The following is a 576,716-nucleotide window of genomic DNA, read 5'->3' on the forward strand; positions in this document are numbered from 1 at the left end:
AGAAATATTTCCTCAATAAAAATTATGCCTTCTGTGGACAAATAGTACAAATATTTCCTGATGTGTCTAGGGTAACCCAACACAAAAGGAAACAATTTTTGCTAATGAAACAGAGGGTTTTGGCCCTAGGGGCTACCTTTTATTTAAAATATCCATGTAAATGCATGATCTCCTATCAGAGGAATAAGTTTACTTTCGTTGACCCAGGGCACTTAGAAACTTTTCTTCAAGATAAAAGTGGCTGAATGGTATACAGCCCTTATATAGGAGTTAAAAGTTTGGGAAAATGGAATAATTTCTCTCAATTTTATGTTCTGTTTTCATAATTTCCTTTAAATATTATTTTAGTAGAAAGGCTCCCCCAAAGATTATGGGGTCTGTATTGTGTTAGTTACATACTTTTTTTTCCTTTATGATTGAAGTGTATTGAAATGCTAATTATGTTCTAACGCACAATTTTCCTTTTCTTATTACATGTAAATGTTTTTTGAGAAAATCAATAAAGTATAAATAAAAAAAAAACCAAAAAACAAAATAGAGACTCTTATATTTAAAATATTGCTTAAAAAATAGTTCTCTATCAGTGGTCAATGCAAAAGAAACAACAAAAGTAGCTCTAGTGAGGACACTATCGTCAGAGGCCTGCAAAAAAGTAGAAAGATTCGGGCTGGGTAGAGGGAGCAGAACATCTACTTCCTGTCCCACTGCCCGAAGCCCTCTTTCTTTCAGGGATATAACAGGAATTGTTAATCAAGAATTTCTTCTCAGGGAGGAATTGTAATACTTCAACCCCACATATATTTCTTGAAGTATTCCTCACCTGGAATCAGGCGGTAAATAGGAAAAAATTAATAATCGAAGGGTTATTAGACCTAAGTTTCTTTTCTAATAATTCACAATTAGAATAAAAAATAATTCTATCTTTAATTCCTACCGTGGTCACTAACTGCAATTTAGAGATAGAAGAAACTTGGACAAACATTGCTAATGTTTAATTTACTTCCTTTAATTTACTAACTGTATCTTTAGAAAACTGTCACAACTGAGTGACAGTATTTGAAAGTTTAGAGTCTATTCCCACAACCACCTTCCAGATATCTTTAAGAGATATTTCCCTTGGCAATGGCAGGGAAACTGATTTCGCCTGTTACGCCTGTCGGTCGCAGACGGCTGCGACCTCTCATGCTCATCTCTTTTCTCCCTGCACTGTCAAATCTGGGAAGAATGGCGGTCTCTGCTAATCTCTGCCGACCTCTCCAGCGTTCCCAGGACAGCATGGGCGCTGCTGACCGCCATCTTGGATCTGGAATTACTTAGGTGCTCGTGCAAGGGCCTCCTTTGTACACGTCATGGTGGGAACCTCAGGGGCGACCCCTCCCGATGACGTCAATCCACTATTGTAATTAACCTGACCTGCCCTTACCTTCCTTGAGTTAGCAAGGAGTTCTGTCTTGCTGAATCCATCTTATTCTAGGACTTCCTGTTCCTGACTGGTCTTGGCATCCAACGCTCCGAGTACCCGCTCCTCAGGGGCTCCCCTGCGTTCCTGGCTATTCGCTCCTTGGAGGGCTTACCTGCCTGACTGCTACCAGACCTGCTTCTCAGGTCTCTCTCTCTCCTGGAACCATCTCTAGTGATTACCTCTACTGGCTACTACTATACGAACACGAACTGTATTGAGGATTTCCCACGGTGTACCTGGTGCCTTGAGCCACTGCCGCCTTTCCTTCAGTAAAAGCTATTCAGCATTTCTTGCGCTGCAGAGTATTGACACACCAGTTACGGGAGCCACTTCCGGGTTCCAGCATCTCTACCAGTTCTTCAACATCTACTGTTCAGACATCCTCGGCATACCCCGTTCTGCGGGCCACTACCAGATCTGTATTCCTGGGGTGCCTACACTCGTCAGAAGGGATCCCCGGCGTATCCCACTTCACGGGTCACTACTGGATCTTCTCATCTGTGGCTTTGCTCTGGGTATTTCCCATTGCTCAGCACTGTACTATTACATTACTTTTCCTTCCTTAATAATAAAGTCTCTACTTCTAGCTGTGTCCCATGCCACTGAGACTACACCTGCTGTCAGTGAAGCTCACAGGGCTCCTCCCTGTGGGTGGAGACACTGCCCATCTGAGCCCAGGGTTCACATTCTTACAAAAACATAACACCGCCATTCCAATTCCAGATGAAAGTTGGACAGGAGTCGGAATTAGAACAATTGGCTTCCTCGTATCTGTCTGACCCAAATGTAAGCTTAAAGCACATCAGTGTCCAATAACTGAGAAACAAGACCACAAGATTGTTCTGTAATAATCTCTTCTTGAAAGGTTGATCCTGATGGAATTGGAAGCTGAGCTCTTTCATCAGGACTTAAGGAGACTCTTTCCAGTTCTTTACTCACATTGCTGTGCAGTGTTGAGCTGGAAACCATGTGACGAACCATGGGGGCCACTTACAGGAGTCGAGCTAGAGGCTTGATGAAGATAGGGAGACTTCCCCTTTCTTTTTCTCCCCATCTCAAAAAAGATCTTGAAAAAGAATATCTTCCTAAGGGGCGTGCCTCTTTGGCACGTGGCATTGGCATGCTGGCGGCACCGTGCCACAGGGTGCTTCTTGTTAAGGCCCCTGATGCTCCGGTGATGTCAGCATCAGATGGCCTCGATGCTCCGGCGCTCCTCCTCGGATCCGGGTCCTGGCAGGGAACAGGCAGCTCTAAAATGCATTAACTTTTAATTAAATTAGGTGTGCAGCGAGTATCATTTCCAAGAGTAAAACTGATTTACCCAGAAAAAACAGACTTTTAAAAAATTGCTCACCTTATATGTGCATAAAAGTATGCGCATAAGTAGGTACTCTATGCAAGTTCTTTTAACCATAGAGTCAAGTGGCATTTTCATGAGTAGGGTTGGGGCTGGGTTTGCACTTATGTGCATCTGTTTGAATTTTCAAAAGTATGCATGTACTTTTTTCCAGAAAAACAGCCTACATAAATGAGCAGATGTAAATATGTGCCTGTAGTTAAGACCCACCCATGGACTTCAAACCAACCCAGGTAGATACAAAATTATCCCCTGACTGGCAAGTGGATTGTTTCATGTTTGTTATCTTATACACAATTCAGTAAATGCTATTTCTGTGTAAATTGTTTTTATTAAATTGGTTGTAAGATGCTATGAGTACTTTTTCTAAGCTAAAAAGGTGGGGTATAAGTATAAAGATAGACAGATATTTTCCTCCGGTTGGTGGGGATCACTAGTTCTAATTTCTCCTACCACTTACCCCTAAAGTCAGGATGTCTATGAATTGAATTAACAACCATAAAAAATACTGAATATTCATGATAACCTACATTATTTATTTATACAAAACTTCTTATATTCTGAAAAATCAACATAGTTCAGTGCAGATAACAATGTAAACATTCATAATACATAAACATATAACACAAACAGCAAGTAAAACAATTAGCAAAAAAACAAAACTAAACTAAAACCCAAAGAAAATTGTGGCTTAAAAACATGTACTTTAAATTCCCTCAAAAGCTTGTTAAAATATTTAAAGTTTCACTGCTTGTGAAACTTTAAATAATCATCTGATATGGAAGACAAAGCCATGAAAAGGATTACATTTTCAGATAAAAGACAGGAGGGGGGGACGGGGACTGGAGTTGGCGTGTATATTGGTGTTGTTTGCAGGGCTGGTGCAAACATATTTGAGCACCCTAGGTGAATCTTTGGTCATTCACTCCCCTACGCCAACTTAACTACCAGCGATAATGGCTCCAGTACATCAGCCCCTTTTTTGATAGTGTTGACTATAGCATAGCACACTATAGACCAGCGATTCTCAACCGGTGTGTTGCCAAACTCCGGCAGCTGTGTCGCATGCTACTGGTCTCCCGCTGCTCTTCCCTCCTCCTTCTTCACCGAGAGACAGATGATCTTCGACTGCTGCCATTGATGCCCGGATGGGAATGGCAGCAGTATTAGTGGAGGATGGCAACTGCGACTGGCCTTTTCTTCTTCCCACACCTGCCCCCATGGCCTGGAACAGGAAGTGATATGCAGTGGGGTGGGTGGAAAGAAAAAAGAGCCATGCTGTACGGAAAAGTAGCGATGGCATCACCGGCCTCGAGCAGTAGTGTGGGCCCAGAGCAAAATCCGAATCAGCCGGCATCGGCAAAGGAGACAGCAGTATTAGTCTTCTGTGGCCGATAGTATTCGTCTTTCTTGGCCTGCGGGGGCTGGAGGAGGAGGCTGCTGCAGCTACCATTTGTGCTCGGGGGGGGGGGGCAGGACGTGAGAGATAGAGACAGACAGCCAACCTGTGTGGTTGCCGCATCTCAAAAAAGATATAATTGCGATGGAGAAGGTACAGAGAAGGGCTACCAAAATGATAAGGGGAATGGAACAGCTCCCCTATGAGGAAAGACTAAAGAGGTTAGGACTTTTCAGCTTGGAGAAGAGACGACTGAGGGGGGAATATGATAGAGGTGTTTAAAATCATGAGAGGTCTAGAACGGGTAGATGTGAATCAGTTATTTACTCTTTCGGATAGTAGAAAGACCAGGGGGCACTCCATGAAGTTAGCATGGGGCACATTTAAAACTAATCGGAGAAAGTTCTTTTTTACTCAACGCACAATTAAACTCTGGAATTTGTTGCCAGAGAATGCGGTTAGTGCAGTTAGTATAGCGGTGTTTAAAAAAGGATTGGATAAGTTCTTGGAGGAGAAGTTCATTACCTGGTATTAAGTTCACTTAGAGAATAGCCACTGCCATTAGCAATGGTAACATGGAATAGACTTAGTTTTTGGGTAATTGCCAGGTTCTTATGGCCTGGATTGCCACTGTTGGAAACAGGATGCTGGGCTTGATGGACTCTTGGTCTGACCCACTCAGGGAGATGACTGGAGTGTGTATGTGAGAGAGGAGAGACTGGTTAGGGATATGACTGGTATATGGTCTGTGTGAGAGAGAGAGAGAAAGCATGGAAGTGAGAAACCTGTGTATGTGAGATAGCATGGAAGTAAGAAGCCTGGTATATGTGGGGTTGTGTGAAAGAGAGCATGGGAGTGAGAAGCCTGTACATGTAAGATAGAACATGGGAGTGGGAAGCCTGTGTGTGTGTGCATGAGAAAGACTATTCGGGAAGGTGACTGGTGTGTGCGTAAGAGAAAGACTGGTCGGGAGATGATTGGTGTGTGAGACAGAAATTGGTCATAGGGCTGTGACTGGTATGTGTGTGTATGAGAGACAGAGAGACCGGTCGTGGGCCCTAGGGAAGAGCACCATGAGTACAGAGCTACAGCCATTACTGCTCCTTCTGGTTTGTGCTACTCACTGCATGGAAGAGGAGTAGGAGAGCTGCTGGATGGGGTAAGTAAAGGTGACTTTTTAAGTTTATTTTTCTTGATTGACTGCCATTTTAATTATTGAATATTATGTGATGTCTGCTGTTTTGAAATATTTTATTGGTGTTTGGAGAATTTTTAATCATTTTTATGAGTTTTTAATTGTTGGATGTTATTCTCTTCATAGCTGTTTTGAAACATTTATTCTGCTTATTAGTATAGTTTTACAATTATTTATGTGTGGGAATCTATAGCTGCTTGGCTTGTTCTGTTTTCCTAATAGGAGGTGTATTGGGGTTTAGGGCCTGATTTAATATTTGTAGTGTTGCCTTTTTATAGGTAAGATTGAGTGTATTCCATAATACAGGTATAACTGTGTGCAGATTAGTTTATGTGCATTACTGCAGATTCTGGGAGTATGTTAGGTCAGTTCTGTGTGTGTGACCGACATGAGGTATTTTACTAGCATGTAAGCGTTTGTATCAGTCTTATTTGTTGTGTCTTTGAATCAGTAGGGCTATTGAGCCTGGTAGTAGAAGGCGTTTGTGTTGATGTTACTGAAATGTCACCAGAACCAAAATATCTTTTTTGTAGGGTGAGTTGTATGGAGAATGTCGTAATTCTGATTTACATCCATTATTGGGGGTCGGGGGGGGGGGGTTCCTGTGGATGCAAACTGTACTTTTACATTTAGCCCCATGACAGTCATGTGTTCAGCATGTCAAGCATGTGAGAACCATCTGTCAGGTGTGTCCCAACAGAAAAAAAGTTGAGAACATTGTTCTAGACATCACACTGGCAAGACTTTGCTGCCCCAAAAAATGCTGGTGCTCTAGGTGACCATCTAATGGAAGCACTGGCCCTGGTCCTCTCTTGAGGATCTTAAAGTATATGTTGGACTGTATATCTGGAGCATATAGTTCATCCATGGTAATAACTCTGGACCAAGCATTTTATGAATTAACAGGGCTGTTTTGTATTGAATTCGCCAAGCCACAGGTAACCCATGAGCCCTCCTATTTTGACCTGTGATGAAGTGAACCGCAGAGTTCTGCAAGAAGTGAAGGACTGGATGGACCATTTGGTCCTTTTCTGCAGTCATGACTATGCTACTATGAAGAGCACATAGGACATATCCTGGATGACCAATCAAAAGGGAATATAATAGTCAATATCAGGAACTACTTACTGAAACTCGAGATGGCCTGATAATGATTTTAACGGATGCAAAAGGTGTAATTTATAGTATCTTTTCCTTTTCACCTCAGTTTTACAATCCCACCTCTGTTCTTCCTCCTTTCAATAAAAAAATAAAAAATACAATATCTGGATACATTGTCTCATTTTACTGCATTAACTATTTGTTCTTTAATTTGAGAGCAAGGAAATGGTGTTTCACTCCAGGGAACCCGCGTGAGGGAGCGGGAGAGCAAGGAAATAAATGAAGAAAAGAAGCAAGACTACAAATACCACAATGCACTGGAAAGTTAAGTTCATAAACAAGGACTAGCTAAAAGTCTTCCTCCAGTCAGAAACTAGATCACTTGGTATCTCTGCTTCTAGAAGATTTGGAAAATGAGTTTTCATGGAAGTGAAAAGCGATTTTCCTTTTCCAAAAGCAGAAAAACACAACTTGTGAAATCAATCCTACTTCCAACCTGTGCAAGCTGCAATACTACCTCCCCTCCCCCTTTCAACTTACTTTAGCATCGCCAGAGGGCAAACCAGCTGTGCACCATTTAACCTCTGCCATTCCGATTACTGTATCAGGTAGAGCAGCCGTACACCATCAGATTTTTTTTTTTTGTTTAATTCTAAAAAGTGAACTTTTAGCCTCTGCAGTCTTGAAAGAGGGGGGACAAAAAAAAACAAACTATAGTTCTTCTGTAGTTTTCCCTAACCTATTTTTGCATCTGTTTTCCCCATATACATTCGATGAACATTTTACCTGCAGTTCTTTTCTTTCCGGCCTACTAATTGTGTAACTCGAGAGTATTCAAATGTAGAGCAGAGGGTGGGTAGCAGGGAGCAGGCGATGAGGGCAGACAATGCGGAGGGAGATGGGGAGGGGAAGCCTCTGCCGGGGTGGCCCTGCCGCCCCCCCCCTCCCCGCCTTCACCTGGGGGGGGGGGGTCACGTGCGTGAGCGCGCCCTTGAAGAGCAACAGCCAGCGCCAGGGAGCTAAAGTTGATCAACTTGTTTGTCAAGTGTGCCCCACGTACGCAACACACCCAGAGCCAGCGTCTCGCTCTCGTGTAAAAGTTAAAAAAGGAGCAGGAAAGGGAGACTCGGGAGCGGGGCTGTGTGGCTTCTGCAGAAGGGCGCGGACGAAGTCGGGGTTGCCCCTGGGAGGTAAGAGGTGCGCGCGCGCGCCCGCCCGCAGAGCTCGGTGGCCGGCGCTGGGATGCGGCGCTTCGTTGTCTTTTTCCCGAGTTTTCCGTTGCTCCCAAAAGCTCACAACTCTTCCGTTTCTCCACTCCTCTTGTATTCATTTCATTATAGGCAAGTGCCACTCTGGACAGCTTGGGGGGGGGGTGGGGGAAGTACTTTTCTCTTCGCTGACAGCAAAGCTTGTGAGAGTGTCTCGTTTAGTGCCGAGTCCAGTTGGTCTTCCCGAAACTCGTTGCGGGGGTCTGGGACCTCTTCTCGGGCCGAACTAACGAACCAGCCCGCATGCAGATGTAAAAATCGCGAGGGCTTGGCCCATTGTATCGGCTTAAAACTAAATTGGCCCGATTTAAGAACTGGCGAAAGTTGATGATCTCGAGTCTCTTCCTCACGTTAAGACTTCATTCATGCATAATAAGAACTAACAGGGCTACTTTTTTATTTTTTTTAGTGCTTTTAAGCAGGTATTTTAAGTGTGACCATCCCTTGCATGTTATATTTGTTCACCTGTGGTGGTTTTTTTTTTTCTTTTGGGTTGGGCGGAGGGATTAATCGGCAGAGAGTAATCCTTGCAGGAGCCTTGAGTAGAATATGCTAAGCAGACACAAATTGTGGTCATGTACTATGTCTGCGGTTCATCGTATGCTTTTGTCAAGTAGATCCTGCTAAAGCTGTTGTAACTGACTCCATGGGTGTTTAAATTGAGAGCCATAAAGCTACTGACAGGTGGTTGTGGCCCAGTTCCCGGACAGATCCTGAAACTTTTACAGCCTTCCATTGTACCTAGGGTAGGCTTGTAAAACAGGGCTTCTTGCAAGGGGAAATAGCTCTCCACTAGTATGTGAAAAGGATGGGGAGCGGGTTGGCTTTGTTAACATAATGTGCTCTCAGAATCCCAGAGATTTATTGGATTTCGCAGTATTTAATTTAAAAGCAGTTTAATCGCCCACAGTGAGAAGGGATAGGTTGGCGAAAAGACATATCATTTGTCTGAAAAGCAGACCTGAAGTCAGCATAAGAGTTCAGGGTTGTGTATACATGTATGAAGGACGTAGGTGTTCTGTATTATGTGGAACTGTTTCTGCTTGGACTCCAGCGCAGATATAGTGCAAGACTGGTGTCTTGGACAACTGATAATGGTTGAAGTTTTGTTTTTTTAAGGTTTTTCCCTTTTGAAAGTCAAGCTTAAACAGGTATGCCTTCATGAGCATCTCCTGCCTGCTCTCCCTTGGGTCTTTCGCTCCTGTGTACCAGTGCGATTACTACCTTACGAGGATCTTTCCGAAATCATGCAGTAAAATCTGTGAACCTGGCAAATGAGCTTGCTTCACGTCCGCTGAGGTCCTTTTAGACTTTACTGGAGGCTTACAAAAGGGCCCCAACCTACTGGTTTTTCCTGGTACCACCTAAGTTACTATCAAGGGGTCTCATTTTAAATTTTCTGAATGCCTTTGTTCCTAATGGTGAGTTGCTGCCATAGCCTGGCACAGATTTGATTTAAAAGAAGTCACCTGCTTACTTAAAGGCATTCGTTTCTGGATGTGCTGTAGTCTGACACACCTGCAGTGGTAGTGGCGCTGCTACTATTTATCATTTTAAAGTGCTACTAGATGTACATAGTGCTGTACAGATACACATGAGAGACCGCCCCTGCTTCATAGAGATTAGTGTATTTATTTATTTATTTATTTAGCATTTTTCTATACCGACTTTCCAATAACAGAATTATTGATCAATTCGGTTTACATTCTCAACAATAACAATGACAAGTAAATGTCTTACAATGAACAGGTCGATCAACAATAACAATGACAAGTAAATGTAGTCAAGAAAAAAAAAGTATTCATGATAAACAAGAATCTATGGAAAGGGTATTTATTGTAGAGAAGTGGTTAGAATTTAACAGCCTCAAAAAGGCTTTGATCATGCCCAGAGCATGCTAGTATAAAATGGGCAGCTGACCACTTTGTGTGTGTGTGTGTAACTCTTTATTGATTTTTGAAGCCTCTTAAGTTTCCTCCCTTGGTATCATTGGAATCTTCACATTATCACTTCACAATCCAGTTTCAAGATGTTTATAAATATTGGTATTTAAATATACCTTTAGTGTGTGTGTTTTCTGGAGGCTACTGTGGAACATTTAGGGTGTTGAACTTATTCCTTGCTTTTAGTACACAGTACCTTTTGATTATCTGACACACACACAGAAATTGTAGAAGCCATAATGTAAAAATGTTCATTTTGAAAAAGATTTTCACTGATTTAAAGCCTAATATTGTGCTCATTAAAAGTAACTCTTCATAGAAAAATAGAATCTCTGGAGAATTGTTGCCGTGTAAATTTACACTCTCAAGCAGGGGTTCTTGTTAAAGATTTGCATAACCACTGTTTTTGTAGAAGTAGTATTAACTTCTAATGAAGTTTATCCTGCAATTTAGTAAAATCTCTTGCCTAATGGGAGTAAAGTAAGTTTCTTCTTCTGGGATATCTGAGTCTCTAGGACTGAACATTACATCTGAGCTGGCTATGCAAGATATTCCTCAGAGAGCCAGCCTTTTAGTTTCTTTTGAAGTGGCACAAGATGTTAAAAATGTGTTACAGTCATATTTCCTCAAAGCTAAAGAGCTGGTTATGGGACAAAGTCAGTCTGGATTTTTCCAGATTTTTCTAGGTCTGCTCAAGAACAGCAGAAACGTTTTAGCTATACGACTAGCTATAGATGCAAGTTTTTCGTTTAGGAATTGCATGTGTCTTGCTAAGTTTTGGAAATCTGGAATATATATTTTTTAAAACCAGAGCATTCAAAATTATTTTTTTGAATGGGGAAACAAGATTGCCTAATGTAACTTAATGAATTTGACTTATGCAGTTTGGCTGATTGGACGATCTTTTTGGAATGGGCTCTTCTCATGTCATCTTCTCTTGATGGTTTTTTGTTTTATTTTTCTTCCCTTTTTCTATGGATTTTTCTCTCCCTTTTTTTTTATGGGCTGCTTGTGTAATACTATTATGATTATCATTTTTCTTCAGTTTGCATTCTAGTTTGTTTTTTTCCCCTTGTTACAAATATTGTCTTGTAGTAATGTTATAACACAAATGTTTAAAAAAAAAATGATAGTTTTGCTTTCCTAATATGTATCATATGCTCAGCCATCTCCATTTTGTTTACTATTTATGACACAGGTATATCAAACTTTCAAAGTGTTAAAAATATAAAACAACCTTAACTCCACCCAGTCAATGAAAATGGATTATTCTACTGTACCAGGCACCAACTTTATGTACTTCATTAGTGATCAAACTCAAAATCAGCCTTCAGCTCACAAATTCCAGGACATCTGTTCTCCTAATGACTGAGAATCTGGCAAATATTATTTGATCAATGCATGTTCTGCTTATTCCTAGTGAACAATCCAATTTTTATTAAATTACATTATATACAATCTTGTAAACTAGTTGCATTGCAGAAATTCTTCAGCTGTCTTAAAGGAGAGATGGGGATTTCAGTAAAGGGCTTGGCTTGATTGAAAGTCCCAGTAAGTCTTATAAACCAGTCTCTAAAGTAAAAGGTCAGGTTTTTTTAATAACCATGATTGTTCCAGTATGAACAGGCTACTTCCCAAGTCTGTGAGTGGACAGAATACTGTGGAGCGGTTTATTCGGGGGTGGCTTCAGCTAATGAGCATCTGCTTCCCTGCCAGGCGTGAACAGGTCTTTTTCTCGGGAAGGCTGGAGAGAGGCATGAGGAAGGCCATTTATGAATTGTAGGGGCTTGAATAAGGCTGAATATTTCCAAGGAGTGGGTGCAGAATTCTTATCACTAAACACTGTTCAAACTAGCCATGTAGGGGATGTAGCCTTCATGTGGTTACTATACCCAACAATCTGCTCCCTCGACCTTTACCCATCCAAGTTAGTGAAGCTAGTGAGCAGAGGCCTCATAACCTGGGCATCCAAAATTGAGGATTGCTTCCTACGGATCTGAAAAAATCAGATTCGGCCATTACCTAGAAAGGCCACCTTTGGACCCAGACAAACCTAAAAAAAACTTCCCAGTGTCTAATAACCTATTTCTCAGGGAACTAGTAGAACAGACAGTATGAACTCAACTAAATGACTGGCTGGCAGAGAAAAATATTGGTTGGACAGTTTTACCATTTACGGAATAGAGATGGTCCTTGTTGCCCTAATGTACCAAGACATAAGTCAGGCAGTGATTCTAGTGCACTTGGATTTCACATCCCAGATGTGGCTACATGGATGCTGAACTGATAGTTATCAGAGTCTTGTGTGCTTTGTCTATATATGCATTCAGAGGGTGGTGGTCAATGGTGTCCACACTGGAGAAGGTAACATGATCAGTGGGGTACTGTAGGTTTTGGTGCTAGGACAGATTCTTTTCAATACCTTGGTTAGGTCTGTCGGTTGCAGCAGGCTGCCGCAATCGGCTACATTTACCCCAACATAGTCACAGGTCCAGGAATGTTACCAAGATCTCTGCTCCCCTGGCATGCAGCTTGGTGCCTTATGTAGTCCCCGAGGCGGGTAGCTGGGCTGCACGTGCACTGATGACATCACGCAATTGGGTATAAAAGCCCAGCAACGCCTTGCTCCTTTGCGTCTGCAATGGGTTTCCTGCCTTTCAGTACATGTTGCCTGCCTCATTCAACCTGTTCAGCCTCACCTCACCTCGTCTAAGCCTTGCACTTTCCTGCCCTTGCTCGACTTCTGTTTCATCCTGTCTTGTTCCTTTCTCTTCTGTCTTGGCCCGATTCTCCAGTTCTGATCTCAGCTATGGACTTAGACTACTCCCTTTGCTTGCTGCCTGAACTTGAACATGCTTTGCTGCTTGCCCAGATTCTTTTGACCATACTCTTAGACCCACCTAAGTCCTGCTGACCCCTGGACCCCAAGGGCTTAATCTGCGGGAAACAGGACTGGTTTAAACGAAGCTTCAGCCTTTGCTATGCTAGTGTGTTTACCAGCTGGTGGCATGGGCCTAGTGGCTTGCCCACTAGGCAGTGCCAACCGCGCCACAACACAAGGGCTCACAATCCTTTCACTTTTTAGTGACTTTGTAAAGTGACTTGCAAATTTATGCTTGTCTGCAGATGTTGGGGTGAAAAAAATGAAAAGGGACTCAAGAAAAATTGCAAGACAAGTGAAGAGTTTGGAAGATGATTTTCAATGCTAACAAGTGTAAAATTGTACCATTTTAGGGCACAACAATGCACACGCCTCACATTTAGGACAAGAACTGGAAACTTAGAGAGTTTAAGAAGTAATCATTTTAGGTGACCTGCTAACAGGGAAAGTTAGCAGTATACTTTGTTTCATAATTAGAAATGTAGTCAGCAAGAAAAAGGCCGTAATATATCCCTTGTATAGGGCACCAGTGAGACCTCACTTTGAGTACTATGACCAGTTCTGGAGGCTCTGTTTTTGTGAGGACATCAAAGAATGAAAGTTCAGAGAAGAGCTACAACAAAAACTACAAGACTAGAGTCAATATCTACTCACTCCCCGGAGGAAAGAATGGAAAAGCAGAGTATGATAGAAAATTAAAATATGATAGGCCTACATTTATAGCTAAGGGGACATTTTCCATGAAGAGAGGATTCCAGGGACAAGGGATTATGAAGCTGAAGAAACCTTCAGTGGAAATGAGAAAATAGTCCATGGAGTAGCCAATACGTGGAGTTAGTAGAAACCAGTACCAGCAGAATTAGAGCACGCCTGGGACAGTTAGAGGACAGTAGTAGAAACCAGATTGGGAGGTTTCATGATTACAAACAGCCCACTTTTCACTACCTCAAAAGCAGAGGGAAAGGTGGTGTGGATAAAGGAAGCATGACCTGGCAGTGCTTTGCTCAAGTCACAGGATAACCAGGTTCATACTGGGGGAGCTACAGTTCCCGAGAAATCAACCCGTTTGGTTTTCAGGATATTCCTAATATTCTTTAGAGGTTTTCATATGTTGGAGGCAGTGCATACAAATATTTGCCATATGTATTCATTAGGGAGATGTAATAAACCTGATTGGCTTGGGGTAATGGGTGTGAGCTTGAGGGACTGGTTTGAGCACTTCTGTTTTTAGATGTTCCTTTAGTATTGCAAAGAAATTTGAGGTGTTTTGCAAGTGAGCTTGTAACAACACTTGCAGTAACTATCACAATGTAAATATTGATCATTTTTTTTGGCACTGATAGAATTAATGCAATCTAACAGTCAATAAATGCAACAGATTGCAGGTAAGGCACCAGTTTTAAATTTTGATGTTTGGCTGCAATTTCCACATACTTTATCAAACATATCTTGCTAGTTTCCAAAAAGCTTGGTCATAGTGTGTCTTGTGTATGTATATGTATGTATGTGTGTGTGTGTATATATATATATATATATATATCAGCCAATAGTGATTATACTTAGCTTGAGTGAATAAAAATGTTTCTATAGAATTGAGCAGAGAGCTCTGCTTAATGTTTTGATAACAGCTGTGCTCTACTGATACTGTTTGAAGTGCATTGCGCATAAGAAACAGTGGATTACGCTGATACCTGCTCTCGATGTTTTTTGTCTGACATTTTCCGTACACCTCATATTTTTGTGTTTAGCATTTTAAAATTGCTACAATAGTATTTAGATTTACAGGTGTAAATTATTTTGAAAATTACCCCTTGTGTGTAGCTCACTATGTCCAAAAGATTTTCCCATATTAATGAGCTGCTGCAATGTAAAATCACGCAGAGCAGTTCATTAATGCATGAATTTGAAAACATGCACACGAAAAAAGCTTGCAGGCCTGTTTTGCCAAAAAAGACAACTACACCTTAAAGGTGTAGTTATCATTGCAACTGGCCCAGGGAAGTGGTATTAAATGGGCTGCACGCAGTGACTGATTTAGGTTTTTACCATCACTAGACATTGTGGTACCCTCCCCCCCTCCCCCACCACCTTCTTGCACATGACAGGAGATAAGGGGCTGGATTAGGGAGCACAGAAGCCTTTCTTTGCTCCACTCTTTCCTCTGTTCGCCCCCTCCTTCCTGTTTCCTGCAAGCCCTTTGGGAGGGGCTGAGCAGAAAAAAAAGGACTTGAGTGAAATTCAGAGCAGTTGGGCAGTAGTAAATCTTGATCCAGCCTACTGCTCCCAGATTTCTGCTGCCTAATGTGCCTTTTCCTGGCATGTACAAAGATGGACTCGACTATTGGTGTATGCTCTCCTGCCAGCAGATGGAGACAGAGCAAGCTGTTGTCACAGTATATATAACTCTGCAGTGATCTTAGCCTGCCAGTATTCTCAGTTTCCAGCAGATGGTGGATGTGCATTTCCCTTTGGGGATTGCTTTGAGCCTTTTGAAAGGAGAAATTTGAAATTCTAAATTCAGGAAAAGAGAGCTCTGCTCTCCTATGGTGAATACCTAAAGGTCCCTCCACCAGTTGAGAATTCCTGAGGCAATTTCTGTGGTCCATCAGAGGTGTACCTTGGTCTGGTAGCATGGACTTAGCTACTAGTTTAGCTGAAAGGCAGAGGGTGCAGGATGCCCAGCACAACAGTGATGGCAGATGCACCCCCCCCCCCCCCTGCAGTAAGCGCTGAGCTCAGGTGAGGTTTAAAAAAAAAAGTCTTACCCTGAATCAGAGACAGAGGGGTTTTAGGACTTTCTTTGGTTTCCGTTCTCGGTGCACTGTACCAAGGTTCGTTCCTGTTTCCGTTGGGGAACTGGGCAGCCTGGCGGGTTGAGCAGCCCTCGTTGGGCTAGGCACCGCACTTAGTATTTTGTTTTTTACACGCCACATTGTAGGCTGCAGCGGCTGTTATCACGCGCTCTTGTGTGTGTTCTGTTGCTTTCTGTAGGCCATCGGTGTGCACAGTGTGTTGGCTCTGCACACACATTGTGCGCTTGATTTTTGGGCGCGCTTTTTACACGCACAAATGTTTTTACATGCTTAACTTGGCACACAGGTTGTGCATGCAGCTTGCTGCAATTTTTTAGGCGCTTATGTTTTTGGGCGCATTTCATCTTTTAGCATGAGCCATTCTGACTCACGTTTACTGCAGCAATAGTGCCAATTAGCAAGAAGCCTAAGCGTCATCCTATTTGTGTTGCTTTCTCAGCCTGACTTGGCCTTTACGGGATCGGCGGTGAACTGGGCCTGCGCAGCCGGCGCTGAAAGCCCGTCGGGGTAAGGCCTCTTTTGTTCCGTCTTCCCCAATCGGGCTCCCACGCCGGCCACCAGCTTTCTCCGACCCCGGCCTGACTTACCTCGAGACCGTAAACGCACGCCATGATCCGGCCTGCCAACTCCTCGATCCGGCCTGCTGCGTCGATCCTCGATCCTGCCTCCTCCGCCTGCCGGGCCGCGAGCCCCCACCCCCACCAGACCCGCCGCACCGAGGACCGCCCCGCCGGGCGCAGGGGTGACGTCATCGAGCTGGGACCTGCAGGAGTTAAAAGGCCCTGCACTCCCCGGCGTTTTCCTCTTCTTCACGGGATCGGCGGTGAACTGGGCCTGCGCAGCCGGCGCTGAAAGCCCGTCGGGGTAAGGCCTCTTTTGTTCCGCCTTCCCCAATCGGGCTCCCACGCCAGCCACCAGCTTTCTCCGACCCCGGCCTGACTTACCTCGAGACCGTAAACGCACGCCACGATCCGGCCTGCCGACTCCTCGATCCGGCCTGCTGCGTCTATCCTCGATCCTGCCTCCTCCGCCTGCCGGGCCGCGAGCCCCCACCCCCACCAGACCCGCCGCACCGAGGACCGCCCCGCCGGGCGCAGGGGTGACGTCATCGAGCCGGGACCTGCAGGAGTTAAAAGGCCCTGCACTACCCGGCGTCGCGCGCCAAGCGTTGCGCGCCGAAGGAGCGCAACAAAGGGGCCCGCCCCTTTGTGCGCCCCTTAGTGTCGCACCTTAGTGCCGCGCCTAAACCCTACCCCTCAACCACCGGCATCCCCCACATATCATTGTCCCGAAGCAGCCCTGCCCTTTTCTGCTACACGGCTGCGGCCTCTTTCTCCTCCTTCCACCTCGCTGCTCACAGTCTCGTACAGCCTGGGGTGAACGAGACAGGGCGAGAGGGAGTCACGCAGCCGGTAAGAGAATTGAAGAGGGAGATCGGGAGAAACCAAGAAACACGCTCCTGCAAGCCTATGTTCCTCTCAGCAATAAACTGATCTACTTGCAACAGGACACTGACACTCGCCACTCGTGCGAACCTTCGCCCTCCAAGACAGAGTAAGAAAAACGTCCACCGGACTGGTCCAACACAGCTGTCTGAGACTCTACAAACCTACATACTCAACTCCGAAGCATAGGGTGAGTTGTTCTACACCCACCCTCCTCACATCACCTCTAGCACACAACCTAATATCTGGTCCACGCATCCAGAATGCAGCCAGAACGAACCTGGAACTCATAACTCGTGCTCCATAGCCTCCAACGCCTACCATCCTGGACAATAATACTCTGTGAAACATAACCTTGACTACATTCCCTCTCCCCTCCTACCATGCAGTGATACACTGCGACTACCTTCTTTCACAAACCCCCTTATACCTCTCCGCACCCCCACCCTGCAGCAATCTTCTGCAACTATACAGAATCTACACAGAATCCCTTTGCTACTATACAGAAACCCTCAATTCTCGGCAAAATGTGTCCACACCTCATTCCCACCATTAAACATTTCTACGCCCCCTACAAATCGATCAAAGATACATTCACAACTCAACAACACCGTTCACTCATACCCATTATGGCCTCCCCCCTCACCCAACTCCTGGGTATGTTGTCCTTCTCCATTCTACTACTTAATGCACAATCAATTCTAAAAAAAACCACAATACTACACGACATCCTCACCGACGAATCCCCTGACATATGTGCTATCACGGAATCCTGGCTAAAGGAAACTGACGCCGCCTTAGTTAACCAACTCCCTACAGATATATATAGTGTATTCACCATCCCTCGACTCAAAAAGAAAGGAGGTGGACTACTCCTGGCTGCCAAAAAGAAATTCAACCTCACGATCCAAGCTATACCACCCCCTCCCAAACTGGAGATCAGCATTTTTAAATCCAAGTCCCTCCAACTCTGCCTAATATATGCCCCACCTGGCCTTCTGGAAAAAAATCCCTCCACTCTCATAGAACATATTTCTAAACACATCAACAATACCGAGCCTGCTATCATTCTAGGAGACCTGAATCTCCATGTAGATAGCGACCCCCTTTCCCCTTCCTGTGAATCTATCCTAACAGCTATGAACGCGCTTGGTTTCAAGCAAATCGTATCCGACCCTACACACAAGGCTGGGCACACACTCGACCTTATCTTTACCAACACCTTAATCCAAGCTGACCATCCCAGTTGCACACCTATCCCCTGGTCAGACCATTTCCGTATCGATACCCGATGCACAATCATAGGCACCCCCCCGCCTTCGCTACCCAAAAAAACTATATCATATCGCAAACAAGGCAAGACCGAAGACATCATAGAGGCCCTTTCAAAAGAACTCCCCAACCTAAACCTCACAGACGCTAACACAGCTACCTCTTCATGGTTCCAAATCACCACCAACATAGCAAATAGATTATGCCCCCCCCAAACCAAAGAAATCAATGTAGATAAAAATAAAAAAAAAACCATGGTATACTAACGAGCTTAAAACCATGAAAACAGACCTTCGTAAAATCGAGAAAACCTGGCGGAGGAATCAACTCCCGGCCACCCTATTACAGTTTCGCACTCTTCTAAACACCTACCGAAAAGCCACTGAGAAAGCAAAGAAAGATTTCTATGCCGCACGAATTCATCAGTACCAGTTTAACCCACAAGCCCTCTTCCAATACGTAGCCAGCTTAATCACATCAACAGACAGAAATAACCCTGACAACGATGACAAGTCAAAATGTGAGAAATTAGCAACATTCTTCCTCACCAAAGTGGAGACCATTATGGCACGCTTCACATCCCAACCCGGCCTTCCCAACGCAGCAACACACAAAAACACTTCAATTGATCACCCTAACCATATCTCCCAATCACTACCACCTACACAAACCTCATACGCCCCCCTCTCAAAATTTGAATGCACCTCTACACTGGAACTTGAAACCACCCTCAAAAAAATCAAACCCGCCTTTCATCCCTCAGATAATCTGCCCACCAAAACACTACTCGCAAATCCATCTTGAATAGCCAAACACATTGCTAACATTCTGAATAAATCTATCACATCTGGCCAGGTCCCAACTGAACTTAAGCATGCCATCATAAAACCTATACTCAAAAAGCCAAACTTAGATCCCTCAGAGCCAGCCAACTATCGCCCAGTGTCAAACCTCCCATTCCTATCCAAAATACTTGAAAAAATCATTAACAGGCAACTCACAGACTATATTGAAGACCACAATATTCTCTCCCCATCCCAGTTTGGTTTCCGTAAACACCACAGCACAGAAACCTTACTCATCTCCCTTTCAGAAAACATACTTAGAGCTCTTGACAAAGGACAATCACACATACTAGCACTGCTAGATATATCAGCCGCCTTTGACACAGTCAATCACAACACACTTATCAATCGCCTCAAGGAAATTGGCATCTCTGGAACTGCCCTACTCTGGTTTCAATCTTACCTACACGACAGGAGCTATAGTGTAAAAATTGGTCTTAACGAATCCAAACCTGTTGGGCTTTCACAAGGAGTACCCCAAGGCTCGTCCCTCTCGTCAACCCTTTTTAACATCTACCTCCTCCCCCTCTGCCAACTGCTTTCCAAACTGGGTTTCCAGCACTTCATCTATGCTGATGATGTGCAGATTCTCATACCAATTACTGATTCCATCACAAACGCAATGAAGATCTGGAATTCCGCCCTATCTGAAATAAACAAATTACTCACAGATAACTTTCTAGCACTCAACACCAACAAAACAGAGCTACTCATCCTTTATCCTCCTAATAACCCCCCTCTCAACCTCTCTCCCCCCTCGCTCTCCCCCTGCCCTTCCACACAACTGGTCCGCAGCTTAGGCATATGGATAGACAACCATTTTAACCTAAAAAAATTCATCTCTGCTACGATTAAGAGCGGATTTTTCAAACTTCACACCCTGAAAAGAATCAAACCCCTATTACATGCGTCCGATTTCCGAACAGTACTACAGGCCATGATCCTATCCAAGATTGACTACTGTAACGCTATCCTCCTAGGCTTACCAAAAAATACCCTCCAACCACTTCAACTCCTACAAAACGCTGCTGCCCGCATTCTCACCAACACGCACCGTCACGAACACATCACCCCTGTCCTTCAATCCCTACATTGGCTCCCTGTAGCCTCAAGGATAATATATAAAGCCCTCACACTCATACATAAAGCCATTCACAACCAAAACATGCAATGGTTCACTGAACATCTCCAACTCCGCAACCCTACCAGACCAACTAGACAGCAACACAAGGCCAAACTCCCAACACCGTCCCCCAAACTCATGAAACACGCCTCTATTAGAGAACGCTCTTTCATCATGGCAGGAACCTCCCACTGGAATAATATGCCCCCCCACCTACGCCCGGAACCATGCCACAAAAAATTCAAACAGAATCTTAAAACATGGCTCTTCAAACGAGCATACCCCGACTAATTGACTACCATCCACATCTACAACTCTACCCCCCTACCTGATCTAAACTTACTAATACACTTCCCGCATCTACCCGCCTTCTCATCTCCCTCCTCCTCCGACTTCCATATTCCCTTCTGCTCACATTACCTCTCTGCCACCCCCCTCCTCCCCTAACTTTTACTGTTTCCCATGTTACCATTCCATATTCCCTTCAGCTCACCCTACCTCTCCGCCACCCCCCTCCTCCCCAAACCTTTACTGTTGCCCATGTTATCAGTCAAATTTGACTGCATCCTCCCTTGTATATAGTTAATTTTCAGTCTCTTGTATATAGTTTACAAGCAGATAATAATCTTTTGTAAAGCCTGCTACTATATCATTTTATATTGTGAACCGTTATTTATATTCATTGTAAAGCTATTTGCTATGTTATGTTACACTGTGAACCGAGGTGATGTTTTGCTACGTGCCCCGGTATATAAAAATTCTTTAAATAAATAAATAAATAAAACATATATGTCAGTGCTGCTCAGACACTCAGGAATAGTTGTTTTCCTTGGACTTTGCTAAGCTGGGCTGGTATGGCCTTGACTGGCGCCTCCGCTGGCAAAGGCAGTTCTGTGGGACCAGCTGCAGTTCCTGCTGGGCTTGCTCTGGATCCAGCTGCTTTTTCTTGGGTGGAATGTTTTCAAGGCTTACAAGCCTTTCTTCAGGCACGGTCCTCCACTCATCCCATTTCTATCTGGTCGAACCCTCAGTTGATGGCTCTTAAGTGCACTGGCTCTGTTCCTTGTGGGTGTTCCCAACAGGAATCCGGATGGCACTGATGATGAGGTTGATCCTGATTCCCTGGAAGATGGGGAAATACCTCCAGGGCTGGAACTGTATCGAACCATGTTGCGGTTCTTTCTTAGAGATGAGCTTCCAGTCCTGATTTCCCAGATCTTGAAACAGCTGGGTGTTCCTGGTTTGGATATTACGTCAGTGCCGAGGAAGAATCCCATTTTGGTTTCCTTACCTAAAGCCTCTAGTTTTTTTCCTGGTGACAGATGCCATCCAGGAATCCATTGATCTGGAATGCCCCAGAGGCAAATTTTAAAGGGGGTTGGACATTGGAAGGCCTGTACACCCTGGATTCGGCTGTGAGAGCATTTGCATATTCCCAAAGTGGATACTCTGGTATGTGCCATCTCTAAGCGGACGACTATCCCCATAGAGGGAGGAACAGCCTTGAAGGGGGATGTACATGATAGGATTGAGGCTATTCTTAAGTGAGCCTTTGAGGCAATGGCGATGAATTTACAGATTGCCTCCTGTTGAGTCTGGAGGGAATTCCAGAGTGGTTATGGAGCTTCCTGCTGCTTTTTTAGAAGACACAGGCTGTGATTTGTCTGGACCTCAGCCAGAGGAGTGGCTTCAGTGATAGCAGCCAGGCATCAACTCTGTTTGCAAAATTGGTCGGCTGATAACAGCTTCCAAAGCCAATCTTACTAAGATGCCCTTTAAAGGCTCGATCTTGTTTTGGGGAGAGTTGGAGAACATGGCCAGTAAGTGGGGTGTCTCCAGTGCCTCTGTTGCCGGAGGATAAGAAGCAGTTACAGCGTCCCTTTGGTATGAGAGGGGGTTTTCATCCCTACAGAGGGACAACCTATCAGCGAACTCAGCCTTTTGGTAGGTCTCAGTCCTTTTGTTCCTGGCAGCCCAAAACAGGAGCAGGCTTAGGTGGTGGACCACCTTGATCTTCCCAATGATGGTTTGCCGACCCATCTTCTGGAACAGGAAATAGGGGAATGTCTCTCTCTCTCTCCCTCTCTTATCGGAGGTGGGTTGAGATCATGTGGGACCAGTGGATCCTGGAGGTGATATGAGAAGGGTATGCACTGGAATTTTGTAGCATTCCTCAGGATGTGTTCATGGTGTCTCCTCGCCACTCCCTGCAGAAGAAGCAGAACATAAAAACGTAAGAAATTGCCATGCTGGGTCAGACCAAGGGTCCATCAAGCCCACCATCCTGTTTCCAACAGAGGCCAAACCAGGCCACAAGAACCTAGCAATTACCCAAAAACTAAGAAGGTCCCATGCTACTGATGCAATTAATAGCAGTGGCTATTCCCTAAGTAAATTAATAGCCGTTAATGGACTTCTCCTCCAAGAACTTATCCAAACCTTTTTTGAACCAGGCAGTGGAGTTCACGCTTCAAAGGCTTCTCAGACTGAGGGCTGTGGTTCCAGTGCCCACGTTTCAAAGTGTGGGGCGATATTCCATCTATTTTGTTTTGCCCAAGAAGGAGGGCTCCTTTCGTCCCATCTTGGATCTCAAGAGGCTCAACCATCACTTGAAAGCAGGGCCGCCATCAGGGCAGTATTCTTGGGCCTGCAGTATGGGGCCCCAGGATCTACTGCCACATATGGGGGCCCGCCGCAGCCGCCAGGCGGCAGGTGCGCTTGGGGGATGTATTAGTTCATGGCAAAGAGGCCCACTGAGGCTCTCTCCGACAGTCTGTCGCCCAGGGGCCTACTGAAACCTGGAGCCGGCCCTGGGTGCGGGCCCCAGAGAAGGGAGAGAATCAATGCTATGCGTGTCTTTTAGACACACATAGCATTGATTTACAGAGCACCGCAGACAGAGACTCGTCCGCGCGCTCTGTCCTGCCAGCGTTCACTGTCTGACGCGGCTGTGACGTCACCGCCGCGTCAGACAGTATGCGCCGGCAAAGTGCGCGGGCCGTCGCTGTCTGCTTGCTGTATGGGGCCTCAAAATTCCTGATGGCGGCCCTGCTTGAAAGTGACTCATTTTCGAATGGAAATCTTATGCTCTGTAGTAATAGCGGTGCAGTCTGGAATTTTTGACTTCCTTGGATCTGTCAGAGGCTTACATTCATATTCCCATCCAATTTGAACACCAATGCCTTCTACGCTTTGCGGTGTTGGAGCGCCATTATCAGTTTCAGGCATTGCCTTTTGGTCTAGCCACTATTCCAAGAACATTTTCCAAGATTATGGTGGTGATAGCGGTGGCCTTCCAAAAAGAAGGAATCCTGGTGCACCTGTATTTGGACGACTGGCTGACTCAAGCCAAGTCTCAGGAAGAGAACCACTTGGTGACACACAAGATGATCTCCTTATTGCAGGAGCTCAGTTGGGTGGTGAACTTGACCAAGAGCGGTCTTCAACCATCCTAGTCATTGGAGTAACTGGGGGTCCGGTTCGACATGGGACAGGACAGTGTTCCTACCGGAGTTTGGATCCAGAGATTGGTGTTCATCAACCGACACACTTGAGACAATCACCCGATGGTGTGGTCCTACCTACAGGTACTTTGATGGCAGCTACCCTGGAAGTGGTTCCATGGGCAAGGATGCATGTGCTTCCTCTTCAGTGCTCTCTTCTATCTCGTTGGAACCCACCGTCTCAGGATTATGCGCTTCAAATCCACTTTCCAATGGAAATCTGCTCATGCCTCCAGTGGTGGCTGCAGAAGAGTCATCTGAGAAAGGGAGTTCCCTTGTCCTCTCCGGCCTGGTTGGTATTCACGACAAATGTGAGTCTCCATGGTTTCCTTTCATCTTCCACTGCACAAGATCTGCTTCAGCAGGGACCGGTTCTTCATGAGGATCTGTTTCGATTCTGTCTTAAGGTTTGATCTTTGAGAGGGCTCGCCTGTTAAAGCATGTTTATTCCTCTGCAGTGATTGCCACTTTATTCCGCACAAGTTCCCCACTTCCTTGGCTTTCGTGAAGGTTTGGAGAGTTTTTGAGGCCTGGTGTGAGGAGCATGGTGTTCTTCCTCGTTCAGTTAAGATCTCTCTCGTTCTTGATTTTTTGCGGGATGTATTGAATCAAGGCTTGGCCCTTAACTCCTTGAAGGTGCAGGTTGTAGCTCTTGGCCTGGTGAATGGTGTTTCCTTGTTGTCTCATCCTGATGTTGCCTGATTTTTGAAGGGAATGAAGCAACTTAGGCCTCCCTTGAGGTTACCGGTTCCATTGTGGAGTCTTAATTTGGTGCTGGACTTCTTGGTAGGCCCTACATTCTGACCACTGAGTAATCTTTCCTTATGGTTGTTGACTTTGAAGACAGTGTTCCTGTTGGCCGTATGTTCTGCGTGTCGGATTTCTGACCTGCAGGCCTTGACTTGGCTGGAGCCATTCCTTCTGGGGTGACTCTGGGGAGTCGTTTAAAGCTGCAAACTGTTCCTTCCTTCTTGCCCAAGATAGTCTTGGACTTTCATTTGAATTGGTCCATCTCCTTGCCATCCCTGATTAAGGTCAGGGATGCGATGGAGTTTCACCTCTTGTGCTCCTTGGATGTTAAGCGTCTTGTGCGGCATCTGGAGGTCTGAGTCTTTTTGACTCAGACCTCCTGTTAGTTCTTCATGGGGAGAGTAAGCAGAGCGCTCCGGCTTCGCTGGCTACCATAGTTTGTTGGATTAAGGAAGTGGCCACAGCTGCGTATGTGGATGCTGGAAAGCCATTGCCTCCTCAGGGTAGGACTCATTCTACTAGGGCTCAGGCAGTGTCATGGTGGAGGTTAGTCTGACTCCCATCAATATCTGCTGAGCTGCGATGTGGTCCTCCTTACACACTTTTTCTAGTTTTTATCGTCTGGTTGTGCAGGCCTGGGACGATGCAGCCTTTGCATGTGCGGTGTTGACTGGACCGTAGGCAGCCTCCCACCCTGTTGTGGAGTAGCTTTGGTACATCCCACTGGTCCTGTGTCCATCTGTCTACACGCTAGGAAATGGAGAAATTACTTACCTGATAACTTTGCTTTTCTTAATGTAGACAGATCGATTCAGCTTCTCGTCCTCTGCTGCTGCATGGGTGTGTCAATAGTCCTATTGTGGGGCTCTGGATCCCAAGGGATTACTGGTGAGTGTTCATCAGTCCCTAGCTTGGAGTACCTAGAATCTTATGTGAGTTCAGTGTTTATGGTTGGTTGAGTACAGTTTCCTGTTTTTTAATCAAGTTTTTTGCTAGTCTGTCCACAGTTGCTTTTGAAGAGAATACTGGCAGGCTAGGGTCACTGTATGGTGATGACTGTGATGTCAGCTTGCTCCGTCTTCATCTGCTGGCAGGAGAGCATAAACCCACTGGTCCTGACTCCATCTGATTACACTAAGGAAAACTGTAAGTAATTTCTCCAATTGGCAAATCCAGGCCTGGCTGCACAGCCTGTCCAGAAGACCCTCTCATGTGTTATCAAAAATCACTAATCACTTCTGTGGATTTCCCCCTTACACCTCTCTTGACCCTGGCATTCTCACAGGTCGTAAATGTAAAAAATACCCTTTTAATGCCCATCCCCCAAAATGAATGGGAGTTCCAAGTAGCCCCCCCTCCACTATTCCTACCACCGAAAGCTAGAGGTAGTAGGAGGGCCCCAAATTGGAGCTTTCACTTTTTTTTGGGGGGGGGGCGAGGCTTAAAGGACTCCCCCCCCCCCCCCCCCCCCCATTTACTGTCTGTGAGGTGGTTGATAAATGGAGATGTGCATCCACTTGGATGATCAGGGATTTTGGAAACTCTTGAGGGGGAAGGGGGCTGTCTTTAGACAAGCCACACAGCTCCTCTAACACTGTCAGCACCGAGGGACCCTGGACCACCATTGAGTCTTTCCTCAGCTAGAAATATGCAAAATATTTCTTGCAGACATTTGTGATCGATGCAAACGAGCTCCAAGCTGGTTTGGATCCTTAGCAAATGTGTGCTGAATCGGGCTGCTGCTAACCTGCGGGCAGTATTGAAGATTAGTGCATCAACCTCTTGAGAGTTGATTTGCATAGAGAATGTATTACCTGCCCTGTATCCCTCTGAGCTCTAAAAGAGAATCGCATCCTTGAGCTTGCTCTTCCACCCGTGTGCTGTTATTTGACATTGTTTTGTACGATGCATTTCATCACCTGTCTTTTTTATCACCTTTTTATCTTAGTCCATGAAAGCTAAAATTAGAGAAAACATAGAATATAACTATCTATAAACTCTGCCCCTTTTCCCTTCCTGTTGCAATACAAGAGACTTAACGTGATCTCCGGCATTACCCTAGCTTCCCTGCAGCAAAGAATGCTCTCATTAGAGGAGAGGTTGATCTTGAACTGATGCAGATTCTTTCTAATCCTTCCTTTCACCTGCAGTTTCTGCTGTTTTTCCTTAGACCCGCTGTGAGGCTCGCTGGTGTGTAGTTGCTCCATTCTTATTTGGATGTTCTCTTTTGAACATGGACATGATTTAGCCTTTGATCGTCCTAAGAACCTGCTTTTTTCTTGATTCCTGAAATATTATCTATGTGAAACACCCATTTTCTGCACAGATGAATTTCATCTGGTTCCTTTAATGATTTTCACATTGTTCAGTTCATTTTTTTTACCTGTTCCTGGGTAATCTTCCTCTAGCTGCTTTTCTATTGCAAATATGGAAGAAAATATTTAATATTATTGCTGTGTCCTGTCCTCAATTATGTTTTCAGTTTCATCTACAAAAGGACCTATAAAATATTTTGGAGATTGATTTTGATTTCTGTAGCAGTGTGACTTGACAATTTTAGCTTACCTGATTACTCTTTTGCTCATAGTTTGATAAGATTTTGTCACCTCCTTTTTTTCTTTTTTACTTCTTGGTTCAGCCTCATCAGATTTACTCTTTCATTCTTTTTCTAATTCTCACTACGTTGGCAACTTAGTAAAATCTTTTAAAATGCTTCCCCATTCTTTTGGTGTCTGCGAATAAATTCTTTGTCCCTGTTTACCTTGGTCAAATACATGTTCTACTTTACATAAAATTTGAATGCCCAGTGCTGGTTCCAACCAGCTTGTTGTAAGATTCACTCCTAGAAGTACTGGTTATCATTGTGTGCCCTATACAGCTCAGCATGCCTTAACCCAAGTAACGCTAAGAAATAGGAAAAGGAAGCTAAGGTGGGAATGGAAAAAAAAAATCGTGAGCATATAATAATCCCTTGGCTAAGAGAACTTAAGTATTATCCCAACATTTACAAACTAAAATTATCACAGCTAGGTATTCAATGTGAGGCAAATTGGTTTAGTGGTAAATATTTTATTAAACCCAAGTAGAGATTAGTGCACAATGCTGCTTGTGTTTATTTGGATAATATTGCAATCTAATCTGTAACAAAAATATCCAAAGAGGAACTGACGCTTAGCTACTGACAAAGCAGTCTGTCCAGTTAGTTACTCAATTGCTATACAGTACACAATTAGTCTTACCTGCCCTAACTCTTCCTCAGCTAGTAACGGAGCCATACCTTTCAGTATGGTCAATTCCTCTGTCTACAGAGGGTGATGGTTCCCAAAAAAATCAAAACAGACACTGCAAGGCTCAGCTCAGTGGAAGAAAACCAAAGCCTTTGTATTTTCCCATATTCACTAAGAATGTTGAGCTACACAATCAAGTTCAGAATCTGTTTGGGTGAAATTTTTGGAAAATCTTTAGAAAATTGTTTTTAAATAAAGCGATGGTTGAGATAAAGCTTTATTGAGTTACCCTTTTGAATTGAGGTCCTGTAGGAATTATTGGTTTCACTGGATTTGTTAATTTGGTACAAAAGTGTACTTTAGGACTCTTTCATATATTTCTTAAAGAATCTTTTAAGTTTCTCATTTGTCATACACACTGTACTCAGTTTGCTGTGGTTTTTTTTTGGTTTGTTTTTTTTGAGAACTTTTGGTTCTGTCTATTGCTGCATCTGCACAACCTGTTTTCCCCACATGCCTGTTCTATTCAAATCATTTTGAATACAATTGTTGTATCAGGAAATTCATCTTGCTCTCTCCATATTTACTGGCAGTGTGCCTCAAAATACGTCACCCACACCTGTGGCAGGAGAAGACTTGATTTCCTTATTCAGTTGTGTGCTGTCTCTGATTTTCCAAACTCTGTTTTATCTACTACATTACAAATAAATAAGGCTCAGAAGCAGAGATTTTATTTTGCAAGGCTTGGAGCACAGCGCAGAGTTTGAACTGATGACTGACCTTTCTCTATCACTGGTCACTGTGGCTGTGTTTTTTGGATGATTCCAGTGTGTTTGAGCAAGCAGAGAATATTTGGAATAATCTGAAAAGAAATGGATAATAAAAAAAAAAAAGATGATATATATCCTGTATATTGAGCCGGTGTGCAACTGCACCTTGACTTTCATGTGCCGCTCTGGCTGCCCCATGTCTTAAGATGCAGAGGTTGGAGTGGCTCCCCTATGATGAGGCTGTACGGTTTAGGATTCAGCAGCTTGGAAAAAAGCTGATAGAGAGGGGACATTATGAATTTGAGTGGGGTATACCGAATAAATAAAGGATGGTTATTTGTCATTTCTAACAATACTAAAACAAGGAGACGCTTGATGAAACCAACAATTGGCAAATTTAAAACAAATTGGAGAGTACTTTTTCATTTAGGGGTAGATTTTAAAAACTCCGCATGTGTGTCCATGTGCACGCGGTTCCTGGTGCATGCGTGTGGATGCGGCTATTCTATAACATGCGCACGTTATAAAATACAGTTCCTGTATGCACATGCACGCCTGATTTTGAAATCCACATGCGCACATGCTGGTGGGTCAGGACTCGTGGGTGAATTTCACAAAAGCAACGAGTGGCAACGCGAGTAGGGCTTCCCCAGTTCCTTATACACCTACCTAACCTTCTTACCTTTTCCTCTCTCCTCCCCGACTGCTAAACCCCCCTCCACCAACTATTAGGTTTTTTTGTTTGTTTTAAAACTTCAACTTCCAAGTTGAAATAACTTCTGCGCGCCGGCCGGCTGCTGGCACTCTTCCCAGAGACAGTCTCATGGCGCTGTCCTGGCCCGCCCCTTTCCGATGGCCTGGCACATCTGCACATACTACGAGTTGCGCGCGCGGCTGGGCCACTTTTGAAAATGACTCATGGCATGCGCAGGACCCAGCCGCGCACATAACCCCTGGTATTTGCATGTGCGGCCTATCGAAAATTCAGCCAATCGTGCACAATGATAGAATCTGCCAGAGGATGTGGTCAAGGTGTAACTAGCATAGTGGAGATCAAAAAGATTTAGATGGGTTCCTGGAGGAAAAGTCCATAACATGTTAGCCAGGTACACTAGGGAGAGAGCTATTGCTATCTCTGGGAATATGTAACAAGAAATACAATTATTTTGGGATCTGCCTGATACTTAAGACTGGACTGGCTTCTGTCTTGGTTGGACTTGGTCTGACTCGGCGTGGCATTTCTCATGTTCCAAAATGAAATGAAAAACAACCCACCCCCGAAAAATGAAATGTAATGCAATTTTCTCATGCCACCCCTATTGTACTAAGATTCTGTGTTTAAGACTTCACAGAAGTCATTTCATTTTGTGTATTTTGAAACTTAGCTTGCAAAATAATCAGTAGTAGATATATTTGATATGTTGGGTGGTGATCTTCCTGCACAAAATAATGTATCCCTCTTTTTTGGAAACAAAAATGCTTAAAGTTCCTGGAATAGTGAGAGATTCTGATAGGACCCCCTCCCCCCCCCCAGCACACATTGTAGGGATAACTATTATTTTTTTTACTTATGTTATCACCTGTGTATTGAACACGGGGAAAAATCGGATTTTGAAAGAATCTCAGGTACAGAATAAAGCTTTCTGACACTTCTCCTCTTTACCTTGCTTGTGCTGTACCTTATGAAATAAGAGAATGACACTCTCCATGCCGCCTGGCAGCATTTCCTCTTTCCTTAATCGGTAGTCAAGCATTTCCTGAAAAATTGTACGTATTGCTCCATCCTGAGGATGTAATTTGTTTGGGCACAGCAGCTGTAGTTACAGCACAGCCCATGTGTGCCCTGCCAATAATTGCTCTCAGGAGACTAAGTGCATTTTTGTGCATTGGGTGACTTTAAGTCAGAGCTACACTTTCTAAACCTATTAGGTGAGAGATTTAAGCTGTATTAACTCACAAATTTTGACAGTAGTGATGGGTGAAACTGTTGATTACATTCCATGATTGAGGTTGCTGGGATGGCTGTCATCCTGGTGAGAAGATGAAAGCAGCTCTCTCCTGAGAGCTCAGTGTGCAGTGCAGTGCAGCTTTGGTTTTGGAGTTAGGAGAATTTTGCCTCCGTCAAAGTTTTGGGCCTGTTCCTGGGAATGTGACGTCCAGCCTGAAGTTCCTGGATAGAAGGTCAAGGGAGCTACTTCTGCAGTCCATACCTTGGCTGCTGGGTTGCTTGGGGATTTCTTTTTTCCTTCTGTAAGAAGCCTGTGAGGCCCTGGGTGTTGCCTGGAGAGAGGTCACGGGGACACCTTCTCTAGGGGACCCAGGCTAGGGAAGATCTGCCCCTCTGAAACCTTCTGGAGGACGGAGGTGTGGTGGTGACTCTGCAGAAATCATCTAGTATTTTGGGCTCTCTTTGGGAAGATATTTTTTTTGGTTGAAAGAGCTGGGAGTAAGTGTAGTATTTATTTATTTTTTTTGCTACCCCCCCCCCCCTTCTGTGAGGGTCCTTCCCATCCAAGGATTCGAGAGAGACATTTGGAGAATTGTGAATAAGATCAAACTAAAACTAATTCTGAGAATCCCCACTTGGAGTCTTCTCTTTTGGGGAGAGAGGAAACCGGAACTCCATGCTTATGCTTATTATTATTTATTTATTTATTTATTTATTTTTTACCAGCAAAGGAGAGGTTATTTCCTGCCCACTTGGGAACCTTTATCTTATCTCTGACCTGGTAGAGTCCTTCACACTGACAAAGCAAATACTGTAAACTGCAAAGTTCAAGCTGTGGTGCTAAGAACTGGACTGTGCAAATTAATAATCTGATTCACCTTCAGTAACGTTTTTTGGAGACTCAAAATCTGAGTCTCCTATGTATTGGCACTTTTCAGCACCCACCACCCAGTGTCACTCCGGGCCCTGGAGGAGAAATTCCTTCCCGCACCAGTAAAAACTCAACCCCTGAGGAAAGACTTGTGTGAGAGAGGGAGGAGTACCTGTGGATGCAGCCCCAAGAAATACAAATTCTTCTATGCCCCCCCCCTCATTGGTAGCTAGTTGCTACTCCAAAATGGGTTTGTAGTAATAAATATGAATCCTATACATTGCTTCTGAAGACAGGAGAGCCTTGGAAATAAATTTGAAATGTAAGAACAGAGAATGTCAGTATTTAAAGACCATAAAATCCTGCCCACCTCTTGTCTGAAGATTTTATACAAGAAGAATATATATGTATCTCTTTATTCCTGCTATATATGTTATCTTGGCAATTTGGAGTCTTAGTGGTCCAATTTAACAATAATCCAAAATCCTTGTAATGGATGAGCTTTTGAGACTACAGAAGTCCTCCTTCAGATGTTTTAAATTTGTAGTATATTTTAACAATGCATACCTTATTTACAAGAAAAATTATTTTTAAAAGTTTTAAGAAAAGCAGCACCTTGTTCTTTTGCCTTGAATACTTTTGGTTAGACCTGCTCGTTTTGTGTGTTTCTAAACTGGCTCTTCATCTTGATTTAAAGCTAGTCAGGTAAACAGGGCACGAGCATGTTACATATTTAGAAGACTGGATCTTAGCTATTAACTCATCTTAGATGTTTAAATAAAACACAGATTACTCAGTTAATAGTTGTCATTAAGAATGGCCCAGTGATTAAAGCAAGGGTAGGCAGCTCCAATCCTGGATTGCCACAAACAGGTTTGATATTAAGGATATCCATATTGAAGAATATGCATGAGAGAGAGTTGCAAGTACTGCCTCCATTATAAGCAAATAAACATCATGTTTGTTCATTATGAAAATCAGACCTGTTTGTGGCACTCAGAACCAGAATGTTACTGCAGTGAGCTGACAGTCTGGGAAGCCAGGGTTAAAATCCTGACTCTCCCACTTATATTCATAAGAACATAAGAAGTTGCCCTACTGGGCATCTTTTTTCCAACAGTGGCCAATCCAGGTCACAAGTACCTAGACATTAATTAGATCCCATGCTACTGATGCCAATAATAAACAGTAGCTATTCGCTAAGTCAACATGATTAATAGCAGTTTTTTGGACTTATCCCCCAGGAAATTAGCCAAACTTTTTTTTTTTAACCCATCTACACCAACTGCCTTAACCATATCCTCTGGCAATGAATTCCAGCGCTTAATTGTGCATTGAGTGAGAATTTTCTCAGATGTTTTAAATGTGCTACTTGCTAACTTTGAGTGCCTCCTAATCCTTGTAAATAAGAGTTTCACATTTACCCATTCAAGCCCTTTCATGATTTTATAGACCTTTATCATATCCCCACTCGGCCACCGCTTCTCCAAGCTGAACAGCCCTATTCTGTTTAGCCTTCTTTCATAGGGAAGCCATGACATGCTTGTTTTGGTCACTCTTCTCCTGTACCTTCTCTAGTGCAACTATGTCTGTCTTTCTTTTTTTTTTTTTTAAGATTGCACACAATATTCAAGGGTGGTCTCACCATGGAGTGATACAGAGCTTTATGACGTTTTCCATTTATTAACCATTACCTTTTTAAAACAATGTTAGGAATTGACTGCTTTGTCACACTGAGCTGAAGATTTCAATGTATTATCCATTATGACGCGTACATCTTTTTCTTGGGTGGCAACTTCTAACATGGAACCTAATATGTAACTACAGCATGGGTTATTTTTCCCTATATGCATCACTTTGCATTTGTCCACATTTAAATTTCATCTGCCATTTAGATGCCCAATCTTCGAGTCTCAAGGTCCTCCTACAATTATTCACAATCCACTTGTGATTTAACTACTCTGAATAATTTTTGTATCTGCAAATTTGATCACCTCACTCATAACTCTTTTCAGATCATTTATACATTTATTAAAAAGCACTGGTCCAAGTACAGCTCCTTGAGGCACTCCACTGTTTACCTTTTTCCACTGTGAAAACAGACCATTTAATCCTACTGTTTCCTGTCTTTTAACCAATTTGCAAGCCATAAAAGGACATCACTTCCCATCTCATGACCTTTTAGTTTTCTTAGAAGTCTCTCTCATGAGGGACTTTGACAAATGCTTTCTGAGAATTCAGATACCCACATCTACCAGTTTACCTTTGTCCACATGTTTAATCACCCCCTTCAAAAAAAAAAAATGTTGCAGATTTGATACAAGGTTTTCCCTTCATGTGAACTTGGGGAAGTTGCTTTGTCTTTTATTGCCTCAGGGTTCCCACTTACATTGGGGCACTTTGTACCTGAATTCTTATCAGCATTGTACAGTACTACATACATCCAGTAGTACTATAAATGTAAGATAAACATTGTAACATGGTAACTTGTGTCTATTTTATACAAGTTACCAAGTTTCCACGTTACAATGTAAAATAAGCAGTTCTGATCTTATTTGTTTAGTGATATGTAAACCGATGTGATATCTCGATCGAATGCCGGTATATAAAAGCAATTAAATAAATAAAATCTGCTGACTACATATGCTGAGCAGGGAGGTGGGCTGCTTGTTACAACATTAAATTCAAGCAGTAGCAGCTTGCTGAAATTCATGGGGCTTTCTGACCACTACATCATCCTGGTCATTTATGTAGGCCATAATGATACCGCAAGATATAACCCTAACTAGATCAGAAAGGCCTGCATAGTTTTGGGAATACAGGTGAAAGAAGCTGGGGCACCCTTAGTGTTCTTGTTTATCCTTCTAGTCAGACATAAAGGCATGCCAAGAAATAGACTTCTGAAAATGAACATATGGCTTTGTGTATAGAGACCATGACAAGTCTCTTTGGACTGGCTTCTGTCTTCGTTGGACTTGGTCTGACTCGGCATGGCATTTCTCATGTTCCAAAATGAAATGAAAACCACACCCCCCCCCCGCCCGCCTGAAAAAGAGCGGATACTCGGGGGGCGGTAATACTCTCCTCCGAGCACGCAAGTTCTCCACATCTCTAACGTACATAAGGATCTGGAGAGTTTTTGAGGCCTGGTGCGAAGACCACAACGTCAAGCCACGCTCCTCTGTTCCCGTAATACTGGAATTCTTACAGAAGGGTCTGTCCCTCAACTCCATCAAGGTACAAGTGGCAGCAGTGTCATGCTACGGCTCCGGGAGCGAGGTCGACAGCATAGCCTCGCACCCAGATGATTCGCGCTTCCTGAAAGGAGTCAAACACATCCGCCCACCACTAAAGTGGCCAGTACTTCTATGGAACCTCAACCTCGTCTTGGAGTTCCTAGCAGGATCCGCCTTCAGACCCCTCCGAGGCCTGTCCCTCCGTCTGTTAACCTTAAAGACTGTGTTCTTGCTGGCCGTGTGTTCGGCTCGCCGCATCTCGGAACTACAAGCACTGTCCTGCCGTGAGCCATTCTTCAGACTCACCCCGGGGTCCATCCAACTACCCACGGTGCCCTTCTTTCTCCCCACAGTGGTCTCACACTTCCACCTTAACCAAACCATCTCACTACCAACAATGGATGGCTTGAAGAATTCAGAATAAGCCCGTAGTCTACGCTACCTCAACATCGGCAGACTCCAGATACTTGGAAATGTCGGAACCAGTACGAAAGACTGACCACCTTTTTGTCCTTCACAGCGGAAAGAGGCAAGGAGATGCAGCCTCGCAGGCAACCATTGCCCGCTGGATCAAAAGTCATCAAGGTGGCCTACGCAGAAGTGTGAAAACCCCCACCTCTACAGGTCAAGGCCCATTCTACCAGAGCCCAGGCGGTATCCTGGGCAGAAATTAGAATGCTGTCGCCTGCCGAGATCTGCAAGGCGGCAACATGGTCCTCCATCCATACCTTCTCCAGATTCTACCATCTGGATGTGCAGGCTCAGGAGGACACGGCATTTGCAAGGGCAATTCTAAGTGGACCACGGGCAGCCTCCCACCCGGTTCGGGAGTAGTTTTTATACATCCCATTGGTCCTAAGTCCATTTGCTACTCGCTAGGAAATGGAGAAATTTCTTACCTGATAATTTCGTTTTCCTTAGTGTAGACAGATGGACTCTGCATCCCACCCTTGGCTGCTGTTTTACGTGGATTTTTATCAAGGAATCAAGGGTAAGCCATGTTTCACCTACCCAGGGCATCCACCCTGCCGAGTGTCGCCTTCCAGTTGAGTACAAGGGCAGTCTCCAGCTATAGTCAACCAACCAATTCAAGTTAATCAACTTTAAACGTTCTAACAAGTTATGAAGTTAAGTTAATCATATTAAGTTAATCAATCAGTCAGTCATACATATATCCACAATGCTTTGAGGAGAATACTGAAGAGCTGCACTTCCTGCAGGGGTATATGTGTACTAGGGGCTGAAGTCAGATTGAAATCTGATCAGTCTCCAACTGCTAACAGGTGTACACTATACCCACTGGTCCTGAGTCCACCTGTCTACACTAAAGAAAATGAAATTATCAGGTAAGTAATTTCTCCAATAAACTCTGTGTTGGTTTTCGTGATGGGTCAGACTGTCAATTTGGGGTGTTTTGTCTTTTTTTTTTTTTCATTTTTCATCTTTTTTTGATGCGCACATCTATTAACACCTGCTCCTGGAAGGCGTTAATAGAAGAGTTAAATCTGTGTCCGAGCCATGCACTTTTTTTTTTTTGCATCGGGAGTGAATGCCTAATAGCCTCATTAACATGCATTTGCATGTGATGAGTGCTATTAGATTCACTCCACATTGAATATGCGCTAATCCTCTTATTGCATTAGGGGATTGATTAGCGCCTATTCTACCCGCATCCGACTGCAGGTTTACAGTGCGCTCGGCTCGGGGCACAGATTTGCATCGGCCCCCTAGTGAGAAGAGCTTTAAATTCAGTTTTTTGGGAGATGAGACACACCCACTGATAAGCAGAGGAATAAAGTATTGGGACTGAGAAAGTGTACAAAAAGGCCGGTTGTAATGAATTTCCTTGGTATCAGGACTTCCACTATTTGTGCTGTATCTCTTGTAGACCTAAACTCCTGAGTGAAAAAAATTCTTCCTTACTCTGGCATTGAGAATCCTGGGGTGTTAACATAGCTTGATCATCCAGAGTTGCCAGACTGCTGCAACTTCTCCCTACCCCCCCCCCCCCCCCCCCCCCCCCCGTGTTACCTGATTTGCTTTTATACGTTAGGGACAAAAAAAAAACCCATTAGGATCGCAAGGGTTACATTTATTTACATTTTATTTAGTAAATAGAGCCCTTGGTGAGCAAGGAGCAGCTGACTTGCTGTGGGTTACTTTGAAGAAACCTATGGACTCTAATATCTACAAAGGTATAAACTTAGGCTGTCATCACAAGGGGAAGAGGCAAATATGGAGATGAAAGATGCTACCCATGGGGTAGTAATCAAAAGTGAGGTGCTGTTAAGGAGGGACCAAAATCTACCAAATGGAGACTGAAGAGTGTCAGTTAAGTAGATCAACTAGAAGTAGGAGATATACTCATGATGAGTTGAGACTGGACATGGTACTGACAAACTTGAGATTTTATCATTTGAGGTTGTGGAAGGGACAACTTAGCGTTCAGTAATGTTTGTGTGGCTCAATGTAAATGCTGGATTGGCACCAATCTATATTAGAGCAAGGGTCCCAGATTTCAGAAGAGCTGATTTAAGAAAATTATTACATTAAGGAAATCTTATCAGAATTAGGGTCAAAGAGGTATGAATTAACTATGAAAAGCAATAAAAAGGAGCATTGAAATGGCAGCAAATGTCAGGCATTTCAGAAAGGGGAAGAATGAAGAAGCCACTATGATTTACTGAAGACATAGGATACCATGTAAAAACAAAATACAAATGGACACAAGGCGAGACAGCTAGGAGAAGCAGAGGCAAGAGCAGTTAGATAAGCAAAGGCTCAAACGGGAATATGCTACCCAATGGCTCATTTTCCAAGCATTTGAAGAAATAACTGGAGCCTCTGAATAGCACCAGCTAAGTGCTTTTTAAAGGCTTATATATCCAGTGATTTGGCAAGATAGTCCCATGTGTGGTGTGTTTTTTTTTTTTTTTTTTTAACAAATATCTATTTGTCATTAAGAGCTTTTGATGCTGTAAGTTGGTTTTTCCTTGAAAAGTAGTTGTTTGGTAATGCTGTTACTTATAGCAGTTCAGATCAACAGCCAAACATTCATTTTTCTTGAAATTCAATTCATTTATTTTTCATATTGGCCAAATTTTTTACAAATCAAAAAAGACTGACATCTATATAGATGTCTTAGAGGGGGAAGACAGCTGTACCTTTTGGGACTTGCTATCAATGCATCCTGCTTTTCATTATATAACACTACTTGAAAATAAAAATTCTTACATTAAAATAGATGAACCTCGTTTTTGGGGACTAATTCATTAAAAATTAGGGTTCTGCATTCGTTGGTCATTCGTTTCATTTGTTTTGTGGTACGTGCATATCTCTACTATGAGTGTAAGTGTCCGCGCTTGTACAATGGAAAATGTATGCCGTTACCATGAAATGAATAACAAACGAATACACATTCCTATTAAAAACCATGTAGAGATCAGAGTTTTGAACCCTGCATCAGACTTAATTTGAAATTTTATGACTCTTTGTAAACAAATGTTATGCTGAGTATATATGTAATTATATTGTCAGACAATGAAACAAAGATGTGCATTGTTTTTATACCACCTCTAGTCTGGGTGTAAAACCTTCTTCTTTTTTTTTCTTTTGTTGGAGGGTACACAGAATGGGAAATATCTTCTCCCATTCTGTACCTAAGGGGAACAATCTTTGAATGGGTCCTAGTAACTTTTAATTGTTTAGAGGTAATAAATCTCAATACTTATTGCTTTGGCACAAAGTGGACAATGGAAGGAGCCTGACTTATAAGATGGTTTTACAAGATAGTTGAACAATATCATTACACTGAAAGCATATAGTATGCAAATCAGAAACATCATGTGACCGAGGCCTAGAAAAGTTGATGATTAAGTTGAAAAATAATAAATTAAATGTTCTGGTCTTATTCCACTAATATGCCCTTTACCTTGGTCCAGTAATGTCACTTGACTTTTACTCTTTGCCATGTTGGGTCAGAGAGAGGGTCCATGAAGCCCAGTTTATTGTTTCTAACAATGACTAATGCAAATCATAGAAACACAAATGATGGCAGAAAAGGGCCAAATGATCCACCTTGTCTGCCCAGCAAGCTTATGCTTGTGCTGGTATCTGCTGCACTGTGCAGGTTACCCCTTTGCTTATCAATTTCCCAGACCGTAAAAATCAGGGTGCTCATTGGTTGCTGTCTGAATCCAGTTCCCCTTTTCTTATTGCCTTTGAATCAGAGAGCAATGATGAAGCTGCATTAACAATATAAGGCTTATTTGTAACTAGCAAGTTACATCCAATTACCCCTGTGCATGCTTTTCTCTTTCATCCTCTAGCCTTTAGGGATTCACAGTGTTTATCCCATGCCCCTTTGAATTACTTGACTGTTTGTCTTCTCCTCCGGAAGGGCATTCCAGGCATTCACCCTCTCCGTGAAGAAATATTTCCTGACATTGGTTTGATTGTGCATCATTAAACCCTTTCAGGTATCTGAAGATCTGTATCTCATCTTGTCATAAGATCCTAAATCATAGATAGATCCAATACTGCTAATTCTCATGGATAAGTAATGGCTTTCCCCATGTCTTCCTGATCAATAAGTTTATGGACTTCGCTGGGAACTGTTCCAAACACTGTTTCTTTTTGTTTTGTTTTGGTTTTTTTAAACCAGCTATGCTACTTGCATTTTACCACATCCTCTGGCAATAAATTCCAGAGCTTGTGTGCTGAGTGAAAAAGAATCTGATTTTGTTTTAAACATGCTATTTAATAACTTCATGGAGTGTCCCAGAGTCTTTGTAATTTTTTTTTTTTTTTTTTGAGAGAGTGAACTGCCTATTCACAATTACCTGTTCTATTAGACTCTTTATCTTATAGATCTCTATCATATCCCCCCCTCAGCCGTCTCTTCTCCAAGCTGAACAGTCCTAACCTCTCTTAGCCTTTCCTCGTAGGGGAGCTTTGCCTTCTCTCCTTTTTAAATGTCCTTCCTTCTTTGTACCTTTTCCAATTCAACTATATCTCTACTGAGATGCGGTGACCAGAATTGCAAACAGTACTTTAGGTATGATTTTTTTTTTTTTTTTTTTTTGCCATGGAGCGATGCAGCGGTATTATGACACTCAGTTTTACTTCCTTTTCTTAATAATTCTTAACATTGTTTGTTTTGCTTTTTTGACTACTGCCATACTTTGAGCTGAGGATTTCAAAGTATTGTCCATGATGACGCCCAGATGCTTTTTCTGGGTGGTATCTCCTAAAATGGAACCTAACATCATAGAACTACAGTGTATGTTACTTTTTCCCTATGTATATCGCTTTGCACTTGTCCTTGTTAAATTTATTTCATCTGCCATCTGGATGCCCAGTCTCATAAGATCTGTCTGCAATTTCTCATAATTCGTGTGTGATTTAAGAAATCAGAATGATTTGTCTGTAAAATTTCATCATTTCACTTTGTCCCTTTTCCAGATCATTTATAAATAGTCCCAGTACAGATCCCTTAGGCACTCCACTTTTTCCACTGATAAAACTGACCATTTAGTCCTACTGTTTCTTTGCTATCTTTTAATCTGCTTGCAATCCACAACAGGACATTGCCTCCTATCCTGTGTCTTTTTTTTTTTTTTTTTTAATTTGGTATTACAAAGAATAACAACCAGGTAATCAGTCGAGAGAAAGCAAACCACATGAGTATGACACCAATTTGTTTCACTATCTAAGTGACTGTTTATGGAGGACCTCCTAGGGGATTGAACAGTTCCCTTATGAGAAAAGGCCAAAGAGGTTAGGGTTGTTCAGCTTGGAGAAGAGATGGCTGAGGGGGGATATGATAGAAGTCTAGAACAGGTAAATATGAATCTGTTTACTCTTTCAGATAATAGGACTAGGAGGCACTCAATGAACTTAGCAAGTAGCACGTTTAGAACTAATCGGAGAAAATTATTTTTCACTCAACGCACAGTTAAGCTCGGGAATTTGTTACCAGAGGATGTGGTTAGTGCAGTTAGTGTAGCTGGGTTTAAAAACGGTTTGGATGAGTTTTTGGAGGAGAAGTCCATTAACTGCTAATAATCAAGCTGCCTTAGAGAATAGCCACTGCTCATTACTGGCATCAGTAGCATGGGATCTAATTTAGTGTTTGGGTACTTTCCAGGTACTTGTATCCTGGATTTGCCACTGTTGGAAACAGGAAACTGGGCTTGATGGACCGTTGGTCAGACCCAGTATGGCATATTCTTAATTCTGGTCCTTGAGGGCTGCAAACCAGTCAAGTCCATTTTCAGGATATCCCTAATGAATATGCATGAGAGAAATGTGTATGCACTCTGCCTGCATGCATGTTAGGGATATCCTGAAAACCTGACTGGTTTGTGGCCCTCGAGGCCCAAAATTGCCCACCCCTGTTCTAGGGGGGAGTGTGTCCTGTGATATTTAAGGCTTAGCTCTTAGAAATGATTCATCAGTGTCTTTTTTTTTTTTTTTTTTAAGTGAGATTGAGAGGAAACAGACTGAGTTGAGTCCAGGGAGTCCATGTAGACCTACTTTTGCTTCCTGACCTGTAGGGTCCCTGTCACTATGGATGCTGGAGAACAAACTGTACATTCCTATGCATTTGCTAAAAGGCACCAGAAAAGGGTGTGGGGGTGGGGAATGATGGACTATAACTACAGTGTGAGATCCTGTGGCTTGATCTAGAATTCAGTCTATGAAGAGATCAGTAAAGGGATATGGGTGTTAATCTTGTGTGCGGAGGAATATCTAATGCAGCAGGATTGTTTGAGAGGATTAAGAAAGATACCAAACATTAACCTTTTCCCCTCCGGAGCCATCGAACTGCATCCCTTTACTCCAAATCTTCCATCTTCTCTTACTTTGGGGAACTGCCACTTCACTCACAAATCTGGGATTTTAGCAACTAGAATCTTATTCCATTTTCATTCTTCTGGGGTCAATCCACAGTAAAAAAAAAAAAAAAAAATCTTTAAAAAAGGATGTCATGGGATTCATAGTAAAGATAAGTGGCAACAAAATAAACACTTTACATTTCTTCCTCTAGCATTATAGTGTACCCATACACACTGCCCCGCTTAGAGATATACCATCCCTTTGATAAATATCTGCCATAATGTACATCACTCAGCCCCAAAAGCAGAGGCCAAATTAATTCTTTCCTCCATAGTATGCATATTCATCCTGAAAATCTGACTGGCTGGGGGTCCCCCCAGGGCAGGTTTGGGAACCTTTGCTATAGGATGACCATCTTAGATCTTCAGTCAAAAAGACTATGTAAGCCACAACAGGTTATACCCCAGTGCATGCCTTCCCTAGTGCAAAACCTTTTGCACATGGTCCTGTATGTGTAATCTAGATACAACCAAGATTACACAAGACCAAAATATTAGTAAAGAGAGCAGGAAAAATGTTATCCTGTCAACCTCAAAAAAAACCTTTTAAAATAATCAAGAAAATAACAGTAACAAAACACAGGCCAGCTTGTAGGTGTTCAGAAGCGGAAGTGACTCGACAAAAACATCAAGTGCACAAAACATAGCATGTAAAACCGCACCCTACCCAAAGTATGGGCAGGTAAGAACACGCAAGCAGACGAGAGAGAATAATGGCCATGCTGGTGTAACCCCCTGTACACCTGGGATCACCTTCCCCAGGCACTGGGATCATTGGGGTTATTATCCCGAGGTGGGGAATTAAATCTCTGGGGCAGTGAGCTGGGGGCAGGATAACCTACAGGGCCAGTACTGGGCTGAGAACACTCCACAGAAACAAACCACTCCCCAGACTTGAGCTGTGTGCCAAACAATAGCTTATTGAAGAATCTTTTGAATCAAACATAATGACTGTTTAATTTCTGCATTTATTTGAACTAACATTTTCTGGGACTGTGATTCTAACTCTTCTCCTTATAGCTCCTCGCCTTAAATACGTTTTTTCCTACAGCAGCACAGGTCTCTGGTTACTTTTTCTTCTCTCTCCTCAATCTTTTGCACAGCCTAGCCTGGTCCTCCGTTAGTTTCATCAAATAGCAAAATAATTACTCACAAGAATGTCCTGTTCAACTCAAATCAAGGAAAAAGCTTTCTGGTGCAGCCTCAGGATCCTCTGAGCCCCAAAACAAGTTCCCTCCGGCACAGTTTGGCTTCCTGGTCCAGATAAGTTCTTGCCTCAGTTAAGTGCACAGGCTTTAGCTTTTAAACTTCCAGGCTGTATTTCACCCTCTGCTGCTTCTCCTCAGGTCTCTGGGGATTTTTAGAGGAAAATCCCTGCCCCATTCCTGCTGCTCCCTTCTGTAATCCTCAGAGGGGATCACAGCTCCAACCACTCTCCCTTGCAATCTGCGGAAGCCCTCAATCTCTGTATAGCCAGGGCTTTTAATACCTCTCATCAATGATCGAGCCCCTCAGAGATGTGCTCCCTTGTCTGTGAAAAAGGCAGGTAACCTCTTCTGACTGATAGATGATCCAGAGCTCTGGAATATTCCTACACTGCTTCCAGGATAACCTCTTATCCTCTCAATATCCTGTGCACTTCCAGTAGATGTTACACACTGTTTAAGACCATATAAGGGGGAAAGCCTTTATCTTAACATAAAACCTGTTAGCACTATGAACTTCTATAAATTCTTGTGGCATGGGGCCACACTGTATTTGGGAATTGCTGCCATGTTGGACCTGCAAAACACGTATCACAACCTTGTGCCAGACGCTACATGCAAACAAACTTCCGGCTATGCATACAGCCATGTGAGCAAAGCAAAACACATGCAAAGCGCAGCATAATATTTTACTTCTTACTCCCCTTCCACTGATATTTGTGGTTTATTTATACTTTTCATGTATCAACATGGTGCTGGTATAAGCCTTGGATGGCCCTTGCAAGTATAGCTGATTCCATGGTACATTATCTGGAGCAGCTATGCACGGGATGAGAGGTATCAAGTGGACTTGTAGATGGTTCTGATTCCCATCTGAAGAAGGACCTGTGCAGGCTGATGTTGGGCCAGTAAGGTATCGCAACTGGCTCAAATTCCTGTGCAAGACTTGTTAAAGTTCCTCTTTTTGGTTTTCCCTTGATTATAGGTTTTGTTGAAAAATTGTTTTAGGTCTTGTTTGCCTTTTTCTGTGTTTTGATATGATTTGGTCACCTTCTGACGCTCTTTTGTCTTGTTTTTGTGTTTTAATTTTTGCATCCATGATTCAACTTTATTTATGCTGGAGTTAGATTGTACCCAATTTATGAAAATGTGTATGTTGAAGACCAATTTTTTTAATTGCTATTTTTGTCTTTTTTTTATTTTCACATTTAAGACTATCTTATTATACTGTCTTGTTAAATATAGTTGGATTTTTTTCATACATAGTATATTTAGGTATCTTTCCTGCCATTATTTTAATGTTAAGTATTTAATAGGCATTTTTTTGGTGGTGTCAGGTTTTATTATTGCCAGCTTTCTCCTTTTGATATCACTTGAGGTTTGCGTTGTGTGTGTGTGTGGGTGGTTTTTTTTTTGTATTGACATTGTGCTATACGTCAATCTGCTAAATGTCATCAGCACGAAATCTGTTTTTGTTTATACCCATGGTAGCAGCTGTTGGGAGTGGCCAAGCACAGAAGGAAGACTTGCCAAAACCTCTGGGGGGGGGGGGGGTGGAAGCCTAGTCATTGCATACCTAGTGGCTGGTTTTATGGCCCTTGATTGCAAGAGTCCAAAAAGAGCCCTACTACATGGCCCCCAGCTGATCTCGGTCACTGCAAGAAGTGAACTGGGGAGAAGGGATATAAAATGGAAAAATCCCAGCATACTTGAGAATGAAAGCTCATTGTTCAGATCTTAACTCTGGTTGCAAACCAGTGGAATACTGAAGAAAGAACAAAATACAAATATATAATGCACATTCCCAAAGATAGCATATGCCAATCAATAACTTTGTTTTTTTTTCTAAAATATGATTTTGTTGGCTGATCCACGTTCCCCCTTCTCAGTCTTCTCGTAATTCCTTTTACAGGTTCCTTTTTTCTTTCTCTATCTTATTTCCTTCCTTCCTCCCAGACTCACTCTCTCTCTCATTCTCTCACTATTGAGGCCTCAGCCACCTCCTCTTCTTGGGCCACCACGGGATGAGGTCCATGTGACCCTGCTGCCGGGCCTTCTCTTTTTGGGCTGCTGCGGGATGGCCTCAAGCAGCTCTGATCTTCTTGGGCCACCACGAGATGGAATCCACGGCAGCCCTGCTTACAGGGATAGTTGCTGCCCCTCTTCTCTGTGTGGTCTGATGCTCACGCAAGCAGGAAGGAGAAGGAGCACCCAGCATTTTGGGGTGTTGGCCAAAGCCTTGGTAATTCTTTCAGGAGTCTTTGAGCCAAATCCAGAGCGTTCCCAGGTATGGATTAGAATCTGAAGGGATGGCAACACTCAGCGGTGGGATTTAGTGCTCATGTTTGCAATGGTTCTGGAAAGAACCTGGTGCATACCCCACCCCCACCAGTCAAGCGCTATGACTGCAATACCTGGACTAAGTGAGTTGGGTGGGGAGTATATAGAGCAGTGGACAAATTCACCAGGTAGTCGCAGACAAAGGCTCGTGATGCTAGAACCAGAGCTGGCTCTACCTGAATTGGAAGTCCAAAGGAACAAGAAGAAACTGCCAGGTCCCCTCCCTCCCTGCCCCCAACCATGAGATAAAGTATTGTGGGACTTTTATCTTGCTCTTTTTAACTTAGCACTTTCAAACAAAACTCCTATAATGCATTTTGCGAAACGTTTTTGCTTACATAGTTGTTTGTGGGGTGGGTTTTTTTCCTGTGAATTTTTTTTTTCCCTGCCTGACATCATAGGAAATGTTTCTAATCATTTAAAAAAAAAAAACAAAAAACCAACCAAAAAGTTGTACATGTGCTATCCATCACAAAGGACTTTTGTAACATCTGAAGGTCTTGAAAGCTCTTGTAGTACAATTTTGAAGTTGGCCTTTTTCTAAAGGGTACCATCACCTACAAAGACTCACAATTATTCCATCTGCCCTGCGGATATTTTTCCCTTTTATTTCCATATTTTTCCTCAAAACTTAAAGGGGGCATTTACCGTACTCTGATCCTGCTTCTGAATGCCAGAACGCTGCAGGTCTGATTAGGAGAATGGATGGAAACGTGTGCAGAAGGAGACTCTTTTGGAATCTGGAGGGGGAAGACTGGACAGTAGCGTCTGGCAAGGATCACAAAGAGCGACCTACTACTGGCAAAAAATTCAGCGGGCTCGTAATTTAAAGCATAAGTTAGGTCATAGCCAGTGGGAAATAACTAGCAGTTGGTAGTGTGATTTGCATTTACAAAAAAAAAAATCCCTGTCTTAAAAACTGTTGCTTTCTGCTCTGGGGGTGACTAGTGGGTACGTTACTGTCTTGGCAGCAGAGCCATCACAAAGGGGGGAGCAAGACCGGTGTGCCCACCTAGGGTGTCAGGCTGGGAGGGTTCCAGCGCACCATGCCACCACTGTTCGAGCCAGTAGTAGAAGTAAGTTCCTGTATGCTGTGCAAGACCTACTTTGATAGCTGGCTAGTCCTCCCTCCCTTGCCCGCTGCGGGGGTGGGGTCTTATTCTCTTTCCACTCAAGCCTACTATGCCTGTACCTAAGGCAGCAAAATTCTGGAGGTTACAAATAATGGACTGCAGCACTCCTATTGCCTGGCCAGTTAGTACAGTTATGCACTCTGCAACCTTTGCCGGGTCTAGGGAGACACCTGTTTATATCAGCCCACCTGCTCCTTCTGCAGCTGGGCTGCTACCATGGGTTCCTATCCTGTCCAAACCAATCTTCCTAGAAGACAGGGAGAGGGGGTGGCAGTAGTAACAGTGCCCTACGGGTGGTAAAAAACACGTATACAGTATAAGGAATCATTGCTAGAATGCATTTCACTCTGATCTGCACTGGCTGTAGAATCCATCTCAAACAGGATACTGTATGGCATGAATAATGTTCATATGAGGTTCAAATTTTGGAAACGGCTAGTGAGGAGATCAGCTTCAAGGGAAATTCTTCTTCATACAACTGACAAGCCCACACTATAAAATGCAGTGTGGGCAAATAGAAGTACTAAAGGTGTAGTTTCTCAAACCTGTTCTGGTGATCCCCCTTTTCTCCCCCTGCCCTCTCAGTTGGGTTTTTAGGATCTCCACAATGAATATGCATGAGCCAACTTGCATATATTACTCCTGGGGGAATTCTGCGCACAAAAACTTAAAATTCTGCAAACTTTATATTGGTCAAAATAACACAATTTACATGACAGTCTTTAAGAAATTATATTTTAAATTAATACAGAAAAAAGTTATTACTTAGATGCAGAATTTCCCTAGAAATTCATTGTAAGAGAGTCCCTTCCACTGGCTCTCCCTACTCCCCTGGCCACTTAGCTCTCTCAGGCTCCAACTCTTCCACCTGCCAGTATCTCTCCCCTCCACCTCTAGGCTCAACCCCTTCCACTCTATCGCCAGTCCCAGAGTTTGACCCCGTTCTCAGTACTGCCCCTCACACAGGCTCCCTCTGTCCTTCCCCCTCTCTAACACACACACACACACACACACCTTTTCTCTCTCACACAGGCTACCTCTCTCATGCACCCCTTCACACAGGCTGTCTCACACATGATCCCTTCACACAGGCTAGCACCCTCACATACACATGATCCCTTTTTCATACACACCAGCTCCCATTCTCTCACGCACACACACTCACTCCTTCACAATCTCCTCATATAGGCTCCCTCTCTCTCTAGCACCCACACTCAAGCATCCCCCCTGAACCTCCCATGCTCTCTGCTACCCCTCTGCTCTGCCGTGAACAGCGCATGTCCCGTGGGACCTGGGATTTTCATTTTCGCCATGAGCAGAGCGTGGCGTACCGGGACCTTCATCTTCGCATGCTCCATTCACGGCATGGTAGGGTCTCCTCTGCCAAATTCTGCAAAGAAAATGGCAATTCTGTGCAGGGGGGGAATTCTGCACATATTCCCCCAGGACTAATATATTAGAGCCTCAGTATTTGTAGCTTTATCTTGTGCATGTTCATTGTGGATATCCTGAAAACGTGACTCACTGGAGTTCCAGACCACAGATTTGAGAAGCCCTAATCTTCCCTTCATGTACCTCACAAACTCCAGTTCAGCACCTGATCTTTTAGTGAGGACTGGCTGTGCTTTCCAAACCGCATGAGCCTCTCGGGTGACCTACTTGAGTGAAGTTCTTCCTATGCCTGACTGTGGAGGGAAGTATAACTTTGCATTTTCAAACCACCTGGTTTACATACATGTTTATAACACACACTCTGCAATAGGCTTTCCCAAATCTGTCCTGGTGACCCAACAGTCAGTCAAGTTTCAGGATCTCCCCAATGAATATGCATGTAATAAATTGGAAACCCAGTACATCCAGATTTAGTTTCTGCATATTCGTTGGCAATATCCTGAAATTTACCTGACTGTTGGGTCACCAGGACAGATTTGGGAAAGCCCTGCCTTAGCAGCTCTTGATTCCTACCTACCAGGCTCTCCATGCCCGGCAGCCCCGAAGGTAACCTGATCCTCTTCCTAAAGGGTAATCCACGGGCCCCTTTCTGTAGTGTACTTGTGCTACTCAATGTTCCTTCTGATTATATGCCATGCAGTGCAGCACTCTGCACTGAAAAAGAAGATGGATGTGCTGGTCACTACAGTAAAGTCTCTCTGAAAGAGTTAAAATGGTTTTCACTAGAACAAGAAAAGTATGGCTTAGATTCCCTTACTTTTTTACTGCATTTATTTCAGTCTGTGGAGTGATTTCATGAGAAAATAATGCAATAGCATTTAGCTGCTGTGGTCCGCCCTAAGTACCATATTGCTTAAACAAATGACACGCACGCAGCTATAGAAATCTTTTTATGTAGAAAACAAGCTTGCTTCCTGCTTTACTAAAATACATGCTTGACTAGCATCCGGATACATGGTGAGAGCGCTTTCAAGCTAAGTTTTGGATATAATAGTATGGTGGTGGTTTCCACGCATGCACATGGACTAAGGGTTGTCAACAAAAATTCGGTGATTTTTTTTTATTAGACTGACTTTATACATTTCTTAACTAATTTCTGGAGATAGTATGCCCTTTATCAGTTCTAAATAGAATGAACAGGTAAAGGCAATGGATGATGCCTGAATATAAATGCAATTCACAGATTACATTACATTGGTGGTGGGGAGATGTGTTAGCAGAGAGGGGATCTTCATACTAAGCCCTTTTATGTTCAACTTTGGCTTTTTAAATGTCTGATCATTTTAATTTCAAATGTCTTAAGTTCAGAGATATTTCTGAATTTCCCATTTTCATATCCTGATTGTAAGGTTCTTGATACAGTGATTTTCCCCCTCCCAGTCATAGAGGTGTTTACCTGCTTTCCTTTGCTACCTTTATGCCTGTGTAAGTTTATTCTTGTCTTTAAATTCTCACCTGTTGCACCAATCTAGCATTCCTTTTCATATTTTCTGTATTGAATGTTAGAGGAAGAGCTTGAATTTGATCCCTTTTGTACTGAATGTCTTTCCCATGTAAAATAACTTAATGAGGCTCTATCCTGGTTAAAGGTTCTGCTTTATTTTCATGCTCCATTTTAGATATTGTCCATTAATCACTTAAGCTTTTGTGGGAATTCATGTCAACATGCTGTTTAATTTGAATTAATTAACTTTGGATTCCTGCCTCTCACCCCTCCCCTAACAATTGTAATCTCTTGGTTTGGTTTTGTTTTGTTTTGTTCTTTTAATTAATATTTGTGATCTTACTAACATAGTGTGCATCTATTGGGCACATGGTAACAAACACAAAAGGGGTTGAATTAGCACAGGGTTGAAACTTGTGAGCGGTAGCACCAGTCATCAAGGCTTCAATCCTTACTACTGCCCGTTTGTGCATCTTTCTTGTACATTTGTAATTAAATCATTTAAGCAAAACTATCTAAATCAGAGTTTGAGGTTGCTTTTATATATTAAGCCTTTATTCTCCTGGTCACAGCTTTTTCGGTTTTAATAATTCTCTTAAGTTTCCCCAAAGTCTCTCTTGTCCTCTTGTCTAGTGTTTGTTAAGCTCTTTGTTGTGGAGGGACTGTCTCTTTTTTTTGTGTGTATTTATACAATGCTGTGCATGTTTGGTAGTGCTATAGACAGACATAATTTAGTAGTGAAGAGTATATTTCTCATTCATTTACCTCCTGCTTGAATCAGAAATGGCTCTGCAGTAGTCCTGCTGAAACTTTTAAGGTATTGCCTTGGGAGATTTAAATATCAAGAGGTGAACAGGTTTGTGGGTGGAGGGTGGGAATTGGGAGAGAAGCACACTTTTAAACACAGTAGCTGGAATGTTGTTGTCCTGAGGATTAAAAACAAAATATAGAACCCTTCGTTGTGACTTATCCAGTCATGATCCTCCATCCCCATACTATATGATTTTCAAAGCTTGTTAAACTATTGTTAGGCTTTTTAGATTATCCAATTTAATAAAAAATATTCCTGGTACACTCTAAGTGACTCTCTGCTGCAGCTAAGCGTTCTTGTGATCGAGCATGAGCATTTTGTTATACTTTCCACTTGAGAGAGAGTTTTGAAGATGACTGAATTATAAACTGATATGGAAGATGCATGACCGGCCATCTGGTGCTACTGCTGATGTTTCATACTTTTTTGCTTAATTCAGCCCCCTTTTGTGTGTTAATATTCATGGAAATTTTGAAATTATAAAAATTCAGTTAAATTACTGCCACTTATTTCTATAGTGGTACTGAACGTACATAATGCCGTCCAAATACACATGAGAGAGTTTAGGAATAGAGAGGAAACCGCAGAGCTGAGGAGCAGGAAAGGATCACACTCTGTCTAGCTGCTGTTTCTGTGACTTGGGGGCCGATGCAATACAGTGTGCTCAGCTAAGCAGGCTGCTTTAACACGTGGTTGAACACGCGTTTTGGATGCACATCCTCAACCCCTTATGCAATAAGAGGATTAGTGTGTCCATAACGCACATCCAACTCCCCCCACAAAGCTAATAGTGCTCAGCACATGTAAATTGATGTTGATGAGGCTATTAGCTATTTCTCCTGATACAAAAAAAAAAAAATATGCGCCAGACATGCACATTTTATACTCAAAATTAACGTCTGCCCGGAGCAGGCTTGAATTTTTGGAAGAGCCCAAAAAGTGTATAGAAAAGCAGAAAATACTGGGGACCAAGATGGCTGCCAACTAAGAAGCAAACTAAGAGCTCTCTCATTTCCTTTTCTTTGGTAATTCCTGTTTATATGTTACAACATGCCTCATGCTAAACGTAAACATGAGAATACCACTATACCTATGGAGCTGGATTCTGGCCAGAGGAGGATCGCGACCTTCTTTGCTTCCACACCGACATTGCCTGGAGCGAGGGCCGCAGTGGGGGCAGGTGCAAAGCGGATGCCACCCCCTTTGGCCGAGGAGATCGTGCTTATCCCTGGCGCACCAGTAACAGTCTCCTCCATGTGGTTTGGTTCTCGTGAGCCTTGATTCGGCTCTGGTTTCCCCCTTGGATGACTTATCCAGATGTCACCAGGATAACTCAGGAACGAAGGAAAAAATTTCTATTGTTATGATCTGAAACATTGTCATGGGGTGCCCGATTTTGTTCTATACTAGCCATGTAAATGTGTATTGAAATATCAAAATTTCAATGTCGTTTTTTTGAACCATCACAGCTGCGATCTTTCCTGGACTCTCATACATAAGGCTCACGTATTCTGACTGGCCTTATTTGAAAGACAGTGGTTAGACGCTTCATATTTCTTTTTCGTTTATGATGCATTGATTTTCTTTCTTAGTCTCCTCCCTATTTCCTATTATAATGAGGAATATTTCTTTTCTTTCTTTATCATGGTGATATTAAGTCAGAGGAACACAAAAAGAACTGACAAAAAAAAAAAAAATGTGCCGGGCAGTCAGGGTAGGAAAATGGATGCTGAACTAGCGTCCGTTTTCCTAACCTGTGGCTGTGTACGGGTTAGGAAAACCGACACTCAGAAAATTTGAGTGTCCGCTTTCCTAACCCGCTGACAACCACCTCTTCTGGGCACCTGCTGCCAAGGAGGCGCCAGGGGTGCACAGTTTCCCATAGTGTCTCCTTTTTACCGCGGCAGCCCATTTGCATGTTGCATTGGGAGAGGTTGATCGGCGCACGTTAGGAAAGTGGGCGCTCAATCACGAGCACCTGTCTTTCTGCGCACTGATATGGCATCAGCCCTTTTGGTATGGCACAAGTCACTGGAAAGGACTTGCACTATGATAGCAACAACTTCTTTCTCTTTTGGAAAGCTGTCTTGCAATCAAGACCTCCAGAAGTATTGCACGAGGCTGCCCATCTAAAGAGGGCTTGATGTTTCATAAGTACTTGTTATATAGGGCATGGGATTCTGTTTGGAAGATGTAATGCAGAACCAGGGTACAATCAAATGACATTCCAGCTGCTTATTCCCTGTGTTTTTGTTTTTTTTTTTTACACGTGTGTTTAGTACCTAACTGATTCATGCCCTGCAGTAAAACTTAATCACCCTATCCATTTAAAGCACAAATCTAACCACACATTGCTTTCATGTACTAGGAATGCAAAGTGAATTATTGGATTAAAGCATTAACACTTGGATGAACAGTTGGGACTGCTTTTTAACTTTTTTTTTTTTTTTTACCTCTGACTGCATTAGTTCACAGCTGTCAGCTATGCTTGAAACTCGCATGTTATGTATTGACAAGCTATCAATAATCATGGATATATAATGGTTTATTCCAGCTATAAATGCTTCTGAGTTATTAGTCAGTAAAGATTGGGTCAGCTTGGAGTTCTGGTGACGCATTGACTTGCGATACAGCAGTCTGTGGGGGAAAAAAAAACAGGGAACAGCCTTTTTATTTTTCATGGATTCTCCTCCCTGGTAGTTTCTGTTCTAAGAAAAAGACCACTGCATCAGTACTTTCACGGCAAGTGTTAGGGTAATGGATTGCGTATGGATACATGGAAGTAAAGTTTGTTGTCAGCTAGTGATGCAATAGTGATTGTCTTGTGGTAATGTGTTTTTTGTTTTTGTTTTGTTTTTTTTAATAAAGATGTTTTGGATTTTAGCTTGCTAGCTTGTCAAATAGGTCAGAAAATTCCCTTTCATGGTTTTCAGCCACTAGCACGGACCAAATTGCTCTCGAACACAAATCTAACTAGTTACATGATTTGTCTGCTGATGAGCAGCATCTCTAGTTACATCTGGATAACCTCATTTATACATCTTTAATGAAGGATAATGTTTCATTAAGCGGGGATCACTGACAGGATGGGAGGGGGAAAGGTAGTCTCTTCATTCTGATGGGTTTTTTTTGTTTTGTTTTTTTTGCAAAGAAACATTAGAAGCATTTTCTCTCTGGGTGTGAGTTATTGGCCTGCAGAAGGCACAGCAAGGCAGTGTCAAGTGACGCTCACCCTTTCACTGGCGGGGATTTTATCAGCTGCTGCTTGGGAACCTCCATGAAAAATCACTTGGCAGTTGGTTTAGAGATTGGAACTTTTTGACTTGATTAAAGTGGTTTTATTTTTTTTATTTTTTTAGTTATATTCATTAGAGTTAAAACCACAATTACCTGAGACTGAGTGTATTGATTTGTCTTCAAAGAAAACTGTGAGATGATGATAGTAGTCTTTTTTTTTTTTTTTTTTTTTTTTTTCTTTTTATAAAGGCCAATACATTTACTGAAAAGATTTTTGTAACCATTGTAAGAAATGCACTTTTTCTTGTTTTGAATTGACCATGAAATATTGAAAAACACCTGACATTTTGTTCTAAAATGTTGTTTAATGGTTGCTTTTTTCTCAATACAATAAAATAAGGCTGCAGGTTTTTTTTCCTTTTTATCAAATGTTCTAGACCCTTCCCCCCCCCCCCCCCCTTTTGCTCCTGCTTTTAGACTGAACTCCCAAATCTTCTCTTAGTCCTTACAATGCTGTATATTCCTTTTGCTGGTCTCTTTCTCTCAGTATATCTTTTTAAGACAGCCTAAGAAATATATGTGAATGGGCATTGGATTGAGCCAAAAAGTGTGCTCATCAATAAGAAATACATCTAACTGTTGCATTTTCAGATTTGCATTGATACACGTGTGGCTAAAAACTGGAATGCATCTAACTTTTTTATTTTTGCTGAATACGAGAAGGTGACTACAATCGGTAAGCACATGATATCAGATTGCCAGAGACCACCATGTGTAACAAAGGACAACCACAGACTTTTTAAAAAAAGACAATTCTACTGTAATCACAATAATTACATGCTGCCCAATGCTTTGATTTTGGGAAGAGTGTGGACTTCTTTTATCACAGTCAGGCCGATACAGTACAGTGCAAACCGCAGTCTTAGCCTGCATTTGGCCACGTGTTTTCGATGTGCTATTTTTACCCCTTATACACTTTATCATAGTGATATTAAGTCGGAGGCCCCAAAAAAAAAAAAAAATTAAATCTGCCGGCGGTACGCGTGTCGGAAGACGGGTGCTCAATTATGCCGGCGTCCGTTTTCCGAACCAGTGGCTGTCAGCGGGTTTGAGAACCTATGCCGGTAAAATTGAGCATCAGCTGTCAAACCCGCTGACAGCCGCCGCTCCTTTTACCGCGGGCCCTCATTTGCATACTTGATCGCGCGCCTGGGAGAGCGGGCGCTCGCCTCGGAGGGCTGGCTCTCCTGCGAATCTTACTGTATCGGCCCGAATGTGAGACAGTGACTGTTTGAACTATAGTACGTTGTTATACTTCTGGCTATTTCCATAATAACCTATTTTGTTGAGCGGTTAGTGTGTTTTTTGCTAAGAACATTACTGTTACTGGTGTCATAAGTTGTCTCAAATGTGCTGTCATCAAATTGTTTACTAAGTAGACTCCTCCCCACCCATAGCATTTTTTTTTTTTTTAAATTGAATCCTAAGTTAGTTACATAATCAATACGGGTTTGCACTTCTGTGCAGATTGATTTTTCTCAAGGAAAAACCATGCACACAACTTAGCAGGTTTAAGTATATGCAGGGGGCTTTTCTGGGATAACTTTCCAAGCGAAAACACGCTTCTTGAAAGCTGGGGCAAATTCTGTGGGAAAGACTTCCTGCTGGACATTTCAGCAAAATGGGCAGTTATGAAGTTATTCCTACTGCATGTGCATCATTTGCACAAAATCATTTCCAAAACCAAACATACATACTCCCATGCCACCCTGATTGGGTTGTTTTGGGTTTTTGTTTTTTTTTTAATACTAAACTAAAATGGCCAGAAAGTGGTTATGTGAGGCATTACTATTGATATGTATTACACTAGGTGTGCCCAGCTGTCATTAAGCTTTCACTTGTGGATGGGCACATGGATGATGATGAGTCTGTACTTGAAAGGGACTTGATGTGAGGAAGTAAAGACGAAGGCAGTGTATAGAGGGATAAATGGAAAAAAGAGCAAGTAGCCAGGATATATTTTATCTAAAAAAAAAAATCATAACCTGCTTGTCTATCATCAGAATACTTATGGGTGCCAATGTACTAAAGTGCAATAATTTTGATAGTTTTGGCAAGTTACCTGCAGTAATCTATTGTGTTAAAAATGGCTGATATTGCACTATGTACTAAGCTAATGAGATGCAAAAATATTACACAGTATTTTACTTACCAAGTGAATAGGCTGAATCACCAAGAAATGTCTCTCAATTTTGACCAAATGTTAGCAACAACATAACCAGTGATGTACCACATCCTCAGAAGTGTAAAAGCCCGATCATCAATGCCACTTCTAGTGAGTACTGCTACAAGATGGAGGAGAAGGGGACGTAGAAGAGACGAGTGCTAAGACAGAAGGGGGACCCTCTTTATTATCCTAAACGGCTGCATGTGCAGGTGGCATCGCGAGCAGCTTAGGGGAGGACTCTCCTATCCAAACTCCAGATCAGCAGCATCTTTTTCAGCCATGAGAATGGCCACCACCTTGACCACTACTCACCATTCCTAAAAGGCAAATCCAACAAGAGGTCTTCACTGGCAGGGGACAGAGGGCCACATCTGTCATCAGTTTGGGTGAGGGGAAGTAGGGGTGTCCTATCTTATCATAGGACAGATCACTGCAAGGAGGAGGTACAGGGACTGCAAATAACTACTTGGAAGATGGTATCTAAAATACTGGCTTATCCTCCGAAGGAGACCATACTTCATATATGGTGCGGAAAGGTTGAAGGGTGTTCTGAGAGCTGATCCACATACTAGAAAACCTGGTGCTATGTTGCCTGCATGGCCTCCTCTGCAGTTGTGACTTTGAGGGCTGTACTCTTGTCTCTTTCTCCCTTTCTCGCCTCTTCTCCCTTTCTCTCCTCTACCCCCTTCCTCTTATCCATGGCTCCTGCAGCCAGAGTACAAAGATGCTCCACATTGGAGAAACAAGCTTGGTCGGGTGTTGATTTTTGTCCTTCATGCTGTTTGTCCTTAATGCCACCCTCTCAGGTGAATATTTGTTTTCGGACTTAAATGTCTCATTGTAAATATTGCAGCACTTACTGCACCTCAGTATATAGAAGGGAATGCCTCCACCAGCTCCATGAGCATGCCCATTATTTTTCCAGAGGTTGCCCTGCTGTTTACTTCCAAGTCCATAAGCAAAAACAAGTCAGCACTGTCTGAAGTTTCAAGAAGGCTCATCGGCCAGTAAAAAAAAAAATGTGGCTAGCAGTAAATTTTTTTTATAGGTTATCATAAGGCTTGGGAATAAATGCATGGAGCGGCAGTTGCTAGCCTTAAGAGAAACACTGGAGTAACCTGCACGATGTGAAAATGGTTAGTACCCTGGGTGAGGCATTTACTGTGCAATAAATGCCTTATTACATTTTAGTACATCAGCCCCTTAGTGGCAGAAAGTTGCTGCACCTCACAGATTATGCTGGCTTTGAAAATGGGTGCAAATGGGAATTGATTTTGTTTCTGTTCCGCCTTTCAGGGACTTCAGAGTAGCTTACATTCTTCTTTGTGCTGTAATATTTTTGCTTTTAGCATGCAGTCTAACAGGCTAAAGAAATGCAGCTGGGCGAGCCTTGCGTGAAAGTGGTTAGTTCTTGCCACGGGGGGAGATATCCGTCTCGCAGGTGACGGATTGTTGTGCAGCTGAATTGCAGAGGAACCTCCTGGGGGAAAAAAATTCATGAGAACCTGCAATCAGAGATGGGAAAAATTCTGATACAACTTTTTTTTTTTTTCTTTAAATGTATTTAACTACAGTTTTTCAAAAGTTTAGTTTGTCATGCTTTTCTACAATATGTGTTTATAATACATAAACTGTAAATTCAGGAGCAGTAGGAGAATAATCTTTCAAAGGGACTTATGTGGGTAAAGTGATGCTTTCCTCACAGAAATTGACGATTTGTCTTTAATGTTTTATGTGTAATTTTGTAACATGGTGCTTTAAGTTTGGCACACAGCATAACAAATCCATTTTTAAACAACTTAAGCACATAAATCAGCTTTGAAATTATCCTGCCAAAACTGTGCACCCACATAATCACACCTGCCATTTTGCGCACACAGTTTTTACCGAGTGAATTTCAGAGTATACGGTTTTAAAATCAAAGTATCCACACAAGTACCAATCAGTGAGACACTGCCCCCCCTGGAATGCCTCTCCCCTATGCAAGTAGAACTACGCACTGTGTGTGACTTTAGAAAACTTTATGTAAAGGACCATTAAAATCTCATAGATTTATATATGCACAAACAATAAATCCCCAATCAAGCTAACCCACTCTCCTCCCAATCCCACTCTTTCACAGAGGAAGTTTAAATATACTGTACATTACTAATCTTGAAAAAAAAAATCAGCTCAACCCAATTTAAAAAAAATAAAAATAAGTAACAGTACTAAGCAATTAAGAATGGAGCCCACCTATAGCTTAAAACTCCACAAACCAGTTCCCTGGTCACTCCCGGAGGAGCAGGTCATGCTTTGGTGTATGTAAAGCAAAGCATTAAAGCGAGTGTCAGTGTAAAAGGTCTGATCAGGGTTCCTTCATTCAGCAATTGATTTTGCTTGCTCCAGCTAACCTTAACTGCTCCTTACAAGTACAGTTGTCCTGATCTTTTGACTTCTTAAATTAAATAGGGGGCTAATGACAACTTGGTGGTGAAGCCCCCTACATAGCTGACAAGTCCTTTTCTGTCATGCAGGAGTTCCTTGTATCTGGAACCAGCCTCCTGTACTCCTACATGGGAGAGCAGGAATTGACTGAAAACGGGGGACCTGGAGGGGGGGGGGGGGGGACAAGGGAGTCCATGCAATTAGAAAGGGCAGGGGATGCAGTCTGAAAAGGAGAATACATTGGGTACTCCCCACCCTCTGCATACACACAACCTCCAGGAAAATGGGATTTCACCTTTGGCATCTCTTTGTTACAGGAATTCTCATGGAGAATTTCTTATTCATCCTGACCTGGGTTTTGTTGTGTGGTGCTGCTGTAAAGTTACTGAACTCTGGAGTTTTTAATTCACTTCCCTTTTATTTTTACATAAGAAATTTGCCATGCTGGGTCAGACCAAGGGTCCATCAAGCCCAGCATCCTGTTTCCAACAGAGGCCAAACCAGGCCACAAGTACCTGGCAATTACCCAAACACTAAGAAGAACCCATGCTACTGATGCAATTAATAGCAGTGGCTATTCCCTAAGTAAACTTGATTAATAGCAGTTAATGGACTTCTCCTCCAAGAACTTATCCAAACCTTTTTTGAACCCAGCTACACCAACTGCACTAACCACATCCTCTGGCAACAAATTCCAGAGCTTTATTGTGCATTGAGTGAAAGAAGTTTCTCCGATTAGTCTCGTTTTGAGATGCATTGTGAATTGCTGCCAGTCCTGGCACCTGTCGGAATAATGGCTTCTTATGGATTGTGTTTACACAATAAATGTGTTGTGTTGGCACATATTAAATACCAACTGATCTGTACCACTACTGTAGTTGTTAGGGCTGGGATTCTGAAGGAGAACGGAGGAATAACGAGAGAGAGGAGAAAAGAGATGGGTTATAACAGGTTCCATATCTGGACAGGCTGGGGCTGTCCTGGTTTTGCCGCATTGTAGTTCATATATTTTTCCCCTATGGAAAGCGAAAAGAGATGGGAATTAGTGATGAGAGAGGTGGAAGCGAATGAAAAGAATAGGAGATAGGTGAGGTGCTGGAGAAATGCAAGTTGTGTAGGAAAGGAATAAAGTTGACAGATGGGACTGAGGATAGAATGAGAAAATGCAAAAGGAAAGAAGGAGAGAATGGATAAAAAAATCAAACTTTTTAAAATAATTGAAGACCCAGAGATAAAATAGAATGAAAATATATACCACTCATACACATTAAAAGTTGATTGCTTTTTTGAATGTGGATGTTGAACCAAAGTCCTGGTTGGGCTTTATTTTTGTAAATTTCATAAGGAAAATCGGAACTAAATATCTATTTGTGCTTGGGGCAACCCAAAGACTAGACTAGTCTGTTTTGAGAAATGAAGCCAGTTAATAATGCTGAGAGAGGCCTTATCTATTTGAGCTTTTTTTCACCTATTAAGTGTTTGGTTTTTTTTCTCCTTTTGAGATCTAAGAACTTTATTCTAGGCATTACTGGCTGCTCTTCTGAAGAAACATTTTTGGAAAGTAGTAACATTCTACAGTGTGCATGAAATATTGCTCAGTGTTCAGTGACAATGTGGAAACATACAGATTAAACATTTTCAAGGCCTCCCATTTTCCTGCTAGTGTGAATATTTCATCTGATCTGTGTAGCAATGTTCTAAATCCTTAACCATCACATCTTTATCAATAATTCAGTCTGTCTTGTTATATGCATGCTATATGAATTATTAACGTTTAGCTCTAAGGTACATTACGTGTACACAGAACCAGGAAAGTCCTATTTTGTATTTGAGTTGTAGGTGTGGTCTGTTTTAGGTTTATCTTCACTGAGCTGTTTCATAGTACAAAATAGCTTTCAGCTTTACAGTAGCTTGCTTATGCTTGGCAGAGAACCAGATATTAAGCTGTATAGGGTCTTTGTTTTTTTTTTTGTTTGTTTGTTTAAATCCATGCGGAGAGGTTTGTAGGGTGTGAAAATAATGTTGGCAAAGTTTCCATGGCAAACTTTTAGCATGGGGTAAATAGTGTCCGCACCTTGAATACTGAGTACAGTTCTGGTCGCTGCATCTCAAAAAAGATATAGTTGTGATGGAGAAGGTACAGAGAAGGGCTACCAAAATAAGGGGTATGGACAGCTCCCCTATGAGGAAAGACTAAAGAGGTTAGGACTTTTCAGCTTGGAGAAGAGACGGCTAAGGGGGGATATGATAGAGGTGTTTAAAATCATGAGAGGTCTAAAACAGGTTAATGTGAATCAGTTATTTACACTTTCGGATAATAGACTAGGGGGCACTCCATGAAGTTAGCATGTGGCACATTTAAAACTAATCAGAGATCACGTGATGTGATGAGCCTAGCAGACTGGTTTCTCTAGGCTCCGGGCGCCAGCCCAGCCACTCAACATCTGAGTTCTTAGAACTTACCCCGATAACTATCTCGCCACTCTGATCAAGGACATATGTCCATTGTTCGTTTTATGCAAAAAACGCTGCCTGGAATGGCCTCAAGGAGAACAAGAAGGACAGAGAGAAACTGTGCGGAGCTGAACCCAAAATGGAGACCGGACTTGATTCAGCCAGGGATACACCAGCGCCCTCGATCTCCCTGGCAGATATAAAAGATACAGTTCGAGCCGCACTGGATGAAAAATTAAGTGAAAAACTGGCGGGTATTGAAGAGAGGCTGACAGAGGTATGTACTGCATTGACAGAGATCACCCCCCCAATTAGACACAGCGGAAGGCCGTATAGCCATTGTAGAAGACTATGTGAACTCCAACCTGACAAAAATCATAGCGCAAGAAAAAAAAAATCAGCACGCTGGAACACAAACTTGACGACTTAGAGAACCGCGATCGGAGGGGAAATCTCCGGTTCATGGGATTCCCCAAAACAGTGGCAGACCACGAGCTTTGCTCGTTACTTGAAAAATGGCTGCCGGAAGAACTTGGCCTCCTGGCCTTGCAAGGCAATCTTGTTGTTGAACATGCACATCGTTTAGGGGGGAAAGTAGATAAGCAAAACAAACCTAGGCTGGTTATTGCGAAGCTACTCAATTTTAGACACAAGACATCTGGCAGGCTTATTGGAAACACCAAGACATCGCCTACAAGGGGCACAAAATAAGAGTGTTTCAGGACTACTCAGGCCGTGTCTCAGAGCTGCGCAGAGCTTTTTCTCCAGTATGCACGGAACTATTCAAAAAACAAGTGAGATTCTCTCTAATATACCCGGCAAAGCTAAAGATATGGCACAAAGAGAAAATCCACATTTTTGACACTCCTGACAAGGCGCATCAATTCCTCCAGAGTTGTGGCTGAACATAGTTCGTTAGATCTCTGCTCCACAGTCAGTGGATTTATAGTCTGTATGGAAGTTTGTTGCTCAGTGTAACCTGTCGGAACGACAGAATGTTGTTGACTAGTACTTGGTTTTCACTCCTTGCTTTGCCCTCATGGGATGTTCCTATTAGTGCCCAAAAGGGGCCCTCTGTGGTACTCTGTTACATCAGCGCGGTTTTGCGCGATACTCCATACAGAGACAGTGTTGAAAATGGAACCCAAGTTTTCTTTTACTATGGTATCAGGACACCGATATTCATTCCACTCTTCACATGCTGGAATCGCGCTGAATATTTAGATCTCCATCGCAGGACTGCTACCATCCCATATAGACACCACCAGCAAATTACCCATATGAGAAGCCTGTCCCGGGGTCAGTTCCTGGCTCCAACAACACTTTTTGTAGAAAGCTTTAGCACTGACCTCTGTCATGCCATGTTGCAGATTAGGCTGGGGAGTCTTTCTATGGAACTAATCAGAAGTCGTCCAGATTCTACTAGATGCCTTGTTCCTGGATTTATTCCACAGAGGGACGAATTCCCGTATGAGGTACCAGACACACCTTGATGGAGACGTCCAGACCAGAGATGATACCCAAGACCAATATTGGCTGAGAAGTATACTGCAATTGGAACTCAATGACATTGTTAAATAATTAAAGTAACTTGCGGGGGGAGGGTAGACTACCTCTCTGCTATTTGGGGTGGTGGTGAGGCACCTGTACACATGCACCACACATGATCTTCAAACCACATAGGTGGTGGGAAACCATTCACTTTGGGGATGGGTTTTAGGGAATAGGGGGGTTTTTACTAATGAGGGAGGTGGGGGGGAGGGTAACAACCGATCACTGATGGCATTTGGGTATAGTCAGGTATGGAATGATGTTTTTGTACATCCTCGCCTTAAAAAGTTCTTCACTCTTATTATACAAATCATGCCTTATCTTTCTCATAACACAGGTACTGGTTTCTCTAGGTGGAGTTTGGGGGCTATGATGGGGGCCCTCAAGCTTGCTTGTAAAGGAGGGTTCCAGGAGCCTTGGCTCACTTTGTCTTGCTTCTATAGTTCATGGGTAAGTTGGTATCCTGGAATGTCAATGGCTTGGGGATGCCCATTAAGCAAAAGAAAATTCTTTCACACCTCAAACGATTACACACAGATGTTGCATGCTTGCAGGAAACGCACCTTTCCGCACAAAGTGCAAAATTAAAGCAGGAATGGGTGGGTCTTTGTGTTGCGGGAGTGGCACTATTAATTAATAGAAGCATTAACTTCCATATCATTGATCAAATAATAGATGATAATGGGCTTTTCGTCATAGTCATTGGCACTTGGAATCATGTACTTCTCACAATATGCAGTGTATATGCACCAAATGAATACTCTCATTCCTTTTTTGAAAATTTACGGACCACCTTGCTAGTGCGTTCACAAGGAGTATTACTTATAATGGGGGATTTTAACTGTGTTCATGATCAATCAATGGACAAGAGCCCCCCAATACTCAGAGGGCAAGGGGAAAAAACTAAGAGGAATAGCTTATATATGCAATCAATTGGGTCTATTAGATATCTGGAGGACTTTACACCCCAATGATATATCCAGAGCACACAACTCCCTCTCCCGAATAGATTATATTTTGGTATCTCGAGGCACAAGTTATATCAGATCACTCGCCGGTCTCCAAGACCCTTAATACTAACTCCATAGGACCAGAAGCATGAATATGGCGATTCCCTATGCACTTGCGGAATGATAGCAAATTTCATACTTTTTTAAAGGAAAAATGGGATGCCTTTGCTTTACATAACCAACAACATGTAGACACCCCTCAACTTTTTTGGGAGACGGCCAAGGTAGTCCTTTGCGGTGAAATCATTTCATATACACAAGCTTATCAAAAAAATCTAGACAAGGACATTATACAACTAGGGAAGCAATTGCAATCACATAAGCAGAAACTAACCACAATGTTGCATCTTCCAATGCAAGGGTATTATAGGACACTAAATCAATTAAACACGACGTTACATACCAGAGCACAACAACTATATAAGGGGGAGCAGCGGTTGTTTCAATTTGGGAACAAAACAGGCAAACTAATGGCAAATTTAGTTCGGGCGGCTAGACCTCAAACATTTTATCCCCCAAATGAAAGATAGTAAAGGGAATCTTGTATCTAACAAACCAGAAATCTGTGAAGTTTTTAGGAAATTTTATGAACACTTATATACCGACGATGCCACAGATCACAACCCCATTGAGTCCTCTTTTTTCAAGATTTATCTCACACCAAATTGACATCAGCTCAACTTAAATATTTGAATAGACCGTTACAAACCATAGAAGTACTAAATGCTATAGCAGCCGTAAATCCGGGCAAGTCTCCCGGACCTGATGGGTTTTCATATGACTTTTATAAGATACTACGATCGCAAGTAGTGGACCCCCTTGTGAATTTTTATCAAGATGGACTGACCCACCGCAAATTCCCCAGAGACTTCAATTTGGCACACATTACTGTTCTCCCAAAGCCAGGCAAAGATTTGCTACACCCGGGCTCTTATAGGCCCATTTCCTTATTAAACTGTGATTTAAAACTCCTTGCCAAGGTACTGGCTGACCGATTAAACGTCATCTTATCTCATTTAATCGCCCCATATCAAGTAGGATTTGTCAAAGGTCGAAAAGCCAACTCCAACATGCTCAAATTAATCACAGCTTTGCAAATTTGCAGTTCTAATGGAACCCCCGCATTAGTAGTTGGATTTGACTCTGAAAAGGCTTTCGACTGTGTTTCCTGGAATTACATGTTTTTTGCACTACGTCGCTTAGGTTTTGACGGAGCCTTTTTGGACTACATATCCCTGTTGTACTCCAACCCAATATCGCGAATTGTAGCTAATAAATTTATCTCTGGAGATGAACTGATCGTAGAGGAGTGCGACAGGGATGTCGCTATATTTCCTTGTTACATGTAACTGCTTTTCTGCACTAATGTTCAAGTTGTTAAGTTTATTTATTATACTCTGCACTCCTGTTTCTTGTGAACCAGCATGATGGGACTATCGTCTTGAATGTTGGTATATAAAAAAACTTAAATAAAATAAATAAATAAATGTCCGTTGTCGCCTTTGTTGTATATACTCTCTAAAGATCCACTCCTGAGAAAGATAGCTGAGAGCCCACACATTTACAGGGTTTGGGGGACCAGACCATATTTTTACAGTGGCGGCTTTTGCTGACGATGTATTGGTCTTCCTACTTAACCCCTTAGAATCCCTCCAGGAAGTACTTCGATTACAACTATGGTTTGGAACGTTCGCTGGATTAAAAATTAACCAGGAAAAGTCAGAGGCGATAGAAATCACTGGTACGTTACAGTCTACATGGCCAGGGGTTTTCCCATTAAGATGGGTTACATCGCATTTAAAATATCTAGGTATTAAAATCCCAATTCGGATAGCAGACCTTTATAACGCTAATATAAAACCCTTATTGACAACATTTGATACAGTGGAAAAATCTACCGCTTTCTTTAGTGGGCAGGATACAAATCTTTAAAATGATTCTTTTACCAAAATGTTTATAGGCATTTCAAATGATACCACTTTGGCTAACTCGCCAGGACACTAAGAGTATTACCACTGCAATCCGCAAATTTTTGTGGAGAAATAAGAAAGCTAGACTCTCTCTATGGCCACACTATACAAACCACTCTCTGACGGGGGCCTCGGATGTCCCAATCTATCTTGGTATAACATGGCTTGTAACATTAGACTAACTAGAGACTGGCTCCTTGACACCTCAGTTTTTGTTCCCTGCCAGAGTATAGCCCAATGATATCGAGGTCCTATTTTGAACCTCTTGTTACAGGTTGACTATGCACACATCTGAGAACCTTAAGGTACATACCCTCTTGCAAACCTGCCGAAGAACATGGTCCTGCCTTGGAAAACTACTGCAAATACCACATCGCCTAACCCCACTAATCACTATAACTTCTAACCCACACTTCCTACCAGGTCATACACATTCAGTGTTTCACAAGTGGCAGTGCAAAGGCCTTAAGTACATCTACCAAATGTATGATACCAAGACACAACAGTTATACGACTTCCAGTCCTTGAGGAATCAATATGATTTGCCAGCTTCTGATTTTTTTTCTTATTTACAATTACGACATTATATTAGACAAGGTGAACGCTGTTTCTCTCCCACACCTTATTTAAAACGGCTACAAGATGTCTTTTACCACACCTCCAATCAGCGCCCAAACATCACCTTGTATTAAAGATACTGGCTACATGTGGTACATTAGAACATCTGGTATGCTTATATGCGAAATGGGCTACTTGGCCGAAATTTCAACTTTCCTTAGAATTCAAGCATTTGTTTATCACTTTATCAGAAGTTTCCGATAACATACTGCTTAGAGAAACTAATTATAAATTTCTCTGGCATATGTACATATCTCCTTCACAAGCACACCAATTCAAATTAACACCTACTGCAGCCTGTAAAAAATGCCAAACAGCCAGCAGTACATATGAACACTGTTTCTGGGACTGCCCCAAGGTATTCCACTTCTGGCAGCAAGTCACGGATATATGTTCTCAAATGCTTGACATCCCTTTGCCCAACGACCCAAATGTTTTGGTTGTTCAGCTCACCAGTTCCTTTACGTGGGGAACCCGCTACACAGGTTATGTTGTTTCTTCAACGAGTAGGCCTTCTGGGAAAAAAAGTTATCCTCACCCAATGGTTAGATGAGACTTTGCCAAGCGTAGAGTTTTGGTTCAAAAAACTACTCCATCTCAGTGCCCTGGAGTATATAGTGGCTAAAAACACTTCCCCCAAAGAAGGTAGCTATAATGACAGGAATCTGGGAACCACTCTTTAATCACCTAGCACCCAAAACATCTTAGTTTCCGGTATACCCATGATAGAGTTGGGATTATAACAACTCAATGGCACACAGTATTAAACATATGGAAGCCCACACAGTGGTAGGGGGAGCATTCCGTAACCAAAACTCTCTTCTAAATTCCAGGTCACAATTTATTGTTTACTATGTGTTTTTTTTTTTGCCTGCTGCCAAAGGTTTATTCCTATTCATTATTATCGAAATCTCCCTCATAAATGCTGAGATTGCATCTGTACAAACTATTTTTATAGAAATTCGGTAGTGGTGTCTTGTACTGTTTCATGTTTCACGTTTCAAATTTAAATTCCAAACTAAGAACTGTCTAGCCTCAGTGACGGGAAAAGAGGGAGGGGGAATGGGGGAGGGGGTTGTTGAGAGGGGAAAGTACTACTAAGCCGAGCTCTATATACAGTATACTCATCTGCTTGTTAATTAACCCTGTTTATTATCCAGCTTATTATTCAACTCAGTGAACTGTAGGGTGATACAAACTGATGTGCTCTTCTTATGTACTAATATTGAATCTGTTATGTTTGAAAAACCCAATAAAAAAAAAATAAAACTAATCAGTTCTTTTTCCCTCAACGCACAATTAAGCTCTGGAATTTGTTGCCAAAAGATGTGGTTAGTGCAGTTAATGTAGCTGTGTTTAAGAAAGGATTGGATACGTTCTTGGAGGAGAAGTCCATTACCTGCTATTAATTAAGTTGACTTAGAAAATAGCCACTGCTATTACTAGCAACAGTAGCATGGAATTTACCTTAAGCTGTTTCTTTAAGTGCAGTATTGGCTTGTGAGTTCATTGTTCAAGGAGATTAGAGAAAAACATGAACTATAGTGAATCATGTTAGCCTCCTGTGATTTGATAATTGTGTGTGTGTAGTTTCATTTCATAACTTCATACCGGGTTGGGGGGCAGTTGCAGTATAACTGCACTGACTGTGGTTTGAGATAAATTAGCTGTTTGGATGCAGCTCATTGGGCAAGTTACTCCTATTTATGCTCTCTGCCACCACCCCTGGCAGCACTGTATGCCTGGAATAGGCTTCCTGAGTCTGTGTCCTGCTCCCTCTATTGCCTTATTTAAATCCAGTCTAAAAACACACCACTTTTTTTTTTTTTTTTTTTTTTTTTTTTGAGGCTGCTTTTCAGTCTTAGCCCCTGATTATCCCTCCTTTTACAGCCTTATTGATTTTATTCACTTTTTCTTTGGGAATTTCATTCATTAAGACAGGGGTGGGGCAGAATTTTGCTGCCGCCTGAAGTGGCTGCGAGTGGCAGCGGCGCCCCCTATATCTCGGTGCCCTAGGCACAGGCTTAGCTCGCCTAGTGGTTCCTCCGGCCCTGCTTGGAAAGAGAATTTAATTTTAATTTAATTTATTTATTTAAGGTTTTTTTATACCGGCATTCGAGAACACGTTCACATCATGTCGGTTTACAGCAAAACTGGGGTGTGAGAAATACAACCAAAAACATAAATAAACGTGATGAAGAGATGCAGTTACAATTAACAAGGGCTAATCAATTGGATATAATCAGCCAATTCATTAAATTCTCTTTGCAAGGCTCCGGTCTTGCTAGGGACAATGGTGCATCCTTAGTGTCTCCTTATTAGTGGAAGCAGCGGCTGTCAGCTGATCCGACAACCGATGCTTAATTTACCAGCGACTGTTTTCAAATCCACTAACGGCCATGGGTTCAGAAAATGGACGCTGGCAAAATTGAGCATCTGTTTTCAAACCCGCCGACAGGCAAGTTTTTTTTTTTTTTCTTTTTTTTTTTTTGGTGCCTCTGACTTAATATCGCTATGATATTAAGTCGGAAGGTGTACAGAAAAGCAGGGGTTTTTTTTCTTCTGCTTTTCTATACACTTTTCCTGGTGCTTTCTAAGTTAAGGCCTACCCCTGGACAGGTGTTAATTTCTGAGAGTAAAATGCGTGGCTTGACTGCTTACCCCAAATGTAAATTAGCTCTGGCATATCAGTATTCATCAGATGATGTTTAGCAGTGTGTATGCTTCACTTTGATCTGGAATTGTTCCTTCTCACTTCCAATAGCAGCGATGCCATCCAGGCACAAAAAAAAAAAGTCAAGAAACCCAAGAAGTAAGGATCTAATCAATCTGCACTTTTCTTTGATACTGTGCCTGTGGATAATGAAACAAATAGTTTTTTTTAATCTTAAAATTCCATATCACAGGGTCCTGCTGCTGCCCGCATGGGAATGATATTGAAAATTGTGTTGACATTATGCTTCTCCATGCATGTAGCTTAACCTATTCAATGCAAAAAAAAAAAAAAAAAAATGAGATGAAGGATGTTTTTTCTTAGGAGAAACAAGACAAAACCTGAGGACAAGAGTACATTTTCACAGACAATAAAACATTAGAGAGAACAAAGTGACACCACATTATCTCAAAGGAAGATCATGCCCTTGTTCCAGCAATCAGGATACTTAAAGGAAATTTTACAAGCATGCAAGACTGCAAAATCATTTGAAATTTAAGTTGAACAAACATGTTTAGAGAAACACCTGTGAACTACTTTGACTGTAAGAAAGGAGGGTGGCTTCCTCGCCCACTATTAGATCCTACAGGTCTTTTTGAAGTGTAAAAGTTTTTTACTATTACTGTTGCTTCTGTCAAGCTCCTCCCTCACATCTTTACTGAGCGGTAATGGTTTATGCAGACAAGCTAAAGCCTAGCTGACTCTGTTCCATTTAAACCCAGTTGTAATTGTGCTGTTTCTTCACTGACCAGACCAAGGGGACATTGCTTTTGAAAGTTGGTCAGTTGTAGTAAATTATTCCAGTAAAGTCATATTACTTTCGACTTATGACCCTTTATTTGTACAAATTTAAAAATCCCAGAAAGCATGTAGAGATCACTGTTAGTCTCAAGCAGTCTTGTGACCGGAGTAAAATCAAATCACAAGGCATTTTGCTGAAAAAAATATTAAACTCCTTGGGGGGGGGGGGGAAAAATAGAACCAAATGGGACCACTGGTACTTTAAAAAAAAAAAAAAAAAAAAATGGAAAGGCTGGAGGGGCTTCCCAGTTCTCACCATTAATAGAACAACCCCAACTCTGGGTGCAGGCAACTACGATTGAGGCCATAAAAATGTTTGTTCTCGTGGGGACAGGAACCCTCCCAGGCTACTTTTAACACTGACTCTTCCTTCCAGGGCTTGGATCCTTGGAGGATGGGGGGGATGACTCACTCGAGTGCTAAGGGTGGCTTCCTTGTCTCCTTTTTATTTCCTTGGGGCAACCAGTGTATGTCTGTCCCACAGTGTGCTGGGTGTGCCAAAGAGACTGGAGTCACTGGGTCAGTGTCCAAACGAATATTTACTGATGAAAACAATTAAAAAAAAAACAAAAAACTGGCGCACTCTGAATTCACAGCAGCACAAAGATTTCTCTTTTGCTACAATTTTTCTCCTGAATCTGTACGGGAAATTCCTACTCCCCAGGACTTGGAAAAATAGGGACCCCAGGTGGGCAGGATGTTCTTTTGATGGGCAGAACCACCCTCTTCAGCTGGCAAGGATATTTTGTGGCAGTCTCTGCACAGAGAGAGAAAATCCGCGCTCTCGCTCGTAGTCTCCCGATGGGAGGAGCCCCAGGAGCAGGACGCTTAAGGCTCCCAGCAAGGATAGAAGAGCAGTCAGAACTTCTGACCTGGATTTTGAAATTAGGTTTACAATACTCAGAAAAGCTCTGGCGTGGCTCCCAGTAAGGTCTCTGCATCCCCTTCCTCATCAAGGCTCAGAAGGGGGGTGCAGGACTGCCCAAAGCTAGGGTTCACTATTCCCAGGATCCAGAGAAGCCCCAATACTTAGAATAAAAGTTCCAAAAAAATGACTCGGAGGGGAATAACCCATCTAGACAGGTTGTGCACTGGAAAGGAACTGCTCCTGATCCTGGCCGGGACTTGCTTGGCTGGCGCCAGCTGGGCCTGTAAAATAATAAAAATCCATCTCCCATCTACCATCTGAACTCAGTACTAAACCTAAAGGACTGCCTCCCAAGCTGTAGCGAGGACCCTGTTATATAGTATTACAAGTGGGATGACCCATGGCAAACCCCGCAGAAGGAGGGGCTGCATCTGCACGGACCTCCCAACTCCATCCATCCTCCTCCTCCTCCTCCTGACTAGCTGACATTGTCGCTAAAAACCCGGGGCTTACTGGTAACCCGAAGTGCCCAGGTTACAGTAGGTAGCGGCCTGAGATGAAAGAGCAAGGGTAAGGGATTACATGGGGGGGAGGGGGGATTGGAAGAGGAGTTTTGGGGGGAGGGAGGTAGGTGACAGATGAAGTGAGGGGGAGGTGAGTTTGTACAGTAATGCTGTAAAAATGTTTTAGTAGGTGAGTGAGATCAGGGGAGGGGTGAAGTGGAGGTACATGGCGCCCCCCCCCCCCCAATCTATATGCAGTGGTGAGTGGGAACATACCCACCCATCCCTAATTCTTTCTTGAGAATGTCTGTCTCTCACCTACATTACTATCTCCTACATACAGGGGAGGAGAGGAGAACAAACCAAGGAGTTTGGGGAAAGGGAGAAACAGTGCATGCAGATGCTGACCTCCCCCCCCCCCCCCCCCTTCCCATGGCCACACATAGAACGGAAAGGGAAAAAGTGGCCTCACCACCACATGCACACAGGTGGGGGGATGAGGAGAATGTGAAGGCTACAAAATGGAGTGTGAAGGGGTGTGGAAAGCAAAGTATTTATACTCATGCACGCACAGATCCCAGTGCCGCCACCACCTCCCTTCACACAGGGGTGAAGAGGGGACAAAGTGGAGCATACAAGGAGGAAGGAATACCCCTAGTTATATTCACGCTCACCTCAGACACTTGCCTTTTCTTCCCCCCCCCCCCCCCCCCCCCGATACCCCTTCTCTACAATTCCACCCTGCCACCAAATACCTGGAGATCACTACAATGTGGCATGCATGAGCGGGAAAGACTGTGCACGTGCACAACTACTCTCCTTCAAACCCCTTTAACACGCGCACACGGAAAATGGAAAGAGAGGAGAGGTGTGAAGATGAGTGTGCCCCTCCCCCCACAAATGCATGTATGCGCATTGGGGGGAGGAGGAGAGGAGGCAGCCACAACATGGAAGAGGAAAGGAGGCAATGTGCAGACATCAGCCATCACTTCTCCACACAGGGGCTGATGCAATAAGTCGGGTAAAAATGGGCGGTCGGATTGAGCTCCTGTTTCCCTAACATGAGCACAGACGCCTCTCCTGGGCATCCAGGAGCTGCTGTGTTAAAAAGGACATGCTAGGGAAGAATTATGTGTCCCTACCACTCAAATGCATAAGATGCTCAGAAAAAAGTGACTGTGCACCCACAATTGCAATGGGCGCGCAATAAGAGCGTCTGTTTTATCCTGCTTCAGGTTGATTTCTGGATGCCCAGTATACACGCAGAATAACAAGGGGCGAAATCGGCCTGGAGCTGGTCTATTGGGCCTGTATATTATGCACCCAGAATTTTTTTTTTTTTTAATTTTTTTATGAAGCTATTACATTATACCTTTATTTTTAAATGCGGAAAGCAATAGGGGCCAGATTTTAAAAACTACACATGGGTGTAGATTTGTGCGCAAAAATCTACGCCCGATTTTATAACATTCGCATGCAGCCGCGCACATGTTATAAAATCCGGGGTCGGCATGCACACTTGTGCACCTTGCACGCGCTGAGCCTAGGGGAGCCCCGATGGCTTTCCCTGTTCCCTCTGAGGCCGCTCCGAAATCCCAGCAGCCTCTGAGGGAACTTTCCTTCCTCCCTTCCCTTCCCCCTACCTAACCCGCCCCCCCATACCTTTGTTATCCAAGTTGCGCCTGCCTCCGGGCAGGTGTAGGTTGCACGCGCAGGCACGACAGCTATGCCGGAGGCCTCAGTCCCGCCCACTCCCCGCCCCTTTTTTCAAGCCCCAGGACATACACGTGTCCCCGAGCCTATGCAAAATAGGTTCGCGCGCGCAGGAGCAGGTTTTTGGGGTTACGCGCGTAACCCTTGAAAATCTGCTCCTAGGTGTTTAAGAATAAAGGTAGGAACTACACAGGACACAATTTTTTAAAATTTCTCCTGAGTCCTTGACTCGTGGATTGATTTAATGCCAGCTCCAGGGCTGTAGTTAAATTTGTTGCGTTAAAAGTGCATGTTCGGTGCCCAGCCATTTTCTGTATGGGGAGGGGGTACTAGCTGATAGTGCCCCTTACATGTAAATTCCATGTAGATGAGGCTATCAGCTACTTGTTTTGGACACGCTAATCTACTTCATTGCATCAGGCGCTAGTCTAGCGTGTCAAACGCTTGTCCAGCTGCATGTAAACCCGCGTGCTAGGCCACGCGCACTTTATTGCATCAGCCTGACAGTGAGGAGTCTGGGACAAAGTGGAGAATGGAAGGGGCGAAAGAGGACCCCCCAGCCATATACACCCCTACTCAGCCTCCTACACCCCTTCCACACACTTCACCCTACTGGTAGGATTAGCGAGGAGGTGTGATGACAGGTGTGTATGCATGTTTGCATAAGAAATTGCCATGCTGGCTCAGACCAAGGGTCCATCAAGCCCAGCATCCTGTTTCCAACAGAGACCAAACCAGGCCACAAGAACCTGGCAATTACCCAAACACTAAGAAGATCCCATGTTACTGATGCAATTAATAGCAGTGGCTATTCCCTAAGTCAACTTGATTAATAGCTGTTAATGGACTTCTCCTCCAAGAACTTATCCATCCAAGAACTGAACCCAGCTACACTAACTGCACTAACCACATCCCCTGGCAACAAATACCAGAGCTTTATTGTGCGTTGAGTGAAAAATAATTTTCTCCGATTAGTCTTAAATGTGCTACTTGCTAACTTCATGGAATTGCCCCCTATTCCTTATATTATTCGAAAGTGTAAATAACCAATTCACATCTACTCGTTCAAGACCTCTCATATTCCCCATCAGCCGTCTCTTCTCCAAGCTGAACAGCCCTAACCTCTTCAGCCTTTCCTCATAGGGGAGCTGTTCCATCCCCTTTATCATTTTGGTTGCCCTTCTCTGTACCTTTTCCATCGCAACTATATTTTTTTTGAGATGTGGCGACCAGAATTGTACACAGTATTCAAGGTGCGGTCTCACCATGGAGCGGTATAGAGGCATTATGACATTTTCCAATTTATTAACCATTCCCTTCCTAATAATTCCTAACATTGTTTGTTTGCTTTTTTGATTGCTGCAGCACACTGAGCTGACTATTTTAAAGTATTATCCACTATGATACCTAGATCTCTTTCCTGGGTGGTAGCTCCTAATATGGAACCTAACATGTAACTACAGCAAGGGTTATTTTTCCCTATATGCAACACCTTGCACTTGTCCACATTAAATTTCATTTGCCATTTGGATGCCCAATCTTCCAGTTTTGCAAGGTCCTCATGTAATATATCACCATCTGCTTGTGATTTAACTACTCTGAATAATTTTATCGTCCGTAAATTTGATAACCTCACTCATCCTATTCCTATATATATATATATATATACATGGGTCCAAGTTCAGATCCCTGAGGCACTCCACTGTTTACCCTTTTCCACTGCGAAAATTGACCATTGCATTTTAACTATAGGGGCCTCTATTTGAGAGTTCCTGGAACTGGAGGATATGCTTAATCTTGCTGCCCCCAACAGACTACATGTACTATAGAATCTCAATGGCTTGAACGTACGTGAGAGCTTGTTGGATGTAAGGAAGCCATGGAAGGGCCTATTGAAAAGGTGCAGGTCTCCAATAGCATAGCACAATGTTTTCTCAGATGTCCATGTACTGGTTTCCATACAGGCTATGTAACTCCAGGCAGGTGTTAATATTTGAGCAATAAATGTGTTTCTGAGGCGCACATTTATTTTTTTGAATGCAGAATGAATAATAGCCTCATTCACATGCATTTGCATGTGATGAGCGCTATCTCATTCACTCCGCGTTGGACGAGGGTTAAATAGGCGCTAATCCCCCTATTGCATTAGGGGGTTGATTAGCGCCTATTTAACCCGCGTCCGACAGCGGGTTAAACAGTGCGCTCGTGTGAGCGCACTGTATTGCATCGGCCTCTATTAAACTTCTGTTTTTTGTATTACTGGTGAATGAGTTTTGGAATGGAATATACAGGGATTAAAAAGTTGGGGAAAAAAACTCAAACCAATTTAGGTGTTACTCAAATGTTTTCCTTAAACTCTCTAAAGCTACTTTTTTAAACCATTTTTTTCTATTTTTGCTTATCTTTATTTTCTTTGACGTCTTTTGCTCTCTACTTCACTTCTCCTTCAACTTTTCTTTCCCCTTTCTCTTCTTCCCTTCCCCCACTTCCTTTCTTTTCTCTGTCTAAGCTACTTAGAAACATAGTAAATATTGGCAGATAAAAAACAAAGTGGTCCATCCGGTTATTCCCAGCAAGGCGTTGAAGGTTGCAACTACTGTACCATGCAGGTTACTCTAAGGGTTAGGACATGCTGTCCAGGTATTAAATGCAATTGTTGGCCAGGCCTCCCTCTCCTGCCCTTATTCATTTATTTTTGCAGTGTTCTACTGCTGTCATGAGTAAACTTGATCAGACTTCATTGACGTAATGTAAACGGCCAAATCATTGTAAGATATGCCCAGATGGATCCTTGAATGCACCACTGGCTGGTTCTAACTTCCTCTCTATGCAGATTATCTCCATGCGTCAGACCCCAAATTTGGACATTGGGTGTTTTGTTTCCCCCCCCCCCCCCCCCCATGACAACATCTGAAACATAAGGCTAAGTCTACCTTCAGTGGCTGCAGCAGAAGAAGGTGAAGATTCTGCAGTGGCCATCCCTGTCTCCTGACCTCAGCATCATTGAGCCACTTTGGGGAGAACTCACACATGCAGTTCATGCTCGACCACCAAATAAGTTACAGGATCTGGAGGCTTTTTGCCAAGAGGAATGAGCAGCTTTACCACATGAGAAAATAAAGGGCCTCATTCACAGCTATCACAAAAGACTGCTTTCTGTCATTGCAAAAGGAGGCAATGCACAATATTAAGAACTAAGGGTCTGCAAACTTTTGAACAGGACCATTTTATTATTTCCCTCATTGCTAATGTATGTTTAATATTTGTGCTATTCTGTGACACATAATCTAATTTGAATCACAAAACTAACAGACATGTTATTTGTCTGATCATTCATGTTTTTAGACTACTACACATCTTACAAATTCTGCCAGGGGTATGTTAACTTATAAGCACAACTGTAGTAGCTAGTAGAGAGAATCTTAGGCAGGTCATTGCTGTAGAGAGTGTATGACAAAAGCAACCATCTAATTGTTCAATTAATACTTCCTGTCTGAGTTTAACTTGACAAAAGTGGACAGTCTGTTCTTGAAAGCAGAGAGGCGCAGAGTAAGAGGAGTAAAAGACCATTTAATGGTTTTAAGTAGACTCCTTTTCTGCTGTAACTACTGCATCTCTCTACTTGGAAATAAAGCAAAATCTTTAGGAACAATGAACACCTGTTTGGCAAGGCAGCCCTTCACCTTAACTCTTTCTGCTCACAAAATGAACTTTCCAGAGAGCTAAAAGCTTGGCTTATTTAATTTACTGAAGGTTTTTTTTGTGGGGGTTTTTTTTTTTTTGTGTAAATCTGGTTGGCTTTCACACCCTCCCAGAAAAACCAGGCTACATTGAACTATTGCCTAAAGATATAAAAATGACAGCATACATACAGTAAAAGGTTGCTGACATGTAGGAGTTTAAAAGCAACTTACCACTTTTAAAACTGCAGTAACTTTTACCTTCCCTCTCGGATCAAATTGACCATATATACTTCAGTGGCAGTAATTTAATGCCTGCTTTTTTATCAAGGGTTTTTCTCATTAATTAAAAAGGAAAGCATATTTATTTAAGCCTTGGGAGGTCAGTATTTAGAAACCCAGATACATAACTTTATCCAGCTTAAGGAATGATCAGTAGGCTAAAGGTCCCGCTTAACATCCTTGAATAAAAAAATGTTATTCAGCTATAACTTGAAATCTTACCAGCTACTTCTGAATATTGCCAGTTAGGTTTCACTTAATTGGCTGTATTCTTTGAATATAGTTTATTAAGGTTAAAGTTATCTGGAAACACATTCTTGGATAACTTTAAGCTTGCACTCTGCCATATCTTGAGTTAGCCAAATAACTTGTTCTTCTAATTTTAAAATATCGCAATTAGCAGGATAATTTTATTCAGCTAACAGCTCCAGCTTAGAATGCCCCCAAAACAGCCTCACCCTCCTATTCAGCTACAGTTTATCTGGATGAAATTTAGCTGGGTCATTTGCAAGTGATTTTCAAAATATCTGCATTTGTCCGGATAACTCAGAAACTGTCCAGATAAATACTTTTTGAATATTCACCTCTGTGTCCATGCAATGTGGCCCTTTTCCCTCTTGTTGATGGCAGCTAATAATGGAACAAATGTATACTTTGCTGCTCTTTACCCTGGAGCCATAAAAATGTGAAGGGAATTTTGCTCCAGTTAATGCTTACAGCTCGCTGCTCGTGCTTTTATGGGATAAAATGTCCCACAGTGGTTTTTGAAGAAGTTTCTGTTTTCACAGTATTTTTTTTTTCCCCTCCCCAATGATCCTTAAATCTAGCTCTAAGATTATGAAAACACCACTTTACTTTTTCCACATGGAGTTGTAAGAGCTCCCATCTGAAATGATGATAAACATTTATATAACTGTATTATACAGTAAGGGTACATTGGTTTGCTATCATATCACAATGTAAAATTGTTCCATAGGTTTTCCTGAAATCATCCATTGCATTTTATAGTAGCCACTTTGCATTAGAATTGAAGTTTGTATAAATCTATTTATTAAATAAGCTAGTTTTCTGCATGAAACTGTAAAATTAACACTACAATAACTTTAGATTTAAAGAAAAGCTTGTGACCTTGGTCCCAAAATTGTGACCTTTAGGTATGTAAATGTCCCTAACCTCTACATGTACTTATCCTCTACACATACAGGCCAATACAGTAAAAGGAGCGGGCGAGCGCCCAGGCCACTCTCCTGTGTGCGCGATTCAGTAAAAAAAAATATTCAAATTAGAGCCCAAGGTAAAAAGAGGTGCTAGGGAGATTAGCGCATCCCTAGCGCCTCTTTTCTGAAAGGAGCGGCGGCTGCCAGCGAGTCTGACAGCCGATGCTCAATTTTGCCGGCATCTGTTCTCAAACCCGTTGACAGCCACAGGTTAGAAACCGGACGCCGGCAAAATTGAGGGTCTGGTTTTCAAGCCGCGGGCCGATTTTTTTTTTTTTTTTTTTTTTTTTTTTCTGCAAAGCTTCAGGGAGCCAGGTCTCCAATAGATTTTTCAAGTCCATCTCCTGCACTATTTCGGGTAACCCCATAAATTTTAAGTTGTTGCGCCTAGCTCTGTTTTCTAGGTCTTCTAGTTTATCAGCCTCCTTCACCAAATTTTCCAGTGTAGACACCCGAGTAGCGAGAGCCTGCTGATCTTCTACAGCCACGATCCTGCCCTCCTATCTCAATGCGGCGCCCAATATCTCCTAAAGATTCTTTTACCACCGTAAAATTTGCAGTGATACCTTCAAATTTATGTTCCAGTGCCGCCACCACCGATGTAGTCAGGCGTGCGACCGTCGCGTCGTCCAAGCCTGTGCTCTGAGGCCCGTCTGCTGTCGGCCATTTTAAGATCTGTGCTGCCTGGCTTGAGTTTTTTTCTTTTTCCTTAGGTTGCGGCTTCGCTGACATCGCCGATTTAAGTCTGGTCAGCAGATTTCGTTGCCGTGGTGTTCACCCGTGCAAATTTTAGCGGGTTTTCCATGCCGTTAGCTTTTTGAGGGCCAGCACCCGGAGCTCCGATGAAAGAGGATCACCGCATCACATGACTTTTATTTTTTAATTATTTTTAACTTTTGGGACCTCATATTTAATATCGTCATGATATTAAGTCGGAGGGTGTACAGAAAAGCAGTTTTTTACTGCTTTTCTGTGCAGTTTCCTGGTGCCAGCAGAAATTAACACCTACCTTTTGGTTAGGCACCAATTTCTGAAAGTAAAATGTGCGGCTTGGCTGCACATTTTATTTACTGAATCACGCGGGAATAACTAATAGGGCATTTGCATGTTGCGGGCGCTATTAGTTTTGGGGGGGTTGGACGTGCTATTACCCCTTACTGAATAAGGGGTAAAGCTAGCGCAGGCCCTCACTTTGGACAGAGCTTCTCTTTTTAGTCCACAGAAAACCTTTCCCAAGCCCCACTGACCACTCTCTGCTTTAAAGGTGGTTTCACTCTGCTCTTTTTTTTTTTTTTTTGCCTTCAGCTGCTTCTGGTAGGCACCACAGGAAACAAGCTTTTCTTCCTCTTAAACAAACTTTTCTGTGTGCTCTGCTGCCCACTACAGCAGTGCGTGCCTTCAAAGTTCTGGCAGGCTAGGCCCACGCAAACCTTTCTCCCTCCCTTCTGGAGGCTTTGGGTTTCTCTGTGTGCCAGGTTTAGAGAAAAAAAAAATCCCACTGCTGAAACCATATGTGAGGACTAGCAGAAAGAATTTCTCTGTGTTTCTTTATTAATTCAAACAGCAAACTTAACTTCACAATTGTTGCCTATGTTCAGTCTTTTTTTCCAACACACTTCCCAGTGTGGTTCAGGAGCTCCAATCCTGGAGGGACAGGGCCTCTCTATCCCAGCTGGGCTAATGCTGTTATTCCCTACTAACTGGTCACACCCTTTGAGCTCCTCTTGCCCAACAGGGTCTGGTCCATGGAGCATTCTCCCTTTAGGGGATTTAAGGTGGACCAGGCATCTAGCCTGCTCCTGAACAGGTTTATAGGGGGAAAACTAGGGCACTCTCTCACAGGGGACAACCGAAGAGGGTCTGCTTGCATTACTTGAGTTTTGGAATTTGGATATGACCTGTGCTGTTACAGATAAACTGTTCTGGATTTTACCAGAACTAAATTTTCTTTGCTAAGAAATTTGTGATTTTTGCTGCTGTGTACTTTTTTTTTTTTTTTTTTTTTAATAAATAGATTTGGCATTATTGGAACCACCAAAACCAGTTCGACCTGAACTCATTTCCAGGGTTTGGGGTAGAATGCAACTTTTAAATGAGCACGCAGGTACAGATGTGCACACATTTTTGTAAATCCCGCTTCCATCGCCTAAGTGGGGGGGGGATTTTTAAAGGGGCGCGCCATTGCCAGTTTCACCAGTTTGCCCAGGAAAGGGATAGGACTTCCAACCCCTCCCCCCCCCCTCTAATTCAATAGTCTCCCTTTTCCCGTTAGCACAAACCCTTAAAACTCCGCTGACTAGCCTAGAAATTTTTATTTTATTTCTAGACTCCATCCATGGCAATAGTAAAGTTCACGCGACAGAGGACCCCGGCGCGAGCCTGGGCGCATTAAGTGTGTTTACATGCACATCTCTTGGATTTCCCCTGATGCGCCCAGCCCACTTCTCCTCCTGCTTTTCTAAAACTTTTTGACTTTTGTGCGAGTATTGGGAGATACACGTGTGCAGGGGTGGCTTTTTAAAAATCTATTTGGTGTGCGCCGGCCCTACTTGTGCACATATTTCTCACAGTTTCAGTGCACGTAGGGCTTTCAAAAATTGCCTTTTCGGTCTCAGAAGGGAAAGGTTTCCCTGTTCAGTAGAGGAATTCATCTTGGGATAACCTGAGTTCGGTCCACTGCGTCTGTTTAACTACTCTTCTCCCCCCCCCCCAAGAACCCAGTAACCAGAGAAGAGATTTGGAGACTGCATATCCATACCTGTTTACATTTTATGTGCCTCAAGCCGGGGTTAGGCTTGAACATATTGTAGTACTACCAGCAATTATCTTTTCAAAAATGGACTATTGCAATTCCCTGCTACTAGGCCTTCCAGCCAACACCATTAAACCCTTACAGACGTTGCAAAATGCCTCAGCCAGGATATTGACAAAGTCCAGCAAAAGAGAGCATATTACTCCCATCCTAATGAATCTGCATTGGCTCCCAATTAAATTTAGAATAATGTACAAAGTACAAAACCATCCACAATATCAGTCCACTGGAGATCAATATCCCATTTCAGCTATATCTACCCTCCAGACCAGTGAGGTCGGCATATAGAAATACCGACCTTGCCCCACCTATTAAATCTTCGTTAAGAAAACGAGCTCTATCCACATCGGGCCCTGCACAATGGAACTCTCTTCCACCAGAACTCCGGCTAGAACAATGCCATACTACCTTCAAAAAGAGACTGAAAACTTGGCTGTTCGACCAAGCTTTTCTTTCATTCAGAGGATCTTCCTAGGTCATGACTCTCACCCCAATAGACTAGAATTCAGGCTAGTACTCTAACCTGACAGATGTCTAATCTAATTAGGTTCCATTTTTACCTTTTACCCTTAGTTTATCCAAATCTCATTCAGACATTTAGACAGCCAATTCGCTGGCCCCTCGTTAAAAGCCTATAATTGTATTGTTCTTTGACCCTGTTACTTGGCACCAAGTTATCTTATACCTGTTATATGTAAAAGCATTCTTACATGCTAGTTTGTTATACTGTAAACCGAAGTGATATGTAATTGTCTACATGAATTTCGGTATATAAAAATGTTAAATAAAACATTAATACACAATGGGGCAGATTTTTAATCTTACACACGCAGGGCACGTTTGTGCACGCTACCCGGCTCGCACAAATGTACACCCGATTTTTATAACACGCGTGTGCTGCCGCGCGCATGTTATAAAATCCGGGGTCAGCGCGTGCAAGGGGGCGCCCACTTGAGCACCTTGCGTGCGCTGAGTCCTAGGGGAGAGGCTCGATGGCTGGCCTCGGAGGGAACTTTCCTTTCGCTCCTCCCTACCCTATCTAAATCCCCCCCTCCTACCTTTATTGCAGGAGTTACGCCTGCCTCTGGCAGGTGTAACTTGTTTGCGCTGGCCAGCTACCAGTGTGCCAACCCCCAGCACAGCCGCTGTGCTAGAGAACTCGGGACCGCCCCTTTTGAAAGCCCTGGGGCTTGCGCGTGCCACCGAGCCTATGCAAGAGTACGTTTTTTAAAGGGTTACGCGCGTAACCCTTTGAAAATCTACCCTAATTTGTTTTGCTTTCTTAAGGCATTCATCATGGATGTTCACAAATCTTCAAAAATGCCTTTTTTCCCCCTCCTCCAAAGTCAGCCTTTGTTGTTCTCTGTGTCTATAGCAGGAGAAAGCAAACTTTTTTTTTTTTTTTTTTACCAACCGCCTCTCTTCCGTTCATGCAATTGGTTGCCCCCCCCCCCCCCCCCCCGACGGTTTGATTATATGTGACTAATATTCACCAGGGTTTGCCAAAACATCAGCTGATGTCTGGGTTTATTCTGTCTTGGGGTTCATGCCATTTGAAGTATCACTGTGCACGCATACAGACATATGATTATTGTGACCTTGTTTTTGCCTCCGAACAGAGGATTTTAAATTGCAAAGAAAAAATATTTTAAAAAATTTCTTTTCTACACTGTTTCCCATATCGTTCTCTTTGGGTGGATGATTAAGTAGACCGGGTATCCACCTGAAAGGTGCTCTTACACTGGCTTCCCAGCTTGCTGACACCCTTACAGTAGAGAAATTGATCACAATTTAGCACTTTCTCACCATGGTCTCCTATCCTGCTATCGTTTTGTTACCGGTTTGAGTACAGGATTGTTGTGTTTTTTTGTAGTAAAAAGTAAGGATCCGCCCTAAATATGAAACTTGCACAAAACAAAAAATGAATTTATACTTTCAAACCCACATTGTACATTCTCAAAGATATTGGTTTTATATGTTCATCCTAATTCATTGTGCTTCTGGGGACAGGGCAAGGAACCGTATTGTTTTTAATTTATTTTTTTCTGAACTGGTAATGGGCTTGCCAGCTTGGAAAGATTTAAGCACACGCTTGCCAGCCTCCTACTTTCACACTGCCCTCATCTCTCCCTTCCCCCCCCCCTCCCCCACAGACCTTTTCTTGTTCACAGACTCCCTTCCTTCTCCTGTGGCTCTTTTTCTAATGGAAGAGAGGCCAGATCTAGGTCTGACTGTGAAGGTGGTGGCAATAAGCTGTGAGGGCCCAGTTGCCCATGTAGAAGCCGTGAGGCGGTAGGGCCCCTGGGACACAAGACTGGTGGGAACGCTGGGTTTAGTCCCCAGCCTACTTTATTTATTTATTTATTTATTTATTTATCTTAAATCATTTCTAAAGTGCTACTAGACATGCACGGCATTGTACAAATATTTTGTCCTCGCTCCACAGAGCTTAAAATCCAGTCAGAACACACACACATGATAAACAAGCCTATGGGATGTGTGTTTATTGTAGAGAAGTGGTTAGGATTTAAAGGCAGCTTCGAAAAAAAGTGTGGTTTTTTTTTAGACTGGATTTGAATAAGGCCAGAGAAGGGAGCGCGATGCACCAACTCGAAGTATACTCCAGGCTTACGGCCCAGCAAAGTGCTGGAGGAGAAGATAAGATCGACCTAAATGGCACGCTGACTGATTCTTGTATATAACGTAATGTATGTGAGCTTTTTTTTTCAGTCTGGACTGGAGGGGTGGTGAGGCAGAGTGAGTCTTGAGCAAGTTGACATCCCGGCATAATGCAGGTTACTGTGGAAGTACGAGCTCAGTTTGTCACGTGCGGCAATGATGTTTCATTCCAATCACCTATTAAATAAGGTGATGTTTGTTCCAAAATCAGGAAAAAAAAATATTTGGGAAGTTGGTCTACAAGCCTGTTGCCCAAAATGTGGCTATTTGCATATTTCTGAGGGTCTAGGATTGTAAAGTACATGGGGGGCCCTTTGACTAAAAATCTGTGTAAATGCAAGGCATTAGTGTATTGGTAGTTGTTTCTTTGCAGGAAATAGCAATACCATGTTAGCATCGCAGATGCCTCTCTTCCCATTATGTGATAGAGACTGGGGTGATCATAATTGATCCTTGGGGCTAAATGTTTCAAAAGGTTTGGCGCATGTAAATGCGCATTTGAAAATGACCCGGGGAAGGGGCTGTGCATATATAAAATAAGCAGAAATTCAGTTTTGCACGTACATTTATGTGCACTGGAGAGAGGCATTCGGGGGGGTGGAGGAAGACTGGGGCTGGGGCAGGGAAATAATTTACTGGCATACTTTCAATTTTCTAAAGTGTGTGTGTGCTGCGCAGGGTTTCGCACACCCACTAACTTTCAGTGTGGACTTGTCATAAGTATGCTTTGACAATTCAGGCTACAGTCTGTGTCCGTTCTGCATGCAGACTTTAGCCAGACATGATTTGTTATGAAACAACCCTCCCTAAGGATCTGTGACCCTCTCCTGCAATAAATGCTTTTTTGTTTTTGTTTTTGTTTTTTTTTTTTTTTTTGTTCAGATTTTTTTATCTGGCTTTCAAAAAAAAAAATGCATTGGTGTGTGGTTAGTGGAGCTCTTGCTGTCAATTGATCGCTCCTATTGAAGGATAGGTTTTCCTCAAAACTATTTCTCCTCTTTTGGCATCATATGAATTGCTGTGATGCAAGGTGCTGAGAGGTGTTATCAGGAATAGCCCTAGCTTTTTGAAAATTGATATAAAGCAAAGATCTAACTTTGCTGCCTATGTTTCAAGGAGCAAGTACGGTAAGATACTCATTTTACAGAGAACAAATGTAGATTGCTGAGCAGAAAAAAAAGGACCCAACCTCTGACCTTGTGCAGGTAATTTTCACCCAGACATTGGGTCAGTGTGAACACACATCAGTGAAGTTTTCCATGAATAGCTAAGTGAAATAAGACATTTTCAGAAATGTGTTTTTTCTATAAGATGTGATACGTTTCACAACTGGAGATAAGTGTTTTAACTACATTTTTGAAAAATCTTTGAAAAATAGAATTTTCTGCTGTGTAACTCAAGTGACTGCTTATAATTCAACTTATCAGAACATGTCATAAAATCAATTTGTGCAGTTCAGTGCAAGGTTGTATGAAGGCCACATGTTCTACAGATATGTTTATATTAACTGCCATGCGATTGTAGTTGGTACTATTTGGAATAACCTACCAGCAGAGGTGATGGAAACCAGTATTGTGATGGTAAATGCTTGGGACATGTATAGAGAACAGAGGGAAGAATAGAGTTGGGAGGTTGCAGTTTCACAAAACCCACCTGTTGTTCTCTCCAGAGGAGAGGCAATAAGAAACAAAGAGTACGTAAAGTAAACATGACCTAGAGAGACTGCAGGTCACGGGGTAGCTGGATTGGAACCAGCAAGCTACAGCTCTCCAGAAGCCAGCTGGCTCAATGCTGATGATAGGTTGGTGTGACCGGATACCATCTAGCAGCTCCGTGGGCCCTATGCAGCCAGATGTCCAGGCAGCAGCCTCACTTGTTAGCTGTTGAGATTTATTATTAAGCTTATTAGTGAAACATATGGGAGGATTTTAGACTTGGCTTACATATGGGGACTTGTATACTCAACTATCCAGGAAGGTACACAACCAAAGACAAAGAAACAAAACATGCCTTAAGGAGAGAGAGAGATTTTACAAGAAGTCATGCTTCTGTGTCTGGCAGCTGGGATAGACTGGAACACCTAGGTAGGCTGGCGGGTCATTTGATCTTTGCCTTTTATCTGTTATGATGTCCATGTTCAAAAGCCATTTAGATGGATAACTCAAGTTATCCGTCTGAATTGCACCATTAGCATATTCAGCCATTTATCTGGCTATAATTTAGCCAGATAAAAAGGGGGTGTTAATATGGTTTTCCGGGGAGGAGTTCAATTATCCAGCTAACTTAGCTAAATATCGAATATCTGGCTGAGTTAGCTGGATAATTATAGACCTATTCCTGAAAGTGGCCGGATAACTTGCGACTTACCCAGATATCTTCAAAAGCGCTTGGGGGGGGGGGGGGGGGACCTAAGAATTAAAAGGACCTATGACTGTTGGCTTTTTTTTTTTTCTCCCCACCTCATATTAAAGTTGCCCTATCAGACCTTGCATCGCCCACCCCACATCTTTAAAGAAGATGTTTGTCCTGAATGGGAGTGACAACGCCATCACTTTTAAAGATCAACTTGTTAACGATACCAGGTCCAAAAAATCCCAGCCGGGAGTGGGGTCAGCCCTTCGCCATACACCAGATATGCGGGTAAATAGCAAGTTACTCTGCTACATATAGCCAGATAACTTTAAGTATACTTAGCAGGACATATATCCCACTGAATATACGGAACAAGTTATCCAGCTAATTTTAGGCCTTTAGTATTGGCCTCTATATTACTATGTTTGCCCATTCTTTATTTATTTTTTAGATTTATATTCCGCTTTTTGCTTCAAAGTGGATTACATTCAGGTACTGTAGGTATTTCTCTATCCCCAGAGGGCTTACAATCTAAGTTTTTTGTACCTGAGGCAATGGAGGGTAAAGTGACTTGCCCAAGGTCACAAGGAGCGACAGCAGGACTCAAACCCTGGTCTCCTGGTTCATAGCCCTCTGCTCTAACCACTCAAATATATTTTGTGCTGCTCATGGCTTTCTTGAACTCTGTTACAGTTTTTGTCTCCACTACCTCCATTCGGAAGCTATTCCATTCATCCAGCAGCTTTTCAATTGAATTGTTCTTAACATTGTTCCTTAGTCTGTCTCCTTTTCTTATAATTACTTGTTATAGAACTTCCTTTCCACTGAAAAATGTCTTGTGAAATTGTTAAAAGCTTTTGAGGTATTTGAATCTTATTGATAAGATCCCTATCCTCTTCTAGAGTATACATATTTAGGTGCTTAAGTCTCACGTATACAGCCTTAGTGCCCTTTTCTGGACTGTCTATTTTGTCTTTAGTTCTGGAAGTCATACCTCCAATAGGATAAATGCAATATTCCAGATGTGGTCTCACCAGTGATGTAATACAGAGGCATTTCACGTCCCATCTACTGATTTTTGCCTCTCCCTATGTATCTTGGCATTCTCTTGCCTTTTGCCACTGAATAATCGCACTGCTTTGGTATCTTGAGGTCATCTGATATAATCGCCCCTGGATCTCTTCTTGTTTTGGTGCAGATTGCAGCTTTTGCTTTACTTTTAACAATCTCCTCTCTGAATCCCTTATCACTGAACACACAGCACAATTCAGAGTATTTTAAAGCACAGTACTATGGTGCCAAAAATATGTACAATGGGGAATTGTGCCTTTATGATTCAAATAGCCGTAGCCTTAGAAACAGCAGGAAGACCTTACATCCACCTGAAAATATTTTTGCATGTGCTTTCTTGTACATTTTTTTAAGTAGTGTCAAAAGCACCACTTCTGTGTCCTTTATATTTAGGCTCAATTATAGATTATGTTCAGAGAGACAAAATAGACCTTTCAGGTTAACACCACTTTTTCATCCGTTTCCTGTGGCAATGTTTTAGGGATGGGTGGCTCATTCCTTCAACCATGCAGTCTGCCTCTGTTAGGCACAAGCCCTTAGCTGCCCTGATCGTAGCATGGAGGACTGGCCTAGTTAGTGCATCAGGCTGAGAGTCCTGGAAGCCAATTTTCAAATCCCATTTTCCCCACTGACATTCATTGCGGCTTGGGCCAAATTATTTCACCTTTCATTGCCTTAATACAAACTTAGATAAGCCCTCTGAGATAGGTAAATACCTATTTAGCTCAGATTTGGAAAGGCAAGTCATTTTTAAATCTAAAATCCATCCAAATCCATGGTCAACTTTTTTTTTTGGGTGGTATAGCCACCTTTCAAACAGAATATAATTGTTTACATTAAGAGAAATTACAAGCGGTTACACTATACTCAAAAATACAGTGGTTAATGAAATCAGGGGCCATCATAACATAGCTTGTAAAAAGTCCACAAATATGGGGGCGGGATAAAAATTTAAACCAGACAGAAATAGCCACAGTACATCCTTAAACAATTTAAGGTCCCATTCCCATCACTAGCCCGTTCAGCAAGTAGTGTAATGGACAGAAGGAAATAAAACGAATTAAGCATCTGTGACTTTTCTGAAAGGAAAATCAATTAAAGGTAAAAAAAAAAATGTATTTATAGCCTGTAAAACGAATTAAATGTTTACAGGGAAACGTCAGGAAATAAAGTGACTCCAGTGCCCACCACTTACTGCAACTGGAGAAATGTCTTCCTCCTAAATTGGGTTATATGGATCACAACAAGGTAAAATCCTAATTTTGAGACCTCAGATGGGAATTTCTCTATTCCTAAAGTAAAGTTTGAGCACGAAGTCCTTGTTCACTTCAAGACTAAAGGAGGACCAATAAGGTAGCACAAAGAGGAATTTCATCTTGATAGGCCTCAAAGGCTGACAAATCCAGACCATCTGCTGTTGTATTTAATGTGCCCATTGCCATATCTGCATCCTTTCTAGAGGATGGGATGTAATATAACTTAGATACCAAAGATGTGGATTCTGTTGGAATCTTCAAAAGTCTCATTTATTAAATACCTCCTGGGGAGGAAGTAATCTGGATTTGGGAAAGTTCAACAATATTTAAGTTCCTTTCCCTGATAGCTCTCCATTATTTCTAGTTTATGCAGTTCCAAAGTGCCTTTAATGAAGGCCAGGTGAGGCCTGTGGACCAGAGATCTATCCTCCCATTTTGCTCACCAGATCTCCCAATTTGTGGTCTTGATCTTTGAATTAATGTGCCGCTTCATTGAAAAACTTTACAAAATTGGGTAATGGAATCAGAAAGAGAGCCTTTCATTTATGATCAGCACTTGCCAAATATCCTCCAGGATGACCTTTCTCTGACTGCCAGTCAAAAGTTCCCAGATGGTCTAGTCACAGCCCCAGAGAGGGGAAGGCGGCACCATTGCCAATAGAGGAACTTCTCAACCTCCTATGTATGTCCCCCTAGGATCTGGGCTGTAGGAGCAACCCAACTGTTGCCAGAAAAGTTCCCTGCTGAATCACCCATCAACCTCATTCACTAGGGCCTCAGACTCCTCCCTTGCTGCTCACTTCACTGCATAATTCTGTCATAGTGGGGTGGGGGGTGGCTTAAGGGAGGCAAGCCGATTGCTATTGAATTCAAGAAGATGGGAAGAAGGCCTGCTACTTTAACTGAGCGTGGCATCCAGTTCGGGGGGGGGGGGGGGGGGAGGGGGCCAGCAGCTATGTTCTGTTTCTCCCAAACAGCCGTTTCCTTTGGATGCTAAAGCCCTCAAGCAAAGTTAACTGGATCATAATAAGGCTCCACCAGTTAGATTTTATTTCCTTTTTGTTAATCATTTTGGACTGAGCATCAGCAAAGTTAACTCCCAAAATAAGGTAAAACATCCCATACTTCAAGCGTCTGCACACTGCCCCCATCTTGGCACCTCTCCCATCCCCAAGTTTTTGTTTCATGTGTGGCCTCTGTTCTCATAGCACTTGCACAAAGTTAAATGCTATTATAATGCTGTAATTTGGTAGGGGATTCCTGTAATCTGCAGTGATTTTTGAGTTGCTCTCGAGACAAACTCTGCTCCTTGAGAGCCACAAACAGTCCTGGTTTTTAGGATTATTCACAAGGAATATGCATGAGATTTGCATGCACTGCCTCCAATAAGCCTTTCCTATTAGCAAAGCCTGATGGTATTCAATTCCTGTTGTGTGTGTGATTCTCTCAAAACACTGCCCAATACCACTCAGATTCCAGCAGACCCACGGATAACCCAAACAGTGCTATGTCTGCTGGTTAGCAAAATACTCGACGTAACGCACTAAAATCTTGTGATTTTCTGCGCGACTGGAGGTTTTTTAAGTGTGTTTTGTTTTTTTTTTTAATTTTGTTTTTAGCTGCTCTAGTTTCTGACTAATTTAACTTTTCCTATCATGTAGCAGATGGACTCAGAACCAATGGGTATAGTGTACTCGTGCTAGCAGTTGGAGACTGATCAGATTTCAATCTGACGTCAGCCCCTAGTACATATACCCCTGCAGGAAGTGCAGATCCCCAGTATTTTCCGTCTCCATAGCAGTTAGGAGCTATCTGCATGCTCTCAGAGCATTGGAACCAAATTTAAAGAAGAAAATTCTACTGAAGACGAGCCCCGCTCTCCTGCGGTGATACCCTCGGGTCCCTCCCCCAGTCGAGTTTCCCGAGGTGATTTCCGTGGTCCCTCGGAGGTGAGCCTCGGTCCGGCAGCTGAATTGCGGCGAGGACTTACAGCCCCCGAGTGAGAGGAGTTCGGGCGTGGCTGAGAGGCAGCGGTGCACCCTCAAAAGCTACGGTGAAGGTAGTTGCCCTCTCCCCCCGCAGCCGGAGACCGCCCGGGTCGAGACCGGGAAGCGCCGAAGGTAAGGTAGAAATCTTTACTTGTGCCGGTCTCCGAGAATTGAGGATGAGCGCAGGCCATCGGCCGAAGCCAGCGCCACTGGGTTGATCCGCCCTAGCTAGCAGGGCCAGACCCCGGCATTTCCAAGGGCCTACCCATGTGGAGACCCTCCGAGGTAGTCGCCATCTTGCCCGCATGGTCGCCGTCGCCATCTTGGCCTTAATCTCGCCGTTCACATTGCCGCCCAGCCGAGCGCACAAAATTTACCTGTGCGCACAGACCTACTTCTGCGCGTAAGTTATACACACAAGAACACTTGGACGCATAAGCGGCGCGAGCAAGTCCCGGTCGCACGGACTACGCGCACTCGACTTCCCACGTGCACAACCCGGGTTAAGCGCTCAATACGCGCACAAACCCCGGTTAAGCGCACAGATACGTGCACAACCTCCACGCACGCAGCCAGGAACTCCGGAGCGAAACATGTACGCGCAGGCAACCTCGACACCTCCAATAACTGAAGTAAAATCCCTGGGTCTCTGCTCAGCATGCCACCTCAGGGCCGCCCAGAGCCAGGAAGCCGTTGCCTTATGCACCCAATGCGAGGAGGCCCTGGGAGATCCACCACAGGCTCAGCCTCGCCCAGGGCCGGGGACTAGCTCTTCAGGGGGCTCCCTGGAGCTAGCAACCCCCAGCGGGACTCCCTCTCAGCCGGAGGCTCCCAGGGAAGCAACGCCACTCAATGTGGACCCCTCGTCTATTTCTTGGGTGGAACTCTTCAAGGGAATTCACGCCTTTGTCCGAATGCAAACGGATTCCCGGGCTGACCAACCACATACGTTGCAGGAGGACCCCTATGCCCCAGGCCCCTCAAGACCTAGGCATAGGCCTTTACCGCCAAGTAGTCCCACCTTCGGGGGCACTGACATCTCGGAAGAAGAAGTCGAACCCCTAGAAGGAGAACTCCCCCCGGGGACAGAACCCCACCGAACCATGAGACGGTTCTTCACAAGGGAGGAGCTCCCGGATCTGGTCTCCCATTGCCTGGCGGAACTGGCGATTCCGGATTCAGAAACCCAGGGGGATCCCGAGGAGAACCCATTTCTGGAAGGCCTTAGACAGACCTCCCGCCATTTCCTGCTCTTGCGAGCCTCGCTGGAATGGAACACCCCAGAGTCTGACTTTAAAGGGGGGCGGGCCTTGGCCAGCTTGTACCCCCTGGATCCAGCAACCAAAGACATGCTCGCTTGCCCAAGAGTGGATGCCATGGTCTGCGCAGTCTCCAAGCGCACCACCATTCCGGTAGAGGGAGGAGCAACACTCAAGGACACACGTGACCCGGAGGCTGGAAGCCATGCTTAAACAGTCATTTGACGTGGCCGCCATGTCTCTTCAGATTGCGGCCTGCTGCACCGTGGTGACACGTGCCTGCTTATCCCAGGCCAGGAACGGCACCCGGGGAGAGATCCTGGACCCAGCACTATCCTTTCTAATGGACGTAGCCTCAGATCTTGTACGCACAGCGGCCAGAGGAGTATCATCGGTGGTGGCGGCCAGGAGACATCTCTGGCTCAGAACCTGGTCAGCCGACTCATCTTCCAAAACACGCCTCACAAGGATGCCCTTCAAAGGAACACTTCTGTTCGGCAGCGATTTTAGAAAAGATGGCGGGCAAATGGGGTGAATCCCCAGTACCGCGCCTTCCAGAAGACAAGTCAAGGAGAGCCCAGCGACATCCATCCAGGGCCTCCAGGGGCAGAAGCTCGCAGCGCTTCAACCCATACAGGAGCAGCTACCAGGCGCCCCGCCCTTCGGGCAGGAATCAGTCCTTTCAGAATAAGCACAACAAGAGGGGAAACAGCTCGGGCACAGGGCCTGGCCACGCTCCGCAATGAGAATCAGCCGACCCATCCAAGGGAAGCCATAGGGGGCAGACTGGCCCTGTTCTACCAAAGATGGGTCGAGAACTTCGGACAAGTGGGTCCTAGCCATCATCTGGGAAGGGTACTACCTGGACTTCATACGCACCCCCCCCCCCCCCCCAGACAAGTTTGTGGAGTCCCCCTGCCATGACCCCACCAAAAAGGCGGCAGTGGAAGTTACACTGGCCAGGCTTCTGTCCCTCGAGGCCATAACTCTGGTACCTCCTCAGGAGATAAACTCTGGTCATTATTCCATATATTTTCTCGTTACCAAGAAAGAGGGAACGTTCCGACCAATCCTGGACCTCATATCCGTAAACCGATACCTGAAGGTCCCCCGCTTCCGCATGGAAACCCTGAGATCCGTAATAAAGGCAATACAGCCGGGAGAGTTCCTCACCTCCCTGGACCTGTCAGAGGCGTACCTGCACATCCCAATTCATCGGGAACACCAGCGTTGCCTATGCTTCAAGATCCTGGGCCATCACTACCAGTTCCAGGCCCTACCCTTCGGGCTAGCCACAGCACCACGGACGTTCACCAAGGTGATTAGTGGCAGTGGCGGCAATACTGCGGAAGGAAAGAGTCCTCGTACATCCTTACTTGGACGACTGGCTGATCAGGGCAAAGTCACCAGAGGAAAGCATCCAATCAACCAACAGAGTCAAGTCTCTACTGGAGAGCCTCGGATGGGTGGTCAACACGAACAAGAGTTCCCTGCAGCCCTCACAATCGTTGGAGTACCTGGGGGTCCACTTCGACACCAAGGAAGACAGTCAGCCTGACTCCCACAAGGAGATCAAAACTGTGGAACCGATTGCAATCCTTGTTGAGTGACCCTCGCCCCACGGCATGGGATTACCTGCAGGCCCTAGGGCTGATGGCATCCACACTGGAAGTGGTCCCCTGGGCGAGGGCCCACATGAGGCCTTTACAACACTCACTGCTGTCCCGTTGGACCCCACGGTCGCACAACTACACCGTACGCTTAGCCCTTCCGGGCACAGTTCAGACTAAACTACACTGGTGGCTGCAGCCCAGCCACATGAACAGAGGCTCAAGACTATCATCCCCAACCTGGACTCTGCTAATTACAGATGCCAGTCTACGGGGATGGGGAGCACACTGCGAGGAATTAACCGCCCAAGGGCAGTGGAACATGGAAGAGGCAGGATGGAACATCAATCGCCTAGAAGCGCGGGCAGTCAGACTCGCCTGCCTGCGGTTCGCCCAAAGACTCCAAGGCAAAGCGGTCAGAGTGATGTCAGACAACGCCACAACGGTTGCCTACATCAACAGGCAAGGGGGAATCAGAAACCAACAGGTGTCACTGGAGATAAACCCACTAATGGCATGGGCGGAAGCAAATCTACAGGAGATCTCCGCCGCCCACATCGCCGGGAAGGACAACATCACGGCGGACTTCCTCAGCAGAGAAAGTCTAGACCCAGAAGAATGGAAGCTGTCTCCCACAGCCTTCCGGATGATAGTAAACTGGTGGGGAACACCGGAAATGGACCTTCTGGCGAACAGAACCAACGCCCAAGTACCCAGATATTTCAGCCGCAAGCGGGATCTACAATCCCAAGGAATCGATGCCTTCCCTCCGTGGCCCCTCTTGGGCGCAATCATTCACAAGATACAGCTACACAAGGGACTAGTTCTTCTGGTGGCCCTGGATTGGCCAAGAAGACCGTGGTACGCAGACATGAGAAGACTGCTGGCAGGGAACCCTCTACCCCTGCCCCCTCTCAGGGACCTGCTACAACAGGGTCTGATCTTCCACAAGGACCCAGCTCAATTCTCTCTTACGGTCTGGCCATTGAGAGGGCTCGACTGAAGAAGAGCGGATACTTGGGGGCGGTAATAGACACCCTCCTCCGAGCACGCAAGTTCTCCACATCGTTAACATACATAAGAATCTGGAGAATATTTGCAGCCTGGTGCGAAGATCATGACATCAAGACACGTTCACTTAAAGTTCCCGTGATGCTGGAGTTCCTACAGAGCAGACTCCAGAAAGGTCTGTCCCTCAACTTCATCAAGGTACAGGTGGCAGCACTGGCATGCTTCGGCACCAGGGGCGAGAGCGATAGCCTAGCCTCTCACCCGGATGTGTCACGTTTCCTGAAAGGAGTCAAACACATTCGTCCACCTCTGAAGTGGCTGGTACCTCTGTGGAATCTCAACCTCATCTTGGACTTCCTGTCTGGAACCACCTTCAGACCTCTTCGAGGGCTATCACTCAGTCAGCTGACCCTGAAGATTGTCTTCCTACTGGCAGTTTGTTTAGCGTGACGCATCTCTGAACTACAGGCACTGTCTTGCCGTGAACCATTTCTTAGGTTCACTCCGGGATCCATCCAGCTGCGCACGGTACCGTCATTCCTTCCCAAAGTGGTCTCCCACTTCCATCTGAACCAGACCATCTCGCTCCCGTCGGCGGGAGCCCTGAAGAATTCGGAAGAAGCCCGTATTCTGCGTCACCTCAACGTTGACAGAATCCTTTCCAGATACCTGGAAATGTCAGAACCCATACAGAAGACGGACTACCTTTTCGTCCTTCACAGCGGGAAAAGACTAGGGGAAGCAGCCTCACGGGCAACCATAGCCCGCTGGATCAAGGAAGTCATCAAGGCGGCCTACGTAGAAGCAGGGAAACCTCCGCCTCTACAGGTCAAGGCCCATTCGACCAGAGCCCAGGCAGCATCCTGGACAGAAACAAGAATGATGTCACCCGCCGAGATGTGCAGGGCGGCGACATGGTCCTCCATCCATACCTTCTCCAGATTCTACCGTCTGGATGTTCAGGCCCGGGAGGACACGGCATTTGCAAAGGCAATACTGAGTGGGTCACAGGCAGCCTCCCACCCGGTTCGGAAGTAGCTTTTATACATCCCATTGGTTCTGAGTCCATCTGCTACACGCTAGGAAATGGAGAAATTACTTACCTGATAATTTTGTTTTCCTTAGTGTAGACAGATGGACTCAGCAGCCCGCCCTTGGCTGCCGTCACGCATGGAATTGCAAATGATTCAAGGGTAAGCCTCTATTAGTTTACCTAGGTCTCCACCCGGCTGGGTGTCGATGCTTTCCGGTTGAGCTCCCTGGCGGTCTCCAGCTATACTCAATCGACCAGTTCAAATTAATCCAGTTAATCAAGTTATAACGTTTATATAGTTACGAAGTTATACAAGTTAATCAAATTAACCAATCGGTCAGTCAAACATATATCCACAATGCTTTGCAAGGAAGAATACTGAGGATCTGCACTTCCTGCAGGGGTATATGTACTAGGGGCTGACGACAGATTGAAATCTGATCCGTCTTCAACGGCTAGCACGAGTACACTATACCCATTGGTTCTGAGTCCATCTGTCTACACTAAGGAAAACGAAATTATCAGGTAAGTAATTTCTCCATTTTTTTTTTTTTTTTTTTTACATTTTTCAAGATATGCCATTATTGGATTATTATATTAAGTAGTTTGCAATGTATTGCGCAAACCGGCTCATACTCAGCAGCTTATTTTAATACTTTTTGTTTGATTTGTATTATAGGTTTTATAAACTTAATTTGTTTTAAAATCTTATTTGTTACTGCTATATTATGTATGTTTTATTTGAAAGCATATTTAAATCTAGCTAGGTACACTAAACTGTGCTCTTGTGCAGACTAAATATGTTCTCTAGTTTTTATTCTGGCTATACAGTTTAACGTAGCTATTAAATCTATTCCCTTTATAAGTGAAAGGCGTCCACTGAGGAGGATCCCTTGTGTAGCAATCACGGAGTAACTTACCGAGCAGAGAATTCCTCTCGCATTCTGATTAAACTTTCACTTAATGAGCATTAATGGATGGCCTAGTTACTTTGCTACATGTAACGATATACCTGTAAGTACTTCTCATGTCGTTAAATAATGATATCCTTCCAAGTAGGTATTGTCAGTAGATGTGACTAGTTTTGGGGCTTGGCCAGTGAAGTGCTATCAATTTCTTATTGAGTAGAAGATGCACTACTGCTCCTTTTTCCAAACTGGGGGCGAGGCCGTTTCCTCTATGGCTTGCAGCTGCAAACTTTCTCTGAGCTCCAAGCCTCTTTCTCTCTCCAAAAGCCTGTTCATTTCTGATATTTTTGGCTTGCACCTTCTTATGTGTTCTGCAGCTCCACCTGGACCAGAACCAGGAAGTACTGGTGCTGAACTGCAGACAAGTCCGTCCCCCCTCCCCATTAATCCAACAGAGTCAGCAATACATTGCGCACACTGGCTCATGCTCTGTAGCCTGACTTCATCTTCAGCCCTGTCGCAAGTTACCCCAGTGTGGGTTGGTTTTTCTTGGACCTTTGGCAGACTCACAGTTGAGAGAGAACAACAAAAATACATTCAGGATTCAAGTACTAGCATTTGTCAACACACACAGCAAAGAGGGAGCAGTTTGCCAGGTTTCTGAATTCTTTTAGTCACATGTCCATTTCTTCCCAGTCCCAAAAAGGACACAATAGTAGAGGTAAAGCGTAGCTTAGAATTTACACGACTCCTGCCCGCACCCTACAGAGGAATTGTTGAGATCATAGAATCTGTGGAGAACTGTTTGTTCTTTGAACTTAAAAACAAAAACGAAGCAAGGAGTTGCAGGATGGTATACGTATTAGCAGCCTTGGAGAACTGGAAATGTCAGATAGCAGCGAGTATCTGAAACCTGATTTGGGCAAGTTCCTCCTGTATGGGCGCTATCTGCTCTGACTCAGTTATTTTTAATTACCAAGCTGTGAGGCTTGTCACTGCAACATGTGTGATTTGCAGTTGGTTGTAAGGAGTATAGTTTAATTATTTAAGGTATCCTTAAGACTTATTTTCCATAGACTTGTAACTGAATTCTGTTATCTAACTCTTTACAAGGAACAAAATGAAATGTAAATATTTTCTCTTGTCCATTTTCTCAGAGAGGCTTTATGTGGAAACCGCATTTATTGTGTACCTTGTTGATTTGGCAAGTATATAGGAGAGAGGAACAAGAGTACACATGCTCACTGGGTGAGGCAAACAGATTTATTCTGCCCCTGTGAAAACCCTGGGTTCAGACTGGTTCTTTGAGTAACCTAAGGAACCAGGCAATTGCACAATAAATCATGCACTGAACTTATATATGTGTGGTAGGAAACGACATCTTGCTCACTTTCAATGACCTTGGTCCAGAGTTGCTTTTTTGGTCTTTGGGAAGCGTTTATTAAAGAGGAATGCCATGGGCGTATACTTTTACATTAGGAAGAGCGGCCCCTCAAGCGTCCCGGTCGTTAGCTCACTCTCGGGCCGATACAGTAAATCCCGTGGGAGAGCCGGCGCTCCGAGGCGAGCGCCTGCTCTCCCAACGCGCGCCCAGGTCACTCTCCTGGGGCGCGCGATCAAGTATTTAAATGAGGGCCCGCGTGTCCCTAGCGCCTCCTTTTTGCAGGAGCGGCGGCTGTCAGCGGGTTTGACAGCCGACACTCAGTTTTTCCGACGTCTGTTCTCGATCCTGCTGACAGCCACAGGTTCGGAAAACGGATGCCGGCATAATTGAGCGTCTGTCTTCCAGGCCGCGGGCACACTTAAAATTCTTTTTTATTTTTGGGGCCTCCGACTTAATATCGCTATGATATTAAGTCGGAGGGTGTACAGAAAAGCATTTGCATGTGATGAGTGCTATTACATTCACTCCGCGTCCACGGGTTAAATAGGGGCTAATCCCCTATTGCATTAGGGGTGGATTAGCCCCTATTTAACCTGCTTCTGAGTGCGGGTTATACAGTGTGCTTGGCTGAGCGCACTGTATTGCATCGGCCCCTAAGAGGGAAGGTATCTCTGTTGTGGATGAACATTTGGGGTCTAATGATCTCTGAATGGTGTGGTTCAGTATTGCATTGCAGGAGATGAAGAAGGTTCAAAGGCGAAGGTCCTAAACTTCTGAAAACTAACTTTGTTAAAATGAGGGAGTACCTCAAGGAGTTGTTAACTGGATGGGAAACTAGGGGAAGTAAAAGAAATATAACTAATCTTTGTTAGGAAAGTAAATGAAGGAGAGAGAGGGTCATGTGATGGGGGTGGAAAGGGGGAGACTCAGGGGTAATCTTAGGAAAGATTTCTTTACTGAGAGGGTAGTAGTTGCATAGAACAGCCCAATTTACATCCTATTACAATGCCATAGGCCCCACTTGATATTTGGCTTTTTTTTTTTTCACCTCCTTAAGTTCATCCCTTTTTTCTAATCTGCTTTTGCCTTCCGCTGGAGGTTGTTCCAATCGTCCACCGCTTTTTAATTGTATTTATTTATTTATTTTTGTGAAGGAATAGTTATTTCTCCCAAGTCTTCTCTTTTGAACCTCATATTTTGATTGATTTATTTTTTATTTGGGTGGGGGGGGGGGGGGGGGATACTAGAACTTCCTTTGTACTGAAATGTTTCTGCTTTCTATTATTTATCTATACCTTTTGCATATCACATTTTCCCTCCCTCTCTCTCCTTGAGAGAAACTGAAGTCACAATTTCATAGGGTTCCTTAGGCAGACTCAGAAGCAATAGCACAATCTTCCTCCTATCATTTTGGTAATATGGTCTTCAGAAGTAGGCACTAGATCAGAGCTTCCCAAACTTTTAGCTAGTGTGCCCCCCCCCCCCCTCCCATTTATTATTTGAAATTCACAGGACCCCAGAGGATGACAGTCACTCCACACCCATCCTCACCACACAAGCTAATCTTATCTTTTAACCTTCACTCTCTCTCCAGTTAATTCTTTCTCTCAGTTTCCATCCTCTCAACCTTTGCCCCTACAATTGCTCCTCTTACATCCCCCAGCACCTTTCACCTTCCCAGCCAAAACCCTTCGTTCTCAACCTCTCCAGTATTTCCCATCTAGCCAGCTAATCCTCTCACTTCCAAGCCATTTTATAACTATTGGTCCTCTGTCATTCTTTCCATCTCACCCCATTTCCCCCATACCTTCTCTCACTTCCCACCTCCCTCCCCCTCACCATACAGCCAGTCTGTCTCCAGCTGATCCAACCCGCAGACCCTCTTTAGCATCTGATCCCTCCCTCCAGACAGCTCCTTCTCTAAACGTCCCCCTGATCAGAGTAAGTGACAACATTTTTCCTTTTGAACCCCTGAGCCAAAGGTGGATGAAAGCTAGTGGGAAGGCAGGCTGCTGACAAGAGCAAAGTCTTCCTTTTGGGTAGGTTCTTTTGGCTGAGGAGAGAAGAGTAGTAGCCACCTCTGTTGGCTCATGCCCACTCAACCCTCCCCTCCCATCACTTCATGGCTGCTTCCTAGCCTGGTGGTGATCTGCAAGCGGCAGCAGCATTAGTAATCAAAGTCAGCATGGAGCCAGTGTGTGCAAATAGTCACATATAGCAGCCTCAGTCCCTTCTTATGCAGGGCTTCCTGTTGCCACAGAAACTCATGCAAGGGCAGGGCCACAGCAAGGTGCTGGCTCACAGGCCCCATGCTGACTTCCACTACTAATGCTGCTGCTGTGGATACCTGAACAGCATTGCCTTTGCAGGCACTTGTGACCCTATTTGGAGTCCTGGCCCACGGTTTGAGAAGCCTTGCTCTAGATATATTGTGCCTCACCCCCACCCAGTGATTTGTATAGGGGGATTACCACCAGCTTGTTTTTCCTTCTGGTTATGCATCTCCCTTCGCACGTTGGCATTACTTTGGCCGTTGTCTTTGCAATGCGTGCTGTTTTTGCGACCTTGAGATAATTGAATAAGAACACAAGCAAAATCCATTACAACCCCCTTTTTTCATGGATAAGCATAATTTTGGATCCCAAGGAGACATTATTTGGCTGCTACTGCTACCACCCTGAACTTGAATAAACCCAGATCACTGCTGGGGCTAAGCCCCTGGTCGAAAAGCCTCATCTAGACATCGCGCTGATTAAAGAAGCAAAAGTAATTGAGATTCAAGGAAGGGGGCCTTCTAAAAGGGGATGTGTCTATAGCAAAATATCTCCAAAGAACGAACGAACCTCCCTTTCCCCCCCCCCCCCCCCCAACAAACACAAACCCCTTTTTAACATTTTTATTTTTCCCTTGCTTTTATGTTGCCACTTAACAGGGCTTCTTCTAGGAACCTTCAATCATAGGCCTAAATTCAGCTCGAACTGTTACCATTGTGCAATGATGGGGATGCCCTACCTTACCCCATTTCCCCCCCCCCCCCCCCTTCCCCCAGGAGCTGTGAATGCTGCCTCTGCAGCAACCCCACCACCCACCCATGGGTTCTCGTCATGGCAGCGAGCAACTCTGCCAGTGGGCCGGCTCAGAAGAAAAGAGAATTTTTAGCCCAAGCGGAGCAATAGAACCAGGAAAAAGAAATTGATATCTTGAGTAATTTAGTCATAGCACTTGGTTTAACTACACATTATCCTCCTACTTTCTTTTTTTTTTTCTTTTTCACAGATCCAAAAAGCTTATTAGCGTCTGCACTGTGCTCTATTCTCCCTAACAATTTTCTTTACAAACCCGTGACAGCATTTGGGCAGGAATTCTGCTCATTTATGTTGCGCCTGTGGCCAATTACTTTCTCAGACAAGGTCCAAAATGAGGTTTCAGGCTGCAGTGGCTTGATTTTTTTTTTTTTTCTATTAGAGAAATACCCCCCCCCCCCCCCTCCCTTCTTCTCAACTTAAAAAGTGTATACTCTAAGGGAAGGTAAAGACAATTTGCTAGTTAACTTGGAGAAAAAGCAAACCTGAAGAGGGGAGAATACTGCACATCAAGATAAAGACTAGAAAAGAGATTCCCTTGTATGAATAATTTTAGAAATGCGACCTATCCTAGCATAAGGTAGACGGTTTGCGCAAAACAAAGACTAGAAAATCATCTTCTACCCCACTCTGTTCTACCCTAAAAAGAAAAAAATACTAAAAGTTTGCATGTGGTTGTATCACTTCTGCTCATCGCTAAACATTAACATCCCAAATCAATATTTTATTTCAGTCCATAAACATAAATCCAAATATGAAACAGAATAGGAAAGTCCTGTCTTATATTATACAACTTGCTCTGAGGGACCCTAAAAAACCCCCAAACTCTGTTCTAAGCTAGTGCATTATTTATTAGTTTTATATACCATCGTTCGGAAATACCATCACAATGGTTTACATATTGTAAAATGATAAAAAGGTACATAAAATAAAAAATTACATGATTAAAGCATAGTAGAGCAATAAAAATGGGCTAAAAATAAATACATACATAAAAATCATAAAATAAAAAAAAATACAATTTACATCATTAGAGCATGCAAGAATATAAGATAAAAGAATAAATTTATCATTTAAAGCAAATGGTCACCTGAATGGGTATTTGGTTACTTTTTATTAATATGCCTATAAGCAAATTAAAATACTGGGAAACAGCAGCCATGGCAAAGCCCACAGGTGATAAATCTTTCTGGATGCAAAGGGACTTTTTTCAGAACTGTGGTATTGGTGGTGCATAGGATGTGCTCGTATTCATTTGGTAGAATGTTTAGACTGAACTTTCATTCTGTGTGTGCATTTTTTTTCCTTGGTTGGGGGGGGGGGGGGGGGGAGTGGACAGGCTTATAATGTGCAGGGATCTGTCTGCTACAGGACACTGCCAGCTGCCTTCCCAGCCTACTTGTGATCCTAAGTCAGGACAAGACAACATGTAATTTCCTCAGAAACAGACTTTTATTTCTCAGACTTGGCAGGATATAACATTTAGGAAAAAACCACAATTCCTATCTCTACCATCCTGGCCACTAAGCACCAGTTTTCCCTAAAGAAAGCTCTGTATCATGGGTGGTCACAGACGTGCAATAAACCTTAGCCAGCTAACTTCAGGGGATACCTCTGTTTACCTCCTGAAGCAGGCTCCGGCTGGATAGCTGGAGAATGTGGGCAGGGGTGAGGCTCGCTTGGTGAGGGCAGGTGGTCCCAGAATGAGACAGGCTTCTGGCTCTGGTACTTGCTGGGCTTGCTGTAGCCCCTCAGTCTCACTCTGTCACTCTCCGCACCTGAGCCAGGGATCTTCTCTCTCCGATCTCCTGGCCACACCTAGTCTTCTCCCTTCTCGATAGCAGGGAGTGCTGATCTGCTTCAGGCTCCCCTTTCTTTTCTTTCAGGGGCCCCTTCTCTGGTTTCAGGGTTTTTCTCAGGATTCCCCCTCAGGGTTTGCTTTTCCAGGGGTCCTTCGCTTTTTTGGGTCTTGCTTTTTGGGTTTATACTCCTCCTTTCCTTTTTCTTTGCCCCCCTGTCTTATACTTCCCAGCTGATGAATATGCATAAGCTCATCCCTAATCACGTGGTGGTTGAAGGGTCTTTTGCTGCATTGCAGGTCTTTCCCCCCTCCCAATTTCCTCGGGGGGAGTACTACCATGTCTGTATGCCAAGGTTTCTGCCAGTGTCGGCACTTTTCTCAGACTGCCCTCCTTGTCTTCCTCCATGGGTGGGGTCATGGACAGCCAAGCAAGCGGAGATGGATGCTTACTTGGCTGTCCATGACTCCTGCTTATGGGCTTAAGTTGTTGTCTCTGTCTGCTTTGCTTTTTTTGACACAGGAACATGCAAACAGGCACATCTTGATAAGGTATCCTTCAGTGTATCAGGGCAAGGCCTTTTTTTTTTTCCCACTGAGACAAACTTTTTAAATTTCACCTGGGTAAAAGTCTTTCTTTCTCTTGCTGTGATGGGGCTTAGGGCCTGTCAGTTTCTTGCTATTATGATTTATATTTGATTCAGTGGTAAACATGTGATATCTTCCTACAAGACGCCTCTATAGCCACCACATCATGGATTAAAGTTACAAAAAAAATTGCAGACCAAATCTGCCCCAATCACCACTAAAACTATTCAACCCACACTTGACAACAGAAAACCGTGGTTTATCCCAGAACTTAAAACTCTAAAACAAAATCTACGAAATAAAGAACAAAGCTGGAGAAAAAACCCCACCACCGCACTACACACATCCTACAAAACCACTCTAAATACCTACAGAAACGCCATCCATAAAGCCAAGAAGATTTCTATGCAAAAAGAATCCATAACTTCATCTTTGTCCCAAAAGCACTCTTCTCATATGTCACTTCACTTACCAAACCACCTACGCTGTCCATACCAGACCACCAAGCTCTCGACAAAGCCAATGAACTCGCCAACTACTTCAAGAATAAAATCACCAACCTCACCAGCTCCATTACTAACCATAATTACACACCCAACCTTCTCAACAAATCTCAGACACAACAGAAGTTCAGCCTAGATTGCTTCGAACCCACCTCGACACTGGAGATTGAAAACACCCTTAAGAAAATAAAACCATCTTCCCACCCAGCAGACCAAATACCTACTCACCGCCATACCAAACACGATCGCACAACCAATTGCGAAAATCATTAACACCTCTTTAACTCAAGGCATAGATCCCAATCAGCTGAAACTTGCAATTCTCAAACCCCTACTGAAAAAACCAAACGCCTCACCGACGGACCCAGCCAACTTCAGGCCCATAGCAAACCTTCCACTGATAGCCAAACTGATGGAAAAAGCGGTAAACAAACAACTGTCAGAGTACCTCGAAGAAAATAATATCCTCTCTCCAGCTCAGTACGGCTTTCGAAAATCACGAAACACAGAGTCTCTTCTGCTCTCACTCACAGACTCAATACTACTAAACCTAGAGAAAAAACAATCCCACCTACTGATACTTCTGGACCTATCCTCGGCTTTCGATACTGGAAACCACACAATACTCATAGACCAAGTAGCAAATATAGGCATTGGAGGGACAGCACTCAACTGGTTCAAGTCCTTCTTGTGCAACAGATTCTACAAAGTCAGGATAAACAACAAAGAATCTCATCCGATCCTTTCAAACCAAGGAGTACCTCAAGGCTCATCACTCTCACCAACACTCTTCAATGTATACCTCCTCCCCCTTTGCCAATTACTCTCCAATCTTAATCTCACCTACTACCTCTTTGCGGACGACATTCAGATACTTATCCCTATCACCGAATCTCTTCAAAGAACCATCACTCAATGGAAAGACTGCCTACAATCAATAAAAAACCTACTCTCCAACCTACAACTAGTCCTGAATGACAACAAAACAGAGATGCTAATCATTTCTCACGATTCCATGATCAACACAGCAATCCCTACACTTTCCACCACATTAAACATGAACTTCGCCACAGATGTCAGAGACCTTGGAACATGGTTGGACAACCAGCTAAACCTTAAAAAATTTATAAACACCACCAAGGACTGCTTTTACAAACTACAGGTCCTCAAAAAGCTAAAACCTCTTCTTCATTTCAGTGACTTCCGCCTGGTACTTCAGTCCATCATCTTGACAAAACTCGATTACTGCAACTCCTTCCTTCTCGGACTCCCCTCTAGCACCATCAAACCCCTTCAGATGGTACAGAGCGCCGCTACTAGAATTCTCACAAACTCCAAAAAAAGAGATCACATCACCCCTATTCTAGGCAATTTACACTGGCTACCAATCAAATACAGGATTCAGTTCAAAACACTCACCGTCATTCATAAAGCTATAAACAACATCGCGCCCATCACATTAAAGACACAACTTCGAGCCCACACATCTTCCAGACCCATCAGAAGCGCCTACAAAGGTTCTCTGTCTGCACCACCTGCAAAATCACTATTAAGAAAGAGAGCCCTATCAACAGCAGGTCCACACCTATGGAACGCACTTCCACCAGACCTACGACTTGAACCCAGCCTACCAGAGTTTAAAAAACAACTAAAAACCTGGCTCTTTAGACTTGTGTTCCCAGACTTATAATGTACCCAGGATCGGAGTTACTTACTCTGAGCAGTTTATTTAACAGTAATTCTATGTTTAACTGTTACTGTAAATAAGCCATGTTTAACGTTTTCAATGTAAAAAGTTTCAAAGTTTTAATGCAATGTTATGTAAGTTTAATGTTTAATGTAAACTTAATGTTTTAATGTAAAAAGCCTTGGCCAGACAAGCCCCGGGCGAGTTCCCGTTCTCTGTAAACCGGATTGATTTGTATCTCATACAGAAATTTCGGTATAAAAAAATAAATAAATAAATAAATATAATCTCTAGGTCAGCTGCCACACCCAAGTCAACCCAGAGAGGTTGAGCCAATCTTGTTTTTTGCCCCATTACATGCATGGAGTTGTAGTGCTGGGCAAAAGTGGGACTGGCTGAACCTCTCCAGATTTACCTGGGTAATGTAACAGCCCTAGTTGTTCTCAGCTTGCATAGGTCAGGAATATAAAGGATTAATCCAACTTGCTTGTAATGCTTGCAAGAAAGCTAATTTGTTCCTGTGCTGAACTAGTATGGGTGTTTTTTTGTTTTGTTTAAAATTTCCTAATTGTAAAGCACAATTTTAAAATTCTCATTGATGCATCTTAACCAAAATCTTGAGTTCCTTGTTCAGTGCCCCTTTTTCTCAGGTTTTCCACTTGCAGACTTTTGGTGCAAGCATTAAGTAGTGAGATTCATTCAGTCTCTGTTCATATTTTCAACAAATATATGGTGACAGATGAGAATCATAAAGCCCATTAACCTGCTATGAAGTCTTGTGTGATATAAGATGGATTTTTAAGTAGATGTTGCTGTTTTCATTTGTATTGAGTTGCTTATCGTATTTTGAACTCCAGGTTTGTTGTTTTTTTTATGTCTACTAACGTATGAGAAATGCTTTGTCATTTTTCAGACAAGTTTTTAATATAGTTCCAGTTAGATTTGAAACATGCTGAGCTGTTAAACTGGAACATTTGCTACATGTGGGCTTTTTTGAAAATCTTTTTATTTTTCTTTTGTAGAAAACATTTACTCACAGCAAGCAGAGTAGACATGGAACCAGATTTGGAAACAACACTAGAGGACGACTCCCAGTATCCCAATGATGAGGTAGTGCCTTACAGTGATGATGAGACGGATGATGAATTGGAAAGTCCAACTGTGGAACCGCAGCAAAACATAATCAATAGAGAGGTAGAGCAGAGTCAAGAGGCTACGAAAAAAGGTAATTCATTTGCATTATTTTGAAACCTGCACCTAGGTTTTGCAGCTATAATGAAGTGATGCTGCAAAGTGTACGTGCTGTTTTATTTTACTTTTTTTTCCTTGAGCTAACACTTTCTTTATCCACAGCAAATAAAAGTGAACTCTGATTATACAGTGACTTGCAAAAGTATTCAACCCCCCCCTAAAAAAAAAAAGTCAATTGTGTGTGGATTACAAATGAGTTACACAGATTGTTCCAGACAGTATGTTGTTTGCAAATCAGTATGCTTATAAATTAAATTTTCAAACTCACAATTCATTATGGGGCGGATTTTAAAACCCCTGCGCGCGTGCACGCCTATTTTGCATAGGCCACCGGCGCGCGCAAGTCCCGGGGCTTCCTGTCAGGGGCGTGGCGGGATGACGCGGCGTTTCGGGGGCGGCGACATGGGCGTGGTTTCGGCCCGGGGGCGTTCCAGGGCGTGGCCGCGGCCTCCGGAACAGCCCCTGGGACCAGACCACGGAGCGGGGCAGCCAGCCGACGCGCGCAAAGTTACGCCTGCTTTCAGCGAGGCCGCTCCGAAATCAGAGCGGCCTCTGAGGGAACAGGCAGCGCGCGCTGGGCTCGGCGCGCGCAGGTTGCACAAATGTGCACTCCCTTGCGCGCGCCGACCCCGGATTTTATAAGATATGCGCGGCTACGCGCGTATCTTATAAAATCCAGCGTACTTTTGTTCGCGCAAGTATTTAAAATCTGCCCCTATTTCTCTGCATTTTTTGTACCATAAAATAAAAGTAAAAACTGAAAAATACTTCCATAAATAATCATCCTAAAGACTGTGTAGCAATTAAAAATATTAAAAGCTGGAAAGACAATGCACAGTGGGGCAGGATTAGTGTCCATTTTGATGAACGGGTAAGCATGCCCAGTCTAATACAACTGTCCTGGGCATTGGTCCTGAGTGCCTACTATAGAGAAAATATTCTCTATTAATGGTCTATAAAAAGACAGATTAGGACAGAAAATGCCATTAGAAAGACAGGTTGTTTTTTTTTTGTTTTTTTGGCAACAAGCCATAAGGTATTTCAGAGAGAGAGATGGAATCTATTGATGAAGGTACAATCAAAAATTTATCTAGTATGTTATATTGATGGTTTATCAAGTGCAGTGCAGTATACAGAAATGACAAAATAAAAAAAAGACCAGTCGTTGAGTGTCTTGGAAAGCAATGAAAACATTGGAAAAGAGTGACTAGGTATGAATGAAACTAGAATTAATTTGATTGGGTTGCACAACTGAGTTATGTGGCATCTCTTTGCAGCTTCCAGTATTTTGTGTTGGGTTTGAGGCATAGTGTGGACTCTTAGTCGCTGTGGAGATGACTCCTCCCATGGGGAGGGACCCCATGGGGAGCCACAGCGATAGGCTAGACTCGGAGAGCAGACATTGGAGATGGAAAGCTTTATTGAACTGCTGTAGGTAGATGGTAATAATGCAGGAAGAGATGGCATTGAAGTCCAGCAAGGTGCCAATATTTTCAGACAGCCTCAGACGGAAAGTCTCACCCAGATATACAAGGTTGGTAGTGTTCTGCAGAGCAGGATCACCCGAACCTGGTGAGTGGAAATGGAGAGCTGTATCATAGAGGTACTCACTGAATCCTCCTGGTGGTTGGTAAAGGTGGGACCAGCGGTCTGTGATGCAGGATACCACTGAGCTGGATAGGCCCTCGAGGAGCAAGTACCAGGAAGCACAGCTGATCCTGTAAGAGAAGAAAAGACCCCTGAGGAGAGGTTGTCTGTTAGTTGTAGAAGACTCCGAAAAGTTAGTTGGAAGCGAGAGGCCCCTGAGGAGCAGGTGCCCAGAGCTTCTTCAGGAGTAAATACTCCGGAGGGTAGGGAGGAGTCTAAGCATGCAGCTTAGAAGTGGTCAGAGTAGCTAAACCGAAGTCCTTGCTAACTTGTTCGTTCTGAGCATAGCGGAGTTTAAATACCCAGAGGTATTAACGTCCTGCGGTGAGGACGCCACCGAGTTTCCCGCCATGATGTGTAGATAAGCGTAGGCAGCGTGCGCGCGCCCTAGGAGGCCACGGGAAGGAGCATGGCGGACGGGGATGCCCATGCTGAGTTGGAGATGCCGAGGGTTTCAGCACTCTGCACCGGAGGCAGCCATCTTGCCCATGGATGTAGAGAGAGGCAAAAAAAAGGTGAGGCAGAGCGGCTGCAACTGACGGATGCAACATTTGTAATTAAAAATCTGTAAATACCTTAGCCTAAGGCTTCCCAAACCTGGCCTGAGGACCCCACAGCCAGATAGATTTTCAGGATATCTGCAATGAATATGCCTACCATGGAGACATAGTAAATGCAAATTTATCTCATGCACATTCATAGTGGATATCGTGAAATACTGACTGGCTGTGGGGTCCCCAAGACAGATTCGGGAAGCCCTGCCTTAGGCTGACTGAACTGCTTGTTGCAGTAACAATAGTAAACTGTAGTGCCAAGAAGTCATATTTAAATGCATATGTAGCCAGATAATTATCTAGTTAAATGAAAATTTGGCTGAGTATATTTGTGCTGCTGAAAACACAGCACTAGTTAGTTTATCCAGATAACTAGCAGAGCCAACCAGTGGCTGAATATGTACCTCTAAGTTCTGAGAGTAAAAAAACCTTCATCTACTTATTTGCCCAAAGGTTTTTCCTCTTGCTTCTTTATTCTTCCAACACAGTTGGAACTGGTTCCTGCTGAGTATGGCAGCATTATTCTTCATTCATAGTTGACCAAGGTTTGTTTTTCAATTTTAAGTCCTTCAACACTGCTGGTATCCCCTTCGCTCCCCACCTCAACCTATTCTGTGTAGCCCAACCAACCTTCACAAAGAGTTCTTGACTTAGGGGACAAAGGCTCCAGTTCCTTTCAGAATCTATTACATGTATACCCTGAATATGGCCAGTAGGTGTCACAGTGCACAATGGCTAGGATTATCCATTCCTGAGCGCTGTGAAAGCTGACTCTGCCAGCCCAACAAACAGAAAAAGGGCTCAGGAACTGAACCTGTGATTTCCTTGCACGCGGCTCCTGAGCCATTAAGTCAACCAAAAGTTGTGTGTTTTGTTTTTTTTTAAGCACTTACCTGATTTACTAATCTGCAGTAAAACTGAACTGTTGAGGGGACTAATTTAATGTAGTTGTCATTAATTTGAATGGGGCCAATTTAATTTATCATGGGCCTTTAATAAATGGGCCACTAAGTGAAGAGAGAAATAGGTTTTAGAGTTAACCCTGAAACAGTACCACTTAATGTCTTTACAATTTTTTTTTTCCTGTTTCCTATATGATATGCCATATGTTAGGGCATTTGTCTCTGGTCGATTGATGATTTGAATAAATTACTGCTTCACAAAACAGCAGAACCTAGTCCGCTCTACAGTTGGTCAGACCTGCCACCTGAGTTCAGAAATAATGCTCCTCATTGTCCTTGGTATTCATAAAGTAAATCAATTCTGTATCTACAGTGCTGGAGGGAATAATGTATTCTCCCTTGGTCAGAAACTGCCTCAGGCTATCAACATTTGATCAGAAAGAGTTGTTAAACAGTTTTTCTCTGATAATCTTAAAATCCATAATATTTATTTCTCCATTGCAGTAGTTTGCTTGTGGTTAAGGCATTTTGCTTTCTGAGATGAATTGGTTATAGTGAAGTTAGCACACCAGATATTCATGTGGTGTCTGTCTGGCATGCTGGTGTAGCAGTTCTGTGTTTTTTTTCCTCTTCCTTCTTTGTAATCATTTAAGTCCCACTTTCCAGCATGCATGCTGCTCCTCCTGCCCCCTTCTGTTGTGCTTCTGTACGCAGTTGCACTTTGGGTGTCATGGCTGCTCTTGCATGCAGTAGCAAGGCACTTGCGCTTTCTGTGTTTCCTGGTGACATTCTGGCCTCATGCTTGCTGGTCTTTCTTGGTTACTTAGTATTTCTTTTCTGGCCCCCTGCCTTTTTCATTCTTTATTCTTGCTTCTTAGTCTGTTAACCCTTTCGTAGCAGGGCGTGTTTCCTACTTGACACTTTCCCTGACTACCCAGAACATGCAGCAGCAGCCTCTCCAAAGGGATGGACTCCTGCAGACTAGGCTTTCTACCACTGGATAAGTGTATTCCCTATGGCATGCTTTGAAGGTGACAAGCTGACCACTATTGGAAGTGTAATTTTGTCCTGCTTTCTTTCCTGCTTTTACCTTATTGCTTTCTGATTGAGGCATCGTCGGTGACTGCTTTCCCCCCCACACTTTTCTTCAGCCTCACCTATGGGCCGATACAGTAAAATTCGCGGAGAGCAGGCGCTCTGAGGCGAGCGCCTGCTCTCCCAATGCGCGCCCAGGCCACTCTCCTGGGCGCGTGATCGAGTATGCAAATGAGGGCCCGCAGTAAAAGGGGTGGCTGTCAGCTGGTTTGACAGCCGAAGCTCAATTTTACCGGCATCGGTTCTCAAACCCGCTGACAGCCACGGGTTCGGAAAACGGACGCCGGCATAATTGAGCATCCATCTTCCGACCCACGGGCCACTGGAAGATTTAAAATGTATTTATTTTTTTTAATTTTTGATTTAAAAAAAAAAAAAATTTGGGGGCCTCCGACTTAATATCGCTATGATATTAAGTCGGCTGGTGTATAGAAAAGCAGTTTCTTCTGCTTTTCTGTACACTTTCCCAGTGCTGGCAGAAATTAACACCAGTCTTTGGGCAGGCATTAATTTCTGTATCGCGCGGGAATAACTAATAGGCCCATCAACATGCATTTGCATGTTGCGGGCGCTATTAGTTTTTGGGGGGGGAGGGGTGGCCGCGTGTTTTCGACACGCTATTACCCCTTACTGTATGAGGGGTAAAAATAGCACGTCAAAAACGCGCGTCCAAACGCGGGTTAACAGTGCGCTGGAGCGCACTGTATTGTATCAGCCTGATAGATATGTTCATGCTCCTCCTCCAGAAGCTGTGGGAGGAAGCCCCCTAGTGAAGCTGGAGGGGGGAGGACTTGCCTACCCCCAAGCAGAGGCTCTGGAAGCCTGGCACCATAACTTTGTCTACTCTCCAGGAAGGGAGAACAGTGTTCAATAGAATTTTTGTCCTATGCAATATAAAACCCTTCTTTATATTTGACTTTTTGTGTCCTTTGCGGTTTTATCTAGATTTAGTGGTGTGTATGACTGCATGTGGACAGGGTAAGTCAGTGGGACATATGTGGGTAGTGTTGAGATGCTTATGCAGTCTGCAGAGTCTAGCAAAGCTGCTTTTCAACAGACAAGTATTGCAATGTGCCATGACCATTGCTCTGTTCTTCTTCTCTTTTTAAAGCAGTAAAAAAACAACTCAGAAATGGAATTTTTTTTTTTTTTACAACTTTCCCTGTGACTTTTCTTCTGATTCCAATGAATTGGATAATGTTTGTTTAAAAAAAAAAAAAAAAAAGCCCAGCTCCCTTCATATTTTTTTCCCCATGATGTAGCCATATCCTATAATTATTTTTTTTTTTTAAATAAACTTTTCCTCCCATAGAACAGGGGCAATATGCAGGTGAAAAAGAGACTGGCTGTGGAATAGGTGTAAACTGTATTTGAGATAGGGACCTAAGGGAGGTAAATAACCCTTTGGGGGAGGGAATGAAGGCAGAGGATATGGGCAAGATTCATCTGCATACTCCAGGCATGCAGATGAATGACTTCTTGGAGTATTTCAAAGAGCAGCTGAATATCCCAATGTATCCAATATTCAGTCTTTGTGTATCAGAGGCTCAACCTTTGGGAGGTGGGGTGGTAAGTCTGCGTTTATGACATAGTCCATGTCTGATATGCATAGTCGTAAATAAACTTGCAAATAATTTTTTTTCGATGTCACTGTACCAGGAGTAATCCAACATTTTCTTTGTGCATTTTTTGTTTTGGGCATTCTTTTTACAGAACTGTATTAAACCGGCTTTAAATGCTGATAATTCTAAATAACATATTTTGAGACCTTAAATTGCTATTAAACCACATTTTTGGGAAGGAATTAGTCCTTCCAAACCCTACTTCAAGAAGTGGGGGTCTGAAGACAACTAACAACTACTGAAAACTTTATAAAAAAAAAAAAAAGTTTAAAAAAACCCAAAAAAACCCTTCCTTGATCCCTCACATGCTCAAACTACTGCCCAATTATCAAACCTTCCAATTCTGGCCAAACTTATTGAAAGTGTGGTAACCAGAAAACTGTCTCAAAGATCAACAGCTTACCCCAATCCAGTCCAGCTTCCACACCGGACATAATGCAGAGATGGTCCTCATTTCACTCATTGATAAAGTGCAGTTATTCAGATTTGGCCTTCTGATTTTTATTTGATCTTTCTGCTGCATTTTACACAATTGATCACCATATCGTATTGACCAGGCTGGCAAACTTAAGCATTAGAGGCAGTGTCCAAAAATGGTTCATTTCCTTTCTGATAGGCAGATAGCAGATAATTAACTTTGGCCCTTGTGCTGGGGTTCCTCTCCCTGCTATCCCCCTTGCTTTTCAATTTGTAGCTCCAGCCCTTAACCTTAATTATCAGAAGCTTCAGAGTCAAATGTGTACATCTGTGTCCCTTTCCATCGAAAACGCAAATTGCACAATCAAAGTAGCCCTAGATTTTATATTAACCAAATGATTTCTCCAATATATCTGTTAAATCTAAATTTATCTCAGATTGTTCTTCCAACTGCTGTTTCTCTTCTCCCTTTAAGGGGAGATAGTATATTCTTGAGATAGCCGGGATCGCAGACTCCGAATACTTCAATATTGAAGATGTATTTCGAAATCAAAAACAAAACTTCTATGATGAAAATATAAGAATATTCCCTGACTTAGCCAGGAGTACTCAACTTCGACAAAGGAAGTTTATTTTGATGAGGGCTGAAGTTCTTGGAAGAGGGGCTAAGTTTACACTCAAGTTTCCTTGTCGTTGTCTGATTTTATATCAGAACACTAGGTATGTTAACTTCCCGGAACAGTTGAGATTATATCTGGACTCCCACTCTTGAGAACCCCATAGGTTTGGGAAAAAGAAAATTAGAAGATGACGAGATAACTAGGTTGTTTTTATGACTACCTAAATCTCTGCTCTAAGTGAAATACCTGTAATGTCTCAGTTTTTTTTCCTTATGTTTAGGTATTAGTATAAAGAAGGAGTTTGTTTGAATCCTTGGTTGTTGGTTAATAAGAAACGATTGCAATATCCTCTTGTATACTGTCTTACTGTATCCTGTAAAAATATGAATAGTTTAATAAAAATTAAATTAAAAAAAATGTGTACATCTGTAACCCTCTCTTTGGTGGATGTTTTGAATACAGGGATGCATGGTGTCCTGTTTTTTTTTTCTCTCTTGCTTTCTCTGCCTACAGGCCTTTGGTGCTGGGGTCCTTTCCAGTGGGGGGGGGGGGGGGGGGGGGGGGGGAGAAAATAATACACCAAGGCTCATGGGAGAGGGTGGGGAGAGAAACTATCTCCCCATCCTGCTAACCCATCAAATTCAAAATCTTTTCTCCTTACTATCAAAGCAAAGGAAGACATTGCCCCTCCTTAACTAATGGTGAAGGTGAGAGAATACCACCCCAGTCAAAAACCTGCACTTATCCCAAAAACACCCGATACCACCACCCCTTAAAGTGCTCTGCTTGATTAAAAACAAGATTGAGAACCTTAAAGGGTGTGGCACCTGACTTGTAGACCACACATGCCTCAACCCCCTCCACTTGCAAGCCTTTAACTTGTCAACTGAAAGCCTGGCTCTTCAGCCAATACTGTTCTACTTTTCTACAAATTGAAAACCAGACCCTACAGCCAGCTGATCCACAGACTAAACAGACCCCATCCACTGATGTCTTTCAACAGGCTGACAGACATCAGGTAATAAATATAACTCTGCCTTTACCTCTATCATGAGCCATTTGTAGCAAAACTCTCTGGCAAGCTTCAGCTCTTATTGTGTGGTGCCATTGCTACAGATCTAGGATAGGTTCCTAAACACAGTCTGCATCTGTAATGTAACCTACTTTATCCTTAATCGTTTGTGAGCTGCTTTGAAGTGGCTGTCTAGCCACAAAAATATAAAATGTAAATCCATTTTTTATATAGAATCTTGAGGCCTCATTTTCTGCAGCTTTACTCAGTTACCCCTTCCTCAAAAACTCCTATCTATAATCCACCTGGCTTACATTTTGTCCAGTAGCCTCACATTTTCTTTTTCTTTTCTTTAATTCCAAATCTCTTATCTGTTTTGACTAGACTGTGAGCTCTAAGGAGCAAGGATTGTCTCTTGTGTATCTCTGCTGTGTATACCTGGTAGCTCTATTGAAATGACAATAACACCATTGGTATTTGCTCAATTTCAGAATGCTCCTGGCAAGTCAAGGCAAATGACCGCAACTTCTATGACCAGCCTGAGTTTAAGAAAAAGAAATTTCTGTGTTTCAAGGAGAGTAAATATTCTGTAAGTTGATTTCTGTCTCCTCTTATTGACATATACTAAAGTACCCTGCATTTTCCTTTATGTTATCATAGGCTGTTCTCTTGACAAAATGTTTCAGGTGATATCTCTCTCTCTCTCGTAAATGTTTTTTAAAAAGAATTTTGATCACGTATTCAGTTTTATTCATACATTTTTCTACATATTTTTGTAATAAAGATTAAGATTGTTTTCTATAATTGCTTTAAGTAATTCTGTAGCGCTGATTCCCTCTGGGAACTGACATAACTATATATATATATCACTATATCTCTACATCTATATCTAGAGAGATGTCAGTTCCCAGAAGGAATCAGCGCTACAGAATTACTTAAAGCAATTATAGAAAACAATCTTAATCTTTATTACAAAAATATGTAGAAAAATGTATGAATAAAACTGAAATGTGATCAAAAGGTTTTTTTTTTTTGTTAATTTACAAAATTTTTACAACTATAAGTGCACATGAATCATTACATGGAATAAGCATGCCAGCACTCATATATTGTAGCACCGTGATAACAAATATATGTATATCTTTTTTGGTGGCTCAATCCGCACAGTATGTATAAAATTGAATTGCATTTCTTTACAAAGGTCATTCGTTCTGAAATCCCAGAAGCAATGTAGAAATTCAGACTTGAAGATTCCCGACAAGGACCTTGCCTAATTTATTGGCTGCTTCAGGGGGAATTTAAACATTGGTCAATGTAAGACAGATCTACGAATGCAAACCAAAAAACATCGAAAAAGCATAAATATATATATATATTTTTTTATAACTTTCTGTTTATTATATCGACCATGTGTAAACAGCATAATACAGTCAACATCACATATTAACACCAACAGAGATACACTAACAATTCAACTTCTGACAAGCAGAAAAACACAAATCATCCGTTTAAATCTGTAAGCCCTCCTCACCCACCCCCCCCCCCCCCCCCCCCCCCCAGTCCTCACAGCAGTAGCCTTCAATTGTGGATAGATGTAGACCATTGTTGATAGGGTTGCCAAATTTTATGAAATTTCGCCATCGCATCCTTGCTTAAAGCCGTCAAATGTTCCATGTGATAAATCCATTTCAGCCTCCGTAGGACCGCCGAAAAGTCAGGAGCTTTGTGCAATTTCCAGTGCATTGCAATTTCTCCTCGCACCGCAAAGGCCAGAGCCCTAATAAAGGCACTGGACGTCAGAGATCGCTGCTCATCCGGGATATTCAACAACATTTCCTTAGGGCTGAGTTGTATGTCCAGCTGCAATACCTGTTTCAGCCAGTTCTCTGTTTGGGACCAGAGAGGCGTGATAACCGGACAAGTCCACCACATGTGATAGAAATCACCCTTCAGACCACATTGTCGCCAGCATAAAGAATCTGTACGTGCCCCCATGGTCTTCAATTTGGAAGGGGATAGATACCAACGGTATAACATTTTATAACTGTTCTCTAACAATTGAGCTGCAATGGAGCTACGATTTATAGCTTTAAAACAAGCGTCCCATTCCCCCTCTGTGAAGGGGGCCCCCAAATCCTTTTCCCAAGCAGTGATATGCCAGACAGATTGCGACACCACCCCATTGAGTAGGGTATACATTTTTGATATCACTCCCCGCATCACATATGCCATTTCACAGTACCCTTCAATGAGTGTCTTGCCTTTAAGCATATCCCGCCGGACCTCCTTAACAGACAAAAAATGTCGCAGCTGTATGTAGGCATACAGGTCTGAATCAGTCATATGGTATGTTACACAGAGATCCTCAAAGGATTTCGGTCCTTGATCAACCCACAATTGACCCAAGGTAGTAAGACCATTCTCAGCCCATACCCGAAAAGTCTTCCCCGCCCGCCCACTAGCAAAAGCCGCGCATCCCTGAACCCGCGTGGAGAAAAAATATTGCCTATCCCCCACCAGTTGTCGTCTCCACCGGCGCCAGAGCATCATTGTAACAGCAAGGCAAGGAGATGAACTGTGGAGGCCAGGAGGAAGCCTTCCCCCTCCCCACAATAAATCCTCAACCACTACAGGAGCTACCATATCCCGTTCTAATCGTACCCATGGTTTAATAAGTTTACGATTATGATAATCAACCACAGCCCTTAATTGGGACGCTAAATAATATCTCAACAGATTGGGTACCCCCAGTCCACCACTCAATTTATGCTGATATAGTATTGCCCTCGAGACCCGAGGTGGTCTTCGTTTCCAAATGAATGAGAAAATTTTGGCTTGAAGACGCTTTAGATATGGAACTGGCACATTACACGGCAGAGTCTGGAACAGATAAGCCAGACGTGGGAGATAAGTCATTTTAAGAGCTGCTATGCGGCCCAACCAAGTAAGAGTTAACCTGTCCCAGGTCTGTAGCTCTTTGTCTAATCTTTTGCTAAGTGGAGTGTAATTCATATCAAACAGATCTTTATATTCGGGGCTTAAGTGCACTCCCAGATACTTAACGGAGTGTTTTGCCCATTGAAAGGGAAACTGCCGTTTCAATTGGGTGATCACATCTAAGGATAAACAAATAGGCAATATCTCCGATTTATCTGTGTTGATTTTAAAACCAGATACCTTCCCATATGCCTCAAGCCTCGGCATTAGTCCCATCAGCAAACTTTCAGGTTCTGTCAGAGTAAACAACACATCATCAGCATAAAGCGCTAATTTGTAGGAACTAGTGCCCATCGAAATTCCCTGTATGTTCCTATCAGATCGTATTATTTCTGCCAAGGGCTCTAAGCACAGCGCAAATAGTAAAGGGGATAATGGACAGCCTTGGCGTGTCCCTCTTTGCACCTCAAAGTTTGCCGAGTAATTCCCGTTTACCTTAATGCAAGCCATCGGATTGCGATATAAAGCCTGAACCCATGTCAGGAAATGGCCCCCTAATTCCACCTTCCGCAAAACCTGGAACAGGAAAGGCCAGTGCATCCTGTCAAAGGCCTTCTCGGCATCCACTCCAAATAGCACTGAGGGTACCCGCTTCGACCGTGCATAGTATATTAAATTTACTACTTTGCGGATGTTGTCACTCGCCATTCTGCCTGGCATAAAGCCAGCCTGATCTTCGTGAACTAAAGTTGGAAGAACTATCTTTAGGCGATTAGCCAGTATTTTCGCCAGCAACTTCAGGTCGATATTAATAAGGGAGATCGGCCGGTAGGAACTGCACAGCAAAGGATCCTTTCCTGGTTTTGGCAAAATAGTGATGCCCGTCACATTTGCCGCTGCCGCCAATTGACCGTCCAGACGAAGACTATTGAACATATTTACTAAAGGGCCAGCTAATTCTTCCTTAAATTTCTTATAGAAAAAGGGGGTATATCCATCAATACCTGGAGCCTTTCCCGATTTCAGATCGGAAATAGCACTGGTAACTTCCAGCAAGGAGATAGGACGATTTATGCTCTCCAACACTGAGGCATCTAAACAAGGCAGCTGAATCCCTTCCAAATACTCCACTATTTCACCCTCAGTAGCGTTATCCTCCCGCTTATATAAAGTAGCAAAAAATTGATTAAATTGGCTGCCTATGCCCTCCCCATCCAGCACGATGGTCCCATCAGCTGCTTTAATTTTAGTAATTTGTGATTGAGCGACTCGGGCTTTCAAAGCATGTGCCAAAAGCTTCCCCGCTTTATTGCCATGCTCATAATAGGTTCTTTTAGTCAGATCCATATGATATGTAATTTCATCCGCATCCAACTGCTGAAGTTGCTGCCTGAGATCTCCCAAGGTTTCAAATAATCGCTTACTCGGTGCTTGCTTATGAGCTCGTTCAGCCACCGCTAACTTTCCGTGTAATTCAGAACGTTGTTTGGCTTTCTGTTTCTTAGTATAGGTCGCAAGCGCTATTAGTTTACCCCTAAGCACGGCCTTTAGACATTCCCACAGTACAACGGATGTTACTTCCCCATTTGAATTGTCAAGCAAATAATCCTGAATTGCTAATCTTATTTCCTGGACCCTGTTGTTATCTTTTAGCAGCGAGTCATTCATCCGCCAAAAACGACGGCCCCCCATTAAACCAGCAATCTTAAAGGACCACCAGACCGGGGCGTGATCCGACCAAACAAAACATCCTATTCCCACGTCAGTAGTGGCTCCTATTAGAGTGTTGTCTATAAGAAAGAAGTCAATCCGGGTATAGGAGTCATGCGCCTTTGAATAAAAGGAATAATCTTTTCCACTAGGATTACGATCCCGCCAAACATCAACAACTTTCCATTTTCCCATAAATGAATGTAGGGCTTTCTGATCCACCAGTGAGTAGCTTCCCCCTCCCTTGGAGCAATCTTGCGCAGAATTAAGAGCTAAATTAAAATCACCACCAATGATCAATTTCCCACTAGGGAACCTTAACAGCTGTTCATCCAGGCGCTCAAAGACCTCCCTCTGATGTACATTTGCATTGTATAGGGACACCAGGATGTATAAAGTCTGACAAATAGTCAGAGAAACTATGATAAATCTGCCATCAGAGTCTCGGTATGTCTTATCTATGTGAGCGGGAAGATCCCTAGAGATCAGAATACCAACCCCCGTATATTTCAGCTGTGGCGTACAGGCTGCCAGAAAAATGTGAGGAAAATGTACTGATTGCAGTAAATGCTCATGTTTTTTTACGAAGATGCGTCTCCTGGATAAGCAGAACATCAGCCCTGGAAGATAGAGCCTCCTTAAACAAACTCTTACGTTTAGATGGATGGTTGAGACCTTTAACATTCAGCGACAATATCTTAATAGTCATCATTATGTACTATCCTCCAGATCACCCTCATTCCCATATTCCTCACAATGAAAGCCCCTCCAGCAAAACAGCCCCCCCAGCCATAAATCGCCACAGTTCCCTACCCTTAACCCATGGCTTCCCCTTCTTCTTCTGCAGCCTACTATCCTCCTCCCCACATTCCCAAAACCTCCCCGTCCCTGCCCCCTAATCCCCCTCCTTCCTCCCTTCCCCCCTTTCCCCCTTTCCCCCTCCCGTTCCCAATCCCCCCCATACTAGACCCCTGCCGAGTAAACATCGACAACGTACTCAGAAGTAAGTGAGGTCCCCCCCTCCCCCCCCCCCCCCCCCGCATTTGTCACGGAAAACCAGCATTAACAGAGTGCTAACATCAAACTCAGTGAAACAGGCTAACTCGAAATAATGAACAACCAGAGTTTGCAATACTTAAAGTGAGACCCCAAAATAAGTGTTTGTTTCGCTGTCATCCGTCAGCGACTACACGAGTAAACCTTAAGAAAAATGGCCACTGTAGGTCAGTCCACACTGTCAGTAGTTTCGCCACGATCCAAGGACTTCCGCTGTAAACGGGAGCCTGATGTCCCCACTCTTTGCCATCTGGGTCTGCCCGACCCCGCCATCTTTTTATTATGTAACTATTATGTAACATAGTTATAGTTACAATTTACCTTGTTATGCTGTTAATGTTACAATGTGATATAGTTACATAGTAATGTAGTTACATTCTTCCTTGTTACAATGTAAAATAGGGCAGTCCCCGCCCTATTCTCTCAGTTTCCTGTAAACCGATGTGATATTTCGATCGAATGTCGGTATATAAAAGAAATAAATAAATAAATAAATCTTCCGAAGAGGAATCTCAGTAGTGGGGAAAGGCAATCCCGCCGCCACTAAAATCGAGGCCGCTTCCGCTGCATTCTTTGTGGTGCGTGACGCCATCTTTGGTAAAGGCTAGGCCCGCAGGGTACTGCCAACGATACTTCAAATTTTCCTTCTGAAGCATAGAGGTCACTTGTTGTAAGTCCCGGCGTTTTTGAAGTGTTATCGCTGCTAAATCATTATAAATCGCCACAGTCTGGCCGTCCCAGCTGAGATCTCCAAGTTTTCGCGCTTGTTGCATCACCGCATCTTTGAGGCGAAAACTTTGTAGGCATGCGATAATATCTCGAGGAACGTTGGGGTTCGGGGCACGCAGTGCTCGATGTGCGCGCTCAATGATGATTTCCCCTTCAAACATCTCTTGAGGCTCTGTGCAGCTATCCAGGATTTTCCTACATAAATCCTGCACTACTCGACTAACCACTTTGTATTTATCAGTTTCAGGGATCCCCCTTATTTTGATATTAGAACGCCTCGAGCGGTTCTCCAGATCCTCAAGTTTCAGTAGTATTTCCTCACTCGTCGTTTGCACATCAATAACATCATTTTTAATGCGTGATACTTCCACTGCCTGCCCCTCCACAATATTCTCCACATCTTCAACCCGCCTTCCAAAATCGCCAAGTTCAGAGCGAAACTCGGTTAAAGCTGTTTGCATATCCGTCTTTATAGCTTTCAAGTCATTTTGTATCTCAAGGCACCATTGCTTAAAGTCTGCTTTCTTGGGTTCCGAAAGCTTTCCCGACTGACCCGGATCCATAGCAGCAGCCACCGTATCCACTGGCTCAGAGTCAGCTCGTGCAGCCCCGTCCGCCATTACCTGAGCTCCGGAGTCCTGTACCACGCTCAAGGCCGCATATCGGGAACCGCTCGGGTCATACGCAAACGTTTTTAAATCCATTGATTTTTTGCGATGTGTCATCACAAAGTGATCCTTAATCCTCCGGCAAAAACCAGAAGTAAAAATTAGCCTGTAGTGCTCGATAAAGCTAAAATTTAACGGGGTGGGAGAGGAGCTATCTCTTCAAGCGACCATGCTGTAGGGCTGACGTCACTTCCAGCATAAATATATTTAACAAAAAAACTGAATGTTCAAGATTCTATAATCTATACAAAATAGCTGCTCCTTTCAGTTTTTTTCTACAAAGGTAAAAAGTGTGCAAGAGGCGTGGTCATTGTTTAAAAATACTATCCTAGAAGCAAATTCCAGATGTATCCCACACATTAAAAAAGGTGGAAGGAAGGCAAAACGATTACTGGCATGGTTAAAAGGTGAGGTGAAAGAAGCTATTATAGCCAATAGATCTTCATTCAAAAATTGGAAGGAGGAGCCAACAGAAGAAAATAGGATAATGCATAAACGTTGGCAAATTAAATATAAGACATTGATAAGACAGGCTAAGAGAGAATTTGAAAAGAAATTGGCGTAGAGGCAAAAACTCACAGAAAAATCTTTTTAAAATATACTGGCTAAAAGACAGGAAACAGAGTAGGATTAAATGGACAATTTAAATAACCGATTCACATCTACCCGTTCTAGACCTCTCATGATTTTAAACACCTCTATCATATCCCCCCTCAGCTGTCTCTTCTCCAAGCTGAAAGGTCCTAACCTCTTTAGTCTTTCCTCACAAGGGAGCTGTTCCATTCCCCTTATTTTGGTAGCCCTTCTCTGTACCTTCTCCATCGCAATTATATCTTTTTTGCGATGCGGCGACCAGAATTGTCACAGTATTCAAGGTGCGGTCTCACCATAGAGCGATACAGAGGCATTATGACATTTTCCGTTTTATTCACCATTCCCTTTCTAATAATTCCCAACATTCTGTTTGCTTTTTTGACTGCCGCGGCACACTGAACAGACGATTTCAATGTGTTATCCACTATGACGCCTAGATCTCTTTCTTGGGTTGTAGCACCTAATATGGAACCTAACAATGTGTAACTACAGCATGGGTTATTTTTCCCTATTTGCATCACCTTGCACTTATCCACATTAAATTTCATATGCCATTTTGATGCCCAATTTTCCAGTCTCACAAGGTCTTCCTGCAATTTATCACAATCTGCTTGTGATTTAACTACTCTGAACAATTTTGTATCATCTGCAAATTTGATTACCTCACTTGTCGTATTTCTTTCCAGATCATTTATAAATATATTGAAAAGTAAGGGTCCCAATACAGATCCCTGAGGCACTCCACTGTCCACTCCCTTCCACTGAGAAAATTGCCCATTCAATCCTACTCTCTGTTTCCTTTTAGCCAGTTTGCAATCCACGAAAGGACATCGCCACCTATCCCATGACTTTTTACTTTTCCTAGAAGCCTCTCATGAGGAACTTTGTCAAACGCCTTCTGAAAATCCAAGTATACTATATCTACCGGTTCACCTTTATCCACATGTTTATTAACTCCTTCAAAAAAGTGAAGCAGATTTGTGAGGCAAGACTTGCCCTGGGTAAAGCCATGCTGACTTAGTTCCATTAAACCATGTCTTTCTATATGTTCTGTGTTTTTGATGTTTAGAACACTTTCCACTATTTTTCCTGGCACTGAAGTCAGGCTAACCGGTCTGTAGTTTCCCGGATCGCCCCTGGAGCCCTTTTTAAATATTGGGGTTACATTTGCTATCCTCCAGTCTTAAGGTACAATGGATGATTTTAATGATAAGTTACAAATTTTTACTAATAGGTCTGAAATTTCATTTTTTAGTTCCTTCAGAACTCTGGGGTGTATACCATCCGGTCCAGGTGATTTACTACTCTTCAGTTTGTCAATCAGGCCTACCACATCTTCTAGGTTCACCGTGATTTGATTCAGTCCATCTGAATCATTACCCATGAAAACCTTCTCCATTTCGGGTACCTCCCCAACATCCTCTTCAGTAAACACCAAAGCAAAGAAATCATTTAATCTTTCCGCGATGGCCTTATCTTCTCTAAGTGCCCCTTTAACCCCTCTATCATCTAACGGTCCAACTGACTCCCTCACAGGCTTTCTGCTTCGGATATATTTAAAAAAGTTTTTAATGTGAGTTTTTGCCTCTACAGCCAACTTCTTTTCAAATTCTCTCTTAGCCTGTCTTATCAATGTCTTACATTTAACTTGCCAATGTTTATGCTTTATCCTATTTTCTTCTGTTGGATCCTTCTTCCAATTTTTGAATGAAGATCTTTTGGCTAAAAAAGCTTCTTTCACCTCCCCTTTTAACCATGCCGGTAATCGTTTTGCCTTCTTTCCACCTTTCTTAATGTGTGGAATACATCTGGACTGTGCTTCTAGAATGGTATTTTTTAACAATGACCACGCCTCTTGGACATTTTTTTACTTTTGTAGCTGCTCCTTTCAGTTTTTTTCTAACAATTTTTCTCATTTTATCAAAGTTTCCCTTTTGAAAGTTTAGCACGAGAGCCTTGGATTTGCACACTGTTCCTTTTCCAGTCATTAAATCAAATTTGATCATATTATGATCACTATTGCCAAGCGGCCCCACCACCGTTACCTCTCTCACCAAGTCCTGTGCTCCACTGAGAATTAGATCTAAAATTGCTCCCTCTCTCGTCGGTTCCTGAACCAGTTGCTCCATAAAGCTATCATTTATTCCATCCAGGAACGTTATCTCTCTAGTGTGACCCGATGATACATTTACCCAGTCTATATTGGGGTAATTGAAGTCTCACTAAAGGGACGTCATGTAATTATATTTTTCTTGTATTTTAATGTGCTATTACTATTATTTATAGAGCCGTCATAACACCTGCAGGCATACCAGCATATTTTGCTTGAAGGTTTTGCCACTTCAGGTCGTGTTTAATCATTGGCCCCAGTCCTTTATTCTTCAACGTGTTTTTGTTAATTTTTTGTTTTTGTAAAATTCTGTATCGGGGTGAATATATTCCTTAAAATGACTCAAAGTGTCAAGGAAATTTAAAGCCCAGTCTTTAAATTTAATTTAAAGCCCAGGGACTGGGCTTTAAATTTCCTTGACACTTTGAGTCATTTTAAGGAATATATTCACCCCGATACAGAATTTTACAAAAACAAAAAATTAACAAAAACACGTTGAAGAATAAAGGACTGGGGCCAATGATTAAACACGACCTGAAGTGGCAAAACCTTCAAGCAAAATATGCTGGTATGCCTGCAGGTGTTATGACGGCTCTATAAATAATAGTAATAGCACATTAAAATACAAGAAAAATATAATTACATGACGTCCCTTTAGTGAGACTTGTATTCGTTGTGGTTGAACATAACTGTTTATAGTGTGTGGTAATTGAAGTCTCCCATTATTACTGCACTACCAATTTGGTTAGCTTCCCTAATTTCTCTTAGCATTTCACTGTCCATCTCACCATCTTGACCAGGTGGACGGTAGTATACCCCTATCACTGTAGTCTTCCCTGACACACAAGGGATTTCTACCCATAAAGATTCAATTTTGTATTTAGTCTCATGCAGGATGTTTATCCTGTTGGACTCTATACCATCCCGGACATAAAGCGCCTGCAATCCTGCCCAAACGCATCTCCGCTATCAGTTTCTCTCTGGCCACATCCGCCAAGCGAGTAGCTGACCTCGCATTCCGCACCCTTCCCCGGCCCAGTGTAAAGAATCCTGAAGCCATCTCTAAAGCCAAAATAAAGAAACCGTGCCGTCCTGCTATCCGGATAGTGCGGCAGCCACCTCTCCAGCTGTCCAAACACTGCCAGCGAATCTGCTTTTCTTAATACCACCTCACTACTTACCCCCTTTAAGGGGGACACTTCCAAGCTGCTGGGCACATTTGGATGCAGGATGTGCCCTGATGCACCCGGAACAAGCGTGTCGTAACTTGCAATCCGGGAATAAACATGTGACTTTGTTGAATCGCCAGCACACATCCGCACTTTCAGCTGTCCCTTTGGCCCCGGCAACACCTTTACCATTGAACCCAGGACCTTGAAAGGAACTGCCTGTATCTCTCACTACACCTGAGATCCCACTGCTAAACCCCGCATGCCCTTATTCGTCATTTGAGTCAACCACAGGTTAATATCTTGCATACCCCAGGACATGATTTGGTTTCCCGCCGTTTTATCCCAAAACTTCTCATCATAATTGAGCCAACCCCAACCCTCATAATCCTTAAAGGCCCCTAAAATACTATCTCCAAATGCTAACAAAGCACCATATTGCAAGGGCTGGTAATGCCCTACCGCACTGGCCAAACGGAAAACCCCCGTGACCCAATTCAAAATATTTTTGGACACTTTTGGCCCTTCCTTTCCTATGCCCTCCCTTCTTACCTCTTTTCTGCTCCTTCTTACCTCCCTGTCTGCCTTCCAGCAATTTGAAGATATTCACATATTTCCTTTTCTTAATCCTGCAGCGCAACTTCCTAGGAACCCCTTCCCACAACTTCGTCAATGATGGCAGCGCCGGATGCCCCATGTCCTGTCTGGGCCCTACCACGCGATCTCTTACCCTCCCACTGGACCCGCTAGTTGCAGATGAGGTAGTCGAAGAAGAACTAGAACCAGAACCCGAAGACACTGAGCTACCCCCTCTTCCTCTCGTGCTCTGCTTTCCCCTTTTCTTCTGCCGACCAACCTCCAACACTCCTGCAGTCGTCCTCTCAAGACCCACGCCTGGCACCTGGCTCTCCATTCTGCTCTTGGGAAGTGTTCATATCCCACTTGCGCCCTGGGTCATCACCTGTGGTGAATCGAGCCAGGCCTCATGGCTGGTCGTAGCTGGAAACTCTATTCCGGACATCCCTGATGATACAAAGGCACAAGCCTTTGTATCATCAGGTAATGGGGGAGAAGTCCATTATCTGCTATTAAGTTCACTTAGAGAATAGCCACTGCCATTAGCAATGGTAACATGGAATAGACTTAGTTTTTGGGTTCTTGCCAGGTTCTTATGGCCCGGATTGGCCACTGTTGGAATCAGGATGCTGGGCTTGATGGACCCTTGGTCTGACCCAGTATGGCATTTTCTTATGTTCTTAAGCCGCAGAGCCCATCCGCTGTGCTACCCCCTGCATCTCACTAGTCTGCACTTCGTCGCTGCGGAAACCTTGCCCTCTGACCATAGGAATATCCACTCCCTGGACTCCCCTCCCCTCATACCAAGATGCCCTAAGCACCCATTGGACTAAGTGACCTCTGTTTCCTGCTCGGCCCGCTGACTCTGTCCTCTACCCCTTTTATACGATGACCCAGTGGCTGACTAAACAACTCACCGCCACCTCGCTGCTCCGGTTCCGTAGGCCTCTCGCTGCCACCAACTCCTCTCCGCCCAACTCCCCGAGCATTTCTGGTGTCGGTAACTGGTTCCGCTCTGCCTCCTAGTCGAGTCGCTCGCCTCCTGTTGCTCCCAAAGGAGTCATCTCTTGAATCCGCTCACCCTCTGCACAGCCTTGACATCGGGATCCCACCGGCACCACCACGATCCGCGACCATGGCTTTTGTGATGGTTCGTCCGTGCTTGGGGCCTGCCTCCCTGCTTCCGCCGCCTGCACTGTTTGGTGGCGGGCCTCCCACGTTGGCTGCACCTGGGGCAACCCCAGGGCAGGCCTGGGGGATAGCAGGAAATGTCATCCCAATGCGTTAAGGGGAGAGGTCAAGGGGGGTCCCAGCGGGCCTTATCTCCTCTGTCGGGGAAATAGCCCTTGTTCCCTCAGGCCCGATCTCGGGGCCACTTTCACCCGACTTTGTACTGGGACCGGTGTACAAGGAGGACTCGTACTGCTATACACCGTACTCTCTCTCTGGCCTAGCAGGAATCTTGCCACCATAGACATACGTTGACTCCCTTCAATGGCCTTGGCATGGCTCTTGTCCATCCTCCCTCCCCTCTCCCTGCCACTCCTCATGCTGTACTACTTTCCTACTAACAAGACACCGAAGTGCCTGATCTTAGCCACTTCTCGCAAATCGGACCCACACTATGAAGACACCAGATGACCAGCCAAGCAACCTGCTGCTTCGGCTCCCTGGTAATTCTGCCCTGCACGTTGCTCCGTGTCATCAGCCCGCCTGAATCCTGCCAATCACCTGCCTGGGATTCAAACCCAGCCCCCTCTCTGCCTATTTGCTACTGTCTCCTCTCATTCTTCTCCCCCCCCCTTCCTTCTGTCCTTCCCACCACCTCCCTGACTTCCTGCACGCACTTTTCCCATGTTATACTGGCGGCCCTGGATAAGCCTGCATCGCCGGCCTTTTACTCCCATAAGACTTGAAAGATTTGAAAAACATGTATGTAGGACTTTATAAATAATACAATGTGGGGTAGATTTTCAGAGCCCTGCTCGCCTAAATCCGCCCAAAACCGGGCGGATTTAGGCGAGCAGGGCCCTGCGCGCCGGGAAGCCTATTTTACATAGGCCTCCCGGCGCGCGCAGAGCCCCGGGACTCGCGTAAGTCCCGGGGTTCTCGGAGGGGGGCGTGTCGGGGGCGTGTCGGGGGCGGGCCCGGTCGTCGCGGCGTTCCGGGGGCGTGTCGGCAGCGTTTTGGGGGCGGGTACGGGGCGTGGCTACGGCCCGGGGGCATGGCCGCGCCCTCCGTACCCGCCCCCAGGTCGCGGCCCGGCGCGCAGCAGGCCCGCTGGCGCGCGGGGATTTACGTCTCCCTCCGGGAGGCGTAAATCCCCCGACAAAGGTAAGGGGGGGGTGTAGACAGGGCCGGGCGGGTGGGTTAGGTAGGGGAAGGGAGGGGAAGGTGAGGGGAGGGCAAAGGAAAGTTCCCTCTAAGGCCGCTCCGATTTCGGAGCGGCCTTGGAGGGAACGGGGGGAGGCAGCGCGGCTCGGCGCGCGCAGGCTATACAAAATCGATAGCCTTGCGCGCGCCGATCCAGGATTTTAGCCGATACGCGCGACTACGCGCGTATCTACTAAAATCCAGCGTACTTTTGTTTGCGCCTGGAGCGCAAACAAAAGTAGGCTGTTCGCGCTTGTCTGAAAATCTACCCCTGTGGTTATCTTAAGCCAGGCTGCAGAACACTGGGTCTAAATGTGATATGTTTATATTTTTTGAAAATTTTTGATCCCAATATATTTAAAAAAAAAAAAAAAAATCAAGGACAAAAATTGTCGTTGTGGTGCCACTAGATAAATCTCAAGACCCAAAAAATCCATTGGCTACTTAAACAAAAACTCAGTCACTCAAAGGAGAAAAACACCTAGCTGTATGTTGTAGTTGGAACTACATTTAAATGCATTGGGATACAAAATTTAAAAAATCATATAAAAGCACATCAAATTTGGACCCCAGTGTTCTGCAGCCTGACTTAAGATAACTACTCTGCATTACATAGTTGTTCAAATCTTGAGTCTTCTGGGGTAACTTTCTTCTTTTTTTTTTTTTTTTACTATTGGCCAGGAGTCGGGGGCGAGTGGCAAGCAAGTGTAATCAGGTCCAGGCAGCAGGCAAACGTGTTTAGGTTCAAGGCCTTGGTTGGTTAGTTCCAGTAGATTAAGCCAAGGATAAACAAAGATAGACAGTGAGACACTGGACATGACTAGCAGGAGAGGGCTGGACAAGAGATTGCAGGAACACAGGAATGCAGAAGCAACACACTGTGCTCAAAGGCAGGAGATTCATTGCTGGGAGGGTGATAGGCAGTCTGGGCCACGCTTAGGTAGTCGGGGCCTGCTGATGTAATTGCTGGGCGCTGCAGGGCTTTTCCTGCCATCAGCTCTTTAAATGCTGATGTGCGCCGTGTACTGTACTCGCCTAAGGGAGACCCCCGAGAAGATGCAGGAACATCGCAGCAAGGAGGCGGTGTCTGAGCCACAGCAGGAGCTGGGGCTCACTGATTCCTGCCACATAAGGAGGGCTCTGAAGGTTCTGGGGTGAGTTGGAGAGAGCAGCTGGTCGCTGGCCTACCCTGTGGCTGGCCAAAAGTAGCAATTAATAGAGACCAGAAAGCAGTCTTGCATCTGTTTATATACGAAGTAATATAGTTCCATGCTATCAGGGGCACAGTGTTTAGTCTGTAAGTGGGACTAACCCATTGGTGTTCAGAGATCCAGTTTTTAAAATCTGAGCCCAGCTTCAAAAGGATGATGTTGTTTTAATCTAATCTTGGAACTAAATTAAACTTGTAGTTTTAATTCTCATCTATTTTAACATCTGTGTTGTAAAGAAGGCATGTTAGGGCATGGCACGGTTTAAAAAAAACAAACATTGCTTTTAAAGCATCTCATTTAACCTCAATGGTGGAGCCTATTAAAGAACTATAAAATTTAATCCAACCAAGTCATGGATGTTAAGATTTTTCTATTTATATTAAAATTTGTCTAGTGTGCTATCTGAACTCTTTCTACAGAACAGCCTTTGTCATATTGAGGCCCTCCCCTCCCCTCCCCCAGTATAACCTTTTTGCAAAATATAATTTTCAGTCATTCTAATTAACCAATCTTACCCATTGAAAGGAACACCACATATGCAAATGTTTTTTAAAAAAAACAGAAAAAAAAAGTTTTCTCTGGATCCTCTCCTCCATTATTCTTATCTCTTTGAGCAGTAGTGGGGCAGGTAGCTTCCCTCACCGGGTTTTATTCTCCTGCAAGGCGTGGAGAGTTGGTGACGGAGGCAGATGGCCCTGCTCAGCTCCAGCCCTCCTCTGCTTGATCAGAAAGCCGCTGCTTGTTTCTGCCTATTCTCTGCTTCAAGTGTTTGGCTGGGGAACTGGAGGAAGAAGAGGCTGACTGTTTCATGTCCCTCCCCTCGTAATGTATCAGAATCCTTTCTGGGGGTTTACACCCTCCAGAACCACTGGCCTAAAGTGATAATGCTATATGACTACATTCAATAGGATATCCAACCAGTCAAGTCTTCCACAGATTTTTTTTTTTTAAATTGCAGAACGGCTTTCGAGAGAGATCTGTAATCCACTAAATATTTGCTTTTTAATCTACTTCTTTCTTTCTACTGTTTGCAGTGTTTGACATGAAAATGAGCTACTGAAAGCCTTAAAAAGCTGCACTGCCCCTTAATGCAACAATTCTGTATTTCAAATGCAGTACAGTAGCTTTTTTTTTTTTTTTTTTGTAATCGAAAAGCTCAAACAAATTCAAAATATGTTCCTCCAATATATGGTAGGGATGTGCAGGTAAAAATATTGGTTTTTGGGAGTTTTTTTTTTTCTTCCCATGAATTCTGGTTTGTGGATTGCTTTAATTTGTTAGAGAAAAAAATTCAAGCACCCCCAAAATAATCAAAAAACGGGTACTCCTGCCTGCCCGGAAAAATGCCGGGGCCAGGATCCCCCCAGTTGCCCAGTCCAGAAAAGATCCAACAGCGAGGCCTAGACCCAGGTTGAAGACTTGGCCTTCCATAGGCTGAGGTTGCGGTGACCTACTGTGCCCTCAGCCGAACCCAGGTCACGATGCGAGGCCTAGGCTGGAGCCCGGACTCGGGCCCGACATCGGGGCCTGACCTGGAGGCCGGGTCCTGATACCCGGGCCTCTGCCTCAGGACAGGCCCAGGCCTCGTGCTACACCTTCACCATCCTCTTCTTTCTTTTGACACCATCTGCTAGGGTTGTACCGGAGTTAACTCTGGTGCATTCATACCACTGGACGGCGCCATTTTGATGTACGGCATTGCCATATAATTGTCTTACATCAAAATGATGCTGACCAGATGGGCCTGGGTTCAGGCCCAGACTTTGAGACCATAGGCCCAGCCTTGCCATCGGATACCTCCAACAGATCAGGTAAGAGACTGCAGTCGCGCTTGGACCTAGGCCACGGCCTCTGTTTTGGGCCTCAGTGTATTCCCTAGGCGAGGCCCTGGCTTCAGGCCTAGACAAGCGCAATATATAAATTTCAAATTAATGCAACAAATAAGGTTAATTTCATTCCGGGGGACTGCCCGATTCATTTCGGGGGGGGGGAGGGGGGCTCCAAATGAAACAAATTGCCTTTAATTTTCATGTTTTAAAATTTGTTTGAAATTAATGCACATCCCTAATATATGCTGCTGTTGGCTGACTGTAAGCATGAATAGTAAATAATACATTTATATACAGAGAGAGAAATACTGTAGATATAGTTATGTGCATGTGTATTGCTTTTTGAATGACACACCTGTGCCATTTTGTTTGACAGGGAAATGCAATAAAAACTTACAAGTACAATCCAATCACCTTCTTGCCACTCAATTTGTGGGAACAGTTTAAAAGAGCAGCCAATGCCTATTTCCTGATGCTACTTATTCTACAGGTAAGATATAATAAAATATTAGTATTCTAGGATGGCAAAGACTTCATGATCCTTTAACTAAGGAAGGAAGAAACAAGAAAATTTTTGGAAAGGATATTTTGATGTTTTCAGAATTTTACTTTACTTTATGCAAAAGTACAAGCTGGCAGAGAAGGGGATCTTTTGAAACAAAATTGTCTACTCCTGTATGTCATCTTAGTATTGGAACTAATGGACTTGTGTATGTTTTTACTACAACTGACAAAGCCCCCAAATACATGATCCATCTTCCAAAATACCCCAGGCACGTGATTGATGAGCCCCCCCTCCCATACATCCCAGACTCCCATCATATGCATACCTCAGACCCTGCAAACCACATCAAGGTGGGACACACAGGTGACTGCATGTTTCAGCCCCCATGAGGTTGCATCCCCCTCCTGAGCAGCAGGTAGTGGTAAAGCTTCCCTCTTCTGTACCACATCTAGGTTTTTGCCATTGTAGACACCAGCTGCAGAATCCTCCCACACATGATCCATCCTTTAGAGAGCCCTCCCTATGATGCATATCTTCCAAAGCAATCCCTTCATTCATGTGATCTGCCCTGTTCCTCATGCATATCCCCCAGTCTAAACCCCCCATACACGTGAGCCCTAGTCCTAACCCTCCCCCTCCACATATAAATACACAGTCCCTCTCCCATGATGACCATCTCCTCAGTGTGCCAATCCCACAGGCTTGTGGTTAAAAACCTGGGCTTACCAGGCTGAGAAAGCCCTCTTCCTCCAGTCCAGCTCCATCCTGTTGGCATTCTTGTATGTTGACTGCAGCTGAGAAATGTGAAATGTGCTCAACTGATGACACGACCTGACTGATCTCCCAGAGCCCCTCTCTCTGTAGGGCCTGCAAGCCAGAAGCAGAAGGAAGCCTTCTCTGCATTGAGGCAACTAGGCCTACATCTTGCAACCGAGCCTACAGTAACAGTAGCTATGCTGTACGCCCCACCTGCTTTAAAGCTGTAGTCACCCCCCTTCTCCCCCCCACCCCCCACAAATACTGGCTTTTAGCTGCCCATTTTTAAACTTCTGCCAGCAGCCGGCCTAGCCAAAGGAAATCGGGCCAGCTGGCAACCCTATTTCTTAGTCAAGTCTGCTCTTCTCAGTAGGCAGGCAGTACACAAAATGGAAGAGGGAGATGGGGGACCAACACAAATTATAAGCTTTAATGTGTGAAGGGTTTTATAATGAAACTCCCAATTTTAGTGAAACTGCTAAAACTTTAGAATGATTAGTATAACACAAACTCAAGAAGGAATAGGCTGCACAGTTTGAACCCTGTGCTCCCCACTCGGTGCAGTGAGGGTAAGGGTCATATCTTACTGTCCACCATGTACATATTAATTAATGGATCCAGAGCATTTTTTGTCCTCATAATTTAAATCCAAAATTTATTTTCAAATAATTGTAGAATAAGATATCATGCTTGTTTTCTTGGTCAAATCATTTTGTAAAATTAATTCATTAGAGTACAAAAAAATAAAAACATTTTCTGATTTTATTTTTTAAATTTAGACTATTCCTGCAATATCTTCTGTGTCCTGGACTACAACACTTCTACCTTTATTGCTGGTGCTTGTGATAACTGCTGTCAAAGACCTTGTGGACGATGTTGTAAGCAGTCTTGCTCTTCACTCAGTTTGAACACTGTAAACTTTTTTTCTGCTATTAAGTGTATAACACGGTGGTTGTGAAATGTTTTAGGATCACAGACCCCTTTGAGATTCTCATAAGTTATGGATCCCTTCCCTTGAAAGATTATACCCACAGACAATTATTTTCCGAGACCCCATGAAGCCCAGCCAAGAACCCCAGATATAGGTAATGACCCTGGAGGCTAATGGAATTCTGGTGCACTGTGCAGGTGAAAAGTTCTGGTCCCTTCTAGAAGATGCCAAAGAGTCCAATTCCTCTTTCAACCTTCGGTCAGCAGACAGGCCCAGTCTGTTTAGCACAATAATCAGGAGATGAAAAGGGAGGGAAAAACCATAGGTAAGAAGAAACCAAGCTCTGCTTGGGTCATTTTTCAACACAGAAGGTGCTGGGAAAGGAAAAAAGGTAGTTGAGGCAGACTTTTAAAGACCAGCACTTTTTTTTTTTTAAATTGTGGTGATTATCTATGGTAATGCAAGGAAAGAGCCCAGATAGAAAATCCCAGGAATTATCTGATGTACCATGAAGAGTGCAAATACTGTAGGAATTCTCACTAGTGAGGTGATCAGATTTGCTGCTGATAGAAAATTATTTTAAAAAATTATTAAATCACAAGAGGATTGTGAGAAACTGAAAGAGGACCTTGCAAGACTGAGCATCCAAATGGAAAATGACATTTAATGTAGATAAGGGCAAAGTGAATCACGTAGGAACGAGCAACCCACATTATAGCTACATGATGCAAGGTTCCAGATTGGGATTCATCACCCAGGAAAATAATCTAGGCATCATCGTGTACAGTAGTGGCCAAGAAAGCAAATAGAATGCTAGGAATTATTAGGAAAAGGAGTGGAGAAATAAAACAGAATGTCATAATGCCTCTGTATTGCTCCATGGTGTGACAGCACCTTGAATATTGTGTACAATTCTGGTCGCTGCATCTCAAAGATATAATGGAGTTAGAAATGGTACAGAGAAGGGTGCCCGAAATGATAGAAGATGGACTGATTTTCCTATGAGAAAAGGCTAAAGAGGCTGGGGCTCTTTATTTTGGAGAAGAGATGGCTAAGGGGAGATTTACTAGAGATCTATAAAATGAGTGAAGTGGAATGTGTAAACGTGAATCAGTTGACTTTTTCCAAAAAATACAGAGACTAGGGGATGCCATGAAGTTACTAGGTAATACATTTAAAACAAATAGAAAAAAAAAAAATATATATATATATATATATATTTTTTTTTTACTCAATGCATAATTAAGCTCTCGAATTCATTGACAGAGGATGTGGTGAAAGATGTTAGTGTAGCTAGATTTAAAAAAGGTTTGGACAAGATCCTAGAAGAAAAATCTTTAAACCATTATTAAGACTTCATATCTGGATTATAAAAATGAGAATTTCTGCACTTGTGGCCTCCAAAGCCTGCATCCTTAAAGGATGATATCCATACCTCCTCCCTTACAGCTCCAAAGGGATGGCAGGAATAGTAGGAATCTCCAGTAATTACTGTCTTTACTTGGCTGTCCCCAATAGCTCAGTAAAACCCACGGCTCAATACCAGCTATGCCTTCCTCCCCATGACCTGTACCACCTTCTACAGCAGCCAAATCTCCTCATGGTTGTGTTGCAGCCTCTCTTCTTGTCTTCAGCTGAAGTAATGCCAATGATGGCAATGCATAATGCAGCCGATTGGTGGTGGCCTTGAATTGGCAGGCCCCACCCAATCTGCTGTGACATGCTGCCATTTGCTTGCCTGACTTCGAGAATGAGCCGATGGCAGTGGCACGACATGCTCCTGCCACCATAGGCAGTGATTGAGCTCCTTCTGCCAAGGGCTAGATCAAACTCCTTTTGCCTTCTCTGTCAGGAACTGGATAAAATTCAGTTAGAAGCCACATCTGGCATGCAGGCTGTAGTTTGAGAACCCCTGTTGTAAACCATAGGGAAATTCAGGCATTACCTGAATATAATCCGCTTTGAAGTGGCTGACTAGTCACGAAAGGCAGAATATAAAAAAAATAAATCATAAATAACATGGCTGGAAAGCATACTAAATACTATTTTCTTTGCAGAGCTAATGAATAAAAACATTGTGACACATTACAAAGAAAAGTAGATCACATCTACCAATGGAGTTTAATACATGCACATTTTATTCTCTTTCCAAGGCTCGTCACAGAATGGATAAGGAAATCAACAACAGGTCCTGTGAAGTTATTGCAGACGGAAGGTATAGAATGGTTTTCTCCTCCTGTGAATATGGTGATGTTAGGATACTACTTTTACCAGTGTAGGAGATGGGCATGCTTTTGTTTCAAGTGTAATTGGCAGGAAAGGGAAAGGCAAATTAGTGATCTTGTGAGTTATTGTTGCAAAATGTTTTGCTGTCCTTTTAGTTCTGGGGAGTTGTCTCTGCATTGTAGCCTCCCAAATGGGTTTGTTTTCCATGAGAGGTGTTGGGTAGAGATGTGAATCGTGTGATCGATCGTCTTAACGATCGATTTCGGCTGGGAGGGGGAGGGAATCGGATCGTCGCAGTTTGGGTTTTTTAAATATCGTGTAAATCGTGTAAATCGAAAACCGGCACACTAAAACATCCCTAAAACCCACCCCGACCCATTAAAATAAATCCCCCACCCTCCCTAACCCCCCCAAAATGCCTTAAATTACCTGGGGTCCAGAGGAAGGGTCCCGGTGTGATCTTTTACTCTCGGACTTCCGTGCGTTGTAGAAATGGCGCCGGCGCTACCTTTGACCTGTCATATGACAGGTCAAAGGTAGCGCCGGCGCCATTTTGTTTTTTTGTCCCCCGACGTCAGGAGCGTAGGAGATCGCTCCCGGACCCCCGCTGGACCCCCAGGGACTTTTGGCCAGCTTGGGGGGGCCTCCTGACCCCCACAAGACTTGCCAAAAGTCCAGCGGGGGTCCGGAACGACCTCCTGCAGTCGAATCGTTTTTCCGTACGGAAAAACAATTCGCGGTAGCAGATCGCTCCCGGACCCCCGCTGGACTTTTGGCAAGTCTTGTGGGGGTCAGGAGGCCCCCCCAAGCTGGCCAAAAGTCCCTGGGGGTCCAGCGGGGGTCCGGGCGCGATCTCCTACGCTCCTGACGTCGGGGGACAAAAAAAAAAAGTAGCGCCGGCGCCATTTCTACAACGCACGGAGGTCCGAGAGTAAAAGATCACACCGGGACCCTTCTTCTGGACCCCAGGTAATTTAAGGCATTTTGGGGGGTTCGGGAGGGTGGGGGATTTATTTTAAAGGGTCGGGGTGGGTTTTAGGGTGGTTTGAGTGTGCCGGTTTTCCCGCCCTCCCCCTTCCCATCCCCCTTCCCCCGATTTATGATTTTTTGACGATAAATCGGGGGAATTGTTATTGTATCGCGGCTCTAACGATTTTTGATGATTTAAAATATATCTGACGATATTTTAAATCGTCAAAAAACGATTCACATCCCTAGTGTTGGGGTCATTTGTGCACAGTAGTTCAGGTGCACCATAAATGTGGAACAAATCTGTGCTCTGCACCACCCAAGCGGATTATGTTATGTCCTGATAGCCCCACAAGCTCAAAAAACCACCAGTGTTTGAAAACCTCTTTGAATTTACCATGTATGGAAAGAGTTGCACCAGACACCACTTTTCATCGTGGCTTTATTTTTGGGTTATTCATTTTTTTATTTTTTTTTTAAAGTTGTTTGACTTGCTGTGTCGACATAGAGGTGACCCCAAGTTGATAACTTTCCTCAGAAGCTGTGCACTGTTCCCATCTTGCAAGATTTACGTTCTTTATGAAAAGTAAAGAAGAGAAGCTATAGCAGCTAATTCATGATTACACTCCTTTTCCCTGTGCAAACTGCAGCCAGGAAAGAAGGGAGCATCTAAAACTGTAGCTCTTCTCTTTTTGAGTTTTTCCTCTGCTTTAACACTCACTATAATCTTTTCTTTAGTGTGAATCTTTAACTGCAGCCAGCTTTCCTTCTAGCAGGGGCTGGGCTTGTTTTGAAAAGCGATGCTGGGTGGTTGTATGTTTTTGTGTGTGTTTTTTTTTTTTTCTTCTGATGAGCCCTTAGGGAGAGGAAGTCTAAATTTGCAGAGATGGCGAGAGACAGCTACAGACTAAGAAAGCAAATGTCAAAGTTTTTCAAACATTTGTTTTGATGGGATTTTGGAGAGTTATAGGTTATTTTCTTTTTTTTTTTTATACTGAAAATAGCTTTATTATGTCTACTTTATGTATGGCAGTATTTTACTTAGGTTTACTTGTCTTGTATTATTTAGCAAACATGTTATTTCTGCCATTTTTAGCCTGGAGGGGTATTATGTACACTAACTTTTGCTTCTCCTCCCGCCTCTGCCTCATCCAGCCCATCTTACTGATATTTACAATCCAAACAAGGTCGCTCAATCCTCTCCCCTCTCTAGCCTTCCTCTACCAACTCTTCCTCTCCTTTTGCTTCTCATGCTGGTTTGCTCGTTACTATCAAAATGAGGCCAAGATAGCATTGGTTCATGCCTTTATCCTCAAAATGTGAGGTGGCACTGAGCTGGTACCATTTTGATGGAAATGGACACGCCAGCAGAAGTAAAGCATCTCTCATCTCCAGCTGTCAGGGGGGGCTTCCAGGTATTTATTTTATTTATACAATTTTCATATACCGATGCACAGAAACAAGTTCTATCTCTATGGTTTACAATATGATTTAAAACAACAAGTGCTTCATAGTATATAAAATTCATAACTACTAAATAGATACTAAAATTAATATTAAAAAAACAGATAAAAACAGAATAAAAGAAGAACATGAAAAAAGAAAAAATGCCTGGCTTATATTTCAGTGATTGTTTCAAATGCCTGTTTAAAAAGCCATGTTTTTAGGTCTGGAGTCTGAGCAGGCTGCTTGTGCTGTGGAGCAGGGTCTAGGTAGTCTGTGTTACCTAGAGTTGATGATCCTGCTAGCCTTTTCAGTGCATTATCCTTTTTGCTAACACCTCTTTCCTGCCCCCCTGGTGGTGGTAACCTTTTCACAACCACATAGGTATGAAAAAGACGGCACAATTTTCTGCATATGAGCATGGAAGAATCATTATCCTCTCTGGTATAAATAATTAGTATGTACTTCATTTGTTTTTGAGCCTCATGGCAGCAGCCACTTTCATGGTGCACCACAGGCTTGTACAATCACCTTACACCTATGTTTTTTTTTGTATAGTGTGACGGCAATTTTCCTCGCTCTTAAGTCAGAGTATATTGGGTTTGGATGTATTTTATTTTGTAATCCTGCCTTAGGCCTACAGGGAGGGATGGCTTTTGTATGTTTAAATAAGTTTAATTAATAAATATCTCTCATTTACTGCTAGTGCTCTTGTTCTTAATACTTGCATTGTACCAGAGCGCTTCCTCTTGGAGCTTGTGGGGAGTTAGATATACTCTATGGGGTAGATTTTAAGAGGCGCGCGAACAGCCTACTTTTGCTTGCGCATCAGACTCAAGCAAAAGTACGCTGGATTTTAGTAGATACGCGCGGAGCCGCGCGTATCCACTAAGGGGTAGATTTTAAAAGAAGCGCGATCAGCCTACTTTTGCTTGCGCATCAGACTCAAGCAAAAGTACGCTGGATTTTAGTAGATACGCGCGGAGCCGCGCGTATCCACTAAAATCCTGGATCGGCGCGCGCAAGGCTATCGATTTTGTATAGCCTGCGCGCGCCGAGCCGCGCTGCCTCCCCCCGTTCCCTCCAAGGCCGCTCCGAAATCGGAGCGGCCTCGGAGGGAACTTTCCTTTGCCCTCCCCTCATCTTACCCTCCCTTCCCCTACCTAACCCACCCCCCCGGCCCTGTCTACACCCCCCCCTTACCTTTGTCGGGGGATTCCCCGCGCGCCAGCGGGCCTGCTGCGCGCCGGGCCGCGACCTGGGGGCCGGTACGGAGGGCGCGGCCACGCCCCCGGGCCGTAGCCACGCCCCGTACCCGCCCCCAAAACGCTGCCGACACGCCCCCCGCAACGCCGCGCGCTCCGGCCCCGCCCCCCGACACGCCCCCCTCCGAGAACCCCGGGACGTACGCGAGTCCCGGGGCTCTGCGCGCGCCGGGAGGCCTATGTAAAATAGGCTTCCCGGCGCGCAGGGCCCTGCTCGCGTAAATCCGCCTGGTTTTGGGCGGATTTACGCGAGCAGGGCTCTGAAAATCCGCCCCTAGAATCCTGGATCGGCGCGCGCAAGGCTATCGATTTTGTATAGCCTGCGCGCGCCGAGCCGCGCTGCCTCCCCCCGTTCCCTCCAAGGCCGCTCCGAAATCGGAGCGGCCTTGGAGGGAACTTTCCTTTGCCCTCCCCTCACTTTCCCCTCCCTTCCCCTACCTAACCCACCCGCCCGGCCCTGTCTACACCCCCCCCTTACCTTTGTCGGGGGATTTACGCCTCCCGGAGGGAGACGTAAATCCCCGCGCGCCAGCGGGCCTGCTGCGCGCCGGGCCGCGTCCTGGGGGCGGGTACGGAGGGCGCGGCCACGCCCCGTACCCGCCCCCAAAACGCTGCCGACACGCCCCCGGAACGCCGCGACGACCGGGCCCGCCCCCCGACACGCCCCCGACACGCCCCCCCTCCGAGAACCCCGGGACTTACGCGAGTCCCGGGGCTCTGCGCGCGCCGGGAGGCCTATGTAAAATAGGCTTCCCGGCGCGCAGGGCCCTGCTCGCCTAAATCCGCCTGGTTTTGGGCGGATTTAGGCGAGCAGGGCTCTGAAAATCTACCCCTATGTAGATTCATAACATATTGAGGTGTGCCTGGAAATTTTTTTTTTAATTTAGGCTGATGGCATTCAAGACAATTGGAACTATTTCTTCGTTTTTACCTCATTTCCTGGTTTGATTGCATCTCTTAGTACATGATGATCGTCTCTCTCTTCATTCAGCATAGTTGCCTGGTACAAATGCTTCTATTAGTAATGCCATTCTTTTGTATTGTTTTTTTCCCTTTATGACTGTGGGGAAACCGGTTATTGACTCTGGCACTAGATGGATATTTGGATCCTGGACAAACCTGAGGGCGGTGGTGCATGTAAAGTTTTTGTATAAAGGGAGTGTTTGTACAAATATTTTTGCCTTTGATCCTTCCATACTGAAAAACAAGAGACTTTCTTGTCAGAGCCGGTCCATGTTGTGTTTTCTCATTATTACCGGTGCCATCTGTACTTCTCCTGCTGTGGTGCCAATGCATTGACATATCTGTGCCCAGAGGGCGCAGGTCATCTCAACTTCTTTTTAGCCTCTGGATGACCAATAAGAGTCAAGAACCAGAATAGCAACTGTGGAAAAGCAGATACATGGGAAAAGTTGGAAAAATTATTCCACGCACCTTGAATAAAGCTATTTGGAGGGTGCAGTGGGGGAGGCATTTCCATTAATGCTTCCTTAACATCTTCTGGTAATGCAAAAGGCCTGCTTAGAAACACACAAAGGTCTTTTATTTACTTCCTTATGTCCTTGCATCTAAATATATTTCCTCCTATCTGAAGCTGATGTAGATCCAAGCTGCAACACTGGTCTTGCAGCTCCCATTACTTCCTATGAGAATAACTGATATTATTTTTATGCTTTTTGTGGTGAATAGGAATGTTAAATGGAGCAAATGCTTTTTTTTGTTTTTTGTTTTTGATGCTATAACCCTGACTCAGGTGACCCTCAAGAAGTCTCTGGGTTCGCACTCAGCACTGGTGCTAAAGTTTCTATCAATACGGTTTAATCTTTTAGCCCCAAATAATGTACTCTCCAAAGCCCTGGGGTTAAGTATATTTTCTTCTTCTGAGTGTCAGTTAGGAAGCTGGGCACTAGTGGTGTTCAGTATAAAACTTTTCTAAAGCAGGGATTCAACATCAAAGAATGTGGTACTTAGTACGAGTGTCTAAGATTATTTAGATTAGATTAATCACCTTGCTCAAGGCGATGAATAGACTATAAAAACAAACAACCAGTCAATAACATAACAGTGAGCAAAATGTAATTAGCAAGAAAACATTCCAAGCATAATACAAAACAGAATCTAATCTACCTATTTACCTGATGTTAATCTTTTTTTGGTTTTCTGGAACATTCTAACTCAAGTTAAGCACAGGGCAACTTTTCTTGTCATTTTTGCATGTGAATTTGATAAACCGTGGACCTTGAAATTGGTTTGGTTTTTTTTTCCCCTAAGGATCTGGGACAGAAGATCTCTTATTTTCCCAGATGTTGTCAGGGAGACTCAAACTTTTAGAAATATTTTTCTTTTCTAAAAAAAATAAAAATAAAAAAAATTGAGTTTTAGCATTAGGTGCTACCTTTTCGCTGAAATTCCCATGCAAGTGCTTAAATATGTAGGTGCCAATTATGTCATCTTTGACCCCCATGCAATTGGGGTCAATGTTAGTGCTGTCAAGTCTGATAATGTTGTCTTACTTAATGTATTTTCTTTTTACATAGATCTTTTGTATTAGCTGCACTGTTGTACTTTTTTCCCTTTAATTGATTTTTTTTTTTTTTTGCTATATTGTTTTGCAGCTGTAATCTACTTAAATCAAGAAATATCTTGAATGCATTTTTTTTGTAATTTAATAAGGATAAAGTTAAATTTGAGTTGAGGAGTAGCCTAGTGGTTAGAGCAGTGAGCTACAATCCAGGGAAACCAGGGTTGAAATCCCACTGCTGCTCCTTGATACCTTGGGCAAGTCACTCTGTTGCCTCAGGTACAAAAACTTAGATTGTAAGCCCTCTGACGATAGGGAAATACCTAAGTACCTAAATGTTGTCTATTTTGAAATGTAATATAAATCAAATAAATAAAACAAATTATCAGAAGTAAAAAGAAATGTCAATCACATTGGACACTGCAAAAATAACCACCTAAGATCTCACCAGTCTCCCTTCTCTTGTGCTATCATCCATCTCAAAAATATCCTCAGTGAGGGTAGTATAACCATCGTGTAGCTCCAGCATACGCTGGTCAAGTTGGGAAAATATCCCCAAGTTCAAAACTATTAGAACAAATATTAAAATTTAAAAAACTCTTAAAGTGTAATCCAACTGCAGAAATCTTCATTAGGTCTCTTGATGTCTCTAGTACAGGTGTCCAAAAAACTTCTCACCCTTGCTGCTGCTGCTTGTGCTCAGGCAAAAAAAAATTCTCCGAATTCAGTCCTTCAGGATCCCAAGGTGAATGCCCTTCCATTCAGGTTAAACCAGTATGTATCTAAAAATCTTCTTCCAAAGATCCAAAAGCCCCAATTGCAGATCCTAACCTCCCAGGGATGAGGAAAAAATAAATCCTGCTTAAGACTCCTTCCTTCAATCTCAATTGCTTGAGACTCAGGGATGATCTCTAGCTTCTGCAGTCCACTAACCCTCTCTCATCAGCCCCTACCCCACTAAAAACTAAGCATGCTCATGGGAATTTTTATATCCCACACAAGCATCTCCCAAAAAGATGGGTTTATGGCAAGAGAAGAATAAAAATAATAAAAAAAAAAAAGTCAAAACCCCCCCACCCATTGCTGGAAAAATTAATTAGGATCATATGTTGCCTGGCATAGCCCATCACAAATGTACTTAAATTTTTGCCTGCCTGCATACGTGCAACCACTTCTAGGAAGCCCTCAGAAGGACAAAATCTTGGAGAAAATAGTATGCTTCAAAGGCTTTAAACTAACATTATTCTTAAACATCCTCTGAACCCTATACTCTTCACTCCATGAAGTTAGCAAGTAGCTCATTTAATACAAATTGAAGAAAATTTATTTTTCACTCAATGCATAGTTAAACTCTGGAATTCATTGCCAGGGAATGTGGTTTTAGCAGTTAGTGTTACTGGGTTTAAAAAAAGGTTTAGATATTTTCCTAAAGGTTAAATCCATAAATTGCTATTACGGTAATCTAATAAGCAATAGTAACTTGTGATCTATCTAATGTTTGGGTACTTGCCAGGTGCATGTGACTTTGATTGGCCACTGTTGGAAACAGGATACTAGGCTTGGTCTGACCCAGTATGGCATTTCTTATGTTCTTATAAAACAATAGAGTAAAAGTAATCATATTGACTAAACAGCAGAATATTTATAGCAAGCATAAAGAAACTTGTCTTAACACTTATCCTTAAATGCTTGGTCAAAATAGAAAGTTTTAGATTCTTTGTTACTTATTTTATTTACATTTATATGCCTCTAATGCTAGGCTCGAAGCAGCTCCTAAATGTTAAATAATTTTGCCCCCCAAGACAGAGCGCTCTTAGAAGTGCATTTTACAGCGGTGTTTCCCATCTGGTGTGTCTTCAGACCTGATCCAGATGTGCTATGGAAAGGTCACCCCCCTGCCCGATGCTCAGATCCAGACCTTGCATCAGCAAGACTCTCACCAGCAATGGTATCTAAACATGCAAGGCATGACTAGTTGGACCCCGCTTTGTACAGCGCGTGCACACACTGAACGCAGCACCTCCTCATCTTCCCCTTACTGAACCTCCTCCTTTTGAATTCTTCCAGCCTCCATCTTATCCCCAGGCTTAATGAGATGGGAGTGTGCACTGAGCACTGGATGTGACTCGTTCTAAGTGTTGGAAGTAACACAATGGAGAACAGACTGACTTCCTCCCCCCTTTTTCTGCACTTGTATCTAGAGTCAGTTGGTCTATTGTTATGAGCTGATGTGTCTCTAAACACCCCCCTCCCCCCCCCCCCCAAACACACACACCCCTTTTTGTTTTAAAATTTTGGAAAGACTAGTGGGGCTTTCAGTGCTTCCCTAGCTTTTCTTCTGGCCATATGAGTCCTCTCTACCCCTGCATTGCTGCCCCTTGGAGGTTGGTGTGCCATACAACAGGTTTGCTTTTTTTTAACGTAGAAGCATCTTGGGCTTGAAAAGCATGGGAGACTCTGCTCTAGAGAGAGGGAGCCACAGGGAAAAAGGCAGGATTTTTAGTCTGGATCACCCTATAATCCTTAGAGGAAGGAATACACAAATGAAAACTGGGAACATGAGTGTAAAGTTCATGTTGGAGTATACTTCTGAAGTTTGTAGGGAATCTCCATAATAAATCTCACATGGGGAAATCTTTGGTCCGTTAATCTCTCCCTCAGGTTCCCTTCCTTCTCTTTAGGTGGAATGTGAAACTGTCCTGGGTAACTGCAAAAATGGGGTCCTTCAGTTTGGTTTCCTTGCACTCTCCAGTTTTCTCTTCTCCGTTTGTGTATCCTGTGGGCACCTCCCGAGTTGTTTGCTGTTTGTGAGTAGCAGAATGGTACTCAGTTCCTCCTCTCTCCTGCTGGGTATTCTCTCCTGCAAACAAATAGCTAGATTGGCAGTAGAATCCCTTGGATTAAGGGTCACCAGGATAACTAAGAACAACTTCTCTTCACACCTTTTCCTGGGGTCAAGAGTGCCCAAAAACTTCCTCCTATGTAAAATCACACAGAGTACACAGCTCTATAAATTAGAGAATGCATGTACCCCGGATGTGAGTTGGAAACAAATCTCTTTAATTTCTAAGACTCCTCAGCCAAGGTGTTGAGCCTGTACTTGACAAATATAAGGGAAGTGAAAGAAACAGATCCTACTCTTTCAAAACCCAAACTAAACGTCCATAAAGCCATTATTTGCAGGAATAAATCATTAAATCGCTGCAGCGGCCTGCAGCAGGGGGGGGGGGGGGGGGTGCTGATCCATTCCTGTACATTAGCTACTAGGGTACACTCCTTAGTAGGAATCCCAGTGGTGCCCTACATTGATATCACATAATACTTCAAAAAGAAACTTAGCAACTAAACGATCTAGGTTTTCTGAGGTCAATGTTCAGCCAATGAGCGGCTTGGCTATTTAGCAAGATAAACATGTCAGGCTAACTAGCAAGGTGTATTCAGTGGCAAGGTCGTGCTGCTGAATATACCCTACTGTTTTACCTAGCTGCATATGTTTATGCGGCTAACTTTGGGACAGGTCAGCGGCACGACCGGAGTTAGCCACGTAAGTTAAGTAGCTAACTCCAAATATCTTAACTTATGTGGCTAACTCCCCTCCTGGAAACACCTCCCGTCCACCCCCCAGAACACCCCTGACTTATGCAGCTACAATTTAGCTGCATACGATTTTGAATATGGCCTTATCAGTTATCTGTCTAAATGGCTTTTGAATATAGACCTCTCTATCCACTTTTTCCCCCATCGATTCCTTTGGAGTTTGCATGTTCATTATTTTTTTGTTTTTGTTAAGCCAGTTATATTTAAATAATACAGTGCTGTGAATGAAATGTGGGCAAGCATTTCTAGGCTGCCTCCTTTAGTGAGAGCTGACCAAATTGTTTCCTCTTCCCAGTGCTAGATATTGACGAGTAAATGGTGATTTTCATTACTGATGGTGGTTGTGTTTGTTATCCCGTTCTCTGAAACATAACCATTCTCCTCCTCCCTCCCCCCCCCCTTTTTTTAAATGTTTCCCTTTAAAACGAGCGGTGATGGCTGGCTTGGTGCTCCCTGGTAGCTGAACACTGCCTGTCAGGAGACCAGAGTTTGATTCCCAGGGCTGGAGGTAATATGGGAGGTAGAATTTGCAGCCCCTTTGGTCAAGGGTGTCCTGGTCATCCATGCAATGGCAGCAACTAGCGTCCAGACTCCGGGTGCACTTGAGTCAGGGTCTGGAGGGGAGCTGTGGTTGGTGGTCTCTGGCAAGGTCTTTCTCACAGGACAAGCAGGATGGTTGTCCTCACAAATGGGTGACCGAGGATGGAGCCCACCACGGAAAACTTCTGTCAAAGTTTAACAGAACTTTGACTGGCCCCTACTGGGCATGCCCAGCAAGGCACTGACCCTGCAGCTAGCAGGGGTCTCCCTTCAGTCTTCTTTTTTCCGCGCAGCAGTTGCCACGCGGTGAAAGGAGCTCTCTTACCACGTTCCTGACAGGAATTTGGAAATTAATTTCCTAAGAAAATTTGCCCCTCAGGGGTCTCCCTTCGACAAATTTTTGTCATCTTTACGGAATCCGGTAAGTTTTTTGCCATTTTCCATCGACTACCGTCGATTTTGGCCCTCGAGGCCTGTTGGCACTTACCGATCCCCAGGCTAAATTTTGGCTTACAGCCATGGCAACGGGGTTCCGTCGTTGTCCGGATTGCACCCGGACTATGTCAATCACAGACCCCCACAGGGTTTGTGTTATGTGTTTGGGTAGTGAGCATGATGTCCTGACTTGCACCAAATGTGCCTTAATGACACCCAAAGGTCGCAAAGCCAGGATGGAGAAGTTGGGGCTCCTCTTCCATGCACCCACCCCAATGCCATCGATAGCATCGACGTCATCGGAACTGGCACCATCGAAGTTGCACCATCACCGTCAACCCTCCGGTGACCGTCCGCCATTGATCGCTTCTCGGCCGTCGACTCCCGTCCCTTCCCTGGATGGGCGAGGGGATCGGAAAGAAAAGCATCACCATCGACGGCACAAGTCTCGGCCTGTCGAGGATCCACAGCCATCGACCTCCGCTCAAGCCGAGCCACTGACTAAGAAGCCGCGATCAGACCGGACACCCTCCACGTCTCGTTCGCAGGCACCGAGGAAACCCTCACCCTCTCGGGGTGTGGGGGCTGTGATCCCACCGGTTACGGTGGTCCCTCCGGCCTTGCCTCAGCCTCCCTCTCCCGTCGAGCCGGGTATTGTTACCCCTGGTCTCCGGGCAGAACTGGACCGGCTGGTCCAGGAGGCCATCGAGAAAGCGATGAAGAAATTACAACCTCCATCGGCACCGCCTCCGGCACCGACGCTGGCACCGACTTCGCCACCGAGGAGGGAATCGACCACCGAGCCGTTGGTGCAAGCTCTAGCACCTCTACTGCACCGCATGGAGGCACTTATGACGGCCCTTCCATCGGTAATTCCAGTACCATCGACAACACCACCGTCTCCGACTGGATTCTCATCGGCAGGAGAAACACCGTTCCGGATTCCCCCTTCCGGGGTGGTTCCATCGGTACCTTCTGGTATATCTCCACCGATTTATCCTTCGGCTCCATCGATTCCGCGTCCGGCACCGATTCCATCGGCAGCGCCGAAGCCCTCGATGCCATTCCTAGTTCCACCTGCAGCACCGATTCCATCTAGATTTCCATCGATGCCTTCAGAGCCTCAACCAGGTCCTTCAGGGCTTCAAGTCCCACATGATCCCTACGATACCTGGGGTGATGATGATGATACATCTTCTGACACAGATTTGCCTTCACCACCATCTCCTACAGAGAGTAGAAAAAGATCTCCTCCTGAGGATCTCTCTTTCATTAATTTTGTAAAAGAGATGTCAGAAGTTGTACCTTTTCAGTTGCAATCTGAAGCCGATGACAGACACCAGATGATGGAACTACTCCAATTTCTGGATGCTCCAAAAATCATCGCTTCCATCCCTATTCACCAGGTGTTTTTGGATCTGCTAAAGAAAAACTGGGAATCTCCTTCATCTATTTCACCAGTTAACAAAAAAGCTGACTCCACATATCTTGTCCAGTCAGCACCAGGTTTTCAAAAGCCTCAACTGGATCATCGTTCTGTTGTGGTTGAGTCTGCGCAGAAGAAGGCCAAACGTCTTAAGCCACACTCTTCCACTCCACCTACCAAGGACAATAAATTCCTGGATAGTGTGGGACGAAAAGTATATCATGGAGCTATGTTGATTTCACGCATAGCTTCATATCAACTTTACATGACTCAATACAACAGAGCCATCTTTAAGCAGATGCAAGACTATGCTGACACGTTGCCGGACCAGTACCAACCACAGCTTCAAGCCCTTCTTCATAAAGGATTTGAAGCAGGGAAGCACGAGATTAGAACTGCCTACGACATATTCGATGCTTCCACAAAAGTTTCAGCCACAGCCATCTCAGCCAGACGTTGGGCTTGGTTAAAGGCGTCTAACCTTCGCCCAGAGGTCCAGGATCATCTTGCTGATCTACCCTGCTTAGGCGACAATTTGTTTGGAGAACAAATTCAACAGATTGTGGCAGAGTTAAAAGATCACCATGAGACGTTGAAACAACTCTCGTCTGTCCCACCTGACGTGTCCTCCAAGCAACCACCAAAGAAGGACTCTAAGAAGTCGTTCTTTCGACCACGTCGCTATTATCCTCCATCAGCTAGGCCTCGTCCTGCACGGTCCTCCAACAGGCCTCAGCCTCGCCAGCCAAGAAAGCAAAGACCTACTGTAGCCCCACCTCCTGGGCCTGCGGCGGGCCTTTGACTTCCCTCTACTGAGCACATGCCAGATCCCTCTTCCATACATCCCTGTGGGGGGTCGACTGTTCCACTTCTTACACCGTTGGAAACAGATCACCTCAGATCACTGGGTGTTAGCAATTATCGCACAGGGTTACCACCTCAACTTCATGGCTCTCCCGCCAGACTCCCCGCCCCTTCAGGCATGGAGTCTAACCAGCCAGTTGGCTCAATTACAACAAGAAGTATCCCTTCTTCTACAATCAAATGCTATAGAACCCGTCCCTCCCTGTCAACAAGGGACAGGATTCTATTCCAGATACTTCCTAATACCAAAGAAATCAGGGGGGCTACGTCCCATTCTGGACCTTCGGGCCCTCAACAAGTACCTTCAAAAAGAAAAGTTCAAGATGGTAACCCTGGGCGCGCTGCTCCCTCTGCTGCAAAAGGGGGATTGGCTGTGCTCTCTCGACCTCAAGGACGCTTATACCCACATTGCCATAACACCATCTCATCGCAAGTATCTGCGTTTTCTGGTAGGCCGCGACCATTATCAGTACCGGGTACTACCTTTCGGTCTGGCATCTGCTCCACGAGTCTTTACCAAATGTCTCGTAGTGGTAGCAGCATTCCTCAGGAAGGAAGGTGTCCACGTCTACCCCTACCTGGACGATTGGCTAATCAGGGCCTCTACCCCTCAGATTGCTCAATCCTCCCTAAAATTGACAATTCACACACTCCTTTCCTTAGGGTTTCTTGTCAATTACGAGAAATCTTGCTTAGTCCCATCTCAAACCTTATCCTTCATTGGGGCAGACTTGGACACCTTACAGGCAAAGGCCTACCTTCCACTTCAACGGGTCCAAACTCTCATGTCCCTGGCTCGCCAGCTCCAGTCTCAACACACTGCCACGGCTCGCCAATTCCTCATTCTCCTAGGACACATGGCATCCTCGGTTCAAGTCACTCCCATGACCCGACTAGCCATGAGAGTAACACAATGGACTCTGCGACACCAATGGATTCAAGCTTTTCAGCCTCTGTCCTCCATAGTCACAGTTTCACAAGCGCTACGCCTGTCTTTAACCTGGTGGACGACTCAAGTCAACCTCCTTCAGGGCTTACCTTTTCTCCTACCAGATCCACAAGTAATCCTAACCACCGACGCTTCCCACATCGGTTGGGGGGCCCATGTGGACGATTTCCAAACCCAAGGGTTATGGTCACCAGAGGAAGCCGAACACCAGATAAATTTCTTGGAACTTCGAGCAATCCGCTACGCGCTCAGAACTTTCAAAGATCATCTATCCAATCAAATAATCTTAATCCAGACGGACAACCAAGTGGCCATGTGGTACATAAACAAGCAGGGAGGCACAGGCTCCTTCCTTCTGTGTCAGGAAGCTGCGCAGATTTGGGCGGAAGCCCTCTCCCACTCCATGTACCTCAGGGCCACTTACCTGCCGGGAGTAGACAATGTATTGGCAGACCAGCTGAGCCGTGTCTTCCAACCACACGAGTGGTCACTCGATCCTCTGGTAGCGACCTCTCTGTTTCATAAGTGGGGTTCTCCCCGCATAGACCTCTTTGTGTCCCCTCAGAACCACAAAGTGGACGATTACTGCTCTCTCATTCGGAGCCAGCACTCTCGGCCGAGGGATGCCTTCTCCCTCAAGTGGACGACAGGTCTGCTCTATGCATTCCCTCCACTTCCTCTTCTGTCAAGGACTCTTGTGAAGCTTCGCCAGGACGGAGGAACCATGATCCTGATAGCACCCCACTGGCCACGCCAGGTGTGGTTTCCCATACTCCAGGATCTCTCCATCCGCAGGCACATCCCTCTGGGAACGGATCCGCATCTGCTCACTCAAAACGACGGATGCCTCCTCCATCCCAACCTCCAAGCCTTGTCCCTGACGGCATGGATGTTGAAAGGTTAGTCCTTCAGCCTTTCAACCTTTCAGATTCGGTTTCTCGTGTCCTGATAGCTTCACGAAAGCCCTCCACCAGAAGATCCTATTCATATAAATGGAAAAGGTACACATCATGGTGCACTTCTCAGTCCCTTGATCCCCTTTCCTGTCCAATCTCTAAGTTCTTGGACTATTTATGGCATCTATCGGAATCAGGTCTTAAAACCTCTTCCATTAGGATGCATTTCAGTGCGGTAGACGCTTTCCATAAAGGTATAGAGGGTGTCCCTATTTCAGTTCAACCCCTGGTAACACGCTTTCTTAAAGGCTTGCTCCATCTGAAGCCACCCTTACGTCCTCCGGCCCCATCTTGGGACCTTAATCTGGTTCTTGGTCGTCTATTGAATCCGCCTTTCGAACCTCTGCACTCCTGTGAATTGAAGTATCTCACATGGAAAGTATTATTCCTGTTGGCTATCACTTCAGCTCGCAGGGTTAGTGAGTTACAGGCCTTAGTCACCTATCCGCCTTACACTAAACTCCTGCAAGACAGGGCGGTACTCCGCACTCACCCTAAATTTTTACCTAAGGTAGTTTCTGAGTTTCATATCAATCAATCCATAATACTACCTATCTTTTTTCCCAGGCCCCACTCCAACTCCGGAGAACAGACTCTGCATACCCTAGACTGCAAACGAGCTCTAGCTTTTTATCTAGACCGTACAGTTGCTCACAGGAAGAGCACTCAATTATTTGTCTCCTTCCATCCTAACAAGTTAGGACAACCTGTGGGTAAGCAGGCTCTTTCCTCCTGGTTGGCGGACTGCATCTCCTTCTGCTATCAGCAAGCTGGCTTTCCTTTTCAAGACCGTGTAAAAGCACACTCTGTGAGGGCCATGGCGACTTCGGTAGCACACCTTCGATCGGTGCCGCTTCCTGACATCTGCAGGGCTGCAACCTGGAGTTCTCTCCATACTTTTGCAGCCCACTATTGTTTGGACAAAGCTGGAAGACAGGACTCCATCTTCGGCCAATCTGTCTTGCGTAACCTTTTTCCAACATGATGTACCTATACCCTTCCACCTTCCCGGTAGGGTGCGGATGCCCTTTACCAAATTCCACCCCAGTTGTTGTGCCTGTTGCACGTCGTTGGGTGCATTTGGTGCAAGTCAGGACATCCTCAGCTCGGTACTCACCCATTTGTGAGGACAACCATCCTGCTTGTCCTGTGAGAAAGCAAATGTTGCTTACCTGATGTAACAGGTGTTCTCACAGGACAGCAGGATGTTAGTCCTCACGAAACCCGCCCGCCACCCCGCGGTGTTGGGTTCGTTTTAGTTTTTACTTTTTTAGGCACTGCCTGTAGCTTTGAAAATCAGACTGAAGGGAGACCCCTGCTGGCTGCAGGGTCAGTGCCTTGCTGGGCATGCCCAGTAGGGGCCAATCAAAGTTCTGTTAAACTTTGACAGAAGTTTTCCGTGGTGGGCTCCATCCTCGATGTCACCCATTTGTGAGGACTAACATCCTGCTGTCCTGTGAGAACACCTGTTACATCAGGTAAGCAACATTTGCTTTCACTGTGATGGCCTGGCTGACTTGGGAGGGAAAAAAATCCCAGACAATTGTGAATGAAGGCTCATGGCACCATAATCTGATAGAGGCCAATTCTGATTCAACCAGAAACCCAAAGGAACAGAAAGAAATAGCTGAGCAAAAAAAAAATAAAAATCAAAGTGTGAGGTGGTGGTGGTAGTTTCAGGTACAGAAGTATTGTTTCCTGGTGATTTTTCACAGTCTGTGGAAACATGGCAATCTTAATGTTCTGCTGTGATCTTTAGGTTTAAAACTGTGAAATGGAAAGACCTTCATGTCGGAGATGTTATTCGTCTGAAGAAAAATGATTTCATTCCTGTAAGTTAAATATTTCTTGTTACTACTTTTTTGTTTTCCTTGTATAGATTTTTTATTTATCAGAAAATGCACCCTGCCCATTGTTGTAGCTCTATATGAAGATGAACACAGCTAAAGGCCCCTGTGCAATTATAGAACTCAAAAAAAAAATTATATTTCTCATTTCTCCAAGACCCCCTACTCCCAAACCAGCAGGGCTGGATCTACCATTAGGCAAAGCAGGCAGTTGCCTAGGACACCAAAAGTTTGGAGTAAGGTGGCCAGCAAAATTGCTGCATGGGGATTGTCAGTGGAAGTGATGTAGGAGCCGCCAGGCTGAGCGGCGTAGCTGGTAGGTATCCTCAGGCCCCACTAGGGGAAGAGATGGAGCTGCCAGGCCAAGCACTGTAGCTGGCAGGGATCCCTAGGGGCCTGTTAGCTGAAGAGATGGCAGATTCACCAGTGAATGGAGCACGGGAATGTTAACAACTTGTGGACTGGTAATTCTTCCTGCTGATTTTGTGCCTTGCAAGATCAGCAGCGGGAATTGATGGCCAGTGATTGAACATTTTTGCAGTGCTGGTACATAGTAGAGGGGAGCAGTAGAAAGACTCCTGTAACTGAGTTGACCTGAAAGAGGAGGGCTGGATAATGGGCTGGGCGGAGAGCGAGGAGGGCTGGTTAGTGGGGAAGTGAGTGGTGGAAGGAGGATGAATTCTGGGAAAGGAAGCAGATGCAGAAAAGGAGGGAAGAGGGAAGATATACTGGGGTGGGGGGGGGGGAAGGTAGGAAGCAGGAGGACAGATGCTGGGAAGAGAGCGAGGGGATGCTGTACAGGAGCCACTGCCACCAAAGGAGAGAGCGCTATGCTGGAACAGCTGCCAGTAGGGGTGGGAAGTGTGGCACAAATTGTAAGATTGTAAAGCGTGATATGCTTGTACCAGAACTCTACACAATGGCACCTACTGCTATTCTGCCCCTTTTTCTTTTTTTGTCAGAAAGGTTGGCAAATAGCTGCATTAATTCTGCTCTTACAGTGTTAGGCTGTTAATCAGAAGAAGTCAAAGTACAAAGAAAACAAATACAGGAAAACATTGTTCTCATTAGATTTACAATATAAAAACATTGAATTATGATTATATTGCCATGTCAGGCGCAAGTTAAAACCATGCATAAACGTAAAGTGACTGTTGCATTGCTCACTTGGCTGTGTACCTTTTTTAAACTACTGATGGCATTCTGGGTTTTTTCTCCCCTGTATGTAGGCTGACATTCTGCTGCTGTCCAGCTCAGAACCCAACAGTCTTTGTTATGTAGAGACAGCTGAACTGGATGGGTAAGGTTTTGTTTTGCATGCACTGACCTGTCTTGACATTCTCTGGGTGTAGGCCGAGACCTTGGGAAAATGTCTCTTCCCTCTGTTAGAAAACTTTCAGAGCTTTTCCACTCTTGAGTTTGTATGGTGGCACTTCTAAGAGTGGAAGTCAGACCTCTCCCAGGCTCCTCAGGAACTACTTTTTATTTTATTATTATTATTATTTTTTTTTTACATCATGTGGGCCAAAGGAATAAAAGGAATTTTATTTGTATTTTGCTTCGTGTATTTGCCAGATTCACTGCACACTTTTTTTTAATGTAAAATACTTCTTGAAGTTTGTCAGATGTAAGCTGAAATATTTAAAATAAGGAAATGTCAAAAACCAGTAGTGGGATGTTAGATTAATGGTCCAAGGCACTAAAGGATTTTTCCTATTTTGTGTCTATGGGAAAGCTGCTTATCACATCTGGTCTTAGGTGGTGCTGTGTTGCTATTCATACTCCCAACTCTTTTTGCCCTTGTTGAGCTATCTTGTTTCTTCCCAGCCTGCTCATAGCCATTAGGTTTGGCCTGCCAATGGGAAGTTTTTGTTATTTGTGAACCGATGCGATGTGCAAACGAACATCGGTATAAAAGAGACTTTAAATAAATAAATAAATAAAAATAAGTTTTAAAACTATCTTGTGAATGGTGTCCAGTCCCAAGTTCAAGCTCTGAGTTAGCTCCCCATGATAGCTGGGATGCTGTGGAGGCAAGAAGGACTTGTAGACATTGTTTAAGGGTGATACCCAGTGGTCAGATGTGGATGCAGGGCTCTGGAACAAAACTTAGTAAATGTCACGACCACTGCTGCAGTCAGGGCCACTTGTACCTAGAGGCAAATGCCCTAGGCTTTATCGAGTTTAATTATCCCGTTGCAAATCACTACCAGATTAATAGTGAATATACCAGTAAATGTAAAGGACTTTTACTTACACAATTCTACTCTCCTAGCAAACTAAACTTAACTAAGAACTCAACAAAATTTAAGATGAAAGTAGCAATCCAGCAGCAAGAGGGGCTGCCTTCCAGTCTTCTGCATAAAACGTTACATGTATAACCCATGTGTGCACCTGGTGAAAAGAGCTCCTGGTTCTGAGAACGAGTCCGCTCTGTGGAGGCTAGAGTGGCAGACCTGGAAGAGCTGAGGCAGACAAAGATTTATAGATGAGACCTTCAGGGACATCATAGTTAAGTCCCTATTCCAGTCTGGCAGCCCTGTGCTGCCTTAGAGGAGGAAGGTCTCCTGGTCGGAGAGCATCAAACTAGTGAAACAGGAAGTGGTCCTGAAGAAAGGACTTGCTCTTCAGGTGATGCGTTGTCCTCTCGCACAGAGGATGTGTCTCCCAGGGCTTCTGCCAAGGAGGGAAGGGTCCGGTCAACCATCAGTTGGTGATTTGATTATTAGGAATCTAGATGGCTAGGTGGCTGGTGGGAACAAGGATTGCCTGGTAACATCCTGCCTGTGGGGAAGGTGGTGGACCTTTCGCGTCACCTAGATAAGATTTTATATAACACTGGGGAGGAGCCAGCTGTCATGGTACATGTGGGCACAAATGACATAGGAAAATGTGGGAGGGAGGTTCTGAAAGCCAAATTTAGGCTCTTAGGTAGAAAGCTGAAATCCAGAACCTCCGGGGTAGCATTCTCTGAAATGCTCCTTGTTCCACACGCAGGTCCCCAGAGGCAGGCAGAGCTCTGGAGTCTCAGAGCATGGATGAGACGATGGTGCAAGGAAGATGGATTCAGTTTTGTAAGGAACTGGGGAATCTTGTGGAAGGGGGAGTCTTTTCCGAAGAGACCTTAACCAGGGTGGAACCAGGCTGCTGGTTCTAATCTTTAAAAGGAGAGAGAGCAGCTTTTTACAAACAAATAAATAAATAAAAGTGGGGGGTGGGGGGGGGGGAAAGCTGACAGTCGCTCAGCAGTGCATGGTTCAGAGGGAGCTATCTTCAAAGAATATTAATGAAGCAGGAGAATTAAGGCATCCCGACAGAGAGGTTCCTTTAAAATCAAAAGTAGTCCATGTGCCTAAAAGTAAATAATCACCTGAGCTAAAAGATTTCAGATTATCCCTATAGCTGAAAAGCAGGTTGTTAATGCAAACAAAAAACACGCTTTTAAATATTTGTATGCCAATGCCAGAAGTCTAAGAAGTAGGATGGGAAGTTACGGCCTGATTTTAAAAGGGCTACATGCGTAAAGAAATGGGGGTTACACGCTTAAGTGCCAGGCCCTGCAAAAGAGACGGGCTGGGGTGTGTGGTTGGAGCGAGGTGGTCCTGGAAAGCACCATTAACTGCTGTCCTGGGGAAGCGCGCAGAGATTACTTCTACTCTCAGGAAGCAGTAAGTATTAAAATTAAAAAAATTAGGGATAGGTAGAGTTAGTTTCGGGGTCAGGGAAGTGGTAGAAGGGTAGGGATAGGAAAGTTCTCTCCCAGTCCGCTCCTTAATTGGAGCGGACTGGGAGGGAACTGGGGGAGGCCCAATTGTGTTGCCGCACGTTATATTCCCCCCCCCCCCCCCGTGTGTGTGGTACAGGTCACCTGCCCGCACATGTGCGCATGAACATGAAAATCCGGCGCATATGTGCGTGGGACTCAAATTTTATAACGTGTGCACCAATGTGTGCATGTTTATAAAATCGGCACGGCCATGTGCACGCGCCAGGAGCCTCCTGCTCCTTTTAAAATCGACCCCTTGGTGTACAGCATGAATGACGAGAGACTTAATTGGCATCTCAGAGGCATGGTGATAGGATGAGAACTAATGGGATAAGCCATACCGGGCTATAAATTATATCGCTATGGTAGGAGGGAGCAACTTGTGGGGGTGGCGCTTTACGTCCGGGATGGCATGGAGTCCAACAGGATAAGTATTCTGGTGGTGAGCCACTTGGCAATAGTGATCATAACATGATAAAATTTTGAATTAGTGATTGGATGGGGAACAATAAGCTAATCCACAGCTCTAGCACTAAACTTTCAAAGGGGAAACTTTTGATAAAATGAGAAAAATAGAAAAAAAACTGAAAGGTGCAGTTACAAAGGTTGAGTGTACAACAGGCATGGACATTTTTAAAAAAACCCAACCCAAACTATCTTAGAAGCGCAGTCCAGATGTATTCCATGCATTAAAAAGGTGGATGGAAGGCCAAACCAGTATGGTTAAAAGAAGAGGTGAAAGCTATTTCAGCCAAAAGATCTTCTTTCAAAAATTTGAAGGATCCATCTGAACAAAATAGGGAATAGTCTACTTCCTTTCCTGTGTGTGCATTTAACTCCCCATATATTATGATTTTGCCTTTTGTGTAGATTGTAAACATTCAGGTTCAAAATATGGAGATAGGTAGGGGCACAGAGATATGTATCTTATGGCAACTGGAGTAGATCTTCTGATATTTTAGCCCTCACAATTGTCTTGTGTTTTATTACGGAGGTTAAAAAAAAACAAAAACATCACAATCACCTTTTCTTGTCAAGATTCAATAAAGGCAATCTTCTGCCATGTGTCTATTTGGGCACCAGAAATATGTAACCTCTGTGATGGTTGAACCCAGATAACTGTTCCAGATGGAACACTGTTATGCTTTAAGATGTATCTTTCCAGGGTTTATGCATGGGTGGAAAGTTTACTTTTCAGGCCCTTCGCATTGCTTAACTTTGAACTGGGATTTAATGTATTGTACACAGCAGTGATAACCTAAGCATTGATAATCAATAAAGTCATTCCTCAATGAAACACTTAAGAGTTTTAGTGGTTTCCAATATTTTTCTTTGATAAGATGCAATTGATGAAATAAGATTCTTTTTTTTTTTTTTTTAATTTTTTATTTATGCTGATTTTAACAATCTTACATAGAAGAAAATAAACAATTGGTTACAGATTTTCCATACTGTTATCAATAATAACTGAGGTATACATCTCTAATCTGCAGTAAGAAATGTAAGAGGTAATGCTCCAGGATTGAGAGAGAAATTTGAGCGGTTTAAGGAAAACAGGAATACCTTTTACAATTGAAAAAGGAAAAGACAAACCTAGATATTTATTTTTTTCTGCTTCGTTCCTGTTGCTAATTTTCACGGGGGGGAAGATTCAAGAAACTTTTTTAACTGTGTTATCTCAAAATAAACATATTTTTGACCATTTCTCCAAACTTCACACAAATAAGATTCTTTAAGGCTGAGTTGATCCACTTTATTTGATACACATGATTATATAAGTTTGTAATTTCTTTGATTTTCTTAAGTTAGAGGTTATGCCAGTTGATATAGTTCTTTAAGTCACAGACTTCTTAGTCTGTCTCCAGTCTTAGATATTAATTCTTAAGTTGATAAACTACTTTAACTCAGTCTTCCCTCCCATTAGATATAGGGCGCGTCAATAGCTTCCCTCCCAGTGTAGAAGAAGTATCAGTGGATGGAATTTATAATAGTCATTTTTATCTCCTACCTCCTTGTAGTTTTCTCCTTTTGAATTCCTTAGTTTCCACACTGTACCTAAAAGACACAAGTCCTTCTTATTTCCTGTTCATTATCATGAAGATACCTGTAGCTCCTCGTTTTTTGTAGATGTGCATGGGCCAGGTTGGAGATGAACTCCTTTACCCCTCTCTTTCCTCCTCCATAGAATGGCTAGAAATCATCCTTTCTTTGTATCTCTGATCCACCTTGACTGAAATGAATCTCTCCCCATTGATAGTAGAGCAAAATTTAAATTTGTTGTGCTCGCGGGCTCAGACCACAAGCAGCCTTACTCACCTCACTAGGCTGATGCCAGCCCCATGCTTTCCTTCTAGGCTGGAGCCGCAACCTTTGCTTGCTTTCGTGGCCGAATGCTGCCCCGCTGTGCTGTCAATCTTGCGGCAGGGAGCTTCTGCCAAAGTGTCCTCTTCACGGCCTGGATGCCGCGGATGCTGCTGTCGGTCCCATGGAAAGAGTGCCACAGTCACTCCTCTTTATGGCCCAGATACCGCCGATACCTTTGTGGCTCCTGCTCCATCTGTCTCTCCCATAGGCGTGCGCGCATCTCCATTATTTAAAGGGCCAGCGGTGGGAAAAGCCCAACGGCCCTCAGTGATGTTATCCCTCGTCGTTCCTGTAGACCTATAAAAGGGCTCTCCTTCCACTTCCTCGGGGCCTTCACATCGGATCCTCATGGTTGTCCATGGTCTTTTCGTCCTGCAAGGTCTCCCATGGTCTACTTCTGTCTCAATGGTTTTATCTTTTTCATTGGATGTTCCTGACCCTCCTGTTCCTGTTCCAGTCCCGGTTTCAGGCTTCCTTGTCCCTTCGGAGCTCTGTCATGTTGCCTGTTTGGTGTTCCTGGTCACTTGTTGGTTCCTCGTCCAGTTGTCTGAATCTTCATTTCACACAAATCTTCAATCAAGCTCCTGATGTTCCGATCCTCTGGATCGTTCCTTGTCTTTCCTCCAGGTGTGCCAGGCTTCCTGGCACAGGGCCTGCTTCAAAGTCAGTCTTTGCTGGATCAGATCCTCTGAGTCCATTCTTGTTTAGAGTTCCAAATCAAGTCTCGAGTTCCTGTTCGTGTTCCTAGTTCCGAGCTCGTGGAGCTTGTCCAGCCAACAGATTGCCTTTCCCTGTTCCAAGCCTTGTTTCAAGTTCCAAGTGATGTCCTGACTCATGTCCTCTTCCGAATCTCAGTCCTGAGCCTGTCTTGCTCTCCTCGTGGTCTGCGACCAACCTGTGGTGGGTTGTTTAGGGCGCACAGTGGGACAGTGTGGTCCATGACCAGCCCACAGAGGGCTGTGTAGGGCATACTGAGGTGCAGTGCTCTGGGAGGCTGGATTCCTCCTCCTGTTCCTGAGTCTCCGTCTCCAGTTCCAAGTCTCCGTGTCAAAGTCCAGGTCTTCTGAGTTTTCATCAAAGTTCCTTGTCATACCGTGTCCTGTCCTCTGCCTTTGTCTGTCCTACATACAAGCCGTTCCCAAGCGACTGGTCTGAAAGGGCTATCGAGTGGCCGTAGGGCTACCCCTGAGACCAACATTGCATTGTGGGGATCTCACTCTGTGCGTTCAGGGTCAGTGGAGGTCCAAGTGAGATTCGTTCCAAGACTTAGTTATGTTCCTAGAACCAAGTTACGTTCCAAGTTGCAACTCCAGCCAGTACCTGAACTGCTCGCCTTCCATGGTGCTTTTCTTGGAGTCTCTCTGGGGTCACATCGTGGCTCAAGGGCTTGTGCTCCTTGAGCAATTGACTGCAACCCCCGTGTTCGTAACATAATGCGAAGGCCATGAGCTGCGTGGACGTGTTCTGTGACGGGCTCAAGCTTCCTGGACTCTTTGATACCCTGTTTCTAGCCAAAAAATTTTTTTTTGATGATTCGCAGGAAGTGCCTGCAACTCTTCCAGGGACTATATATTTTTTTTCTGTACCTACAGGAGACACCTGCATTTTTCCTGGGTTCCTATGACCTGCAGGAGGCACCTACACCCAGGTTTCCACACCTTTGTTGCAAGTCTTCTGGTTCCTTTTCTTCAAGCTTTATTGACCTGCAGGGACTTATATCCACGTAAGCTAAGAGTGCTACAGTAGTTCCAGGTCCTTTGGGTTTTAATGATCTGCGACCTGCAGGGAGGCACCTGCACCCTAGGCCTGGTTTCTTTTCTTCAGTTCAATCCAGTCCCTGCTCTACACAGCTCTGGTTCAAGCCACGGGATCACGTTCAGCTAAGATCCAGTCTCTGCTTTGCACAAGTTGTGGCTCCTGTCACCGATTCTATTCCAAACTTCCAGCTACGTCATCTAGTTTACCACTTCTTCATGATGCTGATGTGGTGAGTTGTTCTGGAACTTATACAAACTTGCAGGCTACTATCCTCCAGTGCTATTCCATGCAGCCTTTTCTGAGCTGGTAGAATCAGGATTGGAAGATCCTGATTTGTTTCACCTTGATGGCCAGTGCTCTCTCCGCTGCTAGCCAAAGAACTTTAATAGCCATTTTCTCCTTGAGCTTCATTTCATCTGCACATCAGGGAGATGACAGTTGATTTTGAGATCAATTTCAGGAGAATGTCCTTCAGGGATAACCAAGAACTTCTCCAGTCTCGGGGGGGTTCTATGTTAAATCGTAAACGCTGTCCCTGCAAGGGCTCCTTATTACCATCAACAGCATATAAGATCTATCTGGGAATCCCCTTTAAGAATCAAGATTGGTACTCCTTCTGTGACAGTGCAAGAAAATGTAATACTTGCCCCAGAGTTGCATAAAGTAAAGCTTTTTTCTAATCTAGAGCCTCTCACTTAGGAGACAGGAAGTTAAAGCCAAGAGAGTCAGCCAATATCTTTCTGGGTCGATTTCCCTTTCTTGTAATTGGAAGCATACGCGTTCCATTTAAACTCATATCAACGTGTTTGATGGGCACTTAAGGACTAATACTTACCTTTAATTCCACCTACCATCAGGTTTCCTAATAAAGATAAGCTTACTACAGCATGCGAGTCACTTACATGTGGATTGTTAACTGAAGAATCTAATTTTCCTCCTGCCTTTTATCAAATAAGCTATTCCATTTATCTGTGTGGCTAAGCCTGCTGTTGGTAACCCCAAGTTCCACTCTGCCTGTCAACCTTAAGTTCATGCAGCATCTACCATCAAGAGGTACAATGAGGCTTCTCCAGGATAAGCTTTGCCATCATCTGAGTATCTTGCTATCAGTACCAATGGCTATCTAAGAGCAAGTTGTAATCTGCAAGTTTGGCTATTCATTTTTTCTGGTACAACACTTCCACTTCTAAGAATTTAGCAATGATGCTCCAATCTAACTACCTTCACCATTGCTAACAGCAGGAAGATGACACTGTTCCACACTTCTTTCTCAATCAAGTAAGAACCCAAAGAACCAGACTAATATTCCAAGATGCTACTACTACATCTGCACCTTCAGTTAAATCTGGGTCATGTCGCCTTATGATTTTTAATTGCGTCTGTGTCCAGACTTCAGTATGTTCTAAATGCTTCCTCGCTTCAGCTCCTTTCCAAACATCTTTAGATCCTGTTTGGATACCCAAGTTCCCTAGCTGGTATAGAAGATATACCATCATGTCCTCAGATGACGAGAAGAGGCTGAAGAGGGGGGCTATGAGGAGGGGGTGCCATTGCACTCTGCTTGCGGGCCCCGACCACGAGCAGCCTCACTCATCTCACTAGGTCAACACCAGCCCCATGCTTTCCTTCTAGGTTGGAGCCGCAGCCGTTGCTTGCTTTCATGGCTGAATGTCGCCCCCCCTGTGCTGTAAATCTTGTGACAGGGATTTGCTGCCGGTCTCTTCATGGCCCGGATGCCACCGATGCCGCTGTTGCTCCTGCTCCAGCTGGCTCCTGCATAGGCGCATGCGCCTCTCCAATATTTAAAGTGGCAGGAAAAGCCCCATGGCCCTCAGTGATGTTATCCCTCTATAAAAAGGCTCTCCTTCCACTTCCTCAGGGCCTTTGCATCAGATTCTCATGGTTGTCCATGGTCTCTTCATCCTGCACGGTCCTCCATGGTCTACTTCTGTCTAGATGGTTCTAAGTTTTTTGTTGTATGTTCTGACCCTCCTGTTCCTGGCTTCCTTGTCCCTTCGGAGCTCTCATTTTGCCTATTTGGTGTTCCTGGTCTCTTGTTGGTTCCTCATCCAGTCGTCTAAATCTTCGTTTCACCCGAAGCGGCTGTGTAGTGTGCTTCCTGGCAGATTGCCTACTTCCAAGTCTGTCTTATCTGGATCAAGTCCTCTGAGTCCATTCTTGTTTAGAGTTCCTGTTCGTCTTCCTAGTTCTGGGCTCGTGGAACCTGTCCAGCTAGTGGATTGCCTTTCCCTGTTCCAAGCCTTGTTCCAAGTGATGTCCCGACTCCTGTCCTCTTCCAAGTCTGTTCTGAGCTTGAACCGTTCCCTGCGCCGTCCGCAATCAACCTGTGGCAGGTTGTGTAGGGCGTGCAGAGGGACAGCATGATCTGCGACCAGCCCATGGGGGGCTGTGTAGGGCCCACTGAGGTTCAATGCCCTGGGAGGCTGGACAACTCCTGTTCCTAATTTTTCGTCTCCAGTTCAAAGTCCTCAAATTCTCCGTTTCTAGTTCCAAGTTTCCGTGCCAAAGTCCAGGTCTTCTGAGTCTTCATCAGAGTTCCTTGTCATTGTGTCCTGTCCTCAGCCTTCGTCTGTTCTGACGCACAAGCCGTTCCCAAGCAATAGGTCCAAAAAGGTTATCGAGTGGCCGGAGGGCTATCCTTGAGACCAGCATTGCATTATGGGGTCTCACACTGTGAGTTCAGGGCCAGCGGAGGTCCGCGTGAGATTCGATCCAAGTTAAGTTCCAAGACTCAAGCTACGTTCTGACTCCAGGCCATGCTCAAACCTCTCGCCTCCCACGGTGCTTACCTTGGAGTCCCGCTCTGGGGTCACACCGTGGTTCAAGTGCTCACTCTCCTCGAGCAAGCAACCACATCCCCTGTGTTCACAACAAAATTAGCTTAACTGAGTCCCAAAGTACTAGGAAATCCAAAAGTGAATCATGTAATTAGTCTTTAAGGTGAAAGAGTGGAAAACTCTCATCCAAATCAAATAAACTTCATGGAGCATAAATAAGTTAATAGAAAAATTTGAACACAGGCAGGACATGCTGCCTCTTCAAAATAAAAGGGGATTCCACAAGGTAAAATGGTGCACTGACTCTAAATGCCAGAAGGACATACCACATGGGGAAGTTGTACCCACAATATTACCAAGTCTCTCCCCTTACCAATTGGTACATTTTTACCTAACTCTAGTAAGGGAATAACAGGATCCCTACATGCAAAAATTAAATTAGAACATATTAATAAGCTGTATCACACAGTTCTGAAATGTCATTGTTTTAAATATGCATACTCCTTTTCTTTATTGAATTATTATTAATCCTTATCAAATGTGTGACTGAGGTGGGGGAGAGCATAGAGGAGGAGGAGGGGAAAAAAAAAAGCTCTAACTGATTTATGGCTATGTCTGATTGAAAAAGGAAGATAGCTGATCTGGAACAAAAGAAATTAGCACATATTAAAATAGCATGCAATATGGCCATGCTTCAGCTATTGATAGTTTCTAGTAGCACTAAGGTGCCCCCCCCTCCCCCAATTTAACATATGTAGTCATCCCAAAGTCACTTTATTGGGAGAGTCACTGTTGTATTACGTGTGGCCCAGGACCCTGTTCTGGTTCACATGCCAGTAATATTTTCACCATTTAATCTCTATATAACCTATACTTCTGGGTAAAAATCAAGTAAAGGGCTGCATTATTTTCAAGGGTGGGTGATGTAAAATGCTAGTTCTGTCTTTTAAGCCTGGATGTCGTCGTCATGGTGATTATTGGGAGGGAGTGTAGCGCTCTCTTAGCTCAGCACATTTGATCAGCCTGTTTGCTGTGTTTTGTGCTCCCTGGTACAGAAACCCTTTTCCATGGAAGGAGTAAATTTGATACTCTAGCTTTAAGACCTATCATCATTTGGAAGAAACCCTAGGAGTCATGGGAACACCAAAAGGAACAGTTTGCCTTGGAAGTCTCTTGATTCATTTCAGCCTCAGACTTGAGTAGGTGACTGATTTTTCACAGATGAATAGTGCTGGAGTTTAATTAAAAAAATAAAAAAAAAGTGTACTGCTAAAGTGCTTTTTATTTTGCCTCTGGCTGTATGAATTCTCTACTTGGAAGTCTGTGGAACTACTTGGATACCCCATGCTTGTGTTTAATAAATTTCTAATTCTTGGAACTTCTGATTCAAAGGATGGATTGAATTGTTTTCTCAGGATTGGCTTCACACGAGGTACAAGATGCCTGTGAGCTGTGGTGAGTCTGAAGAGGCAACCATATCCAGAAAGGGATGTCTGTTCAAACCACAGATAGAAATGTTATCCCTGCCCAGTAAGAAGGATACCTGAAAAAATGCTTTTAAGCCTGATTCACTACATCTACTCATCCACCCCTCAAACTAGTGCAAGATTTGATTTATTTGCTTATAGCAGGGGTTACGTACAATTTATCTTTCTACTCAAATTGAAAAAACTGTTGTAGCCCCCTTTTTGGGGTTTATAAAATAAAAGGATTCTGATGCTAGGGATGTGTTTGTTTTAACCGACTTTGCAAAATGCAAAGAATAAAAATCAATTTGTTTCATTTGCTGGGGCCCTGAAACAAATTTGGGGGGGGGGGGGGGGCTGAATTAAACCAGTCATTCATTAATTTCAGTTACAACTTCCAGTGGTCTAGGCCTGAATCTAGGACCTTACCTAGGATATGGGTTGAGACCCAAAGCAAGGGTCGCAGCCTAGGCCAGGGTGTCTCAGGATACTGGGCTTGATGGATCCTTGGTCTGACCCAGTATGTCTAGCCTTATATTCTTAGGCTGTTTCCAACAGTGGCCGAGGCAGGATACCATTGGGTAGATAGATTCCAAGCTGCTTATCCCAACAGTGGATTTCTGCAACTCAACCTTAATAATAATGGATTTTTGCTCCAGGAATTTGTCCTAACCTTTTTTTAAATGCAGCTATACTAATAACTTTCACTATATATTCTAGAAATAAATTCCAGGCTTGAAATGTGTTGAGTAAAAAAAAAAAAAAAAAAAAAAAAAAAAATATATATATATATATATATATATATATATATTCTTATTAGTTTTAAATGTATTATCTAGTAACTTCATTGTGTATCCCCTGGTCTTTGTATTTTTCAGAAGAGTAAACAACTGATTGTTTACTCATTCCATTCCACTCATTATTTTATAGACCTCTATTATATCTACCCTCAGCCATCTCTTCTCCAAGCTGAAGAGTCCTAACCTCTTTAGTCTTTCTTCATAGGGGAATTGTTCCATCCCCTTTATCATCTTGGTCAACTTTCTCTGTATCTTTTCTAATTCTACTATATCTTTCTTGAGATGTGGTGACCAAAACTGAACACAATACTCAAGATGAGGTTGCAACATGGAGCGACACAGAAGCATTATGATATTCTCTGTTTTATTCTCCATTCCTTTCCTAATAATCCCTAACATTCTATTTGCGTTCTTGGTTGCTGCTGCACACTGAGCAGAAGATTTCAATGCATTTTCAACGATGACATCTAGATCCTTTTCCTGAGTGGTGACTACTAATGTGGAACCTTGCATTTTGTAGCTATAATTTGGGTTATTCTTCCCTAAGCGCATCACTTTGCACTTGACTACATTAAATTTAATTTGCCATTTGCATGCTCAGTCTCCCAGTTTTGCAATGACCTCTTGCAGTTTTTCACAATTCTCTTGTGATTTGACAACTTTGAATAATTTTGTATCATCGGCACATTTGATCACCTCACTAGTTCCCATTTCCATGTCATTTATAAATATCTTAAAAAGCATCAGTCCCAGAAAAGATCCCTGGGGCACTCCACTATTCACCTTTTTCCATAGGGAAAATTTGCTATTTAGCCCTACTCTCTGTTTTCTACCTTTTAACCAGTTGGCAATCCACAATAGTATACTGCCATCTGTACCATGACTTTCTAATTTCTTAAGTAGTCTGTCATGAGGGACTTTGTCAAATGCTTTCTGGAAATCCAGATAAATTGTCAACTGGCTTACCTTTATCCACATGTTCATTCACGCCCTCAAAAAAAAATGTAGCAAATTTGTGAGGCAAGATTTCCCTTGGTTAAATCCATGTTGGCTTTATCTAATTATATTATGCTTATCTATATGTTCAGCAGTTTTGTTCTTTATGATAGTTTCAACCATTTTGCCTGGCACAGATATCAGACTCGCTGACCTGTAATTTCTTGGATCACCCCTTGATCCCTTTTTAAAAATTGGCGTTACATTGGCAACCCTCCAGTCTTTAGGTACCAAAGACGATGATATTGATAGTTTACAAATTTCCAGTGTCAGTTCTGAAGTTTCATTTCTCAGTTCTTTCAGCACTGTGGGATATATATACCATCTGGTCCAGGTGATTTGCTATTCATTAGTTTGTCAATTTGTCCAAGTATCTTTCAGTTCCTCTGAATAATCACCTTTGAATATTTTTTCTGGCATGGGTATATCTCTTACAGCTTTCTCAGTGAATACTGAAGCAAAGAATTAATTTAGTCTCTCTGCTATGGCTTTATCATCCTTAAGTGCTCCTTTTTACCTCTTAATCATATAATTGTCCAACTGACACACTCCCAGGCCTTTTGTCTCATATGTACCTGAAAGTTTTTGAGTTTTTGCTTCTACAGCAAGCTTCTTTTCAAATTCTATCTTTGCTTTCCATATCAATACTTTGCATCTAAGTTGCCAGTGGTTATGCTGTGCCTGTTTTCTTCATTTGGATCCCTTTTCCATTTTTTGAAAGATATTTTTAGATATAGCTTCTCTCACTTATCTTTCAACCGTGCAGGTTGTCATATTCTAGGCTTCCAAGATGGTATTTTTAAACAACATCCATACTTGAGCTAAACTCTTAACCTTTTTGAAGCTGATGCTTTTAGCTTTTTCCTAACGCTGGGGCCTGCGCCAAGACACGCCACCGCTGCCGCTCTCCACCCCCCCCCCCCCCGAACAATCACATACCTGATCTGTAGAATATCCATGGAAGCAGACCAGGCAGAGTCCTGACGGGGCCCCACCCCAGTGGATGGTGCCATTTTTATGTATAGTATTGTACGTCAATTGCAGAACATTAAAATGGTACCATCTGCTGGGGTGAATGCACCAGAGTTAATGCCAGAGGATGTCGTGCGAGCACCTCTAGGCCTGGACCTGAACTTAGGCCAAGGCCCGGGCAACTGGTCCTGGATCCAGGCCAAGGCTCTGGCATCGGGACCCTGCCTCTGGGCAGTGGCCTCAGCCTACACAAGGCTGAGGCTTTGGCCTGGGCCTGGACCTAGGCCTCGCTGGTAGATCCCCACTGGACTGGGTAAGTGGGGGATGGGGGATCCTGGCCCCTGCATTTTTCTGGAGGGAAGGAGGTCTTGTTGCATTTTTGTTTTTTTTCTTTTCTTTTAAATGTTTTGTTTTTCACAAGAAATGAGATGAATCAAATTATTTCACAGAAAGAACTCCCAAAAAGGAAACACTTTTTTTTTTTCTTGCACACCCCTATCTGATACCTGTATAGCGGCTTAACATTGTCCTCTGTGTGTTCACATAAAATTGGTCAAGCTGATGACATTTGGATGTAGCCCAGAGGAAAAAGCTCTACAGTACCTGAATGTAATCCACTTTGAAGTGCCAAAAAGTGGAATATAAATCAAATAAACAAAAACACTGGACAGGGAAGACAATACCAAAACACTTCAAACTGAAGTGCTGATATTCGGATTGTTGTACCTCTGGGAACTAACTGGGAGGAAACTCACATGAGATTGGCTTTGTGTTTGGAAAATTTGGAGATCTGGTTAAGAGTAGACTGGTTTTGATTGTTAAGAAGACTGAGGTTCTCTATTTAGGTGATAAACTTCAATGGAATGTCACATCTATTATGGGGGAAAAAGATTTTTTCCAAGGAAGAAGTGAGGTCTTTGGGGATTCAATTGGATTTTTCATTGAATTTTGAGAAACATGTTTCAGTCTTAAGTTCATGTTATTGTAGGATAAGATTGCTTGGATAAAAACTTTTCTTGGATACAACAGTTTTGAAGATGGTAGTTTTTGCTTTGGTTTATCCTATCTTGACTACTGTAATGCTTTGTTGGTTAGCCTGCCTGATAAAATCACTCATAAATTTCAAATTATTCAGAATATGGCGGCTCATAGTGTCAGGAAGCACAAGGAGAACCCCAGCTAAGCCATTATTATATGATCTTCATTGCTTCCAGTGAGCGCCAGGTGTACATTTTAAAAATCTGGTTTCGGTGTTCAAGTTGTTGAGGTGAAGGTTCTCCACAGCTACATAACCATTTAAGTTGGTATAAACCCACTCGTCTTTTGAGATTGGTGTCAAGACATCTGCTGAATGTTCAGGATGTTAGATTGTTTAGGCAATCTCGCTTGAGAGCAAAATGTTTTGCAGGAATGATCCCCAAACTTTGGAGTGATTTTCCACCATTTTTGAGAGAAGAAACAGAATTACTTAAATTTAGAAAAGCATTAAAAACTTATTGATAGAATATTTTTAATTTTCCTTTTCTGATTTTTTTTTTGTTATAATATTGTCTTTGATTGTATTTGTATAATTTTATGTTTATAAATTGCTTAAGAAATTTTTCTGTTAAGCGATACATAAATGATTTTAAATAAACTGCATCCCTATAACTACAAAATCTTCAATGCCATTCCTTTGACTGTTGGTTGCCTCTCACAAATGTGTACCTTGGGATTAAGGGAGGGTCTCGCTCAAAAGGTATTGTCAATTTAGTTTTGGTGTGGGATTCCAACAGTGAGAAAAGATTTGATACTTAATGGAACACAGGTTCACACAGCATAGTGTAGTAGCAATGACAAAACACACTTCCTCCAAGTCTGCTTCCGTACTATCAGGGCCAACAGTTTAGACCTCCTTCCTTAATAACTGGTAGTCATTACTTGCAATCTCCCTCTGCAGTCCTTCCTTATTGAAATCCAGTAATAAAATAGTCCATAGTTCCCATCCCCAGGTGGCCAGATGACACTGCCTAGGAGTCTAGTCAGGCAATCCTGGAAACATGGCCTAGCACGATCTAAGCCAGTTGGATAGCAGAGAGATTTTGTCACCCTGTCCCTACTCCAGCTTCCAGCCCAAGAATCAATATACCAGCCCAATCCCAATGAACACTGCATTTATATTAAACTTGAACATTCGCCTAGTGGTTCTCCCTCAAACACTCCCTTAAAAAGAGATACAAATCCCCTTAAATCATTTAGCATAATGCACATCATCAATATTCCCCAAAGTAAAGATTAAGTGACCAGCAATTTCTAGTGATAAGGACCTGATTTAGGGTCTGTGTTACACTGTATTCCAGTCAGTTTACTGCACATGAAAGATTAAGCCATAGGTAACGTACCATTTAACGAAAGTACATTTATATATGCTGTTCTAATTGACTGTTTTTTAGGATCCAAAGCAGATCAATCTAAATTATGATTGAGATTTATTTTAGTTATTGTGAGCAGCAGTACACTAACTAACCCCATCATTCATCCAAAAAAGTTAACACGTTGATAACACATGCATTATCAAAAAGGGGCATGTTTATGGAAATTTGTAACTTACCGCTTCGCATAGGTATTATCGCATGGCGTGGTAAACTTAGCACGTACTGTGTTAATCCCTATTTTTCACATCCTGCGTGGGAGTGAGTGAGACTATCTACAAGGCCCTCATAGTAGTTGGTATTTATATCTCTCTAGGAGGGCCACCTGATAGGTCGAGGTGAGGTGTTAGTGGTGGTTTAGGGGCTAGTTTCGCTTGTCATCAAGCTAGATGAGAGAACATAGTAGAAATTTCATCTTTGTGTGAGACTTTCCTCACTCCAAATGGCATCAAATCTTCACCAAGGTGTACTTTGCTGGTCGTATGTCTCACTCTACAAGCGAAACTGGCCCCTAAACCACCACTAACATCTCACCTCGACCTATCAGGTGGCCCTCCTATAGAGAGATAAATAGGTTCACACAGTGAGGCCATCCCCAGAGGCTGTCTTTCTCTTCTCCACTCTACTCCTCTCCTTCTCCCCTCTCCCCCTCTCTCTCCCCAAATCCAGAAATGGCCAAGATGTAATTCAAAAATTTAATGCGAATTGTTATGGCCATTTCAGACATATCGCACAGCTTAAAGCCAGGGAAAAAGGTTATTTCTGCCGTTAAAACCGTGCGATAGCATGCATTATGCTATTGCACTGTGCAATTATGGCCCTTAATTTAACTAAAACCTGCCCAAACTCGTCCCCCTCAAAAATTTGCATTCGCACCATGCGTTACTGTACTTTTCGTATGCATTATGGGGTTAAAGCGTGCATTAATGTGTTATCGTGCATGTTAACGCCGTAACGCATTTTGATAAATGATCCTATAGGTTAGCTAGTTCTGTAAGGATATTGTCTTACAGTGATAGCCATACAAGCTGGCATGTTTATTTAAAACATAAGTACTTGTAAAAAATGTGTTGGCAGTAAAACAAAAAACCCCAAATCTAATAGCTGTATTTTTTCATTCTGATTATTTAATTCTGGAAGAAACATGTTTAGTGAGTTTTTGACATCACCTTCTCTAGGATTACTTCCACCACTGTGGTGCTGTAAACTAGGCATTGCTGTCCTCAGAATTCCAACTGATTCCTATGGCTTTTCTTGTAAACTCTGCTTCTTTTTTTAAATCTTTCAGAGAAACTAACTTGAAGTTCAAGATGTCACTTGAAGTAACTGATCGGCTATTGCAAGAAGAACAAGCGATGGCTGAATTTGATGGTTTGTTCAATAATATAATACTATATTGTGATTTCATAAGTGATCATTTCCATGAGGTCCATATTCAAAAGCTATTTAGATGGATAACAAGTTATCTGTCTAAATGGCTTACACAGTTATATTTAGCCCTTAACAGACTAAATTAGCCAGGTACCTAGTTACCTGGCTAGAATTTAGCCAAAGATGGAGGTGTTCCTGGGGCAGGAAGTAGACGTTTTGGGGTGGAGCAGAGTTAACTGGTTAAGTTAACTCTGAATATCAGTTAGCTAGTTATTTCTGGATTCTATGTTAGCTGTTTAACCAAACCGGCTAATTCTGGTCACATCGTAGAGTTGTCCTAAAGTTAGCTGGATATATTTATCCAGCTAACTAGCCAAGCTGCTCAGCAGCTGAAAATGAACCTGCATGTGTTTTATGGCATGTCTGGGTTGCTCCTATATAAATATCTCACGCTCATAAATTTTCAGGAGGCATACTAAATTTACATAGGGGGATGGTGGGTTTCCTTTTTTGGCAATTTGGCAACTGAAGTTTGGAATTTTGTTGATTTTTCAGAATGTGAGGATAGTTGCTGTTGTAGATATGACATGGACTGTCGGAGCTGTGCTATTGGGTTTTGAGGGTTATGACTGGAGCACTGCTAGGTTTGTTTAAACAAATTTGGCATATTGGTATGTTATTGGACCAATTCAAAATATGTTTGACACATTAGACAAAACACTTTGACTAGTTTTTTTACATATAATTTTCTAATTGGAGCTTTTGCAGATTGTATACCCTGCATGTTGTTCAAAGTACTGCAAAGATAATGTGTACATAAGCTTTTTAAACTAAATAGGATGCTGCTTTACATGTCAGTAGAATACATTTTCCATGAGTAATATAGATCTGTCGCTTAACACCTTAGTGCTATCCCCAGAACCACTCAAGGTTAAACCTGTGGACACTTGGAGGTGCCTGCCAAGCATTGCTCAGGCCTGTCTTACTTATGCACATCCCCCTACACTGGCCACCTTTTGCCCACCAATTAAGTTCCTGCTTGCCTTTGGGCAAGTACTCTGCCTGCAAGCTACTGTTGGGGTTTCTAAGCACTCTGAGACCCCACGCAACCCAAGGAACACAAAGTTCCTAGAAATACACACATAGACCAAATGCAAAATATGTTGGGATCATCAGTCAGTCACAGGACAGTGCTAATAAACGAAAGAATTGCTTAACAAATAACACAAAAACTGAAAAAAAATCTTTTTACAAACAGCAGCAGATAAAACAAGGATTCATGCTAATTAGAAATCTGGGGAGGTTCAGGAGAGGCTGACCTTACAAGAAAGTGCAGAGTTGGGACAGGGTCTTGGCACAGACCCTGTCCCAACCCTGCACTCCCTGCCAATACAAATTTTTGGAAAATTCTAGGCTAGGTTATTCTGGACTTGGTCCTGTATTTAGCCCCTGTACCAGGGGACTCCTTAATGAAACAGTGTATTCTTTAAATACTGGGGATAAATACAGGGTTCCATGGTATCTTTCATATCTCTTCCCCAGTACAGGATCTTTTGATTGGGGCGGGGGCAGAATCAACTCCTGGGTCCTAGGCATTAGTTATCTGTCCCTTAATAAATGCTAGTGAAGCTACATACAGTATTGGTGTTCTAATATAACTTCACTGAGGAAATCATTCAAACATAGAACATGCCATTTCCTACTTGTCTGTCTTGGAAGATACAACCAGGTGCTGAAATCTGTAAACCTGTAACTGTATAAGTAAAATTGTGATCCTTTAATGCATCCTTTAAGGTCCTTTCCTATCTTGGACCTGAACATGAAATTCCCTTCCTCAAAGTGTATTCCATTCCCTTAAGGGCTCCCATTGAAAATCCACAGCTGCTCCTTGAATTCTCTACTGTTCTCTCCTATTTCCTGTGGTACCAGATGGGCAATTTCACAGCAAGTAGATGATGAGCACCTGATGAGTAACCTGCTTCTTGACTTTCCTCCCAGACTTTGGAATTGGTTGGTTACTCATTGGGTATGAGTTTTAAGATTAAAAATACCCTTCTAGGACTCTACTCTAAGGCTTATGGTCTTGCTTTTATAAATTAACAGGAACTAAGCAGAAAAGCTTCTTCCTTCTCAAAAGCATGCTCAAAATCCACACAAACCACTAAGGGGTACCTGTTTTTAGATAGGCTGTTACCCTCTGGCTAACTCTCCTAATATGAGAAGTGCTGTACCAGACACGGTGCATTCCTCTCCCCTCCTTCAAGTGCATTGTCCTTCTACAAGTTCACACCTTCATAGGGATCCCAGAGGGGGCCCCACATGTATAACTAATGAAAACCCAATACATCGGTTTCCTGACCAGTAGCAGTACAGAATGTTGCAGTATTGCACCATCTTGTGGGGAAGTATGCATTCCAGTCCTTACTTTGAGGTACAAGGCAAGTTAACATATTTATTCCTAGCTGCTAGAAATTGAGGAACCCAGCAGGAGCCACACCTCACTACATCTTCTCTTTTCTTGCCCCCCATCCCTCTTTGTGAACCCTATTCATCAGGCAAGAAACTCCTATATCTACCCTTTTCCTTTGCCATTAGTTCCCAATGCCATGCTTTCCACCTAGCTACACCAGGACACCTAGTCAGGTTTTCAATCATGCAAATCTATCTCGTGCATATTCATTGTTGATATCCTGAAACTTAACTGGCTATGTGTGTCCTGAGGACTAGATTGAGAACCCCAGTATGTATAAATGTGTATGTTTGTATATATATATACACACTTTGCAGATTTTGCAAATAGCATATGCTGGAACAACAAAAATATTTTAGTAATTTGTGTTATTTAAGGTGAGTAATAACACCATGATATAACATATTGTTGAGGTTCCTATGGCATTTTAAAAATGACAAAACATCCCGAAATGAAATTAAAATTTCATTTCTGTCCCACTTTTTGTGACCGGTAGGCCATTTCAGAGCAGATTACAATAGGGTTAGAGGGGCTGCTAAAGCAGATAAAAATAAATTGCAGTAGAGTTAAACTAAAGCTTAGTGGTTGTATGCATAGATATTGTAGGCTGGAATTAGATACATGTCTCTTCCTAGCGTGTAGCCAGATGGACTCAAGACCAGTGGGTTATGTGCTCTTCTGCTAGCAGATGGGAGATGGAGTCAGATTTCAAAGCTGACATCATCCTAGATATACCCCTGCAGTGACCTCCGCTCCCCAGTATCTCTCAGTCTCCTAGCAGATGTGGGCACTATCCCACACACTAGCACAGTGTTAGGAAATTACAGCAAGAAGACAAAATTTACCTTAAGAAGACTAGTCCCGCTCTCCTGCGGTGATACCCAAGGGTCCCTCCCCCACTTGAGAATTCCTGAGGTGATTTCGATATCCCTCAGAGGTGTGCCTTGGTCCGGTAGCCCGTAACCCCAGCGTGGACTTGGCCCCTAGAATGGTTGAAAGGCAGCAGGTGCACATCCGAGCACGGTGGTGAAGGAAAAACCCTCTCTTTCCCCCCCCCCCCCCCCCACAGATGGAGACTGTCCCAGCACGTGATCGGTAAGCACAGAGACCAGGTAAGAGGAAAACTTTGAACTAAGGGTTCCGATTTCAAATTTCACCCAGCGTGGTAAAAGGGAGCACCAATCGGGTTGAGTAGCCTTGGTTGGGTAGGCCCCGGACCGGTGCAGGGGGTCCGGACATATGGAGACCCTCGGGGGGGGGGGGGCGTGCCATCTTATGCGCGGGGGTGACGGCACCATCTTCCCTTCTTGTCTGGTGGTACGCGCAGAGCAGGCTGGTCAGTCAATGCGCCCAACTTGTGCACCTTCAACGTAGACACGCGCAAAACTGCGTGCATAACTAAGGGCACAGCTGCGCTTAAAGCTACACGCACGCATTGTGCTCATGCGCATAACTGCGCGTACATTGAAGCACATTACCTCTGCGCCTAGACAGAGGCAATGGTACTGGCGTCCAAGAAGCCCAGAAGGCACTCTCTTTGCACAGCCTGTCACATCAGAGCTGCATAGCCTGAACTGGAGTCCTGCCTGTGTCATTGCAAAGAAGCCCAGGGGGCACCAAAGCCTGTTCCCTCACTGTCTGAGGATGGGACCGGAACTACTACATATGATAGCACCCCAGAGCTGTGCAACTCCAAAACTGCTTCTCCACAAGAGGGCACCTCAGGTGTCCCGACTCCAACTCCCCCTGGGATTAACATGGACCCAGGAACCTTCTCCTGGTTAGAATTTTTCAAGGGGCTGTGAGCCTTTGTTCTGGCGCAATCAGCCCTGGCTGTGGCCTGGGTGCATCCCCTGCCGGAAGCACAAGATACTCCCGGCCCTGCTCAGATGCCTCGAGATATGCCTCGCCTAACCAAGAATTTCCCTGACAGGGACCCGGACAACTCAGATAATGGTGGCTCTCTGGAAGAAGGAGAAATCCCTCCAGGCCTGGAACCATACAGAACCATGCTTCACTTCTTCCACTGGGATGAATTACCAGCCCTTGTTTCCCAGACTCTGGGTATTCCAGGCACAGACCCTTTGGCGGAACCAAAGAAGAACCCCATCTTGGTGTCCCTTTGTAAGGCCTCATGCTACTTTCCAATGATGGAAGCCATCCAGGAACTGATTGACCTGGAGTGGGATGCTCCGGAGGCCAGCTTTAAAGGAGGTCAGACCTTGGAAGTCTTGTACCCTCTGGAACCAGCAACCAAGGAATGCCTGCGCTTCCCAAAAGTGGACGCCATGGTCTGTGCCGTCTCAAAGCGAAACTATTGAACCTGCAGCAGCCTTCCTGATGGACACAAACTCAGATCTGGTGCAGACCTCAGCCAGAGGAATAGCCTCAGTAGTGGCGGCCAGAAGACAGTTATGGTTGCGGAATTGGTCTGCTGACATGACCTCTAAAGTGAATCTCACAAGAATGCCCTTTAAAGGATCTCTCTTATTCGGAAGCGAATTGGAGAAGTTAGCCAGCAAGTGGGGTGAATCTCCAGTACCTCGGCTACCGGAGCACATCTAGGGGCAGAGGCTTTCAACGCTTTCGACCCTACAGAAACTCTGCATTCCAGGCACCTCGTCCCTCCTCCGCAAGGTCCCAGCCCTGTCGGAACCAACAAATCAAGAGGAACAGGCCTGGGGGATGGGCCGACCCATCCACAGGAAGATGAAATAGGGGGTCGACCTTCCCTCTTCTACCAATGATGGGTCAAGATCACATTGGACAAATAGGCACTAAACATCATTCAAGAAGGTTACTCTCTGGAGTTCTGCAGCATCCCTCGGGACAAATTTATGATATCACCCTGCCATTCACGCACCAAGAGACTGGCATTGGAAGCCACTCTGACAAGACTACTCAGTCTGAAGGCTATAACTCATATTCCTACATCCCAACAAAATACGAGGTGTTATTCCATCAATTTTATCGTCCCAAAGAAAGAAGGCTCATTCCGACCCATCTTGGATCTCAAGAACGTAAACAGTCATCTGCGGATACTACACTTCCGCATGGAGACGGTCTGCTCCGTAATAATGGCAGTACAGCCAGGAGAGTTCCTAACCTCCCTGGACCTCTCCGAAGCCTACCCTCACATCCCAGTCCACCAAGATCACCAGTGTTTTCTACACTTTGCGGTACTGGGACACTATTACCAGTTCCGAGTGCTATCCTTCAGATTAGCAACCACCCCCAGAATATTCTCCAAAATTATGGTGGTTGTGGCAGCAACACTGAGGAAGGAAGGGATCTTGGTACACCCTTACTTGGACGACTGGCTGATCAGGGCAAAGCCTTTGGAAGAAAGCAGACAGGTGACCAGCAGATTCAAGAACCTACTGCAGGAACTTGGGTTGTGAACACGGCTAAGAGCAACCTACAACCCTCTCAGTCTCTAGAGTATCTGGGGCCTGTTTCGACACCAAACAGAACAAGGTCTTCCTCCCTCACCTGAGCAGAAGGAAGCTGATGGAACAATTACGACGATTGATGCCCAGTACACGTCCCAAGGTATGGGTCTATCCAAGTCCTCTGGCTCATGCCATCAAACCTGTTGGTCGTTCCATGGTTAAGGGCTCACATGCGATCTCTCCCGCGCTCCTTACTGTCACGCTGGAACCCACTGTCCCAGAACTACTCAATTCACCTCCAGCTACCAACAGAGGTATGTTCTCAGCTTCAGTGTTGGCTACAGGAAGACCACTTGAGCAGGGGAGTAAGCCTATCCCCACAGAACTGGATCGTGCTCACCACAGATGCGAGCCTACGAGGGTGGGGAGCCCACTGTCAGGAACTGACTGCCCAGGGACAATGAAACAAGGAAGAGGTGGGATGGAACATAAACCGCCTGGAAGCTCGAGCAGTCAGACTAGCATGCCTGCGATTCAGCCACAGGCTCAGAGGGCAAGCGATCTGAGTAATGTCTGACAACGTTACAACGGTTGCCTACATCAACCACCAGGGAGGAACCAGAAGCCAGCAGCTGTCTCTGGAAAATAGACCTCATGACATGGGTAGAGGGAAAACCTACAAGGGATCGCTGCCTCCCACATCACAGGGAAAGACAACATCTCAGCAGAGAAAGCCTGGACCCAGGGGAATGGGCGCTGTCAAACAGAGCATTCCAACTGATAGTAAATCACTGGGGTCTCCCAGCCATGGACCTACTTGCCACCTCTCTCAATGCCCAAGTCCCCAGATTCTTCAGCTGAAGACTAGAGCTGCACTCCCAAGGGATAGACGGCCTCATCCAGACCTGGCTAGAGGAGGACTTACTGTACGCCTTCCCCCCCATGGCCACTACTGGACAAGGTCATCCGCAAGATAGGATACCACAGGGGACTAGTTCTTCTAGTGGCCCCGAATTGGCCAAGATGCCCATGATATGCAGACATGCAAAGACTCCTTGCGGGGAGCCCTCTGTGACTACCTCCACGCAGGGCCCGATTCTTTACGAAGATCCGTCTCGATTCTCTCTTATGGTCTGGCCTTTGAGAGGACTCGCCTGAAGAAGCGCAGTTACTCGAAGGCCATGATTGACACCCTGCTCCGCGTGCGCAAGTTCTCAACATAGCTGGCATACATACGGATCTGGAGAATATTCAAAGCCTGGTGTGAGGATCGCGGGGTATCCTTGTGGATGGCTAAGATGCCCATGATTCTGGAATTTCTATAGGACGATATGAAGTCACTCAACGCCCTTTCTACCAAAAGTGGTCTCAGAGTTTAATTTGAATAATACCATCTCCGGAGGAACACAAGGACTCGAAGACTACCACCTTACTCGCCATCTAAATGTTGGCAGACTCCTGATGCGATACCTGGAACAATCTGAACAGGTTCGCAAAACAGATCACCTGTTTGTCCTCCACAGCGGGAAGAATCAAGGTGAAGCTGCTTCGTGAGCGACCATAGCTTGCTGGATCAAGGAAGTAATCAAGGCAACTTAAATAGAGGCAGGAAAGCCCTTACCCCTACAGGTTAAGGTTCATTCTACTAGGGCCCAGGTAGCATCCTGGGCAGAAGCCAAATTAGTTGCCCGCCGAGTTCTGTCGAGCGGCGACGTGGTCCTCCTTACACACCTTCTCCAGGTTCTTCCGCCTGGATATTCAGGCATGAGAAGATGCAGCCTTCACAAGGGCAGTACTAAGTGGGCCACGGGCAGCTCCCGCCCTGTCCGGGAGTAGCTTTTGAACATCCCACTGGTCCTGAGTCAATCTGGCTTCATGCTAGGAAATGGAGAAATTACTTACTTGATAATTCTGTTTTCCTTAGTGTAGAAAGATGGACTCAGCATCCCGCCCACGGCTGCCCCCAGAGAAAGAGGGCCTTGGAAAATGAACCTCGAGATTAAATCAAATATGGGTAAGCTGTTGCCTACCTCTAAGGACACCTGCAGTGAGTCTGGGGTCAGCGTTAACTTGGTTGAGTGCACTGGCGGTCTCCAGTTTTTGAAATCAGTTGAGTGAGTTTAATCAAGTTTAATCAGTTTTAGAAAGTTGTTCATGCAAGATATATATCCACAATGGCTTTTCAGGAGGATACTGAGGAGCTGAGGTCTCTGCAGGGGTATATCTAAGGTGATGTCAGCTTTGAAATCTGACTCAGTCTCCCATCTGCTAGCAGAAGAGCACATAACCCACTGGTCCTGAGTCCATCTGTCTACATTAAGGAAAACGAAATTATCAGGTAAGTAATTTCTCCATTAGGGTATAAAGGAAACAAAAATTGGAGGTGGGTGAAGGTTATATATCTGCTGGGTTGGCCTATTTGGAGAGTGTGGGTTTGTGGCTTTGACTGAAGAGCAATGTTTTCAGCTGGTGATAAAGCACTATGTTAGTGGCTGGTAAGAAAGTAGGGAAAGAGTTCCATAGATCAGGTGTTGCTCCACTGACCACAAAGGCTTACATGATGCATTCTTAAAAGTGCCTAAGATTTACAGCAGTTCCACCGTACAAATCAACAATTCCACTATGTCACTGTAGAAAATTTTTAAATGCTATTAACACAATTTTCATGACCGCCTAGAAGCCAGTGTGTTTTGAGTAAGGGATGTGATGAGTAAATTTCTGGTTTTACAAATAATTCATGTCCGTTAAATTTTACAGTAGATGTGCATTCCAGTACATTATCCACAGATGTACACAGTACAAATACATGTGTATTTCTATCACCACACAATCCGTAGCCAATTTCCAAAGGAATCTACCTGGATACTTTCTTTGAAAATCAACCACAAGCCACATAGATACAAAAGCATCTATGTATCTTGCATCTAAGCAGCTTAGTGTTAGTTGCTCTTTTAAAGGGGATATTTTCCCCAAGCTATCCAGGGACTAAGTACCTAACTAGTAACTATCTCTTGTGGTTCTCTGAAATAGATGCTTAGCGCCAACAGATGTGTACAAAATCTTTTTGTTTAAATGCTATAAAGTAATATAACACCATCTTATGGAGAGAGAGACTGACAGTGCTATGCAAAGCACTAGTATAAAATTCTCTCTCAAATGATTTCACTGATAAGTGTAAAATCCTATATATTGTCGTCGTTCCATCCCAAAACTAGGTTACATAATTGTCAAAATTTCTATGATTGGGTTTCTACTATAAATTAATTTGAATGGCTGTGTGCTCTCACTTTCCTTATTAATTAGCCCTTGCTTCATATGCAAATGTTATCTTGGGGCTTGTTACTAGCTGCAGTCTCTGCATGGTCTTGGTCCATTCTAAATTATCTGCTGTAACCCTGTGGCCCAGTTCTTTTATGTTAATACAGCATTTATATCTAGTTTCTCTCCCTGTGGCATATGCCTGTCTAGCAAAAACAAAGCACAAGTGTCATGTTAGCAATTATAAAGCTACTTATGATAAAAAAAACAAACAAAAAAAAAAACTTAGAACAAGAATGACGACTTCTTGTGTGACATGTCAAAAAGTGTTTCTTTGCCTCTTCACCATTTTCCATGACAAGTAATGGGACTCTGTATACCCACTACCCCTCTCTACGCTCTGATGTTAAGCACGTTTTCAAAATTATTTATTTATTTTATTTAAAGAATCTTCTATACCGAAGTTAGTCGAAACATCACCTTGGTTTACATGGAACAAAAGCAATGGAAATTACAAGTAACAGGGGAAGGGTAGGGGGTACAATAAACCAAAAGGAGAGCAGAGAAGAATAGGAACAATATGAATAATTAACAAGGGAACTATAAAGTCATAAAAAACAAGGTCATAGTCAAATTCAGATCATGATCTATCACAATTCAATATTCGTCAAGGGTTTTGGGGAAAGGCTTGTTTGAATAGCCAGGTTTTGAGTTGGGCTCTGAATTTGGTGATGCAAGGTTCAAGTCTGAGGTGGGTTGGGAGTGAGTTCCAGTGCACAGGTCCAGCAATGGAAAGCGTCCGATCCCTTGTAGCTGTGAGGTGTGCTTTCTTTAGGGATGGCACATGGAGGGACCCTTTGTTTGTGGTCCTTGTTGGTCGATTTGAGCAGGCGAATTGGAGGGGGTCTACCAGCCAGTTGGAGTGATGGGAGTATAAGGCTTTATGGATAATGGTCAGGGATTTATAGAGGATACGGGAGGGAATAGGGAGCCAATGAAGGTCCTTCAGGCTAGGGGAGATGTGGTCGTATTTGTGAGCGTTGGAGAGGGTTCTGGCTACAGCGTTCTGTAGCATTTGGAGGGGCTTTATGGAGCAGTAGGGTAGGCCAAGAAAGAGGGAGTTACAGTAGTCCATCTTGGATGCCAGTGTAGCCTGGACGACAGTGCGGAAGTCACTAGCGTGAAGGAGAGGTTTCAGGTTTTTTAATACTTTAAGTTTGAAGAAACCCTCTTTGAGTGTGGCACTGATGTGTTTTTTGAAGTTCAGTTGTTGGTCAATTAGGACCCCTAGGTTCCTTGCGCAGGGCTGAGCATGAGGAATCTTGACAGCAGAGTCCGTTGTGAGTGCGGGGTTGGTAGGGAGGTGATGGGATATGAGGAGGAGTTCAGTTTTGGCAGTGTTTAGAGCAAGATGGAGGTTGGTAAGTAGGGAATTGATGGCAGCGAGATGGTTTCCCCAGGATTCAAGGTCATCAGATAGGGTGCCTTGAATGGGTATGATGATTTGCACATCATCAGCATAGAGAGAGAATTTGAGGCCAAGTTCTGATAAAAGGGGGTGAGGTAAATGTTAAAGAGGGTAGAAGAGAGGGAGGAGCCTTGGGGGACTCCTTGGGCGAGGGCGTAGTGAGAGGACTAAGCATTGCCTATTTTTATGGTGAATTGCCTATTGTCAAGGTAGGATGAGAACCACTTAAGGGCTGTGCCGGAAAGGCCAATGTCAGTTAGGTGGGCAAGGAGATGGGTGTGATTTATGGTATCGAACGCTGCTGAAATGTCCAGTAGGGCAAGAATGTAGCTGTGACCTTGATCCATTCCCCTGAGTAAGTAGTCGGTCAAGGAAAGTAAGAGGGTCTCAGTGTTAAGGTGTTTACGGAAGCCAAATTGGGAGGGGTGGAGAAGGTTGTGAGTTTCAAGGAATTCTGTAAGTTGCGAGTTGACTAACTTCTCCATGACTTTTGAGATGAATGGGAGATTGGAGATGGGGCGAAAGTTGGCAGGGTCCTTGGGGTCAAGAGCGGGTTTTTTGAGCAGTGGTTTGACCACGGCATGCTTGAGTGGAACAATGCCTGAAGAGAGGGAGCAGTTGAAGACATCATCTCTAAACCCATTGCTGATGTTAAGTATAGTGAGGAGGGCTTTGGTAGGGATAGTGTCTGAGGGATGAGTTGCAGGTTTCATCTTTTTGAGGATAGATGCGATTTCAGTAGATGAAACGAGTTCAAGGTCGTTAAAGGGGGACAAGGGTGGGGCAGGGCCTGTGGCAGCGGGGAGCGAAGATGGAGTGGGGGGAAATTGGAGGAGGATGGTTGCGATTTTGTCATGAAAGTAGCGTCCCAGTTCTTCACATTTGCTGCTGGCTTCGCTGTCAGGAATAGGGGGGGATGTGTGTTTGGTAAGGGTAGAAACATAGGTGAAGAGGGCTTTGGGGTTATATTTGTAATCGTGGATTCTTAGGGCGTAGTAGTCTCATTTGGCTTTAAGGGTGGCTAGCCTATAGAGATGTAGTGAGGATTTGAATATGGATGCTTTTTGCGGGGATGGGTCTTTACGCCATGTGCGTTCTTTCTGCCTGAGCTCATATTTCATTGGTTTAAGGTCTGGGGAGTACAATGGGTTTTGCTTTTTTGCCGATGGTTTAATTTTGTGTGTGGTGATAGGGCACAGTTTGTTTGCGATATCTAGGGTGATGTGGCTCCAAGAGTCTACGGCTGCGTTCGGAGTTGAGCAGTTGAGTTTCAACGAAAAGCTGGCGAAGGCTGAGGTGAGGTCCTCACTGGGGCAGGATTTTCTGTAGACAAAAGATGTAGTGGAGGGGGGGATTGGATGGTTTGGGTATCTTTATAGAGAGGGATTAATTGACAATAGCATGATTGGACCATGGGACAGGGGTACAGCGTGGCTTAGAGGATAGATTGATGCTGGAGTTGACAAAGAGGAGGTCCAAGGTGTGCCCTGCTTTGTGCATGGGGAAGGTGATGACTTGGGTGAAGCCGATGGCTTTGCAGGAGGAGGAGTGGGGGGTAGCATCAACATGGAGGTTGAAATCCCCCAGGATAATAGCAGGGGCATCGCTGTTGATGTTATTGGAGATTAATTCAATAAGGGGGGAGGGATTGTGTTCGAGAATGCTAGGGGGGGGCATATACTAGGCAGACCTGGAGATACTGAGATTTGAAAAGCCCAATCTCTAATTTGTGTGGTGTGATGATATTTACAGGTTTGAGATTCATGTGCTTTTTAGCAGCAAGGAGGAGACTACCACCTCGTTTCTTGGGTCTAGGGATGGAGAAAAAGTCGTAGGTGTCAGAAGGGAGCTGATTGAGTAGGACGATATCAGAGTCCTTGAGCCAAGTTTCAGTGACGGCGCATATGTCTGGCTGATGGTCATCTAGTAGGTCAGACAGTATGACAGTTTTCTTGGATAGGGACTGAGCATTCATAAGCATGATGAAGAGGGTGGTGAGACCTAGGAGCTGAGTGAATGGGGAGACGAGGATAGGAAGGAGGAAGGATCTGCGCTGGGTGGGCTGGGTAGTTAATATGGGGTGATGTGTTCTATGGGAGGGGTGATGGATGCGTGGGATGGGGAGGCTGGAATTGCTGGCCATGGTGGGGGGATAAGGAGGAATGGTCAGTGCTGTTGGCGAGGGGTAGATAGCAGGAGGAGATAAACAGTGAGGTTGCAGTCACAAATAGTATATCGGCGGAGAACAGTGACTGTAACAGTGAATTAATAGAGGTTGAAGCATATAAAACGGTGTCAGATAATCAAGAGCAGATATTAATGGTACATATGCTAACAGCAAGCTGCGAAATATAGGAGTCACCTGAGGCGTGTGAAGTTTTTGCTGAATATGGGTGCTTGGGGCAGGTAACCTTAATGGGTGCCTGGAGTCACAGAGCTGCTGGCAGACCATGGCACGTAAAGGACGGGTCAAGCAGCGGTTGGGTCCTGTGGAGCAGCAGTGCAGCCGGAGGGTGCTCAAAGGGTGCACTAAGGGGCGGGCTCCTTGGTCACGCTCCTTAGGCTCGCCTTTAGGGCCGCGGGTGGCCGGAAGCAGCGTCTGCGGTGGACGTCGGAGGGGTGGGCGGACCTCGCGAGTAGGGAGGGCTGCCTTCACTTGCCTGCCTTGCCTGCCTAAGCGTCCTGGTAGGTTGAACGAGGCTGCAGGGAGGGCTCCGGACACCGATGGGTCTTGCGCCGGCCGCGCGGAGCACAGGCATCGTCGGCGGGTGGAGGGGGGGTCCGGCGAGGGCGGCGTCCGCGGTCGAAGAGGGTCACCTGCGGTCGGGGCCTTGCCTTTAGGGCCAAGGCCCCGACCGCAGGCGACCCTCTTTTTTGTATTGTATGTAATTGTATGTAAATATTTTATGTATGTAATTGTATGTAAATATTTTAAAATTTACCTGTTTTAAAACTATTTGTTATTTAATTAAGTTCACAGTATTTACTCAAAACAAAAACACATTTGTGATATCTTAAACAAGTTTGAAAAAAAGTAACTTTTCAGATGTTTTAACTTTTTACATAATGGGGCGGATTTTAAAACCCCTGCGCGCGCCTATTTTGCATAGGCCGCCGGCGCGCGCAGCGCCCCGGGATGCGCGTAAGTCCCGGGGCTTCCTGTTGGGGGCATGGTGGGGGGCGTGGCGGGATGACGCGGCGTTCCGGGGGCGTGGCCGCGGCCTCCGGAACAGCCCCCGGGACCGAACCACGGAGCGGGGCAGCCGACGTAACTTTGCCGACAAAGGTAAGGGGGGGTTTAGATAGGGCCAGGGGGGGTGGGTTAGGGAGGGGAAGATGGGGGAGGGCGAAGGAAAGTTCCCTCCGAGGCCGCTCCGAAATTGGAGCGGCCTCGGAGGGAACGGAGGCAGGCTGCGCGGCTCAGCGCGCACAGGCTGCCTCCGTTCCCTCCGAGGCCGCGCGGGAATACCTAATTCCCGCGCGGCCTCAGAGGGAACGGAGGCAGCCTGTGCGCGCGGGAATACCTAATAGCGCCCTCAACATGCAAATGCATGTTGAGGGCGCTATTAGGTATTCCCGCGCGATTCAGTAAGTAAAATTTGCAGCCAAGCCGCACATTTTACTTTAAGAAATTAGCGCCTACCCAAAGGTCGGCACCGGGGAAGTGCACAGAAAAGCAGTAGAAACTGCTTTTCTGTGCACCCTCCAACTTAATATCATGGCGATATTAAGTTGGAGGTCCCGAAAGTTAAAAAAAAAAAAAAGAAAAAAAAAATTGAACTAGGCTCGCGGGTTGAAAACCAGACTCTCAATTTTGCCGGTGTCCGGTTTCCGAACCCGTGGCTGTCAGCAGGCTCAAGAACAGACGCCGGCAAAATTGAGCGTTGGCTGTCAAACTCGCTGACAGCCGCCGCTCCTGTCCTGTCCTGTCCTAGCGCCTCTTTTTACCACGGGCCCTAATTTAAATAAATTACTGTATCGCGCACACAGGAGAATGTCCTGTGCGCACGCTGGGAGAGTGGGCGCTCGCCCGCTGTCCCGCGATTTGTACTGTATCGGCCCGTTAGTTTGAGGAAAACCTGACACAGTCTGTTCTGATACATGGCCCTACTTTGGGGGCAGTCTTCATTATTAACTGTAATATAGAGACAAGAAATATGTTGTACAAGTTGTTAAAAAGAACTTTGTTGAAGTAGAGCAATCGAAGTAGGACCCTACAACGTTCAACTTGTCCCCAAGTCTCAAATGTACCATAGGAGCAGAGAGGCCAAAATGCTCCAGTCACAATATGCTCCAGTCACAATAATTCTTATAATTCTCTAATAGGAGACTGAAACTATGGAAGGCACCAATTGGAACATTACCAGCTAATAAGCACAAGGAGAAAAAGAGAGAGAAGCAACAGTTCCTTAAAAAATCACTGAAATATCAACCGTTCTATCTTTTTTGTTAAAATCATGCAGTATAATCAAATTGAGGGAAAATATTCATTTCTGTTCCCAGTCCACCAGCAATTTTTTATCAAAGTCCCCCACCCAGAGGACTTTTTTTGAGGAATGTCCCATACTGGAAATGTTAAAACTTCAGTAATGTTGCAATGTTAAACAATATGCAACTAGTAGTATCCATTTTTTTGTATCATAACCAATTAGTGTCCTGAAATGCAGACACCTATGGATGCTTTGTCTTTTCTATGCAGAGTAGGTTTACAAGTACACTGTTTTTATATATTTTACTCAAGCTGATTTACATGTGGATCAAAACAGCAATTCTCAACTGTAGTATTGGACGGTGTATCACAGTGGAAAGACGGATCATAAAATAAGCATTTATCCAGAGATGGTGCCATGTTTGTGTACTCATAAAAAGAACTGACTATAAAATATCTCACATTTTCTTCTCTTAAGAGCAAAAAGCAGCATTTGTTGAACTACTTCATGAAATTGTAGAAACTTCTATTGGTCATACTTAGTTGATCCCAATTGTATTTGCGGAGAATAATGCAAAGCAAACCATTGCGGTTCTCTCTAATACATGAATGTAGCAATAAATCTAGATTGGGTATATATTTTATTTAAAACTTTTTTTGTCTACTTATAATAAAAATAATCTAAATGGATCACAGCTTTACAGTATCCCTAGGGTAAGACCCTATAGAAAAAGCAAAAATGACCCATGAGAAAACTTTCATGCAGTTTCTTGGGATGACATCTGGAGACTTTCAACAAAGCATTGTGATTGTTGAGATCCTAAAGACTGAAAACTCAAAATGTTTCTCAGACTAATTGTAATGTCCAAAAAGACACTGAATTACTCTTGACCTTGTGAGTGAATTTTAGATGTCTGTCACAAGAATTCAAGCATTCAAAAAAATGTCTAACTCAGAAGGTGCCAATGTATGAAACTAAAAGCGACACAAATTTTAATGTGCTTTTCAAAGAGATGAAGGCAACCAAAGTTGCTCAAAAATTGCCTAATTATAAGTTTGCTACATCTGGGCCTTAGTTTCCCCTATAACTGTGCCTTTTATTTGTTCATAGTAACAGCCATCAAACATAAATGATGATAATAATTCCCTTTCCCAAAAGAAAAAGTAATGGATGTTTTCTTGGCATGATTCAATTCTTGTTTTCTGGTATTCTTTGCAATCAAAATGTAGGATTTCCCATCTTTGTTGTCTTTTGACCCTATCTGCTTTATATTTGTTTTTGTATGAGGCTTCCAGGCAAGGCTTAGAATGCAGATAGCTTCCAGAGACTTTTTTTTTTTGACAGTGCGAGAGTATGGCCAGGTATACAAACCACAAAAATAACTGCAGTGCAGTCAACAATTATGACAGTTAACTCTGAGGCTAAAGTGATCATTTTCAGCTAAGCAGTTACCCCATGAAAGTATTCTATTTCATGTTTGTAGACCAGCATCTCTAAACCCTTAGAACTGCAGCAATAAAGAGTTTTTAAAAAGGAGATAAAGCAGCTTTTAAACTAGAACAGAGGGGAAAGCCGACAGTTGCTCAGCAGCACATGGTTTGGAGAGAGGTATCTTCAAAGGATACTAATGATGTATTAGAATTAGGGCATCCCAACAGTGAGATTCCAATAATAAGAAAAGTAGTTCAAGATTCCAATTTATCCCTATCAATTAAAAAAGCAGAATGAAAATACAAACAAAAAACACACTTTTTAAATGTTTGTATGCTAATGCCAGAAGTCTTAAGTAAGATGGGAGAATTAGAATGTATAGCAGTGAATTATGACAGACTTAATTGGCATCTCATAGACATGGTGGAAGAAGGATAACCAATGGGACAGTGCTATAGTGGGGTACAAATTGTCGCAATGACAGAAAGGAGCATCTGGGATGCAGCATGGCACTTTATGTCCAGGATGGCATAGAGTCTAACAGGATGACGATCCTGCATGAGACTAAATGCGCAATTGAATCTTTATAGATAGAAATTCCTTGTGTGTTAAGGAAGAGTATAGTATACTACCATCCACCTGGCCAAAATGGTGAGATGGCCAGTGAAATGCTAAGAGAAATTAAGGAAGCTAATCAAATTGGTAGTGCAGTAATAATGGGAGATTTCAATTGACAAGGTAAATGTAACATCAGGACATGCTAGAGAGCTAAAGTTCCTGGGGAATAAATGAGTTTTATGGAGCAATTGGTTCAGGAACCAACAAGAGAGGGAGCAATTTTAGATCTAATTCTTAGTGGAGCACACGGTTTGGTGAGAGAGGTAACGGTGGTGGGGCTGCTTGGAAATAGTGATCAAAATATGATCAAATTTTAATTAATGACTGGAAGGGGGACAGTAAGCAAATCCACGGCTCTGGTGTTAAACTTTCAAAAGGGAAACTTTGAGAAAAATAGAAAAAAAACTGAAAGTAGCAGCTACAAAGGTAGTAAGTGTGCAAGAGGCCTGGGCATTGTTTAAAAAAAAAACAAACAAACAAAAACCCCCCAAAAAAACAAAACAAAAATCCTAGAAGCACAGTTCAGATGTATTCCACACATTAAAAGAGGTGGAAGGAAGGCAAAACGATTATTAGCATGGTTAAAAGGTGAGATGAAAAGCTATTGTAGCCAAAAGATCTCCATTCAAAAATTTGAAGAAGGATCTAACAGAAGAAAATAGGATAAAGTATGAGCATTAGCAAGTTAAATGTAAGACATTGATAAGACAGGCTAAGAGAGAGTTTGAAAAGAAGTTGGCCATAGAGGCAAAAACTCACAGTAAAAACCTTTTTAAATACATTCAAAGCAGAAAGCCTGCGAGGGAGTCAGTTGGACCGTTTAGATGATCGAGGGGTTAAAGGGACATTTAGAGAAGATAAAAGGAATTCTTTGTTTTGGTGTTTAATGAAGGGGATGTTGGGGAGATAACATTCTCTAGAACTGCTTTCATGGGTAATGATTCAGATGGACTGAACCAAATCACGGTGAACCTAGAAGATATGGTAGGCTTGATTGACAAACTGAAGGAGTAGTAAATCACCTGGACCGGATGGTATACACACCAGGGTCCCAAAGAAACTCAAATGAAATTTCCGATCTGTTAGTAAAAATTAGTAACCTTTTATTTATTTATTTAAACTCTTTTCTATACCGTCGTTAAGCTAGAAGTCGTCACAACGGTTAACAATAAGGCACTTAATGTTTAACTGTTATTTTAACATCTAGACAGGTGCCTGTAAGATATGGTACAGAGTTTCATAATAGCTATAAGATGCTAGGTGAGGTGTGTTTAGGTTTATCAGGTCGGTTCAAAATTATTAATTTACATGTTATCTGTTACTGCTTAAAAGTAAAAACACTCATTATGAGTAGGGGTGTCGTGTTAAAGCACAAACTCATTGCTTTCTACAATTCTTTGGATTCTATTCTCCATTCTCTTTGTGGTATGCTTGTTTAAATAGCCATGTTTTTAGGCTCTTTTTGAATAGTTTGTCTTTTTGCAGTCTGATTTCTGATGGCATGGTGTTCCATAATGTAGGCCCTGCTAATGATAGGGCTCTATCCCTTACTTGAGTTAGTCTTGCAGTTTTAACAGAGAGAATAGTTAGTAATGCCTTGTTTGCGGATCTCAGGTTCATGTTGGGGATGTGTACTTTCAGTACAGTGTTTAGCCATTCTGTTTTTTCGATATGGATTAATTTGTGTATGGTACATAGTGATTTGTATTGTATTCTCTGTTCAATGGGTAGCCAGTGTAGTTCAATTAGGGTGTCAGTGAGATGGTCGCCGCTGTGTTTTGCAGTATCTGGAGTGGTCTAATTGTTGTGTATGGTAAACCCAGGAGTAGGGCATTACAATAGTCAGTGCTTGCAAAGATTAATGCTTGTAGCACTGATCAGAAGTTGTTTGTTAGCATGGGTTTTAATCTCCTAAGAGTCATAAGTTTGTTGTAACCTTCTCTTATTTTGAAAGATATGTTTCATATTCAGTTCAGTGTCAATTATCACTCCATTAAAATGATCTATTTCCTAGCGTGTAGCCAGATGGACTCAGAACAAGTGGGTATAGTGTGCTCATGCTAGCAGGAAGTGAAGCAACTCAGTAATTTCCGTCTCCAAAGCAGTTTGGAGTGCCTGCACGCTCACTGAGCATGTCCAAATCTACTTTCTATTTTCTACTTTCCCTCGTGGATAGAGCCATACCGAACTATGAGGCGGTTCTTTCCCAAGGAAGATCTCTCCGACCTGGTTTCTCAGTGCCTGACTGAGTTGGCTATTCCAGGCCCCAGTACCATGGAGGCATCCACGCAGAACCCCCTGCTGGAGGGTCTTCGTCCCATTGCCCGCCATTTCCCCTTCCTGCAAGCGGCGCAACAGCTGATCGACTTGGAGTGGAATGCGCCAGAGGCCTCATTCAAAGGGGGTCGGGCTCTGTCGGGCATGTACCCCCTGGACCCAGCAATCAAGGATATGCTGGCGTGCCCTCAGGTGGACGCCTTGGTTAGCGCTGTGGTCAAGCGCACTACCATTCCAGTGGAGGGGGGGGCGGCACTCAAGGACGCTCATGACAGACGCCTGGACGCCATCCTGAAACATACCTTTGAGGTAGCAGCTCTGTCTTTGCGAATCGCAACCTGCTGCACAGTGGTAACGTGTTCCTGTTTTGTCACAGGTCAGGAACAATGCTCCGGCAGCTGACATGGAGTCAGCTCTCTTGTTCCTTACGGATGCCGCCTCCGACCTAGTCCGTACGACAGCCAAGGGGGTCTCATCCTCAGTAGCAGCCAGGAGGCAGCTCTGGATACGAAACTGGTCAGCTGACGCCCCTTCTAAGACAAGTCTCACTAGAATGCCGTTCAAGGGGTCTCTTCTGTTTGGCAGCGACCTAGATAAACTGGCCAGCACATGGGGTGCCTCTCCAGTACCTCAGCTGCCGGAAGACAGGTCCAAGAGGAACCAGCGCGCCTTTCCGAGGCCCTCCAGAGGTAGAAGCTCCCAACGCTTCACCCCCTATAGGAGTCGCTATCAGGCACCTCGTCCTCAGGCTAGGACCCAGTCCTTTCGGTCCAAGCAGAACAAGAGGGGAGCCGGCTCGGGTTCAGGATCCGGCCGCACCTCACAATGAGAATCAGCCGATCCATCCGGGGGACGGAGCCATAGGGGGCAGGTTAACCCTCTTCTACCCCAGATGGGTCGAGATTACGTCGGACCAGTGGGTCCTCGCCATCATCAGAGAGGGGTATTATCTGGACTTCCATCACATCCCTCTGTACAGGTTTGTGGAATCTCTGAGTCCAATCCACAAGAAGGCAGCATTGGAAGCTACCCTGGCGAGGCTCCTGTCCTTGTAAGCCATTATCCCAGTACCTGCAAGGGAAATGGATTCTGGGCATTATTCCATTTATTTCATGGTACCCAAGAAAGAGGGCACTTTCCGGCCCGTATTGGACCTCAAGTCCGTCAACCGATACTTAAGGGTCCCGAGGTTTCACATGGAGACTCTGCGCTCAGTCAAGACCGCAGTACAGCCAGGAGAATTCCTCACGGCCTTAGACTTGTCAGAAGCCTACCTGCATACCACGATCCATCGGGATCATCAGCGCTACCTCCGCTTCAAGGTTCTGGGACAACACTTCCAATTCCGGGCTTTGCCCTTCGGGTTAGCCACGGCGCCGCGGACCTTCACCAAGGTGATCGTGGCAGTAGCAGCGGCACTCAGACGGGAAGGAATTCTTGTCCATCCCTACCTAGACGATTGGCTGATCAGAGCGAAATCACGAGAGGAGAGCCATCGGGCAACCAACAGAGTGATCGCCCTTCTGGAAAGCCTGGGATGGGTAGTCAACCTAAACAAGAGCTGCCTACAGCCTTCCCAATCACTGGAATACCTGGGAGTCCAGTTTGACACCCAGGCAGACACAGTCAGCCTCACATCAAAGAGGAGGTTAAAACTCCAGATGCGTCTACGGTCCTTGATGGGAGCCAGCCAGCCCATTGCTTGGGACTATCTGCAGGTTCTCGGTCTCATGGCATCCACCCTGAAAGTGGTACCCTGGGCGCGGGCCCATATGAGACCACTGCAACGCTCCCTCCTCTTTCGATGGAGGCCACGCTTCCGGAATTATTCCGTGCATCTGCCTCTACCCACCAGAGTGCGGACCCAGCTACGGTGGTGGTTGCAGCCCAACCACACGACCAGGGGGTCGAGGATGTCCTCCCCCATGTGGACTCTGCTCACCACAGATGCCAGCCTGAGCGGATGAGGAGCACACTGCGAAGAGCTCACCGCCCAAGGGCGGTGGAACAGAGAAGAGTCGCGGTGGAACATCAACCGCCTAGAGGCACGGGCTGTCAGGTTAGCCTGCCTGCGATTTGCTCACAGACTGAGGAACAGAGCAAGAGTGATGTCTGACAATGCCACCATGGTGGCATACATCAACCGACAGGGCGGAACCAGAAGCCAACAGGTGTCCCTAGAGATAGCCCCGCTGATGGCTTGGGCAGAGGCAAATCTCCAGGACATCTCCGCCGTCCACATTGCCGGAAGAGACAACACCGCGGCCGACTTCCTCAGCAGGGAAAGCATAAATCCGGGAGAATGGCAGCTGTCCCCCACAGCCTTCCAGATGATCGTGGATCAGTGGGGGATTCCGGACATGGACCTATTAGCGGACAGATCCAATGCTCAAGTACCCAGATACTTCAGCTGCAAGTGAGATCTGTTCTCTCACGGGATCGATGCCCTGGTTCAGCCATGGCCTCCAGGGACTCTGCTATACGCCTTTCCTCCGTGGCCCCTGCTGGGCGCTCTTCTTCACAAGAATGAGTCACAGAGGCCTATTTCTTCTAGTGGCACCAGACTGGCCAAGAAGACTTTGGTAAGCGGACATGAGAAGACTACTGACAGGGGAGCCCCTCCCCCTGCCTCCTCTCAGGGACCTGCTTCATCAAGGTCCCATCCTCCACGAGAATCCGGCTCAATTCTCTCTTACGGTCTGGCCATTGAGAGGGCTAGGCTGAAGAAAAGAGGTTACTCGGAGCCGGTGATAGATACGCTCCTCCTAGCCTGCAAGTTTTCCACATCCCTCACTTACATAAGGATCTGGAGAGTATTTGAAGCCTGGTGCGACACTCATGGCACCAATCCACATGCGACCACAATCCCTATTCTGGATTTCTTGCAGGAGGGGCTTCAGAAGGGTCTCTCCCTCAGCTCCATCAAGGTTCAGGTGGCTGCGCTGTCTTGCTACGGTCCCAGGAGGGATGGCAAGACCATTGCCACGCACCCAGATGTTTCCCGCTTCCTGAAAGGAGTCAAGCACATTCGTCCACCACTGAAGTGGCCAGTGCCCCTGTGGAACCTCAACATAGTTTTGGATTTCCTCGCGGGATCCACCTTCAGACCCCTTCGGGGCCTGTCTCTCCATTCGCTAACTTTGAAGATGGTGTTCTTGCTGGCGGTGTGTTCAGCACGCCGCATCTCCGAGCTACAAGCACTGTCCTGCCGTGATCCCTTTCTCAGAATCACGCCTGAGGCTATCCATCTTCGCACGGTTCCCTCCTTTTTACCTAAAGTGGTCTCACGCTTTCACCTCAACCAAACCATATCCTTGCCAACCACGGCGGGTTTGAAGAAATCTGAAGAAGGGAGTTTGCTACGCCATCTCGACATCGGCAGATTGCTGCCCAGATACCTGGAAATGACAGAAGCAGTACGAAAGACGGACCATCTGTTCATCCTTCACAGCAGGAAGAAGCAAGGGGAAGCGGCCTCTCGGCCTACCATAGCCCGTTGGATCAAAGAAGTTATCAGAGCGGCCTACGTAGAGGCCGGAAAGTCACCACGTTTACAGGTCAAGGCTCATTCTACCAGAGCGCAAGCAGCATCTTGAGCAGAATCGAGGATGCTGTCGCTCGCAGAAATATGTAAGGCGGCGACATAGTCCTCCCTCCATACCTTTTCCAGATTTTACCGTCTGGATGTCCAGGCCAGGGAGGACACAACATTTGCGAGGGCGGTCCTACGCGGTCCTCAGGCAGCCTCCCGCCCAGTCCGGGAGTAATGCTTTTGTACATCCCACTTGTTCTGAGTCCATCTGGCTACACGCTAGGAAATGTTGAGATTACTTACCTGATAATCTCGTTTTCCTTAGTGTAGACAGATGGACTCAGCATCCCGCCCAGCTGCCGGTGTACATGGGTTTCACCGATTCAAGGTAAGCCATGTCATTTTCTTACATAAGAGCGTCCACTCTACCAGGTGTCGACGCCTTCTGGTTGGAAGCGCTGGCGGTCTCCAGCTACTATCAATCGGTCAGGGGAATCCTGTTTCACTCATTCATTGATCGTCAGTACACATATATCCATAACAGCTTTTGCAAGGAAGATTACTGAGTTGCTTCACTTCCTGTGGGGGTATATGTACCCGTGCTGACGTCAGATCCATCTCCAACTGCTAGCACGAGCACACTATACCCACTTGTTCTGAGTCCATCTGTCTACACTAAGGAAAATGAGATTATCAGGTAAGTAATCTCAACATTGTACCTAAAGACTGGAGGGTAGCTAATATAACCCCAATATTTAAAATGGGCTCCAGGGACAATCCCGGAAACTACAGACCAGTTAGCCTGACTTCAGTGCCAGGAAAAATAGTGGAAAGTGTTCTAAATATCAAAATCACAGAACATATAGAAATATGTTTTAATGGAACAAAGTTGGCATGGCTTTATCCAAGGCAAATCTTGCCTCACAAATCTGCTTCACTTTTTTGAATGGGTTAATAAGCATATAGATAAAGGTGAACCTGTAGATGTAATGTATTTGAATTTTCAGAAGGCATTTGACAAAGTTTCTCATGAGAAGTTTCTAAAAAAAAGTAAAAAGTCAAAGGATAGATGGCAATGTCCTTTCGTGGATTACAAACTGGTTGAAAGGCAGGAAACAGGATTAAATGGACAAGTTTCTCAGTGGAAAAGGGTATACAGTGGAGTGCCTAAAAGATCTGTATTAGCACCTCTGCTTTTCATTAAATTTTATAAATGATCTGGAAAGGAATAAGAGTGAGGTAATCAAATTTGCAGATACAAAATTATTCAGAGTAGTTAAATCACAAGCAGATTGTGATAAATTGCAGGAGGACCTTGTGAGACTAGAAAATTGGGCATCCAAATGGCAGATGAAATTTAATGTGAATAAGTGCAAGATGATGCATATAGGGAAAAATAACCCATGCAGTAGTTACATGATATTAGGTTCCATATTAGGAGCTACCATCCAGGAACGAGACCTAGGCGTCATCGTGGGTAATACATTGAAATCGTTTGCTCAGTGTGCTGTGGCAGTCAAAAAAGCAAACAGAATGTTAAGAATTATTAGGAAGGGAATGATGAATGAAACGGAAAATGTCACAATGCCTCTATTGCTCCATGGTGAGACCGCACCTTGAATACTGTGTACAATTCTGGTTGCCACATCTCAAGAAAGATATAGTTGCGATGGAGAAGTTACAGAAAAGGGCGATCAAAATGATAAAGGGGATGGAACAGCTCCCCTGTGAGGAAAGACTAAAGAGGTTTGGGCTAATCAGCTTGGAATAGAGACAGCTGAGGGATATGATAGAGGTGTTTAAAATCATGAGAGGTCTAGAATGGGTAAATGTGAATCTTTTATTTACTCTTTTGGATAACAGGACTAGGGGGCGCTCCATGAAGTTAGCATGTAGCACATTTAAAACTAATCAGAGAAAATTCTTTTTCACTCAACGCACAATTAAACTCTGGAATTTGTTTCCAGGGGATGTGGTTGTGCAGTTAATGTAGCTGGGTTTAAAAAAAGGTTTGGATAAGTTCTTGGAGAAGAAGTCCATTACCTGCTATTAATCAAGTTGACTTGGACAATAGCCACTGCTATCACTAACATCAGTAGTGTGGGATATACTTAGTTTGGGGGTATTTGCCAGATACTTGTATCCTGGTTTGGCCACTATTGTAAACAGGATGCTGGGCTTGATGGACCCTTGGTCTGTCCCAGTATGGCAATTTCTTATGTTATGTTCTAAAATTCACCTTTCATTTTAAAATGCCTTTTAGGATTAATTGAATGTGAAGAACCCAATAATAGATTGGACAAGTTCCTAGGCACAATGTTCTGGAGAAGCAGGGGTCATCCACTGGATGCAGATAAAATTTTGCTGCGTGGCTGTAAAATACGAAACACTGACTACTGCCATGGGCTGGTGATCTTTGCAGGTATGTGTGATACAGAGTACTAATGTATTATATATTCCAGTGTATGAAACTAAGCAATATAATTTAATATAGACATTTTTTTGATTAGTTGGATGACTTTTATAAACTGTTTTGTGGTTTCCTTCTGCTTTTTTCCTCGTTTTTAGGAGCAGACACTAAAATAATGAGAAACAGTGGGAAAACCAGGTTGAAAAGGACAAAAATTGACTATTTGATGAACTATATGGTTTACACGGTAAAGATTATACAAACTACTTTATGCTGAACTGGGGGATTTTTTTTTTTAAATAATATGTCTTGAAAATATTTTTTTTGCTTTGACTATATCAGATTGTTTACAATTTGCATTTTGCCCTATCTAAAAAAGATAAAAATAGAAAATCTATGAAGAAATCAGTCTAAGATATGTAAAAGGACAACACGTTAGTATTCGGCATTAGCCGAACAATGTAGCTCCTATTTATTTTTTTATTTCCATATGCATAATAGTACATTGCAGGATTTGTTGTACACTAGGGGCTCTATTTACTAACCTTACATTCCCAGAGAGAGAATGGAGGAAAAAAAATCCTTGCAGAAGTAGCCTAGTAGTTAGAGCATTGGGTTGGGAACCAGGAAAGCCAGGGTTCAAATCCTATTCCCCGACTGACACTTCTTGGGACCTTAAGCAAGTCACTGTTTCCCATTGCCTCAGGTACCCACTTATTGTAATCTCTTTGGGGCAGGGACTTATTAAACCTGAATTCTAATGATGTAAGCTGCCTTGAGCATTATTCAGAAGGGCATGCTAAAATTACAAAAACTAATGTTTATTAAATGAGGCCCTATGTATTCACCCATGTCCTAGGAATTGTGAAACACATGATTGAGTTTTATTTGTTGTCTGTTATGGTTAGTCAGATGATTAGAAGAACATTTAGCTCAGTGGGCTGACATCTTCATCAAACAAACTTTATAACTATAAAACATTCTCTTTCAGATCTTTGTTCTCCTTATTTTGGTATCTGCTGGCCTTGCCATTGGACATACATTTTGGGAAGATCAATTCGACAAAAATAATATATCTTGGTACTTGAATGATGGATATAATTACAGCCCCTCTTATCGTGGTTTCCTCGCTTTTTGGGGCTACATCATTGTTCTCAATACCATGGTGCCCATTTCCCTCTACGTCAGGTAATTAAATACGTCTTTGGATTTTTACTTTGTAAGATTGAAAAACTCTTAACTTGGTAGGAATGGTATATGCTGTGCCAGGAGAGAGGTGACGTGGTTAGGAGGGCAGGGCAGAAATAATCCAGACATGTTGTGAAAGACCAGTAGTCCTGCACAATTTGGTATAAGAGCAAATTTTTCACGTTTCTTTTCAGAGAAGACTTATTGTCAAATTCTCTGCCACCTCTGGAGATTTTTGGTGAGCTCTAGGGAGAAGATTTGTAAATTTCATTACATTGTGAAATATATCATTTTGAGTACTTCATAGGATCTTAGGCCTAGATTTATCAAAAAGCAGTAAATATCGCATGCAATATAAAAAGGGTGTGTTTTATGGTAATAGCTTATTTATCGCAATGTGTGTTATCTTAGCGCTTCGCTTAGGTATTTCCGCAAATTGTGTTAACTTTTCGCACTTTGCGATAATACCACAATAATGCTGCAAAGTGCTCATTTCACCACTTGAGAGACAGATAGAATTAGCTAAAAGGCCTTTCTAGTAGTTAGGTATTTATACTAGGGATGTGAATCGTGTGCCCGATGGTCTTAACGATCGGGTTCGGCTGGAGGGAGAAAAAAATCTGATCAGTGGAGATGTGAATCGGAATCTGTTCCGATTCACATCGTTAATTTTTTTTTGGTGAGGCCTGACCCTTTAAAATTGACCCCTTACCTTCCCCCACCCTCCCGAACCCCCCCAAAACTTTTTACGAGTACCTGGTGGTCCAGTGGGGGCGCGGGGATTGATCTCCCGCTCTGGGGTCATCAGCACCATTTTGGCTGCCACTCAAAAATGGCATCGATGGCCCGATTTAAAAAAAAAAAAAAAAAAAAAAAAAAAAAACCCCACCCAACCCTTTAAAAATGACCCCTTAGCTTCCCCCACCCTCCCGATCCCCTCAAAACATTTTAAAATTACCTGGTGGTCCAGTGGTGGTCCCAGGAGTGATCTCCCATTCTCAGGCCGTCGGCTGCCACTCATAAAGATGGCACCGATGGCCCTTTGCCCTTACCATGTGACAGGGTATCCGTGCCATTGGCCGGCCCCTGTCACATGGTAGGAGCACTGGATGGCCGGCGGTCCTCAAGAACAGGATTGGCTACCACTCTTATATACCAAGAGAAAAGGTGCTGCAAGTCAAATTTTTCCAGATATTTAAGCATTCATGTAATATAGGAATTTTGCAAAATAGATGCCCGTGTTTGTGTGGTTAGCCCAGTGTGTCTCAACATTGATCATTGATTAAACTTCTAGTGTTGAAGTAATTCGTTTGGGCCAAAGTTATTTTATCGACTGGGACCTGCAAATGTATTATCCTGAGAAAGATACCCCAGCAAAGGCCAGGACCACTACTCTGAATGAACAGCTTGGGCAGATCCAGTATGTCTTCTCTGATAAAACAGGCACACTGACACAGAACATAATGACCTTCAAAAAATGTACCATCAACAAGCATATATATGGTAAGTTTGAACTGAATGCTAAAGAGATCCATGGTCTCTTCTGGGAGTTTATTACCACATTATAGAAAGCTACAGGATAGTTGAGCCTCAATCAACATTAGTGCGTGTAGCTGTGATATACTAGTTTTTTTAATTCATTTTTTAAGGTTTTCAGATTTGGTCTATCTACCTGTATAAATATGTATATTACAAAAAAAATGTTAATACTGATAGGAATTTAACTAAGGAACTTCTTTGCTAAAAGATCCATTTGAGACATTGTTAAGCTACTGATTCTGTCAAGGGCAGTGGTTCTCCACCTCCATCCTTGTGATCTGACAGCCAGTCTGGTTTTCAAGGTATGCAGAGTGAATATGCTTAAAGATTTGCAGTCACTACCTCCATTGAATACAAATATCTTATGCATATTCAGTGTGGATATCCTGAAAAAGAAGGCCGAGGACAGGGGTTGATGACTTCTAGTGTAGGGCATCAAAGTGTAACTAACCAGCATCAGAATCTTGGTATTGTCCTTGTAGTAATTTCTGTACTTTATAACTTTATTTTAATGTTATTACTAACATTGCATTTTTTTTTTAATTTTCCTATGTTTGTTTTTTTTACTTCATTTATTTGGCAACATACATACAAATTGTCATGCCAGTAACTTCCTGAAATTGTGTATTAATTTTTTAGAGCATCAGATTGGAAACAATGTACATCTATGATTTTTGTCTTTTCTTTTTTAGGACAACATAGGGCTATAGCAGGACAAAAAGCTGACAAACATGAGGTAAGTCTGGAAAAAACATGATCCTATATAGGTGCTTTAATGCAACACAAAACTGTTTTCTGAGTGAAATATCTGTTCACAGCTTATCTGATGCCCCCACACCTCACTCCCATACGCATGACCCTTCCCAGAGTGGGAGACAGTTCTTTGTAGATTTACCCTGACTTAGGTATGATTGTAATATTTGCAGCAGTAAGGTCACATTTTGACATTTTTGCCCAAGAAATCAAATATCACAAGTCTCCAAAGATCTCAAACTTTTTGCCAGTGTAGATCTTTGTTGTAAATAGTTGAATTTTGGTTTTATGCTATTTATATGTTTACTTTAACTGTTTGCTTGCTTTGGGCTACTTCATAATTAATTATACAAATGTAGAAAATACCAGCAGGTAAGGTCTGTGTGAGGCCCCTTTAATCTGCCCATTCCTGTAATATTAATTACAGAGTATACTTAGTTTCAGACATTATCCTCTTATTCTTGCATCTGAGTGTGTGTCCCCTCCCTTCTCTGGTTATATGTAATATGGCCACTAAGGGAGAGGGATGCTACATAGAATAAAAAACTCACAATAGTCCACTTTGATCTCCAATAAGGAGTAAAGTTAGTTTACCTCAAGGGGGAAGGACAGTGTCTTGGAAGACCCCCTTTGCTCCAACGCTAGCATATTATCCCAGACTTAGCTCAGAGGTGCTCAGATTACAAGATGTCCATATACTCTCCCATGTGAAGTGGGAAGGTACATGCAAATAACACAGTTAAATAATTGAAAACTTTATTCAGCGGTGTAAACTTAAGAGGTCAGCATGTTCAGTAGCAAAACAAAATACATTAAACAAAAAAAAAGTACATAGACCAAAGGCAATACTTTTAATAGAGCATTAAAGAAAATGGTAAAGGTGTGGGTGGTAAGCAGACACAGTTTAATTCAATAGAAGTTGGAAAAAAAAGTACCAGAGCAATTAAACTTATATATTTATTTATTTAAGGCTTTTTTATATACTGTCTAATTTATATACTTCTTTATATAATTTATATAATATATATAAGATATATATAATTTATATATCTTCTTTATATACTGTCTAATTCATGTAAGACTCAAAGTTGAATCACAAAAACATGAAACACAATACAAAAATATTAACAGTACTACATACACTACACAGACATGCAAAATACCATTAAAAAAATAACTTTTCTCACAGGACAAGCAGGATGGTAGTCCTCACATGTGGGTGACATCACAGGATGGAGCCCAATCACGGAAAACTTCTGTCAAAGTTTCCAGAACTTTGACTGGCCCCTACTGGGCATGCCCAGCATGGCACTAACCCTGCAGACAGCAGGGGTCCCCCCCCTTCAAGTCTTCTTTTTTCCGCGCAGCAATAGCCTCGCGGTAAAGGAGTTCTGAAGAGATTCCTGACAGGAATTTTCATCATGGAATTACTAACAGTTAAATTGCCCCACAGAGGTCCCTCCTCTAACTTTTCTCAGTCCGCGGTACTCCGGAAAGTTTTTACCCATTTCCCATCTATTACCATCGAGTTTGGCCCTCGTGGCCTACTGGGCACTCTATTTTTGACCATGGCCTTGAAGTTTCGTCTGTACCCGGACTGTACCCGCACCATGTCTATCACAGACCCCCATAAAGTCTGTGTAATGTGTCTAGGATGCGAGTACGATGTCTTGACCTGCACCAAATGTGCCCTAATGACACCTAAGAAGTTCCATGGAGAACATGGAACTTCTCTTCCATGCTCAAACCCCGATTCTGTCCATTGCATCGATGTTGTCAGAACCGGCATCGACCACCGACCAATGACCGACCGGCATCGACAACTTCTCGGCCATCGACACCCGCTACTCCCCCTCAGGATCGTGGGGATCACAGGGAGAAACATCGCCATCGACACCATAAGACTCGGGCCATCGTCCGAGCCACTGTCGAAGAAACCCCGTCCAAGAAAGACTCCGACCATTCCTGCGACTGGGTCACCGAGGCAACCCTCACCCGATCGGGGATCGGGTGCCGCGACTCCGCCTTTAACGGTGGTCCCCCTGGCTATGCCTCTTCCTCCTTCTGTTCTGGAGCCGGGGCTGCTTGCTACAGGTCTCCGAGAAGAACTGGACCGGATGGTTCAGGAGGCCATCGACAAGGCGATGCAACGACTCCAGGTTCCTCGGACACCGGTACCGATAGCGGAACTGAGCACCGACCCGATTCCGGCAGCGCTGGCACCGCTGCTATCCAGGATGGAAGCGCTTATGGCCGCTTTTCCACCGATGGATCCCAGGTCTCCGATGGCTCCGATGCCCTCCCCACTGACAGCATCATCGGGAGGAGAAACACCGTTTCGCATCCCTCCATCAGGAGTTCTGCATAAGCCATTGATGCCATTATGTCCCTAACCACCGACCCATCCATTGGTGCCGATACGTCTGTTGGCACCTCAGTCATCCATCAAAGCCCTCTATGCCTGCACCGGTGCCTTTGATGCCATCATTGATGCCTCCGATAATTCCTCAGATTCCTTCAGAGCCTAGAACGGGACCTTCAGGTATCCAACCACCCTGTCCCCCCTCGACTTCCTAGAGGAACGGGTACTAATCCTTATGATACCTGGGGTGATGATACCTCAACACACAGATGATTTACTTTCACCACCTTCACCCACTGAGAGTAGTAAGCGTTCTCCTCCAGAGGACCTCTCCTTTATAAACTTTGTGAAGGAAATGTCTGAATTGGTTCCCTTTCAATTAGATGGAACAGGATGATAGGCACCAGATGATGGAGTTGCTCCAATTCCTGGATGCCCCTAAGGTAATCACCTCTATTCACATCCATCAGGTCTTTCTTGATCTCCTCAAGAAGAACTGGGAACATCCTGGATCAATTGCTCCTGTGCACAGGAAAGCTGACACTACCTATTTGGTGTAGTCAGCCCCAGGTTTTCAAAAATCACAGCTTGATCACCACTCGGTTGTGGTAGAGTCTGCACAAAAGAGGTCAAAGCCTCCCTCATCTGTTCCTCCTGGAAAGGAACAGAAGTTCCTAGATAACATTGGTCGCAGAGTATTCCAAGCGGCCATTCTCATCTCCCAGATTGCCGTCTATCAGCTTTATATGACCCAATATAACAGGGTCATTTTTAAGCAGATATAGGACTTCTCAGACTCCCTGCCTCAGCAATTTCAAGAACAATTACAAACCCTAGTAAACAAGGGTTTGAGGCAGGAAAGCATGAGATTAGAACATCTTATGACATATTTGACACGTCTACCAGAGTGTCTGCAGCTGCTATTTCGGTGAGACAGTGGGCCTGGCTCAAGTCTTCTGACCTTTGCCCAGAAGTACAAGACCGGTTATCCGACCTGCCTTGTATCAGAGATAATCTGTTTGGCGAACAGATTCAATGGACGGTGGCAGAATTAAAGCCACCATCATGAGACCCTATGACAGCTCTCTTGATGCCTTCAGACTTCTCCTCAAAACAGCCCTTCAGAAAGGACTCTAAAAAAAAAACCCCCAAAAAAGTCATTCTTCCGCCCGAAGAAGTCTTACCCGCCACCAACCAGATCCCGTGCCACGAGACCTTATCAAAAACCGCAGTCTCATCAAGCCAGTAAACAAAAACCACAAGCAGCTCATCAACCAGGACCTGCTTCAGGTTTTTGACTTCCACTTAAAGAGCAGCAGCCAAATTCCTCTGTTGCACATACCAGTGGGAGGTCGATTGTGCCACTTCCACAACATGTGGCACTCAATCACATCTGACCAATGGGTATTAGCAAACATTCCTCAGGGTTACCATCTGAACTTTCTCGCCCTGCCACCAGACTCCCCACCTCTGCAGACGTGGAGAACGTCCGACCACTCCATTCTTCTGGATCAAGAGGTTTCCCTCCTTCTCCAGTCGAGCAATAGAACCCGTTCCATACTCTCAGCAAGGCCTAGAGTTCTATTCCCAGTACTTTCTAATCCCCAAAAAATCGGGAGGCATTCGTCCTATTCTGGACCTACAGGCCCTCAAGGCCCTCTAGTCGTAAAGGCCCTCAAGGCCCTACTAATTCTACCCATAGATGACACTTTAGAGGAAACATTAAACCTAGCCAACATGTACCTAAGCATTATAAAACAACTACAGACACAAATGGAACTTGTAATTAATATTGATAAAACAGAATTTCTATACTTAGAACGAAAAAATTCTGAAATCAGTCAAACCTCAATAATTCTCAAAGACAACCAGAAAATTGAACTAACTGGAAAAGTACATAACCTGGGAATAATTATAGACCCTGAAATCAATCTGAAACAACACATATCACTAAAAGTAAAGGAAGGTTATGCAAAGCTCATGGTACTCAGAAAACTTAAACCACTACTAACTCAAAATGACTTCCGAACAATACTACAGGCACTAATTTTCTCCAGCACAGACTACTGCAATGCCCTTATGCTAGGACTACCAAATACAACATTAAGACCACTGCAAATACTACAGAACACAGCAGCTAGAATACTAACTGGAAAAAGAAGGCGGGACCATATAACTGAAACCCTAGCAGAGTTACATTGGCTACCAATTGAACACAGAATTAAATACAAAACCCTATGTATCATTCACAAACTAATTTATGATGAGAAATCAGATTGGCTTAACACAGCATTACGGGTACACACTCCACACAGGAATCTCCGATCAGCAAATAAAGCACTCCTAAACATTCCATCAGTTAAAACAGCAAGACTGACCCAAGTGAGAGAGAGAGCCCTATCACTAGCAGGACCCATAATCTGGAACACAATGCCTCCAGAGATCAGACTACAAAGTGATCTAAAGACATTCAAGAAAAGTTTAAAAACATGGCTTTTTAAACAAGCATTTTACAAAGAGACGAAAGAATAGAGAGAAATTATTCAGGAAAAGACAGAAAGGCACAGACAACACAGTACGTAGAACTTTACAATAGATTAGTCTATGAACTCTACACCACAACAAACATAACTATAATACTATGTGTGATAAAACTACCCGTGTAAGTACCTTGGTACAACTGGTCATGAACTACTTCGCTAAATGTCTATGTCTAATGATATATTGTAACCGAACCTTTAACGGCACCTGTTAGAATGTACTATAGTACGCTTTTACCCTCATTAAATATGTGCCTACATGTAAACAGTTGCGATGGTATTTAACTTAGCAACGGTATAGAAAAGTTTTTTAATAAAATAAATAAATAAAGGCCCTAGTCGTAAAGGCCCTCAAGGCCCTCTAGTCGTAAATCCGAGTTTGTTTACTATTATTTGTTATTTGTTAGTTGTTATCTATATATCTATAATAATTTTAGTCGCTCTAAGCTTTATAAGTTCTTACGAAGTTAGCCCTGTTATTTGTACCCTCTTGTTCAATGTAATTTCCAACTTTGGTTCTATGTAAACCGACGTGATATGTACCAGTACATGAACATTGGTAGATAAAAGCCTTTAAAATAAAATAGCGAGAAAAGTTCAAGATGGTCACCTTGGGATCACTTCTACCTCTTCTACAAAGAGGAGACTGGCTCTGCTCTATGGACTTCCAGGACGCATACACTCATATTGCGATAAGTCCAGCCCATTGCAAGTACCTGAGGTTCCTAGTAGGCCCCAAGCACTATCAATACAGTGCTTCCATTCGGCCTAGCATCTGCACCACGAGTCTTTACAAAATGCCTCGTAGTCGTCGCAGCATTCCTCAGGACACAAAGTGTTTACGTCTACCCCTATCTGGATGACTGGTTAATCAGGGCTCCCACTCAGCAAGCTGCTCTGTCGTCCCTCAATCTAACCTTACATATTCTAATTTCGTTAGGGTTTCTCGTCAATTACGACAAATCCTACTTAGTCCCATCTCAAACCTTATCGTTCATTGGGGCAGACTTGGACACCTTGCAGGCAAAGGCTTTCCTGCCTAGACAACGAGCACTAACTATTGTGTTTCTTGCTCACCAGCTGCAGTCTCAGCACTCTGCGACTGCATGCCAATTTCTCGTCCTCCTGGGACACATGGCATCCTCAGTTCGTCACACCAATGGCCCGCTTGGCCATGAGGATCATGCACTGGACTCTAAGGTCTCAATGGACTCAAGCTATTCAGCCTCTGTTGGCCATTGTCCACATCACCGACTCACTCAGTCTGTCTCTCGCCTGGTGAAAAAATCAGACCAGTCTCCTCCAGGGATTGCCCTTCCAGGTTCCAAATCCTCAAATCATTCTCACCACCGATGCTTCCAACCTCGGGTGGGGAGCCCACGTAGCCGATCTGCAGTCACAAGGCTCTTGGTCTCCAGAGGAAGCCAAACACCAAATAAATTTCCTGGAGCTTCGTGCAATCAGATATGCTCTCAGGGCTTTTCAGTATCACCTCTCAAATCAGGTCATCCTGATTCAGACGGACAACCAGGTAGCCATGTGGTACATCAACAAACAGGGAGGCACAGGCTCCTTCTGTGTCAGGAAGCTGTGCAGATTTGGGCGGAAGCTCTTTCCCATTCGATGTACCTCAGGGCCACCTACTTACCGGGAGTGGACAATGTGCTGGCAGACAAGCTGAGTCGCGTCTTTCAACCGCACGAGTGGTCTCTCAACCCCTCGGTAGCAAACTCCATCTTCCAACAATGGGGATATCCTCGGATAGACCTCTTTGCGTCCCCACAAAACCGCAAAGTGGAGAACTACTGCTCTCTCGCAGCAAACACTCTCAGCCCAGAGACGCATTCTCTCTCTCATGGGCAACCGGTCTACTCTATGTATTCCCTCCCTCTTCTCTCGAAGACTCTCGTGAAGTTACGTCAGGACAAGGGCCACGCCAAGTGTGGTTCCGATACTTCAGGATCTCTCCATCCGCAGGCACATTCCCTTGGGGAAGGATCTGCTTCTGATCACTCAAAACAACGGGTGCCTATGCCATCCCAATCTTCAAGCCACGGCATGGATGTTGAAAGGTTAATCCTTCAGCCACTTAACCTTTCTGAATCAGTTTCCCGTGTCTTGATTGCTTCACGGAAGCCTTCCACGAGTAAAGCTTACTCTTACAAATGGAAAAGGTTCACGTCATGGTGCTCTCTTCAGTCCCTTGACCCCTTTTCCTGTCCTATCCCGAAGTTTCTGGACTATCTCTGGCATCTGTCAGTCAGGTCTTAAGACATCTTCCATCAGAATGTATGTGATTGCAGTAGCCGCCTTCCATAAAGGTGTCGGGGATGTCCCTATTTCAGTACAACCCCTTGTAACACGATTTTTGAAAGGCTTGCTCCACATCAAGCCTCCACTATGTCCTCCGGCCCCTTCTTGGGACCTTAATCTGGTTTTGGGTCGGCTCATGAAACCACCATTCGAGCCTCTTTGATATCTCACATGGAAAGTGATTTTCCTTTTGGCTATCACTTCAGCTCGCCGAGTTAGTGAATTACAGGCCCTAGTTACCTATCTGCCTTACACTAAACGTCTGCAGGACCGGGCGGTACTCAGCACTCACCCTAAATTCTTGCCTAAGGTGGTTTGGGATTTTCATCTTAATCAATCCATCATACTACCTACCTTTTTTCCCAGGCCCCATACCAACCCAGGAGAAACGGGCTCTGCATACCCTTGACTGTAAAAGGGCTCTAGTGTCTTACCTAGGCCATACAGCTGCCCACAGGGAAAGCACTCAATTGTTTGTCTCTTTCCACCCTAACAAGTTAGGGAAGCCTGTGGGTAAGCAGACTCTCTCCTCTTGGTTGGCGGACTGCATATCCTTTTGCTATCAGCAAGCGGGCATTCCATTTCAAGACAGTATTAAAGCACACTCTGTGAGGGCCATGATGGCAACTTCAGTAGCACACCTACGATCGGTGCCGCTTCCTGACATTTGCAGGGCTGCAACCTGGAGTTCTCTTCACACCTTTGCAGCCCACTATTGCTTGGACAAAGCCAGAAGACAAGATTCCATCTTCGGCCAGTCTGTCCTTCGTTATATGTTTACAACGTGACATACCTACACCCTTCAGCCTGCCCGGTGGGGTTCAGGATGCCCTCTCCCAAATTACACCCTAGTTGTTGTGCCTGTTGCACGCCTTTGGGTACGTTTGCATGTTCGGACATCCTCAGCTCTGTACTCACCCATATGTGAGGACTACCATCCTGATTGTCCTGAGAGAAAGCAAATATTGCTTACCTGTAACAGGTGTTCACACAGGATAGCAGGATGTTAGTCCTTACGAAACCCGCCCGCCGCCCCGCGGTGTTGGGTTCGTAACATTTTATTATTTTACTTTTCGGCACTGCCTGTAGCTTTCAAATAAGACTGAAGAGGGACGCCTGCTTGGCTGCAGCGTTAGTGCCATGCTGGGCATGCCCAGAAAGGGGCCAGTCAAAGTTCTGGAAACTTTGACAGAAGTTTTCTGTGATTGGGCTCCATCCTGTGATGTCACCCATATGTGAGGACTAACATCCTGCTGTCCTGTGAGAACACTTGTTACAGGTAAGCAACATTTGCTTTATAATTAAAATCTAAATAATCTTAAATGACTAGAACAGCCAAGTAAATAAAAATCGCAACAGCTTCTGTCTTCTATTTTTTGAAAGCTAATATGAAAAACCAGGCCTTACTATGTTTTCGAAAGCTTAGGTAGTCCATTATTGCTCAAACCTCATTAGATACTGAGTTCCACAAACCTGGGCCCCAAAGAAAAAAATGTTTTTCCTTTCTCTGCCAATTTCACCTCCTCATCTGATGGGACACAAAACCTATTCTCTTGTAAATACCTTAAATTCTTTATTGGAACATAGGGAAAACATCCTGGCAACCAGGATATTGATTGCCTCATTGGAAACTTTAACTGAGTTATGTGCACAGTATAGAGATTACCAGGTTGGAGTCAATTTGTTTTAAAAGAATGCACATCCCTATGCTTTATACTTCCAAACGAATAACCTGTCCGTTAGGAATAATTTGAGGGTCCAACTCCTAACTTATAATACACCCCTTCAGAAATTCCTTAGTAGAAAATTCTTCTGTTGAAACATAGTAGAGTTTAGTCTCAAATTGTTTCTTACTCATCGCTCCTTATAACTACTAGGAAACACTGTGTAATAATTATTAGATCTGACCCCAGGGACTGCTTTATTTTAATGAACAGGGATACAAAGAGTCCCCTTTAAAGAGAAGTCTATGTATGAAAAACAAGAAGTAAGATGGGTGGATATGGGTGAAGGGAGGCCTCGTTTTCTAAGCATTTTTTCCATAGACACAGAATAAGAAAAAAGTCTTAGTAAATCAGGCCTTTAGATTGTAAGCCCTCTGGAGATAAGAAATGCTTACAGTACCTGAGCTACCAGTAACCACTGTTCCCTGTAAGGTGTGCATGTGCACAGAGGTCATGAACCCTGCGCACATAACAAAACAGCATACATGGGAAACTCTGATGATATTTTTAATATACTGGCTTGTAGTGCACAAATTTGATCTTGGCTTATTAAAAGTTGCACAAAAAGAAAATGTTTGCGCATGTAGTCTTTTAAAAAAAAATCTGAGGGAAATTTGCCAGTAACCCACCTTGAGCAACCAGGGAAAAGGCATGAGCTAAATATATGTAAGCCAGAGTGGTAGCTTGAGTGGTCAGTTGCTTGGGTACACCCAGAGGAATGCACCAGTGGACTGGCTGTGCTTCACTGTTCTTTATTACAGTTTATTCAATCAAAATGGCCATAGCATTCACTTCAGATACTTCAGGACAAGAAATGCAAATAAAAGCCACAGTGCAGCAGTTCACCTTAATCTCAGGAGAGTGCAGGCAATACACAAGTCTTTTTATAAAAGCAGCAACAAGCGGCAACTCAGCTTAACTGTGGTCTCAGTAGTATAGCTCATCTTAGCTTCGGGGAACAGTTAGTCTTCAGACACAGCAAGTATTTGCAAATGGGAACTCTCCCCATGCTCCCCCAGGTCCTTCTAACCCTACTAGGGCCTGAGGTCTTATCCTCTGGAGAAGAGCTACTCCCTTTACCAAGGATTCCCTGTAGCTCCCTATCTTAAGGGTGACTGGGCGGTACAGCCATGCCTGGTCCTTTAAAGGTAGACTGAGGGAGTTTCCTAACCACTCCCTCACATACCCTCCCCCTCAGCTCATCCTTGCTGGGATGAGCATTTGCATTTACAAGGGACACATCTCTTGACAGGAAATCTGCATTTGTCTTCTCCTTTCCTGCCCTGTGTAGGATCTTATAGTTGAAAGGCTGCAGTTCCATGAACTACCACATCACTCTTGTATTGGATTCCTTGTTCCTATTGATCCATAAGAGCAGTTGATGGTCTGTTATAAGCGTAAACTGCTGCCCCATTTGACCGCCAAGGCCTACTCAGCAGTTGAGTACCTTCTCTCCCATGGCATCAGCTTCCAGCTGATGTATGCCATAGGATGCTCTTGGCTATCCTTCTTTTGGGCCAAAACGGCCTTCAAACCTACCTCGAGGCATTGGTTTGCACAGTGAAGGGTTCAGTGAAGTCTGGGTTGATCAGGACCGGTTCAGAATATATTGCCTCCTTCAAGGCTGTGAAGGTCTTCTCTGCTTTTTCTTACCACTGAACCTTCTCTGGTGCTTTCTTTATCAGTAGCCTTATGAGAGGCTCTGCCTTCTCTGAATTGTTAGGGATAAACCTCCTACAATAACCAGTAGGCCTAAAAACACTCTCACCTTTGCCTTTGTTTGCGGGACTGGCACCTAGGGTGATTACCTCTATCTTTCTGGTCTGCAGATGGACTTTACCCTTTCCCAGGGTATAGCCAAGAATTGCTCTTGCGTACCTTGCACGCATTTCTTGGGATTAACTGTCAGCCCTGCTTTCTTCAGACTGGTAAATACAGCCTGGAATTGGCCAAGATGGGTCTTCCAGTCGTGGTTGTAGATCACTCTCATCTAGGTAGCTGGCAGCATACTCTTGATGAGGGCGGAGCAGGTGGTCGACCAATTTATTGAATGTGGTGGGAGTACCATGAAATGGAACAGCCACATAGGTATAGAGAACACAGTCTTCTCTTTTTTGCTGAGGGCATGAGAGGCACATGCCAATACCCTTTGAGTTTGAGGGTAGAAATGAACTGGGATAACCCCAGATGCTCAATCAATTCATCCTCTTGTGGCATCGGATAGGTGTCAAGTTTTGAAACTTCGTTCATCTTTTTGAGGTCAATACTGAACCTGATGCTGCCAACTGGCTTTGGCACCAATACCATGGGTGAGGACAAGTCAAGTTGGATTCCTCTTATGCCGAGCTGGAGTATCTCCTTCATTTTGGCCTCAGTGATGCAACACCTGGCCTCGGGGATCTGATAAGGTCACTGGTGTACCATTATTACATCTCCTGGATGTAAAATGTTGTACCAGCTGGGTATGACCAGACAGGTTCAAGAAGACCTTTGTTTTTCCTCTACCAATTGTTGCAGTTCAGCTGTCTGTTCAGTTGACAGCTCTCTGAAGGGTTCTCAGGCTTGGTCGAGTTTCAGCCCAACCTCTAGGCCAAATTCTCCTTCCTGAACCATGCCAAACTCTTGCAGCACCCATTTTTTCCGGAGATTTATGTGGTAGATTTGGGTGGTCTTTTGCTTATCTGGCTGAGCTGTCTTGTTCTGTATGGGCCCTGTTTTCTCCAGGGTGCTTGCCAACAGGCTAATAGCTTGCTTCCTGTTGATGGCAGGAGGACAAGAACCTGGTCCCCTGGTTGGAATACTCACTGGTCCATGGGGCAATTATAACCTCAAGCTTGAGAATTCTGAGCCTTTTCCAGAGACAAGTGAGCTGCTGCGCCAGCCTTCTTTAAGCGATCTTGTTCTCTGATAACTTAGTCCACTATGTTCTGCCCGGTATTTGCTTCCTCTTCCCAGGTCTCGTGAGCTATATTTGGAATTCTTCTCTGTCTCCTTCCGTATAGTAACTCAAATGGGGTGAACCCTATTGAGCTTTGTGGTACTTTGCGGATTGCAAACAGCACGTAGAACAGTAATATGTCCCAGTTTTTCCCATCTTCGTTCACAAGCTTTCTTAACATCTGTTTGAGCATCTGATTGAAGCACTCGACCAGGCCATCTGTCTGTGGGTGATACACAGAGGTCTGGAGAGTCTTTACTTTAAGCAAGGTGCAGAGTTGTTTCATGACCTTGGAGATGAAAGGGATTCCCTGATCTATCAGGATCTCCTTGGGTAGCCCAAATCATGAGAGAACCTCCATTAGGGTGGTCGCCACATCTTCCTTAAGGGCACTGCCTCAAGATACCTGGTCAACAACCAACCTCGTTCCCTTTGCTCAAGAGATCTTCAACAACCAATCATCAAGGGAACCCCTTGATATGTGGTAATGTGCGATTGCTATTTAAGGACAACCACTTTGTGACTGTCCTATTCAATAGCTCCCATGTTTTATTCTTTAAATGCTTTATTCAAATGTTTGTTTTATTTATTTTTATATTTTTTGAGTTTTTTTTATCTTGTGTGCTTTATTTTCCCCGGCGATCTGTCCAACCCACTCTATACGTTTCCACTTTTTTTCGGGTACTTATCTGGAAATGCTGATTAATTGCTGCCGCTTTTATGGGTTCGGATCCGCCTGCCCAACATTGGTCATGTTTTGGCAGTACTCTGCCTGCTTCAGGGTCCTCGGGGAAAAATCTCTATTGTGTCCGTTGATCGGGACCACCATTGAAAAAGCTCATCATTTTTTTGTTTTTGCGTGACAGGTTTTTTTAAGTGAGTGGCGCCTTCATCCTCTGATCCCGCCGTTCACTTAAAAAAATCAACTGGACCTGTTTATGAAGGCCTGGCCAATAGAATTGAGCCTGTATATTTTCCCATTTTTTTCCTCTCCTAGGTGACCCTCTAGAACAGTGATTCTCAACCTTTTTTCGGCTGGGACACACCTGACAGATGGTTCTCACATGAGTGACACATTGAACATGTGACCATCATGGGGAAAAATGTAAATATACATTCTGCATCCTCAGGAACCCCCTCAACCCCCCCCCCCCCCCCCAACAATGGGTGCAGAGCAGAACTAGGGCATTACCCGTACAACTCACCATACAAAAAAAATATTCTGGTTCTGATGACATCTCAGTGAAAGCAAAACAAACTCTGTTTACTGGCAGGCACAACCCCTTCTTATGAAAAGATAGTAATTTACCACTAATGCATGTCCTATTGAGAAAACACAACAAATAAGATTGATACAAATGCCTACATGCTAGTAAAATACCTCACCTCGGTCACACACCCAAGAACTGACCTTCACCAAGTACAGAAAGACCACAAATTTATAAATATGGTGACAACCATATTTATAAATGGAATGGAAAACCAAAACAGCCACTCTGCATGCAGTGCGAACCTGGAGAAATGGAAAGAGAAATATAGCACCTAACATAATAATGCACACAAACTAACCTGCACAAAGTTAAACCTGTATTATGGAACACACTCAAACGGTAACAACCCTATCTATGAAAAGGCAGCACTACAAATATTTAACCAGGTCCTAAACACTAATACACCTCCTATTAGGAAAACAGAGCAGGCCAAGCTACTATAGATTCCCACTCAGAAATATTTGTAAAACTCTGCAAATAAATGTTACAAAACAGCTGATGAACAGAATAACATCCAACAATTAAAAACTCATAAAAATTGTCCAAATATCAATAAAATATTTCAAAACAGCAGACACATCACATAATACCCAAATATTAAAATGGCAGTTAATCAAGAAAAATAAACTTAAAAAGCCACCTTTACTTACCCACTCCAGCAATTCTCTTACTCCTTTCCCTTGCAGGCCATTAGCACTCACCAGAAGCAGCAGTGGCTGCTGAAGCTCTGTCCTCAGAGGCCTCTTCCTTAGGGCCCACAGCCAGTCACTCACACAGTCTCTCAAACAGACCAGTGACCTCCCTAACTAGTCTCTCTTCCTCACACACAAACCAGTCCCACCTCCCTGTCCAGTCTCTCTTCCTCGCGCGCGCACACACCAGTCACGCCTCTGTCCCTCGCGTGCGCACACACCAGTCACGCCTCTGTCCCTCGCCCACACACACACCAGTCACGCCTCTGTCCCTCACGTGCACACACACACACCAGTCATGCCTCCCTGTCCAGTCTCTGTCCTCTCAATCACATACAAGCTCTCAATCACACACAAGCTTACAAGGCTTACAAAAGCCTTCACTTAAAGTTTTCGCTCAGAGCCACATCCCAGGACTAGCCTCATTCATGCATTTCATAATCACATAAACCAGATGTCTGATGCCGCAACTATTAATCGTATTTCTTTGTCTCATATTCCCAACCGTTAAATGTACAGCATGCTACACCCATACCTTTTAAGTCTGATGTAACCTTAGTCTTGAAGACTACAAACCTTGAAGATGTAAACCTTTTGTAGATGTAAACCTTAGATTTTGAAGACTGTAATTTGTAAGCATTTGTATTTATTGTTTAGCTATTTACATTGATCTGTAACCACTTTGTCTTGTTCTCTCCTTTACCTTAAGTTCTAAGTTCCTACGAAGTTAGACTTGTTATTTTATACCCACTTGTTTGATGTAATTTTCCAATTTTGGTTCTATGTAAACCGAAGCGGTATGTACTAGTACATGAACTCCGGTATATAAAAGCCTTTAAATAAATAAATAAATGGAGCCACTTCTCATTGTTCGGCCCAATAAGCCTGGCCTCCGCTTATCAGCCGCTGCCGGCCTGGCCTCCGGCGGTGCGCAGGGATTCTCCATGCTTTGGCCCTGCTGGCCTGGCCTCTAGCGGTGGCGCACAGCGTCTCTCCGCTCTTCGGCCCCTGCCCCTGGACAGAAGGGAAGCACAAGTGGGGCAGTGGGACACTGGGAGCCGCGACACACCTGCCGGTGCTTGGCAACACACTGGTGCGTCGCCAAGCTAATGTAACCCCAATATTTAAAAGGCTCCAGGGGTGATCCGGAAAACTACAGACCAATTAGCCTGACTACAGTGCCAGGAAAAATAGTGGAAAGTATTCTAAACATCAAAATCACAGAACATATAGAAAGATATGGTTTAATGGAACAAAGTCAGCATGGCTTTACCCAAGGCAAGTCTTGCCTCACAAATCTGCTTCACTTTTTTGAAGGAGTTGTTAAACATGTGGATAAAGGTGAACAGGTAGATGTAGTGTACTTGGATTTTCAGAAGGCATTTGACAAAGTTCCTCATGAGAGGCTTCTAGGAAAAGTAAAAAGTCATGGGATAGGTGGCGATGTCCTTTCGTGGATTACAAACTGGCTAAAAGACAGGAAACAGAGTAGGATTAAATGGACAGTTTTCTCAGTGGAAGGGAGTAGGCAGTGGAGTGCCTCAGGGATCTGTATCGGGACCCTTACTTTTCAATATATTTATAAATGATCTGGAAAGAAATATGACGAGTGAGGTAATCAAATTTGCAGATGATACAAAATTGTTCAGAGTAGTTAAATCACAAGCAGATTGTGATAAATTGCAGGAAGATCTTGTGAGACTGGAAAATTGGGCATCAAAATGGTAGATGAAATTTAATGTGGATAAGTGCAAAGTGATGCATATAGGGAAAAATAACCCATGCTATAGTTAAACAATGTTAGGTTCCATATTAGATGCTACTACCCAAGAAAGAGATCTAGGCGTCATAGTGGATAATAGAGATATGAATCGGAATCGGTTCGGTTCCGGTTCAGATTCAAATCTTATAATTTTTATCGTCCGGCCCGATTTGGTTTTTTGTTTATCGGCTGCGCCCGATCCGATAAACAAAAAACCCACCCCGACCCTTTAAACCTGACCCCTTAGCCTCCCCCACCCTCCCAAACCCCCCCCCAAATTGTTTTAAAATCACCTGGTGGTCCAGTGGAAGCCCCGGGACCGATCGCCCGCTCTCGAGCCATCGGCTGCCACTAATAAAAATGGCGCCGATGGCCCTTTGCCCTTACCATGTGACAGGGTATCCGTGCCATTGGCCGGCCCCTGTCACATGGTAGGAGCACTGGATGGCCGGCGCCATCTTTAAAAATGGCACCGGCCGTCCAGTGCTCCTACCATGTGACAGGGGCCGGCCAGTGGCACGGATACCCTGTCACATGGTAAGGGCAAAGGGCTATCGGTGCCATTTTTATTAGTGGCAGCAGATGGCCCGAGAGCGGGCGATCGGTCCCGGGGCTTCCACTGGACCACCAGGTGATTTTAAAACGTTTTGGAAGAGTTTGGGAGGGTGGGGGAAGGTAAGGGATTCGTTTTAAAGGGTCGGGGTGGGTTTAGGGATTGTTTTGGTGTGCCAGTTTTCCCGCCCTCCCCCCAAATAACTCCCGTTAGTGGACACAAACCCGATTAACGATTTTTCACGATAAATCGGGGGAATTTCTATTGTATCGCACTCTAACGATTTTTGACTATTTAAAAAATATCAAACGATATTTTAAATCGTCAAAAAAAACGATTCACATCCCTAGTGGATAACACATTGAAATCGTCTGTTCAGTGTGCTACATCAGTCAAAAAAGCAAACAATGTTGGGAATTATTAGAAAGGGAATAGTGAATAAAACGGAAAATGTCATAATGCCTCTGTATTGCTCCATGGTGAGATCGCACCTTGAAATACTGTGTAAAATTCTGGTTTCCGCATCTCAAAAAAGATATAATTGTGATGGAGAAGGTACAGAGAAGGGCTACCAAAATAAGGGGAATGGAACAGCTCCCCTATGAGGAAAGGATGAAGAAGTTAGGACTTTTCAGCTTGGAGAAGAGACGGCTAAGGGGGGATATGATAGAGGTGTTTAAAATCATGAGAGGTCTAGAACGGGTAGATGTGAATCGGTTATTTACTCTTTCGGATAATAGAAAGACTAGGGGACACTCCATGAAGTTAGCATGTGGCACATTTAAAACTAATCAGAGAAAGTTCTTTTTCACTCAACGCACAATTAAACTCTGGAATTTGTTGCCAGAGGATGTGGTTAGTGCAGTTAGTATAGCTATGTTTAAAAAAGATTTGGATAAGTTCTTGGAGGAGAAGTCCATTACCTGCTATTAAGTTCACCTAGAGAATAGCCACTGCCATTAGCAATGGTAACATGGAATAGACTTAGTTTTGGGGTACTTGCCAGGTTCTTATGGCCTGGATTGGCCACTGTTGGAAACAAGATGCTGGGCTTGATGGACCCTTGGTCATACCCATTTTGGCATGTTCTTAACACACCGGTTGAGAATCGCTGCTCTAGAAGATGACTGAACCTACTGCATGACCTGTTGATAGGTTTGGGAACCATGAGGTGTTCTATTACCTCCCCTTCCACACTTCCCTTTGTGACTCTGTACAACAGATCCCTTTTCATCACAAAAAAGAGGGACAGGTTCTGCATTCTGGGCCCCCAGGACTACCCTCCCATTCACCCATAGTATATGCTCATCGGCTCACTTAAAGGATTCATCTTCCCTCTGAGCTCGTCTAAAGTTCCCCAGATCACCCCGTTCCCACTCCAAGGGACCAGGTAAGACATTTTGGATGGGTGGTTGCTCTCCCTCAGATTCAGTCACCTCCTTCCCGACAGTTTCTAAGTTGGCAGCATATGTGTATTTGTCTTGCCGGCATTACCTCTGGGACTTAGTCTTTCTAAAAAAAGATCAGGATCTTCCAATGGAAAGAGCTCTGAGAACGTCAGCTTTCAGCATCATGACTGGACAAACTTGTCTTAGGCTGAGTCAAGAGACTTAAAATTTGGACAATCCTGTCCAATAATCACAGGGTACAGGAGCCAAAGGAGTACCCTCACTTCCACCATCTTTTGACCAACTGGGGTCTTCAGGCATACTTGATTTGGTGAGATATTGATGATATTCCCCATGAACACATGCCACAGTCACTACTTTATTATAATCAATCTGGACTTGCTTCATCAGGTTTTCACACACCTGAAGTCTACTAGTGAATGTGGTCCCCCATCCAACTCAACTGGGATTGCAAACTTAAATTCCATGGCTAGAGTCATCTACTAAGTTGCAACATTGTGGAATGACCACATTAATGTCCACTGCCTCATCTTCCCTGTGGGGACAGTCTGTGGTGAAATGGCCTTTCACCATAACTGAAGCATGATGGTCTGTCTACAGATTGCAGGTGGGGTGAACCGTCCAGCCACACAGGCTCTGACAATCGAGACCTCTGAGACTTAGGACTCCAATGACCCCTATCCAGGTTGAGATATTTCTCATGAGGAACTGGCGATTTGGACTTGGTTTGGGCCTGATGATAGGCCTCTGCCATTTCTAGGGGCATTTCAACCATGAAGCCTGGATGCCGGCAAACCCACTGCCTCATGGGTGGGTGGGTTAAGGCTGTCCTGGAACTGTTCCAGCAGTATTGTGTTGGCTATATCCACTCCAGTTTTCCCTTCCGGATGCAGTCACTTCCAAGCGGCATCCTTAAGCTGGTGGAACAGGTTCCTAGAGTTTTGTTCCATCTGTAGAGTTCCACGTCAAAATCGCTGTCATAAGCCTCTGGGGTGAGCCCTGCTCTCCCTAGAATCGCTGTCTTGACTTCTGGATAAGTGGTTATTCTATCCGAATTAGTTGTTTGATAGACATTTTGACTTGGATCCAGTAAGTAAATTCCACAGATATCTAGCCCACTGGTCTAGCCCCCCTGCCAGTCTTGCAGTGTGCTCTAAGTTTATTCAAAAAACCATCTGGATCTTTGCCCGGGGACATTTTGAGGAGTGTCTGTGTCATTTGTGGTGAACTGGTCACAGCCGTTTGCATCGCTTAGGCTATCTGTATTAGGACTATATGCTGCTGCATCACTTCTGCTGGGTAATTTGTGCTTGTAGCTGGCCAGTTGCCAAGATTTGGATCATGTGCTCCATTTTAAGTATATCTCCAGGGATAGAAGAGCAAAAAAAAAAAAACCCCAAAAATCTGCTGGCCTCTCTGGCCTTTACAGACATCTTGACACCTGACTAACCAGATGGAGATAGTTCCTCTTGGCCTGTGCACAAGCTGGGTTAGAACTGGGAGGCCCTAGGAAAAGAAGAAAAACCCTGAAAAGGAAGTTTTTTGTTTTTTGGTTTTTTCTTCTGCTCTGCAGTCATGGATTCTTGTCTGTTTCATGCTTTAGGCAAGTGACCCCAATGCTGGCACCATATGTGGTAGTTTGAGTGGTCAGTGACTTGAGTACAGCCAGAGGAAACCACCAGCAGACTCTGGCTGTGCTTCAGTGCTCTTTATTTACAGTGTATTCAAACAAAATGGCCACTGGCCTTCACTTCAGATACTTCAGGTCAAGAAATGCAAACAAAACAAACAGTGCAGCAGTTCACTTAATCTCAGGAGAGTGCAGGCAATACACAACTCTGTTTTTATATTAGCAGCAACAAGCGGCAGCTCAGCTTAACTGCATTCTCAAAACAGAAGTACAGATTGCCTTAGCTTCAGGGAACAGTTAGTCTTCAGACATAGTAAGTCTTTGCAAATGGGAACTCTCCCCATACTCCCCCTGGCCCTTCTAACCCTTCTAGGATTTGAGGTCTTATCCTCTGGGGTAGGGCTCCTCTGTTTACCCAGGATTCCCTGTGTTTCTCTATCTTAAGGGAGACTGGGTGGGACAGCTATGCTTGGTCCTTTAAGGTAGACTGAGGGAGTTTCCTATATACTCTCAGCCATCGATAGCAAATAATGAAATACAACCAGAGATGGTTCCCCCTCAGACTGCAAGAGGAAAACAACTTAAATATTTAGCAGTATTTTATAGAGATGTGCATTCGTTTATCACAATTCGTAGTGGTTTGGGGGACCACGAAACGGATTTTTCCCGAGCTTCAGGGAAAATTCGTTTTTCGGGTTGGGGGGGGGGGCACATTTATTTAAAAAAAACCAAAAAAAAAACTCAACCCTTCAATTTTACTTTCTTAAACCCCCCCCCCCCCCCCACCACCATCCTGATCCCTCCCCACGACTTACTAAAAGCCCTGGTGGTCCAGTGGGGTCCCGCAAGCAATCTCTCCCTCCGTGCTGTCGGGCCTGCTACGAATCAGAATGGCGCCGATGGCCCTTTGCCCTTATAATGTCACAGGGGCTACTGGTGCCATTGGTCAGCCCCTGTCACATGGTAAGAGCAATGGACGGCCGCACCATCTTGTGCTCCTACATGTGACAGGGTCCGACCAATGGCACCGGTAGCCCCTGTGACATAGTAAGGGCAAAGGCTATCGGCACCATTTTGAATACTGGCAGCCGACTGCCCGAGTGCAGGAGATCGCGGCGCCAGACCTCCGCTGGACAACCAGGGACTTTTGGGAGGTCAGGAGTCCTCCCCACCCCAAGACTTGCCAAAAGTCCCTGGTGGTCCAGTGGAGGTCCGGAGCGATCTCCTGCACTCAGGCCGTCTGCTGCCAGTATTCAAAATGGCACTGATAGCCTTTGCCCTTACTATGTCACAGGGGCCAAAGGTGCCATTTTTCGGCCCCTGTCACATGGTAGGAGTACAAGATGGTGCCAGCCGTCTATTGTTCCAACCATGTGACAGGGGCTGACCAATGGCACTGGTAGCCCCTGTGACATCGTAAGGGCAAAGGGCCATCGGCGCCATTTTGATTCGTAGCAGGCCCAACTGCATGGAGGGAGAGATCGCTCGTGGGACACTGCTGGACTACCAGGGCTTTTAGTAAGTCTTGGGGCGGGATCAGGATGGTGTGTGTGTGGGGGGGGGTTGTAAGAAAGTAAAATTGAAGGGTTGGGGTGTTTTGTTTTTTTTTCAGCTACGGGTTTTTTTTGTTTTTTATTAGTTTTTCTGGGTTCGGGTTCCAGCTTCTTTTTTGCAGAAAAACGACCTGTGGGAAAACGAGTGTTCCCACGAAGCGCCCGAACTGAAAGCTGACCCAAGCCAGAAAAACGAAGCTCATCTCTAGTATTTTACAGTCCAAAAGTTTCAAAAAATTGTTTTCAGTATTTTTTCTTGATTCTGCAGCAAGTTGATTTCAGCTGGAACATGTATGCAGATGGGAAACTCTCTTTTAGTGACCATTACTTGATTGAGCAGATCAAAGTAGGAAATGATCCAGATGTTCGACAATTTTTTAAGCTGCTTGCAATTTGCCACACAGTGATGGTGGATCGGACGGAAGGTAAGATTTTAAATTGTATAACAAAGGCATGCTGTTCAATACATTTTACAATTACATTTTTACATTTATTAAAATGTAATAGTCGCTTAACACAAAAAGGTCTAAGATATACAATGTGTAAAACATTCATATTCCAGAAATGTACAAAACAGAATAACTAAACATAAATACTTAGCAACATAACAGATAAACTTGTTTAAGTACAGTTGAATTTTAGAAGAAATACTTTGTATCAATGAGCAAGAACCTACAGCTCTTAGGTTTGTAACAATCCCAGACCTGTAGCTCTTAAAAGAAGATCTTTTTGAACAAAAATGTTTTTAAAAGTCCTCCGAATGACTTGATACAATGGCTAAGAAGTAATTCCTGTGGAAAAAAATTCCATAAAACTGGAGCGGATTCCCTAGTCCCAGAAAGACGAGCACATTTGAAGGAGGGAACGTCAAGCGTGCTTCTCTGTGATGACCTCAATAAATGTGAAGGCTGATGTAATTTAAGAAGTGTATTGGATCAAGGACAGGAAGCAGGGTTAATAAGCCTGAAAACAATCGTTCCAATTTTATAAACAACTCTCTGTTGGAAGGGGAGCTAGTGAAGATGAATAAGAGTTGGAGTGATATGTTCCATGACATTTAATGGCAGTAATTAAATGGGTAGCGGCATTTAACAATAGTTGAAGAGGCTGCAGAGAGGCATCTGGAAGTCCAAGATAGAGACCATTGCAATAGTCTATAAGGGGAAACACACAGAGGCTTGCACCACTGTATGGAAATCAGCTGTATATAACATGTTTCAGTCCTGAAATGACTCGCAATTTGTAAAAACCAGGTTTGACCATAGACTTTATATGTGTAGGAAATGAGAGGTGAGATTCTAACCAGACTCTTTAAGTTCTTGATGGTTTGGTTAATACTAAAGGATACATTGTCTGCAGCAATTGAAGATTGGTAAACCATAGAATGTGTCCTCTGGATAAGCAGGAATTCCGTTTGACATGTTCAAAGATAATTTGTTGTAATGAAGCCGCTGTCTAATTGCAGAAATGCAAATTTGTGTGTGATCAATGGTATCTTGGTAAGTTGTATGGAGCCAAATGAAACTTACAAATCATCTGCATATGTTTTGTAACATCACATAAACTGATTAGGATTTTGCAGATGGGGCCAGGTAAATATTAAATAAAACTGACAAGGCAGAACCTTGAGGATTACCCATTTTAATGGATGACCATCGTGAGGACTCATTTTTAATCTTGAATTTTTGGCTCCGATTATTCAAGTAAAGAAGTAAGTTAAACCAGTTTAGAACACGGCCTGCTGTGCCACATTCTTTCAAGCGTTGTATTAATATGGAATGATGGACTGTGACAAAGGCCAAAGATATATTAAGAGACACAAGAACGTAACAGTGGCCAAAGTCAAGGCCTTGCCTGAGAGTATATGTTAGGGAGAGTAGAAGTTCAGTGCTCATTGAGCGTCTGAAACCATAATGAGTATCCAGAATCTTTTTCCTCAGACTCAGTCAGTTGGTGCAACACTACAGATTCTAAAATTTTTGAAACCAAAGAAAGTGACAAAATTGGTCTATAGTTGTAAGATCATTACTATTAAGATTAAATTGTTTTAGAAGTGAACTTCAGCTTTCTTAAGGGAGTCTGGACAATATCTCTGATCAAGGGACATATTAACAATAGAAGTGAGACTAAGTGCAATGGCTTCTTTAGTGGCTTTAAAAAGGCTATTGTACAACTGCTAGATGGACAATGTAAATTCATTTGTGAAATAATTTGTTTAACTTCAGTTTGAGAAATGCTGGAAAAAGTAGTCCAGCATGGAGTAACATCAGCCATTACAATTAAACGCAGCTGTTCGCTTGGTCTGTAAATAAGCTTAGGAATCATATTACACCAGTCTTAATTGATCTTCATTGGTTACCAGTTATCCAATGGATTCTATATAAGATCGGTGCCACAGTTTTCAGACCGGTCTCATTTTCTGCCTCTCCCTGGTGCAATGCATTGTTACATGTCCACTGCCCTGCACGCCAAGTAAGGTCCTCACATGGAGGTCTTCTGGATATCCCATCATTATGCCATACAAGGGACTGCACCTTCTCAGTTGTGGCTCCTACTTTCTGGAACTCCCTGCCTGAAGTATTACACTTGGCTGGTAGCCCGAAAACTTTTAAGACCCTCCTAAAAACATTTTTGTTTAAACATAGTCGGTAGGTAGTTGACTTTTATAAGAGCAAAGCTGCATATATGATATTTATTTATCATTTATTTAAAAGGATTTATATACCGCAAAATTGGGCAGAGACCTGTCCGGCTAAGTGGTTTACAAAAAATAAAACATACATAATTAAAAATACACAGTAAAAACAATATACAACATTAACTACACCTCCAAAAAACAATAAAAACATACACATTACTTCTTAAGAACACTAAAAAGCATATGGTAGTCCTTTAGGGATATTGTTGATATTGTCAAAAACTTAAAGAAATTGTTAGGTGATATTATAGGTTGCGGTAAAAAGATGTTTTTAAAGCCTTTTAAAATTCTTTAGTATTTGCCATTAAACAAATTTCTTCTGGGATAGCGTTCAGAGAATTGGTCCAGCAACTGAAAATGCGCATTTACGTGTAAATTCCAGATGTGCTAGTTTTGCTGAAGGGACCTCCAACATACATCTGTCCATTGAACGTAGTTGCCTTGTAGGGTTTGTAGATTCTGAGAAGCGAGCAGAGCCATATTGAGTTTGTGTTGTGTAAAAGATTATGTATAATATTGAGAATTTTATATGTAATACGGTAAGATATAGGTAGCCATATGTCTCTGTATTCATGTTTTAATTTTTTATTGTATTGTAAATTTTTATCCTTTATGCTTGTTGTCTTGTACATCGCTTAGTTTATATGTTAAGCCATTCAAACATTTTTAATAAAGATCTAGTGATCCAATCAGGTACTTTTGGAAAAACTAAGATTTTTTTTTTCAGTTTTAAGTGAAAAGTTTATACATTTCTTCTCTTCAAAATTAGCCTCCTCCATGTGAGGACTATTTTTTTTTCTAATAACATAGGCGACATCACCTATCAAGCTGCTTCTCCGGATGAGGGAGCGCTGGTAACTGCAGCCAGGAACTTTGGATTTGTTTTCCTGTCACGGACCCAGAGTACTATCACGATCAGCGAGATGGGAATAGAAAGGATCTATGATGTTCTTGCTATTTTGGATTTCAACAGTGACAGAAAACGGATGTCTGCAATAGGTAAGTCACGGAAATCTAAATGGGGAAAACCCATGGTTCAAGAAATAATGGTTTCTTCAGATGGAGCACCTTAACATTGTAAAAATGACAGCAATAAAAGGCTAGAATTTTCCAGTTTGATGTACTGTTAGTATATAGCACCAGACATGTTTGTGACATGTTACAGGCTTGGCTCACAGAAGGAAACCTGAAACATCTTTGGATAGAAAATACTTCATGTGGACATTAGCAAATAAAGGCCTAGATTCATCATTCCCCTATAAAGGGGCTGGGGGATGAAAGGGGCCACATCTTGGCAGTGTGTGTGCAGCACACTATCGCTCCCATAGCGCCACGGCAAAAGGTGGTGCTATTACCCGTGCTACTGCCAGCGATAATGTCCAAAACATTATCACCTGCAGAGGTGGTGCCACCTCATTAGGCTTAAAGCTAAAGACAAAATGAAAGGAAAATGTTTCCTTTGCACACTCCTATTCTATAATACCAGATTTCCTAGCATGTAGCCAGATCTAAATGTCATGGTATCTGGAGCACTCTGAACCAGTGCGCAAGACAGATCACTTGTTTATTCTTCATGGCGGGAAGATACAGGGCAAAGCGACTTCATGAGCTACTATAGCTCGCTGGATCAAGGAAGTAATCAAGGCAGCTTACGTAGAGGCAGGGAAGCCTTTACCCTTCAGGTCAAAACTCATAAGAACATGTCATATTGGGTCAGACCAAGGGTCCATCAAGCCCAGCATCCTGTCTCCAACAGTGGCCAATCCAGGCCATAAGAACCTGGCAAGTACCCAAAAACGAAGTCTATTCCATGTTACTGTTGCTAGTAGTAGCAGTGGCTATTTTCTAAGTCAACTTAATTAATAGCAGGTAATGGACTTCTCCTCCAAGAACTTATCCAATCCTTTTTTTGAACACAGCTACACTAACTGCACTAACCACATCCTCTGGCAACAAATTCCAGAGTTTAATTGTGCGTTGAGTGAAAGAATTTTCTCCGATTAGTTTTAAATGTGCCACATGCTAACTTCATGGAGTGCCCCCTAGTCTTTCTACTATACGAAACAGTAAAAAACAGATTCACATCTACCCGTTCTAGACCTCTCATGATTTTAAACACCTCTATCATATTCCCCCCCTCAGCCATCTCTTCTCCAAGCTGAAAAGTCCTAACCTCTTTAGTCTTTCCTCATAGGGAAGCTGTTCAATTCCCCTTATCATTTTGGTCGCCCTTCTCTGTACCTTCTCCAGTATCCTGGGCAGAGACTAAGCTACTGTCGCTCGCCAAATTCTGTCGGGCAGCGACATGGTCTTCCCCACATGCTTTTCCATGTTCTACTGCCTGGATGTCCAGGCTGTGTCCAGGCTCAAGAGGACACAGCCTTTGTAAGGGCAGTGCTAACTGGACCACGAGCAGCGTCCCGCCCCGTTCGGGAGTAGCTTTTGTACATCCCACTGGTCCTGAGTCCATCTGGCTACACGCTAGGAAATGGAGAAATTACTTACCTGATAATTTTGTTTTCCTTAGTGTAGACAGATGATTCTCAGCATCCTGCCCACTGCTGTCCAAGAGAGGTGCCAAGGAATCTCCTATGAGGCAAACCTCTATTCTGTATGAATACGGGTAAGCCGGCACCCTACCCCTAGTTCAGGACATTCACAGTATGGCTGATTTTCAATGCTTATATTGGTTGAGTATGCTGGCGGTCTTCAGTTTTTTTTTAATCAAGTTTTTAATCAAGCTTTTGTTAAGCAAGGGTTTAATCAAGTTGTATCCAAATTTTAATCAAGTCCTTCGATATATATGTCCACAATGGCTTTTCGAAGAGAATACTGAAGAGTAGAGGTCCCTGCAGGGGTATATCTAGGGTGACGTCAGCTTTGAAATCTGACTCAATCTCCCATCTGCTAGCAGAGGAACACATAACCCACTGGTCCTGAGTCCATCTGTCTACACTAAGGAAAACGAAATTATCAGGTAAGTAATTTCTCCATGCCATATGTCTGCATTTTCTTCATGATCTCTTCACTGTCATGTTTCATAAAGAAAGTAAAGGCATTTGAAATATGACATAGAAGAACATGATCGTAAATGAATGGGTATATGAGATGAGTGATAGAAGAACCCCAGTAGAAGACTTGCTCAAGAGGAAAACAAAATCTGCAGATCATTATTTGGAGGGTCTGCTGGCAAACTAGCTAATTTTAGCATAGGGGAGGGCAAATGAGAGAGAAGAAAGCAGGCAAAAGGTGAGCATGTGGAACTAATGCACTAAATGTGCCAACCTTTATATAAAAAATGGCACTAAGGATGTGCTGTCGTTTTTTTATTTTTTTTAGTGCATGCTACATTTTTTAGCTTGCATTAAATCAAATTAGCTCATACTCTTGTTTAATGTGTACTAAATCATGTTCATATGCACTAAATGTGTTTTAATGCCCATTTCAAAATATTTAATGCAACCAAGAAAACAAAATGGAAATAAAAAGGAAATGCACATTTTTCAGCTGCACTCTAAGATTGTGTACTTGGTGTCTAATTTTTATGAAACCTTTCCTTTTTGAGACTCTTCACTACTTGCCGTACCTAGAGCATATTGTGTTTGTTTATAGTAAGAGAACCCGAAGGCAATATCAAACTGTACTGTAAAGGGGCCGATACAGTTATCTATGAGCGTCTACACCCGGAAAACCCTGTTAAAGATGATACGCAGGAAGCATTAGATGTAAGTATTTATTTCCTTGTGGTGCACTGCAGATATCCTTTGTCATGTAATGGGGCAATGCTGTGGTCCATAGACATCCCAGTAAGTCTGCAAAGACCCCAGGACACATCAAGCTAGGGAGAAAATCTGTATTCCCCCACCACCACCACCACCCACCCGCCTGCCCCACCTCATTGATAGTCTAACCTGCTGACTTCAGCTATCAATATTTCAAGAGCCAATAATAATATTTTGGGGGTTGCAAACCAGGTGATAAAAATATTAAATAATGACTCCATTTTAGTCTACTGGTGCTTTTTGAAATATATAATGTCAAATAGCGGTAGCAGGAGAAGAGATACTAAAATAAGATCATTCTCACTTGGCAAGTCTGCATTGCAAACCTTGATGCTCTGCATCTACCTGCCCAGGAAGGTTGGACGCCTGGAATGCGGACTTTTTTGCTTTCCCTTTTCTAGAAAGTAAATTTGCTGACATGACTTGCCATTTTGTACTTATGACAAAAAGTCTTAATAAAATGGTATAAACTGGTTTGCAATGACATAAGCAACCCTGACCAGCCTAAAATAGGAGTTAGGGCTGACCTGTATTCAGTGATAAGTTCTGTCCATTACTCCTTAAGATTCCCAGCAAAATTCTCTTAATGTTCAATTTTAATTCATTGCACGAGGATCCAGATGTACATGTTGACATTTTTTTTTAAACAGGAGCAAAATCTTTTCTTTGAAATGTGTGGTTATAATTCTGTACCTGTAGAAGTATAGAAAGAGCATACTCCGAAGTTGACAAAAGTTTAGGGATTTCATATTTCCACAACTCTGATTATTTTTTTTTTCTAAACTCATAACAGTGTTGTCACTTAATTTTTATTCTGATGCTGCATGTCTCCAGTTCAGCTCATCATCCTTCCTGTCCTGATTCTAGTACATCTTAAGCTAAAGCTGCACTGTTAGTAGTTCTGCAGTAGATGTTATCAGTATTTTGTTTGCAGCCATGTCTCATTTCTGGTTCTTCAGTACAAGTGCTGAGCGCCATATAAAGTTGCTTCTCAATGTGTACTTGAATTGAGTGCATTATTTCATGCTTTCATACAGATTTTTGCAAATGAAACCCTACGGACACTGTGCCTGTGCTACAAGGACATTAACCATACTGAGTTTGAGAAATGGAATAAGAAGTACATGGCAGCTAGTTTAGTCGCAAGTAACCGTGACGAAGCCTTGGATAAAGTGTATGAAGAAATTGAAACCAATTTGATTGTAAGACTTCTAATAAACTCTGAATACATGTTCTTGGGTTTCTCTTAAGCATTGAGAACTCTAGTCTGTCTTGCTGCTTAATGGACTGTTTGCGTCTTGTTCTGTGTTCATATGTGCATGCTTGTTCTCTTGTGATATAAGGCTGCACTGCTATGGATCTGAGCACCTGCATGAAGTGTTGCTGTATTTGCTTGTGAGCTTCATTATTGATATGCCAGCACATTTTGATATATTTTTAGAAGGCCTAATCCAGGAAAATAACTTGCAAATTCAGTAGTACAGTGGTTCTAAACCTATCTTGGGAGGACCCCTAGCTAGTCAGCGTGTTTGGATATTTGCAGTGTATGCATATGAGAGTTGTATGCCCTGCCTCCACTGCATGCACATTTCTCATGCATATTTATTGCAGATATCTTGAAAACTTGCTTGGCTAGGACTGGATTGCAGTAGTGCTTTCAACAATATAATAGGGATTTAGAAATATAGAACTATTGATAACCTTTTACTTATTGAGATTTCCCTTTTATTTTTCTGAAAGCGCAAGGATTCAAACATTTTTTAAGCTCCTTTTCTTTAGTTTTCATTAAAGATATTAGTAAATTTTGGTGTAACTGCTGATAGTTATGTAAATGTCTTAGAACAGGGGTAGTAGATGTCAGTCCTAGAGAATCACGACGACATCTGATTTTCAGGATATCCACAATAAATATGTATGAGAGAGATTGGCATGCACTGCCTCCATAATATATCTCGTGCATATTTATTGTGGATGTCCTAAAAACAAGACTTGGTTGTTGCACTCCAGGACCGAAGCTGCCTATCCCTGTCCTAGAACCATGCTAAAACATCTAAGATATGACTGCATACTATAAAAAAATGACTAAGGAATTTTTTTTTTAACTGTAAGAAATAGTGACTTTTTTTTTGCCAATTTGAAAGATATGCTGTTGGCAGTACTATTGCTGTCAGAGTAGTTCATGCTGGATTGAATGGCTTTCACTGCTAGGTCACTAGTTTATGAGCCACAGGCTGGGCATTAACCATATCATGGCCATATATAAAGGGTGAGCTGATAACTTTAAAACCCTAATGGACATGTTTTGACAATTATCCCATGATTTTGTATCCCATGCAAGAAGATCAGTATATAAAAAAAAAAAAAGTTAAAAAAAAAATTCAAAAAAAAAAAATTACCAGAAGACCACATTTAATCTGTATTCCAATCTAAGGCTCAAAAACTGTTCCCGACTTGACTTCATTAGGGCAGATGTTCCCTCTTTCTGGTCCAAAAGACCCCTCCACATTTTCCCCATTTAGATCAAAGTCGCCATGAATGTTTGCATTTCAGTCGCTAATGGATATCCTCTCCCCTTTGGCCTAATATTTTATGACTCAGAGCTTTAAAACACTGGTGTGTGTTCAGCAGAGAAGCCAAGTTCTGATTGTCTTGAGCCTACACTATTCAGTGATAAATCCCGTAGAGCAAGTGTGAAGTTAGGCAACGAGCCCTATTCTACACTGATGTCAGTCTAACAACTTGTGCCAGCACTAAGAATTACTTTCATTTCTTCCTGGGCAGTGGAGGAAAAAGGCTTTCTTTCATGATTCACACGATAACTGTTGGGAAATGGTATTCTTAGGCCTCATTCATAAAAGCATAGGACATGCTATACTGGGTTAGACCAAGAGTCCATTAAGGCCAGTATCCTGTTTCCAACAGTGGCTAATCCAAGTCACAAGTACCTGGCAAGTACCCAAACATTAAATAGATCTCAAGCTACTAATGCTGGTGACAAGCAGTGGCTATTCCTTATTGATTAATAGCAGTGTATCTTTCCTCTAGGAACTTATCCAATCACAATCTGTTTTGAGATTTAACTACTCTGCATAATTTTGTGCCATCCGCAAATTTGATGACCTCACTTGTCTTACTCTTTTCCAAATCATTTATAAACATATTAAAAAGCACTGGTCCAAGTACAGATCCCTGAGGAACCCCACTGTTTACCTTTTTCCACTGTGAAAACAGACCATTTAATCCTACTCTGTTTTATGTCTTTTAACCAGTTTGCAATCCATAAAAGGATATCTCCTCCTATCCTATGACTTTTTAGTTTTATTAGAAGCCTCTGAGGGACTTTGTCAAATGCCTTCTGAAAATCCAAATACACCACTTCTACTGTTTCACCTTTGTTCACATGTTTAGTCACCCCTTCAAAAAGATGTAAATTTGTGAGGCAAGACTTCCCTTGGGTAAATCCATGCTGGCTGTGTCCCATTAAACCATGTCTAGCTAAATGTTTTGTGATTTTATTCTTTATAACAGTTTCCACAATGTTTTCCAGCACTGAAGTCAGGCTCACAGGTCTATAGTTCTCTGGATCACCCCAAGAGCCCTTTTTAAATATCAGGGTTACATTGGCCACCTTCAGTCTTCCGGTACAATGGATGATTTTAATGATAGGTTACAAATTAATTGTAATAGGTCTGAAATTTCATTTTTGAGTTCCTTCAGAACTCTGGTGTGTATACCATCCTGTCCAGGTGATTTACTACTCTTCAGTTTGTCATCTTCCAGGTTCAAAGTGATTTGGTTCAAATCACCTGTCTCGAATGGGCATCTCCAAAACATTCTTTTCAGTAAACACTGAAGTAAAGAATTAATTTAGTCTGTCTGCGATGGCCTTATTTTCCCTATGTTCCCCTTTAAACCCCTCTACCATCTAACGGTCCAACAGACTTCATCGTAGGCTTTCTGCATCTGATAAATTTAAAAACGTTTTTATGAGTTTTTGCCTCTACAGCCAACTTTTCAAATTCTCTTAGCCTATCAATGTCTTACATTTAACTTGCTAATGCTTATGCTTTATCTTATTTTCTTTTGAAGGATCCTTTTTCTAATTTTTGAATGAAGATCTTTTGGATAAAATAGCCTCTTTGACCTCACTTTTTAACCATGCTGGCAGTCATTAGGCCTGCCTTCCACCTTCATGCATGGAATACATCTGGACTGCATTTCTAAGATAGTATTTTTTTTTCTTAACAATATCTATGCCTGCTTCTCGCTCTTAATCTTTATAGTTGCATCTTTCATTTTTCATTTCTTTTCTAACTCTTTTTCTCATTTTATCAATTTCCCTTTTGAAAGTTTAGAGCTGTGGATTTACTTACTGTTCCCCCTTCCAGTCATTAATTCAAATTTGATCATATGATTACTATTGCCAAGTGGCCCCACCACCGTAACCTCTCACCAAATCCTGTGCTCCACTGAGAATTAAGATTTAAAATTGCTCCCCCTTGTCTGTTCCTGAGCCAGTTGCTCCATAAAACTGTCATTTATTCCATCCAGGAACATTATCTATCAATCATGTCCTGATGTGACTCCAATATTGATTGGGTAAGTGTAATTGAAATCTTCCATTATTACTGCACTACTAATTTGCCCCTAGATTCATCAAAAAGTCGTGAATACTCCTGCGGTAACAAAAAGGGGCGTGTTTAGGGAAATTTTGGAGTTACTGCATCACGCGGTAACTTACCACTTCGCATAAGTATTATCGTATTTACCACACAGTGCAATAAATCCTACTTTTCACATCCTGTGCTGGGGGGGCGGGGGAGGGGGGGAGAGAGACAGACAGACAGAGAGAGACTATTTACAAGGCCCTCCTAGTAGTTAAGTATTTAAATCTCTATAGGAGGGATGCCTAATAGGTCGAGGTGAGGTGTTAGGGGTGGTTTAGGGGCCAGTTTCGCATATAGCATAAGATGTACAAACAGCACAGTACACTTTAGTGAAGATTTGCATCACTGCCTCTGTACACCCCCAGCAGAAACTTAAGATCTTAAGAAAATAAAGATCTCTTACAGTCCCACTATACAAGGAGCAAGGTTAAGCGAAGTCAGAGAGATCGATATCCATGACCTGTCCCATGCTATGGAATAGCATGCCAGTAAATCTAAGATTAGAACCCAGTACCAATTATTTAAAAAAACAAACCTAAAAACTTGGCTATCTGTCTTTGTATATTGTTTTAATTCTGATTTAACCACATTATGTAATTTTTATCTTAATTGTAAACCAAGTTTGTACACCAAATTGACGGTATATAAATACATTTGACATAATTTGGAGTGCGAAAAGTCTAACCAAGATGAAATTTTGATGGTTAGTGGTACCAAGGTGTACTGTACTGTACTGTTTGTACATCCCTAACACCTTATCGCGACCTATTAGGCAGCCCTCCTGTAGAGACTTAAATAGATGCACACAGTGAGGCTCTCCCCAGAGGTTTTCTCGTTCTCCTCTCCATCCCCAAGCCCAGAAATGGCGAAAATGCAATTCCAAAAATTTATCGCGAATTGTGTTATGGCCATTTTGGGCTTAACGCCAGGAAAAAAGGTGTAGTTATTTCTGGTGTTAAGACCGTGTGATTAGCATGTGTTATGCTATCGCACGGTGTAATATCACCCCTAATTTAACTAATTCCTGTCCAAAACTCCACCCTGATCCCCCACCCCACCCCCAAAAAAAATTTGCATTTGTGCTATAGCATTTTTTGCATGTTATGGCATTAACGCATGCGTTAACACCATAATGCATTTTAACGAATGATGCGGTTGGTTAATTTCTCTTACCATTTCACTGTCCGTCTCATCATTTTGGCTAGGTGGATAGTAGTATTCTCCTATCACCATACTCGTCCCCAACACACAAGGGATTTCTACTCCTAAAGATTCAATTTTGCAGGATCTTTATCCTCTTGGACTCTATGCCTTCCCGGATATAAAGTGCCACCAAGTTGCTTCTCTCTGTCATTGCAATATAATTTGTACCCTGGTATAGCACTAACCCATTGATTATCCTCTTTCTACCATGTTTCTGAGATTCCAATTAAGTCTGTCATCATCCACTGCTATACAATCTAATTCTCCCATCTTACTTCTTAGACTTCTGGTATTAGCATACAAACAGTTCAAAGTGTCTTTGTTTGTTTTTTTTTTGTATTCTCTTTTCAGTTGTCAGGGATAACTTTTTTTAGCTCAGGTGATGCTTTACTTATAGGCACATGGACTACTTTTCTTATTGGAACCTTTCTGTTGGTATGTCCTAACACTATTGCTTCATTGGTATCCTTCAAAGATCCCACCCTCAAAACCATGTGCTACTGAGCGACTGTCTGCTTTCCCCTTTGTTCTAGTTTTAAAGCTGCTCTATCTCCTTTTTAAAGGTTAGCGCCAGCAGCCTCGTTCCACCCTGGTTAAGGTGGAACCCATCCCTTCGGAAAAGACTCCCCCCTTTCCCCCAAAGGTTCCCCAGTTCCTATCAAAACTGAATCCTTCTTCCTTGCACCATCGTCTCATCCATGCATTGAGACTCCGGAGCTCTGCCTGCCTCTGGGGACCTGCGCGTGGAACAGGAAGCATTTCAGAGAATGCCTCCCTGGAGGTTCTGGATTCAATAAACTTTCCCAAAAGCATGAGTAAAAGAAAAGACTTAGTAAGATTGGGTGTTAGTGTTCCCAGGCCTGAATTTAGGCCTAACAAACACAGTCAGTTGCCTAGGGTGTCAAATATTTAGGCCAAAGAGGAGTGCACCTGTGTCAAGGAGGAGCAGTGCCACTTCAAAGGGGCACTGCTATGGCACTCTGGAACTCTAGAGTGGAGATAGAGGGACTTCGTTCACTATCTGATCTCCAGGGTCTCCCACACCCTCTACTCTCCAATCCTGCCTATAGGGGTATCCAAGTTCTAAATCCAGACCGGAGTATAACTCAACTATAAAATGACAGATTGGTGATGGTATCTGGTCATTACTCTTTTGTATTTTTTTTTTCTTTTTTGGGAGAAGAGGCATTTCTATCAACTCAGAATATCCCTGTGGTAGGAGTAAATTAGGGTAGTATGTATTAAATCACTCTGAAACATTAAGTCCATATTTTAAATAGATTTTAAAAACCATCCTTGTTTTATTGTAACTGATTTTTTCTGCGCACTGTTATAACTTGTTATAATTTGTAAATATATAAAATGTATACTCATGTTATATTTATACACGTTTATAATGTATTGATCACCCCTGTTTTATGTAAACCGACATGATACGAATCTCCGTGAATGCCGGTATAGAAAAACTCAAATAAATAAATAAATAAAATAAAATGTTGGAAATTATAGCTTAATACTTTCTCTGGTTAAGTGTAATGTTCATATTTGTGAGCAATTTAAGGCAAAAGTTATAGATTCTCAAAGAACCACTGAGCAGTGAAGTTAACTGATGAACTTTGGCTATTCAGCTGCAGTAAACCAGCAAAAAATACTTGTGTGGTTAGATTTAAAACAATTATTTGTGTGGCTGCACCTAGGATGATAAATTTACCTGGTTAACGCTGAATTTTGTTATACTGGCTACTTTTGAAAACCCACAAGCTGGTCATTCCTAACCTGGTACCTTTTTTTTTTTTAATTGAAATTATATAATACATTGAGATGGATATATGTTCATTTCGATATCTTACAGCTCCTGGGAGCTACAGCTATTGAAGACAAATTACAGGATGGTGTTCCTCAAACAATTTCAAAACTTGCCAAAGCTGACATTAAGATCTGGGTGCTTACTGGTGACAAGAAAGGTAATTCTGTTTATCATGGAAACTCTTTAGCACCAGTAATTTTATGCTACATTACAAAGATGGGGGGAAAAGAAATAATTTGTCATATTTCTTAAGAGTTCCAAACTTGGTAGAGTTTTTCAAGTTTACCTGCATAGATGCAAAGTTTGCCATTAGTTTTACTCAGACTTTCCACCTCTTCTTAAAGGGAAATTACGTGGGTTCTTTCCTTTTGAAAATTATCCTGGGAGGAAAAAAAAAGCACTGTAGAGATTTCCAGCTGCTCTTTTCGCAAGTACTTTTTCCCCCTTCAAAATGTGTGTAGATGTTCAAATCCAAGCTGTGTACTTTCCCTCCCCCCCCCCAACCTAACCAATCCTGAGCCCACCTACTTTTTTGCCCAAGTAAAAGGAAGTATGCTGTTTATTCCTGAGCGTGCTTCTACCCGCATGAGTGTGCAAGTTTCAAACAGCCAGTTACCTGAGTAAATGGCTTCTGAAAATTGCCGTCACTGTGCATAAGGATTGACAACCAAGTGTTTTATCGATCAGATTATCCAGGTTGACATGCAAATCATTACTGCGTACTGGGAGCCTCAGGGATGTCTGTATTTTTTTTTTTTTTAAGATGTTCTTAAGTATTAAGGATGTGCAGGCCAACGTCTTTCATTTCAGTGGGGATTTTTGTTTGCTTTCATTTGGTTTTTTTTTTGTTTGCATTTGTTTTTGGAAGTCTGTGCACATAATTCACAACTGCCCACACAAAACGCACATCCGAAGTTGTACGCAGAACATGCTCTTTGTGCATGCACAAACTTCCAAAAATGAATGCAAATGGAAATTTTTGTTCTTTTCGGAGACACTGTTGTCGGTTCGTCCATTGGGAATGAACGAAAAAAGCGACCTTTGTTCAAACATATATACATCCCAAATAAGTCCTGAATGTTGACTGGGAAAACCAAATCAAGACATGCATCTTATTTTTAGTTAGGTCCCAGAAGCACAGTGAAAAAATTGAACTAATATTCCAGGACTTCTAAATCTTAGCCCATTGCTGTAATTAGTGGACCATGGTTTCTCCAAAACAAATACAGCACCTTTAGCTTTCTTGCTGTGAAAGAAACTAGCCAATGTGTATGTTTTTTGGGGTTTTTTGTTTGTTTTTTTTAAATATAGGATGGTCAGCTTCACCTCCATTTGAATTGGTCTAGAGGTTACCATGAATCATGAATACTTCTAATTTAAGCATGAATGTGCAAACGTTTGCATTCAGACCAGGACAAAAAAAGTTACCTGGTGTGTATAGAAAATATGGCAATCGGGGGGTCTAGTCACATACATATCTTGGAACTTATCCAAGGTGAACAATGAGTTCAGGTTTTGTTTTTTAAATCCGTTCCACCGTTATGGAACTCCATCCCCTCAAACCTCAGACTGGAAACATGCATCTCAACCTTCAAAAAAAGACTAAAGACATGGATATTCACACAAGCATTCCCGGACTCAAACTGATCTATTTCATCCATACCAATCCCTACCTTCACCTACACCATGATTAACCATCTCCGCTATCGTTTATATGTTTGAATTAATGACCTGTCCTTTCTCTTCTTCCTCTGCCAAGTTCTAATCACCCTGTTATATGTAACTGCCTTTTTCTGCACCATTGTTTTAGTTTATGTTTACGATACACCCTTGTTTTATGTGAACCAGCATGATGGGACTGCGTTCTCGAATGCCGGTATATAAAAACCCGAAATAAATAAATAAATAAAATAAAAAAATCAAGAATAGCCTCCAAGACTCCTAACCCCCAGTGTGGGAATAATACAAATTTAATTCAGACTGGTTCAGCTTCCCCTAACTTTAATAATTCAGAACTGTTGATTTTTTCCTGAAAGAACCCCTGGTGGTTTCCACGCTACATCTTTTGTGCTCCCTGTGATGGATGCAAAATCATTGCTCAGAGGAAAAGGCCTTGGAATCATGAAATGTTTTGAGTCCTTTAAAAGAGAAAAACAAGCAAGTTATTTTGAGGAATGAGGTGTAAAAAAAAAAAATTAACACCACACTTAATAAACGTAATTGGTTTTTTTCCTGATCATATTAACTGGTCAATTGTATACGTGTAATGTCTGTTCTTTTTCATAGAAACTGCAGAAAACATAGGATTTTCTTGTGAACTTTTAACAGATGACACAGATATCCATTATGGTGAAGACATCAGGTAACCGCATCAAAAAAGATGGAGGAGAAAATATTTTGATGTAGATTTTCAAAGTGCCACTGATATTTAGCTGCTTCTAATTGGCTAAAGTCGCAACTTCATATTGGGTTATATCTAACCATTTAAAAGCATGGTTAGCCATTTGAGCAGTCAAATTTTAGCAGACTAGTGCTAACTGGCAACATTTGAAAAAGAGACACCGACCTGGCCCTTTCTTTCTCTGACTTAATTCCATGAACACAATGATTATTGGTGGGAGAATTTTAACCACTTAAATTTTGAGGTTAATAGCTGACATATATATATTTTTTTTTTAACTTCATAAGTCTTTTATATATCCACCCCATTCGTTCTGCTATAAATGATATATGGAATTAGAGTCATCACAAGAATATATAGCTGAAATATGTTTTTGAAAAGCATATCCTGCCCTTGCTATTCAAGGTGCTTGCTTACAGCATGTAAAAACTTTATAAAGATGAAGATTATGATATATGGATCATGATTTCCTTCCTGTTGTAGTTTTGGGAGGACACTGAAGCGCAGCAAATCCTCTGCCTGATGGTGTCCACAAGGCCATGTCGAGGTCAAAGTAATAATGTGAGAATGGAGCCCTCTTTAAGATACCCCATTCTATACAGCATCCAGGAAAGATACAACATTTTGGAGAGGTTTTTTAAAATTACTCTTTTTAAAATACACTTGCAATGTTTCTGAGCAGTGTATCTGGAAACAATAAAAAGAGTCTGAGCCTGTCCTAGCTGGGTGAGGCATTTTGAAATCTGAGAGAATGACCAAATCTCACTGAAATTTCACTGACGTGGCTGATCCATTCTACAGATCAGAATAATCAAATGTTCATCTTTTCCACAAAAAAAATCTGGTAGGACAATTGGGCACCCCCATATGTAGTTAGAAACAATAATTGTTAGGGACGATGGGAATATGAAGCCCAGCATTCACAGGACAAAATGTACTGAAAATCAGGACTTGTTTTTAGTGTCTGTCTTTGATAAGGAGCCATCTGGTAAATGTAGTTTAATTGAAAACAAGCACTCTCTCTAGCAGGGGATGCCAATTTAAGGGATTATATTTCACAAAATAATGTATAAGAATTTTGTCATCAGTTGTGTGGGAATCCAGTGCTAGTTCCATGGACCCAGGTTGTCGTCTTTTAAGGTTTTGTTTTCTCTTAGGGGGAATATCCTCAACAGTTTTGCAGTTTCTTTTTAACTTGTGGTTTATCTGCTGGTGAGTGTGTGTGTGGGGGGGACGGGACTGCCAGTGAAAGCACTCAAAGTAAAGGATGACTACAGTTTTAATTTTGTCAAGACCTGGAATAATGACAGACAACTCCCAAACATTTGGTTCCAAAACTGGTCTCTCTCTTCCCCTAATTGACAGGAAATGTTATTTACAAACTGCTCCACAGGCACATTTGAGAATATCCAGTTCCAAAAAATCTGGACTGTGCATGTCGCAGCTCATTCTAAGAGATTCTTTGAAATTACTAGATACGTCACCAAATATTTGCTCGTAGATAATGGCAGAAGGATTTTAAAGGCAAGCTATTTATGGAGACCCTTGGAATCTCTCCCTTTCTCCACTCTAGGATTTTGCCCTCTCATAGAGGAACAGGAGACCCAACTCAGGCATTAACCCATGTCCTCCCCCCTCCCCCCCCCCAGTATTGCAGTGCACAGCCCCATCACTATCCCAGCCCCTCTTATAAACTGTTCCGTTGACAGAATATTGTATTGAGAACTGTTAAAAGGTCACATATTCTTGTCAACCTAAGACTTTTTTTTTTTTTTTTTTTAATGGGGAACAACAATGTGCAAAATTGTGCAGGAGAGCACATGCCCTCCCCCTCTGTTTTCCTTTACTGTAGTGGGGCTGGATGAAAGAGCCGGCGCTGTATTTCACTTTATAAAAAATTAAATGTACGGTCAGTAGCTGAAATGACTAATCCCCACAGTCTGTAATGTGTGCACTACTTTTCCCAGCACCCTCCTTCAGACGAGAATGGAAAACCAGAGAAACCGAGCCGGGGCAAACCCGGAGAGTTCTCAGAACAATAAGGAACCTTTTTTCCACTCCAACAGAAAACAAGCCCTGGTTATCACTGGTTCCTGGCTGGTACGTGCACTTCTCTTATACCCTAGAATTCAAATTAGTTTGCCTTTTTTTTTTTCTTTCTGTAGTAGTTTTACAGAATAAATAAGATATAGAAAAGATTACAGGTGGGACAAAATCCAGAAGTACATTTCCCTCCCCCCCCCCCCCCCCCCCCCCCCCCCCCCCCCCCCAGATTTTGCACCAGTACATGGCACTTGTAGACATTGGCACCCTCTTTTGCTGTGGGTAGTTTTTCCATGGAAAATAACGCACGTAGGTTTGAAAATTCACTCTGCCCATATTTTCTTCCCAGTAAAAACCTGTACCTGAGAATGCTGCCTCTAAATGTGGCTGAAGGTACAAGTGCTTTTAGTCACACCAATGGTAGGAAATTTTCAGACTTAAATCACTATCCACAGGCATGAGTGATTTTGAAAATTGTTCTCTAAGTAGCAGATATCAAGTACAAGGGAGCCTGTTCTTACAGGAAAATGTTCTTGTGGAGAGATCTTGTGTGCCCAATGCCACGTTGGCGGCCTCTCATGCTGAATTAACTTTATTTTTATCGGCATGGGTGAGTGCATGAGTAAATGTTGCACATACAGTATTGGATCATAAAGAGATGAATTCTAGCCTTTGAAACTAAGAGGAAAACATTTCAGAAACTGGATCCAGCCTTCATTCCATCCTCTTACCCCACATTTTCCTTAATATAAAAAGCAATTACAGCAATTAGCATTTCTTGTATTCCAATCAGTAAACGTTCTGTGACCCTTTTCTATTATAAAACAAGTTTTCAACCCCCAGCATTATACAGAGGGGTCTGATGAATAGAAGCTGAGGAGGCATGCCATGCTATGATAGTCTTCCATCAGAAAGTTTTATAGAGTGGAATGCATTGCAAGAGAGAGATTTAGATCTCTGTGTAGGTATAGTCTTATTTTTGATTGTCCTCACTGGAAATGCAGAATGAAATCCTCCTGGAGAAAAGGAAAGGAAAAAAAAAACGCTTAAGGCTGAAGTTCCCCAAAACAGCAGAGGAGAAGCAGAAAGAGATGCTGAACCGGCAGAAGGTGGACGTTATGAAGGAAGTGAGGCAGAGGACCTTTGTGGACTTGGCTTGTGAGTGCAATGCAGTGATCTGCTGTCGAGTGACCCCCAAACAAAAGGCCATGGTTGTCGAATTGGTCAAGAAATACAAGAAAGCGGTGACTCTGGCTATTGGTGATGGTGCCAATGATGTCAATATGATAAAAAGTGAGTAATATGTCTGTTGGTCATTGTTGCCCTAAGATGGTGTCTACCCAGTGTCTTCCTAAGAAATGCACATAACCCCAACTCGGGGTGCATAATATATAATCAGTAACTGGGAGTCTTCACTGACTAGTGGTTGAACAAATAGTAGCTCACTGGCAGCTTCCACCTCAGGCGAACACAACCCTGGAATAAGTTAATCCACACCTTGGATTTGGTGGTTCCAATAATGCCAAATTTAACTCAAAAATGGGTTTCCTCACAAAAATCAAAACCACAGGCTTCCAGAGTAAAAGTTCAGACAGAGTACTAAAAATAAATAAATAGTTTTAGCAGCAAAACAAATTTCTTAATATACAGAATTTCTTCCTGGCAAAATCCAGAACAGTCAATAACTGAAGAAGTCCACAGGAATCTTGCAAACATGTTTTTAAAAATTTTTTTGAAAATTTATAGTTGAAATCTTTTACTCCTTATATACAAGTGAAAAAAAGAAAGCACATACATAGGCCAATACTTCATAGATTTTATGTGAAACGTGCTATGTTTCTTAATTTCCACTTGCTCAAAAAAACAGTTGTGAAATTTCTCATGTACCAAAAAATATATAAGTCCATTTAAAAATCCCAATTAAAAAGTGTCTCACTGCTGCAAACCTGTAAATTATCCCCACTAATAAGCACAATTGCACATTTAGAACTGTAAATAGTTTTGTCATTAAGTCTGTGTACTTAACTTATATCAAACAAAAGCATCAAAAAAACATAATTCAAAGAAAAATTTCCATCCATATCTTTGTTCTTCCAGTCCTTTCTCTGTACTAGCTTCTTCAGGAAGGATTACTGACCACTAATAAATTCAAATCTAAGAATATACTGTCAGGTATTGTACTAGAGAAAAGCATTTCATCAAAAAGCAATAGGTTTGAACACAGGAAATCCAGTACAGTCAATAACTGAAGAAGTCCACAGAAATCTTGCAAACACATGCTTGTTCAACATTTTTTGAAAATTTATAGTTTAAACTCTTTACTCCTTATATATGTGAAAAAAGCAAGCTTTCTTTTGATATAAGTGCATAACAGCAAAACTATTTACGGTTATAAATGTGCTACTGTGGGGAGTATTGAAAGAACAAAAATAGGTGGGTCCGGCAATAGGGTTCGTTCCACAAGGGAACGAGCCCTATCTATTGCCGGACCCACGCTCTGGAATTCCTTACCCCCCCATCTCAGGCTTGAGACTTGTACCGCTAAATTCAGAGACAACTTAAAAACCTGGCTCTTCAAACAAGCCTATCATCAATAACACCCTACTCTCCTCCATGCAAGCACCTGAACAATGCAAACAAACCCAAACCCCCCGAAACATCCAAACCATTCTAACACACCTAAACCCTGTACAATCATGCTCAACGTTAACGTCTTGGCTATCTCTTGTTTCAGATTAGCCTGATTCCTATGTATTTCAAGCTACGTTCTTATAGTTCCTATCTTTCTCTCCCCACCTCCCTGTTTTATGTATTTTCCATTCTATATGTTTTGTTTTGATGTAAACAGATATGATGTCCCCATTAATATCGGTATAGAAATTTAATAAATTAAATAAATAAATAAATATGGATGGAAATCCTTTGCATTATGTTTTGTGATGCTTGCTTTTTGATATATGCTTGCTTTTGATATATATATAAAACTATTTACAGTTATAAAGGTGGTATTGTACTTATTAGCTGGGACAGTTAACAGGTTTGCAGAAGTAAGACACTTTTTTTATTGGGATTTTTTAATGGATTTATTATTTTTTGCGCATAAAAAATTGAGAACTTATTTTTGTACATTAGAAATTTACAAGTGTGTTTTGAGCAAGTGGTGATTAAAAAGCATAGCCCAATGCTCTGCATAAAATCTATGAAATGTTGGCCTATGTATGAGCTTGCTTTTTTCACTTGTGCGGTTTATATGTTCAGTGGCTTCCACTCTATTACATTAAAATTCAGCACAGTACATCAGTTACATCACAAATGACTTACTTCTTACAATTCAGATAAATGAAACTTCTATGAGGAAGGCAGTACCTTCTTCTCGTCTCTTGGGGTGTTTCCAAAACGAGTAACTAATTAATTTATTCCCCCCCCCCCCCCCCCACAAGAAAAAAAGTTACATCCACTGTTTTCTACACCAAGGAGCAAAGCAACAGCTAACAGCTCACCTGCAAGCTGAGAAAACTCACAGACAAAATAAGACTTGCAGCCAAGTGCAAGCTTACGCTTTATACTCCATAGATGTCACTGCTGACATTAAGGCTTAAAGGCTTAACCACCTATTCCAGTTCTGCTGCATGAGCAAACATACACTATCGTTCAGTATGGATACAAGTTAAATATTGACAAATTGGGACTAGCATGACATAAGTATGCAACTCCTGCATTAACTCTGCTTATGTGGCATGTGCAGGGGTGGAAAAAATATTAAGAAAAATTAAGTTCCAGGCAAAATTTTTATGAGATGGGGAAAATTAAATATTTTTGTTTGCTTTGGTGTGATTTTTTTTTTTCATATATTGCACATCTATTTTTTTTCTTTTAATGTATTTTTGAGGGGTACAGAATGGCATTTGTGTTTGTTTTTCCTCATCTAGCCTTTTCCCTTCCACTTCCTAGCCTCTCTACCCAACACTAATTCTCTCCCCCCCCCCCCCCCCCCCCATCTAATCTTTACAGGCTGCAGCAACATCTCTGGGCATAGCAGGGGGCGTTGCTGGACTGCAGCAGCATGTTCTTGTCTTGGGCAATACTGATTTTAGTTAAATTTTTTTTATGAAGATGAACTACCATGGAACAAAATTTTTAATTAATCTGACTATATTAGATCTGGATTTATTTATTTTGAAAAGCCTTATCTTCCATGTCCAGTTGTATTGACCATTTTCTGATACCTCATTTGATTTAAAAAAAAAAAATCACAGTTAAAAAGCAAAAACATTGGGGACAAGGTCGTTTCCTCCACCTTTCATAATGCAGTGCAGGAATATATTGCACTGAGTAGAGCAGGAGGATGCAGATTTGAATGTTAAGGAAAGAGAAAACACTGGAGACATGAATTGCTTTCATGCAATAATTGACATCTTGCTAAAGGTTGCCAGTTGCAGCCTGCTGGAAATGCAGCATTTATCCTTGCAAATCATTTTCAGGGAGGGCTATTTTTAGCCTCCCCATGGAGCTTGTAGACTGTAAACTCATTTTCAAAGGGAAAGTTGTTCTGGAATTTCCCTTTGAAAATGTGGCCTGCACACACAGTGCAGATCTGTTATGAACTACCTAAGAATTTGCAAGTGAAATCTCTACATTTTTTTTATTTTCACTCTACCCATTTTTTTTTTTTGTTTTGCATATCTACAAGTACGCAGACAGTAAAGCAGTGCATGTGCTTTTACCCACATACACTGCCATTCTTAAAAAATTAAGATGACTGCCAGGGCAATCTACCTTAAGCTGGCACACTAGTCCCCTAACTTTGTATAATTGCTAGTCAAGGCTTGCCTTACTCTGCGGGTGTTCCTAGGCACCCGCCGTGTAGAAGTGCTTATCCCCCCCCTTCCTTCCTCCTTCTCCATTGCCCTTGTCTGGAGTCTCCCCTCTCCCCGTGATTCTCTCCCCACCATAACCTTGGCGTTGTCACCACTACTGTTCTCCATACCAGCACTGGCCCTGTAGCAGTAACACCTTTGCGTTCAAAGGCCCTGCAGCACCCCTTCCTTCCTTCCATAAGGCTTCCTGTTACCATGGAAACCTGTGCAAGAGTCGGGTGCTGCATGGCCTCTGAGCTTGTGAGTGCTCAAAGGCCTCCACACAGAATTCCCTTCCTTTCCTTTGCTTTAGCTACCAATGGCCAGTGCCAGTATGGAAGACAGTGGTGCGGATTCAGTTCCAGATTGGTGGCAAGGCAGCAGCACTCTGGCGCCAGAGGTGGTTCCCAATTTACTAAATGTGGGCCTGCTGCTGCAAACGTTTTTTAAATTCACAGGCTAGCTATGCTGCTCTCCATTCAACCTGAAATTTGCCTGATTTGTTCATGCACCGTTTGTTAGCTTTGATTTTAATTGGCTGCTGATTTCCTGAGTTAGCAGCAGTAAAGCATCTTGAGCTGAAGGCAAGAGTTCTTAGAGCAGGGATGGAAGAGGCTTTATCTCTGATGTGACTTAAGATAAACTTTGCCTTTCAGCTGCCCACATTGGAGTTGGCATCAGTGGACAGGAAGGCATGCAGGCGGTCATGTCCAGCGACTATTCCTTTGCTCAGTTCCGATTTCTGCAGAGGCTGATACTAGTCCATGGTCGTTGGTCCTACATCAGAATGTGCAAGTTCTTGCGGTTCTTCTTTTACAAAAACTTTGCTTTTACGTTAGTTCACTTCTGGTTCTCCTTCTTCAATGGCTTTTCCTCACAGGTAAGAAAAGATGCATCGCTAAGCTTAGTTCTAATATTTGTCTTCCAAGTTTATCACCTTAAAAGCCGATTTTTAGAGTCCCACACGGGCGCAGGTGTTATAAAATCTGCTACCCGCTTGCACGATTTTATATAGACGCGCGCATGCGCACACAAATGCCGTCTCTCGCGTAAGGGGGGGGGGAGATTTTAGTAGATTTGCACAGCGACACACCCAGTTCACCCCCATAAAGGAGTGGAGTTCCTAAACCCCATACCTAACCTGCCTACCCCTCATTTTTTTTTTTTTTTTTAGTTTACTACTTACCTGCAGTCCATAGCAGCAGCAACTTACGCAGTGGTTGGATCCCGGTGCATGCTTGTGCGCAACTCTGACTTAATAGCGCTGACCCAGCCTGCCCCGCCCCCGGCTCACCTCTTTATTTACTAAATCCTTTCCAATGCGTGTGCTGGGAGACACACGCATGGCTGCGGGCCTCTTAAAATCCGCATGGCCTGCACACATTCCAGTCACGCAAGTGTCTCCCGGATTTGCCATGAGTAGGGCTTTTAAAATTTGCCCTTTATTGTGCAAGGTTGAAGGAAATGAATACCTTGCAAAAAAATAACTTAACTTAATGATGGCTTACTTATTTGTATGTTCTTTCTGGTTTTCTTTTTTATTTCACCTACTCTTGAAAGATTAAGTTGTAGAAACAAAATCAGACCTTTGATTTAAAGGGAAGATGGCATAATTACTTTTTTTTTTTTCCTTCTCCAGTTTCCAGGCTCCAATTCTTAATATTTTTTTAAACTTCTCTATGCCTATCATTTTTCTTTTAATGAATTCCAAATTGCTTCATATGCCAATACATGGGAATTGCTGCACAGTATTCCTCCTGTGCTGTGCCAGCCTATTTTGATGGTTCAAGTTATAATGCTAAGGAATGAAATAAGCTTGGACTCCTTTAAGAATATATAGATACACTCCTATGTGTTGGGGCTTCGGCTATGTGCAGTATTGTAACACCCCCTCACCTCTCATCTGAAGCAACACCGGCATAGCCACCAGCAGCATGCTGCATCCTAGGACCTTGGCTAGAACTTCCTGTAGCACTGCTGATGACATCACATCCTACACGTATATAAGGAAGCTCAGTACTACCAGCCAGCGCCTCTGCAACAGGTCCCCTGCTTGTGTAGCAGTGCTAGTTGCTACAGTGTGCTTCTGTCTTGTTCCTGCTTTCTTCCTTGCGTGTTCCTGCCTTGTCATTCCAGCGTGTCTTACCTGTTCCTGCCTGCTTCCCTTGCCCACTCCTGCCTGTTCTGCCTTGTCTCATCTCCACTGGACTGATTTCTCATTGCCAAACACAGCCTGGACCTTGACTTTGCCTTACTCTCCACCTGCCTTGCTCTCAGCCTGGACTCTGACTCTGCCTTGTGGTGTCTCAGCTACTACCTATCAAGGCCTGTCTTGTGCTTGCACAAGATAGGCTGTATCTCACTAAACCTCAGAGTGTGACACATGTACTGGTATCTCGCGGGAGGAAGAGGACTGACAGCCATGCTCTGTACAGACTATTCCTGAGCACTAAGAAACTGAATCTTCTAAACTTCCCTGTAAACCTTTTGAATCATTTATTATCTATTTACTTACATTTAAATATTACTTAAGTTTTAATATTAGAAACCTGAAAGTGGGGTACAACCCAAATGTTAATTTAATACCCCACATCACCCACAACCACTCCTAGTCCCTGAATTCCCCATCATGTAAATCATGCTTATATAAGAAACATACTTAATACATCATCCCAAATGAACACGTCACAAATAGTCTTAACACCATCCCAATCTTACAGGACTCCTACCCCAACAATCCAAGCCCTTTTCATCAAATAACACCGTTGAGCATAATACACCATAGAGCATAATAACATAAGGAAACGTATTACTAGATGGAAGCCACATCCTATTTCCCACAACTATTTGGGATAACCTCAGTATTATACATAAATATGCATTCAACAGAGGCAGCTATTCAACCTAGCATTGGAACTTTAAAAATATTATGGAACAACTGATCCGCTGTAAGCTTGTTCAGAAAGCCAGGTCTTGATTTTGCTTTCAAAATGTAAAAAAAAAAAAAATGTATTCTAGGAGGGCCTGTAAAGGTATTGAGTTCCATTTTTTTTTCCGTTGTGGAAGAAGCTGTATACTTAGTAATCACCAGATGTACAGCTGGAAAGGAGAGAACTGCTAGCAAAACCTGCTGAGTTCTTAATGGCCTATGGGCCTCATACTGAGAGACCAGCTGTGCTAAATACTGCAGTATACCCCAATGCAAAAACCTGAAGACTAAAAAGATTTTAAACTGCACTCTCCACTCAGATGGTAACCAGTGCAGACCACAAATAAGTGGAATAATGTGGTCTGCACGCCTCTTGTCCTTGATCAGGCATGTGACTGTGTTCTTTAACGACTGCAATTGCTTTAAACTCACTGCCAGGAGACCCTGATAAAGGGAAATAGGGGTGAATTTTAAAAGCGTTGATTGCAGTAAAAGGCCCATATGCACGAGTATCTGGTCCACACATATTTTAAAAGCCACAAATTACACACACATATGCGCTTGCTTAAGGAAACAAAAAAGGGCAAAATTCGGGGCTAGGCATGAGAGCGTTCCTGGGCGGGGCCAACAGTTCCATGTGTAACTTCGTATTTTAAAACCGGTTGCCATTTATGTTTACTTCTGCTCCTGGTGTAAGTCTTCATAAATCTCTATTAAAGCCTAGATCAACTGGGTGAGGGGTGTGGGTCAGCTAAGAGGCATACAGGATGAAGAACCAGAGGGGTCTGAATGAATTCAAGATGGACTGGCAAACTGATGGACTAAATGGTAGAACTGGGAATGGCCTTCATACCAGCATGTTTTAATATTTGCTTCCCTGCATGCATTAAAACCGACAAATCGTTAAAGAAGATAGGCATTTTACGTTTGCTCAAGTAACTGCTTAAAATTAGGAGCACACATATGTGCGGTAGGCATATTTTAAAACATACATACATATTGCATGTATAATTTAAAATTCCAGCGTATATTTGCTCACATGCCCATATGCGTGGGTATGGGCACCCACACGCTTGCTTTAAAGTTACCGTCTTATAGTAATCTAGTTGCCCTAGCACAAGTTTATGAACTACAGTTAGTCTTTCCGCTCAAGGAAGACACATGCTTGACAGAGGTACCCTCAAGGTCATGAAACCAGTATTCATCATCTGAGATATCTGTGCATGCACTCAGTCTAATAGCATTCCCATAGTATTAATAGTTTCCTTAGTGGTTATCGCAGCCCTGAATAATGAAGGGAAAACTATAAATTAAATCATCTCTTGTTTTTATACACCCAGAACATATCCTTCTTTACTGGTTAAAGTTTCAACTTATTTTGATCCAACCAAATCACCATTATTTGCAAACATGCATTCAAATTGTTTATACCAGTCTCCTGATTAGTATCCACAGTTGCCACTAACTGGATATCCTCAGCATAAAAGAAAACAAAACAGTCCAACCCATGTCTCTGGATCACTCTTACTAGAGATGCCACCATAGATATTAAATAAGGGTTACAACATCAATCCTCCTCATTCACCATATTCCAGGGGATGTAGGGTGGACCATGCATCATTCTATTGTGCATACTTTTGGAAAGACATGAAGTCAACCAATGTAAATCAGCTCCCATCAATCCCACCTCATCTAGGCATTACAGCAAGATGTCATGATTGCTGTCAAATGCGGCAGGCAAATTGGATAACACTAAAAGGGAATTTTTCTCTCTTCCTGCCCATATTGAGCAACATCAATTAGTGATATCGGGAGTGGGCTGGCTGGCCTCTCCTCCAGGGCTGTTGCTAGCATAGCATGCAGGGATAAATGAGGCAGAGAATGGAAAATGTGCTCCTGATTTCCTCCTCTGGCTTTGCATCCATAGTCATTAAGGTGTACAGCACCCTTAAGGGAGCAATTTACAAAACTCTGCAGGCAGGTGCAAAGTCCACCTGTACGTTCTGCACAGATTTTGTACCAGTTGCTCGTATTTTCCCTTTGAAAATTGTCTACGGAAAAAGTATCTGCAGAGACTTGCACCTGCTCTAACTGTGGATACTTTTTTACAGCCAAAACTATGTATTGCCTCTTCCAAACCAATCATGCTGGGGGAGCAACTGTACAAAAAATGCTGATAAGTGTATGCATTGTGGAACTGCATGCATACTTTTACCTGCGTATAGGGTGGGCAAGTTTCAGCCTATTTACCCTGGTAAATAGCCAATTACACAGGTAAATGACTTTTGAAAATTACACTTCCCATGTCAGTGTTGTGACAGAGGGGCCTCAGGCTTGCTGGGAACAAAAAGGGAATGCTGCTGAGCAGCAATTGTGTACTCTGAGAAGTGGAACACTTCAAAAAATCCTAGAAGTGAAATGACAAGTCCAAAAGACGTGGGTAAATTGGAGGAAGCTGTGGATTTAAATATGAATAATGTTTATGGACCAGCAATGTGAGATTTTACTATCATGCTTCCAAGATCTTAATTCTCTGTAAAACAAATATCCTCTAACTAGAGAATGTTGAATTTGCTGACTTCACTGATGGTGGTGTTTGTTATTGTTCTTTTACAGCCAGTATATGAAGACTGGTTTATCGCCATTTACAACGTATTGTATTCCAGTCTTCCGGTTCTCCTTGTTGGTTTGCTGGACCAGGTATGCACCTATGCTAGATCAAGCAGCGAGTTATTTATTTATCCAAGGCTCTATATGATGTACAGAAAAGCCATAAAAACACACAATCAAAACAAACAAAAATCAGACAACGCACATGTTGCATGTTTTGGCTGCCTAAATAGAAAATCCAAGCCCAGATATCAATCAAGGTGCCTGCCATAAATCCAAAACCTTTTAATTTCATGTTTGTTTATTTTTATTTTTACAACTGCATAACAGGCTCCTTTAAAATTTCTAGTTAAAACAATAGCTTGGCTTAAAACGCCCTTAACAAGCTTTAACCCTGATGCCCAAAAGCCTTCCGAAATAACAGTGCTTTCAAATGGATTTTGAAAGTAGCCAATCAGATTTCTGCTCTCAAATAAGAGATGGAATTTAGGAAAAGACTAAAAACTTGGCTTTTCAAAAAAGCATTTCCAAGCCTTGAATAAAACCTCCTCTCACTAGCACTAACTCGTATGCAATAATGGAATGTAAACACGAATCAACCAACCTCAAACCCTCTCTCACTAATTCCTGCTGAATATTTATCATACTATTACCATTCACAACTGTGTCATATTTATTCATTTGATTACCTATGTACCGTTTCATAGTCTTATTTTTTCACTTGCTATTCTAATGTATCAATAGGCTGAAATGTAAATATTGTGCTGTTCAATTTCTCCCCTTCCATCCCAAGTTTATTTTCCTTGTTTTTTGTAACTTTCCCTCTCCCTTTTTCTGATTCACTGTATTTAAAGTTCAAGGTTCTTATTGAAAATATTGTTTTTTACGTTACGTTATGCTTTACACTCCTTGTTATTTGTAAACCGGGTTGATGTGATGCCTATCATGAAACTCGGTATAACAAAAACAATAAATAAATAAAATAAATAAAATAGACCTGCAATTGAAAAAAGTTTCTCTCATCTCTGACAGAAGTGCAGGTTTCAACAGTGGCATGTTCAGAAGGTTCTTGCTCTATGACCTCAGCATGCGAGTAAGTCTGTAAATTTTCAAAAGTGAGCTGAAAGACTGTGGTGCTTCAGAACTTGCCTTATGAATTGGCACCAAAGCCTTGAATCTCACCCAAAAATTAATCAGAAGCCAGTGAAGAGAGGCTAATACAGGCAATATATGATCTCTCGACTTTTCCCCAATTACAATTCTTGCCACAGCATTTTGGGCCATTGGTAAGGCCCTAGTTATTCAAGCTGGAAAGCCCATGTAAACATAATTAATATAATTTAGATAATTTAATACCAATGCCTGTATTACTGATATGAAATCGACTGATTGGAAAAAAACCCAAAACAAAAAAAGTCTTTTGTGAAAACAAACTTTATCTTGAAAGAAAGCTTTATGATCGATACATGAGGGCAAAAAGATAGTTTTCACATAACCCCCAGGTTGCATACTTGTTACGAAATATCAGGCTTGACCTTAAAAATGAAAAGTTGAGCGTAACCCCAGAGGCATAGTGTTAAATTAAAATCTCTGTTTCCTGCATTTAAGGCTAATTTATCTCGTAGCCAAAATAGATACAAACAGGTCATGACTTCTGCAAATGCATCTGAAAAGGAGGAGGATGATGGAATAGAAATAAAGAATTGCATATTGTCTGTAAAAGTTTGGCAGAGCTTGATATTGGTTATCTATATGCAAAAGTGGTGAAATATAAATATTGAAAAGCGTAGCTGATGGGGAGGATCCATGTGGACTGCCAGTTCTTAAGGACATTGGTGAAGATGAAGCTGAGCCAGTGATAATCTGCTGAGATTGGTCCTGTAAACAAGAGGTAAATCACCTCAGAACTGTTAGAAATGCTCAGGCTTTGAAGATGAATAACTAAATATGATGATCAATCATATCAAAGCCTCCTGAAATGTCAAAAAAGTGTAGGAATGTATTTTTTTTTTGCCTATAGCAAAACCATGTCAAAAAACATCCAGGCTAGAAAGCAGTAGTGTGCTGCTTGGAAAATTCAAATTGGAAATGTCTAAGATATGTTGGCATCCAGAAATTCATGCAGTTGAATCAAAACCACAGTCTCAATTAATTTTGCTTCAAAAGGCAAAGATTAAATATGACAATAATTAGAAGGAATAATAGGATGTAACATTTGTCTTCTTCAGGCTAGCTTGTTTGCGATATAGGCATAATGCCATTCAGAAGAGGAGAATTGATGATCCTTGTAAAATTGTTTGACATATTCATACAAAAATGCCTTTATAATAGTAGTACACAATAAAAGACTCAGAACTATTCAGAGAAGAGATCATTTGGTACACCTTAGAGACCATATCAATACAACTCCAGCCATCCAAATCTGGATTCAGAAGTATGTCCAAAACAACTTGTGCTGAAAATCAATGGAATCTCCACTAAAACAAAGGATAATGCCATTGTTGGAATCCAGTGGTTTGCTTGATCTAGAGGTAAATCTGGTCAAATGAATCTGATCAACTTCTTTGATTGGGTGAGCGCTAGATGAAGTGTACTTGAATTTCGGTAAGACCTATGACATGGCTCCGCACAGGAGAGACAGTGCGCCCTTGGTATGGAACTTAGATTGACTGGGTTATAAAACTGGCTGAGTGGGAGTCAACCAAAGGGTAGTAGTAAATGGAGTTTATTTTGAAAGGGGGGGGGTTGTTAATACTGGTGTGCCTTGGGGATCGGTCCTGGGACCAGTTCTATTCAATATTTTTGTGAGCATCACAGCAAAAAGATTGTGGAGAAAGGTTTGTTTTTTGCCGATGTTACCAAAATCTGCAACAGGGTATACAGCTCGGAAAACAGGGTATACAGCTGTGGAAAACATAAAGGATTTAGCTAAGCTCAAAGAATGGACTAGAGGCTGGCAATTAAGATTTAGTGCTTTAAAAAATGCAGAGTAATGCATTTAGGCTGCAAACCACCCAAGCAGGAGGTACAGTATTGGAGGTGAAATTCTTCTAAGCATAAAAGTATGGTATCCAGGAATGACTGTTTCTGATGATCTTAAAATGGCCAAATAGATAAAGTGACAGGAAAAAAAAACAGAAAGATGCTTGGCTGCATAGGGAGAGGAATGGTTAGCAGAAAACAGGAGGTGATATTGCTTCTGTATAGCGCCCTGGTGACCTCACCTTCAAAAGGATATAAACCAGTTGGAGTTGGTCCAGAGGGTGGCTACTAAAATGATCATTGGTCTAAAACATATGGAGATAGACTTAAAGATCTAAACATGTATACCCTAGAGGAAAGGTGACACAGGGGAGATATTATAGACATTTAAATACCTCCAAGGTTTCCATGCACAGGAGGTGAGCTGCTTTCAATGGAAAGGAGTCTCTAGAACAAGGGTCATGGGATGAGTGTGAAAGAGGGTAGACTCGGGCGTAATCTTAGGAAATTTATTTTACAGAGTATACTGGATGCATGGAATGACCTCCCAGTGAAGGTGGAGATAAGGTATCTGAATTCAAGAAAGCATGGGATAATAATTACTGGTATCTTGGGGGAAGTGATGGAAATTGTATGAGCCTTATAATTGGCAGATGGGCAGACTAGTCGGGCCATTTGGATTTTTTCTGCTGTTATGATTCTATGAAAAATGAGTACAGATAATGTCTCTTTCAAAGAAAAGATTGACCTCAAAGTCCTCATAACTGAGGCATCGCCCACTAGTATCTTAACTGTCTGGAACAGTTCTTTCAAACTGCTAATAGCAGGTTTAATACTAGCTGGGTAGTAAAGTTTTTTGCCCACTCGATAGTAAGGCAATACTCATCAAGATGAGTTTTAATGCATTCTATTATCATAAAATGCCACTCAACATGACTTAGTCTTTTTGCCAATCTAAGTTTGTTTAAAAAAAAAAAAAAAAAGAAGCTTGTATTCTCTGGGTCTGAGTCACAGGGAACTTCAGGGGGTCATCGAGAACTGCTTCCTCTGAGACACCCATATCCACTGAGCTTGTGGCCAGATAAGTTTAATATGAATGTGCTAGCCATAATGTAGTTTGATTTCTTGCTGAAATTGTTCTGTTCTTCTGCATTTCTATGGTTTTTGCATGGTTTGAAATCTTGATATATGTTCTAGCTTGTTAGTGTCCTTTGAATCATTGCTAGTGTATATTTAAGTTACTGTGTTTAATTTGAAAAAGGGGCTGGTATCTACAAAATTTCCAAGGACTTAAGTGAATATAAAACCTAAATACTAATCTAACAATTTGATTATCACTATTAGCAGAATTATTTTTTTTAGTGTAACATTTGTGGTGCTTATGTCCCAAGGCCTACCATTTGAAAATCTAAGGATTGTATAATTTGCTTTCAGTTGCCTGCAATGAAAAAGCAGGTGACTCATTTAAAAGAGGAATTGTTCAGTTTTCAAAGATCTTCCCTTATCTTGCAACATCCAGAATATCTTCCCCAGCTCCCACAGAGGATTCAGAAACCCAAGAATAAATGGTTTACAGTGAACTGTGGTAGAATAAGACATAACTATACTACAACCAATTTTTCCAACTGTGCTGCATCCTGACTACCCACCCTCACTCCCACAGAGAAATCGGACATCCAGGATTCAGAAACCCAGGAATATATGGATTATAGTGGGCTCTGACAGAATCATAAGACGGTATGGTTTGATATTGTAAATAAGATGCAAAGAAGACGCATGAAGACCCGAGTTATGAATTTAAAACATACGGGCTTTGTCAAAAATGGGGATATTTTTGGAAGAAGAAATAGAAGACTGGGAGAAAAGGGGTGAGGTGGAACAGTGGGCCACATTAAAAGGAACTAAGAAATTAATGGAGGGAGACTAAGAAATTAATGAGGGAGACTAAGAAATTAATCAAGTTGGCAAAAAGTCAAGCGGAAGAGAGGATTGCCAAGGAGATAAAATATGGTGACAAAACATTTTTCAGATACATCAGCGAAAAGAGAAAAATCCAAAGTGGTATAGTGAAATTGAAAGGTGGAAATGATCAATGTGTGGAGAGAGACGAAGAAATGGCAGAAATATTAAACAAATACTTCAGCTCTGTGTTCACTAAAGAAGACCCTGTTCTCTACACAACAAGAAACTGGAGGGAAGCGGAACAGAGGAAAATCCATTTACAGTAGATAATGTATGGGAAGAGCTAAAGAATCTGAAAGTGGACAAAGCCATGGGGCCTGATGGGATTCATCCAAGGATACTGAGGGAGCTCAGAGATGTGCTGGCGGGACCGCTGTGCGACCTGTTCAATAGATCCCTAGAAACGGGAGTGGTGCCGAGTGATTGGAGAAGAGCGGTGGTGGTCCCGCTTCACAAGAGTGGGAGCAGAGAGGAGGCTGGTAACTACAGACCGGTTAGCCTCACTTCGGTGGTGGGAAAAGTAATGGAGTCACTGTTGAAAGAGAGAATAGTGAACTATCTACAGTCGGGAGAATTGATGGACCAGAGGCAGCATGGATTCACCAGAGGAAGATCCTGTCAGACAAATCTGATTGACTTTTTTGACTGGGTAACCAAGGAATTGGATCAAGGAAGAGCACTCAATGTCATATACTTGGATTTCAGCAAAGCTTTTGATACGGTTCCGCACAGGAGACTGGTGAATAAAACGAGAAGCTTAGGAGTGAGTGCCGAGGTGGTGACCTGGATTGCAAATTGGTTGACAAACAGAAGACAATGTGTGATGGTAAATGGAACCTTCTCTGAAGAGAGAGCGGTTTTAAGTGGTGTACCGCAAGGATCGGTGTTGGGACCGGTCCTGTTCAATATCTTTGTGAGCGACATTGCGGACGGGATAGAAGGTAAGGTTTGTCTTTTTGCGGATGACACTAAGATCTGCAACAGAGTGGACACGCCGGAAGGAGTGGAGAGAATGAGACGAGATCTAAGGAAACTGGAAGAGTGGTCGAAGATATGGCAGCTGAGATTCAATGCCAAGAAGTTCAAAGTCATGCATATGGGGAGTGGAAATCCGAATGAACTGTATTCGATGGGGGGGGAAAGGCTGATGTGCACGGAGCAGGAGAGGGACCTTGGGGTGATAGTGTCTAATGATCTGAAGTCGGCGAAACAATGTGACAAGGCGATAGCTAAAGCCAGAAGAATGCTGGGCTGCATAGAGGAATATCGAGTAAGAAAAGGGAAGTGATTATTCCCTTATACAGGTCCTTGGTGTGAGGCCTCACCTGGAGTACTGTGTTCAGTTCTGGAGACCGTATCTTCAAAAGGACAAAGACAAGATGGAGGCGGTGCAGAGAAGGGCGACCAGGAAGGTGGAGGATCTTCATCGGATGACGTACGAGGAGAGATTGAAGAATCTAAATATGTACACCCTGGAGGAAAGGAGGAGCAGAGGTGATATGATACAGACTTTCAGATACTTGAAAGGTGTTAATGATCCAAAGACAACGACAAACCTTTTCCGTAGGAAAAAAATCAGCAGAACCAGGGGTCACGATTTGAAGCTCCAGGGAGGAAGATTCAGAACCAATGTCAGGAAGTATTTCTTCACGGAGAGGGTGGTGGATGCCTGGAATGCCCTTCCGGAGGATGTGGCAAAGACCAGAACTGTGAAGGACTTCAAAGTGGGATAAACACTGTGGATCCATAAAGTCAAGAGGCCGCCAATGAAGAGTGGGTGACTCGCCAGAATGATGGCTACTGCCTGGAGACAATACCCTTATTAAATAAACATACACATGCTTACTGTGACTCCAACATCGCTCTAAGCTTCAACAGCAAGAGGAAATGTGGTAAAAAGGATTCACACTCACAAAGAGGGGAGTAGCTGGCTTGTTACGGCGGTTACTACCCCAAATCAAATAAGCCTGATACTTCACTTTCAATGCATATACAGCATAGTTCTCTGCTTCAACGGCAGGGGAGAAAAAAAACTGATACTTCACACATCCAGCAGAGCTCTCTGCTTCAACGGCAGGAGAGAAGAAATGAGGGTTCGCACTCACAAAGCGGGGAGTAGCTGGCTTGTTACGGCGGTTACTACCCCAAACCAAATGTGCCTGATACTTCACTTTCGATGCATATCCAGCATGGCTCTCTGCTTCAACAGCATGGGAGAAGAAAAACAACCAATAAGGGCTGTATAACATAGTCTGGGTAAAACAAATAAGCATGGGTGTAGCTTGCTTATTGCGGCGGCTACTACCCCTAACTAATCAAGCTAGATATTTCACTTGGATGCAGCTCCATCCCTGCTCTCTACATTAAAGGTGGGGGTGGAAGGGAAATAGAACCAAGAGCTAAGAGAAACAGATAAGTATGAGAGAAAAAAATGTGTGAAGCTTGCTGGGCAGACTGGATGGGCCATTTGGTCTTCTTCTGCCGTCATTTCTATGTTTCTATGAACTATTACAAAGGCGGCAAATCTATATGTTAGTAAGCAAAAGTAAGAGGAAAAAAAGAAACCAATCTGGTTCCGAAAAAGATGGCTGAAATAAGAAAGGTAAAAAGAACAGCGTTAAAGAATAAAGGATCCCAAAAAGAGGAGCACAGGGAGAAGTACCTGGTGAAATTGAGAGAGATGAAGAGAGAAACCAGGAAAGCAAAAGGTCAAGTAGAGGAAAGGATTGCCAAAGAGGTAAAGCGAGGTGACAAAATATTTTTCAGATATCAGAGAAAGAAGGGAGGCCCAAAGTGGTATAGTGAAATTGAAAGATGACAAGGAGTAATGTGTGGAGAGAGAGACTAAGAAATGGCAGAAATATTAAATACTTTAGTTGGGTATTCACAAAAGAAAACCCTGGAGAAGTACGACTGCTGGTTGAGAAGACAGAAGATGGGAGTGGGTAGACAAAACTCTATTTACAGAAGAGAATGTATGGGAAGAGCTAGGAAAACTGAAAGTGGACATGGGGCCGGATAAGGTGCATCCCAGGATACGGAAGGAGCTCAGGGATATGCTGGTGATTCCACTGAAAGACCTGTTCAGTAGATCCCCAGAAACAGGAGTGATGCATGTGACTGGAGAAGAGCTGTGGTGGTCCCCTGGCAAGTACCCAGACACCAAGAAGATTCCATGCTACTGATGTAATTAAGTGGCTATTACCTAAGTAAACTTGATTAATAGCAGTTAATGGACTACTCTTCCAAGAACTTATTCATACCTTTTTTGAACCCAGCTACACTAACTACATTAACCGTATCCTCTGGCAACAAATTCCAGAGCTTTATTGTGCGTTGAGTGAAAAAGAATTTTCTCCAATTAGTCTTAAATGTGCTACTTGCTAATTTCATGGAATGTCCCCTGGTCCTTCTATTATCCGAAAGTTTAAATAACCAATTCACATCTACTCGTTCAAGACCTCTCATGATCAAAGACTTCTATCATATCCCCCCTCAGCCGTCTCTTCAAGCTGAACAGCCCTAACCTCATCAGCCTTTCCTCATAGGGGAGCTATTCCATTCCCTTTATCATTTTGGTTGCCCTTCTCTGTACCTTCTCCATTGCAACTATATCTTTTTCTTGAGATGCAGCGACTAGAATTGTACACAGTATTCAAGATGCGGTCTCACCATGGAGCGATACAGAGGCATTGACATTTTCTGTTTTATTAACCATTCCCTTCCTAATAATTCCTAACATTGCTTTTTTGACTGCTGCAGCACACTGAGCCGATGATTTCAAAGTATTATCCACTATGATGCCTAGATCTTTTTCCTGGGTGGTAGCTCCTAATATGGAACCTAACATCGTGTAACTACAGCAAGGGTTATTTTTCCCTATATGCAACATCTTGCACTTGTCCACATTAAATTTCGTCTGCCAATTGGATGCCCAATCTTCCAGTCTCACAAGATCCTCCTGTAATGTATCACAATCCGCTTGTGATTTAACTACTCTGAATAATTTTGTATCTGCAAATTTGATAACATCACTCGTCATATTCCTTTCCAGATCATTTATAAATATATTGAAAAGCACTGGTCCAAGTACAGATCCCTGAGGCTGTTTACCTTTTTCCACTGAGAAAATTGACCATTTAATCCTTCTCTCTTTTTCCTGTCTTTTAACCAGTTTGTAATCCACGAAAGGACATTGCCTCCATCCCATAACTTTTCAGTTTTCTTAGAAGCCTCTCATGAGGGAATTTGTCAAATGCCTTCTGAAAATCCAAATACACTACATCTACCAGTTCACCTTTATCCACATGTTTATTAACCCCTTCAAAAAAATGAAGCAGGTTTGTTAGGCAAGACCTCCTTTGGGTAAATCCATGTTGACTATGTTCCATTGAACCATGTCTTTCTATATGCTCTTTGATTTTGATCTTTAGAATAGTTTCCACTATTTTTCCCGGCACTGAAGTCAGGCTCACTGGTCTATAGTTTCCTGGATCGCCCCTGGATCTCCAGTCTTCAGGTACAATGGATGATTTTAATGATAGGTTACAAATTTTAACTAATAGATGAGAAATTTCATTTTTTAGTTCCTTTAGTACCTTAGTATGCATACCATCCAGTCCAGGTGATATGCTACTCTTTAGTTTGTCAATCTGGCCTATTACATCTTCCAGGTTCACAGTGATTTGGTTTAGTTCATCTGACTCATCACCCTTAAAAACCATCTCCAGAACTGGTATCTCCCCAATATCCTTATTAGTAAACACGAAAGCAAAGAATTAAATTAGTCTTTCTACAATGGCCTTATCTTCCCTAAGAGCCCCTCTACCCCTCCTTCATATAATGGTCCAACAGACTCCCTCACAGGTTTCTTGCTTCGGATATATTTTTTAAAGTTTTTATTATGAGTTTTTGCCTCTATGGCCCACTTCATTTCAAATTCTCTCTTTGCCTGTTTTATCAAGGTTTTACACTTAACTTGACAATGCTTATGCTTTGTCCTATTTTCTTCAGATGGATCTTTCTTCCAATTTTTGAAGGATTTTTTTTAAGCTAAAATAGCCTCTTTCACCTCACCTTTTAACCATGCCGGTAATCATTTTGCCTTCGTTCCACCTTTAACGCATGAAATACATCTGGACTAAGCATCTAGGATTGTATTTTTAAACAATGTCCATGCCTGTTGAACACTTTTAACCTTTGCCACTGCACCTTTCAGTTTTTTTCTAACTATTTTCCTCATTTTATCAAAGTTTCCCTTTTGAAAATTTAGTGTTAGAGCTGCATATTTACTTATTGTCCCCCTTCCAGTTATTAGTTTAAATTTGATCATGTTATGATCACTATTGCCAAATGGCCCCACCACCGTTACCTTATTCACCAAATCCTGCGTTCCACTAAGAATTAAATCTAAAATGGTTCCTGAACCAATTGCTCCATGAAGGAGTCATTTATTACATCTAGGAACTTTCTCTAGCAAGTTCTGATGTTACATTTACCCACTCAATATTGAAATCTCCCATTATTATTGCACTGCGAAATTGGTTAGCTTCCCTGATTTCTCTTAGCATTTCATCATCTGTCTGACCATTTTGTCAAGTTGAATGGTAGTGTACTCCTATCACTATACTCTTACCCCACACACATGGATTTCTACCCATATAGATTCTACTGAGCATTTAGTCTCTTGTATGATCTTTATCCTGTTGGACTCTATACCTTCCCGGACATAAAGTGCCAGACCCCCACTAAGTTGATCCTCCCTATCATTGCGATATAATTTGTACCCTGGTATAGCATTGTCCCATTGGTTATCCTCTTTCCACCAGGTCTCTGTGATGCCAGTTATGTCAATCTCATCATTTACTGCTATACACTCTAACTCTCCCATCTTTCTGCTTAGACTTCTGGCATACAGACATTTCAAAGTGTGTTTTTTGTTTGTATTAATAATGTGCTTTTCAATTCTTATGGATAATTTGGAAATCTTTAGCTCAGGTGACTTTTTACATATAGGCACATGGATTGAGTTTGCTTTTAATGGAACCTCTCTGTTGGGATGCCCTAACTCTCCTGTTTCATTAGTATCCTTCTCCGAACCATGCACTACTGAGTAACTGTCTGCTTTCCCCCTTGCTCTAGTTTAAAAGCTGCTCTATTGCCTTTTTAAAAGTTAATGCCAGTAGCTTGGTTCCACTCTGGTTAAGGTGGAGCCCATCCTTTCAGAAAAGTCTCTCCCTTCCCCAGAAGTTTCTCCAGTTCCTTACAAAACTGAATCCCTCTTTCCTGCACCATCGTCTCATCCACGCATTGAAACTCCGGAGCTCTGCCTGTCTCTGGGGACCTGCACTTGGAACAGGAAGCATTTCAGAGAGAGCTACCCTGGAGGTTCTGGATTTCAGCTTTCTATCTAAAATCCTAAACTTGGCTTCCAGAACCTCTGTCCTACATTTTCCTATGTCGTTGGTGCCCACATCAGTGGCGTAGCCACGGGTGGGCCTGGGTGGGCAGTTGCCTACCCAATTTAGACCCAGGCCCACTCAACTGGAACCAGAAGTGGAGCACTGGAACTGCAAGGCCGTCGCGGGATCCCATCCCCATGACTGCGAAGAGGAGGACCCAGGCCCAGCGCAACTGGGTGTGCCATTCCATGCATTTGCACAGCCATGGAACAGCACACATGGGGAAGCGGTGGGCAGGCGGCAGGTTAGGCCTCTCCTGCAGCGGTATGGCCCCCTGACCTTCCTGTTTGGGGGTGGGGGAGGGAGCAGAAGCGCCACACACAGCTTCCGTTTCCTCCTGCCCCTAAGCAGGAAGATCGGTGGGCCATATGGCCTGAAGATAGCAGGAGGCCAGTGGCAGCAGGACAGGCCAACTGTTTTTTCTGCTTTGGGGGGGGGGAGCGGAAGCTGTGCGCGGGCTTGAATGTGTATGTGTGGGTGAGAATAGGAGCCTGGGTGTGTGTGTGTGGGGGGGGGGGGGGGGAGAAAATGGGAGCTTGAATGTGTGTGTGTGTGGGGGGGAGAAAATGGGAGCTTGAATGTGTGTGTGTGGGGGGGGTGAGAATGGGAGCTTGAATGTGTGTGTGTGTGGGGGGGTGAGAATGGGAGCTTGTGTGTGTGTGTGGGGGTGAGAATGGGAGCTTGAATGTGTGTGTGGGGGGGTGAGAATGGGAGCTTGAATGTGTGTGGGGGGGGGGTGAGAATGGGAGCTTGAATGTGTGTGTGTGGGGGGGTGAGAATGGGAGCGCTGCACCTGTTCTGATTAATTATATTTTGGCTTTCTACAAAAATGGTTCATGAAAGAATACATTAATTTGTTTTATTGTATGATTGGATCTGATTGTTTTCTTTGCTTTTACATGATATACTTGTGCATTTATAAACTGAAATACATATAAAATAAATTCTGATTAATAAGGAATTTTTAATGCTGGTAAGTGCTTGAAATAATTGAGGTAAATTATTTTAAAGTTTTACATGATACACAATGGCTGTTGCAAATTACTTAGCCATTGCAGGGTGCAGTATATGGCATTATTTATCAATATGAAAACAACTCAGACCTGCATGCCTGCCTACAGCCCACCCATGTTAACCTTGTGCCCACCCAAAAAATCAATTCTGGCTATGCCACTGGCCCACATGTACCACGACAGCCGACTCCTCCCCAGCACTATCTATAATCTTATCTAGGACTTACCACATTTATCTTGAGATCAGATCACATTATTCCTCTGTCCTGCAGCAGCATGTTCAAGATCCAAAAGTGCAGCTGTATTTTGTGCCGTTTAGATCTTGCATGCACTATCATAATCTGAAAAGTATTTCAGGATCTGTGTAGGCTGAGACACCATTTTGAAGTTCAAAATCTTGAGGTCCCAGGGGATACAGGATCCTAGGCAACAAAATGTCTCAAGAGGATGATCTTGCCAAACATGATTGATTTCTTTGAGATGAACACAGTAGAAGATCAGTTGATGTGGCCATTGGCACAGTTTAATAACAAGACTGGTGAACAAGCTAGCCAGCCTGGAAATTGGAGGAAAATTTCTAAACTAGGTGAGAATTTGGTTGACCAACATGACTCAGAGTGATGGACAATGCACTCCACTTTAGTGAAATGACCAGTGGAATGCCACAGGAATTGGCACTAGGTCAAGTCCTCTTCAATGTGTTTAAAAAAAATGTGTACCTGTTTACAGATTTGAAAATTTGCAATAGAGTACACATGTAAGAGAGATAGAGAAGATTATAACTTTAAAACAAATTTCAAAAGCATTTACTCATGTAGAAGTATGTTAAGAAGTGATTTCACTTATATTTCAAAGATTTCTGGGGATGGAGTTAGGGGTGGGGAAATGATTTACGTGCATACTTGGAATTTTCAAGAGTGTGTGCGTAAACATTTACGCTTTCTCTCAAGCAGGTGTTAAATGTGTATGTGAATGCCATGCATAATTCTATATACACCCACTAAATTTTCAAAGCAGGTTGATGGATGTAAGCCTACTTTGAAAATTAGGTAAAGTCTGCATGTACTTGTACGTGGGCTGTTATAAAAATTTTGCTTTCAAATTGTAGCCCAGCTGTACTTTTCTCTTGATCTTTCATATGCACATGTTTCTCTCCTTCTAGGATGTGAGTGACAAACTAAGTCTTCGCTTTCCTTACTTGTATATCCCTGGTCAAAAAGATCTGTTCTTCAACTACAAGAAGTTTTTCATAAGTTTATTGCATGGTATTATTACGTCCCTGATTGTTTTCTTCATACCCTATGGAGCTTTCCTTCTAACCATGGGGCAAGATGGCGAAGCACCTTCTGACTACCAGTCATTTGCCGTCACAACAGCCACTGCCCTGATCGTTACTGTCAACTGCCAAGTAAGGAAGTCTTTAATTCATTTCTTTTCTGTCATGGAGGCATTGGCCATATTTATAATAACTGAGGATTCTCATTCTTTCATGTGTTTAACCTTTTGATTACAAGTTGTGGTAACATGGGGTATTGACAAAAGGGAACTGTCTACTTAATGTATTTTATGCCTGACCATTCTTCCAACCCTTGCCCAGGCTTAAAGGCAGCAATTCAACTTGGCCCATGAAAATAAATGACTGTGCTAACCATTCAGTTGCGAGTATTTAAATGGATACATTACTTACATCTAACAGGGTTATTCATCAAATCGTGTTAGGGCATTATCACTGGTGTTGGGGCCCTAACGCCTGCAATAACGCATGCCATAAATATTGCATCACAAAATGCATATGCATATTTGAAAAATGTATTCAAGTGGGAGGAGTTTCGGCAGAGTAAATGGAAATGAGGGGTGTTGCACACTATCATGGGATTTAATGCCGGAAATAACTATACCTTTTTTCCTGGCATGTCTGCAATGGCTGTGTGTTATGGCTGACTTGGGATTTGTGATAAAATATCACAAATTCTGTTTCGAGAGGGGGAGAGAGAGAGAGCGCGCCTCTGTGGATATCCACTGATTTGTGAACTTTTTATACCATTGTAAGAGGAGGCACTAGTAACTCGGGGTGGGGTGGTTTTGGGGGCCAATTTTACATACATAGTCATAAGTACAAAGAGCACAGTTACCATCAGTGAAGATTTTAATGTGATTTGGAGTGATGAAAGGTGAAAAGAGTAGACTTGTACCATGTTCTCTCTATATAGCTTGATGCTGTTCATACGTATGACTGTGCATATAAAACTGCCCCCCAAAACCCAACTCACCCCACAAACCTCACTCTGAGTTCCTAATGCCCCCTCTTACAGTGGCATAAATATTTACCGGTAACTATTTTATGAGCCTCTACAGAGTCTCGCTTGCTCGCTCATTCGCTTTCTCTCTCTCTTCAGCAACAGCTAAAAATGCAAAATTTAACGTGCATTGCAGTAAAATAGCTATGTGGTACCTGGAATATTACCCTAACTGTCGTTCTCCCCCCCCCCTTTTTTTTTTTTTTCAGGGGCACTATTTTTGCTATATTTATAGGAAATTAACAGATCTAAAAACCCTGTCTTGCTGGAGAGGCTTTTGAGTATGCTTATTAATAGTTAAAATTCTAAAATGCATAAAAAGAAGCTATGCTGGCAAGCAAATTCACTCAACTTAAATGCACTAGAAAGTGCCTTTTTGTGATATAAGAATTTTCACAAAAAATCGATTTATACATTTATATATTTATACACAGATATGTATAAATATATTTCATGTTTGAAATTTCTTTATAAAATATATTTAAAAAGGAAGAACCCTGATGTTAGTATTTTATCCACACTAGAAGTATTTGTTTTAAGGGTAACTGTATACTCATAGATTGCCCAGTATGGCTTCTGCTCACATGTAAAAAAAAAAAAAAAAAAAATCCCATGATGAACATATTAATCTATAACTTTATTTCTGTATCTTCAAATTTCCAATCTGTGTATATGGGGTTGGTGTGTATGTGTATCTATATTACTTAATGACATTCTCACTGTAAAATAATTGTGGGATTATTTTTTTTTGTTTTTCCAACAGATTGGTTTGGACACAGCATACTGGACATTTGTGAATGCGTTTTCTGTGTTTGGAAGCATTGCTATTTACTTCGGTATTATGTTTGACCTTCATAGTGCTGGAATACATGTTCTCTTCCCATCGTCATTTATATTTACAGGTCAGTATTAACCAACATTCATTAATGCAGCTCTCCCAGACCCTTTTCCAAGACAAACTGATCTCCCTCACCCCCATAGCTACTTATTGGGCACATGGGTAGTCCTTTACTGAATCTAGTGAGCCACTTCCAAAAATTGTAGGGATGGGCAGGTTCCTGTACTTGCTGCTTGGTTAAATGCAAGTGCAATTCCAGCTACTGGGCTGAAATGAGTCCGGAGTCCTACTATGCATGGTGACATGTACTCTACAACCAAACCTGTGAGATTGGCCAAGTCACTTTGGAGGTCTATGTATTAAACTCTACTGCCAGAGCCCTAGGTTTCCTGCAGCAGATTTTTCAAGACTCTGTGGCAAGAGTTGAAAAATTCTGTAGATTTTTCAAAATTATGTGGCAATTTTTTTGTAGCATTATTTTTCACATATTTGCAATTTAAATAGTTTTTTAAACTTTTTATAAAGTTGTTTCCTAACTTGTTTTGTGTCCGTTAATTTATTTGGAAAATGAAAAAGAATCTTAGTGATTGGGGCTGGGGAAGAAGGAGAGGAAAGGATTTAGGGAGGGAAATGAAGAAGGAATCTTAGGCAGGAGGGACTGAGGGATAGGGATATAGTAGAATAAAAGGAACAAAGGGAAGAGGAATCAGTAGTTTGGGGAGAGGGGAAGATCGCGGATGGGGAGGTGGAAAGAGAGGGAGTATTGGGGATGGGGTGAAAGAGAATAAGGAAGATTGGGATGGGGCGAAGGAAGCCATAGCTCCTCTCTTTCATCATACCCCCATCTCATGTCCCTTCCCCCCTACAGAGACCATTTAATCCTCTTATGCTTCCTCTTTCACTTCCTTGCCCCTCCTCTCCCCCCCCCCCCCCCCCCCGCTCCCCAAGCTGACTCTGGTCCAATCCTTCCCCTCTCCCACAACAAACCCTGGTTCCCTTTTTTCCCCTTCCCTCATACTCTGGTTCATTTCCTCCCTTTTTGCAATCCCCAGTTGTTTCCCTGTCCTTCTGCCCCTTCCAGATTCCCCCACTCACTTGCCCCTGCAAAACTGGGAGATGAGAATGATAGCCTTACAACGTCTTGGGCATGTCCTCCTTCTACCTTGACGAGTCAGAGCATTGGTCTTTGAACCACATGGTTCAAAGCATGCCATTTAGGTCCAGGCATAGGAGGAGATCATGCCTAAGGTGCTTACAAGGCTGCCGTTGTCATAATCCTGTTTTGCTACCGGGGGGGGGGGGGGGGGGGAGATTGCCCAGTCTCCTGCAGCAAATTGGCCAGGACTGGCCAATTCTATAGCAAGGGCCACATTTTGCGGCTCTTACCGTGGCCATAGAATTGCGGGAGACCAGGAGCCCTGGTTATTTAATGCTAATGCATGTGTTAGAACGTGTTAATGCATGCATTAGCAAATGTGGATGTATGAATGCCCCTAATTAGCCTTAATAAGTAGACTAGTGGTTAGAGCAGTGGGCTGTGAACCAGGGAAGCCAGGATTCAGTTTACTGTCATTCCTTATGACCTCAGGCAAGTCACTTCACCCTTCATTTCCTTAAGTACAAACTTAGGGGCCGATGCAATACAGTGCGCTCAGCCAATCGCACTGTATAACCCGCAGTTGGACTCAGATTGTAGAGGCGCTAACTAATCCCCTTATGTAATAAGGGGATTAGCGCCTCTATAAAGTGCGGCGAAAGTAATAGGCTCATTCACATACATTTGCATGTGATGAGCGCTATGAGCTATTCACTCCCAATGCAAAAAAAAAAGTGCGCCTAGGATGCCCATTTTTGCCTTCAGAAATTAACGCCTGCCCCAGGCGTTAATTGCTGAGCACTCCTTAAACCAGTACAGAAAAGCAGAAAAACTGTTTTTCTGTACTGCCTCCTACTTAATATCATTGCGATATTAAGTAGGAGGAAAAGTTTTTAATACTGAAATTAAAAAAAAAAAAAAAAAAAAAAAAAAATCCACCTGCAGTCAGGTGCAGGAAACAGAAGCTCAGTTGACAAGCATCCGTTTCTTGAACCCCTGGCTGTGCGCTGTTTAGGAAAACAGACGCAGATAAATTCTGCATCTGTTTTCCAAACCGGCAGACTGCCAATACTCTCGGGCTCCCGTTATCAAGGAGGCGCTAGGGGCACGCAAGTGCTCCCAGGAAGGGCGCCTGGGGCATGGGGGCATGTTAGGAAAGCGGGCACTGACTATGTTCAGCGCCTGCTTTCTGCACATAAATATATTGCATTGGCCCCTTAGAGCCTCATTTGCTAAATCTTTTTCCCTATTCTGCCTCTATAGGGAGAAAAAGCACAGTAAATAAAAGGTCAGCTTTCAAACCGGTGCGCAGGAGCACATTGGTGGTATGAGTCTGCACGCGCCCGGGGTCATGGCAATTTTATAATTTGATCACACGTATGTGTGCATGCTATAAAGTGGTCTGGCCATGTGCACCTGCATACCCAGTTTTAAGTGGGCACATTCCTGTGTGTGCAAATGCTGCTTCAACCATGGAAGTGGGTGGATTTTAAAAAGGATGCATGTTGATGCCATTGCCAGTAAAACCAGTTCATCCCCAGTTAGCAGCTAGGTTCACAAAACTCTCCTAGCTTAATTGGCTTTATCCCCAGCCCTTCAAACCCCGCAGATCTTCCAAGTTCTCTTTATTTTACAACTTACACCAACCTAGTAGAAGTAAATTTTTGTGGCAGGGGACCTTGGTGCATGCCAGGCACTGTTCCTTCTAAGCTTCACGCGTGCACGGCTGCGCACAACTTTGTTCGTGGCCGTGCACAGCTTTTAGCCCCCTGCACAGAGATCGGATCAGGTGGGGAGAAAGCAAACCACTGCCTGATCCGATCAGTGGCATCACACCTCTTTCCGGGGCAGCAGGAGTTGCATTTATCCCAACTTTATCTCCTGCTGCCACATAGCCAGTCTCTCAGCTCTTATCATGAGATCAACTCCCGCTGCCACCCACCCCACAATTTGACAGGCCCACCATGCTGCCTGTCCCCATGGCAGCTGAAAGAGAGAGAGAGAGAAGATGCAGAGGCTGCCAGCGGACCCCCATTCCGCTGGCGGCTGAAGATGAGGCCCAGGTCCTGTGTGTGTATGTGTGTGGCTGCCTGCATCTGTGTGTGGGAGTGAGAGTACGAGCATGTGGCTGGGTGAGAGAGAGAGAGTGTGTGTGTGTGTCTGTCTGTCTGTATGGGTGGAGGTGGGGTTTGAGTCTGTATGTGTAGGAGTGAGCGGCTGGGTGAGAGCCTGTGTGTGTGTATGCATGTCTACGAGTGTGATCCAGTGTGTGGATGGAGGGAGGAAGAGAAGACAGGTGGAGAAAGGGAATGTGGGGAAAAAAGCCTTGGACCAACATCTTAGAAAAACAAGATGAACTAAGCTTAAAAAAAAACAAAAAAAAACTTGAATTTTTAGTGATTGCGCGCCCCTAGCACCTCCTTGCTAAAGCAAACCCGATCTGCGTTGGCGGTTTTCCTAAACGCCGCACAGCCAGGGGGGTTCAGGAAACAGATGCTTGTCATTCGAGCTTCTGTTTCCTGCACCTGACTGCCAGTGTGTTTTTGGGGGGGGGGGGGGGGGGTTTCTGTTCTTTAACTTTATTTAAGTTTGTTTTTCCTCCTACTTATATTGCACTAATGAATAACATTAGTACTGTCTGGTGTTTGGGGAAACACCATTAATACAATATTTATATATGAGGATAAATTTTTCTTTTCCCAAAAAACATATTTTTCAAATCTATTGCACATCCATATAATTAAAATCACAAATTATTGTATCCTAAATACATCATTTTATATATACACAAGGGTGATATTGTAAAAACAGAATAATCATGTAATTAAAATATCTTGCAATATTGCATGTTTGTATTTAAAAAAAAAAAGTTTAAGAAATCAGATAAAAATATTTTAATTAGATATGAAAACACAAAAGCAGTTACAATTGGCACAGACCAACGTACAGGAAGCAGTACAAACTGCAGCGTCTGCTCATTATGCTTAAAAAGGTTTTACATTTCAGTAATAGAATTATCCCCTAACACCTTAGTGCTACCCCTCCCACCCAAACAGGGTTCATCCTGTAAACGTTTAAGAGGATCTTGCCTAGCATTTCTCACAGGACAAGCAGGATGGTAGTCCTCACATATGGGTGACATCATCAGGATGGAGCCCAATCACGGAAAACTTCTGTCAAAGTTTCCAGAACTTTGACTGGCCCCTACTGGGCATGCCCAGCATGGCATTAACCCTGCAGCCAGCAAGGGTCCCCCTTCAGTCTTCTTTTTTCCGCGCAGCAGTAGCCTCGCGGTTTAGGAGCTCTGAACACATTCCTGACAGGAATTGTCCTCACAGACTTATTTAAAATAACTTTGCCCCACAGGGGTCCCTTCTCTAACTTTTCTCTGGCTGCGGTACTTCGGTAAGTTTTTTTCGCCGATTACCGTCGAGTTTGGCCCTCGCGGCCTACTGGCCGTCGACCTTACCGCGGCTCGATTTTTTCTATGGCCATGGCGTCGGGTTTTCGTCTGTGCCCGGATTGTACTCGCACCATGTCTATCACAGACCCTCATAGTCTGTGTAATGTGTTTAGGCCGTGAGCATGATGTCCTGACTTGCACCAAATGTGCCCTCATGACACCAAAAGGTCACAAAGCCAGAATGGAGAAGATGGGACTCCTTTTCCGTGCTCACACCCTGACGCCATCCATCGTATCGACGTCATCGGAACCGGCACCGTCTAAGTCGCACCAACATCGACAACCGTCCGGTGACCGCCCGCCATCGACGTCTTCATGGCCATCGACTCCCGTTTCTCCCCCTCAAGATTGAGGGGACCGAAGGGAGAAACATCGGCATCGTAAGTCTCGGACCGTCGAGGGAGCAAAATCGACCTCACCACTGTCTGAGCCACCATCAAAGAAGCCCTGTCCAGGAACGGCACCGACCACTCCTGCGACCGGGACATTGAGGCCACCCTCACCCGATCGGGGTTTGGGAGTCGCGATTCTGCCTGTAAAGGTGGTTCCTCCGACTGTGCCTCAGCCTCCCTCTTCCATCACGGAGCCGGCTGGTCCAGGAGGCCATCAACAAGGCGATGCAATGGCTCCAGGTCCCTCCAGCACCGACATCGGCACAGAGAGTGGAACCGGTCACCGACCCGATTCCAGCAGCGCTGGCACCGCTGCTATCCTGGATGGAGGCGCTCATGACTGCCCTTCCACCGGTGATTCCCGGGTCTCCGATGGACCCAGTGCGCTCCCTGATGACAGCCTCATCGGGAGGAGAAACACCATTTTGCATCCCTCCTTCGGGAGTTCTGCCTCAGCCATTGATGCCATGTCGTCCCTCGCCACCGATTCATTCATCGGGAGCGATACACACATCAGCGCCATCGATGCCTTCAATACCGGCACCGATGCCTTCCAGGTTGTCCATGGTGCCCCCGGCGATTCCTTCGATTTTCTCGGAGCCTCAGCTGGGGCCTTCGGGTATCCAACCCCCTTCTCCTCTTACAGGACAGCCTACTGATCCTTATGACACTTGGGGTGATGATACTTCCACAGACACCGATGACTTACCTTCACCTCCCTCTCCTACTGAAAGTAGAAAGCGTTCTCCTCCAGAGGACCTGTCTTTCATTAATTTTGTGAAGGAAATGTCAGAATTGGTCCCTTTCCAGTTTCAGATGGAGCAAGATGATAGGCACCAGATGATGGAGCTTCTCCAATTCCTGGATGCCCCTAAGGTGATCACTTCTATTCCCATTCATCAAGTTCTTCTTTACCTCCTCAAAAAGAACTGGGAAAACCCTGGATCCATTGCCCCAGTACACAGAAAGGCTGACACTACTTATCTGGTACAGTCAGCCCCTGGCTTTCAAAAATCTCAGTTTGACCACCATTCAGTTGTGGTGGAATCGGCTCAAAAGAAAGCAAAAAGGACAAAACCACACTCTTCTACCCCTCCTGTCAAAGAACACAAGTTCCTCGACAGTATTGGTCTTCGAGTGTTCCAAGGGGCCATGCTTATCTCCAGGATTGCTTCTTACCAGCTGTATATGACCCAATACAACAGGGTCATTTTCAAGCAAATACAGGACTTCTCTGAAACCCTGCCTGACCAATTACAAGAACATCTTCAAACCCTTGTCCACAAGGGGTTTGAGGCAGGAAAGCATGAGATAAGAACAGCTTATGATATCTTCGACACCTCCACTAGAGTGTCTGCAACTGCCATTTCAGCAAGACACTGGGCCTGGCTCAAGTCTTCTGACCTTCGCCCAGAAGTACAAGACAGGCTCTCTGACCTGCCCTGTATAGGAGATAATCTGTTCGGTGAACAGATTCAGCAAATAGTGGCTGAATTAAAGGACCATCATGAGACCCTCAAACAGCTCTCATCGATACCTTCTGACTTCCCTTCTAGGCAGCCCTTCAAGAAGGACTCTAAGAAGTCATTCTTCCGCCAAGGAAGTACTATCCTCCACCAACAAGGTCCCGAGTTACGAGGCCTTATCAGAAATCTCAGCCCCGCCAGCCCCGGAAGCAAAAACCACAAGCAGCTCCCCAGCCGCGGCCTGTTTCAGGGTTTTGACGTTCCCTTGGAGAGCAGCAGCCTGATTCCTCTGCCAGCTATACCAGTGGGAGGTCGATTGTACCACTTTCACAGCATGTGGCAATCAATCACAACCGACCAATGGGTGCTAGCAATCATTGCTCAGGGTTACCACCTGAACTTTCTCGCTCTTCCACCGGATTCACCACCTCTACAAGCGTGGAGAGTAACCGACCACTCTGTCCCTCTGGAGCAGGAGGTTTCCCTTCTTCTCCAGTTAAGAGCAATAGAACCCGTCCCTCTTTCACAACACGGCCTAGGGTTCTATTCCCGGTACTCTTTGATTCCCCAAAAATCCAGGGGGCTTCGTCCAATTCTTGACCTACGTGCCCTCAACAAGTACCTCCAGCGGGAAAAGTTCAAGATGGTAACCCTTGGCTCGCTTCTACCTTTTCTACAAAGAGGAGACTGGCTCTGCTCTCTGGACCTCCAGGACGCGTACACCCACATTGCGATAGCTTCAGCTCATCGCAAGTACCTCAGGTTTTTAGTAGGCCCAAAACACTATCAATACCGAGTGCTTCCATTCGGCCTAGCATCGGCACCACGAGTCTTTACCAAATGTCTAGTGGTTGTCACAGCTTTTCTCAGGAAAGATGGTGTTCACGTCTACCCCTTTCTAGACGACTGGTTAATCAGGGCCCCAACCCAGCAAGCCGCTCTATCGTCCCTGGATTTGACCCTATACACTCTGATTTCTCGTCATTTACGAGAAATCCTATTTAGTCCCATCTCAAACCTTGTCATTCATTGGGGCAGACTTGGACACCTTATAGGCAAAAGCCTTTCTACCTCAACAACGAGTGCAAACCCTCGTATCTCTCGCTCACCAGTTGCAGTCTCAGTATACAGCAACAGCTCGACAATTCCTTGTCCTTCTCTGACACATGGCGTCCTCAGTCCATCTCACACCAATGGCCCGCCTGGCCATGAGAGTCACGCATTGGACTCTGAGGTCACAATGGATTCAAGCGACTCAGCCTCTGTCAACCATTGTCCACATCACCGACGCACTCCGTCTGTCTCTCACCTGGTGGAAAGATCAGAACAATCTCCTCCAGGGTCTGCCTTTTCACCTGCCAGATCCTCAACTCATTCTCACCACCGATGCTTCCAACCTCGGCTGGGGAGCTCATGTGAACGATCTGCAGTCACAAGGATTTTGGTCTCCAGAAGAAGCCAAACACCAGATACATTTCCTGGAGCTTCGAGCGATGCGATATGCTCTCAGAGCTTTTCAGGATTCTCTATCAAATCACGTTATCCTGATTCAGATGGACAACCAGGTGGCCTTGTGGTACATCAACAAGCAGGGAGGCACAGGCTCCTTCCTTCTGTGTCAGGAAGCTGCGCAGATTTGGGCGGAAGCGCTCTCCCGCTCGATGATCCTCAGGGCCATCTACTTGCCGGGAGTACACAATGTCTTGGCAGACAAACTGAGTCGTGTCTTCCAACCACACGAGTGGTCGCTCAACCCCTCGGTAGCGACCTCTCTTTTCCAGCAATGGGGTTATCCCCAAATAGACCTCTTTGCGTCCCCTCAAAACTACAAAGTGGACAATTACTGCTCCCTTATTCGGAGCGAGCGCTCTCAGCCCAGAGATGCATTCTCCCTCTTGTGGGAAACCGGTCTGCTTTATGCATTCCCTCCACTTCCTCTTCTCTCGAAGACTCTCGTGAAGCTCCGATACAGTACAGTGTGCTCCGACAGAGCGCACTGTTAGCCGGCATTTGGACGCGCATTTTCGAAGCGCTAGCATTACCCCTTATTCAGTAAGGGGTAATAGCGTGTCCAAAACGCGCGTCCAACCCCCCCCCCCCCCCCCGAACCTAATAGCGCCCGCAACATGCAAATGCATGTTGATGGTCCTATTAGGTATTCCCGCGCGATTCAGTAAGTAAAATGTGCAGCCAAGCCGCACATTTTACTTTCAGAAATTAGCGCCTACCCAAAGGTAGGTGCTAATTTCTCTGGGCACCGGGAAAGTGTACAGAAAAGCAGTAAAAACTGCTTTTCTGTGCACCCTCCGACTTAATATCATGGCGATATTAAGTCGGAGGTCCCGAAAAAAATTTGAAATAGGCCCGCGGCTTGCAGGTTGAAAACCGGACGCTCAATTTTGCCGGTGTATGGTTTCCGAACCCGTGGCTGTCAGCGGGCTCGAGAACAGACACCGGCAAAATTGAGCGTCTGCTGCCAAACCCACTGACAGCTGCCTCTTTTTACCGCCGGGCTCTCCCACGTTTTTTACTGTATCAGCCCGTAACAGGTCTATTCCCAGGGATTAATGGTAACCTGGAAAGGTGCCTAGGTTACATAGATTTCAAATTTTACAAACTTTTGGAATAGGGGGGTTATTTATCCAAATAGTATGAGTATTATATAGTGACCTGCAGGCACTTGTTTTAGTAAATGGCCATACCTCTAATGATGATCACCTGAGTTGGGGTACAAAGCAGGGATGCCCCCTATCCCTGCTGCTGTTTGATCTGTCTTTAGAACCTCTCCTTTTAAAAATTCAGAGAAATATAAACATCAAGGGAGAGAGGGATTAAATGCAAGCTTTCCCCAGGAACTTCAGGACACCAATTTTGGGGATGTCTTTGTATTGGTCAGATTTGGAGAACTGTTGTATCATACATATATCGGATTACAAAGGTAGTGCTCCCCCTACAAACAGCTCCTGCCAGGTCATCGAAGAGGAGTACCTGACATTAGACCAAAATTGAGGCTTTAGATACGCAAAGCCCTTTTGGGGCTGATGCAATAGTGCGCTCAGCCCAAGTGCACTGTATTGCATCGTGTATAACCCGCAGTCGGACGCAGGTTGAATAGGAGCTAATGAATCCCCCACCAGAAAAACTGACCATATCACTCCTATTCTCCAAGACCTCCACTGGCTCCCCATCACCTTCCGTTCCCAATACAAAACACTTACCATCCTCCATAACACACTATACAATAACAACTCACCCTGGCTTGAAGATATGCCACAATTCCGCCAAGCTAATCGCCCCACTAGAAACTCCCTTGCTAGCACTCTCCAAACCCCTTCACTTAAAGTTGGACACCTCACCACCACCAGGGATAGAGCCTTCACCATTGCGGGCCCCACCCTCTGGAACTCCCTCCCCGCCAAACTCCGCCTAGAACCGTCCCTGAGCCATTTCAAAAAAGGAATCAAGACATGGCTCTTTCAACAGGCATACCCCAATTCCTCTCAAACCTAGTCCTTTCCCTCATTGAACCCCCTCAGCTCCCGTTCAACCTACCTACCTTCTCCCTGACCTCCCCTATACCTTTCCTGTACCCCTTCCTCCCTACCCCGCCCTCTTCACCCTTTAGCATGCTCTCCCTAAAAATACCCTTGCTCAGTTGTACCCCTGTTTCCCTCCACACCCCCCTGCTCCTTTTTCCCTTTCCCCTCTCCCTTCCCGCTCCCTCCTTCTTTTTCCTCCCCCCCGCACCAGCATTTATCTGTATATACGTGCACTTGCCTCCTTTCATACTGTAAATAAGTTCTATATGCTAAGTTCTTAAGTGCACATGCCTCCTTAGCATTGTTTATAGTTCACTTGCATATCTAACCCTAGCATGAATGCAAAAGTTGTAACTCGGCTCTTTGACTCTCTTCATCTGTACTTTTATATATTATCCAGTTAGCCCCCTTCCCCGTTTTTTGTAATTTCCTTTCTCAGTTACTTGTAAACCGACGTGATGTGTCCTACGAATGCCGGTATAGAAAAATGTTAAATAAATAAATAAATAAAATGCAATTAAGGGGATTAGCGCCTATTCAATGCGCATCTGAAGCGGAGTGAGTCTAATAGCGCTAATCACATGCAAGTGCATGTGATTGAGGCTATTAGCATTCACTCAAGATGCAAAAAAAAAAAAAATGTCTAGGGTACACATTTAGCGCTCAGCAATTAACGCCTGCCTGGAGCAGGCGTTAATTGCTGAGCGCTCCTTAAACCAGTACAGAAAAGCAGGAAAAAAAACAGCTTTTCTGTACTGCCTCCTACGTAATATCGTTGCGATATAAAGTAGGAGGAAACCCAAAATTAAATATAGATAAAAATAGAAAAAAAAAACCCCACTGGCATTCAGGTGCAGGAAACAATGCTTGAATGACAAGTGTCTGTGTCCTGAAAGCCCTGGCTGTGAGGTGTTTAGGAAAACCGACGCCGATAAACTCAGTGTCTGTTTTCCTAACCAGTGGACCGTCGACGCTGACCAGGTTCTTGTTGGCAAGGAGGCACTAGGGGCGTGCAAGCAACCCTAGCACCTTCTTATGCGACCCCCTAATTTAAATATTGCATGTCGTCCCCCTTGGAGTCGCCTGGGGCGTATGAAGAAAGCGGGCGCTGAATGTTCAGCGCCCGCTTTCTGCGCATATTTATTGCACCGGCCCCTTTGTTAGCAAAGAAAGCATTTTTGAAATGTTGGATAAGGGAGGATCCGCTGATGTTAACTTGGTGGAGAAATCAGCTTCATGACACGTGCATGTTTGAGAAGTATGGGGAGAAAATTGACTTATCTAGAAAGAATTGTTTTACTGTTATGGGATTTATATCTGCAGTCACTACCACACAGGGCCTGTAGTGAAATTATCAGTGAAATTTGATTGCTGGATAAAACTATTGCTAATTGCAGGTTTATTTAAGCTAGGGGTATGATAAGGAAAAGGATGCCTGTGGTCCTGATTGGGGAAAGAAATGGGAGAGGGGTTGGGATCTGTTGGGGGAAAGTTATAATACCATGGTAGGGGGTGGCACTGGGCAGAACCAGCCAGTATACCCAGAATGATTTATGAATTAATGTTTTGTTTTACCATGTAATGCTGAAATTTAATTTAAAAAAAATTAAACATAATTTTCAAAATTTCAACAGGTGACATAAGGATTTATATAGTTAAAACCATCTAGACAAGATATACAATATTTAGCTAGTAGCTGGGGAGGTTCAGGGTAGGCAGTCCTCCACTGCCTTAGCACAAAATCTAGTTCCTCTGCACTCTCAGCCAGGACTGGAGAGTTCTAATGTGTTCTGGGCTAGTCTCCATTACAGCTGGAACTATTCGACCAATGATAGCCTAAGGCACTTCCTTTCTGACCAGTCGCAATACAGAATGTTGCAACATTATACCTTCTGGTAGAGAATGGGGGGAATAAGCATTCCAAGCCTCAGTTTGGGATATGCAGGTTAACCTGTTCAGTCTTCACTACCATAAACTTCAGAGCTCTGCCACCTGCCTGTCAGGTCAAGGATTGCAAGGGAAAGGAGGTCTTATAGGGGGGAACAAATCTTGGTGCAAACTAAGCAGTCTTAACAGGCACAAAGATCCCTGATTTGCCACAATTTTCTTGATTTCTGAGCAGAAAGTCATTGATGTGTTCAAATGATCAGCTATGGAGTTTGTCACTTTTGATGCTTAGGGCAGAGAACTTTTCTTGCAGCATTAGTATCTGCAGTACATTCTTGATATATTTTAGTTGTGAAAATGATCTTTTTTTTTTTTATAATTCAAAATTTTTATTTATGTAGTCATATTTGTCATATGTGAATTAAAATGTCTATATTTAGAGAGATTATTCATTTTCCCCATCTCTTTTATCAACCAGTTTTAATAAAAATTTGAAATCAAATCTATTTTGTTTTTCTGTGCTGGAGGCGGGAAACAGTAGCTTTTGCCTTAATCCATCATGGATTGCGCACATTGAAACCAGCAGATAATTTGCCTTTTCTTCTGATTTTAGCTCTGTACTTGGAGTTCTTTATCTCGCTATGCTTCTTTTTATCCTCAAATTGCTTAATCTAAAAAAAAAAAAAAAAAGTGAATATAAGAACATGCCATACTGGGTCAGACCCAAGGGCCCATCAAGCCCAGCATCCTGTCTCCAACAGTGGCCAATCCAGGCCATAAGAGCCTTCTCTTTTCTTTTTGTATTTGATTTTGTTTTTATTTTTGGGGGTGACCCTCCACTCTCCTTATGCCGCACCGTTATTTAGTTTAAATACCTTATGGCATAGGATTTGAATTTATCCCTTAGTATCCTTTTTCCTGCCTCAGACAGATATAAGCCATCTTTGACAGAGACCTTTTCTATTCCATAAATTGCCCCAGCCTCCAATATATCCGAAACTTTGTTTCTTGCACCAAGTTTTGATACATCTATTAAATTTATGTACATTGCTTAGTCTCTCTTTCCCTTTTCCAGGAACAGTTAAGACTGTCTTTTTCTGGTTTTGTTTGATTTTGTTTGTTCATCTCATGTCACTTTTACTTTTATGTGGTTTATTATATAGTTTAATTATATAGTGAGATTTTGTTTCAAATCTGATTGTTTTAATTATAAATTGCTTAAGACCTTGGCAATAGGCAAATAAGAAATCCATAATAAAATACATCCAATTAAAATACAGTATACGCAAATTACAAGAAACCCCCCCAAAACTAACACAAAACTAAAATAATACAAAATAAGTACTATGGCAGTGAAATAATCCTCAACGGAATACCTCAGACATAGTCATCCATTCCATTTTGCCTATGCATACCCCAATAGTTTGTAGGTAAAAAGGTCTCCTTTGAATAAGTAATATGGGGTAGATTTTAAAAGCTTGCGTGCTGTTCTGGGAGGCCATAGGAGGCCTTGCATTCTGTTCTGGGAACGCTAGGAGAGCGGTCCCATCTTAAGGGGACTGTGTGCCCTTGGGCCTCGGCACGACCCCAGAAGACTCCAGAGCAGCACCGAGGTAGGCGAGGCGTGTCCAAGCGTGGGTGAAGACTAAAGGTCTGACCCTCTACCGGACCTGCATGCTTCTGGAAGGCCAACAATGCAATGTGCAGTTTATTCTTCCCTTCTCCTATTTATGAGCTCTCATGCAACCAGAAGGAGATGCTAGAAAAGTACTGGCAGACTATTTGTAGGCAGTTGCTTGTTAGTTTTGCAGTAGTGGAATTAGGTTAGCACTGTAGAAATCTAAATTACTTTACAGACTGATCTTCATATACAGGCCGATACAGTAAAATGCGCGGGAGAGCCGGCACTCTGAGGCGAGTGCCCGCTCTCCCGACTCTGCCAGGTCCTTCAAGAGGCAGTATAGTAAATCCAGGCCAACCCAGGGTAGATTGGCCTATCAAGGGATCGAGCATCCCCCCATAGCAATGCATGCAAATATTATACATGTGATAGTACTTCAGAAGACTGTACTTTGTCCTTTTTTTTTCATGTTGCATTTTATTATAAATGCATAATTATTTGTATGCATGTGAATATATGGTGGGGCTGGGGCTTGTGAGGCTGTAAGCTTTGCCTAGGCTGCCTAATACGTTGGCACCAGTCCTTGCTGCCCTAGCTCCATATTGTGGGAGAGAAGAATTTGATTTGGAGCTATTTTGTCATGGTCCAGGCTGTCCTCAGTCCTGGCTACAGCAGTAATGCTTATAGTGTTGGCCACAACTTAATTTTCTTTTTCTTAAGTCCTGGAGAAAGCAGGCAGAATGGATCACTTCTAGTCCTTGCTTCCCCAGGAATAGGTAGGCAAAGCAGAGCCTGGGGAACCATATAAGCAGCAGACTGTAGCGCACGGTCAATGAGAATGTGCTGGAGAGGGAAAGGCCCTGAGAAGTGGGAGAGGATGAGCCATGTTAGTGAGACTTCTGTTTGAAGTGGCTGAGCTGAGCTTTGAGGGGCAGCTGGGTTTGGAAATGCTGAGCCTTCTGGAGAGTGCCAAGAAAGGGGTGAGAATGGGAAAGGGGGGAGGGCTGGCAATAAGCATCGCCTTTTACATAATGATGCAGCAGTGCTGGAGGCAGTCACTCAGCACAAGAGAAGCAGCACCACAGCAAATGTGTGTTTGAACCACTGGCAGGGAGTGTAGTAGTCTCATTACTTGGCAACTGGAGTTCTTATGTTCATTACTTGGCAACTGGTTCAAGAGCTGATTAGTTGGCAAAAGACTTTAACATCAGACCAGGAATCCAGGATATATAAGAGATGTAACAAAACAGGTGGGAGGCCAAATCGATTGCATGGATGGAAGGGGGATCTGCAGCTCAGTTTGCTCATCCCCGCTCTAGAGTGAGCTCTACTTAGATTGTTCAGAAAAATGTGAAAATTTTATTCGGAGATTTTTTTGTCTCTGTTCTGCCAGCCTCCAGGTGTTCCTTTCAACACCTTAGCTTGGTGTGCTTTTGGGAGCTGTTGAAGCACAAGCTGAACAGAGAGTTCACAGCCGAGTCAGATAACCCATGGGCCAGTTTTCAAAAAAAATCTCCCGGGCTGATATTTGCCTGTAATCTGCCCTAGGGCCAACCTCTGGGTACAGCTTCCTCACCACCTTACATTGCAGAGAAACCGACTTGGCCAAACTGCCTGAAGATGCTCCCTATTGGATATCCACCACAATTCTGACACAAAATTGTTAAATTTTAAGCTCTAATGATTGTCATGCTATTGATCACTAACGCCCGAATTTTCAATGGCCTGAGCACATTAAAACCGGGGGTTACTTGCGTGGCCGGACCACGCGCATGACCCCTGATATGCGCAGCAGTGCTGGGCCAGCAAAAAAAGGGCAGGGGCCGGCCAGGACAGCAGCCTTTAGGCCATGTCCTGGGGAAGTTCATGGCAGCAGTGGGTCGGCATGCGTAACTTACTTCTGCTCCAAAGGAGCAGGCAAGTTATAAAACAAAAAAAAAAAATAGGGTAGGCAGGTAAGGGTAGGGGTCGGGGAGGAGGTGAGAGGGAAAAAGGTAGGAAGGATAGCTAGGGGTATAGAACTGGGGAAGGCTTATTTGCTTCATCGAGCGTCTGTTTCTAAAATGCCCTTGTGTGCACGAGTCCCTACTCCCTACACGTGCGTGAGCGGATTTTAAAATACAGCGCACATGTACGTGCGGGAACCATATTTTATACCATGTGCGCGCATTTTATAAAATAACCATGTCCACGTGCACACGCGTTTGTTTTAAAATCGACCCCTTAATATATTGGAATGGTCACAGCAAAGATGAACATTAAGGATCATATAGATTTAAATATTTCTCCTCGTTTTTCACAGGGGCAGCTCCAAATGCACTTAGGCAACCTTATCTTTGGCTGACAATAATCTTGACGGTTGCAGTCTGCCTGTTTCCTGTCATCGCCCTACGTTTCTTCTCAAAGGCCATTTGGCCAACAGAGAGTGACAAAGTAAGTAGATGCATGTAGTTTGCCTCAGTTTCTGGTAACATGAAGGATCCCGTAATGTCGAAATAGTAATGTAATCTCTGGGGAAATAAGAGCCTGCTTAATTTCTGAAGCCTTTGCCTGCCTTATATTTGCAAAGATGTAAGGAACTCCCTCCCCACACACCTCCGTCTTGAGCCCTCCCTGACCAATTTCAAAAAAGGCATCAAGACCTGGCTCTTCAGACAGGCCTACCCTGAAACCAACCCCCCGTAGACAATCCCCCCCTCTGAAGCCAACTCCACCCTCCCACCCCAATCCCTGCACACCCCTCTGGATCTCTCATCATCATGCCACCGGAAATTGCCTTGATGTAAGTTAATTGTATTCTCCCACTGCTGTAAATAAGTTACAACTTATAGAATGTTTAATGTAAATAAGTGTTAATGTATAACCCTCTCTAAATTATCACACTTCTGCAGTCCTTCTGCTGTAAATACCTCCTCCTGTAAATACCTCCACCTCAATTATGGTTACGCTTTTCTACTTTCTCAGCTGCTATCCCTTCCTCCTCTATCTATACCCCTCACTCCCGCCCCCCTTTTCTCGCCTGCTCCCTCCCCCGCGCCCTGTTTTTTGTAATTTTCCTCCTTTCTCAAGTTTATTGTAAACCGGCACGCACGAACACCGGTATATTAAAAGCTGTTAAATAAATAAATAAGTTAGTGTCAAAAACTGTAGATTGAAAAGAGCCTGACACGGTGATCTCTCTACAATAAGCCCCTTTTTTCCAATGAACCTAAATTGAACTTTAAAATCAGCAAAAATAATTCTGGCCCAACATTTTAGAGCTATATCCACTCTATCACACCTATATACATTGCTCCCCAACCCATTTGCTATAAAGAGGGGTTTGCATTATGTCTATCTGTACAGCACCATACACATCCTTTAGCACTATATAAATGAATGACCATAGAAAGTAGTAGCATGTGCTCCCAATCCTTAAAAAGTGATCCAAAAGTGAAAAAAGAAAATTAAAAGAAGCAATCTTTGGCTTTCATTTAAAATGATCTCACGTTGCCTCCTTTAGGTTCAGCAGAACCGTAAGAGGTACAAGGCTGAAGAAGAGTGGAAGCCAAGGCACAGTGTCTTCCGTCGTGGTGTGACGGGCCGGCGCTCTGCTTATGCCTTTTCCCACCAGCGAGGATACGCCGACCTCATTGCTTCAGGACGCAACATACCCAAGAAACGAGCTCCACTAGATTCAGTGCTAGGAGGCAATGCTGCGGAACTGATAAGGACTAGGAAGATGAGCTGATAACTTTCAAAGCGAGCCTGGAAAGCATTTAATCCAAGCAATTGCACAGAGAAAAAAACTTATATTTTTAAATGAGACCACTCAGGATTTTTTTTGTATTTTGAAGAGGTTCTAAATACTCCAACACTTTTTTACACAACAGCTTGGTTGTAACTAGTGATAACACAGAGGCCAAGAACTTTTAAATACCCTGTACCATTTTGCTCAAAAGATGAGTTCTTTCAATCAAGAAACTCGAGGGTATGGAAAAATCTTCATCACTGTATTCTTGGGTACATAATGAAAAAGTTGATGCATATTTTTTTTTCTGTGACATATAGTAGGACAAGACTGGAAATCTGTTTTCCTAGGAAAAGAATATTTCATCTCAGCTCAGAAAAACTGGGAGATCTGTGTGCAACATTAAGCAAGTTTTACTAAACCATGGTAATGGTGAAATATGATCATTTGTTTCCTTCCTTTGGGAGTTATACAGTCTGACTTTTTTTGGAGTTGAAATTGGGTTACATACTATTTTAATCACTTGAGATTTTTGGCTGAACCGAATGATGGATTTTAGTAAAAGTACTTTTTAAAATATAGCCAGTCTTCAGGTTTACTAATGACTACTGTAACAGGCACGGGACGTTTGGAAAATGTTCTCTCACTTGTGACTTGTTGAGGTTTATCCTTTCCAGGCAATATCAGCAGTATCCTGATTATGTATGTTACTTGTCACAGTGTGCTTAATGCTATTCATTCTTCTAAGCACCAATTTTCAAGAAGACTTAACAGTGAAACTTGACTATAATATGCTTGGGTTCTGAATTTAAAATCAAGTTAATTAGCCCCTGCTGAGGCGCATGTAAATCATGGGGATTATATGGTCAATTTTCTTGAATGGATAGTTGCTGCTTTCAGGGCTTTTTCTTTTTTCTCTTATTGCTAATTATTTCCTTGCTTTTAAATGAGCAATATCCTTAGTTATGTTACATTTTGACTTTCAATATTCTGTAGTGCTCATGATAATAAGTGCTGAAGATTCAAATGTGGATTCCAGAAAAAAAAACTTCTATCACTTTTAAATAAATGAGAAACTATAAAGTCAAGGCAAACTGATTTTACAAGGAGGTCATGGGGCCACAGTGAAAATGTATGTGTAAAGAGGTTTCCAGTCCTGCTGAGCAAAATACCAGGAAATGAGCAGTGTAGCAAACTTCACGCTTTGCCTTTCCTCTTATGGCTTATTATCATTTTTTTTTTTTTTGCTTATTTCAATTTCTTGCTTTTGTCCAAGAAGTAATTATATGAGAATAGACAAGTAGTAGTGGTATAGTCTATCATTACACCAACACAGCATTTTGTGCTTGTTTGCATGGGAATTTATCAAGAAGTAATTCAGTTCTGGACTGGAACCTGATAAGATCGATAAGCTCTCGTACATTTCACAAGTAATTCAGTATGAAAAGCAATATTTGGACATAAATATGGTATCGTGAGGAGCATTTAATTTCCAAACTGAAAAACAAAATGTTCAGGTAGAGTTGCTGATCCTCTCCTACCTGTAAAACACAACATATCAAGCACAATGTGTACTTTTTCATAGCTATTTTTTTCATTCTTGATGGGAAGGGTATAAGATGTGTTTGAGACATTTTTGTTATGTTTCCTGATGGTAGCATGCACAAACAGTTGATCCTGGTATGTTCTTGCTGTACCTAAAATGTGGGTATTTGGTCCTACACCTAATACTTAAGGGGTGCCAGTGCATTGCTCTTGGGTCAGCCAGCATTACCTCCCCCATGGTCTACTGATGTCAGTGAATTGTAAAAGTCATGTGGCCTGAGCTCCTGGGCCCCACACTAGCAGCATCTATCCAGGGAACCAACTTCAGCAAGTTAAAGAGGAGCAGAAAATTAGTCCATTATGCCTTATAGGTGAAATCAGAAAATACTGTATACAGTTCACAATGTAGGTGGACAGCAAGGGCACGTCTTTTTTTTTTATTTTTTTTTTTGTAGAAATGCAATCGGAAGACTCGTTTTAAATTAGGAACCCACTTCTCCCTTCCTCCACCACCCATGTCGTTTTTGTAATAGAAAAGGGTTAATTACACAAGTATTTGAAAGCCTTCTGTGGAAGGTACAATACATTGTGAACACAGTTTCATTACACCACACAAGTGGCTAAATTTTTTGTCAGAAAATGTATTGTTAAAACTTTAATAAATGCATTGATACAATAGCTTGAAAATGTTTTGCTTTATTTTCTTAGCTTATAAAGTGTAGTCAAGATCATGGAGTGTCCTGCCTTCCAGTAGGTGAAGGCAGATCAGCATTCAGGCAGGAGCAGCCTCCTTGTATAAAGGGTGCGTTTATACTTCCTCTGCCTGCCTTTTGGTCTATTTCCAACTAGGTAGAAGTGGAATACATGTATAGACTATTCCCCACCCATCCACTACCATCTTGAAAAAACTTTGGCTGCCCTATGTCTTACAATCTGCTCCCTCGGACTCCATCTGGCCCATCAAAGTTAGTGAAGCTAGCAAAAGGAAAATTAGTTTCTTACCTGATAATTTTCGTTCCTGTAGTACCAAGGATCAGTCCAGGACACCTGGGTTGTGACTCCGCACCAGCGGGTGGAGACAGAGCAAAACTTGTGGGCGGAGCCATATATAAGCCCCTGTGCCAGTCACAGCCCCTCAGTCATATGTAATGTCAAAGCAGCAATGTAACCAAGTAACAAACTGGCTAGAAAAATTCAAACTAACACCGAAAAACTCGAACTTGAACTGGGCTCCCCAACCGGGAGAGCTAAAAACAAGCGAACAGCAGAACTTAAGAAATTATGAGCGGACTCTCCGTTACTGTAGCGAAGCCCTGCGGGTGGGATCCTGGACTGATCCTTGGTACTACAGGAACGAAAATTATCAGGTAAGAAACTAATTTTCCTTTCCCTGTACGTACCAGGATCAGTCCAGGACACCTGGGATGTACCAGAGCAAACCTACCGAGGGTGGGAAGCAGAGAGTCCCGCTCGGAGTACCCTCTCTCCAAATCCCCCGGAATCGGTAGCCCGGACATCCAATCGGTAATGCCTGATAAAGGTATGCATCGACTTCCAGGTAGCCGCCCTGCAAATCTCCTGAGGCGATACCTGTGAAGCTTCTGCCCAGGACGCAGCCTGGGAACGAGTCGAATGAGCCCGAAGACCCACCGGAAGCGGCTTACCCTTTACCAAGTACGCTGAATCAATAGCCTGTTTAAGCCAACGCGCAATCGTTGTGCGGGACGCTGCGGCCCCTTTCTTTGGCCCTGAGAACAAAACGAACAGATGGTCGGTTACCCGGAACGGATTAGTAACCTCCAAATAATGAAGAAGAGACCTTCACACGTCTAGCTTTCGCAGTTCTTTGAACTGGGGATCAGTGGACTCCCCGACCCTGAAGGCCGGTAACTCCACTGACTGACTGACGTGAAAAGACGACACCACTTTAGGAAGGAAGGAAGGAACCGTCCGCAAGGATACTCCGGAATCGGAAATCCGCAAGAACGGTTCCCTACAGGACAGCGCCTGCAATTCGGAAATACGCCGAGCCGAGGCAATTGCCACCAAAAACACAGTCTTCAAAGTAAGGTCCTTAATAGTTGTACGCTTCAATGGCTCAAAAGGAGCGGAGCTTAGAGCGGAAAGAACCCAGTTAAGGTTCCAAGACGGACAGGGGGGACGCAATGGAGGACGGAGGTGTTTAGCCCCTCGAAGAAAACGGGAAATATCAGGATGAAGAGCCAGGGAGGTTCCTCGGACCTTACCCCGCAAACAACCAAGAGCTGCCACCTGGACCCGTAACAAACTGCACGCCAAACCTTTGGTCAGACCGGCTTGAAGAAACGTTAGAATATCTGAGACTGAAGCAGAAAAGGGATCCAACCCTCGCTGCACGCACCAATCCTCAAAAACCTTCCAGACCCGGACATAAGCGAGAAACGTAGACTGTTTCCTGGACCTCAGCAAAGTAGCTATCACCGCGTCTGAGTAACCTTTTTTCTTCAGACAATTCCTCTCAAAAGCCATGCCGCGAGACAGAAGTGATCCGCATCCTCCAAACAGACGGGGCCCTGACGTAGGAGCCCCGCGAACCCCTGGAGACGAATGGGTAACGACACTGACAGCTGGATGAGATCTGCGAACCACGGACGACGCGGCCATTCCGGTGCTACCATGATCACATGAAACGGGTGCAATTCTATGCGCCGAAGAATCTTGCCTATCATCGGCCACGGGGGAAACACGTAAAGGAGTACATCCGTCGGCCATGGAAGTACCAGAGCGTCGACGCCCTCTGCTCCCCGTTCTCGACGCCGACTGAAGAATCGTGGAGCCTTCGCGTTGTCCCATGTGGCCATCAGATCCATGTGGGGAAATCCCCATGTTCTGCAGATGAGCCGAAAAGCTTCGTCCGCCAACTCCCACTCTCCGGGATCGAGGTGATGACGACTTAGAAAATCCGCCTGTACATTGTCTACCCCGGCAATGTGAGAGGCTGCTATGTTGCTGAGATTTTGTTCTGACCAGGTCATCAAGAGCTGTGCCTCTGCAGCCACCTGTGGACTCCGCGTCCCTCCTTGTCGATTGATGTAGGCCACAGTGGTTGCATTGTCCGATAGTACTCGGACCGCCTTTCCGCTTAGTAACGGTAAAAAGGCTTGGAGAGCTAGACGGACCGCTCTGGTCTCTAGTCTGTTGATAGACCACTGGGTTTGAGAAGCTGTCCACAGCCCCTGGACCGACCTTCCTAGGCAAACTGCTCCCCAGCCGGAGAGACTGGCATCCGTAGTCACTACCGTCCATTTGGGTACCAGCAGGGACACTCCACAGGAGAGATGCTTGGAGTCGAGCCACCAGTGGAGGCTGGATCTCGCTTGGCCCTCGAGTGGAAGAGGCAGGAAAAACTCCTCCGAGACCGGCCACCATCGGGATAGTAAGGACGACTGCAACGGCCGCAGATGAGCGAACGCCCAGGGAACAAGAGCTATTGTTGAAGCCATCGAGCCCAGGACCGTCAGATAATCGCAAACTCGAGGACTGTGAAGAGAGAGCAATCGTCGCACCTGAGACTGTAGCTTGTCCCTGTGTTCCTGGGACAAGATCACTTTGCCGTTCCTTGTGTCGAAAAGAGCTCCGAGGTATTCTAGGGTCTGAGTCGGTACCAGTTGACTTTTGCTGAAATTGACCACCCAGCCTAGAGACTGTAACACCTGGAGGACTCTGGCCACTGCTTGCTGACACAGAGGCTTGGATTTTGCGCGAATCAACCAATCGTCCAGGTAGGAGACCTTCTCGGCGTAGTTGCGCCGCAACTACCACCATCACTTTTGTGAACGTGCGAGGAGCGGTTGCTAGACCAAACGGTAGCGCCCGGAACTGAAAATGCCGCCCCAGGATGCAAAACCTTAGGAATTTCTGGAACTCCGGCCGAATTCCCACGTGCAGGTACGCCTCCGTGAGGTCCAGAGAAGCCAAGAATTCGCCTGGCCTTACCGAAGCAATAACCGAACGAATCGTCTCCATCTTGAAGTGAGGAACGCGTAGACATCTGTTTACGCCTTTGAGGTCCAAGATCGGCCTTGACGTGCCGTCTTTCTTTGGGACTATGAAGTAAATGGAGTAACGGCCTTTGCCGCGCTGATGGATAGGGACCGGAACGATAGCTCCCAAGCTTTCCAAGCGCCGGATGGTGTCTAGCACTGCCACCTTTTTGGTCGGAGCTTTGCAAGGAGAGACTAGGAACTTGTCCGCTGGAATTCGAACAAAATCTAATGCGTAACCGTGTCTTATCACGTCGAGGACCCACTGGTCCGAAGTAACTCTGGCCCAATCCTCGAAAAACAACGTTAACCGCGCCCCGACATTTGGGATCTCATGCAGAGACTGAGGCGAGGATTGGACCGACCGCATTTCATTGCGGTCCCTTGTGAGCTCCCGCGGTCGAGGTTCCTCCCTGTTTGCCAAACCGCTTTCCTCGAAAGGATTGCTGCCACTGAGAGGCCCGGGAGGAAGAAGACCTGTACGAGGGACCCGAGGAACGAGAAGGACGTGATTTTCTGGAACCACGGAACCGTGACCTGGAGGAGAAGGAGGACCGCGCTCTGTACTTATCCTCAGGCAGCCTAAACGCCCTGTTCTCTCCTAGGGAGATCATCAGGTCATCCAATTCTTTGCCGAATAGCAGCTTACCTTTGAATGGCAGTGCTCCAAGGTGAGCTTTAGAAGAGCCATCCGCTGCCCAGTTTCGTAACCACAAAAGGCGACGCGCCGAAACAGACGCTACCATGGATCTGGCAGAGGTCCGTAATAGATCATGTAAAGCATCTGCTCCATACGCTATTGCCGCCTCAAGACGATCAGCTTGAGACGCCTCTTCCGGGGAGAGATCAGCATTCGCCTGAAGAACTTGGGCCCAGCGCAGACTAGCCCGCATTGCGAAGTTAGTACAGATAGCGGCCCGTACTCCTAGAGCGGACACCTCAAAAATCTTCTTAAGCTGTACCTCCAGCTTCCTGTCCTGGATATCCTTGAGAGCCGTCGCTCCTGTAACCGGGATAGTAGACCGTTTTGTCACCGCCGAGACTGCTGAATCCACTTTCGGAAATTTGAGAAGGTCTAGCGCATCTTCAGGGAGTGGATACAGTTTATCCATGGCCTTACTGACCTTGAGACCCAGCTCCGGGGTATCCCATTCTTTAAACAAAATATCCGTGGACGAAAAATGAAAAGGAAAAGCCACTGCCGGTCCCGTGAGACCTAGCAAAACCGGATCCATGTTGGCCTCCTGACGGACCCCCACTGACGGAGCCTCAATTCCTAGCTCCTTAAGAATAGCCGGGATTAGAGGTATCAGTTCGTCTCTACGGAAGAGGCGGACCACTTTGGGATCATCTCCCTCAACTGCCTGAGTTCCTTTGCTCGCTCTAGGCTGGGAGGAGCCGTCCGCTGTTGTGACCTCAGCCCCCATCAGGGGCTCTTCGGCAGGATCCGTGTCCGTCGAGGAGGAAAACTCCGATTCCGAGTCCTGTGGGACTCCCCGCAGGGATTGCTTCCCCCGCGGGGGCTGTCTGGCGGACCCCTCGACTTCTCCAGTCGTCCGCTTCTTTGAGGCATGCTTACTAAGGCCCCCCTCGGAGGCTCCTTTTCGCCTACGCCTACTGCACTTACACTTAAGGACTTTGCGTAGAAGAAGCGCAAAATCTTCTGAAAAAGAAGCCGAGTCCGAGGAATCGAGTCCGGAACCCTCCCGAGACCGAGACCTCTCCGGAGCGACCCCCCCCCCCCCGCAAGACTTGACTGCGGAGAAAGCGGTGGAGGCATAGCAGAGTTCCCTGCCGGCTCCCGCCTGATTTCCTTGCCTGTGGCCAAAATGGCCGCCACTCCCGCGCTGAGCGGGAAAAGATCCTGCTGTTTGTCAGGCAGAGCACTGGCGCGCGGTGGCGAACGCGCGGCCCGAGAACGGACCCCCCGAGACGCCCCCGACGAGCCTTCATCGCCCGGGAGACAAGAAGCACAGAGGCCGTCCCTCGAAAGCCGCGCGCGCGCCGAGCCGCAGGCCCGGCAAGAAGAGCCGCGAGGCATGGCAGCAAAAAAATGCGGGAAATACAAGCGCTGACAGAAAAAAAATAGAAACTTTTTTTTTTTTTTTTTTTACCAAAATAACGCCACGACTACCCCCCCCCGCGACCAGCACCTCCCCCCCCGAAAAAAACCGGAGCGGCAGCACTAAGTAGCAGAGAGCCGGCGCAAACAAAGAAAAATAGAAACTTTTTTTTTTTTTTTTTTTACCGCTTGTCGCTGTCCACGGTCCTGAAGCCCTGTTGCAAGAGGGGTGAGTGAACCGGGCTCCCCGGTGTCAACCCCTAGCGCTGCTACTAGTAAGCCGGGTCCTCGATCCTAGCAGCGGCCTCAACCAGGGGGGGGTGGTCCCCTCAGAACCTCACAGCCCCCCTGGGAGGCAGGGCAGACAGGACACCACTCACTAAAAAACAGCCAAATTTAAAAGGAAATTAAACTCAAAAGAGAAAAATCTGAAAAAAGAAACCTAACTACCACAATCAGTGCAGGCAGAGGCTGTGACTGCACCTGCACCACCTGCTGGAGACAGAGTAAGACTGAGGGGCTGTGACTGGCACAGGGGCTTATATATGGCTCCGCCCACAAGTTTTGCTCTGTCTCCACCCGCTGGTGCGGAGTCACAACCCAGGTGTCCTGGACTGATCCTGGTACGTACAGGGAATGGGGGCTTTGCATTCTGAGCATCCAAAATTATAAACTCCTCCCTTTTAAAAAGACTGTTAGTTTTCAGGTTTGTCTGGATCCAGAGTGTACAGTAGCTATCACCTTGTGTCTAACATCCCATATCTGGAGAAACTGTAGAACAGGACAAACTTAACAAAATGACTGACTGGACCTGTACCAATCTGGATTCAGGCAAGGTCATGGAACAAAGATAGTCCTTTGATACTGCGATATAAGCCAGGCAGCAGTTTTAGTGCTTTTGGATTTCTCAGCAGCTTTTTGACACCATAAATCAGAATATCATGCTATCACGACTAGCAGACTGGTGTTAGTAGCAAGGTCTTAGCATGGCTCACTTCCTTCCTGTCTGACAGGAAACAATTTGCACATTTCGCTGACACTTCATCAGCACCTTAGATTATGAATAGTGGGGTCCTCCAGGGCTTTATATTAGCACTAGTACTTTTCAACACATACCTCGTACCACTAGCACAGCTGATAGGAACCTTTGATATAAAATCCTATATCTATGCTGATTATCAGCTCATACTACCAAAGGACCCTGATCCATCAACAGCTATAAATAAGCTAAGTACATGTCTCTCAGCCCTCCAAGAATGGACTAAAGATGACAAACTCCATCTGAAAACCAACAAAATGAAAGTTCTCTGGATACAAAGTATGTACAGAAAAATCCCAGATCTGAAAATGCAGTTTGGAACCTTTTGAGCTTGTGCTAAAAATACAAGTTAAAAAGCTTCAGTCTTACTAGAATTGGTCCTAGCCATGCTCCCACAAATCCAGGTAACCTAAAGAGCTGCCACTTTCAATTCCATAATTTACGAAGACTCCATCCTCTCATAGAAAAGACCAACCTAACTGCATGGCTAGATTACTGTACAAGGCTCTAACGAGGCTCTCCACAAAGACAAAACTCCACTAGACGACTGACGGAAGGATGCAAAACACAACCATATCTTGTCTGTCCTGCACAAACTATACTGACTGTCAATGCCCTACAGAACCAAATTCAAAACACTGACATTGATTTTCAAGACTCTAAGAGGGGACAAACTGAACTATTTGAATAGCGACTATCCTTCTGCATGCCTTCCAGACCTCGAAGATCCTCATTTGCAGATTCCATAACAACTCTGACAAAAGAAATAAGAAGTAATACCTGCTAATGATCCTTCAAGACAGCACCTGCCCTATAGATGTCTCTCCCAGACGTGCGCCATGAAATATGATTACTATTACTTCAGGAAGCAGGAAAAGCCCCAGCTCTTCCACCAGACCTTTAATTCCAAACCCATTGCTTTCTCCATCCTAGAAAGCTGCTAAATTAACTATGAAAAATTATGAAGCACCACTGTCCTTGATTGCGCTGCTATAACTTAGTTTGGCAAATGTTGTTTATGCTAAGTTTAGTCATTACTACTATGTTTTAAGTTACGTCAATACTGTTTATTTTGTTTAGCACTTACTTGCGGCTTATTTGGACTAGAATTGTAAGCTGCTTCTGCTGTCTGATTGTTACTATTCTAATCTTGTACCCCACTTTGGGTGAATTTCCTATTCAAGAAGGTGGTTAATAAATCCAAATAATAGATCTCCAGAAATAAACCCTCCCCAGGCCTTGGGAGAGCATCCTAATCCAGCGCCAGCTGGGGCTGGAGCCATTGCTAACTGGGTTTCGTGTTGGTAGTGGGTCTTGGCTCAGGCAAGCACCTCAGAGGCATTGCTAGATCTTGAGATGGTGCTCTGGGCCAGAGACATGGTTCTGCTAATGGCCTCTTCCCCTCACCAGTCCCTACCATTCACTCATGCATGATGCATCTTTTCTCTCCTTCTTAAGACATAAACATAAAAAAAAAATAAATTTTAATTTCAAATGGTAGTGAACAGGAAGTTTATAAAGAGACCAGAGAAAAATGTATAGAAATATACCCTCAAAACAGGCAACTTCCTGATACCTACAAACAGGTTTTGTACCACAAAATATAAGGACCCAAGGCAAACTTTCAGGGCTTGCTGAGGATAAATTCTGCAGACAAGGGAATAATGGGCTTAATCAATCAAGTCAATTTAGCAGGCTTGAAATTTTTCTGTGGGAAATGCATCCAGATCATACTTTGAATCAGGTCTCAAAATGTTTTACATTGATCATTTGTTCTCTTTCAGGCAATAAACTAGTTTCCAAACTTTCAGGCCGATACAGTGAGGAGCGGTAGGAAGAGCTGCGTTAGTGCCGGGCGCACCCGCGTTTGCCGCACGCACAGTCCGGCTCACCTACCGCTCGATACTGTATTTAAATAGTTTGCAAATGCAAGCCGCGTCCAAGAAGCGTCCGTGAAGCATTAGGCCCGGGCAACCCATTTTACTGTATAGGCGCTTTATACAGTATCCTGGGTGCGCTGGTACCTGTCATTTCAAATGGGCGGGTGTTCGTCCGTCTTGGCCGGCAGGGGCCGCTGGAAACCGCTTTCGCCGCCGGCTGCCCCCTCCGGAGGACGGCAGAGAAGGCTGAAAGGGCTGAAAAAGAAACAAAAAGTAAGTTGGTTACACTTATTCACATATTTTACATGTCCAGTCGCTTCGGGAGGAGGGGATTTTAGGTTTTTTGGGGGGGGAAAGTTTGCCGTCTACCCTTACCCCTGCCTCTAACGCAGGGGTAGGGGTAGGCGGTAAATTAGGTTAAACGCGCGGCTAAACTGCAGGTTAAAAAGGCGATAGTCGGGGCGCGCGTTACTGAATGGGGGGGAATAGCTAATCTGATCGTTTACATCTCATATACATGCCGCGGGCGGAAAGGGGTACCCGTTGATTTAAAGAGGCGGTAAGAATGGGTTAAAGGGGATAGTGAATCGCGGGTTGGACTAACGCGGCCAAATTGTGAGTAGAAGGTGGGTTAGAAGCAGGGTAACCGCGGCCGCACTTTACTGTATTGACCTGTTTGTCTCTGCCTTAGTTTTCTGGCTCCACTAATCAATAACCAACCTCGTTTCCTTGTACAATAACTCTACAACCAACAAACCATCAAGGAAACCTCTTGATATGTGGTTTTTTTGTGCGGTTGCTAGCTCAGAATCAACCTCTTGTTTTGGCTGACCCTTTTAGCTAGCTCCCGTGTTTTTATTCTTTAATTTGCTTTAACAACCAAAATTGTTTCTTTTTTGTTTTTTCTTATGTCAATACTCCTTAAAACCTGTACTTTGCCGTTCTCCCGTTTATGCGGTCCGACCCTTCTTTGATGTTAACTTTTTTAAGAGGTTAACTTATCTTTATATCTGCTCAATTGTTACCGCTGCCATGTGGGTCCACTTCCGCTTGCCCGACATGGGCCATGTTTCGGCAGAGGGCTGCCTGCTTCAGGGGCCACGGGGGAAGAAATTGTTTGGTATCCCAATCTCGGATCTGCTGTCAACAAGCGCTAAACTCCTGCTAAAACATATGAAAGACGACTCAGTCTCCTACTTGTTTCGTCTCACTTATCCTATCCCACTGTTCACGTTTAAAGTACTTACTGTTGCTGCGTGTGAATTAATTACCGTGAGCAGCGCCTTCATGTTGAAATCCGGCGTCTCTCTCTATTCCTACCTTAATATGGCTTCTGTAAGCCACTCTCTGGGCCAATCAAATCGTCTCCCTCGGATCCTGGGTGCTAGCACCCTAGGGTGTTCTACTAATCATGCTAATTGATGACGTCACCTATTGTATCTTATTGCCTTTATTTCTTTTATTGTCTGTTGTTGACCTACCTATGTGGATCTCTTGGTGTGTGTTTTATGTCATTTGTGTATTTACAGGCTTAAAAATGCTTGGCATTACCTAACGTGAACATTTATTTTTAGGCGGACCTGGTGGAGACCTGTTGGGTGTTCTCTTTCTGAAAACTGGGCCTCATCCCTGTAACCTGCGGACGTGGAGGGGGACTACCTTGTTAGCCTTAACTTTACCGCACTTATACTTTTTCGAACTGGATGCGCTGTCTTTTTCAATCCAATGGTTGATACTGTAACTGTCCAACCTGTTCAGGAATTTTTATTTATTTGTGAATGTTTATTAAATGTTAATTCTACTTCTTTAAACCCCGTTGTTTCGTGGAGTTAAAATTTCTGCGGTCCCCCGAGTATTATACTGCCTGCTTAATATTCTGCTTGTAGTGTGTTTTAACTGTGACTACTTCTAAGGTCACGCCATATCTTATATTGCCTGCATTGTGTATTATTGATTTTTATTTTTTTATTTTTATTCGGTTTTATGTGTTTTTGTGCCATTAATTTCTTGGTGCAGACAATTTCATGAAAATTTCATGAAAACTTTCTATATTAAGACCGGGGTGCAAAATCCTTCAGATGGTTGCATGATGTGTATCTTCTTCACTTCTATCTGCGGCCTTTTTATTATTTCGTTGTTAATACTGCCCCAAGATCACATCAAGTGGAGGATTGGCCCAACAATACTGGATCACCAGACCACACCAGACCACATATACATTTTAGGAGAAACCTAATGACACACCTATAAAAGACTGGGGGCAGTATCAACAACGAAATGTAGTAAAAAGAAATAATAAAAAGGCCGCAGTTAGAAGTAAAGAAGAGACACATCATGCAACCATCTGAAGGATTTTACACCCCGGTCTTAATATAGAAAGTTTTCATTAAATTGTCTGCACCAAGAAATTAATGGCAAAAAAACACTATGCCTGCAGATGTACGTCAGGAATCGTGCCCAAAGAATTTGTCCGCTGACACGACTTCCAAAGCGAACCTCATAAAAATGCCTTTTAAAGGGTCCCTCCTGTTCAGGAGCGAACTGGAGAAATTAGCCAACAAATGGGGTGAATCTCCAGTACCCCGATTTCCTGAAGACAAGAACAAAAGATCATATCATAAAGCACTTCACAAGCCCAATATGAAGTGGTTCAATGATTCCCTGCTTTTCCACTCCTCCTCTAGACCGACCAGAAACCAATACCTTGCCACCATACGTACACCTTCCCCAAAACTCACCAGTCTTGCAACCTCAAAAGCACGCGCACTCTCCATATCCGGTTCCACCCTATGGAATGCTATGCCTGCAGATCTACGTCAGGAATCGTGCCCAAAGAACTTCAAGCAACGTGGCTATTCACCCAGGCTTACACCTAATCCTATCCACCTCTGCCACCTAGCCACTCAGCTCTCCCTCTGGTCCCACCTTTTACGTTTATACTCTATTCTCGTATACAATTTCCTCTCATCACTAAGCTCGATAATCACAATTCTCGATATCCCTCAGAGGTGAGCCTTTATTTTCATCTGCACTATATAATCCTGTACCTTGCATTTATGTCTTAGTTACTTTATAACATCTCATTAGTCCTAGTTAATTTTATTCTCTCGTCACTAAGCTGAACAGTTCTAAATTCTTCCTTGTCTGCACTATATAATTCATTAATTCCTTACTTATATTTACGTCTGTTACCTTGTAACTATATATTCCTTTATACTGGGTATACCAGAGCTTTCCAAACTTTTCATGTTGGTGACACACTTTTTAGACAAACATAATTTCGGGACACAGTAATTCAGTCTACTAGCAAACCAGAGGTTAAAGGTTAAACTAACAAAATGTATTTCGACAATGTACGTATGTTTCCTTAAATATATACATAATAAAATGTTTCACGACACAACCTATCTTGTGAAAACCTTTCATTTATATTAAAAATATATAATATTCCAAGATTAATGTTATTGTTATAATTTATGAATAACAATAATAAAACAAAGTTATTGTGTTATTCAATTTACCTCTTTAATGAGATATATGAGCTTGATGGGATGAACACAGCTTTTGAATATTTGGTGTCAATAAAGTCCAAAGGGTCTTCTGCGTAATTTTAAAAAGCTGGCCAGTTTCACACTATAAAATTATTGATAGCCTCATTCAACTAATTATATATGGCTATGAGCGTGAAGTCTGGAATTTATAGGAAGGGACAGAATGTCAATATAAATCCTGCACCTCCAGTTCTGTAACTCTGTGCATCCACTGAAATTCCCCCAAACAATGGAGCTTGAATGTTTCCCTTACAGCTCATCATACTGAAAGATATTTTCAAATGCTGGTGTCACCTCACAGTAACAGCAGCACAAACACCTTCCACTGCCAGGCACATTGTGAACTAAAATAAATTAAACTGTTCACCTGATTTTCAATGTATGCGTTGTTATAAATGTAAACCGGAGTGAAGGCCCCTACCAATACTTCGGTATATAAAAGACATATAAATAAATAAATAAAAATAAAATAAAACCTCGTAAAAAAGACACTCAAAATCTATACTGCAATCCCATTGTAACATAACAGTAATAATACCAAGGACTCAAACAACAATAACCCTACCTGTGAAAAAGCAAGGGTAAATATTACACTGGGTCCTAGAATACCAATACACCACCTACTGAGGAAACAAAACAAACCAGATTGCTATAGATCCCTATGCTAGCAGAATCTCTCATAATGGTCACATACACAGAGCAGAGACAGACCCTCACCAAATACAGAATACAAAATAAAGGAGCACAAATTAGACAAAAACTGAAATGGAAACCCCAAGAAGCCAGACTCTGTGTATTAACAATGGAAAAATAGAACCACCATTCCTCATAAAACAAATAAAATCAAGAAACATAAAGCATCAGTTATAATAGTAAAACCATACTAATAAAAGAATATTTTAAAACTACTGATAAATAGAATTTCTATTAACTAAAATCATAAAATCATAAAAGAGCAAAAGAGTAAAATTAGTTCACTACAAGTTCCATGACCACACCTCAAGTTCCACGACCGCCCACACCTCTTCAAGGCCCGATTACACCTCATCTGGACAACCCACTTACAACACACCTGTAGGGAAAGCCTCCCGCGTGGATGCACTAATTCTTTAGTTCATGCATTACTGATATCTAAACACATAAACATTGGTCACTGTTCAGCTCATCATTTATTTTTAGTTATCTCCACATGAATCCACATTATTTGACAGCCCACCTGTTTGATTGTTCCACTTGTGGATGCATTAATTCTTTAGCCCATGCATTACTCATAACCAGGCACATAAACATTGGTCCCTAATACCTGTATATCCCAAATTAACACATCATTTATTCTTAGTTATTCTCTACATGTTTCACGTATCATAACGAGTTACTGTTGTCTTTACATATATATTTTATACTATTCTATTTATTATTTATTTTATTTCAAGTTAGTTATTTACACCATTATCTATTTTATTACATGTTATTTACTATATAGATTCTCGTCATTTGATGAGTCACTGTTGTTTATTTAATATTTATTCTCATGTTCTGAAACTCCGTTTATTGTAACGCCTCACTGCGATTGTTTTGTTTTATGTAAACCGACCTGATTTGATATTTGTATCGAGAACGTCGGTATATAAAAATGCTAAATAAATAAATATACATTTTTTACAATTTCCCAAACACCAATAAAATATTTCAAAACAGCACATATATAAAATAACTCCCAATAATTAAAACTAATAAGGATTTTAAAAAGCCCCTGCTGTCCATACGTGGGAGCTCTTGATTTCCAGTCACCCTGATATTGTCCAGGATTAGGAGGTTATCCTCTCTCACACAGACTCACATGTCCATTCTCTCTCACACATACACTGTCACATACATACACATTCATGCTCTTATACCCACCATAACCTCTCGCTCTCACAGACACTGACACACTCTCAGGCTCTAAGACACTCTCTCCCCCTCCATACACACCCCACACAAACTCTTACTCCCCTGGATTTTCTCATACACACTCTCTCTGGCTCCCTCACATACACACAAACACACACACCCAGGCAAGCTTCCAGTCATTCTCACACACTGAAACTGACCCCCAGGCAGGCTCCCATTCATTTTCACACCACTCCCTCACCATCCCCCAGGCATGCACACATTCATTCTCACACACACAGACCCCCAGGCAGGCACCAATTCATTCTCACATACACACATATACTACACACTGGCCGGCACCTATTCTCACACATACAAACCCCAGGAAGACACCCATACATTCTCATACACAGACACACCCTCAGGCAGGCACCCATGCATTCACACACATACACCCCTAGGCAGACTCCCATTCATACACATGCACACTAAAGGCAGACCCCCTCTCTTTCTTTTGCCAGCAACCTCAGAGCCTCTCTCATTCCTCTGCTGCCACTGTCACTGATGCCGCATGGCTATTGGGGAGGCGCTGATTGCTGCTATTGGCACTGAAGCCCATTCTGCTGCCTCCTCTGTGCAGGCCCCGTGGGTTTCCACTTCCTCCATGTTGATCTCGTACATTGTGAGATCCGCATAGAGAAAGTGCTACTCTTGCACATTACCAAAGATTACATGTGCCAATCAGTAAAAAGTAATTTATTTCTTTTTTTTTACCTTTGCTGTCTGAACTTAATTTTCTAATCGGTTGGTCACAGGCTTTTTTGTTCCACCTCCCCTTTCTTATTTTTTTGCCAATTCATTTCATATTGTCTTTTTTTCTATTTCTTTTCTCTCCATCTATCTTCTTCCCTCAAACATACAGTCAGGTTCTCATTCTCACATGCTTTCTCTCTCTCTCACACACACACAGGCTCTCACTCTCACATGCTCTCTCTCATACAATCATTCATACAGTCTCTCTCTTGCAAATGCTGTTTGACTCTCACACACCCAGGCTCTCTCTCACTCCCTCATGCTGTCTTGCTCAAGCACAGGCTCTCACTATCACATGCTGTCTCTCGCACACACATACAGGTTCTCACATGCTGTCTCTGCAAACATTCAGGTCCTCACTCCCACACCCAATCTCTCAACGCACCTCATACACGCAACCCAATCTCTCAACTCATCTCATGCACACACTCTACGGGCCCTCAGCCTCTCTCTTACCTCTGGGCCTCCTCTTCACGGGGCGCTGCAGGACGGGCTCTGCAGCGGCCCTGATCTTCTCGGGCCGATCGCGGGGGCGGCGGCCCTGATCTTTTCGGACTGATCCGCGGTGGGGGCCTCCTCCTCTTCTCACACGCTGTAACGACGCTGCTCCTCTTCTGCACACGGCTGATGCTCCTCCCCCTTTCTGCCCGTGCGGCTCCGGCAACATTTTCCTTCCGGGGCCGCGAGGGCAGGAAGGAGGCGGAGCATCTGCACGTTTCGACGTGACCTTGTTCTTCAGGCCGTGGTGAGGTGAGCTCCACCACGGCCATGCCGATCTTCCTGCTGTGTGTCTGCGGCACACAGCACAGCGATTCTTTACTGCTCAGCCGCCAGTGGGATGAGGTCCACCGGCGGCCGCATTGGCTCCCACTTGCGGGTGTGTCACGTGCACCGGGCTTGCGCGACACACCGGCACACCTCAGGCGACACACCAAAGTGTCGCGACACACACTTTGGAAAGCTCTGGGGTATACCTTTATACTGGGTACTTGCAAGGTTCTTATGGCCTGGATTGGCCACAGTTGGAAACAGGATGCTGGGCTTGATGGACCCTTGGTCTGACCCAGTATGGCATTTTCTTATGTTCTTATGTTCTAACTACATAATTCATTAATACTGTACCCCATAACTAATAGGTAACATTTGCTCTAGTTAATTTTGTAAATAATATAGTCCTGCATGTTTCCCTTGTTCTAGGCTTTGTTTTATTTATCACGTTCTCTGTCAAGCGCTTCCTAAGCGTATTTTTGCGTTTAATGTACACCGATGTGATATCACCAATGAATGTAGGTATATAAAACAGTTAAATATCAGCGCTCCTCCCCCAGAAGAACCAAGGGCAGAGGATCACAGCACTTTAAACTTTTCAAGAATACACAGTCCCAAGCACCTCGACCTTCAGGAAGGTCTCAGTCCTTTCGGAACAGGCACATTGAGAGAAGCAAGCTCAGGGGCAGGCCCTGGCCGTACCCCACAATGAGAAAATGCAGACCCATCCACAGGAAGAAGACATAGGGGGCAGACTTAGCCTATTCTACCAAAGATGGGTCGAGATAACTTCAGACAAGTGGGCCCTAACTATCATTCGAGAGGGGGTACTCTCTGGAATTCCAAAGCATCCCCCCAGACAAATTTATGAGATTGCCGTGTCACTCCCACTCCAAGAGACTGGCAGTGGAAACCACACTAGCAAGACTACTCAGCCTGAAGGCAATAGTCCAGTGCCCAAGCTTCAACAAAATACTGGCCACTATTCCATCTATTTTATCGTTCCCAAGAAAGAAGGAACATTCTGGCCCATCTTGGACCTCAAGACCGTCAACCGTTACCTGAAGGTACCACACTTCTGCATGGAAACCCTACGCTCCATTATAATGGCAGTACAACAGGGAGAATTTTTAACCTCTCTGGACCTATCCGAAGCCTACCTTCACATCCCGGTCCATCAACATCACCAGCGCTTCCTGTGATTTGCGATACTGGGCCATCATTATCAATTCAGGGCCTTACCTTTCGGACTAGCCACCACCCCCAGAACCTTCACCAAGATCATGGTGGTAGTGGTGGCAGCACTGAGGAAAAAAGGATTCATGGTACATCCTTATTTGGACGATTGGCTGATCAGAGCAAAGTCTCCGGAGGAGAGTCGCCACGCGATCACCAGAGTCAAGAATCTACTACAAGAACTCGGGTGGGTCGTGAACACAGCCAAGAGCTGTCTACAGCCCTCACAGGCACTAGAATACCTGGGAGTCTGGTTCGATACCAAACAGAACAAGGTCTACCTTCCCCCTCCACTGAGAAGGAAGCTGATGGGTCAATTACAAAAACTATTGACCTTGGTCCGCCCCAAGGTATGGGACAACCTTCAAGTCCTCGGCCTCATGACATCAACTCTGGACGTGGTTCCGTGGGCAAGGGCCCATATGCGGCCGCTACAATGTTCCCTACTGTCACGATGGAACCCAGTGTCCCAGAAATACTCAATTTGCCTCCAGCTACCGACAGAGATTCGGGAGCAGCTTCAATGGTGGCTACAGGAAGAACACCTAAGCAGAGGCGTAAACCTATCCGTGCCAAAGTGGATATTGCTCACCACGGACGCAAGCCTGCGAGAGTGGGGAGCCCACTGTCAGAAACTGACGGCCTAGGGACAATAGAACAAGGAAGAGGCGGGATGGAATATAAACCGCCTGGAAGTTCGAGTGGTCAGACTAGCCTGCCTACGATTCAGCCATAGACTCCAAGGCGAGTACGTCAGTCATGTTGGACAACGCAACGACCGTTGCCTACATCAACCACCAGGGCGGAACCAAAAGCCAGCAGGTGTCTCTGGAAATAGACCCCCTCATGGAGTGGGCAGAAATAAATCTACAAGGGATCTCGGCCTCCCACATCACTGGAAAAGACAACATCTCTGTGGACTACCTCAGCAGAGAAAGCCTAGACCCGGGGGAATGGTCGCTGTTGGACGCAGCCTTCCAGCTAATAGTAAATCAATGGGTTCTCCCAGCCATGGACCTACCTGCAACTTGTCACAATGCCTGGGTCCCCAGGTTCTTCAGCCTCAGACAAGAACCACAATCTCAGGGAATTGACGCTCTCGTCCAGACCTGGCCGGAGGAAAGCCTCCTGTATGCCTTCTCACCCTGGCCATTACTGGGCAGGGTCATCCACAAGATAGAACACCACAGGGGACTAGTCCTACTAGTCGCCCCGGATTGGCCAAGAAGACCATGGTACACGAACATGTGAAGACTATTGGCGGGGAATCCTCTGCGTCTACCGCCATGCAGGGACCTATCTCCCACGAAGACCCGTCTCGATTCTCTTATAGTATGGCCCTTGAGAGGACTAGCCTAAAGAAGCATGGCTACTCAAAAGCCATAATTGACACCCTGCTTTGGGCGCGCAAGTTCTCCACATTTGTCTTACATACGGATCTGGAAAGTATTTGAAGTTTGGTGAGAAGACCACGGTCTCTTCCTGAGGATAGCCAAGATTCCCACGATCCTAGAATTCCTACAGGATGGCATGCAGAAGGGGTTGCCCCTCAACTCCCTCAAGGTCCAAGTCACAGCACTGGCCTGTTTCAGGTCTGAAGTGGATGGTATCAGACTATCAACTCATCCTGATGTCTCGTTTCCTGAAAGGGGTCAAACAACTCCAACCACCACTAAAGTGGCTAGTGCCTGTATGGAACCTCAACATCCTAGCAGGAGAGTCCTTCAGACCAACAAGCGCCCTGTCACTACAACTCCTGACCTTAAAGACATTGTTTTTGATCACAATATGCTCAGCCCGGCACATCTCTGAACTTCAAGCATTATCCGGTCGGGAACCGTTCCTCAGGTTCACTCCGGGTACCATACTGCTGCGTACGGTACCATCCTTCCTTCCGAAAGTGGTTTCCCAGTTCCATATGAACCAGACCATATCCTTACCATCACCAGATGAGCACAGGGATTCGGAAGACTCACAACTCCTTCGCCACTTGAATGTCGGCAGAATCCTAGTCCAATACCTGAAGAGATCCGAATCCTTGCGCAAACCTGACCATATGTTCATTCTTCACAGTGGGAAGAAACCAGGGGAAGCGGCATTGCGGGCCACCATAGCTCGCTGGATCAAGGAAGTTATTAATGCTGCCTACATCGAAGCAGGAAAACAATTACCTCTACAGGTCAAGGCGCATTCTACAAGGGCCCAGGCAGTCTCCTGGGCTGAAACCAGGCTGCTTTCACCAGCCGAGATCTGTCGGGCGGCAACATGGTCCTCCCTACACACCTTCTCCAGGTTCTACTGCCTGGATGTTCAGGCCAGGGAGGATACAGCCTTCGCAAGGGCAGCACTAAGTGGGCCACGGGCAGCCTCCCACCCTATAGGGGAGTAGCTTTTGTAATCCCATTGGTCCTGAGTCCATCTGGCTACACGCTAGGAAATGGAGAAATTACTTACCTGATGATGATTTCATTTTCCTTAGTGTGGACAGATAGACTCAGCATCCTGCCCACGGCTGCTCCAGAAATAGAGAACCTTGGATATCAAATCTCGAGACTGAATAAGTACGGGTAAGCCACAGCCTACCTCTAATCCAAGATACTCGCAGTTGCCCAGGTGTCAGTTTGTTTCAGTGCACTGGCCATCTCCAGTTTCAAAAGTTTTATATATATAATCAGTGAACCAGTTCAAAGTTAATCATGTGTAATCCACTATTAAGCAACATATATCCACATTGGCTTTTAGAAGACAATACTGAAGAGCTAAGCACGCTGCACGTGCTTAGCTCTTCAGTATTGTCTTCTGCCTACGGCAGCTTTGAAATTTGACTCCATCTGCTAGCAGGAGAGCACAATACCCATTGGTCCAGAGTCCATCTTTTTACACTAAGGAAAATGAAATTATCAGGTAAGTAATTTCTCCATTCTCCTCCTGTCTATCTCCCCCAGCATCATCACCTTCTCTTCCCTTTCTGTCTACCCCCCTGGCACCATCATCTTCTTTTTCCTTTTCGCTCCCCTCTACTCCTCCTGCATCATCACCTTCTCTTTTTTTTCCTCTCGCACCTCCTGGTACTGCTGTAGTTACACAAAGGAAAATTGGTTCTTACCTACTAATTTTCGTTCCTGTAATACCACAGATCAGTCCAGACCAGTGGGTTGTGCATTCCTACCAGTAGATGGAGTCAGAGAACAAAAACTTTAGGCACTGCTCCATAAGCGAGAGTACCACTTACAGTCCCTCAGTATTGGCCTGTACCCAAGCCCAAACAACTAACCTTTACTAAAGGGCGAAGGGGGTTGGAACCCAAAAACGCAACAGCCAACCCCTTGCCCAAACCAGATAAAACAAAAACCACTAAACCATCTCGGAACTTGCTCCTTGCGGAGCATTTGCAAAAGAATCAAATAATTTCTTCAGGAAAATATCACCTCTTGAGGTAGTCTTTCGGAATCTGAAAAGGGGATGGGCCTCTGGACTGATCTGTGGTATTACAGGAATGAAAATTAGCAGGTAAGAACCAATTTTTCTTTCCTGAACATACCCTGATCAGCCCAAACCAGTGGGATGTACCCAAGTCACTCTACACTGGGCGGGAACCCGAAAGACCCGCGCGCAGAACACCCTCACCGAAGGACGATTCATCATGCGTGTTGCGTCCATCTGTCTCAGACGGCTTCGACCCTCGTGCCTCACCTTTTTCTCTGCTCTCCCCACTAGCCTTGGGAAGATGGCTACCGCCGCGTCTGCAAGCCGTGCTCTCTGGCGTCCCTGGAACGGCTATGGCGTTGCCTCCCGCCATGTTTCTCCCAAGGGCCTCCTAGGGTGCATACATGCGTGCTACCCACGTCTTTATTACAGCTATGGTGCGAACGTCGGGCGTCCCCCTCAAGTGACATCACGCCATCCAGGTATTTAGCTTCTAATTGTTTGCTAGCTCATTGAGGTATTCTCTAACCTGGGTACCCGCTCCTCGGGGGCCCTCTGCTTTATTTCAGGTGCCTTACTGGGATCAGGTACTCACTCCTCGAGGGCCTGCTTTCCCTGCCTCGGTGCCTGTACCATCTACTTTAGCGTGGTGGAATCGCCAACCTACAGCTACCATCTAGTGCGTAATCTAACTCTGTCTCATCTACAGCATTGCCTTGCTGGGAAACCTACACCGGAATCCCCCTATACCAACGTGGTGAGACGGGTTCCCTCTGCCGACGTCCGCGACTGCTACCTCTGCATCACCTCACTACTGCCACATCTGGTGCTATACATCAGCTGTACAATAAAAGATCTAATTCTGTGTTTGTATGTCCTGAGTCTAGCCCAGTACTGTGGCTCCCCTTGGGGCTGCTCCCTGTGGGCATGGTCATGTGCCACAGTACCCAAAAATCCACCCAAACACCACTAAACCATAACAGTGTGCTCTAACATCCAAATGATAATGCTTGGTGAAAGTGTGAAGGGAGGAACAAACCTCCGCTCTGCATGTCTCCTGGGGCGACAGAAGTTAACACTCAGTCCAGGAGGTAGCCTGGGCCCTAGTGGAATGAGCTCTGACTCACAGACTCCTGATGCCAGCGGGCACTATAAGCCGAAGAGAGAGCCTCCTTAATCCAGTGTGAAATCGTCACCTTAGAAGCCTTGTCACCCTTCTTAGGACCCCCAAACAAGACCAACAGATGGTCCGACCGCCGGAAGTCATCGGTAACCTCCAAATAGCGCAAAAGAATGCACATCCAAAAGATGAAGTTCCCTCTCCTGAAGGGAAACCTTGGATCACTGCGGAAATCCTGGCAACCAGAGTAGTCTATGAGCCGTAACAGCAGACACCATACTATGCGCCGAGGTCCGTACTAAGTCATACAACACGTCTGAGACGTAGGCAACTCCTGCCTCCAAATGTGCAGCTTGCAAGGACCTCCCGTCATCAGCACTGGGAGCTGTGGACGCCTCCTAGCCCTTGCAAAGACAGGCTCTCTCTACATGAGGCTGGCGCAAATAGCTGCCCTGAGACTCAGCGCTGAGACCTCGAAGTCTCGCTTAAGGTGTATCTCCAGTTTGTGGTCCTAAATGTCCATCAGTGCAGCGGCCCCGGCCCCAGGAATGGTGGTCGTCTTAGTAATGGCAGACACCGCCGCGTCCACCTTCAGTATTTTTAGAAGATCCAATACATCCTGCGACAGGGGGTAAAGTTTCGCCATGGCTCTTCCCACTTTCAAACCAGCATCGGGCGAGTCCCACTCCCAGGTCACCAGCTTGCGGACCTTCTTAGGTAATGGGGAAGGAAGTCATCTGACCCCAACTCCCATCCAGGACAGGGTTGACAGCTTCGCTGTCTGATTCTTCCTGCAAAACCTTAATCCCCAGGACCTCCAAGATCTGGGGAATGAGAGGTCGAAGCTCCTCTTGTTCAAATAAGCATACCACGCTGGTATCATCCCCTTCCAAGGGTGGGAGGTCGTTCTGGTTCTCATCACCCATATCCTGGGTGAGTCCCGGATCCTGATCCACCCTGGGGTCTGCCAACCTATTCTCACTTGAAGCCCAGTCAAGCCCCTGAAGGTTGATGGTGGTCCGCTTTGGTGGAGGCTCCGCCAAAACATCCGGCTGTGCTGCTCTCTTCAGGATCACCGTTTCCTAGCCAGGAAGGCCTGGTGCAGTAGCAGCACAAACTCAGGACAGAACTCCCCAGAAACAGCACCCTCCCCCCGCAGAAGGGTGCGGTAGCCCAGGGTCATCCCCAAAAATGGAAATCTGGTCCACGGGGGATAGAATGGGAAGGTCCTCCTCCTCCTGTGGCACCTGCTGCGAGCCATACACCAGACTGAGCAGCCACGCGGTCGTAAGAAAAAAATCAAGCTGGGAAACCTTCATGCGACTGCAGGAGCTAAAAATAGCAAATGCCCTGCAGGTGCAAAAACTGCTCTGAGGATGCCGGCATGACAAAATGCAGCCATTCCGACTGGCCTGCCGATGAAATGGCACGGCCCGGCCCGTCCCACGAAGCAACTCTGCCTACCTTGAAAGGCTTCAGTTCCTTTTTTTTTTTTTTTTTTTTAAAGAAACTTTACACTGGCACTGCTGGAGCCTGAGGAAAGGAGTGAGAGGAGCCTCTACAGTGGTCGAGGAAACCAGGAGCCCCTGGCTATTGAGATGCTGGACCAGTGCGGGCGTGACTCAGGCAGGTGTATCCAACCCCCTGGCCGCCTGGCTTCAACTGAGGGATGGCCCACAAAGGTGCCTAACACTGCAGGAAGCTACACTACTAACTAGCCTAACCTAGGAAAAAAACCCTTTCCCTAATACATTTTTTTTTAAACTAACTGACAGACTTCAGGTTTGCATCTCTACCATCTGCTGGAGTCAGAGAAATACTGAGGGACTGCAGGTGGTACTCCTGGTTATGTAGCAGTGCCCAAAGATTTTGTTGTCTGACTCCATCTGCTGGTAGGATGCACAGTCCACTGGTCTGGACTGATCTGGGTATGTTCAGGAATGTTAGATTCTATCTTAGGAATTACCACCCAGGGAAGAGATCTAGGGGTCACAGTGGATAACACATTAAAATTGATGACCCAATTGTTGACCCAAAAAAAGCAAACAATGTTAGGAATTATTAGGAAGGGAATGGTGAATAAAATGGAAAATGTCATAATGCCTCTGGATTGCTCCATGGTGCAACCGTACCTTGAATACTGGATGCAGTTCTGGTCATAGCATCTCAAAAAGGATATAGCTGCACTGGAGAAAGTGCAGAGAAGGGCAACCAAAAGGCTAAGGGGCATGAAATGGCTGCCCAATGAGGAAAGGCTAATTAGCAATGGTAACATGGAACAGACTTAGTTTTTGGGTACTTGCCAGGTTCTTATGGCCTGGATTGGCCACTGTTGGAAACAGGATGCTGGGCTTGATGGACCCTTGGTCTGACCCAGTATGGCATTTTCTTATGTTCTTAAGTTAAGGTTGTTCAGTTTGGAGAAGAATCGGCTGAAGGGGGATATGATAGAAGTCTTCAAAATCAGGAAGGGCCTTGAACAAGTTAATGTAAATTGGTTATTTACTCTCTCAGATAATAGAAGAACCAGGGGACACTCCATGAAGTTAGCAAATAGCTCATTTAAAACAAATCAAACAAAATTCTTTTTCAGTCAGCGTATAGTTAAGCTCTGGAATTCATTGCCAGAGGATGTGGTTACAGCAGTTAGTGTAACTGGGTTTAAAAAAGGTTTGGATATATTCCTAGAAGATAAATCCATAATAATAGCTTGTGATCTATCTAATGTTTGCGTACTTGACAGGTACTTGAGACTTGGATTGGCCACTGTTGGAAACAGGATATTGGGTTTGATGGACCCTTGGTCTGACCCAGTATGACATATCTTATGTTCTTATGTTATGGTCACCATCACCTTCCCTTTCCTACCCTCTCCTTCCAACCTTCCCCCACTATAATATCCATCAACCTCTCTCTTACCCTCTCACTCAACTCCACTCCTACCCTAGGTTCTCTTCCCTTTCCTCTCCCCCAACATCCCCAGCTTCCTAGCAAATGCAGCTGCCTCTTCCTGGGGTACTTACCTGGTATTGGTTTTTTTCTTCTATGCCGGTTTCCTTATGAATTCTGAACTGCATGGAGCTAGGAGGACTTGAGACTTGCCGTTTTAACTGCTGAGGAGAAGAGAACTGGCAGAGGGGAAAACAGAAGCAACAGCCGATAAGTGCAGCTCTTTGACTCCCCCTGCTGGTGGGTGGATATCCTGCAGGCCACCTCTGGGAAAAAGAGAAACTGAAGACTGTTGTGACACACCAGAGCTACAGCTCTGGCACACTGTTTGGGAAACACTGATATAATAGAAAACAAGAAACTATGCAGTATAACGCATGAACAACAGAAAGGCTGCTCTGGAAACAGAACACCAACTTTACTTAATAGTGTAGCTGGAGTGATAAATGTAAGTAAGAATACAGTTACAAAATAGGTATAACTTGAGGTACTAAAGCAGATATAAATCACTGTAACACAGTAATGTCAGCAGAAAAAGACCAAATGGTCCAGCCAGTCTGCCCAGCAAATTTCTTATGGTAGCAACTACTGCCCCAGGCACGTTACCCCCAAATTTTAAGCCTAGTAATATCAATATAAAACCCATAACAAAATTACTACTACCATTGTTTTATAGGATGAGCAGCCTTCTTGATAATTCAGACAATGCTGCTTGAATGTAGCAGTCCTGCACTTTTACTCAAATGCCTATGTATCTGACCCCCAGTAACCAACTACTACCCAACTGTTAAGAATCTGTTTAATGTTCTCATTACTGCTCAGTTACAAGATATATACCTTTGTAAACCGTTATGATGGCTCAGTCGAATAACTGTATATAAAACTCATCAAGTAAATAAATAAATAAATAACCAGGACCATAAAAGTCAGGGCCCAGCATTGGCTGTTGTCTGAATCCTATTCCCCCCTTGCCATCGAAGCAGAGAGTGATGTTGCAGTTGCATCAAAATCACAAAAGCTAATTAGCCTTCTGTTAGGGGAAGTAGCTGCTGCTCCATGCAGTTTATTCCCATGTACCTGTTCCTTCATTTCCACCTCTAGGGATCCAAAGTGTTTATCCTATGCCCTAGGCATGTAGCCTACAAAGGATCACTCCTTGTTCCACAAACCAAAACCACTCAACACCTAACCTACAGAGACCGAGCCTTTTCCACAGCCGGACCTTCACTATGGAACTCTATTCCTCCCGATCTAAGACAAGAACCATGCCTTCCTACTTTCAGAAAAAGGCTTAAGACATGGCTATTTAAGCAAGCCTTCCCAGATCCATATTGAAAGACAGTAACATCTTATAAGACACTACACAATATTATGTAAATTATTAATGTAAATAATTCATCTTTACTACTCAACTATCTTACTCTAATTCTCTCCCCAGTTTTATGACCCTGTTGTAATGTAACTTTTATTTCTTTGCACTTGTTTATGTTCTGTTTTTTGTGCACACCCTCTTGTTATTTGTAAACCGGCATGATGGGGTTCCTAATCTCGAATGCCGGTATAGAAAAATCTATAAATAAATAAAATAAATAAACAATGACAAGTTAAGAACATACCATACTGGGCCAGACCAAGGGCCCATCAAGCCCAGCATCCTATTTCCAACAGTGGCCAATCCAGACCATAAGAACCTGGCAAGTACCCAAAAAGTCTATTCCATGTTACTGTTGCTAGTAATAGCAGTGGTTATTTTCTAAGTCAACTTAATTAATAGCAGGTAATGGACTTCTCCTCCAAGAACTTATCCAATCCTTTTTTAAACACAGCTGTACTAACTGCACTAACCACATCTTCTGGCAACAAATTCCACAATTTAATTCTGAGTTGAGTGAAAAAGAATTTTCTCCGATTAGTCTTAAAATGTGCTACATGCTAACTTCATGGAGTGCCCCCTAGTACTTCTATTATCTGAAAGTGTAAATAACAGATTCACATCTATTCCTCAAGACCTCTATCATATCCCCCCCCCCCCCCCCCCCCCCCCCCCAGCTGTCTCTTCTCCAAGCTGAACAGCCCTAACCTCTTCAGCCTTTCCTCATAGGGGAGCTGTTCCATCCCCTTTATCATTTTGGTTGCCCTTCTCTGTACCTTCTCCATCGCAACTACTGTATATCTTTTTTGAGATGCGGTGACCAGAATTGTACACAGTATTCAAGGTGCGGTCTCACCATGGAGCGATACACAGGCATTATGACATTTTCCATTCTATTCACCATTCCCTTTCTAATAATTCCCAAGTTCTGACCTTTCTAGCTCTGTTCTCTTGCCAACTCCACCAATACTAAGCCAAAGAAACAAAACCTGCATATCTAAGCAAAGTAAAATGTATTTAAATTGTTATAAATCAAAGTGCTTATCCTCAGATACAGTGAGAAATAACATTCCAAATAGAATGATTTTTAAATTGAATGTAGACCAAATACATTTCTCCCTGAATATTTGTTAAAATCAAAGTCCTTGATGTATTTATGGTTCTCTTGATTTATCTTCAAAATCCAATTCCTGAAGTAAACTTTCTCCACTTCAAACCATCTATTTGTTTTGTTGTGTCTGTACTTTAGCTGATTCCAGCTAGAATGAAAGCAATTATAGCATGGATCCTGGTCAGAGAACAGACCTGCCGCTTGACAGGATACTGCTCTCAGATCTACAACTCTACCTTCAAAGTCTGAAGGAAACTAAAATAATCCAACCCATTATTGGATTATAAGCAGGGGCCTTGTGCAATTTTGTTTTCGCTGAACAAATGTAGTGCCCCTCACTCAGGTTCAATAAGTACTACGTATCTGTGTCCGACATCTGCCCCTAAGGGGGGCGAAATTAAAAACGGTTGCCCAATTACGTCACTGGTGCCTAGCTACGGTGACGCAATGCGGGAGCGAAAAGGCTGATGCAACGTTAGGGTCGAAGCGTGAAAGAGCCGGTGGTGGGCGGGTCCGGAACCACCTACATCCAGTAGCAAAGCGGAACGTCGTATGCAGCGTCACTGTTACGCATGCTCAGTGTCAACCGTTCATTCATTGGTACCAGGCTGGGGCCGGTAGCGAAAGGAGCGGAGTCGTGGACATGTCAGAAGACATGAGCCGGGAAGTGGCGCTTCTGGTGCTGGGTAAGGCGCTGGTGCCGGTGACTAGGCCGGTAACCTACGATTAGAAGCAGTGAGTGGCCGTGCTTTGGGGACGGTGGACGGAGCTTGGGCTCCGCGCTCGACTCTTATTGCGGCCCGGCCGGGAGGAGGCGGAGGCGGAGGCGGCGGCGGCGGCTCTGGTTGACTTCCCATTCTCTGGGTGCCGACTGCCCGGCAGCCACGTTCTGTGTGAGAGCAGGTAGGGAGGTGCCGGCTGCGCACTGTGGCCTTGGATCTTACGGAGGCGGACCAGGTTGTATGGACGCGCGTTTTTAGTTGGGAGACTCCAATACTCTCGAGAGGATAGGGTCTTTTGACTACGTTGCAGTTGGATAGCGATGCTTCCGGGATGGTAAATCGCGCGGCCCGAGGTGGTATAGAATCGTCTTTCGTTTTCGTTGGGGTTCCGCCCGAAACTCTGCAGGTTTCCTTGTACGATCTGTTTGGCGCTGTTTAGTTTTGAAGATCTTTGTCTTCCTGTGTATATATGTATCTGTCTATTTCTCTGTACGTATAGATATTTGTCTCTGTATATAGAGATAGATATAGATGGCTGTTTTATTGAACTGTAATTTGAAAGGCATTTCAGTCTTGTCTCTAAATCAGCAACCCCTTGGCAATGGACATTTTGCTTGAAATGCCAGCTAGGGCAGAAGGCTTGTAGTTTTGATGATTAAAAATTTAGTATAATGGCAGGAACAGATTTGATTATTTTTGTTGCCGCATAACCATGTTGTAATGAGTCCTGTGGCGGGAGAATTATAATGGCTCTCAGAAGAGGTTAGAAAAAGACCGCTTGCTTAGCCTGTTCAATCTGCCCAACTGCTGTCTTAATAGAGACCAGGGTGGTCCATTTTAAAAAGTGAAAATTTTCAGGTGGTGGTACAGGGATACTAGTCTGGAAAGATTGAGTGCTGTTGCAAATGAAAGGCAGAATACAAAATATTTTTAGTTTTTCTTTAATTTTCTTTAAGTTGTATTTCCTTGTTTTCATATGAAAACAAGATTGGAAAACAATCATGGAGTACATCTTTCTAAAGGTATTCTATACAGTGTGTAGTTGTGTGCAAAATACCCATATTCCTTGTCTCCTTCCAGTAGATTCTCAGATATATGGGTGGGGCACTCCCCCTCACTGCATATGAGTGTAAGTCTTCAGTTGCACAAGAAATGTACGTAACACAAGACTTGTTCAAGTTTCACTTCTTTCCCAATCCCTAGTATTTTTGTTTATTTTTTTTGTTTGTTTAGATTTATATTCCACTTTTTGCACTTTTTTCAGCGCTTCAAAGTGGATTATATTCAGGTACTGGAGGTATTTCCCTATCCCTAGAGGGCTTACAATCTAACAGGCCGATACAGTAAAGTCCACTGGAGAGCGGGTGAACCGGCCACTCGCCGGTGCACGTGATTCTGTATTTAAATTAGGCCCGGCAGTAAAAACGGGCAAAAGTAGGCGCTAGGGACACCAGCGCATCCCTAGCGCCCCCTTTTTGACAGGAGTGGTGGCTGTCAGCGGGTTTGACAACCGATGCTCAATTTTGCTGGCATTGGTTCTCGAGCCTGAGCGTCCAGTTTTCGGCCCGACAGCTGCGGGCTGAATTCAATTTTTTTTTAAAAACTTTACTTTACTCTTCAGGACCTCCAACTTAATATCGCCATGATATTAAGTCGGAGGGTGCACAGAAAAGCAGTTTTTACTGCTTTTCTGTGCACTTTCCCGGTGCCGGAAGAAATTAGCGCCTACCTTTGGGTTGGTGCTAATTTCTGAAAGTAAAATGTGCAGCTTGGCTGCACATTTTACTTTCTGTATCCCACACGCATATCTAATAGGGCCATCAACATGCATTGGACACGCATTTTCCTCCCCTTACTGAATAAGGGGTAAGGGAAAACGTGCGTCCAAGAGCAGGCTAACAGTGCGCTCCGTTGGAGCGCACTATACTGTATCGGCCTGTCAGTTTGCACCTGAGGCAAAGGAGATTAAAGTGACTCGAACCCTGGTCTCCTGGTTCTTAGCCCACTGCTCTAACCACTAGGCTAGTACTGGTGCCTCACACTTTCTCCCTAGTACCCATGATTTGCCACTGTCCCCCACACTCTTAGCACCTATAACTTCATTCCTCCCATTGCTGGTGTCTCACTTCCCACATGCCAATGCCAGACCACCTCACCTACTGTGCTGGTGCCTGTGCCTCGCTTCTTGTCCTCCCCTCCAGAGCAATGCTTAGCTCGCCCTTCCAAGCAAAGGTGCAAATAACTAATACAATCTTAATATGTACAACAAAATAGACCACTAAAATAGTACATAACAGCAAAGCAAATAAAAATGAAACAATGTAGTTTTGAATCAATTCATAAAAATGAACACGCATCCCATACCCTACATCAGTCTTATTTAAACTTTTTAGTACAGTTGCACATTGCTGTTCAAATCCACAGCTAATCCATAGTAAACCATTATGCAAAGGCCTGCTCAAAATGACAAATTTTGCTGGTAGGAGATTTTAATCTGCATAGGTCAATTGGAATATCCCTGCTGTAAAAACAGAGTTGGGAAGATTCTGGACTACTTGCAAGTGATGTTCCTTGAGCACATGGGAACAGAATCCACAAAAGAGTGGATACTGGATTTCATTTATAAATGGGGAAAGTTATTCTGATATCACAGTAGTTGACTGCAGTACTGTTGATCACCAGACGGCATACTTTAACATAGGCGCTGTCTGAGAGTGATCACACAAAGGTCAGGGTGCTTGACTTTATGAGGACCTGAGATACTGCCATCGCGTGAGAGAAAAGTTGAGGAGCAGGTACTGAGGGAGGAGGTTGTAGACTGGGGATACTGCAGAGGGATATCATTGGTAATGGGTGAATTTGGAGTCCTGGAAGGAGCCCTGCTGTTTGGCTCATGACTGAGGACGGCTGCTGCAATGATTGGACCAAGGTAACTTGGAACGGAATATAAAAAAAGAGGAGGGAAGCCCTGGGTAACTGTGAGTAAAGGCTTATTACACCAGATCTCAATCTGGAAGGCCAAAGCAGCAGGAGGAAACTGGCAGATCAAAAAAAAATAAAATAGGGGAATAGCCTAGATGTGAATGAAATTCATGGGCCAAACATAAGTTATTAGGGATCTTATTTTCCTGGGTTCTAAACAAATATTGGCTGGTGCTGAAGATTTTTTAAATTTTCTACCCATGTGTGTGTTTGGTTGGATTAGGAAGAGTGCTAGGTTTTGTGAGTTTTACAGATGCCCTCTACTACCAAGCTACAACTGGTGTGTGCTGATGACGTCCTGGTTTATTGCTTTTGATGTAGCATGAGCGGTTTTCTGAAATGTAACACCTAATTTTGAAAGCCTGATTCTTTTTTTTTAAAGGTGAGATGTATGTCTCCGAGCGAGAGGGGAGTGATGCCAGTGGTGATGGAACAAAGGAGAAACCTTTTAAAACTGTTCTTCAGGTATGTTGTTTGTTTAAAAACTCTTCTTTGCTTTCTGGGTAATAGTCTAAAATGGTGAACCACCTCACTGAAAAATCTGTTCCTTGTATAGAAAAAAATGAAACCTGAGTGGCATCCTTAAACATAAACTATTCATTAAACAAGTAGACAAACACAAAAAAACCACAGTAAATAACACATTTCAGTCCTTTATCTGAATATTTTTCTCTTTTTTGTTTATTCACATAACAACTTAGCTTTCAGAAAAGGGAAATGGAGATCTCACCAATATACTTTTTTTCTTGGATTTTAGTTCCATGTTGGAACTGTTTTATTAGGTTATTTATTGACAAGCAGGCATGAATTGGTCATAACATGCGGTTGATGTTATGTGATGGCTCGGAAACCAGCTTGCAGAGCTCAGTAAAAATCTTTCTGAGCTTGTGATGAGTTCCCGTCTCGTGAGCACCTCGGTTTTTCTTCATTCAAGCTACTGTATGGATGTGTTTCCAGTCTCTCTGTGACCTGTTTGGCTTTGTTAATTGGTCTTATTCTGCCTCGTTGCATTTTTGTTTGTTTTTGACGCTGCCTCAGCAGCTCAGTCTAAAAGAAGAAATGAAAAAACCCAAGACTGAGATGTCTGCAGTCAGTGGTTTTAAGACCTGTGTTTGTGGGTGCAGGATGCCCATTACAAATACACATTCTGGCGGTTGCTGCTGCTGCTGTCTGGGCCCGGATCATGATGCTTCCAGCTATTAAAGTTGTGATTGCATGTCCCTGGGGGTGCAGCAGTACTGTACCTTGAAGATGGAGGCCCTGCACAGGAAACTGGTAAGAGTCCGAAATCGCAGTGCGACTTATGGCAGGAAAGCTGCTTCTTTTTCTGAAGTGAGGTCTCTTCAGACTTTTTGCACAAGAAGTCAAAGCAGGGTTCTTCTCCCCCTCTTTTACACAAGTCCAGGACAGATCCCACCTCATGAGGCCATTTCCGTGATCATTCTCAGGTCAGGGGCTGAGTGTGGTGCGAAGAGCGCTTAAATGACATGAAAGTTGCCCTCTGGGGTCATCTCCCTTGGTGCCAAAGGAAAGTCAGTGCTGTGGCTGTGGGGCATTGCTGGAACAGACCCATTCTCGACTCCCAAGTTGGGAGTTGGCCTCTTTTGGTGCAGATGCCATTGTCCTTCATGGTGCGTAAGATCCCTGTGTTTATCCTGTCCAAGCCAGTTTTTCATCTAGATCAGATATTGACCAGGACACCATCTGTCGCACTAACACAGAGTGCGCTCTCCAGTACAGTCCGCCCCCTCGGCACAGCATGCTAAAGTTCCTTCGTTGGAGTGTGGTGCATAAGCACAAGTCCCTCCATAGTTAGACCGGTTTGTAAAAATGAGCTCTCGTTGGATGTTTTGGCAAACTTTTGTCTCCAGTCTTTCCATGCTGGCAAAAATTACTTAAAGTGTGAATTGTTACAGGTGAATGACTGTATGGAAATAGAAAGTTTGTTAGATGCCTGCCGGTTTGGGTTCTGTAACTGGCGCACACTACAGAACATTTATTAGTTACATTGTTAGATGATCTGTATTGTCGAATGGAGAAGGGTGGTTCGGGATTGTTAGTGCAACTGGACTTGACTGCTGCATTTGATTCTGTCAGTCATAATTTAATGTTATACCAGTTGCGTTGTTTGGAATAGGAGGGTTTGTTCTGCTATGGTTTGAGTCATTTTTGAAGGGACGCAAGCAGAAGGTCTAGCTGGGGGATACTTTTTTCACTTGGAGACTGTTGTGGTTGGGAGTTACTCAAGGATCTGCCCTTTCATCTATATTGTTTAATTTGTATTTGGCACCACTTGGGGTTCTACTAAAAACTGTGAGTGCCTTACTACCCTTATGCTGACAAGATCCAGCTTTTTTCCCCCCCCCCCCCAGTGATAAGAGTTTTCTGTTGCTGTTTTTGTATCATTCCTTGAGTACTGTCAGTGTATAGCCAGCTGAAAGATGTCTCTCGTTAAATGTGAGCAAGACTAAATTTTTGTGGGTGGAAAGAAAACCTCCATTTACTGATTTAAATGTAAATATTGATAGAACAGGTAATTGCATTCCAACAGAGATCCATAGCTTGGGAGTCTTGTTGGATGGCGAACCATGTAAAGTCTGTAACAGAGTGGCATTTTGCAAGCTTCAGGTTGTAAAGGCTTTGTTACCCCCACAGTCCCCCACAGATCGGTGGTGCAGGCTCTAGTGCTGAGCCACACTGATGACTGTAACGGGCTGTTTGTGGGCCTGTCTGAGAAGGTACTTCAGGTTCTGCTGATGGTGCAAATGCAGCTGATAGGGTAAGAGTGAGCATATGATCCCAGTGCTCAAGGAGCTCTATTGGCTTCCCATAAAATAATCAGTTCAAAATGATGGTTACTGTCCATAAGCTGTTTTATTTGGAAAAAAAATAGTGTAAAGCTACTAGGAAACTACAGCAATATGAGCTGAGGAGATCCTTGAGATCAGAGGGTACAGGATGTTGGCATGACTGGTCACCCAGGAATATCAGTTGCAGATTACCAGGAAAAGGGTTTTTTCCTTTTTTGCCCCTTGTGCATGTGGAACACACTTCCAGCAGTATTAAGGCAAGAACAAGATGGATATAGCTAGCAGTAATTTTGTTATTGGTTTGACAGTTGCTTGGCTCTGATTGTTAATATTACTACCCTTAAACATAAGGCTTGGGGTAATCTGCACGGAGCGGCAGTTGCTACCATAAAGAACTTGCCTGTCTTTTTCTACCGTCATTCCTATCTTACTATGTAAGATGTAAAAGCATTCAGAAAACAATTGAAAACTTTGTCAGAATGTTTTTAATAATTATGTTGTATTTTGTGTGTGTTTATATTGTGACCCACCCTGGACTATTGTAGAGGAAGTGGCAAGATATAAAATGTTTTAAATAATAAAAAAAAAATATTGAGCACATCAGAACCCACTTTTTATTTATTTTAAAATGTTACCCGCCCTTCCTATGTTCAGAGTGGGATACAAAAGAGCAATACATTAATATATCAAAATAAAAGTAATCATGAAAGTTTTCAATAAAATAGTTAAAAGAAAATATCGGAAAACAAAGTAGATAGTGGGCTGAGCAAAGTGAAAAATATGAATGTTAAGTTGTGTATGCCTTTTGGCAGAAATGGGTCTTCAATGCTCTCTTAAAATTAGGCTTTTTAATTACTATTTCATTTGGAAGGGAATTCTAAAAGGGAAGGCCACTCGCTTGTCTCCTCCAAATGGGCTGCCTTAAAGGAAGATACATCCACTAAGATCTGGCTTGAGGATCTTAATGTTGTAGTTGGGATGTAAATTTTTTTTAAAATCCATGTTGAAGATATATTGTACAACAGAGTGAATAGTCATGGCCAGTTTATACTGAATGTGATATGAAATTAGTAACCAGTATAATGACTGCAGACCAGGAGTAACATGATCATGAATAGGAGATCCAGTTAATCTAGCTGCTGAATTTTGTATAATTGGTAGTGGCTGGATTATATACGCCAGAAGACCAAGAGACAGTTACAGTGGTCAAGGTAGAGAAGAGATTGTAAAACTGTACGGAAATCATCACTGTCTAACACAGGTTTCAAATTTCGAGGCAGACGAAGATTGAAAAATGAGCTCTGTGTTAAGTCTGTATGTAACGTACTCCTGCATTGATAACGCAGGCTCTATGAGAATACCCAAGTTGCGAAACACTTTTTTGACAGTAGAATGTTCTCATTTTTGAAAACAACTGGAACATATGATGCAGGAAAACGAGAGAGAATCTTAATAATCTCTGTTATAACCACTGCAGCTCTGAGGTTCTTTTCAGCACCACTGGCAACAACAACTCTTAGTGAGAATAAATCAATCTGGGTTTCTGGAGAGGATGTCTTGCCTCTAAATCTAGCATAGAGGGCCAGCCAGTGGGAGCCCAGCTTTTAGAGTTGGTGAAAAATCTTTTTGCCTACCAAAATCCTGAAGACCTGAAAGGGAGATTAGCACCTTTCCTGCCCAAGATGAAGGAAGTTTTTCCCATAATGAGACTGCTCAGTCCCCATAGGGATATTTCCTAGCGTGTAGCAGATGGACTCAAAACAAATGGGTATAGTGTGCTCGTGCTAGCAGTTGGAGATGGATCTGACGTCAGCACGGGTACATATACCCCCACAGGAAGTGAAGCAATTCAGTAATTTCCATCTCCAAAGCAGTTTGGAGCTACCCATGCTCGCTGAGCGTGTTTTCCAAATTCTATCGACTAAATTCTTAGAAGAAATCTACTGAAGACGAGCCCCGCACTCCTGTGGTGATACCAGGCGGTCACTCACCCAGTTGAGTTTCCCGAGCTGACTTCCATGGTCCCTCGGAGGTAGGAACCTCGGTCCGGTGACTGGTTCGCAGCAGGGACCCAGCCCCCGAGTGAGAAGGGCTCGGGCGTGGCTTGGCCCCCGAGCGGTTCGGGCGCGGCCTAGAGGCAGCCTCGGTCCCGGCGTGGACTTGGCCCCCGAGCGGTTCGGGCGCGGCCTAAGAGGCAGCGGGTGCACTTCCTTAAGCGCGGCGGTGAAGGTATTCCCCTCTCCCCCCGCAGCCGGAGACCGCCCGGGTCGCAGCCGGGAAGCGCCGAAGACAAGGTAAGGCGTACATCTTTACTTGGTCTCCGAGGAAGTGTGGACTGACTGGGCCTGCCTACGGGCCGCCCGCCTGGGAGGTCGCCATTTTTGCCTGCCTACTTCGCTTTTTGCTTGCTAAGTGCACGTTGTTCGCACACGCGGTAGCGTGCGCCTACGAGGATACGCACACATATGGTGAGACGCCCGTTGTAGGCGCACGTTTGTGAGACGCCCGTTGTAGGCGCACGTTTGTGAGACGACACCGCATTTAAGGCAAATGGAGCATAAGAATGCCTCTGCGTCCGCAGAGCCGGCACCCCCAGAATCAGGCATGAACGCAGAGGCCTAGTTCTTCTAGTGGCCCCGGACTGGCCAAGAAGACCCTGGTATGCAGACATGAGAAGACTACTGGCAGGGAATCCTCTACCTCTGCCCCCATACCGGGACCTGCTACGGCAGGGCCCCATTCTCCACGAGGATCCAGCTCAATTCTCTCTCAAGGTCTGGCCATTGAGAGGGCTAGACTGAAGAAAAGAGGATACTCGGAGCCGGTGATAGATACACTCCTCCGAGCACGCAAGTTCTCCACATCACTAACATATATCAGGACCTGGAGAATTTTTGAAGCCTGGTGCGATTTCTCACAGCACCAATTCGCATACCGCAAAGATTCCTATCATTTTGGACTTCCTGCAAGATGGACTTCAGAAGGGTTTGTCCCTCAGCTCCATCAAGGTTCAGGTAGCAGCACTGTCTTGCTACGGTCCCAGGAGTGATGGCACTACCATTGCCAAGCACCCAGACGTTTCACGTTTCCTGAAAGGAGTCAAACACATTTGCCCGCCACTGAAGTGGCCAGTGCCCTTGTGGAGCCTCAACCTAGTGTTGGAATTTCTAGCGGGATCAGCCTTCAGGCCCCTTCGAGGCCTGTCGCTCCGTTTATTGACCTTGAAGATGGTGTTCTTGCTGGCTGTGTGTTCAGCACGCCACATCTCAGAGCTACAAGCACTATCCTGTCGTGATCCATTCCTCAGAATTACTCCAGAGGCCATCCATCTTTGTACAGTTCCTTCCTTTTTACCCAAAGTGGTCTCACACTTTCACCTCAACCAAACCATATCCTTGCCTACCACGGAAGGTTTGAAGAAATCGGAAGAAAGTCGAATACTTCGTCATCTCGACATCGGCAGACTACTGTCCAGATACCTGGAAATGTCAGAAGCAGTACGAAAGACGGACCACCTGTTCGTCCTGCACAGCGGGAGGAAGCAAGGGGAAGCAGTCTCACGGCCGACCATGTACAAGATGGTCACTGAGATTCCTGCCTCTCCGAAGAGTGAATCTCAGAGAACCATGAAAAATGTCAGAGAGTGAAAGTGCGTTCCAGTGTCTACGGATCATGTCTGAAATTGATTTACCTACAGTTGAAAAAGGGAGAATACAATTATAACTAACATCTTCTGGATCCCCCCGGAGTGCTCCGAGGGCACTCCATGACAACATCCCAACTGGACAATTTTTACGGTTACGTAGATTATGTACCTCTCGTTCCGAATTTGTTTCTCAATCACAAGGGATGACCGCCAGGTTTTTATAGAGGGGATACCCGGCTCGGGTGGTCAGAAAGGCATTTAAACGAGCGCTCTACTCAAACAGGGATTGGCTTTTCCTTCCCTCGGGGGATCCAGAAGAAGATGTTTGTCCTTTGTTTACAGATTGTCTGAATACCTTGTAACCCACTGGTCCCAACTTAACCACTCCATTTCGGACCTCTTCTTCACTGTGCTTGAGGTGGTCCCCCGCCCATCTCGGGGGGGGGGGGGAGATTTCTCTGAGGTACTGGGGAGAGCAGAAATGGATTTACATGTTAGACACGATCAGCCCGGGTGGCCTCAATAAGGAGATCGAGTGGCATTTATTTAGCTGATGTGAGCTTTGTGATGATTGGTTGAAGGTTCTCACGAGGGATCTCTGTTTCGCGCCATTTTCTGCTTTAAATGTCTGTCAGACGGAGGGCGCTTGCGCTCCATGACAGCTAAGAAGGGTATGTACTATTTTTACTATTTAGAAATTAGTAGCGCATGTTTAGATTCCACCATTTGTTTATCCTTTGTTTACAGATTGTCTGAATACCTATTGTCCCTCCCGATGCAGCCGCCGCGAAACACGGGACCGTGTCGGGGGACTTTATAGAAATGATTGCTGGTTGATCTGTGGAGTTGCCAGGTTTACCTTTTTGAATCATCAATTAGAATAAAAACTGTGTTAAATATCCGTGGAATTCAAGATTTATTCTTGCACCTTTTGTTCTTGGGTACTTGCTGATGTGCAAGGTACTGTTGTGGTAATTGACGTCTCCCATTGCACTGCCAAATTGGTTAGCTTCCCTGATTTCTCTTAGCATTTCATCACCTGTCTAACCATTTTGTCCAGGTGGATGGTAGTATACTCCTATCACTATACTCTTACCCAAAGCACATGGGATTTCTACCCATATAGATTCTACTGAGCATTTAGTCTCTTGTATGATCTTTATTCTGTTGGACTCTATGCCCTCCCGGACATAAAGTGCCTCACCCCCACCAAATTGACCCTTCCTATTATTGCAATATAATTTGTACCCAAATTTAGCACTGTCCCATTGGTTATCCTCCTTCCACCAGGTCTATGAGATGCCAGTTATGTCAATCTCATCATTTACTGCTATGCACTCTAACTCGCTCATCTTACTTCTTAGACTTCTGGCATTGGCATACAGACATTTCGAAGTGTGGTTTTGGGTTTGGGTTTTTTTGGTCTGTTTTTCAGTTGATAGGGAAAACTTGGAAATCTTTAGCTCAGGTGATTTTTACATATAGTCACATGGCTTACTTTTGCTTTTATTGGAACCTCTCTGTTGGGATGCCCTAACTCTCCTGTTTCATTAGTATCCTTCAAGGATACATTCCTCCAAACCATGCACTGCTGAGTGACTGTCTGCTATTAGCTAGCGAGTTTAATGTCCTTACTAAAGGGTGTTAAGCTTTTAGTAAATTTAGCATGAAAATTTTTTTTTTTTTTTTTTTGCATTGGTTAATGCAGATGCATTAAAGCTGCCAGTAATTCATCTGCAGTAGCCTCCAGCAGCTAGAGCAAACCCACTGTAGGCCACAGTTGCAACCCTATTCTCTTGACTTTCAAAACTAATTTTAATTTAGCTTCTGATTTATATTTTATTTTTATGACTGGTCAGACACTTCAAAGCAGAATACATTCAGGTACTTAACTATGGTTCCCTCACCCCCCTAATGAATTTGAAAGTTCCTATAGCACCAGAATTCCTCCCCCCATCCACTATCTTCCCAGCAGCAAGATGAAAGTGACCCACTCTGTTCCTGGCATCTTGTGGGGTATGTGTAGTCATCTAGCATTATTTTCAAATTTGCCTTGATAGGGGAGAAGGGATGAGTGACCCTTACTATACCTCTAGCTTCCCATTTGAAGACCATGGAAGTAGGGAAGGAAGGGGTCCCAGAACCCTTTAATTGCAGCATTCTGGGGATGATGGTGGAAGAGAACAGGGCATCTGTACCCCCTTGATCTGGATGCTAGGAAGTGAGGGTTGACAGGACCACTCTGATCCAGGATTGGTGCCAATGGGACCCCTTTGGTCTGAAGCTGGGGGTACTTTAATTTTGGAGGCTGGGAAAGGTTGAGGGGGCGGATGCAATCATAGCCTGCATTAGCTCCCGGATGCTAGTGCTAGAATTTTATACATCCCTGAGTGTAGTAACTTTTTTTTTCATTGCCAGTGGGTTAATGCAAATCATGTTTCTTAACCTGTTTTAGTATTAATAGTCTGTTTCCTATGCAATAAAGCACATTTTCAGTTTTTTCACAATAGTATTTTAAAGTGTAAGGTGCATTAAACCATTAAATAAGACAAACATTAACAGTAGAATTTAGCTTTATGGTGTTCTGCAGTGCTGACTGATCAGGAGACTTTTATTTGTGTCGGTGAGAGGAATAATAAAAACCCTGTGCTGAGGATCATCCTTTTTTGTGCGTAGTGCACCCTTTCAGCTCTTACTCCGTTGAAGTCACTTTCCAAGACTGACAAAGGCTCACCTTTCATAGCGCATTATAATATGGATGCCTTTTGGTTGTGGTAGTTTATCCCTTATTCTTTAACACCAAACTTGACTTGTTTTGTATTTCATTTTACTTTTATTTCAGGCTATGTTGACTGTAGGGAAGGAACCATTCCCCGCTTTTTACGTGGATTCCCAAAAAGAAAACGAGGTATTGTGACAGTTGAGTTCTATGTGAAAATGGTATTGGAATACTTTTTGTAATTAAACCTTGTGAAAAATAAAACCTTTGGCTTTTCTTGCTCAGAGGTGGGATGTGATCTCAAAGTCTCAGCTGAAGAACATCAGAAAATTGTGGCACAGAGAGCAAATGAAGAACGACGCCAAGGAGAAGAAAGAGGTGAGTGTCACAAGGTTAAGCTACTCTGCAGCATGACTGATGTAGCATTAACCTTGGGAAAACCAACATTCTAGAATGAAGAAATTACCTGTAGCATGAATTTACTGCTTTGAATTTGCATCCAGTTACTGGCCATGGATGGGGAGCAGCTCCCAGAGAGTCTGCATTCTTGATGGGGACCTATGAGGTTCAGAGGGGTGCTCATATGCTAGAGGGCACTCTTCACAAATAGCATTTTCCCCAAAATGTTTTCTGTAATTGCTTTATACGCAGCAGACTGTCTTTTCTTCTGTGTGTGACTGCTATTTTACGACAGCAATAACCAGATTTCTCAAGATATCAGCATAGTGCTTTTTTGACACTGGCTTCCATTCTTTTGCTTAATTCTGTCTAATCTTTTTTTTTTTTCTATAATTCTGGACATACTTTTTCTTTAAAAAAAAAAAAAACCCAAAACAAAAACCAACACACATTTTTAGAATGCTGCGATTAGCCAAGTAATGAGGTCTCAAATCAGAACTAAATATTAAGAAACATTCTTCTTAAAATTAGGCAGAAGACAACTTGCGTCGAGAAAAGAACTTGGAGGAAGCAAAGAAAATCATTATTAAGAATGACCCAACCCTTCCAGAGCCAAAATCAGTGAGTAAAGTATATTTTCGTTTTAGAAGAATAATCTTCAGACTCAAATGCACAATCGGCTCTGTAGCACTCCTGGGGTGAAAGTCTCCTACCAAATCCTTGCTCCTCCCCTCCATCTGCCCTTTCAGAAGTGCAGAGAGGGAGGGGCCGCTGCTGAGAAGTGGTGATGTCTGAGACTAGGAGCAGGATCATGCGGAACAGATCTAGATGCTAAAGGAAAGTGACGGCTAGCTTGTGTGTGAATGCTGCGGTAAGTTAAGGAAATAACTTTGATTATAAATAAATACCAAACTTGAACTGATTAAAGGAAACATTTTTAGCATTCAGACAGGTGGATCCAGAACAAGTGGGTTATGCACCTCTATACCAGCAAATGGAGATGGAGCAAAGCTGACATCAGCTTGCCAGTATTCTCCCTCCTGTGGATTGCTTAAAATTTTTTAGAAGGAGAAAAGAGAGAACATTAATTTGCCCAGCTCTCATGTTGGTGATTGTTGGTGATTCCATAGGGTCTTTCTCTCATTTGAGAATTCTTGAGGTGATATATTGGATCCTTCCCTCAGATGAGTGCCTTGATCCAGTAGCTGATTTTCAGCTGGCATGGACTTAGCTGTTCAAAAACAAACCAAAAAAAACCAGCTGAAAGGCAAGCGGATGCAGGAAGTCGAGTGCAGTGGTGAAGGTATATGCCCCCCCCCCGCCCCCCGCCCCGCATCTGGAGGCCAACTGTGTACTCAGCTGGGATGGGCTGAGCTCAGGTAAAGAGAATTAAAAAAAATATATATAACAGAAGGGGTTTATGTAGGGATTCATCTTCCTTCCTGTCTCCATGCTCGGCATGCCGATCTGACATTCGTTCCCACCTTTGGGGGATTTTGCGTGACGTGGGCAGCCTGGCAGGTTGAGCAGCCTTTTTTGGCCAGGCCCTGCTCTCAGGTTTTCCTTGTTTGCCACATGGTAGGCCATGGCGGCATTTCATGCGTTTTTTCCTGCACATTAGGCTATGCTCTTCACTTCCGTTGGTTTGTGTGTGTGCGTCCAGCTGTGCGCCTAGTTGGTCACTTAGTTGGGTGCCTTGGGCGTCCAGTTGATAGGAGCGTCTGTCTGAGCAGTTATACGCACGCATTTATCTATGTGCACAATCTGAGTGGTCTTGTGGGAGCTCAGTTTTTGGGCGCTCATCGAGGCACAGGGTTGGATGCCTAGTTTTTTGCAGTGCGGATACAGCTGGACACACACTTCTTAGTCGCCTTTTAGAATGTATTGATAAACTGATGGTACCTTTAGCAAAAAAACTTGCACCTTACCCTCTTTACTGCTTGTCGTGTTCGGGCATCCCAGCCTGGTGTTCCCTTTAACTTGTCAGTGCTGCTTGGAAACTCGGGGGAATTGCCTTCATCTGATTTTTATTAAGCCTGGTTCTTCCCAGCCTCATGCAGGCCTGGCTAAAGAGATGCCAGAAGGGTCGTCTGACTTTGGAGTTCCCCTAACTGGTTCGTCAACAGAGGAAGGTAGTTCAGTGGGCACAGGACAGATGCCTCCTGGTTTTGGCATGGATTCCTCTGCCTTTCTTGGGTGGAATTTTTTCAAGGATTGCAGTCTTTTTTTTTTTTTTTTTTGTTTCTTCTTCTGATGCAGTCCTCTGCCCTGGTCAGAGTCTGGCAGTACACCTAGATCGACTGCCAACCTTCCTGATAAGGATCCAGATGGCACGGATGATGAAGCCGATCCTTACTCCCTGGAGGATGTAGAAATTGTTCCAGGATTGGAGCCTTATAGAACTATGTTGTGGTTCTTTTATAGAGATGAGTTACTGGATCTGATTTTCAAGACTTTGAAGATGCTGGGAATACCTGGGGCTGAATCCATGTCTGAGCCAAAGAAAGATCCCATTTTGATTTCTTTGAGTAAAGCCTCATGTTTCTTCCCTATTTATGGAGGCCATTCAAGAATTGATTGATCTTGAGTGGGGTGCCTTGGAAGCTAATTTCAAAGGGAACGAGTCTTGGAAGGTTTGAACCCCCTGGATCCAGTTATGAGAGAATAATTACGCTGTCCGAAAGTGGATGCGCTTGTGTGTCCAGTCAATAAGAGGACGACTATTCCCATAGAGGGAAGGAGAGTCCTTGAAGGATGCACACAATAGAAGAATTGAGGCCATCCTTAAGCAAGCCTTTGAAGTAATAGCAATGACTTTGCACATAGCTTTTTGTTGTTCCCTGGTGGCTCGCTCTTGTTTACTTCCCTCTCAGGAGGTCGATGAATCTGCTGTGAATTCCAGGGCAGTGATGGAACCAGCAGCTGCCTTTGTGGCAGGTGCAGGCTGCGATTTGGTCCGCACTTCAGCTAGAGGGGTGGCTTCTGTAATAGCAGTCAGGGGTCAGTTATGGCTGAGAAATTGGTTGGCCGATGCAACCTACAAGGCTAACCTTACAAAGGATCACTCTTGTTTGGGAGCGAGCTGGAGATAATGGCCAATAAGTTGGGTGAGTCCCAGGTTCCTCGGTTGACGGAGTAGCATGAGAGTTGTACTAGGGGATCTAAACAATTTCGACCCTACAAAGGAGTGACCTTTCATAGGGCTCAACCTTTGAGTAGATCTCAGTCCTTTAGTTCCAGACAGCCCAGATGGGGGCACAGGTTCAGGTAGTGGAGCCCCTAGAGCCTCCCAATGAAGGTGTGCCGACCCACTCCTGGGAATCGGGATAGACATACTTGCCAGGTTCTTATGGCCTGGATTGGCCACTGTTGGAAACAGGATGCTGGGCTTGATGGACCCTTGGTCTGACCCAGTATGGCATGTTCTTAGGGGGGTCACTTCTCTCTCTTTTATCGGAGCTGTGTTGAAATCACATCAGACCAGTGGGTCCTGGAGGTGATACGAAATGGATATGCACTGGAGTTTTGCGGTGTTCCTCTGGACATACTCATGGTGTCTCCCTGCAGAAGATGCAGGTGGTGGAGTGTACATTGTCAAGATTCCTCAGTCTGAGGGCTAGGGGGCTTGCTACAGTTTCCCAGTCCATGGGACAGTTAATGTCTCAGTTCCAGAATGGGCACCCCTGACACTGCAATGAGGGTGCAGAGTCTGGGTCTCAAGATGGTTGCCTCGATGGCTGCCTCAGTTTTGAGGAGCACTAAAGTCCATGAGTCCTGTTTATAGGCTTTACGATTTTTAGACTTGCACTTCATGAGTATTGTTTGAAATATCCTGATTCGAGCGAGGTTGCTCTGGCTACAATATTTACCAGATAACCTTGTCCCTTCGGGCAGATACCTTATATTGCTGGTGGTTTATGATGGCAACTGTGATAGCTAAGATTCTGCTCTAATTGTCCAAAGGGGGGCAATGCAAATGGATATCAAGTATCAGCTGTAATGCCTCATTTTTGCGAGGGGAAACTTGAGGGACCCTTTGTCTTCTAGGTTGCTGGATGGCAAGCCTAAATGTTTTGGTACATGAGCTCCCCTTGTGCGTACAGCACCAGATGAGGCAGTTCACTCCATGGTGAATCGACCATGACACACGGAGACAATGGTATCGGGGGTTCTAGAGAAGCAGGACGAATTACCATATTTCATCTATTTCAAGGTTCCCGAAGAAGGAAGGCAACTGTCGGCCCATTCTAGATTTGAAAAGAGGGGAATGCGGCTCTGAGACTGCCATGTTCCAAATGAAAACCCTACACTTGGTAGTTGCACAGAGAAGTTCCTGGTTTCTCTGGATCTGCATATTTCCTTCTGGGCGGAGCAACAAACATTCCTTCGCTTCATGCTGCTGGGAGAGCAGCTTCAGTGTTGCATGCTTTGGTTTGGGCTAGTGAAGGCATCTCAGTGGCTTATCAAGGTGATGGTGGTAGCGGCCGCAGCACTGTGACAGGAGGACATTTTAATACATCCATTTCTGGACTCTAGTATGAAGAAGGCCCTATGACAATGGCTGGTTCAATAGCTCGTACGGGAGGTCAAGCCGGCAAAGAGCAGCTGGGTTCCAGCCCTATCGCTGGAGCACCCAGAAGACCACTGTGATACCAGACTAGGCAAAGTGCTTCTCACAGAGAAACGGTTGCTGAAATTGCAGGTGCAAGGTAGCTGGTGGTTGTGGATTTTGGTACCCGGAGTCTGGGATTGTTGGTACCTCTTGGGTTCTTTAGTGGCAGCGCTACATCTAGATCCCTGGGCCCACACATATATGCAGACTTTTCAGAGGGCCCCTTTGTTCCAGTGGAACCCTCAGAGAATTTCAAGTTTCAGCTGCCACTGCTGGGGGCATTCCAGGTCCATTCTCTCCTGGTGGCTTCCTTGGGCCAGTTTGGAGCTGGGTATAGAGTTAAAGATTCGGGGGCAGTATTTACCATTCGAAAAGGCTGGGGGGGGTGGGGGGGGCTATTTGCTTTTGTGCTCCAGGGCAGTCCAGAAGTTTTTCCTTCTTGACTCTAATAGGATGGGTTTGTGCTAGGCACATCAGGGCTTACCTAGGGAGGGTCATCATGGCTTCAGAATGGCCAAATTGCCTGTCGTTTGTGGACTTGGTAAATTGGGTGGTGGATGGTTCCCTAAGGCTCAGGCATTTTCCCAGCTTACTTCATCAAGGTCCCATGTTTTGTTTGGGGCAGGTGGCTCACTTTTGTCTTGTGGCCTGCTTTGGTAGGAATTGTATACAGTTGAGAGGCTGTTCGGATTGAGATTATTTGGAGGAGGTCAGTACCGCCTTGTTGCAGGCTAGGAGACCTTCCACTTCATTGGCTTATGTCAGTGTGTGGAGAGTGTTTGGGACATGATGCCTCGGAGAGGTTTTTGCACCTCTCTAGTGTCTGCAGCTCATGTTCTGGTGGTTTTAAGGAATGGTCTAGTGAAAGGGCTTGCATTCAATTATTTAAAATCAAGGTGGCAGCCTTGGATTGTTTTAGAGGTAAGGGCAAGGAGTATGCCTGGCTTTGCATTTGTATGTGGTCTGTTTTCTTAGAGAAGAAGTATGTGTGACCTCCAGTAAGGCAATTTTCCCTTCATTCGACCCTAATTTGGATTTACAGGTTCCCTGAGACCCTCCATTCGAGCCTTTGAGGGGAGGCATTGCGGAAGGACTTTACACTAACGTAGTCTCTGTAGTGGTCATCTGTTTGGCCAGGAGGATTCCAGAGATTCAGGTGTTGCCTTATATTTTCCTTCCCTTTTAGTTTTCGAAGTGTGGGATCTCTTGGTGCAAGGTAGAATCTCTCTTTCAACTCAGTCACGTGGTAGACCTTCCCTCTGGATTTTTTGTTCCACGTGCAAAGGAACTCCACTTGTTGGTTGTCAGTTGAGTCTTAGTTCGTTATTTGAAGGTCTTCGGAGGTCTGATTACCATTTTTAATTTTTGTTTGGTGAACCAATTGAAGGGAGTAAAGCTTCTAAAGCCTCCATGGTACGATAACTAAATGCAGCTATGGTGCTGGCTTATGTTAGCAAAGGGCATCCAATTCCCAAGGGGCTTCAGGCCTGTTATACTAGGGCACAGCCTGCGGCCGGGGCTGAGTGTCTATTCATGTCCCCACAGGAGATCTGTCGGATGGACACCTGATTTTCTCTACACTCTTTCACAAGGCATTACCGACTGGATGTTCGGGCACCAGAAACGGCTGGTTTTGGGAGAGAGTGTAATTCGAGCTGGTCTTTCAGATTCCCCTCCAGTTTAGGGGAGCTTGGTTACATCCCATGCGTCTGGACTGATCTGTGGTATGAACAGGAAAGAAAATTGGTCCTTACCTGCTAATTTTCATTCCTGGAATATCATAGATCAGTCCAGAGCCCTGTCCTCTCTTGAAAAATTGCTCTGTTATGTGTAGATAATGAGATTGTTGGGTGGGCTTTTTTAGGTTTGGGGAGTTTTCAGTTTCCTTTATGGATGAACATGCTCCACTTTGGGGGTGTCAACTTTTCCCCTGCTTGCTTTGGGGGCAAAATTGTTTGTTTTAACCCAGTCTTGGCTTGGGTACAGGTGATACTGAGTGACTGCAGGTGGCACTCTAGGTTAGGTAGCCATGTCAGTAAACCTTTTCTTGTTTCTGTCTGCTGGCAGGGAGGCAAAATCCATGCATCTGGACTGATCTGTGGTATTCCAGGAATGAAAATTAGCAGATAAGAACCAATATTCCTTTTTGTCCAGGTGAGCAGTTATGCCAACTGTTCAGATCTTCCTGAAGTAGAGTTGAATATAAGGTTAGCCCTTAATTTCCAGAGACTCTAGGTTGTGGCTGTCTACTGTTACTGGAACTAGATTCAGGAGATCTCTGCGGTTTCCATCCAGAAGTGATTTATTTTCTTTGCGGAATTAAGTCTTGACCTCCCTTTGCAGTCCTTGTTCCCTAACGGGATCTTGATCATAGAAACCTGATGGTAGAAAAAGACCATATAGCCCATCTAGTCTGCCCATCCACCCAATTAATTTAGCTTTATAATTTCTATCATTCTATTAGAGAGAACCTGTATCTATCCTATGCTTTCTTGAATTCAGATACTGTTTTTGCCTCTACCACCTCCACTGGGAGGCTGTTCCATGCATACACCAACGTTTCTGTAAAGAAATATTTCCTAAGATTACTCCTAAGTCTACCTTCTTTCACCTTCCTCTCATGATCCCTCGTTCTAGAGCCTTCTTTGCATGGAAAGCTTTGAGAGATTTAAATCTCTCTCTAATATTTCTATTTTGCCTTTATTCTAGGGTACACATGTTTAGATCTTTAAGTCTATCCCCATATGCTTTACTAAAAAGGTCAATGATCTTCATTCTAGCCACCTTCTGGACAGACACCATCCTGCTTAAATCCTTTTGAAGGTGCAGTTTCCAGAATTGTATACAGTATTCCAAATGAGATCCTACCAGGCACCATACAGGGGCAATATCGCCTCCCTTTGTCTGCTGGCCATTCCTCTTCCTATGCAACAAAGCATTTTTTTTGGCTTTTGCATTGTTTTAGCCCCCTGTTTGGCCACCTTAAGATCAATGATACAATCACCCCCAGATCCCACTCTCTTCTTTCATGCTTTGAAGAATTTCTCCTCAAATACTGTACCTCTCCCTTGGGTTTTGCAGCCTAAATGCAATTCTCTGCATTTTTTATTATTAAATATTAGCTGCCCGACCGTAGACTATTCTTCAAGCTTTGCTAAATCCCTCTGCTCATGTTTTCCACACTTTCTTGACTGTCCACCCTGTTGCAGGTTTTGGCAAAAGACAAACATTTTCTGACAATCCCTTCTATGTTGCTCTTGGAAATGTTGAAAAGGACACTGCAAATAACACCCCTTCCTCAGAGAAAACTCCCTTTGCGTCCCTCTCAGCCAGTTTCTAACCCTGTTAGTCATTCTAAGATCCATTCCAAGGGTGCACAATTTAGAAGTCTTCTGTGCGGAGCAGGTCAAAGACCTTGTCTTGTCTTGGTTACCCAATCAAGGAAATTGATCAGACTTGTCTGACAAGGTTTACCTCTGGTAAAACCATGCTGCATTGGATTCCAAAAACTGCACTAGCCTCTGTTTTAGCAGTGATTCTATTAATTTGTTCACCACAGAGGTCAAACGAACCAGTTTGTACTTCCCAGCCTCCTCCTTCCACTTTTTTTTTGAACAGGAGCCATATCTGCTCATCTCCAGGTCTCTGGAACCACTCCTGACTCTAAAGAAGCATTGAAAATGTCAGCCAGGACATCTCCAAGTTCCTCAGATGATCAGGGTCGTACTGCTCTGGTGGGTTTCCCCTCTGAGCTCTGAAGGGATATCTCCTTAAAGACACTTTCTAGAGTCTATGTTCAGCCATTTGTTTGAAGTTGCAGAGATTCCTACCTTGTGTTCTCCATTCTTCTTGCCAGAGGTCTTGTCTTTGTTTCATTTAGTCCAATGAGTTTTTCTTAAGAGTTCTGTAAAGTGCAATGTCATGGTAAGAATAGGCTTTTTGAATGTTGATCATATCCTCTTAGGATATCTAAGGTTGAAAAATCCTTTCAGAAGTCCAATAAGCTGTTCGTGTTGATCGGCACTCCTTGTAAGAGAGAGGCAGTTTCAAAATCATCTTTATGCAGGTGAATAAAAGATGATCTCCTCAGTCTTATTACTAAAGAGCCTTCAGGGTCCAGAATCTCTTCTCAGTTATTCAGAAAGTGCTTCTTTTTGAAGCAAAATATTCTGCATTTGCTTGAGGATATTTGTAAGGCGGCCACTTGCATTTGGATGTAAAAGCTAAAGGAGATGCAGCTATTTTCCCACCCACATAAGGAGCTTGTGTACTTGCCATGTTTCTGGATTGGATTAATAGGATGATGAGAGAGGAGAAATTTTAGTATTGTCTGTTAATTTCCTTTCCTTACATCCTGTTAGACCAGTTCAGTACCCTCACAAGAAGTCAGCAGCAGTGATTCGTTTGGCATCTTTCAAAAATAGTTTCAAAACGTACTTTCCTATATAATTCTGTTTACTTGTTTTTGCTTGTGATTTCTGTTTTGGCAAGATTTAGACCTAAATAATGTGAACCACATCTGGACGCATGTACATTTGGTGCAGTAAATTTTCAAACAACTGTCATTGGTGTAAAGTATGTGGCTGCTTTTAACATGCATATTTGATGCAAATTTTCCAAAGAGAAACCTCTTTTTGAGAATTATTGTAAGAATGCACACTAAAAAATGGCTGCATGTTTTACACCTTTTTCTGCAGACTACTTTGTGCTAGAAATAGCGTATATATTTTTTAAAATGTCAAGTACATATTTATGTACTTATCTAAAAGATTTATACCCCTCCCAGGACCTAGAAACTACTTCAGGAGTGCCTCTGTTTCCCTGGACAAAATATGCATGTTATGGAAGCCCATGCATACTTTTAACTGGGTTCATGGTGGTATATTTTCAAACAGGTTTTTACCTGGGAAAAACTGCCTATGACACATTGTCAGATTATGAGTGAATTGCAGGTATTTATTAATAAATGTTACTGACTGTGTTCTAAGTTTCCTTGCTGTTGTCTTACAAATGTTATAAAAATATAAGGCAATAGGATTTGAGCCTTTAACCTGTAGGTGTTTAGTGAACATTTGTTTTTGCATTAACAGGTGAAGATTCGGTCTTTGGAAGCATACAGAGGCCTGCGAGTGAAAGTTTTTGGTTGGGTTCACAGGTTGCGGAGGCAAGGTAGGTTTTGTCTCAGCTGTTCAAAACAGCATGAAAATGCTGAGGGAATGATCACTTTCAATGGCTAAAACTGAAAATCTAAATCCATGAAGTATATAAATGTAAGAAACACTTTCTGTCCTTCCTTTTTAAAATCCAATATCCCCAGTTCATACTCCCAGCTCTGATTCTGCATCCTTGTATTCTGTTGCACTCCTGGGCTGAGCAGCACTGTTCCACAATATAGGGCCTTCTGATGCCACCTCTTACTCTGCTCAGAAACACACCACGTTCATCTACCTCTGATTTTTGTCCTCGTTCTGACATCCCTGCCATGATACTCACCACGCCCACCATAGCTCTGGCTCCTCAGTCCTTCACACAATTTGCCCCTCTTCCTACTTATGCCCTCACATACACCGCCTTTGACCACAGACCTGTTCCCTGACTATACCATCTCCCACTACTGATACTTGCTCCACTCCCTCCTGCCCCCTTCCAGTTCTGACTCTCCTGTGTATCCCATGCATGACTCCATGCACTAATTTCCCCCTTCTCAAAGTCTCTTATTTCCTGCCTGCCTCTGATTCCACCCTCCTCCTAACAGTCCTCACTAAGGTCCTTGCCCAAACTGCACATTCCTACCTCCCCACCTCACGTTCTTCCGGCTCGCACTCTGATCTCTACCAGCGCACACATCCCTCCTTCTACCTCCTCCCTCAATGCATCCCAACACATACAGAATTTCTGACTCTCCTTCCCACTGCACAACTCTGACAACTCGCCCACCCCAAAGCACACTGTTTGTGACTTTGATCTCTGCTGCTGCTTTCCGACAGAATCACCAGCTCTGTCCTTTCTTCCCATTAAGGCTGGAAACCCGAGCCATCCCTCCATCCATGCCCAATTGATATCTGTGAACACCACTCCTCTTAACCTTAAATTGTCCCTTCTGATGTCTCCCACCCCTGCTGCTGCTGCCATCTCTTGGCTCCACTCTGCTTCATTCACACCTCGTAATCTGCCCCTCCCTCCCCTGCTGATAGCATCCACCTTCATGTTCAATCCCTTCCCATTACACCTCTTCCTGATACCTCCTGTTCTGTACTTTTCTCCTTCATTCATTCAATGACATCTTAGCCACCTCACCCTTGACATGTTCACCTCCATGCTGCCTTCAGTGCTCTTATGTAACATCCATTCCTCACCCTGCCTTGTCTTCCTCCGTGATATTTTCACCACCTCACTCTTTCTTCCCCAACCCTGGGATGTTATGACATCTTCACTTTGCCATTTATTCACTGTTTAAGTCTCTTCCTGACACTTTGACATGGTTTGGTATCTTTTTAGGGTCCCTAAATCTGCACACCATCTATGGTCAGTACTTGACTTTTACTACTAGTGTATTGTTTCTCTTTCTTTTTAAGGGAAAACATTGATGTTTCTAGTGTTAAGGGATGGCACAGGCTTCCTTCAGTGTGTCCTCTCTGATGAACTGGTAAGTTTTTTGTGTTTTTTTTTTTTTGTTTTGAGGGTTTTTATTTATTTTTTTTGTTAATGGGCAGTTGATTAAATATTACTTTCGGCATTATACCTCCAATTTCCTAGCGTGTAGCCAGATGGACTCAGGACCAGTGGGTTATGTGCTCTTTTGCTAGCAGATGGGAGACTGAGTCGGATTTCAAAGCTGACATCACTCTAGATATTACCCCTGCAGTAACCTCAGCTCTTCAGTATCTCTCCTCCCCCTAGCAGATGCAGACACTAACCCACACACTAGAATAGTGTTAAGAATACAACAAAGAAGAAAAGTTTTTACCTTAAAGAAGATCGAGCCCCGCTCTCCTGCGTTGAAACCTAAGGGTCCCTCCTCCAGTCGAGAATTCCTGAGGTGATTTCGGTATCCCTCAGAGGTGTACCCTGGTCCGGTAGCCGGTTCCCGGCGTGGACTTAGCCCCCAGAGTGGCTGAAAGGCAGCGGCGGCATAACAGAGTACAGCGGTGAAGGTAAAAACCTCCCCCCCCCCCCCCCCCCCCGCAACTGGAGACCATCCCGGCACGTGATCTGTAAGTGCCAAGACCAGGTAAGCAGAAAACTTTAAATTCAGGTCTTCGGGGCTCAGATTGCAGTACAGATTCCTCTTTTCTTCCGGCGAGGTAAAAAGGGAGCACCGATCGGGTTGAGCAGCCTTGGTTGGGCTGCCCCGATCCGGTGCAGGGGTCCAGACACATGGAGACCCTCGGGGGTGCTATTTTACGCGTGGGGGTTGTCTGCACCATCTTCCCTTCTCGACCGGCAGTATGCGCGGGGCAGGCCAGATGGCCGATGCGCCCAACTTGAGCACGTCCAATATAGACGCAAGCACAGCCGCGCTTACTACTACACGCGTGCATTGTGCTCACGCCCGTAACTACGCGCATATTGAATAGGGGCAATGGCACCGGCATCCAAGAAGCCCAGAAGGCACTCTCTTTGCACATCAGAGCCGCACAGCCTGATCTGAAGTCCTGCCTCTGTCGTCATTGCGAAGAAGCCCAGGGGGGACCAAAACCTGGTCCCTCATTTTCTGAGGATGGGTCCGGAACTACTACATCTGATAGCACCCCGGACCTATGTAACTCCGAAATGGCTTTCCCACAGGAGGGGCACCTCAAGGACCCCAACTTCGACTCCACCTGGGATTAACATGGACCCAGGGATCTTCTCCTGATTAGAATTTTTCCAAGGGCTGCAAGCCTTCATTCAGGCACAATCAGCCCCAGCTGTGACCCGGCTTCAACCCCCCCGGAAACACAAGATCCTCCCGGCCTTGCTCGGATGCCTCGAGACATGCCTCGCCTAACCAAGAATTTCCCGGACAGGGACTTGTACACCTTGGATGATGATGGCAGCTCCCTGGAAGAAGGAGAAATCCCTCCAGTCCTGGAACCATACTGAACCATGCTTCGCTTTTTCCACAGGGATGAATTACTGGCCCTTTTTTCCCAGACTCTGAAGACTGGGTATTCCAGGTATGGACCCTATGGCAAAACCAAAGAAGAATCCCATCTTGGTGTCCCTGCATAAAGCCTCATGCTACTTCCCAATGATGGAAGCCATCCAGGAACTCATTATCCTGGAATGGGATGCCCCGGAGGCTAACTTAAAAGGAGGTTGGGCCTTGGAAGCCTTGTGCCCTCTGGAACCAGCGACCAAGGAACGCCTGCGTTTCCCAAAAGTGGACGCCATGGTCTGTGCCATCTCAAAGCGAACAACCATTCCCGTTGAGGGAGGGGCTGCATTGAAGGATACTCAGGATAGATGATTTAAGCAGGCCTTCGACACAACAGCAGTGACACTGCAGATTGCCTCCTGCTGCTGTGCCACGTTCCTGTTTGCTCCTCTCGAGAGAGAGGCAAACAGCTCAGGAACATATACCGGTGAAACAATTGAACCGGCAGCAGCCTTTCTGACGGACACAAGCTCAGATCTAGTGCGGACCGCCTCGGTAGTGGTGGCCAGAAGACAGTTGTGGTTGCGGAATTGGTCTGCGGACGCAACCTCTAAAACGAATCTCACAAGGAAGCCCTTTAAAGGATCTCTCTTATTCGGAAGCGAATTGGAGAAGTTAGGCAGCAAGTGGGGCAAATCTCCAGTGCCTCAGCTAACTGAGGACAGGGGTAAAAGATCCCAGCGCCCCTCCCCCAGTAGGACTAGGGGCAGAAGCCCTCAACGCTTTTGCCCCTACAGGAACTCGCAGTTCCAGGCACCTCGTCCCTCAGGAAGATCTTATCCCTTTCGGAACCGACAAACCAAGAGAGGAACAGGCCCGGGGGCAGGCTCTGGCCGTACTCACCAATGAGAATGGGCCAACCCATCCACAGGAAGAGGAAATAGGGAGTCAACTTTCCCTCTTCTATCAACAATGGGTCGAGATTACCTCGGACAAATGGGTACTAATCATCATTCGAGAAGATTTCTCTCTGGAGTTCTGCAGTATCCCTCGAGACAAATTTGATGTCACTCTGCCACTCCCACACCGAGACTGGCAGTGGAAGCCACTCTAACAAGACTACTCAATCTGAAAGCAATAACTCCAGTTCCTACACCTCAATAAAACATGGGGCGATTATTCAATCAATTTTTTTTTTTTAAATTCTTTATTTATTGCTTTCATAAAATAGTTACAATAAAGAATTTAACAATGAAATATGATTCATGATAGAGTTGTAAATTACTAAATAGTCATTGTCATATATCCCATTTCGTCATCATAGTAATACTCACTTCTATACACTCTATCATTTCTTCTGCTAAGGAAATTAGTGGAATCTTATCATATCGAACGGAGTATTAGGAAATTAACAAATTTAACATACCTAAGATTTGCACATTCATATAGCTTACCTCTTTCCATTAATTTATGCCGGTCTTTTAATCTCGAGTAAATCTTTTAAACCCTGGGGCTCAAAAAACACATAATTATTCCCCTCTAATTTAATAATACATTTGCAAGGATATTTTAATGTAAAGGTTCCCCCTTTCTCTAGAACCATTTTCCTATATTGTAAGAAATTTTTTCTGCGAGTCTTGAGTATCTTTAATTAAATCTGGGAAGACCCAGATTTTTTGACCGTAAAAATTTTTTTCCCTATTTCGAAAAAAAGATCTCAGTATGTTGTCTCTATCTGTAGAGAAAGCAAATTGTACCAGTAAAGTATCCCTTGTTTTTATCTCTACTTCATCATAAGACTTTTGCAAAAAATCTGATAAACCTATAGATTCTGCCTCCTTATCTATTTCCAATTCATTCCCTTCTTTTCCCATTTGCTTTATTTCAGAATGTTTCTTCTTAACTCTCAAGTAGAAAGCTTTAACTATCACCGGCATGCAATTTTCAGGTATTTTTAACACCTGAGTTACATAAATCTTAAATCAACTGGATCCATTTTTTTTGTAATAGGGAAGTTATTAATTCTTAAATTCAACGATCTTATAACATTTTCTAGATTTTCTAATTTCTTATTTATTACTTCTTCTTTCAGAATCTGGTGGTTTTGAATTTTTTCAATTTGTAATACCCGTTTGTCTAACTTATTTATTTCTTCTTTCTGTTGACCCAATTCTTTTGTATTTTGTGTTAATGATTTAGATGTTTTTAACACTACATCTGTTAATTTACATATTGAAGTATCTAATTTTTCCATATAGGACCATAAATTTTCCATTGTCACATTCGCCGGTTTTACCCACTCTTTATCTGTCTTAATTATTACCTCCACATCATCACCTTGAGTTTTTACAGATTGAACATTTCTAGGGGTACTTGTCTCTATTAAATCAGAGATAGAATTTTCTATAGAACCTAGATCTTTTGAATATTCCAAATTATTAGCACTTAAATTTACATTAGTTGTCCCTATTTCTTCTTGGAGAACCTTCGGGTTCAAGATTACCTCAGAGATACCACACGGGCCACTTAGGGGTATTACCCCTTCTCTACCGGGTGGTGATGGAGGCACCGGCTCCCCTGGGCTCAGAGATATTCAATCTATTTTATCATTCCCAAGAAAGAAGGATCATTCCGACCAATCTTGGATCTCAAGAATGTCAAGTCATCTGCGGATAATACACTTCCGCATGGAGACTTTTCGCTCCGTAATAATGGTAGTACAACCAGGAGAGTTCCTAACCACTCTGGACCTCTCCGAAGCCTACCTTCACATTCCAGTCCATCTAAATCACCAGTATTTTCTACGCTTTGCGATACTGTGTCACCATTACCAGTTCCAAGCACTACCTTTCAGCCTAGCAACTGCCCCCAGAACATTCTCTAAAACTATGGTGGTTGTGGCAGCAACACTGAGGAAGGAAGGGATCTTGGTACAACTTTACCTGGATGACTGGCTGATCAGGATGAAGTTTTCGGAAGAGAGATGGCAGGTGACCAGCAGAGTCAAGAACCTACTGCAGGAGCTTGGTTGGATCATGAACATGGTCAAGAGCAGTTTGCAGTTCTCTCAGTCTCTAGAGTACCTGGTGGCCCGTTTCGACACAAACAGAACAAAGTCTTCTTTCCTCCCCGAGGAGAAGGAAGCTGATGGAACAATTACAACAACTGATGACCAATGCACGCCCCAAATTATGGGACTATCTTAAAGTCCTCTGCCTCATGGCATCAACCCTGGAGGTCGTTCCATGGGCAAGGGCCCACATGCGACCACTCCAGTGCTCCTTACTGTCACGCTGGAACCCACTGTCCCAGGACTACTCAATTCGCCTCCAACTACCAGCAGAGGTACGTTCTCAGCTTCAGTGGTGGCTACAGGAAGACCATCTAAGTAGAGGAGTAAGCCTATCCCTACCGAACTGTATTATGCTCACCATGGATGCGAGGATGGGATGCCCACTGCCAGGAACTGATGGTCCAGGGACAATGGAGCAAGGAAGAGGCAGGGTGGAACATAAACCTCCTGGAAGCTTGAGCAGTCAGACTAGCATGCCTGCGATTCAGCCACAGACTCCAAGGCAAAGCGATTCGAGTAATGTCGTCAGTGCTACAACGGTTGCCTACATCAACCGCCAGAGAGGAATGAGGAACCAGCAGGTGTCTCTGGAGATAGACCTTCTCTTGGCATGGGCAGAGATAAACCTACAAGGGATCTCTGCCTCCCACATCGCAGGAAAAGACAATGTCTCAGCAGACTTCCTCAGCAGAGAGAACCTGGACCTGGGGGAATGGACGCTGTCGACCACAGCCTTTCAACTGATAGTAAATCGCTGCGGCCACCTATCTCAGTACCCAAGTCCCCAGGTTCTTCAGCTGCAGACGAGAGCCACACTCCCAAGGGATCGACGATGTCTTCCAGACTTGGCCAGAGGAAGACTTACTGTACGCTTTCCACCCATGGCCACTACTGGGCAAGGTCTTCCGCAAGATAGAACATCACAAGGGACTAGTTCTACTAGTGACCTCGGATTGGCCAAGATGCCCATGGTACACAGATATGCAAAGACTGCTTGCAAGGAGCCCTCTGTGCCTACCTCCACACAGGGACCTTCTCCGGCAGGGCCCGATTCTTCACGAAGATCCATCCCTCTTAACTCTTACGGTTTGGCCCTTGAGAGGACTCGCTTGAAGAAGCGCAGTTACTCAAGATCGCGATTGACACCCTGCTTCGCACGCGCAAGTTTTCAACATCTGTCATACGTACGGATTTGGAGAGTATTCGAAGCCTGGTGTGAGGACCGCAGGATACTCCCACGGACGGCCAAGATCCCCATGATTCTGGAGTTCCTACAGGACGGTATGAAGAAGGGGTTGTAACTCAACTCTCTCAAGGTCCAAATAGCCGCACTTTCCTGCTTCAGAGCTGAAGTGGACGGTATCTGGCTATCGGCTCATCTGGATTTGACCCGTTTCCTAAAAGGGGTTAAACAACTCTGGCCACCCCTAAAGTGGCCGGTGCCCCTATGGAATCTCAATCTGGTATTAGAATTCCTAGCAGGGGCTTTCTTCAGACCAACGTGCGATCTGTCACTACATCTCTTAACATTGAAGACTGTATTCCTGGTGGCAATAGTTTCAGCTTGTCGCATCTCTGAACTACAGGCACTATCCTGTCGGGAACCGTTCCTTAGGCTCACTCATGGAACCATACAGCTGCAAACAGTCCCCTCCTTCCTACCGAAAGTGGTTTCTGAGTTTTTCATTTGAACCAAGCCATCTCCCATCGACGGATGAACATAAGGACTTGGAAGACTCACGCCTTCTTCACAATCTAAATGTCGTCAGACTCCTGGTGCAATACCTGGAAAGATTGGAACTGGTGCGCAAAATGCATCGCTTGTTCATTCTTCACAGCAGGAAGAAGGAAGGAGAAGCGGCCTCTCGGGCAACCATAGCCCACTGGATCAAAGAAGTAATCAAGGCAGCTTACATAGAGGCAGGAAAGCCCTTACCAGTGCAGGTGAAGGCTCATTTTACTAGGGCCCAGGCAGTATCTTGGGCAGAAACCAAGCTGCTGTCGCCCGCCGAGATCTGTCGGGCATGATGTGGTCCTCCCTACACACCTTCTCCAGGTTCTACCACCTGGATGTTCAGGCCCGAGAAGACGCAGTCTTTGCAAGGGCCTGAATATCAACATCCAACAAGGCATTGATCTGTGCAGTCTGGGTAACCAAGCATCTGGGTAACTTGCTTGATGCGGCGGTTACTACCCTTAACCATTAAGCCTTATGATCACCTTTGATGCAACTCCAACATTACTCTCTGCATCAATGACAGGGTATGGCAGGAAGTTTGAATCAAACCGTTACCAACAAGGGCCCCGAACTTGCTGGTAGATGAAACAGATAAGTATGGGAAAATAAGTGTGGGAGCTTGCTGGGCAGACTGGATGGGCCGATTTGGTCTTTTTCTGCCGTCATTTCTATGTTTCTATACTAAGTGGGCCATGGGCAGCCTCCCGCCCTGTCCGGGAGTAGCTTTTGTACATCCCACTGGTTCTGAGTCCATCTGTCTACACTAAGGAAAACTAAATTATCAGATGGAAATGTAAGAGATTTAGAGTAACTGATTATGATTAGTTTTAAGGAACTTGTGGAAAGAGTTTCCTCATCTGATCCTTGTGCTTTCCCTTTTTCTTCTTTTCCTCACTAGTGCCAGTGTTACAATGGAATGATCCTTTCTACAGAGAGCAGTGTTGCTGTGTATGGTACATTAACTCTCGTTCCAGAGGGCAAGCAGGTAATGTCCCAGACTTGTTTAATTGTGTTTCAACTTTATATTGTTTAATCCAAATACAAAGTACAATAACTTTGCATTCAAAAAAACAAAGCAATAAACCTACAACATTCACAAAGCAACACCCCCCCCCCCCCCCCCCCCCCCCCCCCCCCCCCAAAAAAAAAAAAAAAGTCCCTAGTCTTTGGCCATACAACGTAAGAGGAGAGAGAAATTACTAGAACACACATCCATTAAACAGAAACAACCATAACAAAAAATCTGCAATTTATAAGATCTGCACATAACGATCATTATTATATTTGATCACACATTTTACAGAGTATATAAGTATAAAGGAACCACCTAGCATAATAACCTCCTGCCAGAGAGCAAGAAGTCCTGTCTTTGTCTCCTGAGTAATCTTTGGGAAATCAGGATAGAGCCTAATAACTTAACCTAGGAAGCAATTGTTCATATTTCTAAAAATATAATCTCATAACGTTACTAAGATCCTGTTCTGTCGCAGGTCTGTTAACAGCTTTTTTTTTTTTCCTTTAATTTTTGATAGTGCTACTTAACTGGATATCTCTTAAGATATTCAGTTCAGTAGCTATTTATCCAGTCAATAAGGCCAGCTAACTAAAAAAAAAATCTAACCAGTTATATTCAAACATAGTGGTTATAGGGCTAAATGTAACCACTTTGGACAAATATATTTAAATAGAATGTTTATTCCACTGAATAATTGGTTCAGGTTATCCAGCTAACTAGTGGATAACTTGCTGGCATACTGAATATGGACTCCCATATTTAACTGGGTAAAAAATGTTGAAAATTACTTTCCTTATTTCCCAATTTACTGTATACTTCCTGCATAAAAAACCCTTTTTTCTTTTAAGTGTTTAAAAAAAAAATAAAAAATACTTGAATTCTTTCTTTACTACGTGCTTCTGTTTCTTAATTGAAATCTGAGTGGCTTAGGCATGGTATGTTGTCTTGAGCATATTAATACTGCTCTGCCAATGGCCAGTACCTCACAATCTGGCCAATGCAATATCTGCTGCTCTGGTCAGTGTGCTGCTAACTTTTTGATGCGCTAGACTTATTCCCGATACAATAATGAGATTAGCGCGTCCAAACCAGCACTTAGCTAATAGCACTTATCACATGTAAATTCCATGGAGATGAGGCTATTAGCTAATACCTCCCGACTTAAAAAAAAATTCCTACGCGGTCAGTGCGCCCATTTAACATGGCAAATTTAACGCCAGCCCGGGAGCTGATATTAAGACTTGCTGAAGTCAAGGACTCAACCAAAAACCCTGCTTTCTGTGGTTCCTCCACAGAAAGCAGCATCGTGCCAAAAAATAAAATCTTGGGGAAGAAAGAAATTCTGGACACCCAATATACATGCCAGCAGCCGGAGAAAACGGACACTCATATTGAGCATCTGTTTTCCTAACCTGCACCGACAGCCACGCCTCCTGGGCACTTGATCTAGAGAAGGTGCTAGAGATGCACGATTTCCCCTATTGCCGCCTCTTTTTTTTTTTTTTTTTTTTTTTTTTTTTTGCTCCAGTGTGTATCAAACGATTCAAGCTTAGTTATATGATGTGGTCTAATGCTTGTAAACATTGACTTTTCTCAGCTTCAAAAAGAAAAGTATTTTTCCTGGAAGCTTATTTAATTTTGATCAGATAAAGACTGATTTGATTTGTTTGTGATGACTTGATTTAGATTATTTAAAAGATCTATATAGACTTTAATGACAAATTGCTTCTGTAAATAAGCAAGGTTAATGCTAATTGTGTTACATGTAAATATGACTCTGGCTAGGTTCTACATATGGGCTACTCTGAATCTTGATTCTTGTAGGCTCCCGGAGGCCATGAGTTGATTTGTGACTATTGGGAAACAATTGGGCTGGCCCCTGCTGGAGGAGCTGATAACCTGATCAACGAGGAGTCTGATGTGGATGTGCAACTCAACAACCGCCATATGATGATCCGGGGAGAGAATATGGCCAAAATCCTCAAAGTGCGCTCCACAGTCATCCAGTGTTTCAGGGACCACTTCTTTGACAGAGGATACTTTGAAGTACGTTCACTGCTTTACTTGATTATTATTATTATATTTTTTACACACTCATATAATCATAGGTGTCCTGAGGTGAGCCATAGGGGCCATGGCCTGACCAAAATTTGGCCCTTCCTGGAGAATCGCTGCAGGAGATTCGGGGTTGGGCAGGCAGCAGTTTGATTACAGGAGAAAGAGAGCATCTTTTTGTTTTGGCCACGTACTCCACCTCTGCATTCTGGAACTGCATGGGACTCTGTATAGTTGCTCAGTTCAGAGCAGTAGTTGGCCCAGATGGCAGAGGAGGAGGATGTGGTCTGAGGCACCACTGCTCTCCCTCCTTCTGCTGATCAGCATAACCGGAGAAAGGACGATGGTATGGGGACAAAAAGAGAGACTGATGGGGAGAAGTAGAACATGGTTGGCTTGCGCTCCACCCAGGTATACAAAAGGTTTTATTGGTAAGGCACTATCTGCATCAAATTTCACAAAGGCTTGTATTAACAATGCTTAAACAATAAATATTGATACAGAAAAGCTTATTTATGTACACACAAACACTATTTTAAAAAAAAAAATTTGGGGAATGTGTATTTTTTTTTTTAATTGTTTTGTTTTGTGTGCACATAAGTAAGCGTTTCTGATCAATATTTGTTTAAATATTTGTGCTCTGCCCAACCAAAAGGGGTTCCACTGCTGTTGTATTGATGGTGAGAAGGTAGTATGAATATGCTATAACAAATGGGTGATGTCGTCCAGTGGCACTGACGCAGACCCAGATCTCATTAAAAGTCGTACTGAGCATGCACGGAGTTCCTGCATATACATACAGTCTCTTAAAACCCTCAGTCTTTCTTCATCCAAACTGTTGAACAGATGTACGGTTCTTCCAGACTCAAAAAATTTTTTCCTTATTGGCCTTGGTGTTCTTCCTCATTTGTATGCAACTTTTCTTTATTGCTACATGGGCAGCCTTTCAAAATAACTTTTCAGTTTAAAAAAAAAAAAAAAAAAGATAATTGGGAAACCAAAGACCAAAAAGCCTGTGGTTTGTAGATTTAAGACTTGCATTTATGGATGCCATATGTCCATCACAGATATCCATTCTGTCTGCTACCACTGCCTGTGACCACAGTTTGCTTACTCTTTGATCCAAAGCAGCAGCAACAAGGAAAACAACATTCCAAGTGGGAGGTTGAAGTCCAGTTTGAGAAGTTCAAAGGGAGGTTTCATGAGCTGAGTTAGGACTACATTGAGGTTCCAAGATACCAGAGGCTTAGAATGTCACAGACCTTTCATGAACTTAACACACTGAGGGTACAGAGATCCTAGCAGCACCACCTGCTGCAGATATGAACCTTGACTAAAGAAGGGCTGAGGCCTAAGAACAAGAGGAAAAACAGATATTGAAGCAAGTCTCTTGAGCCACAGGAGAAGGGATCCAGATGACTTGTCTCTTACCACGTTGAGAAACTCTTCTACTTGAAACTATAGGATCTGCTAGTTAAAGGCTTTCTGGAGAAGATCAGTAAATCCTCCATCTCCTTAAGGAGTAAGGAAGCTACTTTAAGCTCGGAATCCACACTGTGAGAGACTAGCGATGGTCGATTTGGCTAGCAGAGCCTGACACCTTCCTGTTTGAGAGTCAGGGACATCCATAAAAGAATCATAGACTGACTGGACAGAGGAATGAGAGATGGTTTCCTGTACATACCGGATCAGTCCAGACTCCTGAGTTCATACATCCGTGCCAGCAGGTGGAGACAGAGAAAGTAAAACTGACATTCCCTGTACGTACCAGGATCAGTCCAGACCGTGGGTAAAGCCCCCGTTCCAGCAGGTGGAGACAGGCCTGAGTTCTGAGGCTGCCCATATAAGGACAGAACCCACCCAGGAACCCTCAGTATTTGTCTGTCTCCAGCAGGTGGAACAGCTCACCCTTTGGTTCCCTGTTTAGCCTGCCCTCTGTAGTCTTTCTTCTTCTTTCTCTGGGGCAAGCTCACGCAAGTACATTTTTAGTTTACTTCTTAATTATTATTAAAAAAAAATTTTTGTCAGTTTTCTCTGACTGTGTCAGGGCAGACAGTTCTGTCTCCCTCGCTCTTGGGGTTCCTAGGGGGGCTTTGCCCCTTGGTATTTATCAGCCTAGGTTCCCTTCCCGGTGACCTAGTGTGGGTGATACTGGTGGTGCCAGTCCCTCTCCCCATGTTTACTGCTGCTGTGCCCCAAGATGCACATGCCTCGGTTGAGCCTTCAGGGATGACTTTCATGCGCCTGCTTCTGTGAATTATTTATTTACAAAAAAAAAACACTCACTTTCACAGAATATATATTTTATATACTTTTATTTAATCAAATAAATAAAAGGCAACAGTTTATTTTGTGAGGAGGGAGCAGGGTTCAATCTCCCGCCCAACTCCTCAGGGGCTCCCTGCTCAGCTGTTTTTAATTATCTTAGCGGCTGCTTCCCTGCTGTATGCCGCAGCCATCTTGCTGTTTAGCCTGTGGAAAGTCAGCCTCCCGACTCTCCCGCGAAGGGGTATGTTCAAGGTGCATTTCAGGGGGTGAGGGCTCCTCTATTGAACCGCCACCTTTTAGACCTCGGGGAAGGGCTCCCCGACTAATTTCAAAGCCGTTCCTGTCCCAGGAACGCATGTCAGCGGTGGCCATTTTTGGTGTTTCAGATGAAACACTTCCTGCTTCTCTGGGGGCTGGGGATCAGATTTCCCCCCCCCCCCCCCCCCGATTTGAGCCTGGTTTGCTCTCGGGGGGGGGGGGGGGTGGCTCAGACCCCCCTTCACCTCTCCCACTCCCTCCCCCCTCCCACAAAAAAAAAAAATCAGCACGAACAGTTTTTCATCGGATTTTGTGCTTTTATTACATGACTTATTTAGCAAGTTTACAAAGGGAGGTAGACCCCCCCCCCCCCCCCCCCGTGCAGTCTTCTGATATGGTTCCGGGTGTTCCCCCGCCTCCCTCTGACCCGCTTGATTTAGGGGATATTGATACTACGACCCTCGTGTCCTGCGCTTATTTCAGCGGGAAGAATTGGAGCCCCTTATTCCCTTCGTTCTCCAAGAGTTGGGAATTGATGCCCCACCAGATGACTCTGTGGCAGCTGCAATGACACCAAATGCGGACCCGGTCCTGGCAGGACTCAGGGTGTTACCGCGTACTTTCCCATTTCACCCTATGCACCGCCTGCTTCTCCTCAGGGAATGGGAGTCCCCAGAGGCGGGCCTCCGAGTTGGTACGGCTATGGATAAGCTATACCTGCTCCCTGAGGACTGCCTGGACATGTTAAAAATCCCTAAAGTAGATTCTTCTGTCACTGCTGTTACAAGATGTACTACCATTCCCGTGGTGGGCGCTACTGCATTGCGAGATGTGCAAGACCGTAAGCTTGAATTTTATTTGAAACGCATTTTTGATGTCTTAGTGCTTGGAGTCCGGGTGACTATTTGCAGCAGTCTCATGCAGCAGGCAAGCCTTAGGTGGATGCAACAGTTACTCAGCACCCAGGACCTCCCATCTGCGGAGGCTGAGCGTTTAGAGGGTGCTATAGCCTATTGTGCCGATGCCCTTTATGACTTTCTTCGGGTCCAAGCTAAGGCTATGGTTTCTGCGTTTCGGCCAGGCGTCTTCTCTGGTTACGCAATTGGTCTGCTGATGCTTCTTCCAAGGCTCAGTTGGGCACTCTTCCTTTTAAGGGCAAGTTGCTTTTTGGTGAGGACCTGGAACAACTTAAGTCCTTGGGTGAAAACAAAGTTGATAAGCTGCCAGAGGACCGTCCCAAATAGTCAAAGTCTTTTTTCCTGACTCGCTCTCGCTTCAGCGGGAACCGCCGTTATGCTAGCAGAGCCCACGGCTCCTTTCCCAGGGGAGGCGTGTCCAGGTCCCAGTCTTGGTCCCATTCCTTTCGTGGCCGTCGGGGTTTCCGAGATAGCCATCAGCAACTCACTACCACTAAATCAGCTCCCCAATGAAATTCAGCCGGTCCATTCCTCCGCACGAAACTTAGGTGGGTGTCTTTCTCTGTTTCTCAAGGAGTGGGCCAAAATCACTTCCAATCTCTGGGTCCTCGATGTGATAGAACACGGCTACGCATTAGAGTTTGCCAGGGACCTGCCGGATCTATATATCATGTCCCCTTGCGGCCTTTCCAAACGGCCTGCGGTCTGTCACACCCTTTTGAGACTTCAGGATTTGGGAGCGTTACTTCTGGTTCCGGTGCAAGAACAAGGCGCCGGCCAGTATTCAATTTACTTCATTGTTCCCAAAAAGGACGATTCCTTTTGCCCCATTCTGGATCTCAAAAGGGTCAATCAAGCCCTCAAGGTTCCCCGTTTCAAGATGGAAGCTCTACGGGCAGTAATTGCAGCGGTCCGTCCCGGCGAGTTCCTCGCTTCCCTAGATCTCATGGAGGCTTATTTTCTCATTCCCATTCGTCAGGAACATCAAAAGTTTCTTCGTTTTCAGATCCTAGGCCAGCAATTCCAGTTTCGGGCTCTCCCATTCGGTCTTGCCACCGCCCCCCGCACTTTCACCAAGACCATGGTAGTCGTTGCGGCAGCTCTCAGTCGGGAAGGGATCTTAGTCCATCCTTACCTAGACGATTGGTTGATAAGGGCCAAGTCCACCGCTCTCTGCACGCTCATGGTAGGCAGAGTTTTAGCCCTTCTCACATCTCTCGGCTGGATAGTCAACTACTCCAAAAGCACTCCGGCCCTCACAAGAGCTAGAATTCCTGGGCGCTCTTTTCAACACTCGGGTCAGGAAAGTTTTTCTTTTGAACTCACGAACACTCAACTTGATCGATCAGTTGAACGCTTTCGTCACTCTTCTGCTTCCCACGGTGTGGGATTACCTGCAGGTTCTAGGGATCATGGCTTCCACGATCGATCTCGTCCCCTGGGCGTTTGCTCATATGTGTCCCTTACAGAGAGCATTGTTGTCCCGTTGGAAGCCGAAGTCGGAACAATATCAGGAGATTCTCCCTCTCTCTCCGACTCTACCATCGCCAATATACAATGGTGGTTCTCCCCGGCTCACCTTCTCAAGGGCATGCCTCTTTTGACTCCCTCCTGGGTCATAGTAACGACGGATGCCAGCCTCTCCGGATGGGGGGCTGTCTGCCAATCCCATGTGACTCAAGGTTTCTGGTCCCTGTCCCAGTCTCTGTGGCACATCAATTGCCTAGAAGCCCGAGCGGTTCGCCTGGCCCTCAATTTTTTCTTCCTCTGATTTGCCACAAAGCGGTCCGAGTGCTATCAGACAATTCCACCACGGTGGCTTACATAAATTGACAAGGGGGGACTCGACGTCGTCTAATGGCGCTAGAGGCCAGCAAGCTTTTTCTCTGGGCAGAGAGGCACTTGGATCGCCTGGCGGCTTCCCACATAGCAGGCAAGGAGAATGTCCAAGCTGACTTCCTCAGTCGACAACATATCGATCCTGGCGAGTGGGAGTTGTCAGACGTAGCGATGGATCTAACCGTGCACAGGTGGGGTCCCCCTCACCTAGACCTCATGGTGACGCTAGCCAAGGCTCCCCGGTTCTGCAGCCGGTGGAGGGAGCATTGTTCAGAAGGGGTGGATGCGTTGGTTCTTCCCTGGGGGGGAGGGCCCCTAGGAGCATCCTAGGCCAGCTAAACGGCGGAGGAGCATTTCTGTTGCTTCCCCAGCAGCATTGGGCTCTGCAGTGACCGCGAGGCATCCCGCTACGGTAACCACGGGAATGGCGGCCATTTTGAATCCCCCAGTGGTCAGGCCCAAACTTCTGCAGCTGTAGAGGATCTTCCTCCAGTGCTTTTCCCGGTGCTCCCAGGTCCTGTAGAGGGACAGGGGACCCCCGTGGGGGTGGGGGGGGGGGGCCTTTTTTGCCTCTGCCTGACAGTGGGCGGGCTCCGGCTCCTTTTTCGCTGGAATTTGTGCTTCTGATGCACAAGGCATTTTTGGCACAGTACGGGGAGTGTGTGCCTAGTGGAGTCGGTCAGCATCCCCCTCCTTTGCTTCTGGAGCCTGGCTTATCCCAGGGCAGATCACTGCCTGACTCTGTTTCCGGTCAGGGTATGCAGGGGCTGTCTCAGGCAGGAGCTGCGCCTGCACGAGGGGTGCGCGTGCTCACAGAGGCACCGCAGGACGATCCAGACGGTCCAGAGATAACACTGGCTGGTTCTCAGGCAGCGGACCCAGACATGCTGGATGACAACCCAGGTGACGATTTGGACTCTAGCCCTGCGGCAGAGGGGGATGACCCCAAGATCCTGAGGTTGTTCCGCAGAGACGAGTTAGCGCCACTCCTTCCTCAGGTCCTGGAGGAACTGGGGCTCCAGTCTCTGCCTGACAAATCTCATAAGGACGGTGCAGATCCAGTTTTATAGGGCATGAGGCGTCCTTCCGCTGGATTTCCGTACCATGAGTCCGTTCAGACGGTGGCGCAGGAATGGAATACGCCAGACGTGGGATTGAGAGTCGGTAGGACTATGACTATGCTGTATGCTTTGCTGGAACAGACCATAGAGTTGTTTGCCCTCCCCAAGGTGGACACCACGGTCTCTGCCGTTATAAAATAGATGACTATCCCAGTTACGGTGGCGACAGCTCTGAAAGACGTTCAGGATCGCAAGCTAGAGATTCAGTTCAAAAGGATTTTCGAGGTCTCGGCCCTCAGTCTTTGCGCGGCTATTTGTTCCAGCCTCGTGCAGAGGGCATGCTTTCGCTGGGTACAGTGTTCCCAGGAGGAGCAGACACGGATGAGCAAGCTACTCGGACAGATCGGTTGGAATCGGCGATTGCGTTTGTAGCCGATGCATTGTACGATGTTGTCCAGATGTCCTCCCGTATTATGGGGGCTGCGCTGTCGGCATGGCGCCTACTCTGGCTTCGTAACTGGTCGGCGGATATTTCTAAGTCCCGGTTGTCGTCTTTACCTTTTAAGGGCCGTCTCCTGTTTGGGGAGGACTTGGCAGACGCTAAGGTGCCACGCTTGCCAGAAGACGGGCCTCGGGGTAGGCGCAATTTTCCCACTCGGAAGCGTTTTTGGGATGCTCGCAGGTTTCACCAGCCGCGCCCCACAGGGGTGGTGGCACAGAGAACTTTCTCGCCTAGCAGTCAGTCCTGGGTCAGGCCTTTCGAGGGGGCCGTAGGCCCTTCAGGAACTCCAGCAATGTGGTTGCTTCTGGTCCCAAATCTGCGCAATGAAAGGAGGCCAGCCCACTCTGCCATTCCTTTTGTAGGAGGTCGGCTAGCATTGTTTTACGGGGAATGGGCCAAGATCACACAGGACCAATGGGTACTCTGTGTGATAAGAGATGGTTATGCCTTAGAATTTGTTCTGCCCATCCGCAACCTGCTCCTAATCTCCTCATGTGGCTTGCTTCAGAAGCGCAGGGCAGTGCAGGAAACTCTGTGCAGGTTGCAGCGCTTGGGGGCTGTGGTGCTGGTGCCTCCAGTGAACAGGGCGGTATTCGATTTACTTTGTAGTACTGAAGAAGGAGGGAACCTTTCGTCCCATTCTCGATTTGAAACGAGTGAATGTGGTGTTGAGGGTCCCTCGTTTTAGGATGGAAGCATTGCGCTTGGTGATAGCAGTGGTGAACACCCAGGAGTTCCTGGCGTTCCTAGATCTGATGGAAGCATATCTTCACATCCCTATTTCTCAGGACCATCAACGCTACCTGAGGTTCATGGTCTTGGGGCAGCACTTCCAGTTCCAGGCGCTCCCTTTCGGATTGACCACGGCACCTCTGGTCTTTACCAAGATCATGGTGTCGTGGCGGTGGAGTTATGTCGGCAGGGAGTCCTCGTTCATCCCTATCTGGACGATTGGCTCATCTGGGCGAAGTCGGAAGCCAGTTGCCATACAGCGGTGCAAACGGTACTTCGGACCTTGCGATCGTTAGGCTGGGTGGTGAATTTGGCAAAGAGCCACCTGATACTGTCACAAACTCTGGAGTATCTAGGAGCATTCTTCCACACCAACAAGGGCAGAGTATTTCTGACGAACGAGAGGGTCCGCAAGCTACAATCGCAGATTCGGCGATTGGCGCAGTTGAGGATCCCCAGAGCTTGGGATGTGTTACAGATCCTCGGTTCCATGACTTCCACCTTGGAGCTGGTGCCATGGGCCTTTGCTCATATGCGTCCCCTGCAGAGAGCGCTTCTGGCCCAGTGGAGTCCGGTGTCGGCGAAGTATCACCAACCCATTTCTCTTCCTCCGGAGAGCAAGAACAGTTTGTGGTGGCTACGCACGCCCAACCTCCTGAAAGGAGTATCCTTGGAGATTCCGGATTGGGTGATCCTGACCACAGATGCAAGTTTTTCTGGTTGGGGAGCATTTTGTCAGTCAAGTGGCTCAAGAGTCCTGGTCGAACATAGAGGCATCTTGGTCTATCAGTCGGTTGGAAGCCAGGGCAGTGCGTTTGGCTTTGCTTGCCTTTCAGCCTTTGCTCCAAGGACGGTCGGTGAGAGTGCTCTCAGACAATGCGACAACTGTAGCCTACATAAACAGACAAGGGGGCACCAAGAACCATGCTGTGTTGCTGAAAATTCAGGATTTGATATGGTGGGCAGAACAGCATTTAGTCCAAATCTCGGCATCTCATATTGCCGGAGTCGAGAATGTACAAGCCAGTTATCTCAGATGCACACTTCGGGATCTGGGAGAATGGGAGTTGTTGGATGCGGCGATGCACCTCATTCGCGAGAAGTGGGGTTGTCCGTGGGTCGATCCGTGGGATGCGAAGCCTCCTCGGTTTTTCAGCAGAGACAGATTACGGCGCCAAGGGAGTAGATGCTCTGGTCCTTCCCTGGCCTCAGGGAGTTCTGCTCTGTGTTTCCTCCTTGGCCTCTAATGGGCAAGATCCTACAGCAAATAGAGAGACACCCAGGGGAGGTGGTGCTCGTGGCCATGCCATCCTTGGTTCGCAGATCTGTTAAATCTAGCGGTCGAGGGTCCCTTACGACTCAGTCATCTCCCCGGTCTTCTACATCAGGGTCCCGTATTTTCAGATCAGGCAGATCGCTTTTGTCTAGAGGCATGGCTTTTGAGAGGAGGTGTTTTAAGGTCGAAAGGATACCAGGAGCAGGTGATTACTACCCTCCTTCAGTCTAGGCGGAAGTCCACCTCAGTGGCTTACGTCAGAGTCTGGAAGGTTTTTGAATCTTGGTGTGTGGCGAAGGGGATTCAGGCCTTGTATGCTTCCGTGGCACACGTGTTATCTTTCTTTCAGGACGATTTGGTCAAGGGTCTTGCTTTCAACTCCCTTAGAGTTCATGTGGCGGCCTTGGCATCTTTGAGGGGAAACTTGGATGGCTATCGCTTGTCCTCTCATCCGGATGTGGTCCATCTTTTATTCAAGGGGTCAAGAATCTGCGTCCGCCGATGAAGAGAGTTTGTCCTCCTTGGAACCTCAACCTGGTCCTTCGTGGTTTGTGAGACTCCCTTTGAACCCATATGAAGGGCTACGTTGAAGGATGTGACTTTGAAGGTGATCTTCTTGGTAGCCATTTGCTCTGCAAGGTGAATTTCAGAGTTACAGGCATTGTCATATCATGATCCTTTTCTTAAGATTTCGGATGCAGATGTGTCTTTATGGGTAGTTCCATCTTTTCTCCCGAAGGTGGTATCTTCGTTTCATGTTAATCAGTCAGTGGAGCTGCCAGCTTTTTCGGATTTGTCTGATTTTGAACCAAATGCTAGTGAGCTTCGGCTATCAGACGTCCATAGAGCGTTACTTCGCTATCTTAAGGTCATGAATAGTTTTCAACGTTCTGACCATCTTTTTTCATTTTGTGGAGTGGTCCGAAGAAGGGGCTTCAAGCTTCCAAGACCACTATTACCAGGTGGCTTAAAGAAGCTATTAGATCTGCTTACATTCTCAAAGATAAGCCAGTACCCCAGAGGGTTTGAGGGCTCATTCCACCCTGTTTCAGTCGGCCTCTTGGGCAGAGGCTCACGAGATTTGTAGAGCGGCAACTTGGAAGTCACTACATACTTTTGCAAGACATTGACTGGATGTGGCAGATCATGAGTTTCTGTCCTTTGGCGGAAGTGTGTTACGAGCGGGACTCTCCAGGTCCCACCCTATCTAGGAAGCTTTGGTACATCCCAGGAGTCTGGACTGATCCGGTATGTACAGGGAAAAAATTTTGATTCTTACCTGATAATTTTCGTTCCTGTAGTACCAAGGATCAGTCCAGAGTCCTGCTCAGGGGGTAAGGAGGATGGAGAATCCGCTTTACTGGTGTACATTACAGATATCAGTAGTTTTGTTTTTTTTTTGTCAAGTTTTTTTCAAAGTTTTTTATATTCCAATGAGTTTTTTATGATGGTTTGTTTGTATTCAGCTTTGGTACAGATTAATACTGAGGAACTGCAGGGGGCATCAGCATATATAAAGCAGTGTCAGTTTTACTTTCTCTGTTTCCACCTGCTGGCATGGATGATTGAACCCAGGAGTCTGGACTGATCATTGGTACTACAGGAACGAAAATTATCAGGTAAGAACCAAATTTTCTTATCACACTTGTTGTGGCCGAGCTGGTGCTATGAGGATTACCCTCACATTGTCCTGAAGGACCTTCTGGCAATGAGAGGGATTAGAAAGTATACATAGAATAGACCAAGGCTACAATAAAGCATAAAAGCATCAGAGCTAATCTGTAGTTGCTCAGATGCATGGATTAGAAGTTCTCAACCTTCCTGTTGACCTCAGAGGCAAACGGGTAGATTGCTGGTGTCCCCTAACAACTGAACAAGTTGTTTGCAACCTCTTGATCCAAGGACCACTCATGTGGTAGCGGAACGCTGCTGATTCATCTATTAAAATGCCGTAATATTGTTTTAGGAATAAGTCACCGTAAAGCTGTAAAAGATTCTTCCTTTCTGGTATTTGGCAAATATATATAACATGTTCTATGCCTGAAAAATGACCTTTTTATTCCCAGTGATCTTGCTTCAGTCCTCTTACTGACTATTCAACATTTGGTTCTGTACCTTGTGTATAGAATATACAGTATCACAAATTTAAATGTTTTATTTGTTGTACAGATTACGCCACCAACATTGGTTCAAACACAAGTGGAAGGAGGCTCTACACTCTTCAAACTAGACTACTTTGGTGAAGAGGCATACTTGACACAGTCATCACAGCTGTACCTGGAAACCTGTATACCAGCCCTGGGAGACACTTTCTGTATTGCCCAGTCTTACAGGGCAGAACAGTCTCGGACACGCAGACATCTGGCAGAGTAAGGGAATGAGTGTTGATACAATAGTATTTCAGTAATGAGCATTTGCCAGATGGTCTCAGGACCAGTGGATTAACTGCTCCTCTGATAGGAGATGGAGTCAGGTTTCAAAGCTGACGTCACCCTAGATATATCCCTGCAGTGACCTCAGCCATTCATTATCTCTGTCTCCTAGCAGATGTGGATTGTGCCTTCCCTATCGGGAGCACAGTACTGTTTAGAAGAGGAAATTTTATCCACTCTCCTGCAGTGATACCTAATGGTCCCTCCCCCAGTTGAAAATTCCTGAGGTGATTTCAGAGATCCCCCTCAGAGATGTGCCTTGGGCTGGTAGTTGGTTCCCGGCGTAAGCTTTTTGCTGCTGAAGCAGCTGAAAGGCAGCAGGTGCAGGAAGCAGAATGTGGCAGTGACAGCCTATGCCCTCTTCCCCCCCCCCCCCCCCCCCCCCCCCCCCTGCAGCTGGAGACAGTCTCTGTACTCAGCCGGTAAGCACTGAGCCCAAGTAAGTAAAGAACTCTTCCAATTCAGAGATGTGGAAGGGCTTTGGTAAGTCTTTCCTCTAGTCTCCTTGCTTGGCCGCCAAACCGATGATAAGAACATAAGAAATTGCCATGCTGGGTCAGACCAAGGGTCCATCAAGCCCAGCATCCTGTTTCCAACAGAGGCCAAACCAGGCCACAAGAACCTGGCAATTACCCAAACACCTAGAAGATCCCATGCTACTGATGCAATTAATAGCAGTGACTATTCCCTAAGTAACTTGATTAATAGCAGTTAATGGACTTCTCTTCCAAGAACTTATCCAAACCTTTTTTGAACCCAGCTACACTAACTGCACTAACCACATCCTCTGGCAACAAATTCCAGAGATTTATTGTGCGTTGAGTGAAAAAGAATTTTCTCCCAATCCAGTTAGGATGAGGGAAGGGGGTTTCCGAGCGGGTTGAGCGGCCCCCCGATGGGCTAGGTCCCGCTTCACTCGGTGGGCACTCCATGTGGCAGGCCGCAGCAGCGCCATCTTGCGCACGGTTTGGGGCAGCGCCATTTTCCCCCATTGACCGTCAGTACACGAGGTGCGGGCCGGCCCTGTTGTGCGCCTAACGCGCGCACACCTGTGCACATAACCGCACGCATAAGTACATGCATACATTCGCACACAACTGAACGCTTATACTTATGCGCGTCGGGACGAGTTTGTGCGCGCTTGAGCTCAGGCGCTAACCGGCTGAACACACAAACTATAGTTAACTATGGCTCCAGCAACAAAGAAGCACAAGTGACACTCTCTTTAAGCTGCCTGCTATATTAGGACTGCACAGTCTGACCTAGAATCCTTCCTGTGTCAGCACTGTGAGGAAGCCCAGGGAGGGCTGGACTCCCAGAACTTCTCCAAGCCCGGCCCCTCCCAGTCGGAGGACAGGTCAGCCACGACCTTATCTGGTAGCACCCTGGATCTGAGTAATCATGGGGTTGCATCCCCCCCAGGAGAGAGCAGTTCAGCGGCCCCTACCCCAGTTCCTCCTGGGCTAGGTATGGACCTAGCGACCTTTTCTTGGGTGGAACTTTCAGGGCCTTCAAGCCTTTGTTCAGGCGCAGCCAGCTGCTGCCCCTGCCTGGTCTGAGCCCCAGCTGGGAAGGTTTTGTTCTCCCAGCCCTATCAGCATGCCTTGCCTTACCAAGGGTATCCCTGACAGGGACCCAGACACTGAGGATGATGGGGATGCAGACTCATAGAAACATAGAAATGACGGCAGAAGAAGACAAATGGCCCATCCAGTCTGCCCAGCAAGCTTTCACACTTAATTTTTTTTTTCTCATACTTACCTGTTACTCTTGGCCCTTATTAGTAACTTTTTGGTTCTAGTTACCTTCCACCCCCACCATTGATGTAGAGAGCAGTGCTGGAGCTGCATCTATTTATTTAATTTATTTATTTAATTGTTTTATATACCGACATTCATCAAAGATATCACATCGGTTAACAGTAAAACAGTAAACTACACTTAAGATGCGTTTGACATGAAACAGACGAAAAACTATATGCGTTATAAACTACGCTTAAGTTGCATTGTGAACTATATACATTGCACAACAAGTACTAATAAGATTGCTTCAATTATATTGAGAATGCTTAAAGAATACAAAGGGAGGTTATCAATTACTTGCAAGATTGCTTCCATTATACTGCAGGATTTGGGAGGATTGAACATGAGACGTGGCAATCGACTCAGAGATGAATGGGAATGGTGAACATGTATCACGGAAATAGTATTAAGGAAGAGTATAAAGGAAAGGGACAGCGGGGGAGTTGGGTGATTAAGGTGAAGGGTGAATAGACTGGGTGATGTTAGGTGTAAGCTTTTGTGAACAGCCACGTCTTAAGTTTCTGCTTGAACATTTTTTGGCAGTCCTGGCGTAGCTCAACTGGCATTGTATTCCAAAAGGCAGGGCCAGCTACGGAGAGCGCACGTGCTCTTGTGGAAGCCAGGTTGGTGTTTTTGGGGGAGGGTGTATGAATGGTAGCGAGGTATTGGTGTCTGGTAGGTTTAGTTGACTCGTGGAGTATCAATGAATCGTTGAATCAGTTCATCTCAGGATTGTGAAGTGCCTTATGTATGATAGAGAGGGTCTTATATTGGATTCGCGATGTAATTGGGAGCCAATGTAATTCCTTTAGTACGGGTGTTCATTTCTGCGCGTGTTAGTGAGGATCCGGGCAGCTGTGTTTTGTAGTATTTGGAGAGGGTGGATGGAGTTTTTCGGTAAGCCTAGGAGGAGTGAATTACAATAATTGAATTTAGAAAATATTGTAGTTTGAAGTACTGTACGAAAATCCGGAGGGTGGAGTAAGGGTCTTAATTTTTTAAGTGTGTGCAATTTAAAGAAACACTCTTTTAAAGTGTTAATGAATTTCTTGAGGTTGATGTGCTTATCAAGGATGACCCCTAGGTCCCGTACCTGTTGAGAGAATGGGATTGGTGGTGATAGAGAGTGAAGCATGGGAAGAGTGTTAGGGTGACTTTGGGGTGAAATAAGCATGATTTCAGTTTTTGCAGTGTTCAGGGCAAGGTGAATGTTGGTTAGGAGCTTGTGGATTTCCAGATGTTCTTGGCATTAGGAAGTGTGTCAGATAGTGGAATAAGTATCTGCAAGTCATCTGCATAAATAATAGTGGGGAAGCTTGAGGTTGGATAGGAGGTGACAGATTGGTAGGATGTAAATGTTGAAGAGGGTGGAAGACAGGGAGGAACCTTGTGGGACTCCTTGGTCAAGGGGTATTGCTTTGGACTCATGGTTTCCAATCTTGACTTTGAAGTTTCGGTTACTGAGATAGGAATTAAACCAGTTGTAGGCAACACCTGTTATTCCAATTTCATTTAGTCGCTGCAGGAGGATATTGTGGCTGATGGTGTCAAATGCTGAGGATATGTCTAGGAAGGCTAAGATATAAGATTGTCCTTCATCAAGGCCTTTAATAAGTTGGTCTGACAGGGAAAGGAGGAGGGTTTCCATGCTATGGAATTTCCAGAATCCATACTGTGAGGGAGCAAGGAGTTGATTGTCATCAAGGTATTCTGTGAGTTGCTTATTGATTGTTTGTTTTTTCAAGGATGTTTGAGATGGGGCAGTAATTAGACAAATCAGTGGGATCGAGTTTAGATTTCTTCAGTATTGGCTAGACAATAGCTTGTTTGAAGGGGTTAGGTACAAGGCCTGAGGTGATGGAGGCATTTATAATGTTGGCTATGGGTTGGGCGATTAAGTTGGGGATAGAAAGGAAGTGTTTTGTGGGGATTGTGTCTGAGGGGTGGGAGGAAGGTCTGGCTTTTTTAATAAATGATTCTATTTCAAGGGCGGTGGTGTATTCTAATGTTAAGGCCTTTGGGGAGGTTTTTTGGGAAGGTTGGGTAGGCTTCTTGTGAGGTTCGAATTGGTGAAGAGGTTGGGGGGAATCGTGTCAGCAGTTTGATTTTATCTTGGAAGAATGTAGCGAGTTCTTCACATTTGGTTTTGGCTACATCTTCCGGAATATCTGGGAGTGCTGATTTGGTAAGCGAGGCAACGTAGTCGAGGGCTCGCGGATTATATTGGAATTGGTGTATTCTGGAAGAATAGAAATCTCTTAACATTATTTAGCCTTTCCCTGTAACAGTGTAATGAAGATTTGAATTGTGCCAGGAGAGTGGGGGTCGGATAAGAACATAAGAAAATGCCATACTGGGTCAGACCAAGGGTCCATCAAGCCCAGCATTCTGTTTCCAACAGTGGCCAATCCAGGCCATAAGAACCTGGCAAGTACCCAAAAACTAAGTCTATTCCATGTAACCATTGCTAATGGCAGTGGCTATTCTCTAAGTGAACTTAATAGCACCTGGCCTTTTCTATTCTTAATAGCACCTGGCCTTTTCTATTTTTCTAAGGTTATGTTTCAAGTCTTTTTTAGTTCTTGTGTGTACCATGGGTTTTTTAATTTGTTATGCTGTGGGTGTAGTTGCCTTGATTGGAAAGGGCATATTTTGTTGGCTACAGTATTTGTCATGTTGTGCAATGATGCTGGGCAGTATCTGCATTTGAAAGATCTAGGTTGTTTAGTGTGTTAGTCTCTTTTAAGTGAAGTATCTAGCTTAATTGGTTAGGGGTAGTAACTGCCGCAATAAGCAAGCTACTCCGATACCTATTTGTTTACCCAGCCTGTGCAGTTCAGTCCTTGTTGGTTGTTGTCTGAATATAAATCATCTTTTCTTTATTCCCCTCTGCCGTTGAAGCAGTGAGCTGTGCTGGATATATATTTCAAGTGAAGTATCGGGCTTAATTCGGGGTAGTAACCACCGTAACAAGCAAGCTACACCCATGCTTATTTGTTTACCCAGACTATATGGATAATTCAGTCCTTGTTAGTTGTTGCCTGAATATAAATCCTCTTTCCTCTTTCCCACCTGCCGTTGAAGCAGAGAGCTATGCTGGATATGCATTGAAAGTGAAGTATCAGCAACAAGCAAGCTACTCCCCCCGCTTTTTTGTGAATGCAAATCCTTTTTTCCATATTTCCTCTTGCCGTTGAAGCATGGAGCAATGTTGGAGTTGCATTAGCAGTGAGTATGTTTATTGAATAAGGGTATTAATCTCCAGGTAGTAGCTGTCATTCCCGCAAGCCACCCCCATGCCTCTTCTCTTCATTCACATCCTCTAGACTTTATGGATCCATAGTATCATTGGAGGACAGGGATATCTCCCCAGGCCTGGAGCCATACCGGACCATGCTATGGTTTTTCCACAGAGATGAACTGCCAGCCCTGGTCTCCCAGACCCTGAAGACTGGGAGTTCCCGGCATGGACTCTATGTCTGAATCGAAAAGGAATTCCATCCTGGTTTCTTTACAGAAAGCCTCTTGCTATTTTCCAATGCTGGAAGCCATCCAGGAGTTGATTGACCTGGAGTAGGATGCCCCGGAAGCCAGTTTTAAACTAGGTCGGGCCTTGGAGGCCTTGTACCCTCTGGACCTGGCGGCCAAAGAACACCTGCATTTCTTAAAAGTGGACACCCTGGTCTGTGCTGTCTCAAAGCGAACAACTATTCCAGTAGAGGGAGGAGCGGCCTTGAAGGATGCACATGATAGGCGGTTGGAATCCATCCTTAAGCAAGCCTTTGACATGACAGCAGTGACACTGCATATCGCTTCCTGTTGTGCCCTGGTGGCTCATTCGATCTGCTTCTCGAAAGAGAGGCAGACAGCTCAGGGGCGCATCCCAGAGAGGCGATGGAGTCCAATGCGGCCTTCCTAGGGGATGCAAGCTCTGACCTAGTGTGTACCTTGGCCAGAGGAGTAGCCTCAGTGGTGGCGGCCAGAAGACAGCTATGGCTGAACAATTGGTCAGCTGACGCAACCTCTAAGGCAAACCTCACAAAGATGCACTTTAAGGGATTCCTTCTATTCGGAAGCAAATTGGAACAGCTAGCCAGTATGTGGGGTAAATCTCCAGTGCCTCGGCTACCAGAAGATAAGAAAAAGATAAGGGGTCGGGCCAGGGGCTCCCAGCACTTCTGGCCCTACAGAAATTTGTCATTTCAGACATCTCAGCCTTCGGGAAGGTCTCGGTCCTTTCAGAGCAGGCAACCAAAAAGAGGAACTGGTTCGGGCTCAGGTTTGACCCGAACTTCCCAATGAAGTTTGGCCGACCCATCCATTGGACGAGGAGATAGAAGAGGGATAGTCGGCCTCCTATCAGTGGTGGGTCAAGATCACGTCTGATAAATGAGTACAGGACATCAATACAAGGAGGATATGCTCTAGACTTTTGCAGTATCCCTTGGGACATGTTCATAATATCACCTTGCCACTTCCAGCACAAAAAAATGACAGTGGAATCCACATTGATGAGGCTCCTCAGTTTGAGGGCTATAACCCCCGGTATCTACACCCCAGAAAAATATGGGACGTTATTCCATATATTTCATCGTACCCAAGAAGGAGGGTTCATTTCACCCCATCCTGAATCTCAAGTGCGTCAATAGTCATCTGCAGGTAATTCACTTCCACACGGAAACTCTTTGCTTCATCATAATGGCCGTACAGCCAGAAGAGTTCTTAATGTCCCTGGAACTCTCAGGGGCCTACCTTCATATCCCAATCCATCAAGACCACCAGCGTTTCCTACCTTTGCGGTACTGGGCCGCCATTATCAGTTCTGGGCATTGCCTTTCGGTCTGGCAACCGCCCCCAGAACATTCTCCAAAATTAAGGTGGCTGTAGCAGCGGCACTGAGGAAAGAAGGGATCCTGGTGCACCCTTACTTAGACAACTGGCAGATCCAGGCAAAGTCCAGGTGACTAGCAGGGTCAGGTCCCTGCTTCAGGAACTCGGTTGGGTCGTGAACATGGACAAGATTAGTCTCAAGCTCTCCCAGTCTTTAGAGTACCTGGGAGTCCAGTTCGACTGCAAGCAGTCTAACTGGACTCCCTCAAGGATAAGGAAACTGATGTGCCAAGTGCATTAGTTGACAAACACAATGAGCCCCAGGGTGTGGAGCTATCTCCAGGTCCTCAGCCTGATGGCATCAACCTTCGGAGGTAGTACCATGGGTGAGGGAACATGTGGCCACTCCAATGCTCTTTGCTGTCACGTTGGACCCCACTGTCTCAAGACTACTCGATTCGCCTCCACCTACGGATGGAAGTATGTTCTCGGCTGCAGTGGTGGCTACAGGAAGTGCATCTAAACAAGAGTGTAAGCCTGTCCTCATGATGGACGTGAGCCTCCAAGGGTGGGGAGCCCACTGTCAGCAATTGACAACCCAGGGATGAAGGACCAAGGAAGAGGCGCGCTGGAACATAAAATGCCTGGAAACCCAAACTCAGATTAGCGTGTCTGCAATTCAGCCACAGGCTCCAGGGACAAGCAGTTTGCGTGATGTCAGACAACGCAACAATGGTAGCCTACATCAGCCGCCAGGGAGGAACCAAAAGCCACCAAGTGTCTATGGAGATAGACCCCTTTGTGGAATGGGTGGAGTTAAATCTACAAGGGATCTTGGCCTCCCACATCGCGGGAAAAGACAATGTCAGAGCAGACTTTCTCAGCAGGGACAGTCTGGATCTAGGGGAATGGACGTGGTCGAACAGAGCCTTCCACCTCCTAGTAGATCACTGGGGCCTCCCATCCATCGATCTACTGGCCACATATCACGATGCGAAGGTACCCTGATTCTTCAGTCGCAGAAAAGATCAGAGCTCCCAAGGGATCGACGCCCTTGTCCAGACCTGGCCAGAGGAGGACTTACTGTACAACTTCCCTCCGTGGCCTCTGCTGGGCAAGGTCATTCGCAATATCAAACGCCAGAGAGGATTGGTGGTTCTTGTGGCCCCGGATTAGCCCAGATTCTCGTGGTATGCAGACATGTGGAGGCTTTTGGTGGAGAATCCCCTATTCCTCCTCGTGCACAAGGACCTTCCCCAACAAGGTCCTATCCTTTACGAGGACCCAACTTGGTTTTGTCTTATGGTTCTGACCCTTGAGAGGGCTCGCCTGACGAAGTGTGGATATTCAGCAGCTGTAATCATCGCCTTGCTCTGTGCACCAAATTTCTTGATGTCCCTGGCGTACGTGCGGATCTGGAGAATGTTTGAGGCCTGGTGCAAGGAACGTAGGGTGCCCCCTCGGAAAACCAAGATCCCTATGGTTCTGGAATTCTTACAGGATGGCCTGAACAAAGGACTGTCCCTCAACTTCTTGAAGGGTCCAGGTGGTGGCTCTCTCCTGTTTCAGAGGTAAGGTGAACGGAGCCTGCCTGTTGACACATCCAGATTTGGCCAGTTTCCTAAAAGGAGTTAAACACTTTCAGACACCCTTAAAGCGGCCTGTCCCCTATGGAACCTCAATCTAGTATTGGTCTTCTTAGCAAGGCCTTCCTTTCGGCCGCTGCGCACTCTGTCTCTACACCTGTTAATGCTGAAGACTGTATTCTTGGTAGTCTCGGAGTTTCACCTGAACCAGTCCATTTCCTTAACTTCCCTAGAGAGACGCAAGGACTTGGAAGACCACCACCTCCTATGCCTCTTAAACGTCAGTAGGCTGTTAGTACGGTATCTGGAACGTACAGAACCAGTGTGCAAGACGGACCACTTGTTTGTTCTTCACTGTGGAAAGAAACAAGGAGAAGCAGCTTTGCGAGCTACCATAGCTTGCTGGATCAAGGAAATGATCACGGGAGCTTATGTAGAGGCAGGGAAGCCTTTACCCCTTAAGGTTAAAGCTCATTCCAGTAGAACCCAGGCAGTATCCTGGGTGGAAGCTAGGCTATTGCCTCCCATCGACATCTGCCTAGCAGTGATGTGGTCTTATTTGCACACCTTCTCCAGGTTCTATCACCTGGATGACCAAGCCCGAGAAGACGCAGCCTTTGTGACGGCGGTGCTAACCGGACCATGGGCCGCCTCCCACCCCATTCAGGAGTAGCTTTTGTACATCCCATTGGTCCTGAGTCCATCTGGCAACACTCTAGGAAATGGAGAAATTACTTACCTGATAATTTCATTTTCCTTAGTGTAGACACTCAGCATCCCACCCACGGCTGACCATGAACAGTGCCAAGGAATCTCACATGAATCTCGATCCCAAAGAAGTTATGGGTAAGCCATTGCCCTATCTCTAGATCTGGGCATTTATAATATTGCTGGGATTCAGTGCTTATGTTTGGTTGAGTACAGTTACAGTCACCAGTTTTAATCAAGTTCTTAATCAAGTTATTAAATTATATTCAAGTTTTTCAATAGTATGTCCACAATGGCTTTTGAAGAGAATACTGAATGGCTGTGGTCACTGCAGGGGTATATCTAGGGTGATGTCATCTTTGAAACCTGACTCCAACTCCCATCTGCTAGCAGGGGAGCACATAACCCATTGGTCCTGAGTCCCATCTGTCTACATTAAGGAAAACAAAATTATCAGGTAAGTAATTTCTCCATTTTTTTGATTACACAAATGGTCTCTACAACAATCAACAGCTGACTGAATAAATCTGTCTATGGGGTCTTCTAGCAATCGACCTATTTGTGTCGCAGGAAACTGGAGCAAATCTTTTTCCATTCTTACAAGCGAGCTCAGATCAGCTTGGATGCTTTTCTGATAGATTGGAATGCAGATCTCATGTATGCTTTTCCACCGATAGCCAGAATGATGCAAAACGTGCTCAGAGATCAGGCCAATCTGATCCTCATAGGTCCAGCATGGCCTAGACAAATTTGCTTTGCATATTTAGTATAGCTGGCAAATGGTGCTCATATTCATCTCTGGTCAGATCCATCCTTGTTAACTTAAGAGGGAAACCTATTTCATCAGAGCCTTCCTTCACTGTTATGCAGACTTAAAGAAATAGGTCTGACCGGTAAAACATTAACTTATTTGCATGAGCGCTCTTTTACAGTTAGAATCAGCAACATGATGTCAAACAAGACCATGATTAGTTCAGGAGTTCCATAGTAGGATTCTTCCCTCTCAGCTACATTATTTAACCTATACATGCTGCCATTATGTAAACCTTTATCTGGTTTAGGCATACTATATTATATTTATGCAGATGATGTGCAGCTACTTATACCGATTGACTCCCTTGAAAAAACATTGAAATTACTGGACATTTACATGCAGTCAATTCAACTTTTATCATCACTCATGATATTAAAGCTTAATCAACAAAAAAACACATTGTTTATCTGTGTAGATATGAATGTCACGATCTTATAGAGACGGCTCACAGGATATGACAATTAAATTTGCTAGAGACCTCAATTAATATTGATAGTGAACTAAATTTTAAGAATTATCAATATCATTATTAGAGATGGTTTTTACAAGTTGCATATTTAAAAAAAAAATTAAAACCTCTACTGACTTTAGAACTGTCCTGCAGGCATTAATTTTCTCTAAATTAGACTATTGTAATGCTCTTCTATTAGGCCTTTTGAATAATTCCCTCAGACCCCTTCAATTACTGCAAAACACTGCTGCCCTTGTGCTTAATGGAGTTACACTGGTTACCCATCAAATTCAGAAAAGATTATAAATATTCTGTGTATAATTCATAAATCACTATATAATCAATCAGTTGAATGGTTAAATGCAGCTTTGCGAATTCATACTCCGCAAAAAAACTTAACATCAGCTAATAAGTCTTTTGTCCATTCTATCTGTGAAATCAGAACACTTATCTAAAGTTAGAGAGAGAGCTTTATCGATAGCCAGACCTAAGTTATGGAATTCTATCCTAATAGAACTTAGGTTGCAGATGAACCATTAAACTTTTAAAAAGGAGTTAACAACCTGGCTATTCCAGCAGGCTTTTGAAGAAGTAGTACACTAACAACAAGGGATAATGTTGATTTGAGTTATTTTATTTTAATTATTTACTTTAATTTATACTCTGTTCTGATTGTACTTTCGTATTGATTTATATTTTCTCTTGTAAGTTGCTATTTTTATTATTTTTGTTTTGCTTGTATTTTATTATTCTGTTTTATTGTGAACCGGTATGATTGAATACAGAATATCGGTATATAAATATTTTAAATAAAATTTAAAAATACTCAATTTCAGGGCTTTGATGTTAAGGGTGCAATAACTGCCGAGTTGTCTTGACTCAAGGAAGTTGAGGGCATTCTAGTGTCTGCCAGAAAACCATCAACTAGAAGAGCCTACAGGTTTAAATGAAGAAAGTTCTCCATATGGTGTCTACAAAATACCTTATTATTTAGCATTTTTTTTATATGCCAATATCAGTTTGCACATCGTATCGGTTTACATGAAACTTAGAGAGCATCACCATAATAGTAGGTGATGCTTTTCACTTGCAAATCCAAGGAGTTACTGAACTATTTATTCATTCTGTCTGATTCAGGCCTCGGCACCTCATTCGTGAGAATACATTTCTGTGGCATAGCAGCTTACTATGTTTAAATCAATAGCAAGCCTATCTCAACTCATCAGTTAATTTGCAAGTTTATGAAAGGCTTTATGGTATGCTAAACCACCAATCATAAAACCACCTGTTCCCTGAGATCTAAATGTGGTTCTGGCACAACTGATGAAACCACTATATGAGCTATTGAAAGAAGCCAGTTATAAATTCCTAACATTGAAAATGGTAATCATGGTAACAGTAATATCAGCCAGAAGGGTCGACAATCTTCAGGCTTTAGTTCATTATTCGCCTTATAGAAATTCTTCCACAATAGTCATGCTCCTCATCCACCCACAGTTTGTAACAAAGGTATTAATTGAGCCATTATGTTGCTTATGGTCTTCCTGAGGTCACATGCATATTTTTATTTATTTTTTTTTATTTATTTGGAGTTTTTTATATACCGATAGCCGTTTGCATATCGTATCGGTTTACATACAACTAATAACTTGTGGGCATCGCCCTTACAGAGAACAATAGACAAACTATGAAAACAAATATACATGAGATATATGTATAATTAATAGATCTAAGCAACAAAAACCATGGGTATAGATGTATATAAGAACAGGGAGTATAAACAGTGTATTTTAGAAACTAAATTAATAAAAAATCTTAAAGAGAGCAATTATGATGGGGGGGGGTGGTCATAATGCTAGCACAACAATAAACCTTAAACTATACAACGTTGTCATGAGAGAGGGTAAACAGCCGTATGGAGCTGAGTAAGTCAGAGATCCTAAAAAGGATATGAAGATAAGAGAGCTTGTCATAGCTTAGACTGAAAAAGGGCCTTGGCTTATTACAAGAATTTGGCTTCATTCAACTTCTCATCTCATATATTCCAAACAGACTGAGCATGGCAGTGGCCAAACTGGCCGGCAGACTATATTGTACATTGCTAAACCCTAGCAGGCATGCAAATTAGAGACACCATGAAAGCCATTTGTGAGCCATGCCTCTAACATCTGCAAAGCTGCAGGTTGGTCGTTGGAAAACACTTTTGCATCCCATTACTGAATGGACAGTTTCTTGAGAAGTGACAGTAAACTCAAACAGTCTTGTGAGCCTGCTTACCCAGTAGTCTATTCTTCACAGTGGGGTCTGGATTGATTTTATCAGTAAATACTCCACTGTAGCCCTCAGCTTGGGCTGTAAATGGTGTTTTCTGTAGATAGCAAGGTGAATTAGTCATACTAAATACCCACCTGTCTCCCTGGAGAGTTGACTACCTAGCTAGAGTTAGCTCCAAAGTCTACAGAGGTCTCACCAGACAACACTCGAGCAGGAATTCCTGTACATGCTCAGTAAAGCAAAATCTCTTAGCTCAGAGAGGTCCGTTCTGTGCTGCTGGATGATGTCATCCACATATAATGGCTAATTCTGCTAGTTATAGAAAACATTGTTTATAATAGGTAAACTTGCTTTAACCTGTCATTTGATGGGACTTTTCTGTAGGTACACTCACATTGAAGCAGAGTGCCCTTTCCTTACCTTTGAAGAACTGCTGGACCGACTGGAGGACTTGGTTTGTGACGTAGTGGACAGAGTCTTGAAGTCGCCTGTATCAGGCTTGGTGTATGACCTTCACCCGGTGAGAATTGTTCTAACTACCGCATAACTTCTGATAATTTTCACTGTAGATGTTCAGTACTGATTAAGGGGTGCTTACTAGTTCTGAGCTCCTATTGGAAAAATTAAAGCTTTTTGCTGGGGTATCTGACTCTTAGTCTTGAATGGTTAAACTGGAGATTGGTGGCAACTGAGTTGAGGGAGCTTGGATGTAAAGTTTGGGATTGACTCAGGGAAACTATCATAGCTCATCGTTTCCAGTGTGCCGCAGTGGGTCTCCAAGTGTGCCGCGGCTGCAGAGCCCATCCTGCAACATCTTTAAAAAAAATAAAATGCCAGGAGTAATTCATGAAAATAATCCTTCACCTGCATGTGTGGCAGGAAGCACATCTGCTGGGTGTGAGCCCTGCCAGCAGGAGAGATCAATCTGAGAGAGGCTGTAGGAAGGAGCTTCTGGGGAGGAGAGGGAGGGGGAGAGAGCAGACACTGTAAGAAGGAGAATATGGCAAATATATATATACATATAGATATCATTGTAAGAGGGGAACTTTCAACGGGGTATTTTTTTTTTTTGGGGGGGGGGGGCACTGTTACATTGGTCTGCCTAGGGTGCTACAGACCCTTGCACCAGCCCTGCTGCTGGTGGCAATTGGACGAGGCCAAAGGCAGGGCAGCACACAGCGCACAACCTGCACAAAAGCAAGTGAATGCTACTAAATAGAAAGGAGGCAAGTAAGGAAACGGTTTTTAAGTCTCTGTAATATACTTGTACAGCATGAAATGCTTCCTATCACACTCTGCCCCTCCCTCCACCGAACGCAATCTCCAGAGCTCTTCTGTTGCCCCTAGTTCCATTGCCCCATCATAGCCTTCCCCTTGCTCTTCCGTTCCATCCCCTTTTCCATCCACAGAGGAGTGGAATGGGGCAATGGAACTGAGGGCCACAGTTTAAGCAAACTTAATAAACATCAAGTAAAAAATAAGTACATTTTTGGTTTTTATTAATAATTGCTGGGGCCAGTGAAGTGTGTGTTGTATGGAGGGGGAAGGATAAGTAGCGTGGGCCCGGGGTCTGGTGTGTCATGAATTTTTTTTTATGTGAATGAGCCTTGGGTTGAAAAAGGTTGGTAAACAGTCATAGGTGAGAAGTTTTATTAGTATTTAAGTCCAAAGAAAATGCAAATTTTGCAGATCTGGATCAGAATGCAGATCTGAAAAGCAGAATGCTCAGAAGGTTCTACTCTGCCTGCAGCTGCTTCTGAGGAAAGAGTAAAGCAGCTCATCAGGAGGGCAAAAGGGAAAAGCAGGAGAAGATCTAAAAATAGTAAAACATGTCTTAGGAATTCACTACAAAGAGGCTGGATGCAGTATATCCTGCTGAACATGGGGTCTTAGCTTGATGTGTATTTCTGTTTAATTGCATTGTTAATGAGCACACAGTACTCTTTTTATTTTATTTTTTTTTTTTTTCCACGTTTTCTGCTTTAATTTTGGTTACGATCATGTATGTGATAATCTTTGGCTTGTGCTAAAGATCCTTCTTGCCACACATTTGGCAGAACAGTTTTCAGAAACACTGTGCAGTTTCCTTTCCTCAAAACAGCTCAGGGCTCGGTAAAGAGAAATAGATTTTTAATACACCAAACTTTTATCCCTCAAAAGGTTCGCTGTTTCAGTAAAATTTCTCACACCAGAGATGGCTGCGACAGTTTTATGAAGTGAGTCACACAGAATAGCATCATCAGAACAGTAAAATTAAATACAGATGGTTCAGTGGTGAAAGAATAAAAATAGATGGAGATGTTCACTATAGTGTTAAGACAAACAAGTATGTTAAGTATTGTCTTTGGTGCTGGAGGCCATATCTCCAGTAACACATAGCACAGGGTTTGCCTCGCATGTCCTATTAGGTAAGACAGAGACCTTAATCTGTATATACCATAGAATAAGATGTCATGATATGAGGCTGCAAGGTGGAGGTAGACTTCTTTATAATAGTTTAACAATTTAATATACTGCTTTTTCATATAAAAATATGTCTGAATGGACTTGAGAATAAATATGATTTCACAAGCAGGGTGGTGGATGCATGGGACAGCCTTCCAGAGGAAGTAGTGAAGGCAATAAGAGGAGTAGTAGAACTTAGGCACAGAAGGCCCATAGCCACAACGAAGTGAAGGAAAGCCTCTCCGGCATGTGGCAGGAATTAATTTGAGCAAACTAGATGAGCCCTATGGTCCTATCTGCCACCTTTTATTTCTAAACTCAATAAGTGGCAAAAGTCATAGGCCTTGTTTCTGAGTGCCTATTGCTCTGTATATTGCACTTGAACTCATTGGTATTTAAACAGCATTTCTTAGCATCCAGACAAATGAATTCAGAACCAGTGGGTTATGCACCCCTACAGACAGATGGAGATGGAGCAAAGCTGACATCATGGCATATATACTCCTGCAGTGACGACAGCCTGCCGGTATTCTCCATCTTCAAAAGATGGTGGACGTGCATCTCCCTACTGGGGATTACTTCAAGTTTTAGAAGGAGAAATAGAGAAGGAAATTTAATTTGCTCCACTCTCCTGCAATGATACCAAATTGTCCCTCCCCCAGTTGAGAATTCCTGAGATGATTTCCGTGGTCCCTCAGATGAATGCCTTCGTCTGGTAGCTGGTTTTTTTTTTTCAGTCTGCATGGACTTAACTGTTAAAACAGCTGAAAGGCAGCAGGTGCAGGAAGCAGAGTGTGGCGGTGACTGCATATGCCCTCTTCCCCCGCAGACGGAGACTGTCTCTGTATTCAGCCGGGATGAGCTAAGCACAGGTAAAGCTTATTTAAAAAAAAAAAAAAAAAAAGTTTTTGTAGGGCTTCCTCCAGTCTCTGCTCGGTGTGCCGATCGGATGTTCGTTCCCACCCCAGGGAGGTTAAGGGACATGAGCAGCCCTTTTGGGCTAGGTCCCGTTCTTAGGCTTTTCTCTGTGTGCCGCATGGTAGGTCGCGGCGGCTTTTTGTGCGTTTTCCTGCACATTAGGCTGCCCTCTTCAGGACCACCGGTTCATTTCAGAGCATCCAGCATTGTGTCCAGTTTTTGGATGCTTAGTTTGACGCCTGCTTGGGCATTCAGGTGTTAGCAGCATCAGTGTTAGGCACGCACTTACCTGTACACACAATTTGGGATGCATTGAAGGCGCTCAGTTTTTTTTGGGCACTCATCAAACACAGGGTTGTGCATTTTAAGTTTGGGATGCATATATTGTACAGTGTGAATTCAGTTGGATGCACACTTTTCAGTTGCCTGTTAAGTGTACTAACAGACTGATGGTACTTATAGCTAAGAAAACTAAGTGCTTTTCCCTCTGTGTTTCCTGTCCTATTTGGGCATCTCAGCCTGGCATTGCCAGCTCTGATTAGAGGCTGAGCGAGAATTACCTTTGATTTTACTAAAGCTGGTTCTTCCCAGCCTGATAAGGGCCTGGGTAAAGACATGTCAGGAGGGGTGCCTGTCCTTGGAACTGCCTTAACTGGTTCAATAGTAGGGGAAGGTAGCTCAGTGGGCACAGCCAGGTGTGTTCTAATTTTGGCATGAATCCTTCTGCCTTTTCTTGTGTGGAATCTTTTCAAGGATTGCAATCCTTTCTTCAGGTGCAGTCCTCAGCCCTGACCAATCTTGCTAGGTTAGAGTCGCAGGTTGTGACCTCCCACACGTCCTGAACTGCTGTTAAGTGCCGAAGTACACATAGATTGGAGGATGGGGAAATTCCTCCAGGACTGGAACTGTATAGGACTATATTGTGGTTCTTTCATAAGGATGAGTTACCAACTCTGATTACCCAGACATTAAAGATGCTGGGAGTACCTGGGAATGATTCCATGTCTGAGCCAAAGAAAAATCCCATTTTGGTTTCTTAGCATAAAGCCTCTTTGGGTTTTTTTTCTCCCTGCTATTGGAGGCTAATTTCAAAGGGGGTTGAGTGTTGTAAGGCCTGTACCTCCTGGATCCAGTGGCGAGAGAGCAGTTGCGTTTTCTGAAAGTGGATGCTCGTGCGTGCCGTCTCCTGTGGAAGGAGGAGCAGCCTTGAAGCATGCACATGATAGGATTGAGGTCATCCTTAAGCAAGTATTTGAAGCAGTGGCATTGACCTTGCAAATAGCTTCTTGTTGTTGTTACCTGGTAGCTTACTCCTGTTTACTTCTCTCTCAGGAGGTCGATGAATCTGGAGTGAATTCCAGGGCAGTTACGGAGCCAGCAGTCGCCTTTTTGGCAGATGCGGACTGTGATATGGTCTGCATCTCAGCCAGAGGGGTGGCTTCGGTAATAGCGGCCAGGCGTCAGTTATGGCTGAGAAATTGGTCAGCTGATGTCACCTCCAAGGCTAACCTGTCGAAATTTCCCTGTAAAGGCCCACTCTTGCTTGGGAGCAAGTTGTAGAAACTTGCCAATAAGTGGGGAGAGTCCCCGGTTCCTCAATTGCCGGAGGATAAGAAGCAGACACTATGTTCCTTTTGGCATGAGAGGTCATGCTAGGGGATCCAAGCATTTTAGACCTTCAGAGGAGCGACCTTTCAGAGGACTTGACCTTTCGGTAGGTCTCAGTCCTTTTGTCCTAGTCAACCCAGATGGGACGCAGGCTTGGGTGGTGGAACCTCCTGAGCCTCCCATTGAAGGTGTGCCAACCCACTCCCAGGAACAGGAGATAGGAAGTTGCCTCTTTTTTTTTTTTTTTTTTTTTTTTTTTTTTTTTTTTCAGAGGTGGGTCGAAATCATGTCAGACCAATGGGTCTGAGAAGTGATACAAAATGGATATGCACTGGAGTCTTGCAGTGTTTCTTGGGACTTGTTCATGGTGTCTCTTTGCCATTCCCCGCAGAAGAAGCAGGCGGTGGAATATACATTATCAAGGCTCCTCAGTCTGAGGGCTATGGTTCCAGTGCCCACATCTCAAAATATGGGCCGATATTCTATCTGTTTCATTGTCAAGAAGGGAGGGCTCATTTCATTCCATCCTGAATCTCAAAGGGGTCAACTGTCATTTGCGGGTGACTCATTTTTGCATGGAAACATTGCGCTCAGGAATAATGGCTGTGCAGTTGGGGGAATTTCTGACCTCCTTGGATCTAGCCGAGGCGTACCTGCATATTCCCATCCAACTACAGCACCAACATTTTCTGCGATTCGTGGTTTTGGAATGTCATTTTCAGTTTTGAGTACTGTTTTTTGGTCTGGCCTCCACGACCAGAACTTTTTCCAAGGTGGTGATGGTGGCAGAGTTGAGAGAGGATGGGAACCTGGTACGCCCGTATTTGGACGACTGGCTGATTTGGGCCAAATTTCTGGAAGAAAGCCTCCTGGTGACGCGCAGGAGCTCGGTTGGGTGGTGAACCTGGCCACGAGTAGTCTTTAGCCATCTCAGTCGCTAGAGTATCTTGGTATTTGCTTCAGTACGAAGCAGGGCAGGGTTTTCTTGCCAGAGGGTCATATTCAGAGGTTGTTGGCGCAGGTGCGTTTGAGCACAATATGCTCGACAGTGTGGTTCTATCTATAGGTGCTCAGTTTGGCGGTTACCCTGGAAGTGGTGATGTGGACAAGGGTGCATATGCTGCCTACTTAATGCTGTCTGTTTGCTGTTTACCTCTATTTACCTAATGATGCCATCTAGTTATCATTGCTACTACTCTACCTGTCATAAATTATTTGTAAACTGATGTGATATGTAGATCAAACACCAGTATATAAAAGCAAATAAATAAATATGCATCGACTTCGGTGCTCCTTGCTCTCTTTGGAGCCCACAGTCTCAGGATTATTCGATTCAGCTCCACCTGCCGATGCAGGTCTGCTGTCAACTACAGTGGTGGTTGCAAGCAGATCTAAGAAAGGGGGTTTCCCTAAAATCACCGCACTGGCAAGTACTTTTGACAGATTTGAACCTCCAGGGTTGGGGAGCTCACTGTCAGTAACTGACAGCACAAGGGTGCTGGAGTGCAGAAGAGTTTCTCTGGAACATCAATCGGCTGGAAACCCGGGTGATCCGTTTGGCATGCTTACGGTTCAGTGACAGGTTGTAGGGACAAGCTGTCTGGAAAATGTTGGACAATGCAATGACAGTGGCTTACATCAATTGGCATGGAGGAACCAAGATCCAGCAAGTGTCGCAGGAAATAGACCAACTAATGGAATGGGCAGAAGTGCATCTTCAAGAAATCTCAGCCTCACATAATGCAAGAAAAGACAATGTAAGAGCAGCCTTTCTCAGCAGGCAGTCTGGACCCAGGAGAAGGGGTATTGTCAGAAGAGGTGTTTCAGCTAATAGTGGATCTCTGGGGCCTTCTGTTTCTGGACCTGCTAGTGACTTCTCACAATACGAAGGTTCCTCGATTCTTCAGTTGCAGGATCGCTTTGAAGTCTGGGCATCGATGCTCTCGAGCAGGAATGGCCAGAGGACAAGTTGCTGTATGCCTTTCCCTCGTGGCCCATGTTGGGCAGAATGGTTTGAAGGGTCGAGAGTCACAGAGGGATGATGCTTTTGCTGGCACCAGATTGGCCTAGGAGACCATGGTGTGTGGATCTGTGGAGGCTCCTGGTAGACTCTCCCTTCTGGTTTCAGGTGCGCAGGGATCTGTTGCAACAGGGGCCTGTTCAAGATGATTTGGCTTGATTTTGTTTTTATAGCATGGCCCTTGAGAGGGCTTGCTTGCTGAAGCGTAGATATTCTGCTGCAGTGATTACCACCTTGCTATAAACATGAAAGTTCTCCACTTCCTTAGGCTTAGGTTTGGCGAATGTTTGAGGCTTGGTGTGAAGATCGAGGGGTGCTTCCTAATTCAGTTAAGATCCTGCTCATTGTGGAATTTTTTCAGGATGGATTGAATAATGGGTTGGCCCTTAATTCCTTAAAGGTACAGGTAGCAGCTCTTGCCTGTTTTAGGGGTCAGGTGAATGGTGGTCCCTTATCAGCTCATCCAGATGTGGCCCATTTCTTGAAAGGGGTGAAACATCTTTGCCCTCTCTTGCAGTTACCAGTGCCCTTGTGGAGTTTCAATCTGGTTTTTTTATTTTTTTAGCGGGCTCTACATTTCGACCAATGCATAACCTTTCCTTGAGGTTGCTGACAATGGAAAGTGTTTCTTGTTGAAATTTGTTCTGCGTATAGAATATCAGAGATGGGAGCCATTCTTTCATGTGACACCTGGGATGATACAGCTCCGTACTGTTCCTCCCTTTTTGCCAAAATTGGTCTCGGATTTTCACTTGAATCAGTCCATTTCCCTGCTGGCTCTGGAAAGGAAAAGAGATGTGGAGTAATGTCGCCTTTTATGACCCTTGGATGTCAAGAGACATATCATGAGGTATCTGGAGGTTTCTAAACCTTTCCGGAAGACAGATCACCTGTTTGCCCTCCACGGTGGAAGTAGACAGGGTGAACAGGCTTTGTGGGCTACAATAGCTTTGCTGGATTAAGGAGGTAGTCATGGCTGCATATGAGGATGCTGAAAAGCCATTACCTATTCAGGTTAGGGCTCGGGCAGTGTCATGGGCAGAAGTTTGGTCTCCTGTCAGCATTTTGCCGAGCTGCGACGTGGTCCTCCTTACACACCTCCTGGGATTGCATATCCTAGGATATGCAATCCCTCCTGGGATTGCATCTCCTGGGATATGCAATCCCAGGAGGATACAATCTTTGCATGTGGTTTTAACTGGACCGTGGGCAGCCTCCCACTCTATTCGGGAATAGCTTGGGTGTATCCCACTGGTTCTGAATTCATCTGTCTTGACGCTAAGAAATAAGAAATTACTATTTACTTGATAATATCCTTTTCTTTAGACCAGACAGATGAATTCAGCTTCCCGCATTTGGCTGCCCAATGATTGTACTATGGCCCTCTTGCATGGCTCCTTTTTTTTTTTTTTTTTTTTTTTTTTTGGGGGGGGGGGGGGGGAGGGGGGGTTATTAGTAAGTGTTAGTCCACTCCATAGACTAGTGTTGATACATTCTTTTTCTGAGCTCAGAGTTTCCTATTGGCTGAGTACAGAAATGGTTATCTGTTCGAGTTTTTGCTAGTCTGTCCTCAGTTGGCTTTTGAAAAGAATAGTGACAGGCTGATGTCACTGCAGGAGTATATATACTGTGATGTCGGCTTTGCTCCTTCTCCATTTGCTGGAAGAGGTGCATAACCCACTGATTCTGAATTCAGCTGTCTGGTCTAAAGAAAAGGAAATTATCAGGAAGTAGTAATTTTTCATTTTAATTTACTGAGTTTCTGGTCATGTGTTCAACTCTTTTACTTATACAGTGGCACAATTTGCCAAATTTTATCTCTGAATTTTTTCACACAATAAGAACCTTCTGCAATACTCTATTAATTTCTGGAGCCTCAGTGTAGATCTCCTTACTTAGGAGCGAGAATGTTAGAGAGTTGACAGAAATGTTCCAATTTAAGAATATTCTCATAGGAGAAATGTATATGGGACAAATGTCTATTCTGTGTAGAATTTTAAAGTGTTTATTTAGAACTGGAGGTGAATTTATGCTTGCTTATGTACTCTAACTGCAGAGCTTCCAGCCTCCAAAACGCCCTTTCAGACGAATGAACTACGTGGATGCCATTGTCTGGCTGAAAGAGCATGACATCAAGAAGGAAGATGGAACTTATTATGAATTTGGAGAGGTATGTATCTATCTATATATAGTGTCTTGCAAAATTATTCAGCCCCCTAAAAATTTAGCAAATTTGTGTGGATTACAAATGACACTTATACAGATTGTTCCAGACAGTATGTTTATTGCAAATCAGTATGTGCTTAAAGTACATTTTCAAAGTCACAATTCATTATTTCTCTGCATTCTTCGTAAAATAAAATGAAAAACTGAAATGCTGCTTGCATAAATATTCAACCTCTATGCTGTGGAAGCTCCAAATTTACACAGATAAGATAGTGGCCTAACAATTAGCCTCTACCTGTGAATCATTTAAAAAAAAAAAAAAAAAGTCAGCTTTTCTGGATAAAAAAGATCCCCCTAATTCCAGTACCATTGGTTAGACTGTGAATCTAAAGAAAAGCAATGAAAATGAAGACCAAAGAGCATTCTAAGGAAATTAGTTATAGACTTGCACAAGATAGGAAAAGGCTACAAAATAATACCCAAAATATCATATGCATCACTGTATATTTACCTTGTTTTAAGCCATGGTAGCACTGGGGGCCTGGAATCTTCTGAGATCATTTTTCCTTTTACTTAAATTTCAGGGGTTATGTAGAAGCATTGTAATATCTCAGATGTCACCATCCTGTAGGCTTCCCAGAATGCCTTGGAGTCCAGTCTGGCCATCCTCACATGTCCATGCATTCTAGGACTGTGTACATTGCATATAAAATTAAGTGATGTGCTTTTAAAATTATGCTTTTCACTCTGTTCTCCACCCATTCTAGTTGTAGAACCATTGTTCATGTTTTGGACTAACAAAACAGTTATCCCTTAAAAAAAAAAAAAAAAAGGCAGTCCTGTAATAGCATGCTGATGTCCCTAGAGGATGATTTAATAGTTAGCTTTGGTGAGTGTATGTCTCTCCGGTATTCATCTTCTGAGCAATGTAGTGAGCACATCATAACTAACTCATTTCTCAAGTAGGTGTTGGCTTCTAACCAACCAAAATCTGTGTCCTTGGTAAATATGCACAGAAACTCCTGCCTCATTTGCGAGCTGGTTACTCTTTTCTCCTCCATCTTTCAATTTTATAAAGCAACTAGTCTCCTATAATTGGCTGCTCTTCAGAGTAAGTAATGAATGAGAAAATTGTTTTACTTTTCTATCTAGGTAACATTTTGCCTTAAAATATAGATTTGTGTAAAGAACAGTCTCATTTTTCTTAAAGTAAATTATCAAATATATTTCATCCTTTTAAATATTTTAAGAACAGACATTCTTTTGTGTCGTTCAGCAGCCTGCTACTGCATTGTGTAACTTCTAGATGTGGCAGGAATGTGGCACAATACAGCTGAAGGTTCTACTGGGCCTGTTGGGTTGTCAGTTGCAGTCATTCATGTCCTGAACTTTCAGTTCAATGCATCTGCTTCCATTTTCCTTTCAATACATAACACAAAAATTCAGCCGAAGAGGAACTCTGGTAGAATAGCGTTGCGCAACCTTCATAAATGGCCTCAGTATATTTGTGGCTTATTAGTTGAAGCCTGTAACATTCTGGGCAAGTATAATCATAGGTTGCATATACGCTTTGGTGGCACCAGTAGGTGCTGAAAAAGTGACACAACCACTGTGTGACTTTAAAAACACTAGTGTGTGTACACTTATCTTTGTTTGAATGCAGGAGAAGGGCAAAGAAGTCCTGAAGCGTGGCCTCCGACACCGTGGTGTTTCGGAGTCTGTTACTCCATCAGGGACCTTCAGGAAAAGATGAGCCTTCAATATATTTTCCGCAGTTTCCCGGTCAGTGTGTAAATTCTGATGCGGCGATTATCTGTGCGGTGCACTGTGGAGATGACACCTGCCAGCTTGCCGTATCTGAACGGGCAGAGGCGAATCTGCAGGACATCTCCGCCGTCCACATTGCCGGGAAGGACAATACCACAGCAGACTTCCTCAGCAGGGAAAGCCTGAATCCAGGGGAGTGGCAGTTGTCCCCCACAGCTTTCCAGATGATTGTCGATCATTGGGGGATTCCGGCCATGGATTTACTGGCGGACAAGTCCAATGCTCAGGTACCCAGATACTTCAGCCGCAGGCGCGACCCGTTTTCGCGCGGCATCGATGCCCTGGTCCAGTCATGGCCTCCAGGGACTCTACTATAAGCCTTTCCTCCGTGGCCTCTGCTGGGCGCCCTCATCCACAAGATTCAGACACACCGGGGCCTAGTTCTTCTAGTGGCACCAGACTGGCCAAGACGGCCCTGGTACGCGGACATGAGAAGACTACTGGCAGGGGAGCCTCTTCCCCTGCCTCCTCTCCGGGACCTTCTACGTCAAGGTCCCATCCTCCATGAGGATCCAGCTCAATTCTCTCTTATGGTCTGGCCCTTGAGAGGGCTAGACTGAAGAAGAGAGGTTACTCGGGGCCCATGATTGATACACTCCTCCGCGCTCGCAAGTTTTCCACATCCCTCACCTACGTCCGGATCTGGAGAGTATTTGAAGCATGGTGCGACACTCATGGCACCAATCCACATGCCACCACCATACCTATCGTGTTGGATTTCCTGCAGGATGGGCTTCAGAAGGGTCTCTCCCTCAGCTCCATCAAAGTTCAGGTTGCGGCACTGTCTTGCTATGGTCCCAGGAGGGATGGCAAGACCATCGCCAAGCACCCAGATGTTTCTCGTTTCCTACAAGGGGTCAAGCATATTCGTCCGCCACTAAAGTGGCCTGTGCCCTTATGGAACCTTAATCTTGTTTTGGATTTCCTCGCGGGATCCACCTTCCGACCCCTTCGGGGCTTATCTCTCCAGTCTCTCACCTTGAAGTTGGTGTTCTTGCTGGTGGTGTGCTCCGCACGACGCATCTCTGAGCTACAAGCACTGTCCTGCCGTGAGCCCTTTCTACGGATCACTCCGGAAGCTATCCATCTTCGGACGGTTCCCTCCTTTCTCCCTAAAGTGGTTTCACAGTTTCATCTTAACCAAACTATCTCCTTGCCTACCACGGTAGGTTTGAAGAAATCTGAAGAAGGCCGTTTATTACGCCATCTCGACATCGGCAGATTGCTGCCCAGGTATCTGGACGTAACTCAAAACCTGCGAAAGACTGACCACCTGTTCGTCCTACACAGCAGGAAGAAGCAAGGTGACGCAGCCTCTCGGCCCACCATTGCCCACTGGATTAAAGAAGTTGTCAGAGCAGCCTACGTGGAGGCTGGGAAGGCGCCGCCTCTACAGGTTAAGGCTCATTCTACCAGAGCGCAAGCAGCATCTTGGGCTGAATCCGGGATGCTGTCGCAGACTGAAATCTGTAAAGCAGCGACGTGGTCCTCCCTTCATACTTTTTCCAGGTTCTACCGTCTGGATGTCCAGGCCAGGGAGGACTCGGCTTTTGCAAGGGCGGTACTACATGGTCCTCAGGCAGCCGCCCGCCCCGGCGGGAAGTAAAGCTTTTGTACATCCCACTCGTACTGAGTCCATCTGGCTACACGCCAGGAAATGTTTGGATTACTTACCTGGTAATCCCCTTTTCCTTAGTGTAGACCAGTGATGGCCAACCTTTTGAGCTCAGTGTGTCAAAATTCATAAAAAAAACCGAGCATAACTCGGGTGGTGTGTCACTTCTAGAGAAATCCATAATTGTGATATTTGTAGCTCTAATTAATAACAAGTTATAATTTTAATATATGTACTGTATTTATTAATAAAGCAAAAACAAATAATTCTTTACCTTGCCTGCTTAGTGACTTTTTTGTTGCTGAATTTCGTCGGCTAAATCTTCAATTAAAACACTCTCTCCCCCTCCACCCCCCCTCCCACACAAACTCTTACTCCCCTGGATTTTCTCATACACACTCATGTTCGCACACTCACTGGCTCCCTCACATACACACAAGCACACACACCCAGGCAGGCTCCCATTCATTTTCACACCACTCCCGCTCCATCCTCCAGGCAGGCACCAATTCATTCTCACACACACAGACCCCCAGGCAGGCACCCATGCATTCACACACATACACCCCCAGGCAGAGTCCCATTCATTCACATGCACACACTAAAGGCAGATCCCCCCTCTCTTTTGCCAGCAACCTCAGAACCTCTCTCATTCCTCTGCTGCCACTGTCACTGCTGCCACATGACTATTGGGGATGTTACTATTCTTGCACATTCCCAAAGATTACATGTGCCAATCACTAAAAATATATATATTTTTTTTAACCTTTGCTGTCTGATCTTAGTTTTCTAATTGATTGGTCACAGGCTTTTTTTTTTTTCCCCACCTTCCCTTTCTTATTTTTTCCACCTTCCCTTTTTTTTTTTTTTTGCCAATTCCTTTCATATTGTCTTTTTTTCTGTTTCTTTTCTCTCCATCTTCTTCCCTCAAACACACAGTCAGGTTCTCATTCTCATTCTCACATGCATTTCTCTCTCTCACACACAGGCTCTCTCTCACTCCCACATGCTGACTTGCTCAAGCACATGTAGTCTCTGCAAACATTCAGGTCCTCACTCTCACACACAATCTCTCAACTCATCTAATACACGCGCGCGCACACACACAGACCCTCAGCCTCTCTCTCACCTCTGGGCCTCCTCTTCGCGGGTCGCGCAGGATGGGCTCTGCAGTGGCCCTGCTACCGGGCTTCTTCCTCTTCTCGGGCCGCTGCGATTTGAGATTCGCGGCGGCCCGTAAGTGCAAGCGATGCTCCTCTTCTGCACGCACTGATGCTTCACCTCCTTCCTGCCCACGCGGCTCCGGCAACGTTTACTTCCGGGGCCGCACAGGCAGGAAGGAGGAGGAGCATCAGCGCGTTCAACACGATCTTTCTGTTTGGGCTGTGGTGAAGTGAGCCTCACCACGGCCCTGCGTATCTGCCTGTCGCTGCGCCGCATGCGCCTCCCTGCGCCCTGGGGCATTGGGGGGGGGGGGGGGGGCTGGAGGGATACTAAAAAACTTAAAAACTAATTTTATAGGGTTGGCGCAGCCGAAAAAAAAAAAAAAAATCGATAGTCCCAAAACGCTAGGCGTGTCAGCAAAAACGGCTCGGCGTGTCACCTCTGACACGCGTGTCATAGGTTAGCCATCACTGGTGTAGACAGATGGACTCAGCATCCCGCCCAGCTGCCTGTGCACGTGGGTTTCACCGGTTCCGGGTACGCCGGGCATTTGTTTACATAAGTGCGTACACTCTACCAGTCTCTGCGCTTTCCGATTGTGAATGCTGGCGGTCTCCAGCCACTGTCAATCGGTCAGGGGAATCCTGTTTTCACTTTTCACGTTTCACTGAGCGTCAGTACACACATCCATAACAGCTTTTGCAAGGAAGATTACTGAATCGCTGCGCTTCCTGTGGGGCTATATACCCCGTGCTGACGTCAGATCCGTCTCCAACTGCTAGCACGCGGATACTATCCCACTCGTACTGAGTCCATCTGTCTACATTAAGGAAAAGGGGATTACCAGGTAAGTAATCCAAACAATTTACAAAAAAAAAAACAAAAACATGAAGATTTGGATGGGGAGCTGAAAACAGAGATAAGGGCAGTTAAAGATGTCTTCAAGTTGATTTATAATCTTAAAACTGAAATTGCAGAGTTTGGCGAGTGATCTGAAACACTGCTATGACTTATTTCTATAGTGTTTACAAGATGTATGCAATGCTGCACAGATAAATATCCCTTTCTCCATGGAGTTTACAGTCTAGTCAAGATACACATTCAGGACAAATAAAAGGCTAACAACAAATGGATTAAGTTAAGGCTAATGTGGTAGCTGTTGTGTCCAAATTTGAAGATGGAGGTTTGTTGCTAAAATTTGAGAGAATATGAGAGAGCAAATCAGGATTCCAGAATAACATTCAAATAAAGGGCATGTTCGTGAAAGTGCTGAGAAGGGACACGTTTCTGATTGTGTTAAGACACATATTTGCTTCCATATTGGATTTGAAGAGAGATGTTAATTTATTGAGCACACCGAGCACAGCAGCAGAATGTGTAGTGGGACGTAGACACTGGGGGACATAATTGCACAAATTTACTATTCTGAATAGGAAAATAATGCTCAGAATTAAAAACAAAAACAAACCAAAAAAAAAAAACCGGTGTAATCTTCACTTTGATAGCGTGTCAGTGAGTCTGTACAATAACTTACCTTTGTTTTCACAAGGGAGGAATTTTCTGAGATTTTTAAGTTGCCTAGAGTAGGGGTTCCCAACCTTTTTGGAAATGTGGACCCCTTTTCAACCTCCAAAATTTTCATGGACCCCCATGTGCTTCTTTCATTTTTACCTGCAGTAATAAGCTGCATATAGAAGATATTTTAATGTAATAACAAAGAAATAATTATATGCATCCCAGACTCATTCATAATGCTTACTGATGAAAACAGAATACATATAATTGCAGTGCACAGCAGTAAATGTACAAGAATGTACTCGTATTCAATAACTTGTGGCGTAACTACAGGCAGTCACACAGCTGGATCCATCTGAATCTGGACAAACTCGGGGGGGGGGGGGGGGAATTGACTGGTGGAAGGAGAGAGCAAGAGACTGGGAGAGAGACACTGTCCAGGATGGACTAGTGGAGGGAGGGAGAGAGAGAGACTGGTGAAAATGGACTGATGGCCAGGTACAGAAAGAGAGCAACTGGTGTGGGACAACTTGAATGCACTGTTGTAGATGTGCTGCTACTACAGTTAGGCACTTCGTGAAGACAGGCCAAAGGGGAGCACTTTTTACTGGTAATTGGAGGAATGGATGGGGATATAGGCATATGCATCCTTTAAACCCAGAAAGCACATCCACTCCCCCTTCTGAATAAAGGGAAGGATCATGTGGAGAGAATTTGAGTTTCTCCTGGAATGTGAGTTTGTTCATGCTCCTTAAATCCAGGATGGGTCTTAGTTCCCCAAAAATTTGGTGATAAGGAAAGAGCAGGAGTAGAACCCTTGGCCATACAAATGAAAGAGAATATGTTCTTTCGTCTACTGAGCGAGGAGCGAGTGCACCTCTAAGTGAAGTTACATTGAGTGAGACCGATCCAAATAGAAATCTAAACAATGAGGAAGATGGGAGAAATGCAAGTGGTATGCTAGCCTCATTACAAACATTGATACAACCTCTGCAGTCCCTGGGATTCCTAATAAATTTTGAGAAATCAGTTTTAATCCCCACTCAACGAATGGACAAGAGCATTCCTCCCTTAGATTGAGCATCTGCTCTCAAGTCACTAGTACACAGACTGCTGCATACACATCAGTCGATAGCCAGGATCGTAGTGGTGGTTCTGGGCTACATGGCAACAGCAATACACATGGTTCCTCTAAGTCTACAGTGGGGTCTTCATTCTCAGTGGGACCAACTCACTTACCTTTGTCTACAAAAATATAGATATCAATAGAAATGATCAGGATCTGTTTCACAGGAAGTGATGGGAAGAATAATGCTAAATCTATTTATTTATTATGCTTTTGGCCTTTCAAAGCAGATTACAAACAAGTACTGAAGCTATTTCCCTGTCCTCGAGGGTTCACAATCTAAGTTTGAACCTAGGCAATGGAGGTTAAAATGACTTGCCCAAGGTCATAAGGCGCAGCGGTGGGATTTGAACCCTGATCTCCCTGGTTTGTAGCTCGCTGCTCTAACCATTAGGTGGATGGACAATCTAGATGGGCCATAATGGCCTTTTTCTGCAGTCAGGTTTCTATGAATTGGTGGCAAGACCCTTTCATCCTTCAAGAAGGGGCTCCATTATGCTTCCCTCCTTGCTAAGTAGCATTGTCAATGGATGCCTCCAGAGAAGGATGGTGGAGGACCTCAGTGGCCCTTCTCAGACTCCTGGTACTTGGTCATTCCAAGAAAAGCAGTTTTCAAATCAATCTTAGAATTGAGGGCAATTAGATATGCTCTAACAATCTTACTCGAATGCTTAAGGGAAAAATCATCCTCATTAAGATGGACAATAGTTGCAGTGTTCTATGTAAATCAACAAGGAGGCACAAGGTCGTGGACTCTACCTAGAAGCAATAAAGATTGGGAATGAGCAGCCAAATATCATGCCCTACTTTAAGCGATCTACCTTCTGAGAATCTCGACACATTAGCAGATCCCTTCAGCAGTCTTTCAGCCACACAAATAGTCTCTGCAGCTATCAACATCCAGCAAGCTGTTCAGTCTATAGGGACTCCTGGCGATAGACCTGGTTGCATCAGAACAAAACAAAACTGGAAAGGTTTGCTCCATTATTCCCAGCAAACTCAGGACACTTTTCTGCTCAACTGGAATGCAGATCTCGTATATGCTTTTCCACTAATCCCACTGATATCCAGAACAGTACAAAAAGTACTCAGACAAGTACCATCTGATACTCCTAGCTCCAGTGTGGTTCAGCCCTGCTTATCGACAGAAAAAAGCAAGTAGTTTACTGTAAGCGGTGTTTTCTGTAGATAGGATGCATTAGTCATGCTAAATACCCACCCACCTCCCTGGAGGGTTGACTAGCTAGATTTAGCTCTCAAATCGACTGAGGCTTACAAGGCAACACCCAAGTGGAAATTCCTGTCCATGCTCAGTAGAGCAATAACTGTTCTAACTTGGAGAAAGAGGCTTGTTTGATGCCGCCGGATGATGTCACCCACATGTCATGGTTAATTACATAAGAACATAGTATAAGATATGCCATACTAGGTCAGACCAAGGGTCCATCAAGCCAAGTATCCTGTTTCCAACAGCGGCCAATCCAAGTCACAAGTACCTGGCAAGTACCCAAACATTAGATAAATCACAAGCTACTATTGCTTATTAAATAGTAGAGGATTTTTTTCTCTAGAAACTTATCCAAACCTTTTTTTAAACCCAGATACACCAACTGCTTCTAACCACATCCTCTGGCAATGAATTTCAGAGCTTAACTCTGCACCGAATGGTAGAATTTTCTTAGATTTGTTTTAAATGAGCTACTTGCTAACTTCATGGTGTGCCCCCTAATCCTTCTGTTATCTGAAATAGTAAATAATCGATTTACATGAACTTGTTCAAGTCTTTTCATGATTTTGTAGACCTCTATCATATGCCCCCTCAGTCATCTCTTCTCCAAACTGAACAGCCCTAGCTTCCTTAGCCTTTCCTCATAAGGCAGCCTTTCCTTGCCCCTTATCCTTTTGGTCGCCCTTCTCTGCACTTTCTCCAGTGCAACTATATCTTTTTTTGAGATGTGGAGACCAGAATTGCACACAGTATTCAAGATGCAGTCTCATCATGGAGCAATATACAGGCATTATGACATCCATCATTTTATTTGCCATTCCCTTCCTAATAATTCCTAACATTCTGTTTGCTTTTTTGATTGCCACAGCACACTGAGCTGACGATTTCAATATATTATCCACTATGACACCTAGATCTCTTTCCTGGGTGGTAACTCCTAAGATAGAATCTAACATTGTGTAACTACAGCAAGGGTTATTTTTCCCTATATGCATCACTTTGCCACATTAAATTTCATCTGCCATCTGGAAGCCCAATCTTTCGGTCTCGCAATATTCCCTGTCACATGGTAGGAGCAGCCGCCCATTGCTCCTACCATGTGACAGGGGCCGACCAATGGCACCGGTAGCCCCTGTGACATAGTAAGGGCAAAGAGCCACCGGTGCCATTTTGATTACTGGCAGGCGACAGCTCAAGAGCAGGAGATCGCTCCCGGACCCCCGCTGGACCACCAGGGACTTTTGGCAAGTCATGGGGGGGGGGGGGGGGGTCAGGAGGGTGGAGGGTTGTAGTTAATTAAATTTAAAGGGTTGGGGTGAGATTTTGTTTATTTTATTTTTTTTCCAGACAAAGAGAACAATAAGTTTTTTTTTCTGATCTGGGGAGTGGACCGAAATGGCCGTCCCCAGACCCGAAAACGAAATGGGGACAAAAAAAATTGTATGCACGCCCCTAATTTGCTCCATAAGACTAACAGAGCCGGTTTAGCACACCATTTAATTATTTATTTTTTAAACATTTTCCCCCTCTGAATCCTAGGTACGTCTTATGGAGCGAAAAATATGGTATATTCTATCAATTACATAAAATTAGAACAAAAAATGCAGGGCTTGGTCTTAATTTCTTTTTTTGCTAGCTTTAACCAGAAGCAGCGTTACCTACAGTGAATTTTGCAGGCATGTTACTTGGGGAACTTTAGAAAGGACTGGAGGTCACCTCATGATTCTGTCCCCTTGGTGTGACATTTTTGGAGATACTGTGTTGTACTGGGGTGTGCCTATGTATATGATATCTTGCTTTCCCTTCAGGATATCCCAGAGGCTCCTGAGAGGCAGATGACAGATGCCATTAATGAACCAATTCTACTGTGCCGTTTCCCTGCAGAGATCAAGTCCTTCTATATGCAGCGTTGTCCTGAAGACTCTCGGCTCACTGAATCAGTCAGTTCTTTTCTTTTTGTTTGTAGTTTTATGAAGTGTATTTCATTTGGACATTGAAATGATCATAGTTGGTTAGTATTAAAAGTAAAATAGTTGGGAAGGAATCTCTGGAGATGAGAACAGATCTGGTATGTAAAAGCTTTATGAATTAAGACAACAAGGATAGGCCAGTAAATGAATTTCTGCATTTTTTTTTTTAATGATAAATTAGTATAAAAGTTGAAACTAACTAAACTAGTTCTGGAATAATGGGGTGAAGAGAGTGCGTGATTGTCCTGGACAGGTCAAGGGCATGTTGGGGATCCAAAGAAGCAAAGAATGTGTGGAATATAAGAAGGGAGGATGAGATGAGAGAGAACATATAACAGTAAAACCCACAGCAGAAAGCAGGGTAAGGATCTTAAATTTTATGTAGTATCTGAGAGAGAGGGCCAGTGAAGGTCAGAAAGCAAAACTATAAAGTTCCCCGTCCACGCAGAATATGAAAGTTCTGGTGACGGCGATAGGGACCTGGGCTTTAAACTGTGCTCACGATTGGAGAAAAGGGTCTTGTGGAAAGTATATCCCATAAGATTATTCCAGGACATGAAAATAACAGTTGACCAGTAAAGATTGCACAAGGAATAGACAGGTACAGATTAAGGCTGGAAGGACAGGATAGATTAGAGATTTCTCTCCCCAATAGGAGTCTCGTATCTATGCCTTAATCATAACTTCTAAATCTTAGTTGTGAAATACAGTGGAAGTGTGATTGACCCATCTGTAACTGTTGATGATATTCACAAGGTTATTTTCTATTGTTTAACAAAAAACTGAAAACTTTGCTGGTTTCCGTTCAGGAATTCTGTGAAGGAACAGTTGTCACTGTGCAGGGTACCTAGAATTCAAAGCCTAGGGGGCATTTTAATTTAATTTACATCCCTGGGCATTTGGCTGACTTGGTCAGACATGGACCAGCCTGTGGAAAGAACACATTCTTAGATTACTTTTTCACTGTGTAGTAACTGCTTGTTGGGAGTGCTTGCAAGATTGAAGCTCTGTAAAAGAATATGAAGGAGATGCTCTCATGACTTGTCGTAACAGTGACGTGCATAGCTCCAGATCAGGCACTGACTTCACTACCACAAAAATGGTCCTGGGTAACTATTTTAAAATGAACCATTTTTTCCATATATGCATCTCTTTGTTAGGTGGATATTTTGATGCCTAATGTTGGTGAGATTGTTGGCGGCTCAATGCGTATCTGGGATAGTGATGAGCTACTGGAGGGTTACAAGAGAGAAGGCATTGACTCCACTCCTTACTACTGGTATACAGATCAGGTAAGAGGACAAGGACTCATTTTGTTTGTAGAAAACACTGATGAATCAAAACCTTTATGGTCTGTTTATCTGATACATAAAAGGGGTTTATATGTTAGGCAAGGTTGAATCAAACATTCAGTTTTTGTTCTGCTCTCTTTCTGTCAATAAGCAGGCTGAATTAGCAATTACATATGGTTGACGTCATCTGGCAGCACCACACGTGGTCTCTCCAAACTGTAGAGCTTTGAACTCTACTGGAGTTGCCTCATGAGATGCCTCAGTCATTTTTATTTTTTTTTACTTCAAACTTGATATTTTTCTTTAGAAATCTTATTCTGCTTAGTCTCACTGCTTCTGCAGCCACACAAATGCTTGAGTATTAACAAAAAAAGAGAGAATCTCACAGGAAACTGTTGGGCCAGAAGAAAGTCTGCAGTTGTGAGTGGGTTCAGGAGCTGCCTGTGTGGGTGAAAAATCATGTCCTTCAACAGCTACAATCTATGCTATTGCTGTCTGGGTACAGATTGTCACCAGAAAAACTGCAAAGCCAGTGGATGTATGTCCCCGCACTCAAAGCGCTCCAGGGCTTTGCAGTGGAAGAGCTGTGTAAATCTCTCAGGAGCAGCAGTAGATTGTTTTTGTTTTCCTGGAGTGCAGCATAGTCTGCCTCCTCGGTTGAGATTATTTTTGCTACAATGTGATATTTTAAAATTAATTAAAAATGTGCAGGGATTCTAAAATTTCTCCAGGACTTACTAAGGAGGGACAAAATGTACTTGACACATACTCCTGCCTCCCCACATCCCAGTAGGTTGGAGATAAAACTATATCTTAAATACACTTCATTCCTGGCAACCACACACTTTTCTAACCCCACTTCAGTGCAGTTGTTTCACTTTACGCCTCCATTTCACACTACCTCCCTCTTCCACCCCACATAGATTCAGTCCCTCTTTCTTCCTCAGGTTTCTTTACCCCTGCAGCCCTTATTCTCCTCCTAGGCCCTGCTCCTGCTCCCGCTCCCTTGTGCTCCTGGTTCTTTCAGCCAAGAAAATTCACTTATCCCATGCAAGTGAGGGAATGGATTTTCAAAATCCTGAACATGAGTGAAAATGTATTGCTGTCAGTCATGAAGAAATCCTAGAGCTAGAGCTTGCAGCCTTAAGTTGACAGCATCTCTACCAGTCCTCCAATGTGTCCATATCACACTAGGGGGCCCCAAAACCTGTTTTCAGTGCAGATATGAACAAAATATTCAGACCCTCCCTGCCAAAAAAATAAAAAATGATCCATTATCCATAGAAATTTTGAGGTCCATATTCAAAAGCATTTAGCTGGCTAACTAAAATTAGCCAGCTAAATTAATATTTGGCACATATCCAAATTTAGCCGGCTTAGTTAGGGGTGTTCTGGGGAGTAACTGGGAGGAGTCGAGTTAGCCAGTAAGTTAACTGGCTAAAGGAAAATTAGTTCTTACCTGTTAATTTTCGTTCCTGAAGTACCACGGATCAGTCCAGACCGTGGGTTGAGCATCCTGTCCAGCAGATGGAGACAGACTAAAACTGAAAAAAGGGTATCCTATATCAGGACAGAGCCTACCCTGTAGCTCTTCAGTATAACTATTGTCAAAGCAGAAAAAAACCAAAACAACCCAGAAAAGAGATCAAGCAAGCAAACAATACTCAAGAGTAACAATCGAAACAATTAACAACAAGGAATGGACTCTGTAGAATAATGCTCTTGCATATCCTTGGTCATCAACACAGATGCTTTCGGTGTCCGTAAGATAATGATAGGTGACAGTCATCCATAGACCTGGAAGACAAGCTTCGAGCAGACGGCAGAAAGAAAAGAACCAGGGAAGGGCATCTGGACTGATCCGTGGTACTACAGGAACGAAAATTAACAGGTAAGAACTAATTTTCCTTTCCCTGTACGTACCCGGATCAGTCCAGACCATGGGATGTACCCAAGCTTCCCTATACCTGGTGGGACAGAGATAGTCCCGCTTGAAGCACCTGCCGCCTAAAAGAACCAAAAATCGGGGCGTGCACATCTAGGCGGTAATGCCTAGCCAAAGGTATGCAGGAAAGACCATGTAGCAGCCCTGCAGATTTCTTGCGGAGAGACCGAAAGGCTCTCCGCCCACGAAGTAGCCTGAGAACGCAAAGAGTGAGCCTTCAAGCCCTCAGGAACTGTCCGGCCCTGGCAAAGGTATGCCGAGGAAATGGTTTCCTTCAACCACCGCGCAATAGTAGTCTTGGAAGCCTGTTTGCCCCTATTTGGACCACTCCAGAGGACAAAAAGATGATCAGAAAGTCGAAACTCATTGGTGACCTGAAGGTAGCGAATTAACACACGTTTCATATCAAGCCGGCGCAGATCACTCCCAGAGGGATCTGCAATGTCCGCCGGAAAGAATGCAGGGAGCTCTTCTGACTAACATGGAAGGAGAAAACGACCTTCGGTAAAAAGGAAGGGATGGTCTTGAGAGAAAATCCCGCATCCGAAAACCGCAGAAAGGGCTCTCGCCAAGACAACGCTTGAATCTTCAAAATCTGTCTAGCGGAACAAATAGACACCAAGAAAACCGCTTTAAGCGTAAGATCCTCTAGAGTAGCCCGTCGGAGAGGTTCGAATGGAGCCACACAGAGCCTGGAGGACTAGATTGAGATTCCAGGATGGACGGGCGGTCGAAAATGTTTTGCACCCTTCAGGAACCGAACCACATCCGGTTGAGACGCCAAGGAGTGTCCTTCCACTCTACCAAGGAGAGAACAGAGAGTGGACACTTGGACTTGCAAAGAATTGAAGGACAGCCCCTTTGATAGGCCGTTCTGAAGAAAAGAGAGAACCATGGAGACCGGTGCCGAGCGCGCAGAGACACCCGATTCTGAACAGACATTCTCAAAAACTTTCCAAACGCGAACATAAGCCAAAGAAGTAGATGGCTTCCGCACCCGGAGAAGAGTGGAAATCACCTCCTCCCTATAGCCCTTATGCGTCAGCCATCTCTGTTCAAAAGCCAGGCCGCTAGACTGAAGCGATCTGCCTGGTCGAAAAATATGGGACCCTGCCGAAGGAGCCGAGGGAGATGGCCGAGATGAAGAGGCCCGTCCGCCAGGTTGACCAGATCCGCGGGGCCATTCGGGCGCTACCAGGATGACCAGCCCCTCGTGAAGTTCTTTTCTTTGTAGAACCTTCCCTACGAGAGACCACGGAGGAAACACGTATAGGAGAACATCAGAGGGCCAAGGAAGAGCGAGGGAATCCGCTCCCTCCAATGGCTGAAGAACCTGTTGGCTTTGGAATTGCTCAGTCGCCATTAGGTCCAGGTGCGGGGGACCCCACCGGCTGATGATCAATTCCATGGCCTCGTCTGAGAGTTCCCACTCTCCCGGATCGAGACGCTGGCGACTGAGGAAATTGGCTTGCACATTCTCTTTGCCCGCTATGTGGGAGGCCGCCAGGTAATCCAGGTGACGCTCCGCCCAGGCGAGAAGCAGACTGGCTTCCAAGGCCACTAAGCGACTCCACATTGCCCCACTGTCGGTTGATATAAGCTACCGTGTGGAGTTGTCGGAGAGGACCCTCACTGCCTTGCCTCGGAGCAGAGGTAGAAACTCCTGTAGGGCCAGCCAAGCTGCCCAGGCTTCCAGCCAATTGATGTGCCAGCGGGATTGGACTGGGGACCAATATCCCTGTGTGGTCAGAGACTGGCAGACTGCACCCCAACCGGAGAGACTGGCATCTGTAGTAAGGATGATCAATTGTGGAGTTCGAAGAGGTATTCCCCTCAGAAGATGGGGAAGCGAGAGCCACCACTGTATGTCGGCGATGGTAGAAGCCGACAGAGGAAGCACCATTTGAAACTGTTCCGACACCGGCTGCCAGCGGGATAGCAAAGCTCTCTGTAATGGTCGCATATGAGCAAAAGCCATGGGGACGAGGTCGATGGTGGAGGCCATAGTCCACAGGACTTGGAGATAGTCCCATGCCGTCGGGAGTGATATAAGGTTGCATACCTGGTCGAGAAGCTTGAGTGCCTGAGCATGGGGCAGGAACACCTTGCCGACCTGAGTATCGAAGCACGCCCCCAGAAACACCAACCCCTGGGAAGGCTGTAGATGACTTTTCGAGAAGTAGACTATCCACTCTAGAGAGGTTAGAAAAGCAAGAACCCGGTCGACCGCCTGCCGGCAGAGAATCTCCGACTTTGTCCTCACGAGCCAGTCGTCCACATAAGGATGAACCAAGATTCCTTCCCAGCGAAGAGCAGCGGCCACCACCACCATGACCTTGGTAAAGGTGCACGGCGTGGTGGCGAAACCGAAGGGGAGCGCTCTGAACTGAAAATGCTGGCCCAGAACGTGGAAGCGAAGGTACTTCTGGTGTTCAGGGGGAATTGGGATGTGTAAGTACGCCTCAGTTAGGTCGAGAGAGTCCAGGTATTCGCCAGGATGAACAGCTGCAATGACTGCCCTCAGGGTTTCCATATGAAAATGGGGCACCCTGAGAGCCAAGTTGACCCTTTTGAGGTCCAAGATTGGGCAGAAAGAATCCTCCTTCTTTGTTACTATGAAGTAGATGGAATACTGGCCAGTGCCAATCTTTTCCACAGGAACTGGAACAATAGCACCCAATTGCCGGAGCCTGGTAAGGGTTTGGGACACCGCATCCCGCTTCAGACGACCGCAAGGAGAGACTACATAGAGGTCTGGCAGATCTCGAGAAAATTCTAAAGCGTAACCGTCTCGGATGATCTCGAGAACCCACTGGTCCGACGTGATCTTGACCCATTCCTCGAAAAATAGGGAGAGACGACCCCCTAGATTGGGGACAGAGGAATGGGTCGACCGAATCTCATTGGGAAGTGGGCTTCGGGGTGGGATGCTGAGGCCCCCTTGCGGAAGGGCCGGCAACCTTGAAAGGGCTGAGACCAAGATTGAGACCTGGAAGAATAACCCCTAGCAGAAACACCCCACCCTCAAGTCGCCTACCTACGTTGGCCCCGAAATAGAGACCGGCCAGGTACAAATGCTCGGGATTGTTTCGGGTGGTCCTCGGGCAGCTTATGAACCTTGTTCTCACCCAAGGAATTAATAAGCTGATCAAGGTCCTCGCCAAAAAGCAACTTACCTTTAAAAGGCAGAGTGCCCAGCCGCGCCTTTGACAACGGGTCCGCTGACCAATTGCGTAACCAGAGGAGCCATCTGGCGGAGACCGCTGAGGCCATCGCTTTCGCCTGGACGTGGAGAAGATCATACAGGGCATCCACCCCATATGCAATAACACCTTCCAACCTTTTAGTCTGCTCCGCCTCTGCGGGTGGGAGGTCCTGGGTGCCGAGTAATTGCTGAACCCACCTAAGGCCTGCCCACTGCATGAGACTGCTGCAGATAGTCGCCCTGACTCCAAGGCAAGCACCTCGAAGATACGCTAAAGGTGGAATTTGAGCTTGCGATCCTGCACGTCCTTCAAGGCTGTAGCACCCACCACCGGAATAGCGGTGTGCTTGGTCACAGCGGAGACTGAAGAATCCATATTGGGAGTTTTCAGCATTTCCATACAGTCCTCAGGAAGCGGATAAAGCTTGTCCATGGCTCTCCCGACGCGGAGCCCTGCCTCGGGAGCTTCCCATTCCCGGAGAAGAAACTTGTGCATAGGATGAAAAGGAAAAGCACAAGTCGGAGCCCTAAGCCCTGCCAGGACTGGGTCCATATGCTTAGGCAACATGGCCATAAGGGAATCCGCTGGGAGCCCCTCGATCCCTAATTCCTGAAGGACAAAAGGAATGAGGGGCTCCTTCTGAAAAAGACTGAGAACCCTCTGATCATCCCCATCTAGAGGAGGGAGCGTCACGAAGTCCAAGCTTTGATCGGGATCTGGGGTCCCCAGGGGAGCTGGAGGGTCTGGGAGAGGGGGGAGCCTCCGGGACCACCTGCACCCGGACAGCCCCCTGCGCCTCCAGAGGTGCAGGAGCGAGTGGGGGGGGGGGGTGGAATCCTTGGAAGTTTGGCTGGCGGGGGAACAGAGGAAGGATCCTCCTCCTGCAAGCTGGCCAGATAGGATTTGTGCATGAGAAGCACAAATTCCAAAGAAAAACGTGGCCTAGACTTGCCGGAGGGGGGAGGAGGGTCCGGGACCTCCTCCTGGGGACTCACAGGACTCAAATCAAGGGGAGACCCTAAAAAATTTGGCTCCTCCGCGCTGAGCAGCTCCGAATCGGGAGCTGCTGAAACCCCCAAGATGTCCGCAGTTTGCCAACCCGGGAATGGGCTGGCCACACGATGAGAAGAGCGCTGCCGAAGAGGGCCCTTCATCCCCCGGCAAACATGCTGAACAAAGCCCCTCGCGCGAGAAACGCGTCGAGGGCTCACCACAAGCCAGGCAGGAGTGGGAGCGTGGCATAATCGATGAGAGCCGCGAGCTGCAGTAAAAAAAAAAATCAGCTGATTGCTGCAAACGCGGAGACTGCGCTGCCGAGAGGAGCGGAGGCAGAAGACTGAACCCTGCACGCTCCTCTTCCACTACCACCCTGGCTGCCGGCCCCAGGCTTGTGAGCTGAGTTCTTCTTTCTACTTTTTTTTTTTTTTTTAACATCATAAGAGTGGCAGCTGAAGAATGCAGAGGTCCTGAGGGAACTGCACTAGAGGGGCTTCTTTGTCCAACTAAAGGGGGGGGGGGGGTGAGTGACTGGACCATCAGTATCACCCCAACTGGGATCACCGGGAGCAAGGGCTTAGGCTATGTCCACACAAGGGGCGAAGCCCCCCTAAACCCCGCAAGAGCGGGGAGACAATACTGTCTCCCGAAAAACAGTCAGTTGCTTTTTTTTTTTCTATTAAAATTGAACAAAAGAGCAGTACTTGATCCTTTGAAAGAAACTACCCAAAACGGGGAGAAAACAGGCTAACTAGCCAAGACAGGGAACCACAGGGTGAGCTGATCCATCAGCTGGAGACAGACAAATACAGAAGGGCTGCAGGGTAGGCTCTGTCCTGATATAGGATACCCTTTTCGGTTTTAGTCTGTCTGTCTGTCTGCTGGACAGGAGGCTCAACAAACCCACGGTCTGGACTGATCCGGGTACGTACAGGGAACTCCAATATTCAGAATTAGCCGGATGACTTAGCCAGCTACTTCTGGTCAAGCCAAAGAGCTGTTGTAAAGTTAAGTGGCTCTAGTTATCCGGCTAACTTTTGAAGATAGCTGGCTATATTCAGTAGTGCAGTTTCACTACTGAATATACCTCCAAAGTTAGCCGGATAAGTTTATCCGGCTAACTTTGCTAGCCAGACTGTATCTGAATATGGATTTCTTAGAATCTGCTGGCAGATAAGGACCATTTAGATCCCTCTAGTTTACCCAGTTTCACTTGCAGTGCAATGCTGAGATGTCAATGGATATGTTTTTCCCCTCACTTATTTATAACTAAGGATCCTCATTACTTATTCCAGGTTTTAATGAATTCTGTTCCTGCTTTTGTCTCCTCCATTGGGAGACTGTTCCATGCATCCACCGCACTGTGAAAAGATTTTCTGATATTGCTCCTGATTCAACTTTCCTGTGACCTTGTTCTAGAGCCTTCTTCCTTCTGAAAAGTCCAATTCTTATGCCTGATTTGTACCTTTTCAAGAATGTGACTATCTCTATCCTACCCACCTGCCTCGTCTTTCTTCTACCATATCCATATTAAGGTCCTTAAGTCTCCGGCTTTTGGTCTAATCCTTTTGGTAGCCTTTCTCTGGACTGTCTCCAGCCTGCCGATATCTCTTTGGAGATAAGGTCACTGGACTGTGCAGAGGCAGTTTCTCCTTTCTACTACCCCCCTTTTTTTTTTCCTCTCTTGTTCAACTCTTCTTTTATTTAAACTCCTTTCTCATGTTCTCTTGTGCCTTTTATCCTTTTTGCTTGTCCTATCTTCTTTTTCAATAGAAAATGTTTCCATTTGTTTCCTGCTGTGCTTGTTTCAGGTGCTGTTTAAAATAATGAAAATCTGTATTTGCCTTTTCACGTAGAGCTGAAATGAATGCACTTTTGAAGGCTTATGTTAATACCCACTCTTCCTTTTCTTTGAACAGCGCAAGTATGGCACATGCCCTCATGGTGGATATGGCCTGGGCTTGGAACGGTTTTTGACCTGGATTCTGAATAGGTACCACATTCGTGATGCGTGTCTATACCCAAGATTTGTCCAACGCTGCAAGCCTTAACTACTTCCAGACAAACTCAAGGGAATGAAAAAAAGAAAAATGTACATCCTGGAGGGAAGGACAGGACGTTTTGGAACTGGAGGAGACTGTGCCAAGTGGTTCATCTTTCCAATAGCATATATTGGTGTGATTTGCTGGGGAGACAACAGCTAAGAATCTACAGCTGTTACTGATCATAATGTATTTTTGAAGGCAGCAGCATTGCAACTAAAGTGCATCTATGAAATGTACATCTTTCAGGTCTTAAAGTATCTAATGTGCATCCTGTTCTGAAAGAGAATAGTAAAAGGGGAGCCAGGCAGTGCCCAAGCAGAGCTATTTTGGGAAGAGGGGCGTGGGTTTGTTTTTTTTAAAGTCTGTATTGCTCCCAGCTTACGGCTTGTGCATAAATCACATGTGAAATAGCACAGGGCTGGAGTTCCCCCTCCTAGGATTAAGGAGTAAATTCCTCATTAACCCATAAAGCAACAGCTATTGTGCTCTTTCAAATGAGATGGGGAGATGCAGAGTTTAAAAAAACAAACAAACCCAAAAAAACATTTTTGTTTAAAAGACAGGGACTTATCTGGGTGTTCATGAAGGTCCTGCTCTGCTTTTCTTTCAAAAGCAAAATGGAATCCATATAGGGGAAAGGGACCTTTTCTAAATAATTTGTTGGCCATCAATGTAGGCAGTTTTCCTGGACATTCAGATTTGAAAAAATCGGGAGGCCCCGAGTTGTGACTTTGGCATTTAACTGTGATGGTTTTAAATAAGTCGGGGCGTTGGGTTCCCTTAATGATGGAAAATTAAAATTCTTACCAAATTAAAGAACAGAAATCCATTAAAAGCCACACTATATTGATGAAGTGCTTAATACATGTGCTTCTGTAAGCACAGAACTTAAAACATAAGGTCATATCTTCATGAGCGCACAATGCGTGTTCATAGCTTTTCCTAAAATTAAAGGGCATGAGTAGTCTAACTGCAGATCATGTTAGGCAAAAGGCTTCATTCAGATGAGCTGCTTGGCTATCACAAAACCTTAGATGCTGCCTGTTTTATGCCGTGAAGCCACAAATGTTGATCACGTTCAGTGGTTCTTTGGGGAAGGGGAGGAGGAACCCTAAGTTGGCTGGACCTGTTTACTGCTGCTGTACTTTATCTGCTTGAATGTATAAAGTTGGATGTAGTGCCTCTGCCTCAAAGCTTAGATTGTCAAACGGCCCTGATCGCACAGAGCACAGAAATTCTCTGAAAATATTTATGCATTGTTCCAGCTTCAAACTGTTTTCACGGTTTTACTAATAAGGTTCTAAATATTGTAAAAAGTTAACTGTTTACTGAAATGTAAATGGTTAACAATTTAATCAATAAATACCCAGAGCAGCCTTTAGCTGCTAGCAGGGCCCCACCCCAGCATACCTGAATGATCCCTCAGCCGGCCAAAACCAGCCTAGCGTGGCCCGACATGGGGAGCCACGAAGCATGCTGGGAAGGGAAAACCTGGAGCTCCGTTCTGAGCCAACTTGAAATTTGTTCCCAGCTCCCTGCATCTCCACCCTGAGATATATTTTAAACAGTTAAATGACTAAACAGTAACGTTTACTCTACACTGTACATCCTGTTTACTAGGCCAAGAGTTGCTGAACTGTTTACCAATGGAAACCTGCTTTTCACTTGTGAATTTACTGTGCCGCTAGTGCAACATATACCTCCCTTTTATGCCTGTCTTTCTCTCCCCTTGATTGAAAATTCAGTTCTTCCCATCCCATTAAATAAAATAAAAGCATTCAGGAGATCTTATCTCTGCTTGTGGTTGAAATTATGAGCTTGAAATTACCAGCTCATGGCAGCAGAGCCTAAAGTGTCTTGTAAGCCCCCAGCCTGTCTCTGTGTAGAGGGAAATAGATGTGTGTGTGTGAGAGATACATATATGTGCATACATTAATATATGTAAAGGAGGAGAGGGAACTTCCCTGTTGCTGCATATATTAGCTGAGAAGATCAGGATTCTTCAGGTGGAGTGGGTAGAAGCCTCCCAACTGTGGTGCCAGGGCCCAAGCAAGTTCATAGTTCTCTCCATAGATGGTTTGGGGGGGGAGTCATCTTAAACACATCCTGTATTCGCCCCAGATCCTCCTCAAAGGGCACTTTCAGGCCAGTGCAATATAATGTGCTCAGGCTAGCGCACCGGGTAACACTCTATTGGATGCCTGTTTTGCATGCACTAAAATAACCCCCAATACAATACGAACGCATAGCTAATAATGCTCATCACAAGCAAATTCCGTTTAGATGAGGCTATTAGTTGTTGCCCAGTGATGCCAAAAATTGCCAGGCAGCCAACGTACACATTTTAACGTGGCAAATTTAATGCCTGCCCAGGAGCTGGCTGTAAATCATGCCGCATTCAGGAGCTCGCCAACCCCCCACCCCCAAAAAATAAATCCTGCTTTCTGTGATTCCTCCTATTAGTATCGTTGCGATTCTAAGTAGGAGGAACCACAGAAAGCAGAAACATGCTGCACTTAAGGACTCACCAAAAAGAAAAGAGAGAAAAATCCTACTTTCTGCAGGTTCCTCCCAGGGGAACCTGCAGAAAGCAGCATCCCCAAGGTCTGGCCCAATTGGAACCCCTGCCGGCAGTAAATGGAGTGGATAAATTAATAAATGCCCAATGCTTAATTTATTCTCTCCTTCCCTTACTGCCGACTGGTCCAGTCATTGTCACATGTCTGTGAAAGGACCAGTCCCCTTTCAGAAGGCTATCTTGAAAGGGGATCGGTCCTTTTCACTGAAAGAACCAATCGAGAACAGCCCTGCGGGGGTGGGGAGGGAGCACTGGCCAGGCTATTGTGGGTGCACAGCCGCGTCTCCTGGGTGCCCGGTGCAGAGCGCTAGGGACGCACAAATTACTCATTGCACGTCCTTTTTAGCATGGCAGCTCATTTGCCTATTGCATCCAAGAGGTGGATGTGCACACTTTTGATGCCTGTTTTTTTTACGCGATGATATTGCATCGGCCTGTATATTAGGGAAGAAAATATAGGTTCAAAGAGTTTGCCAATTGCTTTAAAATATTTTGTAACCAAACATTAGCATCAGCTGCTTAGATTTCTCAGAATACTTTCAGCCATACATACCTACCTAGCTAATAGTTAAAATAAGGGGCTCTTTTACAAATTTCTAGTTTTCTTCCTGGGACCAGTTTGGATAATCTTCCAGTGCATGGGCAGCTAACAGATTTTGGTTCTCAGGAGATATTTGTAAGATTTATTGATGTACATTGGGTTTTTGGAGCCAGGATCACTTTTGTGCATTTTGGATATCTTGCAAATCAAAGCAGTTTGTAGCCCTCAAGTACTGGAACTGGCTGTTCTTGGTCTGGACAACAATTTCAGATTTTGTATGAAATGGAAATGATTTTTTTGCTGTAACATTTGCTTATACAAGATGCTCTAATCTTGGCACTTAATAAATCCATGACACATACAACTGGATAAGTGTTTTGTATTACTGTTTTAACTGTTCCGAGTGAAATTTAAGAGCTTTGTTTTCAGTAGTTTTGCATTATGCTCCTGTTTCTTCAACAAAAGATTTTACAGATTTTGTTTCTGAAAATGTACAAAAACATTAGCTTCTTCCAACAAATACATTACACACTCACAGAGAACACCATTGCCCATTATAATATATAAAATGGTAATTACAATTTTTGTTACTGTACAGTCTTAAAATGTATCATTAGTATAGCAAGACATATGCAGATTAATCTTAAGTAGCAAACAATATCTTGGCCTCCAACTTTCTTTAATTTTTTAAGAAAAGGCAAAGAGCTCCAGAATAACCAGAAAGGGAAACTTAATTCTAAAAGAATATTTTTGATGAGACTTCTACCTCTATTTTTTTTTTCTCTTATGGTCTCTGCCCTTCCCTCTTCCTACAAAGATGCCCTTTACAGCCTAATGGTTGGAAAGTCTCCTCTTTTTAGTATTATTCTTTAAAAAACTGCTGCCACAGTAACGGTAACAACCTTCCCTCCCTGTAGCTTGAGCAATAGGACCAGCCCCCAATTGTATTATTTTTATTTTATTTTAAAATGTTACCCACCCTTCCTATGTTCAGGGCAGGATACAAAGCAACATACATAATTGAATAAAACAATCAAATCATCACTGGCTTGGACAGAAGCACTGGAGGACTCAGGAGTATGGCTGCAGCAGAAGCACTGGGGGACTCATGAGGAATGTGCCTTTTGAAACATATGTTTTTAGATTATTCTTATCTCCATGGGAAGGGAGTTCCATAATAGGGACCAGCAGTAGAGCGTGTTCTCTGGTCTCCTCCAGGTGGACCATTTTTGTGGCGGGAACGTCCAGTAATACACAATTTCCTAGCGTGTAGCAGATGGACTCAGGACCAATGGGTATAGTGTACTCCTGATAGCAGTTGGAGACGGATTAGATTTCAATCTGACGTCAGCCCTGGTACATATACCCCTGCAGGAAGTGCAGCTCTTCAGTATTTTCTGTCTCCATAGCAGTTCGGGACTCTATGCACGCTAGCACAGCGTTAGAGTATTTTAGCAAAGAAAACTAAAACAAGAAGAAATCTTACCTCTACAGATGAGCCCCGCTCTCCTGCGGTGACACCCATTGGGTCCTTCCCCCCCAGTTAAGAATTCCCGAGGTGATTTCTGCGATCGCTCGGAGGTAAGCCTCGGACCGGCAGCCGACCCTCGGTGGGGACCTAGCCCCAACATTGGGTGAGGCTGAAAGGCAGCGGGTGCAACTTCAAGTGCGGCAGTGAAGGTATTTTCCCTCTCCCCCCGCAGCCGGAGACTGCCCGGAACGAGACCGGGAAGCGCCGAGACAAGGTAAGGTAGAAATCTAATTAAAAGTCTCCGCTCTCCGAAGCTCAAAGAGTTGCACAGGTCACCAGCCGGGACCAGTGCCACCGGGTTGATCCACCCTAGCAGGGCTAGACCCCGGTCAGATCAGAGGGTCCTCCCACGTGGAGACCCTCCGAGGTGGTCGCCATATTGTCCGCGTGGTCGCCGGCACCATTTTGATCTGTTCGCCGCCCCAATCCATGTGCACAGAGGCGAGCTGTGTGCACAAATACCTTGTGCGCACAACGTCACGCACCCAAGTACCATGCGCACAAGCGATGCGCATAGCCACTCGCTTACTGGGCCGAGTGCATAACTTCGATCTGCGCGCACATCTCCCTGAGCGCGTACCAACCTTACGCGCACAACTTCCACGCACCGGAGCGCATAACTAAGCCTCCCGGGCCCTGTATTTTACACGCACAAACCATGGCACCACCGGAAAAGAAGCTCAAGGCTCAGGGCCTTTGCCCAGCATGCCACATAGAGCTGCACAGCATGAGGAGGCCACGGCCCTGTGTATACAGTGCGAGGAGTCCCTGGGGAATCCAGCCCATGGCCATCCCCAGCCAGTACCGGGTTCCAGCTTCTCAAACAGTATGCCGGACCTAGTGTCTCCCAGCGGGACCCTCCCTCAAACGGGGCTCCCCAGGGACACGGCGCCTCTTAATTTAGATCCAGCATCTATCTCCTGGGTGGAATTCTTCAAAGGTCTGCATACCTTCGTCCACATGCAACTGAGGCCTCCGATGATACAGCCACAACCTCTGCCAGAGGACCTCAATATCCCGGGACCCTCTATGCCCAGGGAAGTGATTCCAACGCCCAGAAGCCCCACTTTCGGGGACACTGACAATTCAGATGAGGAATCAGAACCACTGGAGGAAGGGAGCTCCCTCCAGGGACAGAGCCCCAGCGAACCATGAGGCACTTCTTCACCAAAGACGAGCTTCCAGACCTGGTCACACACAGCCTGAAAGAGCTCGCTATCCCAGGCACAAGTGCCTCGGGGGAACCTAAGACGAATCCCCCTACTAGAGGGACTCCGTCAGCCCTCCCATCACTTCCCATTATTACAAGCTGTCCAGCAGCTAATTGACCTGGAATGGGATGCCCCGGAGACTACGTTCAAAGGGGGGCATGCCTTGGCAGCCATGTACCCTCTGGACCCCGCTGCCAAAGATCTCCTGGCATGTCTGAAAGTGGATGCCATGGTCTGCGCGGTCTCGAAGCGCACTACTATCTCGGTTGAGGGAGGAGCAGCACTCAAGGATGCTGAAGACAGAAGTCTGGAATCCATCCTCAGTCTTTTGATGTCTCCACTATGTCTCTACAGATTGCGGCCTGCTGTGCGGTGGTGACATGCGCCTGCTTATCACAAACCAGGAACAACACTCCTGGGGAAGCCCTGGAACCAGCAGTATCATTCCTCATGGATGCCACTTCTGATCTGGTGTGCACCACAGCTAGAAGAGTGTCATCAGCAGTGGCAGCCAGAAGACAACTCTGGCTCCGGCCGACGCATCTTCCAAAACGAGACTCACAAGGATGCCCTTCAAGGGAACCCTCCTGTTAGGAAGCGAACTAGAGAAACTAACCAACAAATGGGGCGAATCCCCACTACCATGGCTACTGGAGGACAGGAATAGGAGAAACCAGCTATCTTTCCCCCGTACTTCCAGGGGCAGAGGATCACAGCGCTTCAACCCATACTGAAGCACATATCAAGCGGCTCACCCCGCAGGCAGGAGCCAGTCCTTTCAGAACAAGCACAACAAAAGGGGAGCCGGCTCAGGCCCCAGCCGCACCCCACAATGAAAATCAGCCGACCTGTCCAAAGGAAGAAGCCATAGGGGTCAGACTTGCCCTATTCTACCAAAGATGGGTCGAGATAACTTCAGACAAGTGGGTCCTAGCCATCATTCAAGAGGGATATTACCTGGATTTCCACCACCTCCCTCCGGACAAGTTTGTGGAATCCCTCTGCCATGACCCTTCCAAGAGGTTGGCAGTGGAAGCTACACTGACTAGATTACTAGCCTTATAGGCTGTAACACCGGTGCCCGCACAACAAATAAATACTGGACATAAAATAGATGGAATAATCGTTCCCATGAAAGAAGGTATGTTCTGGCCCATCCTTCCACATGGAAACCCTACACTCGGTAATAAGGGCGATACAACCAGGAGAGTTCCTTACATCCCTGGATCTGTCAGAAGCCTACCTACACATTCCGATCCATCAAGAGCATCAGTGTTTTCTACGCTTCACGATCCTGGACCGTCACTACCAGTTCTGGGCACTACTATTCGGGTTAGCCGTAGCACCCCGGACGTTCACCAAGATTATGATGGTAGTGGCAGCAACACTGAGGAAGGAAGGAATTCTCGTACACCCTTATCTAGACGATTGACTGATCAGGGCGAAATCCCCAGAGGAAAGCCACCAGGTGACCAACAGAGTCAAAACTCTCTACTGGAGAGCCTCGGGTGGGTGGTCAACACAAACAAGAGCTGCCTGCAGCCCTTCCAATCTCTAGAATACTTGGGAGTCCGGTTCGACACCAAACAAGACAAGGTTATCCTGACACCGACAAGGAGAGCAAAACTGATGACCCTGTTGAGCGAGCTTCGCCCCCACAGCATGGGACTACCCCATGTCCTCAGCCTCATGGCATCCACACTGGAAGTAGTGCCATGGGCAAGAGCTCACATGAGACCCCCACAGCACTCACTACTATCACGATGGAATCCGCTGTCCCAGAGCTACACAGTATGTCTTCAGCTCCCGGACAAAGTTCGGACCCAACTACGATGGTGGCTACAAGAAGGACATCTGAGCCAGGGCGTAAGACTATCCTCACCAAACTGGATCCTGCTCACCATGGACGCCACCTACGAGGATGGGGGAGTACACTACCAGGAGCTAACCGCCATGGGGCAATGGAACAAAGAGTCGGGATGGAACATCAATTTTCTAGAAGCCAGGGCAGTCAGACTAGCCTGCCTACGGTTCGGTCACAGACTCCGAGACAAATCAGAGTAATGTGGGACAACGCCACAGTAGTGGCCTACATCAACTGTCAGGGCGGAATCAGAAGCCAACAGGTGTCTCTGGAAATAGACCCCCTAATGTCTGTGGAAGTAAACCTTCAGGAGATCTCGGCCATCACATTGCGGGGAAAGACAACTTCACTGCGGATTACCTCAGCAGAGAAAGTCTAGACCCAGGAGAATGGTGGTTGTTGACCTCAGCATTCCAATTGATAGTAAACTGTTGGGGAACACCAACCATGGACCTTCTGGCAAACCGGTCCAATGCCCAAGTGCCCAGCTTCTTCAACCACAGGCGGGAACTTCAGTCCCAGGGAATCGATGCCTTGGTACAGATCTGGCCACAGGAAACTCTTTTATACGCTTTCCCACCGTGGCCCCTACTGGGCGCAATCATCCACAAGATAGAACACCACAGGGGACTAGTACTTCTAGTGGCCCCAGACTGGCCAAGAAGACCGTGGTACGCAGACATGCGAAGACTGCTGACAGGGAGCCCCCTCCTGCTACCTGCACACAGAGACCTGCTCCAACAAGGACTGATCCTCCACGAGGATCCAGCTCGATTCTCTCTTACGGCCTGGCCATTGAGAGGATTCACCTGAGGAAGAGTGGATACTCGGGGGCAGCAATTGACACCCTGCTCCGAGCACGCAAGTTCTCCACATCACTAACAAGGATTTGGAGAGTATTCGAAGCCTGGTGTGAGGACCGCGACATCGTTCCACACTTAGTCAAAATTCCGGCAATTTTGGAATTCCTGCAGAACGGACTACAGAAGGGATTGTCTCTCAACTCCATCAAGGTACAGGTGGCCGCATTGTCATGCTACGGAACCAAAAGCGAGAGCGGCAGCCTAGCCTCTCACCTGGATGTCTCCCGCTTTCTGAAAGGAGTCAAGCAGATCCGACCACCCTTAAAGTGGCCGGTGCCTCTTTGGAACCTCAACCTGGTCCTAGATTTCTTAGCAGGAGCCTCCTTCAGGCCTCTTCGCGGCCTGCCTCTCCGACTATTAACATTGAAGACAGCCTTCCTGGTGGCAGTCTATTTGGCCCGTCTTATCTCTGAGCTACAAGCACTGTCCTGCCAGGAACCGTTCCTCAGACTCACCCCGGGAACCATCCAGTTAATGCACGGTCCCATCCTTCCTCCCCAAAGTGGCTTCTCACTTCCATCTCAACCAAACCATCGCTACCATCACCAGATGAGCATAAGAATTTGGAAGAGTCGGCAGACTCCTAGTCTGGTACCTGGAAAGGTCGGAATCCGTACAAAAGACGGACCATCTATTCGTCCTTCACAGCGGGAAGAAGCAAGGGGACGCGGCCTCGTGAGCAACCATAGCCCGCTGATTCAAAGAAGTCATCAAGGCAGCCTATGTAGAAGCAGGCAAGCCACCACCTTTACAAGTCAAGGCCCATTCCACTAGAGCCCAGGCAGTGTCCTGGGTGGAAACCAAGATGCTGTCACCCGCCGAGATCTGTCGGGCGGCGACATGGTCCTCCATCCACACCTGCTCCAGGTTTTACCGCCTGGATGTTCAGGCTCGAGAGGACACAGCATTTTCAAGGGCAGTACTAAGTGGGCCACGGGCAGCCTCCCACCCAGTTCTGGAGTAGCTTTTATACATCCCATTGGTCCTGAGTCCATCTGCTACATACTAGTAAATGGAGAAATTACTTACCTGATAATTTCATTTTCCTTAGTGTAGACAGATGGACTCAGCATCCCACCCACGGCTGCTGCTGTTCATGGAATTCTCGAGTGACAACCCCGAGAGTGAGTGATTCACAAGTAAGCCATGCTTTTCTTCAACTAAGACACCCACTCTACCAGGTGTCGACATTTCTTGGTTGAGGGCACTGGTGGTCTCCAGCTATAACCAATTCAACCAGTTCAAATTAATCAAGTTATCCAAGTTATAAAGTTAAGCAAGTTATCCAAATTATTCAGTCATACATATATCCACAATTGCTTTTCGAGGAGAATACTGAAGAGCTGCACTTCCTGCAGGGGTATATGTACTAGGGCTGTCATCAGATTGAAATCTGATCCATCTCCAACTGCTATCAGGAGTACACTATACCCATTGGTCCTGAGTCCATCTGTCTACACTAAGGAAAACGAAATTATCAGGTAAGTAATTTCTCCATTAGAGGATCGCAGAGCTCTAGTAGGGGTGTAAATTTTTAGCGTAGCTGCAATCCAAAGTGACAATGTTCAGAAGGGTATAGATAGTGATGGCAAATTTATATTGAATCCGGTATGTAATTGGCAATCAATGAAGTGTTTGTAAAACAGATGTAGTATGTTCACATACAAAAGTATCTGTCAACAAGCAGGCTGCAGAGTTTTGTATAATTTGTAATGGGCAGATGTAGCCAGGAAGAGCAGTGAAAATGGAATTGCAGTAGTTGAGGCTAGAGAGCAGAAGAGATTGGAGGACTGTTCGAAAGTTAGGGAGATCCAGTAGTGGTTTCAAGTGCCTTACCAAACAGGGCTAGATTCATCAAAATATTGCATGCGATAGGAAGAGGGGCGTGTTTTATGGTAATAGACTATTTATCGTAATGTGCGTAATCTTAGCGCTTCGCATAGGTATTACTACAAAGTGCATTAACTTTTTGCACTTTGTGATAATACCACAATTATTGCATTTCCTACCTGCAACGGGGGGGGGGGGGAGAGAGTGATCATCTATAAGGCCCTTGTAGTAGTTAGCTATTTATACTACAATAGGAGGCCCAGCTAATAATTCGAGTGAGGTTTAGGTAGTAGTGTAGGTGTTAGGGACCACGTTGACATGCAGAGTGAGACGTACAAACAGAACAGTGCACTCTTGTGAAGATTTGATGTCTTTTGGAGTGAGGAAACTCACACAAAGATGAGATTTGTACAATATTCTCTCAACCTAGCTTGATGTTACTCTGGCGTTACTAGGTGGGCCTCCTATAGTAGCATAAATTGCTGCTTACTATAGTGCCACCCCCAGAGGTGTGCTTTTTACAAAATCTCCACCCCAATACCTTCCCTTCCCTTTTAAAAATTAGCATCGCATTATGGTGCTTAACGCATGCGAAAATGCCATAACGCAAGTTGGAAAATGACCCTAATAGTTTGAAAAAAGTCAGCTGTGTTAACTTGTGATAGTACATAGAGAGCGAAGAATCAGTGAGAATGCCAAGATGACAAGTGTTTTAGATAAGGAGATATTTTGATTTCTGGAATGTGAGAGGAAAAGAATTGAGAAATAATCATAATTTCAATTTTGGAGACATTTAAGGCAAGTTTGTTATGATTCAGGCAGTCATGTATAGTGGAAAGACATAGCAAGATGAATTGTTCAGTTAAGGTCCAAGATGTTTTGAGAGGAAAGACAAATTGTATGTCATCTGCATACAATTTGTAGTGAACCCCAAGGTCTTCCAGTAGCTGGCCTAAAGAAGCCAAATAGATGTTAATGGGCTGTTGATAATGCAGAACCTTGGGGTAAATCACAAGTAAGTGGAGCCCAAGCTGAGGTGTCAGAACCAAATTTTACTTGAGACCGATTGTCCAGATAAGCAGTGAACCAGGAAAGAACAGTGCCAACCATGCCAAGAGAACTCATCCTAGAAAGAGTGATCTATAGTGTCAAAAGCAAAAGAGATATCAAGATAAGTGCAAAAGCGGCTCCCCATTCGAATCCCTGACAAATAGTGTTGAAACTAGACAGAAGAAGCATTTCAGTGTTGTGGAATTTCTGAAATCCGAATTGGTACTGATCCAAAATGGAGCTAGAGTCAAGGAGAGTAATGAGTTGCTGGATTACTGAGTTTTCTAGTATCTTAGCAAGGTATGATAGGATGAGATGGGACAATAGTTTGATAGTACAGAAAGGTCTGCAGATTTTTTTTCAATATTGGACGTACTGAAGCTTTTATTTAGAGATCTGGAAAGGTGCCACTAACCAGTAAGGAATTTGAATCTTGCAACAGAATTAGCTGATTCTACTTTAATTAGTTTTTGCATGGCTGTAGAACAAGGGTTGAGTGGACTGATAGATGAGTTCATATTATTAATAATGTGAATATCAGCCTCTGATACAGTGTCAGTGTTCCCATTGCATTCCTTCTGAAAGTCAATCATCAACTGCTGAATTAAATGCATTTTTAAATGACTTCTTGATATTAATCACTTTTTGATTAAAATATCCTGCTAAAGTGTCTGCTAGATTCAACTCTGGGGCTGGGGAGGGCATAGTGTTAAGAACTGAGATTGTCAGAAAATATTTTATTATTTTGTGTTTATTGATAATTACATATATTCAGTGTAGTCAGTAATCAATAGGCCATAAGAGAAACATAAGCATTAATCCCCATATGCCTTTTCTCCTTTAAAAACTATAGCACTAGTCAAAGCCCCTGCTGGATACATTCCAGCCCCCCTTTGCAGACCTTGGGAAGAGCTGTTTACAGCGAATTCCTTATCTTAGTGGGAAAGGAATGTTCAAAGTTTGAATTTTAAGGCCTTGGGCACCCTTAAACATTTGGTTCTCAGGAAGAGCTTTGAAAAACTGAATCTTTATCTGTCTAGTTGAAAGGGGACCCCCTTTTCACTTTAATTAAAATGCACATGAAGCTTCCTAGGATAGAAAGGAATACGTAATCTCTTATCTCTGAACAGTTAGAAGAGAGAAAAAAACAGACGAGTGTTTTTTCGCCTGGCATGGCTTGGCATTTCATAAAGGAAAGGAAAATAGGCAACACTTTAATCAGGTAGGAAAAACTATTTTATTTTCCATATCCTGATATTAATTACATTGTTTGAACCTTTTCAAGGCTTCAAACTATTTTCTTCAAAGGCTAAATATTGAGGAAATGACAGAATTAATATAGTTGCCACAGATTAAAGGATTTTAGAATTATAAAAAGGGAAGCAGAAAAAGGAAGGGACAATTGTGACTTTGGCTTTTTCCTGATATGGGAAAAGCAGAGAGACAAAAAGAGTGGGACTGCTTCAGAGATCTGGTAGATATTATCTTCATTCTTAGCATAGGAGAACCTGTTTTCAACCAATTGCTATTGTTTCTAAATTGGCATATGTATTAGAAATGCATTAATTAGAAGATAATGTCATTAGTTGACATTTATTTAATTGTAATCTTTTCTGTTACCATATTAATGGTTTTCACACTGATTGTAGGGTATAGTCTGATTAAAAATAAGGTTTGAACATAGAAATGTTTCTTAGAATCATTTAGAGATTTTAATATTGATATCTTTATCTGAAATAAAGACTATTTTTTTTACAACAAATTGTCTGCTTTTATTCTAGTACATGCTGTGCTGCATTAATTGTTGGTTAATAAGTTCTGGAGTAAAAAAAAAACACATCTCTGAAATCAAATAATAAACTTTTTGTCTATAAGGCAAGAAGGGTAGAAAAGGGAGATAGTAAAGGGTTTTCATCCAAGCAGGATCCCCTGGTTAAAAACTTTTAATTCAGCTAGTGGTGAACCCCAATACTTAAATCTAACTTTTTAACAAGATAGGATTGATAATCTGTTTAGAAGATTGAAATAACTCTCTAGGGTTATTGAAATACATAGACAATTTGAGGTAAATATAAGATTTTTTTTTGTAGCAGTGTTGGTATCCTGATAGTTTGAGAGAGAGAGTCACGATATTTGACAGGTTTGATGAGTTGGGTAGCGTCACCATTGCCTTTCGATTCTTCTCACTAATCTTTTTTTGTTGCAAATCATTGTTAAACCAAGGATCAGTTTTGGGTCTTAGTGAATGTTTGTTTTTTTCTTGGTGCAAGAACAGTGATTAATGAGGTATCCCATAGGTCGAGTAATTCTAGTGGTGAGTCATTGCTAGGAGATTCTAACATGGGAATAAATTCAGTACAACTGGATTTATGAAGCCTTGCTTTATTTGAGGTTTTGAAGATGTGACATTTTGATGTAGAGAAGTTAGTGAGAAGGAAATTAGGAAATGGTCTCTTCATGGGATTTTCTTAGCAGCCACGTTTACAGTAGAAGTAGATAATGCAGTATTTACAAATACCAAATCAAGAGAGTGGCTCTGTGCGTGGGAACAGAGATGATCTGTTGCCATTCACATACAGATAATGTCTAGAAAAGTAGAAGTAGCATGAGGCAGGATCGGGGCATGAATGTGAAGACTGAAATCCCCTAGGATAAGTTTTCGTAAGGTCGAGATTGGCATTCATAAGCAATTCTATAAAAGGAGAAAAAATATGGGCTAGCAAACCAGGAGGACAATAGGTGAGACAAATGTTTAAAGAATTAGATTTCAAACGGTGAATCTCATATGGGAGGGAGGAGGCAGAAAGATCAATGTTAAGCTAAATTCAGGTGATTGTTAAAATTGATAGACCTCTTCCCCCCTGATCTATATGAGATTGATACACACATGAAAAATTTGGCAGTCAACATAGATTTAAAGTCGGAATATAATTTTTTTGTCTGTCTCACTGAGAGCTGGTTAATCAGGAGAAACAGAAGTCAGTAAATCATGTATAACAGCAGATTTCTTGGAGATAGACTGGGTGTTAACTAAAAGAAACATCAGGACTGTAGATACAAGCAGTGATTGAGATTGCTAGATGTCCTAGATGGAGGTAGTCATCTGTGGCTTGAGATGCTATTTGGTCCATACCATCCTTGGCCCACAATGATTGGAATTTTCTCATGATTCGGAGAAGCAGAGGGATGCATTCACCGAGAGTAGCTGCAGCCATGTTAATCCTGGGAAGCTTTGAGCTGAACGATGATAGAAAAGTTGGGCACACAAAGCGGCAGACTCCTTTGTTACGCAACAGAGACATGCACTCTGCCCGTGCAAGCCATTAATGGACTTCTCCTCCAAGAACTTATCCAAACCTTTTTTGAACCCAGCTACACTAACTGCACTAACCACATCCTCTGGCAACAAATTCCAGAGCTTTATTGTGCGTTGAGTGAAAAAGAATTTTCTCTGATTAGTCTTAAATGTGCTACTTGCTAACTTCATGGAATGCCCCCTAGTCCTTCTATTATTCGAAAGTGTAAATAACCGAGTCACATCTACTTGTTCAAGACTTCTCATGATCTTAAAGACTAGGGATGTGAACAGGGCCGGCGGAAGCACTAGGCGAACTAGGCGATCGCCTAGGGCGCTGAGCATTAGGGGGCGCCGAGCCGCTGATGGCCAATGGCCGCCGGTGGACGTCATCCCAATAGCGGCTGAGCGGTGAACTACTGCTATGCTGTGTGCCGAATACACACAGCAAGAAGATCGGCGGGGCCGTGGTGGAGCTCAAGTCACCACGGCCGGAAGAAAACAATCGCGTCTAAACATGCTGGTGCTCCAGCTCCTTCCTGCCCGCGCGGCCCCGGAAGAAAAATGTTGCCGGAGCCGCGCGGGCAGGAAGGAGGAGGTGCATCAGCCAATGCAGGAGCTTCTCCTCCTTCCTGCCTGCGCGGTCCCGGAAGAAAAATGTTGCCGGAGCCGCGCGGGCAGGAAGGAGGAGGATCATCAGCCAATGCAGGAGCTTCTCCTCCTTCCTGCCCGCGCGGCCCCGGAAGAAAAATGTTGCCGGAGCCGCGCGGGCAGGAAGGAGGAGGATCATCAGCCAATGCAGGAGCTTCTCCTCCTTCCTGCCCGCGCGGCCCCGGAAGAAAAATGTTGCCGGAGCCGCGCGGGCAGGAAAGAGGAGGAGCATCAGCCGCGTACAGAAGAGGAGCAGCGCGGCTCGAGAAGTCCGGGGCCGCTGCAGAGCCCATCCTGCAGCGGCCGTGAAGAGGAGGCCCAGAGGTGAGAGAGAGACTGAGGGTTTGTACAGTGTGTATGTGTGCGTGTATGAGATGAGTTGAGAGACTGTGTGTGGGAGTGAGGACCTGAATGTTTGCAGAGACAGCATGTGAGAGCCTCTGTGTGTGTGTGAGAGAGACAGCATGTGACAGTGAGAGCCTGTGCTTGAGCAAGACAGCATGTGGGAGTGAGAGAGAGCCTGTGTGCCAGAGTCAGACAGCATGTGCCAGTGAGAGACTGTGTGTATGAATGATTGTATGAGAGAGAGCATGTGACAATGAGAGCCTGTGCTTGAGCAAGACAGCATGTGGGAGTGAGAGAGAGCCTGTGTGCCAGAGTCAGACAGCATGTGCAAGAGAGAGACGGTGTATACATGATTGTATGAGAGAGAGCATGTGAGAGTGAGTGCCTGTGTATGTGTGTGTGTGAGAGAGAGAGAAAGCATGTGAGAATGAGAACCTGACTGTGTGTTTGAGGGAAGAAGACAGATGGAGAGAAAAGAAATATGTTATAAAAGGAATTGGCAAAAAAAATAAGAAAGGGAAGGTGGAAAAAAAAAAAGCCTGTGACCAACTGATTAGAAAACTAAGATCAGACAGCAAATGTAAAAAAAAATAAATTATTTTTTACTGATTGGAACATGTAATCTTTGGGAATGTGCAAGAGTAGCACTTTCTCTATGCGGATCTCACAATGTACCATGAGGCCTGCACAGAGGAGGCAGCAGAATGGGCTTCAGTGCCAATAGTAGCAATCAGCACCTCCGCAATAGCCATACAGCAGCAGTGACAGTGGCAGCAGAGGAATGAGAGAGGCTCTGAGGTTGCTGGCAAAAGAAAGAGAGGGGGGTCTCTGCCTTTAGTGTGTGCATGTGTATGAATGGGAGTTTGCCTGGCGGTGTATGTGTGTGAATGCATGGGTGCCTGCCTGAGGGTGTGTCTGTGTATGAGAATGAATGGGTGTCTTCCTGGGGTTTGTATGTGTGAGAATAGATGCCTGCCTGTTTGTGCTGTATGTGTGTGTGTGAGAATAAATTGGTGCCTGCCTGGGGGTCTGGGTGTGAGAATGAATGTGTGCATGCCTGGGGGATGGGGAGGGAGTGGTGTGAAAATGAATGGGAGCCCGCCTGGGGGTCAGTGTGAGAATGACTGGGAGCTTGCCTGTGTGTGTGTGTGTGTGTTTGTGTGAGAACGATTGGAAGCTTGCCTGGGAGTGTGTGTTTGTGTGTATGTGAGGGAGCCAGTGAGAGCATGAGTGTGTATGAGAAAATCCAGGGGAGTAAGAGTTTGTGGGGGGGGGGGGGGGTGTGGAGGGGGAGAGAGTGCCTTAGAGCCTGAGTGTGTCAGTGTCTGTGAGAGCGAGAGGTTATGGTTGGGTATAAGAGCATGAATGTGTATGTATGTGACAGTGTATGTGTGAGAGAGAATGGACATGTGAGTATGTGTGAGAGAGAGAGGATAACCTCAATCAAGAGCTCCCATGTATGGACAGCAGGGGCTTTTTAAAATCCTTATTAGTTTTAATTATTGTGTGTTATTTGATATATGTGCTGTTTTGAAATATTTTATTGGTTTTAGGAAATTGTAAAAAATGTATATGATTTTAATTAATAGAAATTCTATTTATCAGTAGTTTTAAAATATTATTTTATTAGTATGGTTTTACTATTATAACTGATGCTTTATGTTTCTTGATTTTATTTGTTTTATGAAGAATGGTGGTTCTGTTTTTCCATTGTTAATACACAGAGTCTGGCTTCTTGGGGTTTCCATTTCAGTTTTTTCTAATTTGTGCTCCTTTATTTTGTATTCTGTATTTGGTGAGGGTCTGTCTCTGCTCTGTGTGTGTGACCATGATGAGAGATTCTGCTAGCATAGGGATCTATAGCAATCGGGTTTGTTTTGTTTCCTCAGTAGGTGGAGTATTGGTATTCTAGGACCCAGTGTAATATTTACCCTTGCTTATTCACAGGTAGGGTTATTGTTGTTTGAGTCCTTGGTGTTATTACTGTTATGTTATGATGGGATTGCAGTATAGATTTTGAGTGTCTTTTTTATGGTGTTTTGTGTTAGTTCACAATGTGCCTGGCAGTGGAAGCTGTTTGTGCTGCTGTTACTGTGAAGTGACACCAGAATTTGAAAATATCTTTCAGTATGATGAGCTGTAAGGGAAACATCCAAGCTCCATTGTTTGGGGGAATTTCAGTGGATGCACAGAGTTACAGAACTGGAGGTACAGGATTTATATTGACATTCTGTTCCTTCCTATATATTCCTGACTTCACTCTCATAGCCACATAGAATCAGTTGACTGAGGCTATCAACATAATTTTATAGTGTGAAACTGGCCAGCTTTTTAAAATAACGCAGAGGACCCTTTGGACTTTTTTATTAACACTTTTTTTTAATAACCAATTTTAAAGCAGGATCCATGCTATAGAGGTGGGTGAGATGAAGAAATGTCATTTTGGCGCCCCCCCCCCAATTCTTCTGTCTGGAGACACCACTGATTTTCTGTGACCTTAAGCATTAGTACAAGAAGGATTAAGGGGGGATGCTGGAGAGGCACACATGCATTGGCTCCCGGGCACCGGAGACCCTTGGTACGCCACTGGGTGCGAGCCATATGGAGCCGCAAGTGGTGGCAAAGAGGAGTGGAGTTTGGCAGGCCGCAAGCAGTGCCCAACCTGCTTGCGACCCAGAAAACCCCAGTCAGCGGGCGTGATCGAGAATGAGGTAAGGGTCGGGGCCGAGACCGGGGGGGGGGGGGGCGCAAGGGAGAAGGCTCGCCTAGGGCGCCAAATCCCCTTGCACCGGCCCTGGATGTGAATCGTTTTTTGATGATTTAAAACAATCGTCAGATATATTTTAAATCGTCAAAAATCGTTAGAGCCGCGATACAATAACAATTCCCCTGATTTATCGTCAAAAAAATCGTATTGGCGCCGGTGCTACCTTTGCCCTCACTGTCATACGGTGACATAGTGAGGGCAAAGGTAGCGCCGGCGCCATTTTGAATATTGGCAATACAGCACGAGTGCAGGAGGTCGCTCCTGGACCCCCGCTAGACTTTTGGCAAGTCTTGTGGGGTCTGGAGGCCCCCCCAAGCTGGCCAAAAGTCCCTGGGGGTCAGGGAGCGATCTCCTGCACTCGTGTTGGGTGACAGGAACCAAAATGGCGCCGGCGCTACCTTTGCCCTGTCATATGGTAAGGGCAAAGGGCCACCGGCGCCATGTCTATTGACGCAGCCGTGGCCCGAGAGCGGGAGATCGTGGTGGGACCCCCCCCCCCCACTGGACCCCAGGTAATTTAAAACATTTTGGGGGTGGGGGATTTGTTTTAAAGGGTCGGGGTGGGTTTTAGTGTGCCGGTTTTCCTGCCCTCCCCCGATTTATGATTTTTTACAATTTAAAAAAACAAAACAAAACATGACGATCAGATTTCCCTCCCCCCCCAGCCAAAATCGATCGTTAAGACGATCGATCATACGATTCACATCCTTATTAAAGACCTCTATCATATCCCCCCCCTCACCCGTCTCTTCTCCAAGCTGAACAGCTCTTCAGCCTTTCCTCATAGGTGAGCTGTTCCATCCCCTTTATCATTTTGGTTGCCCTTCTCTGTACCTTCTCCGTCGCAACTATATCTTTTTTGAGATGTGGCAACCTGAATTGTACACAGTATTCAAGGTGTGGTCTCACCATGGAGCGATACAGAGGCATTATGACATTTTCCGTTTTATTAACCATTCCCTTCCTAATCATTCTTAACATTCTATTTGCTTTTTTGACTCCTGCAGCACACTGAGCCGATGATTTCAAAGTATTATCCACTATGATGCCTAGATCTTTTTCCTGGGTGGTAGCTCCTAATATGGAACCTAACATCGTGTAACTACAGCAAAACTGTGGTCTTCATACCATAAGGTGTGGGGAAAACCCTGCCCTAAGATCCTTATTTGCTGTCTTTTGTCCATCAAATAAACTCCGATTGTTAGCTGGACAAATGGCTTGTCATTTTTTACCCAGAATTGTCTCCCCTTTTTGTGCCAACACACACTGATCAGTCCCAGTCAGCTGCCGGAATTCACCCTTGACGCTGGAAACAAAGACCAGGAGCGCTGCTCCTTTTCTAATGGTAAGTGAGCGCTCTCTGTCGGTGCGATTTCCGGGAGGGCCGCGTGCGTGCAGCACCCTGCCCGTCCCAAGATGGCGGAGGCGCGGGGCGGGGCCGGTCTCGGCTCCGAGCGCCGACGGAGGCCGCGGCAGCAGCAGAAGGGAAGCCGAATTCTAAGCTGTGAAGTGGCACTGGCAGGGGAACATGGCTGTGATGCGCGCTGCCGCCCGGGGCTGGCTGCACGGTGAGTGCCGCCGCTCGCTTTCCCCGCCTGCAGCGTTTGTCTGCCGGGGTCGCCGGCGGAGAGCTGGAGCAGGACTCTCGCCTTTACTCCGCAGGCTCTCGGCGACGGGATGGAGCCCAGGGGTCCCTAGGAAAGGATCGCAGGGCGGTTCTGCAGCTCAGACGGGGACCGGCGGCTTTGTTAGCTGTGCGGGAGCTGATCGCGGCTGTTCCCCCCGGAAGGCTGCTCGGGGGTAGGGGCTCGGGGCTTAACTAGGGCTCGCTACCCCCCTGGGAACGATACCCTGCTGCCCTCTCTAGGCAAGGTGCCTCGCGGCTTCCCTCCCCGGGCTCGATGTACAGCGGGGCCCTAGTTTACATAACGCCGTGACACCTCTGGTCAGTCGGGTGCATTTGTTGGGCCAGTGGTGACCCTTTCAACCTGGGAAGCCGCAGGTCAGACTTGAGCGTTAGCGCGGGGTATCCGTCGCTGGGTTATTACTTCCAGCCCTTTATCGAGGTTCTCGACTGTAAAGCGAATGTCGCTTTGGGTACGTTGTTTGCTGCCCTCCTTCTGAAGGTAGGATTTACCTACAGTCGGAGCCGCAGGTTTGAAAGTTGTGCACAGTAGCACCAATTGTTTAGCGTTTCGGACGTGAGCTGATTCGGCCCTCTCTCTTGGGTTTGTTACTTTATATCACTATATGCACGCACTTTTCTATACATAGTAATATAGGTGGCGATGTTAATATGCTGATACCCCTTTATTCGGAATACTGTGCAGCTTGAGTAGGGGCGGCCACGTTACTGGTTCTCGCCTGAACCAGAAGCCGGGGAGCCCCTTTGGAGCAGCTGTTGAGGAGGGACTCCCCTGGAAAAAGGGAGACAGTGTGTGGAGTGGGTGGCTGTTACACATTGACGGGCCGATGCAATAGCTTGTTTAAGAGCCTGTGTGCCAAATTTCAGTGCAGTTTTAACACACACACAGGTTAAATTCTCACAGACTGATTCAATATAGTGTGCTCGACTTTACATGCGCTTGGACACGTGTCCAAAACACCTTATGCACTAAGGGCATTAGCATATCCAAAACGTGCATCCTAACCAGTGCATAGCTAATAGCACCCATCATATGTAAATTCAATTTGAAAAGGCTATTAACCCTGATGCAAAAAAAAAAAAAAATAGGTGCACCCGATGTGCACATTTTTACTCTAAAAAATGAATGCCTGCCCTGGAGCAGGCATTAATTCTTGAGTAGTCCCTAAAGTTAACAGAAAAGTAGAAAATATTGCTTTTCTGTTTCTTCGGTTCCTCTGACTTAATATCATAGCAAAATTAAGTTAGAGGAACAGAAAAAAGGAGTAAGGGGGGGGGGAGTCACTGGCTGTTAGGAAAATGGATTCTCTTTAATTGAGCATCAGTTTTTCTAACTCACACTGACAGCCACCTCTCCTGGGTGCCCTGTGCCGAAGAGGTGCTAGGAACGCTAAATTTTCCCTAGCACCTCCTTTTTACCGCAGCAGCACATTTAAATATTAAATCAGGCACCCGGGAGAGGTACATTGGTACGCATTAAGAACATGATCTTGAGTGCCCGTTTAACATGCGCCAATATTGCATTGGCCTGTCAGTGTACTAAGCTAATGCATTTGGAGTTAAAATGCTTGGTCAGCACAGACTGACCACTCATTTAACTCTGGGGAGAGTGGCTGAACAGGCGAGAGCGTATAGGAGCACGCTTCTAGCCGGCTATCTGGCCATGGTTAGACTTAAAAAGTAAATGTACTGTTTGAGTCTCTACCACTTATCTTCTCGGGTAGTGGGGGTGCTTAGACAGCAGATACAGCATTAGAAAGTTTACTCCGCCTCTGACCCAGGAGTAAATTTTCTAGCTTTAAGAAAATGTGTGCTCAGCCAGTGCACCTCTCTGCATTGAGTGGGAGTGCTTAATGCATTTCCATGTGTGGGCGCTGAGCTGACCACACATTTTTGAACACTCATTTTGTGAGCGTAAAACTCCTTGCTGCGTCGTCAGTAAGGTTTACACTCACAAAATGTGAGTTCAAGTGCTGTGAATGAGTGGAGAGGAATGGGAGGGGGGTGAATGACTGGGGATGTGTGGTACACGTTGATTGAGCAGGGGGTATCAATGGAGAGAATAAGTGGCTGGGATGTGTATGTTGCAGGGGGTGTCTCATTGAGTGTGGTGTGGGTAGCTTCCCCGGAGGGCGGGGTGTGAATGATTGAGTGTGAGTGCATGGAGTGCCTCACACTCTTTATCCAGCAAGTCTCTCTCACCCACCCTTCCCCCTTCCCATTGTGCTCCATACGCTCCCCTCTCTCCCAAACTTCTCTTGTTCCTGCGTACCCTCCATCTCCCACCTTTCTTTACTGTCTCTCTTCCCCCCTCCCTCAGCTGGGAAGTCCTAAGGCTGGACAAAAGAAAAAAAAAAGTGTTTCCCTTGGCTGATCAAGCCTGTGGATTAACATCCCACGCCCCCTCTCTCCACAGCATTAATTCAAGTCCTACCTCCGGGACACACAAGGAATTCAGCAGCGAGGGCAGGCCTGAGAGTGGCTGCTATGTCAGGAAGTTTGGGAGCACGAGGAGGCTCCTAGTCCTTTAGATTGATTTCCAGAGAAGAAAAGACGCCAGTGTTGATGCTCTGGCCTACCTCGCCCGATGTCTTCAACAAAGGTCTAAAACGTAGCTCTTGACGCGTGACCTTGGGCCTTTGATGACAATGGGCGAGCAGGTCAGAGCAGCGGGCGGCTGGAGATAGTACAGTTTTGAGCAGAGGTGCGGCGGGCTTTGGTTTACATACCTCTGAACTAGAGTATACAGCACACTAGATCCACTACAATTTAGTGGTCGAAACGCTACAGACCACTGAATTGTCTATGCTATGTATCTGTTTTAAATGGAGTAACACAGCAATTACCTTTACTTAGTACTTTGTTGAGGCACTGTTTGCAGCGATTACAGCTTTAAGTCTTCTTGGGTTTGAGGCTACCCTCTTGGCACACCTGGTTTTAGGGATTTTCTCCCATTCTTCTCTGCAGATCCTCAAGCTCTGTCAGGTTGGATGGGGAGCATCGATGCACAGCTATTTTTAGGTCTCTCCAGAGATGTTCAATCAGGTTCAAGGCCGGGCTCTGGCTGGGCCACTCAAGGAAATTCACAGACTGGTGCCCAGGCCACTACTGTGTTGTCTTACTTGTGGGCTTAGGGTCATTGTCTTGTTGGAAGGTGACTCTTTGCCCCAGGCTGAGGTCCAGAGCGCTCTGGAGCAGGTTTTCATCAAGGATCTCTGAACTTTGCTCTGTTCATCTTTCCCTCAATCCTGACTAATCTCCCGGTTCCTGCAGCTGAAAAACATCCCCACAGCACGATGCTATCACTACCATGCTTCACCGTAGGGATGGTAATCACTAGGTGATGAGCGGTGTCTGGTTTCCTCCAGACATGTTGCTTGGCATTCAGGCCAAAGAGTTCAATCTTGGTTTCATCAGACCAGAGAATCTTGTTTCTTGTGCTCTGAGAGTCCTTCAAACGGGTTGTCATGTGCCTTTTACCGAGGCGTAGCTTCCGTCTGGCCACTCTACCATAAAGGCCTGATTTGGTGGAGTGCCGCAGAAATGGTTGTCCTTCTGGAAGGTTCTCCCAGCTCCACAGAAGAACTCTTGAGCTCGGTCAGAGTGACCATTGGTCATCTCCCTGACAAAGGCCCTTCTCCCCCAGTTGCTCAGTTTGGGCGGGTGGCCAGCTCTAGGAAGAGTCCTAGTGGATCTTCCATTTAAGAATGATGGAGACCACTGTGTTTTTCGGGACCTTCAGCAATTTTTTTTGTGTCTTGACACAATCCTGTCCCAGAAGTCTACAGACAATTCCTTTGACTTCAAGGCTTTGATTTGGCTCTGACGTGCATTGTCAACTGTGGGACCTTATATAGACAGGTGTGGGCCTTTCCAAATCATGCCCAATCCATTGAATTTACCACAGATGGACTCCAGTCAAGTTGGAGAAACATCTTAAGGATGATCAGTGAAACAGGATGCACCTGAACTCAGCTTTGAATATCATAGCAAAGAGTCAGATTTCTTATGTAAATGTGATATTTCAGCTTCTTTTTTAAAAAAAATAATTTGCACAAATTTCTACAAACCTGGTTTCACTTTGGCATAATGTGATATTGTGTGTAGATTAAGGAGGGAAAAATGCATATTATCCATTTTAGAATAAGATTGTAAAGTAACAAAATGTGGAAAAAGGGTGTGAATACTTTCTGAATGCACTGTATGTACTTAATTACTCCTTTGACTAAAACACTGTAGGAGGATTTTATACATTTCCTGATTACAAAGACCAAGAACTTTAAAAAAGCAAAAACAAATGTAAGCTACTTTATTGGTTATCAGTCCAGAGAACGGAACTGTAGGCATTTTGTGTAAACAGGTAAAAGTAATAAAACACTAGCAAACAAGATTCAGGTCAGCCCTTTTATTTGACCGAATCAAAGGCAGAGGCAGCACTGCCTCGCCACCTGCTCTCTGCTTCATGGTGATGCTTGCCGGGCCCTGTGGAAGTCCTCCATGCATGACTCTGGTTCCGTTCCTGATTTTACCAAGCCAGAGCATGCAGGTTTTGAGCTGTTTTATTTTTCCAGGCCTAAGCTTGTGGGACTAATGCCATCTCAACAGATCCTCCAGGCACTGCCAGTTGAGAATCCCTGATTCAAAACCCGTTTGCTAATTTGTCTGGGTTTAAAGACAGTCCTGCCGCCTATACAGTGTATGGTTTTTCAAAGTGCATACAGCAAGTAGTAATGCTTACCTTTCATCATGACTGTCAAGATGTTAAAGGTTATATTTACTAAGCACTTTTCTTATAAGCATAAAATAGAAAACTTGGGTGCCTAAGAGGCTTATGTACTAATTTGTAGGATGTCCTGCAGGGTAGTAGCCTTATTCATGTGTAACTTTTGTAGGCACGCAAATTAGTTATAGAGAGAACATCAGCATGGACCTAAGCTGTGGGGCCAGCTGGAAAAAAAAATTATTATTGAGCTGCTGTGCATGATTTTGCATTGCAGCAGCCCATTAATGATGAAGTTAAATAAATGTGTTTTAGTTTATTGGGGTTTATATACCGATGTATCAGACAAACCATCACACCGGTTCACAAAAGTTACAGTATCTTCAGAAAATACAATAATTCATAAAATAGTAACAGCTAAAAATTACACAGAATAAAAGAATAAATTAGCTGTTAAGAAATAGATGAAACAAAATTCATAAAACAAGAATCAAATTAAAAAGCATTAAATAAAATTGGTAGTGAGGACATTAGTAAAATTAAATAAAATGATAAAATAATGGTAGCCTGTTAAGATAGTCAAGAGATGTATATATCCTCTCCGTGTACTGGACTGCCTGCAAAAGTATACTACTTGCAAGATGGTGAATTTGTAAAAAAAAATATATATTTTTTTTCAAATGGCCTTTGTATGGAAAAACGCACAACAAACTGAACATGTGGCATTTTTGTGCACTTTGGTTTGTTTCAGTATGTGTCTGTTATATTTTTTGCATGAAGCCCCCCCACATGTGGAAACATTTTAGTACATCAGCCTCCAGGTTTGAAATTATTTAACTCTCTTCTACAGATGCCCTAAACTGACAGAATCCATGTTCAGAATAGTGTCACCAATGACCTCACATGGAATGGAATCTGATTGGTTCATTCAGAGCATGTGACGTTTGTGATGTTTTTGCCAATATAGACTAATCAGATTCTGTAATTATGAGAGCATCTGTGGCACATGCTAGTGTGGCTACCAACGTGAGGCTTAGGGGAACTGCTAAAAGAAATTTAATGGTGACAATAGTAAAACTATGTGTTGCAAGAGATATGTTTGGAAAGCTCTGCAGCTCACAGAGGGCTCCGTTTTCTGTTAATGCAGTAAATCTTGATGTGGATGATTGGTCTGGTGTGTGCAGTTTAACACTGATCAATAAACCTGAGCAAGCTTTGTAATGTGGGCTGCAGCTGGGGTTTTACCACAGAAACCGTTAGGGCCTTAATTATTTTTCCTTAAAATCAAACTCCTTTTATTTATTTATTTATTTGAATATTTTTTTTTTCATGCAGCTTTTCCTGAGAATTATTTGGTGTTCAAACTGAAAAGTTCAACCCTTGGTGAAAATCAGCATGAATAATTTATTTGTTTTTGTTTTTCAAAATCCTTCTATCAAAAAATGTGTGCAGTGGCCTGAAAAAGCAGCAGCTTTTCCTGATAAGGTTAAAGGGTGGGGTCATTGGACAAAGCTACGCTGGGTGTGCTAATGACTGATAATGAATCAGTTTTGGTGCCCCTGGCAGGGTGACTACAGTTTATAACTCAACTGGCCTTAATGAGGTACAGCCAATGACTGCTGTTCCCCTCCCCCGAGTGTCCCTCTCTTTGGAAACCTAAAAAAAAGACCTTCCAAAAACAATTCTTACACCCCAGGAATGATATTGGTTAAAAGAAAAAAAAATGCTTTATTGCTCTTAAGAACTGATTTGGTTACATTAGTTTGCTGCCACTGAAAGGCTGCTTTGTATTGAAAACTTATGCAACAGAATATGAGACATTGAACAGTCTACTCTGTTTCCTTTTCCACCCAAATAAACCTGTTCCATAATAGCTGGACAGACTGCCATATCACCACTTCATTACTTGGAGGGATTACTACAGTATTGTATTCCTAGCATGGAAGTTTTTATTACTGTGTTCTGAGATCGCTGACATGCGGAGGTAGTGCCTCGGTTTGACAATTCACTGAAAGTTTGGGCCTGGCTTTTTTTCCCTCTCAGTGCTAAGAAGCCGCAGCTGTGGAGGAGGAAGGGTTGGCCTTCAAGAGAGGTGGCAGTCTGCCGCATCCGCGGTGCAGACCAAGGACCCAAAACCTCAGAGCCAGCCCGACAAGAGGTACGTGCTTCCGGACTGCCGTGCCTGATCACGGGGGGAGTGCCGATGTCCGTTTTTCACCTGCTGAAAAATGTTTTGAGGCTTCCTGGAGGTTGCACAGTGTCGGAGAACCGCGATGGTTCGCTTCTAGTCTTCCTATGCTTGCTAAAAGTATTTGAGGTCAATATTCGGGGACATTTAGCTAGATGATTCTCAAGTTATCTGTCTAAATGCTGACTTTTCAATATTTCCTCGCTTATCTGGCCAAAGTTTAGCCCAGATAACTCGTTACCCGGATAAAATGTCGCTGTATTAGGTAGGGGCATTCTGGGGCGGACTTGTTAGCTGAATAAACTATCTGGCTAACTCTAGCCGTGCCATAGAGTTGTCATAAAATAGCAGGATAAACGTATCCAGGTAGCTTGAAATTGCTGGCCATATATAATAGTGCGGTTGCATCACTGAATATCCCTCCAGATTTAGTCTGATACGTTTATCCGACTATCTTTGCAATCCATCCGGTGACTGAATATTACTCCCAGTGATTTTATTTTGTAGAAGTGCTACAAGGAGCAGATAGTTAAATGTAAGAATATTACAAGGACTTCTCATCTTTTAAAGCTTTTCATGACTCTGTATCCCCGGCCTAAGAGATGTAATGTCTCTCTGGGGTGACTTCCTGTCTCTAGAGTGGAAGGAACTGCGGAGTCACTTTAGGGTGTATTTTTTTTTTTTTCCTAATTGCTTGATAATGGGACACTCGCCCAGGGCTTCGGAGGGGGAAAAGCTGGCCCCGATTTGCCCTGTTCATGATGGTTTTGACTAGTGCGCATAAACTTATACGTTATATTCAAATTTCTATTCCAATTTTATTACAAATTTCACCTTGTCTAACATATCAGCTAATCCAAGCCCTTGCATTCCTGCCAGGCGCTGTGCGTGCGGAGGCACAACGCCCAAGTTTCTGGTAGTCCCCTAACGTGGGCTAGCAGCTTAAGGAACAAGGAGCCTGGCGTGCCGGGAAGCTTCAATATTCAAGGGTCAAAAACTGTGCTCTGCACCACCACAGTGCAATTGTACCAGTAACCCAGCGTTCTTCCCTCCTGCATTCCCGGGCTCAAATCCATCATGAAATTATAAGATCAGGGATACACTGGTTTCTGAATAAACAATTTGCAATAAATGACTAGTGTGCATAAACCTATATGTTATATTCAAATTTCTATTCCAGTTTTATTACAAATTTCAATTTTTTAATATGTGGTTATATCATTTTTAATTTGTTTTTTAATTTCTAATTGGAGAGGAAAAGACCTCAGCACTGGTTGAAAACAATACATTGAATTCAAAACCAGAGTTGCAATCATGGGTCTAAAAATCTCTCAACGATATGAATAATAATAAAAAAAAAAAAGTCCATATTTCTTCTCTCTTATTTCTAACTGTTTAATAAAATCCTTTCTCAGAACTTGCCAGGCGAACTTCTATTTCTGTTTTGAAAAGGTTTAATGTTCACAGCAATGCAGTAATTCCGTGAAGTGAAAGAAGAATAAAAAGTTAACAGGTTGCATTACGGTTGACAATAAGCTGAGAGAGGATTTTATTAAACAGTTAGAAATAAGAGAGAAGAAATATGGACTTTTTTTTTTATTCATATCGTTGAGAGGTTTTTAGACCCATGATTGCAACTACTGGTTTTGAATTTAGTGTGTTGTTTTCAACTAGTGCTGAGGTCTTTTCCTCTCCAATTAGAAATTAAAAAACAAATTAAAAATGATATAACCACATTAAAAAATTGAAATTTGTATTAAAACTGGAATAGAAATTTGAATATAACGTATAGGTTTATGCACACTAGTCATTTATTGGAAATTGTTTATTCAGAAACCAGTGTATCCCTGATCTTATAATTTCATGATGGATTTGAGCCCGGGAATGCAGGGGGGGGAGGAACGCTGGGTTGGTGGTACAATTGCACTGTGGTGGTGCAGAGCACAGTTTTTGACCCTTGAGTAGCGAAGCTTCCCGGCACGCCAGGCTCCTTGTTCCTTAAGCTGCTAGCCCACATTAGGGGACTACCAGAACCTTGGGCGTTGTGCTTCCACATGCACAGCGCCTGGCAGGAATGCAAGGGCTTGGATTAGCTGATATGTTAGACAAGGTGCGAGGTGGCGCCAAGCTCTTCCTTCTTTTAAAATGGAAAAGGGATATCCTTGGGGGGGGGGGGGGGGGGTTTGCACTTTAAAACTCCACCTTTCCTCTTGTCCCTCATGTGGCTCCTCACCAGAGTGAAGCTGTGCATGTCATCTGTTCTGCTCTGGGATTACAGGCCCGGGAAGCAGACCTGTAATCTGTAAGTATTCTCCCAGCGTGGGTCACCTTTTCATTTCTTTGGTGTAGCTGCAGGCCGAGTCTCCGACCCCTGTTTGGGATCCAGTTAACTCTGTTTGAAAAACTTTTAGCTTGCTGCTGATCTTTGTACGACTGGAAAATAAACGCCGACTGAGGGCAGACGAGGGGCTTGGGGGATCTTGCTGTAAAGGTAAGATGTGTTTTGGAAACAAAGTCCTTACCGACGATTCTGTTGGTTGAACAGGAAACCTAAAACTGGCATTCTGATGTTAAACATGGGCGGCCCGGAGACCCTGGAGGATGTGCATGATTTCCTCCTTCGGCTTTTCCTGGACAAAGACCTCATGACGCTTCCTGCACAAAGGTATGTGGTCACTAGGCAGTACCAGATCGATGTAAGAATTATCCAGAGAGAGCTGTGGAAACCACTGAGGTCCCTTTGGTCGTCTTCTCCACACCCGTAGAAGGGATTTATGTGACTTTTAAAATTAAAAATGTCATGTAAACTTAATGTTTTAATGTAAAAAGCCCTGGCCAGACAAGCCCCGGGCAAGTTCCCGTTCTCTGTAAACCGGATTGATTTGTATCTCATACAGGAATTTCGGTATAAATAAATAAATAAATGTGACTTCAGAAGCAGACTTGCAGCATTTTCTCTGGATAATTCTTATATTGGTTTGATAAAAGCTACTGCAAAGAGTCCATTTTACTTCAGAACCAATACGACTGTGGCATAGGCAGGCATTCTGCGTGAGTTTGCGGTATAAAACTCTAATTCTAAATATTTTGTGCATGAAGTATCAGGTCCTTAAAACGTCTTGTAATGGGTTGTCAGAATCCTGTTTCAAAATTTTCAAATGTTTTTAACCATTGTCTTGGCGTTTTGTAGTTTGATGGCCTTCTTTGCAGGGATGTTTTGGTTTCTCTGACTTCCCATTCATGAGTTGGCTGTGGTGGTTGTGGGCCAGGCTCTGCGATACCTGGAAGATGGCAGGAGGCCGTCTGTGGTGAAGGTCTACAATGAAAGGGCGAGGAGTATGAAATTAGCCAGACTGGAGTGTGAATATGGTGGGGAGGAGGTCAGCCACACAGCTGGTGATTGAGGATCATCCAAAAAAGGATGGAGGAGTTTTGTCCAATTTTGCAAATAGCTGCTTAAAAAATTATCCTTGTTGGCAAATGTGCCTCTTTTTTTTGTCTGTTTAATAGACATGAGCAGCAGCAACAGAAGCAGAGTTTGTTGACATTGCTAATCTTCTTTAGCTTCCAGCCCAATTGAAACCTATCCCCATTCCCAGATGACTGAGCCAGCGTGGGCTCCTTTTCGTGTCTGTGACTGCTCCCATTGCTCATTTGGCCATGTCTCCGTTTCACTTCCTAACTTTCCTTTTCTATCACCTCGGTTCCCTTCTCTGCTTTGAAATTTTCTTCCTGGTGATTAGAGCAGCAGGCTGAGAGCCAGCTGAGCCAGGGTTCAAATTCTGCTGATGCTGTTTATGACCTTGAGCAAGTCAATTAACCCTCCATTACCTCAGGCACAAACTTGGAGCCTGATTTACTGAGGCTTTTAGATTGTAAGCCCTCTGGGGTTAGGGACATACCTACTGTACCTGAATACAACTCACCTTGAGCTGCCAATAAAAAGGCATGAGCTAAATCTACTGTTTTAAAGAAATCATTTATATTCCCCCAATCCCCTTCTCAACTGGGCGGAGTACAACTTGGATCCTAAAATTTTCATCTACAGTTGCGAGGAGATAGGATTCAATTGGGCTGGAAGCTAAAGAAGATTAGCAATGTGCTACAACCCAAGAAAGAGATCTAGGCGTCATAGTGGATAACACATTGAAATCATCTGTTCAGTGTGTTGCGGCAGTCAAAAATCAAACAGAATGTTGGGAATTATTAGAAAGGGAATGGTGAATAAAACGGAAAATGTCATAATGCCTCTGTATCTCTCCATGGTGAGACCGCACCTTGAATACTGTGTACAATTCTGGTCGCCACATCTCAAAAAAGATATAATTGCGATGGAGAAGGTACAGAGAAGGGCAACCAAAATGATAAAGGGGATGGAACAGCTCCCCTATGAGGAAAGGCTAAAGAGGTTAGGACTGTTCAGCTTGGAGAAGAGACGGCTGAGGGGGGGATATGATAATGTTTAAAATCATGAGAGGTCTAGAACGAGTAGATGTGAATCGGTTATTTACTCTTTCAGATAATAGACTAGGGGGCACTCCATGAAGTTAGCTTGGGGCACATTTAAAACTAATCGAAGAAAGTTCTTTTTTACTCAACGCACAATTAAACTCTGGAATTTGTTGCCAGAGGATGTGGTTAGTGCAGTTAGTTTCCCTGTACGTACCTGGATCAGTCCAGACAGTGGGTTATGTCCCCAATCCAGCAGATGGAGTCAGCACAAGCTTTGAGGGGGCGGATCCATATATACTACTACCCCCTCTGCAGGAGTTCAGTATCTTCTGACTCCAGCAGATGCGAGTAGGGGAATCAGGCTTCTCTTTTCCCTTCTTTCTCACTTTTTGGCTTGATTGTCTGGCTTGTTGCTGTCTCTTTCTCGTGGATCAAGTTTGTATCAAGTTTGTCTTACTTTTTTTTTTTTTTTTTTTTTTTTTTTTTTAAACTTAAGGCAGGGTCCTTTCACCTTTTGGGGAGTGACTTATCTTCCTTGTCTCTTCTCTGCAGCCGTGCTGTTTATTTCTCTTTGCAGCCAGGGGTAAGCTGGTTTTATTCCTTTGTAGTTTTTCCTTCACAGCACAGCCCCCGGTGCCCGCGAAAGCCGGTGGTGCCGGCCTCTTCGTTTTACATTCCCTCACCCGCGGCCATTTTGCAGCTCCTCGTGGGCTGCTGCGGCGCTTAGGGAAAGACGTCTGGGGCGGGTTGTGTGGCCGGGAAGGCCCCCCCCGCGGCACCCTCCTCTATTTTTGGACAGCGGGGAGTGCGGGCCGCCCGGGCCCCCCTGCAGCGGCGCTTTGTGCGCGTGGCCCCCCCCCCCCCCCCCGAGGCTTTTTCTCATTTTTTGCGCCGTTTTTCCTCTCTCCTCCGGCAATCCCGATGCCGCGGCAGTCACGCTGTGCGGCCTGCGGCGACCCGGGGTCCCGGATTTCCCGGGAGGGCATCTGTGCACGATGCCTTCCCGAAGGGGAAGGTACCTCACAGTCCCTTACTGATTTCTCTTTTTTGCCTGGGCGGCGCGGGCCAGCCACTCCGCCATTTTTGGCGGGAACGGCGGCCATTTTACATTCTGAGCACCCTGAGGCGCAGGCCACGAGGGAGAATGGCTCTCTGGAGGATTCTACAAGCGGGGGTGCTCCCCCGATTTTGGTGCAGGAACCAAGCACCCAGAGCCAGGGAGCAGGAACCACGCCGCCCCTCGAAGCGCACCCGAGCAGGCCGGGGTTCTCTCCGGAGTTTATCCTGCTCATGCATACAGCTTATCTGCAGGGGCTGGAAACACCTGTGGGACCCCCCCCCACCTAAGATCCCACGGATGTCGCCCTCGGCGCCGGCCCCTCCCGCCCTCCTACCCAGGTCCGATCTGCGCCCGCGGCAGTGGGGGCGGTGCCAGACCCAGCGGGACAGGGACCTGACCTCCCGGAAGGGGGTCAAGGGGACGGCACGCAAGAAGGGGATGATCCGCGTACCCTATGCCTCTTCCAGAGGGAAGAGCTGGACGACCTCATCCCGCAGATCATTCAGGAATTAGATCTGGACCCGCCACCGGACCCGCCTGCCCCAGTAGCTCCCGCTGTCGTCACTTCTTCAAAGAAGGGAGATCCAGTCCTGGCGGCACTCCAGCCGAGGGCTCGGGCTTTTCCCATTCATGACTCGTTTTTACAACTTCTCACCAGGGAATGGGACACCCCGGAGGCCTCCCTGAAGGGCAGCCGGGCCATGGAAAAGCTGTACCCGCTCCCTGAAGATTTTCTGGACCTTATCAAGGTCCCAAAGGTGGACTCCACAGTGTCGGCGGTCACGAAGAGGACGACTATCCCAGTAACGGGAGGTGCGGCATTGCGGGACACACAGGATCGTAAGTTGGAAGTTTTCCTTAAGCGGGTCTTCGAGGTCTCCGCGCTGGATATGCGGGCGGTGATGTGCAGTTCGCTTGCCCAGCGGGCTAGCCTCCTTTGGGTGCAACAACTCCTCACATCTCAGAACCTGCCGGCCGATGAGGCTGCCCAGGCGGATCGGCTGGAGGCCGCAGTGGCGTATGGGGCAGACGCCTCGTACAACCTTTTTCGGGTCCTCGCAAGATCCATGGTATCGGTAGTGGCGGCACGACGACTACTGTGGCTACGCAACTGGGCGGCTGATACGTCCTCTAAGTCGAGTCTGGGCTCTCTTCCCTTCAGGGGCAAGTTCCTCTTCGGGGAGGATTTGGATCAGATCATCAAGTCCCTGGGGGAGAACGCTGTTCATCGGCTGCCGGAGGATAGGTTTCGACCATCCAGAGCGTTTTCTTCTTCTCAGACCAGAGCCAGAGCACAGCGGCGCTACAGGGGATACAGACAGGCGGGCTCCCGGCCATCCGCCCCCAGGTCTCAGCCCTGGTCGCGCTCCTTTCGCGGGCGTCAGCCCGCACGCACTACTCCCGGACCCGGGAACTCTTCTACCAAGTCTTCACAATGATGCCAGTCTCGCCCACTCCCCGGTCCCCAGGATTGGGGGCCGGCTAATGTATTTCTACGCGGAGTGGGCACGGATCACCTCGGACCAGTGGGTCCTGGATACCATAAAACACGGCTACGCATTGGAATTTGTCTGCCCCCCCGCAGGGAAGGTTCATCTTTTCTCCCTGTGGCTCGGACCTCAAGAGAAGAGCGGTGCAGCTGACTCTGGACAGACTCCGGGAGATAGGCGCTATTGCGCCCGTGCCCTTCGGAGAGGTGGGCTCGGGCCACTATTCCATCTATTTTGTCGTGCCAAAGAAGGACGGTGCCTTCCGGCCTATCCTAGACCTCAAGGAAGTCAACAAATCCCTTCGAGTCGTTCGGTTCCGTAAGGAAACGCTCCGGTCAGTGATTGCGGCGGTGCATCGGGGGGAGTTCCTCGCCTCCCTGGACTTAACGGAGGCCTACCTGCACATCCCCATCCGCCCGGACCACCACCGTTTCCTTCGTTTCAAAATTCTGGATCAGCATTTTCAGTTCACGGCTCTCCCGTTCGGATTGGCGACGGCGCCGCGCACCTTCACCAAGATTATGGTAGTCGTGGCTGCAGCTCTCCGGAAGGAGGGCATCCTGGTTCATCCTTATCTGGACGACTGGCTCATCCGGGCGAAGTCATTCGATCAGGGACGCTCAGCTGTGACTCGAGTAGTACGGTTTCTACATTCCCTGGGATGGGTAGTGAACTTCTCCAAGAGCTCCCTCAGGCCCTCGCAACGCTTGGATTTTTTGGGGGCGACCTTCGACACCCGGCTGGGCAAAGTTTTTCTGCGCCAGGACAAGGCTCAATCCTTGCGAGATCACACACGACGGTTCTCTGCGTTACCAGAGCCCACCTCCTGGGACTACCTGCAACTCCTGGGAGTGATGGGGTCCACCATCGACCTTGTACCTTGGGCTTTCGCGCACCTCAGGACCTTACAGTGGGCGCTCCTCTCCCGCTGGAAACCAGTATCACAGGACTACCAGATGATTCTCCCGCTCCCGCGGAATGCCAGGGACAGTCTGGGTTGGTGGTTGGATCCGTCGAACCTGGCCCGTGGCGTGTCCCTCGATCTGCCAAATTAGGTGGTGGTGACCACCGATGCCAGTCTAGCAGGCTGGGGTGCAGTCTGCGATCAAAGCGCCACGCAGGGGACGTGGTCCACGGTGGAGGCGAAGTGGTCAATCAACCGTCTGGAAACCAGAGCGGTCCGGCTAGCTCTGCGACATTTCCTCCCGCTTCTTCGGAACCGGGAGAATCCTATCGGACAACGCTACCACCGTGGCCTACATCAACCGACAAGGAGGCACGCGCAGCCCGCAGGTCGCGCTCAAGGCGGCGCTGCTGATGCAATGGGCGGAGCGTCATCTCATCCGGCTAGCGGCCTCGCACATCGCCGGGGTGGACAACGTCCAGGCGGACTTCCTCAGTCGTCAACTGCTGGACCCAGGAGAGTGGTCTCTCTCCGACAAAGCGATGCAACTTCTCGTCCATCGGTGGGGGGCCCCCCACTTAGATCTGATGGCGTCCGCTCTCAACGCCAAGGCTCCACGCTTCTTCAGTCGCCGGAGAGAGCGAGGCGCGGAGGGAGTGGATGCCCTGGTCCTCCCGTGGCCGCCACATCTTCTGCTCTACGCCTTTCCTACGTGGCCCCTGGTGGGCAGGATGCTCCGCAGAATAGAAAGCCATCAGGGGACTGTGGTTTCGTCGCCCCAGAATGGCCCAGACGACCCTGGTTTGCGGACCTGCTACAGCTGGTGATCGACGGGCCAATCAGGCTGGGGCACCTCCCCCAGCTCCTACATCAGGGCCCAGTATTTTTCGAGCAGGCAGAACTCTTCTGTCTTGCGGCCTGGCTTTTGAGAGGCGCCGCCTCCGGCGTCAGGGCTACCCGGAGGCGGTAGTATCCACGCTATTGCGGGCACGAAAGACATCGACGTCGGCGGCCTATGTTCGCGTCTGGAAAGTGTTCGAGCTGTGGTGTACCAGCCAGGCCACGAGACCCGCTAAGGCTTCAGTACCTCAGATCCTTCAGTTTCTACAGGCGGGGGTGGAAAAAGGGCTCGCCTATAATTCACTACTGGTTCAGGTGGCCGCACTTGGTTCGCTATTGAGCGATGGGGGCTCTCTTCTACAGCATTCTGACATTGCTCGTTTTCTCAAGGGTGTCAAGCATATGCGTCCTCCGTTACGGGACCCTTGTCCCTCCTGGAGTCTTAACCTTGTGCTTCGCTCCCTGTCGGGACCACCGTTCGAGCCGCTGCGCAGCGCAACGATAAAGGATCTCACTCTCAAGACTGTGTTTCTTGTGGCCATCTGTTCCGCTCGACGCATCTCGGAGCTGCAGGCTCTGTCGTGTAGAGAGCCCTATCTCCGTTTCTCCGACTCTGGAGTTTCGCTTCGCACCGTTCCTTCCTTTCTGCCGAAGGTGGTTTCGGCATTCCATGTGAACCAGACGGTGGAGTTGCCGTCCTTCTCTTCCTCAGAGCCGAAGTCTCTCCGTCTCCTGGATGTAAAGCGCACTTTGCGTCTCTATCTGGAGGCTACAAACGAGTTCCGGACTTCTGACCGTCTCTTCGTACTCTGGTCCGGCCCTAAGAAGGGGTCTCAGGCTTCGAAGATCACCATTGCCAGATGGCTGAAGGCCGGCATTGCTGCTTCCTACATTGGGGCGGGTCGGACTCCCCCACCCGGAATCGTAGCGCATTCTACACGTTCTCAGGCGGCGTCCTGGGCGGAGTCTCGCTCGGTATCTTCGCAAGAAATTTGTAGAGCAGCCACCTGGAAGTCGTTACAAACGTTCTCGAGGCACTATCGTCTGCACCTCGCCTCTTCGATCTCTGGACACTTCGGCGAGCAGGTTCTCCGAGCAGGCCTCGCAGGACCCCACCCGATTTAGGGAAGCTTGGGTACATCCCACTGTCTGGACTGATCCAGGTACGTACAGGGAAAAGAAAATTATTACTTACCTGCTAATTTTCGTTTCTGTAGTACCGTGGATCAGTCCAGACGCCCACCGCGTTGGGTTCTTGATCCTGCTCTGCGTTACTTCTTGCTCGCAGTGTTCTGTGTCTTCACAGTCGTTTCTTTTCGCTGTTTTTCACAGCTCCCTACAAGTTGGTAGGATGTTTGCGGTTTACTTGTTGTGGTTACAATTGTTTTCATTATCTGTTTCCACAAACTTGATCCTTCGGGGGTTTCTACTCGGGCTTTGATATACTCGATACTGAACTCCTGCAGAGGGGGTAGTAGTATATATGGATACGCCCCCTCAAAGCTTGTGCTGACTCCATCTGCTGGATTGGGGACATAACCCACTGTCTGGACTGATCCATGGTACTACAGGAACGAAAATTAGCAGGTAAGTAATAATTTTCTTATAGCTGTGTTTAAAAAAGGATAGGATAAGTTCTTGGAGGAGAAGTCCATTACCTGCTATTAATTAAGTTGACTTAGATAATAACTACTACTATTACTAGCAATGGTAACATGGAATAGACTTAGTTTTTGGGTACTTGCCAGGTTCTTGTGACCTGGTTTGGCCTCTGTTGGAAACAGGATGCTGGGCTTGATGGACCCTTGGTCTGACCCAGTATGGCATGTTCTTAACCTTTTACTTTGATGCTGTGCTCATATATTTAATAAAGCAGACTGTTCATTTCCCTGAGTTTTCCATTTTCTGAACAGTGCATTCTTCCACACTACTCTGCCTTGCCTGGGGCGGTCATCCACTCCTCTAGGTTTCAAGCATTTGTCAGATCCATCCTGGAAAAGCCTTCTGTTGCTCCTTCTGATTTCCACCATCTTCTTTAAACAACTGGCACTTTCTCATCTCGGGTCACCTGCAACTCTTTCATGCTTTATATTCCAGGCGTTTCCACTTCCTCTCCACCAAATCAGCCTTGTTTGGGGGGGAGGAAGGGGGTGTCATGGTTTCTGAAAAATTGATAACCCGCATTCTTCTCTTTTTTTTTTTTCCCTGTTCTAGTTTTCTTCCTGCTCCTCTGTGCTTCCAGCTCAGTCAGAGCCGTCCTTCATTTGTAGCTGCTCGAGGATTCCCCCTCCCGTCCTTTCCTCCCCACATTCTCATCTAGCTGAGCCATTGCAGCCACCGTCCGTGGCCGTGCGCCGCACACCGCGAGTCCCCCTGGGACCCCTTACAGGTGCTGCCGTCGGCACCCTCTCCAGCTGGCACCCCCTTTCCCCTTCACTTTTCTCCACATCCCCCTTGGCCTGGCACATCCCCAGTACCTGTCCTGATTTGAGTTTCATCCGTATTCAGCCATCATGCATTATATATAGGCCTCTCATTGGCAACCTTGAAGGTGCTTCAGTTAGTGCCAGATGTGGCTGGCAGGGTTGTGACTGGTGCAAGGGCATAAGATCGTATTACTCTGATTTTGATAGGTGTATAAAAGTTAATATTTCCTGGCGTGTAGCCAGATGGACTCAGAACAAATGGGATAGTATCCGCGTGCTAGCAGTTGGAGACGGATCTGACGTCAGCACGGGGGTATATAGCCCCACAGGAAGCGCAGCGATTCAGTAATTTCCGTCTCCAAAGCAGTTTGGAGTGCCTACACGCTGGTTCAGCGTGCTTTCCAAGACTACTTTAATTTTTCTCTTTATTGCTTTCTTTTTCTAGATTCTCTTCTCTACTTCCGAGTATTGAGCCCCGCGCTCCTTCGGGGACGTTTTCAGCTCGCCCCCGAGTTGAGCTTCCCGGGGCGCCTACTGCGGCCCCCCGGTGGGAAAGTCCTCGGTCCGGCCGAACCGCGGCAGGGGCACGGCCCCCGGGGGAGACTCGGGTGTGGCCTCGAGGCCCTCTGTCCCGGCGTGGACGAGGTAGCGGGTGCTGTTCCTCCTATCGCGGCGGTGGAAGGTAGCGGCCCTTTCCCCCCGCAGCCGGAGACCGCCTGGATTCCAGCCTGGAAGCGCCGGAGAGCGGGTAAGGCGTACATCTCTGCGCACAGGTCTCCGAAGTCTCGAGGATCGGCGGCATGGCAAGCCGTGGAGGTGTGGCCCTGTTCAGGTATTCCGCGCCCGTAATAGGCGCGGCTCTCTTCCTTCTTGTGCGCCTATGGTATTGTTATGCGCATATTGGCTGCCACTGTGAATGTTTGCCGCATACTGTTGTTCGCTCTTTATTCAATGCTTTTGAGCTGGCTGCATGTTATTGCTACTGTGCGCCTGGTAGGTTAAGCGCATATTGCTGCCGCATATTATTGCCACTGTGCGCCTGGTATATTAAGCGCATTTTGCTGCCGCATATTATTGCCACTGTGCGCCTGGTAGGTTACGCGCATATTGCTGCCGCATATTATTGCCACTGTGCGCCTGGTAGGTTACGCGCATATTGCTGCCGCATATTATTGCCACTGTGCGCCTGGTAGGTTGCGCGCATATTGCTGCCGCATATTATTGCCACTGTGCGCCTGGTAGATTGCGCGCATATTGCTGCCGCATATTATTGCCACTGTGCGCTTGGTGTATTCAGCGCCTATTGCTGCCGCATATTATTGCCACTGTGCGCTTGGTGTATTCAGCGCCTATTGATGCCGCATGTTATTACCATTGTGCGCCTGCCGTACTAAGAGCCTATTGCTGCCGCATATTATTAGGCTTGTGCACCTGTGGTATTCAGCGCCTACTGCTGCCGCATATTCTGACTATTGTGCGCCTGCTGTATTTAGCGCCTATTGCGACCGCATATTATTGCGCGCTTCTTTTCTTTGGTATGGATCAGCACGCAGCCGCTTGTCTCCGGCATTTCAGCCCTTGGCCTCTGCTCCGCATGCCACCTTAGAGCCACGCGCAGTACTGAGCCCGAATCACTATGTGTCCAATGTGAGGCAGCAGGGGGACCCTCTGGCCTCGACCAGTCTCAGCCGCAGTTTCTTGACAGTTCCCCTGGGGCTACCCCGGATTTGGGGGGCAGTCTTGACCATCCAGGCATCCCGGGGGCCCTTGTACCCCGGCAATTAGAGGCTGCTTCCATTTCCTGGGTGGATCTTTTTCAGGGTATTCATGCCTTTGTCCAAATGCAGACGGCTTCCCGTCCAGGCCCTACTGGTCCGGCTGCTCCGGTGGTTCCTGTTGTTTCTGCGGTTCCTGCGGTGGCTGCATCTGCGGCGCCTCCTGCGCCCGCTGCTACGGTGGCTGCGCCTCGGGATCCTATGCCGGGTCCCTCACAGCCTTATCGGGAGCGAGACCTCCCGCCACTGGACAGTCCGGATCAATCGGACCAGGAGGTTTCGCCGGACGAGTCCGACCTCCCCCCGGGGATTGAACCTTATAGAACCATGAGGCGGTTCTTCCCTAAGGAGGACCTCTCGGACCTCGTGACTCAATGTCTGGCGGAGTTAGATATCACGGGTCCCAGTGCTTCGGTTCCTTCGGCGCAGAACCCTCTGCTGGAAGGTCTTCGTCCTACAGCTCGCCATTTTCCTTTCTTGCAGGCGGCTCAGCAACTAATAGACTTGGAATGGGCGGCGCCGGCGGCCTCCTTCAAAGGGAGCCGGGCCCTGAAAGGTATGTACCCGTTGGCTCCGGCTCTCCAGGACCTGTTGGCATGTCCTCAGGTGGACGCCTTAATTAGCGTGGTGGTTAAGCGCACTACTATTCCAGTGGAAGGGGGGACGGCCCTTAGGGAGCCCCATGACAGACGAATGGACACCATTCTGAAGCAAACGTTTGAGGTAGCGGCTCTTTCTTTGCGGATTGCGGCCTGCTGCACTGTGGTGACACGTGCCTGCTTGTCTCAGGCCAGGAACAACGCTCCTGCGGCTGACATGGAGTCCGCTCTTTCCTTCCTCACCGATGCCGCATCAGATTTGGTTCGCACTACTGCTAAGGGGATTTCATCCTCCGTAGCCGCCAGGAGGCAGCTCTGGATCCGGCCATGGTCAGCTGATGCGCCTTCAAGGTCTCGTCTCACCAGGTTGCCCTTTCAGGGCTCGTTTCTGTTTGGCAGTGACCTGGATAAGCTGGCCACTTCCTGGGGTGCCTCTCCTGTGCCTAGACTTCCGGAAGACCGATCCCGAAGGGGACAGCGCTCGTTTCCACGGCCCTACAGGGGCAGGAGTTCCCAGCACTTTGTCCCGTATAGGGGGCGCTATCAGGCGACTCGTCCTCCGACCAGGAATCAGTCCTTTCGGACCAAGCAGCGCAAGCGGGGGGCGGGCCCGGGCTCGGGCCCCGGTCGCGCACCACAATGAGAATTTGCCGATTCATCTGGGGAACGAAGCCATAGGGGGCAGGTTGACCCTCTTCTACCCCAGATGGTCCAAGATTACGTCGGACCAGTGGGTCCTCGCCGTTATCCGGGAAGGATATTATCTGGATTTTCGACTTCTTCCTCCGGACAAGTTTGTGGAATCTTCATGTCCCCGGCACAAGGAAGCAGCGTTAGAAGCTACCCTGGCGAGGCTCCTGTCCTTGAACGCCATCCTCCCAGTACCTGCCTGGGAAGTGTATTCTGGACACTATTCCATTTATTTCATGGTACCCAAGAAAGGGGGCACTTTTCGGCCTGTGCTGGACCTCAAGTCGGTCAATCGCTACTTACGGGTACCGAGGTTTCGTATGGAAACTCTGCGCTCCGTCAAAGCCGCAGTCCAGCCCGGGGAATTCCTCACGGCCTTGGACCTGTCAGAGGCATACCTGCATATTCCGATCCATCCAGATCATCAGCGATACCTGCGCTTCAAGGTTCTGGGCCGCCACTTCCAGTTTCGGGCTCTACCCTTCGGGTTGGCCACGTCCCCACGGACATTCTCCAAAGTGGTAGTAGTGGTGGCTGCGGCCCTCAGGCGAGAAGGGATTCTGGTCCATCCCTACCTAGACGACTGGCTGATCAGGGCGAAATCTCGAGAGGAGAGCCTGCGGACAACCGACAGAGTGATCGCCCTTCTGGAAAGCTTGGGCTGGGTAATCAACCTCAGCAAGAGCTGCCTATTGCCTTCCCAGTCAATAGAGTATCTGGGAGTGCAGTTCGACACCCGGGCGGACACGGTCAGTCTCACGACCAAGAGACAGTTGAAACTTCAGTAACATATCCAGTATCTGATGAGGGTCAGTCGGCCCATAGCCTGGGATTATCTGCAGGTTCTGGGTCTCATGGCATCCACCCTGGAAGTGGTGCCTTGGGCGCGGGCCCATATGAGACCTCTACAGCATTCCCTGCTCTCTCGCTGGAGCCCCCGTCGACGGGACTATTCCACACACCTTCCTCTACCGGCCAGAGTTCGGATCCAGCTGCGGTGGTGGTTGCAGTCCAACCACCTGAGCAGGGGGTCGGCGATATCCTCGCCCACGTGGACCTTGCTCACCACGGATGCCAGCATGAGCGGCTGGGGAGCACATTGCGAGGAGCTCACCGCGCAAGGGCGCTGGAACAGAGAAGAGTCGACGTGGAACATCAATCGCCTGGAGGCCTGGGCAGTCCGCTTGGCCTGCCTTCGACTCGCTCACAGACTACGGCACAGAGCTGTCAGAGTGATGTCCGACAACGCCACCACGGTGGCCTACATCAACCGGCAGGGCGGAACCAGAAGCCGACAAGTCTCTCTGGAGATCGCCCCACTGATGGTTTGGGCAGAGGCGAATCTGCAAGCCATCTCCGCCGTCCACATTGCCGGGAAGGACAATACCACAGCAGACTTCCTCAGCAGACTAAGCCTGGATCCGGGAGAGTGGCAGCTGTCCCACGCAGCTTTCCAGATGATTGTCGATCATTGGGGGATTCCGGCCATGGATTTACTGGCGGACAAGTCCAATGCTCAAGTACCCAGATACTTCAGCCGCAGGCGCAACCCGTTCTCACGCGGAATCGATGCCCTGGTCCAGCCATGGCCTCCAGGGACTCTCCCCTTACGCCTTCCCTCCGTGGCCTCTGCTGGGCGCCCTCATCCACAAGGTTCAGACTCACCGGGGCCTAGTTCTTCTAGTGGCACCAGACTGGCCAAGAAGACCCTGGTACGCGGACATGAGACGATTACTGGCTGGGGAGCCTCTTCCCCTGCCTCCTCTCCGGGACCTTCTACATCAAGGTCCCATTCTACACGAGGATCCGGCTCAATTCTCTCTTACGGTCTGGCCCTTGAGAGGGCTAGACTGAAGAAACGAGGTTACTCCGGGCCCGTGATTGATACACTCCTCCGAGCTCGCAAGTTTTCCACATCCCTTACCTACGTACGGATCTGGAGAGTGTTTGAAGCCTGGTGCGACACTCACGACACCAATCCACATGCCACCACCATACCTATTGTGTTGGATTTTCTGCAGGATGGGCTTTAGAAGGGTCTCTCTCTCAGCTCCATCAAGGTTCAGGTAGCGGCACTGTCTTGCTATGGTCCCAGGAGGGATGGCAAGACCATCGCCAAACACCCAGATGTCTCTCGTTTCCTGCTGGGTGTCAAGCATCTTCGCCCGCCACTAAAGTGGCCTCTGCCCTTATGGAATCTTAATCTTGTTTTGGATTTCCTCGCGGGATCCACCTTCCGACCCCTTCGGGGCCTGTCTCTTCGGTCTCTCACCCTGAAGTTGGTGTTCTTGCTGGCGGTGTGTTCCGCACGCCGCATCTCTGAGCTACAGGCACTGTCCTGCCGTGATCCCTTTCTACGGATCACTCCGGAGGCTATCCATCTTCGGACGGTTCCCTCCTTTCTCCCTAAAGTGGTTTCCCAGTTTCATCTTAACCAAACTATATCCTTGCCTACCATGGTAGGTTTGAAGAAATCTGCAGAAGGCCGTTTATTACGCCATCTCGACGTCGGCAGATTGCTGCCCAGGTATTTGGACGTGACACAAGACCTGCGAAAGACGGACCACCTGTTCGTCCTCCACAGCAGGAAGAAGCAGGGTGAAGCGGCCTCTCGACCCACCATTGCCCGCTGGATTAAGGAAGTTGTCAGAGCAGCCTACGTGGAGGCTGGGAAGGCTCCGCCTCTTCAGGTTAAGGCTCATTCCACCAGAGCACTCGCAGCGTCCTGGGCGGAGTCCGGGATGCTATCACCGGCGGAGATCTGTAAAGTAGCGACATGGTCCTCCCTCCATACCTTCTCCAGGTTCTACCGCCTGGATGTCCAGGCCAGGGAGGACTCGGCTTTTGCGAGGGCGGTACTACATGGTCCTCAGGCAGCCTCCCGCCCTGGCTGGGAGTAAAGCTTTGGTACATCCCATTTGTTCTGAGTCCATCTGGCTACACGCCAGGAAATGTTTGGATTACTTACCTGGTAATCCCCTTTTCCTTAGTGTAGACAGATGGACTCAGCATCCCGCCCTGCTGCCTGTGCACATGAGTTCACCGATTCCAGATAAGCCATGGCTTCTTTCCATAAGAGCGTACGCTCTACCCGGGTCCACGCCTTCCGGTTGTGAATGCTGGCGGTCTCCAGCCACTGTCAATCGGTCAGGGGAATCCTGTTTTCACTTTTCACTTTTCACTGGGTGTCAGTACACACATCCATAACAGCTTTTGCAAGGAAGATTACTGAATCGCTGCGCTTCCTGTGGGGCTATATACCCCCGTGCTGACGTCAGATCCGTCTCCAACTGCTAGCACGCGGATACTATCCCATTTGTTCTGAGTCCATCTGTCTACACTAAGGAAAAGGGGATTACCAGGTAAGTAATCCAAACATTATTATGTTGGTCTGTAAAGACATCAATGGGCTGGGAACCTAAAGATGTTTTAACTGTCAAAGATTTATCATTCCATCTCATGCTCTTTTCATTTTGCAATCTTTTAGATGTTCCTTCTGTAAAGAAGTTAGGTTAGGTGAGTTGCATGATCGGCTGTTTTCTGTAGCTGGTCCAAGCCTCTGGAATGCATTGCCTAATAATCTCGGGGCTGAAACTTCAATTCTTAGATTTAGAATTTGCTGAAGGCACATTTTTGTGCAGGTTTTTAAAGAGCTAACTAGTAAGATGGGGTTCAGTGATGTATTTCTGGGTCATTTCTCAGTTGAAGTTGTGACATTGGCGGGCTGGATGTTTTTCGCTACCAAGTTTTTATTGATGCTACATTTTTATTTTGATGTGGTTTGGTTGATTTTTGTTTGTGTGTTTTTATAAATGTTATATTGTTACCTGCCTAAAGTTTAATGATAGAATGGGATATGTTTTTTCATAAATAAATTCTTCTCTTTAGGCGCTTTTTTGCAAAAAACATCCAAAAGCATTTCTTGTTGAGGGTGTGTATGTCAGTCTGTCCATATGCATGCACCCCAGAGGCACTGAGCAGTGTAAGATGTGTGTGTGCAGCTGTATAGGCTCAGTCAAGTGGCCATATGGGTTAAGGCCTGCATGATCCGGGAGGAGAAGGGGGAGAGTAGCTGGAGTCCATGCTGCTCTTTAACTGTGCTAGTACTGGAGGTCTGTTTGAAAGTGCCAAGCCGGCACGGAGCGGGCGGAGCAGTGAGAGTCTGTGCACTGCGGCTCCTCTCCAGCTGTAGCATCCTTGCAAGCGTTTTTAAGGGTGGCGAGCGACATCAACATAGCGTGAACGCTATGTTGATGGTTCAACCCGGAACTCAAAGCCCTAAAACAAAAACTACGAAACAAAGAACAAAGCTGGAGAAACAACCCTTCACCCACATCTAGACTGGACTACAAAGCCACCCTCAACACCTACAGAAACGCCATACACAAAACAAAAAAGGACTTCTATGCAAAAAGAATTCATAATTTCATCTTCGACTCTAAAGCTTTATTCTCTTATGTTTCATCCCTCACCAAACCAACGCCCCCATCCATTCCAGACCAACAAGCGCTGAGCAAGGCCAACAAATTAGCCACCTACTTTAAGACAAAAATTTCCAACCTTACTCGCCCCCTCACAACCCAACACACTCTACCAACACCTCCGAGCACATACCAACTCTCTCAGAATGCCAGACTAGAGTCATTCGAGCCCACATCCGCCATGGAGATTGAAAACTTACTTAAAAAAATTAAACCTAGAGAGGATCTGGGTGAGAGGAAACTCTGAACCTACAATTACCTGCTCTGCCCTAACCGGGGGTTGGAGATTTTCTTAGCCCCGACGGAGTGGTGGAGATTGATTGGCCGGCTGCCCCGAACCGGAACTGGGGCGGGACTTTAAAAACGCTGCCGAGTCCTATTTTGCCTTGAGAGGATCTGGGTGAGAGGAAACTCTGAACCTACAATTACCTGCTCTGCCCTAACCGGGGGTTGGAGATTTTCTTAGCCCCGACGGAGTGGTGGAGATTGATTGGCCGGCTGCCCCGAACCGGAACTGGGGCGGGACTTTAAAAACGCTGCCGAGTCCTATTTTGCCTTGAGAGGATCTGGGTGAGAGGAAACTCTGAACCTACAATTACCTGCTCTGCCCTAACCGGGGGTTGGAGATTTTCTTAGCCCCGACGGAGTGGTGGAGATTGATTGGCCGGCTGCCCCGAACCGGAACAGGGGCGGGACTTTAAAAACACTGCCGATAGCGGCGCGCAGCCGACGCCAGGCGCGCCGCCAAAGCCGCGCGCGCCTAAGGGGCGCGTGCGGTTACGTCCGGCTTAGCCCGGCTTTGCCTGATTTGCCTGAATTGACTGCGACAAACTGTGAGTTAACTAATCCCTTAATTTTGCTGAGGTTTTCTCCACACAAATACCTCTCCACGAGGTTCTCTACTCTCTTGATTAGTAGTACGAGATCCTATCTGTACCTTGAAGTGACCAGGTTATTTTCAAGGATTAATGCCTCACTCAAAAAGAAAGGCGAAGTTACGCCTAGTATCTAATGTTTCCTCAATTCCTGGACAAAGATCGGTTACAGAATGGATGGAATCTTCCGAAAATGCCCCCGTTGTACAGGTCGCTGTGCAGGGTGATTATGAGCTAAATCCCCTCCACCTGACCTCTGAAATATCTTTGAGTCCGGGGGCTCCCGATAAACCATCTCCTCCTGGCTATGAAGGGTCCTTACCCTCAATGGAACTTGAGGAACCAAAAGAAGTAATTAACTGTACTGGAATAGTTGCTAACCTACAAAAAGGAGAAGAGAGACTGGTTGACCAACAGGTGGAACCTCCCTTATTAGGAAATCATGAAATAAGTCCCGATGGGAAAATTCAACAGGAACCTAGAGACTCTAGTACTCCTAAAATGTCAAATGTAATTAAGGGTGATGTTGTAAAATTAGACCAGGAAAAGTTGCAAATGATGAAACCTACTATTATAACGTTAGAATCACTTTGGAATTATATGGTGAAAATTGATTCCCTCATTGTAAATTTGACAGGAGAAGTTAGACAGACAAACGTTACTGTGAAAGAAAATAGTAATAAGATTCAGGAACAGCAAAAAGAAATTAGTTGCTTAGATAAAAGGTTGAAACATGTTGAAAATGTTCAAGAATGTCAGATTAAAAACGAGATCATTATACAGAGAAAGATTGAAACATTGGAAAACACTGTAAGAGCGTTAAATTTAAGAATAACAAATTTTCCAGTCTCTGAATATCTAAGCCCTATTGAATTGTTTAAAATATATGCCAACAAAATTCTTAACATATCTGAACAAATGTATCCAGTAATAGTACGAGCTTTCTATGTTGGGGGGAAAAAGAGAAAAGAGCAATTAGTGAAACCTGGTGCTGAGAGAGAACAGAAGTTGGAACCATCACTAAATATTTCAGAAATATTACAAAAATCCCAAGATGAATTAGACATTAATGATAGAAGTACTTTATTAATTCAGTTTGCTTTCATAACTGATAAAGATAATGTCCTAAAGCTATTTTTCCGTAATAGAACAAAAGCTTTTTACGGACAGAAAGTTTGGATTTTTCCAGACTTGGAAAAAAACACACAACTGCGAAGGAAAAAGTTTTTAGGTTTCTAAAAAGAGGTGGAGGAAAAAGGAGGTTTCTTTTTCCTAAAATACCCTTGTAGGTGTGCAATTAAACTAGGGGGGAAGGATTATTCCTTCTTAGATCCAGATCAGTTAAAAAACTTCTTGGGAAATAAAATAGGGAAATAAGAGTATAGTGAGATTCCAAGTACTATATTCTCTTGTGTATGTTTTCTTTTGAATTTGGCTCATTTATTCTAATTGTAGAGATCTCAACAAATTTTTCCTATAGTTAGAAGTACATTTACGAATGTTGTATTGATATAATTATGTTATATTTCTTTCTTTTTGTTTACCTGATGTAAATGACTTATATTTCTTATCTGCAAGATATTTAGATATTCTTGTATATATGTGAAAAATTTATAAATAAATAATTTAAAAAAAAAAAAAAAAAAAATTAAACCATCTGCACATCCCTCGGACCCACTTCCTACTAATTTACTCACCGCCATCCGAAGCACCGTCGCAAAACCCATTGCGGAAATCATTAATACCTCCTTAGCCCTAGGCACAGTTCCTAATCAGCTAAAACTAGCAATCCTCAAACCACTACTGAAAAAACCAACTGCTTCACCCACGGACCCAGCCAACTTCAGACCCATTGCAAACCTGCCCCTGATCTCCAAACTGATGGAAAAAGCTGTAAATAAACAACTTTCTGAATACCTCGAGGAGCACAACATTCTTTCCCCTGCACAATACGGTTTTCGTAAATCTCTAAGCACAGAGTCCCTTTTGCTTTCTCTCACGGATACAGTTCTTTTGAACCTGGAGAAAAAACAGTCATTCTTACTAGTTCTGCTAGACTTATCCTCAGCGTTCGACACGGTAAATCACTCACAACTCCTAGACCAACTATCAAACATAGGAATCAAAGGCACAGCTCTAAGTTGGTTCAAGTCGTTCCTATCAAACAGGTATTATAAGGTCAGAATTAAGGAATCTGACCCCATCCTAAGGCGTACCACAAGGTTCATCCCTCTCTCCCACCTTGTTCAACATTTACCTCCTCCCCCTCTGCCATCTGCTATCACAACTCAAGCTTACTCATTACCTCTATGCAGACGACATCCAGATCCTCATCCCCATCACAGAATCAATTCAAAAAACCTTCACCTTCTGGGAGAATTGTCTTCAACCAATTAAACAACTACTTTCCAACCTGAACCTGATTCTAAACTCCAGCAAAACAGAGATGCTACTTATTTCTCACAACCCAAACACCCACCCACCTAGCCCTGCACAATCCACACCAAGCCTTGCACAATCCACATCTTTGAACAAGGATCTCTCTGCAGATGTCAGAAATCTAGGAGCATGGCTTGACAACCAACTTAACCTAAAAAAATTCATAAACACAACCACTAAGGACTGCTTCTTTAAACTACAAGTCCTAAAAAAGCTAAAACCACTCCTTCACTTCAATGACTTTCGCCTCGTTCTACAATCCATTATTTTTTCTAAACTCGATTACTGCAACTCAATCCTACTTGGCCTCCCCTACAGATGGTACAAAACACCGCAGCCAGAATCCTAACTAACACTAATAGAAGAGACCATATCACCCCCATCTTGAGCAATCTCCACTGGCTACCCATCAAACAGAGAATCCTATATAAAACCTTAACCATCATTCATAAAGCAATTCATAACGTCGCACCTATATCACTACAAACCCAACTTCGTCCACACCTATCCTCCAGACCCATCAGAAGCGCCTACAAAGGCACATTAGTCGCAGCTCCAGCCAAATCAACACTAAGAAAAAGAGCACTCTCAACTGCGGGACCACACCAATGGAATGCACTCCCACCAGACCTACGCCTCGAACCCAGTCTACCAGAGTTCAAAAAAAAGTTAAAAACCTGGCTCTTCAGGCAAGCTTTCCAATTCCCAGAGTGTAACTAGGCACCTCCTCCTGACATTCAGATCCATTCATTGCAGCGTATCACTAACAACATGGACACTTAATTATTATACTTTCTTATTCACAATTTGTACTTAACAGTCATTAATCACATACTATATAACTGTATACTTGTATATTGTATGGTGGCTTGGTTGTTGCTACTAAAGTTCATTGTAAAAAGTTGAACACACGTACTGTTGCAAAACATGAATAATGTCAAATGTTAAATGTTATTGTTACTTTTCAATGTTCCTTGTAATAAGCCCAGGTCGGACCGCCCCAACCAGGGTAACTTATTGTTTATTGTAAACCGGATTGATTTGTATTGTATACAGGAATTCCGGTATATAAAAATAAATAAATAAATAAATAAATAATGAACTGCAGCTGTAACAGACAAATGTTTCTTCTTGCTCCAATGACTGAAATTTCAGCACTTCACTAGTAATTTATTCATTTGCTTACTTGGTCTTCCTAATGTCTAACCTCGGTCTCCCCTGCTTTAATTTAAGCATGTAAACGTCTTGGCTTTCTCTCAGATGAATTGGAGATCTGATTACCTTCCTCCACTGTAAGACCCTTATTTATGGATTTGAAGGGTACATTCAAGTCATCTCTCAGTCTTTTCTCTCTTCCAAGCTAAACAAAGCCAACTTCAGTTTTGTTTTTAAAGAGCTTGTTATCATGTTTGGTCTTCTTTTTTTGTAATTTAATAATTTTATTGATTTTCCATTGTTTAAGGCAGAAAAGAAAACATACAATTTAGCTTGATAAACCTATCAAACCAATGTTCACAAAATAAGGAAAAAAGTTAACATAACTAATACAGTAATTTCACAGACTGTGCTAATTCTATTTCTCTTATTTACTCACTAGCGAAGGGGGACGAGGTAGTTAATCTCTTCTGTTCGACAAAAAACTTTATTTGATCTGGGAGAAAAAAAATAAAAACATCTTGTTCTTTTTTTTTAATTACACATTTGCAGGGAAATCTTAACACAAAAGAATAGCCAAGAGCAAGCACATCCTGACGGTATATCAAAAACTGCTTTCTCCTCTGCTGTGTAGCGAAGGGCAGATCATGTTTGGTCTTCTATCTAGACAAAGGTTGTCCCACTCCAGGCCTGGTTTTCAGGATATCCATGATGAGTATGCAGGCACTGCTTCCATCCCCTCCACATTCGTCGTGGGAATCCTGAAAACCAGGCCTGTTTGTGGCTCTTGAGGACCGGAGTTGGCCACTCCTAGTTTTTCTGAATTGTTCTTACTTTTCTTGTAGTCCCCTGTCACTGCCTCTTGGCTTTTTCTTATATGTCAGCATTCCACTGCTTTTCTTTCAAAACCCATCTGTGTATCTGTCCGCTTTGCCTGGCCTACCCCTGGAATCCCATTGCATGAATTTTTTTGTCTCCTTGGCCTCTGGTGGTCGCTGGGCCTGGCCACACTTTTTGGCTTGGCTTTATGAACTATTTTGCCATGTGTGGAGGCAGCGCAGCACAGACTGCGTCTGCACTATTAAAATTAAAAAAACAAAAACCCCCACACACAAATTTGATAAGTGATCGAAAATCGGATCCCATTTCATACGGGATTTGTTTTTCTTAGGAAACGGAATTACAAGGCTGGATGCACAAAGTGTCAGACCCAGGACTGGCTCGGCCTGCCCTCGGTAACTTAAACCCCAGGGCATCCAGTGCTCTTGTTCCTCGGATTCGTTTTGACTTGGGCTGTGTCTCCTGCAGAGTGCAGCAACGTACCCACTTGTATCTGCAAGAGAGAACTTATAGCTCAGAGTCCCTAAAGAAGAAAAGGCAATTTAGTGACGTTATCACAGCCTTCAGTGTGTGCTGTGAAGCCCTGGCCAAAAGAACAAGGACAGATGCACAGGGTGAGCACATAGAGTCAGGACCTTGTTTCCCTGTGAGAAGTTTGTTTTGATATTTTCACATTTGTAAAAAAGTGAAATGTGCGGGGTTTTCTTGTTTTTTTTTTTCAAATTTTTAGTATTGCCGACATTCTGCATTGATAATTTATACCTTGGTTTCATGAGAACATTCTGGAAGTAGGATGAGAACTAATTTTTGATTGTGAGAGTGCATACACTTTGATTAGATTTATTTATTTTTGGACAAGGTTTCATAGGTGGGTGAAATCATTTTGAAAACATGACCCTTTGTCATTGACTGAAATATGCTTAGCTGGGGGGGGGGTTTTAAAAAAAAGGTTTTGACTTACCGCATTTATTTATTAATTTTTTTAAAGAATCCTCTTTAAACTTTCTTTTAGCAAGCTTGCACCATTCATCGCAAAAAGACGCACGCCAAAAATTCAGCAGCAGTACAGCAAGATAGGTGGAGGTTCGCCAATCAAAATGTGGACTGTCAAGCAGGGGGAAGGGATGGTGAAACTGCTGGATGAGCTTTCTCCTCGCACAGGTAGGACTCGCGGAGAATCTTCAGGCGTCGGCATGCGAACTGTCGATAAACGGAAGCCGGCGCTGAGGCTGGGTCAGCTTGGCAACCCCAGTCTGACTGCGAATTACCTAATCTCTTGATGGGGGGGGGGGGGGGGGGCGGCAGACTCTCTTTTCTGCGTAGGGCACGAGTGCACCCCCTCCCCCCACTTATTCAGCCTTCTCCAGCGTGCTGGCTTTCCATCTGTGTGCTGTACTGCTAGCCGGCAGTCATTGAGCCATTAGAATTGTAGGATGCCTGCCTCCGGGTATAGACCTTCATGGTAGCACTTCTCATTTTTACACAGGTACTGGCCATGTGCAGTGCTGCACAATGGTGATAAGTACTGGGGTAGGTTAAATCCATGCCCCCAGAGAGTTTACAATCTAAATGGGTACTTGAGGCAGAGAAGAGGTGACTTGCCCAGGTTCACAAGGAGTGTTAGTATGAGAATATGGTGGGTTCCCAGCCCACTGCTGTAACCACTAGGCCAGGAGTAGCCAAATCCAGGTCCCAAGAGCCACAGACAGGTCTGGTTTTCAAGGTATCCACAGTGAATATGTGAGAGATTTGCATACAAACTAGAAGGTGAACGTTGAACACAGTGTCTATGACCATTGACGATAAATATACTTATGAAGATTTTGTAAACCGTTGTAATCATTTCTTGGAACGACTGTGTATAAAACACCCAAATAAATAAGTAAATAAAAATATATCTCATGTATATTCATTGTGGATAAACTGAAATCCAGACCCATTTGTGGCTCTTGATAACCGGAGTTGGCCAATCCTCTGCCAAGCTCATGGCTGCACCTTTATTTCTTGTTGGCAGGCTAACCTGTCATAATGGTTTAGGGGTTTGCTGAATTTAAGTGTGACTTCAAACAGCCCGAAGGAGGAGAACACACTTTGAGCATGCAATTGTAGTGTAAAACCGCTCTCTTCCTGTGAAATACAGTAAGGGACGTGGAGCAGTTTTAGTATTGCCCGCATTGTTGCAAAGTCCACGGGTACCTTTTTTTATTTTGAAAATTACAAAGGATTCTGACATTCACATTCACTTTTTCTGCGGGTACTTTGTCTACGGGGAAACACGTGTAAGTGTGAAAATGAAATCTCCAATGCAGTATTTTCTTCCCCAGCTTCAACACACGCACCCCTTCCCCATAACAAACCTCCTAATGCAGCTGAAAGTAGGTGTGGCATGGATGGCCAGCTTCCAGACCCGGGTAAATGAGAAGTGTCCTCCCCATACGTTTCTTGGGCTGCTTTATAGGAAAAGCTGGTGCCGGCTGCGGCGCTGCTCATTCTGTGCTGTGCGGTCTCCACCCAAAGCTCAGAGGACACCGCCCTTGCAGCAGGACCCAGAGATAAGGCCTGATGGCCGGGACTCTGACTGACTTAAATCCCTCAGTTGCTGAAAACTGCCTTCTCGTCTTCCCGCTGCTTCTCTCAAGAAGCTGACTGCAAGGCAAACTAAGTCAGAAGGCCGGGTGCTAATAGGACGATTCATCATTTTCTGTGATGGTGCTGCAGAATTTAGCCCGGGCCACTGAAAACCTCCCGTGATTTACCGCCGCCACTGCCCTGTCTGCCTGCCCACCTCGTGCTGCCAGTTGTGAGCTGGGTGCTTTGTTGCATGCTGGCACTCTGCTTCTGTTCCACTGCTGGTTGCAGGCAGGACCAGTGGAAGTGCATTAGGTAACCTAAGCCAGCCTTCAGTCTTGTGTCCTCCAAACCCTCTGACCTGCCTGTCGGCAGCAGCTCTGGCACAGCATTCGCCTCTCACCCTCTGCCAGATCCTGAATACCCCCCTCTTTTTGTCTCCTGCCCAACAGTGTCCAGCACCCCTTCTCTCTGACCTCTGTCCTGCATCCCCCTTCTCTCTGTCTAGCATCCCCTTCTCTGACTTCCCTTCAGTCCTTGCTGAGCACACCAGCATCGCTTCAGTCTCGTTGCCCCCCTTTATTTTCAGTGCCTGGCATCCTCTGTCTCTCAACCTCTACCAGCCCAGCACCCTTTCTCCACAGCTCCCCAGCTTCCTCTGTCTTCATTCCCCCAAATCTACCCAGCATCTCTTCTCTTCTCTCTTGTGGTGCTGTGCCTTAAAAGGGCTAAGCAGCGCCTGAATGCAATTTTTTTTTTTTTTTTTTTTTTTTTTTAGTGATACCTCAGGTGATCATCTGCAGGCAGAACCAGCCCTGGTTGCAGGCCAGCACCCTGCCCGCCTCCTTGCCGATGACTTTGAATGTAGGCCTGGCCGCCCCATCTTTTTCACACCGCACTGTGCTTTATATGGCGGCTGCATTATTCCCCTTATTTATTTATTTTATTTAATTTCTTTTACTATACCGATACTCAAGACCAGGTCTTATCGTATCGGTTTACAATATAACTGAGGGGAAACCAATTAACATCTAGGTAGAAAGTAAAGTTACATTAAACAGGGAGCGTAAAACATGGGAGATGGAAGACAGGACAGATTTTAAACTAAAACAACTGGAGAGTGATAAATATAATCAAACAAAAAACTATATGTTAAAGATACATAAACAGAGATTTATCCTAGGCGATGATTAACATGGTAAATATACTTTCCCTTCCACTCTTGGGCTAAAGAGGAAAGAGCCACTGGTGCTGTGAGGGAGACAGCAGTAGCAAGTTGGAGGGAAAGTTGGGAGTAAAGTGGGAGAGTAAGAAATGTGGGAAAAGGAGCGAGAAGAAAATATAGGAGATGGGAGGGAGGGAGGGAAGACCGAGAAGGGACAGGAGGAATGATGGGGAAGGGAGGAAAGACAGGAGGAGGAGGATAGGAAAGGGAAAAAGGCTGGTGGGGGGGAGAGGGCGCGTCAGACTGCAGTGTAAGGGTGTGAGACAGGGGAAGATGAATTTGAAAGCAGACGTAGAAGACAAATGCAGAAGCAAAGAAATAAGAGAGGGTGGCACACTACAGAAGCTGGAAAGGTTCTTTTTAATTTTTTGTAAAGGAGCATATTGAAAAGCATTTCTAAGATTTTCACTAGAAATTGCCCCTTGTGTACTTGGTGGTAAATGCACACTTGCTGCAGATGTGCCTGCAGAATCTCTGACTATGCCCCAGACTTTCCTCACTCTGGCTGCAGGAGCGCCCGCCCTGCCCTGTTGAAGCAGAGGCCGCTGGAGAGTTGCCGCTTTTTGGGGGTGATCTTTCGGGCGCCAGCAGAAAGCTGTGCACTTTAAATGGGGCTTTGCTTTAAAAACCCTAGAGAGCTGTGGTGTGTTTGAGGCCGTAGGTTTTCCTCTTAAAAAAAAAATAAATTAGAAAAGGTACAAAGACAGGCAACCAAAATGATAAAGAGGATGGAATGGCTTTTCTACAAGGAAAGGCTGAAGAAGTTAGGGCTCTTCAGCTTGGAGAAGAAACGGCAGAGATGAGATTTTTCAGAGGTTTATAAAATGAATGGAATGAGTAAATGATTTACTCTTTCAAAACATACAAAGAATAGGAGTCTCGCAATGAAGTTACAAGGTGATACATTTAAACTAATAAGAGAAAATATATTTTTACTCAACATATAATTAAGCTCTGGAATTCATTGCCAGAGGATGTGGTGAAAACTGTTAGTGTAGCTGCATTTAAAAAAGGTTTGGAGAGGATTCTGGAGGAAAGGTAGTTTAAGGGATATTGCAGAATCAGCTGCAGCACTGACATTCGGCCTGGAGTAGAGATGACCTGACTATCCTTGAGTATTGTTTAGACTGGAACTGCTGGCAGGGATAGTGAGTAATCCTATCCTGCACGCACACTTGTTGACATTGGACCATAAAGGACGAACAGCTATGGCTGCAAAGTGGGGAGAGCGAGAAACATACTTTCACTTTGCTGGTATGCAAAGTGCTGTGTGTCCTTTGTAGACGTACAAAGTGACTGGGTCCCTTTTGCCTGTGGTGGGCTCTCTCTCTGAGGCAGGCTGATGAAAAGGGTGTTGTGAGTATTGGCCGAAATATTGTGCACGGATACAGATGAATATGCTTAGCAATAATGCTTAAGAACTGTACATGCTTAGAACTGTATATACTTTAGTTCTTAGAACTGTATATGTTTAGAATTGTATATTTTAGTACTTAGAACTGTATACCTTTAATACTTAGAATTATTAAGATTGTATATCAATAAACATATTATTTTACTTTTACCTTATTCTCGCCTACCTGATTCCTTACAGTAGTGTATTTGGATTTTCAGAAGTCGTTTGACAAAGTCCCTCATGAGAGGCTTCTAAGAAAACTAAAAAGTCATGGGATAGGTGGCGATGTAACCAGATTACAAACTGGTTAAAAGACAAGAAACAGAGTAGGATTAAAAGGACAATTTTCTCAGTGGAAAAGGGTAAACAGTGCAGTGCCTCAGGGATCTGTACTTGGACCGGTGCTTTTCAATATATTTATAAATGATCTGGAAAGGAATACGATGAGTGAGGTTATCAAATTTTATTTATTTTTTATTTATTAGGCTTTTATATACACTGGAATTTGTTGCCAGAGGATGTGGTTAATGCAGTTAGTGTAGCTGGGTTTAAAAAAGGTTTGGATAAGTTCTTGGAGGAGAAGTCCATTAACTGCTATTCATCAAGTTGACTTAGGGAATAGGCACTGCTATTAATTGCATCAGTAGCATGGGATCTTCTTAGTGTTTGGGTAATTGCCAGGTTCTTGTGGCCTGGTTTGGCCTCTGTTGGAAACAGGATGCTGGGCTTGATGGACCCTTGGTCTGACCCAGTATGGCAATTTCTTATGTTCTTAAGGAGGGAGTTGCAGAAATTCATTTCTTATCCCTGGGATATGTAGGTTGGAATCTGTTTACCCCTTGGGATCCTGCCAGGTACTTGTGACCTAGATTGGCCACTGTTGGACACAGGATACTGGGCTTGATGGACCCTTGGTCTGACCCAGTATGGCAAGTCTTAAGTATTTTTGTTCTTAAAAGGCAACAAACTCCGATGGGCCCTATGCATAAAGCAGGGTCATTTTCAGAAGCACTTAAGACGCGCAGAATGGTTTGAATTGATTCTTTGAAATAGCCCCAGCGTGTACCTGTGTAAATACCGCGTTGCACATACTTTTTTACATGCAGGCTGAATAGGTGTTTAGGAGGGGATGAGAGGATGAGGATTTACACACCTGCTTTTGATTTTTTTGAACATTGGCGAGTAAATCCCCCATGAGGAGGAGTGACTGCATGCGGGGGTTTTGGCACAAAGCTACAAATTTTCCACTGTGCAGTTACATGCGTGCATTGACTTCGATCATTCTGGCTGAAGTCTGCAGGTGAAATGTTACCTGCAGGTGAGCTGTTTGGAAATCGCCTTCTCCAGGTGCTAGCAGTATAGAAATCCCAGGCGGAAAAGGATCTCATGTAGCCAAGTAAAGCAGTTTTGTGGGACCCTCATGTTTCTCTGCCCTGCCAGGTCCAGTGGACTCCTCACCAGTGCCCTCCCTGAACCAGGCTCTTGGTGGTTTTCTTTCAGGCTTGTTTTCTGTGTTTTGCTTTTTTTTTTTTAGCAAGGACATAGCTGATTTTAGAATTATGCGATTTAAAGCGGTTATTTAACTTTTGTGCCGTAAAAATGTATCTCTTTTTTTTTTTTTTTAGCATTGACATGATCTTTTTCCTCTCTATGCTTACTTTTGCTATTTTGGCTACCCAGCTTCGTTGTTAACTAGCCCCGATTTGCAGAACCCGGGGTTTTCCTCGCATGGCTTTACTTGCCTTCCTGCATTACCGTGAGCGATTCCGTCCTGGGTTTTCTTTGACCTGCTTCTTGCATCTCTTGTATCCTCCTGTTCAGCTGGCAGGTATGTGAAACTGTGTGGGCCTGAGTTGAGGCGTGTCGAGCTGCATGGAGAGATAAGGCAGGGAGGGCTCATCTGGCGAGCAGGCTGTAAAAGGATACTCTGCGTTTGTGAGCCATGCTACCCTGGGAGGGATAGATAACACTCCGCAAACCGTTGTTGGAAAATGGAGCTCTCTGAAAGCGGTTTCTTGTTGGCATCACGCAGCACCGCTTTGCTCCACGCTTTGACTCTTGAGTGCTATGGCATTCAGTGGTAATGTGGCTGAAAACCCTCAGTTTGTTTCAGGTGACAGGGGTGGGGGGGGGGGTGTATAATTAGCACTTTCAGTTTGTGCTCTTCTGCTTACAACCTCCTTCCTTTTATTAGCAAGTGGAAAGAGAAGTGTACGGTTTATGGACTGCATACTTTCTAAAGCATTGCTTGGTGCATAGTCAGGATGATCCTATAACTCCATGACGGCGGGACCAGCTGAGCTAGCCCTGGGCTATGCAGTCCTGCTTTTCTTAGGGCACTCTGACATCTCCTTGCATGCAGGGGGGGGGGGGGGGGGGGTAAAGCCAGGATAGGCTCAGCTTGTCCCTAAGGATATGGAGCTGGAGAACACTGTATCAAGCAGAAGGATTTACTGCAAGATCATCAAACATTCTCCCCCCCCCCCCCCCCCCCCCCAAAGCCCTGGAGCAGCCGCATTGTGAATTTAAGTCGCACTCGCTGAATCCTTTTGCTCCATGTTTGCTGTGTGAACGAGGCAGGTACTGTTCACCGACCATGGCTGGTCAATATTTAAAATAATATCCATGCTTTTATCAATTAAAAAATGTTATTGCTTGGTCATTAAAAAAAAAAAAAGAAATTATTAAAACAGCATAAAAATGTTTTGGGATATTTGCAATTCCGACATTTATTTTAGTTTGAAATTAACTGATGAACAAATAACGGAGCTTAAATTTGCTGCGGAAATGGAACAAACAGCAGAGGGGGAAAACTCTGTATCCCAGTGGTATGGGTTTTATAGAAATCATATGAACTACAGTGGGTTAAGCAACCTGGCAGAGTACTGGAGCAGTGAAATGAAAGTGTCTTTTTACATCTGACCAGATCCGTGTTTTGTTTCTAACTCTAGTGATACGTTACAAAGAGATGCAGTATAAGATATTGCATCAGTGCCAAGCGGACAGACTGTGCTTGGTTAAGATGGGAATGGTGGACATGGACACTTGCCATAAGTGAAAAAAGGTTACTCATGTATCCTTTTTCTCACGTTATAAAAATTACACCTTTTTAGCAGGAAGCGATACTGTGCTTGGCTAAGTGCACAAAAATTAACCTGCCCTTCCAGGCGGATGTTCTCCTGTTGGGGACATGACGGCTTTAGATAATCTAGCACCTGATGTTGCGATAGGCTTATTACTGTCACGTAAATGTATTCTGAGAGAGTGGATCCGGGAGAGCTCGCCCTCTTTTGCAATGTGGCGAGAACATATGGCTACCCTTATGCAAAAGGAAAACTTTTGATGTGCGTCTCTTGGCCAGAAAGGGAATGTTTTTATGAACTTATTGCCTGCAGACGAGCAAAGCAAATTGCAAAATGTGGGGTACTCTCCAGGGTGGAAGAAGAGCGGCTCTAGAGGAGAATTACATTACTTCTCATGTCCCACTCGCCTCAAAGATGCGTGAATGCTGCTGGGGGGCTTTAGGCTATGAGGGGGACCATTTTTAGTTTTTGTTTGGGGGGGTGCGGGGAGGATAACTTCTATAAAATGACATGGGGAATATGACGCTCACTATTCTCATTGTTGTAGCTTTAATATGTTGCATTGATATTTGATTTGTTATATTTAATGTATGCTGCTGGTTTAGATTTATCGTGTCAGAATAAACAGATTTTGGAAAAAAAAAAATTATTACAGCAAAAAAGAAACCGAGAGACGCTGCTACCTCCCATAGAACGTCTTGGATTGCTTCTTGGAGTGTATGGTGATGTCATTTGTGACAACATAGTAAATGTTGACCAATCAAAGTCAGGGGATATGCGTCTGTCTGTGCCTATTGCTAGCTCGGCTGCTCTCAGGTCCATGGGACTTGCTTAAGACATTTTAAAAATGATGATTTAAAAATGTAGGGGGCAGTGTTCAAAGGCATTTTACTTGGGTAAAAATCCCCATGTATCTGGATAGAATGTGGATTTGGTAAAGAGCCCTGTCAGAGCGGCTAAATGTCCCTGCGCCGTCTCACAATATCCATTCTTTTAGCTGCATTTAGAGGGAGCATTTGCTTACATTGTATTTTCAAATCCACGCGTGTGGTTTTTTTTTTTTTCTTTTAATTTTTAGAGAAATTTCACCTACCCAAAAAGGTATAAAAGGCAGCGGCTACTTTATACCTGAGACAATTTTCCAAAAGGAAAGTCTGCTTGGGCTTTGCAGCGTAGATGTGAAGCTTGGAAAATTGCCCTTAAAGTGTTGAGTTCCTGCATGAGGGTCTATCGCTGCGCTTTACTTGAAAGAGTACCCAGTACTCCGTTTTTTGTTTTTGTGTTGTTGTTTTTTTTAACTAAGACCAACAGAAACCTGGACTTAGGATGGTTGGGAACATCCCTTACATTCATCAGATTCAGACTCGACTTAGACCTGAAAGTGACGAACCTTCCAGATGCATGAAAAAATGCAGGCCTTTAGCAAATAACTAAATTGACAGCAAGGAAAGGAAATCGCGTGTGAAATTCAAGCAGGACAGCCAGGATGATCTCCCGGTTGCCGAGAAGTCCGTGCGGTACTGTGGTCTGACTGCTATTTCTGATACTCGGGGAGGGCCTGATGCACTAAAGGCCGGTCTCCCATTCTCTGTCAGCGAAAAGGCTTAGTGAATCGGCCTCACTATATATTCTTGTGCTTCGGTCTCTGTTTGGCCAGTTAGAGCATCAGTAGTTTTTGCCTTTTTACCTTATTCTGTTGCAAATTCCTTGAACCTTAGGGCCTCTCCGATGGTTTTTTAGAGGCTCCTCTGTTTCTGTTAGTGCTGCCTGAAGTTTCCTTCCTTACTCCTCTCCAGATCCTACGTTTGTCGGATATCTGTAATGCCCAGCCACTCTTATTGACAGGACAAGCACTGCAGGCTCTTGCTGCAGATTTGCCACAGAGCTGATTCCAATGTTTCCTTCGGCTGCCATCGGATGTGCCCAGTCCCCCTCCTGGAGGCCCAGCTGACCAGTTTGGTTTTCAGGAGATCCATAATGAATATGCATATGAGAGATTTGTGTTCTTTGGATGTCCGATCTCATGCCAGATCCGTTGTGGTAATCCTGAAAGTCCAACTGGCTAGGTGCGCCTCCAGCAGAGGGTTGGGAAGCCCTGTCATAAAGCAGGGCCTGCCTGAATATTCGTTCCCCCTTCTGCATGGATTGTACGCAGCACCTCGTGCAAGTATCGGCATTTTGCTTTAACTCCAGGACCACCTCAAGGTGCTCAAGTGTGTGCAGTCACCTGCCGTCTCTTGACGTTCAAACTTCTGTAATAATTTAATAGAGAGCTTTGGATTTTTAGCCCCCCATTTCCATTGATGCTCAAAGGGGCTTACAGCGTTATTAGAATTCAGGTACAATGAGCCCCTTCCCCAAAGAGTTTAGAATCTTAAGTGGATACCAGAGGCAGTGGGAGATGAAATGACTTGCTCAAGGTCGCAAGGAGTGTCAGTGTTCTGGTTAATTGTGTTTGGGTGGATCCTTGGACACTGTGGCAGCTGACCTCGCCCACGGGGGGCAGTCCCGTGAGGGACCATGGTGTCAGGCTACACTCGGATAGACAAACACAGATTTCAATCTTTTATTAAATAGTATATGGAACCACCAGAGGTGGCAGTAGTGAGTAGTGGTTGTAGAGCCCGGCTGGGTGCATCTCTCACTGAACGCTGGAACAGCGGATCCTCTGCAAAGCAGTGCTGTAGTGGAAAGAGACTGAGAGTTATGAGCACATAATAAGATTAACATTCAATGTAGAAATAGGAGAAGCTCCGAGACAGGGAGAGCAGGCCCTCGAGGAGCGAGTACCTGATCCCTTAGAGCAGAGAGACTCGGTATTGTTGTACTCACTTAGCAGTAATAGAGATTCCATTAGATGAGGTCTGGCACCGGAGTGGAGAGCAGGCCCTCGAGCGAGTACCTGATTCCGGCGAAGCAATACTGTGGAGAGAGATGTTTTCTGTACTCACTGATGATAACTGTAAGTTAGTTCTTCCAAGTAAAAGGATAGAGGTAGCAGGCAGCGACACAGGGAACTTGGGCCCTCGAGGAGCGAGTACCAGTTTCCTGATAGCACCTGAAAGAAGCAGAGAGGCCCCCGAGGAGCGGGTACCCCGTTAGAGACCCTGAAGGATAGTAAGAGTTCCAGATAGCGCTGGAGTGGCAGAGTAGCTTAGGAACGGAGAGCGAATTCCATCCGTACGAATGCTGTTGCTAACTCAACGAGCTAGCAAATACTGTAGGCAGATATACCCGGAAGACGTGACATCAGAACAGGGGGATGCCCCTGAGGTTCGTGGCAGAGTAGCTTAGGAACGGAGAGCGAATTCCATCCGTACGAATGCTGTTGCTAACTCAACGAGCTAGCAAATACTGTAGGCAGATATACCCGGAAGACGTGACATCAGAACAGGGGGATACCCCTGAGGTTCGCGCCAATGTAGAGTTAAAGATGAGGGTGGCATGCGCACGCGCGCCCTAGAGGTAACTTGAAGGAGATGGCGGGAGGCAGCATCAAAGCTGGTCCGGGGATGTCGGCGAGAACGGTAAGCAGTGGGAGGAGCTGAGAGTAGCGAGAGGTAGGCGGGACGAAGATATCGAAGACCGGACGCCAACAGTCAGTCGGGGAATAGGAATTGAGCCCTGCCTTCCCTGGTTCTCAGGCCACTCCTCCTTGGAGAAATGTATTGTGTCTATCGTGTTCCAGGGCCGCCTCCTGAGCTACGAACATGTTTGCCTTTTCATCTTAAAATAAGCTGCAATTGCTATATAACTTTTAGCATCTTCACGATACTGCATAAGTAGTAAGAGTGAGGCAGCCTGATGGCTTGAGCTAGAGCTGCACTATTTGTACACAGGAAGCCCAGAGCTGCCTTGCAGAGTCAACTCCTGTTCTTGGGCAAACCAGGTGCCCCGGGCCACTGGCAGCAGTCTCCTGATAACAGAAGAGAGTTGCTGTACTTTCCGAATAGCATATATTTATTTTATTTATTTAAAATCTTTTCTATACCGTCACTAAGTTATATACCATCGCAACGGTTTATATGTAGGCACATATTTAATGTAAGTAAAAGTGTACTATAGTACATTCTAACAGGTGCCGTCAAAGGTTCGGTTACAATATATCATTAGACAAAATAATTTTTAGAGAAGTGGGTGGGAAGGGAAATGTATGGGACAAAACCCTATCCTATAGTGACCTAAATGAAAGCACCATTAGGGAGCCGCTGTGTTTTCCACCTTGTACTGCTGTGCTGCCCCTCTCCCGGGCTGATAGTCACCAGGTACAAGAAGCCCTGTGCTTGCTGGTCAAACAATGAAAGTAGCAGGATCCCACAGAGGAGGCAGTATAAAGTAATTAAGAGGCACTTTTATCCTGATGTGCAATTAAAGCAAGCAAGATTGTTTCCATTCTCAAAACAATTAACCTTGTCAGCTGTGAGAGAACTGCCCCCGGTCCTCCTCCTCCTAAACTGGAAGAGGGAGCTCCTTTATGCTATCAGCTGCCGAATATCAAAAGATTTAGAGCCCTCCATCCCTGCATGCCTGGTATTGATCTTGCCGCAAGATCAAGATTTACTGGCTCTTGAAATCTATACTCTCTCTCTCTCTACTGCTGGCATCAGAAAGGTTTCTTTCGCCTCGTCCCCTGTGGATGTGGTGGGCAGAGCACAGAGCAGTCGCTCTGCTCTTCTGGAGAGGTGTTCTCGCCGGCGTGCCTTCAAGCAGTGCTGCCGTTCTCAGGCCTGTCTAAAAGGGCACCTTGGCTATTGCAGCGACCGCGTGAGTGAAGCGAGGCAGGCCTACTTCCATGGTGGCAGCGTGCGCTAGGGGAATACATCTGATTGCGAGAAGTGGAACAGTGCAGAATCCTAGAAGCCAGACTAGTCCTCGAGGAAACTGCGGCCTCTAGGTGAGGGCTGAAAACCATCTGGGTCCCTCGTTGAGATGTTCTGTGCCAGATAGTTTTGGAAGCTCAAGTCCATCATGTGATTTGGATAAGTTTTCAGTCAATTAAAATCCACATGCCCTATTGCTGAAATATCAATGGAAAGAGCAATTAGATTAGGGGGTCACCTCCAGATTTTTCAGAGGAAAGGCCATATAAAAATTTCAAATCATGGAATGAGCCAGACCAGGGGATTCCCCTCTATCACCCCATCCAGATTTTGATAAACAGGGATATGGGGATAAACAGGGATATGGGGCGATGCAGGGATATGGGGATAAACAGGGATATGGGGCGATGCAGTAAAAAGCGGGCGCTAGTATCGTGCACCCGTTGTCTTAACACGCAGGCAGCCACATTCCTGGGCGCCCGATGCAACATTTAAACGAGAGACCGTATTAAAAAAAAAAAAAAGTGCGCTAAAGGAAAACTGTGCATCCTTAGCCCTCAATAGTTTATTGCAGCGGGTGCCATAGTTCACTTCAGCAATCTAAAACAAAATGTTAGGTGCCCCCTTCTGAGGGCATCTAAATTGTGTGGCCATAAGAAAAGTGGGTTTCTTTTAATCAAGTCAAAATATGCAATTTTCTCCACCAAAGCCGTAAATTAAAGTGTCACAACATTACTAAGGAGGGAGGACCAGCTTATTGCACCACAGAGAATCTATTTTTTTAATGTTTTTCATGAATCCTTGACTGCAAGTTCGCCTCCAGAGCTGGAGTTAAATTTGTCACGTTAAAAAGTGTGCGTTAGGCACCCAGGGCTTTTCTGCACCGGGTGTCATATCTGATGTCCTCATCTGCATACAGTTTACATCTGACAGGCGCTATCGGGTTTGCGTTTGTTTGGGCGTGCGTTTTGGACGCGCTAATCTCCCTTATTGCATCGAGTGCTAGTCTAGCGCGTCCAAAATGTGTGTCCAACCGCACGTAAACTCGTGCACTAGGCTGAGAACATTTTATTGCATCGGCCCCAGGATTAACTGGGCTGGGGAGGAGGTCATGTTTAACCCTTAACCCTTTCACTGATTTGAAATTCTGCGACAGGGGGAAAGCAGAGGGCAGGATTCTCATGTGTGTGAGTAATAATAATTCTGGTCTTGGAAGTTTCCAGCTGTGCCACACTCGTAGGAGCCCTTCTCCTAAGGTGTGGGGACATATTTGTGTGCCTGTGTATGTATAGCACGCCCCCTCCCTCCCTCTCACGCACACATTACTTTCTCTCCCCCTCACATGCCCGCCCACTCTCCCTCCCCTCCTGCTCATTCCTTTCTCGCTCACTCATATAGACACTTTCTTTCTCTCTCACACATTACACCCCTCCCACTCATTCTTTTCCCATTCTCTCTCACGCACACACCCTCCTCCCCACTCATTCCTTTCCTCCATTTTCTCTCGCATACTCCCTCCACTCCCATTCATTCCTTTTCCTTTCCCTCTTACACACACACACTCCCTCCCCTCCCACTCTCTTCTCACTCGCATTGCATATTCCTTTCCCTCTCCTCAGGATCCTCCCCTCATCTTGATTTTCTGCTGGCAATCCTGGCCTCCCTACACATGGCCCTTTCCAAGGCTGTTGTCTGGTGGCCCTTCTATCACTGGCATGGCCTAAGAAACCCTGCCAGCCTTTCTGCTGCAACCGTACTTGAAGGTGGGGGTTAAAAAACAAAACAAACCCCCAAAACCCTCGTATGGGCCAGATCTGACCACTGGAAAAAAGGCTTGGTGGGCTGGAAAACCAAGCTCTGTGGGCTATGATTGTGGGACCCCTGAACTGGATGTTCTCATTCTTCTTGCCCACCATGCTTTATGTTCTAAAACCGACATTTCCAGTGATGACAACTATATGAATCTAGTTAATGCCTTTTGATCCCTGAATCCTCCTACGTTTTGGAGCCGTGGCAGTGATGCAAGCCGCAGCGTACTGTAACGATCCCCAGGCCATGGGAGTGATGCCTAGCATGGAACAGGTGGTATCCTTGGGCTGTACAGCGCTGAAAGATTCCTCTGCTCTTATTGATGTGGTGTACGTGCCAGAAACCCATTATTGTGCAGTTTGGGGACTTTTGCGTATTCTGTGTATTTATTTCTTTTAAAGTATTTCAAGTCCACACTATATTTTTTTTGCAGGAGGTAGCTTACAAAACATTGTTTTTTTTTAGTTTTACAGCAGCCTGTAGAGGTATTGCCTTAGAATGTTGCAGGACTTGACTGTCTGAGTCCCTTCCGACATTTTGTAAATGGATCACTGACGGCATCAGGAAACTAGTGTTGATCTAAAAACCAAAAAACTGGATCTGTGTTCCCTGCTGACCAGCTGAACCCTCACTGCTTTTCTCTGATGCCAAAGCAGAGCACAAAAAGTCGTTAAAATTTTTATTTTTAACCCTGCTAGCCTCATTCAGTCTGCATTTATAAGAGAAATAATATATTTAGACTTTTTAAGAGAGTTGTGCCTTGAAATGCTCCAAGATGTTAAGACCATAAGAAATTGCCATGCCGGGTCAGACCAAGGGTCCATTACGCCCAGCATCCTGTTTCCAACAGAGGCCAAACCAGGCCACAAGAACCTGGCAATTACCCAAACACCAAGAGGATCCCATGCTACTGATGCCAGTAATAGCAGAGGCCATTCCCTAAGTAAACTTGATTAATAGCAATTAATGGACTTCTCCTCCAAGAACTTATCCAAACCTTTTTGAACCCAGCTACACTAACTGCACTAACCACATCCTCTGGCAACAAGTTCTAAAGCTTAATTGTGCGTTGAGTGAAAAAGAATTTTCTCCGATTAGTCTTAAATGTGCTACTTGCTAACTTCATGGAATGCCCCCTAGTCCTTCTATTATCCGAAGTGTAAATAACTGATGTTCATGTCTGCTCCATGCCAGGTGTTATGCTTGCTGGATTCAAGAATTTGTGCAGCAGCTGGCTTTGTGTCTTTCTTTCTGGATAAAAAGTGGTTGAAGGTTAGACTCCATCTGCATATAAATGCATCATGGGAATTCAGTGCACACGTTCTGGGAACCAAACCTATACTAAACCTTCTAGAGTCTGCCAGGCCCGCTTTGTAGTGTTTGCTAGATGCTTTTATACAAGCGATCAGTGCTTATCTGCCAGACTGTCAAACCAGAGGGAGGCGCTTCAGGAAGAGACGGGGGTTAAGATGTCATTTATTTATTGTTTCTTTCCACTAACAGCACCCCACAAATATTATATTGGTTTCCGGTACGTCCACCCGCTGACGGAAGAAGCCATAGAAGAGATGGAGCAAGATGGCATTGAAAGGGCTGTTGCATTCACACAGTATCCCCAGTACAGCTGTTCTACCACAGGTAGGCATGCAGGAGGGGCCTGCCAAAGTCCCCCCCCCCCCCACCTCATCATTCTTGGTATAGAGCAGAAATTAACTACATTCAGGAGAATTTGTTGCACCTAAGAAGTTCTTAGTAAGATGTGTACAGTTCTGTGGAGAAGAGCTCTATATAGAAGAAATGTGATTAAAAATAGTATAATTTGAGAATAAGTGTTACATGAAAGATGGAAGAAATGGTCTCTGCGTAGAAAATATTTGTCCTGGGAAATCTGCTGACTCTTTCATAGGTTTCTGGGTCCTTGATGTAAAAAAACCCCAAATAATTGATGTTCTTTTTAACATTTTTCCTGGATCTTGTGCGCTCAAGAAGTATCATCCAAACCATAACTAGACAGAGCTGTGAATAAGAGAGTTGTGCAATCGTTTGCAACTAAATAGGAAATTTCATCTTTATTTCCTATTTCGTTGCATTTCGGGAAGAAAAAAAAATGAAAGGAGAACCCATGAAATTCCAATCCCCCCAAGACTCTCTCAATGTCTCTGGTGGTCCAGCCCGGGAGCTCAGAGCGAACTCCAGCTCCTGGGGGCCGTCAGCTGCCAGTATTCAAAATGGTGCCGGGGGGGAGGGGGAGCCAGGGAGAGTCTTTCATGGTGGCTTACTCCGCACCAGTCTCAAGCGTTGGTGTGGAATTGGAGGTTCCAAATGGGGTTATAGTCACCACCGATGCAAGCCTCTCTGGATGCAGGGCAGTGTGGCAAGATCAGTTGGCACAGGGCCAGTGGTCAAAACAGGCCTCATGGCCTATCAATAGGTTAGAGAGAAGAGCGGTGCATTTCACGTTCCTTACCTGTCTACCAAGGTGGCGCGGCCATCCAGTACAGATCCTGTTGGACAATGCGACGAGGGTGGCCTACATCAACCATCAAGGCGGGAACCAAGAATCAGGCAATGGCTTAAGAGGTCTGAGAATTGATTCTCTGGGCAGAGCAGCACTTGCCGTGGCTGGCAGTGACTCAAGTTGCCGGAGTGAAAAATATTCAGATGGATTTTCTCAGTTGGAGAAAGTTAGACCCCAGGAAATGAGAGCTATTGGAGGTAGCAATGTGTCTCATTCATTCACAGAAGTGGGGTATCCTGCCCAAAGAGAACACAGTTGCATCGCAGTTTTACAGCTGCTGAACAGAACCTAGTACAGAAGGAATCTGAGCTCTGGTGCTGTCATGGACTCAAGAGATTCTTCTTTGTCTTCCTTCCATGGCCTCTGGTGGATAGTGAAACATCTGGGCAACATGATCCTGGTAGTTCCAGACTACCAGGATCAACCGTGCGTTCTAGATCTGATCAGCATGGCCTTAGATTGCCCCCCTGAGGTTCGAACATCAGTTGACTCTCTTCCACCAGGGCCCAGTATTTTCAGGTCAGGCAGCTCACTTCTATGTCGCGGCCTCACTTCTGAGAGGACTGCAGGTGGCACACTGGGTTATGTACAGTATCAGTGAAAGTTTGTCTCCATCTGCTGGCGGGGAGGCAAAACCCAGGAGTATGGACTGATCTGTGGTACGAACCAATTTTCCTATGTTACTATAAAGATTGCATTAAAGTTCAAAAGACTTCCATAGATAAAAATATGCTTTGCATGTCTCAGCAATTTCTTAACACTTTTTAAAAATGTGGACGTTAAAGGTCAACTGTTCATCAAAAATAAAAACCTAGGTTCCTTACAGTATCTTTAAAACTACCAGCGTTCCATCTAAAAATAAACATATTCTACTAGGACAGAGGGGTCTTAGAAACCACATGGCTTATGCTTTCAACTGGATTTAAAATTAACTTATTTCTATCCATCCAATTATATATATCAGTCAAACGTTTTGGAGCCTTTTCTATCCCTCAAAACAATTGACTTGTTTAAATATATCAACTGGATGTTATCTGCATACATTTTAGATGACACTTTGGTGCAGAATCTAGCTTCAGACCAACCAGGAGCCTTGGTGATGACTAATCACACTTAACTCTGAGTAACATATGTGCTCCTAAGATTCCACAGAACTCTTATGGAAATCAGGAACAGATAAAATTTTAGGCACTGCAGGGTTAAAGAATATGGGTAGATTTTAAAAGAGTGCGCGCGCTACCCGGCGCGTACACGTACACCCAATTTTATAACTTGCACACGCAAGTTATAAAATCAGGGGTCGGCACGCACAAGAGGGTGCCCCTTGCGTGCGCCGAGCCAAGCCGCTTTCCCCATTCCGAAATTGGAGTGGCCTGTGAGGGAACTTCTCGTCCCCCCTAGCCCTGACCTTCCCCCCCCCCCCCCAGCCCTACTCTAACCCCGCCAAAAGTTTTATCATACCTGTGGCGCCTGCTGGCAGCCTGCCAGCACACGATCCTCCAACACAGCGGCAATGGCCGCTGTCGGAGGCCTCTGGCCCCGCCCCTTTAGTAAAGCCCCAGGGCTTTATGCGTGTCCCCGGGCCTTTTTAAAATAGGCCCGGTGCGCGTAAATCCAGCCCTATGATTTTAGGCCAGGGTGTAGGAACAAACCACACAGGGCTTGCAATTAGTCTGGGTGTGGCCAGCGTTAATAAAACTTAGTTATTCTTGTGTTGGAGTCGTCTGTTGCCTCAGTGATGCTCATGGTATTGCTTTTCAGTGCCTGGTACACCATGCCAGTGTTTGAGATGGAATGGCCTCGGCAGATGAGTGGGGACTGAGGGCTATAAAAGCCCAATTCAAAATGGCTCAGAGCCAGGGAAGCAAAAACAAGGAAGCCTGGGTTCTGTTAAAGGAGCCCCAATGTTTGTAATTTTTTTTTTTCCTTAATGCATTTGTTTACATATTGTGGCCTGAGTTAAAGAGAGGCCCATGGCAGTTACAGGGGTCAGTGGCAGAAAAAAAAGTCAGCTGTGGGAAACCTGCTGAACGCTTCCCATGTCACTGAAGAGCATCTTAGAGGTTTTGCAGGTCTGGCTGTTTTGGGCAGATAGATTATTGTGACGGCCTTTATGTAGGGTCTGCCAAAGAGACAAATTTGGATGCTATAGCTTATACGAACCACAGCGTCAAGGCTGCTTTTAGGTTTTAGTCCAACAGAGCACATTACCCTATTTTGTTACCAGTGAAGTGGAAGGCGCAGTTTAAAAGTGATTCTCCACAAGCTTCTTTATGTTGAGAAATTATATTCATTGACTAAAAGTTGCAACCTGATGATCCACACATGTGTTGAGGGACTTCGGGTTCAAATTTGCTATCTGTTCCCGTATCTCAAGATTACAAACTTCATACAACCTAAGCGCAGGCCATTGATAATTAGCACTGAAGTTCTGGGGAAGTCTCCAGGCATATTAGGTGTCCCAGTGGCAGGGGAGAGCTAATTCTGTAGGGAATCGCATTGGTGGCAGCAGTGGGTCTGCGTTGCATAACCGCAAACAGTTGCAGCCTTACTAACTGAAACAAATGGCCGTCTCCTCGTGTGCGCAGGTTCACGTGTGAGGCCAAAGGAACTTTTATTAGTCTGGTGATTTTTGCATGATGAATGTTATCTTAGCCACATGGGGAGGTCCTCCGTATGAGCGCCCTCGTGATTTGTGCTATGGGCGGTATCAGAACCCCATAGGGAGGTCTCTGTACGAATACAGTAGTGCAAGGTGCCTGGACAAGCGTCTCTTGGAGAGCATGGGAAAATGTTTTGCGTCTGACCGCAACTGTGGAGGCATGCCGGTGCCACTCTGAAAACCGTGTGAATAATTAATTGCTGCAACTGTTTTTAAGCTTTAAAATGAACAAGAACAGAGGCATTTTTAAGTGCCATTACAAGGGGGATCGCTTCATGGAACAGGCTGTATTTCTTTTCTGATCCACAGGGAGTTTCACTCAGAGGTAGGAACAGCAGCCATCTTGAGGTATGGGAGAGAGAGAGAAGGGGGTGAAAAGGTTCCTGTGTTCAGTCCCATGTGGCTTAAAATCAGCTGGCCCTGTACCAGATGGAGTACTTTTCTAGGTTTCAGCTTCTGTTTTCCAAGTGTTTTGTGTTCATGGCAGCAGCGGAGATTTTCACGGGTTGTGATTTTATCTGTCTGCTGCAGCAGTCTGAATGGATTGAATCTGGTCACAGGTTCCATTTTTTGAGGGCTCTGTGAACACATTCCTTCCAGGTACAATGGCTGGTGGCATAGGCGACTCGAGGGATTATCCCTGGCACCCCTATACCTCAGGACGGAAAGCATGGAAGCCTAAGTTGCCTCTGTCCCTAATAGGTTTCTTGTCCTGAAGTTTTGGGGTTTGGCCAAGTGTTTTGGGGTTTTTCAGGCCCTAAGCACAGTACGCCCACCTCAATTTCTAACAGGCTGCGTGGGGAAAAAAAGGGGGCTAACATTGCTGAGGGTTCACTGATTGCAGCAGTTTGGAATCTGATGGGTCCTATGTGGATGTTGCCCTTAATAATTCTCATAAGCAGGCTGTGAGATTGGTAGGGAGGGTTTGAGTTCTCAGGGCCTCTACTGGACCTCAAATTCCTCTGTGTATGCTTCTTCAGGGAGAAGGCTTCCCCTGTGGCTCAGAGGGGAGTCAAATGGTCACAGAAGCATTTCACCTGTTCTCTAGTTTGAACAGACTTTTTTATATATGAGGTAGCCCTTCCTCCTCCTCCTGGTGTGAATATTTTCCCTTGGGGTAGCTCCTGGGGTAAGAATTTCCTTCTCACTCCCTAGATGGAACCATAAGGGACAGTTTGCCATACTGTGCATTGCATCCTGAAGAAGAGAGAAATGTTTTCTATTAAAAAAAAAAAAAAAATCAGTCCTTTTGGTCAAAGAAGACTGGTAAGGATGGCAGCTCTGGTTCTGGAGTTTCCCATATCTCGCAGTGAGGTTTTGGGGGATCCATACTTGGATAGGTCTATCTCAATTTTATCAAAGGAGGACCCATAGCACTTCAGACCAATGGGTCTTGGAGCTGGTGAGAGACAGCTATGCCCTGGAATTTTTCTGCTCACAAACGAATTCTTATGATTTCCCCATGCATATCTACAGAGAAAAGAGCATCCATTCAAGCCACATTGCAACGGTTGATCGACTTAAAGGCCATAGTTCCTGTTCCAGAGGATCAGGCAGGTATGGTAGTTATTCCATTTAAGGAGGGAGGGTTCCTTCTGTCCTATTTTGGATCTGAAGAGACTAAATGAGTTCTTATGCCTGACCCGCTTCAGAAAGGAAATCTTGCTATATGTGATTATGGCAGTACAGAAGGGAGAGTTTCTAGCATCCCTCGATCTAACGGAGGCCTATCTGAACACCCCCATCCGAGAGGAGCATCAGCGATTCTTGTGCTTTGCAGTACTAGTTTCACATTACCAGTTTCAGGCTTTCCTGTTCAGTTTGGCTACAGTGCCAAGAACCTTTTCCAAGGTAATGGTGGTGGTAGAAGCCACTGCCCTATCAAGGAAAGCATATTGGTCCATCCGTATCTGGACAACTGGTTGATCAGGACCAAGACAGCATCTGAGAAGCAGGTCATGTCTCGCAGGGTGGTGCAGCTGCTACAGGAGTAGATTGTGTAGTTATTCTAGCCAAGAGCAGTCTACAGCCGGCGCAGATTCTTCAGTATTTGGGAGTCAGTTTCAATATGGCATAAAGCAAAGTGTTTCTTCGGTGCAACACATCCAGAGGTTATGGGGGCAAATACGGGCCCTGAGAGCGAAGGTCTGTTCGATAGCACATTGTGTTCCATGGCTATAACATTGGAAGTGGTTCCATAGGTAAGGGCACATATGCATCCACTTCAGAGGACATTGCTATCTTAGTGGAATCCTGTCTCAGGAGTACATGTTATGGATGGCCCTTCTGTTGGAGGTGACACACAAGTTGCTTTTGGTGGATGCAGAAAGATCATTTCTCCAAGGGGGTGGACTTAGAGATTCCCGATTTGGATAGTTGTCACAATGGATTCAAGTCTCCAGGGCTGGGGGCCCACTGCCAGGAACTAATGGCATAAGGGCAGTGGTTTCCCGAGGAGATGGGGTGGTCTATCAATCGACTGGAGGCTCGTGCAATTTGATTGGTATTCTTGAAGTTTGCAGACTGGTTGAGTGGAAGAGCAGTAAAAGTGGTGTCTGACACCACTATGGATGTGGCATACATAAATCGTCAAGGGGGAACCTGGAGTCAACAGGCTTCTAAGGAAATGGACAAACTGCTGCCATGGGCAGGACAGCCTCAGAAGAGGTTCTCAAGCGCTCGGATTGATGTTCTCGTTCATACATGGCCGCAGGATCAGTTGCTTTAGGTATTTCCCCATGGACAATGATTGACAGGTTGCTACAGAGAATTACGGGGCATCCGGGATTAGTTCTTCTGATGGCCCTGGATTGGCCATGTAGGCCATGCTATGCGATCTCCAGCATCTAATAGTCGGCAGGCTGTTGTGTTTACTGATGCAAAAAGGACTTCCGCATCGGGGTAGATTTTTCATGAAAATCCAAATCAGTTTCATCTTATAGTTTGGCTAGACTGTTGAAGCATGGTTATTTTTCAGCGGTGATGAGCACCTTATTATGAGCTCTAAAATTTTCTACCTCACTGGCTTATGTAAGAGTTTTGAGTTTTTGAGAATTGGTGCATGGAGCAGCAGTGTCACTCCTCCGGGGTGGCAGTACCCATAATCTTGGACTTTCTACAGGAAGATTTGGTTAAGGGATTGGACCTTAATATGCTGAAGTTGCAGGTCACAGCTTTGGCTTGTTATAGGGGATGAGTTCAAAGTAGTACTCTCTCTCTCTCTTCGCTTCCAGACGTTGCTAGGTTTCTGAGAGGGATTAAACATATTCAACCACCTTTGCAAATACCTGAGCTGCTCTGGGATCTTAGTCTGTCTTGATCTTTTGACCGGTCCCACCTTTCATCCTCTTCCAAAAAAAAGATGAGTTTTCTCCAATGTTCTCTCGCCCTAGCTTGATGCATCTCTACTGGGGTATTATCAAGCTAGGGCAAGAGAACATCTTTGTGTATCATTCCTCATTCCAAATCACATCCATTCTTCATTGATGTGTACTGTGCATGTAAACCTGGCCTCAAATCCCTAGTCCACCATCAAAACATCATCTCGAGTTACTAGATCACCCTCCTATAGTGGTATATATAGAAGACAATTATGCGTGCCACCCCAGAGTCTGTCTCTCTCTCTCTCTCCTCTCCTCTCCCTGCTCGATAAATATTGTGAATTCTGTTTCGGGCATATTGCACAGCTTAACGCCAGGAAAATAATGTGTAGTTATTTCTGGCATTAGAAACGTGCGATAATGTGCATTATTCTATCGCACGCTGCGTTAATGCCCCTCATTTTCATAGGCCCCACCCAAACCTCTCCCCAACTCCTCCCCTTTTAATACATTTTCAAAATTTTCATTCGCGTTGTGCGACGCGATAAATAATGCATGTGTTATAGCATTATCATGGGCGTTAGGGCCCTAATACCCGCAATAACAGCCTAATGCATTTTAGTGAATGACCCTGTAAGTTTGTTCGTGAGGCAGTGGAGTGTGAAGTGACTTGCCCAAGGTTCTTTGTGTTCCCTGGGTGTATATAACGGATTTGTACAGAAAAGATTTCTGTAGGTGCAGATGTCAGGAGCAGGTCTGCTTTCTTTCCTGCATCATAACCATGAAGGAGGAAAGCACTGCTATTCTCTAATGGACACAGTGAAATGTCCTACATAATCATGTGAGAGAGAAATTTTGGTGTAATGCATACCACAGCCCTGTTCTATACATTGTCATGATTTTTTTTTTTTTTCACACTACTTTTTGCATGTTGGATGATTATGGCTGATTTGCCTCTGTGTTTTCAGGAAGTAGCTTGAATGCAATCTACCGGTATTACCACATGAAAGGGAAGCAGCCTGGTATGAAGTGGAGCACTATTGACAGGTGGCCCACTCACCCTCTCCTTGTTCAGGTAAGTGGGCTGTGCCATTGGTGGAATAGGAGCTACAGCAGGTTTACTGGTCAAAGTGAGAGGATTCATATATCATTAGCATGTCCAAGATGAATGGTAGTTGTGCAGAGTTGATAGCTGTATTGGTCAATGACGGGAGCTGGAGGTGGGGCGAGAATGTCATCTTTGCAGGCTGCACTACCTTTTTATTGGCTCAAGGTAAGATGATGAAGCACCTGATCTTTTGAGAGCACAGAAATCCCTCCTGCAATGTGCATAAAGGATGGGGCATATTCATTGCTATTGCATCACTTAAAACTATCCTGTTTTCAGGTATCATCAAAATCAGAGAGAGAAAAATCCCAGGCACTTAAATATATTGGTTCATAGTGCCAGCCACTGCTACCAGGCAACAAGGAGAAGAGACTGTCACTGCTATTGGGCTGCAGAGGAGAGGCTAGTGGAAGATAAGAGACTGGACTAGAGTAATGGGGAAGTATAAGCTGAATGGAAGGGTGGAAGAGGCTGGGACAGAAAAGCAAAAAAAAAAAAAAAAGTTGACCTAAATAAATTAAATAATAATAAAACAAACAAAAAAAATTATAAGAAAAAACATTTTGCGTGGCACCCACATTTTTTAAATATTCTTCCATCTCAATGATTTTTTTCCATTACCAGCTAACTTCCTGAGAAATTTCATGAGTTAGATTTTTTTTTTAATTTTTTTTGTTTAGTCATGAGAATGCTGGTAGCAAAAGGTAGCCATCATCAGGGATAATTGCAGAGAAAGGTCAGTTCTCATGGATTATTAGTCTCCGGTTTCCTTCTGACTGACTCTCTTCTTGACCCTCTTCCTCTCAGCTTACTCAGTCATATAAGGGCGATGTAATACAGTGCACTCAGCCAAGTGCACTGATTAACCCGTGGCTGGATGGGCGTCCATAACCCATTAATGCTATAAGGGGATTAGCGTGTTCAAAACCCCCCACAAAACTAATAGCACCATCACAAGCAAATGCACGTTGATGAGGCTATTAGCTATTCTCCCCAGATCCAAAAAAAAAAAAATGTGCACCCAACCCACGCCCAAAAAAGTGTACAGGAAAGCAGAAAAATATTGCTTTTCTGTACATCCTCTGACTTAATATCGTGGCGACATAAAATTGAAGGAACCAAAAGGTTTAAAAAAAAAAGTGTGCTAGCATCAGGTAGGAAAAGGGACGCTCAATTAATGAGTGTCCATTTTCCTAACCCATTGCTTGTGCACAGGTTAGGAAATGGATGTTCGTAAAATTGAGCATCTGTTTTCCTAACCTACTGTCAGCCACCTTTCCTGGACACCTTCTGCCAGGGAGGGTAGTAGGGGTGCACATTTGTCCCTAGCGCCTCCTTGGCAGCGCGACCCCCTTATTTAAATATTCAATCTCTGGCCCAGGAGAGGTGCCGGGGTGTGCGTTAGGAAAGCGGGAGCTCAAACACCGAGCACCCATTCCTGCGCTGATTTTTTGCATCAGTCTCTCTCATCTCTCTCTCTCTCTCCCCCTCTCCCTCTCCTCTCCCCCCGCTCCTGTGGTACATTCTGACGTTTATTGCTTTTCACATGGACGAATTCCTGGTCTGGCCCTTCTGTTTTCTCTCTCTTTCGCTGCTGCTTTCAGCCTTGCACTAAGCGGGCTGCTCATGGCTCCTTTCTTACTTCCACGGGAATAAAATATCTCATGGTATTGAAGACTCTTCCAGCTTCACTTCATAGCCTACTGCTTCATGCTTACCTGTCCTGATGCTGAAATGCCTTCGTTCTCACAGCCTCTTGTCCTAGCCGCTCTTTCTTCTCTGCCGTTTTTCTATGTGTTTTGATTTTAGATAGTGCCCTGGGTAGGATGGCACTGATCAATATTTATTGGAAGTTGCGGAATATAAATGCCAAAAGAAATAGAAATTGAAACTAAATAAACTGCACTCTCCTGAGAGTGTGTGTGTGGTTGCTTATAATTATGTTTTCAAGGCATAAGAGTAGAGCTGCTGGCAAAATTATGTTTCAGACTCTGAGATTAATACTTTTTTCTATTCTTGAACAAATAATAAAAAAAAAATCTTTAAACAAAATAAAAAGACTCTGAACTGTGGATAAAAGTTAGTAAGTATTGATCCCAATTGGTCCCTTACTCTTGTTACACATCAAGGAAAGTGTGTCCAACCATCAGAAACCGTAGTGATCAAGATTAATCAAGACAGTGAGATATTGAAATGGTTTATTGGGAAGCTACTTCCTCGATGGGTTTTCTAGTTTTTTCAGCCCTTGCCGGTGGTTATCCATTGCTATGCTGCATTGGGCCTTTCTGGAGGCAGCAGCCCAGACCCCAGGACCCCCAAAAAGTTCTGGTTCCCTGGCTATGCACAAATAGTATTGTATATGCTTGAACCAGAACTTCTGGGGGGGGGGGGGGCTGTGAGGACTTGAGCTGAGAACTGTTAACTGGAACTTCAGTCTGCTTTTCAGCCATTGTGCCAAGGCTTGCAGTCTTCCTGGATCAAAAACCTTTGTTTAACATCTTTTTTTTTTTTTTTCCCCTCTTTGTCCAGTCAGGTCATGCCAGACCAGCAGATAGAGGCCAAGATCAATAGGTTTGCTGATGTCGCTCCATATAGGGCATCTATGCAGTCATTAGTCGGCCAGTATTCTCTGTCTCCAGCAGACAGTAGATAGGCGTCCTGTGCGGTGGACTGTGGCCTGGTAGGCTGAAAGGAATTTGTTATTGGGCTCCTGAGGTAAAAGAATTTTCTCCCTCCCTCAATTGAGCAGGATTCTCTGCTCTTATTTTAATATTTTAATTTAAAAAACCAAAACAAAAAACAGCTGAAAGGCAAGCAGGTACAGGAAGCCGAGCACAGCGGCAAAGGCCTATGCACTCTCCCCCCGCAGCTGATGACTGATGCTGCATTTGGCCAGGTCAGGCTGAGCTCAGATAAAGAGCAATTTAAAAAAAAAAAAAAAGGAGGTAAGGGGAAGTTGATTTGAGGGATTCCTCCCCCTTCCCTTCTCTGTGCGCCAATCCAAAGTCTGTTCCCGTGAGCTTTTTTCTCTGCACATAAAGCTGCCCTCTTAGTATGTCAGTTTGAGCTTACATGTCCGGCTGTGCATCTGTTTGTGCGCCTACCTGGGCGCTCAGTCGGGCGCATAGGGATGCTCAGTTATGCACGTAGGGGCGCTTAGGTGGACGCACAGTGGTGCACTTAAGGGTGCCTCAAGTTGAATGCGGACAGCGAGCACTCGGGTGGGCTCTCAGTTGTGCATCTACCTGAATGGTGTATTAGGTGCCTAATTTTTTTTTTCAGCACCTATTGTGAGCCCAGCTGTGCTCACAGTTCTCAGATGCCTGTTGGAGCATACTGACAACTCTATGGCACTGATAGCAAAGAAATCTAACCAGCTTATCCTTTGTGCTGCTTGCCATATTCACTATCACCCACTGAGCAGTACTTATTAAATCACATTGTGGCAGTAATTAATGGAGGAAAGCCGTGGAGTTGAAAACTACTGGAATCTGCATTGAAAAGCACTTTAATGAACTACATGTGATGATTGAGATGAGATCTTATTGAGTACATGATGTTTAAATAGGAGTCAATGTAAAACATTATGATATGGTGCTAGAAATGATGTGTTAAATAAATTGATGATTATATTTGTTCACTGCCTATATGCTAATAGTATGTGATGTTTTAATGTGTGGCTGATTATATTGTATGTATTTAGGGGGTTGTATTAGGATGTATTATTCTTAATAAATGTGTTTTAAAATTATATATGAGATTAATAGTTAAGGTTCTCCTTTTGTGTTGGGTGATAGTGTATATTGGGGAACCGATTTGTGATTTATTTCCCTTAGTATTGTATTGGCTTGCCATATTCAGGCATCTTATCCCGGCGTTCCCTCTAACTTGTGTCAGCACTGTTTGGAGGCTCAGGGAGAATTGTCTCTGGCTGATTTTGCTAAGCCCAGTCTTTCCCAGCATGATGCGGGAATGGAAAAAGAGCTGCCAGAGGTTTCGCCTGAATTTGGGGCTCTCCTAACTGTTCGTCAGCGGGGAAAGAGAGTTCAGTGGGCGCAGGACCGATGCCCCCTGGTTTTGGCCTGGACCCCTCTGCCTTTTCTTGGGTGGAATTTATCAAGGGCTGCAGTCTTTTCTTCAGGCACGGTCGGCAGCCCCAGCCAATCTTAACTGGTCAGGATCGCGGGCTGCGGTTTCCCGCGCACCTGGTGCTGCAGGTAAGAGTTGGTGTACATCTTGACCTGTTGCGGGGCAAGCCGATAGGAACCTGAATGATGCGGATGATGAAGCCGATCCGTACTCCCTGGAGGATGGGGAAAATTCGTTCGGGGCTGGAGCCGTATATAACTTATGTTGCATTTCCTTCAAAGAGATGCTCTGAATTCCCAGACATTGAAGATGCTGGGTGTACCGAGGGGGGTGATTCCATGTCTGAGCCAAAGAAAGATCCCATTTTGATTTCTTTGCATAAAGCCTCGTGTTTTCTCCCTATTATAGAGGCTATTCAAGAATTGATTGATCTTGAATGAGGTGCCCCAGAAGCTAATTTTAAAGGGGGATGAGCTTTGGAAGGGCTGTACCCCCGGATCTGGCTGGAGAGCGCAATTGCGCTTCCGAAAGTGGATGCGCTTGTGTGTGCCATCACCAAGTGGACGACTATCCCTGTAGGTCATCCTTAAGCAGGCCTCGAAGCAATGGCAATGAATTTGCAGATGGCTTCTTTTGCTCCCTTGTGGCTCGCTCTGTTTACTTCTCTCAGGAAATTGATGAATCTGCTGTGAATTCCAGGGCAGTGATGGTCCCGGCAGATGCTTTTTTGGCAGGTGCGGACTGCGATTGGGTCCGCACCGGCCAGACTGTGGCTTCTTTAATAACGGCCAGGCGTCAGCTATGGCTCATGAATTGGTCGGCTGATACAACCTCGAAGTCTGATCTTACTAAATTGCCCTTTAAATGATCACTCTTTTTGCAGAATGAGCGGAAAAAAAGAAATGGCCAATAAGTGAATCACCCCCCAGGTTCCTCAGTTACCAGAGGATAAGATGCAAACTCCACGCTCCTTCAGCACGAGAGCTTGTGCTAGGGGTTTCAGAGACTTTCGACCCTACAGAGGAGCGACTTCTCAGAGGACTCTGCCTTTGGGCAGGTCTCAGTCCTTTCAATCGAGGCAGTCCAGAAGGGGCGCAGACTTGGATAGTGCCCCCTGAGCCTCTCAATGGAGCAGGAGATAGGGGTCGCCTGTTGCTTTTTTATCGGAGGTGGATTGAGATCATGTCAGACCAGAAGAGACTAGCAATGGAGTGTATGTTGTCAAGACTCCTATGGGCTGTATTTCTATTTATTTTGTTGTGCCCAAGAAAGAGATCGTCTTTCGCCCCATCCTAAATCTCAAGGGAGTTAATCTTCATTTGCGGGTGACTGTTTTTCGCATGGAAACCTTACATTCAATGATATAGCAGTACAATCGGGAGTTCCTGACATCTCTGGATTTGTCAGACATTCCTTCATATTCCCATCTATCTGGAGCATCAAAGGTTTGTGCATTTCATTGTTTTGGGGCAACGTTTTCAGTTTTGAGTGTTGCTTTTTGTGTTGGCTTTCGCACCCAGAACCTAAGATTATGGTAGTGATTGCAGCAATCTGCAGAAAGGATGGCGTTTTGATTCTCCCATACTTAGATGATTGGCTCTTCAGGCCAAAAGTCTGGAAGAGAACCTTTGGATCTCATGCAAGGTGCCTCCTTGCTACAGGAACTAGGTTGGATGGTGAACTTGCCCAAGAGCAATCTGCAGCCATCACAGACACTGGAGTATCTCTTGCTGCATTTCAGATCGACAAGAAACAAGGCAGGGTGTTCCTGCTGGAGGGCCACTTCTGACGCATTTCTGTTGACAGAAAAAATACACCCAACAGTGTAGTCTTATCTACAGCTGCTTGGTTGATGGCGACCAACCTAGAAGTGGTTCCGTGAGCAAGGGTGCATATGTGCCCTCTTGAGCCCATTCTGCTGGCTTGTTGGAGTTCACAGGATATGGCTTCACCTACCGGTGGAGATGAGCATACAACTGCAATGGTGGTTTGACGAAGACCATCTAAGGAAAGGGGTTTCTCTATGGTCACCTTTCGACCGCTGTGTAGCATTCTTTGAGGTTACTTACCTTGAAAAAGGTGTTTCTTGTGGCAGTTTGTTCTGCACAGAGAGTCTCCAAACTGCAGACTTTGTCTTGCTGGGAACCGTTTCTGCGAGTGACTCCGGGGGCTATAAGTTATGTACTGTTCCATCTTTTTTGCCAAACGTGGCTTGTATTTTCACTTGAATCAATCAATTTCTCTGCTGACTCTGGACAGGGAGACAGATATGGGTGAATATCGCCTGTTATGGTCCTTGGATGTCAAAAGTGATATCTTTAAGGATTTAGAGGTTTCTGAATCTCTAAGGAAGACAGACCGGCTGTTTATACTCCATGGTGGGAGTAAACAGGATGAGATGGTGTAGCGGGCTACAATAGCCCACTGAATTAAGGAGGGAGTCATGGCCGCGTATGTGGATGCTGAGCAGCCCATTGCCTAGTCAGGTTAGGGCCTCAGGCAGCATCCAAGGGCCTTGACTTTCACGGTCTGGGAAGCTGATAAACATGAGGGTAATCTGCAAAGTGCAGCAGATACTGGCATTAGCATAAGTTTGCTGGGCAGACTGGGTGGATAATTTGGTCCTTTTCTGCCATCATTCTATGTTTGTCTTTTCCTCCTTATACTCTCTTCCCCACTTCTTTTTTTGCTACCCCCCACTCTCCCTCTACACTTTCTACTTTTGGGGTGCTGCGGGTGAGTAAATAAAAGCATAGAGGCAGCAAGAGAGGTTTTTTGGCAGTGATGTCTGGCTTTCAGATAGCGTTCGATGGTCAGGCTCAGGGTGAATACAGATTTGGAATTTTTGGTGGGCCACGGATGAATTGCAGCTTCAGTAATGGTGGTGGAGTGCGGGAAGGATGTCGTGTTATATGAGGCCTGTAACTTATGCAGGGCACAAGCCGGGAAGATATAAAACTTTTCTGCGAGTGCCAGAAAGCTAGAGGGGAACTTTGTAGCAGCAAATTTGCAGCCGTGGAAAATATGGCTGCCCTTGATTTTTACGCTGAGATCCAGGAAGCAGCAGGATGCTCGGTGACTGTTTTTAGAACTGCAGGCCAGCGAGATTGAGTTTGACCCTACTCCATTAAGCCCTGTAAGGCTTGTTAAAAGGGCTCTGTGGGCAATTCAGCTGGCTGCCAAGGGTGTTGCAGTGTTTGCACCCTTAAGCTAAGCTTGATGTGGCTTCTCTGCCATGGGCTGCCATCTCTGGAAATTTTTAAAAAGTTTATAAGCATTCTGTATGGGTCACGGGGCTGGACTAAGGTCCACTCTGAGCCTGCTTAGCTATCTGCTTTTGTAGAGTCCAAAGGGAAAAAGAGTCCCAGGTAAGAGGAGGACAGAAAGTTTGATGAGACTTCTTTCCCTTTGGGTGATTCTCTGGAGCATCTTCCTAGGCTTCCCCAGGGGAACAGTTAATGTCTTTCAGAAGCTGTGGATGGTAATTCAGTGGTACCTTTTCCATAAGGAGGAACTGGCATCTCTCATTTCTCATTCTCTATGTACTTTGGGTATTGAGGAGGGAAAAAAGGATGTGACTCCCAGTAAGACTGAGGACCCTATTATGTTCAGTATTAAGAAATCTTCCAAGTTTTTTCCATTGTATAAAGCTGTTCAGGATTTGATTGATCTGGGGTGTCTCCAGAGGTCACTTTTAAAGAAGGTTCAGTGCTGGCCAAGTTGCATCCTTTGAATCCTGAAAAAGTGAGAAGTTCTGTTTTTCCTAGGGTGTACACTTTGGTCTGCTCAGTAACTAAGTGAATCACCATTCCAGTGGAGGTGGGGTACGGCCCTTAAGGATACTCTGAACAGAAACTGTTCTTAAGCAAGCCTTTGAAGTGGTCTCCATGGCCTTCCAAATTGCGTCTTGCAGCTGTATTGTGGCGAGATCTAGTTTGCATCTAACATAGGATGGTTCCTTGGATGATTCTCAATTGGAACCAGGTACAGCGTATTTAACAGATGTTTGTTTTGATTTAGTACATTCTTTGGCCAGAGGATTGCCTCTGTTATGGGGGCAAGGAAGGTCTCTGCCTCAAGAATTGGGTCAGTGGACACTATCTCGAAGTCTAATCTGACTAACTTTCCCCCTTTAAAGGGTGCCTTTTATTTGATGAGGATCTCGAGAAAATGGCAAAGACTTGGCGAAGACTCAAAGATTCCGAGGCTCCTGAAGGTTTCTCCTCAGTCCTTTCAGCTCAGTAGATTTTGGAACTCAAGGCATTATAAGAGCAAGAGTGCATCCTGTTAAAGGTCTGGTTCTTTTTCTAGGAACCAGTCCTTTCACTCCAAAAAAGGAAGTAAGGAGAGATCCTCAGGGAGAGAATCCTCTTCAGCTGTCTCTCAGTTTTACTGGAGCTAGGCCCAAATTATTTCAGATCAGTGGGAGTTGGACATTGTTGCAACAGTTATGCCCTGGAATTTCCTGGCCAGTTTCCAACTCTTATGGCTTCCCCTTGTCAGACCTGGAAAAAAGAGGGAGGCGGTAAAAGCGACTCTTCAAGTGGAGAAACCTTTCCAGATGGTAGTTCCAGAAGGACAGGAAGATCTTGGCCAGTCCTCGATTTATTTTGTATTTCCAAAGAAGGATGGATCTATCCGTCCCATTTGGATCTGAAGTGGGTGAACCAGTTTCTGAAAATGACATTTCCAGATGGAGACTGAAGTTGGTGATTCTGGCAGTTTGAAAAAGAGAATTCATAATTGCTCTGTATCTAATGGAAGCTTATCTTCATATCCTGATACGGACTGATCATTATCCATCAATAGTCATCCTAGACCTTGAATGATCTGGTAGGATGCAGAAAATAGGTCATCAGATACAAGCGCTTCTAACCGCAAGGAGTCCAACAGTACATTTTCTTCAATTTCTGGGCTCAATGGCAGCCCTGGATTTTATGCCATGGGCAAAAACATACAAGAGACCGCATCAGAAGGCAATTGAGTCCTGATGGAATCCTCAGTCATAGCACTATTCCGTAAAGCTAATGATACTGGATGAGGTGCAATTAAGTTTGTGTTGGTGGTTGAGTCCTGTGTACTTAGCGGGAGGCATGGACCTGGAAAACCCAGAATGGATGACAGTGATGGACCCCAGTCTAAAAGGCTGGGGAGCGCACTTCTGGAATTTGCTCAGTTACTGCGGAGTCGTTCAGTCAGGATAATGTCTGACAACATCACGGCGGTGATGTATGTATTTATTTATTTTGCAGTTCTTGTATTCCACAATCTCCAAAAATTGAATGTGGATCACAAATGACATACACAAAAATATAAAACAGTAAAATATAACATCAGTCAGATAACATATTGCAATAGTCCAGATGACTAAGCGCTAATGATTGTACAACAGATCGAAATAACTCAGCAGTCAATAATTGATGATATGGTTTTAGCATTTTTAGCTTGTAAAATGTCTTGTTAACTACTTATCTAATTTGGGGAAGCATGATTTATTTTGAGTCTATAATGACTCCAAGATTACCTACTTGTGTACAAATGTCTAATGAGACTTCTGTATTAGAAAGTATTATCTGAGCATTTGTTGGACTCTATTTACCTATCCACAAAATCCCCATAGCTTTTAATGGGGGGAAAAATTGTATTGCTTTCTATGGGATACTGACCAGCATTCCATTCTAAATGTCCTCACCCCCACTCATCCTTCCAGCATTTTGCCACTGATCAACACAAGCAGAGAGAGTCAGGGAAAATAACTGAAGAAACAGGCAAAGGATGGCACAAAAAAGCACTTTTGAAATATACACATACCACCCCTCCACACATCCACCTACGTACACAACCTCACATGCACACACCTCACCTCACACACAGACACGTCCACACTTGCTCCCAGCACACCAACACCTACATGTTCATAGTCATCTATTGACATCCCATGGAGGGATCCTTTTGATGAATGTCAGCGTATACTTCCTGGTTTGGTTTTCTTACTCCTGCTTGCTGCAAGTACTAGATCATAGAGAGAGGGAAAATAAAAGATGCAACTTCTCCACTTGTCCCATTCCCCCTCCACCTCTCACACAACCCAACCACATCCCTATGACAACACCCCCAGCAAGACACAGTCATACCCCCAAAAATCCTTACATACACAGTGCTGCCATGCATTACCCAACCCACAGAATCCTATCCACTCATATTCACTTCCATCCCCAACACACTACTTGCACAACCCTCACAACCACATGTACTATCTGCAAATACAACCCCCAAACACACAATCCCTCCACAAACCCATCCCACCCAAAAAACACACACCCTACATACCTACTCCTCCAGATATTCCATGAACACCCATCCACACTAAACACAACCTTGTACCCCCATATACACACCCTTACGTCCCCCAAAACACACCTTCGCCAACCCACCCCTTGGAAAGCTATGCCTCTGCATGATTTCTTTAGTTGTTTCCCTGGAAGAGCCAGTAGATTTTTGGCAAAGTTTCAAAGCCAAATTGTTTAGCTAAACCAAAACTATTTGATAAATCTTCTAGCACTCACTGGAAAGTTCTAAAACTTTACAAACTTTAGGACATATCTGACTTCTTCCTTACCAAATAACCAGGCACATAGTCCTGATGGGGGAATTTATATGAAGGTGAGATTTTGCATTGTTGGAGATCTTTCTTGTGTTTTTTAAATAAGTGTTCATAGTCATCTATTGACATCCCATGGAGGGATCCTTTTGATGACTTTCAGAGTATACTTCCTGGTTTGGTTTTCTGCTTGCTGCAAGTACTAGATCAAGTACTAGATCATAGAGATAGGGAGAATAAAAGATGCAACTTCTCCACTAGTCCCATTCCCCCTCCACCTCTCACACAGCCCAACCACATCCCTATAACACCCCCAGCATGACACAGTCATTCCCCAAAAATTCCTTACATACACAGTGCTGCCATGCATTACCCAACCCACAGAATCCTATCCACTCAGTCACTTCCATCCACAACACACTACTTGCACAACCCTCACAACCACATTTACTATCTGCAAATACAACCCGCACACACCCTACATACCTACTCCTCCAGATATTCCATGAACACACATCCACACTAAACACAGCCTTGTACCCCCATATACATACCCTGACGTCCCCCAAACACACCTTCGCCAACCCACCCCTTGGAAAGCTATGCCTCTGCATGATTTCTTTAGTTGTTTCCCTGGAAGAGCCAATAGATTTTTGGCAAAGTTTCAAAGCCAAATTGTTTAGCTAAAACAAAACTATTTGATAAATCTTCTAGCACTCACTGGAAAGTTCTAAAACTTTACAAACTTTAGGACATATCTGACTTCTTCCTTACCAAATAACCAGGCACATAGTCCTGATGGGGGAATTTATATAAAGGTGAGATTTTGCATTGTTGGAGATCTTTCTTGTGTTTTTTAAATAAGTGTTCATAGTCATCTATTGACATCCCATGGAGGGATCCTTTTGATGAATTTCAGAGTATACTTCCTGGTTTGGTTTTCGTACTCCTGCTTGCTGCAAGTACTAGATCTCTAGATCCTAGCAAAATGCCTACTTTTTCCTGATGTTGCCCATGGAAGCAGTATCTTTGTGATGAGCTGGTATTGCAGAGGGAATTGCACATTGGATGGCTGCTTGTGTGCTATTAACACCAATTGGAGCTGTGGATCTAATGCTGGTACTCAGCAAACCTATCTTCTGGGTCCTAGAAACAAAGGGCTCGATACTGAAAGCACGTTTAGCGTTAGATAAGTAGGACTTATCTGGCTAAGTGGTGGCTGTTAAATATCCGGCTATATTCAGTGGCTGCCATTCAACCAGATAAGTCACTTATCCAGCTAATTAGATAACCGGATAGTCAATGGCGGGGAATGGGCGGATCGAGGCGGAGCTACTTATCCAGTTAACCGGATAGGTACGTATATTCAGCCTTATCCAGATAAGTTAACTGAGTAAGTTAGTCCTGCTCAATAACAAGTCTAAAGTTATCCATTTATGTTAACCAGATAACTAAAACTTACCCAGTTATATTCAGCAGCATATCTGGATAACCAGTTCCCTGTATATACCCATATCAGTCCAGTTCCCTGGGTTTTGCCTCCCTTCCAGCAGATGGAGACAGAAAGTTTTGCTGACACTGCCACAAAAGCTGGTGTGCCGCCTTCAGTCCTTCAGTATTTCTCAGTCTCCAGCAGATGACAGAGGTGCAAAACCTGCAGTCTGAAAATTAGTTTAAAAAAAAAAAAAGTAAAGTTAGAGAGAGGTTAAGGAAAGAAGAGGAGTTCCTCCCAAAGGTTGGCAGGTTCTGGTGGAGGTCATCCCTTCTGGTTCTGAGGTGGATGAGCAGGGGTTGGGGACCCTTGTTTAGCTTGGTCCTTTTCACCGTCAGGGGTGGATAACTGTTGGGGCCAGTTCCCTCACCCCCAGGAGGACGTCTGGAGTCTACTGCCCAGCTTCAGGGAAGTGTCCTTACTTTCTGCAGTTTTAAAATTTAAAACCACCTGAACCGCCTTTGTTTACGGAGGTGCAAGGAGACACCATGAACAAATCCTTTAGCGGGCAAGCAAATTCTAAAGTGTCATCTTGTCTTTTCACACTTGGGACCTAATGGTCTGACGTGACCTTGACCCACTCCTCGAAGAAGAGAGTCAACCGACCCCTTATGACAGGCTCCGAGGAGTGGACTGGCCTCGATTCATTGGGCATACTTGAATCGAGATGCCTCCTGGCCGGAACCATTTCTGTTCAGCTTTTGACTGTTGCCTCCCGGTGCTTTGTCTCTGGGGTCCTCCCGAAGCCCGATTCTGCCAAAACCGCCAATTCACCCTAAAGCAAGGCCATGTTAGAAAGGGATCCTTTTCTGCCCTTCGACTTATCCTCCGGCAATTTATGCCCTTTATTTTCTTTCCCAGATGCTTTACGAGCTCCTCTAAGTCTTCTCCAAAAAGCAGTTTCCCCTTAATGATCTAAGTCTCAGGGGAATTACCTAACTTCTGCCAACCAGTTCCTCAACCAAAGAAACCGCCTGGCTGAGACCACGGACATCAAATCCTAGAGGATGTTCTGATGAGGTCATATATGGCATCTGCTCCATAGGCAACCACAGCTTCCAGCCGCTCAGCCTGCTTGGCCTCTGATGCTGACATCGTTTTGTCAGCTTTCAGCTGCTGAACCCAGCGCAGAACAGAATGAAGCATAAAACTGCTGCAAACCGGAAAGGGGGGGGGGGGGGGGGGGGGGGGGGTTCTAAGATGGCCAAACCAGCCAGTCGTAACTGAGTTTGCTCCTTCAGGACTTCGAATTGCCTCACAATGCCTCACTCTGGCAGGAGAAGAAGAGCCAGAAAGAGGGAGGCATTACCTGATTTTCCCCCATTTGCTGTTTCAGGCCCGATGGACGCCCATGTACATTGAGGAGGCTTAGCTCTGGGAGCTGGCTCACTGGAGGCTGACCGGGAAGAAGTTGTACCCGGTCCCCTCCTGAGCTTTCAATCTTTTTGTCCCTGGAGGAAAGATTGCCCCTGCAAACCCGGCGGAGACATGAGCGTTGGATCCACTGCGGAACTGACGCTGGCTAAGGACGCTGAAGATGCCAGGGACCACATTGAGATCGGCAGATCCAATGACCAGAGCTCCAGAGCCACTGGAGATCTAGGGCGTGCAGGGACTTCGTAGACAGCACTACTCCTAAGCATTTTAGAGAAGATAGATTGGAGTTACCTACTATTCAAATAACGAAGTTGGTAAGACCTTCTACAATTACTATAGAAATAATATGGGACACTATCCAAGTTTTGAATAATAACATTACTAATCAGACTAAGCCCATAACTAACTACTTGGGTGCTTTGGATGGCTGCTTGAAAATTTTGGAAACAGACTTCTGTTAACAAGAATAACTATGGGTCTCTTAAAAAGATCTTGATATATAACTGATTTACAACAGAATACATTAAAGGGAAATCAGTGGTTTTCTTCTAGATTGGAACATTTGGAAAACCAAGTGCGGGGGAGGATCCTATATTTTATTAATTTTCCTAAAGATCCAGCAATTGCTCCTAAAGAGATTGTAGAGAAAATATTTGGGAGATATTTTGAAGATTCCGGAACAGGCATTCCCACTTGTTTCAAGAATTTCTTATATACCATCCTTCGAATGATATGCAGGTTCTCTCTCTAATTGAGAAGTCTCCATTGGATATTACAGCTATCCTGGAAACTTCCCAGAAGGATTTGGTTAAAACCAGCTGTTTCCTTTTTGATGGAGTCTGATAGGGACGCTGCATCCTTAAAATATTTATTGGTCATTGTTTGGAACTTCTCTTGAATATGAAAACTCGTGCCTATCCAGATTTGGCAATCAGACTTCGAAAGAGGGAGGCAATTCTTATTACTTACACCCAAAATTTTGGAGTTGGGGACCTTTTTTTTTATTTTAAAGTTCCCTTGCAAATGTATCATTAAATATCAGAATGTTTCCTATACTTTCTTTTTACCATCACAGTTATCAGCCTTCCTGAGTAATACATTTCCTTCTATATCTTGTTCTTCTCAAGCCTAATGCTAGTCAGGATGTATGTCTATTAATGTTGTTCATTCATGGGCTAGTTCTTTTTCCTCTTAGTTGGTTTATATATATTTGTTGAAGTTGTGATTGGAATCTCTTAAATCGAGGACTTGGATTATATGTGGTGATAATATTTTCTTTTTTGGATTGTTACTTGTTTATGTTATATTGGACTGCAACCCAAGTGTTTTCTTGAAGTGTATTTAAATATGCATAAATAATAAATAAATAAAAATGCTGCAAAACCGCAGCACGAATGCCCAAAAGCAGACACTTCAATATCTTTTTGAGATGGACTTCTAACTTCTTGTCTTGCATATCTTTAAGCGCTGCAGAACTGGCCACTGGAATGGTTGTTTTCTCTTCGTAACAGTCGACATGGAGGCATCCACTTTTGGCAGCCTCAACAGTTCCAGCGTGTCCTCGGGTAATGGATATAATTTGTCCATTGCTCTACCAACCTTCAAACCAGCCTCTGGAGTCTCCCACTCCTGAACCACTAACATCTTCACCGATTTATGGAAAGGGAAGTCCTTTGCCGGACCTCTTAAGCCATCCATGACTGGGTCCACCTCTTCCTGATCAGATTCCTCTCGCTGAACCTTAATTCCCAGTTCCTTAAGGGACACAATTTTTCCCTTTCCACAGTTGGGGCTTGCCCCATCCCTATTCCGGATCCTGTTCTCGCCGGAGAAGAAATCTACCTCAGGGGGGTCCTCTGTGGAGGCTCCTCCTCCGAATCCCACAAGGCCTTGTTCGCAGCATCTGAATGCCCAACTTTACTCAGGACTCGCCGAACCCTGGTCGCATCACTAGCCTACGAAACGTTGGACCTCTTGCCAGGCCGTAGACCATGTGGACACTCCACCTGGAAAAGTGGCATCCTGTGGCTTTCCTAGTGAGATACACCTTATGCAGCAGCAGAACAAAGTCAGGAGAAAAGACTGCGGATCCTCCCCCAGGAGGGTCCTCATCTTCCTCCGATAGAGGCTCCTGGGCCCTCACGGTCTTCCATGGGACTTCGATCGGCCCGGGGACAGTGGTGGAGGGAAAGGCGGTTCAGGAAACCATCAACTGCTTACAGATGCTGGGAGCCATAGTCCCCGAACCTGTAAAGGAATGGGGGATGGGAAGGATTCCATTTATTTATGGTCCCAAAGAAGAAGGGACCTTCCATCTGATCTTGGATTTAAAAAAGGTGAAAGGGGCTCTCAAAGTTCCTCATTTTTCAAATGGAGACCCTGCGCTCTGTGATTGCAGTTGGTTTGCAAAGGAGGGTTTTTTGGCCTCTCTAGATTTGACCGAAGCATACTTACACATAGTGATCCGGACAGATCATCAGAAATTCCTGAGGTTCATTATTCTCGGGGACACATTTTCAATTTTGCCCCCCTTTCATTCAGGTTGGTGACAGCTCTGAGAACCTTCACCAAAGTGGTGGTTGTGGTGGTGGCGGTGGCTCTCAGGAAGGAGTGCATTCTATTTTTCAACCCATATCTGGATAATTGGCTTTTCGAACAAAGTTAGGTCTTTGTTAACAAGCAGTGGCATTGGTACTGTAGCGCTTAAGGTCCATTCTCAGATGTTGGAATTCCTGGGGCGCGTTTCGACACAGGATCGGGAATGTGTTTCTCACCAAGGAACACATCTGCAGAATGCAGAAGTAGGTTCATAGCTTGTTAGAGAGTTCAGTTCCCAAGTATGGGATTACGTGCAGGTTCTTGGCTCTATCAAGGAATCAATTCCACATTGGAATTGATTCCTTGAGCATTTGCTCATATGAGGCCTCTGCAGAGGATGTTGTTTTCCTGGTGGGATCCGTTGTCTGAGCAGTTTCATCTGCCGTTGCCTCTTCCAGAGATGGCCCAAGTCCAGAGTCTTATGGTAGCTTGGTTGGGACCACTTAAATCTGGGTGTAGACTTGGAGGTTCTGAATTGGACAGTAGTCACAACTGATGCCAACCTCTCTGGTTGGGGAGCTGTATGCCAGACTCTGAGCAGGTCCGGTGGTTGGCGTCAGAGGCGTCTTGGTCTATCAATCGCTTAGAGACGAGCGGTGCAGTTTGTGTTGCATGCCTTTCTACCTCTTGCGCAGGTGATAGTAGGGATTTTGTCGGACAATGTGACAACAGTGGCTTACATCAACAGACAGGGTGGTACCAAGAGTTGGGCGGTGGCTCAGGAGACCCAAGAGTTAATGCGCTGGGCGCAGAGCAACATCTGGAATTATTGGCGGCTTCTCACATAGCCAGGATAGACAATGTAGAAGCAGATGTTTTCAGTCATCGTCAGCTGGATCCCAGGGAGTGGGAGTTATTGGAGGAAGCAATGCAGCTTATCCATCAAAAGTGGGGCATCCTCCACATGGACTTAATGGCAACTCCACTGGCTTCCAATTGAACAAAGAATACAATATAAAGCACTTTGTATAATCCATAAACTAATCCACGATGATAAAGCCAACTGGCTTAACACGGCACTGCGCGTGCACGTACCACAAAGAAACCTGAGATCTGCAAATAAAGCTCTACTAACTGTCCCCTCTGTCAAATCAGCACATCTCACGCAAGTAAGGGAAAGAGCACTGTCACTGGCTGGTCCTGTACTCTGGAATACCATGCCACTCGAAATAAGACTACAGACAAATCTGAAATTATTCAAAACTAATCTGAAAACCTGGCTTTTTAAACAAGCATTTTATAAAGATAAAAGGAGAAAAATAGTTGAGCGATAAGGATGCACCAAGCTAGATGTTTTTAGTAACCTACATAAGCATATTAATGTTAAAATCAAACTGCCTAATTTGTTCCTAACAATCATTTAACTTACACACCTAGTTTATTATTTTAAATTGTTACCGTACTATGGCGCACGAGTAATTTGTAATCTATACCACCCATATTTCTCTTTATCGTGCCCTTCTGTAAACCGTTGTGATAGTATTTAACTTAACGACGGTATAGAAAATTTTTTAAATAAATAAATAAACTCAAAGGAATGCCAAGGCTCTATGCTTTTTCAGTCACAGAAGAGAACATGGAGCAGTAGGAGTCGATGCCTTAGTGCTCCCATGGCCACAGGGGTTCTCCTGTACGTATTTCTGCCCTAGCCGCTGGTGGGCAAAGTGTTGTGGCGAATAAAGATTCATCCGAAAGAGGTGATTCCGGTAGCCACGGAGTGGCATCGGCGGCCATAGTTTGCAGATTTGATCAATTTAGTGGTGGACGGGCAGCTGCATCTTGCTTATCTTCAGTATCTTCTGCACCAAGGTTCCATATTTTCAGATCAGGTGGCTCACTTCTGTCTCACAACTTGGCTTTTGAGAGGAAGCATCTAAGGTTGAAAGGATATCCCAAGGATGTCATTTCCACTCTGCTGCAAGCTAGAAAGACTTCAACATCCTTAGCCTATGTGAGGGTGTGGAGAGTTTTTGAGGCTTGATGTACAGAGCAGGCGGTAGAACCTACTCGAGCACCTATGGCACACATTTTGACCTTCTTACAATGGGGATTGGTGAAGGTTTTGGCCTTTAACACCTTCAGGATCCAGGTAGCGGTATTGGGCTGTTTTAGAGGCAAGATGCAGGGAGCAGCCCTAGCTGCACACCCAGACATGGTGCATTTTCACCGGGGGGTGGCGAAGCTTTTGTGGCCTCCGGTGCGGAAGTGGGTCATCCCCTGCCCCTCCCCCCCCGAGCCTTAATTTAGTCCTCAAGGGCATGTGTATGGCTCCATTCAAGCCATTTAGAAGGGCATCTATGAAGGATCTTACTTTTAAAGGTTGTTTTTTTGTGGCAGTTTGTTCCACTAGGAGAATTTCGGATCCTTTTCTGAGGATTATGGATTCTGGAGTCTATGCGTACGGTTCCTTCCTTTCTTCCTAAGGTGTTATCGTTTTTTTTTCATTTGAATCAATCAGTAGTGCTTCCGGCCTTCCCAAATCTGTATGTTGCGGCTCTTGGATGTGAAATGAGCCTTGTTACGGTATCTCAAAATCACTAAAGCTTTTGGCTATTGGATCATCTTTTTGTGCTATAGAGTGGGGCAAAAAAGGGACATAAGGCTTCGAAGTTCATCATAGTGCGGTGGTTGAAAGAAGCAATAGGTTCGGTGTACGTCCGTCAGAGTTGCACTCTTACTGAGGGGTTAACTGCTCGCTCTGCTTGATCACAAGCAGCATCCTGGGCTGAATGTCAACAAGTTTCACCACCTGAGATTTGTAGGGCGGCTACTTGGAAGTCGTTGCTCACTTTTGCCAGACATTATTGTTTGGTTGTCCAGGCTTCAGATGCCATGGGCTTTGGTGACAGTGTGCTTTGAACGGGACTCTCGTGGTTAGGGAAGCTTGGGTACAACCCAGGAGTCTGAACTGATCTGGGTACGTACAGGGAAAGGAAAACTGGTTCTTACCTGTTAATTTTCGATCCTGTAGTACCACAGATCAGTCCTGAGTCCCACCCAGTTGATGTGGGGAGAATTGGAGAGACCGCTTGATCTGTTATTATAAATAGACTGAAGAATGGCACAGGTTTCATTTGGTTTCTTCCATTGTTAAGATTGCAAAGGATCGTTCTCATTATAGGATTCCACTTGCTACTCCTTGTTCAGGGGGATGTTTTATGTGAGGTTGTGTTTATGTTCAATGGTATCTTGGCTTGGGTACTGGTCAATACTGAGGGACTGCAGGTGGCACACCAGGTTATGTGGCAGTGTCAGCAAAACTTTCTCTGTCTCCATCTGCTGGAAGAGAGACAAAATCTAGGAGTCTGGATTGATCTGTGATACTACAGGAATGAAAATTAGCAGGTAAGAACCAATAATTCTATATCTTTGAATATTGAGCCCTAAGAGGCTGATATTTAAAAAAAAAAAAAAAAAGATAGAGCACCTAAATTTAGGCTCCTACTTTCAGCAAATTTAAGCCCCCAAATTTGGTTGAAATAGATGCCTATCTTTGGGTGCCTAAATTTAGGATTGCTGTTTACTTGTCAACCTTAAGGGCCTAGTGCTGGAAATTAGCACCAAGCTTGTAACTTCATTCCCCCCAACCTGAGCACTCCTTTGCCCCACCCACTTTTAGGAACCTCAATTTAGGAACAGAAAATTTTCAATTTGCCAGATCTAGGCACCACACTCCTTAAGTTGGGCACCTAGATCTTTCGAATATCAGATGAGAGAAAACGTCTGTATATTCTGGTCTCCTACCCTGAGCATTTGATATTCCGCCTTTTCCCAAAGTTTGTCTCAAGGTGGATTTCAGTAGATTTTAATGAACAGAAGCATTAGAACAACTTACAATCAATTAGCATTTGTAGTTGGCTAACCTTGGGTTCCGAGTAGTGCCCTTGTTGTGTATGAGGCAGTCCCTTGTTGGGGATGTTCAGGAAGCTTGGAAGATGTGGGTCTCGGGGGACGGGCTGAGAATAAAGCCATGCCATAGCCTTTTTTTTTTTTTTTCCTACACTTAAGGTCGCCTGGCTCCGGGTGCAGGGTTAGTGGTACTTTGTTCTACATTTTGGTGCGTAACAGCTGAAAGCGCGGAGTCTCATGCAGTACAAACTGGCAGTGGTCGGGGAGGAGAGTTAAACAGAGCCATATCGGAGTTCTCTTGAAGGAGAAGTTGGGGAGAGAGATTTAGGAGCCTGTTTATTCAAGCCTTTGAAGACAAAGCAGAGTGTTAAATTGCATAAAAAAGGCTTGTGCTTATTTCCTCTATCTCATTTCTCTGTTTGCCTTCAGTGTTTCGTGGACCACATCCAAAAGGAACTGTCCATGTTCCCAGTGGAGAAGCGAGGAGATGTTGTCATCCTTTTCTCAGCTCACTCGTTACCGATGTCTGTAAGTATCAAAGTCTCTGGGCCTTCATGGTCTGACCCCCAAATCCAGCAAAGAGTGGAACTGCAACCCATGTGATCACCTGAGAGAGCTAGAAGCCATTGACTTTTTAATAACAATCCCTAGTAATACATGGATTATGGTGAGAAGCCTGATCCAGCCCAGCACCTCAGCAGCATCCCTTTCTAACTTTGTCCATGGCTGCTTCCAGGCATGGTCTCACAGAAGTGAGGGAGGGGAGCAGGTGTGTTTGCTAGGTATTTTTGGAAGTGGAGACAGTGGTGCAGGGGGATTTTATAAGCACCTTCCTGCAGATTTGAGAGAAAAGGCTCCCCTCTCAGCTGCTGTTCCCCATGTCACTCAATCTTCTCCATTGTCTGTCTCCTGTTTATGCATCTTCTGATTGACTTTCCAGTCTCATTTTCTTTTCACCACATTGTCCTATATTCCCTCCTGACTTTCCCACCTCTCAACTCCTCCTCCTCATGCCTGACTCTCCTTTGCTTCTCCTCTGTGCATCTTACAAAAAAAAAAAAAAAAAAAAGCAAGCTAGATAAATGTTAGTTGTAAATACTGAGGTGGATATCCAATGGGCTGGTGAATGGGAAAGTTACTCTGATAACTTAATCCGGATAGTCAGCGGAAGATACCCGGATATATTTATCCGGATAACTTTAGGACAGACTTACCCCTGCTAACTTTAACCGGGCAGCGCTGAATATCGGCGCTCGCTGTTCAAAACGTAGGCGTGCCCCCCAGAGAGCGCCCCCATTACCTCCTCCATTTATTCGGTTAAATTTTGTGCAGGTAATGAATCTTGCCAGACAAAATCTAGCAAGGGGCACCGTGTGTGGGGGGAGGTGCAGGATTTTCAAATCTCAGCCAAAGGTTACCCAGAACAGGATATCAGAGTGCAGCAGATAAAGCTGCAGGAGAATGGCACCACGGGGTTTTAGTAAATGCGTGCACATTTTTATAACATGACACTATCTGATTTATTTGAGCACGTTCACGTCATGCAAGCCAATAAATCCGGCCAACTGAGCCCAAATATTCAGGAGTTCAGCCGAGCTGCTGGATACATCCAGCCATCCTAAAGTCCGGTTAACTTTCAGACAGGTCTGCGGGGCGACCAGAGTGAGCCGGATAATAAGTTATCCATATAGAATTTAGCCAGATAAGTTCCCAAATATTCATTTAGCCGGATGACTTCTGAGTTACCTGGTTAAATGCTTCTGAATATGCGCCTCAGTGTTTCCTTTCTGCTTTTCTAATTGTACTGTTCTGTGTGCCCAGGGCCGGTGCAAGGGTATTAGGCGCACTAGGTGCCTTCTGCCTTGCCCCTCCTCCCCCTCCCCCTTGCACCTCCTCGCTCGGGCTCACGCACTCTCCCCCACTCCTCCTCCGTGCGGAGGAAGCCGGAACAAGATGGCGGGAGGCGGCGCGAGCCGGGGTCCGGCCTGAGGGGGGACCAGTTTACTGCGCCGATGAGAGCAGCGCTGGCTCTTGCTGCTGACCCTGGTGCCCTAGGCCCCCGTCTAGTTTGCTTAGTGGTTCCGCCGGCCCTGTCTGTGCAGACTCCCTTTTCTCCTTTTTCTTTCTGTAAGTCTCGTATTGCTTCGGTTCTTCCCTGCCTGACATCCTTCTTTTTTTCACATTACTTCCCTCTGTCGTCATCCTTCCCTATTGCGTTTCCCTCCCTTTCCATATTTTCACCTTTTCTCCTTCCTCTTTATCTCTCTTCCATTGTCCCCTTCCATCCCCCTATGAAGTGCCCGGAGCCATTTTGCTGGATCTTCTGTCTCCCCGCTTGCTGTTAAATCCCGATTTCCTGCACAGCGCACTTTACCTGCGTTCTGACCTTCATGCAGGAGACCCCGACCCGGGACCCAGTCTCGTGACGACATTCTCCATCCCCTGGGGCCTGAATAAAAGGTGACCCTTTTACGCAGGCCACCGCCAAGGGCTTGCCCCTTTGTGGACCCTTGGACTCTGGACTTGAACCATGGATCCTTGTCGTTTATTTTCTTGGTGAGAGTTTGTTTTGATATTAGTGAAGGAAGTAAACATGATTTTTTTTTTTTTTTTTTTTAGGTGGTTATGTTGTATTGTTCATCTTGAAATTATGGGTGAGCTTATTTTGGTGGTTGTAGGGCGGAGGCAGATATGCAGGTTTGCGTAATCGAAGACATCTGGGCATAAATAGGAAAGGTGGTTGTACCTGCTGGGATGAGCCATTTGACACCGAGGATTCCTTTTAACCGAAAACACCACAAGGAAATGTGCTTTGGGTATCTTAATTCTAAATTTATGAAAAATAAGGAACAATATTTGGTGGATTCCATATTGCAATGTGGCACCAAACTGAGACTGCTTTATTAAACCAAATATGTCCTCCTAGTTTTAGTTATTTAGTGCAAGCTTTCTGTGGGGTGGTGGGCTGGTTATTTACAGGGCAAGCTTGCAGTACTGTAGGGTGGACTTTGATTTTCCACACCCAGCTGAGGCTTTAGTTGTTGGGGCCAATTTGCAATCCTATCTGTGCACTATATCCATCCCCCAGGAGTTACATTAGCTGAAGTTAATGTATTGGCTGAAGCTTTGCTTTGCTTGCAGTACAAATTTAGCAAGCTTGTAATTATTGGGGGCTTTAATATTTATGTGGATCATGCTGATTCTGCTCAGGCTAAGGAATTATTGTCCTTTTTGGAGAGAGCTGATTTAAGGCAGCCCACACATGTTCCTACAGCGGGCTGGCCATACTCTAGATTTTACTTTTCTCTTATGAGCGCCGGGTTACATTGATCTCACAAATCTGAGTTAGGGAGTTACTCTGGTTTGATCGATCATTGATTCTTTTTAACTTTGATGAAAAGTTATCATAGATACCCTCTGGCTACCCCCCCAGCTCTCAGCATCCTCGCCTACTGTCTTGCAGTCAGCATCAGCCGTCTAAACCCCTCCCCACCACGATTTGTATCCTCCCTCTCCAGCCCACTCCCAGCTGTTGATCAGCTTTACCCTTCCCCAGCTGCCTGCCCAGTCACGCATGCACTCTTTCCTGCACTGTCCGCACCTTTTACTCCCTGTGCAGGAAGGTGCTTGCAAGTTAGAGCCCTCCTGTGAAGTCATTAGCTATTGCTCCCTCCCTCCCCCCCACCCACCCAAATGCAGGGAAGTGCTCTGGCTTAACTTGTATTTTCTTAGTGCCGGAAACTTAATTCCTGGTGTGGAGTAAGGCTTCAGGCGTTAGCCTATGGGCAGAAGCTGGCATTAACACTATGCTGCCAGGACATGCACTCTGAATTTATGTGCAGAAAGTATGAACACACATCACATTTTCAGTGCAAAAATCATTTTTGTGTGCAGAAGTCATATATTTGTGTGCCAAGCCTTTTGTTTTTAATACACGTTTTCGGGTTGGTGCATTAACAAACCTGATGCATTAGCTACCGCATCAAGTGATAATTTTTTTTTTTTTTTAAAGTATGTGCCTAGCTTATTACATCAGCTCCTCTGTCAGCCTTCTCCTTCTTTAGAAACCCTCTGCTGTTTCTATCTGTTTCCTCACCCCTACTTGTGGTTGGGCCAGAAGCTGTTCCTCTCTTGCCTATGTGACTGGGCCAGCACTCTCATCCATGCATTATAGTACAGGATCATGCTAGTAGCCGCTTCTCTTCCTGCTTTAGGGATCATTGGGCAAGCTAACTGTCCCTGTCAGCATGACAAGTCGGCATATGGGATTTCAGCGGCCCTGATAAGATGGAAAATACAAAACGTATTGGCAGGCAATAGTGGTGAGCGGAGCAGTAAAACATGAGGATTAATACATCTGCATAAGCAGGCTAGAAGAGGTATGGTTTTAATGTGAAATCCAAGAGCACATAAGAGAGGCAGCATCTGGAACATGGAGTGGTAACTTGTTCCAGAGAGTTCGTGATAAAAGGGAACATGCACAAAAGCGAGAAGTTGTCCCTCTTTTTCATGAGGGATATGGAGAAGTTTGATTGTGACTGGAGATGGAGCGATCCAAAGTAACTGTGGACAAGGAGCAGGAAATGGAGGCGCAGAGGACCCATAGATACTTTTGTAAGTGGTCGGGAATCTCATGCAGTACTTGAAAGGGAATCAGTGCAAAGAGCACAGCGTCTTTTGTGAATAGAATATCCCAAATCTGTGCTTCCTCGTCTTTGTTAGAACTGTAACCTTCCTCTAACAAGACTATGTTCTATTGCATTTCCAAGATACGTGTTTTGGGTTTTTTAGTTTAATTCGATGTTCCTGAACATACCCAGATCAGTGCAGAAAAGTGGGTTGTGTATCCCTACCAGCAGATCGAGTCAGTGAGCAAAAACTTTGGACACTGCCATATATACAAGGGTGCCTACCTGCAGTCCCCCAGTATTTCGCTGACTCCAGAAGATGGTAGAGATGCATATCTGCAGTCTCTTTAGTTTTTGGTTTTTAGTTTGAGTGTTCAGTTTAGCTAGTGTTTTTTCTTTTGTGATGGTCGCTTCCTGAGGTGTTAGGCACCTTCATGGGCCATCCCTCAATAGAAGCCGGGTGTCCAGGGGATTGGACATCCCTGGCAGGGTTTCGCCCGCCTCAGTTTGGGGCGTGACGGCCAGGAGCTCCTGGTTTCTCACAACCGAGGCTGCTTCAGCTGCTCCCTCATCTTCTGCAACAACTTCTTCTTTGCCTCAGTAAAGTTTTCAAAAAAAAAAAAAGATTTGTAGGACAGTCTGAGGCGGTGCAGGGGGGACCGGGGCCTCTACGGCCGCTCTGGGAGGCTGGCAGCATTGTTTCCTCAGCTCCCAGGGCTCCGGGTTGATTTTGCCCGTTTGTTTTCAGCATCGCTGTCCAGGTTCTGATCCCCTTTCCTTTCATTACTGAGGCGCAGCTGTGCGCAGTTTTTTTCCCAGGCTGATTTTTTTTCTTTTTCTCGCCTGCCTGAGGCTTTGCCGTGCCGCGGCAGTGAACGACTGGGGTACCCTCGGCATTCTTGTCTCCCCCTTGGACCTCGAGGCGCCTCCATTTTGAAATGGGTTCGCACGCTAAATCACAGGCCTGCCACGCGCGTGTGGCACACGCGGTCAGGCTCTGGATGCGGCCTCCTTGTGCTCGGCCTGCTCACCGGGGCTGAAGGGCTCCTCAGGACAGGGTGGCCTCTCTCCCGGGGAGGGACCGCGTGACTCACTTCTAGAATCGAGGGAGGAGGTTCCCCCTCCCGTTTTGGTCCCTGTGGGGGCTATTCCCACTGGGGGGGATGGCAATTCGGCGCCTGGGGATCCCTCAGTGGGGGATGTGGACCCGGATGGGTTTTCCCCTGAATTTATCCTACTGATGCACCAAGCCTTCCTAGCTAGGAAGCACTCGGTGGTTAAGAGGCCTGGACACCCGGGGGATGGGCCAGATCCTCCTGGGAAAAGAGGTCGAGGCACAGAGCTGCAGCAGCACACGATGGATCTGCCTCGCCCGAGGGGACCCCCCCCCGGGGACCTCAAGACCTGCTTTGGGGTCAGACTACGGCCTCGAGAACGGTCTCTGAGGCGGATCCGGACCTGCTGCCTGATCAGGGAGATGTGGATACGGATGACATGGATGACCCTGATAATCCGCTGGCGGAGGGAGACTATCCCACTGTGGTCCGTCTTTTCAAACGGGACGAGCTGCGACCCCTGATCCCCCAGGTGCTAGAGGTCCTGGGGGTTAAGATTTCGCAGGAGGAATCAGACAATGAGGGCGTTAATCCAGTCCTCGATGGCATAGGGGGTCCTACTGCCTCTTTCCCACTCCCTAAGAAAGTACCAAAACTGGTGACTCTGGAATGGGAGACCCCGGATGCAGGGCTGAAATTGGGCAGAGCTATGGCAAAGCTATACCCCCCAACGACGGATGTTTTGGACCTTCTGAAGATTCTGAAGGTAGATGCTGCGATATCTGCGGTCACAGAAAAGAACATTATCCCAGTGGCGGGTGCTGCCGCCTTGAAGAACATTCAGGACTGCAAACTAGAGGTTCAGTTGAAACGGGCATTTGAAGTGGCAGCTTTGAGTCTGCGGTCTGCACTAGCCTTATGCAGTGGGCGTGCCTGTGCAGGGTCCAGGATTCTGCCTCCAGTTCCGGGTCTGGTGGCAGTGAGGCACTGCAGTCTGCCCGGTTGGAGGCGGGCATCGCATATGTGGAGGATGCTCTGCATGATCTAGTGCAAACTTCGGCAAGAAGCATGGTGGCAGCACGTTGCCTCCTCTGGCTGAGGAATTGGGCGGCGGATTTATTTTCTAAATCCCAGTTTTGCAATCTACCTTTTAAGGGAAAACTCCTCTTCGGAGAGGATCTTGATCAGCTGGTGAAGCTGCTTGGAGAATCCAAGGGCAATAAGTTGCCTGAGGATAGAAGAGCCTCCAAAAAGGTTTTTCCTCCTCTGGCTCGTTTTCGGGATTCTCGCCACTATAAAGCGGGCAGATATTCTGCACCGGCTACTAATAAACCAGGTACCGGTCGCCAGCAATCCTTTCGCAGGGGCCGCCGCTGTGGTAGAGATTCGGGACATCTCTGTGCTGGAAGCAGTAAGCCCTCACAATGAAGCCACAAGCCCCCATTCTGTCATTGAAGCTGTCTGAGGCAGATTGTCCAACTTTTACACGGAATGGGCCAGGATTACCTCAGACCGCTGGGTGCTCGAGGTGATCAGAGATGGTTACACGCTAGAGTTCTTGCGCCCGGTTTGGGAGCTGTTCGTGGAGTCCTGCGTGGCCTCACGCAACAAGCGCGAGGCTGTCCGGTTGACTTTGCACTGCCTTCTCGAGCTCAGAGCTATTGTCCCAGTTCCGGAGACTCAGCAGGGATGGGGACGGTATTCAATTTACTTTGTGGTCCCCAAAAAGGAGGGCACCTTTCGGCCTATACTCGATCTCCAGAAGCTGAACCGTTGCTTACGGATTCCACGTTTCCGAATGGAAACTCCACGAACAGTGATAGCGGTGGTTCAGAAGGGAGAGTTTCTGGCGTTGCTGGACCTCACAGAGGCATATCTACATATACTAATCTGGCTGAGTCACCAGAGATTTTTGCACTTTAAGGTCTTGGGGCAGCACTTCCAATTTCGAGCCCTTCCATTTGGTCTCGCATCAGTGCCCCGAATGTTTACCAAGGTGATGGTAGTGGTAGCGGCTTTCCTTCAGAAGGAGGAGATCTTGGTCCACCCATACCTGGATGACTTGTTGATTTGCGCAAAGTCTCAGGAGGACTGCGAACGATCGGTGTGCATGGTGATGGTCACGTTGCAGTTGCTCGGGTGAGTAGTCAATGTACAGAAGAGTCACTTGGAACCCACTCTGGAGCTGATTTATCTGGGAGCACAATTCATCTTGCGTGGCAAAGTGTTTCTGGCACCGGACCGGGTAGTGAAGTTACAAGACCAGGTCCATTCCCTTCTTCAAAGGAGCAATCCCACAGTCTGGCATCATCTGCAGGTTCTGAGGTCCATGGCTTCCACCTTGGATTTGGTTCCATGGGCGTTTGCTCACTTACGGCCATTGCAATGTGCGCTTTTGTCTCGTTGGAGCCCGGTGTCTGAACAGTTCCACCTGCCAATGCCACTGCTTCCAGAATCCAGAGGCAGTCTGTCGTGGCTGGCGCACGACAATCTGGAGCCAGGGGGTGGACTTGGACACCCCCCCCCCCCGGATTGGCTGATCATCTCCACCAACACCTGCCTCTCAGGTTGGGGAGCAGTGTGTGAGGACAAGTCTGCCCAAGGCCTATGGTTGACGACTGAAGGCTCCTGGTCCATCAGTCGACTCGAGACGAGAGCAGTGCGTTTCGCCCTGCAAGCATTCCTACCCTGGATCCGGGGCAGAATGGTACGAGTATTCTCTGACAATGTGACGACTGTGGCATATATCAACTGGCAAGGCGGGATACGAAGCCCCGCGGTGGTGCTGGAAGCACGCCTTCTGTTCGCCTGGGCAGAGCGTCATCTCGGGGGCATTGCTGCTTATGTCGCCAGAGTGGAGAACGTGCAGGCGGACTTTCTCAGCAATCAGCAACTTGATCCAGGAGAGTGGGAGCTGTCAACCGAAGCGTGGAACCTCATTTGCGCCCAAGCACAGGCGATCTCTGAAGGAATGGTGGAGATTGTAGTGTTAGGTATACTAGATAGGCCAAATGGTCTTTTTTTGCTGATATGTTTCTAGTTTTCTATGAATATGACTCTGAGGTACAAGGGCTGAATAATGACTGAAGTTAGTTAAGCAAGCTTTTCTACCTCTGATTCCCCAAATTTGGCTTAGGATTCTCAGTGTATTAGATTCCTCCGCTATATTTATTGCTGTTATTTACTCCTTATTTAAAATTTCTTGGACTTGTATAATTGGATCCCTTACTGTTGACTGGGGGAAAGTTGGGAAGATTTTTTTTCCAATGGTCTTGTTGACTGATTTATTTTTGTACCCTCTTTTGCGGATTCAAGATTATTCTTGTACAAAGTTGAAATTGTATAAAAAAAAGAATAATGATAAGGTTGAGGTATAAGATACACGATGTAGAAGAATACAAATTGGCTATAGGTCTTCAAAATGTAGTGGTGAGAGAAAAGAAATAGCATTTTAATACATAGAGACAAAAGAAATGATGGATGGAAAGGTTAGGTGGGTGATACATAAAGGGGCAGATTTTCAAAGGGTTACGCGCGTAACTCCCAGAAAGCTGCCCCTGCACACGCCGAGCCCCAGGACGCACATATATCCCGGGGCTTTAAAAAATGGGCGGTCCAGGGGTGGGGCCGGGGGCATGTCGGCGGTTTGGGGGTGGGGCCGAATCCTCCGGCACAGTGGCCTGTGCCGGGGGGTGGCGAGCCGGCGCGCGCAAGTTATGCCTGCCTCAGGCAGGTGGAACTTTTTCAACAAAGGTAGGGGGGGAATTTAGGGCTGGGGGGTGGGTTAGATAGGGGAAGGTGGGGGGGGACCGGAGAAAAAGTTCCCTCCAAGGCCACTCTGATTTCAGAGCGGCCTTGAAGGGAACGGGGAAAGCCATCAGGGCTTCCCTTGGGCTCGGCACACACAAGGTGCACATGTGTGCACCCCCTTGCATGCGCTGACCCCGGATTTTATAACATGCGCGTTACAAAATCGGGTATAGATTTGTTTGCGCCGGGATAAGAACATACGAAAATGCCATACTGGGTCAGACCAAGGGTCCATCAAGCCCAACATCCTGTTTCCAACAGTGGCCAATCCAAGCCATAAGAACTTGGCAAGTACCCAAAAACTAAGTCTATTCCATGTTACCATTGCTAATGGCAGTGGCTATTCTCTAGGTGAACCTAATAGCAGGTAATGGACTTCTCCTCCAAGAACTTATCCAATCCTTTTTTAAACACAGCTATACTAACTGCACTAACCACATCCTCTGGCAACAAATTCCAGAGTTTAATTGTGCGTTGAGTAAAAAAGAACTTTCTCCGATTAGTTTTAAATGTGCCACATGCTAACTTCATGGAGTGCCCCCTAGTCTTTCTATTATCCGAAAGAGTAAATAACTGATTCACATCTACCCGTTCTAGACCTCTCATGATTTTAAACACCTCTATCATATCCCCCCTCAGCCGTCTCTTCTCCAAGCTGAAAAGTCCTAACCTCTTTAGTCTTTCCTCATAGGGGAGCTGTTCCATTCCCCTTATCATTTTGGTAGCCCTTCTCTGTACCTTGCACGAACAAATCTACGCCCATGCATAAGTTTAAGAATCTGGCCCAAAGTGCAGAAGAATAGTGGGAAATAGGGGGCAGAGAGTGAGGGATATAGGCTTGTAATATGGAATATATAATACTGGGCTTAGATAACAAGAAACATCGGAAAAAGCCATTTCCTGTGCAGCTCCCTAATTGTGGAATGCTCTTCCAAAAAAAGCCCGTCAGTTGAAGACTATTTTAAGTTAGTGTCTGCATGTGCCCAGATGAAAAATTACACAGACTGAATTTACAAATAGAGTAGAAGGAAGGGTTTTCCTAGTGCCAGTCAACTTGAAGGAACAGGTCTGAGACTGGAGGAATAGGACTGAGACTGCTATAACATTTGGATTTGTTTTAGAAGATTAAATGGGAAGAATCCTGTAATTTACTTTGAAGATTTAGTTGCAGTAAAGCTTTTGTTGTAGAAAACTTATGTCTCATGGTACTGGTGCAGAGACTGTGTAGAAAGAGTCATCAGTGAGTACGCAATAGGAGAGAGAAAGCAAGAGAAGTATTCCCCCTATATGCCTTGGGCCTTGGAGGTTCAATCTCCCCCACTCTCGAAGAATCCACACACCTGGGTTTTAAAGGACTGGTGACTCTGAACTGGTACTTAGCCACGGGACTGTGACCTTTGCACCCAATTTGGTTGCAACACCTAAAGCAGGGGGCTACAGTGGTAAAAGAGAAAAGGTTGGAAATTATAGGCTAGTTAGCCTTACCTTGGTGGCGGGAAAATTGATGGTGTCTCTTCTGAAGGAAAGGATAGTGGACTATTTAAAATCCAGTAGATTTCAGGATCCAAGGCAGCATGGTTTTTACCATAGGCAGAAAGCATCAAATGAATCTCATTGATTTCTTTGATTGGGTGATTAAAGATATGTGCTGGATGTGGTTTGAAGGAGAGGCATTTTTCCAGTGTGGTGGAATAATCTTAGCTCGGACATAGGAGTCTGGGTAGTACGAAGGAAAGGAGCTCTTCCAGTGTGGTGTTATCATTCTTGTTTGGATACACCTTCAGCATTGACTTTTTCAACAATCAAAATCCTCTGTGAGTGAATATTGCCCTAATGTGGAGATTTCATTCGAATTTTGGTGTGAATATATTTTTCAATGCAGAGAAGTTATTTATAGTTATCCCAGGACAAGCAGGATGCTAGTCCTCACATATGGGTGACATCAGTAATGGAGCCCTATGTACGGAAAAACTTCTTTAAAAGTTTCTATGAAACTTTTGAATGGCACCGGAGTGCCTACTGAGCATGCCCAGCATGTCATGATATTCCCTGCCACAGGGGTCTCTCTTCAGTCTTCTTTTTTCCACGAAGCCGTTAGCATCGCGGGTTAATTGGAGTCTTGAGGTGATTTTCACCTTATAAAAAATTCGGAAAAATTTGATTCACCGCAGGGGTTTTTCCATTTTATTACCGGCGGTAACTTTTTTCTGTTATCGATTCCCGGCTGGGAACGATAATTTTGGGGGTTTTTTCGCCGTCGACGGCCATCCGGCGCCATGGCCTCCGGCTTCAAAAAGTGCCCAAACTGCACAAGAACCATGTCGATTACCGACCCGCATTTTGAATGTGTTCTTTGCTTAGGCAAAGACCACAACATTCAAATGTGTAAGTCTTGTGCTGAAATGACCAGTAAAGGTCGACGTCTTAGGGCTGAAAAAATGGAGCAGCTTTTTTCCATACAACTGCTTCCACGGGCGTCGACTTCAACTCAATCTTCTCCATCGGCTTCAGTTCGTCAGCTAATGATGAAGAAAAAACATCCGGAGGCGGGAGACGCCTCAGCTTCATCCCAGTCGATATCATCGAAAGCATCGACTTCTGGAAGCGACAAACAAAAAGAGAAGCATCGCCATCGCCATCGACGGCGACAGGATACGGTGACCGAAGATCCTTCCACAGGTACGGCCTCTCCGGCAAAGAAAACCCGGACGGAGACAGAGGCTCCAAGGCCTACTGAAGGGCGATCCCCACCGATATCGGTGCCGGGTTCCGAACCTCCTCAGGGCTCTGAGGGGGTATCGGCATCGCCTCCACCGCCTCCCTCCACAGCTGCTCTGTTTTCATCAGCTGTGAGAGTGGAACTTGACTCCCTCATTCGTCAAGCGGTGCAACGAGCTCTACGTGAGGCGATTCCGCCATCGATGCCGATTCCACCACCATGCCCATTCCGCCACCATCGATTCCGAGGTCACCGACGATGGCACGGGAACCGGAAGCGATTCCTACCCCGGTACAGTCACCGATGCCGCATACGCCTCCACTGATCCCTTCCTCGGTGCCAGCGACGCCAGCACCGGTACCTAAGAAGGATGTCTCCATGCTACATCCAGTTTTTAATAAACTGGACACACTCTTGGATATCCTTACCAAGCAATTACCACAGGATCCAGTTCCAGGCCCATCTGGAGTACCAAGGCAATTACCACAGGAACCAGTTCCAGGCCCATTGGGAGTACCAAGGCCTTCTAGGCCTCGTTCACCTGTACCACCACATCCTAGTGACCCAGTTACTTACCACATGCCACATCATGAGCCTGGGGACTCTACTTCTGAGTATTCTTCGGATGAAGAATTATTCTCAGAGCCTTCTCCACCGGATGACCATAGAAAATCTCCACCTGAGGACCTCTCATTTACGAATTTCGTTAAGGAGATGGCGGACACCATCCCTTTTCCTATCCAAACAGAGGTGGATGAACGGCAAAAGACTTTGGAAGTCCTACAATTTGTGGACCCTCCCAAAGAAATGTTGGCAATCCCGGTTCACGAAGTCTTCCAGGAACTACAGCACAGAATCTGGGAGCACCCAAGTTCTGTATCAGCGGTAAACAAGAGGGCTGAAGCCACTTACCTTGTACAGCCTACTCCAGGTTTCCAAAGATCTCAACTGCCTCACCAATCAGTGGTGGTTGAATCTGCCCAAAAGAAGGCAAAAAGACAAAAGTCCCATGCTTCCGTACCACCTGGGAAAGAAAGTAGATTCCTGGACAACTTAGGAAGAAAGATTTTTCAGGGTTCCATGCTGGTCTCAAAAATTTCTTCTTACCAGCTGTACATGAACCAGTACCAAAGGAACCTTTGGAAACAGGTTCAGGAACTCTCTCTCTCTCTTCCGGAGCAATTTCAGGAGTCCTTCCAAAATATTATACACAAGGGCCTTGACTCGGGCAAACATGAAGTTCGAGCAACTTATGATTGCTTTGAGACAGCAGCAAGATTATCAGCATCTGGTATAGCTGCAAGAAGGTGGGCATGGCTGAAGGCCTCTGATCTTCGCCCAGAGGTTCAGGAGCATTTGTCGGATCTGCCATGCCTGGGGGATAACCTCTTTGGAGAGAAGATTAAGGAAGCTGTGGCAACCTTAAAGGACCACACCGAGACATTAAAACAATTATCCTCTCAACCTCAGGAAACTCAAACTTCTTCCAGAAAGTATCCAAGACGTGACACTCGCCGACCGTACTACCGCCCACATCGATACTACCCCCCAGCAGGTAGGCCAAGGGCTAACCGCCCAACACAACGCCAGCAGCCTAGGCAAAGGCCAGCAAGACCTCAGCTACCTCCACGAACGACAACTACTTCTGGTTTCTGAAAAGCCCCAGAGAGCAGCAGCCACATCAACCTGTTCCCAGAAACACCAGTAGGAGGTCGCATTCAGTACTTCCACAACAATTGGACCTCCATCACCACCGACCAGTGGGTGCTATCCATCACAACTCACGGTTACAGGTTGGATTTCTTAACTATCCCGATAGAAAATCCACCGCTTCACTCTTACTCAATAAATCAACATTCCATAATTCTTCAAACAGAATTATCTACCCTTCTGAGAGCCAGGGTCATAGAACCAGTCCCTGGGCCTCAAAAGGGCAGAGGATTCTACTCCAGATATTTCCTCATTCCAAAGAAAACAGGAGGCCTTCGTCCCATTCTAGACCTCAGAAATCTCAACAAATTCCTAAAAAAAGAAAAATTCAGAATGGTATCCCTAGGCACCATTCTGCCTCTTCTTCAAAGGGGAGATTGGCTCTGCTCTCTGGATCTTCAAGATGCATACGCTCACATTCCCATCTTTCCTCCTCATCGCCAATACCTGCGCTTTCGGGTACTGGATCAACACTTTCAATACAGAGTGCTGCCATTCGGCCTTGCATCAGCACCACGAGTATTCACAAAGTGCATGGTTGCAGCAGTGGCACACCTCCACAAGCAAAAAGTGCATGTGTTCCCTTATCTGGACGATTGGCTCATCAAAAGCCAATCAAAAGAAGGAGCTCTCACTTCTCTCAAGCTCACCATCCAAGTGCTTCACTCCTTGGGATTTCTCATCAACTACCTGAAATCCCATCTATCACCAACTCATCTGATACAGTTTATAGGTGCGGAATTGAACACTACACTAGCAACGGCTTTTCTTCCAAGAGACCGTGCTCAAACACTTGTCCTGTTGACTCACAATCTTCGAAACCAATTCCAAGTAACAGCTCACCAGTGCCTCATTCTTCTAGGGCACATGGCTTCCACGGTTCATGTAACTCCCATGGCCAGATTGACCATGCGACTACTGCAATGGACACTCAAAGCACAGTGGATACAAGCCACTCAGCCAATGTCCACTCCTATTCACATCACACCAGAGCTCAAGTCTGCACTCCTCTGGTGGACATCAATGAACAACTTGCTCAAAGGCCTACCTTTCCAGCAACCAGTTCCACAAGTGACTTTGACTGCAGATGCATCCACCTTAAGGTGGGGAGCACATATTGGTCATCTAAAGACACAGGGCAAGTGGACAAAACTCGAAGCCTCTTTTCAAATAAACTTCCTGGAGCTTCGAGCTATACGTTATGCGCTGCATGCGTTCAAGGACTGCCTATCACACAAGACTGTTCTGATCCAAACGGACAACACAGTAGCCATGTGGTACATCAACAACAAGGGGGAACAGGTTCTTACCTTCTTTGTCAAGAAGCAGCACAGATTTGGGACTGGGCCCTACTACACTCAATTCTTCTACGGGCCACATACCTAGCAGGCATCCACAACACAGTAGCGGATCGCCTCAGTCGTCAGTTCCAACCACACGAATGGTCCTTGGATCCAGCAATAGCATCCAAGATCTTCCAATGCTGGGGTCAACCGACGATAGATCTCTTTGCATCCCATCTCAACTACAAAGTAAACAATTACTGCTCTCTCCTCTGGCAGCAGAACAGCCTACCAAAGGACGCATTTGCTCACAATTGGAATTCAGGCCTGTTATATGCGTATCCACCGATACCTCTCATAACCAAAACACTAGTGAAACTACAACAGGACAAGGGGACTATGATACTCATAGCCCCATATTGGCCTCGACAAGTATGGTTCCCCACACTGCTAGATCTATCAGTCAGGGATCCAATTCGCCTGGGAGTAGCTCCCAATCTCATAACTCAGGAACAGGGTCAGTTGCGCCATCCCAACCTTCAATCCCTGTCCCTGACAGCATGGATGTTGAAAGCGTGATCTTACAACCTCTCAACCTTCCAACCACTATATCTCAAGTACTTATAGCTGCACGTAAACCTTCCACTAGAAAGAATTATTCCTACAAATGGAAACGGTTTACATTGTGGTGCACTCAGAAAGACTTAGATCCTTTCACTTGCCCCACTACCTCGCTACTAGATTACCTTTACCATCTCTCAGACTCTGGTCTTAAGACATCATCTGTAAGGGTACATTTAAGTGCAATCTCAGCTTATCATAACAAGTTGGGAGATGCACCTATATCCACACAGCCTCTCGTCAGTAAATTCATGAGAGGCCTAACTCATATTAAACCTCCAGTTCATTCCCCAAGCATACCATGGGATCTGAATGTAGCATTAGCTAGGCTTATGCGTTCTCCATTTGAACCCATAAATACCTGTGACCTGAAATACCTTACTTGGAAAACGGTATTTCTCATAGCCATTACATCAGCTAGAAGGGTCAGTGAACTACAAGCACTAGTCACATACGAACCTTTTACAAAATTCCTACATGACAGGGTAGTCCTCCGGACACATCCAAAATTCCTTCCTAAAGTTGTCACGGAATTCCACTTGAACCAATCAATAGTTTTACCTACATTCTTTCCCAGGCCTCACTCTCACCAGTGAGAAAAAGAGCCTTACACACTTTGGACTGTAAGCGTGCGTTGTCCTTCTATTTAAACCGCACTTCAGCCCAAAGAAAATCCAGTCAAGCTGTTTGTATCCTATGATCCAAACAAACCAGGTAAAGCAGTGGGTAAGCATACTCTGTCAAACTGGCTAGCAGATTGCATACAATTTTGTTATGAAAAAGCAGGCCTTACTCTTCAAGGGCGAGTAAAAGCACACTCAGTAAGAGCGATGTCAACTTCAGTAGCACACCTTCGCTCTATACCTATTCTGGACATTTGCAAAGCAGCAACATGGAGTTCTCTTCACACTTTTGCAGCTCACTACTGTTTAGACAAAGAAGGAAGACAAGATTCAGCCTATGGACAATCCGTCTTAAAGAACTTGTTTCCAGTATAATCCCAACTCCTTCTACATCCGACCTGCTGTAATCTTCGGCTGATTCATTTCAACAACAATACTTCACTGTTGCTTCAGCACAAAATGACTCAGCCTCTAGCTTGCTAATCACCCATATGTGAGGACTAGCATCCTGCTTGTCCTGGGATAAAGCAAAATTGCTTACCTTGTAATAGGTGTTATCCCAGGACAGCAGGATGTAGTCCTCACGAAACCCACCCGCCACCCCGCGGAGTTGGGTCAGTTACGTTTTATTATTTTATTTTTATTTTTGGCTAACGCGTATTGCTACAAAACAAGACTGAAGAGAGACCCCTGTGGCAGGGAATATCATGACATGCTGGGCATGCTCAGTAGGCACTCCGGTGCCATTCAAAAGTTTCATAGAAACTTTTAAAGAAGTTTTTCCGTACATAGGGCTCCATTACTGATGTCATCCATATGTGAGGACTACATCCTGCTGTCCTGGGATAACACCTATTACAAGGTAAGCAATTTTGCTTTATCTACAGTCATCTATAAAGACATCCTGTGGAAGTAGAGCTCCTTGGGTATAAAGTAGTTATCATCAAGATTATCTCTACTGTTCGGTTTTTTAGAGTTGGATATGCATGGTGAGTGTGTGTGTGTGTGAATGAATTATGAGTAGTGAATTATTTAGGTGTGATTTTATGGATGTGGGCTTGTTATTGTGATATTTGAAGTGTTTTAATTTATTAGGTTAATGATATTGCATACAAACCATTTATGTATGTTTTTTTATATTAAGGATATATATTGTTCATGAGTTATAGCACCTATTTTAATATAATCTTAATATGGACAAAACTGAATGTATACTGCTTGAAAGAAAAAACTCCAGAGATCACCAGAATCATGCCATCCAAATTGACAACACTCTCATCAAACTAAATGAAAACGTGAAAGATCTAGGAATATGGATTGACCCAGAGATGAATTTCAAAAAGCACATTGCAATGAAAATCAAAGAAGGTTTCCACGAACTACTAATGCTCAAACACCTAAAACAACTCCTGAACCAACCGGAATTCAGAACCATTCTCCAATCACTAATTTTTACAAGCTTCGATTATTGCAACTCACTCCTGATAGGCCTACCCAAATCAACCATCCGACCACTCCAAATACTACAGAATGCCACCGCCAGAATCCTCACCGGCCACAAAAAATCCGACCACATCACCCCTGTTCTAAAAGGACTACACTGGCTACCTGTAGAAAAAAGAATTGAATACAAAATACTAACCATCTTCCACAATGCAATACACAACAGTGAAAACACATGCCTAAACACCATTATACAACACATTACTCAACTCAACACTAGATCAACAAACAAAGCACAGCTAGATATCCCATCAGTCACAACAGCCAAACTCACAACAGTAAGAAAAAGAGCAATATCAATAGCCGGACCTCACCTCTGGAACACCCTACCGGAAAACCTAAGACTACAGAACAACAAAAAAATATTTAGAAAACTACTCAAAACCTGGCTTTTCAGACAAGCCTACAAAGAAGGGATAGGCTAAGTGATTACTCTACCATCCCCAAGAAATGTATTCACCGCCTAGCACTTTAGTACCCACAAACACCTCCCAGCTGGTATACCTAGCATCATACCCAGTTGAGTCTATTATGTCCAATTACTGTTACTCAAAGTAAATTATACTCAACACGAGACCTAGCATCATTCCCAGTTGAGCCTATTATGTCCAATTGCTGTTACTCAATAGTAAATTATACGCAACATGAGACATCACCGCACTGTGAAACCACTAATACTAGATGACATAAATACCATGACAATACCCTGCTGTATTAACATTCATAGTATGATGGTTCATATATTATCTTGTTTTATACATTGATTTATATATTCTCTAGTTTTAACCCCTCCCACAGTTACCTTGTAATCTGCAGGCCCATTCTTATAAACCTATGTTTACTAATTGTTTTTTTGGAGTGTAGGCCTGTGCCACCTCCCACAGTTATGAATGTAAACCGTTGATTCTATGTAAACTGTTGTTATACCTGTAAACTGGAGTGAAGGCCATCGCTAAACTTTGGTATATAAAAACATACAAATAAAATTACAAGAACGAAAATTAGCAAGTAAGAACCAATTTTCATATCATTTGGCTCTCCCTAGCAATATGGAATTGATATGAACATTCAGCTCTAGCTTCCTGGATTAGAGGAGTCAAAGGGCATCTGCTTCAGTTTTTCAGTGTCTCTAAACCACGCAGCAGGGGCTTATTAACATTTTCACCTCAGGGCCTCATGGGTCAGCATTCATGATGAGAAGGATGGACGTTAGCCCTTGCTGCCTAGGTTTAAGGAAGTTGAGACTGAGGCATTCCATCTCAAACACATTAGGATGGTGGCTGCATTGATATGGATGTGGATCAGAATGGAGACCAGTACCAGAATTCACTGGTAGGGTACTGTCATTCATGTATGTATGCATGTGTACGGGTATGTATATGTGTGTGTGTAAATGTAGAGATACATATATAGATTTATTTAAAATTGGGCCCTTGCTCAGAACTTAAATTGTGGAAGTCTCTTGCAAAGGTGATGATGTGAGGACATTTTTGACCACTAGATGGCACTGGTGTGGCACAGGTCATTGACGGGGGAGCTTGGAGATCTTGACACATTTCCACTGCTTATGCTGTGGGGCAAGTGCATAGAAAAGTTTCTACTGTCTAAATCCTTTGGAAGATAGCAATGCAGTTATTCTTGTTAGCTCTGATTTGCTGTTCTTAACACAGCTGAGGTGTCCCAGTTTTATTCATTCACTGGCTTGCGCTGTTTCACAGGGGCAGCCTCTGACCGCATTGCGTTTGGAGTTGTTTTCTGCTAGCGCCAGGTCGTATGCGATTGTCTCTATGAGAGGCATTGTGACAGGCACTCTAATGCAGGCCCTGCTGTGCCTCCTCATTGCCTGTTGGCGAGGCTGCATAAAGGTGCAGCGGTCCATCTGTGTGGGAAAACTGTGAAAATCCAACAGTCTCTTCCCTACTTCATATAATTGTGTGATGCCTGTTGTCTCTTTTATGAAGGTCCACTTATTGTCTTTTGTTACAAGGTACGATGGCTGCATTTTTTCCAGGAATGAGTCTGATTTTTGCATTTGCAATCAGTTTAACCTCCATGCAAATGTGTCTTGCTGCTCCTCACAAGTCCTGGTCTCACGCTTTGTGTTCAGTAACTGTTATGAGAAAAGATGAGCTAGGCTATCCTTTTAATTTAAAAAAAAAAATAGATGTTGTCTTGTTTTTGGATACTAGGTAGTAAATCGAGGTGACCCATACCCACAGGAGGTGGGCGCTACTGTGCAAAAAGTGATGGAGAAGCTGGGCAATTCCAACCCGTATCGTCTTGTGTGGCAATCCAAGGTACGGGTTGGGAGTGGAGGGAGGGCCTTCGTACATTTATGAATTTCTTATTGTTAAGGATGTAAGTGAGGGGGACCACTTCTCTGTATCCTCCAGAAACTGGCAAATCATCCGGTCTGGCCCCATTTGGTTGTTTCCAGCAAATATGACCAAAACGTCTACCTGCTGTTGCTGTTCATGGCTATGAAGAGAGTTGGTGGAGTTAGTGGTGGCAAAAACAGTGACAGAATTTAAGAAGGCCTGAGCTAAGCACAGAGAATCCTTGGCTATGAAGAAGAAAAGGGAAAACCAGAGATTAGTTGGGGGTCTATGGCAGCATTTTCCAAGTTGGTCGTGGAGGCGCACCTAGCCAGTCAAGTTTTTGGGATTATCAAAATGAATATGCATGAGATTTGCATACACTGGATTTCTCAGTGGATTAAAGGGTGTTAAATCCATTGTTTTTGAGGAGATAATGTTAATGCATTAGTGCTGCTGGTAATATAATCAGCATTAATCTCTGGGGGAATTAACCCCAAAATATGGGTCGTTATCATGCCTGGGTCCCAAGTCCAGCAGCATGATTCAGCAGGCCCTCCTCCCTATCTCTCCTAATCTTCATCATGACCTCTGAGTTTGACGAACCCATCACCTACTCCATCTGCTGCTGTGAAAGGAATAATGGTAGCAGAAGAGAGCAGTTGCCCTTCTTGGCCACCCGCCTTCACCATTTTGCATGTCAAAAGCAACTGCTCTCTCCTGCTGCCATCATATCTTTGATACCACTGGATGGGTTATATTAGGAGGGGAGGGGTCTTCCTAGTTGGGAGAGGCCTTGCCTGAGATTGAGGAGAAGAGAAGTAAAGGCCCAGAGAGGTGGTTGACTCACTCAGATTGGGAGGGGATCCACAGGTGAACATGGCTGACATTGGGACTTGCGTTTATCCCACTGCAGGGCTATTCAGAAATTGACTACACCTCAGGGAGGTGTAGTAAGTTTTTTGTTAACCCAACTTTAATATTAACGAGATGCTTTGCGTGAATTTGTATATAAGAAAGCTCATTAATATTTTTAGCGCATTAAACTTACGGTTCACATGGGTTAACGTTGCATTACCATTAATTCATTTCTGTACAGCGACTCCGGAATATTTTTACAGGGTGGTGATTTTTTTTTTTTTGTGCTAAGAAGAAGAATTATTTTTTTCAGTGGCCAAATCTATTCTGAGGAGACCTTGAACATTTTCTTTGTATATATATATATATATTGCAGGTTGGTCCCATGGCCTGGCTGGGTCCCCAGACAAATGAAGCTATCAAGGGACTCTGTCAGATGGGGAAGAGGAACATCCTCCTGGTACCCATCGTGTTTACCACTGACCACATCGAAACGCTGTATGAACTGGATATAGAATATGCACAAGTTTTAGCCAATGAGGTAAAATGGTTATTTCATATCGGGGGGGTTTTTTGTTTTTTTTCACTTTGCTTTCCATACAGTGTTGGTGTGGTTTAATTCTTCTATTCCGCCTTTTGGTTGCTGGTCAGCCCAGTCTGAGTTCCTTGGGTGTTGCTGGTCCCAAGGCTGCTGTTTGAGGGTGGGCAGCAGACCTTATGTAAAGGGCTGTCCCTATATCCCCCACCCCCCTCCTGACCTGCTTCTGGTTGCCCTGTGGGCTTCCAGCAGCGGGTCAGAGGACTAATTCATTCATGGATCAGGCACTCTGTGTGGCTGCCCAAATAACTGGGTCGTACATGACATAAATCCTTGAGCAGCACCCTATTTAGGTGCGGGCTGAGTGATTATCACTAGATTGTAGTAAAGTATTGCTAGAGTGCCAGAAATCAGGGACCTTTTGGTAGTTCAGTATTAAAATTGTGCAGCTTCACCTTCTGTAGGTATAACTCTATGGTTCTTCAGCCCAAACAGCATCACAGTATTCTTCACAGTTTAATCCTTTAAAACTATATGCAGCCACCTATGCATATAGTACATTAGAGAGAAGAAACGTAATGCTCTTCTTCTCCTTATCCTCGGTTCTCGCATTCCTTCCTTTTTGCTTTACAATGTATCATCTACCTCAGCCCCAAACCATAAAACAATCTTTCCCGCAGCCAAGACCATCTCTGTACTCCGCCAGTAAAGGCTGAGATCAGGTAATTTAAAAAAAAAAAAAAAGAAGATTTTAGAGGCAGAGACAATGTAGAGGGGTAGCAGGACTTCCTCCTGTCTCCATGCTCAGCGTGCTTTTCCCACATTTATTCCCACTTCCGTGGGGGTTAGGGGACCTGGGCAGCCTAACTGGTTGAGCGGCCTCAGTGGGCTAGGCCCTGTAGTTAGGCTTTTTTCCTGTGCGCCAAGTGGTAGACCACAGCAGTGTTTTTGTCCACTTCTGTGGGTGCTTTACTTCCCTCTACAAGACTTCAGTGTGCGCAGTGCATCTGCTCTGCACATGCATTGCTCACATACATTTTTAAACGTGGTGATGTACCCAGGCTTTGGCGGGGCATACTAGTGGTGGTCTGAGGATGAGGAGAAGGAGGAGTGATGAAAAGGAGTCAATTTGAACAATGCAGCTAACATAGACTGCAGTGGACAAATCAATTCCTCTTTATAGAATTTCCATCCCTTTATAAGGTCAAAAATTACTTTCCCAGCGTGTAGCAGATGGACTCGGGACCAATGGGTATAATGTGCTCCTGATAGTTGGAGCGGATCAGATTTCAATCTGACGTCAGCCCTAGTACATATAACCCTGCCGGAAGCACTGCTCTTCAGTGACCAGGAAATGCCGAGATAAGGTAAGGTAGAAATCTTCTTAAAAGTCTCCGGTCTCCGAGGCTCGAATAGCCGCACAGATCGCCAGTTGGCGTCAGTGCTACCGGGTTGATCAGCCCTATCCGGGCTAGACCCCGGTCCGATACGAGGGTCCTCCCACGTGGAGACCCTCTGAGGTGGTCCCCATATTGCTTGCATGGTCGCCTTCGCCATTTTCATTTGATCGCTGCTCTGTCCGCTGATTCGATCCATGCGCACAAAGGCCCAGCGCGCGCATAAGTGCCGTGTGCACAGCTACAGGGGTGCCGGGCGCATAAGTAAACCCCGTGCGTACAGCGGCGCGCACATCTTTTTGAGCGCGCATCCAACCTACACGCACAACTTTGGCGCACCCGGAGCGCATAACTCAACCTCCTGGCGTACACTTGAACGCACAAACTGGAGTTTTCTGCAATCATATGCGCACAAACCATGGCACCACTGGACAAGACGCTCTAGTCTCAGGGCCTCTGCCCAGCATGCCACATCAGAGCTGTGCAGCACGAAGAGCCATGGCCCTGTGTCTACAGTGCGAGGAGGCTCTGGGTGAACCAGGCCAAGGTCCTCTCCAGACGGCACTGGGATTCGGATCCATAGACAGTAAACCTGATCTGGTTACCCCCGGCAGAGGCCTCCCTCAAACGGGGCTCCCCGGGGACGCAGTGCCTCTCAATTTAGACCCAGCATCTTTCTCCTAGGTAGAATTCTTCAAAGGCCTACATACCTTTGTCCACATGCAACCAGTGCCTCCGATGACACAGCCTGCCCCAGAGGACCCGAACATCCCGGGACCCTCTAAACCCAGAGAAGTGCCCCTCCCGCCTCAAAGCCCCAACTCTGGGGACATGGACACCTCGGACGAGGATCAAGACTCTCTGGAGGAAGGGGAAATCCCTCCAGGGACGGAACCTTACTGAACCATGAGGCGTTTCTTCGCTAAAGACGAGCTATCAGATCTCGTGGCTCACAGCCTGAAAGAGCTTGCTGTCGCAGGCATGAGTGCCATAGGGGAACTGAAGACGAACCCCCTCCTCGAGGGACTCTGTCAGGCCTCCCGCCATTTCCCTTTGCTGCAGGCTGTGCAACAGCTGATTGACCTGGAATGGGAGGCTCCGGAGGCCACATTCAAGGGGGAACGGACCCTGGCAACCCTATACCTCCTGGACCTGGCATTCCCCAAAGTGGATGCCATGGTCTGTGCGGTCTCAAAACGCACTACCATCCCAGTCGAGGGAGGAGCGGCACTCAAGGATGCCCAGGACAGACGTCTCGAATCCATTCTTAAACAGTCATTCGACGTTTCAGCTGTGTCACTACAGATCGCGGCCTGCTGTGCCGTGGTGACACGCGCCTGCTTATCAAAGACCAGGAATGCCACCACACCTGTTGAAGCACTAGAACCAGCAGTATCATTCCTCATGGATGCGACATCCGACCTGGTGTGCACCGAAGTCAGAGGCGTCTCGTCCGTTGTTGCAGCCAGAAGACAACTCTGGCTCAGAAGCTGGTCAGCCGACGCAACGTCCAAGACTAGACTCGCGAGAATGCCCTTTAAGGGAAACCTGTTCGGAAGAGAACTGGAGAAGTTAGCTGACAAATGGGGTGAATCCCCAGTACCGCGGCTACTGGAGGTCAAGAACAAGAGAAGCCAGCGCCCCCCCCCCCCCCCTCAGCATCTAAGGGCAGGAGATCACAGCGCTTCAAACCGTACAGAAGTACATATCAAGCATCTTGCCCCGCAGGCAGGGGCCAGTCCTTTTGGAACAAACACAATAAAAGGGGAGCCGGCGCTGGTCCACGCCCCAGCCGCACCCCGCAATGAAGATAAGCCGACCCAGCCACAGGAAGAAGCCATAGGGGCAGGCTTGCCCTATTCTACCAAAGATGGGTCGCGATAACTTCGAACAAGTGGGTCCTAACCATCATTCAAGAGGGATATTATCTGGACTTCCACAACATCCCTCCAGACAAGTTTTTGAAACCTCCCTGCCATGACCCTTTCAAGAGGACGGCAGTGGAATCTACACTGACCAAATTGCTCGACTTTAAGGCCATAACGCTGGTGCCCACGCAACAAGAAAATAAGGGGCACTATTCCATCTATTTTATCGTTCCCAAGAAAGAGGGTACGTTCCGGCCCATCCTGGACCTAAAGTCCTTCAACCGCCACCTGAGAGTACCTCGCTTCCATATGGAAACCCTACGCTCGGTCATAAGGGCAATACAGCCAGGAGAATTTCTCACATCCCTGGATCTGTCAGAAGCCTACCTGCACATCCCGGTTCATCACAAGCATCAGCGGTTTTTACGCTTCGCAATCCTGGACCACCACTACCAGTTCCGGGCACTACCCTTCGAGCTAGCCACTTTCTGGAGGTATGGTTAAATTTTTATTCAGCTAACTCTGCTCAGAAAGATTGCTGTCCTAAATTTAGCTAGATAACTAAAACAAACAAAAATAGATAAACCTAGTGGTGAAGTGCAACAGATTTCTCCTCCTCCCTTCCCCCCCCCCCCTAGGAATCTAGCAGGCCAAGTGGCCCCCACCACCTCCCAAGATATTACAAAAAAAAATTTTTTTTTAAAGTAGCATAAGCTGAGTGGCATAAATTTTCTTTCCCTCACCCTCAAACCTGCCTACTTTTTTTTTTTTTTTTTTTTTAAAGATATTGCAGCAAATCCCCATCCCTTCAATCCCCAGAAGTGTTACAGATACAGCAGTAGGAAGAAGAGGCTCTTACATTCTTCTCTTAGGCTGAATACTAAGTGCTGGTGCAGAACTGTACCAGCACTTAATATTCTTTTATCTAGTCACATTTATGTATTGCCTTTTCTTCCTGGGAACTCAGGGTGATTTATGATAAAAACATTTTCCAAAATAATATCACATCAGAAATATGGCATTAAAAAGCATAAAAACAATAATGTATTTAAATCTAAAACATTACCGTATTTTTCGCTCCATAAGACGCACTTTTTTTTTCCCTAAAAGTGGGGGGGAAATGTCTGTGCGTCTTATGGAGCAGATAGTTTGGGGTTTTTTTTGTTTTTATTTATTTATTTTTTACTAACTACAACCCCCCCTCCCCCCCCCCCCCCCTCCAAAGACTTGCCAAAATTCCCTGGTGGTCCAGCGGGGGTCCAGAAGCGATCTCCTGCACTCGAGCCACTCTGAATCCTAGGTGCATCCTATGGTCAGGTGCGTCTTATGGAGCGAAAAATACGATAATTAAAAATGATCAACATCACCTCCTTGGATTTCCTTCCTTCCATCACCATGACAGCTACTCCATCATGCCTAATCTTCTACTCTTAAGACATAATTTTCAAAGGAGCTTTGTGTGTAAAAATAGCATATATTGTAGCAATTTTCAAGGGCCCATTTACACAAGTAAAACTTTTTGAAAATTACCTCCTGTATCTTTGTAAATGTTTAAAAATCCATATTTTCATGGCTTCCCTGAATGCCAAATAATCTTGCTGCAAGCGAAGATCATCCGGTAATCTGCAAGGTATCCATGCATAGGAGGCGGGCCTCTTTTAATGGAAAGGAGCCTGTACCTACAGTACTTGAATGTAATCCACTTTGAAGTACCCGAGAAAGCGGAATATATTTAAAATAAATATTAATAATAAGCTATGCCATAGCCTAGAAGCAGCTATGGAAAAGGCACAAACTGAGGTAAAATGGAATGAACTGTTTTACCAGGAATTTTCATCCGCTCCCATTCAGACAAACAGAGCTGCTGGCTTGGCCCATCCCATGTAAAATTTGAAACGCTAAAACAGGACCTTAAATAGAATTCTGGCTTCTACTGGAAGCCCGTGCAGACTTTTCAAAACACATACATCTGAGTGTCAGCCCAACTAAAATTCTGACTGCTGTATTTTGAATTGCTGGTAGTTGTTTGGGGGGTTTATTTTAGGAACTGCAATTAAAATTGCATCACAATAGTCTAATCATACCTATAAGGGAGCCCGGACCGACGTGCCGCAAATGCGCAGTAGAGAGCAGCTCTACCGCGCATGCGAGCACGTCGGCCAGATCAGAGCGTGCCCCCCCCCCCCAAAAAAAAAAAAATGGCGCCTGCTCCTTAGGAGCAAGAGCGGCGGCCGGGAGGAGCAGCGGTGGCGGCGACAGCAGGAGCAGGATCGGTGGCCAGGAGGAGCGGGAGCGGTGGCTGCGGCGGCGCGCTCGAGGGAGGGAGGAAGGAAGGAGCAATAGTGGCGGCGATGCGCGCGTGCGTGTGAGAGAGAGAGGCAGGGAGATGCAGTAGCGGCGGCAGCGTGCGAGAGGCAGGGAGGAGCAATAGCGGCGATGCGTGGGAGGGAGGGACACCCCCTGTCTGCCGGTTGTGGATGAGCTGGGAGGGGAGTGAGTGAGGAGAGGGAGGAGAGGGGGAGAGAGTGAGGTGGGAGAGGTGGGAGGGAGGGGGAGAGAGTGAGGTGGGGGGTGGGGGGAGAGAGTGAGGTGGGAGGGAGGGGGAGAGAGTGAGGTGGGAGAGGGGGGGGGGTGGGGAGAGGTGAGGGGGGAGAGAGAGGTGGGAGGGAGGGGGAGAGAGTGAGGTGGGAGAGGTGGGAGGGAGGGGGAGAGAGTGAGGTGGGAGAGGGGAGGGAGTGAGGTGGGGGGAGACAGTGAGGTGGGGAGACAGTGAGAGGGGGGGAGGGGGGAGGGAGGAGAGAGAGAGGGGAGGGGGGGAGAGAGAGAGGGAGGTGGGGGGAGAGAGAGAGGGAGGTGGGGGAGAGAGAGGGAGGGAGGGGAGATGAGAGGGAGGTGGGGGGAGGGAGTGGAAAGGAAATGGACCAAAAAAAATTTTAATGTAGCCCGTTGTTACGGGCTTAACGGCTAGTGAAGATATAAGCAGAGCTACTACGATTTTAGTCAAATCCAGAGATAAAAATATGGTCAGAAGTTCTTGAAATCAATTTTTAATATATGAAACGTGGATCTAGTTATGGAAGCCAAAGTTAATTTGGAGTCTAAAACACCCACATTTCTCAATGTATGGCAAATTTGTAAATCCTTTCCCATTAAAGATAGGGCATCTCCGGTGGTTCTGATGTACTTATCTGCAGGGCTAGAGACTTGTAACCATGAAACTAAACCAGGCAGGTACCTGTGATTCACCTTTTTCTTGCTGAAAAATCTGGAGTTTATTCACTTCAGTTAGGTGAAAGGTCCGATCAGCTGACAGCTGTACCAGCACTTAGTATTCATCCCAGCAGGAGGAGGTAAGAGCAATTCTCAGCAGCAGTTGTGACCTTTCTTGTTAGGAGCCGGGGCCCAGCAAGAGTGCTGGAAATTCACAATGTGCAGAATGTCTATTTTTCAGCATATTTATTTATTTTTATTTAAAAACTTTTATATACCGGTATTAGTATGCATACATCATACCGGTTTACAATGTAACTTAAAAGGCAGAAATTACAATAAACAGGGAGGGCGAACAAGGAGGAGTATACAAAGAGCAGGAGGTGGAGGAATTAAAGCAATAAATAAAACTGCAACGGACTATTTACAGGAATATACAAGGCGTAGGCAAGATACTTGCGGAAGTCAGTGTACTTAATCAGGGTAGGCTTGTCGGAAGAGCCATGTTTTAAGTTTTTTTCTGAACTTGGCGTAACATGGCTCTAGTCTGAGAGTGGTAGGGAGGGCGTTCCATTGTTTAGGGCCTGCAATGGATAGTGCACGGTCCCTAGTAGAGGAGAGGTGGGCTTTTTTCAAAGGGGGAATGGAGAGGGTGCCTTTGTTGACAGTGCGAGTGGGTCGTTCAGTGCGTATAGGACGAAAGGGTTCATCCAACCAATTGGAATTGTGCGAGTGGATGGACTTGTGCACTATGGTTAGAATTTTGAAGAGAATTCGGGATGCGATGGGGAGCCAGTGGAGTTCTTTGAGTATAGGGGTAATGTGATCAGCTTTCCTTGAGTTGGTGATGACCCTGGCGATGGCATTCTGGAGCATTTGTAAGGGCTTGGTGGTGGAGGAGGGTAGGCCGAGGAAGAGGGCATTACAGTAGTCCAGCTTTGAGGAAAGGGTGGCTTGGACGACGGTGCGGAAATCATGATAGTGGAGGAGGGGTCTGAGTTTCTTCAGGATGTGAAGCTTGAAGAAACCTTCTTTGAGGATGGAGTTGATCTGTTTTTTGAGATTAAGTTGTTGATCTATGATAACCCCAAGGTCTCTTACTGTGGGTTGGGGTGTTATGACGTTGAAAGCTGGATCGTTGGAGATCGGTGGTTTGGGAGGGAGGTGAGGAGAGATAAGGAGCAGCTCTGTTTTGGAGGAGTTTAGAGCGAGGTGGATGTTGGTGAGGAAGTCATTTATGTTGGCAAGACGTGTTCCAGAAGGCAAGGGCATCTGAGAGAGAGTTGTGAATGGGAATGACGATTTGAACGTCATCTGCATAGAGGTAGAATTTGAGGCCGAGGTCTGTGAGGAGCTGACATAGAGGTGTGAGATAAATGTTGAAAAGGGTGGAGGAGAGGGAGGAGCCTTGTGGGACACCTTGAGACAAGGGGTAGAGTGTGGAGTTGGCGTTTCCTATCTTGACGGAGAACTTTCTGTTAGATAAATAGGATTTAAACCATAGTAGGGCTAGGCCTGAGATGCCTATTTCGGATAGCCGGTTGATGAGGAGGTTGTGGTTGATGGTATCAAAGGCAGCTGAGATGTCGAGTAGGGCGAGGAGGTAACAGTTGCCTCGGTCCATGATGTCGAGTAGGGCGAGGAGGTAACAGTTGCCTCGGTCCATTAAAGCCTTCGTTTCTTTACACTTATTGCTTCTTTGGATCGCTTGAAATGATTATTAAAATAGTAACAAAACAAAAATATCATACAAATTAACAAAATATCCAAAATATCAAGCATTCGTTATCCTACACGGTACACAAAATACATAATAAAATCAGAAATATACTACATAAATATAATCACTACTATAAAAAGGTCAGCCTACCTCTCCCACCCCACATGCCTCCCTCTACAACTGATATCCTAACAATTCATCAACTGCAATAGTGACTATGCTTTATGCTATACCTTACACTGTACTGGTAATTAGTATGTACTACACTATTCGAAATGCCGTACGGAGTAACCAAGTTTCATTTTCTTTGCGAAAACGGAGATTATCCTTTTGACAACTGAAGAGTAGAGGCCACGACCTAAAAAGCCGTAGACCTTGTTCTCTGCAAACAGGAGTCCCCTCATCTTGGGAAGAATCTAACTCCTGTTGACTAACATGTTCAGAACAGCGTCGCGAATGAGCAGATTGGTTCGTGTAGGGAATGTAATATCATGCATGACGACATTACCCTAAATCTACCCTCCGTATCTCTACGTAGTTAAGAGATCCTTGTATATAATTCACCTTTACATAGCTTCCTCCTTTCTATTTTTAACTTCTCCTTTTACTTCCTTTGAACTATGCCTCTCCCCCTTCACACCTCACCCCCCGTTCCCCACTCCCCTCCTACCCCCATCCTCCCTCCCTCTCCCCTTGCCCTGCCCCCAGCCTACCTTCCCCCTCTTCTCCCTCCCCTATCCTCCCTCGTCTCTCTGCTCCCTCGGTTCATTGTTTTGTTTTTTTTGTTTTTGTTTTTTTTTATAGTTTTTTATAGCTTTTATAGTTTTTGTTCTTTTTTTACCTTGTTGTTGTGTTAGTTAATATTATATTGTTTTAATGTTATTTTGTTTTACTGTATCTCCCACCTGAGTTCATTGTAAACCGGCATGATGTGCTTCACGAATGTCGGTAAATAAAAGTTAATAAATAAATAAATTAATAAATTACAGATATGAGCTGCAGTGAGTTATGAGCTTATTTGTGATGTCTGCTCACATGGCTGCTACCAGGATATCAAAATGACGTGCAAAGGGAATTTCAGAATCATGATTGACATCTGTACTTCTGAACTGACGCATGGTTAAACAAGATGTTAACTAGACAGGACATGCCCGACCTTGAGGCAGACGGCCATTGTGAAGCAGGTCGAGCAATTCCATCTTTTCTTCCTGCTTAACTCTCCACAGCTGAACAAGTAGGAAGTCCTTCACTCTCCCTGGCCAAGGAAGAAACAGCTCAGGTCTGCCTAATCTAGTACAAAGGGAACAGCTGGAATGACTTGCACTGCTGTGGAATGGGAACCCTAAATCTTTCTCTATCTGACGGTCATTTTACTGTTAGACTTTATCAGATGGTATAAAGCTGAAATGGCTGCATTAGTAGTATTTTTTTTTTTTTTTTAATAAAGAGAGGCGAGAATGCTAGGGATAGATGGCTTTTCCTGGTCGTCGGCACCATGTTTTCTCGAGCAGTATGAATGGAAGAGCGTATTCTTGTGTGCTACCATTCTCTCTGATAGCAGGACCGCTGTTCTGAGACAAGGTCTATCTGAACGTAATGCTTGCCTCTTATGGGACCGCAGTTTTGTTGGATTCCTGTTGTAACTCTGGTTAAAAAGAGAGAGACTTTACTTCATCATTGAATGACTGCCCATGCCACGTTCCCCCACCTCCACCATCCCTCACAGTGTACGCTTTTATCCATTTCCTGGCAGAAAGTTTTGATTTGTAAAGAAAAAGAATTTTAAGGGCAAGGGGTTATGATATGAAACTGAAAAGAGGAAGGTTCAGAGAAAATACTTTTTTTGTTTTTATATACTAACAGAAATGGTGGAAAACCTTTGCTGTGAGAGAATTCAAGCATGCATGAGACAGTGCTAGGAACAGGGATGAAAGGTTATGGGATTCCTAATAACTTGCTCTTCATGCCCTCAAGAGCAGCTTCTCTTCTTCCTTCCAAGTTCGGCTTCCCTTGTTAAATGTAACTGTACCTTCTGTCACCACAGTTCTAGTTCCATGTATTTATTATCATTTTTTGTATTTATTGCACCCCCGTTCTATGTAAACCAGCAAGATATGTTTACATGATTGCCGGTATATAAAAACTCTAAATAAAAAAAAAAAATAAAATAAGGAGAAAACGAGGGGCAGATAATGGAAGCATGACTTGGTGATACCACAGGTCACAGGGTTGGAATCGGTAAAGCTACAACTCTCTCCTGAAACCAATCGGGTCGATTCTGGCAGCAAGGTGATAAGGAGAATACAAGGGATAGGTAAAGGGGACCCGTCCTACTGACACTGCTGCCTTAAATGACTGGAAATCTTTGCAGCAACCTCACTAGTTTGGAAGCCCTGTAGATTATTACAGAACATGGTGGGAGAGCCTGGGTGCTGGATTAGGCATGGGAGCCTGCATGCTGAACCAAAGAGGATGACAAAAACTGATTTGGACAAGGAGCGAAATCACACAAGCGAATCGAGCTTCTGTGGCTGGCAGCTGGGATATATCCTTATCAGTGTGGACTGGAGTAACTGGGAAAACTGTATGGGACAATTACATGGTAATTTCAGAAGGATCTATGAGTGTAAACATAGCATATATCACCAATTTTCTAAAGCCCACATGTGCGTTTACACACACAAAACCCATTTTGAAGCACGGAAATCATTTTGAAAATTACCCCATAACTTTTTATCTGTGGTCAGTTACTATGTTGTGTTTATTCTCTGTTTTTGTTTCAGTGTGGTGTTGAAAACATCAGAAGAGCAGAGTCTCTTAATGGAAATCCATTGTTCTCCAAGGTATCAATATTGTTTTAAGCTGTCTGAATGCAACCAAAGTTATAGAATATTCTGATTGCCTTTTTTTTTTGGTATATTTATTTTTGCATTACGACCGTAGCTAAATCAAACACGTCACAGGTGAAACACCTGCCATAGAGTAACCCATTCCAACCTGGCCTTTTTTTTTTTTTTTTTTTTTTTAAATCATCCGTAGTTGTGTTTTAAGATGGTCTCTCAGACATTTCCTATTTACTCCGTGTTTTTTGTGCTAAGGTCTACTGCGTTTGCTCAGATGCTTCTGCAACCAGTTCCTGCACGCAGCACTGTGAGAAGTGGTAAACACCAGGGACTAGAGAGGCTTCACGGCGGGCTTACGTAGCATTCTTTTAACCAAAAGTGCACTATTCATAAGGCCATTATGGGATGGCAGCAGACTGGTATGAAGCAGAGCGCCCTCTCCTTTGGCACTTTTTTCATTGTACCATTATACCTTCAGCATTTCTTTCTGTCTTGCATCCTCTTCCATTGACAGGGTCATTTTTATGGTACATGGTAGCTGGCATGAAGTCAAACTTGGTTGCACCATATCTTTGACCCAGGGTTTTCTTGCTGCTGTGGCACATGCCAAGTGTGTTATTTCCTGCCTTGTCCCCTTATCCAGTTGTTCTGTAAGTGAGGCACAAGCCTGAAAAAGCCTCGAAAGGAGCAGTTTAAATCAGTATCTCAGTATGCTGTAGTTCAGTCACTTAAGAAAAACGACAACTGCTTTCTGCCTGCATGGCAGTTGTCAAGTTTCTAGGCAAAGACAGCTCCATTTTTTCACCTCTCAGTTATTGCATCTTAAAGCCATTTTTGATCTTCTACATTCTCAGCCATGTTAATGCACAAAAAGTAACCTTTTTCACTGGTAAGAGAGTTCTGTAACTAGGGGCCATGATAGGAGGTTGTAAAGGGGTGGACTTGGGAGCAACATCAGGAAATCCTTTTTTTCACAGAAAGATTTGTGGATGCTTAGAGTGACTTCCCGGAGTGGGTGGTAGAATCTAAAATGTAACGGACTTTTAAGAAGACATGGGTTAAACTAAGAGGATACTTAGGAGGAAAAAAGCAAAAAGAGAGCAGAACATGAACTAAAAGTATTTACTTAAATGAGTTGCTGTTAGGTCCACCTGAATGGAAGGCCAAGTGGATAATATGAAACATTAGAAGTCTTAGTGGAAATGCAGGAACTCATGTAACAGTCTATCTGGCAGGCCATTTAGGAGACCTTGGAGACTGGATGCTAGTATCGGTATCTATTTAAATTATTATAAAGCTTTGTGGTTAGACATGGGAAAAGAGGGACTGGGTGTGAAATCAGTTGAGATCTTGTAGATCTTTTATTTATTTATTTAAGGCTTTTATATACCTACTTTCTTGATACAAATCAAATCAACTCGGTTTACATCGAACTAAGCAGTAACAATAACTAACCAATTAACAAGAGACAATATAAAGGAGCATAAAGTTACATTATAACAAGGATGTCTTAACTGGGAGTAGGAAATAAAGGGAGAACGAAGATAAAGTACTATATGCATGGGAGGGAGGCAAGGAGCCGACCTCATGATAACTTGTAAGCGTGATTTAGCATTTGTTTATTTACATAAGTGATGGAACAATTCTCAGTCAGGCTGTGGGGCTTGTAGTGGAGAAGGCTCGGCAGAACAGCCATGTCTTTAGTTTCTTTTTAAAAGTTAGTAGACAAGTTTCCTGCCTAAGGTCCGGAGGCATGGCGTTCCAGATGGAGGGGCCTGCGATAGAGAATGTCCGGTCTCTGATGTTTGAGTGGTGTACAACTTTGATTGGAGGAACATGTAAGAATCCCTTGTAGTCATCCCTTAAGGGTCTGGCCGTCAAGTGCAATTTGAGAGGGTGTAGCAGATCAAGAGGGGTCTGATGGTGAGTATTTTTATGGATAATTGTGAGTGATTTATGGAGAATCCTGAAGTTTACTGGGAGCCAGTGAAGATCTTTTAGAATGGGAGAGATATGCTCTCTCCGATTGGTATTCGTCAAAATTCTCGCCGCTGCATTTTGGAGCAACTGGAGAGGTTTTATAGTAGAAGCCGGGAGACCTTGCAAGATGGAATTGCAGTAGTCTATCTTGGAGAACAGAATGGCTTGGAGGACGGATCTGAAATCGTAATGGAATAGGAGCGGTTTGAGTTTTTTGAGTACTTGTAGAAGCACTCCTTTGTAGTGTGTTTTATAAAATGCTTTAGGTTTAAGTGACTGTCAATTATGACTCCAAGATCTCTGGCGTGGGATATTTGTAAGTTAGCTTGCGATTGGTGATGGAAGGGACTGCCTTCTGGAGTGATTAGCAAAAGTTCTGTCTTGGAAGTGTTGAGCACCAGGTTGAGGCTTGAAAGGTGATGGTTGATCGTTTGCAGGTGAGAATTCCATAACCTGAGTGTTGAGTCCAGTGAGTTGGATATGGGGATTAAAATTTGAACATCGTCTGCCTATATATAGAATTTAAGTTTTAGGTTTGAGAGTAGGTGGCAGAGAGGGAGAATGTAAATGTTAAACAGGGTGGGCGATAAGGAAGAGCCCTGGGGGCCTCCGAATGGTGCGCTAGTGTGAGAGGATTCCTTATTATTGATTTTAACCTTATAGCCTCTATTGCTGAGGAAGGAGTCGAACCATCTAAGAGCTGAACCTGCAATTCCTATGTCTGAAAGCCGGTTTAGAAGGGTATTATGATTTACAGTATCGAAAGCTGCAGAGATGTCGAAGAGCTAAGAGGAATGACTGACCTTTGTCAAAGCCAATGTATATTTGATCAAGGAGTGAGGTGAGGGTTTCGGTATTGTGTTCTTTTCGGAAACCATATTGTGACAGGTGTAGTATATTGTGGTCTTCCAGGTAATTTGAGAGTTGCTTATTTACGATTTTCTCCATGATCTTAGCTACAAACGGGAGATTTGATATGGGGTGGTAGTTGTTAAGGTCGTCCGGGTCCAGGTTCGATTTTTTGAGTAAGGGTTTGAGGGTGGCCAATTTGAGAGCATCCGGGAATGTTCCTTGTGAGAGAGAACAATTGATAATATCCGCTAGATATTTGGAGATGTATTCTGGTATGAGAATCAGATATTTGGAAGGTATTTGGTCCAGAGGGTGGGTCGAAGGTTTCATTCTTTTTATCAGGGTTTCCACCTCTATAGTGTGAGTAGGATCAAATGATTCCAATCTTATGTCTGTGTTCGGTAGGTGGATGGTATCCGGAAGCAGTGAATTTGGGCTGGTAGGTAATCTGGCCAGGGTGTTGGAGATTTTGTTCTAAAAGAATAAGGCCAGATTGCTGGCCTTCGATTGGGCTGTATCGTCTGGGATTGTAGGGGGAGCCGTTTTGGTGAGCTCCGATACGTACGAGAAAAGAGCCTTCACATCATACATCATATCGTGAATACGGTGGGCATAGAAATCTTTTTGTTCGAAGCGTTGCCGTTCGGTAATGGTGGAGAGCAGCTTTGTATATGGTTAGAGAAAGGGGATTGGGATTCTTCCTCCATTCTTTTTCTTTCCGTCTTGGGTTTTGCTTCTGGGAGCGGAGCTCATTTGAGAACCATGGCTGCTTGTTTTTTTGAGAAGGATTTATGGGTTTTTTTGACAGTGGGCATAAGTTATTGGCTATCGTTTCAGTGATATTTTGCCATGAGATAATAGCAGAATTGGGGTTAGATAGATCCAGGTTAGAAAGTTCTTTGATCAGAGAGTTGCCGAGGTTTTCTGAAGGGCATGGTTTCCTGTAGTTCAGAGTGGTCGCCTGATGGGGAGCAGAAGATCCTGTCTATGACCTAATGGTGGAGGTGATCGTGAAGTGGTCTGACCATGGAACCGGGAGGCATAGGAGGGGGGTGAAAGTGGAGTGAGGTTGGAATTTGTGAAGATAAGGTCAAGGGTATGACCTGCTTTATGTGTGGGTTGGTTGATGTATTGTTTGAAGCCCATGTCCAAGAGGGCTGATAGGAAGGCTTCGCAGTTAGAAGATGGAGGATTGGCATCGATGTGGAGATTAAAATCTCCAAGGATTATGGCTGGAGAATCTAGTTTGAAGTATTTGGCTATGACTTCTACCATAGGAGAAGAGTCTTGATCTAAAATTCCAGGGGGAGCGTAAGTGAGGAGAATTTGGAGCACCCTTAGATTTGAATAAACCTACCTCCAGTTTAGGTATTGTATTGATAGGTTGTAGAGTGAGGTTAAGAAACTTTTTGGCAGCTATGAGGAGACCTCCCCCTTTTTTCTTTTTTCTGGGTAAGGAGAAGACATCATATATCTGTGTAGGCAGTTGATTTATTAAAACTGTGTCTGAGGGCTTTAGCCAGGTCTCCGTGATGGCACAGATGTCTGGCCTGGCATCAAGCAGATAGTCGTGAAGGATGTGGGTTTTTTGGTAATTGACTGGGCATTGAATAGTGTTAAAGTGAATATTGCCAGCCCAAGTAGTTGCGTAAAGGGGGAGTTAGATTTCTACAAGTTATGGGTTGGTATGGGTTGGTATCGTAACGTTGGCTTCATCTTGAAGCAGGTGTTGTGATGTAATATGTGTATTGGGTATCCTAGCATCATGATAGGACTAGAGAGATCGCTTTGACGAGATTTGTCAGCAGATGGTGTCCTATGGCGTAATGGAAGTGAAGGATTGTGGAAGTATTCTTTGAGGGGATATGATTAATGTGCTTGGCTGTGCTGATCCTTAGCTGAATGAATGTGCCGATCCTTAGCTGAATGAATGGTGGAGAGGCTGGATGAATACTGAGTTGGCTGATTGAAAGCTTGAGGTGGCTGGATGGATGCTGGAGTGGCTGATTGAAAGCTGGAGTGGCTGGATGAATGTTAAGGAGCGTGTGTAAAAATTGAGGTAGCTGGTTGAATGTTGAGGAGCCTGGTTGAATGTTGAATTAGCTGGTTGAATGCTGAGATAACTGGGTGAATGCTGAGAGGCCTCGAAGGATTTTAAGGTGGTTGGGAGAATTCTGTGGTGGCTGGAAGAAATACTGGGGATCAATTGAGCTAGGTGTGTGCAGGACTCTCTAAATGGGATGTAAGGAGTGGCTGCAACTTCTATGATCTGGTGCTTCTGGTGCACACAAAGGGGCCTGCCCCTTTGTCGCGCTCCTTCGGCGCGCGGCACCTAGCTGCTGCGTTTGGAATTAAAGCCAAAGGGGCTGTCCCCCGATTGGCTGTGCGGCTACTGGTCTCGGGTTCTCAGGGCTTCTCAGCTCGCCCTGATAGGCTGGCTGACGCTCAGGGGGCACGGTTTGAGTTCACTCACTGCTGGCGTTCGGCGGCTTCAGTGGAGATTCCCCCTTCCTCTTTTATTTTTTTTTGGTTTTCTTTTGCCTCCTCTGCGCGGCTCGCTGCTATCTCTGGCAAGTGAGCTCTTGCCCCGATTGGGCCTCGTGAGCCCCGGCAGAGGAGGCTCTGTGGCACGGCTGAAGCCGGGAGCAGGAGGGCGCGAAAAGTCCAATATGGTTAATGTCCAATATGGTTCAGTACAAGTGAGGAAGATGGCAAAAATGGAGAAAGATCATGCTGTGTGGCTGGCAGCTGTACAGTATTCTTACAGCATAGACAAGAATTTAACTGGGCAGACTGGCTAGGTTGCTTGTGGTTAGCTAGCGCCTCCCCCCCCCCCCCCCATCCCCCATCACTCTCTCATGAACTGTTTTCTTGTCAATGACCCAACAAAGTGCTTACCACGCTTTGATTTCCCACCATAAGTGGGTGCCATTAAACCTGCTTTTGTAGAAGGGTTGGCCAATGAGTAGCCAGCCAGTTCCAACAGGGCTGTCCTGATAACTCCCATTGCAGATGTGGATTGGTCCAGATGGTGTCTCCTATCTTAGATTTCCCACTATCAAGTTTAAAGGTGAGCTGGCAGCATTAAACACAATGTCTGATGCCCCTTTGTCATGGCTCAGCCAAGTAATATGCATTTTCCTAGCATGTAGCCAAATGGACTCAGGGCCAGTGGGTTTGTGTGTTCCTCTGCTAGCAGATGGGAGACGGAGTCAGGTTTTAAAGCTGACGTCCACCCTAGATATAACCCTGCAGTGACCTCAGCTCTTCAGTATCTCTCCGTCTCCTAGCAGATGCGGATGCTATCCCCACACCAACCTGATGTTAGCGGGATTGCAGCACAAACAAAGACATTTTTTACCTTCACTTTAAAGAAGATCAAGCCTCGCTCTCCTGCGGTGATACCTAAGGGTCCCTTACCCAGTTGAGATTTCCTGAGGCGATTTCCGAGATCCCTCAGAAGTGTGTCTTGGTCCGGTAGCCGGTTCCCGGCGTGGACTTAGCTGCTGAAGCAGCTGAAAGGCAGCAGGTGCAGAAGTTGAGCATGGCAGTGAAGGCCAAAGCCCTCTCCCCCTGCAGCTGGAGAACTTCTCTGTACTCAGCCAGTAAGCGCTGAGACCAAGTAAGTAGAGAAGAACTCCTCCAAACCAGAGACGTGGAAGGGCTTCGGTAAGTCTTTCCTCCGGCTTCTGGCTCAGCACGCCGTACCAACTTCGTTCCAGATTTCTGTTCGGGCTAGGCTTCATTTTCGGATCAGTCAACTCTCCACGTGGCGATCCACAGTGGCGCCATCTTGCATGCAGTTTGGTGTGGCGCTATTTTTTCCCCTTTGGCCGTTGGTGCATGCAGTGCAGGCCGACCTTCTGTGCGTCTAATGTGTTGGTAAATACATGCATAGCTGCGCGCATACCTTCGCACACAACTGACCGCTTACACACACGTGTGCCGAGGCGAGTCTGTGCGAGCACAATAAACAATAACCAGCTAAATGCACAAATCATATGGCCCTGGTAGCAAAGAAGCTCAGGTGGCACTCTCTCTGCACGGCCTGCCATATTAGAGCCGCACAGTCTGACCTGGAATCCTACCTGTGTCAGCACTGTGAGGAGGCCTAGAGAGGGGCTAGATTCTCAAACATTCTCCAAGCTCAGCCCATCCCAGTCAGAGGACAGGTTGGCCACGACCTTATCCAATAGCTCCCCAGACCTGAGCAATTCTGGGATGATGTCCTCTCTGGGAGAGGGCAGTTCAGAGGCCCTTATCCCAGTTCTCCCTGGGACAAATATGGATCCGGCAGCCTTCTTTTGATTGGATTTCTTTCAGGACCTCCAAGCCTTTGTTCAGGCGCAGTCAGCCCCAGTCCCTGCCCAGGTTGAGCCCCAATGGGGGGGGGGGGGGAGAGACCTCACTCTCCCGGCCCTGCCTGCGGGCCGAGACATGCCATGCCTCACCAACATACCACAGATGACAATGGGGATCCACTGGAGGATGGAGAAATCCCGCCAGTCCTGGAACCATACCGGACCATGCTTCATTTCTTCTACAGAGATGAATTACCAGCACTAGTCTCCCAGATCTTGAAGACTCTGAGAGTTCCAGGCACGGAGCCAAAGAAGAACCTACACCCTGGTGTCCCTTCATGAAACTTCTTGCTACTTCCCAATGCTGGAAGCCATCCAGGAGTTGACTGACCTGGAACGGGATGCTCTGGAGGCAAGCTTTAAAGTAGGTCAGGCTTTGGAAGCCTTGTATCCTCTGGACCCAGCGGTCAAGGAACTCTTGTGTTTCCCCAAAGTGGATGCCATGATCTGTGCCGTCTCGAAGTGAACAACCATACCTGTTAAGGGAGGGATGGCTTTGAAGGATGCTTACAATAAGCAGTTAGAATCCATCCTTAAGCAAGCCTTTGAAGTGACAGCAATGACACTGTAGATCACTTCCTGCTGTGCCCTGTGGCTCGCTCCTGCATGCTCCTCATGAGAGAGGCAGATAGCTCTGCGGCTATCTGGCAGATGCAAGTTCAGATCTAGTGTGTACCTCGGCCAGAGGAGTAGCCTTAGTGGTGGTGGCCAGAAGACAGCTATGGTTGCGGAACTGGTCAGCGGGCGCAACCTCTAAGGTGAACCTCACAAAGATGCCCTTTAAGGGATCCCTCCTATTCAGAGGTGAGTTGGAGAAGCTAGCCAGTAAGTGTGGCGAATCTCCAGTGCCCTGACCACCGGAAGACAGGAAAAAGAGGTCTCTGCGCCCCTCTCCCAAGAGGGGTCAAACCAGGGGCTCCCAGCGCTTACAGTCCTACAGAAACCCATCGTTCCAGTCACCTCGACCCTCTGGGAGGACTCAGTCCTTTCGGAACCGGCAACCCAAAAGAGGGACAGGTTTGGGCTCGGGCTCAACCCTAGCTTCCTAATGAAGTTGGTCTGACCGATCCATGGGAAGAGGAGATAGGGGGTCGACTTTCCCTCCTACTGGCAGTGGTTCAAGATCACGTCATACAAATGGGTACTGGACATCATATGAGAAGGCTACGCTCTGGAATTTCACAGCATCCCTCGGGACAGGTTCATGATATCAACTTGCCACTCCCAGCTCAAGAAACTGGTGGTGGAATCCACACTGATAAGGCTCCTCAGACTGAGGGCTATGACTCCGGTACCCACACCCCAAATAAATACGGGGTGTTATTCCATCTATTTTTTCATGCCCAAGAAAGAGTACTCATTCCAGCCTATCCTGGATCTCAAGAGCGTCAACCATCATCTGTGGCTATTGCACTGCTGCATGGAAACTCTCTTCTCCGTCATAATGGCAGTGCAACCGGGAGAGTTCTTAACCTCCCTAGACCTCTCTGAAGCCTACCTTCATATTCCAGTCCATCAAGACCACCAGCATTTCCTACACTTTGCAGTACTGGGCCGCCATTACCAGTTCCAGGTGTTACTCTTCGATCTGGCATCCGCCCCCAGAACATTCTTCAAAATTATGGTGGTCGTAGCGGCAGCACTGAAGAAAGAAGGGATCCTGGTGCACTCCTACTTGGATGACTTGCTGATCCGGGTGAAGTCAGAAGAAGAGAACCTCCAGATGACCAGCAGGGTCAGGTCCCTCCTTCAGGAACTCGGTTGGGTCATGAACATGGAAAAGAGCAGCCTCAAGCCCTCCCAGTCCTTAGAGTACCTGGGGGCCCGATTCGACACCAAGCAGAACAAGGTCTTCCTCCCTTCCCCGAGGAGGAGGAAACTGATGAACTGCCGGTTGACGACCACAATACAGCCCAAGGTGTGGGACTAACTTCAGGTCCTCTGCCTCATGGCATCAACACTGGAAGTAGTACAGTGGGCGAGGGCTCACATGTGGCCTCTCCAATGCTGCTTACTGTCACACTGGAACCCATTGTCCCAAGACTACTTGTTTCGCCTCAACCTACCCATGGAGGTATGCTCTCTGCTCCAGTGGTGGCTACAGGAAATCCACCTAAGCAAGGGTATAAGCCTATCCCCACTGAGCTGGATCATCCTCATGACAGATGCAAGCCTCCGAGGGTGGAGAGCCCACTGTCAGGAGCTGACAGCACAGGGACAATGGACCAAGGAAGAGGTGACTGGAACATAAACCACCTGGAAGCTCGAGCGATCAGACTAGCATGCCTGCAGTTCAGCCACAGGCTCCAGGGTCAAGCAATCCGGGTAATGTCTGACACCGCAACAATTGTTGCCTACATCAACCGCTAAGGAGGAACCAAGAGCCATCAGGTGTCTCTGGAAATAGATCCCCTTATGGAATGGGCAGTGTTAAACCTACAAGGGATCTCAGCCTCCCACATCGCAGGAAAAGTCAATGTTACAGCAGACTTCCTCAGCAGGGAAAGCCTGGACCTGGGGGAATGGATTCTGACGACCAAAGGCTTCTAGTAAATCGCTGGAGCCTCCCAGCCATGGATCTACTGGCCACATCTCACAATGTGAAAGTCCCCCGGTTCTTCAGACACAGACAAATTCAGCACTCCCAAGGGATTGACGCCTTCGTCCAGACCTGGCCAGAGGAGAACTTACTGTACACCTTCCCCCCATGGCGTCTACTGGGCAAGATCATCCGCAAGATAGAACACCACAGAGGTTTAGTCCTCCTAGTGACTCCAGATTGGCCCAGACACCCTTGGTAAACAGACATGCGAAGGCTCCTCGTGGGGAGTCCTCTGTACCTCCTCCCACTCAGGGACCTTCTCCAGCAGGGCCTGACCTTCACAAAGATCCATTTCGATTCTCTCTTACGGTCTGGCCCTTGAGAGGGCTTACCTGAAGAAGCGGCCGTGATCACCACCTTGCTTCGCTCTCAGAAGTTCTCAATGTCTCTGGCATACATACAGATCTGGAGAATATTTCAGGCCTGGTGCGAGGACCGCGGGGTGCCTCCACGAATGGCCAAGATCCCCATGATTCTGGAATTTTTACAGGACAGCCTGAAGAAAGGGTTGTCCCTCAACTCCCTCAAGGTCCAGGTAGCAGCCCTCTCCTGCTTCAGGGCCAAGGTGAACGGAAACCATTTGTCGGCTCAGCCAATCTTGGCCCGTTTCCTAAAAGGGGTTAAACAACTCCAACCACCCTTAAAGTGGCCGGTTCCTCTATGGAACCTCAGTCTAGTATTGGACTTCCTAGCAGGACCTTCCTTCATACAGATGCGCAGTCTGTCGCTACGCCTATTAACACTAAAGATGGAATTCTTGGTGGCACTATGCTCGGCCCGTCGCATCTTGGAACTACAGGTTCTATCCTGTTGGGAACCATTCCTTTGATTTACTCCAGGAACAGTACAGTTTCGCACTGTCCCCTCCTCCTTACCAAAGGTGGTCTTGATGTTTCACTTGAATCAATCCATCTCCTTACTGTCACCGGAGAACACAAGAACACAGAAGATTCCTGCCTTCTTCGCCATCTAAACGTTGGCAGACTCTTAGTGCGGTACCTGGAGCACTTGGAACTGGTGCGCAAGACAGATCGCTTGTTTATTCTTCACGGCTGGAAGAAACAGGGCGAAACGATTTCACGAGCTACTATAGCTCACTGGATCAAGGAAGTAATCAAGGCAGCTTACGTAGAGGCAGGGAAGCCTTTACCCCTTCAGGTCAAAGCTCATTCTACTAGATCCCAGGCAGTATCCTGGGCGGAGGCTAAGCTACTGTCTCCCGCCGACATCTGTCAAGCAGTGACATGGTCTTCTCTACACACCTTCTCCAGGTTCTACTGCCTGGCTCGAGAGGACAAAGCCTTTGCAAGGTCGGTGCTAACTGGATCACGGGCAGCCTCCCGCCCTGTTTGGGAGTAGCTTTTGTACATCCCACTGGTCCTGAGTCCTATCTGGCTACACGCTAGGAAATGGAGAAATTACTTACCTGATAAGTTTTCTGTAGTGTAGACAGATGGACTCAGCATCCCGCCTACGGCTTCCCAGGAGAGTCACCAAGGAATCGCCCAGGAGGCGAACCTCGATTCCATATGAATATGGGTAAGCCGTTGCCCTACCCTTAGTTAAGGGCATTCACTGTATGGCTGGTTTTGACGCTTATGTTGGTTGAGTACACTGGTGGTCTCCAGTTTTGTTTTGTTTTTTTAACTTTTTATTTATTGTCTTTTAACAATATACAAAATAAACGTTTGCATTAGAAATACAGAGAATACGATGACATTTTGAGTTCTTCTTTCCAATTTATTTCCCTTCTGTTTAATGCCTTGTTCTATCCCTTTAATGATCTTTGGGGTACTCTCTTGATTAGGTGTAAATGGTTGGATACCAATTGCTTCTATTTCTGAGGATATTTCTGATATGTGGATACTTTCCTGAAATTCTTGATCTTGCCTCTGCTGGGGAGTACATGGTGAAGCTTGGAGGATATCACCTCTATCCACCAGGTGGAGATGGAATCTCAGGCTAATTCTCCTCCCTTATGGCATCATTAGGTTGTCTCCTCCCATCCAAAAAGACCTGTAGTTGGTCCGGGAAAAAGAATATATAAGTATTTCTGACCAGTTTAATGATGCACTTGCATGGGTAATGCAGCGTGAAGCTGCCCCCTAGTGCTAGGGTTTCAGATCTCATCTGTAAGAAAGCTTTTCTGCGCTGTTGCGTAGATTTAGCTAAGTCAGGGAACACTCGTACGAGACCACCACATTATAACTCATTTATATTTTTAAAATAATTCTTCATGATCTTTGAAACACTTGTTTCATCAAAAAAAGGTAACAGCCCTGTCCACAATTTCAATGCTAGAATTTTCTAAATATTCGGTTGGATTTTGAAAGTCCAACCCTTGCACATTTGGAATAACTGAGATAGAGCTGCTTCTTTTAGGTAAGAAGAATAATTTTTTAACTGCTGGAATCTCATCTTGTGGAAGCTTTAAGATCTCCATAGCATATTTCCTAAAAGTTAACAAGGGTATTTCACCCATTACAATAGGAAAATTTAAAAGTCTTATATTTAAATGCCTCATAAAGTTTTCAATCGATTCAAGTCTCCTTGACGTATATGCCCTTTTAGATATGATAGTGACATTTATACTATGGAGACTTATTTCCTCGTTAACTTTCTTTAAAGAGTCATCATATTCAACAAACTTTTGCTGAATGTCCCATTCCTGTATCACAACTTTAGCTGCTATTTCTTCCAGCTTTAGGGCCTGATTGTCTAGTTTGGCCGACATCCTCTCCTTAAGGTCCCAGATCGTATCAAGGGTTACTACCATCGGTTTAATAAATTGCAATGGAGGAAGTCTTCTTACCCCAATTTCGGTAGACAGACTACCTTCTCCCACTGGCATGGGGATGCCAGTTGCTTCCTGCACTTCTCTCCTCTGCGAAGCAGCATCTGCTGGAGTTTTCGGCTCTCCTCCAAACAGTCCGGCGGCTTCTGGGTCACCCAGCTGGGCGCTTCCAATGATATTATCAGTATGAGCCTCAGCTCCTCCGTCGCCGGACTGTGGCAAGGCTCTCGATGGCGTTTTCAGAGCAGGAGGGCTCAACGAAAGCTCCCCAGGGGAGTAAGGCTCTTCTCTCGCCTGCTCTCCAGCAGGGATTCAAGCCCTCAAAACAGATACGGTAGAGGCGAACTCAGATATTAAACATTGTCCCGAAGCAATGTCTGGGTCGGGTGGATAAACGCGAACTTTGCCTTTTCTCTTATGAGGCATCGCTCTGAAGAAAAAACGCCAAAGCTTTAATTAGAAATCTCTAGCAGCAGAGCACACGGAGTTACTACCTCTCAGGACGCCATCTTAGTTTCTCTCCTGGTCTCCAGTTTTTAATCAATTTTTTTTAATAAAGTTTTGTTAACCAAGGGTTTAGTCAAGTTGTATCCAAATTCTAATCAAATTCTTCGATATATATGTCCGCAATGGCTTTTCGAAGAGAATACTGAAGAGCTGAGGTCCCTGCAGGGGTATATCTAGGGTGACGTCAGCTTTGAAACCTGACTCAGTCTCCCATCTGCTAACAGAGGAACATATAACCTACTGGTCCTGAATCCATCTGCCTACACTAAGGAAAACGAAATTATGAGGTAAGTAATTTCTCCAATGCTAAGAAGATTGCTCGTGAAGAGCAGGCTCTGAAGCTTCAGTTGTGTTTTCAATCATCACTCAAGTTGGTGAGTGGTGTCGTCAGCAGGGAAAAGAGAGCCCGAGTTGGAGAGTAGCAGGGAACCAGAGTAAGTGGTTTTAACTAGAAAATTTGAGCGGTTGTGACCTAGAAGTCAAATAGTAACTGTGTAGGAGATCCTAAATATTTATTTGCAAAGTGGTTTTAGCAGTGTGGAGATGTTTATAAAGAAGCAAGACATTTTAGAGGGTGTTTTTATATTTTTCACTTTTAATTCAAATTAAATTAAAGTCAGATTGGAAAGGTATTATAGTAATATGCCAACCCTGAAATCCAATCAATATAGGCAGAAAAAGAAAAATAATTTACATACAAACATCACTGGGTGCTTCTAGACTATAATAGTTGTTTATGAAGTGCTGCATACACGGTTTCTTAATGCCCATGGGACAATCCTGCAAAGGGACCAAAACACTGAATGAAAATATATTTCTTTAATCCAGGCTGCATAGGCTGGTTTTGTTTTTTTGTAGGTTGTGATCCTTGTTATTGGGCCAACATAAGAAATAAGCCCTGGAAAAATGTGATCTTTCCACCACCTGGAAATCAGGTGTGTGGTCCAGAAAGCCTTGTGCACATCGTCATCCTCTTTTGATAGCTTTTATTGGGCTAATTTAAGAATCGGAATCTGTAAAGAATCCTTTTTTTTTTTTTTTTTTTTTTTTTTGCCAGGCCCTATGAGAACTCGGCACTTCTTGCTCCAAGCTCAGTTGCTGTGCTGGTCTTTGATTTTAACCAGAGGCCAGAGATGGGAAGCAAAGCTCCTTTCAAGACATGTAGCAGTTGTGCCCTTGGATCAGCCAGCAGGTTTTGCTGTGAGCAACATCCTCAGCAAGCTTTGGTGGTTGTGGTCAGGAGGGCACTGGATCTCTGCCTGCTGCAGAACAGAGCAGCAAGCTGCTGCTTTGCCGGCCTTGACCTTATCTCTTTAATTTGACTGCACTGCATGTGCATCCAGATTGGCTTGCTTTGGAAGCCGTATGCATGCTTTGATTTCAATCCTGTCCAGGAATGTATTATATTTGTGCACAAAGGCTTGGCAGTTCTTGTGCAGTTTAGCTGGCAAATTGATTTTTCCTCTTTACGAATAAAGTAAGGCTGAAAGACTATGATGGAGGAAACAGTTGGGAGGTGTGATTTGATACACTAATACTGTAGAAGTAGACAGCATGCATCTGAGCTTACCTTTCCTTTGGCGTTGTTCTTGAGAAACTGCACTTTGGTCTTCTGTTAGTTTCTTAGACAAGGAATGAATTTGGCATAGTGTTTTTGGTTTTTTTTTTTTTTTTTTTTTTTTATCAATTTTGAATTTGGCTTTTAAGCCAAAAAGGAAGCTTGATAGTAAAAGTTGTTGTTGTTGTTTTGCTTTGCTTTTCACTGGGTGTTTTGTGTTTTTGTTTTTTTTTTTTAATTTGTTTTTCAGGCTCTGGCAGATTTGGTCTATTCACATATCACATCAAATGAAATCTGCTCCAAGCAGTTAACCCTGCGTTGTCCGCTTTGTGTGAATCCGGTCTGCGGGGAGACGAAATCCTTCTTTGCAAGGCAGCAGTTGTGACCTGAAACCTGAGAACATACTTTGGCTGTGCAGGAAGATCCACTAATAGATCTGGACTGGAATTGCACAGGAGAGGGAGGAAGGCAGGGAAAGTGTGGTGCACTTCACAGGAGGGGCAATAATATAATCGGTCAGGTTTTGCTGTAGATGAACTCACTTGCATGGGAGACTTTGCATTGAAGGCCCTCTGCAAGGGGGACTGGGCTGAGGAAAACGGACGTTAGCCATCTGTGTGACCCCCCCCCTGTTTTTCTTAAAGCGTCATGTCAAGAATATTACCTGTTCTCTTTCTGATTAATGAGCTTATTTTTGGTAAAGGGTTTTATTTATTTATTTTTATTTTATTGGTTTTTTTTGGGGGGGTTTTTTTTTAATAGGAGCAGGAAATATCCTTGCCTTGTGGGGGTTTGCACTTGGAATAACATACATTTTGCTAAGGTGATGCCACTGATTACTAAGTCACATTTCACTAGGATTGTTCTAGATTTCTTTGCAGTGCCATGACTATGAAGAGCATAAATGGAAGGGCGAGTCATCCAAAACCACAGAACCAACAGAATGTAACGCATGCTGCTAATCCTGGACATGTGCCCTGATACAGCATTTGCTATCAGCATTAAAAGCCTCTTGGTTTTGTGAAGCTCAGCTTTTCTCCTGTGTTTCAAAGCTGTCCAGCTTTCTTTTTTTTTTCCCCCTTTTTTTTTGAAATAAGACATGAAATTGGAAAAATCTTCAGCTTAGAACATTCTGTTCACCATTGGATATGGACACCCATTTTTATGAGAAAAAAATTAAAATGACACACTTTACTGATCTTTACCATGCAATTGTCCCCTAAGTGGATCTCATTCCCCCCAGGGAAAAAGAGGCCCTGGTTTCCTCGAGACCAAGTTTTTAAAAGCAATCCTTATTTAATTTTTAATCTGCTTCCAGTCTGTTCATGCTATGCTGTGGGGCACAGTGCCCTGCAGCATTATAGGGCAGTTCACTGTGTTAACTCCTTCAGAAAATTGTTGGATAATGCATGGAACTCTTCAGGGAGTTGGATTAGGGTCACGTATGAATACACACACACACACACACATCCCACTTCCTTAGCCACAAATGAAGGTCTTGTCGTAGCGCTATTACAGATTCTGTCCCGCTACTGGCAAGGTAACCAAAATTGATAGATTTCCATTTCTTGGGGGGGGCCAATGGAATAAAAGTGCGTTGAAAGCAGGCGCTCAGTGTTGAGTGCCCGCTTTTCTAATGCGCACCCAGGCACCTCTCCTGGATGCACGATGCAATATTTAAATGAGGGGGATTGCGTTGCCAAGGAAGGCGCTAGGGTCGATTGCGTGCCCCTAGTGCATTCTTCACAGTGGGCGCCCAGGAGAGGTCGGCTGTCCGCGGGTTAGTTTAGCGGACACTCAATTTTATAAGCATCCATTTTTCTAACTGGTGCACAGCCACAGGTTAGGAAAATGGATGCTCGTTAAATGAGTGTCCTTTTCCCTAACTTGACCACCGGCACTTTAAAAAAAATTTTTTTTTTTTAACTTTTGGTTCCTCCCACTTAATATCGCCACAATATTAAGTCGAAAGAGGTGCAGGAAAGCAGAAAATACTGCTTTTCTGTACAACTTTCTTTGAATAAAAATGTGCGCAGTCCGGTGCACTTTTTTTTTGCATGTGGGGTGAATAACTAATAGCCTCAACAACCATGCATTTGCATGTGATGAGTGCTCTTAGTTTTGCGGTGCATTGGATGCGTGTTGTGGATGTGCTGATCCCCTTATAGCATAAGGGGCTGTGAATGTGTGTCCAAAACACGCATCCAACCGCGGGTTAAACAGTGCACTCGGCCAAGCACACTGTTTTGCATCTGCCCCTTGTTTGCAGCTACAAGGAGCCCGAGGTGCATTGCTAAGGGATCAGGTGCGAGTGGTAGAGAGAGGCTTCCTGACTAGGAATTTTCAGGGTTGGGAGTAAGAGGAAAGTACAGCATTAAGTGAAGGTGAATGCATTTAATAGAGTCCTGATTTTTTTTTTGGTTTGTTTTTGTTTCTGCAAATGTTACACATGTCTTGTGTGGGATAGAAAACATAATTTCCTATATAGGTAACTTGGTTTTCAAGTTCCCTTTCATAAATATGTTTACCATGAATATTTTCAAGGGCATTACAGCTACACTGCCATTAGACAGAAGCACTAAAGGCCATGCACTGCTTCATTTAAAGGATTGGCTTAAAGCAGGCTCCAGCCACAAGTGCAAGAAGCTGGATACTTTGGATCAAGGCCGACAAGAACAGAACTAAAAAAAAAAAAAAAAGTCTGTTGGACCAGTTGCTGCTGTTGAAGAAATAATTCTTTGGGCTGCTGCAGAAAGCTGAAGCTTTCCTTTACTGCTGTTGAATTTTGCAGTCTCTTGTGGTTAGCAGCAGCCTAAACGGACCCATTTTCTTACAGTATCTGAGCTCAAGTAGAACCTTGCCACTCTGTCCTAAATTCCCAGCCTGGAGATGGAAACGGAGACAATCGCTTGGTGCTTATTAAATGTTTTCTTTTTTTTTTTTTTTTTTAAATTTGAAATGTTTTATTGCTTAATATTGTAACATTACAAATTTCAAATCTGCATACAATTGTGCATCTTATTATGTACATGAAAAATAGTAATGAACAACACAATAAAGATTTAAAGTAGAGCAACAAATGCCTTGCCTAATGGCTATAAACTCACTTGTGTACTATATCTGTAATTAATACATTAGTATAACAACATGTAAAATGCAGTACAAAGGTAGAAACTTCAATTCCCTCTGCCCTCCCCCTCCCTTTCTGTTTAACATGAATGATATTTAGCATACGCAATTCGAAGCGCTATTAAATGTTTTCTGCTTGGGTTCCTCGGGCCCCCTCTTTCGTAGTTCTGCCTTTTCCTTAAAAAGGAAGAAATCTTATGTGCGAGGGAGGTATGGTGATCCAGCACTTGCAAAGCTTAAATCTGTGAACAGGAGATGAAGTTAAAATTGCACCCCTGTGCTGTACGCATCGAAAGGGCCATGCTTGTCGCACCTCGCCAGATGCAAGCAGAGTTCAGGAGGGTCATAGGAAAGTGAGACACTGCAGCGAATGTATCTGGCTCCATGGAAGCAGTCCATTTGTATTTAGTGAGTCTGGTATACAGTTTATGTTGACTTTTTTTTTGAAGGGGGGGGGGGGATAGGTGAGAAGCATTTTCAGAATGTACCGTGCTGTATTTCAGAAATGTACACACCAAACAGCGATACACGAAGATTAAAAATGTTGTGGCAGAGCCATACTAGAAATTCTTTAAGCTATAGTGCTGTAAATTCCTTTGGAATGGGCAGGGGCTGTGTGGGTGTGAGTATGATGCCACACGTTAAAAGTGCTCAGCGTTTGACAGAATATTTCCACAGATTAGGGGTGTGTGTGTGTGTGTGTGTTTGGATGAGGCAATCTGTGGTGTACAATTCATGCCTTCTCTTGCGAGATGGGGGCAGGGGGGACAGTTTCAAAAGTCCTGGCCTTAATCACTGTTTTTTAAATCATTTTTCTTTCACTACATCCCCCTTTCCTGGGGCAGTATGACTGGGTGAGACACACATACCCTTGCTAGGCTTTACGGAAGCCTCTCCCATGCCTAACACTTCAGGTTGCCCTTGTGCCAGGAGCCATTGCTGCAGTGACGGTAGCCTCCCTTTCTCCCTGCCCGGGCTGGAGCGTGACGCCCCCCACCGTACACCTGAGCCCTGCTGGCCCTGAGCTTAGCACCAACCCTTAACAATAATGTTTTGAATTGATCTGAGTATTGCCATGTGTCATGAGATGCAGAAAGCACAACTCCATTTTTAACAAATGAGGTATCTTAAAAGGACAAAGTATGCTGAAATAGAGGTAAGCATGGGATAATTCCCTCCCTACCCGTCCCCAAAAATATCCCAAAAGATTCCTGCTGTGCTCTCAGCATCGGTATCTGCCTACTTCATTGCTGGGAGAATGGAAGCGATGGAGACTGGAAGCAGTGCATTACAGAAATAAACCTTCAACACTGGGGTTTCATAGACTATGCTGAAAATCTACCCTCTAAACCTTGTGTAAAATAAAATAACACATTTCAGTTCATATGGCCCACCAACAGGATATCCATGATCAATGTTCATGTAGTGGCTTTAGTTTATTGGCAAGGTATGTTGGTTATCCTGAAAACTAGGCCTTTGAGGAGCATAGTTTGACACTCCTAACCGTTGTCATCCAGATTGGATTCCACCAAATGTCTGCAGTCATTGATGCAGAGAAATATACTTGCCACGGCACGAGGGCACTGCAGGATGGGTTTGCTCTGGGGAGAGGAAATGATGCCCTTAGCAGAGCAGGCTACACTGGTGCGCACAGTGTCACGCAGAATAAGTCCACCAGGAGGCATGGACCAGGGGATAGTGCATGGAACTGCAAGTCTAAAGAAAGAGACTGCTCTCCCACCAGCGTTGAACTCAGGCGAGTGACCACCTCTCTGCCTCATTTTACTCTACTGTAAATGTACAATAATCTAATAGTCCTTATTCCCCCTTTGGAAGCCTTCATACAAAACAGACAGTAGACTTTCTGCCCCAGTGGAAACTGTATACGTTCTCTGAGTTATCGATTTTGTAAAGGGTGGTGGTGCCCAGTTTGGCTGAAAGGTGATTCCTGCTTGTGTCTCTCTCCTACCGCTAGACCACAAGGTTTTCCTGAAAGCCAGAGCAAGTGAAAAGCTGATTGCATTCATCATGTACTGCAGAAACTCCTGTGGTCGGAGATAAAAGCTAATTCTTTATGGGGTTTTTATATGTTGTAAAAATTGATTGGGTGATTTTCCCTTTTAGTGCAGAAAGTGCATGGCAGAGTAAAACAGCTAGCATTAATTACTGGGATAGCATCTCCCCTCCCAGTCATTCACTCTAATTAATATGATTTTATTCATACTAACAGCACGTGCAATAATTATCCTACTTGTTTTGCTGATTTGATGTATTGGACTATTACATAGCAGCCTCTGCAGGCCACCTCATTAAGGAGCTGATCCAGTTGCTTGCTTCTTTCTTTCCTTTATGGAAAGAAAGAAGCAAGCAAGCAAGCATGAAAATGTAACTCCAAAAGGTAGACTTGTAGCATGACCACTCTTATTATGTGAATTATTATTTTGGTCTTGTACATTAAAATTAGTGTGGATTGGACATCCTTTATGCACACTGGAACTGATCCTTAAAACTGTTGTGATAGTAGATTTTTAGGTGATCTAAATTACACTGGGGTACAGTATTTAAAATTTCATGTGTTTGAACTTCCTTTTGGAGTGTGAAACAAGGCAGCACATGTTTTATCTCTTCGTGGTTTGTGACTGCTGTGTTTCCATCTGTAAACCTTTGTGAATTTTCTCTTGCTGTTCTATGGCTGCAGCTGTAGCAGATGCAATGTGTGACATTCTTAATGGCCTTTGGTAATAAAGGTTTCCTCATCATCCAGTCAGGCCAGTCCATCCAAACGGTTATGCATGCCAACCACCCAAATGAAGACAGAGATCAAGAATCTCACTGATGTCAGCATGGGTGTATATAGATAATGACCTCAGCCTGCCACTATTCTGTCTTCAGCAGATGGTGGATGTGTATAACTAAGTCTGTACACTTAGGTCTAGCTGGCTGCGCTAGACTATTGGCCTCTTGAGATGACAGCTAAGCCTCCCTCAGTTGAGCAAGCACTTGTTTGAGTGCTCAGGTTTGCAGCTGGGAGGGGTCTCCAGAGGTGACAATCAAGATCCCCTCCCTCTGAGCAGGCTTCATATAAGAAGAGCTTCCAGAAGTGTAAGCTTTTGTTAGATCCTCGCTTGTTCTTCCTTATTCCCTCCTCCTCTCCCCTTCTCATTTTAAACAGGATTTTATCCTCTCCTGGCTCCATGGAATCGGTTGAACCATTCCTTTTCTTTATCTGCATCAAGGCTCAATAAAAAAAAAAAAAGACAGACCGAGGGAATGGTCTGGAGTGCGGTCCATGCAGGGGATATCGAAGGGCCCCCGACTCAGCAGTGGATGTTAGGGTAAGGCATTTGGCAAGGGGGGAGGTGAGTCTAGGGCATTTTTGGGGGCACAGCTGACTTTACTTTTGGAAACGTGTGACTCGATTAAAATGGTGTCTGAGGCACAGCTCGGAAAGAAGTCTGTACTTGTCATGGTCTGGCAGGCTGGGATCACCCCTGCAGATGCAACACAGGACTGCAGGGTAAGACTGGAGATGGTCTTCTGCCTAACCAACCCCCTCCCTTTTGGGTTGAGCCCACAGGTACTGGGTGCCAGTAGGACTTTCCTTATGGAGAACATCATGGTGACAAAACAGGCAGTGGAAATACAAATTGAGAGACAGGAGCTGGATCTAGGCAGGGCTGGGGTCATGCAGGGACTGGATACTAGTCTGGAAGTGGAGGCAAGGCAGAGACTTAACTGAACAGGACAAAGACTGGACTGGGAGAAACAAGACAAGGAAAGGACTAGGCCTAGACAGAACAAGCAACAATAAACACTTATGTCCAAATTGGGCACAATGCTGGCTAGGTGAACCTAGTAAGCCACAAAGCAGGACAGGGAGGCCCATGAGGCTGCAGAGCAAAGCAGAAAGGCTCAAGACCACAGAGCAGAGAGGCCCTGAAGGCTGCAGAGCAAGGTGGGGAGCCTCGCAAGGCAGGAAGGCTGAGGTAAGCTGCAAGGCAGGAGGCCGAGATAGGCCATAAGGTAGGAAATCAAGGCTAACGAAGCACAGATGGCCAGGTTAAGGAACTGAGGACTCAAAATGAAGATGCAAGCAAGGAATGGACAGAGTGTGTTAAGTAGGGCTGGAATTGCCACATCATGTGATCAGCGAGGAAGTGGCTAGAGCAGCTGTAAGTGAGGTTCACTGATGACCTCTGCTGGCAGGGATGCTGTGTAGCAGGCAGAATTGTGACAGTACCCCACCCTTTTAAGACCCCACTCCTCCTGTGTCTCATTTGCCATGGGGGCTGTGGAGCAGAAGTACTGGATTGGAATCTTTTTGGCACAGTCATGTTTTACCAGAGTGTTTCAAGCACTGAGTGTCTGGGACAGAGTCTCTCAAACGCTGGGCTGCTGGATGAGCGTTGCTCTGGTTCTGGGTTGCTGGGCTGTAGGAATGGGCTTCTCCTGGAGTAGAGCTGTAAAAGTGGGCTCCCTCTGTGGTGGAGCTGTGGGAGTGGGCTCCCCCCCTAGGGGAGCTCCCATAGATCCCCCTGGGGTAGATCTATGGGAGCAAGCACCTCCTGGAGTAGATTAGGTGAGTTGGACAACTCCTCGAGTGGAGCTGTGCGAATGAGCTCCTCCTGGATTGGATCAGGTGGACTGGACTCCTGGAGTGGAGCTGTGGGAGTGAGCACCTGGAGTGGATCAGGTGGGCCGGACTCCTCAGGGAGCAGATTGGATGGACCGGTGTAGCAAAGAAGAGGAGACTCCCTCTGTCCCTACTCAGAGCCCGTTAGCAGCCAGGAATGCTCCAAGAGGGGCCGATGTAATAAGACCCGCAGCAAAACAGGCGCTAGTTATGAGCGCGGGTTTTGATCACTGCGCACTACTGAAGCTGCTGTTTCCGTGGGATGTAAAAAAAACAAAAAAACTATGCAAACGATTTGCACGCATGTACGGAAAAATGCGCGTACCTAAGCACGGTAAGGGCCTATGTAATAAGCGGCCGCATCCGTACTCAAAACCTGCGCCGATAATCTGCGCATAAAAGTGAGCGAGCAAACGGGCTTTGCGCTGGAAAACATGCACACAAACCTGCACTAGCTTCAGCGCACCTTGTTACATCAGCCCCAGACTGAGGCCAAGGCATAGAAGTCCCAGATTTTATTTATTTATTTATTTATTATTTTGTTATACCGGCTTTCATGACAGGAATCACATCAAACCAGTTTACAATTAACAATGTGTGTAAGGGAGAGAGAATTCAAACACAGTAAACAATAGCAAGGGTGTGAGAGAGAAAGTTACAATAAAACAGGGAGAATAAAACTGGGATCTGGAAAGGGGGAGATAACTGAGCAGCAGATTGAAAGAAAAAAAACACCCAAACACTACAGTTCCCAGGGTTCCTCAAGCAAAGGCAAGCTAGGGGAGTGGAAACCCAGGGAGGTGGGCCCCTGAGGGAACCACTCATGGAGCAAAGACTGGAGCTAGGTTGGGAAGACAGGCTGCACCAAGGGAGTGGGACTTCTTCTGAAACAGCAGACGGAGAACCCTTTTGGGGAAGGGAAGCAGCAGAGCTCCAGAACCCATGGAGAGGCTGAAGAAACAGAGGAGTCCCAAGACAATCCTGACCTCATGGCTACATCAGAATACCTCCAGGGGAGGTAGGCCCCCAGCTGGGGGATTAGGACAAAGAAGTTTTGTATGTAAAAAGGGGAAACAAAACAGATAGCGGGGGACTGCACACAAAGTGGATTTCAGTGGGAAGAGAGGGCGGTTGAAATCCCCAGCAGCATTATTATAGGAGAGGGCACGTGGGCAAAAGAGAGTTAACAAATGTCCCTGCTAAGGAGACGTTCGCTGTTGTATTGCCATTGGATGTTGGGGAAAAAAAAAAAACAAACCCTGCTGGCGATCTCACGACTTGAGAGAGCCTTTGTCAGGACTAATTTTTTTTTTTTTTTTGGTTTGGGTTCTGTTTGGGTTACACACAGAGACTGAAAGGGATAGCAGTCACCTGGGTTTGCTAATTACGGCCACAGCAAGGGAGCAGGGAACCAGTTACCTGCAGGAACTTTTTCTGGACTGAAAGCCGTGGCATTCAGTGGAGTTGGCTAATTAATGCTGCAAGGTTTACCCATTATTTTTTTTTTTTTTGTTCAGACTCTGTGGGGAAAAGGCAAAGGAAGGCTCCCAGATAAAGGCGAGGCAGCCTTCACTAAACTTTCTTTTGGGGCCGTTCACAGGTGTGTAAAAACCCGGCTGCCCTTAGGTTTGTTGTTTTGTTTTTTATATAGAGAGAGAGACGGGGGGAGGGGGGGAACCAGGGTTTGCCCCAGCTTCCTTGGTCACTACCTAGACATTTGATGTTTTTCCTCTGTGACTGGGGCTGCAAGTAGGGAATACAGAGCCTTAGGCAGTCGAGTCAGACCAGAGATTCTTTTTGGGCATCAAAACAGGTACAGGATATATTTTTTAGAGGGTAAGGGGACTGTGCTCTTACATAGGCCTGAAAAAGATAGGCCGAGGCCCCAGGCTTATAGCAAGCATTGATACTGTTGGAAAAAAATTTTTTTTTTTCTTTTCGTGGAGTGGGAAGCTAAAGACACTTTGGAAGAAGGAGGGCAAGATACTAAAGAATTTCTCCAGGAAACCTGTTGCAGACACCCAAGGCCAAGCCAGGACAGATTTGAACCGCTCTAGCCCAGGAGACCAGAGAGCCAATCCACTACAACTGGACTCCTCATGGAGCAGAGTTGCGGGAGTGAGCTCCTACTGGAGCAGATCAGGTGGACTGGACTTCCTCGGGAGCAGAGCATATGGACCAGGCTCCTCCTGAAGTGGAGCGGATGGACTGGGCTCCCCATGGAGTGGAGCGGATGGAGCACATCGGGTGGCCCCCACCTCCCCCTGGAGCGGAGCTTATGGACCGGGCTCCTCCTGAAGTGCAGCAGGTGGCTCCAGCTCCCCCTGGAGTAGATCGGATGGACCTGGCTCCTGGAGTGGAGCCTTTGGACCGGAGTCCCTCTGGAGAGGACTTATTGCAGGGACTGACTCATCTGGCTGTAAAGACAGTGCAGAAAAAGCTGTAGTCTGGGAAATTGCAGGTCTCACCAGTGGTTGGAAGAAGGTAACTGGGCAGAGCTGAATCCAGGGCCTTGGGAGCAATTGTTTGAAGCAACCTGAACTGGATTCAGAGGGGCTGGAGTTCCAGAATGTACTGTGACCATATCCAGAAGAGGTGCTGTAAAAAGAAGCTTGGTCTGAATCTTTGAATGAGCTAGAATAGTGGCCTGGAATGGATTCTGTGGAGCTGGGCTGGAATTAGCTTCCAAGCCTGGTTCAATCGAGAGGCATCCTGAGAGGGCAGGTATTGGGAAGACTCATGCTTCCCTCCTTGGAGTCAGAGCTGACTTCAATAAGGGTTTGCTACAATTCAGTCCCTGAGTTTCAGATTTGCCACTCAAAAAAGCATAGCTCCCCTGAAAATCACCAGCTGATCCAGCCACAATGTGCCAAAACAATTCAAATACAGTACTTGTAAGGGTAAATTCTCCTTCAGTATACAGCACTTCCTCATTTCTTCTGCCCCTGTGTCAGAAACTCAGGGACTGAACTGTAGCAAACCCTTAATGTGGTCAGCTCTGACTCCAAGGTTGAGTAGGGTTATAACTGCCGTGTCATGTGATTAGAGGAAGAGGTGGCTAGAGCAGCTGCGTGCGAGGTCATGCAGATCCTACCTTGGTAGCTAGACCACAACTATTTAGGCAGGTTCCCCCTGTCTGGCTAGTGGTAACCACTAGGGATGTGAATCGGGTGATCGATCGTCTTAATGATTGACTTTGGCTGGGGGGGGGGGAGGGAAATCTGATCGTCATGGTTTTTTTTTTTTTTTTTTTTTTAAATCGTAAAAAATCATAAATTGGGGGAGGGCGGCACCCTAAAACCCACCCCGACCCTTAAAAATAAATCCCCCACCCTCCCAAAGCCCCCCAAAATGTTTTAAATTACCTGGGGTCCAGTGGGGGGGGGGGTCCCGGCGTGATCTCCCGCTCTCGGGCCACGGCTGCGTTAAAAGAAATGGCGCCGGTGGCCCTTTGCCCTTACCATATGACAGGGCAAAGGTAGCGCCGGCGCCATTTTGGTTCCTGTCACCCGACGTCACGAGTGCAGGAGATCGCTCCCGGACCCCCGCTGGACCCCCAGGGACTTTTGGCCAGCTTGGGGGGGCCTCCTGACCCCCACAAGACTTGCCAAAAGTCCAGCGGGGGTCCGGGAGCAACCTCCTGCACGCGGGCCGTATTGCCAATATTCAAAATGGCGCCGGCACTACTTTTGCCCTCACTATGTCAGTGAGGGCAATACGGCCCGCGTGCAGCAGGTCGCTCCCGGACCCCCTCTGGACTTTTGGCAAGTCTTGTGGGGGTCAGGAGACCCCCCCAAGCTGGCCAAAAGTCCCTGGGGGTCCAGCGGGGGTCCGGGAGCGATCTCCTGCACTCGTGACGTCGGGTGACAGGAACCAAAATGGCGCCGGCGCTACCTTTGCCCTGTCATATGGTAAGGGCAAAGGGCCACCGGCGCCATTTCTTTTAATGCAGCCGTGGCCCGAGAGCGGGAGATCGTGCCGGGACCCCCCCCCCCCCACTGGACCCCAGGTAATTTAAAACATTTTGGGGGGCTTCGGGAGGGTGGGGGATTTATTTTAAAGGGTCGGGGTGGGTTTTAGGGTGCCGGTTTTCCCGCCCTCCCCCAATTTACAATTTTTTGACGATAAATCGGGGGAATTGTTATTGTATCGCGGCTCTAACGATTTTTGACGATTTAAAATATATCTGACGATTGTTTTAAATCGTCAAAAAACGATTCACATCCCTAGTAACCACAGATACAAGTCTGTCTGGCTGGGGAGCTCACTCTCTGGAACTCACGGTGCATGAATGGTGGTCCTCTGTGGAGGCACCCTGATCCATCAACTGTGTGGAGGTTCGAGCAATTCAACTAGTGTTCCTCGAATTGCATCTCTATTAAGAACAAAACATGCCATACTAGGTCAGACCAAGGGTCCATCAAGCCCAGCACCCTGCTTCCAACTGTGGCCAATCCAGGTCATAAGAACCTGGCAAGTACCCAAAAACTATCCCATGCTACTGATGCTAGTAATAGCAGTGGCTATTTTCTAAGTCAACTTAATAGCAGGTAATGGACTTCTCCTCCAAGAACTTATCCAATCCTCCTTTAAATCCAGCTACACTAACTGCACTAACTAACCACATCCCCTGGCAACAAATTCCAGAGTTTAATTGTGCAGTGAGTGAAAAAGAACTTTCTCTGATTAGTTTTAAATGTGCCACATGGTAACTTCATGGAGTGCCCCCTAGTCCTTCTATTATCCAAAAGAGTAAATAACCGATTCACATTTACCTTTTCTAGACCTCTCATGATTTTAAACACCTCTATCATATACCCCATCAGCTGTCTCTTCTCCAAGCTGAAAATTCCCAACCTCTCTCGTCTTTCCTCATAGGGGAGCTGTTCTATTCCCTTTATCATTTGGTCATCCTTCTCTGTACCTTCTCCATCGCAACTATATATTTTTTGAGATGCGGCAACCAGAACTGCACACAGTGGGGTAGATTTTCAAAAGCTACACGCGTAACCCGAGAAAATTTGCCCCTGCACGCGCCGAGCCTATTTTGCATAGGCTCAACGGCATGCGCAAGCCCCAGGATGCACATATGTCCCGGGGCTTCAAAAAAGGGGCGGGAAGGGAGCGGGTCCGGGGGCTTGGCGGTGGTCCGGGGGCATGGCGGAGGTTCGGGGGCGGCCTGTGCCAGGGGATGGTGCTCTGGTGGGTGCAGGTTACGCCTGCCTTGGGCAGGCGTAACTTCTGAAGCAAAGGTAGGGGGGATCTAGTTAGGGCTGGGGGGTGGGTTTGATAGGGGAAGGGAGGGGAAGATTGGGGGGGAGTGGTAAAAAAGTTCTCTCCGAGGTAGCTCCGATTTCAGAGTGGCCTCGGAGGGAATGGAGGCAGCCTGCTCGGCTCAGTGCTCGCAAGTTGCACAATTGTGCACCCCCTTGCACGCGTGCCGATCCTTGATTTTATAACGTGCGCAGCAGCATGCGCACGTTATAAAATCGGGCGTAGATTTGTTTGCGCGAACAAATCTGCGCCCGCGCGCAGGTTTTAAAATCTGCCCCAGTATTCAAGGTGCAGTCTCACCTGGAGCGATAGTGGCATTATGACATTTTCCGTTTTATTCACCATTCCCTTTCTAATAATTCCCAACATTCTGTTTGCTTTTTTGACTGGTGCAGCACCCTGAACCGACAATTTCAATGTGTTATCCACTATGACGCCTAGATCTCTTTCTTGAGTGGTAGCTCCTAATATGGAACCTAACATTGTGTAACTATAGCATGGGTTATTTTTCCCTATATGCATCACCTTGCACTTATCCACATTAAATTTCATCTGCCATTTGGATGCCCAATTTTTCAGTCTCACAAGGTCGTCCTGCAATTTATCACAATCTGCTTATGATTTAACTACTCTGAATAATTTTGTATCATCCGCAAATTTAATTACCTCACTCATCATATTCTTGAATCTGGAATCCCCGGCTATAATTTTAGGAGATTTTAATTTACATGTCGACAACCCTACGCTCATTACCAACTGCGAGGCTTTACTCACTGCTCTCTCAGCCATGGGCTTCAAGCAGATCGTCAACAAGCCCACCCACAAAGCTGGCCACACCTTGGACCTCATCTTTGTAAATGCTGGGATCAATTACACCTCCCCCCCTTCTTGTACTCTGGTCCCGTGGTCAGATCACTCACTAATCACCGCCACCTTCACTCTGACAGAAATCAGGAAAACTCTCCCTTCGAAATCCTCATTTCTCTACAGAAGACCCTGCTCTTCCGACGACCTCAGCAACCAGCTCGCTTCAGAGCTTCCACACATTGACCTCTCTGATCCTAACTCAGCTATCCTTTCCTGGAGCAACATCACTGAGGCAGTAGCAAATAAACTATGTCCTCTTTCAACAAAAAAACTAAACACGAACTCCGCAAAAAGACAACCGTGGTTCACAAGCAACCTTCGTAAACTCAGAGTGTAAGGCAGAAAGAAAGCAAACGGCGTAAGGCCCCCTGCCCCAGCACCCTAGCTGCCTACAAACTAGCTCTCCATCACTACAGGAACTCCACTCTAAGATCTAAAAGGGATTACTATGCTAGCAAGATCCATGACCTTGTATTTGATGCAAAAGCTCTTTTTGCTTACGTATCTAACCTGACACAAATCAACACTCCAGATATTCCCAAGGATCTAGCTCAATCCAAAGCTGAGGAATTGGCTATTTTCTTCCAAGACAAAATATCTAACCTTCTAAAGCGATTGACCCCCAGCAACAGCTCTCTCACTAATGCTCTTCAGCTACTAAACAAAGAAACCTCCTTTGAATCATTCGAACCCATCACAGCCTCTGAGATCCTTTTGTTACTTAAGAAAATGAAACCTTCCTCCCACCCCTTCGACCAAATACCTACCAAGCTCCTCCTACTAATACCGGAAACAATTTCCAAAACACTGGCGGATATCATCAACTGTTCCTTATCCCGGGGACTATTTACAGATGACCTTAAACTAGCTTCTCTCAAACCACTTTTAAAGAAACCGAATCTAGACCCCCAAGGACCCCAACAACTTCCGCCTGATTTCCAATCTTCCATTTATTGCCAAGATCATGGATAAGCTTGTCAACACACAACTCTCTAACTACATTGAAGATCACAAAATACTGTACCCCTCCCAATATGGATTCCGTAAAACTTTAAGCACGGAAACTCTACTCATATCCCTGACAGACCACATCATCATGTGTCTAGACAAAGGCCAATCCTTTTTACTTATTCTCTTAGATCTTTCGGCCGCATTTGACACCGTAAACCACTCCATCCTCCTCAATCAATCCTCAGTCCTGGTTCAAAACATTCCTCAGCAATAGAGGCTATAAGGTCAAAATCCATAATAAAGAATCCTCCCGCTATACATCATCTTTAGGAGTTCCACAGGGCTCCTCCCTTTCCCCTACGCTCTTTAATATATACCTTCTCCTGCTCTGCCAACTGCTAACCCACTTGAAACTAACACACTTCCTATACGCGGACGATGTGCAAATCTTGATTCCCATTAAAGAAACCATCACTAAAACACTTGAATTTTGGGAAATTTGCCTTCGAGAGATCAATCTCCTTCTCACTAGTCTAAATCTGATATTAAATACAGCTAAGACGGAACTTCTTATCATCTTACCAGAAAATAGTAACCCCTCTCCATGTCTTCCAACCAACCTACTTACTACCCAAACAAGGGACTTAGGAATAATTATCGACAACCGTCTTAACTTAAAATCCTTCATCAAACAAACAACAAAAGACGGCTTCTATAAACTACAGGTTCTGAAAAGAATCAAACCTCTCCTTCACGTGCGAGACTTCAGAACGGTCCTTCAAGCAGTTATCTTTTCTAAGATAGACTATTGTAAATCTATCTTACTTGGTCTCCCTTCCGCATCCATTAAACCCCTTCAGATGCTGCAGAACTCTGCTGTGAGAATTCTGACTAACACCAGGAGAAGAGATCACATCTCTCCCACTCTCAAGAACTTACACTGGCTGCCAATACACTTTAGAATTATCCACAAATCCATCACCATCATCTATAAAGCTATCCATTACCATGCTATGCTTGATCTACAAATCCCACTCAGATGACACACCTCCACTAGACACATCAGAGAAGCTTACAGAGGATCACTTCTCGTTCCCCAAACCAAAACCACACACCATTTATCTTTCAGAGACCAAGCCTTCTCCACAGCCGGACCATCACTATGGAATTCTATTCCCCCGGATCTGAGACAAGAACCATGCCTATCTACATTCAGAAAAAGGCTTAAGACTTGGCTATTTAACAAGCCTTCCCAGATTCCAATTGAATGACAGCAACATCTTTTAAGAGACTTCACAATATAATGTAAATATTTAATCCTTAACTGCTCAGTTATCATGCTCTAATTCTTTCCCCAGTTATTTCAACCTTGTTGTAATGTAACTTTATGACCTCTTTGCACTTGTTAATGTTCCGTTTTTTCGTTTCACACCCCCCTGTTATCTGTAAACCAGCATGATGTGATTTTTTAATCACGAATGCCGGTATAGAAAAACTCTAAATAAATAAATAAATAAATATTCCATTCCAGATCATTTATAAATATATTGAAAAGCACGGGTCCCTGTTCGGATCCCTGAGGCACTCCACTGCTCACTCTCCTCCACTAAGAAAGTTGTCCATTTAATCCTACTCTCTGTTTCCTGTCTTTTAGCCAGTTTGTAATCCACGAAAAGACACCACCTTTCATGAGGAACTTTGTCAAATACCTTCTGAAAATCCAAATACACTACATCTACTAGTTCACTTTTATCTACATATTTATAAACCCCTTCAAAAAAAGTGAAGCAGATTTCTGAGGCAAGACTTGCCTTGGATAAAGCCATGCTGACTTTGTTCTATTAAACCGTGTCTTTCTATATGTTCTGTGATTTTGATATTTAGAAACACTTTCCACTATTTTTCCTGGCACTGACGTCAGGCTCACATGTCTGTAGTTTCCCAGATCGCCCCTGGAGCCCTTTTTAAATATTGGGGTTACATTAGCCACCCTCCAGTCTTCAGGTACAATAGATGATTTTAATGATAGGTTACAAATTTTTACTAATAGATCTGAAATTTCATTTTTTAGTTCCCTCAGAATTCTGGGGTGTATACCATCTGGTCCAGGTGATTTACTACTCTTCAGTTTGTCAATCAGGCCTACTACATCTTCTAGGTTCACCAGTCCATCTGAATCATTACCCATGAAAACCTTCTCCGGAACAGGTATCTCCACAACATCCTCTTCAGTTAACACCGAAGCAAAGAAATTGTTAATCTATCCATCATGGCCTTATCTAAGTGCCCCTTTAACCCCTTGATCATCTAACGGTCCAACTGACTCCCTCGCATGCTTTCTGCTTCAGATATATTTAAAAAAGATTTTACTGTGAGTTTTTGCCTCTATGGCCAACTTCTTTTCAAATTCTCTCTTAGCCTATCTTATCAATGTCTTACATTTAACTTGCCAACATTTATGCATTATCCTATTTTCTTCTGTTGGATCCTTCTTCCAATTTTTGAATGAAGATCTTTTGGCTAAAATAGCCTCTTTCACCTCACTTTTTAACCTTGCCGGTAATCATTTTGCCTTCCTTCAACCTTTCTTAATGTGTGGAATACATCTGGACTGTGCTTCTAGGATGGTATTTAACAATGTCCATGGCTCTTGCACACTTTTTACCTTTGTAGCTGCTCCTTTCAGGTTTTTTCTAATTATTTTTCTCATTTTCCCTTTTGAAAGTTTAGCACTAGAGCCGTGGATTTGTGGATTTCAAATTCAAATGTTATTATATTATGATCACTATTGCAGTCTGCTGTAGTGCTAGTTTTTCCCTTAAGATAGACACTATAATCATCTGACACTAGTTTCTTTTGCTAGGACCAGTGACAGTGACTGTAACAGCACATCTAGTGTTTCCCACGAAATCTAAATAATTTTTATAAGCTCTTTTACTCTGAATTTTGAACAAGGGACTTCAGAATCTCTCTATCTTCTCTCTCATAGATGCAGCAGAGCTATGACTGAAAAAAAGTGTTCATAGTTTCATTTTTACCTAAAATAATGATGAAGTCATGAGTTTATTTATTTACAATAATTTGTATTCCGCCTATTACCAGATCCTGTTCTAGGAAGATTCCAGAAATGTAAACACAAAATCTCCATATATCATAAACATAACAACCACATTACAAATGTAAAAAAAAAAATAAAAAAAATAGCTGGGATGAGCTGGTTGAAGTAGTGCTTCAGCATTATTGCTCCTGCTCCTTCCTTGTCCCATTCCCAACTAACTTCACTCTACCTGGCTTGATGTAAAAAAAAAAAAAAATGCATTTCTTTACTTCCCCCTTAGACTTTAAGAGCACCAAACAGAATAACTTAAAAAGAGTTAGGTTTTTTAGGGTTCCTTGTTATTTCGGTTTGGTTGCAACTTATTTGTTTTCCCAATTGGATTAAAAAAAATGCACATCCCTAGTTGTATGCCCTCATTGTTGTGTTAATGTGTTGGATTATTTGCATTTTATTCTATTATGATTTGTTTGGCTAAATTTCAGCTGTATTCATATTTTATCCATTGCAATGCATCTTGTCTAGTATATTTCTATAAAAGCAGAATATAAATCCAACAATTTAAATTAAATAAAATAGATTTGCTGGGATGGGAGTCAAAAGTTTGATTTATTATCTAGATATGTATATAAAAAAAAAAAGTGAATCAATTGATCTGATGAGATCAAAAGAGGTTGGGGTGAAAGGCGCTCAGTTGAGACCATGGCGGATGGACTAATTTTACAAAGAATTTCTCCATGGGCAGCAAGCTCTCTCTCTCTCTGAATTGCCACTTATTACACCTGACAGATCTTCTCCAAATTGTCAAAATGACAAGTCTCATAGAGCTATCTTTCCCTAATATTAGTATGAAAAGAGCCAAACAAGATTTGCCAGTTCCAGAACGAGAGTCCCAAGTGTGAGGTGACGGTTACACCATCTCAGTTCTGCATCTTAGAGAATATATTTACAACTAACAAGAAATTCACTCAAGTCAACTGATAAGAAATATCACCCCTCATATCACAACTACGTTTTAACAGCTTGATGAAATTAAAAATGCACTGGAATATTAAGTCATGTGCCACAACTGGGGGGGACTGGAAAGATGATGCAGCAGACGTTCAAAACCAGTCAGAAGATGCCAACCATAGGAATCAAAGGAAGAACTTTGGATACGTTAGCCTGCCAAAAGGTTTGGACAGATGACTCAATTGTTTTTTTTGCCAAATTTTTCTGCAATATGTTTAAAAAGATTGATATGAAAAGAGTTCATACTCTTCTGTAAATTCCAGGCTATATCTTGTAACATCTCTCTCAAATGTCACTAATTTTAAGCAACTCATTGGTTCAGTTGAAAGGGAGAAGACCTCCCACTATTAGCAAAACCAGCTATCTCCATAGTATATCTATGTTTCTTTATTATGCTGCCACTAAGTATCATTGTGTGATATTGCACAGTTTACTCTGCAGGGTTTTTAAGTTTCCTGCTCTGATTCTATATTGCTAGTCACTGGGTGAATGTTTCTGAACTTCCTATTGGATTTGTTCCTGTTTGTTCTATCTTTCTCTCTACGTCTTTCTCCTCTTCCTATTGGTCCCTTGACCTTAGGAATGCCTGAGACAATGTCCTTCCTGCAGAGACTTTCAGTTGAAAGAAGGCTCTTGGCAGGCTATCAGTTTGTTCTCAGCACCTCTTATTTACTATTAATCCACAGCTACTGTCAGCTTTCAGAAAAAAAAGTTATTATAACTGTATCACTCTCTTCAATCTGAATGCATACTCTTGAGACTTTCTTATCTAATGTGAGTGTTGAATTGTTCTTCATTGAAGTAAATGGTTTTGGTAACCAAGAACTGAGTTTATCTGATATCTGCTGGGGAAAAATGTAGTTGACTGACTAGGTGCTCAAATAGACATTGAGAGCTGAGGGCAGTACATACAGCAATCAAAAGGAAATGGTTCTGGTTTATGTAAAATCAACATATAGTTCTGGGAGTACAATAAATAGTCTCCTTTAATCTGAAAAACAATATCAAAGCATAGGATAATCCAAAGAGCCTTTGATCTTTTATTGGTAGACATTCAAAGGCCAGGTTTACCTTTAATGTTCCAATTAAATCTCAACTATCTGCTTTGAGGTTTAATTGGAACATTAATTGTGTTGCTGCTGGTTTGACTGTTTAAGGTGATGAGGCAACCCCATGTCCCCCAAGTATTGTTACTGGTATTGGTGCTCATGCAGCTATGTTAGTTGATGACGTATGAGGATCCATGCTTTCAAACACAAATTCATTAATGATATAATTGTTTCTGGAGTGGAGGACTAGCCAAATAGAGCAGTGTGCTGTGAATCAGAGAAACCAGGGTTCAGATCCTGCTCCTGCTCTTTGTGACCTTGGGCAAGTTGCTTCACTCTCCATTGCCTCAGGAACAAAATGATTTATGTGCATGAGTGGGCTTTTGAAAATTGCTACTTTTATGCACACAATCCCTCTGAAAATTCATTCGATAGAGCAGAATCTTATTTTTTTGCATATAAATGCACTTTTGAAAATTGCTATGATAAATGCTACTTTTACACATGTAACTCTTTTAAAATTACTTCCTTAGGGGCCTATTTACTAAGTATTTTTCCCATAGACATAAAATGCTAGAAAATCTTTAGTAAATGACCCCCTTAGGGCCGGATTTTAAAAGGGTTACGCGCACAAGGTACGCGCGTAACCCTTTTAAAACCCCCCTGCGCGCGCTGAGCCTATTTTGCATAGGCTCGGCGGTGTGCACAAGCCCCGGGACGCGCGTAAGTCCCGGGGCTTGCAAAAAGGGGCAGTCGGGGGCGTGGCCAGGGGGCACAGTTTTCAAGCGGGGGCGTGTTCAGGGGCGTGTGGGCGGTCCGGGGGCGTGGCTGAGTTACTACTGCCCGGAGGCAGTAGTAACTTTTCTGATAAAGGTAGGGGGAAGGGTTAGATAGGGCCGGGAGGGTGGGTTAGGGAGGGGAAGGTGCGGAGGGGTGGAAGGAAAGTTCCCTCCGAGGCCACTCTGATTTCGGAGCGGCCTCGGAGGGAACAGGCAGGCTGCGCGGCTCGGTGCACACAGGCTGCTGATTTTGCGCAGCCTTGTGTGCGCCGACTCCGGATTTTATAAGATACACGCGGCTACTCGCGTTTCTTATAAAATTCGGTGTTCTTTTGTTCGCGAGCGTATGTTTTTAATATCTACCTCTTAGATTGTAAACCCTATGAAGACAGGGAAATATCTATAGCAGCGCTTCTCAACCGGTGTGTCGCGACACACTAGTGTGTCGCCAAACACCGCCAGGTGTGTCGCGTCTCCCGGTGTCCCACTGCCCCATTGTACTTTCCTTCTCCCTTTTTCCAGCCCCCGCGGTCCAATTGAAAGCTTCCTTTCTTCCTACCCCCACTGCCCAATGGGAAGCCTCCTTCATTTTGCCTTCCCCCGCGCAGGCCAATCGGAAGCCTCCTCCCTGCCACCTGCCAGTGGTAGTAGGAAGAAGGGAGGAAGCCTTTGATTGGCCGGTGAGGCAGGCATGGCACTGTCCAGGAGTGGGGTGGGAGGAATAGCAGTGTAGGACCCCGACGAAGCAAGGCCGCTACGGGAGCCCATCCCTGTAGCGGTGAAGAGAAAACCCGACCCCGATGGTGCAAGGCCGCTACGGGAGCCCAGCCCCGTAGCGGTGAAGAGAAAACCCAACCCCGATGGTGCAAGGCCGCTACGGGAGCCCAGCCCCGTAGCGGTGAAGAGGAAAACCCGACCCCTAGCGACGAAGAGGAAACCCGACCTCTGACTGAGGCGCCCATCCCCGTGGCGCCGAAAAAAGAAGGCCCGTCGGATTAAAGCCACGGCGGAACCGGAGCCTATCCCTGCAATGAAGGAAGAAGTTATTTTTGGTGAGAGCTGGTGTGTCTGTGTGTGAATGGGTGCCTGGGTGAGAGCTTGTGTCTGAGGGTGTGAATGAATGCCTGGGTGAGAGCTTGTGTCTATGGGTGTGATTGGATGCCTGGGTGAAAGCTTGTGTCTGAGGGTGTGAATGAATGCCTGGGTGAGAGCTTGTGTCTGAGGGTGTGAATGGATGTCTGGGTGAGAGCGTGTGTCTGTGGGTGTGAATGGGTGCCTGGGTGAAAGCTTGTGTCTGTGGGTGTGAATGGATGTCTGGGTGAAAGCTTGTGTCTGAGGGTGTGAATGGATGTCTGGGTGAGAGCTTGTGTCTGTGGGTGTGAATGGATGCCTGGGTGAGAGCTTGTGTCTGTGGGTGTGAATGGATGCCTGGGGGAGAGCTTGTGTCTGTGGGTGTGAATGGGTGCCTGGGTGAGAGCTTGTGTCTGTGGGTGTGAATGGGTGCCTGGGTGAGAGCTTGTGTCTGTGGGTGTGAATGGGTGCCTGGGTGAGAGCTTGTGTCTGTGGGTGTGAATGGATGTCTGGGTGAGAGCTTGTGTCTGTGGGTGTGAATGGATGCCTGGGTGAGAGCTTGTGTCTGTGGGTGTGAATGGGTGCCTGGGTGAGAGCTTGTGTCTGTGGGTGTGAATGGGTGCCTGGGTGAGAGCTTGTGTCTGTGGGTGTGAATGGGTGCCTGGGTGAGAGCTTGTGTCTGTGGGTGTGAATGGGTGCCTGGGTGAGAGCTTGTGTCATTGGGTGTGAATGGGTGCTTGGGTGGGAGCTTGTGTGTAGGGGTGTGAATGGAAGCCTGGGTGAGAGCTGGTGTGAATGGGTGTAAGAGCTTTTGTGTGTGATTGAGAGCTTGTATATAAGAGAACATGAGTGTGATTGAGAGAGCGAGACTGGTCAGGGAGGTGATGTGTTTCTGTGTGAGAGAGAAACTGGTCAGGAAGATGACTGGTGTGAAAGAGACCGAGACTGGTCGTGGGGTCTATTTGGGGGTGTGTGTGTTGTGAGTGACTGGTTGTGGGTGCTAAGGAAGAAGATTGAGGACAGAGCTTCAGCAGCCCTTGCTGCTTCTGGTTAGTGCTATTGGCCTGGAAGGGAAAGGAGTAGGAGAGTTGCTGGAGAAGGTAAGTAAAGGTGGCTTTTTAAATTTATTTTTCTTGATTGACTGCCATTTTAATTATTGGGTATTATGCGATGTCTGCTGTTTTGAAATATTTTATTGATATTTGGACATGTTTTAATAATTTTTATGAGTATTTAATTGAATATTATTCTGTTCAGCAGCTGCTTTGTAACATTTTTGTTATAACTTTACAATGATTTCTGTGTGGGGCTCTGTAGCAGCTTGGCTTATTCTGTTTTCCCAATAGGAAATGTTTTAGTGTTTAGGGCCTGGTTTAATAGTTGTATTTCTTAGATAGGGTTGTTACTGTTTGTGTGTGTTCCGTAATACAGGTGTAACTTTGTGCAGGTTAGTTTGTGTGCATTATTGCAAATCCTGAGTCCGTTAGGTGCTATATTTCTCTTTCCATTTCTCCAGGTTCGCACTGTATGCAGAGTGGCTTTTTTGGTTTTCCGTTCCAGTTTCTGTCTCCATATTTATAATTTGTGTTTTTTCTGTACTTGGTGAAGGTCAGTTCTGGGTGTGTGACCAAAGTGAGGTGTTTTACTAGCATGTAGGCATTTGTATCAATCTTATTTGATGTGTTTTCTCAATAGGATATGCATTAGTGGTAAATTACTGTCTTTTCATAAGGAAGGCTATTGTGCCTGGTAGTAAAGGGAGTTTGTTTTGCTTTTACTGAGATGTCATCAGAACCAGAATATCTTTTTTTTGTATGGTGAGTTGTACGGGTTATGCCCTAGATCTGCTCTGCACTCATTGCTGAGGGTTGAGGGGAGTCCTGTGGATGCAGAGTGCATGTTTACACTTAGCCCCGTGATGGTCACATGTTCAGTGTGTCACGCATATGAGAACCATTTGTCAGGTGTGTCCCGGCCAAAAAAAGGTTGAGAACCACTGATCTATAGTACCTGAATGTAATCTGCTTTGAAGTGCCCGGAAAGCAGGCTATAAATCAAATAACTCTAGAGATGGGATTATATACTGTAGTCTGCGCAGTTAGAGGGAGAGGCAGGATGTGGATACATTGGGAATCTGTTTTTTGTTTTAATATATTTATGAGTGAAATGTTTGTATTTTAGTTTTGGTTGGTTTTTATGTGTCGTTGAATATGTTGGTTGCTATTTTATGGGTGTGTATCTTGTAATCTGCCAAGATTTGTAGATTGGCAGAATATAAACTTTATAAATAAGTAAATAAATGTATGCAGCCTGCCCTCATTCCAAACCTTCCTTTGTCAGCATGTTGTTTAAAAAAAAATTCAAGGCAGGTGTAAAATGTGTGTGTATATTATTTGTTTCCTCATATTGATTTTTGATCAGAACAGTGATCAAGATCTGAAAATGTTTAACAAATGTTTTTCAAATTGTACATCTGTAGCTCAAGTACATTACAATGAGCAACACAGAAGGACTTCACTGGAAAGACTGCATGAATGAACATCAGAGATTAGCAAGGATTAATAGTATGAATTATAGCTAGTTTTGTCATTTTATACAGAGTTTGTTAATACCTGTGGGACTTTGGTTCAAATAATTTGAGATGATTAATTTGATTAATTTATGTTTTTGGATGTTACATTGCAATTGATCACTAACTGCCATGGATAAGAACATATAAACCTGTTCTGTATTACAACCAAGCATGCTAGGTTAGATATTGAGTCAAGTCACCCTCCATGACTCATGCACAACCTTTTATGATGTTTTATAGTTGAGGAGGGTTTTCTATGCACATATGAGCAAGAGTGGTGTATGTGCCACTTGTTAGATTCCACATTCTGTTGGGTAGTAGTAAAAGACATATAGGGGGTCATTTTCGTAGCGTATCGTACACGATAGCTAGATCGGGGCGGAATTGGCCCCGGAAGAGGAGGAGTTGGGGCATCGTTGGGGTGGACGTGGTGGAAACTTCACTGGCGGTGAAAAGATAAGAACCCTTTTCGCTGCCAGTAGCGCGCCCAATAGCACCACCTTTCACGATGGCGCTATTGGGTGTGAAAGCCGGCAGCAATTGCACTGCGGAGGTGCGATCGCTGCCAGCTTTCGCAGGCCCCCCCCCCCCCCCCCCCCCGCTTCCGTTACTGCTGGATTCTCTAAGGTCTGTGACCTTAGAAAATCCAGGCCATAGAGCTTTATGAAGCCGTTTCATCTGCTTTGACTATGAAAAAGACCTTTCAAAAATTATACTTTTTGATTGTGCCATTTGATTGACTAATCTATCTACTCCAAAGGAACAGTTATCCCTTTGCATATGTATTGGGAATATGGAAGAAATTTGACAATCACCACTGCAAAATTATACTTCTCATATGTCCCTTCCTGTATTTCATAAGCAAACCCAGGATTAGCCATGATAACTGCAGAATGTTGTTACTATGTTGTTGTTTTTCCTTGGTATAGTTCAGCTTTAATTCATGTGATATTAATTTACGGTTTTGCTGATTTGGTCTCAAACGCTTTCATAATTTATTCCCTGAAAATTTACAAGATACATTTAAAATAGTTGCACACAATGTAAAACATTTTAATCACTCTATAAAAGAAATTAAAATTATTAGATTGCTAGAAAGTAGAGTACAGTAGCCAGTCCCAGGGCTGAGTGCCAGTGCTCTGCACCGTAGCCTAACAGCACCATGTTTGAGACTTCTGTTTTATCAGTGCTGGTGAGACTTGGGCACACTAAGAAGACAATGTACTCAGGCCCCAGGAGGAAGGAGAGATGGCGGCTGCTGCAGATCCCTCTCCCTACTGTCTGGCGGGAAACAGAAGTGAGTTAGTTCATCTATTATGTTATGTTCATTGTACTTTTTACCAAAATTGTAAACTGCTTTAAGGGAGAAATGTAATGTTGTGGTGAAGGATGTAAAGAGCAATCACCCAAGTTGAACAGAAAAAAAAGTTGTGTTTATTTCTGATTGCCAAAGCAATCAAACAATTTTCTGGCATCCGACAGCAATTTATAAAACAAAAAAAAAAAGTCTCTTCAGCAGCAGCAAGACAAGAAAACTGATCTTCAGAAGCAGAATGCATTTGGCCTTTTCCTGTGCCATAACCACATTACTTTTATCCAAGATGGAAGGTGCCGCATTCAGCCCTGCTGCGGTCACACCGTTTCTTTTCTTGAGACAGGAAATCAGAGATGATGCATGCAGCAAGATCTTCAAAACCTTCCAAAAGTAAGAGAGCTCTTCCCCCTATCTCCTCTCCTCTCAATTAACAGCAATGGGGCAATAATCAAAGTGGCCACCTGGGTGCACACTCCAAGGGTGGGAAATTTCACCCATAGTCAAAGCAAAACTAAGGAAAAATGTAGCCACAGAAATGTGTACCTACTTTTTCTGCAGGTCAATTTTCTGGCAAAAGAACTACACGTGTAGTTGTTAAAATTCAAAACTCCACCCGTTGTTTCCCACCCCGGCCATACCCCTCCTTCAGGAATGCCTCTGAACTGTGTGGGTAAAAGTCCATGTGTTATTAACAACGTGTTTCATTTTACCCGGAACGAGAGTGGGCAATTTTCAAAGATCCCCTTTCTGTGGTTAAAATTCCCTTTTGCCTGGGGAAAAGGATTTCAGTATTGCCCTTCCCAAGGGTAAAGTAGATGAAAACTAAATTAGGTTAGCATATTATATCCTGATAAAGTAGATTTCAAACTCAGCATTATCCATCCATCCTCAATCTTTGTACTCTGGTTAATGAATTGCAGATCTATTAGTTTGCAAAATCAATTGGAAAAGTCACTGCTAAATGCCTAATGCAATAAAAGGGATTTTTTTTTTTTAAGTTTCCAGTGAAATCAGAGGGTCTCCAATACTTGAAGTTTATAATAAGATCAAATTTAGAAAATACTATATTTTATTGAGGAGGTTAATTATACTACTCACGGTCTGGCAAACCCCAGGGGTAGTTTTTATCTGCATGGTTTGCCTGAATAATGAAAGCAAAACTAGATGCATAGGTTTGCTTTGATTTTTTGGTCCCTCAAAAGTACCTGCATGAATTTGTACCTGCATCTTGTGTGCATTTTTTAAGGCAAAGCACCTCAGCTGTAGTTTTTAATATCCACAGCTATGTGTGTAGTTGTTTCTGTGTAATGAATTGATTAGCCTGAGCCTGACAACACTGATACACATCACCTGACTTTAACAATTGTAAGAACAGAAGAAGCAAACAACAGATGAGGATTAACTCACAGGCCGATACAGTACAGTGCGCGTCCAACCCCCACGAACCTAATAGCACCCGCAACATGCAAATGCACGTTGATGGCCCTATTAGGTATTCCCGCGCGATGCAGTAAGTAAAATGTGCAGCCAAGCCTTACATTTTACTTTAAGACATTAGCGCCTACCCAAAGGTATACTGGTGCCGGGGAAGTGCACAGAAAAGCAGTAACAACTGCTTTTCTGTGCACCTTCCGACTTAATATCATGGCGATATTAAGTTGGAGGCCCCAAAAGTTAAAAAAGTAAAAAAAAAAATTTTAAATGGGCCCGCGGCTCACGGGTTCTCGAACCCGTGGCTGTCAGTGGGTTTGAGAACCGACGCTGGGAAAATTGAGCGGCGGCTGTCCAAAAAGAGGTGCTAGGGATGCGCTAGTGTCCCTAGTGCCTGTTTTTGCTGTGGACCCTAATTTAAATAAATTAATTTACTGTATTGCGTGCACAGGAGAGTGTCCTGTGCACGCGCCGGGAGAGCGGGTGAGCGCCCGCTCTCCCGCAATTTTTACTGTATTGGCCCATTAGTGAGGGAGTATTCTGTGATGCTCTGTGTATTGTGGTTTCAGGGGGAGGAGTCTTCCTGCCCCCTAATCACTCAGAGACTACATAGAGCAGACTATAACAGGCACAGGGGCCGATGCAATATTCTTAATGCATGCATGGCACCAGCAAGGGGGGCGCCATGCAATACACAAATTAGGGGGTCGCGCTAGCAAGGAGGTGCTAGGATCGCTAGCACAACCTTAGCGCCTCCTTGCTAATCCGACCCCGCAGTTACCAGCGGTCTGCCGGTTATGAACACCGATGCCGATAAACTTTTTTTCAGTGCGCTCAGCTATTAACGCCTGCTCCAGGCAGGCGTTAATATCTGAGCGATAAATGTGATTCTGAAACGCACATTTATTTTTTTGCATTTGGAGTGAGTAATATTGCCTCATTCTCATGCATTTGCATGTGATGAGCACTAACTCTTTCACTCCGCGTGGGACGTGCGTTAAATAGGCGCTAATCCCCCTATTGTTTAACCCGCATTGGACAGTGTCAGACAGTGGCTTAAACAGTGTGCTCGGCTGAGCGCACTGTATTGCATCGGCTCCACAGAGAGGGAGTTAGAATTGCAAGAGAAAGCCAGTATGGTTTGGGAAAACTGTACGGGTTTCTCATAATATGCCTTCTGAGGCACAAATGAAAAGGATACAACTAACAAAGGCAAGGGGAAGAAGATGGCAGAGGGACAGACGTCAAGAAAGAATCCTCATCGACAGCAGCAACTCAGCTGCCCTAATAACCATAAAAAGATTTGTATCACATTATTATCATTGCAACTATTCCCTTTGTTATATCTGTATTTCCTTTTTTTTAATTTTAATTTTTATTAAATTTTTACATATCTTAAGATACAATACACAGATGATATACAGAATATTCAAACAGGAATTATATCATCCACAAATTTATATTAACATTCAATGTATTTTATCTAAGAATTACAACATAAGATAATTGGGATTTTGGAGAAAAGAAACTGCAATACAAAACCTTCCAAAAGTAAGAGAGCTCTTCCCCCTATCTCCTGTGTTTCCTGCCTTGCTTTCTGGAACATAATTTAGCAGGATAGCAATGTTTATTATTAATGCTATCTATCTTTCGTGTGCTGACTCAGCCTGTGAGTGTGGCTTTGTATTTTCTTAAGTAGCAAATGCGATCAGGAGGTAAGCTTGCAGGATACCGCTTTGTGTTTTGAAGTGGCAGATCTTGCCAGGGGAGTTACCTGGGAAATACTGACCCTCTGTGTCTAACAGGCCAATGCAATATCACGAGTGTAAAACCCAGGGGCAGATTGCAGGTAAATATCAGTTCGGGGGATGTTTTTCAAAACTGGCCCATGGGGTATCTGACGCTCTCATGCACTTTCCATGCAACACATGCATCTTCCGGCCACGGCAGGATGGGCTCTGCTGTGGCCTTGCAGGCCTCCAGGGCTGGTGCTAGCTTTTTTGCTGCCCTGTGTGAATAATTACTGTGCTGCCCCCCACCTCCCCCTCCAGCATCATTCAGTCTCTGTCCCACGCCTATCAAAGAAATTCCCAGCTCCCTGCATTAATCTATATTTTTAAAAACTGACATCCCACCCCCAAACAGAACCCATGGTCAAGGGAAGGGTATTAGGTACCTAAGCAAATCTTACAGCCTTGCGTGCGCACACACACACACACACACCCCCTCTACAGACACACACACAATTCAATTATTCATTTATTACAGATTTTACATGAAAAAACAAATTAAAAAATACAGTCTTCTGAAACAAAATATCATTGACAACATGCATATTATATTTACATGCACTGCTGTGATGCCAACCAGAAAGATCATGCAATAAAAAAAAAAAAAAGACACCTGGAACTCTTATGGAATTACATTTTTTGTAGTGTGTGCTGGGTGTGGGCTTGGCCCTCAAAGCCATGAATAAATGGTATTACCATTACAATATAGTAAACCTAACAAGCCAACATGAAAAAAGCTATATTCGAATTCTGGCGTCACCTCACCAAAAAAACAAACAAACCTCCACTGTTAAACATTTTGTGAAGTAACACAAACATCTGCAAAAAGATAAAAAAGGCACCTATATCCTTGCCATATCATATAACAGAACTGACTCTCAGGAATCAAATTATGAAAAAGAAGCAATGCAAATACTACACCAGGCCTTACAACATTAATACCCCACCTACTGGGATAACAGAACAAGCCAGACTGCTACAAATCCCTACAGAGAAACTTCACGCTAGCAGCAATACTGCACCTCAGTCACACAGACAGAACACAGACCCTTACCTAATACAGAACTAAGGGACTGCAAATTAGAAATAGAAACATGCAGACAAAACTGAAATAGCCTGAGAAACCAGACTCTGAACAGTGGAAGGCTAAAGAGCCAAATACAAAATTATAAGAAACGCACATACCCAGAGATGGCATATTCCAATTGCTAAAATCTCAAAATATATTTTTTTAACCTTTGTTGCCTGTTCTTTTTATTTGTCTTATCAGTTGGTCCCGGTCTCTTTTTTCCACTTTCCCCGTCAGTCTTTTCCTAATTCTTTCTCCAGGGTCACTCTTCTCTTTCTGCTTCTTCTCTCTCTCCCCTATCTTCTTCTCTTCCTCTATCTTTGTTATCGTTAAGGCACAGATACTCAACTTGTTCTGGTGTAATTTCCTTTCATCCTTCATATGTTTACGGTAAACCGATGTGATGTGTCAAACGAATGTCGGGATATAAAAGCGTCAAATAAATAAATAAATCTCATACACACACACACAGGCTCATGCTTTCTCTGGAAGACTCCTTTACACACACAAGCTCCCATTCTCATAACCGCACCCAGGTGCCCATTCCACCATGCAAACACCCAGGCTCCCATTCTCACAAGCACGCACCAGGGCTCACTGCAAACCCCTTCTTCGCCGCCATGGGGACGTGCTGCCATGGAAAACTTTTTTTGGTGGGGGTCTTTGCCACCACGGGGACAGGCTCCCCTGCTGGCCCTGCTTCGATGGGTCTTCTTCACTGCCCAGCAATTTCACCTGCTGCTGCTGCTGCCGCCGCCCTCCCAGGTTTGCCGGGAAGTTTAAAAAAAAAAAAAAAATTACGTGATGGGAGCGACCGGCCCACTGGGGGAAACCCGATCCCCCAATAGGGCAATCCGCCCCTGTTAAAAAACGTGCATCCAAACTGGGCGCATGTTTTTTCAACGCGTGCACCACCAGCTCTCCCGGGCGCGCAATGCAATATGTTAATGAGCTGCCATGCTGAAAGGGACGCGCTAGGTAAAACATGTGCGTCCCTGGCACTCGGGCATCGGGCACCCAAGAGACGTGACCGTGCGTCCACAACAGCATCGGGCGCCCAGCCAGAGCTCCCTTCCCACCCCCCGGCAGGGCGGTTCCCGAATGGTCCTTTTTCACTGATACTTCAGGACTTTTTATTTTTGCCTTCAATATTGAAGCAAACGTCTGTGAGCCCAGTCTGTAAGAAGGGAAATCTTCCCCTGGAACCCCCTAGTAGTTATCGTCCAATTTCAAATGTTGTGACTTTGGTTAAGCTTCTTGAGAAGATATTCTCAGTTAAAGGACTATTTAAGGGACGATCAATTATTACATAAATATCAATGTGGGTTTAGGTAAAAGCACAGCTCTGAGACGTTACTTCGCTCTGTGCTGGACGTTTTGCTGTAGGAGATTGACAAGGGCATATCAGTTATTGCTTTGTATTTTGATGTATCAGCAGCGTTCGATACTGGGTGTCACGCAGTATTACTGGAGTGACTAGAAGCTATTGAATTAGCGGTGCCGTCCTGGTATGGTTTTAGCTCTTTTCTCAGATCTATAAAACAGCAGGTCCTTCTGCAAGGTGTTCACTCCTCTTGGTTTGAAACCCCTCATGGGGCTCAGCAGGACTCAGTTTTAGCTGCAGTGCTATTTAATATTTACATGTGGCCACTATGTTCCCTGCTTCAATTTCAGTCCATATCCTTTAGATTCTGTGCTGATGATCTGCAACTGTATTTTCCTGTAAAGATCGACTTGTCAGCTACCTTAACTCACATTGCAGACTGTGTGCAGCTTATTAATGACTGGTTGCAAAGGAACCCATCTGTTACTGAATGCTCGTAAACCTGAAGCAATATGTTTTTCTTGTGACCCAGATCATTTAAGTAAACACAACATTGTTTCTTTGTCTGTTCTGGAAACTGATGCCCAGTTTTCAAACTCTGTGCAAAATCTGGGTACAATCTTACACTCACTTACAGAATATTCTGAAGGGGGGGGGGGTATTTTACATTGCAGCTGCTACGTCATTTAAAACATGTACTTGATAAGGAAGATTTTCGGACCATTGTTCAGGTTTTTGTGCTGTGTTCTGTAGACTACTGCAATTCTCATTTCGTTGGCCTGCCTGTTGTGTTGTTGAGAGCCAGAGTGGTCTTGCAAAATTCAGCTGCTCGGTTGATATTTGGGGGAAAGTGATGTTATCATGCTACCCCTTGGCTCAAGGAACTTCACTGGCTTCCTGTAAATTTTAGACTGAGGTTTAAAGTATTATTTATTTATTTAAAAATGTTTGTATACCACTTTTACAATTGGGAAATTAATCAAAACGGTTAACAAAAGTAAAATATACATAATCTAAAAGTAAAAACATAAGAATTAAAAATAAAAAAACTCCAAAATAACAATATAAAACATAGTTCAGAAACTTAAAATTTACAAAATACAAACATAGTGCCTTCTAAAATGTAATATGAGAAGAGAATGATTGAGGAAAGATGAATGAAAAATTAATCTGTGGTGAAAAAGGAAGACTGAAATTATGGTTGAGTGTTAGTTACTTGCTTATAAGGTTTTGAAATTAAATGGCCCTGCTTCCCTGGCTGATCAGTTGCAATTATATACTCAAGGTGTAATTTACACTCTGCTGATAAGCCTTTTAGTGATTCCTTTTATTAATCATTCTCGTTTGCAAGAAACTCGTAGTAGGTCATTCCTGGTTGCTGGGCCAACCTTATGGAATGCCTTACCTGGGGCTTTGAGAGCTTGTGACGATATAAAGATATTTAGAAAGCTTCTTAAGGCATATTTGTTTGTTCAGGCATTTCCTTAATTTGATTTTAATATTTTTTTATGTCATATTTAATGTATTTTGTTATATGTTTCCTGCTGTTTTACTTTGCTGTTTTATGTACTAATTTTCTTTTAACTGCTTGTATTACTTTGCTACTGTTGTAATCCATCTAGCACATCTTTTGTTATAGATGGAATAGAAACACTTTTAAAACAATTAGATAAATAAATAAATAAATATTTAAATAATGGAGTGAATAAATTAATTTTTAAATGTCAGCACGTCCACGTGGCAGCGAAGAAGGGGCTTGTAGTGAGGCCGGGTGCGTGTGTGTGAGAAGGGGAGCCTAGGTATTTGCATGGGGGAATGGGTGCCTGGATGGGAGAAATAGGTAGGGGAATGGGCAGCTGGGTGGCAAAATGGGAGAATGGGTGTCTGGATGTTTGTATGGGGGAATGGACACCTGGATGGGGGAATGGGCAGGGGAATGGGCGCCTGGGTGAGTGAGAACTTGTGTGTGTAAGGGAGTTTTTGAAAAAAAGCATGAGCCTCTGTGTGTATGTGAGATAGAGGAAGGGAAGAAGAGAAAAGAAGCAGAAAGAGAAGAGTGACCCTGGAGAGAGAATTAGGCAAAGTCTGACAAGGAGAGAGTGGAAAAAAGAGACCTGGACCAACTGATTAGAAAAATAAAATAACGGACAACAAAGGTTAAAAAAATATCTTTTGAGATTTTAGCAATTGGAATATGCCATCTCTGGGTATGTGCGTTTCTTATGATTTTGTATTTTGCTGTTTAGTCTTCCACTGTTCAGAGTCTGCTTTCTCAGGCTTTCTATTTCAGTTTTGTTTGCATGTTTCTATTTCTAATTTGTAGTCCCTTAGTTCTGTGTTGGGTAAGGGTCAGTCTGGGTTCTGTCTGTGTGACTGAGCTGCAGTATTGCTGCTAGCGTGAAGTTTCTCTGTAGGGATTTGTAGCAGTCTGGCTTGTTCTGTTATCCCAGTAGGTGGGGCATTAATGTTGTAAGGCCTGGTGTAGTATTTGCATTGCTTCTTTTTCATAATTTGAGGCCTGAGAGTCAATTCTGATATATAAAGGCCTGGCGACGCGCTTAAAGCCCCGGGATGCATCTAAGTCCCAGGGCTTTACAAAAGGGGCGGTCCAGGAGTGGGGCGGGGTGGGGTGGTCCGGAGGTGGGGCAGTGGGCGTGGCCAGAGGCCTCCATCACAGCGGCCATTTGCTGCTGTGTCAGAGGATTGTGTGCCAGCAGGCTGCCGGCAGGCACAAAAGGTAAAATAAAAATTTGGGGGGGTTTAGGATAGGGCTGTGGGGGGATAGGCTAGGGGAAGGAGTGGGAAGGTCAGATTAGGGGGAACGGGAACGGGTGAAGCTCACGGGTGTCGGCGCGCGCAGGGTGCACACAATTGTGCACCCTCTTGCACGCGCCGACACCCTAGATAAGGGGTGTTTGCATCACTAAGGGCGGGTGGGCGATATAGATAATTCTATCCAGGGTAAAGGGAATTTGTATCTGAGTGCCACGGAGCAGGGTTTGGAGTCATTTATTGGGGATAAGGGGAAGAATGTGTGATGGGATTTGGGGGGGGGGGTGATAGGAGCTCATTACTGGGGAACAAAATTTTCATTGAGTTAGATCTGGCACTTGTTTTTGACTAACTTTTGACATCTGAATCCAAAAATGACCCCAGTTTTTCTCTATCATGTCAACTTTTTAAGGTACTGGATACCCTCCCTTTGTCCCAAAAATCATACAAAATGTACATACAAAGGAAATAAAAGAAAAGAATTACCTGAATATACTGTTTATTTAGAGTTATTTTATTTACTGTAAGTCAAATTGTGAACAAGTAGTAAAGTTCTGGTACCAAACATACATATTAAGGTAAAAATTTAAGCTTATAGCTTTTCAGGCAGTGTTCATCTGTGGACAATCTCACCTGATGCTCCTACAATAGTCAGCCATCATATGTATATACCATCTACCCTGATACTGTGCCTCCATGACCTTCAAATCTTGGTGGAATCGTTCACCTTGCTCATCACTGACTGCACCAAGGTTTTTCAGGAAGTCAGCAAGATGGCTCTGCAGAAAATGCACCTTGATGCTCATGTTGCAACGAAGAATTTTGAAGCTCTCCAAGAGTTTCTGGACAATAAGAACATAAGAAATTACCATGCTGGGTCAGACCAAGGGTCCATCAAACCCTGTATCCAACAGAGGCCAAACCAGGCCACAAGAACCTGGCAGTTACCCAAACACTAGGAAGATCCCATGCTACTGATGCAATTAATAGCAGTGGCTATTCCCTAAGTAAACTTGATTAATAGCAGTTAATGGACTTCTCCTCCAAGAACTTATCCAAACCTTTTTGAACCCAGCTACACTAACTGCACTAACTTTCGGTGTAATTCTGTGCTCGTGTATTTCCAAGAAAGTCCTTGACAAGGTTTTTGAATGACAACCAAGCATTCTTTTGGAGTTCTGACATTGTCCCGATGAAATGTTCATCTTTAATGAGCTGCCGAATCTGTGGACTGTCAAACAAACCGGCCTTTATCTTTTCAAACGACAGGCTAGGAAATGCCAAAATGAGATACTTGAAACAGTCTCCTTCAGTTGGCAAAGCTTTAACAAATTGCTTCATGAGACCCAGTTTTATGTGCAGAGGTGGGAATATAATGTTCTTTCTGTTAACAAGTGGCTCATGTAGAATGTTTGGATCACCAGGTTTGAGGTCAGATCTTGGAGGCCAATTCGACTTCACCCAGTGCTTCTCACGAGCTCTGCTGTCCCACATACAGAGAAAACAGGGATTTTTGGTGTATCCGCGTTGCTAACCATTTTAAGTTATCGCAGTTTGCGGTAATACCTATGCAGAGTGCTAAGATAGCGTATTTTGCGATAAACAGCCTATTACCATAAAACATGCCCCTTTTCCTATCGCATGCGATATTTAGTGCATTTTGATAAATCCAGGCCTAAGATAGGCTGTAGAGAAAAAACTTGACATGATAGAAGAAAACTAACTGCAGTTTTGAAATCAGCATGCCTATTTAAGTCTAAAACAGCTGAAAAATCGAACTCAATAGGAATTATGTTAAAAATTGTTCCCCTTATCAGACATAAGGGATGTTTGTGTATGTATGTATCCTGGGGGGAAGGGGTTGGAACACTTTCTGGGATAAGGGGAGTGTGTGTGTGTGTGTCTCTAATGGTGTGTACAGGAGGGCGTTGGAACCCTTTGTTTGGAATAAGGGAAGTGCCTATGTGTATGGGCCCTGGAGGGGATGGGTATTGGAGCCCTTTACCCAGTTAAGGGTTGTGTGTGTGTGTGTGTGTGTGCATGCTGGGGCAAGTGGCAAAGGAAGAAGTTTACGCAGGAACAGGGGAAAATTTGTGTGTCCTGGAGGGGGTGGATCCCTTTACCTCTGATAAGGGTAGTGGTGTGTGTGTGTGTGTATGTATGTCCTGGGGGTATAGAACCCTTTATCCAGGATAAGGAAGTATGTGTCCTAGGGCAAGTAGGGTGGAGGTTAGAACCATTTACCCAGGGGCAGTTCTATAATGAGGCAGGGGTCCCCTGGTGGCCCTCTTCTTTCTTTTTCAGACTGCCCCCACTCCCAACCCCCACTTGCAAGCACCAGACCTGGGCAGGAGGAAGAGAAAAGGCTTCATGGCCGCTGGTGGAGCACAGTCCACCAGTGGCAGGAGGAAAGAAGAGGCCTAGCAGCAGTAGAAGAAAATAAGAGGCTCCTGTCTGCCTGCTGAGCTCATCCCTCTCACCACCACAACAGATAGGGGAGACTGAGCCTGATGGACATCATGTGTTGGTGTGTATATGATAGAGCATGGGTTGCGAGAGAGAGAGCATCTGTCTGTGTGTGTGTGTGCATGACAGCATCGATGTGTATGGGTGAAAGCAAGTGTATGTATATGTATGTGAGAGCATCTGCATGTGTGTGAGAAAGAGCATCTATGTTTGTGCCTGAGAGCATGTGTATGTATGAGAGGGCATGTGTTGTATGTGTGAAAGAGCAAGTGTGAGAGTATCTGTGTGTGAGAAAGAGTGGGTGTGTGGATAAGAGCATGTGAATGTATGAGAGAGTATCTATGTGTATGTGAGCATATGTATGAGCATGAAAGAACTTGTGTGAGAGAGAGAAAAGAGATAGTTCCCTTGTTCTCCTCTTTTCCACCCACACTAATCCACAGAAATCCCAGGGTGATCAGAAATCAAAAG

General features: G+C 44.7%; 3 protein-coding genes across 7 annotated transcripts; all 3 read left to right on the top strand.

Annotated features, from left to right (window-relative positions):
* Nucleotides 1-7,497: 7,497 nt before the first annotated feature.
* Nucleotides 7,498-283,479, top strand: ATP8B1 (ATPase phospholipid transporting 8B1). Of its 3 annotated transcripts, XM_029579621.1 has the most exons (29): nucleotides 7,498-7,704; nucleotides 82,343-82,484; nucleotides 105,009-105,211; nucleotides 113,598-113,695; nucleotides 130,445-130,558; nucleotides 132,109-132,207; nucleotides 134,414-134,475; nucleotides 151,211-151,283; nucleotides 152,528-152,598; nucleotides 169,918-170,000; nucleotides 195,140-195,298; nucleotides 195,445-195,533; nucleotides 196,278-196,474; nucleotides 197,769-197,977; nucleotides 198,706-198,749; nucleotides 219,782-219,938; nucleotides 223,022-223,210; nucleotides 225,824-225,936; nucleotides 227,031-227,195; nucleotides 233,716-233,827; nucleotides 235,957-236,032; nucleotides 238,039-238,171; nucleotides 239,119-239,407; nucleotides 243,627-243,850; nucleotides 248,516-248,599; nucleotides 262,090-262,335; nucleotides 263,988-264,126; nucleotides 279,829-279,959; nucleotides 281,029-283,479. In XM_029579621.1, exons 3-29 carry the CDS (start codon nucleotides 105,040-105,042, stop codon nucleotides 281,254-281,256), a joined length of 3,756 nt encoding a protein of 1,251 aa, XP_029435481.1. In that variant the 5' UTR covers nucleotides 7,498-7,704; nucleotides 82,343-82,484; nucleotides 105,009-105,039; the 3' UTR covers nucleotides 281,257-283,479. The 3 variants fall into 3 exon arrangements, with proteins under 3 accessions (XP_029435481.1, XP_029435487.1, XP_029435473.1); XM_029579627.1 differs by lacking the exon at nucleotides 82,343-82,484 and having other exon boundaries at nucleotides 7,498-7,711; XM_029579613.1 differs by lacking the exon at nucleotides 82,343-82,484 and having other exon boundaries at nucleotides 7,499-7,704.
* Nucleotides 283,480-310,552: 27,073 nt separating this feature from the next.
* Nucleotides 310,553-400,200, top strand: NARS (asparaginyl-tRNA synthetase). 2 transcript variants are annotated; one of them, XM_029579638.1, is made up of 15 exons: nucleotides 310,553-310,711; nucleotides 314,112-314,194; nucleotides 323,028-323,093; nucleotides 323,190-323,282; nucleotides 323,835-323,924; nucleotides 333,006-333,084; nucleotides 334,491-334,561; nucleotides 341,705-341,791; nucleotides 343,646-343,867; nucleotides 354,899-355,098; nucleotides 368,011-368,146; nucleotides 376,674-376,787; nucleotides 387,067-387,198; nucleotides 388,389-388,520; nucleotides 396,587-400,200. In XM_029579638.1, exons 1-15 carry the CDS (start codon nucleotides 310,669-310,671, stop codon nucleotides 396,716-396,718), a joined length of 1,680 nt encoding a protein of 559 aa, XP_029435498.1. In that variant the 5' UTR covers nucleotides 310,553-310,668; the 3' UTR covers nucleotides 396,719-400,200. The 2 variants fall into 2 exon arrangements, with proteins under 2 accessions (XP_029435498.1, XP_029435507.1); XM_029579647.1 differs by lacking the exon at nucleotides 310,553-310,711 and adding an exon at nucleotides 310,753-310,928.
* Nucleotides 400,201-416,651: 16,451 nt separating this feature from the next.
* On the top strand, nucleotides 416,652-542,767 carry FECH (ferrochelatase). 2 transcript variants are annotated; one of them, XM_029579658.1, is made up of 11 exons: nucleotides 416,652-416,806; nucleotides 423,647-423,761; nucleotides 426,337-426,456; nucleotides 448,830-448,978; nucleotides 464,222-464,356; nucleotides 472,187-472,293; nucleotides 492,762-492,860; nucleotides 512,474-512,581; nucleotides 513,834-513,998; nucleotides 524,974-525,033; nucleotides 539,938-542,767. In XM_029579658.1, the coding sequence occupies exons 1-11, from the start codon at nucleotides 416,767-416,769 to the stop codon at nucleotides 540,070-540,072; spliced, it is 1,233 nt and encodes a 410-aa protein (XP_029435518.1). In that variant the 5' UTR covers nucleotides 416,652-416,766; the 3' UTR covers nucleotides 540,073-542,767. The 2 variants fall into 2 exon arrangements, with proteins under 2 accessions (XP_029435518.1, XP_029435525.1); XM_029579665.1 differs by lacking the exon at nucleotides 524,974-525,033.
* Nucleotides 542,768-576,716: the final 33,949 nt, after the last annotated feature.

Source organism: Rhinatrema bivittatum, chromosome 1 (assembly GCF_901001135.1).
Source record: "Rhinatrema bivittatum chromosome 1, aRhiBiv1.1, whole genome shotgun sequence".
Lineage (NCBI taxonomy): Eukaryota > Metazoa > Chordata > Amphibia > Gymnophiona > Rhinatrematidae > Rhinatrema > Rhinatrema bivittatum.

What these genes read in the sequence shown, in the direction of transcription:
- ATP8B1 (XM_029579627.1), top strand. Translation starts at nt 105,040, where the DNA reads ATGGAACCAGATTTGGAAACAACACTAGAGGACGACTCCCAGTATCCC. An exon ending in CCCATTTCCCTCTACGTCAG is followed by an intron (nt 196,475 to 197,768) that starts GTAATTAAATAC and finishes TTAAACTTCTAG; the next exon opens with TGTTGAAGTAATTCGTTTGG. An exon ending in ATACGCAGGAAGCATTAGAT is followed by an intron (nt 225,937 to 227,030) that starts GTAAGTATTTAT and finishes GCTTTCATACAG; the next exon opens with ATTTTTGCAAATGAAACCCT.
- NARS (XM_029579638.1), top strand. Translation starts at nt 310,669, where the DNA reads ATGTCAGAAGACATGAGCCGGGAAGTGGCGCTTCTGGTGCTGG. An exon ending in CTTTTAAAACTGTTCTTCAG is followed by an intron (nt 314,195 to 323,027) that starts GTATGTTGTTTG and finishes CTTTTATTTCAG; the next exon opens with GCTATGTTGACTGTAGGGAA. An exon ending in ACTACTGGTATACAGATCAG is followed by an intron (nt 388,521 to 396,586) that starts GTAAGAGGACAA and finishes TTCTTTGAACAG; the next exon opens with CGCAAGTATGGCACATGCCC.
- FECH (XM_029579658.1), top strand. Translation starts at nt 416,767, where the DNA reads ATGGCTGTGATGCGCGCTGCCGCCCGGGGCTGGCTGCACG. An exon ending in CACAAGTTTTAGCCAATGAG is followed by an intron (nt 513,999 to 524,973) that starts GTAAAATGGTTA and finishes TTTTTGTTTCAG; the next exon opens with TGTGGTGTTGAAAACATCAG. An exon ending in GAAATCCATTGTTCTCCAAG is followed by an intron (nt 525,034 to 539,937) that starts GTATCAATATTG and finishes TTTGTTTTTCAG; the next exon opens with GCTCTGGCAGATTTGGTCTA.